General features: G+C 36.0%; 1 protein-coding gene and 1 long non-coding RNA gene across 11 annotated transcripts; one reads left to right on the top strand and one right to left on the bottom strand.

The window, feature by feature from the left end:
* Window positions 1-271968: 271968 nt before the first annotated feature.
* SLIT2 (slit guidance ligand 2) lies at window positions 271969-532809 on the top strand. 10 transcript variants are annotated; one of them, XM_077177667.1, is made up of 40 exons: window positions 271969-273600; window positions 275317-275388; window positions 276622-276693; window positions 293718-293789; window positions 423140-423211; window positions 431932-432003; window positions 435928-435999; window positions 438721-438884; window positions 441228-441366; window positions 458552-458623; window positions 459257-459328; window positions 459849-459920; window positions 461760-461903; window positions 462036-462199; window positions 462965-462988; window positions 465407-465424; window positions 466542-466692; window positions 472596-472670; window positions 477122-477265; window positions 478830-478973; window positions 480105-480271; window positions 481053-481185; window positions 485992-486060; window positions 488044-488115; window positions 488338-488409; window positions 490519-490590; window positions 493029-493192; window positions 498290-498414; window positions 498551-498648; window positions 500041-500180; window positions 504069-504095; window positions 511608-511701; window positions 513547-513684; window positions 513777-514017; window positions 514356-514486; window positions 519541-519695; window positions 525402-525690; window positions 529717-529867; window positions 530225-530313; window positions 530963-531211. In XM_077177667.1, the coding sequence occupies exons 1-40, from the start codon at window positions 273425-273427 to the stop codon at window positions 531060-531062; spliced, it is 4518 nt and encodes a 1505-aa protein (XP_077033782.1). In that variant the 5' UTR covers window positions 271969-273424; the 3' UTR covers window positions 531063-531211. The 10 variants fall into 10 exon arrangements, with proteins under 10 accessions (XP_077033782.1, XP_077033781.1, XP_077033775.1 ...); XM_077177666.1 differs by having other exon boundaries at window positions 529656-529867; window positions 530963-531196; XM_077177660.1 differs by lacking the exon at window positions 530225-530313 and having other exon boundaries at window positions 529656-529867; window positions 530963-532809.
* LOC129120548 (uncharacterized) lies at window positions 324746-330434 on the bottom strand. The gene is made up of 3 exons (XR_008534277.2): window positions 330322-330434; window positions 327727-327774; window positions 324746-327292 (listed from the first exon to the last, which is right to left on the bottom strand). It is a non-coding gene; the product is annotated as an uncharacterized LOC129120548 (long non-coding RNA).
* Window positions 532810-551758: the final 18949 nt, after the last annotated feature.

Below are 551758 nucleotides of genomic sequence, written 5' to 3'. Positions count from 1 at the left end.
TTCTTTGGTCTTTAAATACTAAATTAAAATAATAGAAAAATAAACACAGTTTTAAAATCCTATCCCTGCTATCCATGACCAACACAGCTTAAAAAAAATAAATTTGTTTAGTACCAATAGAGAATTTTATAGAATAAACTAAAAATTATTTTAAAAAATCTATTTCAGCACTTTAAAAATCCCTACTTAAATATTCCATTAAATTTTCTTGCATGCACCCTGTCCTCCCTTTTCCAGTAAGGTCATAGTATCAGTTTTAATTACCTTTCATAAGCATGTGAATACATTTTTAGCTGATGTCCTTTTAAATTCCATGCATATTTTCTATCATATATACAATTACAGAGGAAATATGATAAGTTCTATATTCCTACTTCTCTAAATTCAAAGGTCATATAGCTTTTATTGTTTGAAAAGTTTTTTCATTCTGAATTTCTGCAATGACATCCAAACCCCATTTCTATATTAGTGTGTGATAATCACCAGTCACAATAGTAATGAAAATACTAGCAAAACATATGGAATCTTCTCGTATTTATCTACTGTACGAAGTACTTTATTCTTGGAAAAGTGCTATGAAGATGAAAGGTTCACTCTGCATGAAAATTTACAGAATTTTCATGCAGGTATTGTGAGCACATGGATTTAACCATTTCCTTTCTCTTGCCAAAGTTACATGGTAAGAGGACTATTTTTTTCCCTCTACTTTAAGAGGTTGGTGTAACAAGATAATGGTAAAAAAGAGTGTCCAAGTACAAATCTCCTAACAGAAGATACTGAATGCTACATCAATCAGTAAGGGGGTTTAACTGTCAGAGAGGTCCCTCTGTGGACCTTTTGTTCTGCTTGGATTTTATTTCTGTCCGTATTCCTCTCATCTGCCACATTCCTACAGGCAATGACTCGCACCAATTTATCATCGAATAAAACAACTATGAAGCTATCTTCCAAGGGTATTAGTCAACTGAAATAAAAAATGAACTTCTGATCTGTTTAAGCCAAACCCTTCTTCTGGGGTTGTGAATATAAATTTTATGTACATACCACTGCTGCAATAAACTGTCAACTTTGACTCCAGTCACAAGTGCACTGATAGATCTAGACTTCCTTATAATGTGTTTTTCCTTTAAAAACTATTCACAGCCTGGGCTTGCTTTGATACTAATTAAAGATTACAAAAATGTGTTTGATATCTACTTCTGTTTGTCCAGATCATTAAAAATAGTAACAACAAAATAAAGACCAGAAAAATAACCTTGAAGTTCTTCATCAGTTGTGGCCTTCCATGAGAGTACTTACAGTTATCTATGCAGATTAGAAGGTAATAATCACTTATAGGGTTTTTTGCTTACTTATGTCTTAATTTTCTGATTGGGTGAAGCTGGGTATTTTTTCACAAGCAATACTTTTCTGGTTAAAAGGCTAAGCACAAAAGCATTAAATAATTTCAATACATCTGCTTTTAAATGAGGCTCTGTTTTTCTTTCTCTTTTTTAGTTTTTTTTCTCCCCTTAACTTTTCCATGAGAAACCAGGGTGGGGGGAAATAAAAGGAAAAAAAAAAAGAAAGGAAAATCAACCATATCATTAGAAAATCAAAGTCATTAAAGAGAAACAAGTTCTACTTTTCAGCAATGTTTTCCATTTCATAGAATATAGATAGATTGTGAATATGTCCTGTCTTTGAGGAAGAGTAAGAAGAAGGAACACCCCCCAAAACCTACCCCTAGCTGACACAAATCTGCCTTACCCTGTGCTCAGGTGACAGCCCCTGGAGGCACAGGCTCTTGTGCACTGAGCAGCGGGGTGGGCAGATGAGTGACACCCCTGTGAGAGGTGATGGAGATGTTCCCTGAGGAGCTGGTGCTCCCTTCTTGTGCATGTTCGTGCTGCCCAGGGCAGGAGGGTCCCCACTGCCTCCTCCACCATGCTCCAGAGCTCATCCAGAACCTGTGGCTGAGCTTGGGCTGGTACCCAGGTGTGTTTGATATAGGACAAGTCTGGACTCAAGTGTATGACTTTGGTTAAAATAAAATCTTTATATATATATATATATATATACACCTACATATACAATCCCACTTTCTAAGACACTTTTACCTCAATCATCATAAGGGTGTTTAAACATTAAAAACCCAAGCATCCAAAATGGTTTCACAATGGTTTGATCATTCCATAACAAAATACATTAGAAGTCATAATTATCTCCAAAACTACCAAAGAACTTGTCCAATATTTTTAGAGAAAAAAAAGTCTTTTGAAAAAGATGAATTTAAATTCTTCCAAGCCTGACAGCTACAACTTGCTCTGTAGTTATAATTTAGCAGACAAAAAGCCACAGAGTCATTTTTCCATGATGTTTCCCTGATAAAAACGAGCAGTGAAGTTAGAAAAAACACCAATATTCAGTTTATTAAAAAGCTGAAACACATAGTTTCAGCTATGAAACCTGCTAGGAATAATCTCCATGATGGAATTTCTGAATGTAAATAAAAGGCATACCTACAATCACTGCTGAAGAAACAAGAAAACTTAGTACCAACAAGAATTAATTTTTGATTCATTTTTTAAATCATTAGAATAGTTAAAAATAACTTTAAAAACCCCAACCCAAAACCTAACCTAATTCAAAAACAGAGACTACTTTTGGTAAAACTTTGCTCACTTGATAGGGAAATTGATAGGAAAAAAACCAGTGGGGGGGGGGGGGGAAGAGCAGTAAAAATGTGTTAATACAAATGAAAAGAAGAGAATGGAATGTATGATATACTGATTTATGGGTAATTAACTAAAGTAGTTTAAACACAATAAGAGCAAGACAAATTCTAAATTGATAGAACTATTTGTGGATGGAAAAGGGGACATTTTATCAGATACAGAGAGGCAGAAGAATGGAACCATTTTTTTTTTCTTACATACTTTAGAAATAGCAAGTTCAAATATGAATATCAAATGAATGGAGAATATATTTTCAGCCCACCAGTCATTAGGAAGAAACAAACCCTGTTAACACATGCAGGAAGGAAATAAGGATGGTAAATGCTTTACACTGGAATCTCACTGAAGAGGTAGCTGGGAATTTAGTTTCCTCCTCAAGGTGGTTCATAATTTAAAAAATAATATATGTGAGAAGCAAGCTGGTTAAACTGGCTTTTGTTACTGATTTCTTTCATAGTTTGAACAACATAACAAGTGTTTGAAATTGGTATTTTTGTTATCAGGATTTAGTACAAAAGATGTACAATACAGCCAATTTTTAACAAATCGAATTACCATATGAAATTAGTCGTGCTTCATGTCATCCAATCATGTAAGAGATGTGAAATGTAGGAATCCTTCTCACCTAAGTGTCCAGCTCTTTCACAGGTCATAAAAGAGAAAAGGTACCTAGAGAGAAGTAATTCATCATATCATCAAACAGGTGTCTATTACCCCATTGATAGCTATTTACAGTTTGACTATGTGTCTTTGAAAGTTAGAACATCCTGATTTATTTAGATTAAAATACCTACTTCAGTGTTTTTGAAAGTAAGTGATTTCATGAAAGGGGGTTGTTTATTACTAGAAATTCTACCATTAGTGGCTGTTATAATAAAAACAGAAAAACAAATACAGAATTATTCACAATGAGTTATTAATATTTTTCTTTTTAATAAAAATGTTTACGTATAGGCAACATTTAGTTACATATCCTAAGAGGGAAAAGTTTAAAAGCCATTCTAAATTTTCTTTCACTAGATAATATGAAAACAAATTGGAGTTATAAAGTGCAGAGCAATTGACCTTCTTAGATATTATATACATCACTTATAAAACTAATTGCATTTTAATTGGGTTTTAGTAAATGGACAGTTTTGCAATGAGATATTAGATTTTAAACACTTTTGGTTTTAATGAGTGTTAATTTTCCTGGTGATTTGCTTCAGCATAGAACTATCATGACTGAATTAATTCTGCCTGAAGCTATTCTACATTTAAGGTCATAAATGTTGGCAAGTAGTAAAGATGATAAGAAAAAAATGATTAAAAAAAACCACAGCTCAACCAAAACTAGGGAAGTTCAGCTCAAAAAAGAGAAAAAAACCTGAATAAAAATTCCCAAGATATAATGGTTCTGCAAATGTTAGGAAAAGCAAGATTTGACCTTTTTCTCTAATTATAGCCTCAACACAATACTGGATTAGACCTGAATGTTTGAGATAGAAACTTTCTATGATAGAAACATTCTAGAAGATATTTTTCTTTTTTTCCTCAGGTTCCCTTCCCAGTGTATGACAGTCTCTTAATCATATGTAGGACACAAAAATAGTTCTATTAAGATACCTTCAAAAATGATATATTTTTCTAGCCACATATAAATTTAACATCACTCTTTAGACACATTCTTAAATCTTCTATTCACTTTCTTGTGAGCTCTTCTTACCTGCAACGTGGTCTCTTCATCAGCTGTTAGCTGGACTCCATGCATGACCTTCACAAAATCTCCTGAGCCCTGACCCTTCCTTCCAGGGAGGGACACCTGTTGCTTGGCCTCTGATCACGACAGCTGGAGTCAGATAAAATGGATTATTGAGTACCCTGGAATACAACCCTGACAGGCTGGCTGGTGAGGGCTTCTCATCTTGGGGTGAGCATCATTGATATTCTTTCCCAAACATTTTCTGTCAAAATTGAGCTGCAGTATTTCTCAGGACAAAGCCCAGGTCCCTCCTTCATTCATAATTTTTGTTGTTTGCCTAACTATGTATGGTCTGGCTGCATGTGGCGGTCTGTTACACTACTAGCTGCTACTGAGTCATCTGGTTGAGGAAAATTCAGCTTTTTTAATATATTGACCTGTCTCATCTTCAGGTGTCACACTCAGGGGCTCTCAGCACCAATAAAGGTAACTAACAGTTACCATTCATCTTTATTGCAGCAATTTTACATGGTTTTCCAACAGGAGCAATGTTAACCTTACAGAATAGTGGTTCAAAAATGTCTTATCATAATAAAATAATAATTAAATAATAATATAATCAGATAAGTCATACTATTTATATATTTGCACATGTACATATACATATGTATTATTAGGCTTTTTTGGGCACAAGCAAGTAAAACAAAAAGAATTATAAAAATTATATATTACTGTGACAGTAATCTAAACCAATTTTCTCTCAAATTGGTATAATCTATGAATGCCATTAGCACATTTTGTATTCTCTCCTTATTAATGCAAAATAAATTAATAGACTAATAAAGTAATATCTGATAGGATTTTGCAAGTGAGAACAAATATATCAAAAACTGTGAGAGGCAAAATATGTATGTAATGTAAAATGGATTTGTGTCTTGTATCCTTGAGGTGTTAGACTTCTGTCCATAATATTTTGATATGATCAAAATACCTCCACCAAAAATGCTGCTGTACTCAACACTTCAAACATTTTCATTTTATATGTAACAGCAATTTTGAACTCCACTGCATTTTAGGGTATTGAAGGATGTTTTATAGAATAAAAAATCAACATGTAGAAATAGTTTATTCCTCATACATCTTGCCCTGAATAGTAACACTGAAGCTACTATCTAAAGAGGACAAAAGTACTTTTTAGGGGGTAGGGTATTTCTACAGCTATTTAAGTTTTTATATTTGTAGATTAACCCTTAATCTTTCATCTACACATATTTCTACTTAAGCACATTTGGATAATTAGTGATATTTGCACTGAAAAAATTTTTAAAATAAATGTATGCCAAGTAAAACACCTGGAAATTTGGAACAGCAATAATCATAGTTTGAATTACAAAGGGAAATTTTTAACTAAAATGTAAAAGGGTTCAATTATTGTGCAACTAAGGTGGTTAGCCTACATAATGACCCAAAAGACCACTGAAAAGTGCTTGCTCATTTAAGTAACTTGTTCAACTCATATAAAAATCAAATAATCAACAGCTCCAGATGTGCAGCTAATATACAGACATATTTGTATGAAAAACAAATGGGTCTACAATGGAGAATTACTTGTGTGTGCTTCTGGTAAGCAAATACTAAATAGCTGACATTCCAGCAATGGTAAAGCACCTTTTGACTTTCTGAAACTCAGCCCTAATATACTTACCTGTGTAAGGAAACACCAGACACTTCTAATAACACTTGGGCAGCTAACTGAGCAGGTAGTGTGCACTAAGTGCTTCCAAAATCAGAAGGCATAGTTCAGAGGATTTAATTTTTTTTTTTTCTGCAAGATCAGTGAACTAAGATGAGATGTTTTCCTATAGGAGGAGGAATTCTTTTCATTATTCCAGGTGGATAATTTGACTCATTTTTTTGTATTTAAAAAAAAAAAGAAATGGTCCCAAGCAGAGTACTGGCTTTCAGATAACTTCTGCTGGAACATCTGGACTATGGATCAGCATGAAGAACTACACGAAACATTAACACTACTGGATCACATGTTCCTTGAGGTATAGTTGGACCTGAACACAGGACTGTACTGAGAAGTCCCCAGCAGAACACCTTTAATCTAGAGGTTTTTATTAAAATATCTTTGGTTTACATACAAGGACTCCAACACAGACTAAGCCATTGCCTTCAGGGAAGCTGCCGATAAATACGAGTACATGTCTGGGAAAAGGAATCCACAGGAATTGAGACCTGAGCACTCAAAGGGCTGGAAGATCATACTTATGGAGAGCCTTCAGCTGAACAGAAGTGCACTGAAATTTCCTTAGGTTTTCTTTGTGGAGAATACTTTCACTCTACCCTAGCTGAAACCAGGACAACTGCCCAGATGTTATATGTTAGCAAACCTGGTTTTTCTAGTTATCACCTTGTATTTGTAACTCAAGGGCAATTATCTTTTGTTAATAGTAAAGCACTTTTAGAAAAAGAAATAACATTATTTTTATTCAGCTTAATTTTTTTCAGCTCAGATTTACATGCAGATACAGGTATATGATGGTCTGCAGCAAATTAAGAGCCAGTAACTTGGTTAAAAATATAACATGGTGGAAACATCCCAGTAACCACAAAAAGTCATGGAACTTTGACTGGAAAGATTAAGAAAAGTATTTTACTTTTAAACTTTCTGCAATACCTCAGTTGTGTAAATATTTAAATTTTAAACTTATTTTATTATGGGCAGATCCTCATCTGGTATAAATCAGTGTGGCTTCTTTGAATTTCAAAGAGCTATGCTGGTTTACTCCAAGTAACTAACTCCATGTCTGTCCCTTAACGTTTTTTTATATAATTCTTTCAGAGTTCCTTTCAACTTGTTATTTTCAGCTACAAGGGAAGCTGCATTTTGCCTGTTTTTAAGCTATTTTACCCATAGACAAATCTGTGCTGTCAAAACAGGCTTTTAGAAGTTGAACAAATTCCAAAAAATCCAAGCTATGTATAGTAAAATTTGGCACCAGTTTAATCTGTAAATTCTTAACCATAAGAACAGCAATAAAATCTTCTAGAGATCTGAGTTTTCAGTCTATCTTGTTTAGCTCAAGGGCAGGTGCTAATGTAGGTGATCTCACACCTCAGATGCTAAGGATATAAAGACATCACATTTATGCTTTATATTTATTTGTTATGACATTGCCCTGAAGAAAACTAACATTACTGTTAAAAGAGTAATACACATCATGCAGTGAATGATAGCCTGATCTGTCATGACAGAAGGTACAAAACTTGTGAAAAGTCTGTTATCTTCAAACTTGGCTCCTTGATCCTCTAGTAAAAAATGCGTTCCATTTGTAACAAGTGTAATTAAAACCATACTGATTAATTCAAGACATAACCAAACATCCCAAATCCTGTGAATAATTTACATAGCTTTCTGTAGTCTGCTGCTTTATTCATTCTGCTTACTACTTGGAAAATTCAGCCTCACCTTCAGATGCAAAATTTAGATGCACCATGAAAGATTTTGGTAAGTAAAAGCATTTTCAAAAGAGAGAGAGAGAGAAAATTAATGCAATTGCAACAATTCTTCATAGAGTAATCTCAAAAGAGGTTGAACTTCAGGGCAGGATCCATGAGAAAGCCCTTCAGTGACACCAAAATCCTGGTTCTAGAGAAAGATGGGCTAGATTGCAATCTTCAACATGTTTTACATGCAGAGGACTGATCAAGTCCAGATGAAAGTTAAGTACTTTGCAATAACTACTGCATGTAGCCTTCAGACCTTGATGTGCTTTGTGGAGTGCAAGATGCAGATTTTTTTCTCTAAATTCACTACTCCAAAACAAACAGCTGTGCTAAACAAACCCTCAGAATCACAGTGATTAAGGTTATGCCAACACCTCTCTGCAATTTTTCTAGGGACTACAGTTCAATTAGGAAAAATTTACCCCAGCCCGGCATCTAGTTCAAAGATAAATCAAAGTTACTTAATTTGGAAAAGAAAAACTGTCTGACAATTTATCATGCACAGGAATGAAGGGAAAACATAAAATTAATGATGTTTCAGGATCTATTTTGCATATACTGGATAACAAAGATATTTTTAGAAAAAATCCCATGCAACTTCAGTGCAAGATTTCCTCTAGCTATTTGAGGCAACTGTACTAACTGCCTTGTAGATGGACATTGCCTAAGAGATATCATTCCAAAAACTTAATAAAACCATTAATACACTCTGCTTTGACTGCAGAAGGAAAAATTATATCCCCTCCTGCAGTAATCCTTTTAATGCCTTTCATTCAGACAAACATCAAGAAGATATCTGTCAGTCCTTGGGCTAGAAGCTCTGCTTATATGATCGTTTTGAGTGGAAGATGCAGATAGGGATGAGTGAAGAGTAGAACTCTGTCCCTTGTGTTTTGGAATGTGATGAAGGACAGATGTCTTATACTTCAGAAGGGATAAAATCTCTGGTTCTGTGAAAAACAACAGAGGGTCAGAAAAAAATAAGGTGTTTAGATAAAAGAAAAGGGAATGAGAGGAAGTCAAGCTCAGCAATGTGTCTCTTTCTCCCCTGTTACCCCTGCAATGCACAGTATTTTCACTGTGCAGCCTTCTGTTTTTTGAAGAGTGGGTCTGACTCCCTCTGCATTCTTGTCATGCTGTAAGTGTAGGGGGCTAAGGGGTGGGGATATTTTTTTAAGTATGGAATTTGTGCAAGGCTGACAGCAAGATTAATAGAAGGGACCATAAGGATTCCTGCTGAGCACTCTATTAAGCCAATAAGCACTGAACTAAGAAAAATTTGCACAATGGACCATAATGGCTTCTGAACAGATGTTGTGGTCTACTGTGTCCAAACCCTATTTTTGAAATAATTTCTAAAGCTGACTCCTCCTTATAAGTAAGTTCTTCCAGTTTTCACAATATACCAAGTAAAAATAGTAAGTGAACAGCTGGGGTTTTATTTTCTTTGTTTATAAGCAGAAGTGATTTTTTCACCTTAATATCCTTGCCCACATTCGTATTAATTCTAGTTTTCATTTTTCTACTGTACCTCTTGTCTCTTCCCTTATGCATGCAGAGTTAGTCTTGCTTTCCTTCCTTGCCTATGCTTTACATCTTCTCCAGAATACTTGTTTTTCTTCAGTCTTGTTGTTCTTTCTTTTTCACTGTTCTTTCCTGATTTACAGCAGATCCTCTTACTCCCTCCCAACTTTGCCCTTACTCTGTTTCTGCCTTCAGCTTAACCTCCTGTTCATGAGTCCATAAGCTCTAATTTATCTTCCACTCCAGTGCTTGTTTAAGTAAAATTTAAGAATTTTTTTTTCCCCCCCCTTCAGTATTACAGAGCATGAGAGTTCTGGGGCCCTTAAAAACGCAGCTGGTCCCATTTTGTAAGGAAATCATGCACAGGTGCTGGGAATCATCGAGGGCTGATGGGTTTCCAGCCCCAAAAGTCATAGAAACTTATGTGTATGTTTGTGACTGGGGAGGGCTTTAAGTTTTTTTCCTTTCCTCTGGGAAGGAGAGGATTGAAGCAGCTTAGTAAAGATAAAGACAAGGACTGGGAATGGCAGGAGATGAGAGAGGCTCCCTTCCCATGACACAGTAGCACCATCTGAACTTTGGGAAGTAGTTATCAGTTGCCATGGATCTTTTATAGTTAGATTACTGCCATATCTGAAGTTTGGCATTCAAGATCTCCATTTTCTAGCTGTGTCAGTAAATCATGTCTGTGACTGCCCTTGTTAATAAATGGCAGAAAAAGAAACAAGATCAAAATTCTTTGTAAGAATCTAAGGAAGAGTATCAGACTAGAAGATTTACTTCTAAAAGGACATTTGAGGGTAATCTTGACAGGTGGTGGCTATGTGTACATCTACATATCTTGAAAATGGCTGTGGAAAGCTAACCTTCAGGCATGAAGTGACCACTGAAGCTGTAATCATTAAATTGATGATGTAGGTTCTAGATCTGATGTCAGAAGCTAAGTCTTTTGGTAAGAGAATTCCTGGTCAGGATGATGTAAGACTTTCAAGTATGACTCTTGGTTTCCTGTATGCATTAGGATTTGATTTTTTATCTCCTTTATGGCATGTGATATTTAATTATCTGTGGAAATGCAAATCTGAGGAGTGGATGCTGACCTGGCTTCTGACCTGAAATCTGTTTCCCAAAATGTCAGGCGATGAACTAAACCCACAGTTCTTTTCATTCTATTATATAACTAATTTGGAAGGTTCAGTGCAGTTTCTCGAAGCCACTATGAGTAGGCACTTTTGTCTGCATAGCATCGACTGCCTCATCTGATATCCTGAGGTTTTGATATAACAATGTGGTCACAGAGGAACTCTAAAGCTCATCAGTCCCACCTTGTCTAAAACAGAATCCCTGACCCCAGTAATATGATTGTCTGATATGATGAGAAGTGACTGATTCCTTTTCTTATAAAATGACCTATAAAACTCAGTGAATTTTCTTTTAAACTGATGAATTATCACTGTTGAGGTATCCAGCTGTGATACAAACCCTGCACTTTGAAAATATTTTGCATGCTTCCCCATTTTATATATGTATTTCTTTTTTTTAACAAAAGAAATATTCTTAATTGTGAATTTTTGCTTGCATTACATAACACAAATTCAGATGCAGGATAATAAGATCTGAGCTAAATAGGATTGCTAGTATGTTCATGAATTCTGCTGCATCCTAGAATTTTTATTATATTTCCTCCATAGAAGTTGTCCATGCTTTTCTATTTTCTACTGCTAAGTGGTCAGTTGAAATTTCAAAAATAAGTGGAAATCCTCATAAGAAGTGGATCTGCACCTACACATCAAAACCAGACAACAGACAATAGTGCTTATAAGTGTTTTTGATAGGACATACCAAAAATTAGCCCTTCAGTGTGAAGAGGCATTTCTCAGACTGTTCCTTAGATTTCTGCACTTGAGTACCAAAAAAGAAAGCAATATTTCAAGGCAGATTTCAAAGTATTTCCTTTTCACAGCCACACATATACACTTATCTTACACTTTAGTTATTTCTCAGTGTTAAATGTGATGAATTATTTCACATGAGAAAATTAAACAAAAAGCTGACAACAATGGCAATGCTCCCCTGTCTTTTTTGCCCCTGCAGAAACAGGAGGAACTAGGCAAAGAGCTGCAAATTTATAAGAGTTCATTTTGTTGACTGAATAGGTGCCCTTTAATCCCACCATGCTCCATATTTTCAATCAAAAAGCCAAGCATTTAACAAAGGCTTTTGCCCTGAATAGAGGTATCCTGGAAATTGCCTGTTTCCTGTGGCAGCGGTGAGATTCCCAGCCACTTGAATTGTATGAGTCAGAGCTCTCAAACAGGTCTGTGTGTGACTGCCAGTGGCAGTGTGGCAGTGTTTTTCTTAGCAGCTGGGGCAGTTTAGAAGTTATAATGGAAAGATTTTCAATGACTTCCCAATTATATCTGAATATGCTCGGAGTTCTGCTTTGATGTTGCCAACATCATATATGAAAGTGTCTGAGTTTTCCAGATGTTTCCTCAATAAAGTAAAGCATTTTAGCTCCCAGTGACCAAATCTTCCCTTATATATTTAAAGCTCCTTTCCAACCACAAAGAAAAATCCTAGATGAATTAAATCAATAAAATTACAGTTATACAATTCTGTTATCTGTGTCCAAGCTGGGCTGAAGTTCACAGCACTGAACAATCTATGTTTGTTAAGATCAAACCTTTTCCTGGATGGGATCTACATTGAAACCTATTCTCTTTGTACCTCTTGGAAATGCAGATATGTTCATCTCTTGGTGACTTCTAAAAGCAGTTTTCGGCTACGGGGAAGATCAAGTATTTTGCTTCAAGTACAATTTTAGGCTCCCAGGTATCACAGCATTCATATTTCCTATTAAATTATTTTTAAAGTTTAAAGCAATGAGTTTTAAATACAGTTTTAGAAATAATCAGGATGTTTATAAACAAAGTTCATGGATACTGGATTGGATGCTGGATGCTCCTCAGAGATAAGGACAGACATCTTTTGCAAAGAATATTTCAAAAAGCAATTGAGAGTAAAGAATTAATTTAGCTCTCTACTGCTTTTGTGTCTCAAGAATTCAGAATTTGAGAACTGATGTCATAAAATATCCGTTATTGAAAGGGCAGCAATTGTATTCACAATTGCTCTCAAAAAAGTTTCTAACATTCTCTTGAAAAAGCACCCTTTTAGTGACTGGTAAATTGAAATTCCATCAACAAGAGAATGACTTTAACACAATATTGAATTTAACTTGCATTACTACCAACCACAGATGGAACTTCATCTGTTGTAACAGCTACAATATTTAAGAAGACTCAGTCATTGCACTGAAAATATTTAAGCAGCCTTCCATACATTTTATGTATGTCTTATGGTAACCACCAACCATAACAAAGACTTAATGTCTGTATTTTCATCCTAATAGCAAAAGAAGATAGTCAGTTTTCAAACTACTTTGAAATGGATCATTTACAGGTTTATTCCTGTCACTGTTTTACAGAAAAATTTAAACATTTCTGCTGAGAAAATCTCAGTAAATTATTAGTATTAAAAAATAAATATTATTCTTTTACTGTTTAAATGAAATAATTTTCCAGCACATGTGGTATTATGCATTTATAAAATTTTAAAATATGAATAATTTTTTTAAGACTTAAGGATGAACTGTGGTGTTGCTGAGCCTGATTACAAAACACTCATTGATACCTCTGCTGGTCAGGATTTCACTTCAGTCTTCTGGGCTCTCATCCAACACATTTTGGCCTATGGTGCCCTTTGGGGATGCTCCTAAACTTCCTTCCAGCCACATTCAGCAGCAGTTACTGACAAAGCCACCTCCTTTGGAAATACAGCAGGGAATTTATATTTGTGTATGCAATTGCATCCATTCCATCTGCAAATACAGTTAACAAATCAGCACTCTTTTTAAGTTTTTTCTTGCAGATTTGCACTCTGAACTTGTGCAGAGTTAAAAGTGGCAAGCATGGAACCAGGTAATCTATTCTTGGGGTAACTTAGAATGTACCATAAGTACCTATAAATGATTGATATATCAAATTGACATATCACACTTCAGATTGATACAGCAGGCACATTTGGACTTTTCCTTTTTCTAATGAATAAAGTCCCAGTGTTAAGGAAGTTTTGGGTACTTCCCTTCAGAGGTAAGAAATTTCACTTAGGCTAAAGAACGAGGTTGAAAAATCAGTTGAGAGTGGTCGACAGTTTTGTCCTTGACCAGAAGAGGTCACCCTTGTGTGCGGCATAAAGTGAATGTGAACCCCTTTACCCCTGTCTCTAGTTCATCAGAAATTAGGGGCTCTGGGTTAAATGAAAGATATCGTACCAACTTTTCTTGAATTTGGGGAAGTTTTGGAACCCAGGTTGGACCCAGGTTCCAGACCTCAATCCTTGGTTTTCCGAGCAAGGTGGTTCTGCTGGTGGTTCAGGTAATTTCCACCTCTGCCATTGCCCGAAGGTCTTCGCTTGTTCCTTTCTGTGAGGAATTTCACATAATATCTCCAACTCATATGGGTTTCAATGAAGAAAAATGTTTAAGACATCAATTTTAATATGCTAATTGATGTTTGGTGAAAGGTGAAAAGTGATTCTAAAGATGTAGATTTCTTTCATTACTTTATATTCATTTTTTAACGGATTACTTTTAATCTTACAAAACATGTCTTTAAAATAAAAATCATTATAACATTTGTTTCCTCCCTTTCTCTTGAGAATTTGAAATTTAAGAGATGTATCCTAATGGGTACTGTACATTCCTCTACTCCCTAATTGGTTGCAGAGGTTTCTAATGCAAATTCAGTCCATCCTCCTTCTCTCTGGGCACAAAACTTTGACTTCTCATCTTAGATTTTTTTTTTTTTTACTTCTTTTCCTTCTTTAAAGGAAAAGCAGTGTCCTTTCACACATGTAACCAAGACCTGGAAGTCTGCCAGGATCTGTCTGACTCATCATTTTCAAAGGATGCTGTGAATGCTGGGAATCAAATTCTAGCTGTGAGACTGGAGGTAGACACTAGAGTGCCAAATTCCATTGCCACTTTACCATTTGAGCCCAAATAAGAAAGACAAGCAAAGAGCAAAGCAGCTCTTTCTGTTGTTATCCTGCTACCAGTCATCACAGAGCCAACATGGCTCTTTATACTAAGAATATGAATAATGTACAAAAGAATTTTAGCGAAATACCTTTAGGCTAGAAAACTGAGACTAATCATAATATTGTTTTTCATGAAAATAAGACTTGCTTTGAAGTATTTATGCTACTTCCTTACTATTCCCTTGGCTATATTTTGTTTTCATAATGTTTATTCAGTTAACTTAGATTTTTTTATACTTGTCTGGTCTTAATACCTTCTCTTTTCCCCCTTTCTTTTGATTCATGCTTTTTTCAGTTTTCTCAGGCTGATTTATCTCTGTCAAGTATTGCTTCATATTGCAAGGCATTGGACATAAATCCATTACTTATGGGATGTCTATTGCTGCAGAAAAATGTTCTTCACATGGAGCTCAATTTTTTTCCCCCAAATTTAAACATTATTATCCTTTTATGGGACATGAAGATCAATCATTAAACAGAATAAAATATAACCTAAGTGTTTAATTTTAAAACCTATACAACCCTAAATAAATATTTTCTTCCACAGAATTGAGGAGGCATTCCTACTGGGGATGTTCAGATATTCTAAGTTCAAGTAATAATCTTCAATCCCTATGTAAATTAAACCTGTGTCTTCATGGCTCTATCTTACTTACATGCACCCATGTTTCTTACAATGGCTGAGATGAGACCTTGGTTAACATTCCTGTAATATATTTTGAATGTTGCAAAGAAAATATTAGCATGGTATGGCAGACAATCAAAATCTACAGGAATCAGAGCTATAAGAGGCTAATAATCTCACTGGATATATTTGGAAACAAATTACTTCTATCTCTGCTACTTGAATATGAGGAAGGGATGGAAGATATCTAAGCAAAATTATTAGTGTTTAGATTTCTATGTCTTGTGGCTATATATCTTGTGGTAAATAACTTCTTACCTCTCTTTACTCAACTTGTTTCTTAGATTTGTGCTGTCAGAGATAGCTCCCAGGTGGGACTGAGATTTTATGCTCTTAGTCACTTCTGACACACTAACACATATAAGCTTAAATCCATGAAGTTAAGGACAAAATTCCTATTCATCTTGGTAGGTTCAAGATTTCACCCCAGGCGTCTTGGGAGACAGCACTTGCACTTCTTAACATCACAACATTTTTTGACAGTAAGTAAAACAAACACACTTTAAACCTTGCTGATTTTAAGCCACATTACTCATCACAAGTCTTTCTGTATAGATTGAAAATTTCTCCTCTGTTTTTTGAGTTTTTTTTTTTTTAAATAAAGGGAAATTGGAGGTATCTGAATGCTAAGTAAAAAGTGTAAATGATATACTATTAATCAAATTATTTCATCATCGTCTATTGAAATAATTGTTGGAGTATATTAGAAACTGATTGAAATGTCAGACTGAACCTGCAGTTAGCCAGAGTGAACTGTCTCAACATCTTCTTAAAATCACTGCATGTCCTTTCCTTCAAGTGTTGCAATTTGAAACTTGAATAATATTCATCCAAGGATTCATATTTCCTTCAATTAAATGTATTTAATAAGCAGCTAAGTATATATAACATAGCTTAGCTGTTGACTCAAAGCTGTGTATGTTAAGAACAATACTCATACATTTACACTTTTAGTTACTCAAATGAGGAACTAGAACTGCATCTTTGTTACATATTTCCTACAGAATTTCTCTAAATCTAGAAATTTGCATGCATTGCCAGGTTAGAAAGTCAGCAAATTACTAATTCACCTTCTTTTGCTTAGTGTATGCACACATCTTCTATCACAGAGAAAGCAATTCATTTATCAACCAAAAAAAGCCATTAACATGAAAGAAAGCATTCTGCTATGATCCATGGATCTGTGAATCCCATGCATCACCTTGGCCTGAGAAGGGAATTTCTGCTGAATGCTGGACAGTGTGAAAGAAACAAACAAATACCCTTTGCAATATTCATCATGTTCTTTACAGATTGAAAACTGAGCTCAGCTTCTACTGCATTTAAATACACCAAATATTATTTTGCTGACCAATAACATCAGGCGTTTTTGATTAATACTTGATCAAAATATTGATTTGGTATTGTCAGCACACATTCAAGAAGCTCAACATGACAATGTCATGTTTATGAGCTCATGCTCTCTCAAAAGAGCACTTCTCCCAGTGGCAAGATTCAGCCAAGCTCTGCTCCATCAGCAGCAGCAGCTCTCCAGCAGAGGCTGAGCTCCTGCAGGGGTCCTACAGCAGCCTGCAGACTCTTCTTGGGCACTCCAGAAGATGCTTCCCAGTATCAGATTTCCTTCTGCCTTCAGCAGTTAACAACAACTGTCTGACCCTTTCCCCCACAACAGAAGGCAGTGCACTAGAAAAATCCATTCTTCTTCTCTTTAAAAAAAAACCAAACCAAACCAAAACAAAACCAGCCAAACAAAAACCCCAAAACCAAAACCAACGAACAACAACAAAACTAACCCCCCCCCAAAAAAAAACAAAACAAACCACCAAAAAAAGCCAAAAAATCATCACAGAAAATAGACTTTTGCCATGAAAAACATCTCCACAATTGGATTTATTTCTGTATTTTGAGAAAAACATTGAAATTTCTTTCCATGTGATACATATGTTTTTTTAACTTTTGTAGCATCAATGCTCATCTGACTGAAGAGTTGATAGATATCTGTGTAACTACATCTGAGTAATTAAAAAAAACCCTCTTATTTTCAGTAGGGTCATGAATAGCTGTCTTGCTCCTACTTACTGTCCCTGCCTGTTCCAGGTGATGCTTCCTGGCATGGCCGTGCATACTTTGATGGGTGGAAATGGAAGACAGAGAAAGGTTGGGTGGATGTTAATTTTTTAAATATATTAATTTATGACTGTGACATTAGTCCTGTGTAAAATAGTTACCTTGTATTACAGCTGTATCTTTGCCTTCACTGCAGAGCTGGCCTTTGGTCCTGTTTCAGGTACTGCTTTAAAACCAGTACATACAGCACAAATATACTTAAAGACTCTGGGATAAAGTGGGTATACTGAGGGAATAAAATTTTAAATAAAATCAAAATGGCAATATTTGGCATATCAGAAATAGCGGGGAATATATTTTTTGAACAAATTCTATCCTCAATATTTTCACAAGATGGACTGCCTCTATTTTTTACTATGCCTATAAAAATATACAACTGTGGAAAAAAGAATACCTAATCTGGAGACATCATACCAAAGCACAGGCACTGAAAAGGTATGTTACTAATGTATCTAAGTATGCAAAAAGCTTAAAATAAAAATTATAAAATTAGTCTGAAAACAAGAAAAGGCAAAGAAAGGCAAGAAAAAGAAGACATCATGCCACTGAGGCAGAAGACTTTTTTTAGGAATGACTGAATCTTGGGTAACATGTTAGTTAGTAGGTAGATGAATATGTAAACACATTTAGGGATTCGGTTTTGCAACAACTTTTCTAAGTCTGCTACAATATATAACTTCTAATCAGGCTCTTATGACATTTTCCATTTAGTCTTCTCCTTGTTCCGTGAACAGTATTTGAGGAACTAGAGAATTCAAACACAAAATGTAAACATTAATTTACTGATCTTTGATGACAATTTGATTATTTCTTCTACCACCAGAGAAAGCATTTTGGATGTTGATGAGCAATTTGATGCCAAATTTAGTGTAGTCAAAATGACAAGAGACACATTAATGAATAAATCTGTAGTTACTCTAAAACTGCTGACCTAAGTAATATGTAAGTGAACAGGGAGAAGGTACAAGATGTTAAAGAGTGTTTTATTTTGAAATCAATCTTCTGTAGCTGAGATAACCTAAAATAATACTGGTATATGAAGCACTTGAAGTTGTATAGTGGTGTTTTTCAGAAGTATTGAGAAGAATTAGGCATTGAGATACCATTGAAATTAAATCATTGAATGGGGATTGGGAAGATAGGCAGCTGTGGATTAGTTGCCTTTCATGACTGCCACCAAAATAGATACACATAACAAAACCAGAACAGCCATTTGAATTGAACTCCAGATCTTCCTAACAGGAAGTGTGATTGCCTCACTATTTATTTATACAGGCAATCTCTTTGTTAAGAAAATGCATAAGAATGGAAATACATAGGAAAGTATGCATAGTATGTCAAAGAAGAAAATCTGTGCCAGTTCTTTACCAATTGTTTCTAGGGAGAGGCTTTTTGCCTTCCTCCTGAAAACAGGAGGCAGGGAGGGAAGTGGGTCAGGCTGGGAGCTGCAGAGGGGTACCAGCAGGCAGGGATGGAATAACTGCTTCTGCACCCTCTTCTGTGCCCTCCCCTTGCAACACTGTAAGTGTGGTCAAATATGGAAAAGCCAGAGGGAAAAGTGCTTGTCCATGCTAAAACTTGGCTGCAGTGCAGGAGTTCAGGAGTGAGTTCAGTTGGAAAATGTAGTGCAGCTTCTCTAAGCTGAAACAACCTTAGCTACAGAATTAGAGAACTGTTTTGATTATAGTCACCCACATACCTCTGTGATTTAGGTGAAGCAGAGAAGCTGGCACATCCCCTCAAGGATTTAGAAAATTAAACTGAAGGATCAAGGCAGCTCTAACATTCTAGCTGGTGAAGGTCTAAGCAGAAGGCTTTGTAACAGTCTGAAATGTCTTCAAGCATTGCAATGAAAAAAAGCAGGAAAGTTTGTCCCTCATTGCCTTTATTACCTAATGCTACCTCCATTTCACATTTCCACCACTGGGTTCTGTTGCCAGCACAAATTTCAATGAAGACAGGATGCCCAATATTTTCACAAATTTTCTGATATTCCTGTGAGATGCATCCCATTCCAGTGTCTGTTGAATATAACTGTCATAAAAGAAAAAGAGTTGGAAAAAAAAAAAAATAAAACCTGTTATTGTTTTAGAAGTCCCACAAACTATTATCCATAAAATCAAAGAAATTATTTTAGGCACCAGAAACTTCACCAAATTCTCTGACTAATCTTAGGTATATAGGTGGGGGTTGGGAGGCTTTAACATACACTCACAGCTCAATAATTGTTGAAACTCTTGCTCATTAAGAACAATAAAGATTTATGATGGCAGATTTTTTGATTATGACCACGACTGGGTTAAAGGGTTCTCCGTTGTAGATTTTGAAATTCAGTGTTGAGTTTTTTAGCCCTGTTCTCTGTAACAGCATTTTCCCCCACATGTAGATGGAGAAACATAACAGCTGATTTAACATATACCATGCTCTGAAGGATGCAGAGCTGTTTAAAAGGACAGTCCAAGATCAAAGTGCTGCTGTTTCAGCCATAGACTCCATTTTTATCTTCACTTTATTTCCTCTGTCAGCAGTAAAGACATCAAATGTATTTCCACCAGGAGATCCCTCCTACTCTTAGGTCACTCTTAGATACTGCTTCTCCCCCTGAATTATTTATCCTTTAAACTAGATAGGCACTGGTTCAGAGCTAAGGTATTGGAAAATTTGGTGTATTCTATTTATCACTTTTATCTGTCTCTGCAGAGCTTTTATTTCTATCCCAGTTTCTAAAGGGACATGTTAAAATACTCCAACTCTTCACATGTACTGGTCCATCTGCACAAAAAACAAAAGTGAATTTTGTATGACAAAAGATACTGCATTTTATATTATGATTGCCTCACTATAAGGTTTTTGTTCTGCTTGATTTTGTATGATGCATTGAAATGTGTATCATCACATACAATTAGCTGGTACTGAATCAAAAATAAATCCTTTGTCAGTGTGGCTGGTAGTTATGGTGACTTTTGTGGGAACAAAATTTTGATTCATTTCTTTGACCTAAAAGCTAAAGTTCATGGCCTTATGTAGACAAGATGATTACAGACTGATTTCTTCCAATATGTAGCTTTCTACATTAAGAAAAAAAATATTTGGAACAACCTTAAAGAGAATGAGATGTAATAAAATATCTGAAATAGCTTCTTTTTCAGCATTCTAAGACTGAGATTTGGATGGTTTCTTGCTATTTTTCTTAGCACTCTGAAAGATGTTTGCCAATGGATTTAATAGCAACATGATAAAACATGATATCCACTTTTTATCTGATTTATCAGAATTTACTGGCTTATAGCAGGAGGGGTAGAAGGAAGCATGCTTTGTTACCCGAGTCACTCAAGTTCACAGATCAACATATTAATTCAAGTAATCAAAGACAGCAGAATACTGACCACAAACAAACCTATGAAGGAATTTTGTTGAGGGGAATGCATCTGTTGTAGTATATTCAGCATGAGCAGAGAGGCAAGGCACACAGCCAAAGGTACTAATGTCATCAACCAGTGCAGAAAAATCTAGTGGAGCCTTTAGCTCCTCTGCAGTTTGTTCCTCAAAGAACACATAACCTTTTACAGTGGATAGAAAGGACAATATGCATTGAATTTTTTTCTTTTGGTTTGGTTTTTTGGTGGGTTTTTTTTGTTGTTTTGAATAGATACATTAAGTAGAGAATAATTTTTCTGGGTTACAGGAAACTTGTTTGGGCTAGAAGCTTCCAAACAGAAAGAAAAAAGGAGCTGGATAGCTCTTTGTTACCATGTCACCCCATCCTCATCTAGATCCAAGGGGGATGTTATCTACCCAAGAACAACCACTCTGATATTTTCCTCTCTCCACTTCTGCAGCACCATAATTTGCTTGTCTTCAACAGAGATACTCATGGTTTTACAAGCAAGAATGAGAGAAGAATTCAGTGAGGATTTGCCTGAATGCTGAACTAAAAATAGAATAAGCAGTAAAATAAAGTGTGTTGTTGGATTTTCACACCTATGTGGAGCATTCAGCTGTGAGTATTATAAGTTAGACACCATAAAAATCAATAAACAATGCAGAATTTACCGGGATTCCAACCCAATGGGAAAAATTTTATTTAACCCAGCAAGCTGTGGACCAGATGCTGAAGGTGAGTTTCATGCTTTCTGCTGTCAGAACAGATTTCTGTCCTCCTCTCTGCAACTCCTTCTCACCATACATGTCTGTTGGCTTTCTGTCATTGAGGACACTTCTTTTTCTCCACAGTGGACTAATAAAGATATCAGTAAAGAAACACCAATCCCTCCCTCCACCACTCAAGTGGATAATTTCTGATCACCAGCTCACCCACCGTGTATCAGATGAACAACATTGTGGAAGATGTGAGGACTCTGTGGCTGAGGATGGGAATCCAAGAAACTGTTGACTTTTTTTGGTAGGGAAAGGGGGGAAGCATTTTCAGACAATTGGGCTTTAAGTTTTTTTACAAACTGCAAAAGCTATTGATCATAAGAGCTCAACAGATGACCATTTTTAGAGAAAATATGAAACCTTGAAATAAAAATAAATCTTAATATACCCTAATTATGAATTTATTTTACAATCTTCAAAACAGTGCTAGCTTATTTGACTGTAAGATACTTCATGATGCTCAGTAGCCTGAATCATAATCACAAGAGAAAATAAGACACTAATACTGTTTCTCAGTGTTTTAATACTGATTATGAGAAGCTAAAGTAGCAACTTGTGTCTTGTTAGAGACCTAACAACGGAAAGTTTTTCTTTTTGTCTGTGAATCAAAACAATTAATATAGCACTGTAAGTGCAACATGATTAATCACAGTCAGCACTCTGCAGCTGCCACGCAGGGAAGCTGGCCAAGCAAGCCCACCAGCACTAGGCTGGTGACCTGACCTAGTGTGATGAATGAGGGGGCTCCAGTTGGTGAAAGACAGCAAACCTGGCCCTAAATGTATGGGAGTGCAATTCCAAGGTACACGTGTTTGACAGCCAAGGAGATTGCCTCACTGGATACCTGAGGAATTGCATAGGGGAAAGTGACATGTTAACTATTTGTGTTAAAGCATAATGACTGATTTATGCTTGTAAAGCAGATAAATAACAGATTGAAAGCAATGACTATTGTTTTTTTCTCATGCTGCCAGTGGTGTTTCTCTGACAGTCCTATATTTCTTCTGGGAAATTCAATTTTAATACTATGTCTCAGGTAGGGATTCCAGACATACCACACATATTAGCTGAAATTCCATTCCATTGCTCATCCTCCTCTGCTTGTCTGCAAAGCCTACGTGTTTCCAGTATTACTCATTTTTCTTGAGTTCAATTGTACTTTACAGATGCTGATCAGATCATGCTCTGTCAGTCCACAATAACATCAACAAACTGAGCTGCCCTTTTTTAGAGGGCATACAATGTTGATTTCACAGATGTGTATCATTAGGCAACTAGTCACACAAAAATGTGCACTTGAGGTCAAAGCCTACACAATCTTTATTTTCTTTCCTTCTCCCCCATATGTGATCATTTGTGCCTCAGGATGCTACAGCTCTTTTTTATCTCATCTGCTTCAAACACAAAGCAAGCGTGGTAGCTGCCAAAACCTGCATGTTCTGCAGCTTCACAGCTGCCATACATATGCTTGAGTGGCAATGACAAGAGAACATCATATTAAGTGAAGCTCAAAATGAGAAGCTCTAGGCCACCACCAACTAAGGGACTGCAAAAATGATGACATGATCAACTAATCTGATCTTAAAGAGTCTTTAGAGACAGAGGGAATCATTCCAAATAGTCTGCAATGCAATTAGAGAAGGAAAGGGAAAACAGAGGAAGTGCTACTGCAGTAAATACCACTCTAATAAAAGGAAGGCAGAAGAGCAAGAAGAATGGTTGTATTGGGAATAGAAAGGGAACATTTTCTGGTTTGATATGAACATTAAACAACTAAATAAGGATAAAAGGTAAGGACAAAAGTGCTATGGCTAGGAAATCACTGGAGTGAAAACGTTATGTATACAGCGACCTGTATTATGTTTGGAAAATGAACTACACAAACTGAACTTTTTAATTATACTTTTAGTTTTCTAAATATAAAAGAAACAAGGATTAGCTGTCAAAATTGTTGGAAATGTTTAGCAAAACCTCAGGCTCACATCTGAATGGTATTATGTCCTCATGAGCTCATGACTAACTTTAAAGCTAGCCAAAGCAAGCAGCACAAGTTTTATTTCTCTGTATATCTGAGATGTTATTTCCCACAGTGAAGAAATCTAATGTAGGAATAAAAGAGAAGTTTAAAAACCTATGATCTTATAATAATTGCTTTCACTGATTTTTTTTAACATGTCACTGTCTTCAGCTATAAAGGTCCAAATATAGAAATTTATATTAATGGTTAAATCCAACAATGTATAGTTTAAACCACCACAGCATTGTTATTTAACTCTGTAAATAAAATTTATAAAACAATGATGTAGCTTTGTGAATATTTCCTGCCAGGTCTAAGGGTTGTAATACTTACTCTTTATTTAATAGCAGCAATTCCTAAATTTATTTATTTTAACAAAGTTCTTAATCTTTTCTAATTCATAAAATTAATAATCATCTAATTCATAAAAATTAATAAGGGTCAAAAGGCATAAGCAATCTTTATATTTTCAAATTCCAAATGTCATATTATTATGTAAATTTTCATTGTGTTTAAATCTAGTAAACTTCCTAAGAGACTGATTAAAAAATGACAATATTTGGACAACTAAAGGTATGAAAAATCCCCTGCAGGAATCCAATGATATGTATAGTAAATGAGAGACTTCATCAGTTCACAGAAAATCCTAAAGCGGAAGCATCTTGCATTATGCCTCTAAGTATCCATTTTGCCTGCCTATTTTGCTGATCATCAATGATGGGCTCTATTTCTAAATCAAGTTTTGTGCTTTCCTTTCCAAATACCTAAAAGAATAGATATTCTTCTGCTGATGCAATGTCTCATTCTCTACTGTGAGGTATGGAATTAATTTGCATTCTTATTTGTGCTTTTAATTATTTTCTGAGTTGTATTAATACTAGCTCTCCTGAGTTAAATTGTTTTTTTCTGTCCACATTTTAAACCCCTGTTGGATGCCCTTTTATTATTTTGCAATCTTCCCTCGGGTACATAACTTCTCTCAATTTATTAGCATCTGCAAATTCTGTTAATGAGCTGTTTGCTTCCACCTCCAGATCACTAATGAAGATTAAATAAAGCTGGATTCTGCACTAACCCTTTGTGTTCTGATTCTTCAGGAAATCACACCATTGATTCAATTTAAGCATCACCAACATAAAAGTGGGGGAACTCTGTGGTTTGAATGTGACTACTTCAGTCATTTTTTGGCTTGGATGTCTGTAAATTTTTTAGAAATTTAATAATCCGTAGGCTAAAAAGAATCCTGGAATGAATGTTCTAAGCAATGCAACATGAGAATGTGGGATAGCTGTATAATGATAAATTATAATACACTGGCTATCAACTGAGACTATTTCAAATATAGATTTGATATCTGTGCTGACTCTTTGTTAATAACATTCTGTAACTTAAGGAGAAACAACAGAAATAATAAAAGTGGATGTTGAAAATTATTACCATATATAATGTTAAACATACCTTGAAAAAGTTTGGCTTAAGAATCCAAAGAATTGGAATCTGAAACATTGATAATCAATTAAATTACTGTGCTGAAGTGAGTTGCAGTAACGACAAAGAAGTAACACTTCAGAATAGAAGCCCTTGAAATACAGAAGAAAACAGACAGATACCATTATCTGACTCAGAGAAATGGGAACATGCATCCTTGACATCAAGGAACCTTAGAAATTAAAAATAAAAGGAAAGGAGTCTGCTATAAAATATATTGACCACAAAACATCAAGAAATGACTACATTTTCCTTAGATGTCCTCTATAAGATTGAGGTTATGTGCCACTTGACAAAATCATCTTTCACGTAAATGTTTGTTTTAATGGTTTTCTCTCCTCTGAAAAATACAGATTTTATACACTAAAGTATCTCTCAAAAAAAGAAGGTACTTTTTTACCTTGTGATTTGTATATCAGAATCCTCATATAATCAATAGTTCCCAAATTCATAACATATAGTTTGGGAATCTTTGGCTAGGGAACATTTATAGGTGATGGATAGAAAAGGCTTCCAGGGACTTCCACTGCTGCAGCCTTTAAAAGGTACATGTTGCATATTGGAGACCTGTCCTGGTTTACTGGGGTCACTTTCCCAGGGATTAGATACAAAAACAGAGACAGTTATTTTATCTTGTCCCTAGTTTTCATGTCAAAGTCCACTTGGGCTTCTTAGAAGCTTCTTCAGTCACTAAATGGCACAGCTCCTGTACTTTTCTAGACCTCATCACAGGGCTAGGTAGGGATAGCTCCAAACTAGCAGTGGAAATCTACCCCAATGTCTCAAAAACATATGATATTAAACTGTGTCTCAAGAGGCAGTAAAAAATCCAGCTATGAAATCTGGAATCTCACTTAAAACTTTCTAGCTAGGTAAAAACAGGTAAAATATTCTTAGTAAGGCATGTCCATGCCTGCACAGAGTATGGAGACCCTATAATGGGAGAAAACCAGCCCTGCTTATATCCTAGACTTCCTAGGAGATTCTGCAGTCATTCATTTCCCCTCTTCAGTTCTCATCTTGCTATACAATGCCAAAATAAAGAATGAAGAATTCCATTAAATGCTATTTCCTGTGCTATGTATGGCCACCACCTCCCTTAATAGCATTGTAGTCAGTACAGTTTTTTCAACAATAAATGGCATAGGAATATATATTTATTCATTTATTTATTTTCTTGCTGGTAGTCAGTTGTTTAGGATTTCTATTTCAATTATTTCTGTGCTGGAATGTATGACTGGAAAAAAGAGCGCCTAAGAATAAAAAATTGCAATTCATGCAAGTCAAATTAATATCTCAAACTTCTAGAAAGAAATAGTCAAGAGGCTGGCTGCTCTGTGCACTTCTGAGAGCCCCTGGAGGTTATGATGGACACCAGCTATGTTGTCATTTTGAATAAGAAACTGGATAAGCCCTCCCTGGTATAAATTACTGCCTCTGTGTTTGGGCCCCCTAGCTCAAGGAGGATGTGGAGGAACTCAAGAGCATCCAGCAGCAGCTGCTCAGGAGCCTGCAGCACAGGACCAATGAAGAGATCAGAGGAGGGCTGGGGCTGTTTAAGAGGAAGCTAAGGGCAGCCTAATAGCAGCCTACATCTCTTTGAAAGGCAATTAACAATATGACAGATTGTTCCTCATTATTATTACATTCCCTGAATATTTTCTCTGCAAAATCACATAAGAGTTATAAATCATAATATGATGGATAGGAAAATCTTCTAGACTTTTCAGATTACACATTTGTTTTCTGTTCCCTAACCTGGTAAATCATCCTCCAGAGAAACTGAAATTGAAATCATGGTAACCTCTGTAGAAATTTTTGATCTTTTACTTGTTTCCATGAGAAAGGTGAATTTACGGTGGCCTGATGCCTAGAGTGAAATTAGTATATTTAAAGGAAAATGTATTCTCTCCATTCTATTATAGAGAAAATACATTTATTCACAGTGAATAATTACGCCTCTATTTAATGAGGAGGCAAGAGGAAATTTAAAGGTATAGCCATGAACTTTGTATTACTGACACAATTTATGAAAAACTATTTTGAATTAATAGCAATTTTGAGCTCCATTTTAAAATCCTTAATATTACCCAATCTCCCATAGATACAATTTTAAAGCTTCCAAGGCAACTTGGAAACTTCATATGTCCCTGGAAAGACAGAGGGCTTAACATCACAGTGATTTAAATTATAGGGTGATTTTAAGAATTTAAAGGCTGATATATTAATCACATTGATATATCTACCTATATCTACATCTATATCAAAATCTGTATCTATATATCATTGTTACTTTTTGATCTATTAACTCAATGAATGCTCTGCAGACTAAAATATATCAGTACTTTGGTGACGTAATATTTTAAAGTAAGATTTCAGTAAATATATTATGAAATATTGAGAAGTAAGAAATTAAGCTTCCTCCTTTCTGTTCCTGAATGCCAGTAGGAGTTTACCATTACTTGGTACAGGAGATGGACATCACATCAAGGTGTGATACTTTAGAAGAATGTATCACACGTATTGGAATATAGTTTAGTCAAGGAAAGGAAATTATGAGAATAATTGGGAAAGACTGGACAGAAAAACAGTAAAAAGTGGATATTGGAACAAATTGTCTGAACGAGATCTCCAGCAGACTTTTTTTTCTATTAAACTCAAGACTAGCACTATCAGCAATCTGACAAATGACATTCAGTAGTGCAGCCAGGATGAGGAGCACTGTGCTGTCATCATGGGCATAATTTGTAGTGTAAGTACAAGAGTCACACAAGCTTGTTTTAGAGTAGATGCAATTTTCTAAAGTGAATTTAAGTACACCAAAGGATTATTAAAAGTGGAGCCAGGAGGATAATCAAGGTATCAGAAAGCATGGCTTATAGTCAAGGACTCAAAATCTATCACTTTAGAAAAGAAAAGCTTCTGGAGAGATCTGATCACATTAAATCTTAAGGGACAAAAAAATTTCTTAAGAAAGAGCTCTTCAATATTTCACACAAAAATGTAACAAAAGGCAAATGATAGGAGTTACAGCTAGAAAAAATTAAACCAGAAATATGGGAAGAATTTTAAGTAACAAAAGTTAGTAGCCATTGCAACAGACTACCAGGAGTATTGTGAGTTCTCCATCCTTTAAAATGTTTTACTTCTAGAAGTCATCCACTTGTTAAAACAGTAATTAATTAAGGAGAGACAGGAAGGAAGGTGGACTACATGCTCTGAGTGTTTTCTGGCTGAATAATTCGTCCCAGTGTATCATTTAAAAATCAGTCTGGTAAAAATCATTGGATATAACACAGATGCAAAGAAATTTCCCAATGGCATTTAAATTTGAATATGATAAAGAACCATTTCCTCAACAGCAGAAATGCAATGTCTTGGCTTCTCTCTCAAGCTTGGATAATATGTGAGGTATTGCTTGTTAACCTTAAGCAGCATTTTATCAAACTGTGTTTGATATGTTGACCTGTTGAATGTCTCCTCAAAATTCTCCTTTTCCATTAAACTGTACGTGCAGCTCAATTAAAACTGTGGGAACATGAAATATTTTTTAAAGTCCTATAAGCTTTGAAAGATTAGAGAGAGCTTGAGAAAAGTTGTTTGAGAAATCCTCCTCCAACAATGTATATGCACTAAATTAAATACGCTATTTTTATTCCAAATTCATGTAGCAAAAGTGCTCTTACAAGCTTTCCATCTAAATCAGCTGATTCAAATATATAAAGTTCAAAAGAATTTTTTCCTAAAGGAACTGTTTCTCTGCAGTTCAGATCTTTAAGAAAAGCTTAGTGCAGCTCTCAGTTCAAGATTACTTCTTATAAAAGTTCAAGAGAGCACAGAGTAGACTTAGCAATATATGTTTAGGTTACCAGGCATGTTACTTTTTGCTCTTTTTGTTTTCTCACATTGCTTTTTAAATGAAACTTATTACTGAATCTGGCAAGAATGCTGCATTTATCCTCTGAGAAAATGCTTGACTAGCTAAGTTTCACAAGGAAGGGAAACATCTTAGGAGGTTGTAAATTCTAATAAATTTCTAGATTAAAAAAAGTTAAAATTGAAAGAAAATTAATATGTTGAAAAATATGAAATACTTTCTATAATAGAGACAGTGCTTATATGCATCTTTTTTATGAGGAACAATGAAGGGAAAAATTCAATTTCTCAAAATTTTCCTGAAAGTTTTATTAACCTATGCTCTTAGCCTGCCAATATCCAAGTGTCAGACATTACATACAAGGGATCTTCAAAACAAGAGATGGTAATAATTCTCACACAGCAGGCTTTGGGGTATACACATTTTGAATAAGAACTTATTTTTTCTTTTGAGCTTCCTGTAATCTGATTCCCTGAGAAGGACATTTCTAAATATCACAGTAGTGGCTGTTAACAATAGATCTCCACCTGGACTAATGACTCAAGGTTAACACAGAATATATTTAGAAGGGGTGATGTTACCTGAAAGAACATGTCAAAGTTTCTTTCAGCTCTGATTCTGTGATACTGTGTAACTTCATCCACAGTGAACATGAGAATGATTCCTTTTTTTTCCCCTTTGCAGCTTCTCTGACAACATAAAGATTTAAACAACGCCATCACTGTGAACTTTGAATCCTTTCTTTGCTCTCCTTTAGATTTTCCCCTGCTAGTGAAAATCTTTTTCAAACCATTATGTCCAAGATAGGAAAAATACTGGCCAGCACTAATTTGAAAAGGCCACTTAATTTGCTCTGAAGTTATACCCACAGGTGTTATTTGCCTTAACAGTGGTGCATCCATGGTTCTCACTCACTTTTGATCTGCTAAAAATTAAATGTCAGACTCTGCATTTGTCCTTGTTGAACAGTATTCTGTCTTTTCAAGGGTTATTTCTGCAATTTTAGGGTCACTTTGAGTCCCAGCACTATAAAGTATGCCTGCAGTCACTCCCACTGTGAAAGCTGGGTCTGTGTTCCATGAAACTGCCAGTGGTAATGTTCTTGAATAGCTTCCATCCAGATCTTTGTGGAATCCTATTTAGACCATTCTTTCAAGTTGACAGTGAACTCCTTCTATCCATCTGTATGCTCATGTTGTGGCAGTTTCACCTATTCATGAAAGATGTTAGAAATTTTAGTGAAGTCAATATATATGACACTATACAGAAGGTCATTAAATATCTCAAAAGAAGAATAGATGACATTTAATTATAAAAATGCTTGATTGTCCTTATTTCCATGTTATCTTCCAGGTAGTCAAAGTAAGTTGTTTGACTAAATATTTGTTTCAGGAACTAAACTTAGGTTAATCAGTAAGTCATCTTTTTTGCCTTTAAAAGTTTCTGTCTCCACAAATACCTTCTTAAAGATAATTGTTAATGGACTCAAGACTGCCTGAGAGAATCCTCTTAGTTTTCTAGGGTGATTACATTTCTACCAGTCATGCTAAACTGCAGTCTGTTGTCCTTTATCTGTCTGTGAGAACAGTCAACATGGTAATATAGTTAGTGTGGGAATTGGGTATAGTCCAGCCAGAGAATGATAGAGCCTCACAAAACCCAATTTATTTTCTTCAAACAAAACTCTGTGCTGCTGTGGCTGTAGTACCCACGCAGTAGCAGTCTTGCACCTGGCTTATGGCTCTGGTATTCTTAGGCACTGCTGCAAAACAATCCTGACACAATAGAATATTCCCACAGCTGTCATGGGGACCTTTCATCCAACACTTGAAACCTACATTGTGAAAAGCAAAGGCTGATGGCTTTCATCTAATTGCCTTTACCTTCAAAGTTAACATCATGCCAGTAGGCCTTTCCTCTGTTGAACAGTCAGGATACAATCACCTAAGTCTCATCTTTAACTGAAAACCCAATTTATGTTGGATAATTCTTCCCATTGAAAATGGTTAAGAGTTTGTTAATGAAGTACCGTCCTTGCTGCTGCTCAGTGATGGTAATATTAGTTGATCCTCAATGTTATCTGAAGTGCTCGGAGACTGTGAATAGGGAAAAAAATGAACAAAAGCTAAGAAGAAAGCATTTTCTTAAATTTGACACTTCAATGAAAATTGTTTAAACTGAATCTTTCATAAAGATTACGTTTGTCAGATTTGTAACACTTCAAAGTCACATGCTGGCTTGAATGGCTGGTTCTGACCACACCCTTTCACTTCTCCCCAAGGACGTTTAAGTCACGTCACAATTATTTTTATTATGATAATTTTGCATACAAGCAATTGGGATTATCATTGTTAAGCTGTTGCATCACAGCTGTTTATATCCACAGTGGCCAAAATGCAAAGACTCACCTGCTCCTCTGCCATGTCTCTCAGAGCTCCTGGGAGCATGGGAAGCCTTGGGGACACAGTCAGTGTTTGCTCAATAAACAATCCTTGAAAGGGTTGGACACAATCATTGTCGGGTTCTATCAGCTCAACAGGCAGCTTTTTTTCATACCTGAATTTCTTACTCAAATTGCACTAGATAAAGATATTTCTAGAATAATTCTTATAAACTGGAAACCAACAAAAACAACAACAAAAATCCCCATCTAAACATCCCAGAAAACAAGCCCTCAGTTTTTAACAGTTAGTGCAGCACATAGTCTGCTCTATAAAGAATGACTCAGGTTAGAATCAAACTTTGTAATGTCATCTTCCACTTCTGTCTGTCACAATTTTCACTTCTCTGAATGAGTGTCCCTCTACCCTATTATTATTTGACAATATTTTAAAATCCAAAATCATTAACAGGAAAGAGGACTACTTGATGTAGGTTTTAATTCCTTTGTGGCACCATCTTGAAAGCTACAACATGAAAATAACTGAAGTGCCAGAGATTAATATTGTTGTCAATTTTACTTCAGATGAGGTAGTATAAAGAATAGAAACCCTTATAGAGATTACAGACAAAAAACAAGCAATAAGTAAACTCCAGAAGTGAAGTGGAAGGAAATTAAAACCTATTACTTACTTTACATCTTTTAGTTTATTTGCCAGTACATTTTCCAGTCTTTCTGGACAGCATACTCTATGTTATATTATAAATTTAGAGTTATTTTCACTAAGAATGGAAAGAGAAAGGTAAAAAAAACATGTATGGCTGCAAAACCATCATGCAACAGTGGAGCAATTAAATAAGAAGTGATATGTCAGAAATGACTACTCTTTGACTATTTTTCAGTGACTAAATTTTAAGCTGACATTTATTTTAAATCAAATCCCTTGCACTTTTATACTCCATACTAATTACCTATTATATTTTTAGTGAAATCTACAGAACTGATGCTCGTCCTATCAGAAAAAGCCTAAAAAGTATAAATATTTCTTATTTAAATACATCAAAAATTATGTTAATATGTGATCTAAAGTAACAGGAAATAAAAATTTTTCCGCTTAATAAGTACTTGCTATTTTTTAATACCAAAATGATATTCACTGTGGGTTTGCAGTACCATTTAGTAAGACTTCACTTATAAACTGAAGAAAATTTCATCTCATACTTTATAGAGTCACAGAATAGTTTGGTTTAGATGGGACCTTTAAATGTCATCCAGTTCAACCCTGCAGTGAGCAGGGACATCTTCAACCAGGTCAGGCTGCTCTGGTTGCTCAGAGGCTCATCCAACCTGCCCTTGAACATTTCCAGGCAGGTGCAGTAGCAAGGACAGGGGGACAGGATACCACACTAGCCCTGCCTGGATGAGGCAGGAAAGCAGGGGTAGCTAAACCCTGTTATCACTGTCCTGGGGATGCTTACAATATCCCACATTTATGTTCCACCCGAACTGAGTTTGTGGGGTATCACAGAGCTGTTCAGAAATACTGGTTTCTGCCATCTGCAGGCATTTGCAGGAACCTTTGAAGAGCTTGAATGAAGAGGAAAATCCCATTGTAGCTAGACAGAAAAACCTCTCCTAGTGTCAGAGTCAAATATTTCAGCTAACACTCTTCATCCTGGACTTTGCTGCTATTTTCAAGGCCATAATAAAGCACATGAAATAGGTTTCTCTCAACTCGTTAGCCCTTGTTATATTAAAGACTGACAGAAAGTAGTACTTCTGGTGTCCAACTCAAAAGCAGCATGATGTATTTTTAAATTAGAGAGCATAGTCACAAAATTAGAGAATTATAATAGTGCAGTATCTGCTTCAGCTGTATTTTATTACAGTGAAATTGTACATTTCATCAAATAACACAAGAATTGTATTATTTTCTTGAAATGACTTGTCTAATAACACCTGGTACTCTGACCGTGATGTGAATAGTTTCAACTATCACAGAAGGAATCCTTCTCTAATATAAATTGGTGGTTATGAATAAGAAGCAAATTTTAAAAATATTTCTTAATTCTTCCTTCAGAAGAATCCAAATCTTCACCTTATGAAAAGCAACATGAAGAATAGAAGGTAGAAAAATAAATATGTTTTATATAATTGGTGTGTTTGAACATCATTCCACATCACTGGGCTGATATTAAAAAAAATGCAGTTGTTTTCCTAACCAGGAGCATCTTTGAAGAACACAGGGTCTGCAAAACTCAGTGTTTGCAAGTCCATCTGACAAAACACACCAAGAGTTGCAGCTCCTGTCCCTGATTTAAATTGCCAAATACTTAATATTTCCCATTGTGGCGACCCTACCTATGAATAAGCAGATACAAAACATCTCAGTTCCTTTGTGTCTGTTGCTTTATGACTTAAGTCAGGCAAAATGTGCAAAAGAGAAGCGCGTAAAGGAAAATTTTACTATTTATATTCAGGCACCTAAAGATGTGAACTTCTCGGCATCATCCAGCATCTGCAGAAAACAAATCAGTTTGCTTTAATTTCCAGTTAATAAGTGACCAAGAAACAGAAAAATTTTGGTACAGAATGATCAGCAACTTTATGCACTCTACACACAATGTAGGCTTTCTTGCTGTCCTGCTGGTTTCATTTTAGTCCCATATCCGTTTTATGGATTTTCTGTTCCGAGTGAACAAGTTATTTCTTTAAAGTTAAAGCTGACATTTTTGGCTAACCTTTTCACATGGTTTCCCTTGCTCTTCTGCCAATGTTCCAAAGCTCAGCCACTAAAGACTTATCCCATAAAAGCTGTGATGACATATAAAAAAAAACCCTGAACGTCCTTATTTATTTTCCAGCACTATATTGATGCATAAACAATTGGATGATCTCCACAAATATATTTGCAATATTTTCATTTCCCACTGAAGTTTCTTGCCAAACATTATTGTGAGTGACTTGACTGTAAAAGTGACCCAAAAGTTTCTGCTTATTAGCTGTTGCAAGGCAACTTGTGATAGGCAAAAACCCTAGCTGTAAATGCTAAAAATAATTGTGTGTCTGAAATCTAGCACTCCCAAACTTCAGGTGTTCCATTCCTCATACATGCACTTACAGAAGTGCAAACACTTTATTATCTTTTATGAACCCAATACACACCATTACCCAAGAGGACTCAATTTTTGATCTGGAGTGAGATTTCAGGAATGTGATGCTATCCATCCACTCCTTTGTCATGCTCTGGAGATTCAGGCATGCTTATATCTCTGCTGTTGCTTGTTACATCATACATGAGCTGTGAGCAACTCAAGTAATGACTGTCATCTAGATTTCTCACATTAAAGGGAGTCCTTAGATTTCAAATCCATCAGCAAAGGGTATTTTTTTCTTTGTACAGGGATTGGGGATAAAAAAATCAGGGATACATCCATGATAGAGGTAAATGGTAATAACCTGGTTATTACCATTAAGTGGTCTTCCCCTTATTCCACAGAGGGAAACAGTGCATATATATCCATATATATATATCAGACATATAAACTCTGCTGTGTTTGGAATGCAAACACAAAAGAAACCTGTTGATCACTGTGTGATGAATGTGCAAAGCTCCAGCAGTTTCAGCTCCTGCACTACATTAGTTTGGCTCTTTATAAGCTCACTCTGGCTGTGAGTAGATCAGAGTCCTATTGCTTCAGGAGTGAGGCTGCACCTGACTGCAGAAGAAGCAGCAGATAAGAGAAGGTGTCCAAGAAAGGGATACTACATTTTCTTTCTTTTTTTCAGTCCAGATTTATATGCCAAAGGCATTGAAAATTTTTGAAAACACATATTCTCTTATGGTGATCTTTTATTTAAAATCAAGATAGTAGTTATTTGTAGAAGATGCAGAACTGAAGCATCTTCATGGGCATACTCTTTGGAAAAGAAAAGGAGGTCCTTTCAAGGCAGCTGGTGCTAATTTAAGAGTTTTTCTCATCTCATAAGGTAAATTATTTTTTCACCTGATTATCTTAATGACACTTTTCTGAATACACTCAGGTTTGAATTTATATTTTTTAAATAGCATTCACTGCCAGTGCCCACAGAATTCCAGCTGAGGAATCACTTCTATTGTATGGTATTTCAGAAGGCATCCTTGCAAAGATTAAGATAGCATTTTTTTCAGAAATATCCAATTACAACCACAAATGGTCTTACGATCAATTAATATTCCCAAATACTCCTCCCTGTTGTCATCTGATAAGATCTTTCACATTTTTGCATGTGTTTCCTATGTCTAGAACATGAAGAAATCAGCTTACACATTTCAGAGAGAATTTTTTTTTAGAATGGGAAGACAATAAGTAATTAGTATACATCATTTATGCAAAAGAGTATAATTTCTTTCTTTGTAAAGAAGCTAGATCAAGATCTAGTTCTGTGTATTTTATGGGCTTTCTATGACTTTATAGAAATGTTACTGAAGCTAATATTGAAATCAGAGTTTTATTCACATGAAACATATTCAGAGATTAAAAACATGCATTATACCAAATTTCTTATGAGAATTTGCTTCTTTATTTTTCTCTACAATTCAAATAATTTAGTGATTTACCTAGTATAATTAGTTCTTTACAAAAATCTGAGGGGTTTTTTCAACTGTTTACACAGTGACCCTATCCTGTCATTTTGTGATTAATTTATTCACTTACTCTTTGAAAAATTAGGATGTCTAATCAAAATGTTCTTTATCTGTTTCCTAATTTGTTAAAATTTCTCATCAATCTCCACAACTTGCAAGGCAAGAAATAGTGTCCATTATTAAAGCAAAACACAGAACATACTTTTGAAAGAAGAAATTAGTAAACTGACCTAGTGGAAAAAATAGTACAACTGAAAATTTAGAGATCAACAGACTGACATCTGGTTTTAATCTTTACACATCCATCACCTACATTTGCAAATCAATTAAGAACCTCACAAATAGCCACTCCATGAGGAAGAGCTTTTTAGTTTGATAATTCATATATCAATACTCTCTGAGTCCATCTTGTTTTAATTCTGTGGGTTATACATGTTCATAGACACCCAAATTCACACACATGTGCAAAAACATGTAAAAAATAAAAGCAATCTTTAATTGAGTAATAAGTAACAGAATTATTGACTAATTGGCTGTATTAGAGAAATGTGTTCACACTGCTGTACTGTACTTAAAGTCCTTGCCAGTGATTCCAGCAGAAGCCCACTAACTAAGAGCTTACTAATTTGTGATTGTAGAGCTGCAGAAAAGACAGTAGCTCTGATTTGAAAATTACCATTTCTTGTAATTAGACAATAATGCAGTCTAATTGCTTCAGATATTTTGTACATTTGGTTAAAAAAAAGAGAGAGATGATTATTACACTTGACTAAGCTTGAAAAAGAGGATATTACACAAAAAGAAAAGCATAGCTGGCAAATACTCAGAAAAGGTTTCCTTTACTGTTCCAGCAGATAATTGACTTGTGATGAGAGCTCTGCTGCTATTCCAATTACATTTCTCTGTTTGATTTTCCAGTAAAATGGAAAGTAACAGAACTGAGTATAATTTCACCAATATAGACATATATGGGTTTTGGACTTTATCGGTCATGTGTTTGGGCTTTTTTCTTGGACCACCAGTACCTTGTATGCACATTTTTGGGGTGTTATTGATATTAGATATTACCAAAGGGGGAAGGTTAGAAGAACCAGCTTGCTAGTGGTAACAGCCTGATTCTGGTTATAACTCAGCCTTCAATTTTCATCTTGTGCATTACACAATTTTTCCACCTACCTGTAATCTTCACAAAGGAACGGTGGCATCAAGGACACAGTATTTGAATTTTTCTGGTCTTCCATTTCCAGCAAGAGATGTAGATGCCTTTGAAGGTATAAACATTTCTTGGGCTTATACTGAAAAACTGGGAAAGAAAAATGTCACAAATACAAATATTTTCTAGACTAGAAAACATTTGATGCCTAATTTTTCTGTCTTTAGAGGTATGTTGAATTATACAAGCAAAGCTGTGAGGGAAAAGTAAATTATTATTCAGAAGAAAACATGCGAAAAAGTAGTTTCAGAGCATGACTAGGTTTTTGAGGACTGCTTAGTTTCCTGGGAAACCTGCATGGTAGGGTTAAGGAATTGAGGGCCATATACACTTGTATATCATTCTTCCAAACAGGTCAACAGACATCTTAAGAGCCAGTTCAGATAGTTCAGATACAACTAGTGAGGTAACTTGAGGAAAATATGTACATCACCTTTGTCATTTTCACTTAAGAATAAATAAAGGATTCTGGCCAGTGTACCTTCAGCAAATTATGTCCTACTGTCAGATTTCAAGCATCACTCTAATGTCCAAACAAAACTATTTGGGTCAACATGTTACCCCTTCCTGCAGTGGGTGAGTTCTGCCCTCAGTGCTGTTTTGTACACAAGGATGTCATAGCTGGGATGTTAGACCTTCACCTTGTCTCTGATGTAGAAATAAATACTCAAGTTCCATCAATTATTTAAATAGAAACTTATTATTGTCAGTTAGTGTCTGTGTCTCTTCCTGGAAATCTATATAATCAGCAATTCTTAAGACAAAATCCTCAGGTTTTAGTTACTTAAAAAAATTAAAAACCAATCCCATAACCCTTTGTTCATTTAATCTTTTTTTCTTTTAATAGTTTCTGTGGGTGTATAAGACTTGTAAATCAACATGCTGATGTAGCATGGTTCAGTGTTTTCCTGCCTTTTCTGAAATAACAGTGATATAATTTAAAGTGTCACCATTAATCCACATTAAGCTGCTCTGCACCCTTTCCATTCTTAACTACAGGAGAGCAGACCAAAAGTCCATCAGTCTGGCACCTTGCCACTCTGAGCAATGCCTAACAATGGCTTCAAAGGATGCTGTGAAATCCTCAGAGTGAACCTTGCTCCACAGACTGTTTCATGAAGGGGATGAGAAGACAGAAATTCTGTTTCAGTCCATGTGGCAACTGTTTTATCTCTGAAGCCTCCCAGTTAAAGCTGTTCTGACTTTAGAATTCTTCTGATTTTAATACGCTTATCTTAATCTATACCTGTAAAATAACCATCAAGATAGTATTTAAAAATCATCATAGGAGAACACCTTCACACTCTAGCAAATGCAGAGTGTGATTCTCACTCATTCAGAGAGAATTACTACTGGATCTTGTTTTACTTATTTCATAGAGGGTAATTCAAGGATTTCAGAGAGTTCCTGAAAACTACATTTCTGACTAACAGCATGCAATATTTCATTATAAAATACACTTACATCAACACAAACCCAGCAATGCCTTAAAGCCAGCATTATTTTTCACCTTTACATTTTGCAAAGGGACACCAGAGGGTTAAAAACAAAATTTTAAAAAAATTAAATTGCTTTTGAGCTAAGCACTTGTATGCCAAGTCTCAGCATGGAAGGAATTTTAGCTGCTGAGCAACCTCATACAATAGTGCTTTAGAATAGAAATGCCAAAGAACAGACCCTTAACTACAGTATTGTAGCTCTGGTATGGGTGCCACTGTGATGAAAGTACTCTGATATAAAAGTGTCTGCCATGAAAATAAAGACAGAGAGACGGCTTTGTAGGTGGAACTTGGGTTCTTTTATGTAAAGACTGACCCAGGCAGTCAGAAGGGGAGAGTAAGAGGGCAAGGACCCCATTATGTGGGCACGTAGCTGCCTGAGCAGAGAGTCAGGGAAAGTGTTGTGCAAAAAGGGAATTATTCTAGCATCATTTCCCACACCTGTGGTAACATTAATGATTTTTTTACAGTTTTTCTGTTTGTTTGTATCATTGTTTTGTTTTTTGGGGTTGGGTTGTTAGGGTTTTTTTCTGCCTAAGATCAGAATAAGGTTATCTGCATCGTTTTAAAACCTCTCAGGCTTCATGCAAAATCTTCAGTGTAGTAGTTTTAGAAGTAATATAGGTCTTAGCCTAGTAAAAGACGACTGAAAAGCATGATGTTTTAATAAAGACACGTCCTTTGTCCTTGAGCAGAGCAGATGATGTCACATCAGCCTCATGAATGTATGTAGAATTACGTACTTTACAACTTATGTGGAAATACTTGTGGCTCTCATGGAAAAGGGATGTTTTAAGAAGATTACAGACCTAATGAAGAGAAACTTCAGATGTTAGATAAAACAGTGACTTTAAAGAGAAAGATTTTAGGATTAGCTGAACCACTTACCATTTATTTTCAAATATTTTTTTAGATGAGATCTGTTCAATTAAAAAGCAGTTTTAAAGGGAAAGAAGCAGCAACCACTGAAGTTCTGCTCTGGTCTATTTAGCAGAATAAATGTAATGGCATTTGAATTATTAATGAATATTTCAAACTTAAGTATTCTGGCTTACATACAAAACTTTTTTTTTAATCTCAAATAAGAAAAGCTAACTATAAAGTTAGCTTTATAGTTATATATAGTATATATATAAAGTAGTGATAGTATTTCTTGCAAAACCTCTGCTGAGATACTGAAAAAAAAAAGAAATTGGGTAAGTCAAATCTTCTGTGTCTTTTTTTTAAGGGGAAAGAGAATGAAAATTCTTGCTTAGAGTTGAAGAACTTTTAAAACAGAAATTCATACCAACTGCTTAATATTTCCTTTTGTTGTTATTGCCAGGTTTGTCACTGAGCGCAAGCCAACTTCCTATGAATTCAGAAAATTATTTGTGTCAATGTGTGCTGTATTGCCAAAGAACAGCAAACCCATAAAACATCATCTGTGATTATTTATGAATACATGAATGTACTTGATTTTTATGCGGCTTGGTACAGTATGGCTTCGAAATAGAAGGCTAATGCCTGAATTAATGCAAATAAATGAGAATTCATGCAATTACACTGACTGTTGATAGTTCCTCTCTAGTAACACTAGGAATTATATGAAGATTTTGCTAGTCTTGTGTAAGAACTAGAAGCTAATATTGTAGGCAAGAAATTATTCAATCATGTAGACTAAAGGCTTCACAATATTTTATCTTTGACAACTTCTTTTCCCTCCCAGTTTTTATCTTGCAAAAATTACATGATCTCATTTTAATTCATTTCCTGATACTCTTTTAGGACCAAAAGATATTTAGGCTCATCCAGAGTGTCAGAATCTGAAGCACCAGTGGGTCTTCTAGCAGCAAATGTCTATATATTAACCACTTTAATTTTTACTGGGTGGAGTCTATATTTTGCCACTTGAGGGCATCCTGTCATAATGTTCCATTACTCATATCTAGACTCATATCTAAATTTTCATAAAAATAATGAATTTCTGCCAAAACAGTGATATTTTTCAAAAGTGCTGATCAAGCATTTGAAATGATAATTTGCCACACTAAGCCGCCATTTCTAAGACCATAGATCAAAGTGGACTGCATTTCAGGAAATGCTAAGTCAACAAAGAAGGATAAGTACCACAGATGGAAGTAGATAGAATTTGCTTGGCAAGCACCAATGTAGACTTCACAAATGTGTAGAAGCTTTGACAAAATTCAGTTACAAAAGCTAGACAATTGGACCCATGCTTGCATGCACAGACAACAAATGGATTTACTTCTCTTTTTTGGTAAATCATATATCATTTAGCTTTAGTGAGAATGATGGCAAGGGTTTCAAACTGGAAAAGACAGCAGGCTGAGATAATGCAATAAAAAAAACCAAACTTCATTACGAAAATTACCCTGTACTTTGGTAAGTGTAGATATATGACAATTACACATAAAATGCCAACGCTCCGATGCTTAAGATGTAACAATGTTTTGACAAAATTTTACAGTGGCTATCACATCCAGATCATATCATCAATTGTTCTATTAATCAATGATATTATAGTTGTATCATTGTGCAGATTTACACTAAAAGCATCACAGTAAATTTTTTGCAGTTTTCGTTCTTCAATTTTTGGTCATTTACCTCTGTAAAAGAATTCATTTTAACATACAAGGTTATGTACAAAACTTTCCATTCTTTATATCTTTGTTATATTTGATGTTGATGCTCTCATGCCACATTTACTTTGTGCTGGGCTAGAAATTTTGAAACTTAGGGTCATACAAGTTGCAGTCACCAGCAGTAACAGATCCAAGCCATGAATTTACTAACCTTGGTGGCAAAGCAATGGAACACGCCACATTTATTTTTCCTCTCTGCAACAGCTTCCTTCATACTGAATAGGTGCACTGATTATGAGCTGTGTCAGTGTAAGATTTCCTCTTTCCATACTTGGCTCTCAGTCAGCCTTTTTTCTCTTCCACCTTATAACTTTTCTCCACCTAGTTCAGAAACCACATGCTGTCCCTTTATTAACCTACCCAGGTTTAATCAGCCCTTCTCACTAAGCCCATAAACACAACCCTCACAATAAAACTTTATGTGCAAGAAATGTGCTTCTATTTAACAGCCAGTTTAACCTCTCCAGTCTTTCATTTTTCTTTTCCCGTTCAAACAATACTCACACGGGGAAAGAGACTCATTCACACTCTTTTCCACATGTTCCTTTCATTTCTAATCACAGTGTCAGCTGACTGAAGTCCTCCCAAGGAGGATCTCAGACTGCTGTTTTATTCTGAATCCATCAAACCACCCAACTTCTTCCCAGTCTCCCCATTAAAACCCTGACCCACAGCTGTAGATTGGCTGCTCTCTTTTGCTGTGGTCTGTTCCATATTTCTGAGATTCCCATAGCAAAAGGACTTGGGAGAGCTGCCACCTTCAGCCTTCCACATAAGTGAAGACACCACAGTATTGCCACTGCAGGTGTGAGGATAAGCCATTGTCAAGTTCCCATTTTCCACTGTGAAATGCCTCTGACCTCCACACTCTGCTGGGGTGTGGCAGTGGGCTTTCAGCTCCACCACCCTGCTGCATCATGTCATTGGCCAACTTCGTCTTGTTGTGCTCCTGTCCCTTGCCCTCACTGTGGAGGACAGGGTGCAAATGAAGTTAGGGAGTTTCAAGTTGACACCTATTATTTAGATTAGGCCTTGCAATCCATTTCTTTAGATCTTGTCCCATGAGGTCATCCACAAAGTCTAGTTCTTTCTTAAGAAAAACACAATGCCCAAAGAAGGCATTTTCTAGTGAATTTTTGCACTTTCAAGAATGGTATCCTTAAAATTTAATTCTAGCACTGCTTATATGAAAGCCAGATAACATTTTAATTCATCAGGGACAGCCTCTTGATGGTGCAGCAACTGTAGCATCACCCTCAGGGGAAAGAGGCTGTAGAATCACCTCAGCAAAATCTTGCAGGCTGCTCATCCTCTTTTCATTGCTCTTCCCCAGGCATCTCTCACTGCTTACCTTATTCTCACCTTATTATCTTTTTCTTGCATTTTATCATCATGCACACAGGCAGAGCTTTAATACTGATTTCTTCTTGTTTCACAGATGTCATCTGTAAATTACCAAACACTGGTGTTCTGTCTGATTCTTGTAGTGGTAGACTTATCTCACAGCAACCCTAAATCCATGCACAAAAATATGTATTTTATCTTGAGCATCCTGCTAATTCCACAAGGGAGAAAAACCCATACTATTCAATGATATTGTAATAACCTAGGTTAATTGTAGGCTTCCTGTTGCTTCCTTAGGTTCAGAAGTGTGTGATTGCACTGACTGTCAACCTTAAGTACATCTGAAAAGTACGAGATACTGAGAAGCTTTATTTATATAAATAAATAAATATATACATATATATATATATATATATAATGTGAAGCATTAAAAATTGAGATAAGATTTGCATAATCTACTGCCATGATAGGCTCACTCAGCTGAAGAAGAGCCACCAGCCTGGGATTCTGCTCTGCCAGTATCATGCTGGGTTACCTCAGGAAAATTTTTACCCAGGACGTGCCTCAGATTTTTTTTTGAGGGGTTAGAAATCCATTGGTACTGAATATTAGGTTCAAAATTAATATTATTTATATGCAAGGTCAAGATCAATCTTGGCTGGAACATGCATGTTTGTAAAAAAATAAATATCTTTTTTTCTTCACCTGTTAGCTCAAGCAAAGTCTGAAGATTTTAAGTGTCAACATCATGAAGCATTCCTAGTTAAATTATAGAAAAAGATGATTTTGTTTTGGTATATATTTTGCAGATATTTCCTGAAGAAAGACAGTTGACTACTTAAGAAACTGATGTTGCAACATTACTATAGAAGCATCACTATTTGTCATTCAACATTTTGTTTTTGGTTTTCTTGCATCCAGTTATGAGGAAGTCAAAGAACTCTTTAAAGTAGTGTCTTTGCTTCTAGCAATATATTAACTCCCTGTAATTATGACTAGTAACAAATAGCAGCTGACTTTATTTACTAAGGTAAATAAAGTACCTTTATTTACCTTAGTACATATAGTACCTTTATTTACCTTTGTAAATACACGTAAATTCAGTTATTTAGTAATTTAGTACTGTATTCAGCAATTTTCCAAACTACAAACTCTTCAACACTAGATTTATTTGATTGCTCAAAACAACTTTCGCTAAGTCTCTTGTTTTTTACTTTTTAGATTATTAGAAGTGGCAAGAATACTAGCAGAAGTGAATGTACTTTGTCAAGAAGTTTTTGTTTTGTTTTAGCTTCATCTCCCAGGTATCATGACTACTTTAACCTGCAACTTCTTTCCCAGACCTGTAAGCAGATCTAGGGTGTCTCAGACAAATCCATTCAGCTACATTATGTCTTGCCTAGATTTTGTATTTTGCAAGTGACAGGCTTAGAGAAAACTGTTAGATTTCTATTAAAAATCTGGAAAATTATGCAAATTATTGAAAGTTAAAAACAGGAAGATGTTCTGAAGGAACAAATATTTAACCCTCATTTGCTCACCGTTAGTCAGTGATTGAAGGATTTGCTGACAGTGATAAAGAGAGATCTAGACCCAGTTTTATATGCCCATCTAGAGCACTAGAGGCTGACCCATTCCAAGGTATGAATAAATACACCAAATACTTGCAAAAGATCAGAATCTCAGATGAGAACATCTTTCAAGAAAAAAAAAATTAAGCATGTTTTTTATAACAGCAAAAAAGAAATCTGGAAATAATGAGTTAATGATTAACAATTCTTTTTTTGCTTTAGAAAACCTTTAGACAAAGGTTTGTCCAGCCCATTTGAAACTCATCTAAGATTTTGCATAAGGAGACATTTTCTCAAGCATCTTAAAATATTTCAAAATTGACACTTGGGAATAGATTCTACTCCATCCAAGTAACAAGCTGCTCATTCTCCACAAAATGAAATGAATGCCATGGCCTTCTTAAGTGGCACAGGGGAGCAATTTATTATGAAAAGAGAACTAGAAATAATTCTGGAATCCAGATAACACCTTTGTCAATAAATACGTCACTGCACATAGCTCTCAGAATTCACTTCCACCTGAGAAATTGTACCTCTTATGTTTACATATACTCTATTTCTAAAAAAATGTTTCTTCTCTTTAAAAAGAATTTATGCTCTGCTGGGACACTGGCATTATGTGTCTCTTGGAATTTGGGGTCACATCTGTGAAATCAGTATAAGCCTATCATCAGGAACAAGTGCAGGGACACCTGCTTCCAGCCTTGTAATCCTAAAGTCTTTAAGAACTGAGCAAATAATGTCAAGTTATTTCACATATTGTGAAGAAAAAATCATGATCATACACATGTGCTTAATTTCAAATGCATAAGTAGTCCTACTATCTGTGGGATAAAATCCAGTGATGGAAGTAAATGTGACTGTATTTACAGATTTGGACTGCAAGTGATGAAAATTTGCTGAGAAGACAGTAAGATTAAACCTCACATTAATTATCAATTTTTACTGCCATGTGAGTCTTCAGACTTTTTGTTGAGTGAAAATGTTCTCCACCCTACCCCCATTGCCTGAAATTGGTACCCAGAAAGACTCTGTCCTGTCATGTACTGGCTCTTACCTTGGAAATGGGATTGAAGTGTGAAAAGGTTCATACATACTTGAGATCTCCTCCTGCAACAGTGTGGATTCACCAGTATTCACCAGGGCACTCCAGAGGGACCCTTAGAGTGGTATAAATTGGTTCAGGAACAAAAAGGGCAGCTGCCAAATATGATCTAGGAATGGTTGTTACATATATTTTCACTCTCTGCTGACATATGACCTCCTCTTATATTATTACAATGGCCCATAATTAAAGAAAAATAAAATTACTAATCAAAAGCAACATGTTTGGTTTGCACTGCTGGTCACAGCATGCAGCTCTATGGCTATGCTGTAGATCTCATTCAAAGATGGAAACATCACTGTAAGCCATGCTTGGATATGAATGTCTGCTGTCTCTACAGATTTTCTTACTTTTATACTTGGCTAAAACCATAAACAGACAGCTTTAGAAATGGAATTTTATTATTCCATGGCTATTTATTGATACTAGATACTAGAGTCTATCTGTGAAAAAGTAATTCTAACACATTTAATGGAAATATATATTTATAAATATTATCTCCTTGTTTTATTAACCATATAAAAAATGAAGAAGAGCTGCAAGACAATCTCTCTTTTTGTGTGTTGGTACCCAAGTCCACAAAGATACACATAATAAAGTATTAAGAGGGAGTGTTCTGTATGTTCAATTTTAAGCTCACCTTTGTGGAGTGGTTTTGTATGCTGACACACCCCGACTCTACTCATCATATTACTTGTTTTGATATTAAAATATATGATCTAAAGTATTTCTTCTTAAAGCAATGACTATAAAAAAAGGGCAAATTTACAGCCACTTTCTTAGCCTATATGAATATTATCTACTGCATTTTCTATTGCTCACCTTAATTATGAACTGGTTTTTTACACTATACAGCATGGAGTACAGTGTCATTTTGTTGACATCAGAAATTGATTAGGAATATTTCTAAACACACTTGTATCTTCTGGAAAAACACACAGCTTTGAAAAAAGTGAATGTCTGCCCTCTGTTGAAAATTTCTCCTGGGCAGGGCAACATGACATGTGAAAACTGTCATATCAAGAGACAAAACCATTTCTTTCTATCCAGGCATTATGGTCTCTGCAGATGTCATTAGAGAATGGCATTGAAATGATACATGGTTTTGAAAAGGTCACTTAACTGCAAGGCCATTGATCTGCTGGTCTTCTTTAACAAAATAATTTTACTGTTGATAAATCATATACAAATAAAATTTTTTATATTCCATACCAGAATTACAGAATGACAGAATATGCAGAGATGGAAGGGACCCAGAAGGATCATAGAACTCTGATCTTGGTCCTGCACAGTACAGCCCCAAGAGTGCCACCATGGGCTGGGGAGCATTTTCAATGTTTGAGCTCTTCCCTCTGGGTGAAGAACCTTTGTCTAATATCCAACATAAACCTCCCATGTCACAGCTTCAGACCATTCCCTCAGGTCCTTTCCCTGGTAGCCACAGAAAGGAGATCAGTGTTTGCCCTTCCTCTTCCCTTCACAAGGAAGTTACAGACTGTGATGAGGTGTCCCCTCAGTCTCTTCTTCTGGCTGAACTCTGGCCAAGCATCTATTCTCTATATTTGTACCTTTGTCACAGCTAAATCCCACCTTTTGATTTCCTAGATCTGTCACAAAGCTGCAAACATGAAGAGGACATGCTTCAGGAAGCCATAAAAAGAGCTGTGCTCTGGGATGCCCTTTCTCTAAGGACAAAACACCTCTTCCATGGCAGAGATAGAGCTCTGCTCTCTCACCGTGAGACCAGGAGCGACTGAGGGAATGCATCCCAGAGTTGTCCCAGATCCAATGGCTAAGCCTGGAGAAAAAAAGGCTTTGGATGAGCTAACTGTGGTCTTCCAATACCTGAAGGTTGCCTCCAAGAAACATAAACTTTTTTACAAGGGCATGTAGTGGTAAGACAAGGGGCAATGGCTTTAAGATGAAAGAGAGTAGGTTTAAATTAGATATTAAGAAGAAATTCTTTACTATGGAGGTGGTGAAGAACTGGGCATCCCCATCAGTGTTTAATGGCAGGTTAAAAGAGCTTGAGTGACTAGTCCAGTGGAAGGTGTCCCTGGCCATGGGAAAGGGGTTTGAACTAAATGATCTTTAAAGTCCCTTCCAAACCACAGCATTCTGTGATTCTATGATTTATGAATTCTATGACCCTGCTTTTGCCTTCACCCTGGTTTGACATAATCCTTTCTTTAAACTTCACCATTTGGCCATTCATTTCTGCTGTGGTAAAAGCACTGTAATCAGATTAGAATTGCAGAGAATCCTTCTGCAGGGTGCCACATGAACTGGAAAAATAAAAGAAATAAATAAGATGAATAATAAATTTCAAACTGTTGTGTATGTTAGCAAAAATTCTTTACTCCTTTTCCCTTTCCAGATTAAAAGAAAAATATATGCAGCACATTTATATGCTGTTATATTAAAAATAATTTGAGTCATACTTGCTCTTTTCTGAAGGAAAATATCTTTTAAATCGTATTCATTTACTTATTAAGATTGAGCAAAAAAATTTTCAACTGCATCCATATAGGAAAAAAATGAAGTTGCTACAAGGTCACACAGTATAGAAAATTAACACATTGTGGCCATGTGAAATAGAGCTATTTTCTGGATTTGGACACAGGCAGTCAACACTAGACCCTGCTTTAATTCCTAAGGTTTCTGCTTAGAGTGCTTTCTGTCTTGAAGAAAAATTAGAAATTAAACAGAGTGATAAACCACCTATGTTTTTAGTACTTTTAGAGTAAACATCTTATTTGCTATTAAGGAAGACTTATTTTATTCATTGTGTCTCAAAAGTGATAGATTAGTGAACAAAACCCCACACTCTGCTAACCATTGGTTCCATGCTATATTCTATTAGGAAATTCAATTAATTATGTATCTGTTAATATATATGTCAAAATGTTGAACCTGGTGCTGACAAAGAATCTTCCTAGTACCTATTTTGTTTCTAACATTTCCCTCATTTTGCCCTATGGAATTGAATAGAACTGAAAAACAATGAACACAAAACTAACTGCAAGAGAGCAAACATAAAACTGATTAAAGTGAATTTTATGTATAATTCACCTGTACCACAAGATGCATTGAGGATAGCAATGCAACGGATTATAGGAAATGAAAAGGTATGTGGACAGATAAAAAGAAAATTCTCAATTGTATCTTAAAGGACTAAAACATTTTACAAACACTTGCAGATGTTCTGTGAAACCACTTTGTGAAAAGATAGTTTCATTTTTCATATAAAGTCTGAAAGTCCTGGGTGATGGTTTGCTGTGCTAGCCTTTCACGCTGTCATGTGGCTCAGTATCCATATTATGCTAAATACTTGAAAGTGTTAAGTTTTTTCAGGAAAAACAATGCTTTACTGTCACAGTTTTGTAGTGATAACTGCCATTGATTTTGTGGGGAGAAAAAAAAGAAAACACCCCAAAATAATGTCTTCAGTAGTTATGAATCAGGAAATTGATAGAAATACATATGTGTCCTTGTGCTGTGCTCATAAAATGTAGTTATAGTGCAAACACCACTGAAAAACAACCATGCAAGTTAGTTTAATTTGCTAAATTATGCTTTCTGAGAAGACCTTAAGTTAGATTTGTGTTGAGAGGAGACTGCTCATTCACTTGGAATGAAAATTAATTTTGGAATGGAAAGTAAATCAGTTGTTTTCTATTTTTATGTCAATAAAGCAGGTCATGCTTCACACCAACTTTACTGTAAGACAGCTCTTTGCAGGCTAAAATAGAAATTACAGTGGAGATGGTTTTTTAGTTTGTGTCTTGGAGATTTCAGTACTATTCCTCTCTTTACACACTGTGCCCTTTGCTCTTTTAGGATTTCTGAGATGAGAAAGACCTTTGCAGAGATAGTGATTCACAGAACTTCAGATATACAGGAGTTTGATACATGATGCACCTCAGTCCTCCTCTGCTATTGAGCTCAATGAAATAGCTTTTACTATTCCCACACATTTGGGCTGCCGTGTTTCAAACTACTGTCTTCTGTCTCACATGTTTTATTCACAAATGTTTAAGCTCCTCACAGCAACTGCTACATCAATCTATTTTTGCAAGATACTCAGGAGCTCTTGCATCATTATAATGTGCATAAAAATTCAGAGGACTTACTTCCCCATATTTTCATTTCTCCTTGATACTTTGTCTCTTTCCACATTTACTCTCACTTCTGTTTTCATTCCAGAGTTTCTCCTCCTAAGCTGACCTGGTCACAGGAACTTCAGACCAGTTCTTCTGCCTGCTTAGCCCCACACTCAGCATCCTGTGATAGCTCCCACACTAGGGTGGATGAAGAAGCCTCTTCTCTGACCATACCCACAAAACATTTCTAGCTCCTTCCAACTCATTGCTTTTAGTAAAAACTGTGTGGTTTTGTTTTTTTTTTTCTCTCTGTTAACCACTGTTATGGAAATTATTATTGTAGTTTATTGCAATAAAAAAAAGTTCGGGACGAAGAATTTTAAAGAACCTGAAGTGAATTCTAGATCTGGATTCACAAATTCAGACTCACTTTGTGGCTCCTTTTTAACTCTGTTGACAAAGTTTGGCTATCAAAAATCATACTGATTTGCCAGTCAGGTATCTGCAGGGGTATCAAGTATTTTATGCTTCAGATTTTAAGGTATAATCTAAGGTAGAATACTATAATGTATAATCTGATTTTTAAAATAATATTTCTTGTTCATTAAAATGAACATATGAAGTGCATGCCAAGTGACTTGGATGTCATCTTTCCAGATATGGGTCTTTGATTTTAGCAGTTACAGAAAATAGAGAGTAATATCAGAAGTTAAATTTTATATTCATCTGTCACAGGTAATCTATGATATTTTTCTGAATCATATACCATGAAAAGTAATGAAGTGTAAAATTTGCTTGAGACAAATTTCACATCAAGTACATAAAATAAAAGCATCATGAAAGTGTGAGATTTATTTATTAGTTGAAAGGTAAGCATTTAAAATATATTTTTAATGTTTTTTTGCTGCAATCCAGCAATTTTTAAACATGTTTTCTCCAGAAATCCAGTAATCTCACATATCTAACACAGAAATTTCAAGCAAAAGTCTGGGTTTCTAATACAGTCATAGCAGCAAAAGCAAGAAGCAGATCTTGACAAAAAGCAAAGCTCTTACAGATACAACTAAGTCTACTATAGGATCTATCAAATCACAGAAAAATTTAACAAAAACTCTTTGTGAAGTCCATGTCACCTTGGAAAAGATTCCTGATTAATAATTTCTATCAATCAAATTTCAGATTGGTTTTTTGGAATTGCCTTCAAATTTCCCATCCAAAAAAATTATATAATTACCTAGTTTTATAACAGAAAGCAAACAGACTCAAAGCTTACCTGAAACAGCCAAACTCATCCCAAACAACTCATCCAAAACAATGTTCTTTGAATACAACCACTTGTAAAATATTATATATAAACATTTTATCCTTATTTTGGACACTTTTTCGTAAATCACTTTTTTTTTTAATGGGACCAAAAATTGGTTTCCTAAACCTCTCATTTCCTCTTCATCCCTTCAGCTTCAGTAAAGTGAAAAGCCTACAGGCAGATTTTTCATTGAACTGATTAGCACAAGATTTTCACCCAAGAGGCTGGTCGCTCTCCCATGCCACTAGGACAAGTATTTTGCTCTGTGCCCAAATCAGTGGCAAACCTGATGTTCAATGTAGCACTGGGCATTCTGGTTGTCATAGGAAATTTCTTTTTTCAAATTATGAAATTTGCATGCAGTCTAAATTTGAGGTAGCTCCTCAAATTTTGGATTCCTAGAATAATAAAATGGCTTGTGTTGGAGAAGACCTTAAATTTCACCTAGCTCCAGCTATGGACAAGGACACCATCCATTAGACCAGGTTGCTCATAGCACCATACAACCTGGCTTTGAATTCTTCCATGGATGGAACTCCCACAGCTTCTCTGGGCAACCTGTTCTGGTGTCTTACCACTCTCATAATGAATGATTTCTTCCTAATATGTGATCCAAACCTCTTGTCTTTCTGTTTAAAGCCATTGCCCCTTGTCCTGTCATTACATGCCCTTGGAAAAAGCTCCTCTCTGGGTCTCTTGCAGGGCACTTTCAGGAACTGGAAGGTACTGTAAGGTTTTCCTGGGGCCTTCGTTTCTCCAGCCTGAACAACCCCAACTTCTCAGCCTGTCTTCAGAGGTGCTCCAGCCTTTCTCTGATCATTTTTGTAGTGAGATTAGACCTGAATGATGTCTTACTATCCTGGTAGTGAAAAAATGTCAAAGGTTCTTCCAGGCTTTGCTGGGAAGGAGATCTTTGGCAGATGTCCAGCCTACCATTTGGCCTCTTGTCAGCTCCATGGTAGCAGCCTTCTGTGTGCAAGGGCTAGGGATAATGGTCTGTTTAGACAACATGCTGACTGTGGTACAGAACAGAAAGCTGTTAGCTACACAAGCTGATTTGGTAAAAACAATTCTCAAGAGCCAGAGTGGCTGAAAAATTACCAGGAATCAAATCTGGCTGCTGCCCAGAAAAAAAAAGTTTGTTGGATTTGCAGTCATGATGTCTCTGCTTCAGAGGCTTTTAGACCTTTCCAGGTTGTATCAGATAATGTATTTGGAAAGTGTCATGGCTACAGGGAGAGAGCCATCTACTCTTGGGGGACAGTTTATGTCAGTGTAATTGAATTTAGAAATGCAAAATGCATATTAGGTCATTCTATCCACCTTGTCACAGAGGAAAGGAAAGCACTATGATCTGAACATCATTTGTTTCCTTCCTCATCTTCTTGCAATATCTCAGAGAAATGTGTCCACTTCTTTGGAAGGCAATTCTATAGCCTTGTTAAAAGGTTTTTGCATATGAAAATTAGTTTTCAATCTCTTGTACTGCTGGTTATGTACAAACACAGGATATTCTGTGCCCTCACATTGGTTACTTCAAATTTAGGTCAGTGAAGAAAACCTCTCTACCTATATTTATATTTTCTCTTTTTGGCAACAAAAAAAAAGTTAATAATTCAGTGAAAAATTAAATTCTTACTTCAGAAAATATTTTCTACATCTTTCTAGCAAAAGGAGAAGTAAAACTCATAAAGAAAAACAAAAGTCTGTTGCCATTTTAATTTTTTTTTTGTGTTTTTAGAACAAAATGTATTTCTTCATGAAAATAGTTCTCTTTAAGGATTCCCCTTCTCAATAAAAACTTTTGTTTCGAAAATCAACAGATGACCTTAAGAATTGAAAGGTATTTAATTGCCATATAACTTTTATTAGAACTTGTCAGTATTCTGTATTTTCTCATTATCTCTCTTCATTGCAGTTTTGGTGCCTTCCATAACTAAAGAAATAGTGAAATTAAAAAAAAAAAAATCACTTTCCATGCAATAGCTGCCTTATGTCACATATTAAGAGAAAGGTTGTGAAGGAACAGTTCCTGCTAACACATTGCTCTCTGGATATATATTATTAGACCATCCAAGGTCTGTAATATTTTCTGTCCATAAAATTTACATTCCCACAAATATATCTGTAGTACCAGAGTAAAATGGTTTTTAAATGCAGTTTTCATAGTACTTAACGAGTGAGAGAGAAGAAAAATCCATGGCTTGTTTTGTCCATGAAAACATTACCTTGTTTTGTTCATTTTGATCCAGGGAGCATTTTTAATGTTCGATCTGGCTGCTTCCTTTAAATGGCATAGCTTCATTTAAAAACTTTGCCAAACTGGAATCAGAATAAGACATGTCTCTGGACTTAGGGTGTTGGCATCCACAGAGGACCTGAAAAGATGTAGGAAGATTTAGAGAGCTGAGGCAATGACACAATGGTCATCTTCTCACATGATAAAAATTTGACAAATAGATTCTTGAGAAAAATATTTAAAATTTAAAAAGTTGGGAAAGGTTAAAAAAGGGTGAAGCACATAGCAAAGTCCAGAAACATGAGCTGAAACTAATGTACACACATTCAAGCATTTTTCAGTCCTATTCAATCTAGTGTAAATAAACTAAAAGTAAGAGTATATGAATGTTCATGGAATGAAAATTAGGTATTAAAAATTGGACATCAATGGCATTGCATAAATCCTTTTACATCCATGTAAATTCTTAAAACATTCTATTAGAACAGCAGATATGCAGTGACTTTTTTAGATTAAATGCACTACAGATGTGGCTGCAGTAATTTCACAGTTTAAGCCTTGGGCATATGGAATTTAAAACAGAACTTCATCACTAAAACATTACACATTCAGTTCTTTCTTCACTGAAAAAGCCACGAAGTAGGTACATTAACTCCAAACAATCATTACTTTAGCACAGTACTTCTCAGTGCTAGCATTTCTATTTCCTTACTGAAGCATTATGGACTGATGTGGCCCCTATTATTATAGCTCTCTCAAGCATTTCCTATGTATTTAGCTGCCCAATTACCCTGTGAGACAGAATAAACCCATTTATTCCTATTTTATGAGATGAGAAAACAGGACTCAGAGGATTGGTGCCTTATCTAAGGTCACACAGCAGCAACTTCAATGGAGTCTTCTAAAGCAACAGGCTCAGTGTCTTTTTTTCTGAATGGACCTGATATGCTCCTTGTAATAGTCTGTTCATGGTCTCTCACTAAATACACTATGAAATCAAAAAGCTTACTGCAAAGACTAGAGCCTTTTCTCACAAAATGTTGATTTTAGAATCCCAAATCTTTCAGAAAATGAAAAAAAAAAATCTCAGTGGTCAACCAGGTAAACCAGGTATATCCAGTTTACTTTTCCTTGGAGAAGTACAGTTTTTATATAATTGCAAGTCTGTCATGACACCTAACACACTAATTAATATTTATAACATTATTTCATATTTTTTGATTTTAGTGCCATTCATATCAATACTAAAAATGGGTGCACCTATAACGCAGTTCAGCCCTGAATGGGCAGTACCTTGTGCCTGCACCGTAGCACACAAGGGATTTCCCTGGATGTCCCTAAACTGCACTGCTCTGTGGCACTACAAAAACAGTCCTCTATTATTAGCCAGTTTCTCCTCTTTTCCAGTGTACAACAAAATGCTTTATGTGGACAATTTTTTTAAATTACTTTTCTTGGTAATTAATCATTTACACTGTCCTTGATTTTTACAGTAGTGCCTTAAACGTCTGCTATGTTATAAACACTCACAAGCTGACACACAGACAAATACAAACACACAAACACACAGACACACACACACACACACACCCCTGTGCTCCAAAAATTTCCTCTTGAGCTCCACTGCAGCTAAAAAGCAGTAGAGGTACCATGTGTGTGGGAAAAACATGATGTCACAAAAATTAGTGAAGATGCACCTGCTTTATCTCTGAGAACAATTCAAGGCAGTCAGTGAGCAATGTCTACTCACACAGGTGCTCATACAACACACATACTCACTGGCATTTGGGAAAGCATCATAACAAATTTTTTTCATAGTCACAAAAAATAATTTGTGATCATTTTTGATACTTTAGGAAGCGGTCAGCATTTCATGCATTCTTAAGACTTCAGTTTCCACAAATCAATTATTTTCAGTTAAGTGATTTTTATCCTAGAACCCTTAATCTAACCAGACTAGACAGGCAACTACAAATGCCCTGTACACTGGGTACACGTCTGCAGTCCCAAATCTTGGCCATAAGGGGAGAAGTTGGAAACAAACATTTGTCAAAAATGCCCAGAAATTTTTCAGGGAGGCTGGAAAGTTCAGTCCAAGATTGTGGCTAAACTTCCAGTTTAGCTATCTCAAAAAGCATGAAAATGAGTTTCAGTGAGTAAACAGAATTGAAGTATAAATCTGCACATATAAAAAAAAAAAGGTCTCATTTTATGAAACTAATGCACATTATCCTTTTAGCAATCCAAGGACAGAACTAGATGCAGTTCTTCTAATAAACAAATGTACAAATTGACAAAACATATTACCAAAACTTTCTGGTTATATTACTACATTTTCCCCACTTAAGAGATTCAGGAAGTTCTCATCCTGGCAGAAGAGAGGTAATAGAATTAAACTGACTTAAAGTAGAACTTGGCTTCCCTGAGATGCAAAGAAAATGAGAGGTTTTCTATGTGAGTGTCTCCACTGTTCACAAAGAGGTGGTGTAAAACTCCCTGAACATAACAGGGCTCAGGAGGTGTGATTATGGATTAAATTCTCATTCTAGGTTACCCTGTATAATCAATTCTCTAAAGACAGCTGGTGCTCAAAGGCAGAAATTTTAGGTTTTCTGACTATCACACTGAAAACTAGCAGGAAATTAAGTCATTCAAATCTAACTTTAATTTTAGATTGCTGAAGTGAAATTCCAGAAAAAAGAGGGAAACTGTGAAACTGCCAGGCACTTCATTTTGTATTGGGTCCTCTTTTCACATCTACAATTGACCTACTATGCATTCTCAGTCCACATGCTTCACTTCATCTTGCTGTTTTGACACCACATCTCTCAGTGGTCTACTAGTGTTTGATCAGCTTCATAGCACAGTTTCGCAGATAAAAGTGGCTTTTTAACATTTTCCTTTGTTTTCTCCTGCCTTGAAAATACAATTTTTAGTAAAAGCAAGATACAGCATAGCATATCTGTTCTGCTGTTTCCTTTCCTAATGAGTATTTTCTGAATGTCCATCATGATATCATTCCACACCAGCAAGAGTTGTTTTCGATTTTGTATTGTTATGAACACAGTACCCTTAAAAGACATTGTGAATCAATACAAATTTGTTGAGAGATTGGTTAAATTTGGAAAGTGTTCAGAATTTTAACAATTTCCATAAAATAATAAGCACATAATATTTTCTGTACAGTGTCTTACACCTGACAAAACAAATGAGGAAAAAATAGTGAAAAGAAATCATCCCTTTAGATAAGCTCACCCAGCTCCCTGAGGACCTTCAGGGACTAGTAAAATTCATTAATAAGAGAATTATCATGAGAGCACATTCATCCCAAACAAAGACATTTAATTATACCCTGACGTTTCAAAATGTTTGCTTCAAGCAAATTCCAAATCCACTTGAGACTTGGGTATAAAGTTCATCCTGTAAAATAAAGTGATTGGCTAAAAGGTTTATTTTCCTGGGAAAGATGCTTTGCAGAGAGCCTTCCTCCAAAGCAAGATTCCTGCAGGGCCAGCCCTTTTCCCCAAGCCCAGGAAAACCACCAGTAGCAAAGTGACATCCAAGAGGCCACACATTGAGTTGGTGATGGAGCCAAGATTGCAAACATGGGATATCTTTGTGTGTTTGTTTTCATTCTCCCAGAATAAAACTTAAAAGAAAGCCTAAAAACTGAAAACTTTGCTTTGGAAGGGATGAGTAACCATGAGACAAAGCTTTCTCTTCCACAAAACACTGGAAGAAATTCAACAAATGTTTTAGCCTATGTCTGTTTTGAAGCAGAGGAGGATGTCAAGAATATACAGAAGCCTTTTTTCTAGCTGAATCTAAAATAGGAGAGTACAGGTAATGTGGGAAAGAATTTGACAAAGAATCTCAGATTTGAATTGTTTGAAACCTATCTGCATGCTCGAAGTGTTTGTGCTGGTATTTCACTTTTCAGTACTTTACAAAGCTATTGAGCTACCATCATTGTCATGCTAGGAGAGTGTTTACGAATCCATTGCAATGACATTATGTTATGAATACTTTTGTATCAGTTCCATTCTGGTCTCAAAATGTGCATTTAATTGGAAAGGTGCTGTCACTTGCAATACAATCCTTGTAGCAAATACACTTTTGTAAATGTCAAATGAAGATGTAAGGAGATGATGTGCCTACAAAATGAATAGAACATATTGAGTTACTGTGGCAGAGCCTTTCATTAATCACTACTGAGAGATAGTTAATTAATGTTTTAGTGCCAGTGCTGCATTCATAAGAAGATGCAGCATATGCAAGGCAATATCTCGAGACCCCACACCCAGAGTGTTCCAAGACAGACACGAGAAGAGCAGCTCTAGGCAGTCTGAAGGCAGAGGTTGCCCCTACCACATTCATTCGATCACCCAGTGGTTGCAGTCTGTTTGGTAGGGAAGGGCACCTTGTCAGTGGCATGTGTCCTGCAGGCAGTCCCCTGTCATGTTCATTACTGTTGACAGCACTAGCGCGTGCCCTTGTGCTAACGAGAGGGCAGGTAGTTGGCTCCCAGGCATCAGCACGCTGCGCTGCAGGAGGGATCCCTGCTGCCCAGTGCTGACAGCTTCTGTGCAGGGCATTTTGTCAATGTTACTGACATCTTGCCTTTTAGGAGTACATCTGGTGTTTGGGAGAATGCTGAAGAGTCGTCGTATTCTGGGAAGCTGCCTGATGGGTAATGAATAATCACAGTGAATAACCCAATGCTTCCCAGGCATTCTTTTAACATTCTTTTAACATCCATATACAATAAAGAAGTCATTAATATCCTATTAAAAAGTTCTCAGACAAATACAAGGATATGATAAGGTCACCTTTATAATTATCAATCACTACTGCTTTGCCCTTGGATGCCAGCCCAGCTCTAGCTGCCTTTTGCTTTCCTTGCTCTTCTCTCACAGCTTTGGCCAACTTCTATTCAGCCCTTGAATTTTAACTCCCGAGACCCCTCTATGTTTTCTAATGGAAATGCTATGACTTGGCAATACCCGGCTGTACATCTCCATGGTCCTTTCATAAGTTTGCAAATTCTCCAAGTCAGAAAACACAGTGAAGTTCTGTTTGTTACTCTCAGGTGACCTTTCAAATGGGCTTTCAGAGACAAATCTTTCACTCTAGCTTGTGTTTTTTCTTCGCTGAAGTCAGAGTCAGGGGCTGTGTAATGATGACATTAGCATATCCTGCAAGTGCTATCAACTAAGGCAGAAAGGCAGGGGAAAGGGAAAGAACAGCCCTACAGTCCTGAATGCATCTCTCACATGCTCCTGGATAGGTGGGTCTAAGTTAAACTGTTTTGCTTAGGTCAAACTAAATTGAAGGGATTTTTGTGTTTACTAAAATAATTTGAGCCTAATTAATGCCCTGTAGGTCAATTCATGTAAGTTTACTTTCCATACTCATATCAACCTGAGATGTGCTGCTTAAAAATGGACCATTTGGGAAAAAAAAAAACCCAAACATATAAATGAAGCTTTGAAACAGGTAGAAAATTAAATCCATGACTGTCCCTTTGTATTATTTGGAGAATTAAATAACTTTGAAAAGTGTAAACAGTCAAATCTATGTTGTCCTGAAGTTTGCAGGGACGAGAATTATTCATAGAAACTGTAAGCTCATGTATTATCAGAATGAATACCCCAGTTATTATTAACCCAACACAAAAATCCTTTAGTGAAATCTCCAAACATGGGAAGAGAAGAACAGTAACCTTAAATCTTTATGTAGACAATAAAGCAAGATTGTGATTTGGTTTATCAATCTCCTGCCTTCAGGTTTTTTTCCCCAGCCGAAACAGCTGGGAGTGGGGATCCTCTTCTGTACACAGTGTAGGACAAGAGTTAGTCATGTAAGAAATATTAGCTGATGGAAAGATGCAAGGTCACTGGCATGATGCTATTTGGGCTTTTTTAGCAGAGGAATTTAGGGTCTTGAAATATAGGCACCACTTTTAGAAGTGTTTTGAGGCTCTTGATGAGTCTGAACATGATACTGAAACTTCATTTCCTAATTCCAACGACTAAACAGCATGGCTCAGTTTGCTTATGGACCATAGGGGCTGGACACCTTCAACTCCATAAGACTTATTTCCTTCTCCAGAAAGTATCTATTTGGAGTTGAAATTCAATGAATTTTTTCAAAAAGCAAGAGTCTGGCTTGTCAGATATAGTATGACAGTTGGATTGAAATGAAGAATCTCCCCCACCACAGTAACCTATGTAAAGGGATATTTAATGTCTGCATTCCTACCCTCCTCTCTCCCACCAATACCTATTTCTTTACAAGTTCAGTAGACATTTCACTGTTACTTGGTCAAAAATTGCTTTCCCAAATTGTGTACTTGATCTTGTGTTATAATCTGCTGGCTTTTTATTTTGTTTTTTTTTTTTTTTCCTAATATTTTATAACCTTTTCTTCATATGTAGGGTAAGAATATCTCTAAATAGACAAATTTGGACATTACTAGCCTGAAACTTCCTGCAGATTAGTCATGAAGCTTCCTGGGCACATTGCTTTCTGTGCAAGTTTAAAAAAAAGAAAAGAAAAAATCAAAAGCATAAACATCTTTCAAAACAAAAAAGTTTGAAAATATCATAAAAGTGGTGTTATAAATAGGAAAAATTTCACATATATTTCACAGATATTTCCTATATTTGAGTATAGGAAATATCTGTGAAATACTTTCTTCAGTGTTCACTGACTTGTGTCAGCTTAGCAGAGTGTTGTCTTTTATCAAGCTGTACTGCACTAAGGTTGGTTACTGTAATCCCAAATAACATGTAAACATCAATTTTGTTGAGAAACACAATCGTCTTTTGTCTCATTTGTATTTTTGTTGCCCTGTCAGTAATTGTATAGGCACAATCAAGGAATTATGATGTACTGTGTTCAACTTCTGAGGCACAGCAAGGATGGCTGCTCTTAGCCATGCAGCTTTATTAGTCTTATGGAATATCTTGTCTTTTTGTGTATGTTGAAAAATTGTCAGAAAAAAAGGAATTGCATGTTGAAATCATTGTGAAGGTGTTCCACCAGATGAACTAGAACATAAACATGAGAGAAGTTTATTCAGCAGGACATAACAAGAGAATCTGGAAAGTATTGTGTACATATGGGGGAAAAATAAAATAGAAGACGTGTTGAAAAAACTTTCCTTGGGCAGGTGTAACTGGCTCCCACCAGGGTGTGATGAGCTTTTCAAGGAAGAGGAGGGGTGATCTGCAGCTGGAATCAAAAAGTAAACTACATAAAAGAGAGTCTGCTGATAGTTCCTGGGCTTGATTCTGAGAGGCTTAGGGATGCAGTAATTGAATCAGCATTGACTTTTTCTAGTATTATTTACTGTTCTGGATTTCACTCATTTTGTTTAGTGTGTGTTGAATTAATGAGATAGTGACATGTTGAGGGAGTACTCTTGTCATTGGATGCCTCACTCCTGATCCTCTTGGTCCCCTGTTTTATCCTGGTTCCTTCCTACCTAGCAATGCAGCAACCACAAATCAACCTGTCTTGTACCCAAATAGTCTTGATGATTGTGCTTGGAGACAGGTACTGTGGGATATTTAATCTAATCAGTTGGTAGGTATAAAATAGATGTAAATGTATTAGAAGAATTCCTCTGTGTCTGATGTCTTAGGTAGATAATGTTACTTAATCAGTCCATGGGCTAACTAATACTATCCAGTCTTATTTGTTTAATTCTCTACTTATAAATCAAACATAGAAAATTAACAAAACATGTTATGCAACACATATTCCATTTATGCTCATGATCTCTGTTATATTATTACCAACTTACTAGATTGAGATAATGAGAAAAGATTACTGTAAGGTCACTGGCAATTTGATTTCCCTTACTATAAACAATTCTTTTCCCAGTTTTCTTCACTTCATGCTTTTAACCACCTAGTTGAATTTTATGGCTTTGTTGTTTCTTTAGTAGTTGCATAACATGAACTGGCACATATATTTAGTGGATGTGTACATATACACCCACCAAATAATTTATTATAACAAATCTAGGCATTGGTTCAGCAAGTCCAGTAATGTTGGCAGTGTGAAAACTGGTCTTTCATTCTTGCACTGGACTGGAGAATCAAACTGATGTGTTTACATCAATGTGCAATCCCATGATTGTTCTTATTAGAGGAAGTACAAACCATTTTAAATAAACAATGTTTCTGGCAATTCTATATACTAGAATTACTTATATAAATACTTTTATATTGCATCTAAACCTACAGTGCCAGAATCCATTCATGTCTTTATGCTCCTTTCTGGAAAATATAATAAAAATTTATAATTAATATATTCATAATATATATGAAATTCTATATCTGATTGAGAATATAAATAATTTTTTAGTAGACTCTTGTGTATGATACCACATTTTATATGTTTATTAAGTTTTGGCATAATTCAGTCTTTTTGTCTGTTTAAATTCCAGCCAAAAATGATTGCAGTTTCACCTAGGTGAAGATAAATTCTGACCATGAGAGTTCCTTTCTTACTTGCCATAGGCAGTTTTCCTTCATCTTCATCACTCAAATGACTTATCTAAGCATATGAAACTATTCCAACACAGACCATACACAGATTCAGACTTTATAATACAGGAGTATCATGGGAAGGGAGCCTCTGATCCTAAAATGACAACTTTTAGATACATGTGGTTTTCACATTGATAGCAAAAAAATTATGGCTGAAATTCTGAAATGCTGGGAGCATTTTTCTCTTTCAGTGTTTAGAGACTCATAGGTGTTATTCCCTGTGTGTTCAGTTAGGGCACAGCCAGAGCAAATGATTCTGGCTGCAGCAGCTCTGGGTTAAACCAGAAGTAACCTCCCCCTCAGTGCTGCAGTATTGACTATTCAGCTACTCACTACGACCCACTCTCTGGCAAGTGGGTTGAAAACCTGCCTTTCATCATCAGTGTTCACAGATTTGTTGGTGCTGTGGTTCATGCTGTTCCCTCCTCTGGGCTGTCACCTCACCTGTCCATGCCAAAAGCAACACATTTGCCCTGCATTGCACCAATGCACGCTGTCATGAAGCTGCTGCAGCACTGATCAGCACCATGACACAGACAAGAACAAGAACACACCAGAGATGCTTGGGTCTGGCTATTCAGATCACTGCTGAATGTTACATGGCCTGCGTTTGAAGATTTTGAGGAAAAAAGGGGCTTTGTATTCCTTTTCTTCTCCTGGTATGTGAAGAATAGTTTAGACATTCTTCTAAAACAGCATTTTTGATAACAAATTTTATTAAACAGTCCTCTTACAGCTTGGTCTTGAAGGAAATGGTATCTTGTGAATAGCAAGCAACGCTTTGGGACAAAGTAGAGCTGTATTTAGACCTTAAAAAAACACTATCCAGAACACAGGAAAGGAATGGCAGGTGCTTTTAGTTATAGGAAAGGATTAAGCCAAGTGCACACTGAGGCAAGAAGAGTTCTGATTTCAGGGGCAGGGCAGATTGCCAGGTGGAGTGTGTAACTGAGATTAAGAAAGGAAAAATAAGGAATGAAAAATTTCAGTATTAATATTAAGGTTGGGATACAGAAAGCAAAGGAAGAATGCCAAAGCAGTGTAATGTTAAGGGCAGTCTTCAGTAATGCAGGAGAGCAGTTAGATGTCATTTCTCTCCTCTGTATCGAAGGGTCACTACCATGGCCTTAGATTAGTTCTTTTTTTTCTTTTTACTGAATTTCTTTGGATGAGAAAATCTCTTTTCAGGACTGCAAGGATAAATTAACTGAAGATTATGAGGAAGACAGATACTCGAATAGCAGGGCCAATATGAGTAACTTATACACACAGGAAAAAAAAAAGGATCCATCAACAGAACTTGAAGTGAAATCCAACCTGCAGATATCTAATTCCAAATTTAGCAGTGCAGCTGAGTCTAGATGGATAATATGGATCTGAAATATATAAGAGGGTAAATTTTTGGTCAAAAATCAGAGGAGATACAGCAGTGTGACACTGACTTAAAAATATACCTAGAACTATGTTTTCATTATTGAAGAGTCCTTATTTGAGAGAGGAGCTGAAGGAAAAATATTTAGAAGAAACATTGCAATGCAATTCAAAATAATAAGCAAATACATTGTGTAATTCATTAATATATAATCTGCCACTAAATCGTACACATAGGAAGTTGTATTTTTCTGTATAAAAAATATGCTCTTTCATGAAGATAAATATGTTGTGTAAAAAATGATCAGTAGATACAGACAATAAAGAGAGATTCTCCTCGCTTTCTTGTGAGAAGCCAGAGGGTCTTCATCTCATTGTTATGGAAGGTCCCATGAGATGCTTTTTGTGATCAGCATATTCACAGTCCCTTTGGGATAGCATTTATTATTAGAAAAAGTATTGCAGCATTTGAAATCAGAAATAAAAAATTTATAACAGGGTTTATGAGTAGAACATGAATCTCTAGTGAATACAAGTACACAGAGAAGTGAATTTATAATAAACTGTATAAAGAAGTTCTCTCTTGAATACTTAACACACTCTGCTAAGTTTTGTAAGTAAATCTTTTTGTATTAAATTCTAAAGTCAAGGGATCAAGCTGACCTCTAAGACCTAACCTTCCACTATATCTGTGAAATATCGATTATCCATCTGGGCCTTGACTCAGCAAAGTATTTCAGCATGAATTTAACTTTTTAAATTTTTCTCTGAGCTCCAGTAAGGATAGCATAATGCAGAATCCTGTTTATTGAACAAGGTGGTAAGTAATAATTTAATCTGTTTGCTTTTGACATTTTGAAGAAAGAAGTGCTGATAACCAGTTTTGATGCTAAGATTTTCTTTTCCAACTATTTGTAATAAGTCCTGTGGCCCTTCTTTCATAAATAGTTAGTCAAGCATACATCCTTAAATGAGTGCCTTCTGCAAATCAGTAAAACTGTGCATCTAAATAAGCATAAGAAATTACTTGTTAAAGCATACTTCAAGGATGAAGATGTAAATCCATATAAGGAGTTAAAATGTGTACAAAAAGAGACGGTTCTTCTCTTTACATATTACAACTAATTCTATAAAAAAATAGAATATATTCTGTATCTAAATGACCATAGATATAGAAACTGTATCTTCCTGGCAATATGCATTGGAAGAAAAGTGTTAATGGGAAAGGCAGAAAATAATCTGCAAAAAGATTATCCTGACAGTAACAGATGATGAAATTGTCAGAAGAGCTTGGATAAAAATTAATTACGAATAAATTATATAACTAATTATAATACATTAAATTCTATACAATTTTATATGGTATATTATATAATTATATTATTACAAGATTGATAAAAGATTATTAAGTTTCATATTTCTTCCCAGAAGTATTATGCTTACATTGGCCACCTGCTGAATTTTCTCAGTGTTCCTCAGCTCCCTTTACTGTACATCTAAGAAAAATTTCTGCCATTATGGAAATCAATACCAAAATGCTAATTGCTAGCAGTGGAGACAGGATTTTGCCCTGGATGAAAAACTGCATCTGAGGCAGACTTAAGTCCTGTCCCTGGGAAAAGAAAATAGGGAAACTATTTCTGGGGCTCACAGTAAGGCTAACACCTCATGAGCAGATGACCCCATGCTTAGTCTTTCATATACATCCAGCTACACTGTTAAAAGGAAAATTCAAGATATATGGAGCCAGATGTGCTGATGACACGAACTAGCAGCTGCTTTGGAGTCTGAACTGCCATACCAGATAAAATCTGTCCTGTGGAGGTTAGCACAACTGACCTCTGCATGTGTGTGGCTCAAAGTGGTGAAGCCATCAAAGAAAGCAGGCACAGCAGCAAGAATCAAACCCAAAAGAGAACATTGTGCATATTCTCAGCCTTCTCTCACTTTTCTGATTCCTTCCCTCTGAATGGCACAATAAAAAATATTTTAAAAAGCAGTATGGTTAGGAAATGCAGCAGAAAAGAGCAGCACAGTAAATTTTACATAATTTTAATATATTGAGTTTGAGTTACTTGTGGCTGAAACAAGAAAAATGCTAAAAATACAGGGCTAGGAAAAATAATTAGGAACTGTGCTTATGTTACTGAAGAAAATATTACCCCAGCCACTACATGCTCACCCACTGAAAGTAAAGGATATCTCACATCACGACATTACCATACAGCAGTAGGCATTTATTTTTGCACTGGTGTTTTTGGTTTTGAATTGAGGTAATTTCAGTTTTATTGAGGGTGAAACTTGAAAAGGTTGGCAAATGAGGTATTTTAGTGAAAGAACTCATAAGTTCTTTTGCTGTGCAGACCTCTTGATTGTAAACACCTCTGGGAGATTTCTGTAATTCTTTCTGGTCAGATGGTAAATACCATAAAATCAGCCTCTCACAGTGTTTTTCTGCCCTGACTTGCTTGTGGTCCCAAAGAAATCTCAAAAGAACAAAATGAATAAGCAAACAAACTAAAATTTTCAGACATCAATTACAATTTTCATGAGATTAATTTAGAAGACATATTTGGTGTGTGGAGGGTAAATTGCTGTTTTGGCTCTAATATTTACTGGTAATGGAAAGGAGAATTTATGGACTTTTGGAGTCTTAAGGCTGGTTCTGAAGGTTTTTGGATAGCTATTGAAGGATCTTGTACATTACTTGCATGAGTTTCTGATTTTTTTGAACAGACATCTTTACAACTAAAAATTCCTTTCTAGAAAAGAAAACCATCCCCCCCATGGCAGGAGTGTCAGAACTTGATGGTTTTTAAGGTCCCTTCCAACCCAAATGATCATATGATACTATAATAAGGAATTTTGGGACAGTCCCTCAGTTCAAGTGGATAGCTGCTTCTATCATTCCAGGCTCCTCTGAGCAGTGGCCAGAATCTATATTTTGATTCATTCCTCAATTGTTTCCTTTCTCTTCTGTAATCCACAGTTTAGCCTCTGCTGTGCTGGTTTATATTTATTCTGCAGAATGGCTAAACATTCTAATCCTAAAAGAAATCTCCCCATTCTCAACCAAACTGTGTGCCAGAGAGGTAAGTCATGAAATAATATACCTTTGCACAGAAGCCAAACATGTGGCAACCACCTGAGAAAGAAGGCTATGAAAGCAAAAGCATGTCCTGCTACTGTAACAAGAGCTTTAAAATATTACAGTTGCCTTCTTGCCTGTAAAAAATAATGCAGGTTTGAGCAATACCCTACAGTAAATTGTTGCTTATTTTCTCATGGAAGTTTTATAACTTTCCTTTGTTTACGACTTCAAAGACCCTATTTGCTTACTTACCCAGTGTTTTCATATCCTATAATTTGTAGAATAAAATGAGATTTTTGTGCTTAATGCAGTTAATAATGCCTTGCTAAAAAAAGATAATATCTATACTTTTAGTGCAATATTCATGTTTTTAAAGCAATATGGATGAATGTACACTTTCAGTTGATTTCAGTGTTATTAAGGATTACATATTACATTAACATGTCTCTATATAAGTATCCTGTAACTCAAATAAATTTCTGGTAGTGAGACTATAACCTGCTTTGAAAAGAGGGGTCATTCCCTAAATCTTATGATACCTCATGGGTAAATTTAATGAAGAACTTTCATAATTAGCATTATGTATGTGAAGCAAAGTATAACTACATTGCTGCATGTTAAACTGCTCTAGGCATATATGTTACGTTGCTATCTCTTTGTGTTGTGACAGAAGCAGAGGTGTACTAAGCTGACCAGGATGATTTTTGAGGATCACATGATCTAATTTGTATTCTGATTACAATTCTCTGTTGATTCATGAACTGATTGACCCTTAGGTTTTTTTCTACCTTTTGTTTTCCTGCTTGTATTTTGAATTAAAATTTTAAAATCAGCTAGACGAAAGAAAATATTTGTACTGCTCAGACAAAGCCTAAAAAATAGTAATATTGGTATCAGTTATAGCAGCAGTAGTGCAAGCAGTAATACTAATTCTATTAGTGTGGAAACCTGCTCTAGTACATGAACTATTTCTTTGCCTGCTGTCACCTAAAAATAATCTATGAACACCGATTGGTGCTGATCAGTGAGAAATCTGATACAGAAAGATTCTTGATGGCTCAAGAAGGAAGTTTGAATATTTCAAAAGAAAATATTTAATAAATAGTAGGCACTCTTTCTAATCTGGTCTTTCTCTGAGCTGAAAGACGCAGCAAAGCATTAGGTGATCAAATGGACAGAGCTGCCATTACAGTTAGGGCATTTCCTTCTACTCTTGGACAACATCCTTCTTTCAACAATTCAACTCAAAATTGCTTCCTGTCTTGTGTTAATGGACATGAACAACTAATTAGATATTAATGCAGATATTGGTAGAAGATGTTGTGAGGTCCTGCATAGATGATTTTATACCTACTTCTCTCTTCTTTGGAGTGATTATGTATCCATTCAAAGGCCTTTCCTGCATCAGGTTAGCATAACAATCCGCAGACTGTATGGAAGAATTTCTTTATGGTTATGAATTTCCTTCCCAGTATATCCAGGGCCTTTTGCCTCTTTAGGTCATTGCCATGAGCAAAGCAGAAAAATAAGGGGTTGATTTAAATGTTTATAACTTCACAATTATTTCTATAAATAGCTCACTTCAAATATGTTGAGCCATTCTACTCTTGTATAATGGAGCATTTTTTGTTAGTTTCTGTCTTTTGTTCTTTCATTGGAGACAGTGTTCTTACAGAGATAGTAAGTCACTAGGATTAAAAGGATGTGATATATGTTCATATACAATGAAGAATGGACAATTTGTGTCGAATCCATAAGGATTCATTTGATGTGTGAAGAGGATGGATAGGCCTGACTTTGAATGTATTTCTAACTGTGTATGTAAAGTGGTTTTTTTTTAATTTTTTTCTCTAGAGAAAAAAAAACTATACCACATAAAGTAATATGGAGAGGACATGACAAGTATGCAGAAAGAGCACATCATTAATTAAGTCTTCATGGAAGGTTAAGAATTTTTTTTAAATGCATGTTTTAAATATAATGGTTTTTGTCAAGGGCTGAAATGTAGGGAGAAGGATTGTACACACCACAATATTTAGTTGTAGTATACAATTTGTACTTTTCAAATTTTCGGATTTTCATCTTTCATCTCTTTGTCCTCCATCTCTTGCATCTTCAGTACAAAAATTTGTGCACATTCTGTTCCATCTTCACATTCAATTGATACTATGGAAGACATAAATTTACTTAAAAGACATGTAGCCAGCAACACAAGGCTGCTTTACTGAAGACCTGTGCCAAATCAATCAGCTATACAAAAATGTGTTATTAGGCAAAACACTGAAATCAAACCACTGTTAGTAGAAAGAATACATAAAATACCTCTTGGAAACAAGACAAACCCAACACCAGCTCCTGCCTCTTTCTTAGTCTAGATACTGTGCAGTGTTCTTTTAAGCAGACTGGGACAATATTATTTCAAACTGAAACTCAGTTCAGAAAGTGTATATGTATGGGAAGGCATGGGTTCTCATATTGTTCTACTTTGTTTATATTTTTTGGTTTTCTGCCTAATTGATAATATGAAATTTGAGATTTTTAATGTCCATAGGAATTTCTTATTACTAATGATAAGATAAACAGAAAATGTAATTTCTTTGAAAAGTTGGAGACTTTCATTGTACACAATAAAACATGCTGTCAGTACTTATCATCCTTAGCATCTGTTTAAATTATTACATGTCCTATGTAGACAGAAGAATTGTAGCTTTTTATTTTTAATGGAAAAATTGGAGGAAGATATCTCTTGTTCATTATCTCTTAATTAGCCCTGTAAAAGTGAGAAACTTCATGTATGGAAAACCATATTGGTTATGAACAAATTCCAAATCACAAGTTCCACTTAGGATAATAGCTTAAGAGTAAATCAAACACACGTGACATTAAACAAGTGTTCTTTATTACAAAGGCTTTGAAGTATAACTTGCATCATAAGCCAAATCTAACAAGATGCGCAATTTTGCAGGCTATGAAAGACAATATGCTCTTTATTCATTTTCTTCATTTTGAACAATGTCATTTTAAAAATTACATGAGAAAACACAACTATTACTTAATAAGTTTGTTTTGTCCCCTAGAATGTGGGTGCTGAATTGCTCTGAATTGTTTTGTCAGAATTCCAGATGTTTTATAAGATATCTGTATGCAGCTAGGCACTAACTTACATTTGTCCTGTTTTGACTATGTCTCCTGCATATTGTTAAGTGACACATCTCCTCTTAAGTGCAGAAAATCTTAGATCTTTATCTCTGCTCCTGGGAACTTGCTATAAATACGCTTGTGTTATGTTGTCTTGAAATTTTCTCATCTAGTCTGCAACCAAGATAATAGACAGTCAATATTCAGCATTTAAGCTGGGAAAAAAGTCAAAATTCCTTGGTTAAGCAGTCCATAAGGTTAAAAAACTCAGAGATTCAATGTTGAAATGTTTCCTTAAACTCTCTGGCTGTGGAAGGAGTATGACAGCAGATGTATGTTGTCTGCATGCCATTAATTTTATATTTCCTTGCTTTCAAACATTTGTTTACTTAAGTAGAAACTTCCTCTTGAATGGCCAGGCTTTCCAGACTTAAAATTTGTGAGGTCTGTGGGTTTGTGTTTTATCTGTGCTGCAATATCCTTTTAAGGCCTTTTCCAAAGAGGTTAGTTTCATGTCTGTTAATAATTTTTCTTTGCGTGACTGAAGCTAAGAATCACCATTCCAATGCAGTGTGAAAAATGTGGCTATGTTTATTATTAACAACACTATCTTATGAGATAATCTTGTTAATAATGCAAGTCACACCAGTGCACAAGATTTTCTTCTTGAAAAACTTTATTTCCTCTGATGCTTTTTTCATCTTATGGGACTACCTTGCAACTGTCACTTTATAAATTACTGTTAAATTATGCAGAGAAGCTTGTAGACAGGTTTACTGAAAAGTAAATTTTGCTTAATAATCAGTTCTGTAACAGCTTTTATGAAAAACTGGGAAAACATACTTTGTGCAAGTTAATGATGTCAAACAGAAAAACCCCCAAAGCTGTAGGTATAAAGGGGATCACATAGCCAAGGAGAATAAGGGGTCCTAATTCGTCCCTGGTGTAGGACCCTGCATTTGCTTTTGCTGAATTCGAATGGGTCCCTTTCTGCCCATCTCTCCAACATGCCTAGGTCCTTCTGATGGGCTGCACAGCACTCAGGGATGTTGTTCATTCCTCCCAGCTTTGTGTTGTCAGTGAACTTGCTGAGGAGGTATCTGGACCTTCATCCCAGACACTGATGTAGAAGTTAAACAATCGTGGGCCCAGTAGTGAACCTTGGGGGATCCCACTCATGACAGCCTCCAGGTCATTACCTGAGGCTCTGACACTCTGGGATCTGCTGCTCAGCCAGGTCACAATTCATCTCCCACCCCACTCATCCAACACACACTTCCTGAGTTTGCCTATGAGGATGCTGTGGAGACAGTGCTGAAGTTGAGGTAGACAATGTCCACAGTTCTTCACTCATCCATCCAGATGATTTTTTCATTCCAAAAGGCAGTCTGGTTGGCCAAGTATGATTTACCTTCAATGAATGCATGCTGACTACTCTTAATCACCTTCTTATAATCCCCCTGGCTAGAGATGGCCTCCAGAATGAGGCTACTGTCACCTCTGTCACATTTCCAGGTATTGAGGTGAGGCTGACTGGAAGGTCAGCCTGGGTTCTTCTTCTTGCCTTTTTAAAGACTGGGGGGACATCTGCTTTTTCTTCTTTTTCTTATCAGGGAGAAAAAGGAACTAAAATTACTACAAAAGGAAAATATAATCAAGGGTTTTTGAAAAACTGAGGTGAAAAATCCCTAATTTGAGGTATGTATAGTAGAGAAATAAGGAGGAATATCCTTTTTCCCTGGAATCTGTGCAGCATGCAAGTAAGAAATGCTAGGTTCTCCAGGCAATGAAGATTTAGGGCTGTGGATATTCTTTCATTAAGAGTGTGCCAGCATTATACAGAACAGTTCCAAATGAGATTGCCAAGGATAAAAGAGAATGATACCTTGCTGTGCACCATTCTAGTCTTTCTGAGAAGTTTGATATAACATGTGAATTTGTGCTTGCTTTGGCCAAGTGATTTGTTACCCACAGGAGAGAGAGCAAAGGCACCTTTTGCTACTGGAATTCTTCTACAACTTTTAATTTTTTTTCATATTCATTTTGTTTCAACAAATTGCTGTTTAATGATTCATTTATGGTAGTCACCTATCAGCAAAAACAATATTCTGGCAAGAGAAGCCTTGGATGGATCTTCCTAGCATGTCAGGTGTTTACAATACATGCATTGGTTTCATTGCAGCACTTGGCTTCCATCTGAACACAACAGGATGCAACCCTTCCAAATTTTCTTAAGCCAGTAATTCTTACTAATGACAGAACTTCCTAATAGTGTTTCTGTAAGTAGTCCAGCACCATTCAGCTTTGTTTCTTAGCAGTTACAGAAAACAATCATAGTTTATATAAAGATCAAGGTGAGTAATGGATATCGCCACCCCTGAACATGCTGCAATCAGTGTGAACACAACATAAAGATGATTTAACTGGGCTTATAGGTTTAAACATTACATGAAAGGGTGAAAGAGGGAGAAAAAAAAAGTGTTACATTAGAAAAACTTGCAAGCTATTTACAGATGTAATTAAAAAAAATTATAGTTAACCCACAATCTCTCATTTTGAAAATGTGGGAGAATAAACATGTGAATAACTGGTAGAGGAGTAATATAGAAATAATGGAAAAGAAAGAGTTCACTGATCTCTATAATGACACTTTTCTCTCACAAAAACAAAACCAAACCAAACCAAAATACAAACCAAAACAACCACCCCAAACAAAACCCCACAAACAAACAAACAAAACAAAACAAAACCTCAAACCCCAAACAAGTTTACTGAATGTGTATAAAACATATTTTCTTTTCAAAATATATTGTCAAAGAACAGGTTTTCATATATTTTGTCAATCTTTTATCCTCCCCAGATACTCTTCTCTCATGCTTAAATGTTTCCAGCATTACGAATCCCATTTCTTCCTCAATTCCTCATACAGCCACGAGTTTTAAAAGAATATTTTACAATTGGTTTTAAGAAACTGGTGTTCCTGTGTAATTTTGATTGTTTCATTAAGCTGTAGGAAATGCAAGTATTTTTCTTTTTTCTCCCTTACAGATTCTATTAATGTTTCCTTTTGAAAAATCACAAAAAACCTTCCTGTGTTTGGAAGCTTCATTCTACTCAATATTGTTTGGAGAGAACCAAATCTCCATTTAGTAATGGAGAGAATGTTAACTAATATATACACAAGGCATGCTTTGCCCTTAGGCAGAACATACCCTTCATTCAAAGAAGGAATAGTTGTGAGACATAGCAAGCACATTTTGAGAAGAAGCCTTTACAGTCCCCCATAAAAATCACTAGAACTGAAGTGTTCACAAAATGCTGTCTGTAAGCTGACAATGCCTCAGATAATTCTATCAATTTTTGCTTTTGTATCTCTTAGAAAAACTGATTTCTACCTGAAAATGGGCCACATAGATCATCTAAACCAAGAAAATGTGGAAAAACAAGGCAGTGCCACTATGACTACATTTTCCCATCTTCACCATTAATTTCATTTACCAGGTGAATATTTTAAGACTCTCAATTGTCTTTTATTACATGCTTATATTTAATCTCATATAGTGGGGAGTTGATATTGTTAGGGTTTTTAGGAATCAGCATTATTAATTAGGATTTATTGGCCTTTACAATTATATATTTACAAGTACTACTTCCAATTAAACACAGTTCTTATGGGGATTCTGCATCCCCATATATGAAAAGGCTTATCTAGACTCGTCTCTGAATAGATGTGGCCTGCTTAGGATGTATTGTGCCTTAAAGCACGTATCATGCTGCTGTCTCTGATGCTGTCAGTTACTGACACGTCATTAAAGCACTGCTGTCACTTCCCAAAAACCTGGTCTTTAGGGCCTGTCTGACTGTATGTGTGTGCAAGAACAGTGGCTAGCACGTTGTGGGTGTCACTGGAATACAAATGACTGTGATTCTATTGTATGTAGCACTTCTTTTGCTCAGTAACGCAAAATGTTGCATTTATCATTATGAGTAAGGCTACAGATGTTCTCCATAGTGAGCATTGCATAGTGGGGAGCCATGCTGAGGGAGTCTAGCAGCTACCTAACATCTTGTTTTCAGCTGATCATAAAGGACTTTCCAGGGTTATAAATACCACAGGACTCATTGTGCGAATGGGAAAATTGAGACAAAGAAAGAAGAAGTCAGTGTCAGATGAAGTCAAAAGAAAGTTTCCCTTGTTACTGTAGTGTTGGAAAGAGCAGGAGAAAAAAATGGAAACTCTTTCAGTAATAACTTGCTTTAATTTAGATATTTTAAAGGTTTATATATTTCAGCATCAACTGTTATTAGCTCATCCCTACTAGCAAGCTGCATTAAATTTGCTATTTTTTTGGTACAGATTATAGTGCATTATTTTCAACTGTATTGTAAGCATACTTTTTTATGCATCAGATACATAAGACTCAAACTGACCCTTCATTTTTCTTGTGCAAATCTTGTTAATTTTAGAAAATAAAATGGAGAACAGGTATCTCTTATTCCCAAAATAATTTTAATGTGAAGGATTTTCAGAATTTAGAAGTACTGAAAGATATGTGTTCTTTACTGGTTTTCCTCAATGTTGTAAATTTTCACTCTTTTTTTTATTATTTAGAAATTTTATATAAGCTCTACTATTTCTGTTGCTTTCTTCTGCTTGTGACATAAATTTTCTATCAATTTGGCTGCCTTCAGTTTAGTAAATGCAAACCTATGCCTCAGTTAGGAGAGGTGTTTTAAATACATGCTTAGCTTAAAGCATGTGTAGGTGGTTTATAGAATATAAAATAGTGTTGTAGATTTGGGGTTTATGTGTAGAGTTGCTTCCTGCCCTGGGAAAAAACCCTCATTGCTAGTTTCTTCTTTCAAATTCCTTCTTTAAATATATTCCCGCACTTCTCAAATTATTGAAATTATCAATTTAGTATATTCACAGATTAAAGTTGTGTCTGTTAGCACCTTTACAATTTATTTCTAAAGAATTACCATATCTATAGTCTTTTGCTCCAGACATGAGGAATTTATATTTTGCAGTATCATAAAGGCATGGCCATCTGATATAAATAAAACCAGAAATATTGTATTTCTACTTTTTTCAATTGTATACTACTTGAACATTTTCAATTCACCCTCTTTATGTATGTTATAACTTTATCTTTCCTTCCAAAATATTTTGTGCTCAAAATAATATTTTCTTACTAGCAATATTTTCATTAAGTATTCTTTTTAAGCCAAAGTAGTCTGCTGCTTTATGCCTTGGAATGAATTAATCTACCTGATATGAAATGTTATCTTATATACACCTGTTCATTTTTTGTATGGTGGCACTATTATGCAAATGATGTTGGGTGACAGGGTGTGGGATGGAGAAGGAAAATAAGTTGTAACTTATTTTGTCTATTGCTTTGAAAAAAAAGATAAGTCTGATTTTAATCATCATGTCTTAAAAATATATTACACTGACTGGGTTACCATTGATGTCCTATTCCAAAGCCTATTAGGATCCTGTAAGAACCTGTACAGTAACTTTAATATCTATTGATTACATCTTGAGTAGACAGTGTTTTACAGAACTATTTCTGTATGTTATTCTGAAAATATATTCCTTATTTTACTCCCCCCAAACTGTTTATTACCTTAGAAATAGCATGTGATTGGTACATTTAAGATTGCTATTTGAATTGCCCTTTTGTACAGTCATAGGCTACAGAGATATGTGTCTATTATTGACATTTATCTTGCTCTGTGGCTGCATAATTTGGATATTCTTACACAAATTCATGTAAGTCACCATGGTTCCTTTCATGTGCAATATTAAGCAAATGGAAAAAATAATCTTGAACTAAACAGTAACCTCCAGATTGCACATGAGAATAATCAAATGGTGTCTACATGAACATGTGCAGAAACAAACATACAAGTATATCTCACAGGTTGGAGCCCTTATTGGGGTTCAAGATTATATAGCTTGAGGTAGTTGCAAGCATAAAAATGGAACTCTGCCAATCATCTCTGTGATGAGCTGCTGGACAACTTGGTGATCTAGAAGCTCGTGATAACATTTGGTCATTTCATCACTTCTCTGTGAGCATTTATTTCTGAGACAAATTCTAATGTTTCAGATTTCTTACCATCACTGAACAAAATACTGTTTCTGATAATTAACACTACAAAATAACTTTTTCTTCCTTTATTCCAAATTCACATTGTTTTACCATAGTAGAACACTTGACTTGGCTGAATGATAGTGTGTTTTTCTGCATACATGAAATCCTTACTTTAGAGTCCAAGCCTGAAAGCATGATTATGTTAGCAGAAAACAGATGATAATATACCTATGTAAACCAGGACTGTATTTAACTTTTGCAAGGGTCCAAGACATTTGATATCTTAAACAATAACATTAATAAGGACAAGAAATCAAGTTTGGTATAATTTGGGAGGTCTTTATGTTGCGAAGCTTGTTTATTCCTTGTTTGTCTTACTCTTATTGAAAGGAAGTGGCTTTGCAAGCAGAAGGATGCATTAAACAATTCCCATAATTCTAAAGACTATCCCAAACAGTCCAAGACAGTTTTTCTGTAGAATATGTAGCAGATTCTATAGCCTTGCTGATGAGCTGTGAAATGAAAATTGTGACCTAAATGTGGTCTTTCTGAAATGTATTTTGAAAAAGAAATAACTGCATCATTGTGTTAGATATCCCGTGCACCAAAACTAATGTTGGCACTGGCATTATTTTGGCATCACAAGTGCCAAAGACTTTTGTTATCCAAGCTTGCCCTTGTCTATATATCCTACTCTGAAGGTTCATGCCTTGCCCTTTGCCTTGTGAAATGCAACTGCCAACAGTCCCTTGTTGAGGACCAAATCCACAGATGAGTTCAAACACCTTATTTAACATTTTTTGTGGTTTGGATTTTAAAGCATCATCTGTTTTCCCATTACTAAGAATAGCATTATTTTTGCCAGCAGCATAACCACAATGACTTTTACACTAATTCCTGTTTAAGCCTCGTTGCTGTTTAAGCACTTTGCTGATGCTATTTAGTAGTTACAGATCCCTGTTTTCTAAAATGTTCTAGGAGTACAATGGGTCATATCCAAACAAAATGCACAAAAAGGAATCTGCATGAGTTCTGTGTACTATATTGCTCAGTGTACCTCCCTAAGTGTTTTTATTTTATAAAATAATTATATATGGAACTGTACATCTAAATCTCAAGTATTATAGCTTAAATCAAAAGAAAACAATTTCTGAGAGGGCAAAACAGTCAGACAACCCATGTCCCAAAATAAATGACCCAGAAACAACTCCAAAACCACCAGTGCAGCAGCATCTGGAAACCTGTGAAGAGCCAGATGCTGCTGCAACAATATCTTCCATAGTTTGACATTTGGTGCTGTGACTGACATCCAAACTACTGTTGTAAATATAAGGGAACTTACCACCAGTCTACTGCTACTCCTCTTTTAGAATAGAAAAACACTATATCACATGATTTAAGACTTCCAAGTAGTTCATTAGTAGAGGAATGACAGGCAAAATGAACATCTCTAAACAAAAAATTCAATAATTAGAGCATCTTGCTGTGTACTTCAGCATTTTCAGTCATTTTAACATATATGAACTCCCACAGAAACCCCAGATCTGACCCTAAGACTTGGCATTAATTCTTAGGTTTTCTCTAAAGTGCTATAACAGCATTCAAACTACTCTTGTCAAATTTCAGAAACCTTGGAAAATGGACATTGTTTATTGTTATATGTTTACTACACCTGGAAATTTACTTACAGATAAAGTCACTGATTAAAAAAGACTTTTTTCTCAGCTGACAATATATGTATCACTGGTAATAATTTTTAAATGATCTATCTAATTTCACTTTATTCCCTTGGAAATACTTGCCTTCCCTTACCCAGAAGCAGATCTCTTACTGAGGCCTTCTGTCTGATCTACTTTAATTTTCCCATTCTCCTTTCTCCTTTTTTATGAGATTTTCTTCTATTATAGTCACCAATTCCACTCATCAAGAAGAGAAGAAAGAGACTGACCTTGTTCATACATTGCAAGCAGGGGTTTAGGTAGAAGAGGATTAGAGTAGGATGAGAAAAAGCAGGCTAAGATGAGTAGGATGAGATAAGCAAGTTAACAGCTGATGTTTTTCTATTAAAAAAAAGCAATGAGCATGTATACAGGAACATTGAGCCAATCTTTCCTGAACTAATTTGAACTGAGATTTAAAATTAATTTATAATTTTCTACTTGTTTACAAAATTGCTATGAGCTAAGTAGCCTTGGAAGTCCCTGTGTTTGCTCCATCACCCAACAACAACTATGAAATAACAAAAATTGTGTAGAAAAAAAATTACAAGAAGTCACATAGTCCTGCCTTTGCTCCTGGAAAAAAGGTTGCAAACACACAGTTCCTGTGGCTCAGCCAAATTGCTGTAACTGGTTAAGCTACCACAAATTCCACAAATGTGTGAGCACCTTGGCTAGCTGGTGTGTGCTGTACAGACACTCACAAGGAGAGGAAAGTCAGGCCAATCCTTACTGTAGGCATATCAGGAAATCACATTGGCAGATGCTTTACTTTCTGTTAATTCCCAGTTTCCTTAAACCATTTTAGCCTTGAGCACATGCTCAACATATTCTGAGTGGTACCCTGAATAGCTGGGGCCACTTGTTATTTTAGCAAGAGGAGGACTGGCAACTTACTGTATTTCTAGGTAGCAAGGGCTGTCCTGAGACTGAGGCTTACTTCATCAAGCTCAATTGTCTTGCTGTTACTTCGTATTTTCCCCATCTGTTAGTAGCCACCTGTTATATCTCATGCTGATTCCTGATTAGGGCTTCTTCGCACCACTGAAATAAAAAATAAATGGCAGTCAAAATAAGAGCAATTAATTTTTTTAGAATGCAATGAATAAGTGCATTATGCCTGCATTCATTTTCTGAGTCAAAAACTGAACAGAACCAAACCAAACCACAGATTTGAGAGACTTTTTGATTTTTTTCCCCCAGAACAAGAGGTGTTGACTACCTTTCATATTTATTCCTCAGAGCTGATTGTGCTTGGTAAAAATGATGCTAAGATCTTAAAAACTGGCTAATGATCTTTGGTTTCCCAGTTGAGATCTTTTAGAGAGACTTAAATGTGCTTTGGAAGAGAAGAAAAAAGACCCTATAAAAATCTGAAATCACTAACCTTTTTCTGGATAATCTTGGTCAAAGAAAACACCCAAAGTAGCAGAAGTCTTAATTAAATGGTTTGGTTTTTAAGCAAAACCCAAATGTTTTCACTGATGAAATGAAAAACAAAATGTTTTCAGACATTCCTGGGACACTAAGATATGAGGAAAAAAAATGGAACTGACCTCATAAACCCAGTTTATGTGGTTGCTTTAATCCAGGGATTGAAACCGAAAAAATGACCCGCCTCTGCACTTTCTACAATGTGCTGTGACTTAAATGCATAGTTGAGATATATGTTTCCCAACCAAATTCTCAGAAAAAATGCAACAGTGCCAAGAACAACTCCCCATCTCCTGTCTGAACCACAGAAACACATTAGAAGTTTTACTCAGCTTTATTGCTTACATTTTTGGCATTTTCCTTTTTTGTTGAAAATTAAATTTGTTTATTATTTGACTGTACACTCATTTTTGCTTTATTTTTTTCAATTTTCTTATGACTGAAGTAAACACACCGAAGTAGAACCACAATGAACATTTTTATAAGTACTGTAAATGCACCCTGTGATTCTTTCCTATCTGTAATTTGGAAAACTCCAAGTGGTAGTAAAGAAAGAGTGCCCAGGCTGAAAATATAGATATTTGAACTAATCCAGTAGAAATCGGATTAGTTCAAATTCATTAAGTACAATGCCGAGCATGGCTAACCTGGAGGTGAAAACTAACCTGGAGGTGAAAACAGTGGTAACTGAGGCTGCTATTATGGGAACATGCAGAGTGGTTCAAGGCCCAGGGAAAGGGGATATTTTGGCCAGTGTGGTGCTGTTTCAATTTCAGAATTTTGAAATTCCGTAATGATCACTTGAAGGGCATGAATCATCTGTCTGAACAGATGTTCAGCAGCCACCTACTAGGGAACAGGTCTCCTTCCCTGAGACTCAGCACTCCACATCTGCTCCAGTTGTTTGTCCCCACCTGGCAGCTTTCATAGCACTTTGGGTATTCCCATTACACAACTTCGTGCATAAACTTCCCTGCCACCAGCATCTGGAAAGTCCAAATGCACTGGCTCAGAGAGTGACTTGGAAAAGTGTTTGCTTTGTTGAATTGGAAGCTTTAACCATGGCAACTGACTGCAAGTATCAGGCCAGGTTTTTTCTCCCACTTGCACTGCAGTCTTTGCTCACATAGGCAGAATGCAAAGTGCATGCAAGGACCCACTGATTACTTCCTAGTCACTGCATCTAAAACCTGAAATCTGTTGTGGCAGCAAATCTATTGTACCTAGCAGTAAAAACCTTGCCATCCCAGGCACATTTCATCGAAGTAGTATGATTAAAGTCTTCATTCCACCTTAATGTGGAGGAAAAAGCATATAGCTTTTGTTGTTGAGCATGGAGTCATAATACTAATATGTAATGGAAAAGCCAAGACTTGTTTATCATCCTATTCCCACCTGCCTATATAAAGTGCACACAACATCATCATACTTATAATTTATGTATTCCCATTTGTCTGCAAGACATCTACAGCTTAGAAAAGTTATTGCTCTCCCTATATATTCCTGCTGGACTGTGTAATCCAAGGCATTTATCTCAATATCATTTTGCAAATTCAGGTTCAAACAGGTAAATAATACCCATCTCTCACATCTGCTCTACTTGTCTTATTATCTTTTCTAGTATCTTACTTTATCAAGAAACCCACTGCACATAGGATGGGTGAAACTGCTACATAGATAGATGAATAAAGAAATTTAATCAGTGCTCCTTCATTCATAATATTCATCTGCAAATTAGAGCAGTCAGACAAAAGTTGAACTTAGCCAAACCAATCTGGCTTGAAAACCAACCTGGCAATACTGTGGGAACCAATGTATTTTGCAGTACTTCTGACACAGTCCCTGCCAAAATCTTGTAGTTCATGAAAAATGGAAAAAAAAACCCCAAACCCATCTTGAATATAAGGAAATGTTCAAGTAATTTCTTATTATATCCAGATGGGATTGCTATTCCCTGGTCACCGTCAGTGAACAATAAAAACACAGGATAACTAGATGAATGTAAATGAAAATCCTTGTATTTGGAGAGCCAGATTTTCAGTTCCTCATAGAGAATCAGCCGAGTTTCATTGAATAAAAACCTGTAAAATCTGATCTTCCTTTAGGGTTCTGAGTACTAGAACTTGCATGTACTGAAAGTACATGCAAAAACTGGGCTGTGAGGTCCTGTTGGCCCATCCCCATGCAGTAAATATAGACCATGCAGCTGCCTTCTGGGAAGACATCCCAACTACCTGCCATTCATCCCTCTAGCAGGATCTTGTACTTAGCTATGACTAAATGTTTTCATTCTTCTTCTCCTTTTGTGTTTCTGAATTTGTTGGTTTATTTGTGCCCCAGGATGTTCACAGATTTTCCATTCTGTGAATGGGTGGCATGAAAAGACTCAACAAGACCAGTTATTTGACAATATCTTGTCACATAGATTCATGAACACCTTTCCCTATCTACCAGTTTTACTAATATACTTATTGAAAAATTCAGCATTCATTAAAACAGTAGAGAATATAATTTAACTATGCAGAAAAGAGAACAGTCTGAGATGCTCCAAAAACCTGAGGCTAATACATCAGAATGATTTTGCAATTGGTTGTAGTCTAGCTGGTATCTTTGGAGAAAAAAAAAAAAAAACCCTCAATGACAAACAGATCATGTTTCCTAAGAATGTTACCAATGATTAACACAGAATTCAAACCCCTCAATTGCACTTACACACTGAAAGTTAGTACAATACAGCAATCAATAAAATAATATTAAAGAAGAAATAAAAAAAAATCCAGAAGGTTGAGTGGTGAGGAACAGAATGAGAAAAAGGACAGGTACAAGTCAGCAGGAATCTAAGTTGCAGCAGGTAGAATACAAGACTTTGAAAAATGAATGAAAAAATCCAGAAAAGTACCAAGAGAGTTTAACAACATTTTAATATTCCACAGGAGGCCTCAGAGATAATGGGGTAATGTGCAGGATGGCATGCTTAAGGGATATGGGGACCTTCTTAAGCAACAAGGTTATTTTTTTATGTTAGCCTTCAGGAAAAGGTCATGAGCCATTATCAAATCCTTGAGCTATTTTTTTGCAAATATTTAGAGTGAAGGTTTGCCAGATATGAGAAGATGGTATGGGAACAGTACACTTACAACTGTTTTGTTAGATAGGCTGATGCTTCAGGGATGATGAGAAAAAGGACGACTGAATTCTTCCTCCCTTATTTTACATTGTGAATATCAGCAAGAGTCTGTGTATTCCAAGCTGTCATGCACATATTGTTATAGCTGCTCTGTGGTATGGATGTCCTCTGACTAAGAATGTTTCCAGATAACATTTTTCAGGTCACTTTTTTTATCTGATCATATAAATTCCTGAGGGTTTCTTTCTATTAAATATTCCTGATGTGTCACTTATCCTCTTGAACCTCTTGAAATAAAAATAGAAACAGGGAATGCCTGAATTCTGGTAAATTAATTGCCCATTACTGCCTTGTATTTTTCAAATATTTTCTGGGTTTGGGTTGGGTTTTGGTTTCCAGAATTTGCATTTGCATGAACATTGCAGTTTAGGTCCTAGAGTTCAGTGATTTAATAACTGAGCCCTCTATGAGCAGTTAAATTAACCTTAATCTTATCATGTGAAGACACCACCCTCAGCATCCTTGTTGTCATTTTTGGGGTATTTATATTTTTGTTGTTTTTGTTGTATTTACTTGTCATTTTTGGAGTATTTACATTTTTTTCCTTCTCGCACACTCTTTGCGTACTGTGCTAAGATGATTCTCAACAGTTCATACACACACTTCCTTTCCCAGTGTGAGTAATGTATTTTGGTGTTGGTTGTCATGCTGGATCAGTATTAGAAATAATTGTGTTAGCAAAGTCATTTGTACCAGAATTTAAACATACAAAGACAGGAATAAACAACATGTAAGTCAAAGATGCATGTAGGTACATTTGTCAAATATGTCTACATTGCACCATTCACTCAAGAGTCGTCTTAATTTAATTCTGCAAGCTGCTACTGGATGGAAAGCCTTGACCTCACACACCTCTTGGTACTCCTTCCCTATATTCTTGGATATTTTTATGCTGTGCACTCTCTTTAGAAGAGGCAATTTATAGTGAGTGACTTTGCTGTTACACCTTAACAGAAATGTAATACAAACAAATGATATTGCTAAAACAATGTGCAGTGAATTATTGCAATAAGTCACCATTCTTTAATATCCATCTGAAAGTCCTGAGCCTTGCTATGCTCTTGAAATACTCTGATCAAGTGATGTGTCAGAAGGTAAGAATCCCATTTCAATGCACAAACCTCTGAAAAATTGAAGAATAGAATAGAATAGAATAGAATAGAATAGAATAGAATTGAATTCACTGATTAGCTTCATTTATAGTGAAGTAATAATTGAGGAATTTTTTTTCTTCAACAGTACTCTTACAGAACAATGAGATGTATAAAACCTGCAAAAAAAATTTATTTCTTTCCAATGATCTCTTTTGAGGAAATAACAATTATGGTAGATATTTAGACCAAGTAGTTATAGCATGTTAAGATATTTTAAATTCTCTTTGTAAAAATCACTCAGAGATCTGTTTCTAGCTCATTTTCACAAAAAGGAGACATACACTGTAGCTGTGCATTAAAAGCATTGACGTATGTGAAGAATGTGGCATTATACTGCCAATTATCAATGTAAAAAGATATAAGGGAACCAATTGGGCAGCAATAAGGACACGATTGTATGTAATCAAGTATGCCTATGTAAGAATTTGAGATTATGAAGCAGCAAAAATCATAGCTGAATACCAATATTTAGCAGAAGAAGGACTGAAAATTTCAGAGTATTTTGATAAACTAATTGGAGTAATTACAGAGGATCAAATTAACATCATCACTGTTCATTAGAAGGAAACAATGAGCTGCACTGATGTGACGAAAGCCTAAATTAAGTTAAATTTCACTACATTTGAAATTAGCAAAGTAAAACTTTTATGGACAGTGAGGTGAGATATTGTATTAATAAACTGACTCAGAGAAAAAACGAATGAAGAAGGAAAAAGGGAAAAAAATCAAATTAATCGGAAATTTGAAAATAACAATCTTAAGTAATCCTGAAAAGATAACTTAGAAAGAACAATACATATATTAATTATAGATTAGATAATATATAATATAATATATATATTAGATTTGTTAAAAGAGTGCCATGTGAAGACACATTTATCAAGGATACTGAATGAATAAAGTGAAGTTGATAATCATAGAAGCATAGAATCCTATGGGTTTAAAAAAGAACCTTAAAAATCACCTTGTTCCAACTTTCCTACTATGGGAACACCTTTATTAGACTATGTTGCTCAAAGCCCCAGCCAAACTGGCCTTTAACACCTCCAGGGGTGGGGCATCCACAGCTTCTCTGGTGAACCAGGGCCTTACCACCCTGACAGTGAAGGATTTCTTCCTGGTGTCTGATATAAACCTACTCTCTGTCAGTTTACAGCCATTCTCCCTTGTGCTGGCACTACCTCCTGGTAAAAAGTCCCTCTCCCTCTTTCTTGTAGGTCTCTTTAGGTACTTAAAGTCAGCAAAAATGTCTTCCCAGAGCCTTCTCTGCTGCAGGCTGAACAATGGAAGATCTATTGTATGGCTAAGTTTTACTTTCTATCTTTCACTCCTTTAAAAGAAAATGTCTAATGGAATAAAAATTGTAGATATTTTGGTCTAAAAGATCAAATTAACTACATTTTTCTACTGCATTTTATATGTGAATGTGGATTTAACAGTGGTTTATTGAGACAAATTGTTTAGAGTTACAAATACCCCTTTTCTGAGGGTTATTGTATATATTTCTGTATATAGTGAAAATAAATACGTTAGGAATCAATTCTGCTGTTTATGTAAAAAACAGAGTGATAAATATCTTAGATTGGAAAAATTGTAATCAAATAAAATGCTGAATAAATCTATATTATGCTATATGAAATATGACTCTAGGAGGAGCGTAAGAGATCAGCATGATAATTTGACTAGGATAATATTTATATTTCCCTAATGACAAAGTGGAAGAATACAGTCAATTAAAGGTATGCCTTCAAGCAAGTGATTAGGCAGATTTTTGTATTTGCTGCATTTAAGGCAATTGAGGGAATAGCTCTTTCTGTGCCAAATCCTTTAAAACATGGATTAGTTTCAGAATTAATGGAATTAGTTCTTTTCAAAAGCATTCAGATACAATTTCTGTCCTTGATTTGGTGGGTTTACCAAATTCTGTAATACTCAGTAAGCTCCACTGAATTTTGAGTCAAAACAACACAAAATTAAATGACCATACAACTTTATTTTAAAATGATAAATACCTTCATGGCTTGCTTAGACCTTCACAAGTGTTTGTATTACCCTAGCCCGAACGTCAAGTTGATAAGAGACCTGGATTTATTGCAAATATTTCAGAAAATTTACACAATCAAAATTAAAAGCTTTTCAGATTTTCCAATCACAGAATTTATTTTCAACCAGTTGCTGTTTAGCTTTAACATTGCTTAAGAGTGTTTAATGTATGAGGAAACATCAGTAACAGAGCTGAGGGGGATCTGACTGTGCCTGCTCCTGATAAAACATGAAAAGGGAGCATCCCCTCTGCCCCAGGAGCACAGCACTGGCCAGTGACCAGGCAGCCCCAGTGGAGTGTGGTTACAGCTCCTGCCTGCCTGCCATCTCCTGTCACCCTTGTCCCTGGGAAACAGATATGATGGCTGGTTCTACCTGAGTAAACCGAGGAGGAAGTTTACTTAAGCTCTTCTTAAGTGGCTACGATAGGCCAAGATCCAGTGCTTGATTAACAAGTATGTATTTATCCAAGCATATGCTTTGCAATTAAATTAAATTAAAGCATTGGTTTTAAAAAACCAAACCAAAAAAATCCCAGATATTGGGCAAATAATTTTAAAATTAATTTTACATAGATCATTGCTTTGCAGTTAAAACTTCTTTTTTTTTCATTTTTTGTTTCCTTTTTTGTGCTTTTTCTCCTTGTTTTCCTTTCTTTTTTTTTCCTCTTTCAACTTTTCTTTAATTTTTTTTCCTTACTCTGTACCTTTAATCAGGAATTCATATGCTAGGATAATCCATCACAATTTTTCCATATTCTCTTTTAACTTTGCTATAAATACAAAATTCATTAATGTAACACTATGAATGAGTCCAAGTCCAGAAAGACTGGACTGAAAACTTCAGCAGTATTACACAAGATTATACATTTTCATTAAAGACAACAAGGGAAGGGTTATAACATAACTGTACTATATGCATTGCAGACAATCAAATAAGAATAGACATACGTTTGGTTCATGTTGTAAGTTAGGTAAATCATTTTGCTGACCTTCCTAAACAAAATCTCTTTTACTTTTTTGTCATCTTCTAATTTTTTTTTAAGAGAAATCTTTAGTTTTAAAAAAGCTTGTTTGGAAACAATAACTAATTATCTGTAAAAGAAATTGGTTCTGAATGAGCCCCAACAGATGTGGCTTGTTTTATCATATTCAGTTTCAATTGTCCCTACTGCAAGTCATAACAGAATGAAATACCAACAGATTGACTTTGCCAGGTGTAACTATGTAAACAAATGACATCACAAAATAGCACTCTGAACTAAAAAAAAAAAAAAAAAAAGAAACAGAAAGAAAAGGCAGCATAATCATCCTTAAAGTGGTTTGTGTGTTTCTTATACCAGGAGTTTCTGATTAAAATAATAACATGACTGCAACACTTATCACAGAACTAAGTTGAACAGAGTCTTAAAAGCTTCACAAGATAAATGCAGGGTTTGGTAACTACACTTTCTCCTTTACTGATCAAATCAGGTAAAGGTCTATAAAGAGATTGGTACCTGAGTAGACCGCAGATTTATCCCAAAAAAAAGAAAATCAAATATTAGTGCTGCCAGTGAGAACGAGTGTGTGTTGCAGTTTTTGTAACTGCAGTATCTCCAACAGCCACTGAGGATTTAATCCTTTTTATCAGTGTTCGCCAAATCCTCTGACTTTTGTTGCACATACAGGAAATTAAAAAGATAAAACTGAAACTAATAAGAGAGAAAAGTATGACCACCTTCTATGAGCAATATGCTCAGTCTTGTCATTCAACAGCCAACAACAGTGGGTAAGTATTTTTTCTTTTGAGATCTGGACTTCTGGGATTTAAGACACTCATTTCTAAATAAAGTAAATTATATGGGAAAATTCTTTAAGCGTCTTATTAGAGGATAAAAACTGTGAGAAATTCACTGAGCATAAAGAAAGCCATCTAAATAAGATTAAATCACACCTTAACACCATCTTTTGGGATTTTTTTTTAAATTTTTCCCACCAAGGGAATCTAGACATAGAAAGTCAGAATGACCCAACAGTTTGAGTAGCCCAAAACACTGTAGCTAAATGTTATTTGATTTTTATGTTTGAGTTACATTTAGCAAAGAAAATATTCAGCAGATTCACACAATTTGTGGCTAACATGGCAAATGAGAGGGAAATGTTGCTAAAATATTGCTAAAAATTCAAGCCCTCCACAAACAAGTTGTCATTCCTAAGATTAAATTATTCTTTTCTATTTCTAGCAGTTTTAGTGCCAAGAAATGGTACTGCATACAACTAGTGTCTATGAAAGTGCCTGCTAATATTTTCACAGAATTCATCAGAATAATCTAGATAAGAAAGAAGTGTCTTTATTGCTGTCACCTTTAGATTATATTCAGCCTTGACTCAATTTCTCAGCATTCGTTACACTTAGTTTACATTTAAACCCACAGGATTTAGGTGACAAATTTCCAAGAGCCCAGAAAAATATCTTCCAGTGAAGGCAGTCCATGCACTTCAATTCCTGCTGTCCCTGGTAGGTCTGAGCAAAGGCTGGTTTAGATGAACCAGAGAATATTCACTGCAAAAATAAGGAAACGTTACTGTTTGTCATTCCACCCTTGTTTTATTGTCTGAACATAACTAAATGTAGAAGCAAACACATGTTTTGCAAACAAGCTATTTTTGACAAGTAGTTTCTCCAAATTCAAAATTCAAGCCGCGGGTCAAGCCGGACACCAATGTATTGCTCCACAAGGTGCCTCATTTTCCTAGATGCACAGGAAAAAAGCTAAGGGTCAAAGCATGAGATTAGGACATTATTAATTTCACTACTATGCAAATAAGCAGCAATAGCCTGTACAGTATAGGTCATGAATTCTTCTGTAACTATTTCCACAACCTGCTGGACTCACATGGAACTCTGTCACCCTACAACTGAACCCCAGACCTGTTGCTTCCTTGTCCATTTCTTCCTCAGCATTCTGAGACGGGCAGAGGAGAGAGGAAAAAGGATTTTCTTGCCATTCTATGTATCAAGAGCCACAAGAGCATCCTCTCTTTCCTTTTGGGGCTATTTCCAGCTGAGCCTGTTCTAGCAATTTCACATTGTCATGTAAAAAGACATGGAACAAGTACAAATTGCACACCTTCTACTTGTAATGTGGCAACTTTTGAAGCTGCAACTCCTGTCTGGAACAATGGGTTCAGGCAGCTTAAAGAAGGCTGCCCATTGGTGTGTGAAATAAGGTCCTTCCTTCTGCCAGGGAGAAGCAATTAGTGAAGACCAGAAGAGATCCAAAGACCTTATGTTGTGGCAGAACAGAGAGTATAAACGTGCATGAAGCTGGGAGAAGGCAGCTTATGTACTCACTCTCTCTCTCATGCAGGAAATGAGACATCCCAGCACAAAAGCATCCATTTCAGTAGGAATTAAAATTGTAGATATCATAAAGAAAAGTGTTGCCATAATATCTCCCATAATAAGACATGAAACACTGTTGTAACATCATATGAAATTAAAATTATAATACAAGTAAATTTCAGACCATTCATAGCTGAAAAGCAATTAAAACTGAGTGACAGGCACATTGACAGTAAACGATACAGTTTGTGTTCATGATCCAGTGTAACTACCCAACCAAATTAAAATCTATTTTTTTATTTGACCTTCTCCTATTTATTTGTAAAAAAATAAATTAATATTTCTCACATTGGTAAGTTCTTTCTATTTTGTTCTTGTGCTGGGAAATATAATAATGAATAGACTACTTACCTTTTGGGCAGTGGTAATGAAAGGCTGACTTGTGCCCACCCATTTCTGTGACCCAGAACTGCAGAATGCTTGCTAATATGTTAGGTCTAATTTTTATCTCAATATTGTCAAATTAAAACTGGAGTAAGTATGTTTTTATAATTTAAGACTCGCTCCAAAGCATAATATAAGGGAAATGAGTATCTCAATTGATATCATTAGGCTTGCTCCAAAACATAATATAAGGGAAAAGAGGCTTTTAATTGATGTCATTCACCTTAGGATCAAATCCAATGAGCAAACTACAGTTTTCACCTCAAGCATATCATTATTCATATCTATAGCTTAGATAACATCAGAAAAATATTATGGTTGCAGTTTATTCAGCTTGAGCTATTATTGATTGCAGTAACTGGTGATTTACCAGAGCTGTCTAAGCTTTTCTTGACATAGTCCAGGAAATATACTAAAGTGGTCAGCTTGTGTTACTTCAAAAGAGTGCTAATTATTCCTCAATGTTAATATTGCAGAAAGTAGTAAAGAATGAAGTGAATACTTCAGATTTGAATTATAATGTGAATGATATTCCTAGATTATTCCTTATTGTCAGATTCAGAGGAAAGATGTTTACACAGAATTGAAACTATGGCATCAATTCATCATGGTCTAAAATGAAAATTGAATATGATCTGACATGGAATTGAAGAGGTAGGTTGGAATATTTGCTCCCCAGAAGACAAGAAATAGATTGAGAATAAAGGCATCCTTTCTCTCCAAGTGCAGAGTTGAACCATAAATCTGAGAAAGAATGTCATTATGTCTTATTAGTACTCCTTTGTTCTTAAAAATGAGATTTAGATGATGCATTGAAGTTAGCACAGGTTTCTATTGAGCTGTCCCATTATCTCATGAATATATCATTGCAGTATAGAGAGGAATATATCTAATTTGCCTGAGAAAGGAAAGGGCTGATCATTCCCAAGTGAGGACAAGAGAGAATGATGGAGCTGATAATAACCAACTAAGTATGTCCTAAGAAATGGCATACTCCTAATTTGAGAATACATTAATTTTGGATACTACCACTGTCTGGTATTTGCCCATTAATTTTAAGGCACTTGCCCAGCTCAAATAGAAGAATAAATTTGTGTTCTTTAAATATATTTTAGTTTTATAGCAATTAGATTACTACATCTAGCTGTCTATTTATTAGCTATAATGATAGAGTGTTGTGAATTAATAGCTATTTTTCTAAAGCTGTGTCTTGATTTCGACCAGGACAGAGTTAATTTTTGCAGAAATCAAGACGGGGGCATAGCTAGGACCTGGAGATTTTCTGTGCAACCTCACCTCCTTTCCAGGGGCAAGGCAAAAGGAGTCTCTTTTGGGAAGAAGGGGCTCCTTCCAGTGTGGGCTCCTTCCTCCTCCAAACGTGCCAGAGAGAGGAGCTGGGTAACCCCAGTTTGGAGCTGGAGAGAGCAGTTGGGGTAAAAGTGTCTGCAGCTGGATGGGGTCAGGTCAAGCTCCACAGTGAGCATTTTGCATGTCAATCACTCTGTCTTTTGTACACTCTTTAATGAATTTTGTTGCTCTTACTGTTCATTTTCTTATTTCTGTTTCCAGCAAATTCTTCTTATCTTAATCCACGACCTTCACTCTTTGTGCCCCAAATTCTCCTCCCCAGTAAGCCACAGGGGAGAGGGAGTGAGAAAGCAGCACACGGTTTGTAGAGTCTCAGTGGGAACACTGAACTGGGGAGTACCAGTCCTAGACCACCTCAAGCTGTGAGGTCATTGTCACATCTCAACACACAGTGACTTTGAAAGAGGGGAAAAGCCTCTTTTTTACCCCTCTACTATGACTCTGTTCAGAGAAATAAGTTCTCGTGCATTTTGATAGGTGGGACAGTGAAATTGTGGTTTTCATTTACACCTGATGGAAAGCCAGACTTGTACCAATAATATTAACTGTCTACAAGGAAACTGTTAGAGGGGATGCAAAGAGTTTAAGTACTATTAATGTGTTCATTCAATTTCTTTATCAGTTTCCCACACTTCTAAATGTCAAAGCCAACTATTTCATGTGCATTACACTAGTGGCAGAACCTTTGAAGAGTAGCTGACTGCATCTCAGTCCATCTAAGAGATTGATGAATTACAGCTAGAGACTAGAAACAGGGAAACCTGTAGAAACATTACCAAAACCAGTTCAAGTTGAGGGCATCTTCCACAGAGCAAACAGTTTACAGTCAGTCCTGTTGAAAGAGTTATCAGACCTCAACTAAATGAAATAATTAATCATCAATGTCTTCATTTATTGTCCGTTATCAAAACTTTAAAAAATATTGTTCTCCCTGAAGTCAGGTTTTTTTCCTAAGTCTACTTGCTAAAGAGAAATTTGACCCAGACTCTTCCAGAGGAAATTTCTGCTGAAAGCTCTTTCTGGCTTTTGTGCATTTCCTGAATGTAGAGCTGCTTGGAAAGACATGGAAAGGTGTTTTAGTACTATGTAGGGTATTGCAGACAAAGGGTCAGTTCTCACACAGTAAATATCACACATGCCAAATGTTAAATTTAACTGACACATAAAATAGTTCCAGCATATCGTGGTACTCTAGACATGTGAGTATCCCAGCCTTGTCTGCATTATGCATTCAGATGGATGGAGATTATAGACAAACAGATTTTCTAATGTAAGTCAAGACAAAATTTCTGGCTTGAAAGAAGATGCGTTCAGGGAAGCTCTGTAAATGTATATTTATGTAGCAGAGGAAACTGGAAAGCATAGCTCTTTGGGAAGATCCTCACCGTTCACTTCAGCTAGAAAGTTATTTAGAAACAGGGCACAGAAAGAGTTCAATACTTTGTAACAGAAATACTATAGAACTGATTGTGCAGCATGATCAAATGGATACTAAAAGCAGATGTATGTAGTATGAAATTACTGCAGAAATGAAAGCAGCAATAAAAAAATCGGTCAAATTCTAAGTCATTCATTAGATTTTTCAAGTTTTGAGGTAATTAGAGCTAAAGGTGAGGTTAGTCCAACAGGGAAATTATCCTGATACTTTAAAATCCTTGATTAGACTTTCAGTGAAGACAAAAAAGAACAGAAAAGACTGCAAAGACATTATCCTCCATCCTAGGCAACTAATCTTCACATCAATAAAACAAAACCTCAAATTAAGACGTTATTCTATTTCATAGGTGTAAGTGCACTGCTTGGGAAGATTATCTCAAATTGTTCCTAAATACTAATGTGAAAATGAAATTCAGTATTCAAGGAAAAACATACAGTGCAAAGGAGGAAAAATGATGAAAAAGCTATCTTTGCATGCCTTAGTTAAAGGAAATATCATTCACACTTCCATCCAACATGCTTTGAATCTGCCAGGCATTAACTTGTCACTGTAATTTTACCTCTGGCAAGTAGACCCAAAATTGCTTTAGTTACAATAACAAAACCATATGAAGATACAGGTTAAAAAATATTCAGTTTAAGTTATTTTAGGTATTTTGTGCATCGCTGAAGTATTAACTAGTATACAGAGAAATGTGTGTGGCTGTGATCTCTCTTTATATAGTTGGATATTTTAAAAAAATGACAGTTTCCAGATTTATTCTTTCTGTGTGTCTGTGTGCAGAATTTGAAAGAAACACTAGTACTGATGTATCTGAAAGAATTTTCTAGTTGGTGGTCATACATGTACCTACATTTTTTTGTTGTGGATGAGATGTGATGTCCAGCACCCTAATGACTCAGCTGTCTGTGTCCACAGTCTCTCCCACTTTCCATCCTGCCCTCATATTATCCTCTAGCTTCAGCCATGCTGGCTGTGCTCTTTGTTCTTACCTGAATATCCTACAATATTTATTGGAAAATATTGTCATTTAATTTTCACTCCCTTCAAGTCAACTATGAGCTAAACCAAATGAGGCTGCTCTGACCTAACACTAAATAAAATTAGAACTCCTGATAACATTCTTTCTCCTATGTACTCTTTTAGATTAATGCGCCATCTTACATCCCTTAAAAACAAAAATGCATTTTTGTCTCTATTCGAGGAGAGCCATTTGGAAAAAAAACAAAGTAGAAGGACAATTACCACAAGACCTTTTGGAGATCTGGTGGGAATAAGTAAAATAAATGTTTACTACTTTGTACCAGCAAAGGTAAAATTCTCTTAGAGCCTGTTTGTGTCAAGTTTAAAGAAAGTTTGCAAGCTTTAAACTGGTTTTTGCATATGTCACTCTAATACATACAATGTTGCATTAAAAAGCTGATCTTTACTTTGGCTTTTTCAGACCATCAGTCTTCATTGTTCTAGTTCTTAGTTTCCTTTTCCTTAATCTAAGACAGTTTGTTTGCATACATAATTATTGGTGGAATTAGATCTAATCCCAAGATTTTAAAAATCTATAAAATATATACCTACCATCCCACTGGAAAATAGTAAAAAATTCCCACAGCTTTCATTTATTCCACATGAATCCATCACTTCAGAACATCATGTATGTGACTTCCCATGCAATTATGTTTAGAAATTTTCCATTTATCTCATAGTTGTCATCAACAAGCTTTGGGTAGAGTAGATTACAGTGATTAAGTTAAAATTTATAACCATTAATACTTTAAAACTCAGGAAACAATATTTTTTAAATGAAGAAACATTTTGAAGAAATGGTCTAAGCCTACATCAAATTCTGTACTCCAAACTCTTTAGTAATATGTCACTATTATATGATCAGTTTTGTGAAAATCTGATAGTTTTAGAAGAAAAAAGCATCAGATTAAAACTATTCAACAAGATTTAAAAGCATTTTCCAAACAGATCTCTATATGAATGTTTCAAGTGAAAAAAAACCTCATGATAATAAATTAAACAGAAAAAAATTTGAAATTTTGGATACTTTTTAGAATAAAAATAACTATTCCAAAAGCAAAGTAAATAGCTTAGTCATCCTTTACATTTTCTCTGAAACACTGAAAATGATACAGTATACACAACATTTGTTTTTAAAACGTTTTCAGGCAGAGGTATTTTGACTATTTTGACAATTTGTTGCCTTTATTTTAGTAAAATCTAAATGAATCAGAATCAAACTGATCACTAAATCAAGAGAGGGACAGCTTCTGAACCAAATTGGGCAGGTATCTGTAAAGAGTTTTATTTAATTTCTATAGGGAAAAGAACCATTATTCATTAAGTAGGAACATCTCAGAATAAGATTATTCAATTGCCAGGGCTGATGGTAGCAACAGTCTCTATGCACACAACCAAAATTATTCTAGTGAAGATGTGAGTTTTCTTCTTTCTGCTGTTGTTAGGATCAATACATTGGTAGCTGAGTGAATGGTCTGTGATTTCGACAACATTCAGATTTTTTTGGTAACCCTCAGATCTTAAATATTATGAAACTATTAATCCAGCTGTTGTCTATACTTTTAGACAGAGATATATTTTGGTTTTCAAGGTTAGGAAATTTTTTTGAATGTGTAAAAAGTATGCGATTTCAAAATTATCTGTTTTCAGAGACATAAAACTTTCTTAGGCTATCTGCATTTACATTTTTGTTTAGCACCCAAGGCCGTATTTGTTATTTAATCTGCTAATGTCAGAAGGAAGTGCAGTTCCATAAAGCCATGTGGTGATGAATAACACCCTTAATGGAGTTATAAATTGAGACTAATTGGTTTACGTGATTGGTATTAAGTCCCATTTCAGCTAGTTAGTGGAATGTTGTTTGGCAAGGGAACAGAGCTAATGTTATCAGATAATTTTCTTTTGAAAATGGCTTAAATTTCAGTCTTCCAGATCCACAGGTTCTAAATAAGTCAGAGCCATTCCTGCAAAAAAAAAATCACTCTAATGTGCCAACACAAGTAAATTCCTTGTTATCAAAATAATGTGGCTTTAATATTTCAGGGCATTTTCACACCTTATCACCATATCTCACATTGCCTTCAAAAATGGCCAAAATATTCCAATCAGTGAAACATTTCAGCAGAGACTTTAATCTCATCTCACAATTGCTTGAATGGTTTCAAATGTCACATAATGAACAAATAAATTGACTTTCATGAAAACCAGATTTGGCAGGAATGCATGAGTGCCTAGTTAAATAAGCAGACTAGGACTCTAGGGGTACTTCTACCCAATTTGTTGTTTTTCAAGTGTAATAGTTACTAAATTAGTATCAAAACATGGACTAATTTGAAACTTAAAATCAATACCCACATGTGATTTGAAATTTGGAGGTTTGCCTGACCATATTAAGGTTCTGAGGCCTTTTTTTTTTTAATTATCAATAGAATCCATGGATGCAAAAATATATTGCCAAATCTAATACCTATAAAGCAATCTGTCTGCATCACTGACTGCTGCTTCCTTTCAGTCTTGTTGGTAAGTCTAAGAACACACTGTTTTAAACAGCATAGCAAAGCTCATGAAGATTAGCAGTACTAACATGGGTTTTCCTGTTTAAAAGCATTGACAAGCTTATACTTCATAACACTTCAGTACAAACACCACTAGGACACAGTTCAACAAACACAGGTTTCTTAAAAAAGCAAACCAAAACCCACGATGAGTTTAATTTATTCCTATGAGAACAAGCAATTATTAGAATTTACATGAATAAAAATTGGAATTAGCTTGTAGGGAGCATGTGTATAGTCATACCTGTGTAAAATGAAGGTGTTCAAGTTCTGTGTGGTTGCTTATAAAGGAGAGCTGCATGAAAGTATGTCCTGATGGGCAGCTGTCCTTGATTGTTGCACAGTGAGCAGGGAGAGTAGAGGTTCTCAGACAATGCATACTCAAACCTAGAAGCTATTTATAGACCACAGCAACATCCTGAAAGCAAATCTGGAAAGGAAGTTTCACATTCTCTCCCTAGCTATCATCACCAAGCAACCTGGCCTCTGCACAGCACAACAGCTGTGGCTTCTGAATGGCTTCAAGTGTAATCCCACATTAGTGAATTACAGAGACAAAATCTGGAGGCTACAATGGCAGGGGTAACTTTGGAATGGTGAGCACCACAGAGGTAGTTATAACTGGCACAACACGTGCAAATGCAGGGTGAGGACTTTGCCCATGCATGGCACTGGGGAACACCAGCACTAGGGAGGCATGAAAGGAATTACTAAAATGGTGACAGGTACTGGTAAAACATTGTAAAATGCTACTGACCTTAAAAGATGTTAAAATTTCTCCCACACGAATACATTATGAAAATTTCAACATCAGCTCCAAACAACTCGAGGTTTCAGTGTCAACCAGGGTATTACCAGGTCAACCCAACATTTGTTTTATTGTATCTCTACCTCTTCCATTTTGAACCCTGCTTGTCCTTCAGTGGGCCTTTACCCATGTCCCACTCCATGTGACTTGAAATACTCTTATCACTCCTGACATTTTTATATCATTACAAATGACAAAAATGTGAACTTAATATCTGAAACCACTTAATTGAGAGCAAGCATTAGTAAGTATCATTTGACTGCTTCATTGTCCTCTCACACTGTGCTTTTGTATCATGACTTTTCAGATAACAACATGAATTTATCCAAATACATTAGCAACAATTTATCCAACAGATTAGCAAGAAATGAGCATTAATCTCCTGAGCTATTTTATCCTAAAGAAAGGTATATTTTACAAAATTCTGATTCCAAACAAATTCAAAGGAAAACAGTGCCAAATCTTAACAAAACACTCTGTTCTCAAATCTTAATTTAACACTCTGTTCTGCTCTCTGATTGTCATCTCCACTTCTCCCAGCAGTCAACCAGCATGAAGACTGGCATAGATTCTAACAGAAGGAATTGAGGAAATTCTAACTAAAACTGGATTTTCTCTCTCTCTCTCTCTCTCTCTTATTGATTTTTACAACTATTTGCAAAGAGGAAGGAAGGAGAAGAGAGAGACTTTCACAGAGTTTCACCAATTAAACTTAACAGAAAGGTTACAGATTTTGGCAATAAATATTTCTTGAAGTTATTCAAGGCTTATGTTTAACCTGTTTCCCCCCCTCTTTTTCTGCTCAGATCTTCTGTTATTTTTAATAATTTCTGAATTTTGTTACCATGTCTGCTCTAGCTCAGATCATCAACATTCTTCTTAATTGCCTTGAAACTGAATGCAACTTCCCAGTCCTCAGGGTAGGATCAAAACTCATATTGTGAAAAACAGCAGAGGATATGGATGAGGAAGAGAGAAAAAGAGATGAGTCATAACAGAAGCATAGCTCACACAAGAGGGGAGATGATTCAAAAGGCTGGCAATTGTTTGGAGGAGGGAGGAGGAAATGGAAACAAGTAATTTATACCACCTTTTTAGAAGGTCCTTTCTGATTTTTTCCCTGGTGCCTCATTTTAAAAAAGACAAAAAAAAAACCACCACCACAGCAAAATCAACCTAATCAAAAATACAAACTCAAACCCTGAAGATGGGTTAGAACAATTCAACAGTTTTAATAGTATATTTTTACTTTCATAGATTTATTTTTGTGCTAACAATTGCCAGGTAGTTTACAGGTTTCTAAATTCCTAATTCTTTCTGAAAGCTATCGTAACTCTTTCATCACAAGTTCACTCATGTGTGTTGGGTGAGATGACTGCACCTCATTCTTTAAGATGCACAGTACCAATGAGTTGGTCACCCCATAACTAAATTGTTGTAGTGCACTTTACATGAAATTGCCTCCTGTCATTTGGAGACAGCAGGACATATATTTCCCATCACTTCCATTTAGCAAATTTATCTCCTCTGCAGTGAATGCCACTAATTTTTCTAGCTGCAGTTTAGAGTCTTGATATCAAATTTCACAGAAACAATGATTCTGATATTTGCTTATGTGGGTTACTGTGTTTCTTTTTTTGCACTTTGGTTAGAGGTGGTCAGAAGAGGAAATATTTTTGGTGTCCTCAACTCTGGATCTTCTTTTTGATCCAAACCTTTTGATTTGCTGAACCTGAGGAATGTGCTGCACAGTTCATCTTACCTTTTTTGTAGGAACTTGTGCAATGGATGAGTTTGTAAAAAGCAGGGATTTTAGCATCACAGTAATGTCTGTCCTGAGCACAATAAAACTGCTTGTTTAATGAGTCAACTGAAATTTAAATTTGCTTTTATTTTTAATATTTTGTACCTAATTTTTAAGCTTTCAAAGTAATTTAAGAAAAATATTTTTAAAAATGAAATTAACAGAATAATATATTTTCAAATATTAAGTTTGCCTCTTCCTCTCAGAGAAAACAAAAATTTCTTATTTAGTTTTTTCTCCTTCCTTCCTTGACTCCTGTCCTGTATGATATTTTGCCTCACCTCTGTGGATTTTTAGTTTCATTCTAGTAAGGATGTCATCGTCAAATGATTTTACATTTATTTACATTAAAACTATTATACTCAGATGTGAAACAGACATGTTGCATTACTCCATAAAAAAATATTTATCCCTTGATTTTTTTTCTGTTTATAAGTAGAAAGCAAGACAAAAGCAAAGCATGAATTGGCAAAATGGGAATGCAGAGCTCCTGGATTTTCTTTTCATTTCCGTCTGTGGTCTGTAATGTTTTGGAAGGACAATCACATATTTCTAGGAAATCAGGAATGATTGATCCATTGCTGCTTCCTCCTCCCTTGATCACCCCTCAGCCAGTTCCAATTGCCTCCTGATCTCCTCTCTGTGGCCCCCCCAGAGGTGGGTGCTCTCATTCCAGCTGTGATGCCAAGAGGTTGGCAATGGAAGAGTCAGGTGTCTCCAAGTGCCTGAGAAACTCCAACTCCCCCTGCCTCATTCTGTGCCTTGGGGCAATGCTTTAGGGGACATCAGATTTGTGTGTCCTACAAGGGGAAAGGTGAGGTTATTGGATTGTATCATACAACTCGTAAAGATTGGGTTCCAGAGAAGGGAAAACCTGGTTATCTTAAACTGACATAAACTCACCCTGAAGAACCATCAGCAAAAAACCAACTATGAGGGTGCACCCACAGTTTTCAGCTGTAGGGCAAAAACTCAAACAAATGCAAACATGGAGCTTTGAGGGGAACAAAAGTCAGTGCTACCTGGCAGTGAAAATGTGCTTTATTGAAGCTCTGCTATCTATGTGTTTTTTCCAGTAAGTGCACTGCCAGAGGACATAGGGCCCCTCTTAAACATTAGTTAAAGTCATAAATAAGTCATAAATCTTCCAGCATTGATTGGATCACCCTATTTCATTGGTTCTTATTATTGTTCCTTCAGAGAATTTTTATATTTAAATGAAAACAGGAACTCTGAATATTTTGCAATACTCATCTCCTTTTCCTCCACATTTTTCTGCCAAATTAGTGGGAGTGTCTGAGTTCTGGCTAGGAAGAACTAGTAAAAAATCTGGTAAGATTTCATACAGCTGGTAAGAAATCATACAAGTACAGAAGATATATGTAAATAGTTTGCATCTTTAGTCTGCCTTGTTTGGACAGTTTGCTGTTACCAACATTATTGTTTGCCATGCTTCCTGTAAAGTGGAACCAAGTAGGGATATGAAGTAGATTGATATTACTGTCACTTGCTAGCATGCCAGAATGACATTCAATGTAGCAGGGAGCCAGACAGATTAGAACTGCATATTCAGGAAAAACTGTGTCAGTCTGACTCAGTATTGTAAGTTGCAGGATCGGTTTGGGTATTTAAGAATGTGTGGGAAATAGGATGACATTTAGAACATGGCAGAAAACTTTGTGGGGTGACTGACTTGTCTGCAGCAACATTGCCAGTGATCCACACCCACTTCTCTTTTAAGGTATTTGAAGTACACTGAAACTCTTTCTTTAACCCTCAACAAGAATAACCACGTCAGAGTTTCCTGCAGTCTTCATAACCCCAGAGGGCAAGAATGTCCTCTAGTAAATTCACCATACTGCAACAATGCCAAGAGCCTCTAGAAAGTGAAAAGCTTGGGGGTAGTTAATGGATCAGACAGTCCATGATCCCAACTGACAAGTGCAACTTAAACTTTAAAATATGATGAACAAACAATCCCAGATTAAGCACAGTAGTGACTTGTCTGTTCCCATATTTCCCTGCTGTTGTGATTTTACATGTTACACCATGGCAGCCATGCAAATCGATTACAACTGGAAATGACAACTCTTCCAGTAATGCATATCACCATTGTTTAAAAGATGCAAAAAAGCATTCCACAAGTAATATAAAATCTCTTGCTTCATCTCTTTGGTCTCTACAAAGAAAGTAAAAAACTCCCCATGCATACAATTGAACCCATGAGAACCAAACATGAGTATAAGATACAGCATTTAAAAATGCTAACTGTACTGTGTGAGAATTATGGCCTCTTATATAGTACATAGAGAAATAACATTGAAGAATAAACCAGTGAGACACAAATGCTTGTGCTAACATGAGAAAGGAAAAACTAGTATTAGTGGAATAGAATGATTTTCAGGTAACTGGGCAGGGAATAATAGTGGTTGCAAATATAAATCTCATTCTGATCACAAGTATGCACACAATCCTCAGATGTAGAGCATTTTGAATGAGGGCCTTTATAAAGAATCAGTGGGTAACCACTGACCTTGTTGGATTTTTCAGTGTATAAAATGAACCACTAGGTATAGTTCAGTTCTTGTAGAGTGTACAAGACACGGTCTACTTCAGGCCTGTTTTTCAGATATTTTTTCTAATGTAATTAATAAAGTTGAACAGTATTTTCTTTATGAAGCTTGTCTTGCAAAGTGTACTATGTGATGTTCTATGATTTGCAAATTTTCCAAGTTTTATTGCAATTTTATTACTATAGAATTAGGCAAATTGAAAATTTTTCCTAATTTTGCCCTTCAAAAGTGATTTTTTTTTTCTCAAAATTAGATGGATTTTTATTCAAAAAAAATTTTGTATTCTCAGAAAAGTAGAGGTTTGTTTTTGCTTCACATTGTAAAAACACCTCTGGAAACCATCAACATAAAAAAGTACGTTTACTTCTAAATCACATAAAAGGACAAAAATTCCTCAGATTAAACAATTTTGTATTTTATTGCTATATTTTCTATATGCCCAGTAGTCAGAACTTATACAAGAGTGTCTGATAGGCAACCTTACTGTGACATTACATAACATGACACTCAGTTGTCTTCAAACAAGGCCTTGTCTGCATTATTCCCCTATTCTGAAGGCAGAGATCTAGTAGGGGGTTGCAGTTTTTCAGAGTGACAGGGTTAGAATACATAATGTACAATTTTTCTTTGCACTCCCACAGAAGAATCTCATGCCTGCAGTGAACCCCTGGCATATATAAATATTTAAAATAAATACACTCCTCTCCTTTTGGCATTTCTTCAAGCTGTGGTTTCCAGCCCTGATATCTAATACGAGCTACAACGATTAAATAAATACATTGTGTCTCACCAGAGGTTTTCACCATGTGCTCTCAGAGGCACCTTCTGCTTATGATGACTGTTTAACACACTCTTAAATTCAGGATCCAAAAGGTCAAGTAGCAAAAGGTATTCTCCTCTATCTCCACAATAAACAGAAGGATTTAATCTGCTGACACTTCAGGTGCCCCATAGCTCTATTTCTTTTTTACCTATCCCAAAATAACAACTTTTGCTTTTTCCTGTGTAAAGTATCTGTGCCTGAGAATAAACAAACAAAAAATTTGCTCTAACCCAACTTTTCCTGAAACACTGAGGAAAAAGTTGGAGGGCCAGAAAGATTACTTCTTATATTTCACAGAGTGTTACATTTTCCTTACTTACCTCTATTTAAAATCAGATTTTGGGTAGACAAAACCTATTTTCAGTCCTTTTAAAATTAGAGAACTGTATTTCTCAGGCAAAACCATGGTTGTCCAAGATGCCATTGATTGCCACGGCTGCTCTGGTGCTAGGGAATGGATTAGGTGAGATATGACTTCTAGGATCATCCCAGCAAGCTACTTTCAAGGCTGTAGAGGAAGATAAAAAATTACTTTGTGAAAGTCAGTTGCACAGAAACAATCTCATAATGGACAAAAATGGACAAAAGTGAAATGCTCACTGCTGAGACTGAGGAGAGACCTGCCTTGGGGCACTATTTCTCATACAGTGTCTTTGGTATGCTTCCAACTCTTCTTTTTTTGTGTTGTCCTACATGTTATTTTGTAATAACACATAATTAATGTTTTCTGTAATTGTTCTGTGATAAATAAAAACTAGATTTGAAAAGTAAATGCTCTAAAAAGTTTTCCCAGGCAAATATCTATAAAAGAGCTAATTAGAATAACAGTTCACTTTTTCTCCTAAACAGAGAGTTGAAATTCCCTGTTCCATTTCTAAATACATATGGAGAAACTGCAACCAGGGAGAAAGAAAAAAATAGGCTTCAGCACACAGGAGAGATTATATAATTGTAGAGGAAAGTTTAAATTACAAATTGTCTCAAGGACTGAAACAATGCCCATAATCCTCACCACATTTCATCTTCTATCCTACTAACATATTGGTTATGGCATCCTTTCCAAGCTGTACTGCAAAACAGACTGGGATTGTGCTTCATTTGGCAAAGAGTTGGGCAGATTAATTCATAGCCAATGAATTCTATTAGGTTTTATTAGATCATATAATTTTGATACTTAGAAAATCTTCAGATGCTTTTCTGTTGTAGGTTATAATCCATAGCTGGGAAAATATAATCTGTAGTGGGAAAATATGTGAAAATAATTTGCAAATCCTCCTTGTGCTACTTACTACTCGGCTACTCATTCAGCTATTTGTGGGAAATATGATTGCCCCACCACCTAAAAAGAAGCAGAGTAAATTGCCTTGAATATATGAATACATTGTGGTACATGTGATTTGAAAGGTATCTGCAGACACAGTCACAAACAAGAAATCAAAACTAGCATAACTAGGAAGCTCCCTGATATGAGGGGGAAAAGCTACAGAAAACATAAGAACTGTCAGATTAGGTCACATCAGAATTCCATATAGCCTTTTTCTTATAATGGTCAGGAATGAAAGAGTAGGGAAAGTTTATATGGAAAGGAAAATGAAAACATTCCCCATGACTGATGCTACTCCTTCAGGTAATCACTCATTAAAAATCTGGAGTTTTATCCAGACCATGGAATTTAAAATTTTACCACTGTTTCACTGTTTTATTTTTGAGTTAATGCATATTTTGCCCTTCATAGTATCTCATACCAATGGATTCCTCAATTTCATGACCATTCCTTCCCAGTTCCTCCTGTACTCTGTATCAGTTTTGCTCAGGTTGGATCCTGAAGAGTGTACTGAATAAGGCACCATGGTAGCTTTAAAAAGTATACCTTAGTTTCCAGAAGCAGCCTGTGCAAGCAAAAATCTATAAGCTACTTTCTCACTCTCTCTTTTCATTCTGTCTAAATTTTCCTTGGTATTTATTCTTTACTAAAATTATTGAAAAAACTCCTGATTTATTATTACATTATTATACTTTATTATTTTATTGTTATTACACACAATATGATTTCAAGTTGGAAATGTGTCCCATTCACCCTGATTTTACAGACAGAACAAAAAGCTCTTGCATTTCTATTCAAAGTCTGTTTCCTGGGTTTAATGATGGTTTAAAATCCCTTTATTCAACCAGTATTTTGCAAACCTAAATCTCAAGGCATGAAATTAGTGAATATTTCTCGTAAATCTGCTAATATCCAGACATCCCTTTTCTTTTCAAAATATTTCTGAGAACTGAGTAATTTCCACAGCAAATTATGCAAATGTGCTGTATAAGCTCTCCAGCACAGCCAGGCAGTGAAAATCCTGACCTTCCTATGCTCTGGCTGTTCTTGCTCTGGGCTTCTCTTCATTAGGCTGCCTGTCTATCCTACAAAACAAAGTTTTGCAGTGTTGTTAAGTGTCCACTAAAAGCCAAGAAAACATCAATGAGCTTCTTTTACACAAGAGGACCAAACCCAGAACCAAAGGCTCTTATCAAGAAGCTTCTGGACTGAATTTGTCTAAAAGTGGTAGCTAGGACAGATGTGAGGATAAATAAATAACTCTGCAGCTATGTTATGCAGATGTTCGACTGGATAGATTGTTGGGTCCGAGATCAACAAAATGATGAAATGTCCTAACTTCAGCTCCTTAACATCTTTGATTAAGAAAAATCCCCAAATTAATAAATCTTAATTTAATCTTTCCAATAAGACATGTCTGGAATCATTGTATCACACTCATTGGTCATGCTGTAGCACCTGAGATCAAGCTGGTCATCAGAAGCCTAATATGCATCTTCAGAGTTGTTGCATTTTGTAAAAAAACTATGTTATTTTTGCATGTACAAATGCATTTGTGCTCTCCTAGGAAGATAACCAGAGGTATTGTATCAGCACAGTAAAAACTGTGTAAAATAATAGCTGTCCCAAAAATAACTACTAAGCTGTGATAGTAGGTATTAAGGTCATTTTCCCTGGAATTCTTCATTAGATTTCCTATTCCAATTGGGGAAAAAAAATTCTCTGTTTGATTTAGATTGTTTTCTCAGGATTGTAGGGAAATTTGTTCTTTAACCTCCCCCATATCTTGGTTCTATCATTCCTTTGTAGTGGAACATTGTCTGCTCCTCTGCACATGTAGGATAGAACCACGCAAGGTGTCCCGCAAAAAGGGCCAAACATGACTACAAAGGAGCCATGTAGATAAGTAAGAGAGATTTACTGACCCCTAAATTGACCCTGATCTAGCTTTCTTATCTCTGCTTGTTCCTTCCAATTTCAAACAACTTTCATCCCACCACAGCTTAAAAGCTATGTGTAAATTAATTTGTTGTTCTGTTGCTGTTACAAACTTGATGCTGCAAAGCAACAAGACTGAAATATATTAAGTTACTGTCTTTGGGATGGCACAATCAATTTTTCTTACTTTTCAGAGCAGATTGCTCTGACTGACTCTATTTGCAATTTATTTCCCTTTCTTCTTGAAGGACAAGGACTAATTTCTACAACTAATCTCTTCTTGAACCTACTGCCTTACACATATCTATAGATAAATGTGAATGCAAAATACTTTCATGCTGGAGCTCTCACATTCTCATAAAACTTATGCAAATTCACTGCAACAGAAACAACACAAGAAGTAGCAGGACTTCTTAGAGGTAACCTATTAGGTGGAGACAGTTCCCAAAACTGAGGGAACTCCAAAATTAGTCCATCAGTAAAATTCCTTACTTCCATTCTAGTCACATGCTCTAAGGCAAAAGCTATGTAGAAGAGTGTTTTCATCATTTCCTCTCAGCTAAAAATCTTTGAATTCCTTTCTACACTGAACCTAAACTTTAAAGAAATCCACACAAGAGCTGCATGTTTAGAATAGATCATTTCATGATGAGTACTGTTTTCCTCAGGGAAGTGTTTAAAAGCTATTTAATCCTTTAAGATAACAAAAGGATACATGACCTGGAACTTCCACACCTGTATAGGCGCTGAATCTAACAGCATGTAAAAGCTGTTGGCTCAGACTAAAGCAGCAAAAAAGTAGTTTAAATACCTCACCTGTTGGTGAGGTATTTGAGAGGATCATTATCCTCTCAAAAGAAGCAGCTGGATGAGGGATCAGGATCAGAACCAGAGAAACTGGGGTATAAGATAAATATTGAACCTCTTGACTCTGAAAAACTGGACTTGGGAACTTCAAAACTGTGGAAAGAAAGGCATGTAAAGATAGAATTTTTAGACCATGGCTCTTGACTAAGATACTGAACTTCAGTGCATGTCCCAATTTAGCTACCTGCCTTCTTTTTAAATGTTTAAAGTGCTAGAGTTATCAGAAAATTTTTCTTGTGTAATGTGCTATGATGATCACATGCTCCTTAGAAGCAAAACATTCATGTTAAGAGTAAGAAAATTGTTCATTTCTTCACACCTCCTCTGCAACTTTCAGCTGACATGTTACAACAAGCCAAGGACACACTTCATTACTGAAAACCCCACAGATAATCATCTCCTTCTTCTCTCACCCATTTTTATGAATTCGCTATGGGAAACAGCAGTGTTCTGCATAGCAAAGCACAAAATTGGCAAAAGCTATTTTCAGCTTAGTCTGTACCTTTGGGTTTGACTTTGAATTATCCACCACTGTTGTGTTTGTTTGGGTTTGACTTCGAATTATCCACCAGGTGTTGTGTTTGTTTGCTTTGTGTCAAAGTGCTTCCAAATGTGGGGCAGGGTACCTTCACATCTCTGTTGTAACTCATCGTTTCATTTAAAGTGAATTAGTATTCTCTTTCAGTAGTTTCTGTTTTGACTATTGTATTAGCTTACAGAGGAGAAAACCAAAAAGTGCAAGAAGGATCCATTACTTCTATATAACATTTATGATTTTAATTGCAATATGGAAAAGATATTTTTTTTCTGTTTAAGTAAAGGAAAAATACAGATGGTGATTATGTCTAGTGAGTTCACTTTCAGATTGTGCTTCCAAAATATGGCACTTAGCAACTAACTGGAAGAATACTTTTTATTATATGTTTCAGCGAGACAGAAAAACATCTCCACAGTTCAAAACCATCAAGAATGTTAAAAATCAGCACACTTTGTGACAGATCAGTTGTTCTGTACTTTAATGGTGCTGAAATTTAAAAAGGCAATAGCTCTCCTTAAAAATGCCACGTAGTTTTCAAGAATGATAACTGTTCTGCTTGGGTTTTCTTTACTTATGCTTGACATTTTCAAACAGTTATAATTGACATTATAACTGACTACCTGTCAGAATCGAATTGCATTTGGCTGCTAAACAACATTATCCCTATTGATAGTATTGTTCATCACTGACTAACATTACCTTAAGTGTTTGCACTGCTTTACAAATTCATTTAATTAAAGATGGCCAAATGATCAGAGATCATTTGAGATTTGTTCAGATGTGGAAAAGGATGACAAACCTTATCACTTAAACTTTCCTAAGATGGTTACACCTTTTAGTCATTCAAGTGTCAGCTATTGTGGATAATACTATCTATTGTGCAATCCAAGATACAGGAACTGCTCTGTGGTTTTGCTTCTGATACAATTTCCAGCAGAGGAAGCTTCTTCAAATGTTCAGCTTAATTTTCAAATTTATTTAGCATGTATGCCCAGCAGTCTAGCAAACAGTTCTCAAGGAATATTGGATCTGGGCTTCTTTCCCCTTTCAATCTTTTCCAGTCTCATCCCATCCGGAGTCATCCCATCCTGAGTCCCATACCTGTTGACATTATTTCAGTGCATCCCTAGAAATTTTCTTTGTGATCATTGCTAAACATTTTAATGGACATTGCAGTGCCTCTGAGTGGACCTGTTCACAGTAGAGATCAAAGGTGTAACAACAGCATGAGGGAACCAAGGCATTCTTATAAGTAAGAAGATACGGGGGGTTTTCCCTGAGGTTGCTCATTAATGTCCTAAAATTATGCATGACTGGGACAACATAGGATGCACACTGACTTGTGTTTCTTCTGTGGAGGAGTAAAATATGACAATGGCTTATCCAGCTTGCAGGAATTATCTTGCTTCTCTCATAGCTTGCTGAACTGCAGCCAAGATCAGGAATGTATGCTCAGCGTTAGGGGAAGAGAACAATCTGAAGAATGATTTGCATTCAGCAGAAACAAAATGGGAATCTCAGGTAAGATTTACAGACTTTTCCTTCTGGATTGTGTTGGGTCTTGGGTTTTTTAGGGGAAGGTTCTTCTATCACAAGTAGCTCAGGAATCTCCTGCTCTCTGAAGCAGCCTGTTTTCACTGTGGCAAGAGAGGAAGGGCAGGAATTGGTTAGATGAGCAAGCACAGCCACACTGGATAGTTTTCCAAGTGGTCTGATGGTGACAGAAGCATTCATGTGTGCAGAGCAGCCAGCTGGAGCACTATGCCTGGCAAGGCAATTCTTCCTATGGCTTATAGATGGGAGATTTCTATCTGCTGGCACTTCTTGTCTTGAGGGCTTGCCAGGAGTGTCAGAGAGACTTCAAGGGAAAGAAGGAGCTGTGACTGAAAAGCCAAAGGGCCGGCACTATGTGAGAGCTGTAGCTGTTCTGTTCATCATGTGGGCAATTCTCAAGTTATCCTTGGGAAAATGAAGGAGACTCTCACTCTGGTTGTGGCTGAATATCTGAGTTTCATAGCAGTTTTGTGTAGGGTTCCTCTGTGGCAGATGGAAGAATGCCCTGATGCTGTGAGATAGTGTACTTAACCCTACAGATCCAAGTGCTCTCTGCCACTGCTGTTTCACAGGTGGCTTCACATAAGATTTTGGGACCCATGCATGGTATTCCATCTCATTGGGTAATAAAAGATATGAATTACAGTAGTGTGTGCATGAGAGCAAAGTAGAGTAAAATATAAGTCTTGCCACACTAAAATTTTTCCTATAAACTCTCTAGATTGCCATTTTTTCCCCTCTGGGACATAGAAATAACAGGTCAGGTCATTAAGTTCAACTTGACTGAAGATTACAAAATAATAGCAAGGGTAGATTAATTCCCTGAAGGTGCAACATTTAAGGATTGCTAGACCGTAGCAGAATTTATTCATTCATTCATTCAGAAAAAGTATTTGTTAACAGTCCCAGCATGCTTCCAGTGCTTTAGAAAACAAGTTGAAGGAAGCAAGAGCAAATCACAGAAATGTTCAGATTGCTATTTCTCTCATATTCTTACCAACCTCTGTCTACACATGGTACAAACCTTGCAAAAATCCCAAATTTAGCCCAGTTTTCAGAAAAAAATTTTCTTTCTGTATTTTCTTAATGGAGTAAAAGAATAGTAGTATATGGCATTGATTTGAGTAAGACTGTGGCTTAGAGCACAGAATTAACTCTTCAATTGATTTTGAAAAATGTGTTTGGAAATAAAGCATGAAAGTCTTGTAAAATTATCTTGTACTTGCAAATGTTTAGAACTACCTCCTGGTACTTTTAAATCACTTGGCTTCCTATAGGACTATCTGGTCAGAGGAATTTTGTATTTTCTTCTCCGGAAGTTCAGCAAGGGGTTAGGGCTTCTTTGAATTTCATGAATACTTGCAGGACAAAATAGAGAAATTGTTATATGTTTTAAAAAATAAATTCATGTAGGAATTTATTTATTCACACTTACAAATATAAACTCTTTGATACACCAGCCGTCAGAGCTATTTTCCTGAATATTCAAAATGAAAAGATTTGCCACGTGTATGGTGATATTTCCTGAAAAATTCTCTATTTTTTTCACTCTGCCCAGAATATGCACTGATTCAGGACACTGAATACTGATAATACTTATTAACAGCTCAGAAATTACTACGAACATGTTCCAGGATGCCTACATTATAAGGGCTCCAAAAAGTCCTGACTTCTCTGGTAATATGATTGAACTTCAGAGGAAGAGCACTTCAGAAATAATACACCCTCAGACTACAGAGTGTAAAAAAAAAATAATTTGAATTCATGAACTTGCCATGAGAAATATTTTGAACTGTAAAACAAACAGCAGCAAAAGTGTATGAAATGCCAAAAGGGCAGACTTCTGATAGAAAGTTTTGCTGGAGGGAGACAGATACAGACTGCACAGCAAGCTGTCACTACATTATCAGTGTCATCAAGTTACTGCTCTCTGGACCAGAGTGACCCCAACCATATCATAAACAAAGGGAAGAAGGAATAAAGACTATTGTAGTTGATGAAAAGATATTCCATTTTCTCCTTCCCACCCACAATTTATTTTTCATCTCACTTCCCCATAGCATCTGTTTTGCAAAGCATTTTTAGCGTTCTTCCTCTGTAAAGAGCCCAGAGGTTTTTTTTATGGTGCCAGGGCCCAGCTCTATTTGGCCCAAATTCTCCCCCATTCAGATTCTTCTTTTCCCAAGAGTTTTTTTCTCCTCAGTCATGGACTTGTAGCTATTAAGACTCTCCTCATAAGAGTATTTCTTCCTGATTTATTTACCACAGAAAAATACAGTTCAGATTATATTAAAAGCATGAATTAAATGCTACATTACTAGGCAGCTTGCATCCATGTAGATACTCACACATGCTGTTACTGTTCTCATTGCAGAACCTTTGTTATTTTCAGTATCTCTCCATCATGCTGCAGTCTGACAGTGCAGACATGCCCTGAGATTGATTAGAAACAGCTGCCTCCACACTTAATTCTCACAGATGTTCCATTCTTTAGCTGCCTCTTTGCCTCTGCTGCAACTGAGATATCTGGTCATGGCTTGGAGACAAACCTGAGTTACTTTTAAAAATGTTTGAGCATCAATAGCAGTGTGGACAGCAACATCAGCTGAATGTCTCAGCAAGTATAAGCACTCGATATGACTCATGAAATCAACAGCTCAGACATGACCTGCAAGGGCTACAAACCTGGCTTCGGTGATCGTCGAGGTAGATATGTTTTTGGGAGAGTGAAATTATTTTGGTTTGATTTGATTTTTAATCCAGGTGATAGTGAGCTTTCTCTCAGAATCCATCAGATTTTCATCGTGTTCCCATTCTCCAGGGCACTATCTGTGGGAAGGAATAGGCTACTGTCAGATCATTATCCTCATGTCTTCCTTTGATTATCATTTGCAATCTGGCTGAGTGACTGAGAGGTTTGCATTAGAATGGAAACGTGTTTTTTATTTCTTTATCTTAAGGTTCTATATTTGTTAGAATTAAAATCCAATTTATTTGAATTCTACAGTTTTGGGGTAAATCCATTACCCTAAAAATCAAGGCTTTTAGCTTTTCTAGCTGTCTTTACAAGGAAGATATTTATTTACGAAGGTATGCTTTGAGATAAAATTGTATCAGGCAGCAAAATAAAAACAGACAATGGATAAACTTGTTTCAAAATGTATTGGAAATTATTGATTTCTTTCAGGTACCAGAAAAACAAACATGAAAAAAAAAAAGATGGTAGTCGTATACAACATACAAACATGTACTTTCACTGATAGTTAATATTTTACTTTAATGTTTTATATTACAGCTGCACATTGTTGTGGTGCAGAGATTTATGTGTTTAATATGCTTTAATATGCTATTGGCTTTTTCCAACAAAGAAATGGATATTTGGAAAAAAATTACGTACTTTATTGATCAATGTTGATTTAAAACACTTTACTTTCTGAAAATATTCTTTTTACCTGCATACTGATTTTCATATATGTTAATTAAAACTTTTTAATAATTCAATCGTGTAAAAATATTGGAGATGTATTTTTGGGACCAGTTAGTTAAAGCACACAGATAATGAATTTAATTTATTTATTTTAATATTAGATGGCTGATGTACAAGCATTCTTTTTTTAATCGCTGTTTTTTAACAGAGAAAATATTGAAACACCTTTTCAAATATTTTTATGTAACTAGTCTTTCCATAATTCTTCGTTATAATGAACGAGAGATTTTCTGTCCATGCTAAGTATTAAAAATACTTTTAAAAAAACTTTTACAAAAAACTTCTGATTTTAGTTGAAAGCAACAAACATATTCTTTCTTTTTTAAAACTGGGAGCAAGAATTTGTTTTGCAGTTGTGTTTAAAATATTTCAAGAAGAAATAGGAAAAAAACCCCAAAACTCTGATTTGTGTAATGCCAGTTAAGGAAAAGTACAAAACCAAACCAAAACTTCATCCATCAAAATTTCAGCATTTGCACACTGTCTGTCCAAATCTTAAAAATTTTAAAAAACTACTAACATTATTTGTATATAGAGAAAAAAAACCTGATCAGTTTAGTTCAGATCTGAAACTGTGAATCTACTCTGTTAGCTCAATAGCAGGCCATGTTTCACAAAATGTTAGTCATGATTAGAAGTCACGGCCTTCACTGAATTCCATCCACTGAATTTTTTCCCCTTGGAAATTCTGCATCTGCTTTGTATAGGCAAAGGCAGCTGTATTCGGTGAAATATTGTAACAGATTTGCATAAGTGACCATCTGAAGGTCTGGGAACAGACTGTTCCATAGTATTTACTCTTCTGAAAGCACAGTTATGTGAATAGGAGGAATGTCTCCAGCCTGCATTTTTAGGTACTTCTATCCTAGAACAATATCATAATTGGACCACAATCATGCTTCAGGTACATGAGAGTGAGTGAAAAAGTGTTTGTAAGAAATAATCACATTGAAGTTTTGTTTCATACCTCTAATCATCCTTTTTCCTTATACTCATTTAATTGGTGCTAAATCAAATTTCTTTTCATATCTTCAAAATCACCTATATAGCTTCATAGCAGATTTTTACAGTTGACTGAAAAGCTACTAGTTATGATACACAGTAGAAACACACACAAATACAAAAGTGTTTTATTAACTAGATTGCTGCAGGTAGCAAAATGATCTTAATGTACTTTGTGTAATACTATGCTACAAATGCTGAGCCAGAAAACTGGGGCAGAGGGAGATCTAAAGAGCTGTAATTCATAGCTTCTTATCAGTGGACATACAATATGTACTACATAGTGATGTACCTGACTACTTGTATGAAATAACAAGCCTTGACTAAAATATAAAGTTCTTAGTGTTGTGAGAAAGCTGCAGCATTCAAAGGATCTCATGCAAGAAATGAATCTCTGGCAACAGAAAATTATAGCTACCTCAGATCTCATTTCACAGTAGAGAAATATGTGAAAATTTATGGCATTTTGCACTGAGATGCTCTGAAAAAAGCATTGAGGTGCTCTGTGAGCTCTAGAAATAATTTCACTGGAAAATGAGTATGCATAAAGTTCTCCAGCTTTTTTTTGTAAAATCTTTTAATATGGCATGATAATTCCAAATAAATTCCTTCCAAAAAAATAAATAAAAAATTAGCCCCTCAGGCTAACAATAAGTGAAACTTCATAGAAGCTTATCTGTATCTCCTGGAGAGTAAGAGGTATTTAAAGTTCTCTTTCCTACATGCACAGAACCTGGTCTCTGAGTTATCTGACTTCAATATTTATTTATTTTGCATACCGTCATAGCACTGAAATATGAGATGTATTCTGTTAAAACATTTATACTTGCAAATACACACACAGCACCTTTCCCTGTTAGAAAAACAAGAGTGTAACAGCATCACCAGATCAGCTACAGACCAAATTTGGCTATGCAAATATAGAGCCTTGTTTGATCTGCCCAAAGAACTCCATGGCAATGAGTGGGCAAGTGTCAGCAGCTCCAGTGGATGTTTCGAGGGACAGAGAGCATCCTCTGCTGCCCCTATGCAGCATGTCCAGAAATGTTCAGGGCAGAAGCTCCCAAGAGCTACTCCTGCCCATCTGTGACTCTCTCATGCAGAACTGTGAGAGCAAAAGTCATCTTTATTAGGCTTGGGTAGGACATTAAGTAACATGTGTTTGCCCTTGCTTCCCTTCACTGCAGACAAATGTACTAAAAGTACATTAAATAATAAAAACAAGTGACTGTAGATATTTTCAAGTCAAAGTCATGTCAATTCATAGGGCCAAACCAAGTATTTGTAGCAAAATATATTACACAAAATACTATCATGCCTTTCAGAATGTGTATGTATTACCAGATGGACTGAGCAGTACTTGAGACGATGAGACTTTTCCACTAAATCCCTATCTTAGTATGTAATCATGGGTCGTAAATTAAAGACATTATCCTTTGGAAGAAATATTATTCATGAGTCAATAGTGGACATTTCGTTTAATTTTAACCTTTTTTTTATGCTCTTTGTCTTTTTACTGTTTTCAGCAACGGTCTCCTTGGTAATGCCAGTGGTGCTGTTTGCACTGATGTCAGTGGAATTATGCTGCTGTAAATGGGACCAGGATTAGTTCTGTGACAGGCTAACTATGCTGCAGAACCCTCCAGATGAACAATTATATTGTTTGAACCACATATGCTTTTCCTATGATCATTTAAATTGGTAGACAGTTTCAAACTGTAGCTTTTGTTGATAATGTTATCAGGAGTTTTTCCTTCCCAGATAAGGGAATTTGGAAGATGAATTAATTTCTGTAAAATTTGTTGCTAGGAATTTTTGAGGAAGAGATTAGGTCAGTTATGTTTTTAAAGAGGAGACTTCAAAGAAATAAAAATCATCATCTGAATAAATAGTTAATCAATGTTAACAGAAAGAAAATTACTAGCAAGCTTTTGACTTTTGACAACATCTAACAAGCACAGAACAGAATGCTGCATAGCTAGAATTTTTGCAGTGAGACCTCTGAGGCACTTAGAATTAAGCAAGTGCTAAGAGCTTTACTGGACCATAGCCAAAATGTTCAGAAACCATGCAGTTTCTCTTAAGACTTGAATGCTTTAGAGATATGTTCTATTATATGTATATACTCTATTAGTCACTATCTTTCCCCAATGCTTGCTCAATGTAACAAATAAAACTATACTTAATACAGAAGCATGAGGTTTCCCACTGTTGACCATTTTCTATGCTGGAAATTAATAATGTGTTTTTAGCCTGTGAACTTGATTCTTTTCTTCATTTATATTTTTTATGTTATAGGAATTACACAGAAGAGTTTTTTATTCAAAAGGATTTTGCAAAATACATGTTGAAAATTGAAATAAATCATATTGACCTTAGCTTATAACCTCTGATAATGACTTTCAAATATGTTTTTTCCCCCTGTGCCAATACATTTGCAACCATTTGCATGGGTAAACAATTATTCTTGCAATCTCTGTAATGCTGACACGGTCTATGAGACATGAAAATTATCCAAATATGAGAAGTACAGCTAAAAAAAACCCACATCAAAACTCCAACTCCCACCTCCCTGCAAAATTTGTAGTCATAGTGGTAGCTGAGTAGGAACAGGTTGAGGCAAAATCAACATGTTTGTTCATTAAAACAATCTGAATAACTAGAAGTAACCATGGCATCAAATTGGTAATTTAATGCCAATTTCTCTTATCTTTAACAGAAAAACAAGACCAAAACCACCTTGCTAGTACTATAGCAATTATCCAGGCACTGTCAGGACTGAAAAAAATTACATTTTTCTTTCTTGGTAACCTTTAGCTTAGCACTTCAGAATAATATGCTCACTTAAGTGCAATTAGATGCAATAAATACATGAATTACTATTCTGGTACATTTTAGAAAATGAAAAAGGTATTTTTCAGAAGGAAAATACTATATTATATGGAATTATCTTTTCTAATTTGCATATGAAAAGAATTTCAAAACTTTTGATGTATAAACTATCATAGGCAAATCACTCAGAATACAGCCAGATTTAATGAATCTGCAATTTGAACAAGAAATCTCATGAGGAGGACTATCTTAGGTGATTCTCTGCCCTGTACTTGCTATGCATAATTTGAATTGCCCACAGTTACTACTCATTAAAAGGATACTTCATTTTGTTCTCATGTTTGGCAGCAGGAGGTTGTCACCAAAAAAAATTCCATGACCAGCACTTGAACCTATTCCAGATGCTGAGGAACAGCACCAACTCTCTGATGCCTTAGTTTCCTTAAGTCCATGGAAAGAGTGGTGAAAGCAGAGACAGTGCAAATGATCATAGAATCTTTAAGGGCAGAAAAGACCTTTAAGATCATCAAGTCCAACCATCAACCCAGCACCACCACCATGTTTGCCGTTACGTCCTCAAGCCCCATTATCAACACATTTTTTGAAAAATTCCAGGGCAGCCTGTCCCAATGCTTGGCAGAATTTTTCATGAAAAAAATCTAATCTGAACCTCCCCTGGAGCAGCTTGAGACATTTCCTCTCATCCTGTCACTTGCTACCTAGGAGAAGAATCCAAGCCACACCTTACTACAACCTCCTTTGTCTCAATTTTGGAGAGCAAACTACATGTTCCCTCAGCCTCCTTTTCTCCAGGCTGAACACCCCCAGCTCCCTCAGCCACGCCTCCTAAGTCTTGTGTTCCAGATACTTCACCAGCTTTGTTGCCCTATTACTGTCTTGAAGTGAGATGTGGGAATGTGAATGGAAAAACTGTAAGTCTTGGCAAAGAGTTTAATACTGTCCAAGCCTGGGCAACACAGTAGCTTCCTACAGTTTAGGAACAGTTGCTGACAACTTGCCTAGAGAAGTCAAGCTGATAAGGCCCCAACTGTATAGAAAATTAATTGATTTTAACATTTTAAATTAACATATAGATATAAAAAATTTGGATGTATATGAAGCCAAAGATTAAATCATAGAAAAGTGTATGGCTGGAGAGTATAAAGACAGTTCACTGGAGATGGTCCAGCACAAAAAAATAGCTGGGTAACTGTTTCAGTGCCTCATCTATAGCCCCCTGAAGTCAGTGGGAATGCTGTAAAGAGACTTAAGGTCTGAGAAAACAATAAAAAAAGCACAAACCTGTAAACCGACATACACTGTCAGTGTGATGGTCAAGGGGTGACACTGTGAAAGAGAATGGTCGACTTTCCAGTGGCCCCAAAAGGATGGGATGTAGAATATGCAGGTGGATTTTCCTCAAGCTATCCTGAGAAGATTTGTGCAGGGGGGACACAGGACCCCTCACAAACCAGTGTCTCTGGGCTTTCATTGGAAGTGAGGAGATCTGTAACTGTTGTACCATATACCAATGGTGACAGCTGCTAGCCCGGCTGTCATACAGGGCACTGGAAGGAGAGCTCCAGCACTCAGAGCAAAACCTGCTGAAGCCTGTAATCCAGCTTTCTGGTATGGATTAATACAATCATGTCCTGTGGAGAGTAGGCACAGATGGAGACCTGTAATACATGTTCACCAGTGAGTTGCACACACATGGACAGGATGCAGCTGACCTTACACTCTTGGATTTGTCAAGAACCACTGAAACTGTTATCAGTGAATTTCAGCATCTGACTTGTGCCCTATGAAAGAGGAAAACTTCTCTTCAATCCTACTTCACCATTATGAAGCATATTTTTTAATCTCACAAGGAATAATGGCCTTTGGGTTTAACTGTATGCCATACAAAGATGCTTGTGGGAATGGACTCCATATATTTGCCATCGGAGCAAAATGATATATTCTGGTGGAAAAAAAGAAAAGACACTCCATGCAAAAGAATGACCACAATTCAGTGCTGTTAGCATGGGGTCCTTTTTTTTTGTGATATAAATGTTAACAAGGCTTGCTGGCAACAAAATTTGATTTGCTGGGTAGTATGAGATACAAAGAAGATGGGTGGTACTCCCTCCTCAAAAGAAATCTTGTACAAATGAGTTTTGTCTGAGGGAAGCTCTGTCTTGCTTGCAAATTTGCAGGAGTATCATTTATTGTACTTCAGTCTCTTTTCCTTTTGCTTAGTCTTTAAGGGGAGGTGTGGGAGGGGGGGAGCAGTATAATGCAGCAGTCTTCTGTGCATGTTTGTGTATTTTTAATTGCAATATATTTTAATGAAATATATTTTAATTTATTAAAAAACAGAGAGGTAGCATTTATTTCATTGCAGGAATCAGGATGCACTAAATATTTAGTATTTATGTGTGTTAGTATGGATGAGAAGAAAACAAATATCTTGCTTTAAACTGGTGTGATATATATGTGAGAAAACTTGTTGAGCTGATTTATGCAGAAATGCATAAATACATATAAAACCACCAAACACTGACATGACTAGGCTTGTAATTTTCCTGAGCAGTTCTGATTAGTGGCATGGTTCAGTTTACTGTGACTTCATGTATGCTGATAAAACAAGTAGGAGATTCCCCATTTGGAGGAAAGAGATCACAATATATTTACACTTTAGCGAGGCAGAAGGGCAAGGAAGAATAGATTTTAAATGTTTTGGGTTTTTTTTCCTGTTTGTTGCATTTGAGGTACTCCAGCTTACCCTACAAGTGTGTGGCTGCTGGTGCAGAGCTCAGGCCTTGGACTAGTTCTGTTCTGTACCTGCCAGCTCAAGCAGCACTAGATGCCTGTTTCAGCTACTTCAATTCCTTCTTTTTATTTCAGTCATAGCTGGAAATCAATATATCTCCCACCTTGGAAATATCACAGCTGGGTGTTGGCTCGAGGCTTATCTTCCTTCAGAGGGTAGTGGAAAGCTTCATTCCTGGGCTGAGGGCAGGGTTTCAGTCCAATGGGAATAAGGTAACTTTTAGAAAGAACTTCAAGGAAAAAGAATTTCCAAGTTATATCCACTGAACACAAATATATATAGCTACTTAGTTCTCAATTTTTCTTTTGCAACTAAATCAAAACCTTTACATAGTTAAAAGGCAGTTGTAGATATTTTGGTTTTTTCGTTCTATCCTCTCCAAACTCCAGGAAAGTATCCTTGATAGGTAACAATGTCAGGACATTTTTCACTGAGATATTCAAAATATCTTAGTAAGATGTACTTTGAAAAGGAGGTACATTTCCTCTGCTATTGAGAGGAACTATGCCTGTTTGACCAGCTGGAGTCCTGCCTAGCTGGTCATAGGAAAGAGTTACATCATGTTATGTGTTATACACAGGAAAAATAGAAGAATTGCCACTTCCAAAAGCTCTGCTAGAAGCCATGAGGCATTTTAAACTTCTGATACAGACACATCTTACTTAAGGAATACATTTTTTAGTATGGGTTTATTAACAAAATGTGAATAGCTTAATCATGTTCAAAGTAAAAATGTTGCCTCTGGGAGTTAAATGCTTTCTGTTCTCAGCCAAATCTTACCTGTATACTGTGCCTGTGTGTTCCAGATACCAAAGAATCTCTGCTTTCTGGTGGGAATTCTTTGTAACATGCAGCTTTTATTAAGGTTAGGAGTTATTGAATCAAACACTGACGTAAATTCTCATCCTAAAAATGATTAGGAATGCCTATTTTTTTAAAAACCAACAACATTTATTTTACTGGAAACATTTGTTTCTCATTTTAAATGTTTTTGCTTTCACATTGTTCTGCCTTGTGAAGTTTATTTTCTTAGTGTTGATCATTTAATCTTCCATTTTAGGTTTTGTCTCTGAATATATTGAGAAAAACTTTTATGGTTTTTCTTTTAACCAAAACCACAGAATGTGATAGAGCTTGTTAAAATCCAGTTAACAGACATGCTAATCTCACCTTTTAATTAACTTATTCATCTGATAAATGTCAAAGAAGCCTGCTATTAAATTTTATATTGTGTATAATAATGGAGAAAATAATATTTTATACGAGGTTGATAACATCAACCATTTCAAAGTCTAAAGCTAACCAGATATAGAAGTGCATTTTAACAAGGTCCAGCATGTGAGGTTCCCATTCCAGCATCATGAGCAGAGTCAATTTTTCTAAAGCAGATTTATCTGTTTCTGATTGCTATACAAAATGGGCAAATTTTAGTGCATAATGCCACTGAGAAAAATGAAACTGAGATGCCATAGCACACTTATCTGAAAATTCAATTAATATTTTTTTTTAAAAAAGAATAAGGGAGTGTTTCCTTTCTCCATGCATTTCTGCATACATTTCTGGATGAGAACATGGTACTTATATTGAACTAATTTAATATAATTTACACTGAGGATCTTATCTTTTTATTTTGTCATGTAATCTATTTAGGAACTACTGAGGCAGTTCAAGACCAGCAGGGTTATACAGCACAAAACTAATGTGGGGAAAGATGGCATTTGAACAGCAATCAGGCTTAAATTGTGTTTGAATCTGTCAAGTGAAGATACAATTAGAGAAGAAAAAATTAATAGACTAATACTCAACTCTGATCTTCCTCATGCACAGTATCATGAATCAGTTGTATAGGTAAAATGAACCTAAAACATGTTCAAAACATTAAAATAGAATAGAACATTAAGATACAAGACAACATTAAGATACAATAGAATTGCAGATACATCATTAATTACAAGTATTTCATTGTTGTTCAGATTTTTTAATAATAATAAAGGTTCCTTTTTTTAAGGAATACATCATATTATATCATACATATAATAAATTATAATTACCCTTTTATTACATTAATTTGTCCACCCACCCTTGATATCTCTTTTCACATAAGAACTTCACTGCTCATGAAAGCATAATGAAGTACTGCAGACATCATCTGAAATGTATTAGCCTTAACTGGTGGGTGTTCCAACTAATAGGAAGAAATAGATATAAACACTTTGCCTGCTTTTGTCCCATTCCTCTGGAAGATAGGGACTGATAAGATCAGTAGCAAAACACTACAATATGTGAATCTGAACATAGGCTGCTTGTTTCTGATTAAAGCACACAATATAGGGAAGAGAGAAAATGTCACTCATCAGCAGTCTGTACATACTTGTATGTGCAAAAACCTATTCTTTATGGATGTACGTAAAATATGTGTGAATCCTGTGTGGTGATTAAAGAGAAATCCATGAAGTACCACATTCAAATATGAATCACAAAATCATTATGCAGAAATTACTCTAATGTATATGAGAAAAGATATTGAAGAAATAACATGCACCTTCAGCTATGGTCCTTGTGATGCTTTCTAGAAAACAACTCTGTTCAAATCTTCTTAAATTTAGGTCTCTGATGTTCAAGGTGAATGAGTATGAAGTATATTTTCATTTCTAGTGCTTTACAGAGCTGATTCCTCATTTGTTTTTCACTATGCAACAGCTTACACAGTGCAAGTTTTTGGGGGTCTTGATAAAACCACTATTATCCCTCAGGTATGAGCAATAAAATGGCAACACTCTGGGTTTGTGGCCAGTCCCTTGGCAAATAACTGGAATGTTTTCATCTCTATACAACTTTGAGGCATGATTTGCAGAAGAATAATAGTTTTTTCTGTTTGAGGACTTCAGGCCAGATCTAACATAGCAAAACCACAGTGCAACTCATGCTGAAGAAAAAAAACAAACAAGGAAAAGGATAGTTCCTACCCTATAGTAGGGTGGGATAATAATCTGAGCACTCCAATTTGAATCTGGGTGGTTACTCCTCTTACAGCAGAGATAAAAATCAGATCAAATTTCTTCAATGCAGTTGGATCTGGTAATTTGATTGAAAATCCTCTCTATCTAATGCTAAAATGCATTGCATTTTCTATGACCTTTTTTTCTTTCATGCCTGCCAAAGTCCACGGAATCTACATCAATATAAACAAATGAACTGAAACCAGAGACTATGAAAATTAGTTACTGTCCGGATTCCACACAAGATCTTTTCAAAAGGCTGGGTAGGTGAGGACTATTTCTCAAGAAGCAGAATATGGGAGTAGGTGAATTCCAGGAAAACCATTTATACCGAGATTATGAATCCTTCTTAAATAAACATAAATAGCACTAGAGTGACTGCTGAAAACAAATGACTGAAGGATAGTCTGCCTGAAGAAAAAGCTCGTACAGTTTATAGAAATCAAATGAAAACATTTCTTAATACATTCTATGTCCTCTGTCAAACTACATGATCCCTGTTCTTATCAGCATGGATCCTGTAGTGTATCATGGAAAGAGCAAGAAATTGAATGTGATTCTTATCTCTATTTGTGATAGAAAATCCAATAAATCTCAGAGAAAAGACTAAAAGTGAATTATGAGGGCCTTACTGTCCTATCTATACAGTACATTTTTCTTGTAAGAATGATGGTGTTGATTTAAAAGCCTGAAGAGAAAAAGAAATGGAAAATAGGAAAAGGAAAGTGTGGTGTTTTTATTTTCTACTACAAAAAATACTCTTACTTTTTTCTTTTCACCTTTCAGGGAAAATTACAAAATCACTGTTTTATCATTTGTGGAAATTATGACTGTGGTAGAGCAGGCAATTTTTATGGGTTTTTTGCAGCTTTTAGCTATATAATCATGAAGATATACAGTGCTATGTCTAAACTGAGAGCTTTCTGAGCTCCCTGTCCCTGCCACTGTCATAGACATGCTGTAGGTCGGGCATGAGAATCCCTAAACTCCAGTTGTCCACAAGGAACTTGATTATGAAACATTTTGATTCACAGATCTTCCAAGTCTAACCAGGCAGCCTCAGTGTCCTGCAATGAGATGCCTCTCCATTTGGGAAAAAAGAGACAGGCAGACCTTCCTAAAAAAGGAGAACTTTAAAGAGTAATATTCTTTTATAATCACCACATAAAAACGTACTTTCCTTTAAAAATACCAAAGTTTCTCATCATTTACTATCAGTTCAAATATGGAGAATAATCACAGCTGATATAATATGATATAACTGTTCCCTACTAAAGTTCTGATGAATGTAGCTACCCGTTGAATTCCAGAGCCCTCTATGTAATCTCTGGGTTACCTGCAGCCTTGCTGCAATAAACTTGGGTGTCTGCCCAATTATGTAAACCCCTTCTGCCAAATTTCTTCCTTAACAAGCTCTAGTATTGATTTCTGAATACAACAAGGTTAAAGAGCACAGATAGTGATTTCCTTGATCTTTCTGGTAACAAGGAACAATATTGATAGGAGTAGGCAGGTGGATTGATTCAATGCATGGCTCTGAGGATGGTGTAAGGGAGGCCCTGGAGACACTCAGACAAATCAGAGGGCTGAGCAATCACCAACCATACTCCTGGGATGGGCTAATCCTGAATGTATGGACAGACTGGAGAACGAGGTGCTGAAAAGCAGGGCTGCAGAAAGGGACCTGAGGGTCCTGGTTGATGGAAAGCTGAACATGAGCCAGCAGTGTCCTGGCAGCCAGGAGGGGCAGCCCTGTCCTGGGGGCATCAGGCACAGCATGGCCAGCTGGGCAAGGGAGGGGATTGTCCTGCTCTGCTCTGAGCTGGGGCAGCCTCACCTCCAGTGCTGGGGCAGTTTGGGGCACCACAAGAGACAATACATTACTAGAGAGCATCCAAAGGAGGGCAAGCAAGAGATATTGGGCATTGGAAACAGGCTCCTCAGGGCAGTGGTCACAGCACCAAGCCTGACAGAGCTCAAGGAGCATTTGGACAATGCTCTCCAGCACATGGTATGATCCTTGGTGTGGTCCTGCACAGGGCAATGAGTTGAACTCAGTGATCCCTTCCACTTCAGCATATTCTGTCATTCTGTGAACAACTCTACTTGGATGCCTAGGTGACATTCAAAAAAATTTACATTTCTGTTAAGTGTGAAACTGTGGCTTGTTTTAGTTTAGGAAAAAGCCAGACAAATATTTTTCTAAAGGATTCAACTTTCTTATCAACAGTAAAGTACTCTAGAGATGTCCCACAAAATCCTATTATGTTACTAAAATTGCACATTATAATATTGGGATTGGTTCACTTTAGCCTTTGGACTGCAGCTCCAGGATGAGTAAAAGGATTCTGAGATCTTATTTCCATTATTCTCTGTCCAAGCACTTAGGAAATATGCTTAATTTGCAACTTTCAACCAACCTTTCATAGATGCCAGGAACCACAGCAGGATGTTTTCAGGGGCATGTGAGGAAGGGCTGGTTGAATGTGAGGTCATGATATGAAATATGTAATCAGTCCCTTTCCAACTAGAACTTTATCCATTTAAAACATAAAACCTGTGGTTCTTACCATTGTTTTTTCTTTTTATTTTATTTTAAATGGATCTTCTGCTGCAAAGCCAAACAATCTCTCTCTTCTACTAAAACACTCCCCTAGAACAAATGAGCATTTTTGTTAATGCATGAGGATGGTGAAAGAATTATGATTCTGTTGGATAAAATCTCTTTGTTTAAAATAGTTGCCATTTTTCTAAAGAGAAATCAGACACCTTGTTGGTGTTTTCTTATAGTAAACATAAGGTCACTGAGAGGAAACAGGCTATATGGAAGATCATCATGGTATTAAATTACTTCCATCTGCAAACGCTGTAAATTATGTAGACATAAAAAGAGAAGTTATGATAAGAACTCTGAAGTGTTGTGTATCTGGACTTTAAAACGCTATTCCGCTAAGGACTTTATTCTACTGCCAAGATTAAGAAACATGAAGTAATGATTCAGGAGTTGGGCTTTGTCAAAGGAATTCTGCTCTAAAAATGTGCTCCTTCCTGTTGGAATTTTTCCATTCTCTATAGAAAAGATCATCTTGGATTATTGACTATTTATTATGATTTTGTATTTACTATTTTCTTAGTTCTTAGCTTGACACTAGTTCTAAGATCAAAGCTGAGTAAACTTTAGAAAAGTGCAAGCTTACTTGTTTTTTCTATTTGTTAATTGTCTCTAAATAGACATAACCTTTTTTTTAATATATCTGAGGCTATGAACCAAATAATCTGTTTTATATATACACATTTTTTCATGTACCAAGTACTCATATGTGCAGTTTTAGCATCTAATTACTTTATGAAATTTACTTCAAAAATTAAGTTTTCTAAATTTTCTCTCAGTTTCATCACAGCTGTTGTGGTCACTCATTTCACATGGCATTGTCTTGCTTCATGGCTATGTTTCTAAAACTACATATTCCAAAATTTTATGGAAGGACTTTTGTTACATTGTCCCATGGAAATAAATGTTAATTATGCCTCCTCCAAAAATTTAAAGACACAAAAACACAGGATGAAATGAATGTAGTTCAAAAATTTTGTAATTCCTGTAGTATTTATTGGAAAAATATATATAGAGATCAATAAATAAATTTCAGTTCTTTGAGCGTGATAAAAAATATTTTATCTCAACTGAATTTTTCTTTCTTCTTTGCTTCCTTTGAAGAAATTTACTTACAATTCTTCAAAGGTGTCTTTTTGTACAAAAGGATTCATGTGTTTTTTTGATTTTTATCAGTTTAAAACAGCATGTTCGTTGCAGTTCATTACATGCCCTGAGAAAAGTTGACATGTGAATTAAAGTTTTTTCTCAAGGAGGTCTTGCATACTTGCCTAACAAAATACATTACAAGTATAACAAAAACATATATGCACAGACCACAGATATAAACATTTTACAAGGGTAACTCCCATTCCCGTCTGTCTTTTCTTGTGTATCAAACAAATTACTGCAATGTAACAAAGGAAAGGCTGTTCTTAAAGCTGTTTTTCAATTGGAGCCTTGTCTTTATCTATGCACAGAGAGAACAAAAATGTTTATTTACACATGTGGTTCTTTATAGTTGTTACTCAAAAAGTGCTGCGTACAAACATCTAGGATTTCTCCAGCGAAAGTAACACAAATGCACACATTGAAGATAATGGCTATAGGTGAAAGTTCCATTTGGCACTTGTCCACACAGCCTGAAGATATTAACAAGGAGACTTTAGAGAGAGACGCCAGATTTCTCTTCATCACTACCCCAAAACATTGTTACAGAGATGTCTGGCTCCAGGTCCAAGAATTTCCAGCTAAAAAGAACTCCAGGAGTTTTCTTTGATTCTGCTTTGGAGGGGCCCCCAGTAGCCCTCCCAAGGAGATGATGATGAAAGACAGTGATGAAGAAGGTTAAAATTTTTTTCAGGAAGACCCTCTCCAAAACTTTCAGCCTTGAGGACTAAGCTAAGAAGAAAAAGGAAAATATGTAGATCCAGGGGGCCCTAAAATTGGTGGCTCTGCTGTGTTGGGAGACCAGCAGAACTACACATTAGGAACAGAACCATGCTTTTTAGTCAGAATCTTTCATTCAAATTTGGGCTTCTTCCTGAAGTATTTTAGCAATATAGAAGATTCAATCTGTCTTCTGATTGAATTATTTTATTCTGGCAAACTTTTCTCTACATTGTTATACTGAATAGTAGATCAGATAATAACACTTGAAAAATGTTTACAAGAGAGGATCACTGAATCTTAGAATTTCCATGTAATTTGAAATAATTGGAAACAAAGAGATTTTCCTTCATTCATTTACCTGAAAGGCCCATCTACCTTCTCATTCAATTCAAAAGTATTTTCCAGTCAGTTAAAACTGTACACTGAAAGTTAGTGTAAGTTATTTCATTTTGTTGCTTGCAGAAAAATAAGCTGGTTTTTTGTGCTGGCAGAAGACATAGTGGAATATTTCCATGGGAAAATAGCAGTTGAGATACCACCGTAAAATCCTGTAACTACAGTAAGTGGATCATGAAGGCAAAAAGCAAAGCATTTTAGAAGTTGCCAGGCAAAGATCTGTTCTTTTATTTATAATTTTTGAAATTTGTTTCAGGTATTGAACAGTTGAAATATTTATTTCAACTGTCACACCAACTCTTACAACAGCTCTGATTCCAACAGAGTCAGTTACCTACCAATAACAGGAGTTATAACAGTACAGAAATTATAGGGGAAAATACAGCTCCTGCTCCTGGATGAAATGCAGTTGGCATGCTCCAAACCTATTCCATGATGACTCCCCATACACAGGATCTGCAAGTGCAAGCACCAGCATTCCAAAGGGGATGGAATGGAGGTGAGTGCAGTGCAGACACCACAGCCAGGCTCTGTTGAAATCCCTGCAGGGAGAGGAGCTCAATGGCACTTTGCAGCTGATAAACCACACAGCACCTGTCAGCCTGGGGAGGCTGGGGAAGATGTCCTGCTCCTGAGCTGGCTGTGGCAAAATCACTCTCCTCAGACGAACTTGGTTCATTATATCCTAATTGTAATATTAACACACACCTCCATCCCAAAGTTATCTGTCTCCAAGTTATTATCACCTCATACCAGGCATGTGCTGTATAGTCTTTTTGGTTGTATCTTTAAAAGCAAAGTGACCCAATATTACAAGTGAGACAATCAGTACCAAAGATATGTATGCCTAGAGTCACTCAGGTTCCATCTAAACACAAAGAAATAGTATAAAACTTTAGAATGGGGGAAAAGTTAGGGAAGACTCCACTGTAACTGCTGGGACCAGTGGGGCTGAACCTGTCTTCTCCCCCACAGCCTTTTGGGAAAGAATCATCCTCTGTGCAGGCTGAATATCTCATTGTGGATTAGAGCTTGTCTGTACGCTGCTTTGAATACATTTTTGAATCAGAAACTGTCACCAACAACCCTTGAATTTTAACCTGCCACAATTTTATATTAAGAAGGAGTGTTATTCTATAAACTGTTAGTGTGAGTCCTTCTTGGGCACAGTTGCTGGCAGCAGATATCATACTCAAATAAAGAGGAAAACCTGCTGAGGGTTCTCCCTTTTACTCAGGGCAGGGTCCCCCCAACAGGATGCTGACACTTGTTGGCTGCAAGGGTCTCAGCTTATCTTGAGGCATTGACAGAAAAATTAACACTAAGGGTCAAGGAAACCTCCCCTTTTCATATGACAAAGTATGAAATGAAAACTTATACACTGAAATAAATTTACACACATAATTAACTACTTCTCAGAAGCAGTATAGATGATATCTGTAATTCTATTATCTTTCTTTCCAGTATTTAATTAATTAGTACAACTTTTAATATTACTGAGCTTTCATATATTCACCTTCAAATATTTCTTAAAGACATTTCCTCAAGGCTAACCTAATTATTGATTGGTACTCAGAAGCTGGCAAGCATCAACTATCCCTTTGCAGTGTTTGTCTCCCTTACTCTTCTCAGTCTTACAATTAAAAATGTTCTTGAATCTTCTTCAAAACAAAAAAATATATAAACAAGACCTAAAATATACAAAAAAACCACTAAATAGACACAGAATTTTTCCTGTTTATCCTCATACCTGCCTTCATATTTATACCCTCATCATCTAGAACTTATTTCATTTTTATCTTTTGAACCTATTGCTGCACAACAGAGGACAATTTATCATCCAGCTCTTGGAGTTACAAAGCTTTTGTTGCAGTCCTCACTCACTATCATGATATGAACATTTAATATTAACATTTCTTTAATGATTGAACAGCAATTTTAGTCTCCAATCAGATAGAGAACTTCGTTATCCAGAGTTCTCAATGCAGTATCCTAAGTAAAAAGTTAACAATCAGTATATTAATTAATCAATAACAAGTAATCAACACCTTAAATAAACAATTGAAGTAAATATTTTCTTTCTCCCTTAATATCTTAGGCACATGAATACCACAGACATGCAAAGGCAATAAAAGTTTATTATTAATATTCATGGTTGAAGGGGATTAGAAAGAAAACAAATGAAAGACATGAAGTGTTTTCATTGTTCCTGCTCCAAGTCAGTGCAGAATTTCACTTTCTCTCTTATTTATTAAGCAAAAGACAAATTACTCTGATGTTAAAGAAATATAACAGGGAGGAAAATTAAATATGGCCAGTGTACTAAAGTATTTAATGTTGTTTTCCTGTAGATACCATTTTCATTTAAGTTTTGCTATCACATTTCTTTGATAAAGAAATAAGAAATTAAGCAAGGCAGACTTTGTGGAATCACTTCGGCAATTAAAACTCCTCTTTTTACTGTCATCTTTAACAATAAAAGTTTACAGCAGCACAAATGCCAGTTCAGTGTTATCATGACTTTGGCAACCTGTGCTTCCTGGCTTCAGAGAAATGTAATAAAATGGATGGTTATTATATTTTCTTCTAGTAGATCTCTTAGTAGATCCTAGATATTAATATTAGTAGAAATCAAAAGGTCATCTTGTGTGACCTGCTTTATATCATAAACCATTACCTTTCATATAGGTAATGGTTTATGATATAACTGCTCCACTTCAGTTAAAGTGCATTTTCATAAAACATCTAATCTAGAAACACATCCCCTGCTTGATCTGAGGACAGTAAAGTCCTGTACAGAATCCACTGTTTCTCTTGACAATTTGCTTATATGGAACCCCAACTTTTAGAATGGAGAAATGGAAGGCCCAGAGCCAGTCAGACTCACCTTGGAGCCTGACAAATTCATGGAGCAAATAGATCCTACTGTAAATTGTGCTAAGGCACATGGGAAGTAGGGAGATGATTGGTGACAGCCAGCATGGCTTATCTAAGGGCAATTAATGCTTGACAGACTTTGTGGCCCTTCTTCAACATAGTTCCGGTGGTGTTTGGTAAGGGAAGAGCAACTGACACCATCTGCTTGGATTTGTGCTAAGCATTTGACATTGTTCTACATGACATCTTTGTCTTTAAACTGCAAATACAGAGATTTGATTTGATAGACCACTCAGTGGACACAGAATTTCCTGGATGTTCACACTCAAATCTCGAGGTCAACAGCTCCATATCCAAGTGGAGAACAGTGATGAGAGCTGTTCTTCAGGTGTTGGTATAGGGACTGAAACTGTTTGACATTTGTTGGTAAAACAGGATGACATTGAGTGCACCCTGAGGCAGTCTGCTGATGATACCAGACTGTGTGGTGTGGTGGAAACTCTGGAAAGAAGGAATGCCAGCTAATGGGACCTGGGCAGGCTTAAGAGATGAGTGTCTACAAGCCTCATGACATTCAACAAGGCCAAGTGCAAGGTTCTGAACCTGGGACAGGGCAACAAAAGGCATAAATACAGGCTGGGGTGAAGAATGGATTGAGAGCTGTCCTAAAGAGAAGGACCTGGGGCATTGGTTGACAACATGTTCAACATGTCCTGGCAATGTGCAGTCACAGTCCAGAAAGCCAACCATGACCTGGGCTGTCAGAAGCAAAGCAGACATCAGGTTGACAGAGGTATTCCTATCACTTTACTCTACTGTCATCAGAACCCCCCTGGAATACTGTATCCAGGTCTGGGGCACTCCATATAAGAACGTGGACCTGTTGGAACAAGTCCAGAGGAAGGCCACAAAGATGATCAGAGGACTGGAGCACCTCTCCCATGAAGACCATGTGAGAGTTGTATTGTTCAGCCTGGAGAAGAGAAGGCTCCAGGCAGATATTTTAATCTCCCAGTACCTAAAGGAGACTGACAAGAATGCTGGAGAGGGACTTTTTACAAAGACCTGAAGAGATAGGACAAGGACTAATGGCTTTAAACTGGCAGAGGATAGGTTTAGATTAGAATTTGTAAAGAAGTTCTTCACTGTGAGGCTGGTGAGGCACTGGAACAGGTTGCCCACAAAAGTTGTGGATGGCCCATTCCTGGAAGTGTTCAAGACCAAGTTGGAGAGGTTGTTGAGTAATCTGATCTGGCAGACGGTGTCCCTGCCCATGGTCAAGGGGTTGGAACTGGATGATATAAGGTCCCTTCCACCCCAAATCATTCTATGATTCTTCTCTTCCTCTTCTCTAATGGAGAGATCACATCACCCCTCAGCAGACCAGCTTTTTCAAAGCAAGTCCCATGGTCGAAGTAGCTGAAGTCCTTGTTGTGGCACCAGTCCTGTATCCATTGGTTGATTTGCTAGGTTTGGCCGCCTTTTTCAACCCTTATCTTTGGTTGGGAGGTTTGATGACAACACCTCCTACGTTCTAGAGTTCCTTCCTGCCCCACCCCAGACTCTAATCCTTCTTGCTACACCTCAAACTCCTCCTGGCTGTACCACTGGTGTCTATGTGAAGCAACAGCAGCAGATAATGACCAGCAAACTGTGTGACACTTCATAGCCTCCCAGCACCATCTCTGAAGCAAAGTCCTGGTGAACAGCACACCTCTCTAGACAGTGTGGCAACAAATGGGGACTTTCACATCTTTCAGGAAAGAGCTGTCTACAGCCATCACCCATCACCCTTTCTTAGTTGCACTACCTGCTATGTGGGAAGCAGATAGGGCTGGTCCAGCTTCTCTCCTGAAGTGAAAAGTCTTTCCTCTTCCTTCTGCAGACCAGTGAAGTGAGTTTGCAAGGGCAGACTCAGGCTTTGAGAGGAAGTCGTTCCCTCCTGAAGGTCTTTGCCATTGCAAGTTTCCATTCTACCAGTTATTGTCCTGTCTCTCTTCTGTGTGGTGGGAGAGTTTTTGGATGTTTGGTCATGGAACTGCAGGTTCCATCAGCTTGGAACCTGCTGTCTCAGTCATTCTCAGCCTCCCTGTTGCTACATTCTTCTCACTGCCTCCTGCAGCTCAGTCACCTGCTGGTCCTCCATGTGTCCCTGACCCAAGAGAAAGGTTTTGGCACAGGTCATCCTACCTGGCCATCTCAGCAGGATGGTGGGCACTCATCTGAGATCAAAGTCACTGTTCTATCGGGCAACTTTGCACCATCTATCCTGGCTGTGGCTGATGTCTCCACTCAGATAGACCCACTGAAAGAAGAACCTGATGGTCAGACCTCAGCCTGCAGAAGTGCCCTTGACCTGTGCAGATGGTCCCAAAATGGTGTCCAGTTACTGAGTTGTATGTACTTCAAGTCTCTCCTATTGCACTAAGACCATGGGATGTTCCTCCTTCAAAGAGGTTCCCTCTTACTCAAACTGTTGTGTGAACCTCCCTGGCAGATGTGCCACACCATTTTCCCACTCTGGTCATGGTGCTCCTGGTTGCTCATGCTCTCCAGGGCTGCCTCTGTAGGAGTGAGGGGCAGCCACCATCACTATTGGCCCCACAGCTTGACAGCTTCTCTTGTGCAAGCTGCCAAGTCCTGGCAGTTCTTGGCACTCCCCTAGAATTTCCCTGGCTCAGGAAGCCCACTCTGGATTCCCAGTTCTGCTGCAAAACATGCCTGCACTGAAGTTAAATGACTTGAAATTCATCTTGAAGTCATATTGAAAAATTCCTACTTCTTATTCACGCTTTTCCATTTAAGCGATCCTCTGCATCAATTATATTCCTAATTTTCATCAGATGTGAGAATCTGCCTTCTTTGAATCATGGCCTATTTCTGTTATTTCTGCTTATTTTCTTTTATTTGCTTACATTGAATAGAAGTTTTGACCACTATTCAACCATCAATTTCTATCTGAGTGATTATTAAATTGTCATTATCTCTTGTAATGAAATTCAATACTGTGTGATCCATGCAAATACATTACAATACCTTTTGTGTTAAAAAATTATCCTGTATAATACTTAAATACTTTAATGGTGTTTTATTACTGCCTGCCTGAAACCTTCAATATTTCCCTGAATGTGAGTCCTCCATTATATATTTTTTTTCTTTCTGCACAGCCTGGACAGACAATGAATAGATCATGGTTTCCATATGAGTGTATGGTCTGTCACAAACTCCTACAGATCTTCCTTTCCAGGCAATGTTCATGAGTATGCTTATTTGCAATTATTCTAGGATCCAACCACCCAAACTATTCATAGTTTTACAATAGAGAATGCCTGTTGTAAGTAATGCCATCTGTTATGCCCTCTGTATGTTCTATTTTTTTCTATAAAACTTACATGATTTTGGGATAACAACTGAATGAGCCCCCCCAACTGATTTCACTGGCTCCGTCACGTAACATTTTTCTTGCCAACAAGAATTCCAGTTTGTCTTGTTTGTTACCCATTTTCCAACCATCTGGAGGCTAAAATCTACCCTTTTCTTTGTGTTCATCATTGTTCATGATGATCCACATCTCATTTTGTATGTTGTCTGCCTTGCTCTTAATTTCATAGTATTTAGCTAGGTCTTTGTGGAGTTTACAGAATGATGCTGCTTGAATATCACCACAGCAAAGCTGCCAGATTAATAAGGATGTCCTGAACACATTCTTTCTCTGTTCTCTGGTAGCAATGCCCACCTTTTGGATATGACACCAGCAGCTGGCCCCTGCTGGACAGGAGAATGAGGCAGTTTACTTAAGCCAGAAATCTTGCAAAACATGTCAAACAAGTGAGAGCAGGGAGTTTGGACCAGATGACACATTGTATAGCCTTCGAACCTTACCAATTCTGTGTACCATGGCAGAACCTGGTCTGATGCAATTCGGCACTGATGTCCTACCTGTCCCAGTTTTGTTACTTCTCTGCCAATAGCTGCAGAAAAGTAACAAAACTGAGAACATAATTCCAGTGAGTGGGAGGTCAATACAACATCCGTCTTTCTTATCTTCTGCTCATTTGCGCATGACTGAACATTTTTTCTTTTGCATTGGTCAAACAGTCTCTCAAGCATTTCAGTAATGCTTGCTTCACTGCATGTTTTGTTGGGTTGTCAGATTTCTGTAACTCATTTAGAAATTGTTTTCTTTTAAATGAAGTGGATAAAGTGAATGCAGACTTTTCATCTCTCATAGTTAAAAGCATGTCTAAGACAACAATAACAACACTAAGAAAGAGATGAGTATGTACATGTTAAACTTCATTAATAATTGTCTGTTTTATCTTTTTCCCTAAAGCCTTATACTCTGCCATTGGTATGAACTAATAAAATAGCACTTGATAAATAGCACTTTATCAGAGGAATCTGGGTAATTTTGCTCACATCTCACCATTAAATATAAAGGGAAGCCTAAGTACCCCGTGTTAGAACACCAAACTGTTTCTGAAGATAATTTTTGAATTCTCTGTGTTCATTAAAATATGAATTGAAATTATTGAAGTTCAGGTATTAACAAGTTTAATTACCATTGTTGGTGCTTTAAGCTGTGAAAAAATCTACCATTCCCTGCCTCTATATTGCCCACACAAAGCACAGTTGCAAGGATGTGGCAAGTGCCAGAGGTATGTTTCTCTCTGTGAAGCATTCAATGTCACTGCTCCATAGCAGCCTCTCAGAGCAGGCTGACATGTGGGCACTTGGTACCATCACATTCACAAGAGACCTCACACGGCAGCAAAATGAGCAGAAGCAGGAGATGAGAACATGGCGAGGACTTGCTTCTTCCCAGGCAGACACATGTACTGCATTGCAAAAGTACATGCTGATAATGATCATTCAATGAATTAATGAGACCCCTTGATCTTAAACACATACACTTGTGGGTGACAGAGAGTTGTGAGATAAATTTGTAAAGAAAAGGTGGAATAATATATGATTATTTCATTTTTTTTTAACTGTCAATCTTGTATACATGATACTTTGCATTATGTCATCAAATCAGCATCAATTAAACTATAATTTTTTAAATAGTTATCAAAACAAACTTAATTTTATATAGCTAAAACATTTCACAGATTCCAAAATTTCTTTAGTATGCCTCAATTTACAGGCATTACATAATACTCCTGTAAAGGAGAGGAAATACTAAAGGTGAAACTGGAACTGGAATGGCAAAAGTTGGTAGAAAATAAAGACTACTTGAAAAAAAATAGGTCTGTGAAAAGAATGATGAAAGATTAAGGAATGAATAGATTTCCCAAAAACATAAGAGAGAATTTGAAATTATTTTGACTGAAAAGGAAAAATAAAGAGAGTTGTTCTATTGAGTTTGCTTAAAGAAACCAAAACAGCTTTCAATTAGAAGTCAGGGCAGATAGGAATTTCATTACTAAACATTATCCAGCTATTTCTGCAGCTGGATTTTCAAATCAGGTGAATATTGTCAGGCAAAGGAATCCACAAGTGGATCCACAATCCTACAAAACATGCTAAAAACATGGTTGTGAATGATGTGCAGAACTTACTTTTCCAATGAGAAGAAAAAAAAGACCAATGCAGAAAACAAAAATTTATTCTCTGTGCCTGGGAAATATGAAAGCATCATGTGTTTCTTTAGTTGCAGAAAACAGCCCACCTGAGAAAGGATTTCAAAATTCCATAAAAAATAAGAACAGAGATGTTCTGAGCAAGCATAGGTGAGTACAAATAAAGATCTACAAGAAAGAAAGAACAGAGAAAAATAATAAGAGATCTAGAGATTTGTGCAGAAAGTATAGGCCTGTGTACAGGAAGCTGTATGCTAAAAAAGTCAAGCAGAAAGCCAAAAGGCATAGCATGAAGTAGGATATGCATGTACTTAAAGATTTGTATTAATTTGTCTGTAATAGCACAGAATTAGTATATTGACATATAAAAATTTATAGCTTTGGTGAAATATTTGCTAAAATATGTGGTCTAGTAAGGCTGGCTGAAGGATGGGACAGCAGAAATATTTTGGAGAGAATGAAACTAAAACAGAGTGGTACTCAAGACGAGAATGAAGTTTGACTGGCTTGGACTAAAGAACTAACTTGAAAAACTAAGATTGATCTGGCTGAAATAATCAAGTGTTTTTTTTATTAATTCTAACTAGTTTTGGTTATGTTGTAAGCAGGATTATTTTTAATATGTTAATAAGCAGGGAAAAATTTGCATGACATAAAATCAGAAAATATATCCAATACAAAGGGAGAGAGACTAACTCTAAATTAGCTCAGGGTATAGGAACAGAAAATTATCTTGCCCAGCAGTTTGCATCAGAGGGGAAAAGAAGGAAGAAACAATTCTTTCAATGGTCACCTAAGATGTAGAGCAGAGACCAGGAACACTTTGATTGTTGCACTTTCTTTAGGGCTGCAGATTTCCAAGGTAGTGTATAAGACTGATAGAAGTGAATGATGTGAATTTCTCTGTAATTTGCTTCACAGAAACATCAATGTTAAACTTTGTTTAAACCACATCCAATAAAGACTTGAGGAAACTAATCGACTGTGAAGAGAAGGTTGTAAGATTTTACTGAGGTGCCAGGATACAACTTTGATTAATTGGATATTAAATGACACTCAGTAATTTGACTGGTCATGAATTAATGTCTTTTCTTCCTGTTGATAGGTCTCATACCTCACTTATCACTATGTCAGACGTTTGATATAAGGTATTAAATCATTTTGAACATTTTTTAGATTACTCAATTATAAGCCTTGTGACTGTTTAATCTCATATCATTTGTTTGATGACAGCCTGTTACATTAAAAAGTCTAGAGGAATCTAATGACTCAGTTATGAAAATTCTGCACTTAGCAGCAATTAGCAAGAATACCTGGTTGTAAGTAAAAGACAGAAAAGCAGTTTCTTAGAGATGCCCCTATTGCAGAATAGAGAAACATCAGGGTTTACAGTGGGTAAAAAAAAAAAGTGCAAATCTAGAGAGACCAATGAAAAAAGTGGAAAGACACATTGGAGGAGAAATCATATTTTATCCTGCAGTGCTTTATTGTGACAAACCATGAACAGAAATAAAAAAATGACAAATTTGTCCATGGAAATGTCCAGAATTGGCCAAAGTGGATACATTCCCATTCTAAAACAAGTTCAAAATAAAGGTTTTTAATGGAGGAGAAAAACTGGCAGTGAACATTCATATTGAACAGGTTATGTGAACACACTAATTTTTCAAGTAGGTAGAAAATTTTCAGCTGTATTAAGGTCCACAGAATTTTGCTTCAGTTTGGGAATATTTTTCTTAAGCAAAGATTAGAAATGCAGCCTCTAATCTTGCATTTTAATAGTCTTCAATTTACTAGCTGTGTGATTATAGATCTGATACCAGTTAGGCCTGCAAGTATTTATGTAGAAGGAATTGAAGTACCATGGCTTTTCTGCCACGGGATGAAAGGCAGGAGGGAAGAAAGAGAAGAGAAGTGTGATAAGTCCTCCTTATTTTTATTGCATTGCTTTGCTTCTGTAAGGGGATCCATAAGGGATCCACAAGCTGCTCCCAGAGAGAGAAATGAGACAAGGAGACCCACACTTGTCTGTTGTCCCTGTAGGCCCAGGATCAAGATGTCATGGTATTAATTGCCAGTAAAAAAAATGAAAGCATGTAAGAACATAATTAAATAGGAAAAGTAAAGTAAAATACCTTAAAAAACCATAATAATAATGACTAATGCAATTGACATCTGGCATCACTTTACATTTATATAGAGTGATTAAATTGACTAATTGAACTTCTGTTTCTTAATTTTTACGACAAGGTTTAATAAGTAAAATGCAAGCAAAAGAGGTTTGTTTTTTTTTTAATGTAAGTCTATTATTTCTATTATAATTTTCAGGAACTGCTGGAATGATTCAGGACCTTGTGAGCTTAGTTATCCCAAAATATGTAATTTGACTACAAGAACAGTAAAATTGCAGACCAAATTTGTCCTTGATTTTACCCCATTTCACTATGAAAACTCAGAAACTGTTTCCTTTCTTTTCTCCTTTTTTGCTGCTATGGGGATGATTATACTTTGTGCAAGTAAAGCCAAAGAGAGGATCTAGGTCTGAGAAAGTACTATGGTAGAGCATAGTGTCCAAATTTAATTTCCTTATATACTGTCAACACAGATCTATGTTGTACTATTTTAGAGGCAGGCTCTGATTTTGAGCTTTTGATTTCCAGCTGTTCTACACTTCCTTTAGAGAAAATGTGGTAATCCACCTTGGTGTACATAATTTTGAAACAGTTTGAGTCACAGACTGATTATGATAATCAAAATCTGGAATTCACTGTTTAATATGTTAGGCTAGCAAATGAGAATACAGTTTAATAGTGCATTACATCCATGATCTTCATCCAAGCTGAAGAGGAAATCTACTGTAAATACTACTTACAATTTCAACTAATCATGGCTGACCCTGTTCTGAGAAACCCATAATTACTACATCCACAGATAGCTTCCTGAAGTATCTTTCAGGTATGTAGTGATTTTTAGCATACAGTCAATGTAGCAAGTAGCACTTAAACTATGATTCAAAGAGATGCTTAATTCACCAAATACCTGCAAACAGAGTCCATTACTTCCCTCAGGCCTAATAGGAGACTTACTCTCATTCATTTCCAAACATCTAGACAACACACATCTTGCACTAGCTCAGAAAAGTCCTTTAGAACTATGTAGGAGCAAAAAGGGCCCAAATATGTTGATATACAAGGAGAACTGATAAAACTTTGTTGTTTGGGCTCTATACCACTTCACTAGTATCGAAACAGGAGAAAGTCAACTTCTTAGGCCATATACTTTATACATCATAACAAAATCAGTTGCTGATGGAAGGATACCCATTTTGGATTCCAAAACACTGTGTTACATGGTTACATAGGAATGCTTAGCTCAAGCTCAAGATGATGCATTGCAGAAGAGCATAAAGCTGGGAATGTTTTGAAAACTATATCTCCATGTTGATTTTTTATAGTCTGGAAACAAGGAAGTCCAAGATAATATGGCAAAGTTATGTGACAGATTGGAATTTCCAGTTAGAAGCTCCAAAATCTAAAAGGTATATTGCACTGTATCTTCATTGAAAGCAGCAAAGGCAGAGAGCTATCCTGAGTTTAAATTCTTTTTAAAGGTCAATGTGAACTCATATTTCTCCTGCTTCTTGAACCACTAATGAGAGACTATATTGATCTTTGTCCCAGCAAGCCCTGATATGAAGAGATGACAAGGTAAGCCAGTATAACTTCATGCATTGATAAGCAAAGGGATCCCAAGTTTATCATCTGGTGTGCACTTATGAGACATAATATTGCAAATAGAGCCAAATTTCTTATGCATGATAGACCATGGCAGCATTCAACAGATAGAATGTTGCTGGAAGTAACAGAATATAATGGACTGGCAGGCCATCTCCCAAACAATGCAAGATCTTAACCCTGTAACAAGGAAGAGTGTCTGACATGAGGTTGTGACATACATGTGGCTCTGTAGCAATACAATTCAGTAAGGAATACAAGTTCTCCCCTATAAGGCTTGTGACAAATTCTCAACTGAATTTTACATAATCTGTTTCAAATTAATTATTCTAGGTACTTATATGCAACTCCACATTTAAAAGATTATTGACATTATAGTATCATTACATTAGAAGAAAAACAAATAATTTAAAAATAATCATACAGAGCACATAATTGCCACTCCAGCTGAATCAACACCATCTTAGTATAGTCCTCAAATCCCTAGTGATGCTGGTGGAATGTTAATATTTGATTCTTGTCTTCTGCTTCTCCTGGACAGACCCTGAGCCTGGTTTCTCACCTTGCTGTTTCTAATGTGGGACCTCGTGCCTGAGACCCTTCTCTGCCCATCATGCTCAGATGCTTCTTGCAATGGGCACCAGTTTGGTGGATCACCCTTGCCTTCTGGCCCATCCTCCCTCACTGAGCAGCCTGGAACTCATTCTCCCTGGCACACTAGTCCAGGTCCTTTGAAGCTACCAGGAGCACAGATGTTTATCTACTTCAATTCAAGCTGCCTCTGTGTGAACTTAGAAAAATCTTTTGAGTTTAGGACTGGGTATGCAGCCATCAAACCTCACACTGCTTTTAGTCCTGCAGATTTTTTAATTTCATTTTGGTCTTCTGGGGTCATTTAACTACCAATTCTTTGACTAGAAACAGAAGTAGGAAAAGTTGGGGTTTTTAACACCTTTCTTATGTTTTATTAACAAATTTATGCTTTAGGAAATTATGTTATTTACATTGCATTTACTCTTCTATCCAAGATGCCTATTCTCTGCACAACAATTTACAATAAAAACATTATAAACTGAAAAAATGCATATCTGATGAGGTAGTTTATTGCCTTTGGTATGTGATTGCTGAAGTGAAGGAAATATTTGTCACAAGTGTTTCTGCTATAGTTGTGAAAAGCCTTATGGGATATTTTCTTAAATGAGGTTAAACTACAGCATGATTAAGATGAACTGTTACTTCATAAATATTCTTAGATGTAAAAAGTGTTGCTTGATAAAAAGGTCCAAATGTATGACAGAGAAATTATGAGAGAAAAAGGAATGTCCTTACTTCAAACAGCTTCCAGCAGCTGCTGAGCAATGAGCACCCTGAAGCCTTGTCCTTCAGCAGACCCTCAACTGCTTATCTTGTAGAGCTAGAAATAGGAAAGGCCCTGAAAAGAAGAGTGAATGAGACTTCCCTTCAGCCAAGAATAACACAGGCACTGTAGAGCAGCATCAGTGAGTTCTGGATAATTAAACACCAAGAGACTTCTTTCCACTGAGCTGAATGCATGGAAAAAGAGAAGAAACTTCTGCTCATCTTGCAGAGCAAGGATAAGAGCTCTTTAAAAAGCCAAACCATCTCCTCACCTGGCCTCTATACCATTACACTCACTGAGATGAAGAGGCCATTCCTATTTTGAGAAGGTAACATTTCTCCACTGCTGGGTCACCTTTGGGTCAGTGGTAGGGCAAGTGTTCAAGAACTGACAGTGAGGATTCTGTGTTTCAGGAGAGGTGAAACTTTCCATAAGTGCCATAGAGCTTCCTACCTTTTCTTCTCTTCTTAATGGTTAGAATATAGGACAAGCAGATAAAAGCACACTTTTTTTTTTTTTAATGTTACTTCAGCAATCCCATTTTTGTTTCATGTTTATCTAGCTGACTCCTTTTACTCCAAACTCTCTCCTTTAGTCCTTGAAAAACCAAATTAGCTGCAAATGTATCAACTCATGGTTAAAATAAAGAGCAACAGAATGATGAGTTTGGCAGGGTTATAATGGTGGAAGGGAGATCATCTAAATGTCCTGTATGTGCTTCCTTCCTTCTTGTAGTGCTAAGATTCAGAAACCACAACCTTGGCTTGATGATAAAGAAACAAGAACAAGAAAACAAGATAAAAGGGGGAAAGGAAAGAGGAGAACTATGAAAAGCTTGTTGGCTGTACAATGAATGGTATTACAGTTTTGTGACCCAGTCATGTTTGTTATTTATAAAGTATCATTTTAAAGTAGTGTTTTAGAAACAAACACAACTGTTGCATTAAAAACAGATAGCCTTTTTGACTTCTAGTTCACTCCACAAGATTCCGTAAACCAGAGAGAAAATACATTATGCCTACTTTTTAGTAGACAAAGGTGAAATTTAAAAAGAACAAATTAATGCCATCTGTTTACAGTGTATCACACTTTGTGTTTCTATCTGTTGGTTTATAGTCAAAACAGGATGTTAAATACTCATAGAATGGTGGACTTAACATCTCTGCCCATTAGCGGTTATACCAATATACTTGACTTTGCTGTAGATTTTCAGGAAATGTGGTTTTTTTTTTTCTGTAAGCCATGGAATATTAAATACTTACTGTTTGAATCGTTGTGAACTATTAATATAATGTAATATAAATATGGCTACCAGTGATTGCTGTAAAGGAACCAGGTTTGATATTCCTTTGTTCTTTTCCATTCCTGTGTTCCCTTTTGCTATTTTGGTAAACTAATATAGATAAGACAGGTTTACTGAAGTGTAAGAAAAAAAAACTAAAGTCATTCATTTGTTGATGCATATCAGAAGGTAGACATTACATTTCTTCTTCAAGAGATGGTAGATTAAAAATTAATTCCATTCATAAGGTAATTAAATAATTTTGGGGAATGGTTATCATATATTTGGTTGATATGAGCCTTTGTTTTCATAGTGGGAACAGACAGGGATATTTTGAAAGTTCCTCTAATGGAATCAGCTATAAATTTATTGTTAAGACCAAAATCAATTGCATACTTTACCAGAGCCAAAATATCCATACAGAGAAAATAAATCCTTCTTTCTTCATAACAGTTACAACAGCACCCCAAGGTCATTTCTACTAGAGAGTGCACAGACACATTGATAGTCATAATTCAGAGAGGGATTTTCATCATTAGAAAATGCCATAGCACAACTGGCTGCCTTGTCCTGCTCACACTGAACCCAATGGCTATAAGATTTGGGCTGGATTTATATTTTAAAATCATTCTACCAGTTATGGCTTTCACAGTAGTATCATTTGATCTTTTACCAGGTTGTGTTTGTTCATTTGTTTGTTCGGGGTTTTTTTCCGAACTGCTGGGTTTATTTAAAAGTAGTATTGTTAGTAATAATACTCTAGCTTTGTAAAGAGGCTTCTTTCAGATCTGTGCTGCTGAAGATGCCAACACTTAACAAATGTTTGCTTATTAGTTGTTCAATTTATGTAGGAACACAAGATTCTTTCTATACCCTGGGATTCAACTTTAAAGTTCTTGGTCCTCTTTATATCACAATCCCAGAACACTTCCCATGAAAACACTCTTTTGAGCCTGACAGCTTAAAAAAGAGACAAACTCTTTCTACAGAGGAAGGAAGCTATGTGTACTCAAAACAACAAAGAAGATTTTAAGGGTTGTTTTTTTTTACTAATAACCTTGCATATATTTGAAGGACTGCATGTTGAATAAATAGGAATAGACATCATTTTAGACCTCCCAAGAATATGTCCAGCCCTGGTAAAAAATACTAGGTTACTAGGTTAGGTTCTGTGACAAATATCTATTATTAAAATATTTATTATTTTATTAATGTTTTAAGCTACATGGATATAAAAATTTTAAATATGTATCTATTAATGTATCAGATTATTTTCAAAGTAACTTGAAATATATTTTTTAAATGCTATATCATTTTTTCTTCTTTGGTAACAATTTTGCATGTTTGTTTTGGAAGTTAATGGTGTAACATATGCTTCTGTCAGTGATATATCAACAAACTGTATTTATACTGAATTGTATGTTCTCCTGGCCCACCACAGCTGAGGTCTGATTGAGACTATAGCCTCAAGTGACTATAAACCAAACAATTATTTTTGAGACTAATGTGTATGCTTCCTAATGATTCACAACATTAAACTCTCACTTGGAAAGACAGCCAAAACTCCCTTTTTGTTGCTCAAGGCATAAAAATTCTGTGGAACATTTTTTAGCATGGTCGTGGGTGACCAAAATGCAATTTAAAACTTCAATGGTCTTTGCTCAGGGTTACTTGCTTACTTGTAATTGTTTCCAGAATGTTTGTTTGGAAATTTGTTAGATTACATATCACATGCAATAACTCTATACGCCAAATTCACTGCTGTAATGCTTGGCACAGCACCTGGTTATGCTTATTTCAACACCACCTAAAATAGTTCTTTATGTAAGCAAGAATAAAGGTGATTTCAGCCTATGGTTCTCTTTTCCACACGTAATAGCATTAAATGAGTTGTAGCAGGAGATATTTCTTACAATATATTTTCCAAAATACTGTGGTCATCTTTCCTCCTTGTTAACAAAAGTAGGCATCTTTGTTTTTGTCTCTCTTTCTTTTTTTTTAAGTAACTTTTTCATACCTGCAATTGACTTCGGATTATTTAAACAGAGAAATCACTTACAAATAGAATTTATGTGCAAGTTTTCTAAGACCTTAATCTAATAAGTTTGGACAATATTTTAAAGTTTTTGATTTTAGGGAACAATAACAGCAATATAAACATTAAATTAAAATATTAATTTATGAAATAAAATTGGCCAAAGTATTCCATGCCATATTCTGTCATACACAGCAATAAACAATGAGGAGGGTGGTTTTGAGGTAGGTAAAAATTGCTTGGAGGCTGTCTGGGTGTCAGTCAGTTTATGGAGGTGGCTACCTTTGCACAACATTGTTTTGCCTTCCTCTTTCCTTCATGTATTGAACTATATCTTGACTTACTCAGTTTTGCTCTTCCTGTCCCAGTGAGGCTGGGGGTGTGAGCAAATGGCTAGGTCATGCTTAGATTGCTAGTTTGAATTCTGAACACCCTGCAAATGTCCATACTGTAAGTTTGCATTTCCCATCCCTGCTACAGTTCTGATTTCCAGGTAACAGAAGGTTTAGATAGCCAGATTCAGTGGTTTTCTGATACACTGATAAAATACTGTTAAGAGCATGGGGTTTCCAATTGCATACATGTTTTATATGAAAATACCTTTCAATAAGGAAGATCTAGATCTTTTAATTGAAAATAATCATGAAGATTTCGTGTGAGCAACCTGCATATCAATTCTGTGCAGTATCAGCCAAGACAATTTACCTTCTTTGTCAAAACAACTAAAATTGTAGGCAATTTACTAATGTGATTTGCATAACTTTTCAGACTATGTAGAATAAGTTAACTATGTATTATTCATAATAATCTACTGCAGAAACATTATTGTCAAGTAGACACTCTGTTGATCTAGCACTGTCATGTTCACTTCCAATCTAATATTTCTAGCACAAACCTCAGAAATTCTTGGTTCAGAAAGTTATAAAAGAAGTCAAAATGGGGAGCTTGACTTTAGAAATCTGAAACTTCACTAATCTGGAGACCCAAATTTAGTTAAATAGTATTACTATTCCCAAAGCTGTGCAATAAAAGTTATGAAGAAAATAAACAAAATTTATATGTTTTAATGCAAGAGAAATCTGCAAAATTTTTATCACGTTATTGGTGAAGATTTTAGCTGACAGAAAGTAATTCAAAGGAGTTTTTAGCTGAAGGAAAGCAAAGCCTATTAAATCCAGAATTCTGTATGTATAGCCAGTTGGGTCAGGAAATTTTACAAACAAAGAAAGCCAAGTTTTAAATGGCTCTTCTTGAAAGTTGAACTCAGGGAAACTCAACTGAGAATGGCCCTTTTTGAACAACAGGTAAACAATATGTTCAAGGACTTTTTAAATTTTTTTGAATTATTTTAGAGCTTTCTACACCTTAAAATACGGGAATTTAATATAAAGATTAACACTTTTTACAAAAAACACAAATGAAACATGAAAGGAGTAGAAGCCAAACCAGAGTTAAATTTCAGTAGTGCAAAATCATTATTGTGAAATAACGTTTAACAGAAGTCAGTCGAGTGCAAAGTAAAAACAGTGGAATAAGAGCCTAACGTAGTACTTTTTCAAATTTCTAAAAAAATAAGAAATGTGAGCACAAGCAGTTGAAATAGTGGTTCTGTGAGATATTGCTTAGTTCAACTTTGGGGTTTTTTTAGGTTTTCCAGAATAGATGTCTCTTTGGAAAGCCTTACTCAGTTGTTACCCAAAGGACAAGTAGATTTTGGAGTTTAAGTATAACAGATGATTTTACTCATAGTCTAAACAATTCAAAAAATGCTGTAATCACTCAGAATGGTTACATATTTAAATGCATGAAAGGTAAATAATCTCTGAGAGATAGAAGCTATTAATTTCATTGAACACTTCTTGCCAACATTTACATGCAGATAAGGAAATATGTTTGTCTTACTTGAACTTAAAATTCCAGTCAGAATACCTGTGAAGAGAGAAGCCAAAAGGGAAAAAGTACATCCTTATGGCTAGAGAGGAATTCACAGAAGTAAATATCTCTCTGTAATGCTATGCAGAAATGGAAAAAAGCTTTACTTACGTTTTCTGAATTTTCTTTTTGTTCCTAAAATATTCCATTTTGTACTAGTACAAAGGATAAATAAAATGTATACATCTTCAAAAGTTACCAGTCATAAAAAAACCCACAAATACCCTTGGCAGCCCTCACAGTACTGTTCAAACCCAACACAATACCCCACAAAAACAAACCAACAAACCAAAGCAACCAAACAAACCAAACAAAAAAAAGCATAAAAATCTGTTATCAATTAAACTTTGTTAAAACTTTTCAATTTTTTTTTTGTTTATAAGCAGAGGTTTACAAAGGGAAATATTTGGTGTTCATAAAAAAGTCTGCATCAGATGTCAACTATTCAGCAGGAAGACTCAAACAGCTACACAGTAATTACTGAATTTGCGAGCACGCGCATCACTGGTCTCAGGCCTGCTCAAGCACAACACTTAAGCTTGTCAATAGTTTGAAATTCTCTGAGACCAGTGCTATAGATCCATCCTTTAGAGGACATTATCTGCCTTCTAATCTAGTTTTTGACATGAAATTACCTTTCTCTGCTCTGCTCAGGGAAGTAGTGGAGTTGGGAATGAAGGAGTGAAGTCCAGCCTAGAAAAAAAAGCAAAGGATGGGGGAAGGTGCTTTAAAGTTTTTCTTTTGTTTCTCATTATTTTTTCTTCTATTTTAAATGGCAAATAATTAAATTAATAGGGCAGTCTGTTTTGCCCATGGCAGTAACTGACAGATGATCTCCCTGTCATTATCCTGACACAGAAGGTTTTTCTTGCTATTTTCTCCCCCTGCCCTGTTGAGGAGGAGGGGTGAGAGAACAGCTAGGTGGGCATCTGGCAGCCAAGGCCAACCCCTTCAAACTTCATCCCAGATATGACTGATTTGTGAAACTCCCAAGTGCTGTGGGTTTGGGTTTTTTTCCTGAAGCTGGGCAAAGCAAAGGCCATGAAGCTATTAAACATTATATTCATAACAAACTTTGCACAGGATTCACATGCCAGTGTTCATCAAAGGTATTCAATAGACAGTTAATTGCACTGTGGAATAGTAAACATGCTGATACTGACTTTCCTAAATATGCTTTTCCTAAAATAAGAAATTCACACCCATGGCATAGTAAAAAGAACCTGAAAATGCATACTTGTATTTCATTTAACCCTTGGTTTTACCTAAAGACACATATTTTTTTGTTTAAATAGAGGTCAAAAAATTTAAGTGCTTTTGGAAGAAGAAATGGCAATCAAAGATAATTTTCCACAGCAGGAAGATCCTTCATTATGTGAAATAAATGAGAGAGCTGTTATCTATTTAGGTGAATGGCCACTTACCTCTAAATTTGCAACAGTATATGAGAGTAAATTCAATATGCTTTGTTTTGTACTTAGTAGAACCGAAAACTTGTGCTTTCCATAAGGCATAAAGATAAAATATATACATTTTTAATTAAAATCTAGACATCTTCACTAGGAAAAGTATTTTCATGGACCCAGAGGTTCCTATCTAAAAAGGATGATATCAATTCTCCCTAGCTAGAATTTCAGGATAGGTGTGGCAAGACACTAAGTGAGAATGATGGGATGAAGTAAAAAGCAAAAATGCTCACATAGCAAACTTTGTCACCTTAAGAAAAATCCAAGTGTTACTTTAATACTTTTATTTCTTCAGATAAATTGATTTTTCTTTTATGCAGCTATCAGTATGACAAAATAAACTTTTAAAAATATATATTTCTTATTTGTGCCATCATAGTAAGCCCAAAGGAAATAGCTATTAATTTTGGAAAAGCACCAGGGTTTACATTTTTACCTTATCACTTATAGAACAGGTTTGGTTTGAATATAATTTTTTTCTGAAATAACACCCTCAATGACTCACAAGTGGTAGTGAACCTGCTTTCATTTGAGCTTTTGTTTCTATGTCTTTTGTTCTTTACCAGCACAATATTAATAACTTGGAAGGGAGGCAAAAGTTATGCCCATGGTTTTAACAAAGTGAAGTAATTAAAGTATTAAAAGCAAGATCACCTGTGTTAATGTTTCTAGTTCAGTGAAAGCTTGGTAGCAAAACTAAGGTGTTGCAGCATACCATGCCAATCTTTCCCTGATCACAAGAAGTTTCTAAGCTTTCTATGTAATCATGTTTTCATGGCTTTTAATCTTTGAAGAATATGAAGAGGGATCCTGGGAACTCTCCATTATCCTGAGTTCAAGGAGATCTTCACTTCTGTTAATTTCTTTGCTGCCTTTCTCTTCTTAATTATTTTAGACACCAAAAAAATTTCCATATCCTGGGTTAAATTTAAAACTTCTGGTAAGAAAGTTTACAATTCACTATATTCAACTATATCTCATTGAAAGGTCTACTTGTGTAATGCTGCTCTGCACTGTAAAGCTACCCTGAAAGCCAGGTGAAGGAGTAGGCTAGAAAAGAAAACCATCAACACAAGAAAGGAAGACAGGAAGAAAATTAGAAAATAGTAATTTGAACAACATATAAAACATAGTTTTTCTTTTGGTTTTTATTCTATGTTCTAATCCACATGACAGTGATTGTCCTGAGCACTCAGCATGGGGGAACATTTAGATTCAAACTCGGCCTTGGAGTTTGACCCTAAGCCCATCTCTATTCCAAATGGAGACTTCAGTGACCCTTCTGTGCCATCCTGGATCCTCCCACTATTCTTACAGATGCACAGAGTACAAAAATAAATTTTAATTTTCAGTCCTCAAAAGCCTGCCAGAACTAATGCAACGAATTCTGGGCTAAACAGCTGTTGCACTCCTGAGCATGGCAGGCAGGAGTGACAGGGCTGCTGACTTCCCCAGGGCATGCTGCCATTCTCTGAATGATAACCAACAGCACTGGGGGCAGGAGGGTTGCCCAGCCTGTCAGCAGGCTTTGGCCACTCAGCCCAAACCCAACGCAATTACTTCACTGAAACATCACTGATCTTAGAAACACATCTGTTTCTTTAGTTACTAACTCAGAAAAAACAATAGAGACCATATTAGTATGCTGGCTGTGGAGACATAAATGCTCATTATAAAATGTTCAAATGTAATAGGAAAAAAGAAGAAATAGCTTGTGGTTAAAAGGCTTCCTCCAGGCTATTGAAATCAAAAAGTAATTATTTATCTTGGTAGAATTAATTACTCCCCTCCTTTTAACTGAAATGTTGCTTAATAATTTATTAATCATTAATTAATTCATTTTTGGGTAATAGATGTTTAATATCTTTCCAAAGAGTGCAATTAAACATAAACTAGAGGATTTCAGTTTGTGTTTGTGCATCTGTTTTTCTTTCCACCAAGATGTTGAAGTACACCTTTGTAATTTTGTTAGTATTATCATTGCACTTATTGCTTTTGTTTTTTATTGTCTAGAGATGCTCTTCTCTATGTTTGAGGCAATGAATGTCTATAGTAAAAAGATATGGACTTTGCCTTCACGAGAAAATTTAAATAAAGATGATGAACCCAAGTGGAAGCCTTTCCTCAGACACAACTTCTGTGAATTTCTGAGGTGTTAAAAATGAAACTTCTAGAATGAGACGTATCTGATCCTACAAATGCCGGAATTTCAAGGGGAAAATATAGGAGGACTGATATTGAGTCAATGCTATTTAATTTCATTTATAACTCTTGCACCCCTCATTGTCTTCCATGAGTCATGTAGCTCTACTGATTTCTTTAATGTCTTCATTTTCCCCTGCTACGCCCTCATCTGCTCATTTGAAACATCATCCTAAACTAGACTCATATGGAACCCAGACAGCATGTATGAAGCTTTAACTTCCACAAGTCCTCAACAGGGTTAGAATATTTCAAGTGCCACAGCTGTGCAACACCAGATATGGAATATTCAACTCTCTCCAACTTCAACATATATAGAGACTTACTTTGACAGTATCCATATTAATATATTTTAAATATTACCTATGTTACTTAGGAGGCCAACAGAATTAGGGTATTTATTAATAGATAGCTCCATCAGATATATTATTGGTCATAAAAATCCCATATGAATAATACCTTGATTTCTTGAAGGATAATATAGTTTACATTATCATGTCCTCATAATTGCTATGCTATATGGGGAGCAAGACAATTTATATGTATATATATGTGTGCACATAAGAATGTATGTAGATAGATAAACAAACCTAGAAGCTTTTTCCAGTTCCCCAGAAAATACCTGATCATCATCTCTAGCCTCTAGACACCAATTTTGGATCCTTCTTCCCTGTCAAGTCTGAACAATGTCTGTCTAAAATCATTATCAAAAAACAGTATGGCACAAATCTCCTCTCAAACTATTTCATTATACTACATAATTAGACAGTATTATCTGAATCCTGTCATATTTATTATGAATAATATTAGATATCCAAAAAAAGCAAGGTAACATTCTTATGACACTTAGCACCTTTCCTTTCAATGACTGTGCAAATATAACATTTTTTTCATAAGCACAGTGCACTCAGAGAGTATCCAAGAAATGCTTGTCTAATTTTAACCTGTAAAAGGAAGAGATCAGTTGAGGGAAATGCTGAATTCATACCAATATTACCTGAAAGTTTCATTCAAGGAAAAGATTTAAAAGGAAATAAAAATTGCTTAATTTTTTTTAATTACGAAGATCTGGATAATGAATTCAATTCTGGCTTTATCTTGCTCTGTAAATAAATAAGGAAAGAGTCTAGTTCATTAGGCAATCCAAGAAAGTCATATTGTTTTGTCTTTCAGCTATACAATTCACTACTTCACCAAAAATCTGTGCTTCATTAAGATTAAGTTGTAGAGCATGTGATTTTTTCCCAGTAATGGTGTTTCATTTGCCAGCTCACACTGGAGATGTTCTGCACAAAGCAGAAGTAAGAGACCAAATCTAAATCCTTGAGGTATGTTTTCTGTTCTTCACTAAACTAGAAGTAACCCAGTGTAACAAACCAATCTGCTTCCTCTTCATGGATACTTTAGCAATGAATGATTGGCGTCATTTTCCTCAATATTTTGGGAATTTCAGGCAACTGAAGGGTATGTTCTATCTTTTCATATGTCACAGCCAGGTAAAATAGGATTGTTGTATTACCTCCCATTGGGCTGCTAGGGAGAAGTGAGAAATGAACATGTGGCTGTAATATATGCCAATGTAGCATTTGCAGCCGTTAATAGACAGAAGATTAAAGTATAGAGAGCTGGAAAGATACCAGCTTTCACAGGTCTTGTTAAAAATTCTTGCTTCCTGTCACAGCATTACCACTCTGCAAGAATTCCAGGATATGACTGTGCTAAAACCTTGTCCTATCCCTTTAGATACAGATTACAAAAAAACACTCTTTCCAGCTCAGCTTGATGGACAAATTTCCACTCAATCTTTTTTTCTTTAGCTTGCCCTAACTTGTACCAGCCTTATAAATATGGAAAAGATTGGCAAGCCTAAAATTAAATCTACCAACTTCATCTGGTTTGCAAGCAAAAGAGAGTGCCCCTCTGCTCTCTCTGTCTGCTTTTGTTGCTGTGAACAAAAACAAAAAGCAATGTGAATTGCAAGCATCCCTCTCTTGAAACTTGGTGGTGTCAGAGTGGTGCCAATGCAATCTGCATATCTGAGGAACTTCAAAGAATTAAAAAGTGAGTAGAGTGTCTTTTAGTCTTAAATCTGTCACGTTATCATCAGTCTGCTTTAGGTTCCCATCTTTGCCTGCTTTTTCATTGAATTCCAGGTAGGACGCATCCTATTCTTTCCCCTTTTCCCTAAAAGCAGCTGCATGAACATTGAAACATGCAAGGAAAACATCCCCTTTATTGTATCAGAACAAAAGCAACCTCTAGAAAGCACAAAAAATCACTACAATGATAGTCTTAACTAAAGCCTACACGTCTGGTACAGAGGACATTAAATTTTCCAGAATGAAAAAAGCATTTATAATCTTATTTCCATATAGAAAAGCACACAATAGAGAACCCAGGTATAAATACTCCATTGAAGAAAATTTAGTCATCAGATTTGAAGAAAAATCTATTTGCTAAGAAAATAGAGATTCCTCTAATAGAAATTCCCCCGAGATTCCTCAGGGTCTGGCATTTCAGGAAAATTTTGTTGCATTTTCTTGAAGGTGGTAGCAACACCAAAGGTGTTCTCTGGCATCAGAGGAGAACCAGTATCAAACCCCTGTTCTGTGGCACAAATTGGTACAGGAGTGTCTCCATAGAACTGTTGCAGTAACAGCCACATAATCTAATAAACATTTAATAAATATTTTATAAATAATACTAACTTAGAAACTCATCGCCCCCCCCAAATCTTCTCATTTGAACTTTTCTCTAGAGTATTTATTTTTCTGCTTTATTAAAAATCACCACATCTTACAGAATGCTGCAAAAATTGGAAAAGTTCCATAACATTTATTAAAATGTCCTGTATTGGACAGCTTTATGCAAGCTGGTTTTAATTCAACTTAGAATAGAGGGACTTGTCTATAAAAAATCTTCATGATGGATACTATGGAAAAACCTGACCTGCCTCTCAAATGAATCCATGCTGCAAGTCTTCCCAGCAAACTTCACTACTCGTATGTGTGGTGGTATATGTTTAGAACAATTTACAAAAGGTGGTCCTTAAACAAGGCAATATCTACTCAGAATAAAAATATAAATATAGCAAGCTGCCTGTAAATAACAAGGAAACAAAAAAAACCTGAACAAACAGCAAATCCAAAAAGAGGTTGCATTGAAGAAATTCAGCTAGTTAAAAGCAAAAAGTAGCTTAATGAAGAGTTGTGTGCAATAAATTGAAAGTAAAGAAATGTCAACTTTTTTTTTTTTGGGGAAGTCCCAAGATATATTTGTGAATTTGGAGTTTTTGTGATATTTGATGATCCTGTTTTTTAAACCAGAGAATATTTTTAAATTTATTCATCTCCTTATTAAAATTCTACATAAAGCTGGAAGCAGGATTTCCTTTACATGTTAAAACTAGGCAGCTGCAAATTCTTATCCAAAATCTTCTGGCTAGTTGCAGCACTTCAGTTGCAGCAGTCTGTTCTGTGTAGATTCTCTAGTTTTTAATAATATTTGAGTTATAATACTGGTTTTGCATCAGTTTAGAAAGTAGTGTTGGAGATTTACAGAGTATGCCTAAACACAGGCATCTAATGCTCTCTGGGATATCCTTATACCTGATATAGTCAGAGAGGGCCCTTCTGTTATAGCTCTAGGATACCACAAATATTAGTACAGTCCATGCTCAGGCAAGTAAATCATGCCCTAAAGTCTCCCTCCTCCATCTAATCAAGTTTTTATGAAACTTGCAGAAACCTAATACATCTGACACTTTTGTCTGTCAAATTTTGTTTAAATCTGCCAACAGTTTCAAACACACAGGGCATGATGGTGTCCCAAGACTCATTTACTTATCAAATCATGTTCAAATGCCATACTGAAATAAAGTGTAAACACTCCAACCCACAAATGTTAGGTTAGGAGCAAGCATGAGGAAATAAGTTCCATTGAACTTCTAGGAGTTCATCTGCAGATGCCCCTCTAACATCTCATTAGTCTTAGCCAGCTGCAGATGCTCATGCAGAGCTACAATAACAGCCCAAGAGCCAGCAGGAGTCCCATGGGCCTTTGCTTGGGTTTCTTTTTCATTCTCTTTACACAGCAGTGAATAGCTCACATTCAGTGTGTATCCTCACACCTCTTGTGACTCAGACAAGACTGCCTGAACTATTAGTGTAAAAAAAATATGATTACTCTTTAAGGTGCTTGCTCCTGAAAAGCTTATGCCACATATCTTTTAATATGTTGCTTATGTATGGATAATAGACCTTCACTTTTGTTAGGTTCCCAGGTCAACAGTACCTCCTACAAAAGGTGAGGGTTATATCATCATCCATGATTTTGTTTTCACAAGGCATCCATGCCTTCTGTTCACTAACACCTGGTAACATAAATAACAACTGAAATAAGTTGCTCACTCTCCATAATCCCCAGTAAAACTCTGTAGATTTGCTATCTGAGCTATGTTATTTGCTATTTTATTTGAAGAATTATTTTTAAAAGAGATATTTTTAACCTACCTTGATATGTGACTCACTAGCCACTCTGACCTAGTCAGCATGACTGGTGTTTGTGCATGCTGGCTTTATCAGAGCATTGACACAGAAAGAAGTAATTATGTCTGTACATTGCCAATTAATTGATTAGCAAGATCTATTGCAATAAAAAAAAAAAAGGCACAAAACTCAAACCAGAAAAAAACCAAACTAAACCAACCAACAACATCAAAAAATCCAAACAAAGCACACACACACACACACACACTGAAAAAAACAAACAAAAAAAAAGCCCAACAACCAAAACAGTAATTTTGCCATAGTTCCATTTCTTTTCCCATGATTTGGAAGGTGAAATTAAATAACACACTAAAAACCTGACTGCTTCTGAAGCTAGAAGCTGCAGGCTGTTTTATGGGAATCTTTAACCATAAACCACATACTGAGCCCTGTAATTTACTTACACTGCTTACTGGGAAGATGTGTCCCAGGGATTTTAACCTGACATTCAAAGAGTTCCAAGGACTCTTAATTATTTCCAGAATATTGACAAAAATATATATGAAAGCAAATTGAACAAGAAAAATAGAATGCCCAAACACACTATTTGCTTTACCAGAAGGAGAAAGTTGAACTTTTTTTTGTTTATCACTGGTTTGAAAGATGTGAATGCAACTCATTTTCACCAGACTTTCTGGAGTTTAGATTGGGCTGACAAAGTTGAAAAGAAAAATCTGTAAATCTTATTGCTATATATGAGAGACTTAAAATTTTAGTCTTAGATTTTTCCTCATTATAACAATAAAGAAAACAAAAGGCCACAGATTTCTTCACTTGTTTGTGCCAGTGAGATCAACTTCTGTTTTCTACACAAATGATTTTCCATTTCTTCCATTTTTCTTTTTTTGCTGTTAACAAATCCTCTTTATTCTTCTCCCAGACATAAAGATCTTATATTTTATTTTAGAACTTTCAGTCTTACTAATATTTGTTTAAAAAAAATTCATATCTCATTTCCTTTTAAAATTCTGAAAAGTCATCAACACTCACTCTGTTTTTCCCAGGCTGTGGCTTCAGACCAGTTCACAGTAATGAGGGCTTGATACCCAACTCTATAGAGAACAATTTGGATAATTTATGTAAACAGACATAAATATCATGCAACATTTAAAAACATTATAATAACAGTGGAGCTAGAGAGAGAGAGATCCGAAGTCAACTGACTTGCTCTCTGGAGATGCCTGTCTCTTTCACAGAACCTTGGATAACTGGAAGCAACTCCAGCTGCCTCAGCTGAGTGCTTAAGAGTTAACTGGGATGAATCCTGTCCCTGTCCTAAGTTTCCTACTGGAACACAAATGTTTTTCAAATAGTCTTTAAAAGAAGATATATACAATCAAATCTTTCTTACTCGCTCATTTCAGGGAAAATAAACCAAAACATTACCAGGCCAGATAAACAGGTTAGAGCAGGTGATTAATGGGGCACAAGGAGGTCCCAAGTCTTCAGTGCCCAATTTACACAGCCAAAGACTGGGTCTTCTGTCATTAGATCCTTCCTGGATTGATATTTCTCAAGAATCAATTATATTAGCAACTTTTTTCCTATTATTTGTCATATAAGAGTTTCGTCTTTTTTTTGGATGCATGAAAGAAAAAACAGTTTTAAAACAATAAGGTAATAATTTCTGAAATTCTCTGCAAATTAAAGCCATATTGTGCTATGTCTCAGTTGATGCTCAGAAGAACATAGGGCAGTAATTTAAAATATTCTGTCTCTACCAATCCAGTTTGTTTTTTTTGCATCTGATTGACTGTGGCACTTTGGTCAGTAGTATGTAAGAAAATGTTTTCTGGACAGACTTCTTATGCACAGATTTTAAACTTCTTCTGCAGTCCAGACAAGACTGCATGAATCACATTTTCTTCCTACTTTTCTTTCTCTCTGGCTCTTCAAAAAGATTTGTTTCTCTCACAGACCCAGAGCTTGGGGATTCACATGCTTTATACTAGTTCTATTTTCTTATGTATTGACTTTCTTTACTTCTATTGTCTTCTTCACATGAAACTCTGGTGATACACAATTATTTTTAAGAATATACTGGATGACCAGACATCAGTACTAATCCTACATTCAGAGATTTTGTACCATTTTCACAAGGATTATAGGAACCCAGGAACAGGCTAATCTAAATACACATATTCTGATAAATTTTTCATGAGTTTCAAAGATAACAGACATGTCTCAGTTGCCCTACTGGTAATAGTAGAGTTAAATTTCAGACAGAGATGACAAGATCATACAAGACAAATTTAGTTCCCCAAAGGTGTGACATGGTGAAAGATAATTCACTCAACCCAAGTAGCCGCATTCCAGATCAGTGATTATTGCTTGCCTTTTTTTTTGGGGGGGGGTGGGGGAGGAGATTTTTCAATTATTACCAGTATTTTGAACTGTCGGCAAACTGAAAACTCAGAATCAAATTTCAAGGGAGATATACATTTCCTCATCAGTATTCCCACTCAAATATAGCTGCATCATTTAAATTGTCAATGTACCTAAATGCTACCTGAAAACCCATTCAAGACATAGGTTTTTTTCAAGGTATAATTAATTTCCATGCCTGTGTTTGACAAATTAATTCCTATGCCTGTGTTTGACACTGTGGTTGAATTCAAATTAAATCTGAACAAAGCAAGCAAACAAACCATAAAAAGAAAAAAAGGGAAAGGTTTTGATTGAAACAGTTCAGTGAAAAGTTAATGTCATCCTCTAGAACATTGTTTACACCAACAAGAGTTTGCAAGGTGCCCATCAGCAGAGGGGCCTTCAGCAACAGCATCTTCCCGGCCCCTCAGCACCCTGTGCTGGACAGGCCTTTATTCTGCACTGGGGGATCTTCTGTGCAGCCTGCCCACCCCAGCAAGGATCTGCTTGGCACTGAGGTCTGCCTGGAAAGAAGCACTAGGTAGAATGACTCTAAGAAAAGGATCTTATTAGAACCTTCAGTATTAGAATGCTTATTAAAATGCACCCTAATGTCAGGGGATATGATATGATGATATGATGTGATGATATGATAAGGCTGCATCATTATTCTAATTTCAAAATAAAAAGTTACTCTGCGGTCATCCTTCTTGGGCTTTGTATACTCTGTCTATGCATAAGATCTGAAATCACTCCTTTGGTATTGTTGGTATTTACTGGGTAAATACTTTTAAAAAGCTACTGGAGGCACAACAACTATAAACATCCTATCAGGTAAGGAAAGAGTTAAATACTGTGTCAGGCTCAAAGTATAAATGGTTGTATCAGCTGAAGTCTGTGTCAAATATGATGTGATTTGCAGAGCTGCACGTGAGAATGTCAACCTTCTTTGTTCCCCTTTGTAGTCTAGTGACAGTGACTTTATACAGTCTAGCAGCAGTGTCATGAATATTCTCAGGAGTAGGTGGATGGCATATTCATTGAGAGCTGTACAGTGGATTGCATACAAAACCAACAATATTTTTGAATAATGTTAGTACAACTGTGATATGTCTGCCACCACTTTTCATATTTTAAACTCATTTGTCTCCATTTGAATCTTAGCTATGTTTATCAGAAGCTCTTGTTTCAGCCATGATGACATTATTTTCCTGGTAAGAATCTCTGAATTTGTTGAAAGAAATACATTTTAACCTGAAATAACCCCCTTGCTATATAAACAAGTGAAATAGCCACAGAAGAGCTTAATTGATCTTACATATATTTTTGTTCAAAATAAGTGTCCTATGGGTCAATTAGCAGCCTTAAATGTAGCATCCACAGGAACTCTGCAAAAAGCAGGTTCCATCTAAATAAGACATGAATTGTTTGTCCAATCTGACAATCTATATAAAAACCATTTAGCAAAACCAAAATTATCTAGTTCTGCTTTACTCTGTAATTTAAGACATTATAACGAGAAATCACTACAGTAGTGGTTTGGCAGATAAATACAAGGAAGGGACTTGTGGTTTTAACATAAACCTGCAACACAGGAAAAGCGTTTTCTATTTTTGGTCTACTGACTTCTTCAGTACCCATGGGTGATTTGCAGTTCCTGAAAGGTGAGTGTCCAGGGATCCCAATGACTTCATCTAGGATGTGGTCACTCACCATTTCTGACAAAAATGCCTTGCTTTTTCTATAGTTTAGTTTTTCTGTCAATGAAATGATGCTTTGAGATGGTCAGTTTGGTGTTGAGCACCCAACTGAACTTTTAACTTTGCCTCGGGCACAGGACTAGAATAAAATGGGAAAAATAGTGAACGAAATATTCACACAAATTTTTGCCATCTATTAATGCCTCTACAAATCTGAGATGTGCCATTGAATTCCCCCTAAAATCTTTGGTGTTATTTTCAATTGTTTTTCACAGCAGTGGGTAGTGGGCTGTCCTTTCAGCAACCTTGTACTTCAGGAATGAGGCTCTTCTCCCAACTCCTCAGAACAGCAATTGAGAAATGATGCATTAGGATTATAATCATTCATAGTGATTAGGTGAAATGATGCATTGGGGTTAAAATCACCCTCTTGTGAACATCTTTCATCTTGAGAATCTTGGGATAATACTTCTATAAAAAATTTTTAATACAATTTTGTTTCCAGTGTTCAGTTCCTATATATGTCTTACATATGGTATTCCACACTCATAAACTTATACAATCACACACAGAATGTAGGTTCATTTTTAGTTGTACACACATATAAAAAGGTTTAAATTTGGCCTTTAGCCTAAATTTAGCCTAAATTAGAAATGAAAAATGGGACATCTCTGGGGTATTTATTCTACCTTTCTTATCAATTTTAATATAGGTACAGGACTATTTAATTTGTTAGAAATTAATTTACATTGCACTAGCAACATAACTCCAACACAGCAATCTATGACAAAAGATGTCATAGATTGTCATAGAAAAGTACCTTGTCAGTACTTAGAAATCTTCCTGTTTGATGTTCCTTTCTCAAGATTCTCATCTGGTTTTTGAGGTACCTGTGGTAAAATTACGAATAAAGAACATTTTACCAGTTTTGAGATTTTAAAACTTTTTTATCACCCTCCCAAAAGACTGTCACCTGTAATTACCCTTGTGAGCAAACTTAAAATATGGAATAATATTTTTAAATTTGTGAAACGCTCATTGCCAAAACACAGTCTAAATCACTTCAGTGGTTGATATAAGTCTCCCCAGAGAAAAACATTATTAATAAGTGTAATTAATTTGTTGAGGCAATATATACAAAGATATGCAACAGTGAACTCATTAATTTCTGTTGAAATAATTATTTATAAATATTCATCTCTGTTCTGGAGACATATTAATGAATTGGAAAAATGTTTACATTGTATGATTGGCTGAAAAATAGCTATGGGCTTTTGCCTTCAAAAATAGTACTCTTTTTCATGCTTTGAAACAGAAATGCTAACTTGATTGCACCTGAGTTAATGCAAGAGCTGCAGCTTTCACTCAGCCCAAATTACTAATAGATTTACATAAAAATTATTAAATAATTTAGGCTAAAAGAAGAATATCTGTCAAAAAAAATGTCATTTTGTCATTTCATTTTCATGTAATATCTTCACCGGTAAGGTTGCCTATGGCTAATTTTTGAAAGGGTTGAAAGCTGAATTAGGTTTCAATTTGTTATGCCTGAGATATGTTTGTATTTGTTTCACCAAGACAATTTCTGTTGACTCTATATAACGTAAACTTTTTTTTTCTGTAAATCTCGTATTGTTTTCATGGTTTTGCAGCTTAGGGTATTTTCTGAGAATCTTTTATCCCTTTTTTCTAGACTTTTCTTAGAGTAAACTACACCATCAATAACATGCAATAGATGAGAAAGCGTTCCTTTGACTAATGCTTTCTTTCAGAAGGTATCAATTTACTAACTCCGTAGAGAATTTCTGCATAGATTGAAAATCTCAACACTCTCAAATGTTGAGTCCAACATTTGAAAAGCATATTTTAATTGTACCCTTTCACCACCATTCTCCAAAAGATTCCTTACACATTATTCTGTCTTTCCATACAATGACTACTGTGAGTTGACAGTATGAGCATTTCTTTCTTTCTTCTTTTTTTTCTTTTTTTTTTTTTTTTTTTTTTACCATTTTTGGCTTCCTGCTACATGTTGCCAATTTTCTGGCATTTGCTCAGATAATTTTATATGGGGAATGTTGACCCAAGATCAAATCATGTTAATGGACTTCATCAAGGGTGGGATTCAGTTGCCTAAATACAGGCACCTCATGCCATTTTTACCCTCTAGGGTATCCATAATATCTGCAAAGAACTGGCAGATAGGCCATGGGCCCCTCAGGATACCCAGCTTTTCTGGAGAGCCTGGTGGAGGTCTGACATATATCCTTAGAGGAAAACCTTAAACTAAGGAAGAAAGAACATCCCCAATTGTTTTCTCACAACATATATTTTTGAATCGCTTCCTGAAAATGCACAATGCCATAATTTTGTCTGTTATGCAATGTGTAATTATATTTTAAGGTTGTTTGCTGATTCTTCAGATTTTAGTCTTATTTAAGGAAATTGAATCCCTATGGAAGCACCCAGATCACATTTAATGCTGATGTCAGTGATGACATAAATACTAGAGCAAGCAATAAAATAGAGAATCTCACTAATATGGATTTCACTATGTTTATAAAATAAAACAGAACCTTCGCAGTCAATTTACAGTCAAACTTACCCCCTAAAATTTTTCAGCATTATGAGGTCATATAATGAGACAGCGCTGTAGGGTTGTGTTTACTAAAACAGAAAGCCACAGTTACAGAAAGGTTTATGTTAGTAAAAATAAAACAAGACACAAGAGAACTGTTTGCAGATAAAGTATCATTAAGTCACTTACCCATAAAGGCAGTAAGTGACAGCAATAGAAGGTAGAAAACAAGAGATCAGGGTGTAATAAAAGTAAGCCACACTATTTTTGTAGAGTTTCAACATATGTACTGTATTTTTTATGAATTTTAAGCATGAATGGAATTCTGTGCTTGCCTAATTGGGGCTTCAGATTGGCTATAGGCCAGTCAGCACTATAGGGACTCAAAGGCTAATAACACTACAAACAAGTCTATGTTCTGCACTGCTTACTATCCATTTTAGAAAATGAACAGAAAATTTGGGACAGCTATGGTGTGTTGAAGTTTTCTCTTGACATTTGAAGCTAGATGCTATATATGTCTTGGTTTTGTGTCAATTAGTTACTTCAATTTCAAATATTCCTCTGAAAAAGTAATGGATTTTAAATTTTAGGCTGACAAAAGCAGACCTGTATTAAAGATGTCAATAACTCTGAAAGTGGGTATAGACTTTGCCAGAAAATTTAGGATTGGGACTTTAATGAAAATTATGTAGAAATAAAAAGAAAGTAGGTACTTGAAGATGCATTCTTTTTACCCAGAGGAATGAGGCTTGAAGTGGTACTAGAGGTACTAAATAGTAAAACTGCTGTAGTTGTAAACTTTTTTAATGCAGCTATTTCTTAAACTCCATTTCAGAGCATTGCTTTTGTCTTAAATCTGTCTTTCATTGGAATCAAGGAAACACAGTTTTCAGAAAACTGAAAATTCATACAGCTAGAAACAGCTAGATTATGAACTTTAACAGTTTGTGAAAATTTCAAACAGTTTGTAAAAATTTCAAGTATTTTCATGAGTAACAAAGCTAACAAAGTTCCCTGTAGGTTTATATCCTATATATGTCTTATCCATTGTCTCACAAGGTTTGCTGTTCACAGCAGTTTATCCCCTCACAGAATCTTTCTGTCTGATAAAATATTTGAGTTCATGGAACACAAGATACTTTCATGAATTTAATCCTACACACAACACATACATAAACAGCACAAATCTCATAACTGTCAAATCCTTAGGAACTTAGTTTTATACATCTGATAATAAACATTTGTTCTTCAATGTCTGACCCTAATTTTAATTCATTGTGTTGTATTGTTACTATACCCAAGTCACTTTTGGGTTTTCCTAATCAGTCTCTTGAATAGCATTCTTAAAGAGCTGAAATAACTTTTTTTTTTGCTATTTGCATTACTTTTTTATAGTAAAGATCATAGTAAAGAGCATGAAGGAAAAGAGGTACACTTTCTTATTTTTTTTTTTCACCAAGGTGTATTCAAATAAAAAATAAAATCTGAAAAAGTTAAAATGCAGGAAAGGGAAAATACTGAAGGTGCAGCCAAAGCAGTCTCCTGTGGCTCTCAGATATACAGCTCTTGTCCTAAGGCTGGAGGACTTAATCCCAAAGATTAAAAAATATTTCTTCCTTTTTCGTGTTGTAGCATATTGTCAAAAATGCTAATTAAGCTGTATTTTCCCAGTGACTTTGGCTGTTTAGAACAATAAAGCAAAGGCTATGCACTGTACATTTCAATGAAGTTCCAACATAAAAGCTAGGAGCAAAGAACTATCTTGGAAGGTAGAACAGGCATGGAAAAGTCAATTTTAATTTAGACATTAATAAAATTATGCTGTGGATATCATCTGTAAACACACATCCAGGATATGGCTATGCACCAGGAGGAGCAATGGCAATGAGTAAATCAGTATCAGCAGACTCACTCCTGAGCCATCTCTTTGGTATTCAGATACAGCAGGGGCAGGCCAAAGTATCATTTGGGAAATGATACCTCAGCCAGCATACAATGACATTTTCAATATTCTTCCTGCTCCCTCCTGCCTTGAACTTTTCATTACAACTCCCATTTAGCTCATTCAGATTGTATTACTGGTAATGCTAATATTTCCATATTTCCTCCAAAGTACATTTTAAAGCAATTATTAGAAACTAGCTTCCTATTTCACTTCTTATATCAAAGTACAAAGTCCATCATTTTAATATAATTAAAAAATCCATTGGCAGTCAAGGCGTGCCACAGATGGAACACTAATCAGTTCATATTTTCCTGATGAGAGCTATGTTTCTGCTCAATTTTGACCTGAAGAAAGTAAGAAAATGGATAAAATAATTAACCCTCCCTCCCCTGTTTTCTATGAGACTGGAAAGAAATGCTATGCCACAGTATAAGCAGACACTATGACCTGAGAGATGCAGAAGCAGCACAGTGACTACTCTGTACATGGCAGTGAAACAGAAGACGATGACAGGATTAATTACATCCTCTCCACATGAACTCACAAATCTTGTCTTCTGGAAGCCTCAAGAATTGTTAATTTCAAATCTAAAAATTTGGTGAATTTGCTGGTATTTCTCATTTAGCTTAGAAAGAAAGATAAATCACAAATTCTTTAACAATCACTGACAGGTAGCACACAATGTTGTGTGGGTTTGTTTTTTTTTTAAGTTTCACTATATTTGCCTTTCAAAATCCCTGTTGTTTTCATGTGTGGGAAAATATGCAATCAGGTTAAACACTGAGTAAACTGATACCAGTAATAAATCTTGTGTCTACAGAATGAATCTTAAGCCTAGGGTAAAATAGTAATACATTACCTGATCAGTTACAGAAACACTGAAGTAGGACGAAACAGAATAAAACAAATACTGGAAATACTAGATGAAAAAGGTTATAAAATGAGCTGTTTTCTTTAGTGTCTTGGAAGTCAGAATATCAGTGTTAGAAGTTGAAATTAATCAGGCTAAAACATTTACCAGAACTGAGATTCCTGGAGTCTCTCTGGGCGGATCAGAACACTTGAAAGGAGTGAGCCAAGCATCAAGAAAGGAACTATATAGTCAACATCATTAACAACCATGATTTTACCACTGGTTTCCCACTATTAATTATAAAGAGATAAGAAAATAGTCAAACTTAAGAGAAAAAATAATCTTTTGTTCCACTATTACACAGCTGTAAACCTTCCAATTCATACTCTTAGAGCAAGTTCCAAATGAAATACAACTCATTATATGCTTCCCAATTCACAAGTAGAGCTTCCAGGAGAGGGCTCCAAAGCAACACTAGTACTCAAGGGAAACTGCCCAAACCTCACTGTCCCACTTTGAGAAACAGTTAATTAATTTTAGATTAATTATAGGTTTCATGCCCTTCTGCCTGCAAATTTGAGTGTGGCTTACACTCAGACGGAAAAATGAAAGTTATGAGCTAACATGGGCCGTTAATGTTTTACCTTAGAATAATACAGCGAAAACGGAAATATAAAAAAGAGATAAAAATCATAATAAACCCTCATTACTACTTTAAGTAGTATAAAATGTATATATAAACAACATAAATATATATATCCATAACATAAAGAATAGTTAATATAGAATAAGAAAACAATTACTGTCCATACATTTCCCTAAGACATACATTTCTGTGTAAACAAAAGCTGTCTAGTTCTTCTAGGGGAACAACACTGACTAGACTGTAGTCAACACTTCAGCAACTGGAAAGAGGAAGACCAAGGGATCCAGATAAACATATGAGATATTTGAAAAGTTTTAACTAATGATCAAACCAAAATAATAGTTAAACCTTCAAATGCTTCAATGCTTTAAACATTAAAATGAGACATTGCTTTAACTGAGATGAAATAGTATAAAGCATGCTGGTTTTACTCACTAATTCTTTTACTATTGAGTTTAAGATTTGTTTCAAGCATAGGTATTGAATGGCCAAAATTTGCACTTAGGATATTCAATCTTAGCCAAGCAAATAACATTTAAATTCAAATTTTGTTAGATGTTCAGTGTTTTGATTCTGTGTTTAATTTAGCCCCGGCATAGCATCAGATTCAAGCGGAACAAGGATTTAGGTTTGAAATCAGGATCTAGGGTTTGGCTCTGTCTCCAATTAATTGCGTAAAGCTGGCTCAGGGATTTTTAAAAGTCTCTGCTGAACATTGTGAAAGATGGATGAGGTGAAATTCCCAGGCACAAAAAAGAGAGAAGTGTAATATGTTACTGTATAATGTACTAAACTCAAAGACACAGCTTATTCCACTCAGACGCAGCCAAAAGAGCCACTGATGCCAAAAATCCCAAGGAAATAAAAGGTTAGTTTTGAATTTTTTGGTTTACTTCCAAATATTTTCCATCTTCAGGCACACAACTAGCCAGAGCATATAAAAAGTGCAGAAACCTAAACACAGCCTGCCATGCTGACCTCCCATTTGTAACACCCTTCATGTGATGGGAAAGGTTTCTCCATGCAGTCCCTCCAGCCTCTGGAGCTGCAGGGGGTGACTGGCTGCTGGACCTCACAGTGAATTTGTCACAAGAATGTACATAGCAGCTTGTAGAAGCAGGCCACGGGGCTTCTTGTGAAAGCAAAATGGGACACAAAATGTGCATGCCTGTCATGCACTCATCTGTGAGCAACTGCTCAGAGGTGCAAATTTATGTCAGCTGATGCCTGAAGCAAGAGAAAAGCAGAGTCCCTGACCTGGACTCGTGTCCTTCAGGAATAGTATGTCTCTGCCTCTCTAAGGAGTGTTCTTATCCATACACTTCTCTAGTCTTGTGGAAAGTGCTATTTGTGTATTCTGGGGTCTTCATGACAGACTCACCTAGTTTTCAGGTGGTACATTTCAAGTGAGTTAATGTACTTCTGTGTTTTGGAAACTCCTTGTAGCAACAAGTATAACAGCTGTCCTCCAAGACCTATTTGTGAAGCATGTGCATTTTATTAAAGCTTATCTCATAATTTACAATGCCATAAACAATGTTGTGTTACTGAATGGCTGATCAACTATTGGAAAGGCTGAATTTTGAAAGAAAGATACAGATGTTAACATTACAAAAAAAAAAAAGAAAAGGCAAAAACAAAAGTAACCAAACAAAAAAAAAAAAAAGAAAAAAAAACCAGAACAAATTACCTTCTCCCAAAAAAAATGCACAACTATGTCTTTTGAAACATATTTCCTGATTCCTATGAATCCCAAGGTTCACTAGTAGAGGCTAAGAAACGTAAAACATGTTTCTGGGAAAACAGCTATTTCTCTTCAGATGCTTCCAGACTTAAAACCTCACTCATTTAAAATGGTTTTGGATTATTTCAGTTCCTCTGGTCAACCATCTATAAGGGCTGAGTTAATCCATCTGAACCCTTCTGCTCTGTCCAAATGCTATTTAACTTTTTGATCTGACAGTTTAATGCTGTTCCATCACAAAATATATGTTCCCACTGAAAACAAACATTTTTCATATTAGCAATAGAGACAACTTCAAGGGATGAGGTTATCATGAGGCAATTACACCCCAGAGGGATTACAGGCACTTATATCATGATAACCTTATCTTTAGTGTGCCTTATTAAATAATTACAAGACTGCCACAGCCAAATATAAATACCCACAAGCTTCCCAGCCATGGGCTTATCACTAAATAAAGGTAAATGTTTATGTGAGCCTGGCAACCTCTACCACTCATGCTAAAGCATCTAAACAAATCAGCTTTCCATTTAAATGACCACAGACACTTAATGATGAGCTGGTCTTGCTCTAATGGGATGCTTGCCATTGGAGTGTGACTTGCATAGAACACTGACCTCTTTCTCCAAATTTGCAGAATTTTTTAGATTGGAAGAAATCTTTACAGGTTCACTCCCTACATTATGAACCCCTGCCCAAGTCCTCTGATGTGTATAAGCCTATGCTGATAGAGTTTAAATAAAGAATGTCTCTGACTCGGGAAATTATTCTTCTTAATTTTGTTTCCAGTGCTGTTGTCAATATCTGTGCTGTCAGCGGCCCTATAAAAAGCCAAGCCTCCTCATTCCACCCTGAGCTGTGGCAGAACTGTGGCAGAGCTGTGGCAGAACTGTGCAAATGGTACTCCTGAAAAGTAGAAATGAACATTGCCTATGCATACATATTCAAATTTCAAAACCATTGAATTTGTTCATGTTCACAGACTTTTCTTCTCCACTTGCAATTAAAATGTTAGTGACTGAGTTTACTGGCAAAGCTAAATTTTAAGCTTCAGCAATCTAATACTCACCAAAGATAAATTGACAATGATACGTGATAAATTCACCCTGTACTAGTTGATTTTATGACTGCAATTCAACAAGAAAATAAATTTCTAAATCATTCCCAACACTGATTTTTAATGTGTCCAACCATGTAGTCATATTTCTTTTGAAAAAAATACTTCTTACATTATGCTAACAATGGCAATAAAAGGTGATAATAATAAACCACAGTATGAACAATGTCTCTAGGCTACTCCAGTTCAGTAGTGAAATTCAGACCCAACATATTTCCAAACTGCTTACAGAAAGAGATAAATGTCATAAGCAAGTCACAAGAACTGGGAATAGTAAATCAATCTGAGAATGGCTGGCACTGAGAACAGACTAAGTAAAAGCTGTTTGCAGCAAAAGTTTCCCATGTTTCATGGTGTACATAAACCAGTAGATTTTACAGACTGTACAATGAGAAGCAGATTAGGAGCAGAATTCCTTTAGCTATCCCACAGGCAGGAGTGGGGAGAAGAGAAAACTATTCTCATAAATGAGGAACATGGGAAGGGAAAAATAGTTCATGTTCTCTTACAGAGTATAAGAAGCACAAAAGTGCCAGGAAGTAAGTGTTTTGTTAAATGGAGATGGGCCCCTAAACTGTGTTTTTTATGTCTTCAGTGGTATATATGAGTAGATGCTAACACAATTAACCATGTAACCCTAGGAAAAAAAAATGTAAATGGTGGGAATTTGCCCCAATAAGCTGTGAAAATTTAATCTGGTTGAAATTTAAATCAAGATAAAATTATTTGACCCCTTTTGGTTTCCTGTCAACAGATCACTGCCTTCTGGGCATGTGACATACACGAACTTTTCAAGTAATTCAACATGTTGATACATTTCCCCCATCCAGTAATGATTTGAGATAAAATGTAACCATTTTATCACCTTCAAGCATGGATCCTACTTGTTAAAATCTACACAGATTTGCACTTAAAATCTGTTCTTTACCTAAATGTCCATTTCTTTAACTACACATGCTTATTCAATTCTAAAACAGATCTGGTTAGAAGAGGGACACTTGCATCTGTATTTTTCTTTTTTTCATAAATCCACTGTGCCTAGAACTGATCAACATGTCCTTTAATTGCTTACAGACTGACAACTACTGGTGTATTAATCATTCAGCCTGCTCAGTACAACAATGCAATTTACACGTCTGTGATCCCTTGTGTCCACTTGTTTTCCTTACCAAAAATAACTCAGAGTGTAACAGCAATAATTCTGCCCAGGTTGGGGTTTTTTCAGTTTCTTGGCTAGATTCTACTGCAAGGAAATCTCAGAAATAATTGACTGCTTTGCTTATGTGTTCAACATCACATAAGGAGTGTAATAAAGCTTTTCTTCTCTGGAAAACAAAATATTTTCATGTTATTTCTTTTAAGGGGCAATTCTGCTTGGTTTAAACTAAGATTTCTAAACCTAAGTCATAACCCAATGGTCTTCAGGTCCTTTCCATGCATACAGTAACAATATTTCCCTATTTGTGCCATTCTGGAAAGCTAACTTTGCCTAATTTCCTTCAGAGAGTGGGCAGTAATTTTGCACACCAATAGCAGTCAAATTTCAATTGAAATTCAGCAGGAGAATTTCCAGGTGACACTGATATGAGGAAAGTACTGAGGAATAAGGTGCAATTTTTTAGGCTGTGACTTTCCATGGCAATTAAAGGACATGTTGATCAGTTCTAGGCACAGTAGATTTATGAAAAAAGTAAAATACAAACGTAATTGTCCCTCTTCTAACCAGATCTGTTTTAGAGTTGAATAACCCTTCTGTGTCTGCAGTATACCTGTAGCAAGGAATAATAGCTGCAAATCTATATGTCTTAAATAAAACTTGCAGAATTTTTTGTTATGGATTTGACATTCTTGCAAGTCTAATTTGACTAGTTTGTAGTCTGAAGAAGAAGCACCTACATAGGTGTGGAAAAGGAAACAGTAATTTTCTAAAGGCTTTTATCAGTAATACATGACCACTACTTCTCTTGTCTCAGTTAACTATGGCTAGTAAAGAATTATAGGACAGGTTTTTGACTGGTATCTGTAATCTCTTCAGGCTGATGTTTCAACTCAGACTGTATCTGCCCTATATATTTAACAATTTTCCTCAGTGCAGCATGCAGTAGGTTTAGAAGGGCAATTAACTTAGTAGGCAATTAACTCATGTAGTAACTGTAGTGAAAAAACCTCTCCAATAAATAAAATAATTCACCAATTAAAAATCAAATAATAATAAAATAATATTCTCCAATAAAAAACCTCTCCAAAATAACACTTGAATCTAAAAAAAAATGAAAGAAACAAATGAGAAAAATACTGGATGGCTACCTATCTGACAATGTCCATTTAATCCCTAAAACTCCTAATGCATATTTTAAGAAACTAGCGTTAAAGTAGGACAATTTATTTTGGATGATGCATGATAAACACATTAAACTTTCAGCACAGTGCCTTTCACAATTCAGTCAAATATGGATTTTTTTCTGTGTTAGCTGCATATTTAGTTTTTTAAAGAACATCCACTTTCAATGTGTTTCCATTTTTACACTCACTAGAGACCTGTGTGAGGAACTGGAGTACATACATGAAACATTCAGGACCAAATGGACCAGAAAGATTACAATACTAAGGAGGACACCTAAATTAAACATTTACTCAGCAATGATGTAATCTTGTCAAACAAACACACAAAAAGGGATGACTTAAAAAGGGAAACTATGACATCCAATCTCAGTTTTTTGAAATTGAGGGTTGTGAAAAAATTTCAGAATATTTATCAGCTAATAAGGTATGCAGGCATCACAAGATTCTTTATGCATTTAGACATCTATTTTGATTTCTAATGCAGTTGTTTATGTAAGTAACTATTCATCAGTGTGAATAAAATGTTTTCACCTGTCTCTTCAATTTTTGGTCATTACAGTATAACAGCTAACACATTCACTCAAAGGGAGCACTTTGTATAAAATTTATAACAAATTAGTGGTTTTGAAAATATTACCAGATGCTTGCCTCCCGAGCATATGTGTGCTGGTTACCTACAAGATAAACAATCCTTCTCAATTTCATCAGTGTGGAGTTTCAAGACAGTTTATTGTTTGGTATCACTGAAGGACAGACTTAAACATGTTCAATACACATCCTTAAGGCCAGATTTCAGGAAAACTAATACTTTAAATAATTGTTCTTTTTTGGCAGCAAAACTCCTTCATTTGAGCTTGAAATGGGTACTGGGTAATCTGAAGTTTGAGCTTTGAAGGGTGTTGCTAAGAAGTTTTGAAAAGCTGGAGATGAGGTTAAATATATACTTTTACACTAGGGTATGTGGAATGATGATTGCTGCAGGACCTGTGCCTGAGTTTAATCTAACTTTAATTTTTAATACATTATGGATGTGGCTTTTAACATGTGTATTTAAATTCTTAGGCTTGTTTAACTTAAGACAGTAAAAGTTAGCTAAACTTGCAATCTCCTTTGCCTGGAATCCATCCTTATGGACCTGGTTTTGTGGCACACCTTGCTTAAAGACATCATTCACTGGGACAGAAAACTCCACTTAGCCCAGAACAACAGCTTTTAGTGTCCAGTACTACAGGTCCAGATGATTTTAAATCCCTTCACAGAACCAGTGATGTGTTTTGTCATCTGACAGATGAATCACAAATTAAGTGGAAGATGTAAACCTAACTACCTATTGGTATCAAGTGTAGTGGTCTGGAGGTAACACTACAGTGTGAGAAGAGACTCAGTTCTATTATTTACAGGAGACTGACAGAGCCACTATTGGATTGAAAGAGCCTTAGTCATGGTTTTTTTTCTTTGAGTTTGCCAGAAATTTGGCCTCTCTTCCATGTGTTTGAGAAATATATTTGTATTTATTAGATTCAAAACTTATCTCAGATTAAACCACAGAGCAGGATGAGAACTTGCATGCATCTCCTGCAGTGGAAACAACCTATCTCCCCAAAGCCAAAAGAGCCAGAACTTACTTCTGCCCACTCTGGGAAGCATTAGTGTTTGTTGTCAATTCTTCTGGTTTTTATTTGCTATTGAGCCTGAATTCTTCAACATATTTTATCCCCTGTGGCCAAAACCTGTTTAATGTTTTAGCATATCAACATAGAGTGTATAGGGAAAGTGATTTGATTACTATGTGATGACTCTCATTGCAGCAGCCATTCTTTATCAACCATGTCTCTTCAGAAAAAGAAGAGGAACATTTCAAATCTCCATAGTTGATCAGATTAAAAAGGCATGGAAGGGCACTATTTACATGCATTCCTCAAAAAAAAAAAAAAAAAAGAAAAAAAATTCTACTATATATAGTCCATGGAAGTCAGGTTAAAGCACACATTTGTCTTGAGTACTGAATCTGCTAGCACAAGCATCAGATCTGGTATTACAAACACTAAAACAAAGGATGCCTATATTATTTTTCTGTGTAAGATAAACCAGTGCTGTATTTGTACTCTAAAAGAGGAAACAGTTGATTAAAACCAGCCTTCATAATTTTCATAAGCTTTTGGATTTTTTAAATACACATATGAGAACAATACTTCATAAAATTTGCTATAATTTAATGACAATTAAATCCATTTTCTCTTATTAAAAAAGACCCCTTGAATCAATTCTTTCATGTTCTACTATTGGGTTTGCAACTTCACACTCATGCAATGCTGTTCAAGCCTTTTCATGCCTCACCTAGCAGTAGTAATTCAATTCAATGACTCTGTTGTACTCCACATTGCAGAATGTCAGAATTTGTTTCATGCAATGTCAGTCATGTGCTAATTTGACAAATTATTTCAGATTCAAATAGTGAGAATTCCTTTGAGGATATTTAAGCCCAAAGCCTAAAATACACATTTGCTTCCCAAAACTCATATTTTTAAACCCCAGAACTAGAATGAGCAATGCCAATTTCACTACAGATGTCAATCAAGTTATGTGGGGATTTTTGACCTCCCTTCCAGGAGGAAAATATACCCACAGCATAGAGACTGTATTCTAAAACATCAGAGGACATTACTAGTTTTAGGATACTGAAAACTCCAAGCTTTGAAGAAATATTCTCCCTTCATATTAAAACCCATGACATCTGAAAACACAATCCCTACCTCCCTTTAAAAGTTATGTGAACTACATATTTTTAGAGGTTTTTTTAATATGGTCCAAAACTTACTAAAGTCAAATATAACATTTCTAATTCTGAAAGACAAATTCATAATTTTGTAAGAGGAAAGCAGCTTTTTTCCTGTTACTAAATGCTAAATCACAATGCTTGTTTAAGAAGGAGGCAACAAAAACCAGCACACTGCATTGACCCTTAACTTAGCTTTCATCAGTTATTGTTAGCAAAGACCAACATAAATGTTTAAGTCACAAAAAAGACTCAGACTTACAAAATATGCTAAATATCTTAAGCCATAGACTTTTTTTCCAAGGCAATTAAATCTTCTTTCAATAATTTCATTTTCTGAAGTGTATCTGATATAGAGACAAACTAGATAGGAAGTGGAACCTACTTGACAACAGAAAAAGCAAATTATTAAATCAATGGATTTGTATTATATGGAAGTCAAACAATGCCTTGAGGAGGCAAGAGCAGAAGGGTGAACTACATAAAGGCAATTTTATAATAATAAATACATTTTAACTCACTCATAGCAACATGAATCACCTCTCAGTCTTTGGCACTATGAGCAACTGCACAGCCACAAGCATTTCTTCTCTCAGAGCCATTGATTCCATACACAGCACTTATATCATCCAGCAGCATGACCCTGAAACACGTGTCATGGGATTTATATCAGATGTTAACATGCAGGAAGTTTCACTGCATAATCAAAAATTGAGACCTGTAAAACTAACCTTAAACAGCATTGACAGATCTGTTGTCCATTCAGTTCACTCTCACCTCATGAAGCTAAGCACAATCACATACATTTAAAAGATCTTTTAAACATGATAAACACCACATAAGTGTTAAAAAGCCCACTAGGGAGCCATCAATTTGAAGAAGGGAATTTAAGAGAAAGCATACATGTATATGGATAAAACAATCTCAGCTAGAGGGAGCATATGATATATATCTAGCATAATCTCTCCAGATTTGTAAAAAACCTCACACGTCAGACTGAAGGGAAGTTGGTTTCCTCTAGCAGACAGTGCAGCTGGACATGTATAGCCATAGAAGTTCTACCTTTTGTGGATGGAATATATTACATGATGGGAAATATTTGCTCCTTACTAATGACTTGTATCTGATTACACTGTGGGCAAATCCCGGCCCCCTAATGAAATCTTATTTTTTAAATAAGGCTCTTTTCAAGGCCAGCTTTAAAAATAATAATAAAAAAAAGTTTACTTTGACAGAAGTTTTTGAAACGTCCTTTTCTGCTCATCACTATCCATCATATTTTTTTAGGGTCATGTTTTGTCATATATGACATAACTCAATGTGACATTATAGTTCATAAGTTAATATACTCCACTGAGTGATATTGTCCAATGAGTTTGAGCTAGACCTGTAGAGAGCAGTGTACCAAATAAGCAAACTGGGTAATGAACAAAACCTTCAGAAGTCCTCAGATGGTTGCTGCAAGGTTCCCTGTGAGGACTTGATCTTCATTTTTTGCCTGAAGGAAAGCAAAAATTCAATATATTTCGAATTACAAGAGGCCAGATCTCCAACATTTATTCAGTCAGCAGTAGGGATAAAACTTTTATAGGGGAATCCACAAATTTTACTATTTTTTAAAATTATTGTTGTTAGTTGAAAACATCAAAGTGGTTTGTTCTTGAATTAAAAAAGCTTGTTACTTGAAAAGTATGAATCATTCAAGGCCTACCCCATGACTCTGCTGTCATGGAACCACATCTTCTATGTGGCTGATTACCTGTGAAAATTTTATAAGACCTTGCCCAAAGCTTTTTACCTCCAGGTCCTTCTGCAAAAGAGACACAGATTTCTACATGCCTTTAGCTTGGACTATGGCTTGTAGTTTATAAGTAAGCAAAATGTCACAGAATCTATCCCACAACAGATGTGGGAACAGTGGCATCAGTTGCCTCACATGTTCCCAGTCTCTTAACTGGGATTCCAGATTTATTCAGATTGCAGACAGACAGCAGTGGGATGCTTGCCATTCGTTCTATAATGCATCAGCCTAGACACTCATCCTTGAAATAAAAGTTTACATTTGGAATATCTCCAAAAGGAGCAAGGAACAACAAGATGATGGATCATTCCAGACAAACCTCACAGAACAAGGAAAGTTTAAGTAAACATTTCAATAACCAGGACTTCTAGGTTGCTCACCTTTATTCTTGAGAGCAATACTTGAGTTGCCAGAGTGATTCTGGCAGGACCACAGTTACAAACATGCAATGTTCACAGCTAGGTTATACAGCTGCAGCATCCAACAATTCCTACTGCATCACCTGAAGCTAAATTTCCCAAAGGTTATTTCTGCTGAGATAGACATTTCTGATCAGGTAATCTAGCACTAATCTTGTTGTCTAATAAATAACAAAGTATTTCTTAACTTGTTGTAAGTCATGCTAAACCTGACCCATTATAGAAGTTTCAGTCATGCATCATCTCCTCCATCCAAAACACAACAGAAAGCGTAGACTTGATTTGTGACCTCCATGTTTCCATTCCTCCTCTATAGGAGTTGTTTAAAAAAAAAAAAAAGCCATCCCCCAAATAATGAAACCATGACCATCAAAACATTGTTTTCACCACCTGGATATTTCTTTGATTTTACATTCTTCATTTTCCTGAGGTGTGTACAATTCTAAGGGATTGATAAGGGAGGCAAAGGGAAATTTAAGGGTTGAATCTGGAGACATTGATCTAATCCAGTCTCTGACAGAATTCTATGTTGTTTTTGCAGATTCACAGGAATCAACAGATCCTAGTAAGAAAAGCTAGCTTGCTGAGCTTCAGTTGGTTTCTCCAGCTAAGACCGCTATAATTAAAGCAATGTTTCTAGATGTAGATAATGTGAACCAAAATGCATTTCATCAACTCATGGTGAAAAAGTGATTTTTAGGTATGTGCTGCAGTGCAAATTAAAATTCAGTTCTAATAAATATACTAAGAAAGAACATGAATATATATATATCATTTGATTTGAAAAAGAAAATAAGTATTCACATGGTGTCTTCAAGCACTGAAAGTTATCTGTAAGAAACTTGTCAGAATAATAGTACAAGGAGTTCCTGATTTTTTAATGCCATTGTACAGCATGGCTAGTGAATTATGTAGTGAATCAAACTGCCCATGGATAATTCAAAACTATCATCTGGATACCAAATCCCTCATCCTAAACCTTCTACCTGTTTTCACAGGATATTTTCTGAAGTATTTAAAAAAAAAATTTACCAACAGTTATTTTCTTACTAGAAAATATCTAAAGTGGGTTTAAAGAAGAATGTTACAGCACAGATCTTACAGATTTTGAAAGCAGCCCAGAACTGCAATAACTAGGAAAAGTGTGAGACAGTAAAGAAACTAAGAAAGAAGCAGTTCTATTGTGAGTAAAAAAGCATAGACAGAAAAAGTAAATGTTTGCATTGGATCATACATCAAGGCTGTGTCTTAGTCCTAGTCACAGCATTTATGCTTGTTTCTGAGCCTGATTTTTTTCAGTTTAAGAAAGGGAAATTCCCTTCAAATGACTAGAGTAAGAATAGTAGCTTTTCATTCACACTGAAGGTAACTGTGCACTGTCCACAAATAACTCTGAAATCTCATGTTACTTGTGGAGAAATAGGAAGCAATTCCCCCGTTTTTTCATTGCCTCCTATGGACCCTATTTGGTATAACTCCTTATTATAAGCAAAAATTCACATGAGCAAAGTATAATGAGGATTCTTACTCTTCCTATTAGGAAGCAAGTTTTTAAAGTAGAAGGTGACATATCAGATACTTCAAAGAACTATAGAATCAGTGATGTATTCTAACAGGGGGAAAACAAGCATACAAAGCTCTGCAAGCAATAGGGCCATGAAGAAAGAGCATTCCAAGCAGAGTGAAACCATTAGAGTAAATACCACCAGCTAAATAGCAGTGCTTTGGCAACCTAAATCCTGTGGGAATTCTTGGCTTTAAATCCATTATTTTAAATGTAGGAAAAAACATCTATTAAAAATTACAAGTCTGTATTATTTTCCTCCTGGATGGCTGCAGTTATATATCAATTCTGACATTGGCCTCATTTATAAAGCACTTGCAGTTCCTATTAGCTTTTGTCAAAATTGTCATTACTCAAGTTGGTGTTTGTTGATGATGTCCAAACAGATCTTATGCCAATGAAGATTAAACCAAGGAGGGTTTTGAATAAAGGAACAGATATATACTGTATACATGAGGAAAGACAAGGGGGAGGTTCTGCACACTGACATGCCTGTCTAACACTGCAACACCATCTCTTCAAAATGTAAATGTTTAATAGCTCTTTCAAGGAGAGTAAAAACACCTTTGAAAATCCACTCCATGGGACAGCTGTGAATGTCCACCCTGTGAGAACCTCTGGGAGGCATGAGGGCAGTGCTGGCCTCATGCCTTAGCTAATGGACATAACCTAGCAATGAGATTTTCTACACTGTAATCATCCACTGCAGAAGGACAATTGTGATAACCTTCATGACAACTTTTTTTTTCCCCATTGATACTGGAGGCAGCAAGAGATTTTTTCTAGTCTGACACAAGTAAGCTCTTCTCCAGATAAGTCTTAACGTTGTCTTTCATCTCTGCCTTGACAAATTTAAGAGCTCCTTTCTCTCCAAGGCCAGTAACCACTCTCTGATATGTTGCCTAACTTTCACCAAAGTAGGGAAACCACCCTGCAAGTCTCCTAGGTTCTCAGTAGTTCTGGTTCCCTCAAATTATTCTATTGAATAGATAGTATTCAATAGAAAGCATTACTGCTCCAGAAAATATTCATCTGCTGAAAGGAAATTTCCAAAATTCATCTACTGATGTCTTGCTTCCTTCATATTTAAGAAACATCCTGAAGTCAAAAGATGTGAACAAAAATAAAGTCAAAATATATATATGGATATAACCTTGGATTTATGTTCCAGCCTCTGTTAAGGCAGTTTCTTACAGATTTAGGTTTTATAAATAAAGAACATTAATGTATTTCAGGATTTGTATAAAGAACAAAATAACAGGCTGCAGCACTCACTTCCAAAAGGCTGTGACTTACCCCATAACATGGCAGTGGAACTATAATGGACACTACACCTTCCTTTTATGGACCATCTGCATTGCAGACTGGCTCTGGACACCTACACAAGAAGTTTGCTGTAGTGTGATCCTTTTCCATCCCAAGGAAGGCAGAGATTGAAATATTTCTAACCTTAGAAAGATGTCTGCTTTCTTGAATCCCACAATTATGGTGAAAATTTCATTTTAACAGACACATCATCAGTTCCATCCTTCCAATAAAAATGTGCGAAAAAAAATTTTTTATATATGTATTTCATTCTTCAGCCCTTATCGGGGTGCCTTGGTTTACTTTCTTTAGTTTTTTGGGGTGGTTTTTTTTGTTTGTTTGTTTGGATTTTTTTTAAGGATATGAATTTTTTTTTTTTTATAATTTAGGACAAAAAATAGTAGAAATTATAATTAGATAAGAATTTTGTAATTACTATTTGACTAAAACATTTGACATTACTTCTGATCTGTAGTGGTTTTGATCAGATCACAATTTTTCAGAATTCTGTAGAAAAATTAGGCTGATTTCTTTAAGAGTGATCCTTTGTACCCTGGCATGTTCCCTTGTGCATTGCCACTGAGTGGGTATTTATGGTGCCATTTGACAGTGCACTTGATCAAACTCTCACCACGCCTCTGCTATTATCAAGGAATAATAAAATTTAAACACAATCTTTTTATCTGCAGATGAAACAATTATTGAAAATTTGTTTTAAAATATAAATGAAAAGGAGAAAAAATGTATCTTTTTGCTAAAGACCACAGTTATGAGAGGTTAAATATTGCTCACAGCTCAGAAATTCAGATATCAGCAAATAGAAACATAATCATGCTTTATATACATTTCAGCTCTGTCTTGGAAAAATAATAATATAGTTTTTCTAAATGAACATTTAAAAAATTAAATCCTTTTTTTTGTTAAAGTCTTTTTTTTTTTAAATTTTGATGCACAGCAGAATATCATTTGACAATGTCTTTTTCTTGAAGTTATTGGAAGCCAGGAAACTGGTATGAAGGAGCTACAGAGCTCAAAATTATAACACAGTAGAGCATTAGCATAGAATACATTTCCAGAACTCTTCCCATTTCATATAAAACACTGACATCTATTTCCTCCTATTATTCAACTAGAATGATTTAAGAATGAGGAAAAAAAAATGCTTCAAATGGACTAAATTTTCCTGCATGGCATCTGCAGAAATGAAAATTTAGATATATTTCAACTGCACCCTCAGTATAATCTTCAAGCATTTATTAAGTGTTTTGTGAATATGAAGCTGAAATAGTGGTCTGAAAAATTGTGGTTTTTCTGAGTCTACTAGAACTCAATGATGATCAGTGATGGCAATGTCATTCCCTGCCATTCCTGTCTCTAGAATGTCATTTACTGCTCCCATGCAGTTCTTTTGCTACTGAAAAGCAAACACTGAAATGCCATGTACGTTGTATATTGAAAAAATCACTAAAGATGCACATTGAAGTTGAGAGTTACTCTTCTGAGCTGTGTATGAGCAGCAGCCTTTTACAGCCATTCATCATGCCCCCTTCACTGCAGACCTATTGATCAGGCAGATGCAGAAGAGAATAAACAGAAGTGTAAGCTGTTTCCAGATACAGGTAAATTGATTCTTTAAATCTGTCAAAGAACAAAACATTCAAAGGCATGACAAGATTTGCAGTCACCATCCAGCCCAAACAAGAATGTTATTTATATTGTATATTGTGGCAATCCAATTTGTTAAACTGGTTATTTGACATTAAAATATAGCACAAGAAAGATTTAAAAGGCCACATTCTGGCATCTTCACTCAAAATGAATAAGGATTTTTCTAGAGGCAGTGAGGAATCTACAGCACAGAACTAATAGTTTGAATAGCCTGAAGCCAAGGAATATGTTAATGAAGAGTATGATAACACACTGCAAATATTTTACATTTGTAATCACTGTAGAGTGAAAGAAATTATTAACTTTGATTAAATGTGTATTTTATAACTGAAGAGTGTATAGCTAGAAATAATGACAATAAATTAGAATATATCACAAAGAAACTGCTGACAATTATAGTAATTACGTTATAGGAAATTCTTCAAACTGTTTTCTTGTTACATAGTAATTACAATCTAGATTGGATAACAAAAATAACAGCAGTAAACCTACAAACATGGTACTGGCAGTGAATTGGAGCCAATAATTTATTATAGCAGATATTTTCTATCACCATTTCATTAAAGGATATTTGAGGGAGGAATGAAGTATCAAGAGAGTGATTGAAATATTGAAATATCAATACCATATTGAAAATTTTTTCATTGTGTCACTCACTGAATATTTTATCATTTAAATGTATTTACAAAAAAAACCCAACAACTAAACGCCAACTTGGAAACTTTCTTTGCTGATAAACCAGGCTGAATTCTTTATCTATGTCTTTTATGTATTTTTTTCAATAAAACTAAGTCACAATTAAGTGTGACAAGAACTTGCAAATCAGGCTGGATTGGAGAATAAATCATGAGAAGAGAAGAATTAGTTTTTGTTATTTTTGCTCATCCTTATAGTGGCAAACAGTGAAAAAAACAATCTGAGTTATGAATATGGATCATATTTAACTTCTCAGGAGGTACAGGATGCACTGCAGTAGAAACCCTTACCCAGCCACAGAACCAGAGTTACATGTTGTGATATCAGACAACCCATACAGGAACTAACTACGTTAAAGATGATAAAGGGACAGCATGATATTCTGGTTTTTCATACCTAATCTGAAAATTCAGTGTAGTTGAACTCTAAAGCAACAAAACAAAAAGTTTTTGTTCAAAAAACTTATTCTCTTAATATGGCCAACAGAGGTGGACAATCAAGTGGATGCAGGGAAATTTGTAGTCAAAATAGTCACTGGATCTTTTGCCCTCAAGCTCCCTCCTGCTGCTAGCGGGGTCATTTCACTTCCCCACAGTGGAGTTACCTCTTTCAAGTACTTCATAAAATGAAGAAAAACTGCAGGTGGTCATTTTCTTCTCTCTTCTAATACTTTTCTTGCTTTCACAGGAAAATTTGAGAGATATTACAAAAAAGATGAAAAGCTTTGAATTCAAATTAATCTAACTTCATCAGCTCTGAGTGATTTCTGAAAACACAGGCTAGAGTTCCATTGGTTTGACTCCAAACCACAGGTTTATGGCTCCCTAGGTCCAAACAGCGGGTGTAGCCATGACTGCAGCTCGAAACTAGAGTCCCAGAGAAACAGCCAATTTCCTTCTCAGAGTGTGTAGATGTTCAAGACAAGCAAACCAGTGAAGTTAAAACTGGTTCTTTTTGGGGTTGGGATAGAAGGTTTAAAGAAAAGTAGACACAAACATTACATCTGTGCTGCTGACAGTGATGCAGGGGTACTGCTAAGCCACCTTCAAATTAGCTAGATTCTAGCTGACACACCAGAGGCAGGAGTGCTGAGGCAACACAGACTTCCAATCACAGGTCCAGTCCAGCCCATGTGAAAAGCAGAACAAAACAGCCAATAATGAGTTCTTTGCTGCCTTAGCTAAACCATTCCTTATTATGTGTAAAATATTCTACATTTTGCAGAGCCAACATGCCCACAGGAAAAACATGAATAACTTTAATATTAAACTTTGAAGGTAAGAGGAAGAAGTATGTCTGAGGCCATATGAAGGGTGACATACTGATAATGTGCAACAAAACATGTGCAGGTGGACATCAGGTGATTCTTTTTTCCAGATCTTCGCTGGGAGACCTTGGCCAAAGGTCTTTCTTTCTGCACTTTATTTTAAACTGGGATGAAAGCTTAACTATATCCCATAAATGTTTGAGAAAATTATTGGAACATTTTGATATTACACCAAACCCAAAGCACATAGTACAGATGACTGGTGAGGATGCATATGGAAGATCAAAAGAACTGGACAAGTTCCCAGAGCTTTTTCCCAGTGAATTAGAGACCCAAGGTAGATGCCAAAGAATAGTTCTTCCATAAAATATTAGGTCACTTTTTCAACCCATACTAACTTATTAATATATGTCATGCCCTTTAGTTAATGTGAAAAGGTACCTCATTCTTAATTTTGATTTGCTTTAAATTGTGCTTTACTGAATTGACTTGATGCCTCCTTAACTCTAGTAGCTTAGGGCACAAGGAGCAGTCATTCCCTTGGCCTTTTCTCCATGTTACTTTGTTTTTGATAAATATGTTAAGTTCTTCACTGATTATTTCTTTTTCAGTTTAAAATAGGAGATTCAGGAAATCTAAATAGAACCCATATCCAGTCATCTGTTCTTTGCTGTTTTTCTTATTTTCCTTTTCCAAACTTTTTCAATTCTCACACGTACATTTTTGAGATGCAAGATGAAAACTGTACATAGTATGCAAGATGTGCATGTAATGATGCATGTACCCTGTGAAATTACAATGTTTACTATTCTGGGGTTTTTTGCTGTTTTTGTAATTCTTACTGATTTTTCATTATGATCTGTAGCTTTTATTTTGCTAATTTTTCATGGAACCATTATAAATCCAGTATTTAATTCTTGAATTATAGACCAGATCTGAGCCCATTGGGTACATAATTTTGAGGGTTTTGTCCATTTTTTTACATATAAACTTATTCAAATGTTTTATTCCAAATTTTGAGTCATTGAAATTTGTATATATCTTCTGCAAATTTTGACACCACCTCAACTCATTACCTCGATAACTTGATATTTCTAGCAAAAATATTTAATTAATTTTTCCTTCCTTTTTCCACATTTAGAAGGGCACATACACAGAACAGATCCCTGAGGAACTTCATTCTTTCTTCAATGAAAACTACCACTTTATTTCTACTCTTCCTTTCCTACATCTTAAACTGAGCATATTTGGAACTATTTTTACTTGTCACTATATTCTTTCTCATCCCATGACTTCTTTAAGAGCAAAATCTCTTAAATATCCCCACATAATGAAACAGATATGACTAAAGAGGAGGGTTTTTTGTTTTATAATTAAAGTATACTTTTAACCAAAGGTATGTCTAAAAGATGTTATTATATTAGAATGATAAAGACAGAAGCAATAATATGAAAAGAACATTAATAAGGTAGTCAGTTGTCCCATTGTAGTAATGAGGACTGAAAGAAATCATCAATAGTGATGAGGATGGTACAACACACAAATGCCTTTAGCAATCTTAACCACTGATAGGAATGTTAGGATATTTAGCTAAAGTGGCTTCTTCCAGGCAATAAAACAGTCATGAATGGCTTTTGACTATGATAATGAATGAAAGGTGTTTAGAATAAATAAATTAGTTTAAAGTTTAGAACAACACTAAGATGCATGTGAGCACAGTCACATTTCCTTTTGTGAGCTCCACAGAACACAGCCATAATAAACTCCTGGGGACCATGTGCAGACATCCCAAACCCAGAGACAGTGTTGGGTTGTCAGATTAGAGCAGAACCCGGTAAAGAGTCAGAATACAATTTTAAAAGTTTATTTGATATTCATGTTCACAAAACCTATGCAGATTGAATTACATGTTGATACAGTTGCTCTAGTAATAAATTGTTACATGGTTATACATAAATGACACAGGCTAATCAAGTGCAGCTAGCAAATAAATTAATACACAGGCATTGTATGGCACAATATTTCTATTAGAATAATTTTTCAACTCCTCAAGCTTTTATTATTCTCATGTAAAAGTTCAAAAGAGACATAAAAGAGACATCATTCAGCTCTGGTTCCAGATCATTCTCATCACAGTGTGCTCTTGAGATGTAAGGACTGAATTCAAATATCGTTGAGTAACCAGACAAAACATGCAAATCTTCTATTTCATTCTCTGTGACTTAGAAGATATGGATTCCTGCTATATGTTACACATTTATATAAATAAATCTGACACAGATTTCTTGTGTCCACTTTACCGAAATTCCTGCAGGATGATTATCACCCTACAAACTTCAATTAAGGTTCTGTAAAACTGAATTTGTGTATACATATACGTTTAGTGCTTATTCAGCAGGCAGATATTCTACTCCTAAACTGAGAAACTTGATTTTCCCTTTGTAAACTCTGTATTACATTTGTCTGCATTATTACATGTAGCTGAATTCACTTCATGATGAGCAAATTTCAGTCCACCAAAAGTGAGAGCAAAAAGTTTATATTCTTGCCTTGCTTTGCCTATCTTACATTTTTGAAAAGCTCTGTTTCATTATGAAAATTTGGACATAAATGGATCCTTTGAAAAGAATGTTAAGAATAAATCTTACGTTATCAAGGGCAGCTGTCTCTTGTTTGTCTGTGAAAGTAATCTTCCTTCATATCCTGATATCTCAGACATAAGGAAATGATTCACCTTTGACACAAGAGAAAAATGTGTTTAAGTTCTAAGGCTGCATTTTTTGTAACACTGGGATACATGATTGAATTATATGCACTGGTATCCACATAGCCATATGGGTCAAATAATAAAAGTAATTTTGTAGATTAACATAACAAATATTTATATATATCATTGCTTTTGAAAGTGTGAGTTTCACAAGAACATATTCTGTTTTACTTCAAATTCATGAAGTCCTCTTCCCTGCTCTCCCAGGAGCTAAAATAAAACAACAACCAAATATTCTAATAATAAAATTTGTCAGAGAAGTAGACTGATAGGTCTTTTCTGGAAAATAATACTGTTTAAAGATTAAATCAAAGCAAAGTTTTCTGTCATTTCAAAGACAGTGTGCTGTCTTTGATACTATCCACTCCCATAATCACACTTCTCAGAGAATGAACTGAATTTGATCTCTAGCAAGTCACTAAGCTTCTATGTTTGATATCAGAAAACTAAAAATTCAGTAAAACATGTTACTGAATTAGTCTTTTCTGCAGTTCAGTGCTCCAAATTCTTGCTATGAATTCATTTAGAGAGAGAAATTTAGATGTGAATTTAATGCCACTTCAGGGAACATCCCAGGTAATTGTGAAAAAAATCCAATAAACAATGAATTTAAGGAACATATGAAAATCACATTTATGGAATGACTTGCAGTAAAGACAAAGTAAAACATCCTAAGCACTTGGAGTAAAAATGGCTGTAAACTGATTATGCATTCCAACCCCAGAATGCTTGATAACTTAAAAAGAGCAACAAATCTCTGGTTGATTCAATGAACCTTTATTCTTTCTCCCTTCCATGTGAAAAATGTCTCAGGACTACAGTGTCCACTTTAGCAAAACAGTCTGCCATGAGCTTACATGAAATTCATTTAAGTAAATGTTAATGATATTTTACTGACATTTGATAAGCATTAGCCATGAGTCACCAACTGGTGTAGAGAAAACTGCAAATAAAAATATGGTCAGAAAAGTTTTAACCTCAGGGACACTTTCATGAAGGGTGTGTACTCACAGTGTTGTATAGCCAGTCACAGTAAGGCCAGGAGCTCCTGGCAGCAGAGGATTTGTAGCCTCATTCTGGTTAGCATCAAGATGGTAAACAGGACGAAGAAAGCAAACATTTATCTGGCTTCTAAATATATGGTGATTGTGTATTTTCCCAGACAATGTTCCTGAGCCATTCCACTACCCACTACCCCTTTTTTCATCACCATTTCCATTCCAGCTCAGAACTTCTATATTCTAAGTACAATCTGGCTTGTATTGCTTAGTATATCTAGATCTACAATTGGGAAACGGTAATGTTGCCTTTTCTAAAATATTTACTATTTGGGAAATGGTATTCTTTCCCCTCTCTTCAGCTCTGTTAACAGTAGATTTGCATGAACATAAACTCAGTACCTGTGGACTCTACTGTTATGACCCCAACTCACCAGACTCCATCAGTTGTTGCACTGTTAGCAGTTGTATTCATGTCAGCAGCTGTAGTCAGGAAGATACAATTCAGCATTTCACTGCTGATGATAATCCTAAAGGCAGGTGAAGCCATGTGAAGAAAGGATAAAGGAGGAGAGTGAAGGAACCTCATTACAGGGTTCTTAAAATAAAAAATATTAGATCCAAAAGCAATGTGAAAAGTGCTCCTTTCTTAATCTCTGTTTTTTAATTGAGCTGATGATTTCCTCACTAATCATGAAGTATTTTTCTAGAATGTGTTGTTTTAAAAGCTTCATATAGGCATGTCACCATTCCCAATGGTCCTATCATATATCTAAATAGATGAAAAACATTGCCCCTACTCAGAATACTTCCAAGCTCTGTATTTATATTCAATAAATAGTTTTGGAACACCATATTCAGCAGAGCAACAGGGCAGGAGTTGCTTCAAAAGGAGAGACATGCTTAACTTCAACTGTTCACACTAACTTATTCCAGAATCAAGGCAATCTATTTCAAAATATCAACTTTCCAAATAACAGCACAGATTTCTTTGTTAGTGAAGAGCTTCCAACTAAGAGCACAAACTGCTTTATTATTCTTTTTGCTTCCACTTCATGACCTTCACGACCTTCGGGTGCACACAGATCCTACAGCTCCTTGTCTCCCAGCAATTAAACTCTTTCTCCAAGTATCCCCCATCAAACATTATCAGACACCATATATCCCCTAGACAGAAATGATAGATTTTTTTCTGTGGTTCCTGAGGCCTCAAGTCATAGTTTGAAACCATATTTTGCTAGCTATTTCTTACAGGACTACTGGGTGGGACATAATCTATTGCTTATCTTCACAAGAGCAATGCAATGTATAAAAGGTTCCTTAGGATGCCTAGTAAAGGAGAATATGCTGTAGCTGTATCATCAATTGGTCTGAAGACAGAAGAAAACAGTTTTCTTCTCCTTGCTTCAAATGCCAAATATTTGGAGAATTATATCGCATTTTGTCATGCTTATAGGGAAATGTAGAATGGTTCTTTACTTTACAGAGGAAAGGATCCTAAAATATTTTCCAGCTATTAGAACTGCTTTTTTAGGATTTCTCATCTGCAGCTTTGGATTCCTTATGCATGACAAAATTGGAGACACTAGAGAAACATTTTCAGGGATTAGTATTTCATTAAGCAGCCTGTTTGTTATAAATTAAAAAAAAATGCAAACCATAAAATATTGAATGCATTGAAATGTATATTGCTATTTTTTCAGAAAAGGGAAACACTAAAAATACTATTGATAAGTGCAACAACTAAATTAAGGATACGCAATGTCACAGGAGAAAGATGTAAGGAATTTACAGTCAATATTACATATTATCATCCAAATAGCTGACTTCATGTCTTGATTGCAGAAAAAAAATATTCATTTGATTCAGTCACTTTCTCACAAAAAAAAGTGTCTTTTCAAGAAATCATAAATGTTACAGAAGGGTTTAATCTTGTCGAAAAGTTAAATATAGAATGCTTGAGGAATACTGTGTCACAAAAGATTTAAGGATGTATGTGTGTATTCTTCAGAAGCTTAATGATAGAAATATTCTCTCAATACCTTAAAACTTGTGATATTTATTATATTCACTGCTGTCACAAACTAAGCAGTGGAATATATATAATAACTGCACATGCATACATATGTTCCTTTTATAAATAGACTTGCTGAGATTGCAGAGACATGCTAAATATCATGCTAAGGCTAAACTTCTAATTAAAGTTATTTTCCTTCTATCTGAAAATATGTTAATATATATTTCTACTACATATTTATGTTTATAAAAAAAAGTATTGCATTTTTAAAATTACAATAGTATTGTTTTAAATTCTGAATTGACTTCACACTGAGTTGGGAAACTGAGGTCAAAAGATGGTTATCCTAAAGCAATGAATTCTATGTAGTTAATAGACCACATTTTGGAGCTTTTATCAGATTTCTTCTTCCACAGGCATTAACTTGCAGGTTGCACAGGACTCAAGTATTCAATGGCTCTGCTGATAGCCTGGCTATGGGAGCAAAAGCAAGTAAGTGAGAAGGATGTGTGTATTCTTATGCATTAAATTGATAAGGTCCAGGCTCAGTGGCCTGAGCACACAGACAGACATGCCTTGCTGAATTGTGGAGGTGATAAGAGTGGAGCAGAGACAGCCATACACACTGTCTCTTCAGAGTCATGCTGCAGACAGCCATGATTGCTCAATACCTCTAAGCCCCCCACTTTGGAATTAACAAATGCTAGAATCAAAACAAGACCTGGCTTACTACCTCATGACCCACATTTTATCACTGACCCATGCTGTAAACAAATGCTTCTACCCCCTCAAGTCAAACCCCAGAGCATCTGAGTGGGAGAGAATACATAAAGATGACATGGATATTAACCCAGACTAAAAGCCTGCTTAGTGATTTTGCTCTCTGAATGCTTTGTTGCCATCCTTATTCAGAAAGAGACAACTAACTGAATGACTGGAGACTGCCTAGTCCAGCCAAGGTGTACTTCTCAGGAGACCTCTGAGGAGCCCACTTCACACAAACTCTGTTCTGCAGTGGTGGCCACAGCCCAAGTGTCGGGCAGGCATGGTAACAGTTGAATACAGGGCTTCCCATCTGCTCAGAGAATGCCTCTCCCAGATAATTTGGAATAGCTCTCTGGATATGGGTTTCAATGGAAGGAGGATCATCAAATAGAACCAAGATTTGTGGGAACAGCTCCTCTGTATTTTAGGAGCAGTAAGGATTCACAGGAAGGTAGCAAAGACTAGATCAGATATAAATACAACTTTTTATTTCTCTGTCTACAAGATGTACAACTCTTGTGCCTGGAGTCAAGTAGTTCTCTATTTTTTCATGCTACAGCTACAAACCAGGATGAGAATAACCAAAACTGAGTGGCCATTCTGGACAATAAAATTATTTTTATAGTACACAGTTTGGTATATATCAGTAGCTTTTTATATTTTGTAAAAGGAGGATGTGTTGAGCAGCAATAAGAAAAACTGACTGACTATGGGACCTGGGCTGCTGCACTTCAGATCAGGTGAACCATTCTGGGAGGAAGGAAGATTGCTTCCACCTGAGAACCTGAGACATGCTGAATTTGGGGATTGGCCAGAAAGTTTGATAAGCAGGGTGAGTGAAAAGACATTTCTTTTAGAAAAGTTTAGAGTTTTGAGTTCATTGGTAGTAGACTTGCTTGCAATAAAGCCATAGTTAAATCTCACGGCAATAAAAAAAAAAGAACAATTTTTTAGACACCCTGAGAAGATTATTTAAGCTTTATATCATCAGAAAATCTCACGTATCTCCTGGAAAGCCAAACTAGAAGAAAAAATATTTTCTTGCAAAGGTATATGGACAAAATTCATTAAAAAGGAAAAATTTGCCGAGCATCTTTTTGATGAGTGGTTTTCTCAACTCTAAAGGTTTTGTCAAATTTATTTAATCTTAACCATTTGCTTTCAAAAATAATGATTAAAACAAACACGTCTACTTCAAAGTTTCAACATTTGAAGTCATGTGATGTCATAAAATTCACAGACCCAATTCAAAAAAAACAAACAACTTTAAATGATAACTTTAAGTATGATTCAGTTGCAAGCAGCTAGTTAGAACTAAACCAATCCAAACTAAACAGAAAAGTAAAAGTAACCTTTGAGGTATAGATATATATAAACACAATTTCATGGCTCTGTATACCTCATTTGACCATTGAACGTTTTGCTTTAGAACTGTGAGACGGTTTAATGACCGTTCTCACAGAGATAAGAAGAGAATATTTTAACCTCAATTTTATTAAAATTAAAACTTTTGCAAAATAATAAGTAAATTAGTTACTAACATTAATTTCTAAATTACATTTTAAGTTTATAAATAACATATCTTAAACACTTGTCACCTTGTTTCAAGAATATATATATATATATCTATATATATATATATATGTAAATAAATTAGTGGAGGTTAAACACTTATAGATCTGGGTTTTTAAACAGCTGACACAATTACAAGGAAAGGGCAATAGAATATTTAGTATGGGCCTATATTAGTATGAAGTAAGCAATTTTGGATGCAGCATTACCACAGATAGAAATGCTTTCATCTTCATAAATGGTATGATATTGTTTCATACCAACAATATCTGAATCCAGTCCCTAAGATTGGCTAGATAGGTAGATAGATGTAGAGATAGATTGACAGTTTGTAACAGAAGAGAAACTAGCAAGTGAAGCAATTGTTTTAGCATGTAAGTAGGTTTTAGTAACACAGATGGTGCTTTTTTGTTGTTGAAAGCGTGTTAACTAAACTATTTCCATATGTTGATTTACGTAGTTTTACTGCTGCAGATTGTAACACAGCCCTTGACAAGAGACAGAGCAGATCTCAAAACTCAGGGGGAAGACGGAAAATCACAGCTACTGGTACAAACAGAAAAATGGAGACACTTCTTGCATGTCCAGTGAAGATTGTGTAGGTAGAGCCATAATTTTGTGCTTAAAAGCATTACAATATAAAGTTTTCTTCTTGGTATCAACATATCTTCTAACAGTCCCTGCTGCTGATCTTACATATTCCCATAAAGACTCCTGAATGACAGTTCTTTCATGCTGCTCTGCAGAGCAGGCTTCTGCATCATTACAAGCTTAGGAATCTCCATCTAGAGGATGTTTCTAATTAATGTTGTCTTGAGGCTTTTTAAATAGAGGGATAATGGACACATTCACAAGGATCCCAGACACTTTCTCCTGTTCCCTGCCTTCATTCTGGAGGAAAACACCCTCTTAGAACTGCAAATGGCTTTGAGCTGGCAAAGCAGTTTTATGAAATAGACAAGTTCATATACATTCAGAGAAACGAGTTTATGGTATTTAGCATGGAATGTTCAGTAAAGCTATCAAGTGAACATGGAGGAGAAAAAATGTGGAACCTCTGCTGAGTTCTGTGAGATTTCCTATACTATGCTTGCAAAAAAAAAAAAATCTGAAATCAAGGGGATTTTTCTTTTTTAAATTCTTGCTTGCAAAATCATGTTTGAGAAACAGGAACTTAATATCACTGCTTTCCACTTTCTACATTCTATAATGAAATAGTTTATTCTGTTCTGAAAGGGCTAGTGTTGGTTAACCAGTATTCAAGTGCTCTAACATCTACATGTAATCATCTTCCATCACTTATGAAACAGTATTTTAGAATATAGAACAGATACATTTCTTTCTGGGTATCTCTTAAGTTTCAGGTGGCAGTAGATGTTACTGGATCTCGTTAGGAAGTGAGAAACCAAATACAGCCTCAATTATTTTTTATTCATTTAAACTGTAGGAGGAATGATTTCATATAAATGATTAGGATTTGTCATTTGCATATGATGTCAATGTAAATTAGCAGTAAATATTCCATGAGTTAAAGCAGCAGACATATGTCTAAATTTTGAGCCAGAAATAAAGGCTTGAGTAAAGGTTGAGCAGAGGTTTTTGTCCTAATAGAGAAAATGAATAAAAAGCAATGCAGTCTCATCTATATATTTATATAGTCTCTTTTATACACAATTTGTTCTCAGAAGACTTAAAAATTTATTTCAAAATTGTTCAATTGCAATTTCAAAAGACATTTAGATATTATGGCAGAAGTTCAAACTTAGAGACAGAAGGAAGGGGACAAAATATAATGATAGTTTCACCTGTCCCATTACACATATCCTTATACTACATTACTAATTAAGGATATTATTGATGTCTGGGGGAGTTTAAAATAGAACCTTTTAACATATACATCGGAGTGGAAGATGTGCCTGAAAGCATTCAAAATTTTGATTATAAAAACATGCTCAGACCATCTGATGTGCAATACCAGTAGGTCTCCCATTGTTCTCTTAGTATATAAAAAGCCTATGACAATTTGTTCTCATGAGTAAATGGAATAGTAACAGTTCTCCTTAGAGTTAAGCAGAATCTTTTTGATTAAATGTATTTGTCATAAAGAGATCAATCAACTAAAAAAATAAAAAAGCAGAACTGTGTTCATAAAATCTTTAATCACAAAAGGTTTGTGGGATCCACGATGGAGTCTTTCTTTAAAGCCAAGTACAAGCAAGCTAGTGGTCACTCCCATTTTTTGTGTGAAATATGGGTATCCCCTACACCATCATCTCCATCTTTAACCACACATTAGCCTTACATTCATGGAATATCAAATAGATGCAAAAGGAGACACTGAAAGAAAAATGCAGAGGCTAAAAATTGAGTAGTTAGAACACATTGTTCCTTTTGTCCCCTACTTTACATTCTCTATGCCCTCCAGTAAGAGCCCTATTGTAGATTTTGTGAAGATAAGAAGAGAGGCTGGCACAACTCCAATAAACAAATCACTCAAAACTCTCCTTCACCCACACACACACTAATGATAAAACATTTAACATGCTCAAAGTTATTCCTAGGATAAACCTTCCCTTGTGTCTTCCCTCTTTTCTTCACTCCCTAGCCACACCTACACTCCTACAATATAAAACTTCAGCTGGCAAACTCAGATTTGCATGCACTCAGGCCATCCTCAAAACTTCTCAGGCTGTGAGGTCACACTTCTCTACAAGTACACTATCTGTGTGTATATGAAATATCTCAAGTTTCAGTACAGCCTACCAATGGATAATTTGAGCAAAAAAAGAAAGGCATAAGACTTTTTAGCTTTCTTACTTTCATTTTTCCCAGAGGGGAAGTAGCAAAGGTCTTTTCTGCCCAGGCTAAATCCTTTAATAAATCAGTTTCTGGTACAGAGTGGAGTTCTGCATCACTCATGCTGAAGTGTCTGTGTGAGCTGAGGAAAGTGTGTCCATTCTAAATCACTGGAAAAACTGAAGAGGATAGTACCAAGCAGCATGTGCTCAGAAAATCTATACTGCATGGCGGAAAAAAACCCCATAGGGGTTGGAACATTTTATGGCTTCACTACTAAAAACCATGCACTTGCAATGCAGCCTAATGTATTTCAATTCCTTAGTTTGGCTTTAAATTAGGATATAAAGGTGTATTAATGTTGTAAAATTTATTGTTGACAGGACTTCCTGATGGAAGTGGAAACTGGTGAGATCACATCAAATGAAGATGATATCACTCATACATAGATTCCCTTTTACAAATTTGCCAAGGGGAGAACTTTCTTTGATTTTCTTATATACTTGTTTTACTTAATAAACAACTTCTATATCATGGTGGCCAAGACAGTCAGTGAAGTGAATTGTTCTGACCAGGAATGCCATAAAACCTGTTGAGTCCACCAAACCTTAGACTCGTTTCATGTTTTTTGTTGGGTTTGGTTGGAGTTTTGGAGTTTTTTAGACTGGTTGTTCTAGAGGGTTTGCAAAGATGTGGGGGGTGTATATGTGTAATTTCCTGCAGCTGGGGATCACAGGAAAACAACTGACTGGAAGAATACAACACCATCAACACCAGAGAGGATAAGATCTGACTAAAGGAGAGAAAAAGACATTTACAAGAAAAATATGTTCTACTAGGCAAGTATAAGCAAGGGAGTCATGTCACAAGGTGCAAAGCCTGGAGCCATTGACACAGACATATATGATATAAGGACCAAAATCTAAGATATAGGGCTATTTTGCATATGACCCTTTGTTTAAGGTTGTGATCAATACTCTTCTCCACAGAGACCACAACATTGACAATAATTAAAGTACATGTTGAACCATGCAAGGTCAGTGGTAAAGTCAGCAGCCTAAGTCATGTCAATGAATCATGTGAGTGCAAGACTAGGCAATGTAAGGATTGCTGAGGAGCAGATTAACTCACTGTGAGCAGGTGAAGGCTTGGAAATGTGCAGCAGACAGCTTCTAAAAGAGACAACTCATATAAAGTATGAGACTTCTGTTAAAAGAGAAATGATATTACGGCAGCTAGGTTTTATGCCTAGTGCCTAAGCCAGTTATTAGCAGGGAGGAAGAAATTAAATATGAGGTACTCATAGTAAGCAGGAATCTTTTTTTTTTTTTTTTGTGCTGCTTCTTCTGCCCCTTAAACTGGCCACTGAATCTGATTGTTCAAATCTGCCATGAGCAGGTAAAGCAGAACAAAATGGAGCCTGAGGATTTAGGCTGAGAGAGCTGAGAGCTGATATAACAAGACAACTGAAATAGGGAGGAACTTGTCCTGCAAAGACTAAGAGGAAAAAAGGAAGGGGTAGGGATGGCAATATATGCTATATCTTAAGAACATTTTGTCTCTTAAGTGCAAAAAAATCATGGGCAATGGCAGAGGCGAAAGTATGGTGTTGCCATAATGGAATCATCCACTATATACCACCAGAGCCAGAAGAAGGGAATGATGGATTTTGTGAGCAAAATGAGAAACCATTCAAACAACCAGGTTTAGAAGTAGATGTGAATTTGTAGAGCCCATTGTAGTGTGTTGACCCTGTCTGGATGCCAAGCACCCACCAAAGCTGCTCTATCACTCCCCTCCACAAGTGGACAGAAGAAAGAAAATAATAATGAAAACTCATTACTTGAGACAAAGAGCAGAAGAGATCACTCGACAAATATCAAGAGCAGAACAGACTCAACTTGGGAATATTAATTGACTATATTACTAATAAAATCAGAGCAGGTAATGTGAAGTAAAATAAATGTTACAAACACCTTCCTCCTACCTCTCCCTTCTTCCTGAGCTCTTCCTCCTCCCTCAGTGGTACAGGGAGTCAAGAAATGGCAGTCATGGTGAGTTCACCACACATTGTTTCTCTCACTGCTCAGGGAGAAGAGTCCTTCTCCTGCTCCAGCTGGAGATCCCTCCCACAGGAGGGATCCATCTCATGAGCAAGAGAGCAAGAGATCTCTGCAAGCTTCTGCAGCATGGGTCACTCTTCCATTGGGTAGAGAACCTCAGGTGCAGCTTACTCCAATGTGGGTCCCCCAACAGGGTCACAAGTCCTACGAGGAAATCTCCAGGGGAGGCTGCTCCTTTCATGGACCCAAATTCTGCTTTCAGGCATCCATCTGCTCCAGTGCAGGTGTCCTCCATGGGCTACAAGTGGATTCTGCATCCTTATGGATCTCCATGAGCTACAGACGCACAGCTGCTTCTCCATGGTCTTCACCATGGATTGCAGGAGAATTTCAGCTCTGGTGCCTGGAGTACCTCCTCTCCCTCCTTCTCCACTTACCCTGATGTCTGTAGAGTTGTTCCTTTCATGTATTCTCTCTCTGCTTTTCTCTGTCTGCAATTAAATCTTCACAATAACTTTTTTTCTTCTTAAATATGCCTCCACAGAGTCATTACTATCATTCCTGATGGGCCAGCAGCCAGTCTGTCCTGGAACCAGGTGGCATTGTCTCTGCAGACATGGGGGAAGCTTCTGACCGCCTCCCACAGAAGCCACCCCTGCAACTCCCCTCTTACCAAAATCCAGCCTCCCAAACCCAATACCACTGCAAAGCACAGCACTGTGAGGGCTGCTATGGGAAAATTAACTCAGTCAGACTCAATATAAACATTCACTCTGTGAAAAGGAAGATAGTGAAGGGGCCAACTCAGTTGGTTAACTCGTATGCATTTTAACAACTTCTAAATATAAGAGCATCAATGAGACATCAATGGATAGAAGGTGTAGAAAATGGTTAATAACACCTAAATAGAAAATATCTAGAGAGAGAGTGAAATTATGGAGTTCATGATCCTTAGGAAAAGAGGGACTATAATAAAACAAAAATGAGGCATTTCTAGAAAGTAGGCTTCTCTAAATTCATAGAACTGGTAAACAGGCAGTCCTAGGAGAGTAAAAATAAATTAAAGTGAACTGTCAATTCTACAAAGAAATAATATTAGGGTCATATGTGCAAAATATACTATAACAGAAAAAAGATTTAAGGTGCAGTAAGAGATGGGCTTGATGAAATCATGGCCTTTTGTGAATTTCAAACATAAAAAGAAAGTGGAAACTGGGTTTGGTTACTAAGGTCAAATACAAAAAGCAGAATAAGTGCATAGGGAGAGAGCAAGAAGAAGATACAACAAAAAACTGAAAACCTTTAATTAGGAAGCTAAATTATATCAATAAATCCTTCCAGAAGAGGAAAGACTGGTTGACTACTTGTTGACTAATTGTTGTAGTATGGCATTATTTCAGGCTGATTCAGGAAAAGTGAGGAGTTATTAATTTTGTTGTGAGTTATTCCTGAAAATGTCATAGGGCAGTCATAATTAATGCAATTATCAGAGGGTAAGACCTCTTTCTCTAATAAGGAAGGAACAGGTCAGACAATATCTAAATATTCTCAAAACAGTTGAAGCAGCTGGCCTTCACCGTAGTGCAATTAAAAAGCTGGCTGATGAAATCGTGGTATCACTAGTTGTTATCTCTGAGAAATTAGAATGGAGACACAGACAAACATAGTTCAAAGAAATGGAAATGTGAAAAGAAGAAGGCAAAAAAGAATAACCACCTTAACATCAGCCTCTGGAAAAGTACTGGAAGAGCTATTTAATTTTTTTTTTTAAACCCAGAGAGGAACACAAAAATGAATAACAGCTGATATATTATCAACCAGAAATAACACCAAATCAACTTAATGTCTCTCTCCCACAGGCTACCAAACTGTATGGTTAGAAGAAAACCAACTGACACATAGCTTGACTTCAGCAAATTCTCAGCACTAGTAAAATCTTAAGGAGAAAAGAATGGCCTCAATGAAAATATAAGAAGAAAGATACAAAGCTAGTTGTATCAAATTCTGGAAGCAGTTATGATGAGCCCTGTGTCAAAACAAAGCGATTGTGAAAAATTGTGAAAAATTGTGAAATTCTGCTGGGGTTTGTCCCAAGTTAGGGTTCTCCTTAGTTATGAGATTTAGATTTATTGAATATGTAGATCATACATGGCTTGGAAGCTATACTGCCAGTATAGCTGAGAATATAACTGGAACTCACAACAATCAAGACTAAGTGCAAGGAGTCATTTGAAAGACAAGCCCTAGGTATTAATGCAAGAGGAAAACACCAGATAGGCAGTAGCAGTAAATAACTGTTTGCAACCATTTTCAGGTTTGCTGTAGGGAGCAGCAGATTTGACAGGATTCAGCCTTCATTATTAATAGAAAAGGACATTATGTAAAAGAGATTTAGACAGTTATGAATAGTAAAAGCATTTAAATTAAATTTGTCTGGGAAGTTTGTATCTTTCCAATTTCATCTAACAGTGCCTTCAGTCTGAACAAGTTTGTCTTCACTGACCTACATAATTCTGCCTCGGACACATCAATGGGCTGAAAGATGTTCTGTGGTTTCATGCCTCCAATCTTACGATTTTATGTCTACCCAGAAACTACTGCAGCCACCTTCAGCAGCTAAGAGGCAAATGCATATTGCTCTCCTACGTGAGAATCCAGCTGAGATGCAGGAATGCATGACAGGATCACCATATGCTCCACTCTCTCACAGCTCCTTCCTGCCAGCTCTAAAGTATGCTTCATCCCTTCTGCAGAGGGAGAGTGCTGATAAGGAGACACCCTGCAGCCGGCGCTGGTAGGTTTCAGCAGACGACGCCCTCAGGAATTGCTCAAAATTTGGATTTACATTTAGGATTCTGCAATGCACCTGCAAGCACAACACCCTTGCTGGGTAATTTCAGGCAGGTACAAGGGTCCATACAAAATTTGAAGACAAGACAATGTAGAGATGAAAGAGTGGGAAAAACCTGCAGCAATGCGGGATTTCCCAGTCAATCCAGGTATAGACAGGATGTTCCCATAGGCACAGCATGCATTTTCTTTGGCATCTGGATAATCTTCTCAAAGCACCTTTTAAAGGCACTAGAAGACCAGAAAATTTTAACGCTGCAGAAATATGAGAAGACAAAAAATTACAGGAATATATTTGCCTTTATTTTAAAAACAGATTTGCATGCCAAATCTAATAAAAAAGACCCACTCATCTATCACAATTAGGAGAGATATATTCCTCAAGTATTCAAATAATGGAAAATGTATTTTAAATGATTTTTGATAAATCTGTAACAGGCTCCCATTCAGGGTGGGTACACTGCTAAGATCTAATAATTAACAAGTTCCTGTCTGTTTCTTCTTACATCCCTCTGATACCTGAAAATTAATAACAGCCAGTCTTAATTTCCTGTATGAAGAAAATAAACCTCTCTTTCCAATGGTATTCTGATTTTGAGCTTTAATCTACTGTAGAATATCTGAACTCTTTAAAATGAAGAAAGCTGAACAGCATTCAGCCTAGATAGAATCTCTACACGCACATATTATGATAATGGTAACATAAGCAGAGGGAATATAAATTCACTGCCTGGGACTTTGTCACAGATATAAAGATCTTCTGGAGAAGGTATGTACATCAAGCCCAAGAATATATGACATTTCTCCACCTCTGCAGGAATCAGTTCATCAGATAATCTTTTTAAGGCAATTCCAGCACTGTAATTTGCCTTTTTGCTTTCAAACAACAATGCAATAATGCAGAAGCTCCGTTCAGTGATTCAGAATGATTTAGTTTTCAGGAAGCCCATTAATTTAACCATATTTTCCCATACTTTTCGTCACCATCTCTTGTCATCTGGAAATAATAGAAACCTTAGCAGTAAATTCCAAAAGCTTAAAAAACCATGCAAGTACAGTTCACGTGGTATTTACTGGCATACTAATGTTAGCCCAGGCTAACCAAAATTAGAGTTTCCTGGTTAACCTGGATTAGCTTTCTAGTGAAAAGGATACTAAAGTGACAATCAAAATCAAATGTGTTGTAGCTCTGTATGAAAGGCAGATATATGGAACCTGAAAGAAAAATATATGGAAAGCAAGAATTTTCTTGTTGCTGAAAAAATGTATAATCATAATAATAATTAAAAATACTCTGTGAATGTAAAACAAGACTAAGAAAGAGAAAGGGGTTCATCATAATTCAAGAGTGATTAAGTTTTCAGTACTGCTCACTCTTAAAAATGTAGGCCAGACAATTTTTTTTAAATATATGTGATTACTGCACTTGTAAATTTATCAGTCCCACATTCTGAAAGGAAAAAAATCCTATTAAGTTTTTGAATCTTTCAATTGTGTCAATAAATTTAGTTTCCCCACAACATTTTTCAGTCAGAATGTCAGCCTAAAATCAAGCAAGACTTTCTAGTCTAGACTCATAACAAAGCTCACATGTTGGTTTCTGTAGCTTAGTTATAAGCAGTAAATATTTTTAGGCTTTGACCATGGGAATGTGTTTCAGATGGATTTAATATTCTCTAAAGGCAATTATCTAAAAAAATCCTATTCATTTTTTCATTAAAGTGAAAAGAAATCTCTTCACACAATAGGTGGAAAAGAAGATGAAAAGAGTGCTTCCACTGTGCCAATTACTGCTCATGTCTTCTAGGAAATGGCATGAATTAGAATGTCTCTGTACACTGGGCCAGTTTTGATGTCCTTTATTTAATTGAAAGGTAAGTAGCTCCTAGTATTCCCCAGTAAATATCTCCATGTAAATATATATGTATACATCCACACAAATATATGTAGATTTTTGTCTATTTATTTGAGGAAGACAGACAGATATACCCACACAGATGATGTGTGGGACAGGGTCAGACCTGGTGATACCTCTGTTTGGGACAGAATATGAAACAAAGCAGAGGATAGGACATCTCAGAGGCTGCAGTGCCTTCCCTACTTACATGAAACAATGGCCAAATGGCTCACAGATGTGAATTATTAATATGCACTAGATATTGATCATATTAGATCAGTCACAAAGTAGTTGCATCACAAAGTATTTTACTTTGAAGAAAAATAACTTTGAATTCCTTTTCAAATTTCCTTCCAGATCCCTGCAGAGTCTGTAGTAAACAATGATAAAGAAAATGCATAACATAAATGCCCAGGATTACTTGGTTTTCTAAGGTGCACTCAGTTCTTTCACACCTTCCTTTACGGTTCTCCTAGTTGTTACAGATGCCTGTGAAGGTGATGTTGGTAGCAGAGTGGTCAGTGAATCTGACCTTAGTGTCACTGCCTTCATTAAGGAGTGTGCAGCTACTCTGATCAAAATCCAATTCCTGTAACAGAGAATTTGCAGTTAAATTATCTCTGCAGTTCCGTGCCTGCTATACTTCAACTGTTACAACTGAAACCTGAAGCCCCTTATTATACTGCTGAATTTTAGGCAGATGAATAATCTACTTGAGAAGAGACTACTCTAAATTTAAAGTGATTTCCTAGATTTAGGTCCTACCCAAAACAATATGGAAAAATTGATAAAGCCGTGCAGATGAAAAGAGGGATTTTCCCTCAGGTCTGTAAGTTCAGCACCTTAATCAATAAGCCTTCAAATGCTGAAGAGTGAATAAAGATGAGGAATAAAATATTTTATTTTCTTCTCTATTACTGCTTGAATAACACTCTCTGCTAAAGAAGTTTATGGCCCATCAATACATTTATGCTGATCAGAACACCTAGCATGAAGGACAAGTTGATATATATTTTATATAACTCAAGAAACTGAAAAGAACAGACTAAAGTGTTTTCACAGATATTATATATATTATATATATATATATATATATATATATAATGGAAGTGGAAGGCAGTATCAAATAAAAAACACACAGAGACCTTTTTTAGTTTTATTTGTTTTATTTGCATAATCAATGAAAAAAAGACATATGAAAACACTATGCAAATGTCTGCTATAAAATAGCCTGTGCTTTATAAAATAATTTTCTCAAATATTACAGCATATATTTTTCTAGAAGGAAAAAATAATTTATCATAACTATTAGTGAACACTGTAGTAATTTATATTTCACTCTTGCTCTCCTGATGAACAGTGGAAATGGAATTAAAATGCACAAAATATTTGAAACCCAATCCAAAGATTTAGAATTGCAATGCTCAGATGCAGAATTGTGAACTACTCTTTGATTCCTTTGACACTGTATTTAGGGACATGCTTTCATTTTTAAAAGGTAGTCCAATAAGAATTCTAGAGAATAAAGTTGCCTGTAATTAGAGATATCCAATAAAATCTAATTAAAATGTATTTGTTTATCATCCATTATTTTTAAGAAGTTTAATACAGAATGAGAATTTGATCACACATATTTCTCTAAAAACAAAAGGAGCAAAAATATTTTCTAAAAAGATAGCAACTTATGCCATGTGAAAAATGTTGTTTACATTAATCTGAAAAATCTGTTTTGAAAGGGAAAGAAAATACTAAATTCTTAGTCCACATATTGTGGAGGTCCAATGGGCTGGCCTGGCCAGCAAACCAGCCATAGCTGAGATCAACCTGAAGCCATGGAAAGCAACACCCTAAGTTTGGGGACACTGTTTCAAATTAGGGAGAGTTAAAGTTTGTTCCAATGGGATCATGTGAGTTACCATGCTAATATGGGTTAGTTGCCCATTATGGTTGGTTGGAATGTTGCTAGAATGTTCCATGTTAGTGTAAATAAGTTGGGATCACCCCTTATTGGAGGTCTTGATGTTTGGCTGCATTCAGGAGCACTCCTGTTACTGCAGCAGAAGAGTAAAGGACCCTTGGATTCTCCACCTAAGACCCATCTCCCGCATTTCTCCCGCGCCAGCCCCTCACAATCGCTGCTGGTCCCTGCCGGTGTGGGTGGAGCGATGGAACGTGACAAATGTTTATATTACATACGAATCTTTGTGTCCTGTTCAGCAACAGGAACTTAGTCAAAGAATTCCTTTTAATCCTGACAGTCCGAGAGTGTCAACAGAAAGAACCAGTCTCTGAGATACTGGGATCATAGGATCATTGGATTATGTTCAGCTTCAGAACTAATTATCAGGACTTTGAGCCGGAGGGATAGAAGCAGGCACTATGTTATGCTGGTTGCTCCATGTGCTCCTAAGATCAGCAGTTGTATTCCTGGGCAGTTCTCAGCAGCCACAATTCCCTTTTATTTTTATGAGGGACATCTCTAGTGACTCTAAATAGCCAAAAATAATCTGAAAAAAACATCCTATATGTAAAATGCAAAAACCTAGACAAGTTCAGCAACTTATAGTAAATATAGAAAATACATATTCCCAAGAGATGCTGAAGTGAGAATGCCGCATGCAAGACCATCACCATATACAAAATTTCCCTATAAGAATTTTGTAATAAATTCTTATAAATTCTCTTACAAGAATTTTCTCTTACATGTGCATTAATATGCCTGGAATATATCTCAGTCCGGATGCATAAAAATTTAGCGTGAGACAAACTTCTGATCAACTTCTCATCAAATCTTAGCAAAGATTCTGGCAAGGAGTAAGTACAAAATTGTTGAACAAAAAAATGATGAATTAATTTAATCCATTCTAAACAATCTTCATCTGGTAGCACATGTGATAGTTTTATTGAAGACAATAGATAAAACAATGACAGCCTAGCATGCATGATTTGTATTTACACCACTGAAGAAATCCTCTTTTAGAACAGTGAGTGTCCTACAGTAAGCACTGTCATCAAAACCAATAGTTTAGATGTCTGAGGATATGCAGATTGCAGGAACCAGATGTTCCTGGATTTTACTCATCCTATGTTCTCAGAAAGTGAAGACATAAGCATATGATTATCTACATTCCAGATAAAATAACAATTCCATGCTTTATACATAGTTTTATCTTAAAATCCTATTCCAATATTGGTTCAGAATACTTGTCTGAGTATGCATTCTCACACTGACCTTCTTCTGTGAGCCTTTATTATGGATTGTTCATGATCCCAAATAACAAGTAGCAGGACAAGAGGAAATGGCCTCAAGTTGGTGCAGCAGAAGTGTAGATGGAATATAAGTAAAACTTTCTTTCCTGAAAGTGTTTATCAAAGACATAAACTGGCTGCCTAGGGAAGTGGTGAAATCACCGTCTCTGGAGCTATTTAAAAGACAGGTAATGGTGGCACTTAGGAACACGGTTTAGTGGTGGACTTGGCAGAACTGGGCTAATGGTTGAACTCAATGATATTAAAGATCTTCTCCAACCTCCATGATTCCATGATTCTGTGAGATCAAGTGCACAAGCTGCTTTCCTCCAGAACTGTTATATATATTCTTCCATAAGCAGGAAAGCAAAATAAGTTGTTCTCACTGGGACTTTTGTATTTAAGAGATTTTCTAAATGGCAAGGTGGAGCTAAAGCTTACAGCCAGATGTAAAAAAATACTGACTGCTCTAAGTGATAGAATAAAATCTCTGTACATTAATCTTGTGTTTGTACCAGCATGTTGGGACTCAAAATGTCCATAGCTGTTCAAGCTGCTTACTGACCTGCTCAAACTCACTCTATAGAATGAATTCAATCATCTGTTTCTCAAGGCCAATAAAAATCCAACACACTTGAGTGGGCCTTAAGTACAGCCACCCAGAACCAACAGAGACAGCCAAAATATTCCTTCCAATCAATTAATAAATAATTGCTTGGAAATTATCTTTTTTCATTTGCAAAATGATGACTCTACAGATCTCCAGTATTGTTCTCAAGAGACAATTAGTTACAATGTAAGAACTAGTTATATTTTGCAGACAGTTGCATAATTTATTTCCCCTTATTTTTCATTATTTTGGTCTTGATCTATATATATTATTAAACCACACCTGACATTCAACTATATCGTTTCTGCTGAAAGTATATTCCTTCTGCAGAGACTCTGTGATGCTGTTGCAGCTCTCTGATACCCTTAGTCAAAAATAATTATCTCATGTTTGTTTTAGTGTCCTTTCAGTCTCAATCACCAGCACACTTTTTTTAAGCTATTTAAACAAAATTTTTCCATTTTTGCCTGCACAATGCTTTAAAGTGTCACAATTTGACTTTGTTACTTTCTGAAGTTGAATTCTACAAAGTAATAGCTCAATTTTTCTCTGTACAGTCTGTAAAAATTCTATAGTTCTGCAGACATTAGTAGCTTGGGACAGTTTGTGCTGCAGGATTCCTACAATACCTGCTTTCTTCCTTAACCAAGTCATTAAGATGTGTAGCTGATTATAGGTTTTAACCCCTAGAAGAATCTGCCTACTCTTCATGACACCATTCCATTATTCCTATTATTGTTCAAACTTCATATTATAAATGGACAAATCTTTCACTCAGCTGTCATTAATCCAGTGCTCCCCCAGAAATGATATTTAAATCTTTTCACCAGCACTCAAGTGTTACTGCTATAGTTTTGTAAATGCTATCCTTCACTTCTGTGTTTGTTTCTTTCCTTGCTGTTCTATTTTATTCCTGAATCTATTCCTAGAATAGATTCTCACCTTCACTGTCTGGGATGTGTATAACAATTATAATGTAAGAAAACCGCATGATCATATTTGAATTTCAAATTACCATGATTATTAATCATAAACACAGATATAGTTATTTATGAAATAATAGCTGGTTTGCATGATTAAAAATTACAAATATAGTAATTTGGAGTAGAAAATTTTAAGGGACCAAAGACAGATGGGATGGGAATTCAGCAAAAATATTTTCCACAATATATATGGAGAATCGTTTTTGGACAAAAAATGTTCATTTTCTATTCCTGCAATTGCACAGCTAATGCCACCTTCATAGCTGGATAAGAATCTTTACAGTCTGTATCATTTATTTAGTTATTTTTCCTCCAAACAGCAAAAAGGTTGATTTGGGGTTTCTCCTACTTTCATCCAGACCAAAGTTCATTTTTTGCAGTAGCCATGAGGGGGCAGAGGCTGGGGCCGTGCCTGTGGCCAGTAGGTTATTCCATACCCCCTCACCTCATTGCTGGGCACTGGGAAAGGGAGGCTCATACCTTGGAGAAGAAGAGCCCCCAATTCTGATGGGAGAAACATGGCTGGGAAGAAAGAAGAAACCATGTGGTATTTTGTCATGGGCTTTCCTTGTAAATTGTTTCTTTATCTTGTGCCTTTTGTTATTAATGTTGCTGCTGTTACAGTTCCTTTTCTTATCTCATCACCCTTTTCAGTAAATTGTTCTTATCTCAACCTGTGATTTCCACCTTTTGTGGCTCCAGTTCTCAACTCCATCCTGCTGGATGGAGAGGGAAGCTGGGAAGGGGAGAGCGAGCAAGCAGTGACTGCTTTGGGAGGATCTCAGCGGGGACAATTAATTATGTGTACTGCCAGAGTGAAAAATAACAAAATCAGCTATAGGCCTTCTAATTAGCAAAGATTTTTTACATTGCCTATTAGGAAAAGAAAACTTTCTGAAGTTATTGATTCCCCTCGACTTTCATTGAATATGGCTCATATTCAGGGACTGATCAAATTCCTTTTTAAGCACTCAATAGAATTTTGTTTTCAGCTAGTGGTAGAAATGGTTTCATTTCTGATGTAGACATATTTGTAGATTTTGTTCTTACCTTCTGTAAATAAAGGTTTAACCAGGTCATTTGTTTATGGTTGTAGGAAACCATGATGACCATGATTTTTCATTAATGTTTTTTATATAAAAGTTTTCACAGATAAATAGACTCTTGATTAGTCTGCTTTGCTACAATAAACACAAATATGCTATATCTCAAATTTCTCAAGATTTAGTTAAATAAAATAATATTACATGCTTTTAAACTATGTTTTAAACTGTGGTCCTATTTTGACAATGAAAAAAATGTGGGTTCTTTACCTTGTTTTCCTACCCAGGGAACATAACTTCTTGCCTCCTACTGTTCTGGACAATTGTCTCTTATTATTCTGTGAAGCACTTACAAAAGAACTTGTGAAAACTGCTAATGCATCACAATGTAGGAGTTTATAACTTTTTTTAATAATGACTTTGTGATCTGTTGAGTTACTTTTGTGTTCTCCTACCTGTAAACATTTTTCAGAAAGTTAATTTTGAAAATATTTCCGCATTTTTAAAGGTACTAGATGTATGTAGAATTGTCACAGTACCAGCAGCACTCCTTCATTTTATTTTTGATAGTACTGTGGTTTTTTACATGCTTCAGTCGTCTTTCAGACTGAATTTTATTTAAGAGGTAGTTTTCATTGGTTTCATTGGCTTTTTTTTAATCTCATACTAGTTTAAATATCACATAGAAACCATGTAAATTAACATGGAAAAAATATTTTCTTTCCTCACTTTACCTTTCCCTAAAATTTTCTTGAATGAAATAAAGTGCCATTTCTCCTCCCTACCTTCAAATGCAATTTTCCATAGTAAGGTGGAGTGTTCTGTTGAAGAAGAGCTCTGTAAATGTAGAGTAGTAAAAGAACTGGTACCCTACATAACCAGTCTTTTATTCCACCCACAGGCTCACAGTACAAAATAGAACAGATTTTAGAGTTTTTTGGCAAAGGAATTTGTTAAAGCATTTGTTAGTATTTACCAAACCAACAGGGCTTTTCCATCACATAAGACAACCTCTGCATAGGCACATGTATATCAAATGTTGATTTAAAATTAATAGACATGTTTTCTTGACACACAGGCACCAACTCCTTAGTGTTCAGGACACTAAAAAATCTTTGTAAGGGAAAGGGATTTTGTATTTAGATCAGTGTCCAATCCAGTGAGAAATTCTGTTTGCAAAGACCTCTGCCTAACATGCATGAAATCAATTCTAACCTATACTTATCACTGCTGTAATTTGTCATTAGTACAGATTATAATTGAAATAATGTAAATTCACTTTATACTCGGTTTAACTCTTTGAAAAAGAGATAAACATACATGTATGTATTTACAAAGAAGAATAGTTTTTTTTTTATTCTTTTTTTGATCACAATGAGGAAAATGGCTCTTAAAAGGGGATAACAATCAGCAAATATATGACACTGCATATAATGTTATAAATTATTCAGCTTGGCTAATATGATAATGTCTTAAGTCAATGTGTCACATTGTTGAGGGCACAATTGCTTTCTGCTTACAATCAATCTAGTTTTCCCAGAGTCAAATCTGATGACAATTCAAGTGCAGGCAACTCAGCCCATCACTCTTTCACCCATTTTTTCTGAACTGGGATCAAGCTTTTATCTGGCAGCCACAAAGAGGAAACATTACAGAGATAATCACAAGAAAAAATGTGCAATCAGTCTAGCAGGAATACTGGTAAGTACACATGAATCTGAATCACACATAATACTTTCCTGCCATACTTTTAGTCAGATGTACAGAAATCTGAAATGTAAGGGAGGACTGAAGATCTAACATGGTTAGATTTAATAGCAGTGGCAGAAAGTGAGGTAAGAACTGACAATAAAATGAATATTTGATGCAGAAAAATTATTGAAGAGACTGCAAAGGCTTCATAAGTGCCATGGTCTTGCAAATATAACTCCATCATTTTTTATGTGTAGCAATAAAGATTTTGACAGCTAGACAGAGTCATTGCAAAATATACTTTCAGCCCTGAGGTAAATTATATCATTAAAGCATTGCCTCTGATAGACATTTAAAGGTACAATAGTAGTCACACTTCGTATGGTAATAGATTGCATCATTGCTAGGATGTAATTGTAAAAAGCAACTTGAAGATAAAGAACTTCAAACAAGGGAAGCTTTAAAGTGATTACATGTATGAATTATTAGCATGTTCAAAAAAATGTTATAATTGCTCTTCACAATTGCCATATGTCCCATTTCCCTATCTGTATACCAAAGACTGTTGATGTGTCTACTAAAACACTTACAAACCTATTATTACTGACAGCTGTTCATCTGTTTTCTGCCTTCAATTTAATTTAACTTCAGATTTAGGGGGAAAATTGCACAGATTGTAGGCTTCCCAGGAAAAGATGTGTTACCATTTTAATTAAGAGACATAGCTAAAATACATAGAATAGAATATTTAATTTACCAATAGTATCAGTGTAGTCTTCAAGACAGCATGGTTCTATTTTGCTTTCTTTTTACTTATCCTGAGACTTATCAGAAAGTGGTCATGTAATGGGAATCATTTGGCAGAAGGAATATCAAAGGGTCATTGAAGTTCAATGAAATGAGAAAACTCAGGATTCAGGGAAAAAGAGGAGAGGCACATTCAGGGGAAAAGTGGAGTAGGGCCTCAGGGGAGTAGAGCAGAAGCCTGAGGTCCCAGTGAATGGCTGCTCTTCTGTGTTCAGCCTGGAACAGGGAACAGCCTGGTTTTCCTGGGGTTTCACCTGCAGCAGGCAAATCTGGCAGAAAGGTCCTAACACTGTGACCAGGGGATAAAGACAAGCCCCAGACAAAGGACATTTGTATTTATTTAAAGTGGCTTGCTGTTGTTGTTGTTGTTGATGATGATTTTGGAAGAAAAAAGTTTATTTTGGCTAGCAAATTAAAATAATCTCATTACCCCAATAAGACTGTGGACCATAAAAGTAACCCAGACCCCGTCTTTTTTTTCAGGTTTTTCTCTGTGTTCAACAATAACAGGTTCTTTAATATGTAACAAAAAATAACTTGTCTTCAGTGTTCTCCCAGCCAGAGAAGCAAATCCTTCACAAAGCCTTTGTTTGCACAGCTATGCCTGGAGATAAGCAGAGTATCACGGTGCAGCATATGACCTCACCAGAGACCTATAGGGGTATCAACTTCTTTAACAAATTCAGCTGCTGGGAGTTATGGGAATTTAATGTTGGCTGGCAGACTATAACTTTAATATCCTTTTATAACAAGGAGATGTCTTGCTACTGCAACAAGCTGCATATATAAAAAATACAGTCATTATCACATGAAGCTATTCCACTCACACCCACCCACAAATAGCATCATAAACAGTAAAAATAGTAAATACAGCATAATTACCATGTTTCTGCAGAAAACCTACTCACAAACGTCCTATGGGAAGAGTCTGGCATGCATCTTAGAATAATTTTGTTCTATTTCATAAACAAGTCTTAAAATGAAAGATTATCATATTCAAATTCAAAGAGATCAGAATACACAAACCATCAAAGACTGCTCTATCACTAATATTTCATAAATATATTGAATTATTTCTTAGATTTTTACCAGGGGATCATTCAAATTTATGAGCCCAGATTTTCATGTAACAGTGCCTGGATTAATTTAATATTTGAGCTTACATGCCAAAGTGTCCAGATTTGAAATGTATTTTGTTATTATGCAATGACATAGCCTTTCTAAAATGCACCCCTTTAAACCCTGCATACATATTTGGAACTAAAATTTCACATATCAGTATTTGATCTTGAATGGAGAAAAACCCTGGGGTTTGCCCCTTAATTGGCTACATTTAGAAGAATCATCAATTGCTATACAAATAGAGGTTTTTTTCTGTTGGGAACAATTATTGTTTACTTGTATAGACGTCATTCACTATTTCAAGATTAGTGCCTTAGTGAGCCTTAAAAACTTGAACCTTGTAAGTAAATTGACATCTAAAGTGTCTATCCAGATTTCCTTCCAAAAATAAAACACTTCATGAAGAAAATCAGGAATCTGTTAGGTTAACAGTAAAATCAGGCACAATACCAGACTGGACAGTACTATTTTGAGTGCCAGCTTTTGGGCGTTAAATACATATGTGGTTTTTATTTTTGGATTTTGGTGCTGATTCTGAGTGTGCTGATAGAACTGCCTGTATTTACAGTAGTTAGGAGTTAGGTGCTGGCCTCTCAGAGAAGTTTCTTCACTCATTCTTACCATCATATACCTGGTGTTATAAAAGTGTCTTGTTTCGTGGAGGATTAACTCTCTGTGTAGCACCAAATGAAGCACCAGGACTGTGCTGGTACAGTGGGGACTATAAACAAGTTCCTATAATCCTTTTCTGTGTTCTTTCCAAACAAAGAGTGTTCCTGTCAACTACCAGACTGCTGAGAAATTGACCAAAAATATCCTAGAAATACAGATTCCATCTGCCTTTAACGTTGAAGGAGTAACATTGTGCTAAGAAGCTCATGGTAGGTAGCTGGAAATGCTCTTACTTGTTTGGAAGGCAAGAGGATGCATGTGAAGTTGGAAAAAAAAAATTATATAGCATCACCTCTTCCTGAGCCTCTTCAGAAAAAGGAGTGCAGTTCTGGTTTGGTTCATTTCCCACTTAATCTTATCTACCTGCTGAGATTGTTTCTGAGTTAAAATTACTTATAAAAGGATGCAAGAGACCAATGTAATGGCCTGCCCTTGAAAATTTAGTCTGGAAGTGTTTTTATGACATTTGGTGCTTGAAATATCTTATTAATTCTCTTTGCATTTAGTTACTGGTGGACACTTACTTTTTTAAACATGGACAATAAAACGTTGCGAGAATTATTGCATGACTTAATTTAAAATTTTCTCATCAAATAAGAGCTTCCATACAGGTAACAAGATTAATCTGTCACAGGCTTACAAATCTGTTTGTGACACAGACAATACAAAAGCTTTTGATAATCAAAAGGAGAAAACTTGTATGATTTTTACACAAAATATGGGACCAAATTGTAACATAAATAAGAAAAAGCTTACTTCTAGTTGCTTGGCCTGTAGCAGACTAATGCTTTCACCTTGGTCAAAATCCAGTGTTCAGACTTCTTTGCAATTCGCTTCTTCTTCTTTCAAAAATACGTGTTCTATTTTCACAAATATATGCTCCTTCTCCACTCAACAGTAGATATTCCTTTCCAGACTATAACAGGTGTGGTATTGTCCCTGACCCTTGGGGGTTCCAGCTGGATGCACCTGACAAGCTCTAGGAGAAGAATCTATTTGCATGACCTTAGAACTTGATATGTCCAATGTCTTAACTTCCCCATGATGCAGACAATCATGTTTTGATGGATAGGACTGATGAAACATAATTCTGTAGTTATGAAGCCCCCTTGTGCTAATAGATGGGCTAAATCTCTTTGAAGATGGTAGGCATAATAGCAGCTTCTTAGAATAAATGCAGAGATATTGAACTCTTAAATAGAAACAAATAGCTGAAACAATATGAGCCATGACCCAAATATGGCTACAAGGGAAAACTGCCATGGAAGTGAAGCAATCTGTCAAATAGACAAGGTATAGGAGAGTTATGGTTTGGTAGAAAAAAATGTAAATTTACCCAAGGACACTATGACAGAAGCATGCTTGAAGTGATTGTAATTCTCAGAAAAAAAGTTATTTTATAAGTTGAGCCCTAATTTTAAAGAAATAAAATGCTAGGAAAAAGAGCACGGAATGGTGACCACATAAAAGCGTCCTGCCTTTTTTATTCCTGAAAGAAAAATATATATAAACATGTCAAGAAAATCAGTTTAATACTAACTGAGAATTTAGCTCAATTAGAAGTTACCAAACACAGATATTTGAAAAAGAAAAAAAATAATCTAAGCTGAATATAAATTACATGATAGAATTTTATATTTTTACCTAGAAAATTTTTCTACTGACAGGTAAAAATAACCCCCAAAATAATTTTTGAAATACTGTCAGAATGAAATGAAAAGTAACATTACAGATTTTCAGATATAAATAACAGCAAATTAACTGATCAACTATAATGCCAGCAAAGCTTAAAAGCTTGCTTCTAGAAAAAGAAAGAGATCTGAACAGCTACTAATGATAGGTATTTTACTTTAAATTCTCACCTTAGTTATTTTTCAGTAACTTTACAGAATTTCTCCCTTTAAACAAGCACTAAATATAAAAAGATTTCCTTTAGTACAGGGCTACTTCACTAACAATTTGCTAAGGCTTTTTTGTTGTAATTTTTCTACAGTGTTAACCTTTAAGTTGTTATTCTGAATATAAATTATAAATGTTCTTTACTCTGCATTTGTTTTCAGAATTCTTAAAAGAAGAACTACTAAGGACAATATTCATCCCTTTGTCACACAAAAATATCTTGTCCAGGATAAGATACCACCTACCTCAAGGTCAAATTATGGTTTTGGAATATTTCTGCAAAGATGTGAAGGCAGATGTTTACCATTAATAAATGAATAAAACCAAATATTTCTTAATATTTCTTAGTATTTTAGAAAGGAGCAGTGCCTGGCTATGCTTCTGCACTTAAAGTTTCCTCTCATTCTGCTAGTAGAGTATTCACCCTTTAATATTGCTGCTTTAACCTTTACACATCTGATTTATATGCAAAAATGCAGGAACTGTTTTTATTTAATTTTTATCACCATTCCAAGTGCTTAATGAAATGGAAGATTGAGCTGAGGACTAGGCAATCAGCTCTTCTCAGGAAACTTGGACATACTTGTTTCATTAAAAGCAGAGACTTGAATATGTCCATAGCTTTCCCTGCAGTGATAAAACAAAAATGCCACAATTCATTTACTTCAGTTTTGCACTGAATTTACACACAATACTTATTGTTTTGTGTCTTTTCTTTGAGAGGCTTGATTGAGAGGTGGAAGCTCTGCTTCACAATGAATCATAATAATTCTTTCAGTCTTGATTTTGGAAATGGAGTGAACATGTCCAAACACAGAAATGGAGTTAATACTCTGACTTAACATCAATTCAAATACATGCACAGATTCACTAGACTTTGAAGTGACCCTATGAAGAATAATAAATAATAAATAGACCCTGTGAGTGATAGACTCACTGATTTAAAAAAAAGTTTAGAATCTAAATTACAAACTGTACACTACTAAAACCTGATCTAGCCTGGGCAGAATAGCCAGGAGGAGGTGGTTTCATGTCACCCTCCTGGCTGATGGAAAGCTCAGATGTATCTAGTCATCACAGCCTGAGAAGGGCTTATACATCCTGCACTTTAGGTGCAAACTTGGAGTACTGACAGACTGGTATAAAATGGAAGCTAAAAAATACAATTGAGAAAGTATTTCACTCTATAATAATATGAAAAATCTTTAGTCATTTACTGTAATCATGCAATAGTTGAACAGTTTGGATCAGATAGTGTATCAAATAAGCAAATAGCATTTTTTTGTTCTGCAAGAGAAGCTGAGCCACTGTGTTGAAATGGAACAAAGGGAACACATTTAAACTATCCAATTGCACAATACTTCTGTGCTGCAGTTTGTGAAGCCTACAGTAATTTAACACATGTCATGAAGCACTTAGAAATGTAATAAAAATCCTGTTTATTACCAGCGCAGCTCGGGGCCAAAGCATTCATGTGAGACTCATCTGATCCTTATAGTTGATGACCTTAGAATCTATCTCCATCAGGAAGAACAAGAAGATTTATTGTTCTAGGGATTTCTATACTTTGCAATATTTTCACAGCCAGATTCTATATAAATATGATTGTTTACTAAAGCTTAGATTCCTCTGTGTATCTCAAATTGCCCTCTGCAGATCTAATATTCTTTTAGGAAAATAAGATTGCACTGCCAGCACAACTTTCCCCCTTCCCTTTGTCTAGATGATTACTATGCTCCTGAGGAACCCAAATAATGGGTAAGGTTGAGTGCCTCCACTCATAGAATTCAGCACAGAAAATTCATCTGTCAGATAGCACAGCTCTCCTGCTTTCTTCTGAATTGCCTCTTAATTTGCCTTCACAAGGGAAAGATATCTAGCCAGTATATGTGCCAGGGGATGACTGAAGGTAAGTGAAAAATCAGATTAATAGAATAGCTGGGACCTTAGCATCAAAGTTGTAGGTAAACCCACACTGCAGAATTTGCCATCTCTCCAAATTTGTTCCATTCCAGGAGTTCCTCCTACACACTGTAGAGGAATTTAATTACCTGAAGCTTCTTTTCAGTATTCCAGCTTCCCTTAACCTTTCCTATACAGTATACCATAACAAATACTCCAGCAATGCAAAAGCTGTTGCAAGAGGAACCTGGAGACATTTTCTCACAAGTTCTTTTACATTTTTTCTGAAGTGCTCGCTCAGCAAATTTTTAGTTGTTACAGCTCTCCCTTTAGGAAGGGATGGAAAACCCTGATGGACTCAGGGTAATAACAGCTGATCCTTCTGATGCTCCTTAGAACAGCTTTTCAGTCTGGATCAGACCACTTTGCTGATTAATAATGCAGCTTAAGGCTGAAACTAAGGGGATGTGATATCCATGTTCTCTGGCCTCCAACATCTGACTCTATATGGATATAAATATCTATGAAAAACAAGTTATTGATGCAGAAGGCAAAAATATAACTGAAAGACATCTTTGAGCTTCCCATCTAGTGCAGCACTACAACCAGGGTAGCTGTCCCTCCGCCTAATTCAGTGTCAAGATTCTGTCACTCGAGCTCTAGTTCCTCACGCTTGTCTCCCATGCTGCCTGTGTTTCTGTACAGACACCTGCAGGATTTCAGACAACTACAACTTTGTGTTCAGTTTAACCCTGCTGTAACATTAAAGGCTGTATCTCAACATATCTAGGATAGTATCTTTCCTTAAAAATGCTGTTTTATTTCTCCTTTGGTATATTTTTTTTCCTTGTCATACCAGTTGTGATTGGGGTGGTGTGCAAGAAACTCTACTACTCTTTTGAGTAGTTGCTTTTTTTTTACTATAGATGTACCCAAAGTGACAAAGCCTATTGAATTCAATTGGTGCTATATCTATTCAGGGATAAAAAAAAAGACCCAGACAAAAAAAAAATATATAACTAAATGATGAACTTGCCTTGAAATCCTCCCTAGTAGTGGATTGATAATTTTTAAAATCTAAGCCAGTTTTCTGGCAGCGGTGTAAAACAATCTCAAATGAGAAAAGCTGATTTAAACTCAAAAACATAAATAGAAGATTTTCACCTTGAAATGTTATTAGAATGGGCTACATTCTCTAATTGGGTCTACTACATTCCTGCATTAAACATTGACAAAAATGAGCTGAGGCTGGTATTCCACAAAGGTCCAGTTAATACAATACAGAAAGTTTCATTGTTCTAATAAAAATTAACAACCACAAATAATGAAAGTTTAGAAAAACAATTGCTAAGATATTTAACAGTCTTACACTACTTTTAATAATTCATGTTTCATTCTGCATTCACTCAATCTTAGGTTTGTAAACATGTAAACATATAAATAAAAGGTCACAAAAACAGCTAGAGGACAAACCTCTTGAATAGAAACAAGAAATGCAGTCACTTGTATACTGATGAATGTATCATTCGTAGTGATAAGGAGATAAAAAATGTAAATTACTAGAAAAAAAATTATCAACTCGGGCACTGAATTTGAGATGGTTTTGCATGTAAACTTTGGCACTTACCTTTCAGCCTCTCCTTTTACTTGCCAGCTGCAGTCTTTTTTTAAGTATCCCTCACTGGCAGACAGAAAAAAAAACCTGTTAAGTCTGAGTGAGGCAGAGAGGCTCTTTATTTTGTGGGTTCTTCACACACATGTATTTCTACACTGGTGCTGTAGAGTTAGAAAAAAATGTTTTTGAAGCACTCAAAAAGCTACATACTTCCTTAAAACGAACTATTTTAGAAAAAGAACAACTTTCTTAAGATCTACCTGCACACCTCTCTAACTTATATAGAAGGTCTGTTAACCTACATCTTTAATTTCTTTTTCCCAAGAAATATCAAGATTTGTCTCTCAATACTCTAGTTACATTCTATATCTAGGAAAAAAAAAAAAAAAAAAGTAGCCCAACACCACACCATTCAGCTGCTGAGGTGTTTTTTTACAAACTCTGTGTTTAACTTTTCTATATTGGGTCACTCCTCTTCCTAAACCTGTATTTTTCAAATCTTAAGTATAGCACTTCTCAAAATGTCTATTTAACCCCTCAAGTTAATTGGTTTCTGTTGGACTTTGTCTATTGTTTTCAAGGAAGCAGCTTAGTTTGGAATTTTGGAGTGTTTTTCTAAAGCTAACATTGAGTTCCTAATCTCTCTTGATTGTTAAATATTAATTTATTGACAGACCACAGTCAGTGTGTCATAATAATCTGATATTTCCTGTGCCCAGAAGACCAACAAAAACTGAGTTCTAGGAACAAATGCATGCTGAGCCCTGCAGCAATTCTCTTTTTTTTCCATATGTGTTTATATAACTGTTGTGCTTAGCCAGGTCAGGACCCAATTACATTAAGTGCTGTATAAATATTAGCATCCACTTCATCCTTCACAAGGTTCTTGACCACAATGAAAGGTGTGAAAGATCATAAAAAGGGGTAGATTAATTGAGGACCTTGGAGTGATGTCATCATGGTGGTATGCGTAATTTACTGAGTAAAGACAGCACAGTATACACTCAGACTTGTTCTAGGGGTTAGTCCAATCCCTTTTTGCTTCCCTTTTTTTTATGACCCCCCTCTCTCATATTAAGACTTACATTCACATCAAGTAATGTAGCATCTTACCAGATCATTTATTTCTTCTTTATGCTGTAAATATTTCAGTAGCTTCCTACATGAATTTGATTCAATTCATTGCAATAAACTATTTATTCCACCATCCAATTAAAAACAGCTTCAGTCTGAAAATAACAGTATTCATGCCAGGAAAGCATATCTGAGTCTTTGCTAAGTCTTCCAGCAATAAGGAATTCATAAAGCTTAATTAAACTCAGGACACAAACATCAGTGGAATACAAAGTCTTGAAAAAAAACTGAAGAGTAACAGCCACTTTTTAGTCTGAAAATTAAGGTAAATGGAAGAAAAGTTTCATATATGAATAAAATACTTCAGTGGACTGTTTATTCTTATTATCTCACATTCCAGCTATCCTCTTATGTATTAATTGAAAGGTCCTGAAGTTTCCCTTCAGCTTTGAAAGTCTGTCTGGACTCTGTTGAAACTTCCTATAACAATACTCCTCAGTGAATGGCAGTATCTTTGCCAGCTGCAGTAACCCAGGGAAACTGCTTTCTTGTGTTTCTTCAAATAACATTTCCACAAACAGCTGACTGAGGAGCAAAGCCACACCTCACTGGCAACTGGTGTAATTAATTATTCCTTGCACTGCGCTGTGGAAACCTCAGACTGTGCAAAGTTATTACAGCTAGGTTTGGGGTTTTTTTTGAGATTTAGCCACAGAAGAGGGATTTTTAGGAAAGTAAGCTTTATCTTTATTAGCATCGTACTGGTCTCATAGCCTTCTTTTCCTTTGTTTTGGTTTTTTGTTTTTCAATATTAGAATGAAATAAGATTCTCATACTAGGTTCATTAGTGTCTTGCATTGAAAATGGCAGAATACAGCAGTGCATCTAAAATGTAGGTTTGAAGACAGTAAAATATATTTTATTCAGTATTCAAAAGCTTTCAACCTGAGAAAATAAAGGTTGGAAACTATAATTGTACAAAATTCAAATATCTCGTGAAATGTTCTAACCTTTCATCTTGATGAACTATTAATGTTCCCTCAATGAAACATTGCCAAAAATTCCACATATAAACCCATCATTTTATTGCCCAGAGGGAATTCAAAGATTTTTTTTTCTTTTGCTAATTTGATACATTCACTTGGTGTTCATTGGCTGTAATAACAGGCTTTCAGGTGAGGAGGATTTTTTTGGATGCTTTAAAAATTAGTCACTTCTTACCTCAAATCAGATGTTATTTGAATTTTCAATGATGGAAATTCTTCAAAACTTTTAAAACAGGCATTTTTGTTATACTTCCATCTGAAAATGCAAGTTAGATAACAAGACAGACAAGCCTTGCCCCAGAGTAAATGAGTAACATTCATTTACATTCAGTCAACAGTATACATGGACTAAATAATTATTCTTATAAATTTTGAATCATATTTTGCATAAAAATACAAAACACAATAATACTTCTTCTGTTGAGTTAGTTACTTGATTTTATTCCAAAACCTGTAAATGTCTATCTTCTTCACTGTCATTATTCTTTGCAGGAATTACAGAAAGAAGTTATGGTATCTAATAAAAAAAAAATCAGAATTATATTTTAACCAATATGTAAGTTTATGTAATTAATTATTCTTGCTTTACTTGACTTTTAATCTTGTACTTTTTAAATATTTGTGCTCTAAAAAAAGTTGCTCATAGAAGAGATATAACAAAGTAGTAGATTTATATTTACTTCCTTTCCTTCCAAAAAATTTCTTAAGAATTTTCTGTTACTTTGACACATCAACATTGCCTTACGAGGCAGGAAAATCTGAAACTCAGCAGTGCTTCTTACTCTGCCTCCAATGGAGAGTGTGAAATTAAAGCAATGTTCTCTCCAGGTGGGACAGGTAAGCTTTAACAGACTGTGGAAACCGTAAGGAAATGTCTGCTGGTGCCAGTTCCAGTGAGGTAACTGTTGATAATCCCTGCCTTGGGCTCCCATTTCTGCCAGGCTGCTGCAGCTGGAGGACACCAAAGCAGAGGGGCCCAGCTAGGCTACCCTCTTCCAGCTGTACAGCCTTTTCCAAAACTCTCTGCTACTACAAGCTGGCCTCTTCCTAGCACAAAAATAATTACTCTTATGGCTGTTGGCATCCAAAATACATAGAAGACCACTGACAGAATTTTTCAACTCTGTCTGTAGACCGCAGAAAAGTGCTGGTACAGTTACTGATACCACTTCCCTTCCTGATAATACTCCTCATTGATGAGAAATCCTATTTATAATCCTAGTAATGGAGGACAGGAGTGGTTGCTATGAAGCTGTCTTCACTAGATCACCTATGGAGCAGAGTTGGTGTTGTTTTCTCAGGGAGCTACTTATTCTGCTTGCTTGACCGGTTGCTATGGTTCAGAGAAAACAGCAGCTGCTTGAGGAAAAGGAGGGGGAACCTCTAACAAAAGGACATGAAAACCATTAGTCTGAAAAAATTGATTAACTGTTAGGTAGTGATATCCTGGGTGTATTCCTTTGGCAAAGTTGAGAGAGCAAACAAAAAAGATAGGAAAAATGGACCACTATTTAATTCTGTTCAGATATGAAAACTTACATTATTTGTATTATATCTCTTTGAAGTTAAAATGAACAATCAAAATGTGACAGTGGAGCAGTTTATCTTTCTATGCCCTTGGCGTTGATAATAAATAAACAAAGGCATTCGATACAAAATTGCTATTTCCTATTGGTAGCACTGAGAAAGAAATGTGGTATTTTAGTTGCAGCTGTATGGTCACTGTAGGGAAATGCCATTTCTTTCAGAGGAAAAGAATATCTCTTGTAAAGAGATTAATGCATTTAATATATTTTTTTTACTTAAAATAGTATTCTTCCAAAATAAAAATAAATTAAATAAAAAAATTCTTGAAAAATGTTGTGAAAAATCTCAGCACAACAAAATTTTAGTTTGCACTTTCTTCCATCAGCAAGTTGAAATAAAAATCCACAGTATATAATTACAAAAATGTTTAATTAGTCAATTCTACTCAAAAACAAACAAGTTTGAATTTTAAAAAGTGGAAAACATTTAGCAAAACACTTTCTCATGCAGGAAAAGAGGATTGTATTGAGAAACTCATCAAAAATGAGGTACAAAAAAGAAAAGCTTCTGAGAAGAATAGTTCATGATCTGACTCGGAATTTTAGAAATACTTAATATGTTGCATTGCTATTTTCACATTAAAATTTCAAAGGAGGCTTTCTAATAGTGTCTGAGGAATTTTAAAAACTGGTTTTCAAAGAAAGGCAATGTGGTACAAAATCTCTTGTAATTTTTCCCCTATAAAAATTAGTTAATTATTTGGCCAATAAAGGGCCAGTTAGACAGCATTTTGGTCTTGTAGTTTTGGGTGATATTACTGATGAAATTTCCACCACTTTTCTTGGGAAGATATTCTAAATAAGCAAACAAATATTTGAGAGCTATTTGGAGATCTGTACTTGAAGTACAGAAGTGCTGAAAGTAACTAAAATGTAGGTAGATGCCATAACTACCTTTGGAATAAACACACAGCATTTCTTCTATACTGCAATAAGCATTAAAGACTTCAGGTACTTCCTACAGTTCTATTCACAGAAATGAAATAACAAATATTTTAAGAGCTGTTTATGCAATAAGGGAACAAAAGTTCAACTGAGTCACAAATATCAAGAAATATCAATGGTGTACTAGTAAAAGGTTGTTTTTTTTTTAAATTTCTTGTCTTGAATTTCTTTAATATTGGTCAGGTAATTTAAAATTATTTTGTTGTTGTTCTCAGAGGAAGTTTTCTTCCACTTGTGATTGACAATAAAAATGTCATTAATTTTAATGGTGATAAAATTAATTCTTTAACATTTTTATATCCTGGAAATGTCAACCAAGATTTTGAGAAGTCTGACCACACAGTGATTAAATCCTAATTTTTGTTGCTTATTCTCAGTTATACCTTTAAATTCTTATGATGATAGTTATCTAAAATGTCAGGTGAATTGTGCAAAGATTTTGGGAAAGGAAAATCAGCATGCAGAAGGTGACATAGCTGAATGGGAAAGATGCAGAATAGAAGCATTTGTTTTACCTTCTAAATGAAATAATTTTTCCAGAAATACTTTCCTGACCCATGTCATGCTTCAAATGGTTTTGAAATTAACACAATACAACTACCTTGTAGGAGAAAACAGTATTAAAATAGTTAGAGATACCTGAAGCATTGTATTAAGATAAATATCTGGAATGTTCTTCTATCACTCTAACAGTGCACAATGCACTCCTACTGCCACAAGCAAGCTACTGTGGCTACCAGGAAAAAATGAAAAAGGGTTTTGAAGAAACAGATCCTGGGAGGAAAACAGCCCAAAGGATAAGGCTAAAAATTGGGTTATTTAGCAAATGTTGGTAATTCGTGTAAATGTTAATTCAGGTTGGTAATTCATGTAATTCAGTAAATGTTGGTTTGGAACTGCTGAAGTTACTCTTCAGCTCCAACACAATGAAAACTCTGCAAGTTTGAGCAGTGTGGTCAGTAATATTGTATATAACAGAAGAGCAAGGATGAATCTCAGAGACATAGTCAAATGATTCCCAAAAACCAGAACTATAATTCTAACTTTGAAGAGTGCCTTATTTTTACTAGAAACCAAGTTACTGAATACTCCTATTTTCCTACTATTTCTTTTTAGCAGATGCTATGAAAAACTGTGATTGTGATATGACCGCTCACAATTAACCTCTGGTTAAGAGATGTGAATCTTTTTAATACCACTGAAAACTGCCAAAATGACTTCGGAAATATAAAAACAATCAAAGACTTCTAAAGTCAAGTGGATTCTCTGAGTTCAGTGCTCTTGTAACTAGGCCCTGGTTTTGAAGTCTGCAAAAGTCTGTGTATATAGAATTTAAGTGTTACAGAATGCTTGTGTTTGTTTTATGATTCCACATCCTTACACTGTGAAAGCAGTTGCTGGGAGTTATATGGAAAAAAAGGAACAATCTAAAAGTTTCTGTAACTAAGCAATGTTCTCAATATTAACAGGTAACAAGAAAAAATTCTGGCTGGTTTTTTTTTATTCTTCAAAATACAGTTGATTTAGATAATCACTATTGTTAGAATAGAGAAAGTAGTGGAATGAGAGCTCATACTTGATGAAAAAAGAAACAAAACAAATCCTGAAATATAATTTAATAGTTAAGGAAGATCATCCCTATATTCTCTCATGCATGAGCATTAGGAATTTGTGACTGTCAAAGGAAACTTTGAGAAGCAACAAAGCTGGTTATTAAGTGCTCCTATATGGAACCCTCCTGTGGCCACAGAGGTTCCATACTCTCTCTATAGTTTCACCTGTACTTTTTTCCACTCTTCAGCAAAAAGTATTCCATCAAAGAAAAGATCATTGTCATAGATAGTGATTTATTTTCACACTTCATTCAAATTGAAACTGCTATATCACATACAGTGGAAGTGGAGATTTTGAACCACTATTAAATAAATACACATTTAAAAATATTTTGTACAAATGCCAAACCAGTCCTTAATCATCTTTGTATCTGCTTACCATATTTAATACTCAAGCTGCCAGAAGATGTGCCAAAAGGCATATAAAGCCTTAGAGAGATTGGCACACTTGAGAGTCACATAAATTTAAATAATCTCCTTATATCCCAAAAATAAAATGAAAGTGTTATTCAGAGCAATAAAGTGCAACTTCACAGTCCAAAGAAATTGGCATTAACTCTGAAGGAGCACCAGGGAGAAAGGGGTTATTTTTATTCATATGACCTTAGAAAATTTTGAAATTCCACTTAGAAAATGCATTAGATTACAAAAAATCTGGGAGAGGAAGAGGAAGGAGTTTTTCTTGCCAGTCCTGATTTAGGACATTTTTCAATCTTCTAACAAATTAAAATCGGCAAGTTTAAAAATTTTGGTCTGAATCTAATCTGCATTTAATTAAAGCACAACAAATATTTTTAAAGCATGAGAAAGCCTAAAAGAACTTTGGTTTTAATTTTTCCTACTGTCAGAGGAAACCAGGCAGACTTTCTTACTAAATAAACTGTCACTGGCTAAGGTGTTTAAGAATGCAAAACAAAATTAACAATTACAAAAATAACAATGACTCTTGCTAAATTAACACCAAACATCTGTAATCTGATTTGTATTTCAACTCTTCAGCAAACTTTGACAAGAAAAAGTACCCAAAGAACTGACCCTTTGAGGGATGCATTTTTTGCTGAAATTTGCATCTCTGAAACAGTCAAAACAATTTCAAATATGATTTTCACATTTCTAGCAAAGCAAAACATGGAGAAAAGTTGAAGAAGTGTCAAGCCAGTTCTTTTCAGGATGTTGAATAAGAGTTCCTAAAGAGACAAAGGCATGGGGGAATTTTGTATTTTGTAAATACAAAATGAAGTAAAACCAACACAATGGGCTATAGAGGGAACACAGTGAATCAGGCTGGAATCCAGCTGTCATTGCATCCAATTGAGTACTCTAATGATTGCACTATTCAGTCATTCATATTCTCTTCCTGAATTAATATTGGTTACAAGAAGTAGAACCTTTCAAAAGGAGATTGATATTGATATACTCATTCCAGAGTACCCTACCAGCCAGAAGTCATCATACTCTCTTGAGACATAGAAGAGCCAAATTCAAGTCTTCTCTAAATCAAATGAAAAGGGAGTTTTGGTCCCAGCACTTCAGCAGAGCAGATAAGTGCTCCAGGAACCTTACAGGCTGTGGGTGGAAGTAGCCACTGCCTCCTCCAAATATTTCCCAAATGATGTTGAAACCTGAGGGTAAATCCTACTGTCTCTTTCCCTATTTCTCAATAGGACATCACATCTGATGAGCTGTACTTCATTCTGAATCAGAGACCCACAGAATCATGGAATTAACTAAGTTAGAAAAAGCCTTTGAGATCATTGAGTCCAATCTATGACCTAACACCACCTTGACAACTAGACCATGGCACTAATTACCACATCCAGGCTTTTTTTAAACACCTCCAGGGTCAATGACTCTACCACCTCCCTGGGCTAACATCTTTAGTCACTGGGAAAAAATTAGAGATCATGATAAGAAAAAAAAAAACATATTGATTTTGCTTATTGTAGGAAAAAAATACTTACACAGAACCATTAATAAGTACCAGCACTTTTAAGTGTTGAAAGTGACAGGCATAAAGGAATGTTGTTTTTTATTAATCAAGTCCTTTCTCTGCATCTTCTTTATGGGTGCTGTTTTATAGGTGCAGAACCATCCATGCCAGACACCTCTCTAGCTTGGCGTAGAAACACAGTAAACCCTTTACAAATTAGTTTGTCCTATAATTCTCTGCTTATTAACAAACCACCCTATCAAAGAAACATGATTTTTTTTCTCATTTGACTGCTGTTCAGAATTGTTTGAGAGCATGAGAACTATTGAGTCCTTCACTTAGCAAAATTGGGTTCATTTTTAAACTGCTAAGAGATCATAAATAACTACATGGGAAAAAATGCCAAACCTGACTCTGAAGAAGGAAGGTTAGATGAGTCTTTAAAATAAAATAAAATAAAGCATTTAACAATGCTAACATGGATTATATAGTTTGAGATGTTGACTTTCTTGGTAACCGTTGCTATGTTAGGTAATCTGATTTGATGCCATCAACTATAATGAGGAAACATTTCAGGATTATTGCACTTCATTAACAAAGGAATAATGCAGAGATGCTAAACAAGTAAGTACAATGAATTTCAGCAGTCAGATGAGAAGAAATACAATGGTGACTTTAAAATTGAAAAAGGATTAAAAAAAAGCAAGATGGGTGATAATGCAAAGATATTAGGAACAGATTGCATTTTGGAATCTATTTCACTAAATTTGACATTGAAACCATTATAAAATGATAGACATGAAACATAAGAAACAAATAATCATTCTGTCCTCAAGCATTATTCCATTAACAAGAAAAAATTTATTTGGTGGAAATTCACTTATCCTTTATTCACAGATTTCTTAAACATTTCATTGTTCATTAGCCTGTGGGCATCAGACATTCTCTGTATGAAAGTCCATTAAGAGTCTTCAGTTCTCCAGCAGCTCTTTATGAATGTTCAGCAGATACTGCCTTGAATTTTAGAGCATATATCCACCCACACTTACTGGTCCATTCTTTGTATGCACAAAACTGATATTTAGCTGTATTTCATAAGCAGGCCATCATTCAGCTGTGATTTTTGTAAACATCTTTTATTGCAGTAAATTTTTAAAAACCTGTATACATAGCTGGGACATGACCTTGAAGATTCTCAGAATTTGTTTTTATCTTTGTTCAAACCCAGTATTACAAAATGAAAAATCTCTCAGCAGTAAGCTTTCTTACAAGATGTGTGTGTTCTTACTTTGGCTGTAATATAAAGAAGATGCTCCTTCAAACTCTAATTTGATTCTACAGCTGATGATCTGGTATTCAGGTCATGTGAAGACGTGAAACTAATATATTGGTTAAGAGCAAAAACAAAATAAGCAATAGCTTACAATTTTTTTAACTTGCTTTAGAGTGTTGTTGATACATCTTTGGTTTTTAGCTTCTGTACATTTTCAAATTAAAATATTTAAAGAATTTTAAAATCCTTACTACTTCAAATATTTAATTTTCTGTGGTAACCTTTTAGGGTATATTTACTTTTTGTTACCATTGGCAATTCACATGCCAATAGTTTGTCTATATGACTCCTTTCTTTGAAGTAAACAAATAAAGCTGCTGGTCTTTCTGGCTGTTCAGGCAGTACATATTCAGGCAGTACAAATTAGCTCCTTCCATGAACCCCTTCATGGTTTTCATATTTTTGAAATGTCAGAGTAATGGAGATCTTTTATTATGGGCATTCTAGTGCTTTAACTTCCTAGTTTAGACTGTCATTCAGTCCTACAAAATCTTCAAAGTTTCCTCCAATTATTTTCTTGGCATTTCTATCTTTCACTGCAGTGCAAATGGTTTGTGCTGGCAGGAAATTTGCAAGTGTCATTTCTTTCTTCTATTATTCTCCTCTTATACATATAATACCTCATGCACCATTCCTCCTGAAGTTATAATAGGTTTTATATCTTTATATTAGGTCTCTTTTCATAAGATGCCAGAAGTAATTTCTATATAATTCATTTTGTTTTACTTAAAAAAATTAAAGATTGTTAGCTTATAGGTACAGTTAAGCTTCTGTGTTCTCATTATCCCTTCTTGTATCTGAAAGGAATTTATACAATTGTTTTTTCCCTAAAGAAAGATTAAAAAAATCTTTCTTTATGAAAACACCATGGGTTTTTTTTTTCCTACTTGTTACTTTTTCCCCTCACTGCGATGTTCTGCTTTAACAACACTTACCTGCTATCAATTTGCTGCTGTCTCTTACTGTCTCATTCAGATGCAGTTCCTGTTCAATAATCCTCAGCTTCTACCTATGACTGGCAGGAAAGCTGAAAGTACAGCTCTGCAGCTTCTTCCCCACCATCTCGAGATGTCTGAACCACGTTTTCAAAAGCTCGAATCTCCACTCTTTGTCATTTATACCCACATATATGTTAGCTGCTTTCCCTTGCCATCTAAATTATCTTATCACTGAGCTGTCTAGGACTCTCTTTAGTGTAACAATTTCATTTCACAGCAAGTACTGCACTTTCCCTGTCAGCCCTTTAATTACAACGTCAGGAAAATTGGTGGAGATTGAGGAGGAAACGACTATTCCTCTCCTGCTTCGGGTGTGGAACTTGTGTGTCTTGTGAGGGGGGAGAGGTAGATGAAGGCTGGTGGGGGTGAGGAGCAAAGAATCTGCCTAAAAAATGAAGAGAAATCATATTTTTTTCTTAACAGGACAGTTTCCATATAAATTTGTAGGCTCTTTCCTGGACTTTGAGACTCATACCCAGTAATGTCCCTACATGTCTCTAAAACCATCTATAGTATCACTGATTATGCAGGTTCTGCCTATAATTTTGTTGTCAAATTTAAACTTCTTGGAAACAAGCTGTACAAACTTTTCCCTGAATATATTTACCAAATAAAAATATCTCATTATTCTTCTAAGTAAACACTTTACAGATTCCATATTTCCCCTTATGTGAAGGGCTTTATTATTCTGTTTCCAACTCTAAAGCCTCGGCTTATTGAAGTGATTCTAAAATTGGTTAGCTGCATGAGCAGGTACTGCTATTGTCCAGATTCATGATGAGTTTTCAGTATTGTAGCTTCCCTCTTCAGTGTAAGTAATGGAGGGAAAATACTTTGCATTGTTGAGGATTCAAGCAGCAAAGCTACAAACCAGAAAGATCTGACGGTTTTTCATTTTCTGTGTCACTAAGCACAGAAGAAGATAATTTGAAAGGCAGATCTTTTGACCTTCCCTGGTACTTTTCTGATAATTATTCATAGAACATGATGCTGTGCAAGATCCTAATTGCAGGTAAGAGATCTTGTCTCTTTCATTTGAAAGGGGGATTTGCAAGTATCAGACCCACAGAAGTTACTGGAAAAGTGATGATGGAAGGATAAATCTATAATTACAAAGTTCAGGAATAAAGGCTCAAGAGCTTTTTGCTATTGTTTCTTTCATAGAAAATCATAGAAACAAACCAGCAAAGGCATGCTATATAAAACATTGTTTACCATTTTTCCCCATGAACATCATAAATTCTCTTTATTTTCTGTTTGTTGATGGTGTTCATCTCTCTTCTCATTTTGGTGATGATACAGTGAATTTTAGATATTTTGAAGTAAAACAGTGTTCTACCAATATATTTATCAAGAATTAGAAGTTTATGTGTGTGCTGTATATATAAGGATACAGATTTGAAATATTATTGTTTTCTTACCTTCAGAATAACAACAGTCCCATGCATACTGCAGTGGGTTGACCTTGGCTGGATGCCAGGTGCCATCAAACCCCTTTATCACTCTCTTCCCCAACTGACAGAGGGAAAAAAATATGAAAAAAACTCATAGATTGAGATAAGGACAGGGACATCACTGAGCAATTACCCTTTCAGGCAAAACAAACTCAATTTTGAGAAATTGCTTTCTTAATAATCAAATCAGCAAAGGATAATGAGAAATAAACCCAAACCTTAAAACACCCTCCTCTCACTCTCCCTTCTTCCCAGGCTCAGTTTCACCCATGAGTTTGCAGCTTTCTCCCCCAAACAGCACAGAAAGTCAACCTCCTTAGACTGTATAGGCCTGATTACTCCATATATAAGTCAAATTACACTATTGACAAAAATATTTATTTCTAAGCCAGCTTTTGCTGCATTGTGGCCAATATTTTCAGCAGAATTAAAATGAGACAAAAAAATTCTTCACATTTTGTTTAATATTAAATAATCTGATGGATCTGGGGGAAACTAAATCCAAAATCAAAACCAAACACAAACCAAACCAAAACAAAGCAAAAAAAACCAAAATAACCAACCAAAGAAGCACGAAAAAACCCACAGCACCCCCCAAGAAAAAATGCAACAAGAAAAAATGCAACAACGAAAACAAAGCAAACAAAAAAAACCCAAACTTATGACTAATATTAATAGCTTTTGAAGAACATTAGACATGATTTTCTTTCTATCATACCTTTTGTGACATATTTCTAAAGATCAGTGTGCCATTAATACTTATGCCTAGAATCTTTATTCTGTTTTACTTTCTTTTGGCTATAGAAGAGACGTAATACAGACCATTTTCAAAGCCTAAGGCAAGTAGCAAAGCAATCTGCAACTCCTTTGTTTTCTTGAGAGAATGAACCATACATGTTTTTCATCCAAGTTTCTTCCAAAGTTTTGCATAAACAAAGAACAACAGTTTGATTTAGTAACAGCCTAATATCAGATTGTGCCTGGAGATCTGTGTAAATGCCTATTAAATTTACAGATCTTGATCCCAGTCCAATGGAAAGACTCCTGAAGACCTGCAAGCAATTAAGACTGGCTCTGTTTTCCTTAAAATTAGGGAGCAGCAAATTTTTTCTTCGGGTGTCCTTAAACCCATATCCTACTTAAAGGCACAGAGTAGGGGAAAAGCACAAGCCCAAAATGCAGCTTTGTGCACCAAGAGCAGGGGATGGGCCATAAACTGGGCCACTCAGATACTGTGCAGTTTTACGGAGCAAAAGCATTATGCTACACCACCCAGTTATTGACAAACTGTTTTTTCTTCACCTAATTAAATATCAAAATATAAGGAATATAGAACATATGGTTTATGCATATTTTATGGAGAATATTCTGTATTCTATGTTGGCCCAGTATCCTGAAGTTAAAGCAGTTGAAAGTCAGCAATTTGCCTTTGCAATGAAGATGGCCAGCAGCACATGGGCTGTAGTGGTAGGAGTGCAGCCAACATACAGGGAGGAATAGTCCCTGCCCTCCTTCTGAAGGATGACCTGCTGTCCTGTGATCAATTCTGGGCTCCCCAAAACTGCATGGACCATGTCCTGCTGCAGTCAGTGCAGTCAAGGGCTCCCAAGAGGGTGAAGGCACTGGCACAAGATGTACAAGGAGATGTTGGAGAACTCCAAACTCCCAGCTGGAGCGAAGGGCAGGCAGAGCCAGCTCTCCTCAGAGAGGCACAGTGAGGGGCATGAAGCAGCAGTCACAAGGTGCAAGATTGGAATTCTGCTTGAATGTAAGGAGATTTTTTCACACTGAGGGTAATCAAGTTTTGGGAAAGGTTGTGGAAATTCTGAAGATGTTCAAAGATTGATTGGACTTGGCTTCTTCCAGGCCTCAATTGAACTCACCCTGTAGAGGAAGCTTTCCTTTCAGGATAGTGTGACTATGATGACATCAGTAGAGTAAGGGCTGAGAGGATGAAGAGGATTTCCTGATCCTACTGAGCCCTTTGCTTCAGAAAGGGGAAAATGAAATATTTATCCTGTTCAAATATTCATCCATTTCTCAAGAGCGTGCCAGGAAGTGAGTCTATCAGCTGTGTCTCTCTGTCCATAAAAGATCTAGTAATTCCTTATTTTAAAGGCAAGTGTCCCACTCTGCTGGGGATAGGTATATCTCTAGATATACCAGCCACATAATAATTCTAGTAAGTACATAGCATAAGAAAAATATATTATTGGCAATATGATAAAAAAATTTTGAGTACTACACCAATTAGGTAAATTTGTTTGAGCATTATCTTAAGTATTCATTGGCTCTCATAAATATACCTCAGAGTTCAGGGTTAGAATGTGTAAAATTCTGAAGTCTACAGCAAACAGTAATAAACTGAACTCTTCCAACAGGAAAATTTAACAGCATGTTCCTTGGGACTTGCTGAAATACTGTATCTAAACTCCAATAGTGACAGCTGCATGGTGCTTAGCTGCCAGCTGGAGCTAAACCATGTTGCACTGGACAGTATTTGAGTTCTCTTCCTCCCCTGCAGTCTTTTATCACTTTTCTAGAAAATAAAATATTGTGACATTTCTGGTCTAATGCCTCAAAGAGTCGTTATATTTCTAGTTGTATGAAGTTCCTGCTTTTATCTATGTGTGATTTCAAATACCATACAGAGCTGTGCCCTTCATACTTCTTTCTCTGGATGTAGCATAGGTGGGGGAACATTGGCACTGAGTTTGATTTTATAAAGCAATCCTGTGAAATAAGCATGCTATTTAAAATCCTGAAAACTATCCTGCTGGTGACAGCCTGAGATCAAATTACATAGAAAAAGATTTCTCTGGTCAACCTCAGTGCAATGATTGGGGTAGAAGGAGAGAAATATTAGTAGGCCAGTGACCATTTTCATTACAATTCCTTTTTATTTACTCCAGTAACTTGTTTTAGAATAATGACAAGCAATACAATCTAAATGAAAGCAAGCTTTCAAAACAAAAGGAATAGCTAATGCATGTGTAAGTAAATATCGATGACAAGATTTTTTTCTTACTATCCAAGCTCATTACATTCATAACACATCTAATTGATTTATGATTTGATTCTAATGGACTTTACAGGTATTTTTCTCACCTTACTCAGTTTTAGGAATCTCAACTTGGAGTATGACTGTGACTGACAGGAGCAGGAAAACTGGATGCACTGACGTACTGAATACTAAATTTTACATATAATGGAATGTATGTTGTGCAAGTGTGTGTGGATATATTATCAAAAGCTTTAAAATAAAAAATCACTATACACATGAATGCCTGATGGGTGGTAGTTTTTGGTAAAAAAAAGCTATTTAAGAACCAAAAGTTAGTTAAACAAGAATGCCAAAATAATTTCAGAAAATATATTATGTAAGATATACAAAGTCCATTTTTTATTTCATAGATACTATGTACTTTCTAAAAATATGAATTCTGGAATATTTTATAAGATTTTAAAAATGCTAATAGAAAAAAAAAGAATAACAGTACTGTAGCTATAGCCTGTAAATCCCAATATTAATTTTTTTTAAATGAATCCAAATTGTAAAGACTACAAAGGACTCATAAAACTTCTTTAAATTACCTAAACTAGCTATTTTCTTCCACACCTTAAATTATAAATTTAAAAACCTGTTCAGACTTGAAGGTAGTTTCTGAAATCTTCTCTGTCTCACTGAATTAAATTTCATTTTCAAACCCAGCATGGGCAAATGGTATATGACTTTTAAATGAGGCTGCCATTATGTCCAAAAAAACTCCAACTGACCCAGATCTGTACCTAATGGGATACCAAGGAGATGTGAGGCTCTGTGGTAGACTGATAAATGTTTAGAAGAGAATTTATTGGAACTGTTGGAAATTAAGACAGTTAGAAAATGTTCAGGTAAGGAAATTGATATTCACAGAGCAGATGATGCAGACCATATATAAGTGAATAGTACAGTACCGTGCTAATTTGAGCTGTGTAGATACTCTTTCCACCTCTGAATTGTAAGACACTGATTAGTTTAGTAGATATGCACAATATAATGCTCCATCTTTGATTAAAGAGGGAGTATGGTTTCATTTGGGTCCTTTTTCAGTGAAATCAGCCACTGTGTCCATTCATGGGACAAGTAAGGAAACTTCAGAAATTATATGATCACCTTGGAATCTGCCTTCCAGTGCTACATTGTCACTGTCAGATTTGCATGTCTTGAGTTTTCCTTGGCCTTTTCTTGACTTATTTTTCTGTGCTGCTCAAATTATTACACTTATGAACATGGCATAAAAAGGTTTTCAGCAGCACAAATGAAAAAATTGTCAAACACAATTCTTTCATTTTCTTCTATCTCTACGGAGAAGAAATCAGAAGTGAAAATATATTTTTCCAAGATATGGGGGGTGGGGGAGATGGAAGATCAAAGCAGAGCTCTCATTAGAGTTGCAATTAATGAAACATATGGTGGGTTGAGATGTTGAAGAATTTATTTCCATAATCCCTTGTGGGGTCTCAGAAAATTCCTTTGGGTATGTGACAGACAATCTCATTGTGACAAGGGATTTGAAGAATGGTATCTACCATTATTCTACCACTTCACTTGGGCTTCTCCTGTGTCATTTTAGATGGTCTTGCAATTTCTGGAACCAGGCCATAAAGGTAGTTTCAAGTTTATGAACATAATACTGGAACAGCCAGTACTATGAGCAGAAAATATAATTGTTTTCATGCAATCAATATTAATGAGGATCATAACATTCTAACATGGCTTTAATTTGCTATCAGGTGAATGGCAATGATGTAGAATGGACAAATACTTCTCATCAGATTACATGGACAAGCTGTGAAGTTCAGCTACATTTTTTAAAATTGAAATACATGGCATACTGGCCTTAAGTTTTTGTAAAACCAGCATATTCCATGCAATTGTTTTTTGTGAGATTTTTTGGGTGTTTTTTTTGGTAAATAAGAGGTCTCAAAGGCTTGGCAAAATAAATTCACAGTGTTTTTTCTCTCTGTTAGACCCAGAAGAAACAATTTTGATAGTAGTCCAAATTTTTGTTTGATATTCTTACTCAGAAATATCTTAAAGGCCTTATCTTCTGTTTTGATATAAAACAAGTTTTCAAAATGAGTTGTTCTGGAAAGAAGACTTGGGATGATGGAGATCCTGATTCCTATTGTTTAAACTTGGAAGGAAGGAAGGAAGGAAGGAAGGAAGGAAGGAAGGAAGGAAGGAAGGAAGGAAGGAAGGAAGGAAGGAAGGAAGGAAGGAAGGAAGGAAGGAAGGAAAAGAAAGAAAGAGAGAAAGAAAGAGAGAAAGAAAGAGAAAAAGAAAGAAAGAAAGAAAGAAAGAAAGAAAGAAAGAAAGAAAGAAAGAAAGAAAGAAAGAAAGAAAGAAAGAAAGAAAGAAAAAGAAAGAAAGAAAGAAAGAAAGAAAGAAAGAAAGAAAGAAAGAAAGAAAGAAAGAAAGAAAGAAAGAAAGAAAGAGAACAGTTTCAATGAACTAGTCACAGTTTTCTTTAATTTCTGTTGCATGCTAGCTGGAAATTTTCCAGTGCATTACTTTTTTTTTTTTTTTAATTGGAAATGGCAGTTTGTCAAACTCAGAACATTTATTAGAGGCCTACTGCTCTTCTAAGGAAGGATTTTCAAATGCAGGATGGTGAGATCCTATTAAAATCAAAACCCTGATGATTCAGAAATTTGCACTGAGTAACATGGACACCAGTTTAAGCTCTTTGTGAATTGCAATAGGGATATTAAAAATATGCCACGTGGGACACAGATGTACTAGACATACTGACATATATTCATACCTTTTTTTCTGAATTACATGGGAACCTTTTTTAATCCAAATACAACTTAAAAGAAAATATAAAAAAAATTAAGTTTATTAAAATTTTTCTTGCGCTACTTCTGACGATTGTTTTTGTACACCTTTGTACCTGAGAAAGTACCTTTTTCATACCTTCTCACCAAAGTTTTGTACCTTCTCACCAAAGTTTTCAAATCTTTACTCCATAAAGGGTCTGTAAAAGACTAAATCTTTAACTGAACAGGGAGATGATGAAATGAGTGTCAAGAAACTCCTGGTTTGTTTTGGAGACATTCAGTTCCAGTTGACAGAGGATGAGGTAAACTCTAGTTTACAGTCAACTTTCTTTCCACCATTATTCAATCTTTCCCAAGCACAGACATTTATGCAACAGGAGAATTCATACCATACAGGGGAAGGCTGTGACAGAGGCAGAAAACAGAAACTGCAGTTGCCTTAAGGCTCTGCTTCTTTCATCCCACAAAGTGAGTGACTGAGGTTTAGACAGTTGTGCTAACAAATAGCCAACATCCAGTTGCAGTTGTTATTCCATACCACCGTGGAATGCACAACATTCCTCAGAGTGGAACCTGTAAGTTTGCTGTGAGAACTACTACTGCCTGTGAGATAACTGAGCTGTGAGCTGCAAAGAGATCCACTGTACTCTGTGGTGCCATCTAAATAAAAAATCCACTCTATACAAATACGTCATTTTCTTTACTTAGCGCTGACTTAGTTTTGTCTCTTGTGGACTGAAATGAGAAGATGGCACGACATGCTTCTCTGACATATGCATGCATCACTAACTTCCTGAAATAACAAGTGCACTGCACGGCTGCATGGGGCAATGGATGGTTCTTAAAATGTACATACATATTTTATAGCCTCATTATAGCAGACTGGCTTTATATTTCTTTTTCAAAGTATTGTATTTTTAGTAAGGTATTTTCCCATTGTGACAGTCCATCTAAAAAAATTATGATAATTGGATTTATCAACATATCATTTGTTGCCCTCTGGGTGAAATTCACATGTTCTCTAATGAACTGATGAGATTTGAATGAATCACATATTTCTTAAGTGTGAGAGAATCAGATCTTTTCCAGCAGCGTTATGTATATACACTCATAATTATTGTACTTGATTTTATCTGAACTGTGGGATGAGCTTAGGTAGAGAAAGAAAATAACTTCATGTATCATTTAATTTAAAAACATAACTGCAGGTATAAGAAAATCAGACTTACTCTAAGTTCTAGCAACATGAAGAGTGGGGTTTATGCATCCAAAAATGTTGTCTTGGAAAATTTATATCTAAAAATGTTGTCACAAGGTTGGCAGCGACTTGTGTTCCTAAAATCATGGTAGAGCTCAGAAGAATTAGCTTGCTGTTGGGAAATTTACCTTCTAAATCACATTTTCCCATATGCAACATAGCAGCAATTCTTCTCCTTGAAAGAGGACCCAATTAATCAGCCTCAGAGAGTCACATTAACTGCCTGGCCACTCTGAAGAACTAACTATTTGGGCATGTTTCTTTTACCCAGCTGAGGATAAATATCCCATAGAGTGGTTGAGTAACCATATGATCTGATATGCTTCCTAACATCTTGCAGGGGGCAAAGTGACTGAAGTATTGTTCTGCTATATGAGTGGAATGATTTGTCTGTTTTAGCTCAGCCAGCTTGATCTAAGCCGTGTGTGTCAGAACTGATGAACGATGATGAGAGAGGAGGGATAAAAACTCTGTCTAGGCTGGTGATGTACAGCACCTTTTCTAATTCATAAGGTGGTGAAATTGATGCAGACCTCTAATAGGGTTTCTAAGTATAGATTTTCCAAGTATAACTTCAGGCTTTTATCACAAGGCAAGACAGAAGAAGATATCAGGGAAACAGAAGAAAGAGGAGTGATAAATCCTTTGACCATTGTGAGATCTTTTTTTAATCACAAAGAACTAACTGAGAATGGCTCCAGTCTGTTTTAACCATGAAGAAATGAAACTGGTAAAACCACCCAATATATTTGTGTATTAATAAAAAAATTCAAACCAATGTTTTCTATCATGAAACTGTTTCTCTGGCATTGATAGCCTTTGCTTGCAGATGTCCCATCTGCAGGTATAAGAAAAAGTTTCATTTGTTAGGGCTGTGAATCTTGCCTTTTCTTACAAGCTGAATTTTATGAGACTTTAGGACTTAGGTTTTTTTCTTTAGGCAGCTTGTTTAAACTTCCTTTGTCAACACCAGGATTATCAGAATTGGATTTTTTTTCCTCGTCATTCTCCAAAACTCTGTTAGGGGTTCATTTCTGTACTTAGGCACCTAATCCTAATGATCAAAAATGGTACTCAAGAAAAAGTTGATATCAGGGCTGATTACTAGAGGCAAGACAGTTGTGTCAATGAAGGAGGTTACAGAGGGACTTAGAACATCTAAGTATCTAGATATATCTAATAACAGATTAATTTCAGCTATTCCCCCACAGCTGCCATTTCCACTGCATTTGAGAGGAGCAGACAAGCACCTACTGCCTGCTAAAGCTGGGCTGACATAAGGCAGGGCATAAAACACACCCCTTGTAAATGAGTACAGTACCTGAAATTCCCTCCACTTTCAAAAGGACACAGAGCCCTTCTTGCAAAGCTACTTCCCACTGCTGTTGTAACATTCTAAAGCTGAAGAGGCCTCCAATATAGCTGTCTGGGATGAATTCTGCTCCTAGATGCGTGTATCTGATTCTTATAGAGGTCATCATTTTTTGAGTCTTAAAAGTAGATAGTGAAGGAATGTCTTATGTACTCTGAATTGAATCATCTCATAAAAAATAAATGGACAAAATCATCATTCAGGAACACTTTAATCTGTTATTGAGGAGTACTGGGACAAACAGGAGTCCAGATTGCTGGCAAGTAATTTAGCAGGAAAGCTTTATTGTAAATTTCTTTTTCATTTGGTATCAGCATATCAAACGATCAAATGAACATTTTCTAAATGTCAGTGTCAGTTCATGATACTAAAAAAATATTGCATAAAATGCATTATTTTGTATTTTCATAAATAGGTGGGACACAAAATGAAGTGTTGCTCAGTCTTGAGTACTCCAACTACTTAAAATTACTCTAAAATCTGAAATTCTTATTAATGTCCAAGAAAAAAAAAAAACCCAAAACTCCTGTTTCTGTAAAAAACTTCATAAGCAGAATAATAAGTTGAATTTTTTCTAGTGAATTTGTACAGAGCAGAGAGAGCTTTGCCTTTAAAATGATACTTATGGTAATAAAAAAACACTTTTCTTAAAAGCAAATAGGTAACAGAACTCATTACGGCTACATCTTATGAATAAGTCCTACACATAGATAAAGCTGCATGTGCATGGGTTAATAAATTCTACCTTTTGAACTTTTTAACTTAGTTCCCTGTATAAGAAAAAGGATGTACATAGGAAGGAGGTATTATTTCTCTGCTTCTTCACATATTGCAGGGTGTTTCTCATATATCCAAATGAAAGTCTTTTATTAAATGTTTGCCTTTTATATATGTATGAATATGGCAACTGTTTTCATATCTAGGTAAGTTTATTTGTTTAAATAGCTCCCATATACAGATGAATGACTTGAAAGGAAATAGGAATGCTTGCATGATGGGATATGGCTGCTGAGTGATGTCTGCAGGGACTGCTTAGTGTTGATAAATAACTACGGAATTTGTCTATCAACATTTTGCATAAATGTCAGTCACAGAACTTGTGGTTGGGTTGAGGCAGCCCTGAATGACAATGTATTTCTCATTTATGTACAAGCTTTAAAGAGGAAGAATAGGGAAGCAGAGAACTTATCTCAGAGCAGCATACGTTTTTTAAATGTAGGTGTCCTCCAGCAGTTTTCTGCAGTTGCTTCCTGTGAGATTTTGCAGAATCCAAACAAAACCCAGATGAAATCATGCCTTTGGCAGGTTAGAAAAGTAATATGAATGTGTTCCATGCCCAAAATATTACATTTCAAAGACTCCTTTAAGCCAAGTCCAATATCAGATTTGTCAAATCTATAGGCTCTTAAAAATTCTTAAAAGACTAATTTCAGACGTGAGAGAAAGCTAAACAGAAAATGCACTAAGAGCCTTAAGTTTTACTCTTATACAGACAATAAATAAAATTATATTTAAGAATCTGAAATTCTCAGATACCTTCATAGAGCTGGAACAGTTACAAGAAAAATACTATAGGGATGGAACAGATATTTTGAGAGCCTCTATTTATCCTTGTATTTATATAAAACCAGATCTTTTCATGTTAGAGGAGTTTGAGTCAGCTCACCCAAAAAGCACATTGAGTAGTACTGTTTTTCTACCAGTGCACAGGGCTCACTCTGGTTTAGCTCTGCCTCCAAAGCAGATAGAAGCATGCATATAATCTTCACAAACAGACCCCAGTGAGTTGATAAAGCACAGCCTGATATTATTTCAGATTAGGAGGCCCTAGAGCATTTCTTTTATATTCAACTTTTCCTTAATTAGTCAACTTAAAATAGACTGAGATTGCATAACAGCTATGACAACATCTTCATAGTGCCAAACAATCTCTTTGCTTTCAAGATCCCTGGTAAGTGATATGTGCAGCCTTATCTCTCCTCTCTTTGAAAATGCTGTAAAGCAGGGATAATTTTGGGTCGCTCTTGGTTTACACAAATAACAATGAGGACAGAACCAGGACCAAAGGTCTTACAAGTCTACCAGTCTGCAAAGCTACAAAATTCTACATCACAGACACTGGCCACTGCTGGGCCTGAGAAGTTACAGGAGGTTAGAATTCCTCCTTTCATATTTCCTCATCATGAGAAGCTTTTTAAGCTCTAAATGACCCAAGGTTCATCTTTTCTAGGTGAGCCTCAGCATTTCCACGGAAAAGAAGCTGTGAGACTTTGAATCTAATACTCTTGCTACTATATACAACTGCACAAACTGCAAAAGGAGTATGATCACTTCTGTTAACTTAGGTGTTACTTTAGTTACATTTGTATATCCTAAAATCCCAATAGGAATAGACCAAGCTAAAACTATCCTGTGTGTTAAACAGGGAAGAGGGTTAATAGCAGAGAAAGTGACTGTAATAAAACTATTGGTAGTGATCTTCTATAGCAAGGCATTTTTCCAGTTGAGACAACCACTGCTTGGTGCTCTGCTAGATGTGGAGTAGCATGATCTTCCCTTTACAGAGTTCAGAAGAGCTTCAGAGAACCTGGACAATGAAGAAATTGGATATCTGTGGGGAAGGATTTTTTTTTTAAATTGTAATTTGAGTATAATACATTAATTTATTGTGTGCATCTTAATAAATACTCTTTTTATTGAAAAATTTCAAACTGGAATGAAACCATCAGAACCATATATTTAATTAAAATAAAATATACTCTCAATATAAAGAACAAAGTGATTCTTGGTTGCTTTTTCCTTGACATCTGGACGTGTTTTATTTTTTTTATTCCAGCTTTCATAATTCTCAGACTTTCTAAACAACTATTTTTTCATTGATTGAGGTGGAAGTATTAAATTGAATAGAATGATGATATCTACTGAAAGCTTTTACTTTTATATGCATTAACTGAAGAAAGACCTTGGATAAGATAAACAACTTTCAATAATGTCTTTATGTTCTGTCATCAATTCTTACCCCAAAGTCAAACACCAAAAAAAGGTCAAAATGTGCACAAACATGTACACTTCAGTTTGGTGTGCAGTTTTTTATCTGGGGAAATAATTTTGAGAGTAATCCAAAGTTTTAAGAAACAACTGAAAACCACAGAATTATTCAATTAAAATGACAAGGAGAATTGTTGCTTAGGCTCAGATGGATTCAGGAAAACAGCTTCATCTGGTTTCAATATCATGGAAAATGAGACAATAGCTTTTGGAAGAGTGCATGGGACCAAGCATTTACTGAGACTGAGTAGTTTACTGATGTAATAACTTATAAGTGCCAATGCTGTTCTTACTGTATATTTGTATATCACTAGTAATTTTACTTATTTCAGATAAGCCCTGAGCCTGGAAATACTGAAAACACTTCACTTACTCTGTTCTCTGCTTAACACTGTTAACATACTCAGTACTTTTCTATATTCCAGTCTCTCCTGAAACTCAAACAAATATCAAAGATGAAACAGGAAACCTGTAGAAGAGACTGACAGCTCTTGCTAATGAAGTTTATTTTCAGGTTTGTTACTTTTTAAAATCCCAGGTTCTACAGTTGCAGACAAAAAAAATCCTGAGGAAGTAACAAACCACATACCTATGGAATATAATTTCAGATATTAGAATAGCTCAGCCTAAAAGAAACTCCTTGATATATGTTACAGACTAATTATACATATATATATGTATATATAAAATTATTAGTTCATGTCATATCACTTTCCTATTTTCTATATCATTATAAGATTGGTTCTAGATGCATCCTCTGCTCTTCTCTGATTAAGAATTCACATCATCTCTGTGTATTATTTGGGAGTGAAAGAATTATAATTTTCTTTAAACATTCCACCAGTGATTAAACATTTCAACTAAGATAATTTAATCAAAAGTTGAGTACTATTTCAATTTTATTTGCTTGTCTTTAAAAAACAAGAGTTGTGTTTTCTTTTTTTTTTTAATATTCCCCTGTAGATATTGTGCAGGGTACAAAATTGTGTTACCCCTAGTTTGTATCTATTTTAATTTTTTGGAGAAAAGCCATTCTAGACCAAGGGAAAAAATTATGTTCTTGTCTGAAGCTACACAATGTTGCTATACTAATTTCCATATTCAGTATCAAGAATCAAAAAGGCAATGGGATGTAACAGGCAACAGCTCGTTAACCTATAACTCTGCTGAATCATTATGTTTAAAGACATCTTAGATTATTACTTAATGTTGCAGTGAAGTAGAAAATTAATGTGGTTGTTCTAACCTGGTTAAACTGGAAAATATGTCTTACACAGATGTATCTAATGTTGTTTTCTAACAAAGGAATTTGGTTAAAATCTTAAGAATTATACAAACACCACTCTAGACCAAGAAAAAAATTATGTTCTTATGTTACTTTAAAAAGTTGATTCTTTCTGCCTTTTGTTTTCCATTTCTAGGTTATAGTTATCCTTTATTCCTTTATAATTTTAAAAACTTTTATTTAACTGTTTCCTTTTTTCTCTCCAAAGTCTTGTTGTATTGTAGTAGTAAAAAAAAGCTTTTATTCAGAATTGGAGGAATTTGTTTTCATTTTCTCTCTACTGATTCCTTCCAAACACTTTTTTTCCCATCAAATCTGGAGAATTAACTAAGGATTTTCTCATTTTTATTTGAAATCAGCCAAGAAATTCTTTTGATTTCCAGATTACAATACCCAACACTTGAGATGTGCCTAGATGCTTGCTCAGAAATCATCCCTGTGAAGTGTTCCGGGCTGAACTACTTTAGCTGCGTCACCACTTCAAAACATTGGAGGACCACTGGAGACTTTTGCATTTGTTCTTCAGCAGGAATTTGGTTTCTTTGTGAAGACAGCCAGCCCATAAATTTCACATACATTTCCAAGTGATATGGCCTTTAACACCAGCACCATATGGGGCTTGTCCTCACCCTACTACTTGTGCACAAGGACCAGGGAGGAGAGCACATTCCATGAGGGGCAGCTGCTTTCCCTGCAGGCCCACGCAGCATCGCTACCCCAGCAGTAGCTATTAATATTGCTACACAGAGGGGAGACACATGGACACTCATTTAAATAACCATTATTTTAAAATCTGAATTAGGGTGGAATATCATCCTCTAACATTCCTTTATGTGATCCTTTGCCCCTGTCAATCCAGACGCACACTGTGCCCTGCATGGCAAGCACAACGGGCATCTGTGGAGAGGCGCTGGCAGGTAGTGGTCTGCAGGGGTAGCCTTTGTGAGGGGACACCAGGGGCTGCCCCAGACTGCACACTCAGGCCTGCAATGGACCCACTAGAAGCAAAATACTGAAGAAAGGACAAAAACTTTGAGGGAGAGAGAAGGAGGATATACAGAGGGAGAAATAAAAACGTGGACCCCAGGACAAGAGGAAGGAAGGAGGCACTTCAGGCTTGCGAGCAGATATTTCCCTGCAGCTCATGGAGAGGACCACTCTCATAGGGTGGAACAGATATCCACACTACGGTCCATGAAGGATCCCCCACTGGAGTAGGGGAATGTTTTCTGAAGGAACCGCTGCTACTGGAGAGCTCACACTAGAGCAAGTTAAAAGCGTGAGGATGAAGTAGCTGCAGAGGAGAACTGACAAATGGTGCCCAGAGACCCCCATTCTCCCTGCACCACTCAAGGCTGGGCAGAGGAACCCCAAGCGAAGCTGAGTCTGGAAGAAAGATGAGAAAAGTTCCTATTTTAATGCTTGTCTTTACTTCTCACAATCCATCTCTATTTGAAGTGGCAATAAATTGAATTCGTTTTCCTGAAGCCATGCATCTTTCACCTACAGTAGTAGCTAGTAATCAATCTCCCCGTTTTTATCTCAACCAATGATCTTTCTTACCCTGTTTTCTGTCCCTCCCCACTCCAGGGGATGAGTGGCTGGTTGAGTGAGTGAGCAAAGCAGCTGACTGAATGGCTGGGTGGGAATCTGGCTCTTTGGCAAGGCTAACCCACAATCCCCCATTTAAATTAGCTATCCAGACCTCTTTGGGAACCTGGAATCGAGGCAATCCACAGTTGTGGGTTGTTGGGTTCTGGGGCTTCTGTTTGATTGAATTGTTAGTTTGTGTCTGTCTCAGTTTTGATTACTTCATATGGCTTTCTGAGAAGGATCCTAAAAATTCTGGAAGGTGAAGCTGATTGACAACCTTCAGTCAAGCCAGACCCATGATGTCTGAGAGGACAATGCTAGTGATTGCAGGTGAGTGTAGGAGTTTGCCCAAGACTCACAATGTCCTTAGGCATGCTCACTTACTTTTGGCAAGCACTGATTTTTAAATATTATGACTTTTTTTAACTTAATTACACTGATGGATGAGAGTGTCCTATGATCAATACAGGAAGGCTTTGATCCATTTTTCGTAAATATATAGATTTTTCACCTGTCTCATAGCAATGATAATGGGAAAGTGCCATGTTTGTATGGATTTTTTTTCCTTTGGCAAAAAACGAATGAAGTAACTTCACATGCTTTAAAAGCATGATAAAACTGGCAGGCAGGTTATAGTTACATCACAAAAATATATTAAGGCATTCCTGAAAAAATACAAAAGTATTTAGTTAGAGATACTATTGGCTATGAAGATGTCTTATCTTAAAATCCCTAATTTAGTTAGGATTCATTTGTTTCTGTAACTAAGAAACCACATTGAAGTGACACTGTAAAAGAAATTAACTCCATTACAGGTAATACAGTTACTGTGAAATATTTAGGCCTAGCTGACTGTTTTAGATTGATGGAATCTGCCTACAGGTACAAAAAAGAAACTGACACCAGGTAGAAGTCAAATTTGTATGAGGCCTAATCTTGGATATGGAGGAGACTGAAGGAGATGTTTACAGCAGATGCATTTATTTGCACGGAATCACCTGCAGTTAGGGGATGAGAGGAGAGTCCTGGTGATAAAAGGTCAGACAAAATAAGGAGGAATGGTCCTTGGGTTCTGGAGACACACATGTTCTGCCAGGGTAAGAAGTTAACAGAAAGGCTTACTCCAATGCTGATTAATGCCTGAACTCAAATAGTCTCACAAGGCTTTAAAAGAGGATGTATAACAGACAACAAGGTGGAATAAATTTTGAAAGAAACCTGAGGCAGTGTTAAATTCTGAAATGGACCAGTTTGAAACTGCAAAAGTGTTATTGTGAAACTTTCAGACATGGAAGCTACTAGCCCTTGCTTAATAACTGTGGCCATTGGCTTCATGACCTGCCTCCATACAGAGATGAGCAGGAGCCAGGAAGCAACTGTGATCTCTTAATCTCATCAGTAAAATCCAGATCTTGGATTTTTTCCCAAACACTGACATGTTTTCCCAATTTCTTTTTCCACTGGGGAATTGCCCTTCGTTATCATCAGAGACCTTCTTCTCACCCTTCTGTTGCCTTTCCCAATCTGTTCCTCACTCTTTGAATCCTTCTCCCTCTCAATTAAATTCTGATCACTTCATTAGCATTCATCTATCTTCTTTTCCTTCCTTGAAAAACTATAACCAAATCATCCAATTTATAGACAGACCTTCAGACTGTCGGTGACATTGGCCTGCCATAATCCCCACCATTTTGTTGGGTTTATCCATTTGTTTTGTTATTTTTATCCCTTGTTCTGGTCTCTTTCTTTGCCCATACTTTCTTTTTATACAATATAAAACTTTTTGGTTGGTGGGCTTCTTTTGGTTGGGTTTTTTTTTTAGGTATTTGCATAATATTACACCTGAAAATAAAACTTGAACAACAGTGAATATGATGTGAAAAGATGTAATTTGGAAGGACGGGAGTAGAGAAGAGTTTGTAGAAAGGAAAATTAGGGTTCAAATGTATCACAGATTCCAAGGCTTGAAAAAAATCTGTGTTATAATCCAGTCTGAAATAATCTCTGATTGCTTGGCAAGAGCTGGAAGACGTTTTAACTCTGTTTTTTAGAAAGAAAAGCTTCAATCTGTTTTTTTAAAATGTGTGGCAGAGATGTACATACATAAACTGTTCCAATTCTTAATTAATCTCAGTGCTATAATAAAACACAGTTTTATCCTAGTCTAAAATTGCCTGTTTTAAACTGTAAATCATAAAAATATTTTATGCATTTATCCGATAAAGAATATTCAAATCAATTTCTCTCCCCCATTAAATATTTTTACATTACTGTCAGTCCATCTTATAAACATTTATTTTTTATATTCTTTTGTAAAGAAAATAATATCCAGTCTCCTTTCCTCCTCTTTTTCCTTGCACCATCCTCAATTTTCCCTTAGCATTTTATTTACCCATATTAATATTTCAACTCTTGAAAAAGTTACTTAGTTTTTCAATACCTTTCTGAGGTCAATAGAAGGTGTGGAGACTTTCAGGTGTGTCTTTCTCAGGCCTGCCACTGTCATTAAATCTGGGATTATGAATATACCCTGAGTCACATATTTTGAAGAGAGACATTTTAGCTATGTATCACACATACAGAAAGCTGTGTTCTACTGTAATTTCACCTGATTTGTATGGGAGTAATTAAGATTAATTTTTTTTAAAAAAAAGCAAACTTGCAAACTCTTGCCATTGATCTAATCTCATTTTAATGATAACATTTAATTCATAAAGACTCTTATCTCCTTTGTTTCAGTGGTGTTGCTGTATTATTGTCAGTATTGTTCATGAGGAAATAGCCAATTCTGTCGATGCTTCTACAAAGTAGAAGGGAAATGGATATTTAGTATTTTTTTCCACAAGGTTGCTATTTCTCATCTAACTTTCACAAATACAACATTCCTGTTCTAACCCTAGTGGTGCCCTCTGGATCTGTTTTGTTAATTCTGTTGCTCTACTGACCAAAGAGAAATACTTAAGTCTAAAGAATTAAATGCTTAGGATTAGGTCAAGAGTATTTTCTTTTGGTGTCATTTTGTATTTAGAAACCAATTCTTGCATTATCAGGTTAATCTTAAAAAAACCCCAAACAAACCAAACAAACAAACTAAAAATCCAGACAAACAGAAATTTCACAGCTCTTCCAAGTTATTCTGGACAGCACCTAAGCTTTCTGTTGAGTATGATAAATTTTCATTCTTCCTATTCAGATATGTAATAGTAGATATTATATAAACTAACTTTTATTTATGTAGTTTTTAAAATATATACTAAATCATAGCAAAATTGTTGGGCGTAAATAGAGCTACGGAAAGAGAAAAATGAGATACATGTACAGCTATAAATCAAGAACTAATTAGAGCATGATTGGAACAGCTCACTAACAGATTATGGAGGAATGAATACTAATGATATCTTGTACAAAATTGGAGTTGTTTTTATGGAGTACTTCTCATTGAGCAGGTTATTAATGTAAATGACCCAAATATAATTTCTCTGTATATATACACATCCAAAGCAAGAACAGATATAAGACACTGTGGTTGGATCGCTTTGTTGCACTGACTCAAGACAATAAAATGTGCCTCAGAGATCATTAAAGTTGACATACAGTGGTTTCTAGGCTGCTCTGGTTTATACTGGGAATATGAAATGGTTCCAGGGCTCTGGAATCAGGATGGCAAAACTTAGAACCATTTCTACCTGTGGAGAGACTGGTCTGTCTCAGAAATGGTAATGCTGTCCAAGTTTATGGGATAGCTATTCATATTTGCATACAGCTGGAAACCCCAGACACTGAATGTTGTGTAGGAGAACCATCACTTCAGAAATATTTTTGTATTTTTTCTTCTTTATGTGACCTCTGCTCTCACACTGGTATTCATAGATTTATTCCTTTCTTTCTATGATCGAAGTTATAAAATCCTTTTAAAAATTCCCTTCAACATAGAAGCAGAAATAAAAACATTCTGGAATGCTAGTAATTTTCACTTATTTGTTCATATGTCAGGCAGATTTGCTGTTTGCTTTCAAGGCCACTGGCTCAGTTCTCCTGCTAATGGTTTTTTATCAACAATTTAGAAGAATGATATATAGATAGATTTTTTTTATTGCTCTCCTAAAATTTCTTTTTCTTTGTATTCAAGCACAGTTGAATCAGTTGGTATCGATGTTTATAAAACATAACTTTCTTTGTGGGTTTTCTTTAAATATTCATCCAGTATCTTTTTGGTGAACTCAACATGAACTTTTTCTTTGCATGTAAGTAAATTACTGAGAGAAAGGAGGTAGGGTAAAGAAAATTACATCTCTGGTAGTACACAAATGTACTATACCAGAATAATCACCGATGCATTATTCTTTCCTAAGCTATATTTTCCAAAATAATAATGCATTTAAGTAGTGAAGCAGAGATTAAATTCCACTTTTATTCTCTCTCCTTTTTACTTTCTTTTGCTTTAAGAATAAAATTTCAAAATTCTTCTTTGAACAGATCAGAATCTCATTACAAGACATTTCTGAGATAATGGCACCTGTCAAGTTCGTATTTTGGAAGCACAAAGGTCATTAGTCTTACAATACCAGAGAAATACATTGTTACATCATGCTACACCATCCACCAAAGACTTTGAGAAAGTAAATCTATAATTCAGGATAATGAAGGAATTACTGCTAGAAGCCATCATGGTAACTGCATTGACAATCTGACTAGCAATGACCACATCCAATGCATGTTCTGCAGCCTTGGCCCTCTGCCAGAGTTCCCAACTCCTCTTTCAATAACGCTCCATCTCTTTCGCCTACTCTTGCTAGGAGCTTGTTTGCCTCTCCCAGTTTCCACCTGTCACCTTCTCTATCACATACCTATTCCATCAAAGCATCATAAAAATGTCTATGTCATTGTGCCTTACTTACTCTCAAATATCTTATACATACCTGCTCCTCAGAGTTACCCTCATCTGTATTCCCCACCCTCCTTCCTTCTTACCTGTATCTCCATTCCTTGCTTTCTTTCCTTTGACATCTTCCTTTCACTGTTTTCTCATGGAAATAAATAATTCAGGGTCTGAAGATCTCTGAAATGTTTAGGATAATGAATTGTAATTGCAGGTACAATGCTGTTAAGCAACTGGACACTTGCATTTAGCAATTGATTAGCTGACAATTATGCAGGAAGGTGAAACAGATGGCTATGTTAATCATATGCAAGAGCTGAATACATTCCTTTCTTACATTTCTGTGTACACCAAAATTGAATAAATTTTTTCCCCACCATACAGAAAATCCTCTGCAGCTTTAAAATTGATTAGATAGTTACGATATGCACAACACTTCAAGTGAAAAAAGATAAATTATACCAAGCCTTAGCTCACCTGACTTTGCTATGTCAGATTGTATAGGTAATAAAACTGAGGGTGAAAAGCCATATGTAAATGTTTTGATAACATTCTTCCCTACAACTTGAGAAGGGTTAGGCAGCTGCCTCATCTCAAATCAGTGAGTATTGGATGTGTCCTTATGAAAAATTAAATTAATGTATGTGGTTACCCAAGCCGTCCCTGCTTACACTGAAGTCCATAAGGAAGCTTCTGCCAAGATCTGTGGAAACAGGGTCAAGCCCTTAATATTATCCCTTATAGTAATTGTTATTCACAGTTTTCTGTCATGATTAAACTGTCTCTAAAAAAGAAGGAGAGAACAAAACATGGAAATAATTGTTTTAAAAGGAAAAATGCTGATCCAATATTCTGAACTGTACATACACTGCTGATGACATTTTGCAACTAGCTTATGCTAAGTAGTTGGATGAAATAAAAATTATTGCCTGAATATATTTTAAGAGCACACAGTTATTTTAATTACATCTAAGCTATATAAGCAAAACAACTTAAGAAAATCTATATAAGCATTATTCAAACAGTTACTCTCCATTCCTGGCTTACAAAACTAAGGTTTGGACTTCAGAACTTTAAAACCATCCATTTTGAATGGAAATTATGACAACAATTTTATTGTTCTGGTGTATATAATACAGACATCTTTCTGGAATGAAGAAAACAACAGCACAGAAACTACTTCAATAATGCCCTAACATTTAAATGTTACAATTTATAAGAATCATTCCATTCAGGTATTAGCCAGAAATTCAGAACTTTTTTGTTTTTCTGATAAACATTCGTTTTTATGAGCTTCTCAAAATTATTCTGTAATGTGTATTCTGTGATTTCTGTGCTTTAGAAGGGAAAATTTTGGATCAAATAATAGGTGCCTTATCTAGAAAGCCTGTAATCTACTATTTTCTTGTTCAGAGTACATCCTAAGGTAATTGACCTGCACCTATATACATACTGTCTTCAAAGAAATACAAACTTTCTTCTTGAATTTCATTTGCTGATAGATCAGATATTTGGAAGCCAGTTGAGATTCATGGATCTATGCAAATTTATGCCAGCTGAGTAACAGACCATAATCCACCATCGCCTCTGTTTATCTGAAAGTAAAATACTTCTTTTCACACACCAGTTAAGTCTGCTAAGTGACAACAGTGTATTTATCCAGCACGTCATTTACAAAACCCAAATGCTTAAAATTGAGGAAATGAAATGTTAAGGATGCCATAAATCTTAGTGCTCAGAAGGAGTCTAAACCAACTCTTACTTAAATCCACATGAGTCTTTCCACTTATTTCAGTCAGAGCTGGACTTACTCCATAATAAACAAGTATTTTGTCAAATGTATGGCCAGATATGCCACTAAGGGATGCTGATCTGTGCATATGAATGGCCTAATATGACAGGGGCAGTAGCAAGCGGATGTTGTGTTCTGGACATTTGGTGTAAATAAAAACTCTATGGAGAGCCCATGAAAAATTGCTGTAGTCAAAAAGCACCATTTCCCAACTGTGGGTATCAGCTATCTTTTTCTTCTCTGATTTATAGTATTGCACCATTTATTCAGATCAAAGAATCTGAAACACAAAGAATCTGAAACAAGTGCCAGACTTTTACAAGGGTAAAAGTCTGGCACTTGTTTCTTCTCACTCACCTAGAATCCTTATTATGAAAGGTATGAATGGTCTACCACTTTTCACTATGTGCAATCTATGTACTTCATAACCCTCCAATGAAATAGAACTTTTTTTCCAAGCATTTGAATAAATTCACAGCTATGTAGTAAAAAAATTGTAGCACAAATTTGTAGTACAAAAATTTTATGTACAAAGGCAGTTCATCCTTCTCATATATTGAGGATTCAGTTTATTTTAAACCCTTAGAGCCATAGTGTGTCTTAATAGCTTTGTGTTAAGTGTTATTCAAAATTTGCAACAATGAAGCTTCTATTCTCTCTACAAAGTTTGGTAGCACACAGTAACTTGGAGCACCTTACAGTAACTAACCGTAACATAATAACCTTAATATTTTAAATGTAGGCAAAAGCCTTTAAGACTTATTCATTCTATTGCCTAGCAAACTCTTTTTAATATGATCAAGAAAAAAGAACTTGAAGGACTCTTACCTCTTCTGAGGGAGAGTAATTACTTTGCATTTTTTTTTCCTTAAGGATGGTTTTTGAAGATTTCATTAACCTCTCTAAATTCAAATAATAAACATATTACTAAAATAGAGTAGAAATATTCAAGCAGGACTTGATTTACTAGTTAAAAGATTGCTCTGTACACATGGACTGGATATCTAGTGGCAGAAGCTCTTAATGGAGAAGAAGTAGTGGGACAAGCCCCCATAGAAAGATCATTAAAATGTTGCTGGTCCAAACCTCTGGACTTCACAAAAAGTATATCAAAGAAACTTTTATCAGGCAGTGACAAAATTAGACTACCCTAACTCAAATTATGACGCAGATCTAAAGGCCCCATGCTTTCAGTATCAAACTCACATTGCTAAAATGATTTTTTTTCTAGGTAAACTGCAAGGTGTTTCAGCAGATTCAATTTTCATGACTTTTCTTGAAATAAAAGCTAGTAATCAGGAAAGAAAATTATAGAATAAGATATTCTCCAGAAACATTTGCATAATAGTATAAATATGTAATAGACGTGATCTTTTACAGGAGTATTCTAGCTGGTTTTATTTATCCAGACAACAGAGGTGGTTTAAGGCTATGATCTTCAACACTAAAACCGATATATCCAGGAGAATAACAGATACTATCACAATATGCTGAAGAATTCTTGTTTTTCTTATGCAAACGATAAAGATGTTAGATACAGCTTATATCACAGGAAATCCAGTAAATTCCTTAAGAAATAAAATAAATTCAGTCCCTGAACTTCTTATATTCTTAATATAGCTTTGATACAACTAGCAGGACAAAAAGAGAAGGTGGTTCATTCTATTTCCAATCTGCCTACCTCCCACTCGGTGGTTTCTTATATTCAACATATTAGCTCTGGCTCAGCACTAAAGGCTGCAGTTGGCTCCTTTAATCCACACACAACATATACTGAATTGTATGTTAAGATCCAGAGCATGATAAGTTTATACATATTTGAACCCAAACTATAATCTTGAAGGGCTCATTGGACATGGGGCCAGACTTTTGGCACATTGGGTTAGCTTACTTTTATCATGAATTTTAATGGTGAAAAAATTGCATCAGTTCCTAACTGCCTTTCACCTGTTAGTGACTGCTGCATGGCTGATACCAGAAACAGATAGCGAAGAGGAGAGATACACTGTTTGTCATCTGTTTGTGAACTCAGCTGGGACAGCACTTTGTGGAATAAATGGCAATGCTTCTCTATGCTTGACCCCAATCCCAGTCTCAACATCCAGTGAAGACTGTCTGAGATGGCTCTGGTTGGTTGCACAGTGCTGCACTTGAGCTGATGAGCCTCAGTGGAGATGGCACAGTTTTGCATGAAGTTAGTCTTTTTGTAGCAATTTCTGTATAAATGGAGCAATTTGCTTTCCAGATAAACCATCCACACTGACTTGTGCATGTCCATACCTCAGAGGGTCTAGATATGCACATTCACATGTACAGTAGGCAAGACACTTAGAATTATTTATTTTTAGGTTTTTCTGAATTTTTATCAGATCTGATTTTGTTTTTCAGATACTGTCGTGGATTATGCTTATTCCACTTATAAAGTCTGTTATGCTTGAAGACAGCACCTAGGAAGTGGAGAAGAAAGTTGTCTGTTGAATTTTTCAGATACTGTACTCTATAATGCTCTTTCTGCATGGAAGAGAGGGATTAGCCCTGTGCTGAGAGCAAATGAGCATAGAAAATTGCTTTGGGTAAAGAAATTTCTAAAGCTTGGCGTCATACAAGATGGTAAAACAAAAGATTAATGATTATATATTCACAACTTTAATACAAAAACTTTTTCTGTAAGCCTTAAGAAAACTTTGGAATTTTTTTGACTTAAAACATAGCCCAGTGTGTGATTAGCATCATGTGCAATGAGTGTGTCCTTGCTTTATGGTACTCAACCTGGAGGTCACCTTATCCTTCAGGCCCTTTTCAGCAACCTCCCTTTTAGCCAATCACTTCTCAAACATGTAGAGATGCATGGGATTTGCTGTGCTAAATGCAGCATCTTAAAATCTTCAAGGGCTTTCTATAGGTGTAGACCATAGATTTCTCAGGGTAGTTTTAGACTGAGGCTCTCATAATGTTCAGGTAAAATGTTGCCTTAAATTAAAATAATTCATAAGATGCATTTGATTTGACCATCCAGGTAGCTTATGAAAATGTTTGATAAAAATGGGGCGTGGTATCAATACTAATGTACTCTGCTGATAGTCCATCTGATATTATTTTACCTGGTGTATGTATTACATTTGATAATATTATTTTTTGTTTGTGTAGGGGGATAGAATATAAGAAAATAAAGATAGTATAGAAAGTAATCTTACCCCCTTAAGAGTTGCAGCTGGATTAATTATTAAAGATTAGGGGGCAGACCTGACTTTAACAGGCCACAGCTGTAGCCAATGAGAAGAGTGCTATAAAAGAGTGGATGGGTTGGTTGAGGGGGAGCTGGAGTCACTTGGCTGCTGTGAGAAGAAGGAAGAGTCAGTGCTTAGAGGAGCTGCCTCTGAGAAACATCAAGGAGGTATGAAGCTCTTTTAATAAGGAAACAACAATATGGAACCTCTGCAGTATAGTGACAACAGGTTTGCCTTTGAGAATTTAAAATAATTTTTTGCAGGCATCTTATTGTATAGGGACTTTATTGCTGATTTGTGTTTTGTTATTTGTTTTAATTAACTTATTTTTATCTAGCCAAAGATTTATTGTTGCCAAAGATATTTTATTATGTTCTCTTTCAGCTGGAAAGTAATGTCTTCTGCAATCATAAGCTCTTCCTTTGCTCCTTGACTTAACTAATCTCTTTAAAGGACCATGTGGTCTTTAGGATTCAGGCTCCCTTGGAAAGAACATTTCAGCTTCTGTGTTACTCTGTCTATACTTGAATTATCTCTTTGAGAGGAGTTGTTGGCCATCTGGTCTGAGGTACTTTTTCACCAGAGGACTTACATGTATGTCATGAGCTTAAAAATGGTATTATGTGGTTTAGTACTTATTTGGGCTTCCTTGTAAAATAACTTAAATTTTCATGAAGACCATGAAATTCCCTTAACTGGTACCTCAGACGAATCAAGCCACTCTGGAAAAGTCAGACTGGATTCTTTGTTTATCTTCCATTATATTACCTGTAATGTAAATGTTTGAAACTTAGAGAAGACCTTCTTGATGGCTGATGCTAACTTGTAACTTGGTGCATTTCTCAATTACACTGTTAAGCTATTTATCCATTTCCTGGAGTAGTATTGTCTCTGCTGCCCTGGGAAGTACTTAAATTAAGGTTTGAACAATGTATGCATATATAGGGAATTATTTATTTCTTAAAAATCTCTTTTTGATGTACAACATTCCAATGTATGGCTTTATTTGTCCTGTGACCTAGTCCTAAAAATAAGATTTTGGATTAATGTTTTGCTCAAAGGGTTTGTATTTGAGTTGCATGTTATGTGAATGATTATTAAGTACTTGAGGATTTTTAGATGGGAATTGCTGTTTGCTAGATTTACTTTTAGATAATTGGTCATATTGCCTTTGCTGTAAGTTCCCAATATCATATGCTCTGCTGCAGTTGTCTGATTGTTCTATGCAATTTTCTTAAGATTTGGCTTAGACTAACAGTTTGCCTAAACACTGAATAGATTTTGTAGCTTCTACTGTATCACAGTTATGTATACATTATTCATATATATAATATGAAAGCAGTGCGGTTTCCTCTGACTGATAACTTTTATGCTGTGCTTTTCCATGCAGCAAGATTCACATTTAGTTTAGGGAAACTACTGTTCCCTAGACCATAAGTAATTTTCCCCAATTTGTTCAGTGATTATCCATAAATTTTGTACAAGATGAGGAAGGGAGTACTTTATCCACAGTGTGATTCTTAGATATAGTGAAATATAAAGTATTTTTCTGTGTGATTACTGAGTTAGCCCCATGGTTTCAGAAAAACTTTTTTTTTTAGTGTTTTTTATTTGATTTCCTACTCCTTTATGTTTTCAATTTTGAGCTAATTACTTATTTCAAGTCTTCAGGGGTTTAGAGAAGCAAACATTCTTTTACTATTTTACTTGGGAAATTTTCCTCTTGTGACAGCTTTATTATGTTCTTTGGATGGTAGAGCATTTACTTGCTTAATGCAAATTCCCTTTCTTTTACTTGTTTACTGTGTAGCTAACAATTTCTTTGATAATAAATTCAAATTTGCAATTAAGATCTCTGGAGACAAAACTGCATAAAAGCACATGAGAAAGAATACCATCCAAACTATACTATTTTTAAGACTGTCGTGCATGTGCAGAGTTACTGAACAAACACAGTTAAATATTCTACTTTTGTTTCTGTCTAGTGATCACAAGAAGAAACTCTGTTTCACAAAGATCTTCTTTTGCTTATTGTCATGAATAATATTCTTCACCAAATAAAAATTTTAGCCATAAGAAATTACAAAGGAGTAATACTGATTCTTGCTCTATATTTTCCCTTAGCAGGAACCTTTGTTTTGATATAGAGTGTGGAGTGGGACTAGTAGATAGAAAGAGACTTGAGGTGCCTCTACTGGAGTTAATCTTTGCAAAGATAATTCCTGAAAAATTAATATGGCTGCCTTCTATTTGCACTACAGGGAAACCCAATATAATTTCAATAAATCTTGTAGAATATGGATGGCTGTGACTTTTATAGAATATTTGCATCTGAAGGACATGACTTCTTTATTACGAGTACAGCAGGATTGCTTCATTAAAATCCAGGTATATATTTTATGTTTAATTGAAAAGTAATTCTTGTGAAGATACTTCTAAAAATTTTAGATCTATTGACTCGTATGCCTGTGAGAACTTAAGAAAAAGCAAAACAAAAATCCCTATATGTTGTACCTGGATGAGATTACATGCTTTAGACTCTTACAATACGGAAGGAAATAGGACTGTGGATCAAACAATAGCTCACTAACAATTCATTGCTGTGCATTGTGATTTCAGGGTCCTTCAAGAAGGGGTAGTCCACCTTAAGGAGTATATGAGAAGAGAATGACAACTAGTGTCAAAATAAAACTCTATTCAATAAAATTTTTATGGACTGTGCTTGCTTGGATACGCATGCTTTCTGATTACACATTTTAAAAAAGAGATGTTAAATGTTATGGGTCTTATCTAGGCTTTTTCTTCCTATTCACATTTTTATGGATTGGGAGGGGCAACATAATATGCATTAGTGATAAAATTGCAGAGCTGTTTAAAATTATAATGTACTTTGGGAAGAGGAGCTACTTTTAACTAAGAACCTGATTTACATTTTTGGTTCCATATATGCAATCTTCCACTCATTTGCTTCAGTTTACAAATCATTAAAGGAATATGGTCTTACAGCACTGGTGTTAGAGCTAAGAACCAATTGCACAGTTAACAGAAATTGTGACTATTTCTTCCAGTGTGAGTCCTAGTCCGTAAGTTTATGTGGGAGATGTTGGTGGCTGGTTATTGTTAATTAGCCAACCTGTTTAATTGATTGGCCCTTTTGTGAGACTCCTGCCTCACCTATAGGTCTATAACTATAGAAAAGTGCAACTCATGTTGACATCAGGGACTTAATTTTCACACTTTGAGGACCAAAGACTGCTTTAAAGAGAAGGGATCTCTTTAGAAGTGAGGTGAAAGTGTCTTTGCCAATAGGCTGGCCTACCTGGTGAAGAGTTTTAAATTGGGAATGAAACAGAGATGATGAACAGTTCAGTAAGAAAGTGGTGAATCGAGTTGGCTATTAAAGGGTGCAAGGGTGGACAAGAGAAACCTCTTAATCCAAAAAAAACCACTCTGAAAAGTGGGCTGTCCCAAGTGTTACACTCAAAGGAAATATTTCTGTATTTTTCTCAGGGAATTGGAAGGAATGGAGGCCATCTGATGTGCCTGTGCATGAATACACACCCTTCACATGAGCAAGCAACTGAGATGCATCAGGTCCTGCCTGTGGAAGTGTGGCCAGGATTAGCCAGCAGAACAGAGTCAGTGAAAGCTGTCTGCCACCAGCTGCCTGATCAGGAAGGAGTAGATGAGGCCTTCTTCAGACAGCTGGAAGAGGGCTCACATTCACAAGTCCAGGTCCTCATGGGGACCTTTAACTACCCTGAGAACTCTGCAGCAGTCCCAGAGCACAAGCAATTCAGGTCTTCATCACTAAATGCTGGGGGGCAACTGGCCAAAAGCAGCTTTGCAGAAAAGGATCTGGGGGTTCTGGAGAGCAAGAGGTTGATCATCAGCCAGCAATGGCAGTGTGCCTTTTTTCAAGAGGGGTCTATAAGCATCCTGGAGTACACAAGAAAGAGAGTTGCCAGCTGGGTAAGGTAGATCCTTCCACTTTAACCACATCTGGAGAGCCATGCCCCTTGTCACAGGAGAGATGTGGACATAGTGGACCAAGTCCAGAGAAGACCCATGGTAATCATTAAGGGCTTGGACCATCTGTTCTATAAGGAGAGGATGAGAGGGCTAAAACTGCACAGTGAGGAGGAGAATAAGCTCAGGGAGCCTTATCAGTGTGTACAAATACATCGCAGGATGAAAATAGAGTATGGGCTCAAATACTCAGTGAATGGACAGGAGGCAATGGGCACAAAGTAAAGAGCAAAAAAATTGTTTAAATGGAGGTAAATGCCTCCATTTCACTGCTTTCACTGTAACAGTGGTCAAACACTGGAGCAAACTGCCCAGAAAGGTTGTGGAGACATTGAAAACCTGACTGAGCATGTTCCCAGGCGAACTGCTCTAGATGACTATTCTTGAGCAGAGGGACTAGATAATTTCCAGAGGTATCATCCATCATCCACTGTTTGGTGACTTTATGAGGCTAATTCTTTGCAGAAAATGGAACAATATGTCTTGGCATTGTTTATTTTGCAAACTCATAATCTGAAATAAAGTTGCTAAAAATTATGCTTAATTTCCCAGAAAAAAACCAAAACAAAAAACAACAAACTTACTCAGAATGAAAAGATTAAATGAATATAAAATCTTTATTGAAAAGTTGTGAAACCATAAACTGAAATATGTAAATACATAAATAAAAATATAGTTACAGTTATAGAGTAAATAGTAGCAGGCTTTAGCATATTTTCACCAAAGCATCATGTGGGTTACCATGAATTAATTAAGGCCATGTCTCAAGATATAAATAAGGCAGGATCTAACTTTGTTTCACAACTAAAACATTTCCCATTCCTAGGAGACTGTGTGCAGAGATTAAGCACCTGCATAATTTAAAGGAGGAGAGGTAGTTCCAGTGGTTTATATAGGTTACTTAATTAAAGTCACATCTAGGCATGTTTATAAACTAAAACTTGTTCAAAATCACAAATACATCATCTTCAACTTTATGCTTTGCTCTATAAAATTACTATTTTTTCCTCCCATCAAAAAATTTCTTGCTAATTCTTTAAAAATTCAATTCTATACTTTTTAATAAATCATTCCAAATATCTTTTCTTAAAATATACCAATATTAAATACAATAAATCTGATTTCAAGAAGGTAAGCTCTTATAAAAATCTAGTTGATTATTGCAGTTGATTATTTCCCTTGTCTCCTTTAGCTCTCTACTGTGTGGAGATTACAGCTTTGTAGAGCTCAATATTACATTAAAGAGTGTCATTCCTTATGTCTAAAAGCAAATCACAGATGAGTGGTGCAAACTTCCACTTTTAATATGCTTCATTGACAACAATGTCTTTTTCCCTATAAGGTAATTTAAATTTCCATGAGGATCATGTATAGGTTTGCATCCTTTTTCATTCAAACCTAGCATTTAATTAAGCCTAGTAGTGAATTTTAACTTAAGTAGCAGATTGTAATCTATTGATAACACCCCAAAGAAAATAACTTAAACAGATAAATTTTAGAAAAATAAGAATAATGTACAGATAGTCCAAGATATATTTGGTTTGATAAATAAAAATTAAACAAGAAAACAAACTATGATAAACATTGTGGGTGATATTTAGGTCCTTTTTGCGTTAAGCCAGTTGACTGTAAAAGTATATATATATAATATTTATAAATGGAAATGTTTATATGTGTGTGTATTTGCTTTAAATCAGTCAAGACAATTTTGTCTGAAAAAAAAAAAGAATGGGAAAGAATGTCCCCTTTTATGTTTCTCTTGCACTGCAGTAATAGTTATGCAGTATTTTGCTCCTGAAAACTACCCATGACCAGTTTTGAAATTAAATCACTGGCCTGTATTAAATAGTATTTTTTTCTCAAGCAAGCCATGTTCTATTCGTGTCCTTCAATGTAAAATTTGCCATTCTGAATGCATATACATAGCTAATTAGTCACTGCCATGTGTGAAACTTTGTCATAACTGTATTTCACTGTTCTTTGGTTCAAATCTTTAAAAATGTATATTAATTAGTAAAGTATGTTTTGTTTACTGCTGGCTTTCCTTGGAGTCAGCAGTTGTGAAACCCTGCTTTGCTCTTTACAGTGAACCTTGCCAAGAATGTAAGTCTGCAATAGTGCCAGGGCTTTCACAGCTGATGGACTGAAAATATGTTTTCCTACTAAAACAGAAATAATCACAAATGCTGAATCCTGAGGCTTTAAAACTGATATTACAACTTCATTGCAAGGATCAAAGCAGCCTTGCTTTGTAGATTTGATTAAGTTGCATTTGACAGGAAATGATTGTAAATAAAATATGTTTTGAAAAAGAACATATGGGTGGAAAACTTACTTTAAGTCACCTATCTCTTTTCTTCAAATCCTTTGTGCAGGTGGCCATTGGGATGGAAGGAAGGAGTTGGGTTTCCCAAGGATTTAAGCCCAATGCCCAGCAGAGGTTCTTTGGGAACAACAGCTTGCCCAACAGCAATGCTAAGAGGATGGTTTGCTTTGCACCAGCTAAGTGTTGAACCAACAAACACTGAACCCCATGTGCTTCTAGCATCCTAACTGAGATAGATGAGATTCCTAGAAACCTTATGTCTAACAGTAGGTATTACCATATGGCTCAGAGTGAAGTGCAAGAATTCAGTAATGCAGTGATGGAATAATCTGCTCATACGAGAAGCTTTCTCTGAGCATTTTCAAGAGAATGTTCTTGGTATGAGTTCTGCTAAATAATTTATTTTAGTGGCATCATCTTGGAAAGGCTTCACAAATTACATGAAGTGAAAAATATCCTTAACAGAAAGATATTACATCTGTAAATGATTGCACCTAGAAAAAAAAAAAAAAAGGGGCATCCTGAAGGGAAAATACTGCTTTTATATGTACCAGAGGAAATGAAGAGAGGTGCTCTGTAAAAGCAATAAACAAGTATTCTTTTCTCTGTTGTAAGTGGGAAAAATTCAAAGACAAGAATATCATAGTGACCATGTCATAATTCTGTGTGTAGCTATTAAAACATTTATATAACCTAAGATTAGTTATGAGCATATTTTTAAAGAAGGAAATGCATTTTGATGTGGAGCCTCTGAATAAAGTTGAAGACTTTGCTTATGCTAATAAGTATTTATATAGAAAGACTGCAAAAGACCGTAAGAAGACAAACAGTTGATGATTTAACTCATTGCTCTCTCAAGTGACTCTTATTTCACTTGTTTCTTCTGATATAGTTCTCTGAATTTTATGAGACTTGTTATCATAAAAATTCTGGAAAGTGTAGATAAAAATGTTTTTGAGTAATTAAATTTTATACATAGAATTTTAAAATAACCTCTTACAAGGATCCTTTTTTATTCAAATGTGTTCCAGCTCTTCAATTAGTAAATTAGTACAACCAAAAGTACAATAGAAAAAAAAAAAGGTATTTTTTTGGATCAACTGGAGAATTTGGAAATGCTTTCTTAACTATTGCACCCTTAGCTATTGTTGCATTATTTATGATTTTTAGCTATCTAGCCCCAGTTCATATTAATAGGAGAGTAATAGGATTAATTTGTTACAGTTATAAGCTACCTCAGAAAATTTACAACAATGGAGAAAATTAGGCAGGAGAAATTAATTCTGTCACTGTTATTCTCTTCATGAACAAAAGCCCAGAAAGGATCACAATGTAAAACTGTACCCTTCAGGAGAAAGAGGTACTCCAGCAAATTACTCAGGTTGCTGTCAATAAACTTTAATTAGTCTGACATAATCTAACCATTTAAATTAGACACCTGAGGTAGGAGATTATTTGAGTGTAGGAGTACTCCTACGCTTCCCCTGTAGTCAATGAAGAAAGAAAGGCATCACTGAAACATGACTCAGGTTTCAGATAAGATGACTCACTGTGAAGTCATGTATTTCACTTTTTGTTAACTATTTAAGAAGCACCAGTGTTGTAAATTTGCTGTCTGAAAGCAGATGAGAGAAATCCCTTACTTAAGTCAGCCAGTGAAAAGATCTGAGCCTTTCCATGGGATGACTCCTTCTGCTCTGGGACAGATTTCCAAGACACACTCTAGAAATGCTCAGCTCTCTGCAGTTGTGCAATGGAGGCTGAGATGATTAGTTCAGTAACAGTAATGGATAATTAGCTCAGTAATAAATGATTAGTTCATGCTCTAGTAATACTATATGCTTACATATATGTTTAACAGCTAAAGTTAGGTGAGACTAATCTTTTCCTTAGACTAGTTTCTTTTTTTAGGTGAGAAAGCTGAATCTGAGGGGAATGAACCTCACATACAGTGCAAGTGTGCAATTGCTTTGTTGGAAGAGGTTTGCCTTGGTTTAAGAGAGCCATCCACAGTGACTGTTGATTTTCTGAGGGTCAGGCATATTCTTGCATTTCTTCAAATATTTGAGTATGTCCATAATACTAGAAAAGTGAAAGCCTAAAATCCAGGCTATTTAAAGTGTTCAGGCCTCTATAAATGTAGCTACTTGTAAGAGACATCCTTAATCACCTCTCTGCTGCTTTTAAGTTTTAATGACCTTTCAAAATGTGCTTACATGTGGCCAATTAATGCCCTTATATTTTTATCTCTAATAATTTCTTTAACTTTATAGCTTCTGAATCAAAATTGAGCTGTAGCTGAGTTATACTGACAGAAATAAATAAGACAGTTGAGAAACAAAATCTTTCCTTTATGAAATTCTGAAATTTCTTTTAATTGTTTCCTCAGTGAAGGAAATCTTCTCTCCCCTTCTCAGGCAAACAACATAGATATCCTCCTAACACAGCACTGTGACAGGTGTAGGGCTTCAATGTTGTCAGTTATAATCCTTTATGTGTCACACCTTCAATCACGCAATGGGCCATGCATTTTAAACAGAAGTCTGTTTTCTAGTCTGTGGCAACAGAGTGCCAGGACATACACTGTACAACCATATGGGTGTCTCTTTGCAGGACATATGTTGTACATCCTTAGGCACTAAAGCAATTAACAAGCAACTGTAAAGTAAATGTGATCTCCTCTGAAAAGCTCCAGAGCAGCTTTCAGTTTTTACAATTATGTTGCTAATTTATGCCATGAAGAGATCCAGAATGTCACAGGCAAGTAAAGAGATCATAAATGAAAGCAACACTAAGAGGTAAATACAGGTTTCTTTTCAGCAACAATTTTATTATTTTTCATGTTAGTAAAGTATTATGAAACTGAAAATGTTCAAAAAAGTAGTAACATTCAAAGGACAACTCAACATAAGTATATAAAGGCATAGTCAATGAAAAAGACCGTTTCATATTTTTATGACAAAGCAGAATCCAATCATTATGATCAACAGCATATTTTTCTTGTTGGCCAGTGTTTATACAGAACATCATGGGAGAAAACTATTTTTATTTGGCATTTTCTACTGCTGTGGTGAAACCTGCTGCTGAACCTGCTGTTGGTCGCAGCTCAGCAGAGGCATGGCTGCCACTGCTCTGTGTGCCCAGCTCTGGTCAGTTGTGGGTTGTTTGCAGTTGACTTGCAGGCTCACAGATGCAAAGGGATCTTTGTGGCAAAGGGATCTTCCTGGACCAGTCCCTCCAGGAGTCTTGGATATCCTGATATCTCCAGCAGCCAGCTCTCAAACTCTCTTGTCTCTCCAGTGTCCAGCTCTTGGAACTTCCTGTGACTAATAGTACTGCTGAATAATTATGCACTATAAAAATTAGCTCCTTTATTGATTTCCAATCTGACAACTTTAGTTGAATCAGCTATTTTCCTTTGCTAGAAAAGAAGCTCACAGTATGCCTATTTTTCCTCACTATTCATTATTTTTCTTCTATTTTATTACAAAATTTTTATGCATTATTTTGTACGTAGGCAATCTTTTCACCATACTTCATATACATTTTTTTATACTCTCTTTCATACTGTTAGCTTTCTCTTCATGTTCTCTAGCATGTAGTTGGGAAGCTTGTGATCAAATATTCTTATCATATAAGCCAACATAGCATCTCACATGCAACTGAACAGAAAAGAACATTAAAAATTAGAAATGTATCATTTCACCTCTAGGAAAAGCATGGTATAGATATCAGATCACTTGAAAGATGAAAAGTAAGATTCAGTGACTGATATTGCTGCTCGTTGAAAAGGTAGATGTTATTCACTGATTTGTTGTGCCCATTGCAGGGACAGAAAATGCCAATATTTGGGCTGTCAGAAGCCTTTCATACCCAAGAGATGCAGAGTACAAAAGGTTAATGACAGGAAAGGTGAGTGAAATAGGTGCTTATCTTTAATGTGTTTGAAGCTAAAAAACCAAAGAACAAACTTGCTAGACTCACTAGCTTTGCTTGTTCCGATGCTGGATTTTATTTCTGGAAAAAACTTTTGACTTTAGGACTTCTAATTTGTCCTCTTCAACCACAGTATACAGACAAAGTGTTGAAAGTCACTCCTAATGTCAGCTACATTGGCAGACGAACAACACAGATTAGGAACAGTTTATAACTTTCAATTAAAATGACCGTCCTTCCACAGATCCTTTTGTACTTTGAGAAAAAACCTCCTTTGTTGTGTTCTGTGGCTTTGCTCCCTGTGACATCCCTGGTAACACAGAACACTGACAAGTTTCCACATTTTATTGTCTGTGAGTGGGTAATCATGGCATCTGAAGGTCCCTGTCAGCAAGTTCCCACCTCTGGGTGCCCAAACACAATGACCAGAAGAATGGAACTTGGAAAACTAATCTATTAATGACTGCATTAAGAGAAATCTCAGTTTATAAGCTTTGCTTTCTGAAATATTTATTTTTCTAGATTTTTCAGATGTAGCTTAGAAATAACTTTGGTTTTAACTACGTATATTTAATGTCTAACTGCACAACAAAAATGCTTAGCTTCCTCACTATTTTGAGGCATCTTATGCTATTTAAAGAAAATACTTCTGTGTATGAGGAAAAACTATTTACTCCAAAATTAAAAACATGTTTCCACATGGGTGTTCCAGAGTTCTTCTGGACTGCCAGTTTTAGAAATATTTTGGCAGAAAATAATGCTGTAGCCTCTGTGAGGTTTTTAAATTATTAAAATACTTTAGCATTTTTCCATGTTTTAGTATTTCTTTTTACAAGTAATTTTTAATTTAATTTTATTTTACTTTATAGCTTTAATGGAGCTTCTTACAAAGTTTCCATTTAAAGTAAAGATTTGGAGTGTGAAAAACTTACTACTACAAAACTGCTTTATAGATTTCTCTGCTAGTCTGAAATGTCTGAAATGCACGTGAATTTCAACAGCTAGAAATTAGGCTAAGTACTTGGAAGAAATCCTCTTTTTAACACTGGCCTCAATAAGGCCAAGAATTGACTATCTGCATCCTTCTATGTTACAGCCCTAAAATACTCCTGTTAAACCAAGAAGATAAGAACTACACTGAAGTATGGGAAATAGAACTATGTTGCATAATATTTATTCAAGCTTGTGTAATCTTTATTAAATGAGGAATAAAAATCAACCTAAGCACTTGCTTAGATGTCCTGCTGACTTCAGTTGGTTTGAAATGGGCAGTATGATGCATAACTGGAACAGGCAAAAGAGAACGAATGGACAAGAGCAGTCTTTTCTGTGTATTTCCTAAAGCCTTGTAACATTTGGCTCAGCTTTTTCTTCTTTATTGGTAGTCAGTTCTTGAGCTGAGCAAGGAGTTCCTATGATTTTTCTTCTGGAAAGTCTATTAAAGAAATATTTTTCCATCTTGTCTTCCAGCTACATCTTTGGTCTCTTTTCCTTGTATTCTTCCAGTATTTAGTTCTTATTTTTGTTTTTCCGTCCCTCTAATATCACTTCTTACTTATCAGTCCTGACAACTAAGGATTTATTGTCATTGTTTTTGAAGCTAGAGGGAAAATGCATAATTTATATTTATAAGCAAACAATGATCTGTTTTACACCATATCCTTTTTCACCTGAAGTCTAATTTCTTATTTCTGTTCAGCAATTTCATGCCCCTTTTCCTCCTTAGCAGTATAAACACAGTTCTGCCAGGACAGCTTGTAAAAGCAAAACTTGCATGGATGAGAAGAGAATGAGGTATGTTGATTTTCCATAGGAATGAGATTTAGATGGATTCCGTGATTAGCAGATGAAGAGCACGTTGGTTGTTTGTTTGGTTTGGGTTTTTCTTTGTTTTGTTTTGTTGATTTTTTTACTTTGTTTTTTTTTTGGGTTTTTTTACTTTGTTTTGTTTTGGTTTGTTTTTTGGAAGGATGAGGGGCAGTACGATTGGATCTGTTTTGAAAAACTTTGTTATCCATGATTTGAAGAGTCCTCTTGAATTTCAGTCTTGGAGTTGTCCTTATCAGAGCCAGGCCAAGAATATAGATCCTCTGTCTGAATCTGGATGGGAATCAGACATGATAAATATTTTTAAAAATGTGGGGGGTTTATCCCTCAGACAGCACTGAATTGCTGCATATCTTGTCTGCTGTGATTCTGAATCTCTAAAGGGAAAGAGAGGCTGATGAGTTGTGTGGGACTGTAACGAAGTACAGACACTGTGGAGCACAACTTGTATAATAATGACCAAAGCCTCAGGTCATAGGCACCTCAGGCTGGGCACCTGAGTGAAATGTAGTGAAACTTTCAGACCCTAATTTCTTAGTGCATAAAGAATGGTGATTAAATAATAGCTTCTCATACAGTTGGAAATATTGGAGAACTGCATTAGATCTTAGGGTGACAAACAGCATACAAAAACTCAGGAAAAAATTCACCATTTTGTTTTCAGTGTGTACACACAAAACCAACACAGAGCCTGAGAAAAAACACTGACCACACAACAAACAACATGGGAAAAGAAAAATACTGTTATCGGCTTTATACCACTGATCTTGAGTACTGAAATAAGTGGAGTTCTGAAGAGAATCTCTTTTCTTTTGTTATCACAATGCATATACTTCAAAGACTGAAGAAACACAGGCACTGGAGTTCTTGCCTATGCTTGAAACAAACAAACAAAACTGTGATAATTCAGAATTTACTGATTGCAAGGATGTTTGTTTTCCAGCTGTTAACCTCTGTGCTGGTGATCTATAATTCATAGGTTCCACTTAGGATTTCTGGGCTAGATAGAATATCAAAGTATTGCATTCAATTTACTACAAAGTGTTGAATATTTTGTTCCACCTTCTGCTGGCTACTGACAGTGATTTTTTCTGTTCAGAAAAGCTTCTCTTTAAATCAACACTCCTGTACAATAATATTGTCCCAGAGAGAATTTAATAATACAAGAAGCCAGCATGTTTAAATACATAAACCCCAGAGCAGGATAGAGAAACCACAACAACCCAGCAAGCCCCTGCAAGAGCAGCAGTTACTGCACTGAGAGAAGGATCAAGGTGAAGACTGACATATAAACTCACCATTTATTAGCTTAAGGAAATTATTTAGTGCAGCTCAAGCTGCAAAATAAAAATGAGTGATAAAATGGTGTTTCCAGGATAAAATAACCCAGGACTCTTAGCAGTTTGAAAATAGTTTCTCAAGTCTGTCTTATTCTTGTTCTAATAAGCTACTTCCTGATCAAAAGCATTATTTGTTCTGTAGATACTAAATGATTAGTTCTGGCAAAGTCAGCATTCACAGAAATAGTTTAAAATGGAGCAAATATTGTACAGTGTTTAATTTGCTGTATATACACAGTAAAAATGTCTTGTATTTCATACAACTTTCTTCCTGCTTGAAATGTAGATGTTAAGTTCTTTTCATTCCTCAACTTGGTGTTGAATAGAGAGCTAAGAATTTCTCTCATGTGGCAAGAAGTGTTCTGCACTGACAACAGGAATTTCTTTGCAAACAAACTGTGTGGTTAAGCTGCACTTGGTTTCGATTGTTAAGTTTTATACACTTACCAAGAAAAAATGGAAGTATTTCTTTCCAGGTTGTTGAACTCCTCTTTTGTACTTTACATGAAGTTATGTATTTTTATGATTCTCAGGATGCAAGCAGGAGAGCCAAAAGAGGAGCCTCTTACTCAGAATTGAATTAGTATTCAGCCTTAGAACCAGGCCCACTGGGCTGGTGGAAGTGATATATTTCAGATGAGACACATTGTTTTGCATAACTAAATTCTGATGAGAAGTGCCCATGTTATCAGAACACTGGAGTATTTCAAATGATGAGTGAAATTATACCATGATCACATTATCAGAACACTGGAGTATTTCAAATGATGAGTGAAAATTAATCCATGATTTCTAATCCGACATGAGAGGAACCAGATTTGTCTATATTTTCAGGAAAAAAAAGTAGAATATCTGTAGATTTCCACAAAATTATTCCTATGTTTAGAGCTATACAATTATCTTAGCCTTTGAAACATGAAGGAAGTGTGTTTGAACCCTCCATTCTCACCTAAAAAAATCCCCAAACCCAACAAACAAACAAACAAAACACTCAAACCTAAATAAAAAGTTGCCACCTCAAGTGGATGAAATAATAGTCATTATTTTATCCTATATTGCCAAAACTACTTGTAATCCTTTTTGGCAAAACTCATATGCTTTAGGTATGCCTGCAAGTTACTCTTAGAAGTTAACATACAGAAATAAGCAGGCAATATTGTTCAGTCAAGGAGTTCAAGAGTTTAAAAAGTTCTCACCAATAACATAGTAAAAGTTCACTTCTTTTTATATTTCTCCCAGGTATCCAAAGGTTCTGCTTATAGATGCCTCAGGAATCTGGAGACTGGATTTACATAACTAATTAATCTTGAATTCATTGATTATACCAAAACTGGAGCAGATATTTCACGTGAAAATCTGGGTCAGTGTGAGCTCTTTGCTTTCTGATTTTTCTGATTCCCTGTTACTTGTATGTTGTGCTTTCAGAGAACAGAGCAAAGTACACAAGAACAATAGGAGGAGAGGCAAAAATACTTTGGTACTGAACACTGTCACCAACACGAACAGGAATATATTTCACATTCCTCTTAGATAATTGTTCTTCAAAGGTTACAAAATCACAGATTCCCAGAATATTCTGAATTGAAAGGCACCCACACGGATCACTGAAGATCAACTTCTGCACAGGACACCCCAAGAATCACACCATGAGAGAGTTGTCCAAATACTTCTTTGACAGGCTTAGAGTTGTGATCACTACCCTGGAGAGCCTGTTCCAGTGCTCAACCACCCTCTGGGTGAAGAACCTTCTCCTGATATGTAACCTAAACCTCCTCTGCCACAGCTTCAGGCCATTCCCTTGGGTCCTGTCACTGTCACCACAGAGCAGAGATCAGTGCCTGTCCCTCCTTTTCCCTCATGAGGAAGCTGTAACTGCACTGAGGTCTCCCCTCAGTCTCCTCTTGCCCAGGCCAAGCAAGCCAAGTGACAGCTGCTCCTCACGTGGCTTCCCCTCCAGAGCCTTCATCATCCTCATTGCTGCCCTTTGGATGCTCTCTAATAGTTTAATATCTTTTATTGCAGTGCCCAGAACTGCTCCCAGCACTGGAGGTGAGGCTGCCCCAGCTCAGAGCAGAGCAGGACAATCCCCTCCCTTGCCCAGCTGGCCATGCTGTGCCTGATGCCCCCCAGGACAGGGTTGGCCCTCCTGGCTGCCAGGGCACTGCTGGCTCATGCTCAGCTTTCCATCAACCAGGACCCATTCTGCAGCACTGCTTTCCAGCATCTCATTCCCCAGTCTGAACCTACATCCAGGACTGCCTCATCCCAGGTGCAGAATGCAGCACCTGCCCTTTTTAAACCTCATTCAGGTTGTGACTGAGGAGTTAAATATTCTGAATAGAATACCCCCAGCTGAAAATACCTACCAGCTTTTATAGCTAAATATTATTTCTCTAGAAAATTTCTTTTTAGTTATCTGTGGAAAGAAACTTTTTTTTTCCATGAAAAGTATGTCCTCACGATATCAATTTCAAGCAATAAAAGGAAAACAAAATTCAGCAATGTTCCCTCTAGAATTGACACAATTTCAAACCTAACCAGATATAATTTAAGTACATTATGCCATCCTTTGTGGTGATAAAGAAACAAAATAAAGAATGCATACATAATGAAAATATCATGCTTTAGTAAGTTTTTGTATGGTTAGACAAAATCAGGTTATAACAACTTCTTAAAGGACAATTGCCAGAAAAGCTTGAGAGAACTCAGTACTCTACTGAGACATTTTACAAACCTCCATTTCTCCAAAATGAACCCACCCCTGAAACCCAACCATTGCCTCTGAAATGTCCAGTGGACTTTGGGTCATGGTGAGAGTTTTGGTTTTCTTTTTTGTTTGGTTGAGGTCTTTTTGTTTGAGGTTTTTTTTTTTTTTTTTGGTTGAGTCTTCAAAGAGGCCAGAAAGAAGAGCAGCTCTGCTTTCCTTGGTAGGGCAACAGAAGGGTTATCAGTGAACAGACCAATTTTCCCTTACAGAGAGGCAAAAAGGAATGACACAAAGTCTGTCCATGCTGGTTAACAATATTTTCCACTTTTTTTAAAAAATATTTTTAACAACTTTTTTAACAATATTTTCCACAACTTTTTTAACAATATTTTCCACTTTTTTTCATCTTATCCTAAACTTGCAGAAAAATATCCTTTGTACTATTAACATATCCATCCATTTCATTGTTACACATCCTGAAAGGAAAGAAAAAACCCTTTAGATAACCATGTGGTGAAGAACCTGGAGAAACCCTTTTCAATTACTTTGGGGCAGATATGTTTCTACAAAACTCTGAGGAGAAGCTGAGAAAGACTTGGAAAGGCCATTATGAAAAGATTAAAAAAAAAACCCCAAACCAAAACAGACTTCAACATACCTAAACAAACAGTTACAGCTTATTCCCTTGTGCCAGGAATAAGTATCCTATCTCTGCTGCTGGATGACAGTGAAAACAAGTGTGGAGTTGCATTGTTGGAATAGGCAAAAGTTAATCTCAACAGGAAAAGCCATTTTATCCTCAGATTCAGTTACAACAGAGGAAGCCTGACAAAACGAATGCTGTGAGAAAGGATGTGTTGTCTGTTTATAACTATATCAGGGTGGCAATCCCTAGGGAAGGAAAATAGCAATTTAATTTAAAGTCTAGACATTAACACTGAAACAAATGAGGATAAAGTAGCATGACTGTGCTTGCTCTGAAAATTAGGTTTCTGTTTGCAAAAAGAGAAATGAAGCCAAACCCAACTCATTTAAAGACTGAGTTTTACTGGTTACTTTCCATAGTAAGAGACTAGATCCTTCACCCTGCAAGGATGTTATTTGCTTAGCACAAATTACCAGTCTTCATGCAGAAATATCAGCTGCACTGGTCTGTCTCATGCAAAATGTCAGGCTCAATAATTTGAATAATCCCTTTTACACTAAAGAATAATGAAGTCTAAGAATTCTCACACACTAAACTGGCATTTGGATTCTCAGATACAAATTCCTCTTAAACTATTACAGGTAATTTTTTAGTTGAAATAATAGTTCTTAACTAAAGTTTTTAAACTGCACGTGGTGGATGAGGTCCCCCGTGTCATCACATGCAAGGTAAGTAATATATTGTGTTCATTAATCTATGTCATAGGAGTATTGAACACACAACAGCTATCACATTTTCTACATTTGATGGCACCTGGGAGGTCACTGCTAAGGGTTACAGACTTTACTAGCACAAATTATGAGACTTACTGCTAGGTGAAGATGCAGCATAATAAATAAGCACTTAAATCCAGGTTTCAGATAAATAGTGGAATAAATTTATTCATTTTTGCATAAGAACTTGAGGAAAAGATTGGCCAAGTTTTCTGTTGGTTTTCTCTGGAAGCATTTCTTCCATTCTCCCTTTAAGTTTCAGTATTGCATTTTTTAAAATTTCCAAATATTATTTGGAAATTTATCTTAATAGAGGTAGATTTATCCATTTATGTAGTAGTCATCAGATGGTGGTTGGGCAGCCTTTCATATAACTCCTTCATTTTCTAAACAAATTTAGCCTAGCTATTTTGAAATAATGATGTTGACATGAGAAATCTAAGCACAAATGAAGCAAACAGAACCTGAAAGAAGACGTGTGCATAGTCCAAATATTGTGATATAACTGTCCTCATCTGGCCCTGACACTTCCATTTCTTCCCTTCCCAGATTTTTCTAGACCAAGCCATGAGGTATTGTAAATGTTTCCTCTGAAGGGGTAAATTCTAAAGACAGTCTTGCTATATAATAGACCTGCATAAAGTACTTGAAATTCTACTTCTTTGAGAAATTAATAAATTCACCGTATTCCATTAGAATGATAGTGGAGGGATTCAAGGTTTACATTTTCAGCTCCTAAAACCCAGGAAACTTTTCAAATAAATTTCCAATCATACTTTATGGTAAAGCATTGTGAGACTCTAGATAGCTTCACAGGAGCCTAAAGGTTTTACATGTGTGAAATCCATGATCTTAAAAATTTGATAGTGTCCCTTTGATATTGGATAAACCTTAGGTCTCTCAGCTTTAGATTAAGGATACATTTCTGAAATATTTACTACCAGTTGTAATGTTTATTATGGGTGTTGTTTCAGAGAAGTCATGAAGTTTGATCCTTAGCTGCCTTGGAGAAGTTGTACAAACACAGACGTGGTCCTGTACCCCCTCCCTGCAGTTTGAGTTTTCTTTAATCCTGTATTTAATTTGGAGACACTGTGGTTCTAAACTTGGCTAGATAACAACTGGAGAAGATTGCTAGCAACTAAATAAAATCTCATGAGCTACAATATTGTGTAGATACACTTATAATGCTCAAGTTGCTCTTTAGTCTGTAGTCCACTGTGAAATACCAACACATTTAAAGCTTGGAAAATACAAGCTGAAATTCATCCAAGAAGTGTGTAAAAAAACCCAACCAACCAACCAAACAAAAAAAAAATAAATGCTTGGAAGCAATAAAAGCAAAACATTATTTAAATAATATTTAAACAGTGCTTCCAGTGGATTACACCTATCCCTCTGTGTCTGTTTCAATAGATTCTTACAGGAAAGTATGGGGGGTTTCTTCATGTTTATTAAGCAAAACAATACATAGTTACTCCTTTCTTTTCCTGCAGGTTCAAGCTTTTGTTCTCACTGCATATGTTTACTTTTCTCCAGCATCCTTTGGTATCCTACATTATTTTTGTGTTCTACTCATGACTTTTTTTGCACCTATCATAGCACAATCTTCCTCTTCTGTTCTTATTTGAGTGCTAGCATCACCTCTGCATTCCTTGTTCCTGAAGATCTCCACTTGCTTACAGGTAAATAATGAATGAACTTCACATTAGCTTGATGGACAAAATTATCTATTTGCCAGTTTTTAAAAATTTTATGTTTTTCCTTCTGCCTTTCATACATCATATCTAGACAAAAATGAGCATATCTTTTTTGTACCACTTCACTTCCAAGCACAGTTCTGACTGAAAGCATTAGATGGTCCTGGATTATAAATATGTGATAATAAATAATAAACAACTAATACACGGAGCCACATGTACATTTCAACAATTATTAATACTGCTACTTCTTTTATGCTCATGAAAAATCACAGCTAAAAAGAATGTGAAAAGACAATTATCTAATGTCCTCACTCAGACACTAAATACAGCACATCTGGATAATTCCTATTTAGTATGTGCTTAATTTGTTTTAAAATTTTCAGTAAAAATTTGGCTTAGGCAGAATGAAAAAAAAATAACATTATCATACTTTGGTTTACAGATCATTATTTACTACCAGCTTTCCTGGTCCATAAATCTTCCTTCCTGAAAATTAAACATTTACTGGTTGTGAATATTAACTGAACATTGTTCTGCTTACAGAAACCTTTTAACTTGGGAAAGTACCATGACTTTCCTTTGCCTCTGTTGTTTATTTGGGGTGAAGTGTTTTGCTTCTTTGTTTGTTTGTTTGTTTGTTTGTTTTAAAACCAGGAAACTTCACTTTTTTCAAAATTCTTTTCATAGTTCATGTTTGCTTAAATTTATATTCTTTGTTTTTTTCCTTGAAGTGTCTCTGGTTTATTTACAGTATATTTTAGGAATGATGTCCAAAAACTGAACACTTTATCCTACTCATAAAAGCTGACAAAAGTTTACATTAAATTTTAGTAATCAGTAGGAAATTAAGAATGCTTACCTTTCTTATGCAATATATGGTATATATCTCCATATATATATATATATATATATATATATATATATATATATATGCAATATATACCTCATCAGAATGGTATCTGCCTTTCTGTAATGAAATCTCCTTTATCATAAGTTTAAGATGACACGTTTTCATCTCCATATCCTTCTCAGGAGTACTGCTACCCAGCTGGTCATTTTGCATTTATACATTTGAAATTCTTTTCTGAATGTAATGTTCATGTCTTCCTTAAGATTTACTAATTACACATTTCCTCCAGTTTCATCAAAATAATTTTGAATTCTCATTCTGCTTTACAAGATCCTTGCATCCTTTTCCATTCTGGTGTCATCTGTTAATAGTTATACTTAATTTTCAATCACTAATGGAATCATTCAGTGACATAACAGTCTTAACAGCTTTTTAAAAGAGTGTACTTTCTTTGGACTCTCAGATTGACCATCAGCCATACCCTGGATATAAGCTTTGGAATTTTTTACCCAATTAAGTATCCACGTTCCAGCAATTAGATTTTCGCTATATTTAAGTAGATTGCTTAGGAGAATGTGCATGGTGGCAAATGGCCTGCTAATATCACCATCTATCATACTTTCCCCTTCCCCAGAAGCTAGTTACATTGTCAAAGAAGGAAAACAGATTAGTTTATAATGTTTTTTCTTGATAAACCTCTGTTGGCCATTTTTCTCTCATCTTATTGACCTCCTATTTACAAATTGATGAGTCATTTGGTTCAGTATCTTTCAGGCATGCTGGCCTTGTGAAGCTGCAGTGATGTTCACAGAGCTGATTATGTTCATGGAGCTCAGTCAGATGTATCCGCGGAGCACAGAGCTTTGTGCGCAGCCACAGTCACTGTTACCAGCCTCAGCTGGGAGTAGCAGCTTTTTCTTTTTTGATGTTCTGGATCCTGTTCTGAAGATGTTACCTATTATTATTGACTTTGATCTCCTTATGCTAATAGTTCTGATCTTCTTTGCTTTTTGAGTATCCCCTTAGATTACCCTTCAAAGAGTGGAATGTTGTACAAAGAAATCTGGAGAAGAGAAAACTGTCAGTATTTTCTGAAATGGCTGCAGCAATACTTTTGCTCTTCCACTGACGAATCTTTCTAACTGTTTTTCTTTTAATATATCATATCGTAGTTAAAATTTTTGCCCAGCTTCTTACTCTACGGGAATATTTTCCCTCGAAACTTTGGAAGTGGTTGACAGTTAATTCTGCAGCCACAGGGCACTCTGCAGGTTCCTATTCCAGCAATGACACCAGAGTGTGTCTGACAGGCCTCGTCTTCGGACAAATCCAGACACTGGGAGCTCTCCCATGGAAGTGTTTAGATCACAAAGAGAGTTTCAATATGCTGGCAGGCAAGACACTCAGGAAAATCAATCTGAATGACTGAAAGGTATGTTTCAAAGGTGGACATGTTGAAAATCAATGAACCCCCCTCAAAATGAATAAAAAAAATTATCTTGCTTGTACTTAGAATGCTTCTCTTTGAAAACAAAGTATATTAAATTAAGACCAATTTCGATTTTGAATCAGGTCTGCCTAAAGTAGTTCAGCAACATTTAATGCTCTAAGAATTGATTTAGATTTTCTGAGAATTACTATATTAAAAAGATTCACTGTTTCCTCTCTTTCTGTCTTCTGCAGCACTAAGCACATTGCTGGTACTTGAAATAAATAATGAAAAGTATGGAACAGTTAACATTTATCTTTTTTGTCTGCCTTGAGTTATATTTTTAAAGGATTGTAGTAGATGTATAAAAGCAATATGTTAGAATAAGGAGTTTTTTTCTTTTCTGTTGCTTAATAAAAACTTGCAAATTCCTTTTGAAATCTTTTGTAAAGACTTAAAACAACCAAAAGGGAGAAAAGAGTGTAAAGCATTTATATACAGAAGCTGATGTACTCCCCTGACACTCACTGAATTCTCCTTTCTGCATCAATGTAAAAACTGGAGTATCTGCATCTCTGTATAATGGAAAAGATGCCATTATCAGCATTTGAAAACAGTGCAACAATCATATTTACCGAGCCTTGTCTCAACAAATGGATTAAAAACTATAAAGTTTTTGTAGGCATGTGCATCTTTAGCAATTTTACTTTGGGCTCACATTCTACACTAAGAGAAGTCAGGAGTAACTTTGTTGGCTTCCACTTCAGCAGATTAACTCAGCTCTAGAATAGCATTTCTGAGAACAGAATTTGTCCTCTTGGTAACGGGCAAAATGACACAGTAAGCCTCTTGCAGGGATTGTGCAGCAGAGACCCCAGGGATGAAGAGACTCAGCTGGACCCAGCCATATGGAAGAAACGATAGACTCCCTTGAGCATTTCCAAACTACACCTTGCTGAAGGCTTAGTCATCCCTGCTGGGGTTTGCCGTCTAATGAAAGACAAATCACTTTCACCTATTACTGGAGTCTCAAGAGCTGTTATAAATCGCATGGAACTGAATTCACAAGCAAGGAAGAACAAAATGAGTTAAAATGTTAAGATGCATGTAGTATTTTCCTAGGATTGCGGGAGATGCGCTGACAATAAACAATACATTGGGAACATTTATTAGGAACGTTGTGTTTATTAAGGATACAATTTTTTTGAAATGGAAGATGTTTTCTAAAGGAGCAGTATTAACGTTGCTATTCGACATATTTTAATGTATGGAATAACATTAAATAACATATTTTATTTTCGAAAGTAGCCTATGAGAGATCCTGGCGTGTTTCACACTAAATTTACAAGCAAAGAACATGCCACTACAATCCTTGTCCCCTTTCCCAAACAAGAAGACCCTCGGTGAGACTCCCAAGGCATTTCCAAGTGCAGCCAGCGGCGTTTCCGCCCCCTCCCTCTCCAGCTAAAACCCACACGAGCATCGCGAAGGACCCTGGTCCGGCTCCCTGCTCTCCCTTCTCCCTGGTGGAGCGCCTGACACGCGCAGGCCAGGGCTGCGTGGCAAACTCCGCGCGGCGGGGAGCGGAGAGGCGCTCCCGGCCGGGCTGGGGGAACCTGCCTCCCGCGCCGCCGCCGCCACGCTCCCCCAACTTTCATTCATCGCCGGCGCCGCCGCGCACCCCCCGCCCCGCGGCGGCCGTGCCGGGGCCGTGCCGGGCGGGCCGGGGCGGGCGGCGGCGCAGCCAGTGAGCGGGCTCGGGGCGCCGCGGGCGGGGCCGGGGGGGCGCGGCCAGGCCGGCCCTATATAGGGCGGCGCGGGGGGCGCACCCGGCTCCGTGGGAGCGGGCGAGGGGCGCCGCGCCGGGGAGGGAGGGGGGCGCCGGGCGGCCGCGTGGGGAGCTCTCGGCGAGGTGCCGGCGGCTCGTTCGGCTGGTGGCCGCGCTCGGGGAGCACTTTCGGCGGTCGGCGGCAGGCACCTTGCGGCGGGGAGGAGAGCCGGCCGGCCTGCGAGCGGCGGTGCTAGCCCATTGTTCAAGCGGAAAGACTCGGGGTGCGAGGGAAGGAGCCCGGCGTGTCGTGTCCGTTCTCCCGCTCCCCACCGCTCCCCTCCGCCGTTTCCCTCCGCGCCGGAGGAGCGCCGCCGCCAGGGAGCCGAGGGCCGGGCTGTTCGGCACCAGCACCGACAGCTCAGGTGCACCGGCGGGATCGGGGAAAGAGGCGCCAACCCTTCCCGAGGTGCTGCGCCTCGGGGGGGCTCCGGGAGAGGAGGAAAGTTGCTCCCTTTCCTGCAGCAAGCCCAGGAGCTGCTGAACTGGCCTCACCTGGAAGGACTGAGCAGTTCCCACCTCTTCCATCAGGTGCCTTTGCCGCAGCAAAGCCACGGTATCCGGGAGACCACGGGGAGCAGAATAACACCCCTCCCCGCCCCTCCCGCTCTCGCCGCACTTCGCTTGTTATCTGCACTGTCTCGCCGTGCTCCCGGGATCACAGGAGGATCTATAACTGTGATCTGTCACCGAGGAGAAGGTCGTGGATGAACTCCCTTCCAGCAGGGCAACGAATCACTTCTCGACTGATTATTATTACCGTGGTCAAGGACCAGCCCTTTCCTGCTAAACTTGGCTTGGGAGCGTACAGCAGGAGGGGGCGCGGGGGGTGGAGAGCCAAGCCCAACAGCATCTTGTGTGTTTGACTTTTTTTTTTTCCCCTCCCTCCTCCTTCCGTGAGACAGTTTGATGAATGCCTGCGAGAGGGGTATGATTTGCTGAGGCGCCTCTGGCAGGGCGGTGTGTGCGCGGTGTGTGTCAGCCCCGCCGCCGCCCCCCGTGGGGCTGTGAGCGGCCCGCGGCGGGGGACGCGCGTGGGAGCGGCTGCAGCGCTGCGCGGGCCGCCGCGCAGGAAGCGCCGCCGGGCGGACGGGGCTCCGCGGCCTCTCGCCGGGGGCTCAGCGGGGAGTCACGGCTTTGAAAGGGGCGAAGAGGAACATAAGTAGCTCGCCCAACTCCACCGCAGCCTGAGACCCTGGGTTTGCTTCGCCATCGCAGGGAGCGTGTGAAGACCCAAGTGTGTGAGACCCAAGTGCCGCCTCTCCCAGCCACCGACGGGCCAGCGAGGGACGGCCCGGGCGCGGCCCCGCGCCTAGCGAAGTTGCCTTCAGCCGCCGACCGGTGCCACCCGCCTCACTTTGCCGGGGTTGTTTTCTTGACTTGGCTTTGGATAGAAAAGACTTCGCTGTCTCCGCACCGTGAAAGTTGCCCGAGCGCTCCCCGCGGCGAGGAGGAGGGCGGCGCGCCCCGCGCCTCCCCGGGGCCGAGGCCGGTGGGCCCGGCTGGGCTGCAGCGGGCGGTGATGATGTGCGGCTGGGGGAAGCTCACCCTGTCCCTGGGGCTGCTGCTGGCGATGGCGGGCGCGGTGGCGCCGCAGCCGTGCCCGGCGCAGTGCTCCTGCTCGGGGAGCACCGTGGACTGTCACGGGCTGGCGCTGCGCGGCGTCCCGAGGAACATCCCCCGCAACACCGAGAGGCTGTAAGTAACCCGGCCGGGGCGGCGGCGAGCGCCCCTCGGCTCCCTGCTCCCTTCAGGGCTCCGGCCGGCGCCGGCTGTCGGGCTGAGGTGGCCCCCGGCCCCGGCCTGGTTTAGGGTCCCGACGCCCTTTGGGTGGGGGTTTTCTGTTCCCTTCTCCTGCTGCTGGCCGTGCCCGATTCACAGCGATGCGCGGAGACACGGAAGAGGTGGGCGCTGTTCCCAGCCGCTGCCTTTCATCCCGGGAAGCCGCGGTGAGCAGCGCGGTTCCCGCCTCCGCGGGGAGCGGGGGCGGGCACCACCGCGGCCGGGGGGCGCCCCGGGGCGGCGGCGGAGCGGCCTCTCCCCCCGCAGGCGCCCATTTCCCGTCAAACTTGGCTATTACGGCTCGCCTTCCCCGGGGCAGAGCCGGGCCGCGCTCCGCGGGCGTGGGCAGGGAGGCCCCGGGGCGCGCAGCGCTCCCTCCCGCCGCGGAGCCGCGAGGGGCGGGCGGGGGCGCGCATCTGCCGGCGGGCGAGGGCGCGCCGGGGTGCGATAGCCGCGCTCGCAGGGCACTCAGCGGTGCCGTAGCGGTGATCCCTCCCTCCACCCGCGGCTGGGCTGTCTTCTGTATGTGGCCGGTTATTTATTGTATCAGGCTGCTTTCAGACGGGTCCTGAGAGTGGAAGTGGTGTGCGCGTTATTTCTTACTCTCTGATAAGTCATTTAAATGTTGGCATGTGAACGCGCGTCTCGAGTGGTGAATTTCACTCAGGAAGAGTATCAGGGACACGTTCCTCCTGGGACTCGTGTGGTTTCTTTACAGTGGTGTTTTGGCCATATGTGGTATAAAGCGCTTAAAAACATACTACTTTCCCCCCCCAGCTACGTTGGGAATGAACTATAATTGTTAGAATAGCTCCCATGTAATACCACTTCCTAAAGATTTATCTCATGAATTGCCAAGTCTGGTTTTATTTGCAGTGATTGAAATAGAAAGATGTTTATTTCTTAAACCCAAAAAGTTATTAAAAAGAGGCATATACTCCAGAAGAAAAAGTAGTATAGAAGTATGATGAGAAATGCTAGGGCCTAAATACAGGTTTCTGTTGCTTCTGAACTTGCTTTGCATTCTGCAGTCCGTATAGCTTCCTGTGCAGCAAGTGGAGAGCTTAGTTTTGGTAAAACCTTATTTTCCATCACTTACTCCAGCAGTTTGAAACCTTAATGCTTGTTTGAAACCTCATATTTGTTATAGGTATTTAAGCCCTATGCCATACTGGGAAATCTGAAAATTGCTTGAAATGGTGAAAATTTAGTTGTTTTTTTTTTCAGTCAGTTAGTTTTTGTAACAGTCAAAGTTTGTAACATAGATAGATAGATAGATGTACCTCTATGTACTGAGTCTTGTGGTTCTTCTAAAAGCAGTTATAACCCCAAACATAGAGTCTTGAACTCTTCTATTGGTAAAGATTGTAGTTAAACGTGAGCTTTGTAATGGCAAGCAGAAGTGACTTTCCAAGACTCTCCTGCTACAAAGTTTCAAACTACTGTTTTGAAGGTAAATCGTATTTCAGCTGCTTGGAAATTAGGAACTTGCATGGTGTTAATTGTAAGAATGGCTTGTTGCATTTGTTTATGTCTCCTAACTTCTAAAAATGCTGTGCTCCTGAAAACAAAACAATTTAAAAATAGCTTTTTAATGTTTTAATTTTGCTGCTTACAAATTATTCTTCTTAGGGATCTTAATGGAAATAACATCACAAGAATCACGAAGACTGACTTTGCTGGTCTGAGGCACCTTCGAGTTCTGTAAGTTTTCTCTTTCTCTCATTGATAACTCTTAGGACTGATGCTACAGGTTGTAGTTACATTTCAGTTCATTTTCTGGATGGGTTATCACTTTTTAGCTACTGTATTACCATATCTGAACCTAAAACTGCTCTGCCATGTGTTATGCACTGTTATGCGCGAGTGAGCAATTCCTTTGAACGAGATTTCTTTAAATGTTTTTAATCTCTCCTTAAGATGATGAGAACTTGAGGACTTAATTTAGCACATAGCTTACAAGTTAGAGTTGCTAAAATTGGTTGAATAACCATTGGAGTTACTTCAGTTTAAGGCTGTGAAATTTATAGTTCACACTGAAAATGGGTACTCTCAACCAGAACTATAAGGGAGATAATTAAGAAAAAAGTTATTCCTTTAGTGAATGTAAAAGCAAGTCCCAGGTGATTATTATTGCTCTTTTGTAGTTTCTCGACAAAACAGAAACTTTACCACTGAAGTTGAGGAAGGAATTATTTGGTTGGTTTGTTTGGGTGGCTTTTTGGGTTCTTGTTTCTTTGTTTTAAAAAATTTTTTTCAAGCATTATCAAGGTTTTAAAATTTCGTGGTAGTTTGTGGGGGCTTTTTGTTTATTTTTTGGTTGGGTTTTTTGTTGCTTTCTGAAGGAAATATCTAACTACTTAGCTTATTTGTTAAGGCTGGTTTAATTTGAGCGAGTGGTCCTGTAAAATCCTTTTCCTTTTCTCTCTGATGTAAATATAACATTGTAGTAATTTTTGACTTTGTTACAAAACAGAGATACTCTTATGTTTACAATCTCTGTCAAGTCTTTTGCTGATGTTTCTCCCAACACCACAATTCAGAGTTTTGGGTTTGTAATTCTCGTGTGAGACTGGTATCACCTTCATGCTGTTCGACTGGAGTCTCACAGCCTGCCGAAGGGCACTGATGTGTGTGCATGTGAGCATGCAGCCTCTAGGCATCTGTGTAGCTTTATAACTTTTGACTCCTTAAGTAAATGAGCAAATCTAATATTGATTCCCGTTTCTTTTACCAAGGCTTATTTTCCTACTTTTGGTTATATGAGCCCATGTAAATTGTTGGTGACAGGGATACAAAAGTTTAAAGTGGATGTCACTCTACTATAGCTATTGGATTTTTTTAAAGAACATGTGGCTGCCTTTAAATGACAGTTGTTAATGTGACAAATTATCTCAGAAATATTAAAACTTACATCTAAAAATTTCTGTATTTCAGTCAGCTCATGGAGAACAAGATTAGTACTATTGAGAGAGGAGCATTCCAGGACTTAAAAGAACTGGAGAGGCTGTAAGTATGTTTAATTCTAAAAGTTTCAACTTTTGGGGTGTCAGATTAATTGTGTGTCAAGGCACTCAGGCTTCAGATTTTTTAAATACTTTTTTCTTTTTTTTTGGAATGGTTTCTAGCCTTATTGAGATGCAAGAGAAATAAATTCTCAAGCAGCATTTAGGGGACTCGGCTGGGGGGGAACATTCAAGAGCAGTCTGGATTCAAAGTGCAAACTGCAATTGTCCCGTAGGAAATAGTTTCAATGCTATCTAATATTTTTCACTTTAATCTTGAATACACAAGGACTTTTGAGAACTCAAATGCACCAAAAGAAGGCTCTCTGACCTGTAGTGTTGGATATTTTATACAATGCCTTATTGGAAGTAACTTCTGGCTATAAAATATTTTCTTTTCACATAGCAGTGATTCAATTCTACTCCAGTTTTTTATGAGGGAAGCTTTTACAAAAGCTAAGAAGAAATATGAACTGTTAGTTTTCAAAAATAATTTTAATTTGGATTAAAAAAAAAAAATTGAGTACTGTGGGGAGAGAAGATGGAACAGAGATTAGACAACCTTATCTGGTGAAGTTGAAGTACAAACACCTGCTTGGTTGCATTGAGACCTAGAAAATGAGTCATTCCCAAGCTAGTTTTCAGTGTGTGCCTTCTGATTTTGTTACACTTCAAATGAAAATATTTTTAAGTGTATTGTGAAACTTGGGACAGCTGACTTGTTAAAGGCAGGATGCTGATTGTTGGACATAGTGTGGAGCCTGGAAAATATTAATATATATGTTCCTGTAGAACTTGACTCATGTCTTCATTATTAGGCATTGTAGTTGGTGCATTTTCATTATATCACCTTTTCTTTAAGCGTGCCTCTGAGGTCTTGCTCAGTGTTTCATTTGCTGCTGCTTTAACTTTATAGAAGTATTTCTACTGTACTCAATTGAAAAGCAGCACTGGCCTGAGTGTAGTTTGTCTTATTATAGTTGCTTTGTACCCACAGCTGCTGTGGGTTTAAAACAAAAACCTCCGCAAACCATTATGGTTTGGTTGGTCATTTAGACAAAGCTGTTCAAGAGAATTAGTACCCACCAGTGTAATTATGATATTTCTATAATAGTTGAAATATTATGTACTTGAGATAATTACCTTGTTTTTTCAAATAAGCCAAAGTAACTTTTTGACCTAAAAAGTTGATGTTATTACGTAGTGCAACTTTTTTTTTAAGTAAATTTTAATGAGATTGATTACTCTTTGGAAAAAAACTGGCTGTGCATTTCTAAGTAGTATTAAAATACTTAATTCAATGCTTTTTTACAATGTGTTTTCAACTTTGTACAAAGTATAGGAATTTAAAACAGCTTTTCCTGCTGAGGGATAGACTGGAATAATATATGCATATTCCTTAATTTGGTTTACGGTGTCTAGATAAAAATTAAACAGCAGTGTAGTTCATATTGCAAAGTAAATACTCATATGTGAAACATGAAAAAACATTAAGAGATCCGCACTGTGTATATGGTTTGACACTGAGATACCAAATGCTTACAAAGTTTTAAAACAGTTTATCAGCAGCCTTATTTCTTAACTATTTCAGAGTAAGGTCCTGCTATGTGATTCATTAACAAATTTCAAAAAACTTCAAGGCTTTTACTGGTTTTATTCTTGAAGTATAGAACTGTTTTACCAGAGAAAAATGAACTTCAGTAGTTGAAACTTACTTGTCTGATGTGTTTGTATTTTGCCCATTACATTGTTTCATTTTTTCTTTGGTTTTCCCTTGATAATTGGAAAACAATAGCTATTTTCCATTTACATAAGATACTAGTTCTGAAGAGAAATTTTGATACTTTTGGATACTTTGTGGGTTATATTTGTTCACTCTTCAGCAGGCAGACTATGCTATCTGAAGACTTAGTTATTTAGACCTATGAAGTTAGATTATGTTTTGTCTTCAGAGTTATATTACATCTGCTCCAACACTTGTCAGTTTCTTTAATTTGCTGGAATTCAGTCCGTGTTAGGTGTGTGGGTGACTTGTAATTTGAATATATATGCAGGATGTCTGTAAACTGCCCCAGCTGTTGGCTAAGAGCAAATATTTCATATTTGTGGGGAAAAGCTGAGAAAATTCTTCTTGTTTACAACTGCCAAGTCCATCTGAGGAAGGCACATTGTTATCTGACAGCCAATTCATCTCCTTGGGATTTTGAAATCCAAAATGATTTCTCAGGAAACCTGTGGGTACTTCATTCAAGTATTTTCTTTTATACATTAAATAACAAGCACTTTAAAGCTTTTTAGTTTTTTTTCAATGTGTGAGTGTAGGGTGTCACATTCTCACTCTAAGTGTAATGTGCCAAGCTGCTGTCAGAGTACCTGATACAGACCTTTTAGCATGGAAGCAGAGGGTGTAAGAGAACTTCAGGGCAGCTTAAATGAAGTCCATTTAATTTATAAGATTGTTTACATGTAATACTGCTTATGTTGAAATATCTTGTGCTAGTGTATACAGGCTTAATTTTAAAAGATATTTCCTGTTCTTCAATACTCTTCAATGTGAACAACAGTAGTTTCTTTTTGGGAAAAAAGAAATGCCCATCTCTCTAAGTGAAGTGCTGGGGTTTGTTTGTTAGGGTGGTGGCTTTTTGTTTGTTTCTTGGGTTTTTTTGGTTGTTTTTAACTGCAGTCTCAGTTAAATTTTTTTTGGACCAGTAACTCTGATTTCAATGGAACTGTTTGGTTCGTTAATGAGTTACTTGTGAATGCTCACTTATAGGTCTGATAATTCAAAATGCTGGATATCCTCAGCTCCTTTTAATGGAAGGGCGGACCTGAAATGGTTTGCAAAATTAATCTCAGAAAGGAGAAACTTTTGACCTCTTCAGAAGATATCTGCTTAAGATTGAATTTTATTAAATCCATAAAAATATGCCAGGTGGTTTCTCCTGTAAATTAATAAAATATCTTTAGTACACTATGTACGTTAGTATGTACATGGAGCTATTTGTGACCTATAGCCCTAATATGCTCCACAATGGGAATTTGTGTCACACCAGTGTAATTGTACAAGTGCAATGGAACCCAAGGCTGCAGTAAATACTGCTGTAAAAAGTGATTATTATTACAGCAGCCTGAATGAAAGTAAAAATTTTCATTTGCAATAAACTATTGTGTGCCTATGCCTGCTACTTAAGAAATAGGAGGGGAAAAGCAAGGTGGAAATTTGCAACTTAGTAAGTTTTAGGTTTGTGGAAACTGTAGTAGCTAGAGAAACACTGGTGAAGTTGATATTGCTGTAAGCCTTTTAGATGGATACTTCTGGGAGAAGTCTTCAAGTCAAATAAATTGCTATACATTGCAGTGTTCACTTTGCAGTGTTCACTTAGTTCCAATCTCTGACAACTTTGAAGGTTCTTAAGGACTGAGCTCTTAAGGCTCCAGTCCAAGCCAGTTTTGTACAACACTGCCTGAACTGGCTTGTCTGCCACAAATATGATTTTTTTCACAGACTGGATACCGAACAGAAGAATTGCATGGTCTGTTTTGTTGTGTAGATGTTTTGTCTGCTGAAACAACCCATTTTGATTGAGAAATGGGCTGTATGCACTGAAGTTCAGTTGGGAAAACTTGTACCTTTGAGTACATCCTGAAGCAATGCTAAAAGCTCTTGGACTAATTACAGTCTTGACATCTGCAATAATTACAGTACTTAATATCTGCAGGACTTTCTTTATTATCTATAACTTATTTGAGCCCATGTACTTGAGCAGAGCCTCTAAAGAGGATGTGGCTCTTCAGCAAATGGCAAGTGCCCTAGAGTGAGGGTTGGATGTGGCCTCTTAGGGGTTTGAACCTCTCTTACAGAGACCACAGTCATGTGTCAGCATGGTTTTCAATCTGCTTCATGGCAGGAAGACAGAAAGGGTCAAGACGTGGAGGATTTTCACAACACTTAGAGATTTCCAGAGACCACTGCTTATTATGGGGGACAAAACTTTTTGAAACAATTCCTTATGAGAATGTGAAATCAAAAACTTGTTTCTTCTTTCTTCATAAAGCTGTCATCTTGGGTGTGATCTTTATATTAGTTGAAATAGTATATTAAGACAGCAAGATGAAGATGAACTGAAAGTTTCCACTTTGTGAAAACTGACACTGTTAGACACAGCTTTAGAAATAATTTTTAGTACGTGTAGGCCATTGTTATTCCCAAATTCACCTCATTCTCTAGTGTTGCAAATAGTTCTTAAAATATGCCAGTGTTTTTACAAGTTATTGTCATTTAGAGGGAAGTATAAAATTTTGTTGAAGACAGCTGCCATAGACTGCTGAACCAGTTCTGTAAGAAGCTACTTAAATCTAAAATGTCTTTACAGTTCCATGTAGCCTAGAAATAGAGGGTTGTCAGGTTTTTGAGGGCTAAATATACTCTTCACATGTTTACAGAGAAGAGCAGTTACCTTTTCATTTATAAAAAAATAAAAATTGGCTGATAGGAAAACTTTTCAATCATAATTTTTCCTAATATATTTTTTAAGTCTAGTAGTTGGGATTCCAGCTCTTATTATGCTAGGGCTATGACAAGGAAAAAATGTCAGAATAGGAGGGGTTTACAGCAATAGTTTCAAAACTACTCACTTTCTTCCTGTATTTATGAATAATCCATTGAGGCAGCAGTATGTCCCTAAAATGCTAATTTAGAGTCTGATTCTGCAGACATTTACCATGTGAATAACTTGGTTTGCATGAGTAGTCTCACTGATTACTCCTGTGAGAAAGGTTACTTGTGTGGCCTAAGAAGTTTCCAGGCCAAGCCTCCCTATTTTTGATACTTGAATTAGCAAATTTCATTTTTAAAGTGTCCATTTAAACTGTTACCTGTGTAGACTTAAAATGCAAACTATGGGGAAAAAAAACCAACCCAACCCAAAACCCCATAAACAAAGGAAATAAGCCACCAGTCCCCCCACCAAACCCATTTCTGCTGAAACTGGTGTGTAGGTGAAATGTTACTCTCAAAGGAATAACTTCAGCTTCTGAGTTGGTGTCTGAGCTAAACACCCCCACCATACCTCCCCAAAAACAGCCCCTCTGAGCTACATGATGTGAGTGAGCTGCAGTCATGAGTTCAAGGAAAGAATGCTGAACATCGAGCTGGTACATGAAGGAGCTTTTAAACTGTAATCTACCCATTGTATTTTCATGTTTCTTACAATGCATGCTGATGCAATATTTCAATTTTCATAAAATATTTCAAGAATTAAATGTTTTGTTAGAGTTTGTTGATTTTTCTAAATTTTTGCAACACAGTTCTAAAATGACAAACTGAGGAATTGTCCCTACTTGCCATTTATTTGGGCTCTATCTCCATGAATACATTAAAACAAGTTATTCAAAGTTAACATGAAGAGAGCACTTACTTAGGTGTGTACTTATGAGTGTTTGAGTAGTACTGAAAGTCAGTATTGTTTTGTACATGCTGTGGATGAACAATTTGAAACTTACAGATGTGCCATAGCATAGAAGGAAAAGTATATTTCAACTACATAGCTTCAAGAAAAAGTTCTTTCTACTTAGTAAACAAACTGTAGTACTAGGTGGATTTCTTTACAGGATACAGATTAGTATGTGAAATTACTGTGTGCAGCTTCAGCTGCAGCATGGATTTAATTATGATTAATACAAAGAAAATCATCTTGTCAAAAATATTAAATGGGCTTCAGTAAAATAAAGTGGGGTTTAGTTGTATTCATGTATTGCAGGGTTAGAGTTATCCAGTTGAGCTCTAACTTTGTCAGATAAATGTGGTAAACTATTACCCTGCATTAGTAGGTTTTGAAATTACAAAATAAAAACTGACTTGGGAGTTACTGTGATGTCTGAATGTATGGGGTGTTACAGAGCATCTCATCTGACAAAGTCATGCATTGCAGGGTAGACTAAGAAGGGAAATGTTCCATCTAGGGTAAAGACAAATGCAGTTTGTCTTGGACATAACAGCCCAGCAGGCCTGGGCGTTTATCAAGGGCTTTAACAGCTGCTTCAAAATAGACTAGATGAACAAATACTGTCCTTTCTGTCTAGTCTAGAAAAGGGCTATATTATATGTATGCTCTTTCTTAGAGTGCAGACTTGGTGAATCACTGATGGGGGGGAAAAAAAAAACGTGTTGTCCAGAGATTAAAGTAAACCTATGTGCTAATATTCTGTTCTGCATGAGATTGCAGTTTTATTCCAAATTGACTAACTCTATCAATGAAATGTAAATTCCAAGTAGGAAAATAGTTTTAAGAGAGGAATGGCAATATTTTCTGTGATTATTTAAATGTGAACTGCATCAATAAATTAATCCTAGAATAAGCAGGCTTGGGCTGAACTTTTTTCTTTCTGAGTTTTGAATCTGATAGTATATAGTCTTTTCAGTTACAGAAGAGAAGGGTTAGAAACCATAGATTTCACTTCTATGAAGCTATATGATCATAATCTAGCAGCAGGTACTTCTGGAAAAAATGTTGAATGTCACCTATTTTTATAATGAGGTTTTGGGTTTTTAGCTGAAGCAAAATATGACTTTTTTCCCCCCCTCAATTTACAGACACTTAGGTGTCAAGGCTAATGTGGAATTTAGGATCCCTGGCAAAAATTCTGTGTTAGCAGTAGAACCACTATTCGAGGAATCATTTCTATCACTATCATTCCTAAAAGCACAGCTGATAAATGAGCAATATTTCATCTTATAAAGTGTGTCAATGAAATCAATTTTTTAGGGATAAGACCTTGTGTTATATAGTCTAGAAGTTGTACCGAGGTTTTAGATTGAGTTCTTAGCTCTTTAGCTGAAAGTTAGTCTCGAGTTTCTTTTCTCACTGAATCCTGGTCTTCATTGTGGCAGGCAAGTTCCTTACTGGAGTCTGAGAATTAATTTTTTTCATTTGGGGCACATTCTGGGCAGTTCTGACTACAGCTGCTGGGGAAGTCTGGGTTTGACTGACTAAAACCCGTGGGGATATTCATGTGCTTGCTTTTTAAGGCTGCTTGATGTTACACTTGTCTCCTCTCTGTAGCATTGGTACTTAATCACCTGTGTGGCTTCAGTCTGAGTATATGAGCATATGAAGAGTTAATTCCTTCACACAGGTGTGTCATAGTTAAGGGAAGAATAATGAGCACAGGTAGAGAGGCCTGGCTTTTAACAGCCCTGAAGGGAGTGAACAGTTATTCCTTGTTAATCATGGATGTGAGAAATCCTTGTTTTAGCTAGTCTTACATACTTTAAGGGCAATGCACCGCACATTCTTCCTCTTAGAACAGGGAGGAGACCACGAAGCCTCCGGTGTTAATCACTTACCAATGGAATGTGGGACTATAGTACGTGAATTATACAGGCCACTTGTATTAATAGTGTCTTAAGAAAAATAATTTAAAACTACTACTGTAGTTGTTCTGTATTAACAGACTTTTGTCAAAGCAACATCGCATATCTGCTTTAAAAATGTCTGTTGAATCAGAGATAGAAAAAGGCTGGTTTTGAAGACAGTATATAAAAAGATGCAGTGTTCCAATAGATTTTTAAAAAAAATATAGCTACATTTTGATTACAGAATGCTACAGAATATTTGATAAAACTAATTCCAAGAGCAATGTTCTTCTAAAAGACTTGTCAATGCCCACTATTTATTTTTATTATATTTTATTCATCTGAGTGTCTTTTCTCATGGGATTCCTTTTATAGGTCTAGAAGTCAAATTGCAGTGAGAAGTCCTGTTTGCTCTTTGCAGACCTTTTTACAAATTCCAGGGCGGGAAGGCTGTTTATTTTTCCCACATCTGTTTTGTGCTCACCCTTTGTGGCATTGTTTGCTGGATGCTCTTCTTTCTTGCTTCCACTGAAATGGGTAATTTGCACTGTTGCAAAATGGTGAAGCTAGATCTGATTCTGCAGAGCTGTTGTGCCAATGTTTTTGTTTCAAATGGTGGTTTTTCTTCAGAAGTTATTTTAAATGGATTCTATAGAGCACTGATATTAAACTTAAAGCTACACATTTTAGCTTTTAAAAATCATATTTATTTCTTGCAAAATGAGTTCAATATTTTTTTTAATGCTGATTTAATATTAGGTGGCCACAGGTAAAAATTGACTTGTCATTACGTTTTAATATAGCATATTTGAAAGATTATCTAAGATGCTCCTTATTTTGATTGTAGAAACCACACTTCTATCTGGAGTCTTACAGATAAACTCCAGAATGTATTAGGTTTCTGGCTGCAACTTCAGTGACTCATACTGTTATATTACCTCATTTACTATGAAGAGCCTGGTTGAAACTTCATCAGAAGAAACATTTTATTTTCCTATTTTCTTTCGTAGTATGTGTTCATTGTGCTGGCTTGTCTTTAATAATAGTCTAGACTGTTAGTCAAATACAACATGGCAAAGTCTCCTTTTATTTTTTTAAGGCACACCAGCCATTCTGATTTAGTTTGGCAGGATGTCTGTACAGGTGCTCTAGAAAAATTCTTGAGTGAAATTTGCTGTAGTAACTTCATGCCAGAAAGACATTTACAAGCCTGTCAGGACTATCTGCAGGCCTTTCTTGTCTTTCTAAACAATCTGTTCAAACCTCAGCTAAATTTCACCTACTAGATCAGCTTCAGCTCCCCTTTCTCTTTGCCTTGTTTTTGCTTTCTTGGAAGTAATCCCAGTTATTGTCAAATCATTCTTGTTTTGTCTGATACTTGAACCTCTGTTACTCTATGAAGTAACATGTTCTAGACATGTAGTATAACTTCTGTTTCCTTCTTTATGGTGTACTTTACAGAGTAGAATCCCATGAGTGAGCTTCACAAGATTGTGGAGGCTTGGAGAAGTCCCTGGAGATTGTCTAATCCCATGCTACTGATTAACTCAAGGTCCATCCCAGCAGGTGTCTGAAGGCTGTTTCCTTGAACAGTTGGATTTTGAATCTCTCCAGCAATGGAGAGTCTGCAGCCTCTCTGTGTGACCACCCTCACAGTCACTGTTCTTAAGTTGAAATACAGTTTTCCTGTTCTTTGATTTGTACCCATTGCCTCTTGTCCTTTCACTGTGCACCGCTGAGAAGAGTCTGGCTCAGTTTTCCTTACTTGGGATGGAATCACATCACTTATTTGTGCACATGAAGTATTGATACACATTGAGATATCTCTGAGACTTTTCCTCCTCAGGCTAAACAGTCCCTGCCCTCTCAACTTCTTCCAATGTGACAGGTGCTTCAATCTGCCTCCTTTGTCATTTTAGCAGTTCTTCCCTGGACTTGGTCCAGTCTCTTGTGGTGGGAGTCCAGCACTGGGCACAGCTCTCCAGATGTCTCACCAGTGCTGATTTTAGGGGAAGGACCACATGCCTTGCCCTGCTGGTAACAATCCTATGATTACAGCCTGGGATGCTGTTGGCCTTCTGTGCAAGGGCACATTGCTGGCTTCATTTGACTTTCTTATTCACCTGCACCCTAGACTGTGCTCTGTGGTGGTTCTTCCAACTGGTGGTTCTCCAGTGTGTGCTGGTGTATGGAGTTAGTCTTCTCCAGGTTCAGGTCTTTCCATTTCCCTTTTGTTGCCCTTCCCAAGGTTCTTTTTCAAGCAATACTCCAGCCTGTTTGTGTTACTTTCAGGCAGTGCACAGACTTAGTGCATCAGTCATTCTTTCCAGTTTTGTAGCATCTGCAAATATGCTGAGGGTGCAGTGTGTCCCATCTTCCAGGTCGTGAATGAAGTTTTGAACAGTGCTGGTTCCATTGCTGACTCCTGGAGCATGTAACTTGTGACTGTTCTCCAAATGGACTTTGTGCCCCTGACCACAGCTCTTTGAACTTGGCACTTTTGGTAGTTTTCAGTCCACCTCACCATCTGCTTTTGTAGTCTGTACTCTATCAGTTTGTCTGTGAGGACAACCATTATGAATGGCAGTGTCAGAACCCTTACTGAAGTCAAGATAAACATCTACTGCCTTCCCCTCATCTGCCAAGTTCCTTATTCATTGCAGGAGGCTGCCAGGCTGGTCAGGAATCATTTTCTCAATGTCAAATCTGTGCTGACCACTCTCAGTCATCATTGTGTCCTTACTGTGTCTAAAATAGAAATATTTTGCCCAGTTGCCTTTTCAGGCATTGAGATGAGGCTTCCTAGCCTGCAGTTTCCTGGCTTTTACTGTGTTCTTCATGCTTTTTAGTGCTGTAGGCAGAATTAATAAGAATAATGACTAAATATTTATAGAAATATCTTTTCTATTGAAACAGTAAGGAATACAGAAAACAGCAGCCTTAGTTTGTCTTTTCTTTATAGTGAAAAAAATGCTTTAAAAAGGCAAAGTGAGTATAGATGCTTGACAGCACAAAATACTGTTCTGCATAATGTAGGGAGAATTGATTGGGGTAGGAGAGGAGTGTGGTAATTTTGGATTTGACATCAAATTCACAGGAGAAGAAGATGAAGGACAGAAAATACCTTAGGTTTCAAGTAGCATGCACTAGCTCAATGTAGTACTATAGCTGAGAAGTACTTTTTACTGCTTCCTACACAAATAAGACACTGAATTCGCAGTAGTGTCCTGCTACTGTTCAGAATTTTTTTTTTCTTACTAAAACAAATATCTAATTTATATTTGAAATTAAATGGGGAATGTCTTTTTTAGCCAGTCACTATTTAGACTGGAAAGTGGAGTCCTGCTTAAGTGTTTCTTGACCTGGGGAAAACCTTGGACATCCAATGCTCTAAGAACAGCCTTGAACTTCTCAGATTCCAGTTTTTACTCATGTGGTTGGTGAACTTGATATTGTTAGGCTTAATGAGATTATGAGTAGTTTGACTAGAGAAATTGTCTTTGCAGAGAATTCTTAATGGAAAAACTGGCACAATCTTTTGCTTAGCTCTTAGTTCTTGGGCTTTCCTCTCACTTGATGACATGCAAGTCACATTCAGAGAGAGCAGTTGCCAGATGTGTTGAAGTTCAGCAGATTGTGGCTTTGGACATGGATGCACAAATATTTTCTGCCTCTGGCAGATATAGCACAATGTTTTTGTAGGAAAGTAGTGATTTGCCTTCCTTTCAGATGGAAGTCTAAGTCTATAATTTCTCTGTTGAGGCAGTAGGAATCACTTATTCTGATGTCTGTTATTCTAACTCTTGTGTATTTGAGTAAAATTTTTGGACATCATACTTAAACTAGCCCGTGGCAATGATTTGGGTGCTGTGTACTAGCTTTCTCTTTTGAAGTACTTGGATAATTTTGTAGGTGGCTTCTCTATTTCCTGAGCTCATAAAGCCTGAACTGATGTTAGACCTTCCCAGAGGATGCATATCCCTGTAACATCTTGGAACTACTTAAGGAGCCTTGTGGGCTCAGTTGTGGGTAGAAAGTGCTCCTGTGTGAACATGCAGAGGTTTGATTACTGACATGTTCTTCCATTTTAAATTGTAATGTAATGTAAACAGGCTTTTATTCTTTCAAAGTTTATGTATATTTTGCAAATGAGCTTCACTGAGCTGTTAAATGGGTGTAATAGTTATTTCCTCTGCTGACAAACAGAAGGTGTGAATATGCTCCTTTGAAGAATGCAATTTCTAAGCTGTATGGTGCTGTGTGCTACTATGTACAGATAGTGTATTTACTTCTCTAGGCTAACTTTGAAGGAGGAATGTAAAATAATGAATTCTACTGTCAATAATCCTTGTAAGTTGGAAGCATTTAATCATTTTCCTGAAGCAGTGGCGGTGGGATAAAATGCATCTGTCCTGTATTTAGGGTTTTGGAAGACTCATTCTCTATGCACCCAATGGGATAGGCTGTTTCTAATTAAAGAGCACAGCTGATTTATAACTGACTTTAAACAGCTTTTAACTTCGATCAGCTCTCAAGTTATCTTTGAGGGCTTCTTTTGTCCTACAGGGTCTATGGGTAGAATTGCATCTACCTGAACTAAAATCCATTTGAAACTTAGGTGGGACAAAAGAGCAGCCTTCCAGTACTTGTGAGGTTGTTATGAAAAACCTCAAGCCAGGCTCATTGCTGTGGTGAGCCAACAAGCATAAATCAAAGTGGGGAGTGTAACTGCAGGTAAGGGCGAAATGTCTTCCCTGTGAGAGGACAGTCAAGCACTGGAACAGCTCATTTTCCCAGAGAGGCTCCACAATCTCCTACACCTTCTCTGGCTGGATGTAGTTGATACAGTGGGATCAGAAACAAGTTACAGTGAAGGCTGTAACAAGTCTGAAACAAATGGGTGTGAATTAAAGCAATTGCATTGTACCCAGTGCAATAAAGATTTTTTTTTCCTCCCTTCCTCCTCCATGCATGATTGCTACTGGATCATAGTTATTGTGGCATGAAAACTTGAGAGACACATCAGGATGGATTTGTGGCATGGCCAGACTTGAGTGGGTTAGGATATGTTGTTACTGGGAGCATAATGTGCTCTCCCTCCAGCCTCTGTCTGTTGTCATCTTCATGTACTTTGGCTGCATGCAGAAGACAAGTAAAACTCAGATATGTACCAATTTACTAAAATAACCTGTTGTTCAGAACCACCAGCTCAAATTAAGCCACTTTTTTTTTTGCGTACCTTAATGTTGTCTGCTTCAAAAAGTTACTTATTCTTTGTCAGGTCTTACTTTTTATCTGCCTGTTGGTATTGAGCTTAATTTAATGAGTGTTTTCACCTGCTCATTTGTCAAAGGTATTTTTTCTTTGTCCTTAAATCCTTTTATATACTTATACCATATTTTTACTTTGGAGATGCTTTTCTAGTCTTTACTATGTCTAGAAGACTGACCTCTGGGAGTTTTAAACTAAAGTATTTGTATACTTTAGGTAGTATGTGGACATTGCTTGAATTTATTGTGAAGAGCTCAAAAATTTATCTGTGTAAGTTTGCCCAATCTCTTCTAAAAGATCCATTCAGCAGCAGAAGGAAAAAAAAGATAGATTTGAATTGCAACTTGAAAGAATTATATTGTAATGGTCCCTCATCTGTTTATTTCTGCACACTACCAAAGGACTTTACAAGTTGTTACAATGTTAGAGGTTCTTCAGTACATTTTCTGTTGCTCACACCACTAATGCTTCATCTCCTCTAAGCTCTCTGCTTGAGAAACACAAATATTTGCAGCTCAGTTGGAAAACTGAATAGTCACGGTATGGAATATCTCATCACTGTTTCTTCAGTGCTTCACTTTGAGCTCCATGTCAGTTTTGGGAGAGCAGTTCATTTGGTGAAACTGAAATTTCTCTTCTTGCATTGTCCCAGGGGAAACATAGCCTGCTAGGTACCTGTGCTAAGTGTCTGCTACCATGAAAACATGGATAGAAGATGTGGTGGAATGTTTATGGTTGTTTTTACTCAAAGTAGCTGTAGTTCTTTAAAACCTACAGTCTTGGATTCCATGATCCACTCTGCTTGCCCTGGGTTTCAGCTCGAGAGAAAGGAGATCTTTTTCACTCACTCTTGTTTCAGTATGTTTGTGTGTTCTGGATAGGTATTATTTCAGACAAAATGAAGCATCAGGTCACCTGAAAAAGTGGAACTGTGGGAGAACCATGTAAAACAGTGAACCATTTTAAAATAGTAATATATTTTCTCGACTCCTTGTGTGACTCTTTCCAAAGATTAGAAACTCTTCATGGTGACTGTTGAATGGGAGACTGTTGTGTACTGTGATACAAGGCTGTTGTTTCAGACTTGCTCTGCATACTTTTTTCCCATTCACTTACATTTTCATGTCCTTTTTATAGACAGAACTACCTACTGTAGTCTTGAAAAATGTATTTCAATGAAGTCTAGTTCATAAAATCTCCATATAGAAAACTCAGCAAATTGACACTCTTAAAAGCATCTGCTATAACTTGTTAGGTGTAAAGAGTAGCTTAAGTCTCTTTTTGAAGTATTTGATGAATTTTCCATTATTGCCTTTATGAAAATTAGTTATGTTTTATCTTCTTGGTCACAGACAATAAGGAATAGTCAACTTTTTGGTAGAGAAAGCTTAGTTCTAAAAGAATATTCAGTGAGTGGGATAAAGCTATTCAAAGTAGAAGATACAAAATGCAAGATTCATAAGGGATCAGTAATTTGTGTATTCCCTCAATCTGTGTAGTGCTCAAAGAACAAATATTTTAGTCTTCTGAATGTCAAAGTAGAATCGTGTGTTGAAACACTAATTTGAAGTTCCAATCTCACAGGGTAGAAACTGGTGAGACATGAGGGTAGTGCTGTTTATTGCTAGTTTGATTAATACAACTTGATTTATTGTCCATAACACTAGATTTGAAAGTCTGTAGAGTGGCAGATGCATCAGTATGTTAAAGGTACACTGTATATATCTGTATAACATATCTGTATGTTAAAGGTATGTGAAGTACAGGTAATAACAGAAACTCCTGATGGAAGGTGTTAACTGTTTGTGTAAGACAATAAATAGCAGAGCAAGTATTTTGCCTGTGAAGTATCCTTCTGTGTGATCCTGTGTGTCCTTATGAGACTGTTCTTGCATTTAGTGAAAGGTAGCCTGCCTGATGAACTTGATCATCAATATTGTCATTGTACTAGAGAGGCTTTTGTGTAATGAAACTTCTATAAAAATACAGATACTGAGTAATTTCATTGCCCTTTCAGTAACAGTTCATCATTATTGTCTAGTGTCCAAACTTAATAGATTTATTACCAAGTATCAACAGAGATTTTTGTCCTGAAAAACTGATTAGAAACTCACTTTTTAGTTTTTACCCTACGTGCTTTTCCATGTAATTTTGGATCTGTAAAAATGGACTTCGAGGTTTAAGTCTCTATTTAACTAACAGAAGCAGTGAATGAACTTTTTCTTTTTTTACTTACTCTTTTGTTCGTTTGTTTAATTTTCAAAATCTTGTTGGAGTGCAAATGTAGCTTAAGTAGAAGACCATTGTTTTAAACTAAGTTTTGTGGTCTTGGCATATACTTTTATACATAAATAGACATTTTCTGACCTTTAGTAAATTTATAAATAATTTAATTTTGAAAATGCGGTAGATGCAGAAGCAGTAGAATGTATCACTTTCTTGTATTTATGTTGGGATAGGTTTCTTTTTAAGTGGTGTTCAAATCAGAAGTCTTCCAGTAGTCATTAAATTATAGCTCTTTCTTTTATATGGAAATTTTTTATTCTACTAATTTGGACATATGACTTGCAAGATCACAATCTAGATTTTTTTGTTGTTGTTGTTGCTGGATTAAGATTTTTTTCCCTAGTTACTAAAATGCATTGTCTCTCACCTCTCTTAATCCAGTAGTGTAGTTAGTTTTACATTTTTTTGGTTATTACACTTTTAGTTTGTTTTTTTTTTTTAATCACTAAATGTGTGATTTAGGTTTCTTCTGCTTACAGAAATCAGGATTTCTGATGCTTGACTAACAGAAGAGAACCTGAAATTAACACTGGAGAATTATGGATATCTAGAACTCAAGTAGCTGTCTGCTTGCTTATGATTTGAAGTGTGGCAGCAACCCTCTGTGTGCATAAAAATATTTCTCAGATTATTTCACTCTCATCAGTAGTCACATTGAGCTTTAAGGGAGGAAAAACTAACTGAACTAAACCATGGAGTTATGTAAAATTTGATTTTGAATGTCTCTATGTATCTACATGGGAATTTCTGGAAAAAATCTTTAAACTGGAAAGACCATTATATGGAACAATGTTTATGAGAAATTAGCCCAGAGAGGCTAAACAATCTTAATTATTTAGCTAAACAGGAAAATCTGAGCCTTTATGAAATTCTGAAACTTAATTTTTCAAGACTGATGCCCAGTATATTTTTTAACCTTGTGGGATGTGTTGATAGCAGTTTATTGATGTAGTGTAACCACAGTTAGAATTTTTATATATATACACATGTATGTATATATCAGATTGTCCCATGCAGTCTGGTTTCTGTGAGGGCCCTGAATTATTGAGGGATTGTGCATTACAAAGTATGACCTATGATAAATTTTATGGGGCACAACAGTTTTTTCTAGTTGGTTGCTTTGCTTGAATGGCAGGTGCCACATGTGGTGGATGCATTTGTTAAAAACAACCAAAAGCCTGTTTTGAGCTTGATTTCTTGACTGGGATGACTGTATGCTCCAGGGCTGTCAGACACAGTAGAAAGAATAATCTGCATCATATGTTTAGAAAAAACCATGAGGCTAGAATATATTTGCCTTGGCTAGTGGTGGTTCTGTTGTCTATGGGTATAATACAGAGGGCTTTGATCTTGTCACCTCAGTTTGAGCAGCTGTGACCCTGGTCGGCATGCTCAGTGAGAATCTTCACAGACAAGTGGGCACCTTCCAGATTTCAGTTGCAGTTTTTTCTGTTGTACACTGTCTTATGTACAACTGATCAAGTTCTATTTTTAAAAAAAAATAGCTTCCTCAAAGTTCCTATTTTTACAGTTAAAGTGGAAAAGTGCATCAAAAAACCTCCTTGTAATGCCAGATATAAGCTGTGACTCCTTGGGGTTTTTTGACTTCTATTTGATCAGGGTTTCTGTAACAGCTTCCTTTGCTTTTTAAAATTCATATAAATAGGTTATATGGATCGTTAGACATAATATTATCTTGTTTACTGAAAGTGTATACATTTGATACATGCTCCCTGGAACCTTTTCATGGTCACAAAATGTCTATCTGCTCCATTATACTGAGAGGAACATAGAGTTGGTAGGGAATTGAATTTGCACTGCTGATTTTGTATTTTTAGCTTTCATGTTGTTTATGCAGGATGGAGTCCCGACTTAGTGATTGGCTCACACTGCTGAGATTCAAAATCTTTCATAAAATAGGTAATATGGTCTGTTGGGGGAAACCAGAAAATGTAATTAGTCCATGGTAAATTTACTACTGGACCATGTCTCCGCTAATGGACCTTTCTGGTCTTTAAAATCAGCTTGTTACAGCCCTGGGATTCCAACTCAAAGTGGTAACATTGCATTGCTGTAGCATTTGTAATTTAACACAACTTTTTCTTTTCTTTTCAAAGGCGCCTAAACAGAAATAACCTCCAGTTGCTTTCTGAGCTGCTCTTTCTGGGGACTCCGAAGTTATACAGGCTGTAAGTAGACATGGTCCAATAACTATATTTGGGAAATCTTGGATTTGGTCTGTTATTGTGTCTTGCATTAGAATTTTTATCTTTTGCCTCACATCGGGCTAAAATGCATCTTGGAACATTGGTGTTTTGTTTAAACTGAGTACTTTCTTTCACTGCTTCGCAAGTTTTTTTTTTTTTAGTTGTGTTTTACATCTAGGTCATATACTGATACTTGTATGAGAATATTGTCATTTATTCCCACTTCTGTAAGGAAGTTTTTCAGAAAGAATACTTTTGATTTTACTTTTCTCTTGTTTGGGTTTTTTAAATTTTTTCTGTGTTAAAAGAGCTAAAAAGTGCCTGTGGAGATTCTGACCCAAAGATGCTGCACTGTATAAGCACTTTGGTTTTGTGATGTTCTGCTTTTTTGGTTATACACACTTGGCCAGAAAAATGATGGCATTGGCAAATGCTAGGTCTGCAGAGAAGTCTCTCCTGTGTCCCTCAGAGGGAAACAAAGCTAGTAACTCAAGCTCTGGGAAGAAAAAATGATTAAATGCTTTACCGTAAATAAAAATGACAATGAATTGAGAAACGACTTCTTTGTTTTGATTGTATTACTTGGTTTGATAATGTTTTACTCCAGGCAATATTTTAAAATACATGGTTTGACCCACTGTCATTTCTAAAAATCTGCTTAATTCTGGTGCAATTGAAATGTAGAATAAAGTTCAGAATATGTTTTATTTGAACAAATTAAATTGTAAGGTACCTTTAAGTTACAGTATGTGTTATGGAAGGGATAACACATGACATGCTTAAGTAGGCTTTTATAAGGTTGTACCAGTTCAGTCTGTTTTAATTTGGATATGTTTGATACATTTCTTCAGGCTCCAGGTGAGCTTTCTGCTGTTGAAATTGCTGGTTTATACTGGGTTTCATCACCTGTGTGCTTGGAAAAAGAACGGTCAAGTTGGAGTAAAGTGGGATTCCTCTTGTTTCCATTTTAGTATATGGAATTATGTTTGAGAACAAATGTGATGCTTTTATTTTTCTTGATTTTTATTTTACTTTTGTGAAATGATAGTTATTTTCTTCCTCCTTATAGCAATATACAATAGCAAACTGAAAATTACTCCTATTATTGTAAACATTTATTTTTGTGTATTTTGTTTTATTCCACTGCCTAAGATGTCTACTTTGTTTCCAGAAATTCCCCGTAGATCTAATGAGTTCTTAAATGACTAGGCCAGCAAGCTGCTTAAGGCTTTTTTCCTGACAAATAAAAATATTTTCAGTACTATAATATTATAATATATTCAAATACTGAGTTGTATATTAACAGTTGAGTCTCATAATTTCCATCAGCTGGGATAAAGACATTACCTCTATCAGGAATGAGATTAAAGGGATTTATGGTCAGTTTATTATTCCACCTACAGTGTAATGGTTGATACCTAGATACATATATAATAGAAATGAGCCATATTTTGCAGGCAAAAAATGGATACACACCTCAGTCAAAATCATATTTGAATATATTTATTTCAGAATTGTGTATTTGATATATGCTAGTCTTAAATCTCTAATGTCCTTTGACATAAAGCACACAAGTGCTCATAGTGGATATGGAGGAAAGTAAGAGATCACTGGCTTCACAGTATTAAATTTCCTCTGCCTAAGGGTTATTGTTGATCAGACCATGAAAGTGAATGTCTGGTTATAATGTATTCATGTTTAAAAGAAAATATGAATGGTAGTAGAAAATTACAGCTGCTTAGCACTATATTTGTAATTAAAAGATGCCAGGCCAACAAAGGCACTGATGTTAGTTAAATGTTTGTGGTTAGTTTCCAGATAATATGTAGCTTGTTCCCTTTGAAGAGTATAAAGTGATTTGGTTTTTTATATGTATCATTGGATAGGCTTAGATGTATTTACATCCAAATAAATAGTTTTGTAAGGAGAATTAAAGTTCTCAAAACATGATCAATTATATATATATTTTTTGTTTTGAGTTCAGTATTTATTTTTGGCATTTAACAGCTAATCAAACAATGTGTGTACTGCGAGGTTTCAACATACTATTGAGCTTCTGTGAATAATAATTACCATTTGACCCTTGGCTGTAAATGAGATGCCAGGTGAAGAAGCACATATGCTTGTTGTGTAGGCTAAATGCAATATAAAAGAAAGAGGTTACACTGTATATGAATTATGATTGGACACAGTTGGTTGCCGCCAGCGGCCGGCTATGCTTTCCCTTTGCTGTCTGCTCCAATTTCTCTTTGGACGGGTTGAGAGAGCACTGCGTGTTCAGGTCAAGATGTTTGCCTAGAAATAGTAGTACAGTTGCAGCTGTGTTTGCTGGAGCAGGAGACTAGTTTAAATAGCATTACCATTTATCCAGTCCATTAACAGAACTCTGTAAAATAATACCAACTCTGCATAAACTACAGGACAGTGTAATAAAATTACAAGCACTTGTTGACAGATGGGAAGTGTAAGTAAAGGAAAGCAATAGGTTGAGAATTTAAAAGAGACAGTGCATTATTTTCTGTGTCTAAAGGCACTTAATTTCAAAGGTAGTTAAATTATTTTTCAGGCTACTTTCTTTCCAGTTTAGCAGCCTTCCAAGAAATCTCCTGGAACTAGTTAAAATGGATAATTTTAGTCAAAACAGAAGCTGATTTTCCCATTAAAAGCTATCTATAAAGGTGTTTTAACATAAATATTTCACTAGGAAGTAGTTAATGCCAAAAATAGTATAAAGAGTGCTGTAGGGTATATTAGTTTTACCTTGCAAGAAATCTCTCAAAGCACAATGTACATGAGCCTCTGTTTTGATGCAGTGCCATTAAAATAAAGGTGCTGTTTGAAATCCCCTGGGATGAAAATTTAAGTTCTTGCTCAACAAGTAGTATTGCTGCAGGAAGGGGCATTCTTTGGTGACCTGTATGCCCAGTCATGCTACGTTGTGTCATGTCAGGGATGGTACCTTAGCACAGACAATGACCACAGCCTAGCGAGTGCTTATCTGAGGCAAATAGATTTTGACTGCTTACTTTGGCTGGTTAGATCACAGTTCATTGATTGCTGTTTGCTGCAGGATACTGAGCTGCAGCTTGGACCCAAGCTGTTTGAAAAATCAGTTGTAAAAAATACCTTTATTAATCAGTGGCATGTAAAGGTTATTGAGTTACATGCACAAAGCTTGTCCCTTCTGATTTACACTTTGTGTGCTTGGAATGTGGTTAGGTTTCTTTACTGACTAATATCTGTATAAGTTAGGCAATGTTGGCCTTGAAAAAAAAAAATCAACCTTTGTAGTGACTGTTGTCTTATATGCTTTTCTTTTAATATATGAACTTGAAGGTACACACTGCAAATGTTTCCCCTCTAAAGGGAAAAACTTCCAAAACTTAATGTAGTCTGATTCATAAACATCAATTTTGAGATGTCTGTTAGTCACTAAAAAATTTCCTAAGAGCAAATAATTACAGAGAAAAAGTACTAAACATCAAAAAAAACTTTTAAAAATTATCTTAGGCCAGAACAGCAGCGGCGGCAGCAACAACAAAACGTGCCGTACAGGGGGCCCTTGCAAAAATTCCTCCTGAATTAATTTCTGCCAGCTATGATTAAAGTGTGTGGTACTAGATGTGTCAGACACCATAGTTCTCTGCTTCATTTTACTCTTGGCCTCTTTGGCCCTTGCCACAATAAATCCCACAATGGCTGGGCAGGAATTGCAGGTTGCAGTTGCCAGGGTTACCGTTGTCCGGCCGCACCGACATCATTACTCATCCCGGCCCGGGCAGCTCCTCCCGCCGGCTCCGCCGCTGCTGCCGGAGGTGCCGCTCGCATCACTCGCTGAGCCTTGGGCTGCTTTCACCTCTGCCGAGAGAGAAAAAAATGAAAAAAACAGCAAAAATACCGCAAAACAAACCACATCAGATAGGAAGGGGAAAAGGTTGTAAGATGGTGCATGTAAGGCACTAGAACAAGGACTTTTAAATATTTTTAAGTTCTGGACTCCCTATTGTTAAGGTGTAATTTATGATTTTGTCATATTTCTTTTAACAGTAATCATAAGTGAGACTATAGTCATAATTTTGTAGAAAAGGCACTTCAGTCTGAAACCATTTTAACAACTCTATAAAGGAATCACTCATTAGAAAAATGCTCATTATCTCAAAGCCTCTGAAATACTCCAACTGCAAACAGCTGCCCTGGGTGTTAAGTGCAATGAGGAGCAAAAATGAGTTTTCCCTTTTCAAAAGACAATATTGAAGAATTTTTCTCCTTTGCAGAATAGATTGCTAATGGAGCTGCTGTCAGGTAAGTGCAGTGGGTTGGTTTCCACTGTGCTGCAATAATGTTACAGTGTGCTCCACTTTATTGCAGAGGTGGGCGGGATGGACAAAAAATTTAAGAAACACTAATTCAAACATGAATTATGAAGCCACCTTGTTGCTATATCCTCCCCAGGATAGTGTGTGTTTTACTCACTTGTTTGAGTTTTTATGATTTATTTTGTTGTGTTTTAGCAGCCTGCACACAAGGCAACTCTCTTTTTTTTTTTTTTTTCATGCAATAGAATTAAGTCTTATTTTAGGGCTAAGTGGAACCAAGTAAGTCTTCCCTACATTGTATTGGTCTGGTTTGTGTTTTGACTTGTATTTTTTTTTTTACCACAGTTGCTTAGTTCAAGTAAAAGAATGTTTGAATTGTTTTATCTAGCCAATTAAGTTCAGTTGGCAAGAATATAGCTATTCTACTGCTAGTTAGTTTTTAAATACTAGCATTATTTTGTTAGCACCACTCTTGAACTGTGACTATAGTTCTCAGAATGTAACTATCTTTCAAAATTATCCTTTAGTGAAGGCATACAGCATATTACGGTAGGTATAAATGAGTATACAGTTCTGGCTTTGTGGTATTGTAAGCCGCTAATTAAAAAGGAATTTTTAATATATGAGTAATTATTAATCTTTTTTTGCAGTGTGCAAGCACGCTTGCTGGTTTGCTACATCACTGCATTTTTGCTAACAGGAGGTCTTACTGCCCCAGTATGGAATGTTTTCAGGGTGAATGTGGTCCCTTATGCTGCGTGGCCACTGCCATTTACATTTCTGGGAGTTTATTTTTGTATAATCCCAGTCAGTAGGCAGACAGGCCTATCTAAAAAGTAAAAGAATTACTGTGTATTAAACATATGCTTTTTAAGGTTCACTGCCTGTGAGAATAAACCAAAGTTACAGAACATGTTACCTCTGTGCTAGATTTGTAATACCTAATTTCTGGCATTTATTTTTGGCATGGAAGAACTAGGAGATAAAGTTTTGTGAGACATTATAAACACTGTTACTTCTGTTACCTGCTCATTTTTAATGTAAAGGCAAAAGAGAATTGGGAGCTCAAATGCTTTATGCAGTTTGACTTGCGTGTTCACCTTTTTTCTGGTTCTACGACCACTTGCTTCTACTTTAAGCTTTCATTCTCTGCTATAATGTTTCAGAATTGAAAATTCTGTTGTCTCAAGGTACTGAATAAAAGAAAAATACAACACTGTAGCTTTGCTTCAGACATAAGCATTATTGATATGGCAAGATGGCATTTTAGAGATTTTTGGAAGTGTTGCAAAAATTCATCAGGTTGATTGATTTTTTAGCAAAGAAACAAGTATTGCTTATATGCATTTGGTGTGCAACTTGCAGTAGCTATATCCTAGCAACAGCAAGCATTCAGCCTTAGATTCAGCTGAGTGGAAATGTTGATAGAACCAGAATGAACTTTTGAAATGTAGTTAGAAAAATAAAAGTAAAATTAATTATCACTCTGTGCATTTATTGGACTTCAAACTTCACTATGTTTCTCTTCCTGCCCTTTGTTATAGAATCTCTTAATTTGTTGGTCTTTCCTGAACTATGCCTTCTTTTGGATTTGAAAGTCACCTGCTATGCTGCTGTGTAGGAAAAAAACTGGTGTACCAAATATACAGAAATTAAGTGAATTGTTGTTACTGGAAGTAATAGTATGAGATTTTTGAAATTGCAAACAAACTATTTTATTGTGAAATGATGCTCTCTATATGGTTGTTTTTATTTTTTACTTTTGAGATAATTGGAAGTCATTTTTGTGGTTAAATTTTTCTTTATTTCTTTAATCATAAAAGCATAATTTTGTTGGGTTTTTACAAGCAATATTTCTTTTGCTATGGGATAAAATGTAAAATTGGATGTACTGTTGGGGCTGTAAACTAATTCTGATCTGGGCAGATCACTAACTCTTTATGTAAGCTGCAATAATAAGTGATTGGAATATCCATGAGTTGGACTTTGATCCTCGTAGGTCCCTCCCATCATAGAATCACGGAACACTCTGTGATTGTGTGATGCTTATATTTTTGGGGGTTTTTTATTAGAAAAAACACTCCAAAACTGGTCAGTCACTTTTACCCTTAATCAGAAGTTTATGTTAAACACCAAGCAAACAAAAATATGACTTACAGCAATTCTTTTCAACCAACATAAATATGTGTTATTTAAATTTTTTATGCTATTAGCTGCTGGCATTTAAATATGTCTTATGTGAAAACATGAATCATATTAATTACTCAAGCCATAGCTCTATTTCAATAGTGTGGTGGTATTCAGAGTAATTGAGAGGTCTACTTTAGCTGTTGTGGTTTTGGTACTTTGACAACAAGCATAAATAATTATCTTCTGTGTTTTTGTTGGACTCATAGCAGTTAAAGCTGAGAATTGTCTTTGAATGCAAAAATGAAACTGGCTGGTTTTGGATCACCTGTAACCATATTCATGTCCAGTCTGAATCAGTCCCTGGGTTGTTCCTGGAGGGTTGACCTTGAAAGCTTTGGTAAATTATGATACAGGAAACCATTTAGTCAGGAGTTAAGTAGAAACCTGAAACTCAGTGAAAGAAGTCATGAAAAGTAAAAAAGCATGTCAGAGGAATTGCCATTATTATGTGGTGCAGAAACATGGTGTGAAATGTTATAAAGAGGACTGTAAGTCTGTAAGTCTTGGCTTGCACAGAGTGGACATTTAAGTGCAGCCATGTCATCTTGATTAAAAAAAAAAGAACAGAAAAGAGGAATAAATCAAGCCAAGGGAAAATCTGAAAGTATAGAGGCTTGTCCCTGTGATGGTAGGTTTCTTCTACAAGTGGAAGATTAAAGCCTAAAGTAACTGAATAGCTGAGAAAAGTCCAAAGAAAAGTTGATTGCTTCCCCTCCAAGAGTTCCAATTGATTGAAAAAAGCCTAATTTAAAGTTCTGTTTGTTCTGTGTCTTAAACCATCAGAATTTTCTTTTAAAACTGGGGGAATGCTCTGGAAGAGAAAGAATCCAAGGATAAAAAGTCATTGCAGGCCAACAATTGTTCCTAATCCTCACAAAATGCTGGAGAAATTAAATTTATTCTTTATTGCTCAAAGTGTTACCTAGGTCACTGGGCGATGGGAAAATTGAACTGGAAGTCGAGTAGGCACAATCTTTGTTTTGTGTCTAGATGCTTAACCTTAGACACGACAAGGCATCTTAGTGTGTTGTGGGAACCTGCTTCAGAGTATTAACACCAGGACGTTTATTACCCTGGATTTATAATGGGCTATGCTGTCAGCAGATGAAAATGTTGTGTTTACATTTCAGTGTTAAATGATCATTTAATTAACACCTAAGAGAAAAAAAAAAAAACCAACCCTTGTGAAATTCTTAGCAGCTTTTATTGTTGGTTTCCGTGGAGGTTTTAATATCCAAGTTATGCTGTGGTTGCTTCTATAATACAGCTAGAAAAGACATTTATGAAGGCAATCAAGAAGGACAGACAGTTTAACCCCTGTTGACCCTTCGTCCTGAATGTTGATTTATATAGCATTTTAAATGCATTGAATTTGTTTTAAAGCTTCTTTAAAGTTACTCGCACAGCATTCAAACAACACAATATTTTTCCATGTAAAAATATTTCCCAAAGTGTACATTCTTACACAGAGCATAGTTTTTCTTGGAAAATAACTAATGTATATAGAATTTATCAACAAAAATTCTACTGTAGTTAAAAAAAATAAAGTTGTTGGTTTGGCAGATTTGTCTCTATGTTTTTGATAAGGATATACAAGCTTCTACAAGAAAAAAAACAAAAAGGAAGTTTGAAATAGACGTCATATCATGTTCTGGTTGTAGTAGCTACCGTCTGAATTCTTCAAAAAGAATAGGAAATTGGCAAGGGAAGGAACATTACTACAAAGTTGTGTATCCACTTTACCCAGTATAATCTACTTCCATAAATTCCATTGTATCAAAGTCAAGGCTATCTAAAAGATTTAATTTGCTCTGGGTCCTTCATAATGCTTTTTGTTGTAATGTTGATCTACAAATACTTTCTGCAATAATGTCACCCTTGAAAGCACATTTGAATAGGGTTTTTTGCATCCTAGATCTGAAGCTAGATGAAATGCTCTTTGATAAAGAGCAGATGCTTTTCACCTGATGTGCTTTTACAAGCACACAGTAGTAAAAATTGAAATGATGTATAGATTTAGAGGTTGTTTTGGGGGTTGTTTATCATTTTGTCTTTGCTCAAGGAATAAACCCCACAATTTTAAAGCATGTTAAGAGAATAATAATAAAAAGCTCAGCACGGTTTAAGTCAATTATTGATGATCCACAAATTTTATTGTGTTTTTTTTTGTTTTTTCTGATGATCATATCCTTCTCACATGTCAATAACTGAGTTAGAAAATGCAGATGGAATCTGTTGATACAGTAAATGTTCCTTTCTTTCCATGCAACTGACATGAACCATCTAACACTTGATGAAATATTACAGCTGCAGTGAGACTTTTATCTGCCAGTGGGATCTTAATGTTTTTCAAACTTCTCTAAATATATTTATTAAGTTGAAATTTAATATTCAGATAGAGACTTGCATTATCTTTTGTCTCTAATATTTGAGCATTTAGAGTTCAAACAGTGTGTTGCAATTTCAGTCCTTTCTTCAGTGTTTTTAATTGAAAAATAATTTTGCGATATCCATTTCTTAATTGACACGTTGGATGAAGGAGCCTTAGGATATGCTTAGGATAGATAAGAAAGGCTTACCCTGTACTGTGCAGAGCTTGCTCTCCTCTCAGTGCTGGCAGAGCTTGTAGGTTTGCTGTGCTGGTGAGTGATTGAGATGAGCAGGGCATGCAGGAAGACTGAGGCTGCACTTTCTACATGCAGAGCAGTAAAATTCAGCTGAAACTCCGCTGAACTGTTTGGGACTCAGAGGCCTGGTGGGAAGGTCACATACATTATCTAAGTACCAATTAAAGGGACTCTCATTGTGGCAGAGAAAGTGCCAATGTACAAAGTGAATACTTGGTCTTGGTGAAGAGCTGAAGGCAGAGCTGCAGTGATGAACAACCCAGGCTGTTGTCCTGATCCTTGTAGCTGTTGTAAGGGTACTTGGAGTCAGGGCTGGTGGTTTTACTTGGGAAAAGCCTGCTTATGAATGCTGAGCGGGGTTTATTCTCTCCCCCAGACACTTGAGAGGCCTGCTCTGCTAATGGCTGTTCAGACCCACCTCATGGAGAATAAAGCTGGGACTTGCAGAGCTCTTTTCATCTTTACAGCCAAGCCCAGGTGCAGGCCCTCCCTGGCTCAAGGGTGTTTGAAGGACCACACTCTGAAGGCTTCTTTCCAGGGCCCTCAGTCTTTAGGGGGAAGAAATAAGGGGCTGAACTGGGGGGGTAATCCTTTCAGCTAAGCACTCCTTGAGGTTTTTCAGGGTAACATGTACAAGAGAGAAAATCTTTGCCTCTTTTCATTTCTCCTTCTGCCCAGACAGTTCATTGGTATTTTTATTTTTGCTATGAATGTGTAATCCATACAGTTGTGAGGAAGGGCTGCTCGTACTTTTGAGGTAGTGTGTACAAGAAGAGGTTTGGTGGCAGTTTTCAGTGCTTTTGGTATTTTAACATGGGGAAGGTAGAAGAAACACAAGCTCTTATTTTTTCCACTTTTATGGCTTTTTGTAGGAGTGGTGGATAGCTGGCAGGGATTTAGATGGTTGACACTGAAGCTGCAAAGGTTGCACATGGAGTTTGATAAGACCCACAGGGAAGAGTTGCACTGAAGATAGGATAACAGCTAATATAAAAAAGGTGGATTTATAATAGCTGCTTCTCTAAATGCAAAGTATGGCAGGCTTATTAGAGGGAAAAGAATGTAAATATGCATCTAAACAAAGGGGAAAAGAATTTGACAAGTTTTGCAGAACTAAATAAAGGTATTTAGTTTAGTTAGTTAAACTAAAAAAATGACTCTGACACATATGTATGCTGCATGAAAGCAGTGATCATTCCTGAGACTGGGGAAAATTCCTATCTGGTCCTTACTACTTCTGCATAAATGTTAAATCTAGTCAATGATTAATTGATTCTGACATATTCTGTGTTCTTTATGAATTGTGCATTCTTTGCAAAAGGCAAGAGGCTTAATTCCCTTCTAGATTTTAGTAATGTCTATAAATTCAAGAGAGCAAATACTTCTGTGTAACTCTCCTATGCCATAACTTGTTATAGCAGTAGTACTGTCCTCATCATTTATATGCCTACAAAACAATAAAAATACCACTCAAAAAGCATTATTTTTTATGTCAGAGTAATTTTTAAAAATGACAAAACAGAACTTTTGTGGACAGCCTGCCAAATCTGTAGAGGAATGCTTTGCCTCTTGATCTCTCTAGTACAGTGTTCATGTCAGAGGTGCAGAAACCAAAACCACTCATTTGGCACAGGGTATGGAGATATCTCATGGCAAACTTTTAGTTTTGTATGTAAGTTTAGCAGATGCCAAATTTAAATTTGAACTACAAAAAAAAAAAAGTCATAACCACAGTGTTACTTTTCCTTGGTTTGTCAGTGAGAGTAGCCACCCACATTCAGATTTGAGCATTGGTCTAAATGCCAATCAGGCCATCTTCACTGTTCTGGCTGATAACAGTGGCTCTGTCTGTGTAAAATAAGAGAATCTTTCACCATGTTGTAAGTCTTGGACTAGGAAATAACCAGAAAATTGTTCAACTGTTTTTCAGATCTATAATAAAGATTACTGTTAGTAAAGTTTGTTCAACTAGCAAGCCATATTAAGATGAAACAGTTTTGCAACATGCAGTGCATGATCACCTTTGAAGTCTTGCATGTAAAACTACATGCTCTGTTCAAAGCTGCTGAGACATGGCCAGTTGTGCCACACACTCCTGAAGTTTCAGATACTGGGGTGAAGTATTTATTTGAGTCATTGTTTTGTACTTTATTGATTGCTGATCTAAACTGTTTAGATAGCATACCAGTAAATTCTGGTAAAGGAAATAATAGTAAGGTATTTAAATTTAAAACAAAAAAGCATACTGGAATTATTTCTTCTGTGGATATGTAGGAAATTACATATTAATTATAAAATTATTTCTTCTGGAGAATGTAGGAAATACAAAATATGGCAAACTAAAGATTGTAATCACTGGGGAAAAAGCTATTGTGAGAGAATAATAGCTGTAAATGTGCAGCATGGAACAACAACATCATTCCATTTCATGTGTGTGTATCAAAGGCACTGCAGGAAATAGAAAAGAAAATATTTCTAACTTTGTTATGGAGTTTTGCATAACCAATGGTAATGTGGTTTGCTTTGCTAGTTAATCTCATGGGAAGTTCACTTCAAATGGCTATTTTTTCCATTTTGTTGCAACATTAAAAATATTTCACTAATATTTTGGCTAAACTGAAGTTTTTTTCTGTTCTTGTGAATCAGGTTGCAAAACCTATTTTACCTTTTTCCTCAGTCAAATGAAAGAAAATGGAAATGCATTTGAGTTGTAGGGAAGGCTTTAAAATTAGTATGTGCTGTTTGCATACTTATATGAGTGGAATAGCAAAATAATATCAGTATCATGTGTGCATGTATATTGGGAAGAATAAACAGCAAAACTGAGAGAAATGTAGTTGAATTAGGAAATTGATTGGTCAAGAAAAGATTTCTGCAGGGAGTTGCAAGTTTTTTGAGATGGGTGACCTAAGAATGATTGTTTGGTGTATAGTCAGCATTGAAGTAAAAATAATAATACTGCCAGATACACAAATTCTTAGTAAAGAAATGTAACTGTACAGTCTGCTATAATAGTAAATCCCAAGATTTAACATTTAGGAGTAATAGGGGTGTTGGATTTTCTCAGTAATAGTTGAAAATCAAAGCTTTTTCTATGATTGTTTTATTCATTGCTAGTCTCCAAACCATTCTGTTACAAGCTCTCTTCATCGTGATTTTGTCCACAAAGGTGCCAGGTGGGGAGAGGAATCTGATTCTTCCTTGCAGTATGAATGAGAGCTTGCAATGCTGTGTTCCATGTGATGTATTTGATTGGGGTGAAAAGGAGAAAAGGAGTCAGATGGAGCCACACTGCTGGCCAGCAGTGCTTCTCATACCTAGATAGGCTCTAGACAGTGAGTTGGGAGAAGGGAGTAAATTCTGAAACATGAAAAAGCTACCATTTAACTGAAAGTCACAAATACTTGGCAATTTGATTGCTGATTTGTCTTTTTGTCCAGGGAAGAATTTGTCTTACAAGAGCTGCAGATTACCATAATTGTAATGTAGGATTGAGGCCTAGAGAGCCTTTCAGGGCTGGCAGAAAAGTGTATTATTTCACATGTTTATTCTAGAGAAATTCAGATTAAGGTGCATAAGAATTGTTGCATGTTGAATAAACAAAAGTAGAAAGCATTTTGTGTTAAAAAACCATAGTTTGGTTCCTGTTGCTGTAAAAGACTTCAAAGTCTGTTTCCTGAAGTAAAGCACTATTAGCATAACTAACACTCAGTTTTGTGTGTTCCATGGAACAGGAATTTGAGTGTTCACAACTCTGCCTTTCATGCATACAGCAAGGCATCAGTGTGTGATGTGTGGGCCTGAAAATGCATTAGCACTGGTAGTTCTTTGGGCCTTCACTGTTACTGTTTAAAATACTAACATTTTAAGACAAAAGCAACAACCCCCAAAGAATTGAAACAAATCCCAGAAATCCCAGTGGTTGAGAAGCAGTGAAAGAGAAAATGCCAATGAAGGTGGAGATGTCTGTCTTGAAAAGATTTCTCTGTTTCTCCAAAAGAAAATAATTAGGAAAAATATCTGTATCCATTAAATGTTGTATTATTATTTGATGAATTAGAGACATGAATTTGGAACTTAGCTTAATATCTTCATATAGTGAATAAGAATGTGATGCTGTAGTTTCAGTTTATAGTTCCTTAGAAATGTAGAGCTTTGTAACTGTGTACTTTGTTGAAAATGGAACTTAAACTAGATTCTTGTAATGGGGTTCAGAGCCTCCTTTTTGCATGGTTAGCTCTGTGTGGAGATTTTTTGTAAGAAAGTGTGCTGCTATTAATGTATTTTGTTCACTTTACTTGCATTTTTAAATTACAGCTGTATGACTGTATTTGTTAATTGTGTTTTATTTTGGCTTCTGAACTTGAGATGATGTCTTAAATAGTTTGCTAAATGTGAATGTTGCTGAAAAGTGTTTAATGGTGTAATCTCATTCTGCACAATAATAGTGCAGGTCCCCTCTAAATTAGGTAAGTATTTAAAAAAGGGTGAGTAGTTTTGATATGCCTAAGGAAAGATACCAACAGAAGATAATCACTGTATCTGTACAGCCCAAGTGTAAGGTCATCATCATTTTGGCATGTCCTGGTTAATGAATTTCCCTGGATATGCTAGGAATGTCTTTCTAAATGAAGATACGGAGAACCCATATCTTTCTCTTTATATAGAAAGGAGAATAAACAATATATAGAAAGCTATAACTAGTAATTAAAAAAAACCCAAACAACTTGAATTATGCTCAGTGTTTCAGTTGGGTGGTCCAGAAGAAGGTTGAAAAGATGTTCTGAATTTGGTTTCTGTTCCTTACTGGAGGAAAATATTGTATAATCAGAAATCATATTTTAATTGGTGCTTTGTTTTCCTTTATTTGCTTAATAACAGTATCCTGCTGTGTGTAATTTTTATCAACATTGCTTTTGGGGTAGTGTAATGTTTAGAGAGGATTGCACTATGTAAAACTTTACAAATATGAGACTTTTTTAAAAAAGAAAATGTGATGTAAATTAACTAGTTTCAAAAGGAAACTTAGTAACTTTTGGGGGGGCGGGAGAGAAGCAGGGGGTGTGGTTAAAATATTTATGATAAATATTATTTTCTGTTTGTTTTCTACTTTTTGTTTTGTTTTTGAATGTTTTGTTGAAGATATGAATCTGTAGGAACTGCTCCAGAAGGTATGAACTATAAAGGAAAAGTAAAGCAACAGTTGTTTGTGCTGAACTTTTGTATAGAATTTTTACCCTGAAATAAGCCTAGGTAGTGTTTGAACACAGGGGAATTTCTTAAAATAAACACAGTCACGAAGGGAAAATGTGATAATGACTTGATGATGATGAGTGTCTGCTGTTATGGGTCCAGTGAGATGCAAGTGCCAACACCACAGCCTCTACACCATGATCCAAATTGTAATGAAGGAATTTGGCAGCTCTGATGCCTTTATGTGAATGTATTACTATGACTATGAAGATAATTAGTTACAAAATGGAAATACTAACAAATATCTAGTCATTTCCAAGCAGATTAGAAGCGGAAATAGACATACTATAAGGAACCAAGATAAATAAGAAATATATCTTTTGTGTGCATATGTTCCATTCCTGTTTCCCTGGGCTGGTTCTTCCTTTTAAAAATCAGTGTATTTAGACAGGTTATATATATTCTCTTTGTAATGGTCACATCCCCATTTCTTGATTTGTTTCAGCTTCCTTCCTGCTTTCCCTCTCTGTGACTCTCCTCTTATGCAAACATCAGCTCTGATTAAAGTCTAAAACTTGCGGAAAATGTTCTGTCCCAGATTGTGGGCTGGTGAGCTGTCCGACAGCCGTGAGCTGTCTAATGGAGAGCAAGAGTTCACATTTGTTCCCTGGGGCAGGCTCCCCCTTGTGGATGCTGAGCCAGCTACTGCCAGATTTCATGAGCTTCCTAGCCTTGTACTAATTTAACCTGGAATTCCACATGTGTGGGTTTTTTTTTTTTTTTTTTTTTTTTTTTTTTTTTTTTTTTAAGTTAGTATCTGTATATAATTCAGATGTCGGTTGGTTTTTTCCTTTTTGGTGGTTTTTTTTTTTTTTTTGTATCCTCAAGTAATTTTCAAGTCTGGCTGACCTGAAAAGTCCTAACTCAGAAAGAAGGTTTGAGAGTAGGAAAATTATTGTTAGGACAGAAAGGTTTTAACTTTTTTGTGAATCCTGTTTTTGATGCAACCTCTGCTGCTGTTTTTTGATGAACGCAATTTCCATATAAACATGTTCTGTTAGCTTTTTCTAAATGTTCTGCTTACCTTCTCTGCTAAATGAAGTTATGTCCAAAAGTGGATGTCTAATGTAGGATACTGATACCACTGTGAGCATCAGCACTGGCAACTGGGAGATTATTTCCATCAAGTTCTCCAGGTAACTCTACCAAAGATCAGGGACAACTGTATTGCTGGTTGGAATGATGTGCCTTTTGTCTTCCATGATGATGCAGGACTTTGCAATGGAATGTGGGCTATGGCACAGTTTAGAATTTTGGAATTTAAAAATCAAAATTTCAAGTTTAGAGTTTCAAACTGTGGTAAAGGCAATTTTTTTTACCCTCTTCACTTGACTGCCTGTTTCTTGCAAGGTGTTTAATGCAGCTCATTGAGTAGATTTATTTACACAGGCTTAAGAGGCTTTTCTGCTTGCTCACTAGCCCAGGCTGAATGACTCATCTGAGATCAAACTATTGACAGAGGAGGTGCTTCTGGAGCTGCAGATGGCACTGCCAGCATCTTAATGAAATCTGGTGCCAAGGGAAGCATATGAAAAATGTAGGAAACAATATTGAAAATTGCATGTGAATCTTGAAAAATAGTGATGTGTCTGTAGATGGAAGATGTGTGTTTTTCATCATGAAGAACTCAATCTTCCTCACTCTTCCACTTCCATTAGTGCCAGCTCTAGCCCTGAAGATTTCTTAATGGCCTACAATTAATTGATTTGATGACTTTATCAATGTCTTAGTAGTTGACATTATCTCTAAAGTGAGTGACAGTCTTGTTGGAATATGCTTTTCTGAAATTCAGAAACCTTCTGGTCCTTCCAGATTCCATTTTTCCTATCACAGTACTAGCTAGTACTGTTATAAGGTACATATGGTTTCCTGGCTGACAGAGCTAATTGTTTGTTCTCAGATTATTCTCAATCCCTGAGTTGTTGTTTGCTAATTTCAATCATTTTCTCAGTGTGAAATGGGTAAGATGACTCTAAGAAGGAAATTGCAGACTGTTCATGGTGCAGCTTCACCAAACAGTGAAATTACATCATGAATCAGGACCAAGAAATTTGGCAAATTATATAACTACTTTTTTGTATATAGTCACTTGAAACATGCAGATTAGAATTCCTGGATAAGTGCTTTATGTATAAAATGAAGAAATCACCGTGCGTGTCTGAATTAAGATGGCTATTACTCACAAAACCATCATTAGATTTATATTGGGAAAAAGATGCTACTGTTTCTCCTGCTTTTGTGGACCAATATTTTGTTTGGCCAGCTGCAGGAGGTTTTGTTTCTTTGGGAAATGTAAACTTGCAAAACCTGAACCTGGAGTCACAGGATGGGGTAATTCAGTACAGAAATTTTTATTTCCTCACCAATACAGACACTGACTGCATATTGCAATCAAACCTGTAATTTGACAGAGTGCCAGATTAACTTTCCTGGGCAGTCAGGAGGAGCTTTATGCTGGTCAAATCCCCTTTTTACACATCATGGATCAATGAAAGAAAAAATTGTGTGCAAAGAAATAGAGGATCATTTAACAGATAAGATATCAGCAATAATTTCTGATGACACTTGTTCTTCTTGTATAACTTGTCAGATCCCAGGGGATATCATGTTTAGTCGTGCTTCTTCTGTACTTCTACTATCAAATTCATCCAATTCTTGGGTGCAGTGAAAGCTTTTTGTCTTCTCAGTATCTTCAGTATGTTATTTCTCATCACTGTCCTGAACCTCAACACGATGTTACTTGTTGGTGACTTTCACTGTGAGCTCAGTTGATGGACATTGGGATGTCTAGATTTCTGTCTTTTCTGGAGAATATGACATTTTCTCCTGAAAATTCACTTCTACATTCTTAATGAAAAATCTAGTTAGTCTAGCTTTCTTCATTATAAATGATTCTAAGATGCTTTGTGTTCAAGATGGTGTTTTCTTATTTCTCCTATGGGATGCATGCAGTGCAGGAGAAAAACAAATTACTTGCTCGTTTTGAAATCACACACACGCACATGTTCTTATCAATAAAATATTTAAAAAATCCCCCAAGAAAAATGAAAATAGTACCTGAAAAATAAACATGTATTTTAAATAGCTGTGTGGGATTTTTATATCTAACTAATTGCCCAAAGGTAACCATGACATTACATTTTGTTCCCTGAGCATGCTAGTTGCTTTAGTTTGGTAGGTTTGCTATATGTGTCTATTATTGTGTTAAAAATTTTAATTACTGAGGTTTGTGAAACTGCTTCCAAATACAAGGGGTATTTGTAGAAAGCTGGATAGATTGACAAATGATTGACAGGGTAAACAGTCTCACTGTGTTCTGATATGCTATGCTGTGGTGCAGTGCTAGAGACACCTCATAAGCCTCAGGAAGTAGCTGCAATCCAATTTTTATTAAACTTCTACTGCTAATGTATCTTGACATTATTGTTAATTGGGAAACTAAATGTGCCACTCTTATATTTTTCTCTGTTTCTTTAGAAAGCTTCACTGTTACCTTGCATTCCTATAAAACTTTAGTGTGACATAACTCAAGAGTGATGTATTTGCTTGTATTAGTAAAATACAGTGTTGGCAAGAGGAAGTTAACACATTGCTTTCTCCCGTGTTTTCCATAACTTTTTATTATTTTTGTAATGTGAGAAATCTTTAAATGACAAAAGCTTTGTTTGGTGTTATAGTGTAGAATAACACCTATGCCTTCCAAACCAAGATCCACCTAGAAAATGAACATTAATTCTATGTAGCTCTTAATATTCACCAACAGAAACACAGTTTTACCTTCTCTCACCCTCTTGTTTTCCCTGCCACCTGCTCTCTGCAATGCACCAAAGAAAGAAAAAAATAAACTGAAAAAACCTCTGGAAAGACAGATAACTACATTGGTTTGCCCTTGAAGATCTTTTTTTTTTGTAGCATCAAGACAATATTGGTAGATATGAAGATACAGGGACTATAATGACAAATACTTAATTTTTCAGCTGAAGACCATTATTGATATTTGAGTAAAGAAAGATAATTCACATCTTTTGAAAGCTGTGCAGCTTTAACATAATGCCTGTATTTCTTAGTGGGAGATCAAAGAGAACTAGTGTAAATTTTGGCACAATGCTGCAGCTTAGTCTTGAGGTGTCTCACGTGGGTCACATCTATAGCATCCTTCACATCTCTGGTTAGGGTGGCTCATGCTGTTACCTTGCTGACTGGATCTTTTGCTGAGAAACAGGCTCCTTACCTGTTCTTAGACTAGGCTCTCCCTTTCAAACAAGTGGCCCTCTTTTTCCATGCTGCCTGCAGGTTTCACCCAGTTGTCAACTTACTTTTCTTCTCCAGTTGAATGTGAACCAAATGCACTATGGCCAACTGTGTTAACCTATGGTAAGTCTGTGATAAGAGACCCTGTAGCCTGGATGAAAACTTCTTTCATCTTTTTTTAGTGCAGTAAAGTCAAGTGACTAAGTGACTAGAACCTTCTTACAATGCTACTGTTTTTTTTAAAAAAAAAGTATATTTTTTACCTCTATATTAAATATAGTGATTTCACCTTACTTCTTCCTAAAATGTCAGTGTGCTTCTGTAACCATGCCATATAATTTAAGACATTTCCACCTCCATAGTGGACTTTGCCCTAAAAATTATAGCTTTTGTGATTGTGACAAATGATTTATCATAGACTGGAGAGCTCTGAGTATAGTGCAGAATAAATAGCAGCAAAATGCGTTGTGAGAATGGAAAAATATATTTTGAGAGTGAAATAAAAATTTTTCTTAACACAGTGTGTTCTACTCTCTGCAGCTGGACCTGTTACCTTGCCCAAGTGTTTTGTTCAGCATTGGCCACACCTATAGAATTGGGTCAGGCTTGTTCTGCTCATTCTCAGGGAACTGCTGAGCAGAACAAAGTGTCTGGAGCTCTCTGGAGGGTGGGGGTTTCAAGTAGAAAGCAAAGAAATGCACTTGCATTCAGGCCCTTTCCACTCCCAAGGAAGCAAGGCTGCTTCCAGAAACTGGAAGAGAAAGGTTGAGGACACCAAGAATAGAGTGGCTGAAATAAATGAGCTCATCATAGGATGAGGGTTTTTTCATAAGAGATAGGGAAATAAAGCGGAAATTACTGAACTGAGAATACATATGGCAGTTAAGTTCTAGGTATATTTTTTATGGTTTAGGAAGAGCCTCAGCATCTTGAATACTTTTTACTTTGGCAGTAGATATTAGGAGAAATTTTATCCGAGCATTGTTAAATCTTTCATAAAAGATTCCAAGTATTTAAATGACAAAATTATTATGCTTCCTCTAATAACCTGGACCTCCAGAAGGGTTTTGTATGTTTTTTTCTGCATTATGTGCTTTAATGCCTCTATTATCCAAATACATAATTTAATATGAAAAGATTTCAAAAGATTTTAAGCCATGTACTCAAAATTATACATAATGTGCAATAAGGAAACAGGAACTAGCAAAATTTTAAAAAATATATGTGAATGTAGGAGATGGAATTAGTATGGGTAATTTCCTGCATTTGAAAACTATGCTGGAAATACTAGTAATTCTTGACATGATTTGATTCTGATTGCATTGGTTAAATTGGACATTAAATTGGTAAATGAATCTAAAATTCACAAACGGGATGAAATTGAAAAAATACTCTCAGAAGCTATTTTATCTGAGTTAGTAGAGTCAGATAAACTATCTCAACAGAAGCTGTTTCCTGAGTGAATTAATTTTTTATTTCTTTTAGAATAAAAAATAATTTAGTTGTAGAATTTGTAAGCCAAAAAGTATTCCTCAGAACTGTGTTCCTATTTTTAGTCTGTATTTTTGCCTGTGGAAAAGGTCTAATTGGTAGCAACTGGTGTTGTGTTCTGAAAAACAAAAAATGCTCTCTGTATCACCAGTTGTGTCAATTAGATACATCAATGTAAAACTGTGTTGTCTTTTTTTGTTCATGTGAATATCTGTCTGATTTCAAATAAAAGTTTATTGTTGTGTAGTTTGAAGTGTTTAGTGAGAAGGTAGCTCTTATTACAGTAGTATTTAATTGTCTGATGAATTATGTTAATCTTTTGTTAGTTTATTCTTTGTGCTGTAAAATTACCTTTAATAAACCATGCCTTCAAAGCTGCCTTTTTTTTTTAAGTGGAGCATTCTAAAATTTGTTTTTTGGAGAAAAATGTCCTGAATTCTATAGAGAGGGGAGAATAAAGCAGATTGTTACAGTTACCACTGTTGAACAGCATAGTTAGAAGGGGGTGGGGCAGAGGGTAAAAAGCAAAAAGGTAGTTTTTTTTATCTTTTCTTCTGCCTTCATGGCCTCTCATTTCATTTTGCCTACTCTAGGGGTTAATATACCTGCCACCTTTCTGGAAGTCTAGGGGTATATGACAGCCTACTGACAGCCAAAAATTCATTGTACCCCTCTCTAAATTTAGCTTTTAGCTCCTGTCTCCTGAGCCACCACTTCTGCCAGCCTGTGCTTTGAATTAGGTAACTGACTGAAACTATTTTCTGTGTGTATTTGAGAAATCTGTTCTCAGAGATCCAGATGAAAAGGGCAAGGCTGGAAGGATCATGTGATAAAAGCTTCCTTCTGACTCTTAAATGCATTTAAGGAGATGGAAGCCAAGACAAATGAGCTATCCCCTACAGTATATTACTTTGGTCGAGGTGACTTTTGCCACCATCTGTCTAAATGGTGGTGACATATTTTTGAAATAAATCATAGAACTCAAATAATTCAAGTGAGTTTGGTAGCTTGAGTCTGCTGATGTGTGTATGTATGTGTGTGTTTCTGCTGGAAGCTCAGTAGGGCGGTCAGGATGAGAGCCTGTGCTGCTGCTAAGTTTTTCTCCCCAGGGTGATGCAGCTTAATGTTTTTCACATATTTTTCTTAACAATGCAAGGCCATGTTGCACTCTAGGAAATCAGTGCACAGTCCTTGGTTCATGCCCTACTTTTAAATGTGTATTGTGTAGTAATGGGTCAAGGAGTCTAGCCTTCAGGATAAATGTTGAACAATGAGTATGACCTGTGTATCTTTTGCTATTATTCTGTTTTCCGCTGTGTTCTCATAAAGGACATAAGGAAATAGGATTAGATAATTCTTTACCTATCTTCCTAGCTGAGACTGGTTTCTTGGGAATGCTTAACAGCCAATTCATTGTTAGGCTGAGAAGGTGTCACAAGTGCTGTCATACATCTCCAGGTATTGGAGTTAGCCTACCTTTGTAATATACAGGTTTGGGGTACATGGTCAGGGAGTGGATGCTGCAGACACCTTGGCTGACACTGGGGTTCATTGTGTCTGTGTTAGATGGGTGATCTGAAATCCACTCATAAAATACAGTGAGGATCAGTGTTAAAAAGGAGAAATTAATGCTGGAAGCATACACAAGATAGAATGGCAAAATACAACTTGTGTGGGGTTTTGGAGGTCACAGTGAAGTCATAGTTCTGTTGCAGAAAAGGCATTTAGTCTCTCTGACTACTAAAGCTCCTGCTGTAGTAAGGCTGGATCATCTTCTGTTTGGTGCTTATCTGTGTCTATTTTGGGAAACTTTTTTATTGATAGTTATAGAATTATGGGAGCTTTATAGAAGAGCAAGGTTTAAAAAAGAACTATAAATAAGGTCTACAGAGTTTAGGAAATGTAGCCCCTCAAAACCTTGAGGGGCTTGAGATAGTTTGGTTTGTTTATATTAGAGGGGAGAGGACTGGACAGTAAGAGAAGAATGTTACAGAGTAATTAACAACTAATCGGCATTTTTCACTTCTCTCCAGCAGCTTCATTTGGAGTGATGAGTTTAATTTGAAAACTAGGAAACATTTTTCTGTTGTCTGAATCAGTGAAAGACTACCAAGGCTTTTGGAAAATGTACTTCAATGGATACTTTAAAGACTGAGTTGATAACATCTGGTAGGGGATTATTTAGCTGTGTAAACTGATTCTGACTCAGTGATGCTTTCACAATCTAAGCATTTAGAAAGGTCTTGTCAACATATTTTTTTTGTAATTATAAGAAGAGTTTGGTAATTTTAATAATTATGTTGCCATATTTAGTATGAAATTCTATTTCATCATAATTAATGTGAAATGTTTTCTATAAGAAATTCAGTTAATTCACACTGAAATATTTTGGATTATAAACCATTTTTTCTTCTTTTTTAGTTTCATCCTGCTAAGCCACAAACTAGGTTACAGAAAAAACTAAATTATTTATATTATTGTGACTTCATTCTTATTGCTCTTGTTAATAATGTAACAGAAGAACGCAAGTGTATTTCTTGAGCTTTTTAAAAGTCTTCAACAGCATTTCTTCCTTTAATGGCTATTCATTTTTGATCTGGATGTAAGTTAGAGCATCATTGTCTTAATGTTCTGGTTTGTCATATTTTAATTATGTTGTTGAATAAATGAACTTCTACCTTCACAAAGTAATAATCAGTTTAGTAGGTGGAACATTTCTTTCATTGAGAATTACTGTGAAATGCTATAGAATGGCTTTTGACAAGGCTAAAGTTAATGTTCCAGCAGCAACAGTGAAATTAGGTGGCTTTTCAACCCGTTCATCAAGCTCCTGCTTTTGACAGAGGAAACATCATTAACAAAGAAGAATGCATTTTACTCTGAGTGGAACAGAAATTAAAACCTTCTGCATTACTACAACAGTGAAAAAGGGGGTAACAGTCAAAAGAAAGGCTTTACTAATATTAAAAAAGGCTTAGTATTTAGTAGAATTATTCTGCTAAAGTAGAATACTATATACTTTTATATTTTTCTGCTCTGCCTTATATATTTGGAGAAAAAAAATATTCAGTGGTTTTCATATTTATTGGCCTCCTACTTTTAAAATCTCACTTGTTAGTAATGCAGCATCTGCCACTGAAGATTTTGATAGTTTCTAGGCTGTTCTAAGTAAGCTCTAGATCTGGCAATTTCTGTAATGAGGGAAAAGAAATCCCTAAAATATAAAACAACACGACTTCCCCTATTAATTTGTATCTATTCTGTTTTCATCCTTCAGGATATTTCACTCAGAGACATGCAAATGTATTATATTCTTCCCCAAGTGCTTTAGAACTGTGATATGTTTTGTATCATTGGTTATCTGTTTCAGATTTTTTATGCTCTAACATGTAGGACTGTTTTCAGAAAAGCAGAGAACTCAGTGTTTTTGGATTAATTTATTTTGCTTGCTTACAAATTAATTCTTTTCCTTTTCTCTCTGTAGCATGTCCTTTTCTTCTTTCCTTATTAGTTTCCTTGTCTGAGCCTGAGATTTTAAGCTTCTTAGGATGCTGAAAGAGAGGTGCATGGTACCTATCTTGTGGGCTTTAAGTAACATTTTTTTACAGCAAACGTGGTGTAACTTAGAGCTTTACTTGTGATGTTGTAATTGCATATATCTTTTGTACCAGAAATCAATTCTTCTGTTTTAACTTCTTAATAATTATTTTGGGTTATGATCTCAGCTTTACATTTAGTCTCCAGAATACATGGAAAGATAAAATAATTTCTCTGCCACATTGATTTAGCAATAATTGTCTTTTTTATTTTTTTGTTGTGTTGTGTGGTTTTTTTTGTGTGTTTTTTTTTTTGTGTGTGTGTGTGAGAGAGTTATGGTGGAAGATATTGTGGTTAGTTAAGTTGCTGGCTATTGCTAAAACATATTTACAGTATACTTCTGTGATGTCACTTCTTTCCTGAAATGTGAAGGTGAGGGAGAATTTGTGATCATGGATTGATATGGAGTAAATAAACCAAAAATTACGTAGCAGAAATGAAACAGATCTGGGATTCATATTATTCATATTTTAGTCTGCAGTGTACAAGACTGGGTCCATGCTCCTCAGTACTTTTTCAAAGCTGGGATGACTCTGACATGAATAAAGGCAGGAGTATCATTGCATGATATATTACAGGGAATGTGGTGCCTATGAAGTTGAAGTGCCAGCTGAGAGTGATTAAGGTTTGCAGTTTGCACCTATATGACTTTTCTGGAAATCCTGTTATTTTATGGATTTAACTTCTCACAAGTCTTGAGTTGGTGCCCAGGTCCCCATGTCTCCTAGGAACTTGCAATCTGTCAGGGATGGAATTAAGAAAGACAGTAGGAAATGCTGAGGCCAGCAGCCCAGCTTGTTTTCTCTCCCTGCAGATAATTGAGTGACTCTCTCTCCTTTGCTTTCTTACTGGTATACTTTCTTTTGATATTTGGATAGCCAGGCTTCTGTTAAGAGAAACAAGAGAAAGCGAAACAAAAGTTTTCTTAACAGGAGAGAGAGCTTAGATTTACTCACAAGACAAATAGGACATGGCCATTGGAGATTTCTTTATAGATACTCCTTTATCTTGGCAGAGACACACTGTGTGTGCCTGGACAAGGTTCTACTCACATACTCAATGGTTTGGACTCTAAGCTGTGGTCATGTTCAGTTTTGCAAAAGTTCTGCTTCTCAGGAAAAACGTACCTGGGGCTGCAGAGTGGTTTTAATCCTGCTTTCTGACATTGCAATACCATTGGTGACTCCTTTCTCCTTTTCCCCATTCCTTTTACACTGAGTATTTGATTGGTCCTAGAGAGTAGTTTGTAGAAAAGGAGAAATATAGCTCAGAAGCAGCCTGGTGGTTAGGGCAACCTCCTGGGGTGAAGAGCATCTAAATTTAAATAACTTTTTGGAAACAGCAATGTGAAAATGACTGCATCCTTGAAATAGTGATCTTCTGCCTACCTATATTGTGCCCCAAACTGGCACTCTGGGAGGAAGTTGCTTCATTTTATAAGGCATTAGTGTGGGTGCAAGCGTCTGAATGTTGGAACTTAGGTGGTCCTGTACATAAACACCATTGTTGTGGAGGTTTTAGTTGTGTAAAGGATTAGGTTGCAGTTGAGTGGGAAATTTGAGGATATCAGTGACATCTGATGTTGGTACCTGGAACTAATTTGTGGATTTAGCACCTGGTGTTTCTTACTAATTGACTTTATTTTTTAAAGCCCAGTAGTTGGAGTCTTTTATACCTAGGAGTCTTCATTATTTCTTTATTAACATTAAAAGAGCTTTTGCTGTTTGTCATGTTAAAAGATTTAAATAGCTTACCTGAATGATGATGCCATCTTAATATATGATAGCTTTAAGATACCAGATTTCTGTCTTACTCATGCTTCATTTATTGAATAGAATGGTACTGGTGTCTGTGGAATTCATGACTTACCAAAATGTTATCATACATACATAATTTTTTGGAGGACTATATTTTAAAAGAACAATCTCATGATCTAATAATTTAGATCCAGGTTGGTTTTGTTTCTTTTTTTTTTTTTTAACAGGCATTTTTTTCCCCATATTTAATAAGAATATTTCTCAAAGAAAACATATAGAACTTACTTATAATAACAGTTCACTCTGTGTTTTTAATACTACTAATAAAATACTGGAATTTGACAGAGAGCTTTCAGGTGCTATATTTATTAAGAGATTGCTGCCTTTTTTTGCCCTTTTTTTTAACTAGTTTTGGAAGAAGGCCGTCTTGAATTTTATGAGGAGAAATTTGTTATAGTCAAGCCAAAATGTAATATCTGTGATGCAGTGTTAGAAATAGAACTACTAGGTAGAGTGTCTTACAGTATTTTTTTAGGAATTGAAAGGGTTTTTTTAATATGTATAAGAAATAGCTAAATATCTGGGATTTTGTATGAAATTAGGTGTCTGAAGTTTTTTATAATGCCTAAGGATTTACAGAAAAGGTGCAGTGTTTCCCTTCTTCTCCCCTCAAAACCTTTTAATGCTCTTTAAATAGCATCACTGAAAAAAGGACATCAGAAATCAGAGACACAGAGATCAAGTCTGACACTTGATTTGTGCTAACTTCAAAAGTAGGCAGCGGCTCCCATTGTCACTCAGCACCAGCTAAGTTGTATATTTAAATTGCAGTTCATTCTGCTCACATGAATGAGTTAGACCATTGTGTGTACCTTCATATGTAATCACTCTCTTAATATGAGCAGTCATATTAATGTTATATCAAAGTAATTTTTCCTCCCAAAATTGGAAATACCATTTTTTTGACAAAGGGTAGCGTTTCTAAATATAAGAACTGTATCACATCTGGAATTTTTATGGTGGTGTGGGATAACTGTGCAGAGCCAGTTAATACAGCAGTGAGTTGATATTCACACGTTTCAAAGCAAAAGATAGTTTTTCAAAGACCAGGATAGCTTTTACATTGAACACTTAATTATGCTACTTCTACTTTGCACTTATGCTGTGCCTTTCATCCTTGGATTTTCAAGGCTAGAAGCAACATTAGCTTTACAGCATCCAACTTATTGATGTAGGTAACAGTAATAAATCACTTTGAGGCCTGGTTTGCTTACTTTTGTGAAGTAGGTAAATGGACTTGACCAAAGTATAAAGACTTAAGCATTTGATCAAGAACTGCACCCAGATCTGGTCGTCAGCTTCAATCTGTATAATACATATAGTATATAATTATAATATATCATTGTAATATATTTATATATTATAATATACATTGTATAATATATAATGTAATATATAATAAAACAGTACATATCAATTCATACGTGACATATAATATCTATATAAAATAATAACTTCATAATATATATACTCAAAGAAAGATTTCGGCCCTTTGAAAGGCTGTCTGACTTTATCTCTTTTGTGTTACCAAGCTAACTTCAGTGTATCTTTGCCTCTCAAGTATTGAACTTCTGCCCTTAGGGAAATGTTTTTAACTACAAACAAATGCATTGAATTTATCTATTTTTTTTTTTGTTAGTAGAAACATTTGTAAAAAACAGAAACTAATTTAACTAGTAGGCAAGTTGGCATGTTATCTGCTTACACCACCAGAGTTGCCATGGTTAACAAGCAGTCCCAGTAGATTCATGCCTGGAAAAAGGATACATCTCCTAGCAGGACTTGACAAATGGTAACTTGTCATAATATTGATTCTCCCCTACTAAAAAAGAGGTTTTGTGTGAATAGATGGTGCTTAGGACCACACTTGAAAAATTCAGAATTTAGTCCAGTGATTTATCCAGCTTTCTAGATTAGATGATAGTGTTTTGCAGTAGGTATTTCTGGATAAATTACATTGACTTGAACTGAACATATTTTGGTATCTTAATACAAAATTTTTAGGTGTAATCCAAATTATGTGGGTGTACATTCTGGTACTATTTGGATATCTTGATGCCAGTGGAGTTGTGTAGTAAATGTCACTTTTAGTGATATCCCCCACTCAGTGCCAGGAGAATATAGATTAATATCTAATATCTAAGAGATTTGAGTGGACAGAAAGGCTGAGAACAGTGCCTTTTCAGCATGGTGTCACTCCATTAGGCATCTTCAGGTATTATATGGTGATATTTTCTTGTGAAGTTGTGGCTTAAATAAAGTGTTTATCCTAGTTGGAATTGCATTGTAAACTGACCCTTTGCACCCTTTTCAGTAGGAGCCAATTGAAATGATATGCTGATAGGATGTGCTTATTTGGGCTCATTCTGTTTCCTTCTCTGGGGCATAAGATCAAAAAAAGCAAGTTACTCTCTGCAAGACTCCCTCTCAAAACAAAACCTCAAAAAACCCCAAAACAAGTGAAAACCCCAAACTTCACAATACCCAGAGCATTTTAGTGTAAAATGTGTTCAAGTATAGAAGTACAACAGGTGGAAAAGATGTGATTCAAATCCACTAACATGTACAGAGACCACCATATGAGAAAACATGTCTGGTTGTAGTCAAAGATGAGTGGGTTTGGTCTGAGAGCTCATCTTTCTTTCTCTTCCTAAATTAACTCAGAAATTTTGATACTATTTACTTTATTCAAAAATGCCATCAAAATTATTTTCAGGTAATTGTAACTCTTCAGAATGACATGATGGAGCCTGGTCTCATGGAAGTATTACAAGACATACATGTATTTTTCAGAGATCACTTTTACTTATATTTCCCAGTGAAAAAGTGTATGTACTTGAGGCTTTGCTATAAAGTTTTGGTGTAGTTAAAGAAATCATTTGTGGAAGTCTGAGAAATTATAGAAACACTAACTTGTAATATTACTATTTTCTCTCAACTAAATGTGTGTCTCCCATAAAATTATTTCAGATTGTTGAAATTGCACAAGTAGATTAATATTAATACTTGCCATTTCTCTGCCAGGTGAATCTTTGATTTGCATCTGTTTTTTTTTTGGATGAGCAAGATGAGTAATACCAAAGTCTTTAAGCCTTCTTAGAGCAGGTTATATGTCTGCTTTGGTCTCAAGGCTTCTCTGCCACATGCTAGAGATTCTATATCCCTGTCTGAAGAAATTTACATGCTTGTTTTTCATTTTAAATGCAGTTTACTTTAAAAAGTGCTGCCTTCAAATTATGTTGATTGAAACCCCTCACTTTTGTCGTGCTGTAGAGATAACAATTCAAATAAGGACATACATGAGTAATCTGAATGTTTAGAAAGTTTTAAGGGAGTGAAAAAAGGAACTGTCATTCTTATTCTAAAATTTTACTTTTTTCCTGGTTTACATGAGAATGCATTGTTTCTGTTGGCATGTGCACAGATGTGGATGGTTTATTTTTTATTGCTGAAACCTGTAAATGGATATGTATCTTTGGGCCATGTAGTGTTGTGTGTAAACTTGATAAGACAGTTTAAGTTCTTTAAATAAAAAAGAAAAAAGGAAAAATATGTAAATACTGTCTAGATAAACATAGTGATTCATTTTGTTGTTTATTCCAGTCTTTTTCTTCAACAGATTGTTCTTGTGATTGCAGTTACTTAGAGTGGTTTTGATTGTGCAGTCATAGGTAGTGTGGATCTGTTTGGGCAGTGGGAGCCCCAGAAGAGAAGGATGGATTTTTCTGTGTGCTTAGTGGCTGGAGATGGCACTTTGTGCCATGGTCTAGTTGACTGTGTGGTGATCGGTGAAATGTTTGACTCAATCATCTTAGAGGTTTTTTCTGACCTAAGTGACTCTGTGATTCTGTGTTCTCAACTGACAAATTCAGTTTTATCAGATGGAATTCTTGTGGAGCTGTAACACAGAAATTTACTTTTGACCTGCAGTAATTTGCATGCCTGTAACATGAATGCTATTTGTTATTGGTTTATAGAGGGCCAGGCTCTTGCTGGGTTTATGTACCTTGAATCCTTTTGGCTCTGTCCATTGTAGAATACCAGAATGGTTTGGGTTGAAAGGGACCTTTAAAGGTCATCTAGTCCAACACCTCTGCAATTATCAGGACATCTTCAACTAGATCAGATTTCTCAGAGCCTCGTCCAGCCTGATCTGAAACATATCCAGAATCTACCAGCAATCTACCATTTCTCTGGGCATCCCATTCCAGTGTTTTGCCACCATCACTGGAAAAATTTCTTCCTTCAGACTACTCTGAATTTATAGTCTTTCAGTTTAAAACCATTACCCTTGTCCTGAAGGCACTACTAAAAAGTCCATCTTTCATACAAGCTCTCTTGAAGAACTGAAAAGAAGCAATTATGCCTGCCTGCAGCCTTCTCTTCTCCAGGCTGAACAACCCCAACTCCCTCAGCCTGGCATCATAGGAGAGGTGTTCATCCCTTTGGTGGATTTTGTTACCCTCCTATCTGGACCTGCTCGAACAGGTCTGTTTTTCCTGTAGTGGGGACTCCAGATGTAGTACTGGATGTAGTATTCCACGTGGGGTCTCACCAGAATGGAGCAGAGGGGCAGAATTGCCTCCTCAAACTCAGTCCTGCTACTTTTGCTGTGGCTTTTCTGGATTGCAGTGCACATCGCTGGGTCATGTCCAGCTTTTTATCCAACAGTACTCCACGTCCTTCTCTGCAGGACTGCTCTCAATCCCTTCATCCCTCAGCCTGTATTGATACTGAGGGTTGCCTCCAAGTGCAGGAATTTGCACAGTCTGCAGATCTGTACACTCTGAATATGCAGATGCACTGAAATATGGAGAGATGTGTAGTAATTACTGTAACTTTGGAATAGGAGTCTTTCTCTTGTCGTGTGTGGCCAGCAGCCAGGTAATGCATTGACTCTGTTGGAGTGTATAATTACTTGTAAGAATCAGATAGTTGTTCTTATAAGGCTAAGAACTTAAAAGATAGTTGTAATGTTTGTTGTATGACTAAAATCACTATTGCAATCAAAATATTGCCTTCACAAATGTGTGTATAAATGTGTCTGCATCCAAACACAGTGTTCATTGTATTTCAGGAAACACAACATCTCTGAACACTTAAGTGTGGTCTTATGTTCCTTTTTCACATTAGAGTCAATTAACATGTGACTGAAATTTTCAGGAGTACTAGTTACTGTCACAAGTCAATTTGTATTCAGTTATTATAGCATAAAATTGAAGAGAACACACAAATGGAAGCAGGGAGTTTTTGACAACACGCTTCATTTGCAAAGGCTAAGCAGCTCAAAAACAATTAGAGGAAAAATATAAAGGTTGAAAAGAGAAGAAAATAAAAAATGGTTATCTCTACTATATACATATGAAAAAAAACCTCACATATTCAGTCTAGAGCAAGAATTTTGATTAAAACCATCTAAGGACTGCCGTAGAAACACTAATACTTGAAGGCGGTTTGGTTTTTTAAACACTATCCAATTTTTTTGGCAGATGCCTCTGTTTGAAGTTCAGAGATTCTTTTATGTTAAACAGTAGGTGCCTAATTAGAATAGTTTTGAATTGGAGGAGTTTCAGTGTGAGCAAGAGGAAGCTTAAAAATGTTAAGCTATTCATTTTACTTTGTGTAGTGTCTTAAAGCAGTGAAATTTGAAAATGGAATTTTTTTTAATTGAGTCAGTCCTCGTGGTGAACAATCCTAGCATGAATATTAAAAGGGAAGCACTGGGAACAGCATGTGTTAACACGTGTTATGTACATTTATTTATAGTCTAATGACTTACTTTATCTTTTTACATTACATGATAAGTAATCTTGTTTTGTGATTAACTCATCTATTTTAATTAAATGTTTACATTTTTTTCAAGTTGAATCACATTTTATTTGTTGCTTATACAATGCCATTATAAAGTAAGTTTGTAATAAAGACTTGTTTTATGAAGGCAAAATAACAAGCAAAGTAACTATTTCTTCACCATCTCTTTGGAGTGTCTGAGTACCATTGTTGTTCAGACTAGAACCATATTTCAGGAGTAATACTTTGTGTTACTTTAGTGAAAATTGTTTTCTATAAGTATTTTATAATTTAAGACTGATTGCAGAATATAAAATCAGTCCAAGAAAGTTTAGATTTATTAAATTGTGTCGAATCCTGCCCATGAATGTAAAGCAATCAGAATTTGCTGGATAAATCAGAGGGGCCTTTTGCTTATAGCAGAGCAACACTGAACTTGAAGCAGTTTCCTCAGAGCTGCGCCCAGGCAGGTGCTGAGGACCTTCATGGCCAACCAGTGCTTCACCAGCCTCATTCCATGTCCATTCAGACTTTAAAGAGACTACTTATTCCCTGAAAGTTCAAGTGCATAAATTACATACCCTCTTCAGTATTTGTCCTAATTTCTTCTGCCGAGCTATTAATGTCTGTTTTCTTACCCTTTGTAATAATTCAGTAAAATTAAGTACTGTGGCATGATCAGGGCATGTCTTTCCTCCCCTTTAGTAGTAATATGTCTCTATCATGAATTCTGTATTTCTTGATCAAAATATTATTCTTAGTTTGAAATACTATAGAATTTAATCAGCTTGAATTGAAGAGGTTGAAAACCATTCCAATTTTTTACTCCTGCTGTTTTTCTATTCTTTGGTTTGGAACAGCATGACTTGAGTTTTCGCTTAACACTTTGGACTCCTACTTGAGTTCTTGTGAAGTTCAAAGTTATTATGAACAGAGAAGATTTTTACCTTTACCATCAGATTTTTATTTCTGTAAACTGTATATTGAAATAAAATAATTGAAATTTGCTGCAGGTGATTAAGTCACTTATCAGTGGTTAAATGTGCTAGCTAATGGTTAAATGTGTTTCTATTTTCTTCAGTGTTTATTTACCAATTGTATTTATTGTATCACTTCAGTGCATAATTATTTTGATACATGTGTGTACTATGAACCAAAGTCCTAAACTCATACATCTCTAGGCAGAACTTGAGATGAGGCAGTATGGAAGACCTCTATTTTATGAATGCTTCTTTAGATTTTTGGCCAGGACACACCAACCAGGATGGGGCTGTAGTCTTCTTTTCAGCAGATTCTGAACTTAAGAGTAGGAAGATGTTGTTAGCTGATGGGATACCCTTTGCTTCTCTGACTTCCCTTCATCCCACAGAACAATGCATGTTCCAGCTTGTATTCATGGTCAGGTGCTAATTGGAATCAACAAGTGAAACTCCTTAGGCTTAGGGATACTGTGGTTATTTCCATCTTATTCTTTTTGCCACCAACTTGCCAGTTTGGTCTGTAGGTACCAGAAGGAGTCATGCTGGAGTTGTTTCTGTTAATTACCTTTATTGAGTTAGTTCAGAGCCTTGTGCCAAGGGATCTATCAGCAATACAAGGGGTTTTTGTTCTGCCTTGCAATGTGTCTTGATTGATTTTGTCTGTATTATTTCCAATCTCCACAATTCATTTTTTCATTTCAAAGACAGTTTTGTCACGCAGGACTTGTATTTCTCTATGCTGAGGCCTGTGGAGGAGCTTGTTGCTCTTTTTCCAGCTATCAGAAATCAGTTGGTGTGCTGAGCATTAACAAAGCCCAGTGGGTTCCTTTTCACACTATTGCCAGTTCAGCAGATGGAACATTCTCTAGTTCAAAGAAATAATAGGAGATATTTGATAGGTATCTGAAAAATAGACAGCATATGCATTTTCCCACAGAAGTGTGCTCCATCTATCTCTTTCTGGTATGCAAGATGTATGCTCACCCACACTTCCTTCAGAGATCAGCATATTAAGTTCAGTCACAGTTCCCTAACACAAATTGAAAGTTTAATTTTGCTTCTTGCTGTTGTTGAAAACAGTTTGGGCCTTTCTTCTTGCTCTTGTAAGCAATTAATTATTTCATTGAGGTGCAAAACAGGAATCCATATTACTCCTACATGCCAGTTCTACTTCTGCTTGAAAGAAATAAGGAAAGAGATATGTCTGTTCATACAAGTATTGTAGAAAATAATTTTAAAGAATGGTAAAAACACTTGGAAGAAAAAAGCATCCTAATACAATGGTGTTTTAGTGTCAGATGAATGGAAATTGCTCTAGTAGAAAATTACATTTTAATGATATTTTTAATTTTAATAAAATTGATTTTTTTCATGGTAAATAACTAAAAGATTAGTGAATGCAATAGAATTAAGGCAAGTAGGGAAAAGAGTTAATGAATCTTAAAATAATTACAGGAATGTTTTAGGGTTTTATCAGTACATGTATTTTGGCCTTTTCTGTGTTACTTGGAGAAAATTAATATGCAGCTTAGAGACAAAAGAACAGGACTCCTCAGGTGTATTGAAGAGGAACAGCATAAAGGGAGTATCAAAGAGGCAGGCAGTACCTTCCTCCAGAGCCTCTTGCTGTCTCTTGCTATTGGTCCAGGTGCATCCTGTTCAGAGAGACACTCAGAATGTGGTGAGTGAAGATCCCTGGGTGTAAGCTTTTAAGCCTCCTAAGCTACATATGAAAAATTGTTGTGGAGGGAATTATGTTAATAACACATTAGTGCCAAAAAATGCTAGGTAACTGTACTATCCCTTTGCTGTTATGCATGATTGTGTCCAAAACGTGCCCTTAAAAAACCAAGCTTAGATATTATTCTTTTGAAACAATATTGTGTTTCTGCTTCTCAGCTCCTACTTATTGGAATATAGACACTATATGCTTTCTGTTTCCTTGTTACTTTTTTGAGTATTTTGCTCGAAACATTTCTGAGTAGTTTTACAGCATAGAGTATATCTATAGTCAGAGAAATGAGGATATCAGGTCAGTGTCAATGACACATCTTGGTCTATTTATACGTGTACTACATATGGGATGTCACAGTGGTTCATAGCACAAAAAATTGATTCTATGTCAGAAAATATGCTCTTGGCTACTGCAACCAGTTTCCTCTTTTCTGTTCAGCTTTTTAGAAAATGTAGCAAGAACAAAGGAAAATTGATAGAGTGTAGACAAATTTTCTCCTATCACTTGCCAAAAACTTACTGGCTTTTAAGAAATCACATTTTTTTTTCTCTTTTTCTTTTATTTTCTTTATTTATAAATTTGTCTTCTGTGTATCTCAAGTGTGAGACTGTTCTGAGCCATGAAATCTAAGCCTATGGGTTGAAACCAAATCAAAGATGTTATATTCTGCCTTTCCCATTTTCTTAAGTACTTTATTCTCACAGTTAATATTTATCTGATCAGTAGATGAAAAGGCAGCTAGGTGCACAATGTATTTTAAAGAAATTTATTTGCATATAATCTTCCTGCATAACAGGTTTTTTCTTCTTTTTATTGCTAGTATTTTTGCTGTTCTGATAAATATGTTTTTTAAATTCAGGAAGAGCTAACATATTTTAAGAAAAAATTGCAGCATCCTGAATGAGAGAAAGGTAGACTTATAAATGCAACAGTATCCATTCCCCTCCCTTAAAGAAGAAAAAAAGCCATCAGGCAGAAAAAGGACAAACCTGGTTATATATGTTAAAAATACAAGATGAAGATCAGCTTTTAAACTGGGGGAAGGGGAAAATGTGGCCAAGACACCTTATCATGGGTGGGAGGAGGAAAAATGTTGAGAAACTTGTCCCTGTTCCAACTTGCTAGAACATAAAACTCTGGTGTCAACGTGGAAGGAATTCAGTTCTGTTGTCTTCTATCCATCCTTGAGAGGATCCAAAGCCAGAGGTGCAAAATGTTACAGGAGATACCCAAGATCATCCTAGTTTTAAGAGCTTTGGAACTGAAGTTGGTACAAAGATCATCTACCTTTGTTTAAATTAATTGCCAAATTTAAAAAACAGTTGGCAGTGCTCAGTCTGAATCTTGCAAATAAACCTCTAAGAACTAATAAAATTGACTGAATTCATTTTTCCTGTGCTAGGAAAATTATTGTTCCATGTGTGAACTTTATTATACTTATATGTGAAATTCTGTAGTCATAAAAAGGATAATTTAAATAATGATGCTCTTTTTAAAGTAAACATAGAAGACAAATATCATAAATCCTGTTCCTGCTAACAGTTTAATAACACTTCAGAAAACAGAACCTGTCTGCAGTAGTCTGCTTCAAGTATGATTAATGTTAAGTATTAGATTTGCACAGCTTTTCAGTAGCTGATCCAATTTCAGTTCATCATGACAGAATTGAAACAAAAGCAAGCTATATTTAGAAACCTAAATTGTGTAAATGTTGAATAATGCTTTCCTGTTTAGTTGGGTTCTGAAGAAGCTTAGCATTGGGGTTTAAAATAAGCTGTTTCTGGCTATTAATATAAAATAATCTTCTCTGCTAAAGAATAGGGTTTCTGAAAAAAGGGTGTTTTCTGTAATATAGATAGCATATGCAGTGATTTACTGCTAAATATATCCTATTAATTTACTTTCATAACATTGGAGTGTTTTACTCTGCTTAGTACTGTGTCAGAAAACTTGAACTCTTATATTTACAACGGGAAACAGCAATAAGCATCTTGATCCATAGGGGAGTGTTTGAAAAGAGGTACTTAAAACCAGCTGGGGTAGCATTCCAGATAACAAAGCATACTCAACCAGGGATTTGTTAATTTTTATTTTTTTAAAACTTTGTTCATTTTTAATTTTGTATAAGATAAATTTTAGTGATGGATTCAGAGAGCATGAGAGGAAGCGTGGAAAAAAGACTGAAGGATTCTGTTAGTATTTTCAAACTTAAATGAACGAGGTTTGAATTATAACTGACCAGATAAATAAATGTGTTCAAAAACCTCAGATTCCACTGACCTTAACAGAAATTTGCAGCTCTTAGTGCCTTTGAACATCAAGCATTGAACTAAGGATCTAAACCCTCAGTCTTTAACAAGCATACTTGATTCTTCTAGTAGTCATTCCTAAATTCAACATAATTAATTTTGTTGTGTCTAGAATAAAAGAGAAGACAAGACTTCCTTTATGCCATTTGATCACTTACAGTTATCCATTTTGTCCTTTTCTTCAAGTTTGCTGATCTTGTCAGGAGTTCATGATGAGCTTTTAGGGGAGACTATTTGACCATTTTCATGTATTCTGTATGGCTCTGAAAATGTGATTCTGTATGAAAAGCATGTAGTGTTTGCCTTGTTCTTACATCAGAAGAATTTTTTCTTTTGTCCATTTTATGCTTGTTTCCAAAGGCTTAAAATGCAAGCTTTGTTTCTGCAATAATGGCTTAGTGTAGGCTTACATTGTTGATCCCCTCAGTAGATGCAATGTAATCCACTTTGGTAATGTGAATTTTTAAACAATCATCAGCCTCTGCTATTAACCCTTCTATACTAATGGTAATACCCCAGAAGAACTACAAAGGCATTTGGTACTCAAGCTTAACATAAGACTTGAAGGACACTTAATGGCATTTACATTCCTTAGTCTAGTCACAGTGAATTGCTGAGCTGATGTTGAACTTGATTGGTACTGTATTCAATATAAAATAGTTGATTGTGAAGTTGATGCTGAAATACGACTTTGCAAAGGATTTCTTTGGGAAAATATAAAAAATCCTTGAAATGTCCTTTGCAATTAAATGCTACTTGAGGATTCTTCTGTCCCTTGCTTTTGTTTGCTATTTAAATTATTTTTATTTGTCAGTAGTAGACTTTTCTCAAACTGCTTGGGTTTTTCTCTTTAAACTAGGTAATATTACCTGCTGAAGAACCTGCTATTGTTAGAACTATTCAGCCATGTTTTGATTCATTAAGCTGGTTGAGATAATTTTTTTCTCTAAAATAGGACAACTATTTATGGCATTCCTTTTCCTTAAATTAGTTCTGTTATGTCTTAGTAGCAGTTAAAAAAATTTTCTTTTCTCCTAATGCGATTTTTTAAAATTGTCATTTTGCTCTATTTTTTTATTCTTACCTACTGACTGTTCTCTTTGTCTACCTCTGTTCTTTTTTGAGAAAACTGATAAGCCAAGTAAAAATTTATGTGATTACAGTGTGTGTGACCTTTAATATAAAAAAGAACATGGATGATTGAATTTTGTGTCTTAGCAATCAGAATTACTGCACTGTGTATCAATAGTCCCATTGCAAAGATCTATCAAAGTTAATCTGTGTTTACTGTCTCCCCTTGGAGTATTTTGGATATCTCTTGTGTGTCAGTAAGATGAAGAGCTCTCTTCTGTTTCACTGCACTGTGTGAAAACTACTTCATGTTTAATGAAACCAAGGTTTTACGAGGAATTGCTGAAGGATTATTAACAATGTCAGTAACTTAGCTAACATCCTCTCTGCAAAATTAGTAACTCCGTTTTTTGAGTTGATACCACAGTGAAATAAAACCCAAACCCCCTGGCTTTGTTGAACATCACAATTTCAAAAATTTTTTTGTGTTTGGGAAGGTAAAGACAAGAGATAAGGAATAGTGCAAGAAGGGGACTAATTCATCAAGAAACATAAAGTTACATAGTGCAGACTTTTACTGTCATCTTACAGCTTAAAGAACAACTCAAGACAGCACACACCTTCAAAAAATGTAAGAAAAAGCATTATTGTAATGTTTTTAGAAATGAGTATAAAATCTTCCAAGGACAATGCCAGCCTGAGCAGCTCTGGTGTTACAGCACCTGAAACCAGCTGGACAATTGAGAAGACAAGTAAGACGTGCTAGGAATGAGGCTTTTTCCCCAAACAGACTACTCCAAAAAGGACAGTCATCATGAAATAATCAAACAATGGAGGAGTCTGCAATAGAGTTAACAAATTGGTTTTATTTTATAGTGGATGGGAATGGAACAGCTGAGGCCAGAAAAAGGTAATTCTGTCAAACTTTTTTCCATAATACAGGAGTATTCACCAGTTGAAGATTACTGCCTGGGTGAGCAATAATTTTCTGTCCTTCCATAACTAGGTCTACATGAAGTGACTTGTCTGTTTGCTACTTGCAGTTATAGAAAACTCAAGTTCCATTACAGAGCTGGGTAGAATTAGTTTAGAAGTTCTGGTGTTGTTATTTGCTCTAAAGACATGTTTAAGGACCAGTGTAAAATGTTACTTTTAAAAGGAAATATTTTCTACTTAAGCATATTGAATGTTTTTGGGCAAGGTTTATGAGCCTTGCTTGAATGTTTTGAAATTTTTGTTTCATGGTGATAAATTGAACATTACAAGTGCATTTTGCTCACCAAGTCCAATGGATTGTTTAGGTTTTAGATCCTGTGTAAATGTTTGTGTAATGTTTAATAATATTCTGTCACTCAGTTTAAGGAAATAATAAAATGTGGAACTGAGAAATTGTCAAAACAAAAAACCAAAATGAGGTGTGGGTGCCAAAGCATAGGTACTTAGGAAAGGTTTGCCTTACTTTTCCATTATTACATAATGAGTAATACAATCTTGTCTAAACTTTAAAAAAATTTCTTCCTTAAAAGGCATGAATCAGAATAAAGAAAGTCCATTTAGAGAATATAAAGTTCTTTACAATAGGGTTAGTGGGATAAGCACTGGAACAGGTCAGCTGGGGAGGCACTGGGTTCTCCATCCTCAGGGAATTCAATACCTGACTGGCCCCAGTGCTAGGCCATGTGCTCTGGTTAACTCTGTTTTCAGGTGGGCTGACCAGATGACCTCCAGAGGTCCCTTCTAACTTCAGCTTCAATGCTGTGATCATAAACACAAGTGCTTAACTATGCAATTAACCAAAGCAAGGAGAGTTTATTTCACCTCTAAGTAAAGTGATTTCATGTGCTGATTGCAGTCTCTTGTGTGTGGATTGGTTTGAAGGAATCATTGGACTGTGGAATAAACAGTATTACAGTAACTGTCTTTTTCTGAAATGTGTTCATTTTGTCTGTTATCGTAGCAACCACTTAGTTTTTCATTAATATAGTCAAAATAAAAATAACATTTACAAAAAACAGTAAACATTTTAGATTAAGGTAATAAAAGATCTGGATTTACTAAGATGGACTGCAAAAGATAAATGGAGCAGAGGGGTCTTAGAGGAAATGTACAATAATCAGCCAAGAACACAATTAGCAATAATTGTATGGTAACACATACAATTTTTGGCTTCTGACTACGGTGAGTGGGTATTCAAAGAAGAGAGAATTATTTTTCAAAAAGAAGCAACAGTGGCCCATCACTTTGAAGCAGCATTTTCAGAGTCCAAGTTGGAAAGCAAAAACTGTCTGATGGATACGTGCATTACATTTAAACAGCTTTTAAACATAGTTCCACAACATACTAAAAAAATGTCAAGATAGAATTCATTTTTCAGATACCTGGGCAGAATAATTTTACAGCTACTTCTACACTGTAGAATATATAAAAAGCTGAAAATATATAAAAACCCGAAAACTTCTGTGTGTGTTTAATGAAAATGCTGTGGCGTTAGATGGTTGTCAGGTGGGTATGCCCATGGCAAGTGAATTTTCAAAAATTAAATATAATGGAAACCAATTAGGATTTAATGAAAGATTCCACACACACACTCCCCCCCAAGTCAGTTCTGTTTAGGATGGTGTATACTTTCACACTTGAGTGAAACTTAAGCTTTCTGATGATCATGGGAAAGAAACATCCTTACAGTGTAAATATCAGTAAGTAATCTTTTCTTTAAATTTTAGTCCCAAGAAAACGAATGAAACCATCCAAATAAGCATCTGTTCATGAATTGTAGAAATTTTATTCTATTAGCCAAGAAGGATTATTAATGTCAGGCAATTCTGAGTTGTTTGAATCTCATGATTTTACTTCAGAAGACAAGAGAATAGTTAAGAATTTTGCTACTGTTAATACTTTATGATTTTATTTTTGAAATCAGGTGCAATTTGAATGCCAGTTAAGATTAAGATGCTGTACCTGTTTTGCAATGCAACCTGAAAAGACATAGGTTATGGAAACATTGACAGTAGTTGAAAATGCTAAAGAACTCAGATTGGATGACACTGGTCCAAAGCAACTTAAATATTAGAAAGACTGAATTGGAATTTTTGGGTCTGTGTGAATATGTATGATAGGATTTCTGAATTTACTGTTCTTGTAAACATGGATACTCTACATTTTTTGTCCCTTGATGCTTCATCCAGTGTCTGAAGTCCATATATTCTGTGTAAAGATTTATGACAAAATGGAGTTCAGTTCCCTAAAGTCTTCTAAGTTGCTACAGCCTTTGGTGAAGGATGCAGAAGATAGGGATGTTTCTGGAAATTATAGCCAAGGGTGATGAGTCGTGAATTGTTTCTGATTTTCATGTATATTCATTAGAAACTCTGTGTGTAAGGAAGAATTCAAATAAATACATTACTTTTCTGCTTTTTTTTTTTTTTTGAATGTCCACTCTTTATTGTGTTCCTAAGGGCAGTTATCCAAAGCTAATAATAGAAATTGTAAAGTGTGATGTGTTTAATTATGTGGGTTCAGCCTTGTATGGTTTGCTAGTTACTGCCTAGACAGATAACTCTGCTTAGTTGTTATCCCACATAAACAAAGAATTACTCATGAGGGAAATCTGATTACCTGAAAGTGATGATCTAGGGTTGCATAAGGTCAAAAATTACTGGAGACTTTAGAAATGGCTGGTCACTGGCTGGTCTGTAGAATGGGTGAGATATGCTGGGATGCTCTTTAGTTGCTTCCAGACCCTTTATTTGCAAATTGTATGCATTGCATTATAACTTAGGAGTCATACAGTAGGATGTTGTTGCAGTAAGGATTTCAAATTACGATTTTTAATTATACAGCTATTTATTATGTGCAATAAAGAATGAATTTTAAAGATATTACACAGGAAGAATATGAAAGGTTTTAAAGAAAATTGGAAAGAGGCCTTCTTAGCTACCACTGAAGAAGAATTATGGTATTAGAAACATTTGCAAAGCTTTCTGTTACAGAACATATGGATTCAACATCCCTGATGTTTTTCCAGCTGGGAGCTTGGCATACTTATTGTGAACTGTTCCTAGCTGCATGATCTAGAGGTCCATAGACTGGTTGAAAGTGACTGCTGATCTACAGTGACCTTCCTTTTTTTCCAAATGAAGCACTAGGAAAAAAAAGCAGCAGAGGAACAGAATCAAAGAATCATTTAGGTTGGAAAAGGCCTTCGAGATCACTGAGTCTGTTAACCTAGTAGAGAGGTGAAGAAGGCATTAAATACCTCTGCCTTTTCCTCATCCTTTGTCAGTGTTTCCCTCCACTTAGCCTCCTTTTGTTGCTGATGTATTAACAGAAGCATTTTTTATTGCCTTTTGCAGCAGTAGCCAGATTGTTTGGGTTAGGCTTTGCCCCTTGTAATTTTCTCCCTGCACAGGCTCACAACATCCTTGTGGCCTGCCCCTTCTTCTAAAGGTGACAAACTCTCCTTTTTTCTTTAAGTTTCTGCCAGACCATACTTTCCCACTAGTTTGTCTTTCAAAACATGAGTATGGCCTGCTCCTGTGCCTTTAAGATTTCCTTCTTGAAGAATAAGAATTTGTCATCTCAAAGAATAGATGTAGTTTCAAAGATTATGTGTGTACCCATGCAATGATGTTGAACCTTTTTGAAGGAATAAGAATCATCAGGACAAATAATCGGCTGGATGTTTCATCCTTAGACTTTATAACTTTTTCTTTCTTTTTCCTCTTAAACTACAATTTTTAAATGTTTCTTTTCTTCCTATTGTTGCTTTAGTCTGGCTACCATGAGATGCTATCTGCTATCACACTCGTTTTTATCAAGCTTTCTTTGACCTACAGATGCTGGTAAATTTATATAAATCCTGTGTATTCTGTGGCACTACTCTGTTCATTAACTGCATATAGATTTTTTCTTCACATACTGTAAAGATCAATATTTCAGTAGAAAGGATGGAGGATTGTAGCAGTTCAAAATAGGTGCCCATCCTAATATGCCATTGATAGAAGTTTAGCTTGGTTGGAAGTATTGATGTGCCATTTGTATAGCATAGTATATCCACCATCTTCATACAAAGTTAAATTACAAATGGACCAGATAAAATTGTGTTAGTTAAACATAGATGTATAAATATATATTATATACACACACACACACACATGTTGTTTTTATATATATATATATATATATATCAACAACATGCATAGCTTATTCAGTACTACTCTGACACAGTTCTGTGTTAGAAGCTGGCAAGTTTCTGGTTGGTTTCACTTGCCATTGTTTATCTTGGGATGGCCATGAATGGCATGGAATGGACATGTTGGGGGTTCTTGATTTTGGTAAAGCATTTGTAGTGAGAACTCTTGTTTATGGGTGTCCTTAGCTCAGATTAGAGAAAGTGTTAATGCCTGGAAAATCTTGTCTCTTTTTTTGCACTCATTTTTATTATACATCATACAGATTGTCAGAGCTTAAAAAACCCTGACACCTTTTTCTGTATATTCTTGTGCTGAATATTGTGTGTTAGGAATGTTAATAAATTGAAACATAGTAAGTGTAATTAAATGTATAAAATAGGCTTTCCCTACCTGTCAACCAGAAGCCCAATAGGAAGCTTGATCATCATTTCAATTAATAGTATCTGAGTGAAAAGTAGTTCAGGAAACTTCTACTAAAGTTGGAAAGCCTATTTAACACTTCTTGTTTATTAGAAATTGAACAATTTTGGGCAAGTCCCAAATCATTCCATCTTCATTCTTCATCCATCAGGAACTCTTCTTGATCACATCTCTAATCTCTGTCCAAACCAAACCAGCTAATTTTAGACAAAGCATCAGTGCAGCTGATGAAGCAGTGACCTAATACAGTAGAATGTTATGAAGGACCATATGAACACATAGAAGAGAGTTAAGTCTTCACTAAGAAATACAGACTAAGATAAATTCAAAGTCAGGTGATGTATGCTATGATTTTTCTTAAAGAAGAAGTAAAAACTAGTAAACTAGAGGATAGCAATATTGATACAGTTTCTCCCAGCATTCCCTATAAATTAATCATTTTCATGTCAGAAGTGTCAAGCAGATTTTCTGGGCACACAAATAGTGAAAAGTCTCATCAGATGGATGGCATATAATGGTACCTGACATTTCAGAATAATTAGAAGAGAGAATTAATATCTTCAATGTGTATTAGTTCTTGCATCTGCCAGGAAGAAGAGTTCATTTGTGGGGCTAATTGTATATCAGGGCTTGAAAAAGAACAATTACTTATTTAGGGCATTTTGCTGATTTATAAATATTAAAAACCACTTGAGACTCACTACATTGTGACTGTTTATTAGGAAGTATAGACCTGTAAGACAGTAACCTATTTAGTGTTCCTTATTCCTCTGATCCCCTTGTCTGGTCTACATTTATCAGTAAGCATCAGTCTGAGGTGAAAAAATTACTGAATGCAAAATTTTTACCATGCATTTTCAAAACAGTGTTGTGATGTTCTTTTGATAATATAAATTGTCTAGGAGGTAATTACATGTTACATGTAATTACATGAGGTGCAGAAGAGTTTCAGCAATGAATTGCTAGACAGTGTGTATAATCTTCATCTTTACTGTCTCAAAAAGTAGAAGTGAAACTGTAGAGCTGGTGCCTTCTCACCCTAGCCAGTAGACTTTCCAAAGAAAGTCCTTGACCCCCACAACTTTAATAGCTGGATGATTTGGACATGAGCCAAATTTTTCTGTCTTAGTGGCATACCAGAAGAGACTATGTGTTGGTGACTTGTATTTCCATAAGTACTGCTTTGTCAGATGCAATTTATCTGGAGATACTGGGAATAAATCTCCTCTTGCATTGCAAGAATGTAACCCAGTTTTTTCCCCTCTTTTAAGCACAAATCATTACTATATTATTTGTATTATGCTTTAGACGCCAGTGGGTTTTTAGAGAAATCCACTTTTCTAAGCACTTGGCAGGCATACAGTGCCTGCATAGATAATATGGGAAGTAGAGCACAGGGAAACATGTTGATCTTCTCAGTGTCTTGCTGCTCATTCATGCTGGTCAGAAGCACTCATGTTCTTCACAGTTTACTACTGTGGAGTCAGATTTTCAGGCTGAAAATAGTGTAGTTCTGCTGACAAGATGAAATTTCAGTGTCTGAAAAAGAAAAAAAAGTAAAATTGCATACACAAATTGTGCACATTTTAAAAAGTTGAGGAACTATAATTCACTTCAAGGAGAAGATGATTTGGGGGTGAGAATTCATTGGTTTTCAAGACACCTGGATGGTAGTGGTCTACTAGTCAAAAAGTTACTTCTCAGTTTGTGTTTCTTGCTTTCCACAGAAACTGAGATACTTTGGTTTTGTCATAGTAATAATTTTAATCTTTCTTTTGAAATGCAGCTTGGGATATGGCTGTGTTTTGAGATTTCAATCTCTTTTTGAATGCTTTTTGTTTTGACATGTTTTGTAAACCAGTAGTAGCAGTAACATCAGTTGGAAGTGGTCTTTATTGCATCTTGAAGAAAAGTCATTAACTTGAAACAGATTGGTTAAGTTGGCTTGATATTTTTCAAAAATATATTTAGGCCCTTGTTTTGAGTTAAAGTGATAAAAATCTGGGTGTAGCAAGTATGTAGGTTAAGTAAAAACAAATAAATAAACCCAACCAACCAAAACTACCCAACTCAGAGGGATTCTCTAGGTGTTTGGCATGTTTGAAATACTGTGTTCTTATCACATAGTGTTACAGGGGCCTGATTTTAGTCTCCCACAGATGATAAAATCTCAATGACTGGGTTTGTGGAATGCAGATATTGTAAACAGTAAGTGCCTCTAATGCATTTATTTTTCTTCCCTTTTCTTTATGCTCACAGATTCTGGTTTGGTTTTGTTCTTTGGTACCAATGCTACAGGTTAGGGACATGGTCTGAATCCTCAACTCCATTATTTTTTCTTTTAGGGTACATGTTGGTCATCTTCTTTTCTTCTCTGTCTATTACTGTGTCTTTTTGTGTACGGAGGAAGGAAGCTCTGGTTTTTTGTCTTCTTCCTGATTATCTTCTTGGATCTAGCTTTTAACAAATTATTCAGGAAATAATTTAAAATAATCTCGCATTCTCCTTACATTCCAAGCAAAAAAAAAAAATTTAAAAAAAACCGGGATTCTAGTGCTCTCATCAATACAAGATGGGAAAAAGCTAATATCAAACATTACTGATTATTAGAATTAATGTACTTTATTGTGTCATTGTAATAGTCATATTTTCTTGTCTGTCACTTAATCATTTCAGCTTTTAATAACCAATTTAGGCTGATGTTCACATTGGCTATCACAGGAATCTGAGGAACTTTGGGTTTGCTTAGGTGAAATGTGCTTTCAGTGCTACAGGTGGACTTTATTATTGCCTTAGATTTGTTTTTATAGGTATTGGTTGTAACAGGTATTGCAAAATTCCCTCAATTTAAGACCAGTGAAGCAACCAGGGCAAGAAAAAAACCTGCCCTCTGTAAAATGATATATTGGTTCTTAGAGCAGGAAGTTTTTCAAATGATACAAACAAGAATAGTTTTGTATAATATTCAGTAATCTATTAATTCTGAAAGTGAAGACATTTCTTGAGTATCTTTCTTTCTGTTTTGAAAGACAATTCATGAAATGTTCACTTTAGTAAACAACCAAATCCTGACAGTTATAGCTGAAGTATGCTATCTACTACTGAAATTTTGACTAAAACATTTGTGGTTTTTATAGCATATCCTTCTTGACAAATTATGCTTGATCAGTGTACCTCTTCAATAAGGGTTTTATATTTGATTTGTTTGCTGTAAAATTTCCTGAAAAATGTTGATAGTCAGTCTTTATTACAAGGAAAAAAAGAAATACTGGAATTTATTTAATTTTTTTTTCTTCAGTAAGGGAGTCCTGAAGAGCCAGGTCTGATAGAAAGGCGCTATGTGGCATAATTTACTCTCCTAAATGATCAGATTAATGAAAAATTGTAATTGCCTTTTGAGTTTATATTAATCTCTGCAATGAGCAATGCTGTGCCTAATAGGTAAGTTTGCCATGGATCTAAACGCTGGCATTTTTTGAAGGATGAGCAATGGTTAGGTGGTGGAAGTAATGGTCTGTCTCAGAATCTGGGTTATATTTTTAAAGTAGCCTTTTGAAGTTTATGTCTGGAGACAGACAAACAGCACTGCTGTTTAAATCAAGTAAGTGCTAGTAGAGCCATTACTGCTTCTTGCTTGCTTTTATTTGGAGGTTGCTTGTAGCAGTTACTAAATTCATAATTTTCCCTATGGTCTTCTTAGTCTTAAACTAACTGTGTCAATTTTGTACCCAGCTGTTTTTACTTGTTTTTTTTTAGCAGCTTTCATTTGCACTCTTACTTTATAAAATCACCTAACTTGAAAGGAGGGTAAGCTTCTCCCAGTGAGTTTAATATTTCCCTTGATTCAGTTGGAACTACATTAGTTTCTTCCTCTTTGATCAAGTGTTCCTTATTGATTCATAGGATAGATCATCTTATGACAACAAAACATTCAAGCCTAGTTTTTTCAATAAATTAATGGTTTTGCTTTTTTTTTAAGCAAAATAAATATTTCTGGAAATTGGCTTACAGCATTTATATGACAAATCACAGAGGTGGTGCAAAAGTGTCCATGTATGGATAAAAAGTATGGGGCAAATAATTAAATTGGGCTTTTGTTCCATGAATGCTGGTGGCTATTCTCATGTTCCCCATCATCACAGCCTTCCATTGCTTGGAAAAAATGGTATGGAAAATGGGCAGAATTCTTAGCTGAGCCAACAGTCTCTTTTTATCTATTGATAACACACTTATGCTTTCTAACATTCATCAGCTTGCAGCATGGCTGCCTAGTAACACAATTTAGAGCAGAGCAGAGCTATTCCTACAAGATGAGCTTTTTGGAATTACATGGGGGAGTTCAACATGTAAAGCAGATCTGTGCCTTCAAAATGCAATTAAATCTATAATAAATAAAAAGGATAAATAAATCTTAAGCAATTGCATGCAGTGATTCAACAGAGTACCTGGGATGAAAATAGCTCATTTTAGCATCTACTTCTATCCCACTAATTCTGAAAGTTTTTTGGTTGATTGCTTTCAAAAGTTTGTTTCCCAAAAGCTGTTTTAAACAACTTATGGACACATTCTGAAATGGTACCATTCAACTTACTCTCTGTACTTCACATGGAAGCTATTGACTTTCATAACTTAATACTGCTCTGTTTTGATTTTTTTCATGTAGATGAAGTTCAATGCTCTATCTCACAGAATATTTAAAAGACTGCTTTCAGTGAAGGTGTTCACTGTCAGCCATTTGTACTTACATAGCAGGTCCTAGCATTACTGGTCTCAGAACTGTTTTACTTTCATAATAATTACTACAATCAATCTACTACTGTCAATCTAGAGTGCCAGGTACTTTAATATTTTAATATTATAAAGATATAAATAATAATATATAAATATAATAAAAGATAAAATATAACTAATATATAATATAAAATTAGAAAATGTATAAATATTATAAAATATAAATAATAATATATAAATATTTGTGTATATATAGATATATACAAAGAGTAAAGACATATCCATCTGCCTTCAAATAACATTTTATTGAAATTAATTTTAATATTGTATTTATGGCTTATACTCCTAAAGCAACATATTCAAAATCTGACTAGTAAATCATAGAGTGATTTTCTATGGAAGTGAATGATGATCTAGGTTTATCCCTCCTGCCACAGGAAGGGATGTCTTTCACTAGATCATGTTGTTCAAAGCCCTGTCCAGCCAGGCCTCGAGCACTTCCAGGGATAGGGTATCCACAACTCCTTTGGGCACCCTGTTCCAGTACCTCACCACTCTTACAGGAAAGTATTTCTTCCTGTTAGCTAATCTCAATTTCTCCTCTTCCCAATTCTATGGTCCTGTGTAAAATGTCAGTCTCTCTCCTTTTTTTAAGCGCTCTTCAACCACTGAAAAGGCTGCAATGAGGTCTTTATTCTCTCCTCCAGCCTGAAAAGCCCCCACTCTGTCAGCCCATCTTCATAGGAGGGATGCACCATCCATCTGATTATCTTCATGCCCTCCTCTGGACTTGTTCCAATAAATCCATGTCCTTTCTGTGCTGAGGACCCCAGGACTGGATGCAGTGCTCCAGGTGGGGTCTCACCAGGGTGGAGAATCCCCTCTCTTGACCTGCTGACCATGCTGGTTTTGATGCAGCCCAGGATGCGTTTGGCCTTCTGGGCTGGAAGCACACACACAAGCTGGTCCATGTCCAGTTTTTCATCTGCCAGACCCCCATGGCCTTCTCCACAGGGCTCTGCCAATGACTTTTTCTCTCAGTCTATACCCCTGTCTGGGAGTGCCATGACCCGAATGCAGCACTTAGCTCTTGGACTAGCTGAACTTCATGAGGCTCTAATAGATCCACTTTTCAAATTTTCCTCTGGGTGGAAAACCTCTCTGGCATCCTGTCCTTCGTTGTATTAACTGCACTGCTAAACTTCAGGTCATCTGCAGACTTTCTGAAGATGCTGCTTCCAAGACAGAACCTTGAGGGACGCCACTTATAACTGGTCTTTTTATCTATCTTGCTTATTTTTTCCTACTTTCAAATCTTTAACTTACCCCCAACACTATATCACAAATTATAATTTATTATTTGCCTTCAGATTTATCACTATGAACTTTTCTCCAATTGTTTATTACCTCCTTTGTTAGAATTTATTTGTAATTTAATATAATTCTTTGCACGAGTTTGGAAAATAAGAAGTGGTCTCAGTATTTGTCATTCTTTATTTAGACAGGAATTAACTTCAGTAGAAGAGCAAGTGGATAGAATGAGCTGTTTTCATCCAGCTGAAAGTTTAATCTAGCGGAACACTACTGATTGTATTAACTTGACAGGGTTAGTAATTATATTTAGAGAAGGCATATTGTTTCTTTCTGCCATGCTGCATAAAATAAAGGTTTGCTGATTGTTGTTGTAAAAATTGGGCCCTCTTTGTATTGTAATAGTCTAAAAATAAAATTGAAGTTCCTAGTGGAATCTGATACTCTCTGGGCAACCATTATGGTTTGCAGAAACTGATGTCACATAGATTTCTGAAATTATGCATATGTGTTGAACACCCAGAGTTTTCAGGCTTTTTTCTATTTTAATCAAAACCAACTGTGTCATTATTCTGTTCCTTCTCCCTTTTCCAACCAATATTTGGTTTCTGTTGCATGATTTATGAGTACCTGTTGTAGTCTTTTGTGTTGATAGTGTTTACCCATCTGGGCTGTCTTAATTTTAGTCCAGCATAATGTGTCTTTTGGCTGGTGTGCTCTTTGCTGTCGGTCTCTCTTTCCTGAAATCAAAATGTGCAAGGAATTTAACACCTGTGAAGTGATTCCAGAAGGAGGTAACATTAGTGAATACATTACTGCTGTTGTTGTTGCAATAAAGTAATGGTTAAGATCAAGAAAAAGCCCAAGCACAATGATTTAACAGTCAGTAGAAGTAATTTAAAGGAACCAGAATTCACTTCTTGTGTAACATAACAAAAAAAAAAAAAAAAAAACCAAAAAAAAAAAGAAAAAAAAAAAGGTCCTTTCTTTGCATGAAGCTAAATCCATTTTCTCTGTACATTTTTGTATTTTATTTTTGAAGGGTGTTTTTCTGTTCTGTGAAAGTTCTATTTTACTAGAAAATAGATCAAATTTTATAAAAAGTGGTACACTACATTAAAAAAGAAGCTTTTCACAGACACACGAATTCAGTAAGCCAAGTTGCATTTTGAAGCAAAGACATTTAAACATATATGTACTTATATATTCCTTAATTCACAGACTTATCACAGGCTCAAAAATGATAAAATAAATCACCCCTTCTTCTGTTTGGTTCCCATTGCACCTCAGAAGTAATTCCTGATGATTTGGTGATGGATAGATATAATTTGGAATTGTTGGATGGCAGTTTTGTCTGTATGGGTTTTGTGTGGCCAGGTTTTGGTAGTGAGGGGATAGAGAGGCTGCAGGGGTGGCTTCTGCTGGAAGCTGCCAGAAGCTTCTGCTGTGTCTGGTTGAGCCAGACTGCCCAAGCTGGACCTGCTGCTGGCCAGGGCCAAGCCCATCAGTGTCCTGTGAGAAACCTGTGCTGGAGCAGGCTGCTGGCAGGACCTGTGACCCTGTGCAGAGAGAAATCTACTCTGGAGCAGCTTTGGTGGCAGAACTTGAGCCCCCCATGGGGGACCCAAACTGTTCTGAAGGACTGCCCGCAGTGGAAGGGACCCCCAGTGGAACAGCTCATGGAGAACTGCACCCAGTGCAAAGGGCTCAGGTTGGAGAAGTTAATGAAGGAGTGTTTCCATGAGAGGGACCCTGTGCTGCAGCAGGGAAGGAATCCTCTGAATGAGTAGAAAAAGCAGGAGCAGAGACAACATATGATGAACTGACCCCAGCCCCCATGCCCTGTTCCCCTCCTGTGTCATTGAGGGAGAGGAGGAACTAGAATTTCAGAGTGAAATTCAGCCTGTGGAGGAATGGGAAGAAAGTGTTTTAAGATTTGATTTGATTTGTCATTATCTTCCTCTGATTCGATTGGTAATAAATTAAACTAATTTCCCCAAGTCAAGTCTGTTTTGCCCATGACAGTAATTGATGATTGATCTCCCCTACCCTTCCAGGAGCCTGTTGTATTTTCTCTCCCCTGTGCAATTAAGGAGAGGAGTGATAGAGTGGCTCTGGTGAGTGCCTGGTTTCCAGCTGGGGTCAAACCACCCTGCTGTCTTACCTAGACCATAAGGTTTTTCTTCCCCACCTTTGAAATCTTTGATAAATGAAAATGTACATATAAGTAATATGATTTAGCTTACATTAAAAAGCTGAAATAAAGAAAACTTATATAAGCTCTTCCTTTATTTTTCATCTGTCTTTCAATTTAAATGGGTAGAGATGACTGACAGTGCATGCTAACACCTAATGAAGAGCAGACAACTCTTTCTGGGAGAAACTTAGCATGGAATTTTTTTTTTCTCCAAAGTATTCACAGCTGACATCCCTTGAGTGGTGGAGCAAGTAGTCTTGAATCTCTTTGCTTGGTGTTCTTGGACTATTTTTTTTTAGATAACCAACCTCCTTTTGTAAGCATTTTGATCTTTCTTTTTTAAAAGAAATCTTCTAAAAGAAGCTTTACACATTCCACACATTTATTTTACATATAAATGGGATGGAAATAGGAAATGTCTATAGAACCTATTTTAAGAGGACTCTCAGTATGTTTTCATTTTGCCAGAGAAACAGTAAGTCTGTGCTAGTGACTTCCTTTTTCTTATTGTAGTGTGGAAAAGATACAAGAATTTTCAAATCCTAAATTGCATTCTGTGAGCAGTTGATTATAATACATACTCCTTGGTATGTTAGAATATTTGCTCACTATATAAAAGGTTAGACACCTGTGGGGGGAGCACTGCATATTTTTTGGGCTAACGTGATTAAAGGATTTGTTGTACACTTGAAGAAGCAAATAGGCTGTGAATCTGGTGACTAAACAGATTTAAAAATATTCATGCTGTAGTTATCTGAATCTGATTGATGATGTGATCATGACTGTTGATCTGTTTCTTTTCAAGAGGTTTATACAAATTTCTAATTATGCCATTCATATGGAAATATTACATTTAAGATGACTTAATTTATGTCAGCGTGGATTACCGAAAAATAAACATCTGGGATTATTTCTTCTTCAAAGTTAAGAAGATGCATAAGCAAAATGTTTGAACGTTTCTTACATGAAGTATTTTATAAAAACATAGTTCAGTATTGTGCACTAATTATCTTTAAGATGCACGAACACTCCTCAGTGCTTTTATCAAGTGCTTTGAGTGTATGGAGAAATAAAGGCCTAATCATATAATATTTATAATTTATTCTCAAGAAATAAGCAAATAAGTAGTCCAAAAAACAACTGGTGCAGTTAAGAAATGCTGGAAATTTGCAGTAGAAACATGTTGGTAAATGCAATGACTGGAACAGATTTTGGAAGTTGAATTATATTAGCATGAAGTATGGTAGGAACAGTGCATGCCTGCCAGTCAACTGTTCCAGGAAATATTATAAGTCATAAATTGTATCAAGAAATTAAATTGAGTCCCCTCTTCTGCACCCAGCAGTGTTTCTTGAGGATTTAGAACATGTCTTTAAATTTCTTGATTGCTTTGTCTTTTTCTCTTCAGTCCATGAAGCTTTTGACCAGTAATCCTCCCTCCTGTGGTTGGTACATTTGTAGAGCGCACACTCTTTATCAGTGTAGCATATGGAACAAACCTCGATAACTGGAGGCCCTAAACATTATTTGTGCTTTAAAGCATCTTATAATTTCATTTATTTTGACTGGTTATCTCCAAATGGAGACTGGTTGAAAAGCATACTCTTTAATCTCATTAAATAGTATTAATAGGTCCTTGTCAGTTTTCCTTTCTGACTTTAACAGACAAAGTCAGTCTGTGTTTCATCTGTCCCATCTCTCTGTTCTGGAATTTTAAATTTGCTTTAAGGCAGAACACAATGTCATTTATCCTGTGAAAAATAACTGCAATATTTGTTGCTTGTAGTTTTCTTTTTAGTAAGTGCATACACAACCTTATCTTTCAAGTACCTAAGTTGGTACTGAAGCATCACAATTTGGACATGATGTAGGATGGGGTTTTTGTTTTCTAACTGCCTGTTTGTGGGCTCAGTGCATGAATGAATGACCAGAAGTCTGTGAGATGAGGCTTTGCTGTCACCTGAACCCTGTCACACACAGGTAGCCCAAAGCCTTGCCTTGTTCTGGTAAAGCATCAGTGAGGCCAGATACTGACTTTGCACTAACTGAGATCTCTGTAATCAATGTTTGTGTTATATATGCAAAGTGCTTTACTAAAAAAATCGCTTTTGATTTAATTTCTGTCTATACTGTTTGGATTATAGCACATCTTAATAGTGACATTACTCTCAATAGGTTTTGGAGAAAAGATGATTAATTTTCTATGTTGATATAGCCAGTCAAGAAGTTTCTGAATCTTATTCATTACAGAGAGCATGTTACTTTGAAAACATCACAGTAATGTCTATCATTATGTTGTGCTATCACCTTTGTATTGCTCATATCTTTAATTTTTGTACAAAATCTAAAGGATATAACATCTGCCCATTTTTTCTGACTAGTCTCTCCATTGCTGCTGGCACAACATAGGCATCTATGAATGATAACTGTGTGAGATTTTTTTTTGCTTGTTCTCTATCAATTTCCTTCCAGCTTTTGGAGCTTGATTGAATTAGTGTGCCATAGTGATTGGTACTTATTGTGAGTTCACAAATCTGAAAAATATATTAATGTAGATTGTTTTGTTCTTTCTCTGCTGCATCTGTCTGGTTCCTGCTCAGAATGTAGGAGAAAGATTGGGTTTTTTTTCTCCACATTGCATTTACATGCTCAGTTGATTAAGGGTTATTTCATGCATATTTCTTCTCTGATGGCATTTTTTACCATTCATAGAGATAGTAACAACTCTACTACGTAAAACTTTAAAAGGAGCATGTGATTTTGTTAGTATGTAAAATGAGTTGTAGCTATTGTGCCTAAAGATTTTATGCTGCTTAAATACAACAGATTAGAAAAAAAAATTTTGCTCATCTTTAAAAAAATGGTTCCCACAAGTTATAAGCCTAAACCATTTCTGTATTTTAATGTTATTTAGAAGCTTGCTGATGACATCTAATATCTTTATTGAATTCTGAGAGCTGTGTTATCTTCTCAAAATACTTACTCAATATTAAAAAGTAACTTTGAGAGGAAGTCTCAATTAGTTCTCATCACTTGACTCTGTGTTTTGACTGGCCTTGAGTACCTTCTGTAAACCAATGACACAGTGTGTCAGGTACAAGAAGCACAGTAGCAGGAAAGAAGTTTTTCACAAGAAAAGCTTTTCTCTTTTATAAACAGTTCAGAGAAAATATTTTTTTATGCATTTGTAGAGCTTTAGATTTCTGAACTATTTTGATGACCTAGCATGTCTTACTCCTTAGGTTGAGTTGGCTGCCCTGATGTTTGGTGGGAGAATATAAGGCAAGGGAGTGAAGACTGCAATTCTCTTCTGGGCAAAGAATAAGGAATATAAATAAAACTCATATTTACAAGATAGGATTTAAAACTCAAAGTAAACCTCTGCTCTATTTATTTTGAAGGATCTAAGGATGGAATTGTCATCTTGCCATATTCAGTTCAAAGCAAAGCACTGAAGACATTAGATTTGTTTTTCTTGTGTTTTGAATTCAGCTGACATTTTTATGTTTCTTGCAACTAAACATTTTTTGGATTTAATCATTAATTCAAATTTGGTGCTGAAGGTCGTACTTATTTAGGAGTAAATAAAGTAATCGACTCTGGACAAAAATTAAAATGTCATGTTTTCTTTTATAATGAGAACTGAATATGTCATGTATCTGCAAGAAAAGGAATAGAGCTTTCTGCCCTACACAGCACATAAGGATTGTTCATCACGAGGTATCAGAAATTAATTTCAATTAATTTCAGAAATTAATTTCAGCTTGCAAAGCAAAAACAAACTTAAAAGTGATAAGACTTTGTGGGCAGTATTTGTGAAATAAGAGTGATTTTTCCTCCAGCTTTTACTGAGGTATTTATAAGCTTATGAATGGAAATACTGGACATCAAGGGTTCACCGAAGAGAGTAAAACACCGAAGTAGATTAATGTATTGGAAGTAGATATAAAATTTGGCTGAAATTTTGCCAATTAGATATATTGATAGGGAACAAAGGCACTTCATTGCAGTTACGAGTCATCCAGTGACACTTTGAGTAATCAACTCTAATATTTAGCTAGTCAGTTTTGAATATAAGAGAATACTCTGGCATCTAAATGAGCAAACATGAAAGTGTGCAAACATGAAGGTGAGCTTACAGAAAATCAATGGTCAAAGATGCTGTTAATATACCCTATCCAAGCAATAAAGGTTTTACTTATGATTTTTTTTAAGTAACTAATTAATTTGATCAGGCTAAATCTGGACGGTGCCTTGTTTACTGCAAAAAGCTCTTTCTGTTTAGATGGTAGCTATGGGAAGTGCCACACTTCAGTGTTTTCACACCCCCTTAACTTTTTAGCTGGAATACTATGCAGAGAAGAATAAGAAAGGACAGGAATGCTATTTTGACAAGTGTAGAAGATGTGGAGCTAAAGTACCTTCAATACCTATTTCTTTCCTGATTTTCTTAATTTTGAAATGGATGATTAACAGTAATCACAGGTAAACTCCTCTAGGTGGTGAATAGGAAGTAAATACAGTGGCAAATGCAGTTATTTAAAGATGGGCATGCAGCTGCTTACCTAGTCTTGTCCATGCTCTTAGGAAGTGGCTTTCCTTGGAGGAGAGGATTAAGAATATATCTTCTCAAAATTAAAACTAGACACAGACTTCTTTCTTACAAGAAGCAAAATCTTGCATTGGGTGCACAACCTCCTCCTCATTGCTCTGAAGTAAAAGCTTTGAGCAAAGATACAATGCCATATATTTTTATTCTATGCCAGATTTCTAGTAAAAACTGTGGCAAAACTGCTATTATATTACTGTAATTTGATTAAGGCAATATGATTTTCTCACTACTTAACATATATTAATTTTAATTTGTCACAGGGATTTTATGAGCATCTCTGAGTTACAAAGGAATAAAAAATATGGAGTAAAGAATCTATAAATTTTTCCAAATATGGAATGTAACTAGTGTGTTTGACAAAAAATGTAATATACTGGAATTCTAGTCCAAACAAGATGTCATTTATTGTAAAATTGATTACAAACTCATGGGATATTTTCTCATTGGCATATTTTCATTATATTGTATTATTTGCTCTTCTGGACCTGTGATAACAAAATTGCCTTAGGCATCTAATAAGTTTTAGAGAAGTCAAAGTGAAGTTGTGAAGTTATTCCTGATTTTGCTCATGATATCAAAAGTACTTCTGTAGATGTGTTTGACAGGAAGGTGAGAAAATACTTAGCATTTTGCTTTCTATTGTCTTTTTTTTTTCTCTCCTCACAAATAATTTGTGGTCAGCAGGACCCAGCAAGAAGTCGCCTTTTCCTCCAGATGGTTGTGACATTTGAGTAAACCTTGGAGGATTAAAGGCAGTCTAGTGAGCACTCACTATAAACTCCTGATGCAACATGACAGTCCTAATCTGGGTCCTGGGCTGATTAGATGGTAAGAGCACAAAGCAGGGGAAAAACCCAAGTGCAAAATAACCATTTACACTGATGAAAGACACTGAGAAAAGCCCTGGAACCTAAGTTTAGACCGAAGATTCTGTACATGTAAAAACTTAGGCAAGTTACGTTTTCAAGTATAATTTACTAGCTGTCTATACAATAACTTCAGTTGGTGTAAAGCTTTTCTGTGTGTCACTGAATGAGCACAGCTTGATGCAAAAGTTTTTTTCTGTATATTGAAGAGAGTTTGCGAACAGTCCAAGCGGTTAAACAATGGTAGAAAATACAGAAATTGATCTGAATGAGACTCTGAAATCTGATTATGCATCATCACCATCTGCTGTAGCAGGATAATAGAAAGGTAGACAAAAATCTATTCTACCTTTATTTGGAAAAATGGAAAAACTTCACTATATTACAATTTTAATGTATATGCATATAAGAAGAACTTGTTTGCATAATGGGAAGCTTAATCAGAAATTATGCTCTTTATTATTATAATTCTAAATATCTAAGATATAGTTAATTTATTATTATTATTTTGTTTTTATTAAATTAAGGAAACAGTTGCAAAAATGATTTGATATTTTTCCTGTTCTGAATTTTTAAAAGCAGAATATTGAACTTTCAAAGAATGGTATGGCAACAGGTGTAAGTATTCAGCATTGTACATCTTAATTTATTTATTTTGGCTGAATGAATGTTAAATTGCACTGCTCAACCCCTCCTGGTACAAGAACAATGCTTCGAGCCTGGCTTGTATATTTGCCTACTTATCTACAGATTATTTTTACTGCACAGCAGTTGAGTAATTTGTTCCTTTTCCAAGTCTATCAGTCCAGTATTTTATTTTCAAAGGCGAATCTGTTATATCTTTAGTTTTATGATCTCCACCCTCAAAATGTTTGTTTTTTTTTTTTTTTCCCCAAGGTATTTTACTGCTGTAGTTAGAGCTATCACAAAAATATCTGCTGAAAATAAGACATGTACTTGATGATTTATTCTTGGAAATGTAATTCTATTGATATTCTAGAAAATAAACTAGGGTGTTTAGTGCTAAATATGTAACTCCTGGCAGTACCAAACATACTGTGAATTTTCAGTTATTTGTTTGGTATTACAAGGTTGTGTGTTTCTGCAAAGCTCAAAAAACCCTTAATTACGGTTGCTTATTTGCTGAAAAGAAAATCAGTCGCACAGAAGGTGTGAGAGTTCAAAGGAAGTCCAGTCAGATTAATTTATTTAATGAAATCTATTCAATTATTTCTGTACATACTGAATTTCCTTTACAAACACTTTAATTAAAACAGCTTCTTTTTAAAAAGAAAGAGACACGCTTTAAGGCATATGCAAATGGATCATAAATGCTAATGGCAGAAAATTGTACAATTTCAATTCTAGTCGCCCTACATAACATGAATCATTTGGATGCAGTGTTCAAAAGAAAATGCTTTTTTTAGCAGTTTCATTAAAAACATGGCTGTAAGAAGTAACAAAAAATATATCACCATATTCTTATTTTTTCTACCTATCTTGCAATTTGAAGTCTAAAACCACTGAGTAGCTGTCTGGCATTCAAGTTGTGTCTCTTCAGAACCACCACCAAGTCACTCAGATGTGTGGGCTGGAATTCTTAGATTTTGAGAAAATCCTCTGTAAGCATGAGATAAGAATGTGAAAAAGACCAAGCTTGACCTACCTTAAACTATCCCAGCAAGGATCTAAATTATAGCTTCAAGGGGGTTGAACTGGTTACGAGTTGGGAGTGACTAGCAATTCCCCAGCACCTTGTTATCTTTGCTCTATGTCAGGACTGTGCCCAGACCAAAACGACAAATGTATTAGAAATATCACTGCATAAAGTTTAGTGCTTTAAGCAAAGGTTCTTAATCCTTTTCCTGTATTCTGCAAAAATTGTAGTTAAAGCGATGCAAAAATTAGTCAGTCTGCCCAGCCCTCTGCTCACCCCATTTCCAGGTTTGTTTTTATTTTATTTCTTATCCTGTTTAATGTAGCCTGTATTTGTAGCTGCTAGTGGTGTGAATACAATGGTGTTGCTGCAGGCTTCCCTTTAATGGATCCTTGCCAAAGATAGCCATTGTTCCCATTGCTTGAGGTTGCTCAACTGTGCAAGGTTGCTTGGAAACCCTCTACTGAATTAGACCTTCCAATCATTTTCCTTTACCTCCCAAGTCATACCAGTTGAGTGCTTAGAGATTCAGAGGAGGATCACAGTCAATTTGGTTGCTTTTTGTGACCTTTTTGATGCTAAACCAATGACCTCTTAAATGCAGCATTGTAGCATGCATGACTACCTGGCTAAAAAACAAACACCACACTAACCAAGAGGTAATGTCATCCACAAAAGCAGTTACCTGGTGATTCAAAAAACCCTGGGCTAAGGAAAAGGCCTAACTAGTTGTTAGGTTCTGCTTTAGGTTAAACCATTGAGAAACACATTACCTTTAAATTATACTGTGCTGGTTCATCTCACATGCCATGTGATCAGTTCTAAACAAACCTGATGCTCAATATGCCCAGGTTTTCCCTAGCACACACTTCCTTTTATCATGCTGTTTCCTTTGCTCACATTGCAGGAATCAATTGTATTTGATAAGCGTTTCAGAGTGAATCAGTCATTATTAGCTTGAGCAAGCTGGTGAACAGGATAAATCAAATCCCATGCTTATTTATATAATTTAGTTTGGTCCACAAATAAGTTAACTAAACAATCTTGCTTCTTTGTCTTTTATGTTAAACCAATTACTCTTTTGAGCAGCTACTATGCTAAATCTTTTCAGCTGGTTTATAAACCATGTTATTAATGTATATGAGAAGTGCTGAGATTGATGCCTTCTTGGTTGTTGATATTTCCTTAATACAAAGAATACAAACAGTCTGCTGTAATATTAGGTGAAACATTAGCTGGTATTGTATCTTCTTGCTGGGGAATTGAATATTGCTATCACTGTTCTCCAAGTAGCATGAGCTAAAGATCTGTGGGGAAAAAAAAAAAAAGTTGTTACATGATAATTTAATCTGCTTTCTATTCTGATAGTTTTCAATTCTCTCTCTGCCCCTAGTTTGAGATAATATTTTAAGTATTACATTGTACATTGTCCTGTGTATTGGGATGTCTCTGCTGACTTGGCTCCATGAGATGTTATGAGTAACGTTATGTTGGCACACACCCCAGGATATTTGGGTTTCCTTGGAATATATTTGCCCTGTGCCTTTCTCTTTTTCCTGACACCCAGCCTTCTCCATTCCTCTTAGTGCTAAAATTTTACTCATATAACTGACAAATATTTATTTTTTATGCATCCCTTATACTTTTATGAACACTGCATGATGCTGTTCATTGAGTTCTGAAGTTATAAAAAACTGAATGACTAATACTTGAAGGATTGGCACAAAAGGATAAATTACATGTACTGCCTCTTTTCATCTGCACCCAAATTTTTTAATTAGTTCACAGAACCAAAACAATTGTGTCTTTTCCCAAAAGGCTTTAGGCCACATGTAAACTCAAGATAGCAAGTTGGACTGAAATAATAAGAGTTCTCTAGGATATGAAGGAGAGCAGAGGGGCTCTGAGACGTAGTCTAGTTATAAGCACTGTGTAAAATGAAAGAGATAACTAGATTTAAGGTGTGCTTGTTTCTTTCCATCTTACTTGATAGAATAAAGGTTGTGTGTTTGGGTTGTTAACCCCCAAGTTTACATAGCCACATGGAAAGTCAAAGCATATTTAAGCCAATAAGTGTACAATAGAAACAAAAGCATTTAAAAATGTTAGACTCATTTAAAAAAAAGATACAAGACAGCTAACTGTGCCTCTGTCAGTGTGCTGGAAACTGTCTGGCAATTCCTCCTTGGTACAATTCAATAATACGTGTGGGGGTCCCTAAGCAGAGCAGATTCTGTCTTTCTACAGAATGAGGTTCATGGCTGCTGTACCAAATACTGCTAAGTTCTCAAATCAAAAGCCTGTCTTTTGAGAACATCTTTTGTGTCAGTAGGAATCCCAAAGTGATTTTGTTGTCTAGTGCCTGCAATATTGCCCAGAGCATAGCTCCAGGTTACTGGAATAACCAGCAATTTCTGTAAATGTGTATGGATAAAATGCCATTCTCTGGCTTTTTGGGGTCTTAGTTTTTTGTTGGTTTTTTTTTTTTTTTTTCCTACTTTAATTCTGCTAACTTTGAATGTAGATTTTTGTGTTTTCAGTCGATAACTGTAGTAGCAGCATAGTACTTTGTTTTGCTATAGATAGAACCACACTTACTTACAAAATCTTTACTCAAGTCTTTTAACTGGTCTTTCAGGCACTGTGAAACTGATAGCTTAATAAGTATAGTATAGCAGGCTGGCAATGTAGCAGATTATGCTCAACTGGAAAGAGTAACATTATAAAATTTGGAACCTCTTTGCTCCTCAGTGGTGCCTGTTAGATTCTTAAAGTATTACAATTTTCTCTCTGCTTGTTCTGTATATTTATGAGATGCAGACATATTTACTTCTGTATCAAAATTAACTTAATATTTTTTTACTGCTTCAGTTGGACAAGAGTTTCAGTGTTGGATGACACAGTTTCAGTTTTAGCAGCCTTGGAAGGATTTTATTACTACTGCTGCAAGAACCCACAGGTGCTAAATGCAGTCTAATACAGAAAATATTCAACAGTAGTTCTAGCCCATGAACCATGATGGAGCAGCTGAGCTAAATGGGCAGAAATCCACTCCATACTGGGAATTAGGGACTTACTCTTGAGGGGAAAGAAGAAATCTATGCATGAAATGCAGACCTGGCAGGACTTACTGGGAATGGGAAGCAGAGCTACAGGCACCACGTGGAAGCTCCATTTACTGCTTCTGTGGCTGCTTTGGAGGCTGTGCAGGGAAGAACTGCAGTGACTGTAGCATAGTACAAAGACTGTAATATAATCCTATCAGTCTAACAGGATTACTTGCTAAACAGAGCTACAGAGGCTGGACCTTGGAAATAGAAAATTTAGTGGACAATGGTCAAGAAAAAGATGGTCAAGGAGCAGTGTACTGTTCACACTAGTCAAGGGAGATAATGCTGTAATGTAAAACTACACAAAAGAGATGAAACTAAGAAAGGAAAAATAATTTATGATTATGGATAATTGATGATTATGGATAACTGATAAATGATAATTATGATTATTAAGGATTATGTGATTGAACAAGGAAACTGTTGAATAATTCTTGATCTCAAAGCATAGCTAAATATGCCTTTAGATTTGAGGGAGTTTAGAGATATTTCTGGAAAATCAGAAATAGCAAACATCTCCAGCATTAAATAATAAAGGAGATAGAGATTATTGTTTTGAAAAACAGTTTAGCATTAGTTTTTCGGTGGGTTTTTTTTAAGAGTATTCAGTAGATTTATATTGTATTAAAGCTACTTCTGTTAAAATGAATTTTTTTACAAACATTTGTTGTCTTAATAGCATTTTGTGTAAGAGTCTTTGGGAAGCTCAGTGTAAGAATACAGTTTAAATTTTTCTTCCAGTAACTTTTTCTATTTTAATATGTGTTTTGCTTTTTACCTTTTCATAGACTTTGATGAGGGCTTTTTTTCCCAAAAAGTAGTTTGTGAGAAGAGTTGAGCTATAAGCCTGATTCTTCACAAAACCACCTTACTTTCAGAGTAAATACACTACAGGAAACTATTGGAAACTATTTGTACTTGGATTTCTGTATATACCCAGCTAAAGTGATATTCCATATCCAAATGGCATAGCTCTGCACCAGAGTCACTGAAAGTATTATGGACTATATACATACATTAGGTATTTTTGCTTAAAAAATTTCTCTCTTGAGTGAGCAATAACTCAAGGAGGGGGATAAGATCCCAAAATCTTTAATCAGTCTGACATGTTATTTTTTTGCCATTCTTGAACTAATTGTCAAGGACCATCTTTATTCTTTTTAATTACTAAAAGAATATCTGTGAGAACTTGATAGTGTAAGTAGCTCAGACTAGGAGATTCTGTGTTGAGGATTTCAGCTCAGAGTCTGGTGATGCCCCAGGTGAGAAGAGGAGGACATTCCTTGTGCACCTGCAAGAGGGGTGTGATGGTGCACTGAGAATAAGGTACACCTGATAGGAATGGTACAAGAGGAGAGATGATGAGGGCATTTATATATTAGAGTGCAGGAGAACACAATGGAAGAGTATGGAGAGTATGAGAATGACAGGATGGAAAAGAGAAAGGATATTAATGAACTAAGGATTAGAAAAAGGAGGTAATATAGCAAAAACCTCATGACTGCTGGGGGAAGTACCATTTTGTATTGGGAGTTGAGTCACTTACTGTGATTTCTCAAAAGGAAACTAGTTTCAAGTGCCCAGACTCACACTTTGAACACTGAGTATTATTTCTCATCATTACTTTGTATGCATACATGTAAACATATGAGAATAAAAGCAGTACACTCTAAAAATGCAGAAAAATCTCTCTTTTTGCCCTGATTTGTGGCAAATCAGGTGTATTTATGGCAATCACATCCTGTTTGCAGGATAAAACAGTATTTTAAGGTGCTTTTTTTTCAGTCACAACTTAGTCATTAACCTAAAAATATCTTGGCATTTGGTGATTGTTTTAAGCTATGATCTCATACACCTCTTCTATTTGAAAAACTTCTAGAATTCTCATGGTAATGTGCAGTATATTACATGATTATAGATATGTGTGTTCCTGAGTTTCCTTAAGAATTTCCTGTCATAAATGTTCCTTAGCTCTCTGGCATTAGGTCTTAAATGATACATAGTCCCTAGATGAATTTACTTTTATTGTCAAGTACAACCTCTGAGTAGTACTGTATATATTTATACAAGTCAGCTTTGTTTCCTATCATCTATCAAGGAAAGTCTTAACAACCTGCATGGAGGCTTCAATGGCACTTTATTAACACTTGGGGAATTCTCATGTGGTGTGAGCTTCACAGCATCCACAGACAAAGCTGAGAGTCCAGGAGGAGCCTGTATGTAATGCTCTTCGTTTGCAGAAGTACAAGTAGATACAAGAAGGTTGAAGTCCTGAACTTCAGCAAGGATTGGAACAAGTATCAGGATCAGTAGCAGTCTAACATTTTAGTAAATGTCCTTTTGCACTGACTTCTCACAAGGTCTTATTCCATTTATTCCAACAGGATTACCTAAGCATGACAAAGTATCCTATAGAGTAACAACAAAGTAAAATTGGTCAAGAATAAATACAGCAATACTGTGAATAAAAAAGATAGTAATTTTCTTATGCAGCAAATAAAATCTGCTCAAAACAAATTCAAGATACGTTTGATTAAATGTAAATGATTAATTTATTATTAAGTGATTTCACTTCCATTTTACTAAAAGACCCCAAGTTAATTTCTTTGCCCATTGGAAAGGAAAACCTGCAATATTTTATTCACTGAAAATAGGGGATTGCAGTTCATTTTTTTCCTTCTCATGCATACAAATCCTTGAAAATACTTGATGTTGTCAAGGGAAAGAGAATTTACCTTTTCTATTCCTTGCTATTGAATTTATTCGTGGACTTGACCTACACTACTGGTTTGAATTCTAAATAGATTCATCTCACATCTTTGCAGGATAGAATGAGATTAATAGGGACACTATGGGGGAAAAATGACATATGAAAGTATCAAACTATCACAAAAAAAAAAAGAAAAAGTATGGATTTCATTGCAGAAATAATATCTTGTAAATCATAGACTACTCATTATAAATTTGAAAGAAAAATGAGTCACTCTGCACCCAAAAGCATATAGATTCTGAATTGTTGTAAGAGAAGAGGAGTTTTAAGGAAGGCAGTAATAACTGCATAGTTAGGAATGAAGTTCCATTAATGCTCTGTTTTTAAAATACAACTGCAGTTAAAGATTCATTGTGTGCCAAATTAAAAGGTTCATTTTTAACTGGAGTAGTAGATGTTGAAGGCCAGATCAAAGAATTGTCATTAAGTATAACTGTATTCAGAGACTAGAATTTTATGAAGTGATTCCTGCGTTAAACTGTATTTTGTACTTAAATGAGATAAAGCAGTAGAAACAGCCAAGATAAGAGTTTTCAATTAGCCTCCTTGTCTTTTTGTCCAAACGAAGAGAAAAGCGAGTGTGTGCTTTTAGGGCTGAAAAGTGGTAGTTAAATGGGCACCACCCCTTTAAACTGTTTCTGCTCTCTAAGCCTCCATTGTCTGAAACAGTGGGAAGCAAAATTCTCAGTAATCAAAAGATGTAAGGGGGAAAAAATCTGCATTAATATAGATTCCAAATAGCAGTGAATAAAAACCAAGCCACAGATTTTGCTCTTGGACTTGGCCTCATTAGCTGGAGCCTGTTTGAATTTTTTAATGTCATACTTCTGTTTTTATTGTAAAATTTGGTACAGTGAGGAAGCTTTCTGATGGAGAGTATTGCAAGTATAGCACATTTGTTGGGAAAAATGTGTTTAAATGCATATGAATATAAAACAACTAGAAATATGGTTATTATGAACAGGAAAATGAAGTGAAATTTTGTGGATAGCTGTTGCTCAGGTGTCATATACAATTTTGAAATGTCCTGCTTAAAAATAAAAGGAAATCTTTGGGATTAAGTTTTTTTATTAAGTGAGAGAGAAATATTAGAGAACTATTAGCTGAACAGACTAAACAACGACAAGGCTATAAAACAGAATCCAATATGTGTGGTAATTTTTTTATAATGTAAAACACTTGCATAGTGTATAGCATACTCTGTAGGTTTGAAAAATGGAAGGAATATTTATTCTACCAGTTTGTACAGAAAAAATGAGAAAAGAATTTGGGTTATATATTTATCATCATTACTTTAGATTTCACACTAGCAAAGAAAGTAAATTTGGAAGAATTTGTATCTGCTTTTCTTAATTTTGTTCTGTTTTTCTCTCGAGTTTTAGTTGTGTCCCAAAGTGATGAATAAAATTGGGGCCACCTGTTTTCCATTGGGCCTTTTTTAGTTTCTATAACATTGTTATACAACATGAAAGTATTCTTATCAGAGTTATTTGGAAAGCTGTTGTGAGTTAATAAATATTAAATAAATGAAATTAAAAATAAAAATCATGTTTGTTTCTAGGTGGCAAAGAAAGCCCTACAAAAATGTCTGTTTTATGATGGAAAACAGTGATGTTTTTTGAGGGAAAACATCAGTGTCACATGAAAGATGAAGGGTGCTTTAAAAATTAAGTTAAACTATGTTGTTTTACTGACCTGATTATTTTGCTTTTATATTGCCAAGGCTATAATGTAAAGCTTCTCAGCCTCCATAGCTTACCAAAGGCATATTTCATATAATGTCATGGCCAGAATAAAAACTGGGGGAGTTACCAGGAAGGGAGCCAATCACTGCTCAGGGTCACGCTGGGCGTCAGCCCGTGGGTGGTGAGCAGTTGTAGCGTGCAGCAGCTATTTTGCTTCAATTTTATTCCTCCTTCTGTCCACTTTCCATTAGGTTTACTAATATTGCTGTTATTATTGGTAGTATAATTGACTTTGTTTCGATTATTGAGCTGTTCTTGCCTCGGCCTCTGCGTTTTCCTTTCCAGTTCTCCCCATGATGGAGGCTGAGGGGAGTGAAGGAGCAGCTCTGTGGTACTCACTTGCCAGCTGGGGTTAAACCTCAGCACTCGTGGTTTTGGGTGATGTTGGGTAAAAAAAGCTGGCTGTTTGTGAATGCTGTTGCAATGCACAGTTAACACTCAAAGGATTCCTGGAATGTCATGGGGCAGTTTGTGTTTCCTGGCTATGTGAGCTTCAAGTCAGGGCAGGAAAAGGCTTTGCTTGGCACTCTGCAGGATGGGCTGTAGGCTTCACTTGCCCAACACAGTGAGGAAATAGCTTTCTCATCTCCCAAAGTGTCCATGGAAAAGGCAGTCTACTACGAAATCACACAAGAAAAGGAAGACCTTGGTCTGCTTCCAGTTAATGACCTATGAAGAATTCATATTGGATCACATCTTTATTGAAAAGTTAGGGATATCTAAATAAAAATTGTTGAAAAGATATTTTGGTAGTCTGAAACACAAACCTTTCTCTTGAGGAAAAAGAAAGGAGGAAGAGTTATCTGCATGTAATGTTTATGTGAGGAATATTAAGTCAACTGCATGAATGTCATTTGCTGCACTTTTTTTTGCAGGGTAGTGCTATACCCTCGACATAATTTTGGAATTAAAGAAAGAAGCTTGAGGAGTTAGCTAGTGTTACTCTCTCACAAACATGGAGGGAGGGAGGTGAGGAAGAATCAAAGGTAGAAAAAAAGATAAATCTTTTTTATCTTTTTTGATAGATAAAGAGATTTGAGAATATTTTTGAGAGAGAATATTTTTATATTTTTTCCTAAATTTAGGAGTAGCATTGCTTCCAAAATGTTATTACTTTGGTCATAAAGAAAGGATTGATCATCTTATCAAGAACTTTGAAGTGCATCAGTGGCAGGCTATGAAAATTTAGAGAGATTTCACTGAAAATCTAATTTAGCCATCAAGAACACTCCAATCTTATTTTAAAATGAAGCTAGGTTTAGTTTAGGATAATGCTTTTTAAAATCAAACTTTACCTTATGGGTGTTTTGGCAGTTTTGGCTCCCATCAGTTATTGTTTCTTGAAGGATCATGTACTCTGTAGTGCTGTAGAATCATAGAACTTGGTTTGGGCTCAAAGGGACCTCTTAAGATCATCTGGTTCCAACGCCCCTGCCATGGGCAAGGACACTTTCCATTAGATCAAGTTGCTCAAAGCCCCATCCACCCTGGCCTTGAACACCTGTAGGATGGAGTATGCATAACTTCTCTAGCCAGCTTGTTGCACTGTCTCACAACCCTCATTAAAAACAAATTTCTTCCTTATATCAGTCTAAATCTACCCTTTTTCCATTTGAAGCCATTACCTCTTGTCCTGTCACTACAGGCCTTGGTGAAAAGTTTCATTCCACCTTTCTTACAAGCTCCCTTTTGATTAATGTTTGCATCAGATAAGATATGGGATGTTGTGGCAGTTTCAGATCAGCTAAAAGGAAGTGCTGAGTGCAGCAGCTTCATCCAGTTTTGTATTTCACAAATCTCAGTTCATGGTTCCCTTTTCAGTCCATGAGTAATGGCAAGTGGATTGTTGCAGGGAAGGGTTTGGCCTCAGCACAGCATGTTGCAATAGGTCATTTTATTCTCTTTTGTCCATCATTATTCAGTTTGGTCTTCTTTCACATATATTTTTGCATTTTCAGATCATAATGAAAAAATTCCCAAAATCCAGTGATAATCTTTGGACTCCATACTAATTCTATTTGGATGGTAAATTACCTTTTTAAAATAGCATCTTTAGCTGATGTTAAAACTGAAAGATTAGTTTTCATTGATATTTATGATCACACCCTATTTTGCTGAAAATTTTGATGAAGGGTGGTGGTTTTTTTTTTGTTTCATTAAAGCATAGAGATGTACATCTATGTATATCCAGTGATGAGAAATTTACTGTCACCACAGTTTTTTCCCATCTATTTTACAAAGGGGTTTTTACAGAAATAGCTGGGGTAAGAGTTAAAGGGTGAGATGCAGGTGCCTGTGTCATACTGTATTTAGACAATAACACATATTTATCTTTTTTTTTGGCAATATCTATTTATTTGTACAGAAAGTTTTGCATTACAGGGGATGTTCACTTCCTGTGAAGTTAATGAGAGAAGTATCACTGATACTTATATGAGCTGGAGATGAATTTAAGCAAAAAAATATGTAGGAACTGCCTCCCTCTACTCTTGAAATCTTTCAAGGTTTTGTATTTTTATATTTAAGTAATTGTAGGTTTTTTTCTTTTCATATAGGATAAAATAGCAACCACCTCTTCAGAGATTTCTGGGGCATTTTTAAAATTTTCTGTCTCCTAAGATTTGACTGCTGCTGAAACAGCTGTGAAAACTGTTTGCATTAAGACATAAATTTACTTACTAGTTGTGAATTATATCAGTAAATATCTATGAGCCTAAATGTTTTTAATATATTAGAATTCAGTACGATTAGTGCAATGAGAATTTGAATATATAAGGAATTTCTCTATCTGCAGGTTATAAACAAGAACCTCTGGTCATTATGCCCTCTATATTTATATCCTTTCATTTACCCTTAAAAGTATATACAAAACTTCCCTTTAGCCCATATAAGTGATAGGTAACACCTGATAAAAAGGTTGTGCTTCAGTGTTTTTGTTTTTACGTTTCTGCTGTATTTGAATATTTTTCTCTTGGTTTCTGTTTGTGTATGGCCCTGAACAGATCTGGGGGCTGATAAAGTTAGTGGTCCTGAAGTGTGATTGCACTAAGACCCATTGATGTCAAAGTTCTATTGAAATTGAATAAAAATTTCCTTAACTAAGTGTTGTTGTACATTGCAACTGAGTTTAATTGCTGGACTGGAAAGACAAGCTCCTGTGAAGCCTAAGGAGCAGAGCTGTTCCCTGCAACAAAGACATCTGAATCAGAGCTATTCATCTAAGCTCCCTTTTAATCAATTGATAGAAAAAGGAGTCAAAGGTATACATGAATAATGGGTATAATTTCTCTGATGCTGATAAAATCTGAAATTGCTTTGATCATTTGCATCCCATAAATTGTTGTTGCTCTCTGACTATAAAAGATGCATAGATTAGTCCTCTGTAGAAGTGCACATATCAATGGAAACTCAGCAAGCTACCTTTGTTGCTCCCTTGTTTTTGTAACTAAATATTATCTTGAACTCAGCTGTCCTATTTCACTCTATAAATATTTTTTGTTAGTTTTGGTGGGATTTTTTTTGAGGTGTTTGTGTTTTGTTTTATTTGGGGGGTGGGGTGTTTGGTTTTTCTGGTTTTTTTTTTTTGGCTGGTTGTTGCCTTTTTTTCAGTTGGTTGGTTTATTCGTTTAAGTTTTTTTTTTCTGATCTGAAGTGCAAGTCTTCAGTTTTTCTTAGTTTTAGTATAAACTAGATTTTTAAAAAACTTTTGCTTCCTGAAGAGAATGAAAGCGGTTTTAGAAAAAGAAGGCTTACAGATTAATCTGTATTGATTGCAGAAAATTGATTGCAGAGTCCACCTAAGACGAGTAAAAAAGGGATGATATATAGTTGTTGATGTCATGGTTAAAATACCATCTAGTATAGCAAACACAAAGAGTTCACTGGAGCATTCAGGTATAAAGAGCCAGTCTGAATGGCTGCTGGAGGACTGAGTACTGCTGCCTCTGGGATATTTAATACATGCCTTGCATTTTCTCATTTCAGCAGTTCATATGAGCTATATCTAACCCTCAGGGTTTAAAGAGGGGAGGTTCATTCTAACTATCAAGTTTGAAGATTAACAGTCTTTTGAATTAGTGGACATCCTGAATGCCTTTGCCCTTTATATGAGGTGTTTTTATTGCTCCATAGTTAAAAGTTCCACTTGGTTGCATAAGTGATTAATTTACTTAATCAGCTCATAGTTCTCTGCTCTGTACATTGTGCCAACAAAATCCAGTTTTCTCTAACCCTTTTCTCTAACCCTTGTGTTCCATTTCATGGCCATTGTATCTTGATTTTTCTTACTGACATTTTCAAAACTTTTATTTTTTTCTGTTTTGTTTTTTGTTTTGTTTTGTTTTTTTTTCTTTTATATTTTCATTAAGGAGTTCATACCTGTTAACTAACAAACCCCTTTACCAGCAATTCAGGATCATGGAAAGAATATGGAAGGCTTGGGGCTTTTTAATAAAAGCTTTTTAAGCTACTTATTAACTTCTTTCATTCTGATGAAGAGTGAACAGGAGAAATAGCAAGAGCCTGATACCTGAAACTTTTCTGCTATTAATTTGTGGTTCTTTGTCCTATATTTATCTCAAAGTCAATTAAGTTAATTTATTTAATGATATTTCAAGGAATGCTTAATTGTCTGAGGGTTGTCTGATCTTCATTTTGGTGTGGATTTGGCAGTCTTACAAAACATTATAACAATGTGATGAAATGTTTGGCAGAAGAGATAAGGTCTACCCCAAAAATATAATTCAAGGCTAAAAGCAATTTTTTTTAATCTGGAAACTCTTTCAACATAGGGGAAAAAACCCAGATCATTAGATTGCATGAATTGACATAGCTCCTGCTAAATCTATGAGGTGAAGGTAAGTCTTCCTATAGGACTTGAGTTTGTTGCCTGACCTGAGGGAAAAAATCCCAACACATTTTCTCCAGTGAAAATTCAATATTTGCAATGTTCATAGAGCAATATTAGTTAAATTTTTTGAAACACAGTCCTTCCACCAAGCCTTTATGTTACCTGCAAACACTATTGACAAAACATCCTCAAATTTAATAATGTGCAAAATGCCTGAGATCACCAAGAGGCCTCTTCAGCGTCACAGTAACATGAGATGCAATTTTTTTCCTGCTTTATGCTTTATTTTAGCTCTTGTCAGATCATCTACTCAGATCTTCAATACATTGTTTATGTATTCGTAAATGCTGTGGAGCATTGGGAGACACCCGTAAATTCCTTTATGGGTGTGCAAGGGAGATCTGACAAAGAAATGAAATAAAGAAGTATAGCCATTTTGTCTAAAATATTTCTCCATTACATAGGTCACTCTGACTTCTTTCAAAATCCATGCTGTTGTTATTGCAGGAGAGAGGACAGAAGGGAAATAGAAATGCTTAACCAAATGACCTTGCAGGTGTATAATTTTAGATGGATTTTTTATCTTTTCTCCTGAAGGCATTCACATGTGCTGTCTAAACAGATATATCTCTCACTGATGAAGGTTCTTAAAACTTGTAGTAACTTCTCTTCTCTATAAAAATGATACTTCTTTTTGTTCAAGAAAGCAATCTCCTTTTGGTCTCTAAAAAGAGTTCCTTTATATCCACTCATTCGTGTGTAAACCAGTAGCATTTTACTCATGGTCTATCTATAGCATTTCAGTTAGCAAATTGGAAACTTGATTCAAGTGCATGCTTCTAAATAGAATAATGGAATATTTCAATATGACTGTTATTTCCAACTCTAAATTCAGATATCTTATAGTTAAATTTTTTAGGCACTGAATACTTGCTGCTGAAAGAAGAATTTGATGGCACTATGAAAAAAAAGCCATTGAGTTGCTTATATTTAGGCACCTATAAATATGCTGATGGACATGCATTAAAAAAATCTTTCACTGCTGTAAGCTAAACTTCCATATTAATAAAGATAAAAGGTTGAGACTTGTGTGTACCTTTTAAATTTTAAATCAGAAATAGTCAATATAATCATAGTTAAGACAAGATGAAGCATTTCTAATGTATAGTAATACATATTAACAAAAAACCAAATTGTAATTCTTAGATGTTTTTGCATATTTACAGGAAGTGATTTTTTTTCTGTCATTTTATGGCATATTTCTGCCATTTTTCTGGCATTTTACCACTTTCATCTTATTTCTCATGTCGCATCTTGTATGGTTTTATTCATTGCATGCACATGCTCAACACCACTCAGAATCAAGTAGTATGGATGCAAGAATTTATGTTTACCAATATCCTCATTCTGGCCAGCTGTGAATGTACTACAAACATATTTATATGATTGCTTATATGATTGACCACTCCTGGTCAGTCCATATGAAAATGACTCAGATTGCCAAATGTATGTTTTTTTCTGTGGATGTTCCATTTTTCAGGGTATCAGCTTGTAGGGAGAACAATTACTCATGGAAAATAAAAAAAACCAATTCTTTTTCTATTACACTTTTTGCTTTAAAACACAGGTAGGCAGAGCTTCTACACACGCTGTCATGTCATCCTGTATCTGAAAGTGCATAGAAGGCAGAATCCCATGCTTCTGCTGCCTGTTTTTGGTCTCCTGCATGATAATGTTTCAGTAAAAATTGCATCTAAGTTGGCAATGATGAAGCCTTTTGTACGTTAGTACAACAATGATCTCCTAATTTGAATGGAGATCTCGGAAGTATCTTTTAATTTACATTTCAAAAAAATTTTTAAAAATGCTATGTCTAGTGAAGTCATTTGCCATATTTGTCTTTGTTTTTGCCTTCAGCTTTCAAGTGGAGATTTGAAAAAACCATTTCCACTTGGATTAAATAAATAAAGAAACAGAAAAAAAAATTGTAGAGTATGCTCTATTCCTTTTCTCTGTAGACTGAGCATTTGAACTCAGCTACCATTGTTATGATAGCTGTGTCCCTCATCTGATTTCTAAAGGTCAGTCTGTGTTATCTTTATCTCTGTAGAGATTTCCTAGGAAGGATCACGACATGGTTCAATGATCACAGTGGGGTTTTTCCTTCTACAATTTGTAATATTAAAAAATACCAGAAGATTACTGTATAGACTTTATCTATGTCCCTTAGTATGTACAAAGAATAGCACAATTGTAGTTGTGCATTGATGTGCAGTGATATGAAACATGAGCAGGATTTGAAAAGGTAGCACTGCCACAAGGAATCTATAAAAAAAACTATGCATATGCATCAGATATAGTATTCTGGTAATGTCCTGTGGCACTAGTTTTCGTCTCTGAATACAATGGTTAATTAACAAATAACTGTGAAAAACTCCGTTAATAATTTCATTTTGTTTGTTCATTGTACTGGGACCTCAAATCATTAAAATACAGTTTGTTAAATCCGTACTTGAGTGCTGATTACATTTAAGTACTGGATATTTCCATTGTACCTCCTCAGGAGTTTAGATCTTTAAATGACAAAAACTGGTAATGATTGTTTAGACATATGGCCAAAACCAGAGAAGTAAGTGCTGTGGTTTTTTCTAACTCACCCATCTTGTGTAGGTGTTGCATGTATTGAAAGCTTAACTCTGGAGAAATTACATTGAAGTATACATAGACTGCAATGTCTTGATTTTATGTTTATTTTAAAAATTGGATTCTCCTTTAATAATTTCTGATAGATGTTTAAATCCTGCAAAATATTTTTAATATGTAAGACTTAAAATTTTTTAAAAGTTCACAATGAGATTATTATTATTATATGCTACAGAAAATTTATTGATCTTTTAAAGACTGCTGAAAAAGAGTACAGGTTGAACAAAATATATATTTACACAGAAAATGTTCCTGAAAAATGCATTATGGTGAAGAGAAGGGCTTCAGGGACTAGTGGACACCAGCTTTTTTTGCTTCAAGCAAAGCAGCTGAGTTCTGATTTGGGTCAATGGTGACAGAAACTCCAACAGAGATCCCACCCTGAGCCTATTAAAATCGATATTGCTGTGTCACAATTTAATTGGAGTAAGGATGAGGCCTCTGATGCAGCACTCCCGTGCCTGTGTGCTGTTAGGTTCTGACAGCTCATCATGACCTTTTTTCAACTCTGCAAGTATAAAACAAGCTAAGGTCACTACATGTGATAGCAAATCTATGTGTTAGTATGTGTTAGCAAATTAACATTTTTGAAGTCCATTATTTTACTTCAGTGTGGTCCTCCTCCCTATATTTAGATGTTTTTGATGATTGTAACCACCCTTCTTTATTTCTGCAATCTGAGTAGCTTTATGAGCTTCTGTGTCATTTCACAGATCTGTTTTGTGTGGATGTTCCAGGGGTTATTTTCTGACCTTTCCATTTTTGAGAGGAGGACAGTAGCAGCACTGTGCTTTGTGTGCACTTTGTTAGTGCCTAGGTAGTGGGCAGAGGTTGGAGCTGGAAACAACTCTGATCAGAATAATGGGATGTGCAAGAGAGAAAGTTAAAGAGTTGCTGTGCACTTTGTTAAGAGGGGAATAAGTCTGCTCTTAGAGGATAACCTGCCTAGATTGGGAGTAAGACTTGTTGGTTATTCCTGCAGCAGAATAGACCAGATTATAATGTAGAACATTATTCACATGGTGGATTATTTTGAACAGCTGTGTTTGTTTGGTACCTGTCTGATGCAGAGCACTGAGTGCTTAGAGAGAGCTTGCTACTGCATCTCAGCTGGATACCAAAAATTATATTTTATGGATTTGTGTTCTACTCTGCTGAGAACTCTGTTAAGAGGGTGTGTTTTGGATTTCCTTTTCCACTTTATTTTTTCCTTTCTTGTTATTGGCATGGTTTTTAAATTGCTGTGTGACCTCTGTTCTCTCCTTTAGAGAAGATGCTGTGCTGTCTTTTTTACTTATTTATTGATTATTCCATAAAGCCTCTCCCATGAGTATACTGACTTAAATCCAGACAGTCAGGGGCTGACAATAATGTGGTATTTTTTTCTAGCTTATTGATATTAACAGCTCAAAACATACATTTTAGGTACTCATGCTAAAAAAACCAAAATCTTTTACAAGTTCTGGCAGTAAGGCATAAGCAGGGTAAGAGCTGGATCAAGTTAGGTACTCATGGGAGAATTAGGTCCAGCTAGTATTACCTGAATAATGTGGTTTACACTTGATTTCAGAAAGGAAAGGCTGTAAGTCTGTGTGGTCCTGAAGCACAGGGATGATGTTGTTCTAATGCATGGTTTTGTGAACTGCATTTCAGTGGATAATGCTGTGAGCACAGGGTGCATTTAGCACATCATTGCTGTTGATCCCATGTTCATTTGATTTACTGCCATGTACTTCTGTGGCCACATTTGGTCTAGTTCATTCTTGCTAGGGATATAATTTCCCATGGTGGTAGATTCCAAAATAAAGGCATTTTTCTTCTAAATGGTGCAGTTCTGCTTGCATATTGAGTCTGTGGTTGAGTTCCTGATACAGAGAAAGTGGCACACACTGAGCTGGACCCACAGACAATCCAAAAGGAAACATGATTAGTTTTTCTATAGATCATCAGTCTGATGGGACCACCTATTTGTTACACCTGATGCACATTTGAGGTACATTTGTGGATGGACACTGTAGGGAATAGTCCACCATGAGATGGATTAAGCATGGCATGAAAATTTGCTGACTGTAATTAAATAAAAGCTGCCAACAGTTAAACCCCAGTGTAACACTGTCTATCTTTATTAGTAGTCTGTAGACATGCAGACATATTTGTGCATCCTCATGTCTGTTTCTTCTGTTTTGTGTTACTGATGTAAAACCCGAACTGATGTTGACTGTGCATAGCTGTATATATAGATCACGTATCTTACATTTCAAATCACCTAGGTAAAAATAAAGCTTCAACACTGATAGTTGAAAAAATTGCATAGCTGTGAAATCCATCTAGTGAAGGGAGACCACATAAGCATGACTTTTATTTTTATTATTTTTTTAATATTCTGCTATATAAATAAGATTGAAATATATCTTAGGACCTTTTGTGCTCTCTGGAAAGAGGTTAATATAATTGAGAATTATTTTGCATACTCCTATTTTTACCATTGATTTATGTGCATTTTTACAGTCTTTTGTGGCTTAATAGTGAAACATAAATATTGAAAGATTTGTTTTCAACAGCTTGTTTTTTATACTGAGATTTCTTAATGTATGCATGGTTCATTCTTTAGAATATCTAAAAAGGAAAGTAAAGAATAATAAGGAGATGATCCTGAACCACTTCTAAATGGCTGTGAATTGTACGTTGATTCATGTTGCATATTAATAGGTACTTGGAAAAGCAGTATAATTTTCACCTCACACACCTCATACAATGTCTTTCATGTATGTACATATGTGCTGCCTTTTTTGATATTTATTTAAAATTTTTGGGTTGGTTTCAGAGCACATGTTACACAGTATGCTATAATATTTGAACTGAATCATTCCTAGAATCATAGAATATCCTGAGTTTGAAGGGACCCAAAGGGATCACAGAATCATAGAATGGCCTGGGTTGGAAAAGACCTTAAAGATCATCTAGATCCAACCACCCTGCTGTGGACAGGGAGACCTTTCCCTAAACCTGGCTGCTGAGAGCTCTATTCAGCCCAGCATTGAACAGCTCCAGGGATGGGTCATCCACAAGTTCCCTGGCAAACAGTTTCAGTGCCTCACCACCCTCACACTGAAGACTTTCTTTCATCAGAGTCCAACTCCTGGCCCTACATGGGACACTCCAAGAATTGCACGATGTGCCTGAGAGTGTTGTCCAAACACTTGTTGAGCTCTGTCAGGTTGTGACCACGTCCCTGGGGAGCCCATTCCACCCAGCCCAACCACCCTCTGGGGGAAGAACCATTTCCCAATATTCAACCTGAACCTCCCCTGGCACAGCTTCAGGCCATTCCCTCGGGTCCTGTCACTGGCCACCACAGAGATCAGCACCTGCCCCTCCTCTTCCCCTCACAAGGAGTTTTGGCTGCAGTGAGGTCTCTCTTCAATCTCCCTTTCTCCAGGCTGAACAGAGTAAGTGACCTCAGCAGCTCCTTGCACAGCTTCCCCTTCAGAGCCTTCACTGTCCTCATGGCCTCCTTTGGATGCTCTCTAATAGCTTTATGTCCCTCTTTTACTGTGGCAGCCACCTGCATGCAGCACTGGGGATGAGCAGAGTGCGCAGCAGGACAATCACCTCCTTCAAGTGGCTGGTGATTCTTTGTGTAAGCACTCAGCAGGATTGGTGCTAAGCTAGGGGAAACTGTAAGGTGGACTGGCAAGGGACTGCTTCTGTCCCACTCTAAATAGAATTTAACCACTGAAATTTCTAACTAAATCCTACTTAAATTTTTTTTTTTTTTTTTTTTTTTTTTTTTTTTTTTTTTTTTTCTAGGCTAATATGCTTTTATACTTTAGGACAGTTGTCCAGACAGTCTTGCACACAATTTTCAATTTTTTATTTCTGCCTACACTTCCTTATAAGCTTGTCTAGTACCTTCTGCTATCCATATTTAGATTTTTCTTTCTTAAGAATTGCATCAGTCATGGCTTGTATCAGATTTTCCCATATCCATTCCATGCTGCATTGTAAGCAGCAGTGGTGGCACACAGATAAGAGCACTGGTAGGAGGCTGAACGTTGGTTGTTTTTTGGTTCTAATTACTCATCCTGGTTCTGGAGCACACCCTCATAGACCTGAAATTATTATCTATTGAGAAATCATTACTTTTACACTCAATAGAGGCATGTAAACAACCTTTTGTAGCTCTTAAGAGCTGACTTCAGGCAGAAAGACATGTTGATAGTGGAGAGTGGATTTCTCTGTGTTAAAAGTTATTTCCCTAAGTCAGCCACATATGCCTGCACTAACTTTCAGCCAGATGCATGCAGATTTTGTCACTAATGTGAAAGGACAATGTATCTTATAGTGGTGGAAAAAATTTACTTGGAGAAAAATAGTGAACTTTGGCAAGAGGTGGAGCTCATAAAGACGATTGCCTCAAAAAGCCCACATGGCTGGCAGGTGAATGGGATCAAGCAGTGTTATTTGCAGTTATAGGTGAAAGGCTTTATTCTCTAGTGTGTGGTTTTTGTCTTTCTCACCTGAGAATACTTAATGGTAATAGTTCAAACCAGTTATGAAATGAAGTATAGAATTTAATATTTACAAGTTTTCATATTGCCAAAAATGATGCATTGACTCTGCCCACTTTACCACATATACCTGTATGTAATACACTTGATAAAATTTTACATGTATTAAAATGCAGAGGACTAGTTATTAAAAAAATATGTTTATTAGTAGAAACTTTATACTATTCTTTATACAAAAGAATATAAGCATGAAAGGGGAGAGGTGGGAAGGTGTCTTATTCATAGAGGTTTGGATACTGAGTACTCTTCTGTCAGCTTTTAGAGCAATAGAGCTCTATCTTCTAGCACCTCAAATATCTGTAGCTTTGGAAGTGAAGCAGCACTTTTTAATTGTCCTACTTCAGATGAGCTGATCATTAGAAAATATTACTTGAATAAAGTCAAATGTAGGATTTTTGTATTAACTGATGAAAGTGCAAAGACAGAGTTGGTGCAGAGCAATACATGGGTGTAGCAGTAAATTTTGATCCCAGATTCTTAGCCTTAGCTGTCAGCAGTCAAAATTTCAAGAGCTAACACAGGTATTGTAGTGTAGCTTCATGACAGCCGTTTTCGAGGCAATACAAGGAGCTGAATTTACCTTTTCTGGAAAAAGACTTTCCAGGAATCTGCCTGGTCTAGTTGATGCAATTTGTAGAGGTGATGTATTCAATCCCACAGGTAGCAGAATTACAGAATTTATCCAATATCTGCAGAGAGTGAGCAGCAAGATGCTTTTCACAACATGCACTCCCCTTGATGTGGCCTCATGGAGCTCTCCTCCATCTCCATTCCTGTTCAGACTGAAGTCAAGGAGTTAGATATTTGTTGTTTGAGAGTTGATTGTTGGCTGTGACTAGATTCTAGAACCAATTAAAAGTATATTGTAATAATTACTTTCTGTAACATGATCAGTATCCAGTGATAAATCAGAAAGACCAAGGTTTCCTTTAATATTTCACAGCTCTCATTTTTAAAAACTGTATATACATTTATGGGAAGCTCAGGTAACTACAAGAGCTCAAGAAGAGAATACTAGATTAGTTGATATTTTCCTTTTAATAATTTAAATAAAGATACATTTTATATATACATATATATACATATATACATATATATATACATATATATATACACACACATATATATATATATACACATATACATATATATATATATATATGACATCTGATGGGAGTTACCTGGAAGAGGTGCTGATCTGGGTTTGGGAAAGGGGGGTCTGGCATTGGTCAGTGGGTGGTGAGCAATTCCATTGTGCATCAATTATTTTTTTCCCTTTCAACAATCATTAATATTATATATTATCATTTACCATTATGATTGTATCAGATTTTACTTTAAATTATTAAACTGTTCTTATCTCAACATTCAAGTTTTACTTTTATTCTCCTCCCCATTTATCTGGGCCAGGAAGAGAGGGAGGGTTGAGTGAGCAGCTGCATGGTGCTTAACTTCCAGCTGGGCTTAAACCATGGCAATATTTAACCTAGTCACATCTCCCATGGCGTGGAAGTAGAAACCTGAGAGAATTAATCTGTTTTAGCACTAAACCAAACTTTACATCTCTTTTGGAAAAAAAAACCCCATTATCATTAAATCATTAGAAATGAAAAGACTGCTTTTCAAACCATTCTAGTGAAGCCAGTTAATGGTTGCTTGGAAAGCCTCTGTTGGTGAGACTTTGCAATGTACATAGCTGTAGGAAAACACTACACCATTTTCAGTGTCACAAGATTTGGACTGCAACTATGGAAATACACATACATATGCACACAAATATAGAAACAGACTGATCACACAGCAAGAATATTAGGATGCATGCCACACATTCTTTGATAACTGCTGGCACAGGGCTTCAGCACAAGAATTTGAGTTTCTAAAACCACCTGGTTGGTTGAGTTGAAAACCTTTTGAAAAATACATCAAAAAGTTCCTATGGCACTGCAGGGGATACTTATGCACAGAATAAAAGAACTGGTGTAGTGTTCTGTTCAGAAATTCTTAACCCACAAACATTTCTGATTTCTAAAAGTATTTTGACAATTCTTTCTTAAAATACTAATTAGCATTTTGCTCTAACTCTTTTAAAGTAAAATCAAAGTCAAAAACTTAGTACTAGATTTCTTTCCTTTTACTTCTGCATCCTTAAAAATAGCTTGTAAAAAGTTTTGGATAAATGCACTGGTTCCTTTCCTGAAAAGAGTGTGGGTGCCTCTGAAATGTAGTAATCTTCTGCATTCTTTTAATAGAATTCTGATTATATTCTGAGGTAAATGAAAATGCAAGTGTGTATATGAAATACATATGAAAAGGGAGGTTTTACCAGTTCCATGTGAATAAGATATGGTATATTCTATAAAGCTATCTGAATATTGCATGGCACCAAATTAGTGGGTTCTATCATTGACTGCAGTAGACTGAATAAATCCATTTGGAGGTGGGTGTGAGGAAGACCTATGAATTTTTCCTGTGGCATATACAGTGGCTCACATTATTCACATTGAAATTATAGAAGTTATTACTCTGCTTCATTGGTAGTTGCAGAAAATGTAACGATATTGGGGGTTTACTGTGGGTTTTGCTTCTTTTCACTTCTACTATGGCACACCTAATTTTGTGGAGGTACTTCAGGCTCAAAATTAAAAATCTCAATATAAATTTAAAACATATTTTTAATTCTGGCTCCTTTGCTAAAGTTTATTTTTCAAATATAAGTATCATATTAATAATATAACAAAGGGAGATATTTTCTATATTATGTTGTGAAATCACCTCTATATTCCAAGCTGTCATTTATATCAGTGTTTCAGTCTTCTCTTAAAGTAAATCAGTATAATTTATTGACTCATCCAAGAACCATCACAGTATTCTTGACACTTGAAATGACTTGTGTGAACAATAAGAGCACTGTGTGATGTGGACATGTAGGCAGACAGGAAAACAGAGAAGAGCTGAGAGCACCAAGTGAAATCCCACTTGTTTCATTGCTCCAAAATTTATAAACATGAGAAATAATAGATTTTGGCATAATTCAATTTTATGGGATGTTTTAGGAAAGGAGCATAAAGTTTCAGAATTGGATACTATGTTGTTCTCAAGTACCTAAGTGGTTCTCAGCTTGCTTTCAAAAGGGATATTAAAAAGAAAATTTTATTTAAGAAGTTTTTTTTTTCAAGTAAAGACATCATGAAAAGCTGCTTTTTCCCAGTAGGTTTTCCTCTTTTTTAAAATTGTTTACTGTTAAAAAATGTACCTTGCTTCCTGTAGGTTATCTATCTCCATATTCTAAGTATAGGATCTTCTTTTAAATTTTTTGCAGTGTCAGTGCTCAATTAACCTTCAGAATGTCTGCTGAGTATGCAACAAGAGCATCTGAAGTCCTGTCATTAAAGAGCCTGTTTTCTCCTTTCATTTAGTTTTCTTCTTTCCACTTTTCCAACACAGTATTTAAAAATACTGGAACTAGAAATAATGTATTTTCAAAGGAGCTTCTTTTATGCTCCAGGTCAAAGTAATTTTACTGCATTACAGAGGTTACAGAAGTCACTTCTATTAATGATGTTGCCTTTGTCAGCTGATCTGATGAGTCCATCAGACATCATGTTTTAACAAGAACTTTATTCCCTGAGAAGTCATTGATGAGATCATTCTTCATGTTTGTGTTCTTTTAATAGAATTTCTATGTCTGCTAGACTGAATTTAAAGTCCATAATCAGGTGAAATTGTAGTCATTACTAAGAGAATCTAGGACCTAGAGCATTTTCTAATTGAGTACCCAACATCTTACGATTACCTCGTTATTTAGAGCAAGTTTCCACTTGCATGGTTTAGCTGTCATTTAAAATGATGCCAAATGCAATTGAATGGTGGCCTGACATTTATGAGAGATGTTTTCAAACAGTTGTTTGAGTGGTTCTCAGATGAAGCTTTGGATTGCAGAATCTATTGTAGATAGAAATAAAGCAATCATCTGAAGTCTGGTGAGCTAATAATTGTTAATAGGCACACAAATGTGAAGACCATAGGGCATTAAGTAGTGCTCCTGGTAGCTGTCACATAGAAGTATCAGTTGAAAAGGTCATTTGAACCTTCTTACAGTGAAGACAGCAGCCTATTTATAGTTTCTGGAATCTCTCCTTCTCTTCCTTGTAAGAAAACTCAAGAGAATTGGTAGAGAACCTGTGATCTGGTGTAGTGATATTTTTTTCACTTGAAGAGAAGATCTGGTTCTGTCAGGATGAATATAATTGATCTAAGGCTCCTACTCCACTTTCCATCCTTTCTGCTGTGGTCTATGACAATGAATTAGGTATCAATATTTATAAAGCCATCATCTGATATAAACTAATGGTATAACATGCTAGTAGCAAGATTTTTCACACAAGTTTCTGGGACATTATTTCTGCTTCTTTGCTGGCATCTGGAAGACTTTATGGTTGCAATTATGATGCTTTTATTGCATTTACATAGTTTCTATTGAATCACATGAGGCACTCCATGCCTGTATTCTCAGTCCCACCTGACACAGACTCTTAGAGCTGACTGTTGAGCTTGGTGCCTAGAAATATGCAAGAAGTTGTGACACCCTATAAGTTTAGGAGCTAAACTTGTAGCCTAGCTAAAGTTTACTTTACACATAGCATCTTGTGTGCACTATCACACCAGTCTTCCTGCCAGAAAATTTTAAAAGAGATTGAAGTCAGCATCTCTTTAATACCTCTTGGAAAGGTAAGAGTTGTTCAAAACTGGAGTCTTAACAGAGATCAAGTTTTCATAGAACATGAGCAGTAGCAATTGCTCCTGTAACCTTACTATATTTTCTAGTTTCAGTGCTGTGGCAGAACAGCTGGATAATTGATTTGAGCTAGTGATAGTCTGTATTTGCATCAAAATGTGGATTTCCAGGGTAAAATGAGACCATCATGTTCAAAGGTGCTTCTTTGATATGTTCTGTACTATGATCTTACTGGCAACAGCATTGCCATTGATACTCTAAGTCTAGGACTGACTTTATGATGGATTGTCAACGGTGAATTTCTTTCAGCCACCACTTATATTCACTGTAGAAACACTCAAATTATTTCAAGATGCTGAAAGTAAAAACAGTTCTTTTAAACTATAAAAAGCTAATTAGTAAAATAAATAAAGCTAATTAAGTAAAATAAATTTTACAACATCTACAGGACTTGCAAACAATGGAAGTGTTATTTCTAGAAAGACAGTATAAAGAATCTTGACCTAAATGTATCAGTGTGTGATTTTAAATTCAAGTAAAATTAACCAATTCTTAAAAAAAAAATTAAAGGATAAGTTTTCTATGGATATATATTGTAGCTTTAATTTTTTTTCTAGAGAAATGAGAATGCATTCTCTCATAAATAGACTGTATTATTGTTCTGTCCTATTTCAACCCACATGGCCAGAGAGAAAGAGAGTGCATGATCAGAGTTTCATAAAAAGGTAAAGCTTAAATTTTTTCCACACTCTTCTCTTTTTAATGCTATTCAGGATTGAATCCATTAGGAGCCAAACAAAGCACATCTGTGTTGTTGTCCCTACTGACTGTCAGCATAGAGTACATTCAAATACTGCAGCCAGAAGGTGTTTTACAAAAACAGCTTTCAAGATGTGCTCTTGAAATGCATTTGTCTACTCATTATGCAATGCTATTTTTTGTCAGTGGGGAGTTCTGTAAATAAAGCATCAAGGTCTAATATTACAGTAGCTGATAGCAATAAAGTAAACTAGAAGCAAATTACCCACTTTTCTTTACACAGATTTGTTTACAACTGTGACTAGTAAAGGGAAAAAAAGGTATTTTTCTTATTTTATTTTTTTAAAAACTTGGACTATCTAGAGTGGCTTTGCATCAGAAAATGCAATAATTATTTATAAACATAACAGGAGTGATGATAATTTGTAGATTCAGCTGCCTCATGTTTGACCTATTCAAGACAACTATATTGCAGCAATATATGCAGACACAAGGAGGACAGCTGTCTGGAATTTATAGTCCTTTCTGTTCCCAAACTGAGAACTGTTAATCCCAGAGTCCTGCTGCAAGATTGGTAAAAATGAGTTCTGTAATTCAGATCCTATAAGTTAGAGCAACAAAATGGGTGCTTGGATATTTTGGGGACATTCACAGGTCTATAGGTGAAAGTTGGGAGTTTAAACAGTCTGATAGACCATCTTTCTTTTGAAGTGTATTCTTTTGGCATCAGAAACAGTGCTTGCAATTTATAAAATTACCATTGAAGTATCAAGTTCATATTCAAAATATAAAGGGTAAAAAGGGTAAAAACTTGGCACAGGTTGATATATTTGCTTGAAGTGGGGCTTTAAAAATATTTAAATTCTGTTAGTTGCATTAGAATGTTATTGGATGGTATAGTAAGAAGAATGTCCTATTAATTATTTTTGCCAGATTTGTAAAATACTATGCAATAAGAATAGAGCATGAAATAATGCTGAATTTCCAGAATATCAAAACACTTTAAAAGAAAAAAAAGCAGGTGCAGCACTGAACTTTAACTTTTCAGAGAAAGGTTTGCTTAAAGGTACTTACCTTTTCAATAACTAATTTGAGAAGGAAACATTTTGTTGAGATGAACTTCTTTTCTTCAGGAGTGTTCATTAGAGATCTTGCAAAGGTGAGCTGCGTCTGTTGCATTCAAAAGAATGAATCTGGCAGGACAGGCATATCCCCCTGCCTATTGAGTACTGCTGCCCTGGTTTTATACTCAATATATGTGCTTTTGCCAAGCCTAACAATAATATCTACTGGATACTGCCTTACATCTGGGCCTTGAACTTCACTTTTTCAAACCTTTGTTGGTGGGACACTGGTTTCTGGATTGGCACTGTTAGCCTGATGAACTAATTGACCTAGCAGGACTCCCCGTGGAATTGCAGCTTCTGCTTAGATCATCAGGAGCACAATTTGTTGTTTCATTTCCTCTTCGAGTCCCATCAGGGAAATTGAATTGTGAAAAGACTACCTACTGGGAGCATTCAGCCCTCATGACTCAGTAAGTAACTTTATTTTTTTGGTACTGTCTTAATTAACAACAAAAAAGAGACTTTGTTGGGAGGGAGTCTGCTGTGATTTTGATCCAGCTGACTGAGCCCCGTGGCAGGAGCGCTCCCTCCACTCAGCCCCTGGGGCCGGGGGCCCTGCGCAGGTGCGGAGTGAGCACAAAGCTCCAGCCGGCTCGGAGAGCGGCTCTGGGTGACCAGCAAGGGCCACCAGCCCATCACCAGGCTGCAGGTATTAAATGCTTGGCAAAAACATTGCAGGGGAAGAGATCGAGACTTAATTAGTGACAATAATTAATGCTGTTTGTTCGGAGGAGTCTGTACTTAGCTGTGAAAAGGTGCAAACCTTACGAGTTTTCTGAACTCTGCCACTTCTGAACTCTGCCGCAGTGTAATGATATTATTAATATTGATATTGTTATTAAGGCTGCCTCTTTTGTCTTAACAGGACACACAGATTTATACAGCTCTTGTTTTTTCTGTCCCTGAACTATATTCCATCAAAATATGCTGAAATTAAGCATTTAAATTTTTATCCTTGCAGTATTGAACTTTTCACCAATCATTTTGAGTTCACTGTTGTGTACAGGTATAAAAGAATGATTTTGTTGACTCAAAGGAAAAACTCCTGGGATTCTTTTAAAGGAAACAATTGAATAAATTCTTCCTTTTTAAAGTTTAGTGCTGACAAGTCTTTTCAGAATAACAAGTTGCAAAGCAAAAAGCATAAGAAATAATACTGCAGAAAGCTGTCTTAGTGCGGAGGCAGTTTTTTAAGCATAAACATTCTCTGTTTTCAGATATGAAATTTAACATTCTGAAGTAATAATAACAAATTTCAAATAGCAATAGCTGTAGGTTTATTCCAGGAAGCTAAAGGCAAGAAAAGGTGTCATTAGACTAAAGGCCATATCAATGATTTAAAAATCTGTATTCCTAGTAAAAAGAAATTCACAGGGAGGAATCAAATTTTGTTTTACACAAGTTCATATTTCTAAGCTTATGGAAGGAAAGGTTTCCTTTTAAGCAAAGGAAAAGTATGATTTTCTGCAATTTTGATTTCTGTCGTGATTTTTAGAGGTTATGGGATGGAGACTGGTTCATTCCCTGCAGCTCAATGAGGATATGTTTTGCCATCATGAAAAAGGGCAGATTCATCATTTAAAGTTAGTGGTAAATGCCTTAATTTTGTTTGCTCTGGTACCTGAGTTTGGTCCTTGGTAATGTGATGTTGAAGTCAAAAGTGAAGTAGTGCTTTCATTTTACTCAGAAGACGTACAAAACAGAAAATGGCTCTAGTTTCCCCTTTATTTTCCTGTTTATGCTGGTTTTGGTTGTTTTGGTTTTTTTGGTTTTTTTTTAACAATCTTTCCTCTAATTTCTGAGTGTTAGAGGTGGCCATGCACAGAAAATGCTAAAAGGCATCCAGAGAGCCCTTAACTTACGTGTCCATCACTGTAAGGTGATATGCACAGTGCCAACTGCTGTGCTGGGGGAAGGAGTAGGACAGTGAGGGACAAGAAATAGGGAAGAGCAGTGGTATTGGTCGGGGAGAACAAAAGGGAAGGAAGGGGCAGGATGGTCAGCAAGGCCAGTCTCATCTCTGTCTCTGAAAGGATTGTGTTTTTTGATGTTCTTGAAGAAGACAGAATACACCTTTCCTCAAAGGCAAAGAATCAAGATACAGCTTGGCTTCTGGAACACTGCATTATTTTGCCATGCTTATTGGCCATAGCCTAAAAGAAAATATGCTTATTTAGATGTTATAACTTAAGGAGAACAATTTTCAGAAATTTGTAGATAGCCATTCTATGGATTTTTTGTTCATTCTCTTCCTCTTGGATTCCTGGATTTCATCCATAAAATATTCAGATACTTCAAAGGAGCAGTATATCTTAAAAATTTCTTGGGTTGAAAAGGGTGGAAAACTGCATGTAGAGCAGAAGACAAGATTAGAATTTAGTGATGGCTGTAGTCAATGGTGTTTGGTTTCTTTTTTTCCCCCCCCTTTATTATTTCAAAGACGTGTCTGCTGTTGAGTTTCAAAAGGCTCCCCAACAATCTGGTGGGCAGCTTTCTGTTAGTGTTAACACCAATTGCTCTGTATTTGAACCTTTTAGTTAAACAGATTTTCGTTCCAATTTGTGGTATTTACAATGATCCATGAATGCAACACACAGGGAAACCCTCTTTTCAAAGGAGGCTAACACTTGAAGAACCTAATTGTTGGCCATGATCAAAAAGTTTTTCCTATGAGTTACATACAGTATATGGGGACCACTAATCATGTTTTTTGCTTACAAAACTGTTCCTATAATTTTCTTTCTACTTGAATGGAAATTATATAAAATATGACAATTCTTTGGCTTCCACGTGAGGAATCGGTGCTGCAGAAGTTACATATATAGAAGAATTATATTCTATTTGTGTAGAATAATGATATCCTAGGATATTCTAGAATAATGATATATTCATATCTTACAGAAACCAGTGGATCTCTTGTATGAGAAAATTCACTTCAAAATTCTAAATATTAGTGGAGGTTTTGGCTCTTATAAACTGGTACCTTGTTCCCATCCCCTTCAAATGCAGCTTCAAGGCTAAGCAAGTCTATTGTTCAACAAAATCACTGAACGTCTTTTAAGATTTTAATTTTAGGAAAGTTGAGTAAAAACATCCAGAAACTCATTAAACAAATAAGACATAGTCTGAGAATGCATTTGTATCAGAGAATCCTTTTTTCATTTGGGGGAGGTTGGTAGTCTAGGGTTTTTGTGGAGAGGGGGAATGTATGTGTGTGTGTGTGTGTCCGTTTACAGATATATCAAAATATATATAAAATATACCTTTATAGACACACCATTTTTAACATATGGAACAAGAATTTTTGCCTATATTAGGTTATTTATCAGTTTCATTTAAAAGATTGTTATTTCTAAGGGTTTTGTGGATAAATTAAACAAATTATTCCACTTTTTAGGCAAATAGATTAGCAATCCAAAATACTCCTTTGGGATCTGCAGATCCTGAGACTCAGTCTGTGGGTGAAGTGTGGCACATTTGAATGAGGAGTGATGTGTTTGAAACATGTTTAATTATCCTTGCTGCTGGATACTCAGGGGCATGACTGGTCTTGGTGAAAGTTAGGGAAGACATTGTGTTCCTTAGCATTACATTGTCTGTGTTTCTGTCCCAAGGAGTTTTTTGTATTCCTGATACATCTAGCTCCAAATGCTGGAAAATCCTGAGTGAGACAGAAACTGGCTAGCAGTAGCACACTCTTTCTGATCGAAGTTTTGAACATTGACTTCTGCAGTTCCCTGATGGAGCCACAGAGACCTCTTCCTCTTTGATAATTTTTATGCTGCATTCAGCATGGTTGAATTATAGAGCTGCAAAGTAAACATGTAATAAACTACAAGAAACCTCTGTACATGAGATGAAATTTCCCAAACTGTCTCTTTTTGCTACTTGGAAGAAATCTGCATGAAATTGTCTTTTAATTTATGCTAGTAATTTTCAGGCACCAGGATAAGAGGTCCTTTAAAATTGCAAAGGAAAACTAAAGGCAAATACTTGCTATTGTATAAGAACAGACATTAATGTAAATAATGCTGTTAAGCAATCTAGTATGTTTGTGCACACATAAATTTTTGTTGCCAAAGTATTTAATGTTCAATTTTAATTTTTTTCTTCTCTTAAATCAGATACTTTTATCAAAGCAGGTAGGTTGCCAAATAGTTTTTTATCTTATAACAGAAATAATAATATAAAATATGAAGCAATTAAGTTTGAAGCACTTCATAATGAGGTGAAAATCTATATTCAAAAGGTGCTGTGAAATGAATTAATTGTTGATGTTTATGGGATACTTACAGGGCCTTCTGTGATAGGTATTTGTTCCTATAAGGTCAATGTAATTTATGGTAAAACTATTTTTTTATTTCAGGTATATAGTTTGGGTTTGTTTTTTTTTTTCCTGTGTTGTAAAGGACTGGTATGCTGTTGGTTTGATAAAGGGAAGTCAAAGAGAGGAGGATCTTGTATGATGTGTATAAATACATACTAAAATTGCAACTTCTTTTTTGTAAGGCATTTATAATTCTTAATTAATTTTTAATTTGTAAGGCATTTTACATTCCTCACCAACTCATCAGTAAAACAGGATTACATCTCTGCTAAAATAAAGGTATGAAGTATTATTTTTAAAAATTACAGTTGCCTGAGTGTTAGTGTGTCTGAGAGGACTTTTTAAATGTTACATAGCCATTTGTACAATGCTTCATTGAACCCTCCCTCCTGCCTTACTGGCCCATGTAAGTTAACAACATTATGAGTAGGTTATATGTAATAAAAAAACCTTATTGTTAAGTTACAATGCTCTTGAGATTTGTGATGAACAATCTTTTGAGACTGTTCAAAACAACTCTACCACAAGCATATTGTCTCCATTTAGATGCAATCTTTCTGTAGTGTGAGAATTTTGTTTCCCTTGGGGCACTGTCATTGGCTCTGCTTGAAAGACTTGACCAGAAGAAGCCTCACATCAGACTGGGCAATATTCATAATCTATGTTATGTGTAGGGACTTCTTGCCCAATGTAAGTGTTCAGTCAGACCTCATATATCAAGCCCCAAAGATGTGTTATTTTTTTGCATTAGCACCTATCTGCTTAAGGTGCTAAGGTGCTTAAGCAGATAACGTTTAGGGTTTAGGCATTTTGAGTATTTTTAAACAATTATAAAGAAAGTATCTAAGTGAAAAGGTGATGAGGCATTAATTTCTTAGTGTACTTATTCTTGAATATTTTTTTCTTTATATTAAAGTTGTTTATTGATTTTTAGCAGGGTTGAAGAAGAATAGGTTCAGAAGTGGAGGAGAGTGATGTGAAGGCAAAAGGAGCTTAAACCAGTGTTTTGCTAAGTTAGCAGCAGTTTTTGGTTTAAATGGCATTGTTGTAAGTACAAATAGATTTTACTTCTTTACGTCACTAAGAGTTTGCAGTGTGTAAGGGATAGAGCTTAAGAGGAAAATATTCCTAAATTAATGCAAAATAACATGGCCAAGCACAACTGCTCAAATGTTTTTTCAATACTTTTAAATTGTAGGAAAGAAATTTGTGATGCAGTGTTTGTGTTCTTCTTTTTCTGAGACTTTGTTGTGACTTTCTTGCATGTTTTGACTTGAACTGAACACATTTCTTTGCTGTCTCTTTCTTCAGCGTCTCTTTAACAACTCCTGTTTTCCTTCTGTTCAGTCTCACAACTATTCAGTGCTGGGAAGATCCGTGTTGGTTGTCTGGAGGAATATATTGCATATCACGTGTCATATCCCCTGTAGCAAGATGAAGTTCCTACAGATATTTAAATTGTTCATACAGAAATAGGTAGTACTCCCAGATTTTTTTATCTTGTACTTCCTTTAGCTTTGGTAGGTGGTTCAGTACTTACACAACACTGCTATCGCTGTTTCATCGATTAACTGATGGTTCAAGCTGATTGGGTAAATACCTCAGATAAGCATTTTAGCAAGATTTAAACTCCAAATTACTTTTTCATACAACATTAAGTATCAGTTACTATGTGAAATAATTCTGTGTTGGAGGTTAATTTTTTTTAAGAATGTGTTTGAGGGAAATATTCCGAGCATAGTGCATTGAAATATATTTAATTTTAGATATACTAAACCATGCTACAGCTTTCTATGCTAATAGAATTTTGTTCACTCCTTTGCCTTGATTTGCATTTTTTTAGTTGTTGATAAAGCTCTTTTTGCTGCCTAATTTTTGTTATACCTGTATTAAACTGTATCTAGACTTTGAACCAGCACTGGAGAGTTATCCAGGCACAGCTTGGACAATGAGAACTGCATTTTGATCTTTTCCATTTCACCCTGATGAGGAGGTCATCCTGGGTTTGAAAGGAAAATTTGGTACCTGGACCTTCAGGGAAGAAGCATGCATGTCAGATGAGGGGCAAAACAGTAACAGCAATAAAAGTAGGGTTGAATTCCTGACCATCTTTGAGACTTCTGGAATGAATAACTTAAATTTGCTTTGCTTCCTCTTCACTTTTTTTACTTTTGTCTACCTGAGTTCCTTTCTTGCTGTGCCTTGTGAAGTGCTGCTGGGCAATTCTGCCTCCCTTTCAGTTTTGGTCTCCAGATACTATTGGGTTCACTTGAAAAAAAACTCCTAACATTAATTATAAGTAGGAATATTGATCTAAGCAGAAGTAAACTAAGTTATTTAAAATACATATATACCTGCATTAGGAATGAAGACCACCCAGTGCAGCAATTTTCAAATGCCAGTGTTTGTTACTGGATTTATTCAACTAAAGGGGGACAAGCTTTGAGGGAAGGCAGATGATCAGCAGAGTATTGATTTGGCCTAAAATGTGTTACTGTAAAGCTGTAATGAAGTAGCTAAATGAGTATTTTTATCCATCTACCAACTTAAGTTACAGCAAACGGCTGTAAACCTTTAACTCATATTTGTACTAATCCAATTCCAGGTGCACACTGCATATTTTTGTAGTAATAAATATTAAGTAGTATATATTTTAAAGAGCAGTGTGTGTCTTAGCATTCTTGGTAGGAAAAAGGAACTCATAAATTTTAGTCCTGGCACTGACGTTGATTCACGGCATTGCTATGGGCAAGTCACTTAACTTCTGTCTGTGTTTCTTTAGCCATAAAATAGAAATAACAGTGCTTATTTTCTTGCCTCCCACAGGAGTTGAAAGAAATTTTAACATTTGTGTAACTCTTTAGAGAATGTTAATTTAATGTCCATTTAAGCTTTTGGCCGTATCCAAGAAAAATATATCCAATGTTATTTTTAGGGAAATTATTTACAACACTTTTACAACTCAATTCTGTTTGATATTTTTTCCAAGTAATAATCTTTTCATTATTATAAAAATATAGTGCTTCCTTGTAAATAGGAAAGCTAATTAACTTGAGGAAAAAATGGGCCTATTTCAATTAGGAAAAAAAATTAGAATATCAATTTTTTTACTATTCCTTATTTGTAGGCATGTACTTCTGTAGATGACAGTACTGTGAAATCAGAAGGGTATGACCATACAGATCATTGTGTATACAAGAAAGTGGAATACTACCAATGCATTTGAGAAATTTCAGTTGTTCAGCTGTAAATGGATGAAAATAACATTCTTCTTATTCATGCTGATTTTCAAAGGATTGCCTACTGCTTACATCTTTCCTGAAACATACGTAAATAGTGAAGATTAATTTAGCCTGCAGCTGGATATGGAAACAGGTTCAGGAAGAAGATTATAGGAAGTTCATGTGGATTTTGGCACATGTGTGTAGAATGGCAGTTTAAGGTCCACATACATATGTAGAGGGTAAAGAAAGGGATCAGATGGTTGCATTAGTAGAGAAGAATTTGCCCTCAAAATGCTATTGGCTCAAGAATGAGAGCTGCAGATGCTTGAGGGGGCATGAAAGAGCAAGGAAAGCTGCATCTTGAGTGGAAAATCCACCAGATACACCAAATGAGATTACCACAAATGTTGGCCCAAGAAGAGCCCACCTGTGTCAAAATTAATAGCTTTATAATTCAAATGATACATGCATACATACAAGTGCAAAAAGTTCCATAGTGTTATCCACTGACAGGTTGATTTAAGCATAAATAAACTTGGTGAGATGATCCACAGCAATTAAAAGTTAGATTTTAGTTCTCCATGCTACTAAAACTTGAGAATGTGAGAATGGAAAAACGTGGATCCAGTAGCTGAAACCTGGCATTCCACAGAATTGGCTAGAAGAATACTAACATCATAACCTTATTAAATTTCAGGAAATAAAATTTTTGCAAGCCTTGAATTAGACACTGAACAGCAGTCACTGAAAGAGTGAAAATCACCTTTGTAAAAGAAATACATGCATTTTAAGATTTATTAAGCTGAGTGTGTCAGGAAATACAATTCAAAGTACTAATTTCATTGTGGGGATAAAAAAAGGAGGAAGAGATAGTCACCATGGCTTGATGAAAAGAGCTTGGTTGACTGGAAAGGCAAGCTACTCCTTAAATTAGTTTTTAAAAGAAAATGAGGGGTGAGAGGAAAGGAAGAGTAATATGTACTTATTGGTTTTTTTTAAGATCAGTTTTCAAAAACAGATGGATTAGAATATTTGAATGAGGTTTCCAAAGAGATGTTTCAAATTTTCTTTCTCATCATTTCCTGTAATATAGGGTTGTTAAATCATGTCCTGTTACACCAGCAGAAATCTAGTAAAAAAGTATTGGTGAAGCCAGTTTATTTCTGTGACAGAAAGTAAAAACAGCATCAGAGTGAGAATGTAAGAGAGTGGATTTTTTTTCTGTTGCTGTTTAAAAAAAAATTATTTGAGGAATTTTGTAGAAAAACTTGCATTAATAAATACTAATGAGTGTGGTGTTCTTGCAAGGTTATGTGTAGGAGCCTAAAATTAGCTGCTGTGATTAATCCAGTATAGGTGCTGTGAATCAGAGGATGAAATCTTGGTTCTATTGAATTCAGTAATGGAAGTCCTGTTGAGTGCATACATTTAAATGCTTACAGGATTAGGACAATCAAAAAATATTTTGAAAATTTGAACATCTATCTGTAAGGTATCATTTGATGACACATTTGCAGAATGTCAAAATTAGCATTAATTTGAATGTTTTAATGTACCAAGGTCTGCATCATCTGCTGTAGGTTAAATTCATCATTGAACAACAATTTTCTGTAGCTCTGAGAATTGCACATTGAAATCACTGCAAACAGGAAACATTTTAAATCACTGTCAGTCACCACTGAAAGTAGAAGGAGCAAAATGCTTTTGATTTATCCTTGTCTGGAGGAACTGAAGTGAGAAACTGTAACGACCTTGAAAGTTGAATCTTGGTAAAGTTCCAGGTGCATGGGAGGAATGCATCATTTGGGGTAAAAGACATCTTAAAATCGGCAAAATTTGCCAATTCTTGCTGAAAGTTCTTGGTGTAAACTCATATAATGTTGGCAAAGGTCATTCTTCTTTTGGGTCAGCCCTAAAGAAGAGCAGGAATGAAGTGAAGGGTCTTGTAAGTGTTGCATGTTCACTTTTTTCTGTCTAATTTCATGACTATAGGTAGTTCTAAGAAATTACTTCTATTTAAATTGACCCATGATGGGAGAAAATAGTTAAAAAACAAATCCCAAAATGTTCAAATAATGAGGCTTGAGCATTACTTTGTTCTTCTTTTAATGAGATGATAGTAATTTGTAATTGGTAATAAGTAATTTGTAATTTAAGAATTTTAATTATTTTCTGTTAATATGTAAGCTGACTTCCAAGGAAAAGACCACTCAAATGTGTTGCTTTCATTATTTGCTTTAAAGTTAATTCATCACAGTCGTGAAACTGGGTATAGAAAAAAAAAAGCACAAAATATTGTCAATATTGTAAGATCAAAAGAAAAATGAAAGTCTATCTAACAAGAATTTTTGTTACTCTCATGAAAAGATGGGAAACAATTGCTCATAGATCTGTGATGGAATTTGGTTGTTCACGGTAACAGAACCACATACAAAAGATCCATGCAGCACATAATTTAAACTTAATTTTATGGATGCAGGAAACTGTGCTTTGAAGTGATCTCCACAGAGATTCTGTTTGGCTTTCATAATATCCTATAGTCATCTTGATGTCTTCCTTATCTAGTGCCTTAAAGATGTCTAATTGGGATTTATTAAAATTCCACTGGCATATTGCCATCCGTAGCATTGTTTGGAATTGTATTTTTTATGACCAGTCATAATATTTCATTCAAAACTCTAACCAATATTTTCATTTTCTTTATATGAATTTTGAATCTTTGAAATATTTAACTATGAAAATACAATCTGAAGAGGATGCAGATGTAAAACAATTTTCTATTATATTAATGCTGTCTTCCTTTTAGAGCATGATTTAAAGCTTTATTTCAGGCAGCAGGCAGCACTCCTTTCAAATGTGTATACTCAAGTAACTCGGTAACTGTGATCAGGTTTGGGGTTCTGTTTAGGAAAAGATCTTCCCACAGCAGAGGCAGGGGCACACGAGGCAGGGGGATCTGGTGGGGGCACACCCCATTGCTGTGCTCAGCATCATGATTGGGGCATGCAGAGAAGACAAATCCCTTCTCCTCTCAGAGCTGCACAGCAGTGGAACGAGAGGCAATAAGGAAGATGAATATATATAATTCTGATTACGTAATAGAGGGCAAAAATTTACCACAAAGGATGGGTAAATATGGGATTCTTTCCTTGGAGATGTTCCAAGACCTAACTGGATGTGGTCCTGAACCATCTGATCCCTGGTTTGAGCAGAGAGTTGGAGTAGAGACCTTTGAATGTCCCTTCATGACCAAATAATTCTATTTCTATAAGCTGAAATAATGGAAAACAGCTCTAGAGAATGTGTTAAGTCACCTAACTAATTTCACTGTCAGGTGAGGGCTTCTCTTTGCTGAAACTAATTTAAAATAACAAATTCCAGGGTGAAATATATTGATATTATGTCAAAACTATATTCTGTGTATGTCTCACAAGACATTTAGGTCATTAGTGTTTCCAAAACTCCTCTCTTTCTGTATATGATTTCTAGAAACCAATGTGGTCACATTTTTGCTTGTGCTATTCCTTCTAAAATGGATATTTTTCAGTATCTTCACAATGTACAGATTCTGAATTTGTTATGGCTTTGGTTGGTAATTCTTCTTCAGGATAAAACTGACAAGCTATACAATGAAGAAATCATTATCTTTGTACTGCTTGCCCATTCTCCCCCACACTTAAGTATCTCATGTGTGTACATTAAACAGCATTCTAAAGATTGCAGATGCAGTCATAGTATTTTCTGCAGAGAAACAAATTCTGGTTTCTAATTAGACTCATTGAGAAGAGGATTCTTTAACTCTTCTTCCACATAGATTTTGCAAGCAGATTTTTGCCATTCCTAGCATACTCAATTTGTGGGCAGTTGCAGAGGCCTTACTAAACACCCTCCTTGCAACTGTGTTTGTAGGTAAGCTGTTTTATGGATTGCATCCATTATTATGTAACATGTGGAGTCAATACTAAGTTTGAAGACAATTGTAACAAATGGATTCATGTCTGAAGACTGACATAGCAAGGACTGTAGAATATTCATTTGAGTAAAACAATTTTTTAAGTATAGTCCTGTCTGGATAGATCTGAAATTTATTTAGAATAAGAATTGTAAATTTACAAGTGCATTTTCGTGAGGTTTTGGAGCAAGATATCTTTGAGCTATTGTAAATGTATGCATTTGCTATGACATGCTGAACACAAACGTACAGATGCTTCTGCATTTATTGCAAAAAATTCTGCATGACTACTTGATGTAGATGCTTACAATTCTAATTCTGTGGTCAACAAGTGCAGCACTTCAGCCTTTATTCTTTCTCATTTACTTAGAAAGCAAATATCCTGTCACGTGAGAAAACATACCATAATTATTCACAGATTCACAGTCTGTGAACTGTTTGTGGTATGGGCTATTGGGTATCGTATAATTGTATCAAACTTCAAAACTATTTTACAGTGCAGAATCATGATTCTTAAATATTGAGATCCTATGTTGTTTTGTTTTGGGGTTTTGACAAGTCACTTCCTTGTCTTGTGATACCAATTATTCATTTTATGACAATATAAGTGTTGCCTCCTGTGATTTTACAACAATGCTGTTCCCTACAGTAAATCACAAAAATTACATAATCGGTGCCTCAGCAAGGAAGGACCTTTGGAATCTCATTGAATCATGACAGTTAGAGAAGTGCAATGCCTCAATTTGTGTCTTAGAAACTGATGGATCCTGTAGAAACAGGAATTTAATCTGGTTTAAAAATCAGATACCAAGTCAAATTATGTACCACTGGAATTGGTACAGGTCAGCTATGAAATGATTTCTAGACTAGGAAATGAGAAAGAAATTCTGAAACCCAAAGTTCAGGTCTCTTTCATTCAATGGAGTAATTGATACAGAAGCACAAAGGAATACACAGCCTGGGCATTTTTACCTAGTCTTGAATAAAATGGATATGATATTCCTTACTTCCAGTAAATATTCATGTGCCTATTAAAAATCTAAATGACCTGATGAGCACTACTCCAGTTAATTCACATATGTGTGTAAGCAATATAAGTTTCTGAGCCAGAGAAATAGCTCAGCTGTAGCTTGCAGGGACTGGCAATAAAGTGAATACTTGGCGTGAGAGTCTTTCCTGCTCTTTGAAGGCACAGCAGTACTCCGTGCAATCCTCTCAGATTCTCAGCCTTCTAGTTTTTGGCATCTGGATTCAGGTGATGAACACTCTGACTCTGGACATGAAGGATGAAGGCTTGTGTTACAAAGCCTGATCAGAGCTGCTGCTCGACCAAAGCTTTCCAAGTGCTGCTGGTAATCATTTATGTACAGTTTCCAAGAGGAACACTGAGAGCCAGATGTAAGATAACCTCCTGGAGACTGACATTTGAGGGGGAAGATAAGAGAGCTGTTTATCTTTTTTTTGGCATATACATCGGTAGTGATAAAGATGGGAACATATTGTACAAAACAACTTCAAATACAAAGTGAAATAAAATAATGTGTGACTTTTTTCCCCCCCAGATAATTGAAGACCTGAGGTCTTTACAGCTGTTTGGAAATCTGTTTCTAGTAGTAATTCATGAAATGCTTCTCTAAGGGTTTCTACTGAGGTGGGAATTCTATCTTAACCTATAGAAAAAACTATAAATAGCATCCTTACAGTAAAATTTTATTTATTTAAATCTCAAAGCATGTAAATCACTGAAGGGAGAGACAGCTCTTTTCTGAGTTCACCAACGTGTGCATCATATATCAAATTTTCTTTGAATGCTATCAATCAAAATTTTCTTCAGTCTAAGAGGAGCACGAATCCTCTCTCAGTTGGTGTTTTAACTTCTGATGTTCAGGTTGTTTTAAAAAATACTATATTTTGTTTATCAAATCCAACTTTTCCAGTGTCTTTTACTTACATAGATATCCTATGAGGAATAATGTAAATTTTAAATATACTAGGGACTTAGAGAAAGTCTTATTTATATACTGCGAAAGTCATGCCTTTAATATTTAAAATCTTTTTCTAGTCTCTATAAACCTCAGTTAAATAGACCATATATAATCAAACCATTTATATAATTCAAAGGCATGGGTTTTTTCTGTCAAAAAGTGTGTGTTTTATTATCCTCTTAAGATCCCCTTTGTTAATCAGCCATTTGGGTCAAGTTAAGTGGCTTTCACACATAAGTGATCTTTGCAAGCAGGGTAGAAGAGAACTTGCCAGTGTTGTAATAGCTTTAATTATAGATACCACTAACCTGTGCCTTTACAATCACATTATGTGTTGTCTTTTTTCTCTTCCCTAGTCCTTTTTGTTTTAAATTCAGATGTAAATTCTCTCTAATAGTGGACTTTTTCTTTCCTGGTAGATTTGTGCAGTGTGTAACACAGTAGAAACAGCTCTGATCTAGAGTAATGAAGTAGATAGAAATAGGAATATGGTATGGTTTTATAATTGTTGGACATAGAAATAATTCCTGTGTGTCTCCACACTGCACAGTTTCAGTGTTCTAGGGTGACTTCTTAATTATTGTGAATTTCCTAATGATGGTTTCTCCATGGTACTGATAGGCACTGTCCAAACAGGTACAATGTAGTATTGTGTGCCCAGAGAGCTCACACAAGAGGAATAAAACCAACAGGAAAATGCTTCCAACTTGGTTGAGCTTCTGTGAGGATAAAGTCATTAATGTTTTAAACACATTTGAGGATTATCAGATAAGGGACATGATGTAAGTGTGAAGTAATAACATATGTATGTGTATTCAAAATGTAAAATACATTAGCACAGTTCTGTTTCCATTAACTATCTTATGTGTGTTAAGTATTTTCCATGGGGAAATTAATACTCATTTCTATTCTGCACTGGCATGAAATTTTCAAATTTTATTTAAGGTAGGATCTGATGACTATTCTCCTTCTGAATTAAAATTTTGAGTTTTAAATAGTTAAACAAATCCATGTGGAATATTATTTTTGGAGAACTGAAAGGATAGTTAATAACAGCCAGGAAAAGATGTTAAAAATCTCACAGTTATTTTTAGGGACAGCTCTTTGTAATAGGAAAAATTAGACTAAAAGATGTTGTGTAATTTAGTATGGAAATACATGGTTTGACTCAGTAGGAATTTGTCAGAGTTTCTTGCTACCTCCTTTCATTCCCCCTTTGATATATGAGGAGGCATTCCACCAGCTTGGAGAGCCAGCTACACTGAGTGATTTCCATGGACAGTTTAACAAGGGGACGACACATGTGCTTCTCCCAAGTTTTCCTTCCTCCTCATTCATCCTTGGAAAAAGGAGAAGGGAAATCTCAATGGCGCAGTGAAACCTGAAGTTGTGGCTTGTTTTAGGGAACAATGTCAATTTTACAATACTTTCTCCAATTTATTAGATCTTCAGCCTTTTGAAGTGAGTACTGAGGGCTTGTAAGCATCTCCAAAGAGCTGTTCCCTCTGAAGGCCTGGTATCCATGCTCTGTCATTTTCCACCTCTTGTCTGGGAAGTTCCTTGGGAGCTTAGAAACCACAACCCTACTCAAAGCCTCCTTTTTGTGTGTTTTGTGGTCCACAGCAGCCTCTCAGCAGCTGTTTCAATAAATGTCTATGCCTATCTCCCTTGGACAAATTTGTTTAGGAATTTGTTTCCCATGCTTTCCCTTTAGATTCCTCCAAACAAATACAGAATTTATTTTCAGTCAAGCACTTCCAGGAGATGTAATCTAGGCTTCAAGAAGAAAATAGTGAAATATGGTATACTTGCCTCTTCCTAGTAACCTTGGGGCTCCTGGAGAAAATGTCAATGGAGGCCTAATGCTCTGCTGAAATTGTGTTTTGATGAATGACTTTGATTACATCCTCAAAAAAATATTGGAGTTGGATTGTTCCTCAAAGTTTTATTGTGAGAGTGGCAGTCATCTGCTGTCTTAATGCTCTGAATAACTCCTAAATTTTGCTAATAATATATCAGCATCTAATAGGAGCTCTGGTTTGGATAGGTCTCTTTTTTGGTTGATGCAAATAATATGAGTAAGGTCCCTCCTGATTGCACATGTAAGCATTTACCTATGGTTGTGTGTTGATACATAATCATATTTTTTTCAGGTTTTTTTCCTCAGGTTCTTCCTGAGAAGGTGAGCTGGTCAATATTTATCTAATCTCTTTGCCATTTTGGGGAGCCAAATTGAAGCACACCTTGATTTCAGTTCAGCACTAAGAGCTTGTATGATTCTGATTTACTCAATGCTTTCAAGAGTTGTATGCTGGTTGTGGGTAAGATGTTTTCCATTCAAGATAATTTCCCAGGCAGAAGAGATTTTAACCATTAGAAGTAGTAGACTCAAAGGCTGTAGGACAGATCTGCTTCCAAATTTTGCAGTGTAGATGCAGGCTTTCATTAACAATACATGCCAAAAAGGTGCTTCCCTTCTGTCTTCTGCTTTTCCTTCCAAGGTTTTGATTCAGCCCTTTCTATAGCCTGTGAGGGCAGGGGTTCTCTCCTATTTAAGACTTCACACAGATTACTAAAACACTAAAAACTTCTGAAAATAGTTTTTCATTGTGGGTGCTGCATTATCTTAATTGTCAGTGCTACCAGTGGTGGACTATCTGGTATTGATTTGAAATACATATTTTTAGTTTCTGTTTCTGAGCCAGTTTTTATGAAACCTCAAGAAACAGTTCAGTCAATATTAAGCAAATCTATATGCTGGCATAAGATATGATTCTATTTTAACTAAATAAGGATCTTATATAAGTAATTAGGCTAATTGTCAATGGCTTTATATGCAGTAGAGCTTTTGGTTGGTTTTGGTAGGTTTTTTTAAGTTATTGTTCAGTAAAATGGTGGTGATTTCTAGAAATCAAGAGCAAAATTCCTGATGGAAAATTCTGTTGTGACTCATATTCTCACCATCTTACACCTCTCAGTGTCATAAATTAATTATTAATTAAATTTCTGAATGTGAAAATTCCTTTTTCAGACACAGTTTCATGTTATTCCTTCTTCTTCACTCTGAAGTATAACTTAAAAACTTCTGTTTCTTGGTATTAGTATTCTTTAAAATAGATTGCAATTTTAGAGTGAATTTCAGTATTTCCTAAACTTTTGAAGTAGAGAAGCCTATTGTAATCATCTAGAATATATTTCCTTGGATTTTTTTAATAATGTGTCATCTCCTATAAAATAAGTTCAAATAAGAATAAAGCTGAGAGACCAGTAGCTGAAACATTCTATAGTTTTCTAGATTGCAAATGTTTGAAGAGTTTGATATTACTGTTTAGAAGCTACTTTTATTTAATATTTCAAAAACTTTTCCTCTTTACATATGTGCATATGATGTCTTTGGAATCAATATCATACCTCAAAGCTAGCTTAATTTTAAGGGTTTTTTTCCTTAATTTGTCTCAGTTCAAACTTATTTAACTCTATTTACTTAATTAAAATGTGTTTAATTTATTACAAATTGAATCCTTTAGGCCAGTGCTTGCTAGGCTGGCTGCTGCTGCTTGACACTGGACTAAATTTGAAGTTTAAAATGTTTTAGCAGGAATACACTAGGGTTGAATTATGTGGGAGACAGGGCTGTAACTGAGCAGACAGAAAGGTGAGAACTTGTGCTGATTGCAGTTTGTCTCTAGGTCCCTGCATGGGAAAAGGTTATAATTAAGTTAATCTGAAGACATGTGACTCTCTGTTCTCTTTGTTGGAGAGATGCTGGACACAGAAATAAAAATTATTGATTTTCAGCCTTTCATATAGCTTTCCAGTTGTTCAAGTTGTGTATTTTTCTAAAGATTTCAAAAATAAAAATGATAAATAGATTTGTTTCATTCTGTTGTAGACAGGAACAGGAAAGCCTGATAAGCATCTTGTGATTCAGTAATTCAGTATATCAAATCTGCCACAGGCAAAAATTGATGTGAAGTGATCGGAAATTCCCCTTGGTGTAGTTTCCTATTTCTTTTGCTGTTTTTGTAAAACTTGCACATGCCCTCCTGGCATATATGACATGTCTTTGCTCTCACTTCAAAACTCGTCATTGCTTTGCTTTTCACATACTGGACAGATGACCTATCAGAATCCAGAAGAAATTGCTTTTAGTGTTTTGCTGTTGGTATCCCATCAAAGCTTCTGGCTGTCAAAGAAATATGTTAGAAGGATAAATCCAGAATTTGGAGTTTGGTTACTGTTATTTGTGTGGTTTTTTTCATTTGTATTTCTCTGATAACTTCAGAAAGATGGCTTCTTTAAAAATTCTGTTGTTTTTCTTTAGAAATAACTCTGTGAGCATACATGTCAAAATTAGACTTGCTTTCTTATGAAGCAGAATACCCTTGACTGTTGTTGTAGTTGCTAACATGACTCTGCTTGGTGTTTTCTTCTTCTTTCTCTCTTATAAATAGTCAGTGTACTTCAGGATGGAGCTATGAAAGCAAGTTGCAATGAACAAAATGTTTGCACTCTATTGCCAATCTGATGGGCAGAGTTCAATTTAAACCATCATGTGGCTTCTGATGTTGCATGTGAAATGTGAGGGCAATTAGTTTTACATTGTGCAGATACAAGGGATAATTATGCTTTGCAGTACTGCTGAAATCTCTAAAGAGCTCTCATACCAGGATCCTGAAAAGTTGATTGCTAACATGTAGTAAGGAACAAAAGAATTTATACATAAGAAAACAATAATTGAAAAAAAAACCCTCATAAATTTTCTTAATGATATTTACTCATCACCTCTCTGTGAAATAACTTCCTATTGCTTGTTGGAACAGGTAATTGGGCTGCATTTACTCCAAAAAGTGCTTGGCTACCCATAAAGTATATTTGCACGATTGTTATAATATCTGTAGCATGAAACATAATACTTGTGCAAGTAACCATGAAGACGTGATTGTTGAATAGCAGATTTTCAATCTTTGCTTAGTCAGTTGTGGGACACTGTACAGTGCTATTGACATCCAGATAAATAGTCTAAGCCTGCCTGGTGTTTAGCTGCATGAGATGGAATTAGCATCCCCTGGGAATGGAGGTGCCTGCTGTAATAGTTGCTGTGATTTAAATCTAAACCCAGGAAGCAACACAGAGGAATAATCCATGAAAGAATGCCTGTTCTTTAAAGAACTGAGCTTTCTCATTCAAGAATTTCTCATATTGGCAAATTCGTACTGATGCTAAATCATGCATGAATTAAAATATTTTTCAGTTGTGCATTAGAAATGGTACTAGTACTGCAAAATCTGAATGAAAATGTGTAAGTTCACACAAGTTGCCCTATGTTGACAATCTTATTGACCTGAGAATATTTTGTTCAATATCTTTTTTAAACGTGCACATCAGGACTGATACTTTGCAGGAGCTGGTTAATTGGTAACCAGATTATGATAGCTAGTAGATATAGCTAAAGCAACTTCATAAAAAATAACTTGCTTCTGGAAAGAATACCATATATTAAGGTAATGGGATGGGTTCCCTAAATTAATTAAACTTGCAATAACCAAACTTCAACTTCTTCTGGCTTTCACTGATAAAACAGCTGCATCTAAGCCATGGTGTCTTTATTAAATTCAGGCAAATCAAATGTCCCTCCTAAATCACAAATTTCTCATATATTTAGCTCTGTTACTGTTAAAATATCCATTTTATAATAATATATAGTAATATATAGGAAATATGCCGTGTTGCACATGGTAATAAAAAGGTCTGTTCTGTAAACAAGTCAATGATTTGCTTATTACATCTTGAATTTGATGTTTACTGTAATTATCAGATTCATAGCTTCATGCCTGCAAGTAGGTTGATACCTAGCATACTTTATCACCAAAACATCCATTAGAGAGTTAAATCCTTTTTAGTTAAAATAAAAAATATTATTAGACTAGTCAAGATGTTTTGCTCTTCTGTGACACTCTCACTCTTATTAACAGTAGCAAAATTAATGAAGAGTTGTGACCTATTTTTATCAAGCTTAATTAAAATACCTAAATTACTTATACTGAATAAATTGTAAGGAACTTACTGCAAATGCTGACAACCTTTTAGAGTAAAATAATTGTGTCACTCAATAGTCTCACATAGAATAGCATACAAAAGCAGTAGTCTAGAAAGGAATTTTAATTTTCTTTTTATGATTTTATTTTCTTTTTCTTTGGTTAAAGGCTCCCCATTCCAAAAGCAGTAAATTTTTAATACTAATGATGTGTTTAAGAAATGTAAAAGGAGATGGCTTATGCCCTGTACTACTGGCTAAGTCCTTTGAGTATATGAGGAGGAATGCCACTCAGAATATCCATCCTATTTTTACTGCCTTCATCAGTATGGAAGAGTAGATATATTTTAATTTGTTGCTTTACCTGGCTGATACTGCTGTTGGAGAATTACATGAGATTTATTGGAAGATTTGAAAAGTATCTGTTTTTTTCTTTCAGTCACCTATACATGTTGATGCATTTTCAAAAATGTATCTTTTTCTGTTTTGATCATGTGGGTTTAGTTTTTGAATGATCAGATGGTGCATAGAGGCCAAATAGGGGAGAAGTGTTTTAGAAATAGAGTATTGTTCAGTAAATGGACTTGTGCACTAGTGGATCTTCCTGCATTTCATATTCTGAAATATTTTAATTTTTTTTTCACAAGGACAAAACATAAGCTAGGGGGTTTTTAACGCTTCTGAAGGTCCACCCTAAACATTTTTCCAAACTGAAAAAATGAAACTTATGTGTTTGACTTTTTTTGGTGGGAAAGTGGAGGCTCCCATGGCTGCCCTGCTGCACTGGGCTGGGGAAGCTGGCAGCAGGGAAAGCTTCAGGGAGCATCCCCAGCACTTCCCTGGGGAAGTCAGGCTCCTGGCTGTGTGCCAGGGAATGTGGGCAGAGATGGAGCACTTCCATGAGCCTCCTATGTGATGTCTTTGTGCTGTTAGTGGAGAATGGGGATCCCTCCCTTAGGGGGGCCTGTGTGGTAAAGCTGTGTAATCCTGGAAGTCATGGTCTAAGAATTTGTCCAAAAGCCAAATTAGAAAAAGCTTCACAATTAAACAAGCACGAAATCAACTTTGTGCATGCACTCCACCCCTCCCAGTCCCATCTTAATATTTTAGTGCAATTTCATTAGAAGCCAGTGTGTCCATAAGTTGAAAAATGCTGCAATATAAGTAATATATAACAGCTTTTCTTTATTAAGAAGTTCTTTTGGTCAGCTTTTGGTGAAAGTTTATGTGAATATTCAATAGCATTGTGTTTTCTAAGTCTTAGCAATTTCTCATCCCGTTTTTATATGGGTAAAATTTAACTAAGGCTTTTGAGCTTGAAGTGATAAGCAGATTTCCATGTTTAAGTGCTAACTGTTGATCCAGCTAATAATTTAAATGAAAAAACTGACTCTTTTTGTGGCTGAAGAGCAGGTCTGAGTGGTAAATAGTATCAAAAGTCTCCAGGATGCCATTCCAGTCACCTCTTGGGAAACAGACAGCTTGCATTGCTTGTAATTAGCATAAAAATATATAGAGCTTGTTGATGTTTCAAAGTTAATTAAATCTCTTAGCGAAAGAGACTGAGATTTTGGGGTGGTTGACTCTATCTTTGAGCAGTTGTAAGTTTTCTAATACAGGCTGTCTGTCATATTCAGAGCAGGCTGTGGAGCTCAGGAGATGCCCACCGATGCTCTACTAGATGCTCTAGTTTGGCTAGAGAATAGAGTTCCGGCTTGTTCCCATACTCAGAAAAGTCCTGGATAAACCAGCGTTGTTAAAGAATGCCATATCCTCACGTACAAATACCTGGGGAGCCACCCTGGGGTTTGGGAGACATCAGTTCGGTACCCAGCTTGTCGGGTCCGGCTGTCTGTCTCTGCCCCGACACGGGTAGGGTGGTTCTTGGGTGGCACGCGTTTCAAAGGACGAGTCTGGACTCTTCAGCTTTTCCATCTTCAGATTGTTTATTGTTTCTTATCTACAAAATTTTCTGTCTGCCCAACAGAGGTCTGACCTGCAAGGCAGCCAAGGGCACTCTTGACCACCCACGGGGCGGTCATGTCTTTTTATACTAAAATCTACGTACATGATATTTACCTTTATTTTCCAATACTTTTCACCCATGTTAGCAAGTGCACCTTCACCATAAACCAATCCCCAAGTGCCAACATCACCACAGGAGATGGAAGACAAGAAGAAGAAAGAAGAAGGACAAGACACGCCCTGATCCCTCCATCTTGTCTCCATAACCCCCCTGTACCAAAAACCTTAAAGTTTATATTTCACCCTCTAAATGTGTCCCTTTTACACCCTTCACTCTAAAGTGATTCTCATGTCCTCAAACTGCTGTCACTTCTGTGGATGGATCAAAATCAAGCCACCAAGCACTCTTGGCAACATTCCAGGATTTCCGAGACCCCCAAGGGTTCTCCTGGCATCTCTGGACATCGGGAGCGATGTGCTGAGTTCCCACACCAGCTGACATGGACTGCTCTCTGACCTGACTAGGCAGCGTGCCAGGTCGGTCTGTGGGGATTTCCAGCTTGCCTTCCCTAAAACTGAGGTGCTAAGTCCCAGCTGCCTTTCAAAACTTCTTGTATTGTCAAATGTGGAGACAGAGATAAAGACACTCTTCTTCTAAAGGTGTCTTCACCTTCTGTAGACAATTATTACTAGATTATCTGGTTTTTTATCTGGCTGAAAATGGCTGAGATGACTCCCACTACTATTTCCTTGGTACTGATCCCTTCCCCCCATCTTAAAATGAAATTATTATAATGTATTTCTGCAGTCTGCTGGATGAATGTTTATTTTACTATCAAAGTGTTAAATATGTATAGTATTTAGGCAACATGATAATGAAATTCTGTAAATACTCATGATAGACAGAAAATATTTTTTTAGTGACTCTATTTCTTCTAGATCTACAGTTTCCTGCCCATTTAGGTAGATATAATTCTTGGTAGTTTTAGTATTATTCCCAGGGAGTATTTTGTTATCTGACTAAAAATCATATCTGGCACATGGAATATTCCTGAATTTTGGGAAGAGTGGCCTGGATTTAAATATATGAAGTTAAAGCTTATTATGGTAGAAGATAAAGTAAGTCTCCTTGGCTTTTCATGTCATCTCCTAGAGCAGTAGTTTGGATTTGTGAACATACTTCTGACTGATTGTTGATTACTGCTTGGGGTATTTGGCTACACTGTGAATGGCAGAACTGTCTTGTATATAAGGCAATTGATTACATGCTAATATTTTGTTTTCGTCTAGCAACTTGATGAGGCAATTTAACCTTCTGATAAATTAAAATTAAAAAATAAAATTCTATTGATACTGCATGGGGATCCTCCAATAATTAAAGAAATCTGTACAGTACCTCTAGAAGCTGAAATCCTCAAACCCAGATGTGATGTACGCTGAAGTGAGGCTTACTACCCTCTTCACTACACTGTTAAGGTGTTTTTAGAAAATGAAATGGGAATCTATGGAACAGAGATGGAAGAGTTTTGGCAATTAACAGTTTTGGCATGTTTATTCCAGCAAGGTTAAAAATAGTGAATATCCATTCCAGTCTATGCGTGGTACCAGCACTGGTACCTTTCTTCCTTCAGTGAGTAAGAAAAATTCTCTGCTCTCATCATGGCCCTGTTCTTGTCCAGGCAGTTTAATAATTTTCAGTTAACCAGTGGGACTGTCTGGAAAAAGGAACAAGGAGTTGAGCATGCAGCTCCTCCTTCAGATCTGAACTGGATCACAGAAATGAAAGCTAATCTAAGGTATGCACATATGAGGCTAAAGTAAAGGTGTAATAAACAGTGCTAGCTTTAGCTTTCATTGAGGAGAGAATGCTTTTCTGTGCAGAAGAAATTTACTCATGACACAGATTTTTGTTGTTATTTAATGCTGGTTTTAAGTGTGTGGTAGCTTTTAATTTGTGTCTAGTAATAAAGCCTGTCGAGATCTTTTTACCTATAACCAGTTGTTCCTTTCATTGAAATCAGCTCTTGCCTTTCGGAACACTGTGGTAACCTTTTAAAAATGACATATATATTTCATAACTGTAAGGCAGCAGAAGATAGAAGTGTTGGCTTATGTGTAAATTTATTTGTATTTTTAAAGTACTGAAAAGGGGTTTGTTTTGTTGGGTTTTTTTTCTTTTGAGTCTTTACATTGTAGGTTAAAAAAGCTGAAAGCATATGGTAGCAATTTTTTAACCTCTCTACATGAGGTGCTTGTCAACGGAGGTCCATACGTCCAAAGCTAGTTAATAACAGCTGCAGGCCAAAGTTCTTTTAAGAGCTATTGCCGTGTTCCAAGATTCTCAAAGACTTTGAACAAGTGAAGTTGGCCACAAGGGAAAGCAGCAGGTCTGCATTCTGCTTGTTAAGTGAACCCTGTTTGAACGGAAAAAAATGTGGCAGAAAGTCAGAATTTTCATGCTATAAAACTTGACCATAAAATATCAGATAGGATTGGCTAGTAGGCTGCTGTAGTTTAGCCTAAACGAATCATTTGCTTCAATCTAAAACTTTATTTTGCTGATTGCTTCAATGAAAATCTTAAGGGTTTTTTGATGAAAATTTGGAAGACTAATTATGCTTTTTTTTTTCAAACTCAGAAAATCCCAAAATATAGGAATACAGTTACATTTGCATTTACATTTTGTATATAAAACCATAATGTAGAAAGGAAGAATGTATGTGAAGAAGGAAAAATTGCAGTTCTCTTGACCTTGTGGTGATTTCTCAGTTTTATATTTCTGTCCATTTTTGCCATGTCCTTTTCCAATCAGTAGTGAATCATAACTAAGTGAACTCCCTCTAGACAGCTTTTAGACAGTTTGGAAGTTTCTTGGCAGTTTGGAAGAAGTCCAGCCTTAAAATCTGAAATCGCTTTCTCAAAAGATATGGTCTGTATATTTTGCCTATTGATTGAAAATCTTCATAGTATATTAAAGCCTTTATGAAAAAAAGCTCTTTAGAAGCATTTAGAGGGAACAAGGCTGTCTGGCTGGTTATCTGCCAGTAATAAAGTACCAATAAACAATACTCATCATTGTTGTTCAAGTTGAATATAAGGCAGGATGCTTGACAGGAAATATGTTTTGTGCTCTACACCGGAATGGGGCTGGTTCAAAAGCTGAGCTTTGCAATGAATTTGTAGGACACTGAGTGCCCCTAGGTGGTCACAGCTAAAAGTACAGCAGGAAAAGCCTCCCCTGTGCACCTGGCTCCTGCTGAGGGGCAGCTCACCTCTGCTGGGCACTGGGCACACATCCCGCCCATGGCGGCGCATTTTTGGGAGGTGTTACAGTTAAAGAAGCACTTTTTTTTCCTTTTGCTCATTCTCTGCTTTACAGGAGAATGTTTGTGTGGTATTAATTTTAATCAGGCAATTGCTGACATACTGAAGTGGCAGTCTATCATTACTCCCACTTATGGCTCCAATTTAGCCCTTGTCATTGCAGTTGTCAGTATCAATTGGGGATTAGAGTGGGTTATGACATGCAGAGTGGATGGTCAGTAGATCAGTACCACTTTTCATTCCTTTTTAGAACAATCTTTTTATTATCAAGCAATGATGCAATTTTGATACCGCTTTTCAGATTTTTTATATACATAAAATGTTTTGGAGATAAATTGCATCTGGAATTGTTTTTGGGTTCTTTGCATCCCATTTCACTACAGGACTTGAAATATGTGAGTAATTAAATGACACAGAAATGCTACTACTTCTGAAATAAACATTTCTAAAGTTATACAGTCAGTTGTTTTGAAAACGCCTATTTATATAGCAGTCATCCCTAAATAAGATGTGCACTGTGAGATGTACAAAAAATGTGTCACTGATTTGTCATTGTGAGGAAAGCAAGCATTAATAATGGAATTGTAGACCAAAATCCAAATAGCAAAAATTTAAAACCAAATGATGGAATGCTATGTATTAATACAATTTATTAGAGTTTTCACCAGATAAATGGTGTCTCAAATCTCCAAGTATGGTATGTGAGAAAAGAAACTCTTATTTTTGTACTTTTTTATTTCATCCTAAGTGTTAAGTTTTCACTGACATAGGCATTCCTGCAGGGAAGGAGGGTCAAAAAATAAAGGTAAATCTCTTACTCACAGAATTCTGTTGGATTTGCTTCTATGGTAACCAGTTAGCCAGAGCTTATTACTCATGTAAAACAGGAACTGTTTGCATTTTTAAAACCTTCATTTGCAAAACAGCATGTCTAAATGATAAAGTTAAATTTCTTTCCCAAGACCACAAGTCTTCTTTGTAGGTGGAAACAACTAAATGCACAGTTTAAAAAGCAAGGGAAAAAGCACTCCTAGGCAGCAGCATCCATCCACGCTAAAAGCAAATATTTGTTTTTGGAGCAGAGAATGGCTGTCCCCGGAGCAGCCAGCTTAGCAAAAGCAGGAATGGAAGGGCAGAGCTCATCTTTTATGGAAGTCAGATAAATTTCATGCTCTTTAACATCAACTGTGACTGCAGGCTTTTCACTGAAGTCTGGCTCCTTCCCCAGTGTGAACAAAATAGGAAAATGATTAAAGTTCACTCAGTACTGGACGGCAGGAGGCAACTGCTCCGGTATCTTCAGCTGAGGGAGAGGGCGAGAGGGCTCTTTAATAAGACTTGTGAGGCTTTTTTGAAGAAAAGAAGTAGGACTCAGAGGGCCTAGAGATGCCTACACTAACATTCATTCATTTCCGGTGCTTCATATGGCTTCTTTGACACATTGTAATATTGTCATCCCCTTCATTAAAATGTTCATTATGAAAGGGGAAAGAGAGAAAATGTAACTGTTAACTGGAGTCAAGGGTCAGCCAGTTCAGCTGCGAGCAAAAGACTCAGAGCAGCCTTGGATAATAGCAGCACTTCTGGTGCAGACATGAAAGACTGACAGAAAATGAAAATATGGACCTTACAAATTGTCCTGTCTTGTGATGGACGGGAGTCTTGAGCGTCCTGACAAGTCTTCAAAAGCTGAAGTGGCTAGCAGATCTTCCCAGATCCTGCCTTTTGGCTTTTTCCCTCTGCCTCTGTCTCTTTTTCTGTTTCTCCCTGTTTTAAGTTGTGCAATCAGTATTCACACATTCTTATAACTAATAGGATTAGAGGCGTTGCAAAGGGATTTAAACAGGATAATTAGTTTACTGCTTAGCCCACAATATAACAGGCAAAACCCCTCTGAGAAAGGCGGACAAAATGGGTCAGAAAATGTGTGGGAAATGAGGTAAGGCCTCTCAAACAGAGCTTCAGTCAGCTACACCATTATGAAAGGATCCTGGAGCATTCATTCACTGCTGCAGAACGTTGACTTTTTTGGCTTGGCCACCAGAGGTGTCAAGAAAAGAGACCGAGCTGAGCAGTGGGAAACGTTGCTGGATACGAAGGAGCTGGTTTCAAGTGCTTAAGTGCAATTTAAGTTTCTTTGCCACCATGCCACATAGAGCAACTCTAGAAAAGCGAGGCAGCCTCTAGCAGTTTACAAAGCTGAGGCTGTAAAAGCAAAGCCTCTTGTAAACCTTGGGGTGGATAGCATCTCAGAAACAGGCAACTGAAATATTGAATCAAAAAACTCAATGTTTGAACATCTATCTAGGAATTATCTAAAGCATAAATTTTCAAGCGGTGCATTTAAGTGTTCCATTTAAATACATTTTTTCTCGTTTAAGATGTGGCAGACAGAAAAAGCCCCCACATCCAGCCCCCCACTGCCCCCACCCGGTGATACTAGAATGGTGCATGAATTGCTAAGTGATGATATTTGGTTTCCAAAGGAGTAGCAGGAAATGCCTCAAAGTTCCTGCCTTTTTTTTTTCCCTGTGAAACTTGTATGAACCACCAGCGTGATCAAAGCTGCCAGAAGTTGTTAGAAGACATGTCGACTTGGGACTGCCTGTGTATGATAACTTAGAGGTCCCTCCTCTCCAGTGGAAGAAACAGCAGGAGCTTCTCTAATGAACTGTCCAGCAGCTCTATCTTGCAGTGTATATACAACCAGAGGTGAGAAGAGGTTAATCCATAGGGGAACTAGTTAGAAAAGCAAAGGAAAAAATACCAGGGAGCTGTATGACCAAAATTCAACTTGAAGATGGTTGCTGACACATTTGGTTTCTTTTAATGAAACTCCGCTTTTAATCTGCTGCTTTTTGTGTCAGCTTGTAAGTTTTAACACACTTCAGCTGTGGTGCAGGAGTATGCATGGCATATGCAATACAGAACAATACAGAATGTCATGTTGCTTGTAGCAAATTGACCTCCTATTCATTTTAAATACCTATATCTTATTTCTAATGGAGATTAAATTCCTAATCTTGAGATTAGTCTCAGTTGTATTTCAGCATGGGGATTTATTACTATAATCTTTATCTGTTCATAAATGTAAGGAAGACAAAGACATTCACTATTAGACATGTACCTACCTGGCAGTAATATGAAATCCTTATACTGTAATCCTGGCTGTTATGATTTTCATTGATAAGCACATTTACACAGAGGTTTATTCTGATTTTATTAAAAAAAAAACAAGTCAGTTTCTCTTTGTTGTTCAAATGCTTTTTCTATGCTTCTTTGTTCACAACTGCAAGCTAACATGTCATCTCTGCCTCAACTGGGGATCTCTATTTTGTGTTGCTTTCTATTCTATGTATGGAAAAGGAAATCATGCATATTAAAAATATTGTGGAAAACAGGCACTGTGAGATGTTTTCTGGTTCTTCAGGACAGGCATTGTACCATACATATATTTGTTTTCATAGATGGAAGGTAATTTCCCACTGGAAGTGATATAGCCCTAATTAAAAAAGTAGAATCAAAACAAGAAAACTCAACAAGCAGAAAGTGGTAGAGGTATACAGAAGTTTATATAAGACTCTTCTTCTTGATCTGTGCAAAGATGTGTGTTAATCAGTATTATAAATAGAAAGTAAGTTTAATGAAATTTCAGATAGATTAAAGGAAAGGAAAAAAAAATGCAGGAGAATAAAACACATATCTTAAAGTTCATCAGAACATTTATTTTTAAGCTTAGATGTAACACCTGAATAAAATCAATATCACCAACACACAGATTTCATTTTGTATGTTTTGAATGCTGGCTTTGTATCTGGTAAATCCTATTCCTTAAGGTACCAGTATTTTAAATTCTATTTACAATAGGGTTATCTAATACCTTCTTTCAAGTCATTATTTCTATATGATCTTTTATGTTGGTTTAAACTGTTCAATTAATACAGCTTGTCAAAGTTCTGGACATATTTTCCATTCATATATTTATGTAAAACATACCAGTGAGGAAACTTTGGCTTATTTTCATTATTTATAGATATGGATGGGAAGATGGTTAACAGAGGGCAAAAGAGATATGGAAGAGAAACTGAAAAAAAATACTGCAGATCCAGGGCTTAATTAGATATTCTGTGTCTCTACTGAATGCTGAATTTGATCTTTTCTTTTTCACAGATTGCAGACCTTTCATTCTCACCCACAGTCTAGTTAAAATTGATACGAAGGGAAAATATTTAAATATTTCCGTGTTTGGAGCCAATGTTTGTAGACATATCCTCATGACACCTTGGCTCCTTTGATGGTTTTAGTGTATTTTTAGTTTACATATGTGAAGCACTCAGTAGCACTGCAGTTCAGCTCTCAGACTTACTCAGTTGCAAGTCAGGGATGAATCCTTATCTGTGTTTACTTTTCCAGTAATATATATACTCTTCCAGTGTATATGTTAACTGCTTTTGATTCCTCCTCAGAATGCTGTTCTTGATAGCACAGTTCCTGTGTTATTCTACAGGGATGCAGACCTGACACAGAATTTGGAAGTATAGTACTATGTTGAGTGGTCAGTCTTCCTGCAATACTGACCTTCCACCTCAAAGCTTTCATCTACCTGGCCACTGGAAGAGATTTTTATCTCTGAAGAAAATCCCTTGAACACATAAGGAGTGCCAGGGAGAAGCATCTGAGACTTTGCAGTTTCCAAATTATTTTTTTACAATAGTAACTGAGAACTTGGCAAGATTCACCTCCATTCCTCAAAGAAAACCCAAAAACCAGCACCTAACCCCTGAGTTTTGTTAAATATAAAAGATAATTATATTAAAGACTTGTGCATGGTCCAGTTGTCTGAAATACTAGTTTTGGTGTCGCAATAGTTCATTATGGGGCATGATGAAAATTTATAGATGGATTACAGAAAACAATTTCCTTATTTTTCTTTTTCTGTTTCCTCACCTCAGGAGAATTTTGTCTTTTTTCACTTATGCTTAAATTAGGGAAGTCCATAATTTAAATGTGTTCATTTAAACTGGTTTTCTGTAAGTAGTTTGTGATTCAAAGATACATTTCATCACATCCTTAACACTTAACTTGTGAGTAGTTGCAATGAATTTAGTGGGATTTAAGCACATACATTAAATTGCACATGCTTCAGTGCTCTCCTGAATTGGCATGAGATTATTTGTATGTTTTTGGTTAATAAGAGTTATGTTTAACTGAGTTACTGTAATTTTCCATCCTGTGTCTTTGAAGGTGCTGTGCCATGGTCTATACAATTCATATTGTCACAGGTTATCTTACAATGTTTAACAGCTTTACATTTAGCTGATAATTAGGATCTTTATTACTTTGGAGAGAAATGCTTTTGTTTATTTTTGGAATTAGTGGGGATGAGAAGCATTCCCTAAATAAACTTAATTCCTAACCTATGAAAATTAGGGTTGGTTGTCGATTTTAAAAAAAGAACCAACCAACCAAACAAAAAAAAAGCCCAACAAAAGACCAGCAAGTAAAACAAATGAAAAAAACCCAAACAACCAAAAAACCCACAGCCAAAAAAAATACCCAAACGAAAACAAACAAAAAACCCCAAAAACCTGGGAATAATCATTTGAGAATTTGGAGATTTTTGCGTTTTGGGCTTAAACACTCCCTATTTTGTGAGCGAGGAATGAGAGGTAGAGGATTGGCTCAGGTGTGTCTGAAGGGCAGAGGGAAGATGTGCAATAAGTGGTTTTGCTCCCACTGTTGGAACACATGTTCATTGAAAATAATTTCACTTTTAAGAAGCACAGCAAAACCTGACCTCAAACTTTTCTGCCACTTTCCAGGACACTTTGAAGAAAAAATTTCTTCAAAGGAGTAAATACTGCTAACCATCTCTCTCCTAAATCACCTTAAACCCATGGAATAGATAATTCAAAAAAGTTTTGACTGGCCTGAATTCTGAATTTACTAGCAACATGGTTTTAAATTAGGGAAATCAAGTTGTGTGTTTCTTGTGCAGTGGTTAGGAATTGAAGCAGGAAATCATGCTGACAAATGAAGTGAATGGAAATAGGAGACAGAGTTACTTTGTGATTTAATTCATTGTCCTAAATATGTTAAATGTATAACTCTATAGAAATTTTAGCTCTTTACTGCCATAAAGCTGTGATTTAAGTGATATATCTTCAATAATTCCACAGTATTTTGATTCAAAAAAGTTGCGTAGATTGGAAGGAGCTTAAAAAATGCATTTTAGTAGGTTTTTTGACAGATGTGATTTAAAAGCTTAGAGAAAGCAATGCACCTGTCACTTTTAATTGCAGAAAGCTTTCCATCTATTAACTTTATTTTGCCAGAGCCTTCTAATGAAAAAGTTCCAGTATCTAATTTAATTTCATTTTCATTGGGTTTGCCAGAAGAGCAATTAATTTTTAGAACTTCCAACTATGAAGTTGTGCTTCAGAAAGCAGTCTCCCTATTTTACATACCATTAAGTTGCATCATGTGCCTGTCATACCTTAGGAACATCTTGATATCTTTGAAGAAATATGGCAGTGAAATGTAGACATATTGTCTGTAGCACTAGGTAGGGTTTACAAATACAAATGTTTGTATGATTAGGTTATTCCTATCCATCATTAGATTCCATCTCTCTTGAGCTATAAGTACATCTGTGCCTGGCAGGCTTATGTTATCACTGATGCATATGGGGACCATGTGTCAGTCTTCCAACAAAGATATATAGCCTTGTGTAGGAGCAGGATTGGATATGCTTGTGTTTCAGCCTCTAAATCAATTCCTGGGACCTTTGCTACAGATGTTTGAAGCTGCAGGTCTGTAGAAAGAGTATACTGTAATTTGAACTGAAACAGAAGAATAAGCATGAGAAGGAATTAGCCATGTGGCAACAGATAGCAAGTGCAGTGGAGCCAATAAAGAAGGAAATTCTCACACCTTCTCAGCTATCTTTGTAAATATTGTTTGAATTCAATCACCTCAGAGTTGGTTCCATTCTAAGAGGAGATCTGTTCATACTCAATGGTGTGAGTTAAAGATGCTCCTGCTGTTGTAAGATGCATGTCCTAGGATTTCTGAGCTGGTGGAAGTCTTGCTGAATTCCCTAGAAGTATGAATGCATTCACACTGAATGCTTTAGCAAAAAGCCTGGTTGTATAGTGCTGAGATCTTGATTTGTTTAGTGGCTATTATTGATACAGGCACTATGCCATGTGTTCTTGTATTTAGCCTTATTTCTTAAATCCCTTTTTAACTTCTATGCTTCAAACAAAATGCAGTCAATCTAAGTATTTAAACATTTTATAGTATGTTTCTGAATTAGTCCTTAAGCAATAGGGAAGTTTATGCATTGTTTGCTGGTTTGTGTTTTGGGGTTTTTTAAAGTAAATTTAGTAGTTTCTTTTCCCATTACCATAACTGTTCTCAGTGTGTATGTGGTCACCTGGACCTCTCTTTTCTGCAATTACCCATTGGCTCACTGCAGGAGTGTGTAGAATCTTGTGAATGGAGACATCAGTGTCACCCTTGCTCATCCTGAGACTGCTGTGCTCTCATTGGTTTGCAATTGCCCAGCTCTCATCCATCCCATCCAGCTGCCTTGTGTGCCCTCATATAGCAAAACACAGCACCCATCCTCCTGGATGAAAAACCCTCAAACAACAACAAAAAACCACCACATCCCCCATGCAATCCCTCTTTACCCTAATTATTGGGGCTTCTCAGTGGAGTTTTCAGGACAGTTATTTGGGACAAAGCTCCATCAGCTACTTAGGAGAGTATGGGTATTGGTTGAAGGGAAAGAATTTAGCAATTTGGAAAAAAAAGGCTTGAAAACATACAGATGGATAAAAAGCATCTGAAAAGAGGGATGATGGGTTTTTAAAGTGCAATTAAGAGCAGCTACTTTTTGATGCTGTCAGTGGAAAAGTGCAGTCCTGGAACAGAAAGTCAACTTTGTAGACTTCAAGCTTAAAAAAATGTCTGAATGGAAATTATTTCTGGTGCAAGCAGCTGAATCTTTTTGAAAGTTTGAGGAGGAAAAGGGAATAAATGTGGCAGAAGTAGCAATAAAATTTAAGCTTTTCTATAAAAAATACTAAATTCCATTTTGCATAAATTATTTTTTCCCAGAACATTTTAATGTAATTTACATACTGGTATTATGGCAACAGCATACAGACAGGGCTATTAAGAAGAAATGGGATTTTTCACATTCTTGAAATGTAGAATGGAGCACTCTGATTCAGTTTCTTAGCCATGGTTGTTCATTTTAAGATTAAGAAATTAGTTGTGATTAATTCATTCTGGAATGGTGTAATTTCTTTTTATTGCTTACATACATTTTTACCATTTTTATGAGGTTTTTTAAATTCTAAATAGCCTCTGAATCCAGCTAGCATGCACTTTTCTTGTTATACAGACCAGTTGTACTGCCTCTGCTGCATTCTCAGCTCCTTTTAATAGAGGAAAATACCTCTTAAAATTCTGATTCTTTGTATGGCACTGAAAGGCAAAAAGTTGTAGTCACTGAAATTTGGGGGAAGAGGCTGGAGCAGTCACAGAAAGAGAAGGCAGGCTCAAGAAAAAAGAAAAACCTGGAGCCCTTGAACAGAAGAAACTTGAGGCTTGACACTTCTGGGATGTGCAGCTAGAGTATTAAAATAATTTAATCCTGGTCAATGGGAAGTTTTACTTCCAGATTTCCTGAATGTATGTATCAGTAATTGCCCTGAAGTTTCTCGACAATTTATTTTTTCTCCTAAGAGCTTTAATTGACTTGTATTAACCAGCACATATGCAGCACACAAGAAATAGAATAAACAAAGAAATCCAGTCATTCCATTACTCAAATAATTGAACTTGTTATGCTGTTTTATAATTCATTTTCAGTGAAGAGGAGGATAACACGAACATCCGTTCCTTGTCCTTTCATTTATAGTTTTCTCATAGAAAAGCTTAAAGTCCTAGTTCTTTGGTCCAGAAGCCCAGTGGTGCTAGTCACTATACTTTGTTACACAGAATAAGAAAAATACCAACAAACCAGCACCCAGTAAAACAAAAAAGTTTCTGTGAAAGATATTACAGTCTAAGAAATGTCACGTGGGTATAAGCAGATGGATGAAGACCAGAAAAACAGTCATATAAAATTGGTCATCTTGGTAAGTAGCAATGATTGCAATTTAGCTGTTGTCAGGTTTTTTTAATCATCTGTGGTAATCCTTTTAATAATTTGCTTTGGTTTCTTCCACTGCTTTAGCATAGTTCTTGGCACTGACAGGCAACAGCCTTAAAGCTCGAAGTATCAGTGCTTAATTTATATTATGCACCTACACATATCATATAAAGCTAAGACTGTACAATAAATCTGTCTTATCAAGCAATCAGCCCATCTCGAGAGACAATCCCCAAATTGCATCATTCAACTCAAATGCAGGAAGAGTGAGCACAGTGCTATTCAACATTAATGGTCCACAAGATCTTTTCTAGTTTACTCTCCAAATTTTCCCCTGTCCCTTGACAAATTTTTCAAGGTTAGTTTTACTGCTTGCAAACACTTGAACTACTCAGGTTATTATCAGAGTAAAAGTTTGGAGCTATACTGCATAAAAAATGTCTGTGTCCAGGGATGTAATTATTACTTGTCTGTATTGGAATTGCAGCTCTGCATAATGGGATTGGATCAGGAGTCTGCTCTGCTCTGTTTTGAAGAAACAGGAATTGCCACAGCTTTCTGAGTGATATTTCAGAAGAGAATATACAGGGTTGTAGGCTGTGTAGTGATACTAGACGATGTACCAGACAACCTTTCAATCAGTTCCTGAAAGTGCTTGCAGTTTCAATTCCAAAGCAGGTGAAACAATATTAAATATTCAAGACATGTTGACAGCTGCAAACTTGTTCTAAAAAAGAAGTTTTGTTACAGGGAAAAGTAGTGATAGATTTTTTTAGATACTGTTGAAGAGGTCTTTTGGAAAATTAAATATGCCATCTCATCTATTCTTAATGTGAGCAGATCCCCAGCTAAGCCAAATGGATGTTTCAGCCATGCATATGCTGAGTGTCTAATGTACCAGAAGAAGTGAAAGTTACCCAGCAGAATCTTGTTTTATTCTTTTAAAGCTCTTAACATTTTCAAGTCTGTCAAGTGTAATAGTTGATTAAAGATTAATCACCAAATCACCTATCAGAGACTAGTAAAATGAAAATAGCAGAATCTTTACCCTTTGCCTACATAGAAACACGCTTTTGTGGCCTTGTATGAAAAAATGACACATAAGATTTGTTATTTTTTACTTTTCCTTCAATTCCAACCTGGTTAAAGGAAAAAGAGAGGAAAATCTGTGAATGAAACCCACATTTAACCTAAACGTCCCCTGGCACAGTTTGAGACCATTTCCTCTTGTCCTGTCACTTGTTCTGCAGGAGAAGAGACTGATCTCCACCTGTCCATAGTCTCCTTTGAGACAGTCATAGACAGCAATAAGGTTTTTCCTGAGCCTCTTTTTCACTCGACTAAACACCCTCAGCTCCCTCAGCTGCTTCTCAGCAGGGTTGTGCCCCAGACCCTTCAGCACCTCCCACTGCCCTTTGGACACTCTCCAGCCCCTCAATGTCTTTTTTGTGGTGCAGAACCCAGAACACAGCAGGACACAGCACCTGAGGTACAGCCTCAGCACGTGGATATGCATCCACATGGGTAAAAGGAATTTTCCACTCTGCAAACTCCAAGTAGGGCTGTAGGTCAGCAATACCCTCACACAGCACAGCTGTAGGGAACCACAGTGCTAGTAGGGGTGCATGATAAGTCAGTAAAATGTCACTCGGTGCCTTCCTGCAGCTTGGCCAATTTGAGACTGTATGGAGGATAAAGATTTGTCAGCTTTTTTCTTTGGGAGGTGAGGGCTTCTTAAGAGCTTCAAGGTTTTTTTTTATGAAAAGGATTATGCTGAAGCCAAATTTGAAGTAGTATTGCAATCCTCTCTGAAACTGTGGGTGGTCCTTTCCTCTTTAGGAGCTACAACATGTAATTTCTTTCCTGTTTTGTTTTGGGGTTTTTGTAGTCTAAACAAAAGAGAATTATGTATTAATTTAGTGGAACAGACTATTAAAGAATGCTTTCCTTTTCAAAAATAATGTCTAAGGCTCCAATAAAATACATGTGTGGTCCTAATACTCCTATTTTATTGCACAATTAGCATTTTCCCTGCTAGGCCACTCTAGAAAAATAAAGAATAAATGGCGAATCTCCTTAAGCAATCATTTTCAGTAGTATCAGAACATACAAATTGATTTAAGTACACTTTTGGACACATCGTAGAGTGGAATTGATTTTGCAGCCCGTGGGTTAACTTTTCTGCCAAGACAGACATTGGAGGTTTTGGCTTAGTCCAAACCCAAAATGTATTCCTATTAAAAAGTAACTGGTCTAGTACTTGTACTCTGTGCTATTTAGATTTAGAAATCATTGATTGCTAATACTAAAAATTATAAATACGTAGTGTATTATATTGCATGGATATAAAGAGTCAGGCTGTTTCTCAAACAAAAGAAAGGAGATTAGCACTAAGTATCAGAATTTAAATTGTGGATGACTGAAACTAAACGTTAAGGTTGAGGGTACTGATAAACTCTGGAGATTGCCAGGCTACCAGTCCTACTATTGTGTAGTGCATTACTTTTTCTCTTTTGCTCTATGAGTTCTGTAATACATGAATGATCTCTCTTCTTTAATAAATAAATAGATAAAGTGGATTAAAAGATGTAATGCTGAAATAATACAGATAATAGTATGCCAAAAGCTATAATAAGAAGCACATTTTGATTCCTTAACAGATTTATAAATGGATGACATTTAAAAAACCTCAAGCATTAAGAATGAAAGAAGCATGAATGATATAATCAAAAGTGCTATCATTAAAAAATGAGACATGAAAGTGGGCAGGGAAATTCAGTCTGAATATTCTTAGGGGGAAAAAAAAAGCATTCCTTACCATGGGAATTGCTGTGATTCTAATCATTCAGTCCGTGTTGCAGTGATGATTGCCCTGTGTTGTGAAATGTGAAATACTCACTTGGGCAATGTAGCACACCAGGCCCAGGGAGTGATCCTGCTTTAGCCTGAGAATAGGTTATGTGCCCACTGTGTGCAGCATCTGAACCTCTAGGGAGTCAACAGAGCAAATGGAAATTAGTGATGCAGAGAGAACCTGAAATTCTGTCCTCTAAATCCTTCTCATCAGTTTTGTGCTCCTCAGCATGGTACTGATCCATGCTACTGCTGATACATACTGCCTTGGTTTCCCTATCTGTAAAAGGAGGTTAATAGTAGCTTTCTCATACATGAAATTTTAATCCTCCTATGGGAAGCAGCAGCAATAATGATTTACAGAACTAATGTTTGAAATTATAATTTATAGGTTTTATCTTCATGAGGGGATATACATGTGCCGTAGAGACCTATTAGCTACTGCTGGTATTACTGGACACCTTTTGTGTCTTCAATATGAAGAGAAATAGCTGTAATGATTGTTTTACTTAAGAATAGAGGAATAAAACCATTGAAATTAATAGGAAGCTAACTAGTTTATTTCACAGTCAAAGAATAATGGTACAACAGTTTTTGATTGTTTGATTTTGTTTCTTTGTTTGTTTTGCTTTCTCAGAACAAGAGTTTAGACTGAATTTTTAATTATATATCTTTAAACATTTTCTTGTTGCATCATAATTGATCTGTAGATCTGCCAGAAAGCTATGCCTACTAAAAGGACATGACAAGCCATTTGAGTATAAGATTATCTTCATGAATAAGTGATGCCATACAGTAACTTGTTATACAGTAACTGTATAAAGTTAAAGCCAAGCATATGTCAGTATTCTAACAATTAACTGGCTAAGCCTCACTTGACTGATGGGAAAGGTACTTAGTTGTCTGCATATATTAATGTATTTGCTGAACATGGGATAAAAAAAAATGTTCTGTTATAATTAATCATTTGTGTTTGTTTAGTAAGCTCGTGTTACACTATGATATATTGCTGCCATGATGGAATTCCTGATAGGCTTCAGTAGCTCCAGTTCACCTGAGCTACTGATTTAAAGGAGCTGTCTCTTCAGGATGCTCCCCCTGCATTAACACCACAACGTTCAATGGCATCTGTATTCTTGATGACTTTGTGCTTTGCTTTGATTTTTTGATTACATAGTTTCGAAAATAATTTTCACACTTACATGCTTTATCCTAATACAATAAAACTTGTGGTTGTCAAAGCATGCCTCTGTAGCATTCAGAAAAGGTCTTAGATTAAATTCCTAGGCATGCTTGAACTTTGCAGTTTGGTTGTATAGCGATAAATGAAGTTTCATGAGCAGGAAAAAACCCATCTGGTCAGAACTTTTCCATGTTAACACAAGACACCTAATACAAAGTAGAAAAATGTATTTATTCAAATTTTGAAAGTAGAAAACTGTCATTTTACAAATGAAATCCAAGTCAGAGATCGACTGAAACATAAAAAATCTACTTTGGCATTTCATTCTCTCCTCTTTGCATTGGAAAGTCCATGGCTATGGCAGCTTTGCAAACAGAGGCAGCTGCCAGTGTTCATGATAATGTGAAATAACCTTTTGCCATACTTCTCTGGAAACATTTCACTTTAAACACTTGAAACTGGGGGCTGTGGCTCCCTTGTCTTATGCTGTCATGTTGCAGCATGTTCACACCTTCCATATCTCAGATTTTACTATGGGTGTTTTCAGTGCCTCCCAGTGAGACAGAGCTCTTTGTTTTCCCTAAGATCAAAGCCAGGGGAGTAAATAATAACTCTTGGTTCTTGCTCTGGAATAGCTTTGAGGTTTTAGATGATCTGCCTCATTAATGTGATTGTGACCTGAGAAGTGTCTCAGACCATGCAAGACCTCACAGATATCTTCATGAAATCCAGAATCCAGCGAGTGGCCTATGCCAGAGCATGTTTCACAGGCTCTTTCTGCAAGGAGCTTCCTAGTGAATAGGTAGGGCATGTCTTCTCCTTGCCACCTGTATTTGTTAAGGTGTACTCAAATACAGGAATATTGTAGGAATACTGAACAGTACTGAAGAAAAAGCCAATCATAATTAAAACATCTGAAATGGACAGGACCAATTAAGATTCATAAATTAATTGTTTGGTTAGTTTTACTATTTTAGGGTAAATGTCTAATTGATACTCAATGTATCAATGTATACTAATGTTCCTAAAAAGAAGTTGTTACTTGTTCCATCAAAATAATCTGATTGACCTAGGTGATAATTGTAGGTCCCTTTCAACTGAACTATCCTATTCAAAAATATGTTGTTTTTTTCACCATCTTTTTATTCCAAGTGAAATCCCCTGTCCAAATTCATATATTTGATTTTCAGTCCAGTAATTTAAATAATTCTCATTCTTTTTATTTCTTTGAATGCCCAGTAGTCTCATTATCTATGAGATTTTGCCACCTTATAGAGGCATGGAGGATTTAATGCAAAATATAGTTACCTAATGTTAGAAGTGTTGTTTTCCAGTAAGAGAGAAGTACTCAGCAAGGCTTACTTCATTCATGTCACTAATACATAAATAACTATCAGGATACCAGTCATGAGATAGCCACTTTCTGAGATGTTTTTATAAACTGGCATAAATAAACTGGTAAGCATTCAGTACTTAGTTGGGCTGAGTATTTCTGCCTTTTCCTTTAAAAATCAGGACACATTAGTCATTCCCAGTACTCAGTACTTTGCAAAGTACAGAATGGCAGTATAGATTTATGATATCTGTGGTCAGACACAGAGGGAGGTTAAACCATTGAGGAAAATAAAATTACAAGTAATTAAATTTACAAGCAGGTTTGCCATCTTCAAAAGATTTAGTGTTGCAGAACGAACAATGATTTAGCCACACAACAAAACTGTGATACAGCCTTAACAGTTTATGATATAGATATTTTATGTGATGTTTCAATTTATATAATTAAAAATTGAGCCCTCCTTTTTAAGGGTATATAGGATTTTAAGGCTATATAGGATATTCAGCTGAGAGCCATACATGGTGAGTAATAAAATAACTGCAATGCAGTACTGTTTGCATTTTTTAAGAGCTGAACCATTCCATCAGGATCATTAATTTCAGGTTATCTCAGGGCTTTATCTTCAGATAAGAAAGCAATACTGTATATAAGTCTTCAAGTTTTTTTTTTCTGAGAACAGGTTAGTGTCTTCTATTGGCATGAATTTCAAGTGTTCACAGGACTATAAGCTGTGAGGTTTTTTCCCTGATACTCCTCTATCTACTAACCAGTAAATATGATAAATAGAACTGTACCATTTCCATCCTGTTCTTAAGAAGGATTCAGTAGTATCAAGGTTTTTGGCAAGGTCTTCTTGCTATTTCCACAAGCTAAATACATTATCATTACCAGTGTATTCTTGGAGAACAAAAGTCTGCATACACAAAATGAAGCTGTTGGGGGAGGAAGGGTGGGGCAGAGGTGTTTGGGCTTTTTTTAATGGTATTGTTTTTGTTATTGATTTTTTTTCTTAGATCATCGGTTGTGAAATGCAGAAATCTACATTCTTTTAGACATAATTTCAAATTAGACAAGTTAAGTTGCTTTGTCAGAATATCCAAATTAAATCTTTAATCTTTGGAAATCGGTTTAAAAGCTGGGGCATATGTGCTTATCAGAATCCATTGAATGTAAATTGCCTTTATCCAGTTTGTTTAAAAATGAATTATATTTTACATAAGCATGGTAATTGCAGAACTTACTTCATCACAAATCTTAGAGAATCTATAGTTGTTCTGGTTTTATTGATGAGTTTGAATACTTGGATAGAATATGTTAATTATAAAAAGTATTTATTTAGATGCAGCATATTTAGTCTTTGATTTAGAAACACACACCTGACCTTCAAAGAGAGAAAAAATAGTATGCAAGTTTTTCAAAACAGTGCTGCAGTTGGGCAAAAATTCAGAAATCTTTGTTCATTCTTCTCTGTGTATCTTCACCTAAAGTGGGATTCAGCTTTGTTTGCTTTATGGATTTGGTTTTCTGTTTTTGCATTTGGGAGAATGGGGCTGCAGCCAGAATATTACAACTCAGAAGAATGCTCAACATATTTACATCTTAAACTTATCTGAAACAATCCACTGTATACTCAGGCTGGTTTGTGCATCTAGAGCAGCAGCAATGCTCATTTGTTCCTCCTCTGAAAAGTCTCTGTCAGCTGCTGCCACTCTAACTCACCCAGGAGGCTTTTGGGGCCAATCTGCTATTTAACCCCTGTACTACCTTTTAACTTGAGGAAACAAATCTGAGAGTTGTCCTTGAGAACATCTCCCATTCAGAGAGACTGAAGTTACTCCTGACCCTGAGCACAGGTTTGGGGATCTGGAGCAAGAGGGAGCAGTGGAGGACAAGGAACAAAGGTGCTCTGCCCACCACTGAATGACATAAATGAAGGCCACAAAGTTGCACTAAGGAATTTTCTTGAAGGTCAATGTCTAAGGTACTCCCGTTCAGACTTAGTAATTTGGTGTATATCTCTCTAGGAATTATACAATAGAGTCAAGAACAATTTAGTTAAAAGAGGCCTCTATAACAGCAAGAATCTGCATAAAGATGAATTTGTCAAAATATCTCACTAGATCATTGCTCTCTATTAAAGAAAGAAATTCTCACATAGCCTTGGCTTTTTCACTCTAGCTGTATTTTTTATTAAAATCTACTGTTCCAAAGGTATTCTGGATTTTAATGTAAGGTCTTGGGCTGTAATATTAATGGAGAATAATTTGTTCCAGTGAAAATATCTTAGTCAGATTGACACTTTGAAATGTGAATCAGGTTCATGCTTTTAAAAAAAATAAAACAGATCTCTTCTTATAAAAGTAGTAAGTTTTTTTGTATATTGGCTTAAATATTCTTAGATATTCTTAGATATTCTTTCATTTTAGGGGGATTGATTGCCATCATAGAGCCTCTATTCAAAGACTGCCTGTTTTTGAAATGGAAGATGATGTCTGCATAGTTATAAGTGCAGCAATACAATGACCATCAGGCTGAAAAGGAGTTTTGCACCTTTCTTCACTACAGAATATAAGTTGCAAAGTCAAATCAATGTAATGTAATGGCATGCAAAATTGGCTGGTTTTATCTACAAAATAGATTTTTGCCCCATTTCCTATGAAAGTCACAATGCACCTTGTGCTGCTTGTGGCCTTCATTTTTGAGCAGTCTAAGAATTACGGTGGAATGAGTTCAAAGATCAATAAAAAAGACCACATGCAGCTTCTGAGTTGTGAAATGTAGGTGTAATTTATGCAAGAAGAAAAAGTTGAATATTTGTTTAAGCCCTTCAAGGTTTTTATGAGGAAGTTTTTTACACTGAGTAGATAAGAACTTGAAGCAATCAATAAATAATTACTAAAATTTTTCCTGCTATAAGGAAAATACTATTCTTTATGAGAAGTAGAATTTAGCAGTGTGGAAATGAACTTACACTTTTGTTACAGAAACAGTTCCAAGTTTCCCAAACCAGCTGATGCATTGCAAAAAAATTACTTTTGGAAAACAACATTTGCCAATCTTACCTAGCTCTCCACATTTTAATGTATGCTTTAAACAATGCCTTGTTCAGCAAGGCTGGGAACCTTTTCAGTCAAGTAGTTTACATTTGAAATTAGCTAAAATTACCAGGGAACACTATACTTTAGTCTGCTTGAGCTTGTGCTACAGGGAAATGGTGTTGACTCTGCCGACCCAGCAGTAAATCTAGCCTGCAATTAGTTTGTCTCGTGTCTTTTGCATTTGCATACACACAGACATACCTGTGCACAATGCCTCTGTGTATTGGCTATTGAGGGACCTGGCACAGTGACTGTCACTTGTAAGTCCTTGTGTTTGTGCCAAAATTTCCCACGGAAACAAAGATTTTGAGCATTGATATTTTCTGTGGGATTTTTAAAAATAATTTACATTTGGCCTCAATATTACTCATCTTTCACTTTTTCAATTATATAAAATGGTGAGTGATGATACTCTATCAAATGCCATGAAAAGCTTAATGCACCATTGCCCATTATCTCCTGTAGTAAATATTTACGGGTACAGCAGTGGCTCACGTAGATATATACATATATCTGTGTTATAAACTAATCACTCATCATGATACAAATCACTACTGCTGGCTTAGCCACTTCACACACAATTTTTATACAGGTAAAATGTATTAGTCAATTAGACAGAAATGTAAATATAGATATTTGCGTTTTATGCTTATAAGAGAATTTTTTTCCAAGGAAGTAGGCTGTTAAATCATGTTACCGTAACAAATGCTGAAGGCTGCTTTTTCATTCATTGCCACTGAATTTATTGTCAGAGCAGTACAGTCATATCCCATTTCAAGATTACTTAGGTGGCTTGAAAATTAAATCACAGCTCACAAATTCTCTTTTTTCACACACGATTAATAATACTAAAATTGGCTCTAGTTTTAAGTATACTTTGCAAGATATTGCAGTGCAATTAGGTGCATGAACTATGAAAGATTTAGTAAATAGAAAGTGATTTTCCATAAATTAACAATGAATTGGATAATACAAAATTGCTGCAATGTATGTGGAATCATATTCAAAATAATTACATTGATATAAATTTTGTTAAAGTTGGGGAAAACGGGGTTTTATAAAGTCCTCAAATTGTGTTTTGCAAGTTCATAAATCTGAAAGGGATCTTCAGGAGTGATTGCTCAGAACTGGAAATATGAGCTCATGCTAGATTACATTTTAGAGAAAGAATATATCAAAAGCATGACTTCTTATGTCTAATGATTCTTGCTTCTTCACTTAATCTGAGCTATATCTCTTAATTCTGTTTTGCAATGTTTCTCTAAAAATTCTTTCTGAAAAACATCCTCTAAAGATGTCTCCAAATCTCAAGGTAGAGAAACTTTACTTCTGCTAGGATCTGGGTTGCATTTGGTGTGCTTTTGGAGTAAAGATCCTGGGTTGATTTTAGCAAAATGAAATCTAGTTAACTATAAGAGAACTGCTGTGCAAATGGACTTAAAATCCCTGTGTAGAGACAAAAATGTGTCTGTATTTCAGAAAAAATAAAGGGCTGTTTATTCATACTGATAGCAAAAAACCACTACTGAACAATAATTTTATAAGCATTTTAATAATATTTTTCTTTTGTAAAAGATAATAATTTGAGATGACATGATACAGTTGATCGTACAGGGATTTTGGGAAGGAATATTAGATGTCTGCTGCAGAATGTATTTTAATTCCTTCTTTTAAAATAGATGATGCTTGACACTGAAACAAAAGTCAGAAACATATTGATCTCAGATACTACACAGCTTCATTGTTGCTTCTCAGTAGCTCACTGTTCTATTTGCTGAATTTCAGTCTTCCTTACATAAAGCTGAATATACTATCAAACATGGATTTGGAATGGTTGAAAAGTGAAAACACTTCCACTGGTTTTTTTAATTTTTTTTTTGGCATATATGTTGTTATTTTCTAAAGGAACTGCCTAGTGTGACAGAGATAAACAATTTTGACTCTTATTGCTACTTCTTTTCTTCAGTTACAAATCAATTAATGTAATAAAATAAGCTTCATTGGAAATATTGACTGAACCATAATAGCTGAATTTTTTTTTGTTATACATGAAACTAAATATATATAGCACTTTTACATTTATATTTTTTTTCTTAGTGATCTTAGTGAAAATCAGATTCAAGCAATACCAAGGAAGGCATTCCGAGGAGTGGTAGACATAAAAAATCTGTAAGTATTTTCTTCCTTCCATATATTCTGATGATAATGCTTTGTAGATACAATGCTCTTTTTTTTTTTTTTTAATCAGATATCTTTTTTCTAAGAACTGTTATAGCTGCTTAAGGAATATCTGCATAACACTGATATCATTTGTTTGTGCAAAATACTTTAATGGATCTTAAACATCCTCAAATTGCCTTATGGAAATGTAAAAAATTGAAATAAGTTGAAGACAATATGTCATTATAACTATTAGTCTATAAAACTGAGTTAAATATTTGAATGTCAGGCAATTTGAAATATTTTATGGTTTCATGTGGAAAAATCATTTTGCCTTGGTTTTAAAAGTTTGTCTTTTGTTTGCTTGCATAAAGAAAGACAAGTCATGCTATTATCTAGTTTTGCTAGCATATGTTTTTATACTTGTGTGACTATTTTACTTGCTCAGTTTTCTTCTGTTGTCTTTTCTGAAAGAAAGATACTTTCCTGGAGATAGTGACTTTGAAGTTCATGGACAGGTTTTGAATTCTTATGGTTTCTAAATGTGGAAATATGTGAGTTTCAAGACAAAGCAAAGCAGTAACTTTTTTACTTTCTGTTCAGAGTAGTAAGGCAGTTTAGTGGGTTGGAGAAACCAAACAACCTGAAGACTGTGATGAACTTCTGTAGTAGGAAACAATAGGTTATGCACTCAAAAGCTTCAACCCCTGCTGTAAGCCAGGGACTCATCACTTACAAACAGCCAGCAAAGACAGAGGACATACAATAATAGGTTTCAGAAAGACTATGGAGCTTCCAGAGTGATGCAGCTGTGAAAAAATATGATTGCTATATAATGTGGCATCAATAAATATAGGGAAATATTAGGTTATAGGAGGCTTTCATGTTATTCCTGCTGAAAAAAATTTATTAATTGAAGTTGCCATTGCTAAAATAGAAAGACAAACATTGCTTTGAAAACAGGAGTGCTCTATGATTGATGTATCCTCAGTAGCAGAGGATGGGCTAGGAAGCCCTTCACTTTTCTGTCTGCCTGTGATGGAATCCATTCTGCTGCCTGCAGCACTGCACACAAATTGGTGAGGAAAATGTCTTTTTGAAGATTTAGCAGAATGCCCAAGAATGTGGCCTACTACAGTTCTTCCCTGAAATGAAATTCTATCATACCTCAGTGGAAAAAATCATTACGTTCAACTCTATTGTGTTCAAAAACATGCAAATGCTTGTGATCCTCCGGGTAGCTTTGTTACTCTATTTAATTGACAGTTTATGAGTTTTTATTCAGAACTAGTCCCACCGCTGTGCATGGTCAAAAAGAGATCTGGCTACAAGAAGCCTGCATTTTTCTGCAAATCAGGCTGTTGTGCTTTTCCAGAATCTTTGGTGAGGAGAGACAAACCCCAGCCTTCCATTTAGCCTTGGTCTTTACTTAGAGAAGAAAGGTATAGCAAGAATTTTACAAGTTGTATTTCATTGTTTAAGAAAATTAGGGCGACAACTGATAAGTGACAGGTATAGAAGGCATCACTGTTCAAACAGGAATTCATCTGTCAGGAGGTTGTAGCCAGGTGTGTGTCAGTCTCTTTCCCAAGTAAGAAGAAATGCCCTAGAGTAGCACCAGTGGAAGTTTAGATTGGATATGAGGAATAAGTCTCCACCAATAATTATTTTATGCTTTGAAATAGGTGGCTGAGGGAAGAGATTGAGTCATCATAAACTGGAGGTATTCAAAAACATGTAGATGTGGCACTAAGAGGCAGGATTGAGCAATGGACTTGGCAGTGTCAGGTTTACAGTTGAACTCCATGATCTTAGAGGTCTTTTCCAACCTAAATGATTCTATGAGTCTATGAAGGTGATTAACCTAAGGTCCGGGAACCAAATACTTGTATATCCTTAATAAGAATTGTCCTAAGTAGAATTCCATATTTGTTCTAGTTTTGGACGTTTCTTCTAGAAATAACCTAGTAGCTTAGCATAATGTTAAAGATGTATCTCTTCCAAACTCATCTACGAGATAGGTAAAGGTGCAAAGAGAAAAGAAACCTCTATTAGAGCATATTTATATATATATATATATATATACGAAAACGTGTAACAACAGTAATTACATCAGTTTCAATTTAAATTACTGAACCTTTTCTTTAAACATGGAATGATTGACAACCATCCAGAACAGTAGCTCTATTAAGTTATTTTAGTAGTGGTTAACCGATTTCACAGAATTTGACCTGATAAAATATTTTATGTTCCTGAATGGAGACTCACCATTCTCTCATTTTCACCAAATACCTTCCTTCTGAATCTGGAATTGGAATATTTTGGAAAAATTATGGTAAAAATAGTATTTTGGAAAACTTATTGAAAATCTTATTGTATACTTCTTAGTCTTTGCAGAGCAAAAGGAATGAGATGTTAGCTCAGATAACCTGAAGGAAGCTGCTTCCTGTAAGTTTGATAATACCACTATAACCTCCTGCAACATGTTAGCTCTAGAGTCCTCTTGATGTTTCTCAGAAGAAGCTGTCTAGTTTCCATAAAATGCATCCATGGTGCTTTCTTTCTGGACATCTTAATGCTCATCTTAATGTAGATTCTGTAGAAGATAAAAAGCAAAATGGGCACGACATTATGAGAATTGACAACGTGGGCAACCTGCCACACCCTTGTAGCAAAAAGAGTAACAAACTCTGAGAAACATTCAGGCTTCAGAAATGTAATTTACATCTAATTACCCAGTTTCCAATTTGTTATGCCTTTCGTCTTAGAAGTGAGAAGAGTTTGGCTCTGTCTGTACTCTCACGTGAGGCAACTGTAGGCAGCAATAAGATCCCCCCTTTCCCCTCTCTCTAACAGCCAAACAAATGCATTTCTTGCAGACCATCCCCAAATGTTATCTGCTTCAACCCAATTCTTGTGGCCCTGTTTGACTCCATCTTCTGCTGGAGAGGCCAACACTAGGTGCCATCTCACAAACTCAGAAGTCATCTCAAAAATGCCAGTGTCCCTGGCTTCACTCTCACCAATGCAGCCCAGTTGTTTGTAAAGTATTAAGTTATTCAGTAAAAGTGACAAAAATTGGGGGAAGCTTGTGTTGTAGTAGCTCCAGACTAGAAATCCAGTATCCATTATTTTGGCAGTTCAAATGTAGAAAAACATAATATCTACAGTGTGTCAAAGTCTCAATTTTTCTATTCAAGGAAGTATTCTTGAATGACTTAAAGAGTAATACACTCCATACACTATAGCTATTGATCTGAGACTTGAGAGCAATTAGGGTGAAATTCTGAAAATACAATTCCTAAAGTTACCCCTAACTTGCAAATTTTTCAGGGAGAAGAGTATTCACCAAGATATTAGATCCTTCAGAGAAGACAGTGGCATCTACTTTTTACAAAATAAACAGAAATTATCATATAAATGGGAAACTAAACACAGATTTTTTAATAGACGTGTTAATGAATGTTTCATAACCCTCACTGGTGATATAGTACTCAAACTGGATGAGAAAGATTCTTTAAATTTTCTCAACCTCAGGAATTTTGTTTGTATTTAAGATGGTAAGAAAATGCTTTAGGTGCCCAGATTGCAAGCTTAAATGGGGTTGTTTTTGAAGCTGGTTGAATTAGGAAGAAAAATAACTGAGTTACTAACATATTTAAGGCACCACTGAAAGAACAATATTGCTATGCTCTCCTTTTGAGTAGATTTTTGCCTTATGACTTTTCCATTTCAAGTGTGTAAAATTTTATAAGATTCCAATTTTCTCTTTCTCTGTATAATCGATGCCTGGCAGAGGATGGAAAGGAATACACCAATATCATGGTGGAATTGTGATGCTAAATATGTGCAATCTAAAATGTTACCAAAAATAGTAGGGCACATTATCATCATATCTCATACAAGGACCTTGTGCCCTGTTTTTCTTGTCATGCTCTTGGCCTTCATTTCTCTTTTTTGTGTTCATTTGCGTCCATTTCTTTCCAGCAAATGGAGGAGACTGTAGCTGTCATGGCAGGGATAAAGGCTGCAGAGCAATGTTAAACACATTAAATTGCCTGGGAAAGTGAAGAATTAGTGAAGAGGGAGGCAGTTACCAGCATCCAATCTAAGTCCTTCTCATTTTACTAAGCTTTGTCCAAAAATTTGATTGATATTACTTGTTGTTGCCCTTATGCCTCTTTTATGCTGATTGTGAAACATTTAAAGCTGCCACTAGAGACATAAATGAATTTTGTATTAATTATTTTTGGGAATGATTGGACTTTTTTAAATTCCAATTATTAGTAGTTGAAAAAGAGATTCCTGCTGATGTTCTCATTACTTATTTCTTCTCAGATCACTCATAATATTCTACTGCAACTGGAAGTATAGTTGTCTATTCATCTGTACAAGTGCTGTTCTAAATACATTGCTTGTCTAAGATATGCTTAAATAATCTAGAATTCAATATTTCTCATGCTTGCTCTTGCAGGAAATCTCAATTGGACTGCTATTCTATTCAGCCACCTGCATTTCAAGTTTACATAAAGAAGGATTTTCACAGGGTGTAGTGAACTATATTCTGTGTATGCTTAAGATTTTTATTACGATAAAAAATAGCTCTGAAGCCATGAAGGAAAGAATAGATATACTTTTCTAGTGCCTCCTAAACCTCTTGTTGCCAAGCAGGTTGGTGACCCTGTGGCCTTTGGGGAAAAAAAAAACCAACTTGTTCTTACTGATAGTTAAAATAAATAGCATTTCAATACTATTTTTAAAGTTTTGTTTTCTTTTAAAAAGTTATTTCTTATTAATCTGATAATATCTTTGAATCATATAACATATAGATTTTTAATTTTGTATTCATGCTCCTTTTGATGACATTTTTGTTTAATTTTTACTTTTTTTTGGTATCATTTTCCTCCCGTAAGATAATTCTGAGATTAACCAAGTAGAGTGCTAGACAATTTTCAGAGGACTGAGCAACTGAACTATAAATCTTTTTGTTTCTAAAACTTCTAGTTTGTTCAGCAAGTATGCATTACTTGGATGTAAATATTGACAGTCATGGGAAACAAGCAGTTCTTCGAAGTTTGATAAAAAATAAATAAATTCTGGCATGATTTTTTTTACATAATTTTTAACTAATTCCTCTGAAATTATTGATTTGTCATGACATTGAGATTGAGAAATAAGAAATAGGAATCATAACTCAGTTCTGTTGAAAAAAGTAGCTCTTGCAAAGGACCACAAAATGTCTTCAAACTGTGAAGAGCAGGAGAGTAAAGCAGACGATAGTTTGAAATTTTCCTACTTTCAACTTTCTAGGAATGAGTAAAGGATGTTTTCTCTGTCAAGAGTCAGATGACAGATTTTTCCTGTATGAGGGTAGTAGTTTTTAAATGTATGCAGCATCTTCTGTTAGTCATTAAATGTTCTTCTTGTGGGATAACGAGGTTTATTTTAAGATATTTATTTTTCATTATCTGGTAGACAACATATGCCAGAAGGGAAGAAAATATAAGTTAGCAACATGTTTCTACAGCATAAGAGCAATAAATATAAAACATCATACAGTAAACATATTATTAGTTGAATGCTTATTATTCTTACTCGTTCTTATTGCTAAACTCACATAAACATTGGCATTTTAAGCAGCTGTAGATTAATTCAGTTAGATTATTTCGTATAGAAAATATCCAGATAATGCTGCAGACACAGGTGTAAAATCCAGTTAATTCTCTGTGATGGTGGAAGTATTTTGAATGTGCTAACTGTAGTTTAGTATTTTATGAGCTTCACAGGAATGGCACTGCTGAATCTTTGTGAATGTTGGAGGCAGAAAGGAACAGCAGCGTTACAAACGCATGGAGAGATCCCACGTAGAAAAGACCCAAAATGGAGGTGGAGCAGGCAGACAGACGATAAACTGGGGAGAGGGAAGGATGAGAATGGGCCAGAGTTGCTGGTCCATCTCTGTTCAGCTTTGGTCCTCAGAGTGTTCTAATAATTTGAGAAGAAGAACAACAGCTCTTGGGGGAAAAAAGAGCCTTCTAAGATGGAATTAGGGTTATTGGTATACTCAATAGCTTAATGGTGAGAAAGGTTTCATTATGGTACTGGAGATTTTTATGTGTGGTTTTGAGTGTCATACTAAAAATAAACAAAAGAACGTAACTTAAAATTAGATAAAAATATAATTTTTAATTTCTATGTCTATTTAAGACATAGCTTAATACATACTTGCTATTGAGAACCAGTTTTATCAAAACACACAATCACATTGCTTCAGTATATCTGTTAGAAGGACATCATAAGTTAATGTTACACTGGTTATGAAATATTGTCTAACTTTCTATTTGGGTCATATATGTAGTGTGGGTATCCTTACCCTTAACCTTTACTTTTACCATAAATTGCTATTAAAGCCAGTCACACAGTCTTCAAAGTCATGTCCCTTTCATAGCTTAAAAAATAAATACATATATATATATATCACACCAATTGTTCTTCATGGTGTGTGTCTAATCATTTTTATATCGTAGTTGTAACTGATGGAAAATAATCTAAAGCATAAAGACGGTAGCATCTTTCAAAGACAGTAATTTTTAAAACTAGGGAATATTTTTCCACTACCATCTGCAAACTTCCCTGCCTCATACTGAAACCAATTCATTAGCTCAGTGCAAGCAGAGTAACCTTTCTGGTAAGAAGATTTAAATGGAAACAACTCACCCTTCACTAAGGTAGTGATCATGGTGACTCATTAAAGGAAGTCCAAAAGTTTTCGGGATCACCACAACTGCTGCCAGTCTGGTGGAAGAAATCTGCCTTTCAGCTTGTGTAGGACAAGATTTGCTCAAGTGCTTTCTCGGCTTTAAAAGATTTTCCTTTGTGTATAATGGGGATGATTTAGAAGAAGCTGTGTCAGCACTGATTTATACATTGACAGCTAAGGATAATAAGATATGGGCAAACATACAGCTCACCCTTTTACAGATTAACCTGCAGACTGCATTAGGCAAATTTGATGGCATTAAAAGATTTTTCCAATTTGTCTGGAAACAATTTCTCTTTTGTATTGTGTCAAGGGTAACATTTCATGCCATTGGAGTAATTTAAATAGCTTTGATAAATTGTTTGAGAGGTTATACTGTGTATATATTTTACCATTTTAAAATAAAAAGGCTATTAGCTTAATTGTTAAATGAAATTCATTACTAAAAATTGAAGAAGCCTTAGAAAGTAGACCTAAGTATTCCAACACTGCAGCACTGGTGTTGTAACATTGCACCAAAATGATTAAAGATCATATTCAGCAACTGATAGTTTGCATTTAGCTTTCAATACACAGAAACGCTGTTACAATTATGACAATTGGCATTTTCAGAAACACAGACACTGTTACAATTATGACAATATTTTATTCCCTTGTAGTAGTAATTCAGATGAAACTAGAATAACTTTATAGAAGTTGGTACATTACATTCAGCAGTGCTTCTGATGTTTTATTAATAAAGTAAAATGTTGTCATAGATTCAGAAAAATCACAGAAAATGCTGTAGTAGAAGTGTCATTAGCCCTGCTAGCTAATATATAATTGAAGATAGAAGGGCAGAGTTCATTTGTATTTTGTTCATTTTCTTAGTATTGTTCACACACATTTACTCATATATATTATTTGACACTGACAAGCTACCAGCTTGGAGAAGTTTTTAAAGTGAGGTTTTTTATCATCTTGCTTTGCAAGTCATGCCCTGAAATGCATAAGACACTTCAGTATTTATAGGAAAAGTTTTTATGAGTAGAGAAAGTGTGATTTTATGTCTGCATGGTTGTTAATTTAAGCAGACATTTTTAATTGGGCTATATGTGCTGTATCAATGTTTTGAATTGAAAAGGTAATAATCATCTTCAGAGAAACGAATCTAAATTTTTCATAACTTCATACTTAAGGATTAATAATGTATGGGATGGATTGCTGAGTTTTATGTCTAGGATTCGAGTGCTCCATTACAACATGCTATCTGCATATAATTGCAGACAGCACAAAGTCTGTAGAAAACCAGATACTGAAGGTTACAGCAGAAACACTACTTTCATTTGAAGCAGAACTAAAGGAGATAAGTAAACAGGTCTGTAAATGCCTCGGACACTGTTATTTCCACATGTAGACATATTCCAGGAGGTAATTACTGTAAATCCCCCGCAAACCCGGGGGTAACACCTCCCACCTGCTCCAGGCATGCACACACATGCAGGGAGACCCCTAAAACTGGTGTGTGTCCCTGGTCCCTGCTGCGGCGGGTGGAATTAACATGCAGCTGGGCTGCTCTGATAAATGGATTCTGTTAGGTCACCGAGGGGATGCGTGTGACATTAAGTGATTTACCGTCCTTTACCTTAATGAAATTGTTTCAGCGAGATGACGCTGAGAGCTTTTAATGGATAGCTTTTCTTGATGTAATGAAATTGCATTCCTTTGGCATTTAATATAAGGTGCAGTTATTATTTACTGGAGCTTTCCCAGTGCTGCTGTTCTGCGCAGCCAGTTGAGAACAAAAAGGGATTTCAGTGGCAGAGTGCAGGCCAGCGCCGTGCGTGCGGCAGCCCGAGCGGTGGCAGCGATGGCCAGAGCCTTTCCGCTCACGTGGCCGGCCTCTGCCACCCCTTCGGGAGGCTTCCCTTTCACCTCGCCTTGCCAGCATGCCTCTCCCTTACAAATGCCTTCCTAATCTGTTTAACAGGCAACTGGATTACAACCAGATCAGCTGCATTGAAGATGGGGCGTTCAGGGCTCTGCGTGACCTGGAAGTGCTGTAAGTATTCCTTGTATCTCTTACTCGTAGTGAGAGCTCAGTATCTGGGGAGTGCTAATGTAGCAGCTTATCTGCAAGCTGCAGCCTGGTGTCAGGATGCTCTAGTGAAAAGATGTCTTAAAAGAATCCACTGTGATGTGCTATAAAATGGTAAGAAGATATGGAGAGGCATGGATACTCTTTTACTCTCCAAGACAGCCATTAAACATAATAATAATAAAAAAGCCATTGACAGAAACTGTAAGAAAAGAATATATTTCATTTTAAAAAGGGGAAGGGCAGCAGTATTAATGAACCCAATTAATTTTGTACATTATCCATTACTGTTGATGTACTGAACATTTCAGAATTGTGTTTGTTGTATACTCATCATCAATTTGATCTTTTGATCACTGAGGCTCAGTGTAAGGAACAATATGCTATATCTCTTTGACAATCTGGAATTTTTCAAAGAGGCACTTTATAGCAAATATTACTGCTATATGTTAAGATGTTTAGCATGTCCATGTCAATAGCTTTTTTTTAAAACATTTTAAGTTTTATGTGTGTAAATACATTTGTATGTCAAAGAAAAGATCTTTTTTTGTGTCACAGAAGATTATTTTTGTAACACTTCTTTGCATACTTTTTTTTTCACTTTCTTCAAGTAGCTATCAGTGAGGTTAAAGGTAACAAAATTATCATCTGAGAATAGTTACTGTAATGAGCAAAGTGCCTTAGTTCTCAAAGAATCTGAGGCACAGGACACATTCCTGAAATATTTGCTCTGTCAGTCAAAGTGACACATTTTATTTGGATTTTCTTCATTAAGAAAAAGGAAAGAATTTGTGTATCACTGAGTTACTTCATGTTAATTTGAATCATACGTGCTAAATCACAACTTGAGGATGGTGAGGAAATGGGTTTTGTTGTGTTTGGGTAATTTGGGGGTTTTTTTAAATATTCTGAAGAACAGAAGCTTCTCTGGCAATAGTGTCTGCATGTCTAAGAAACCAAAGAGTATGTGAGGAGCTGGTGGTAAAAGTTTTTTATTATTAAACAGTAGTTGGTTTTACTTATGGGTGAATGAAACTGGCAGCCAAATTTGATTTTTTTTTTTTTTTTTGCAGTCATAGAATAACAAGCCCATTGTTAACTCTGGTATAAAGCCATGTAAAATATAGTGTAGGTTCAATACTACATCTAATTGTTAAGTTGGTGAATTGTTGTCTGTCAGTAAATGTGATGTTCTTGGATATTTTTATGTTTGTAACTCTTATATGTGACAGAATATTTTTTCCAATGATGCTCAATCTGCTTGCTATGGTTTGGTATCATTTTTTTGTTTTTTTTTTTTTCTTAATATGAGCCTTTCTTTACAAGTGCAAGGGTTAAATGTTTATTAAAAAATAAATAAATACAGTGTTTTGTGCATTTTTTAATGCTTGCAATTTTAGTGTTCTTGAAAGGTCATTCTTGCAGTTGAGGTCAGGGGTGCAATTTTTACACTGATTTCAGTGAGTAGAAAAAGAGGAAAGAAACTTCTAAAATAACAGTCTGCTGAAAACTAGGTAGTTGCAATTTTTGTGAATGAACATACATTATCTATTAGCATTGTTCAAATACACGACTGTTTGCTGTCTTGAATTATGTTATGTGCTAAAAATTTTGTAAAGATTTATGGCATTTTAAGAAATTGAGATAGATATTTCAAACACTACTGAAGGTTTTGTATCTAATTAAGGTTCCTTTACATATGGCTTAAAGAATGAAAACTGTGTAGATCAGACCATACTGTATATTCACTGAGTAGCAAATAAGACTATTCATACTGTTTTCATTTGGAGTCAGTTGCTCTAACTGAGCAGAGAAAGTGGATATTACTTCAAACTTCAAGTTTGAGGTAAAGCTTTGAAATAGATTGCAATCCTGTTCAGTAGCAGTTTGAAATGATTACCAAAGTAGCAAATCTTATAATTTGGTTAAATAATTGTATAATTTTAGAGGCTGTTAGTGTTAAAGATACAAAATAGCCTGAATATTCCTCTCCATTAATTTCTGTGTTAGTTTTCCTTTGTCTTTGGTTTTTTTTTTTTTTTTTTTAAGGGTAATCTGCTATATTTGGGAAAAAGACTATGGGGAAAATATAACACTGACATGTTAAAAAAAATGGAAAGTGTCTACAAAATGGAAACAAGTCAGTCATCACAGTCTTTGCTATAGGATATAACATTTAAGTAAAAGTATTGAGCCAACTTTTTAAAATTACATTTCTATTATGAAATTAAGCATTTTTATCATTACAGAGGAATAGCTGTAACAATAATTTAATTCCATATGTATCCCTTACATCTATTCCTATATTTAGTTTTCTTTACTCTGAAAAAATTAATAGCTTATATATATACAAAGTAGCAAGGCAAACATCAAACAGCCAGAATTGGAAATTAAAACATTTGTAGATTTGCCTTCTCTTAACAGCTATGGAAATACTGGCTGATTTCCCTTCATTGAAAATATATTATTTTTAAATCTTGTAAGAAGTTATGCAGGAAGTACTGTGGGAGCCATCATTTACCATGTGGACATTGTAAAAAAAACTCTGCCACAATTTACTGACATTTATCCATTAAGACACCTTTTATGGATGTACCCAGTACATTGGCCATTTTTATTTTTGTTATTGGGGCACAATTTTGTTTTGAAAAGGGGCATAATTCCTCTTTGGAAGGAAGAGGAATTTACTTGTTTGGGTTTTTTTTTGGTTTTTTTTTTTTTCTATTATTCTTCTTTCTGCTTATGTATGCCTAGAGAACACACAGGGGAGATCCCTTATGCACAGCAAAAGAAAGATTTAGTACATGGAATGAGTAAGAACACAAAGGTAAAATGCTGCACATTGCACCAGTAATTAATTGCTTGGTTAATGTGGAGATAAATAGCCTGATCCTGGTCAGGGTACTGTGATTTTACCTTGCTGTGTTTCAAGATCAGACTGTACAAATAATTTGTTCAAAATAGGAGCAAGTTACAGTTTTTGGTTAAAAAAAAAAGGAAAAACGAAAATACTTTTTCATAAGGGAGAAAAGCTTTTTTTCAGTGAGAGTTATTATTTATTACTGCTCTAATTACATAGAACTCATTATCCATTCTGCTTACATGAGTAATCTCTAAGTCAAATCTGTAAATTCTATTGCTTGCTTCCTTTTTTTGGAGTAAAGCTTGTTTGCATTCTATTTGCAGCCTAAAGACAATATTTAACTGCAAGTTAATTCATAAAGTTTCTGAATCTTTACAAACTACGTGTAATGAGTATAACAAACTCTGTAGCCAAGAATTGGCTTAGATTTGTTCCTGGTTCCTATCTCAATTTCCCAACACTTTGTCTAAAATATAAATTGCTAGTTTGCTTAAGTGTTACATTTCCTGACACCTATCATATTGGAATCTCCCCTATTGTTCATGCAGCTCTGGATCATCTATAGTAACTCATTCCCTATAAAAGCCAAGCACAGCCCAGAGTTAATATTTTCTAAAATTCTTGGGAAAAAACCATTCAGCTCTTGTATCATCCATCAAAAAACAGACTCTCAGAAGCTGGAAAGAGAAATCAGTATCCTAGAACCAAGACATTTTCTCCAAGGACTCTCTTTTTTCCCTCACAATGTCTAGTTTGGCTTGAATGCCATAGATATTGTCAATATTGGTGGAAGTTCCTTTTGAGTGAATTCTAGGCTACTGTGACCTCTTACTTAGGATTGATAATGGTAAAACCATGGTATTTTGTTGAGAATTCAACAGGGAGGAAAAATATAACTAAAAGCAGGGAGTTTTTTCCTGATACACATTCCTAAAAACAGTACACCATGACTTTCATTAGCTGTGCCTTTTTTTAAATATGACAAAACTCTTAAGATGTTAATATGCTTCTTCTTGGCTTTGCAGCACTCTCAACAATAACAACATCACTCGACTATCCGTGGCAAGTTTCAACCATATGCCCAAACTCAGAACATTGTGAGTAGTCCCACTGAAACTGGCTGCCATTTTTATCATTTTTATTTTTAGTCCTATTAAGTTTTGTCAGAGATCTATCAATACACATTGAGGCAAAGCAAGCATAAGCTCAAATAAAAAATATTGATGTCTCATGAGATTGTCGAGTGTAAATTCTGTGTGTGTGTCTGAAGAAGCTCATTCTGAAAGGTAAACCTAACAAGTGACCCCAAAGCTGCATCTGGGGCTCAGAAGATAAAGAAGTTGTATCCTTTTAAATCAGCTTTTTTAGGATATGAAATGAATAAGTATTTAAATCAGTTTCATGGCCTCTTCCCAAATGGGATTTCCATGGTGCTGTATTCAGTGACAGAAATGCTTCACCTTCACACCAAAAAAAGACGAGGGCGGGGGGAATTCTTCTTACATGTTACAGCTATATAAAGAAGTAAATTGATGTTTTTTGAAAGTCAAAGATTTGTTTTACTATGAGCTTTTGAATGGGTCACATTTCATTTTGGAGCATTGGAGATTCTTTGATTGACTGTCAGATGTGATAAATGGGAAATCTTTATGCTTTTATTACTGTACTGCTAGCAGACCTAATTAAACTAAACTGGCTTGCCAACATTCTTTGTAACATAAAATTATAGCATCATCCGGTAGTGCTATTATAATTAAAGTTGTGTCAGCATTTACAATAAGGTCCCCATTTTTAGAGGTTATGACTTTGTCAGAGGAGTACTTCAGGCTTCTAAAACAAAGCACAGTGCAAAGATTGTCTGTGTATGCAAGTCATATGGGCTAGAATTATGTTTTGGTATTTTTATACTGACTACAAATAAATCTAGATTGTGTTGACTGGCAAAACCAGGTTTGGTCCAGAGACTCACTTTTAAACAGATTTTCCAGTGAAGTGGGAATTAAGAATGAATGGGATGTTTGTATCAGAACTCAAGAGTAGCTGTTACTGTTAAAGAATTACTTTTACAAAAAACCTGTCTAGTTTCTTTTACCCATGTTGAGTTGCACAACTGTTCTGAAATCAGTAGGGCTATTCACCCAGGTTAACATGTGGCTTGTAACTGAAGAACTTCACACAGGTGGGTAGTTCTGTTGATTTCACCACAGAATTGCAACTATTCTTGCTTGGACAAATAGAACAGTACTTAAATAGTGCTGACCATGGGCTTTTGGCCTATTATCAAACTCTACCTCAGGTAGAGTTTGATAATAGAATTTCATTCTGTTCTTTTAGGCCTGAGTCTTGAAAATGTGCAATTTGTACTTTTTTTGAACTTTCAAACATGGTTTCTGTTTTGAACCATAAAATAGAATTAATCAAATTAGTGATATTTACATTTTCTTTGGTTAGGATATTTCATTTTCTGAAAATATATTTTAGAAAAAAAATAAAATAGACACACAGAATCCTGGATTATAGCTGTGACATCCCATTTGCAGTCAGAATATGCTTGTATAATTATACTGATTTCAGTGGCATTACTTCTGATTTAGTATGGTCTTCATGCCTACAGCTGGGCACAGATTGTGGTGAATGAGTATACTGTATTGTGAGCTGTATTTGCAAAGCACCCACCCAAGAATTAGTACAGGAAAATATATTGCCTTTAAATTCTAGTCATTTATGGGGTGAAAAGGTGTTGGTTAATATTTTAGTTTATGTTGCTTACACATTTCATGTTGTTTTGCAGATTTATTTTCTAATGGATTAGTTAGACTCTTTGTCTGCATTCTGAATTTCCTGCACTTCCTTTCCAGTTATTTAGTTAGGATTGAGCACCTCAGCTAAAAAGGACCAAAATGGCATGTCCCTGTTATGGATGATTCCGAGATTTGATTTATAGCTGTGGACATCCTTTGTGATAGTTTAAGAAAATGTAAGAGCCAGAGAAGAGTAATTTACCTAATTTAGTGAATACATTTGTCTGATATTTTATCAATGGCAAAGTGCTTTTTGCCACTTGGCAAGGAGCCATGGTCTTGTGTCAGACCACACCAACAAAGAGACAACTTTCTTAATTCCATCACTTGCTTCCATTTGGTCTTTTAATTAATTTCAGGGATTGCTTAAAGTGTAGATCCCTAGCAGCCAAAAGCAGCTAATCCCATTTTCTGCTATTAAACAACTAGAGAGGAAATCAGAAAAGAGATGTGAAAGAAGGTGCTTTATATTGAGTTATTACTCTATCTTGTTCAGCAGAAAATGAGTATGACCTCCTAAAGGGATCTTTCAGGCTGTTTCTATAGAGACTAATAATGGCCAGACTTACAGATACATCTAATTGGAAACAAAATCTTTTATTAACCCTTTTTTTCTGACATTATAGTATTACCACTCTAGGGCAATGTTCTTGAGATATTTTTGTCTTACTCACTATTTATGGAGATCTGGACTAAAAAGTCCTATGTCACCTTTCAATCTTTTGTATATTTACTTCTTTCTTTTAGACAAGGAAGAGGGAACTACAGAAAAGTTAAATTATTAGGAAGCCTTCTTTTTTCTCCCAGTTAATTAGACCGCAAATTAAAAATAATTTTGCTGCTTGTATAGTTTTATTTATTAACTTGTAACTCCCAGACTTTCAATGAAAGATGCAAAAAGTTAATGAATAAAAATGAATAAATGGCCACAGTAGCTTGCTGAAGGGAGGGCGATCTGGTGGCTTTCCTGTTTGTTCTTCCTAACGGGAGGGTGTTGCCGTGTCTGGTTCCGTGCAGCCGCCTCCACTCCAACAACCTGTACTGCGACTGCCACCTGGCCTGGCTGTCGGACTGGCTGCGGCAGCGGCCGCGCGTGGGGCTCTACACGCAGTGCATGGGCCCATCCCACCTCCGCGGGCACAACGTGGCCGAGGTCCAGAAGCGCGAGTTTGTCTGCAGCGGTAAGAGAAACGGGCCGGCCTGGCCGCTCCTGCCTTCAGCCACACCTGCTGACTGACACCCCAGGGCTGCATGCTGGCTTCTGCCTAATCCCAGCCTCAATGCTTATTAAGAAAAGTCTAATTGTTTTTGTTGGTGCTTGTGGGCATGCTCGTGTCCTTGCGAATTTTGTGTAAATATTGCATTCGCATAGATTTTATGGCCTTCTAAAAGTATAATTGTGGGGGAGAGATACCGGAAATTAAATAAAGGGTGTGCTGATTGAGAACATAAACCTGTTAGTAGTAAGGATTTTTTTAAAAACCCTACAAGTATATACTTGTTGTTATTTTCAGACTTTTAAATATTACTCTGTATCCCCAAGTAACTTTTGGAATGTTATTGTTGTGCTTTAATGCATAAGGTTATTTTTATATGAAATAATGAAATGACTAACAGTTCATTACTAATCACATTTTCTCTATTCAATTTTTTTTCCTTTGTTTGTATCTTCTAGATGAGGAAGAAGGCAAGTTTATCTTTCTTATTTAAATATTTTTACACTCAGATTGAAAATTTTCTGTAAATTTTGTCTACTGTTTCAAGTTTTGCCAAGAACATTAAAAACCAGCCGCAATATTGCTGCCTTTTCAGTGGTTCAGCATGGTTTCTCCTACTGGTTGATTTTCTGCAAACCCCCAGAAGTCTATTGCCAAATATGCCAAAATTTTCACAGATCTATGTTTCTAAAAGAGTTTTATGGAGGGCACAATGTTCTGTCCTTATTAAATAGCCTCTGACATCGAAGTGTAAGGCACTGCCATCTTCGCACGGCAAATGCTAACAGTATTCTTGTCACTAATTCTGCCTTTATGTGCATTTAAAAAGGTTTCTAACAAGATAATTTCATATATCTTACATGTAAATGTTATGGCTGCAGAGCCTGGATGTCAAGAACAGTTTTATAACTTGATCATTATAGTGCTGATTATTAGCAAGGAGAATAACCATGTTTTCTCTCTGAATCACTGTATTTTTTTCAGTAAAGGTAGGTTAAACATTTCTTTCCTGGTAGTATAAAAAGAATAGTGTGTGTTATTAGATTTGATTATTGTTTGTACTTTTGTAATGCAAACATAAATCTGAAGTCAAATTATTATATTGTAAAATTCTGTCCCAGAGAAGCATAGAATGCTTGGCTTGGAAGAGCCCTTAAAGATCATCTTCCAATTCCCCTGCCATGGTTAGGGACACCTTCCACCAGACTAGACTGCTCAAAGACCTATCCAACCTGGCCTCAATTTTCAGCAATTTAGGACTTGGACACTTGTTATATGAAGTTTTAAGTGGGAACAGCACTGGCTGCGACTTACATTATCAGTGTACCCTTCTTATATTAATATATGACACTAAATATTGTGAGATAGATCTTAAGTTAAATTGTGGTTTCATAGTCAAAAAGTTGTTTTGTTTTTTTTTCCTTGAGAATATTAAAACAGTCTCTAGCATTTTATAAATTAATGGAGAAAAAAAGAAAAGGGTGTAATGCCTTTCTCATCCCTTTATGTCTTTCTGTATCATTATGAAACAACTGTTCTGTATTATTTAATTGATAGAGGAATGAGTGCATTAATGTATTATAAAATGTGCAGTCTATCTATTTGCAGGGAAATATAATAAGGTTTTTAATTTCTAAAGCATACCTAAATATGAAATGACTGAGTTTAAATGCAATTAAAACTTTTTACTTTAACATACAACACTAAGAAATCAGTATACTAGCCACCTGAGTTAGTAAGACTGGCAGATTGTGGGAGGAAGTCTGCTGAGCTAAAACAGAGTAAGAGATATGAAGTCAAAAATTTTATGTATTTTTGTGTGAGTGAATGCAAATGTCATTAAATGAGTGAAAACTTCAAAATTGTCTATAAGCAATACATAACTGAAGGACCATATTCAAATAAATATTTGCAGAACAGAACAAAACTGGCAGGTCACTTTCAGTGCTCATAGCAAAGTTTGTGCATTTCTCTTGACATGCATTTTTTTAATACTATACAACATGCTGAAAACTAAATAAATCAGTAATTAGTTTTCAATAGCATACAACAAATATATCTGAAAAATGGATTACAGTCTTCTTAAACAAGATGATTTTGAATGGCTGTTACTAAAAAAGTTGAAAAATTATGTAGTGCTGTCACAATAGTTGAGCATTTGTCTTTCACCTCTCTGGGTTTTATCAACATGTTAGTATTAAATGTGTGTTCAAATAAATGCAGTTTGAAAGTACTGGTAGGCTACAATGTTTATTTTAGAAATTCTGCCTTAAATTTTTCAAGTGTAAAATGTGCTTTCGTTTACAGGTCACCAGTCCTTTATGGCTCCATCCTGCAGTGTCTTGCACTGCCCTACTGCATGCACCTGTAGCAACAACATCGTGGACTGTCGTGGGAAAGGCCTCACTGAGATCCCAACAAACCTTCCAGAAACCATCACTGAAATGTGTGTAATCTGACTTCTTTTCTATTAACTTACAGAAAACATGGTTTTCCTATGTGAATAACATGTTTTTGTTATTTGTATATATTAATGCATTATATATGGTAGGAATTTTGATATATACCTTCAGCCTCAGATATAAAAATGAATATGCAGTTGTATGAAAGCATTTAAGACCTTTATGCTTATCTTGTGAGATATTTTTGTATGTCCTACTCATATTTCATGAGTAAACTGCATTCTCAATTGGTTTAAAAAGAGTGTGGGAATCCTTGCTCGTCTACAGGTGAATGGCTTTTCACTGCAGACTCTAAAGCATGTTGCCTTCAGGGTTGCTTTCTGTGCTGGTTTTGGCTGAGATATAATCAGTTTTATTCATAGTAGCTGGTACAAGGCCATGTTTAGCATTTGAAAATAGTGTTGATAAAACAGATCCTTTCAGTACTGCTGAGCAGTGCTTACACAGAACCAAGGCGTTTTCTGCTCCTCACCCAACTCCACCAGAGGAGGCTGGAAAGCATGATGAGCTGGGAGGGGACCCAGCTGACCCCAGCTGAGCCAGGGGATATTCTATACCATGTGGCATCGTGCTCAGCATATAAGCTGGGGGAAGAACAAGAATGGTGAGAGGTTCAGAGTGATGGTGTTTGTCTTCCCAAGTCACTGTTACATGAGACAGAGCCCTGCTGTCCTGGAGATGGCTGAACACCTCTCTGCCCTTGGGAAGTCACAAATGAATTCTGTGCTTTGCTTTGCTTTTTTCACACGCAGCTTTTGCTTTACCTGTTAAACTGTCTTTGTCTTAGTCCATGAGTTTTTGCAGTTTTAACCTTCTGACTCTCTCCCCCATCCTGTGTGGCAGGGGTGAGTGGGCAGCTTTGTGAGGCTTAGTTGCCAGCTGGAGTTAAACTGTGCCACTCACCTTCAGTCACTTTATTCATCACACTTCCTACTAGAGAGGAGTATCTTTGCATGAAAGATCAGCAATCTACACCACCAATAATAAGTGTTCTGCTTAAAGCAGTATCCTCAGAAAGTAATCTGGGAAGGCAGGAATAAAATGTAGTCATTGTGTTAATACCTCATACCTTTGTAAGGAAAAGCATGAACACTGGTAGTGTCCCATGACATGTCATGTACAAAAAGTACTGCCATGTCCAGAGCAGAGTCATAGCAAAGGTGCTGAGGGACCCTCAGTCTCCAAAAGCAACGTGGCTGAGAGGTTGTGGGGGCACAGCAGGTAAGTTACTGCTGCACTGTCATCTGTGCAGGTGAGCTGCAAAAGTTAAAAGTGAGCTTGGTGATGAGATGGGCAGGGGCACAGCAACATGAACACCTTTTCTGGGATCAGCAGGGCAGTGTTTTGGAAGGGAAGCTGGGAGTTCCCTTCAGGGAAATAGTGGGAAAGTAGCTGTGATGACAACCTGGTAAGTGAGGTCTGACTAGAAGTAAATGAGTTGGAGAAAATATTCAGAATAAAAAGCTTTTGAGTATTTTGATAATACAAGATGATCTTAAATGTTTAAAACTAGGGCTCCACAATGAAATCTTAATTGGCTTGTTGATACCTCACCTGCGGTTTTGAACATTAGAGGGTTGGAACTACTTTGGTTTCTTCTTAGGATGTGAATAATAGCCACATCTGTCAGTTCATTATTACTGTTGTTAATACTGACCTGGCTGACCCTACATGATCCAATACAGTCATTCAGCTGTATAATACAAACACTTCTACCTTTCACCACTCTCAGAAAAACCCCTCTGCTTGCAAATAGAGTTACTCTTTCATAAATTCCATTCACAGTGGCCAGGAAGACTACACAGAACTAGTTTTTTGTGTTTTGTTTTGTTTTTGGTTTTTTTTTTTTAAATTTAATGAGCTGTATACAACGTTTTTACTTGCATAAGTGCATCTATGTGCATAGAGGAAAAATATTGCAAGAAAGAAGTAGTGAGTATGTGTCAAATATTCCTCACTATGTTTCTGGTGCTAACCACTGGATTACAGACACTGAAGACTGACTTTTTTCCTCTATACTTTTCCTAGATATGTAAGAAATGCTCTTGAGTTTTAAGCATGGAGTGCTATGTTCTTCAGCATTTTATTGTCTTGGATAGTAAAAGTAACCACATAACACCTTCAGTATTAGGGAAAGCATTAATAGATTGCAAAATGGTGCCCAATGTTTCCTGCTAGGCTAGACATCATTTGGTTTCCAGAGTGAGGTTTTTTCTCATTCTGAGATCCATAACCCATTAAAATATAGAGATCTCTGTGTGTGCTCAATTACAAATGTAGAGTGTACCTAGTTCATACTGATACAGTGCAAACTGTCTGTTACCTGTCTGTATTGTATCTAGTTCATAGCCTCTGGCTAAATAAAATGCAGATCACAATATTTTGCTCAGGAGGTGTAAATAGACATTGAACATTAGAAAATCAAATTTCAGTAATCATTTTGTATTAAAGAGATGCACACCAGTGAATGCTGGTGTGGTGACAGAACTGAACTTCGGTGATAGATTTTGAGTAACTCAGAATACAAGGATACAATAGGATACAAGGTATAGTTTGAAGCATTGGTAGGCTGACCTTATGATAGAGAGAGTAACAATTTCCTGTTCAGTGGAAGGTAAGGAGAGAAATGGAAGGAAGGAGGGAAGGAAATGCTCTGAAATTGAGGGATAAACTGAGTGGAAGAATTAGAGTAAAGGATCGTGTATTTGCTGAGAATCACGGGATTATTTCTGCTTCCTGTCAGTATGTTGAAGAGGAGTTAAAATTTTGACAAATACTTTTTGCTGGTTATATGGAGAAAGCTTTATGCTATACTTATTGCTTTAGTGGGAAGAAAACAATTAGTGATCGTTGTCTTATGATTCTCATGGATGGGAGGTGTATTTAGCTTCATAGCATAAAAAAGAAAGAGAGAGAGAAAATAAGTGGTTTTTGGAGTGAAAAAGGTTTTACCAATAAAGAGGTGAGGGAATTCTGAGACTGCATCAAACCAGCATTCCACACTGGCCAATGGCCCACATCAGTTGTCCCTAAAAAATATTTTAGGAAACTGAAATGTAAATCTTCAAAAATAAAATACCAGTAGCACAAATATTTTGTTTGCTCCCAATATGTAATGGGGTTGCTCTGAAACTTGAAAATTTGCAAAACTTCCAGGGAAAAAAGGGGTTTTCTTTTAAGTATCCAATCTGCTTTAAATCCTACTATGTTTACATCTTCATATTAAGAGAATAAATTTGTTGGAGGGAATTGTGCTCAAACTCTTCCAGTTTAAAATACAGTTTTTTAAAGTTTCATAATGTTTCTTTGTCTTTGTAGAGGGAAGGAAAATGCAGTCACATACATAATTTGTCCTGTCACCTTCTGTTTTGCATGCCATCTTCATTTGTCTCTTATCTGAACTTAAGTTCCAACTCCTTTCAATCTTTTTGAATGCCAAAACCTTCCATGTCTTAATCTACTCTTATTTCTCTGAATTACTTGTTTTGTAACTTGTTTTTTATCTTCAATGACCAGAATTGAATACAGTATTCCAAATGACAGTGAATCATCTGGTTTTTATTAACAGAATTTTAGTTTTCTTTCATTTGCCTTTTGCAACCTAATAATCGCTTGCATTATTTGATTGTCTGTACATGTTGAACCATGTTTTAACTTGAACTAGCCCTGCAGAGTCCTAGGCCTTTTTTTTTAACCTGTTATGATTTTGTCAGGAGCAAGAAGTTGGTACATATAATCCTATTATCACATCCACAGACATTTCTAACATTGAATCAGGTTGTATGTCACGTTTTCATTTTAAAGCTGCTCTATGAAAGACTTCAGTCCTTTCAGCTTTAAACTAAATTTAACTTGCAGGAAGATTGTAACATTCCAGTATTGTTATCATACAATAAGTGTTTTAAAGCTTCATTTTTTAAAGAAGTCCTCTGCAACTGAGGCTTATAGCAACCCCTTGAGATAAGATTGAAAAGAATGATTGTATCCCACAAAATAATCTGGTTTTTTACTCATTTCCTAGGCGATGATGTTGTCAGTATGCCAAGATGGTAGCTGACAGTAAACACTTGAAGAGATGAGCCTGAGCTGTCCCAGCAGCCTCCTGAGGAATCCTGGGGGCTGCTGAGCAGAGGCAGAGGGTGCAGTGAGCTCTGTGCTCCCCATTCCTCCCAGTTCCCACACACATGGCTTCACTGCCTCAGTCACTGCTTTGAGCACACGCTTTGGCAGGAGCTCCCCAGCTCTCAGTGAGAGAAATGTGCTGGCTCCCTGTTGTTTTCTGAAGGATGTACAGGCTTTAACAGCCAAATTATTATTTATTCTCTCATCTTGATAATGCTACCAGATTCCTGTGCAAACTGCAAGAAAATTAGCTTTATGCTTCTAATTTGCCTGCACCAAACATTGTCCAATCTTTTCAGTACTTTTCCTTTTTTGCCAATCTTTTTCTGCATTTTCATCTGAACATTTCCTGCTTTATTGATAGAGACATTGGAAAGATCCACAATACTTTCAAATTCCCTTACTCTGACTATGTTTCTCTGATCTCTGTCCCCTATTCATGAGCTGTCATATTGTGCTTCAGCCAGCTTCACGGTACACAAACACCTCTGGTGCTTACATCTTTCCATCCTTTTGTCTTTCCTTTACTGTATCTCATATAAATAATGTTTTCCTGTGAAGCTGACATTAAACTTTATTGTCAACCCTCCCTTAGAAAGGTGTTTAAAATCTGACAACTTATTTTTGTGAGATTTTGTTTTTCCGCCCATTTTTGCCTCTTACTTATTTGTTCTTATATGGAGAGCAGATTATTTTTAATAAGAATATAACCCATATTTACTTTCAAAAGATCTATAATTCCTATTTTTTTCTTGAGGTTCTTCTGAAGTTTGTCTTCAATACAAGCTCATGGTTTTATGACATTTTGCCAAGTTCTCTGTCCATTTCTGCTGTTCTTTCTCTCTGAAACTTTGTCTTCAATCAATACCCCAGTACCCTATGAAACACTGATTTCTTAGCTTTGTTTGAAAAAAATGTCTGATCTGTTTCTGTGCAATAATACTTTGAATTCATTACATTGTCTGTTTGGAGCAATGTTGTATAAAACCAAGCAGTACTAATAATGTTGTTATTCTCTACCCTTTTGATAAATATAATTAAGTTGCAGGTTTTAAGTGTATATTCCCTGTTGACCATTGTATACTTTTTTTCTTTTTTTTTCCCCCTAGGGGTTTAATAAATTAACTTGTATCTAAATAGTATGTTAAAAAAGAACCCTTTAAATGGAATATTGAATTCCTTAAGTATTATAAATCAGCAGTTTCTATTGAGTAAAATTTTGCATGTTGAAGCTCTGAGTTAGCTCTCTATGGAAAAGTACAAGAAAAGGCTTTCTGTTTAGTCTAATACTGATGTGCCTTACATTGCCTTGATAGCTCTGCTGTCTTGGAAAGCTGTTTTAGGATGTTGGGAGCTGTCTTCTCAGGCTGATGGCTACTGCCTCTGCAGCAGAGCTGGCAAGGAGAGCCTGTGCTTGCACTGCACTGGAGCCTCTCTGTCTCTGAGTTTGGTGTGATAGCCTAAACCTAAACTGAGAAGAATCTTCAGCACTGGAAGCCAAAGTGGTTGAGGAACGAGCAGGCGTTCTGTGACGGTGGGAGCAGGAGGAGGCAGAGCCAGTTGCCAAAATGCTGTTTCATTCCAGTGTAGTTGGATTTGCTGGTGACTGTCAGGGTGTTGCTGAGCGGATTGTGTCATACTGTCTGTCTGGCATCTCGGTTGGTGCAGAAGTCAGCTGGCTGGAAGCAGCAGTTCCCGCTGCACGGAGGCAGTCGGCAGGCAGTGCATTGTCTGCCAAGTGCCTCTTGGGAAGATGCCTTCAGAAACAGGACTGCTTATCTCCCAGTAGCTGCCAGTGGAAATGGAAGGAGAATAAAACCTGGGGTGTCCTCTATTTTTCCCCTCTGTTTGATAAAGCTTGGAGCAAAATTAAGTATTCAGCATCTCAGTAAATGTAATTCTTAATCTGTATTGACTTCCTACAATTGTATCTATACCAGTTACACCATTTCTCCAAAGTTAATCCCTGCTTTATTATCTAAATAAACTCACACACAGCCAAATAAGAATACCTAAATTTTTCTTTTCAGAATTTATCCAATCAATGTGATCATATTTGAGAAAGAAATAGTTCATATTCCATGTGTATTTAAAAAAAAATTGATTGAGCACCAAAACTCCTCCAGTTTTAGAGCACCTATTAATTTCTATGTATTCTACAGAAAGCACAAAAATTAAAAGGGTGCCTAGATATACCTTTGCCTCTGGTTCAAATGAATAGATTTCATACCATGAGTAACCTGCAGGAGACATTTTGTGAACTTAAAGAAATTTCCCATAGACCTGTTATTTTAATGTCTGTAATGTGACATTGTGAGGCAAAATACAGTGCCCGTAAATGATACGAATACTCTTCCAACCTTTGTTATTCAGTATGTCTTACTTCAGCCTTTTTTTCATCAACTTAAGCAAAGCATGATACACTATTCATTAATTAATCTCAAACATCACAATTTGAGTTGATTTCGATTTTTTGTTAGAACCTCTCTTTCCAGAAATTTTTAGGAAATGCCCTTTCATTGGCATGTTCAATCTAAACTTAACCAACTTAAGTGGCCTCACACACCTAGTACTTTCCTCCTTTTGTCATGCAGTTCATGTACTAAAGGCATTAAATGTCACTAGGGTTCAAAACTATTACTTTAATTGGTGGTAGAAATTATAGCCTTTCTGATGGCAATAGCATTTATCAGCCTCTATACTAGCTTTCCTTCCACATTTTAGTTTTTCATCACTGTTAATCTCTTTTGGCTTGGTTTAATTTCAGAAGGATTCACCTTCTGAAAATTCTTTGAGAATGATCAGCAGAAATAATTCTGGTTCCCCTTGAATAGAGACTTTTTTTGCCATGTGTTCAGACTGTGAGAAACCCTACAAAATAGCAACCCAGCAGCAATTCCATTAATTGTACTGGTACTCTATCCCAGAGTGCTGTGACTGGCTCTTATTTCAAAAGAGGCCAAAAAGCCTTTCATGAGCTAGACCTACCTTCATGAAAATGCTGCTCTTACATTCTTCTGACTTTCTTTTCTCTTCCATTGCTTGAACCTGTCAAAAAGTGGTTCTAAAACTTCTTTCCTTACTGTAATATTATGGGTTAGTGGAAATAAATAGAACTGCAATAAGTGTTACTAAGGGATGGCAGAGAGGAATGCAGGGGAAGGAGTATCTGTACTGATGACCACAAATTTGTACAAATGATGACTATTTAAGAAAAAAAGAGCACAGAATTAAATTGATTGTTCCTTCACTTTTTTATATTAAAAAAATCATTAGTCAAAGGAAGAGCTTAATTAAATTCTTTTTCTTTTTCAGAAGGATAGCAGTCACTACCATGGTGTTCTGTGGAGGAGGGAGGTTTGTTGGAGGGAGGCACTGTTAAATAAGGAGCAGTTTTATAGATAATTCTAGTTTTTGTAACAGGCAAAAAAGACCCTAAACCACATAATATGTGAAATGAAAAAAAAACAAAAACAAACATATAGAAGTCAGGGATTTTAAGAGTTCACCTTCACAATCCAATGTACTGAAAGGCCCCTGACTTTCTATTACTATGGCCTTCAGGATAAAGGTTTTGTTTCATGTGAATGGAGCTTTATAATGCTTGGATACCAAAACTAGAAAAAGTAGAAACCAAAAGTACAGTTGTTTCATGACAACTTTATTTACATTTTCCACAAGTTTCCTAATTTTTTCCCTCAGTCTTGTCTTATCTTATGAACCTGATTTCTGGCTAATTTTCTTCATGTTTTCATCTTCTTCATGTTTTCATCTTCTCATCTCATTCTTTCTTATATACTTTCTTATATACTTTGTTTTCATAAGTGTTGGTTAATGAATGTGTGTTATTCCAAGCACTCAACTACATCTTTGTGAGCTGTGTTTGAAATTAAGCAGGATTAAAAGCTCCTGAGATTGCTTCTCACAGTAACACTCAGACTATATTAAAGGAGAAGGGAGAAAAAAGGAAGTGAAAGGAGAGAAAGAAGAAAAAGAAGAGGAAAAGAGGGGAAAGGAAATGAAATCTGGCAGAACTGATTTTGACAGATGGACTTAACCAAGACAAAGTGATCTGATCACACTGCAGACACTGGGGAAGTGCTTTGCATACATGAGGAGTTTTATTTGAGTACTGGGACTTCTGTGTCTGTATCCTTCCCAGAGATGCTTGGCATGTGTGCAGTTTCACCATTTCTGTTGTCTTTTAATATTAATCCTTAGGTAAAAGTCCAAGGTACAGCCTTAAATTAGTAGCAATTGAATAGAGAGACTCTTATATCAAGATGCAAAGATGTAAGGATGACCCTTTACAGAGAAAAGTCACCTGGAATGGTTTAGGTACATTTGTTGAAGACATTTTAAAGAAACTCATAGCAGGAAAGCTCTGAAATGTCAGTGATAAGGCAGCTTTCTCTTTTTTTAACAGCTCAAAGCATGATTTGTCTGTCTGTGCAGCAGGACAGAAATGAGAGCAAACCCTGCATCTTTGCAGCTTGAAAAGAAAGGAGGGATGCTGAGTAGAGGATTCAATAAGTTACAAGGCATTAAATTGATTATTGGTTTTCCAAGTTAGATTTGTGTTTTTAAATCAAAACGTTCATCTCCTTAGGACTTGGGATGTCAGTTCATACATGTGATTTACCTCTTAAACAGTTAAGCCATCAGCCAGAATCTTGCACATATGAAAGCAGTGCTGTTCTCCAGAATCTTGCACATCCAGCAAGGAAAGGTTTTTCCAAGTTGTTTGTATATATACATATGTTAATATAGTCACTGGTCTTTACAATATATTGCTTTTTAGTAGTTTGCAAAAGTTCTCTATAACTGTGTCTTCTGTTTTTGAGAAAATACATATTAACCTTCTGATGATAATTATTCTTATGGCTCTTCTTTCAACTTTTCTGTTCTATTGAGATCTTTTCTTAATTGCTCTCATAACAAATACTGACAACTGTGCCACACTCCAAAGATATTCTTTATCTTAGATTTTTTTTCACACATGGCTCTTCACCTGCATGTGTCAAGTGAAAAGATGATGTCTACTTATGGATGAAAAGTTAAAGTAATTGCTATAGCATTCATTTGCTTATGAATAGTGGTAAATACTTTGGTCAGTAGGAAGCCAGAAAACTGTCAGGTTTTGAATTTTCAGAAAGTGCTGGATTAAAATAAAGTGTGTTGAAAAACACATAAGTAACTAAATGCCCCTTAATAAATTCATGTGGTCTGGCTAATACTTTCTCAGCTCTTATTCTAACACTCCAAACTTTTGAGCAACTCTATATAATTGTCCTGATATGAAAATTAACTTTTCTTACATATGTTTCTCTTTAACTGTACTTCATGTGTCCTTTTCCTCAAACCTTGTCTTCTTCCCTAGCCAAAGGTTTCTAAGACCAGTGTTTTCAAGATCTGTCCTGGCTAATGCATTGGACCAGATAATCAGATTTACACCAGTGGACTATGGAGGCATAGTGAATTTTCATTGAAATCTAGAGCTTTATCCTTCTGTTTTGACTAAAATTTAATGCATTTTTAGGTTTAAAAGCCTATATCAAATAATAATAGTACATAATCTTCAGATGCAATATTATTAGTTAAAATGTATTGCTTACGTGCTTATTCATGAGAATTCCTAAGAGGAGGCTTTACATATGGAGGAGGACCAAAAATGTTCCTAATGAAATGGAAATATCTGCTGCAAAATAGGTGACATGAAAATAAAATTTTAGTATCAATATGCACTGTGACTGCGTTTAAAAAAGTCCCTTACCCTGTTTAGTTGGCTAAATATTGCAAATAAGGCCATAAACATTGAAAATCTTTGCATGAAAATAAACATAATACTGTATTATAATTTTACTAGAAAAGTTTTATGATTTGCCACTCGCTGATCTCTGTCTAGGCTCTTGATCTGTGTGTCAATTGGTACAGTTCTCTTGCTGTGCTTTTCTGTCATCTTGGGAGGGTCATTATGTCTTAGTTAAAGCAGTGTTTATGCCCAATGCTGTAGTAAACAACTGGTTTGTGTGCTTAATCAAAAATTTAGAAATTTTCTAAAATTTAAACATCTTTTATAAGATGTATGCATATAAACACAGAATAATTACATGTAAATAATGAAAAATGCATTATCCATAATGCAGTATATTGAATAAATGTAAAACAAATTAAAATGTGCTAAAGAAATCTGTTGAGGTATTAATTTCTTCACCTTAATATATTTACCAATGCAGATTTCACTAAATTACCTGTAACTTATCTTTGGTATTCTACCTTATTATTTCTTGGGCAAAACCTAAACCATATTTCATTTTACTGCTTCAAAAATAGATGATTTTGCTACTTGATAGCTAATCCTGTCTGCTTAACACACACAAAAGAAATGATTTGTCATGCTCTTACTCAAATATCTTCCTAATCTGAAAATTACTGTAAATCATGTGGCTTTATTCTTTTCAGAAAACAAAAAAACCCATCTTTTTCATTTGAGTTGTCAGATGTTTTTGTATGTATAACATCTAACCTGTTCCTTATTAGCCTGTGTTCTGTGCTGCCATTGTTCACGTCTTTGGCTTTCTTCATACCCTTGTGTCCTATCCTGAAAACTAATTAAATTCAGACAACAGGATCATTTCAGGAGTCAAGAGAACATAGAGACACAGAACAAAGCAACCAGACAGAAGTGTATGAAAGCAGTGCTGTTCTCTAGAACCTAGCAGTAGGTGCTGGCCAGGCTGAGCACCATTCCACCTCTCGGCGTTTTGTGCAATTTTTTCGTGGGTGTTAAGTAGAAGAGGCACCTTGACAGACCTCTCTGATGCTGCCAAGGGAAAGAAATAACTCAAGCATGGAATAAATTAATATTTTATACAGCATGAAGGGAAGCTGGAGAAGGCCCACGTCACTTTTCCAGAGAAACCCCTGTAGATCTCTGACAGCTGTGCCACACTCCAAAGGTGTTGTTAACCTTAGGTTTTATTTTCACATATGGCTCTTCATTTCTGATTACTTTTCCTCAGCAATTATGTGAGTGAAGTAATTTGAAAAGAAACTATGGATACTGACTTTGCAGTATTTTGTGTTTTGTCATCATTCAAATGTTTCTTTACCAGTTACATCTTTAAATACATAGTTAGTAAGCAACCACATAATCTCAGTTAAAACCCTTTCTAAGTTTTGTGGAAGATTTGTAGTGTAAGACCATGTATCATTTAGCAGGTAGTGAGGACTCCTGTCACCCTGTTGGTCTCACACAATGGGAGATTTTCAAGGTACTGTTTCTGCTCTTTTAGAACAGGTAGACAGGTCCCTGCTTGTGATGAGCCAAGAGTGTAGCAGGATTGTATCTATTTCTTTTGTGAATTTAAAACACTTATCTCAACAGCTTGACTAGGTTTGGTAGTATAAGAACTCTCATCAAAAATGGGCTAATTAGAGAGACTAACTTGGCTCTGGGTGACCCAGGCTAATTGCACTGGAGCCACACTGACAGAAGCCAAAGTACTAAGCAAATAATTATTTAACAAGTGGAGTATTTTGCTCCAACCTGAACCTGTAGCAGTGGAGGAATGTCAAGCCCATCATCATTAGTGACACTCTAGAGTTCAGAGCATGAGATGGCCCCTTCTGGAATGAAGTGCAGGTTTGAGACTTCCTTTTGGGAAAATGAGATGAATTGTTTAATAGCTTTAGAATTGCAGTTCTTGTTACTTTCTTGATGCAATGCAGACTAAGGAGTCATCTGTCATTTACAATCCCCTGAGGAAATATTTGATAGAACAATTAGACTGGATGTTAACAGTTTGGCAAGCTTTAGGGCAACATTGACAGTGATTCTTTATATACAAATATTTAGGAAACTGTCAAACAGATTTATTAATACACAGAGCCTGAAAGTAAGAAAAAGAAGTAATGTAGTGATTCAAAATACATCTTTTGTTTTCTTAGATGTGGATGATATCACAGATTTCAACAGAATTCTTCTGCTGCTAAGGCTAGAAGTGACATTTAGTGGATTTAAGCACTCTAGAGGTGCAGTTGTGGAGAGACAAAAAAGGTACTTTGTTTAATAGCCTCAAGGATTCCTCTAGCAAGGGAAATCATTACTGTTTCCTTATTTTAAAAACAAACAAAGAAAACCCAAAATCTGGCAGATGTTTTATGTGATGAGAGATGTGTTGGCTGTGTATTGCTGTTCTTCAGATTCAGGAGCTGTACTCAATCCCATCACTGAAATCTATTTTTTGGTTTTTTGACAGCTGTTTTTGCCATTTACTTTAAAAGCAGATGGGGAAATGCAAAGAAGAGCTGTCAATTTTATTACCATGTATAATCAGCATCTGTGCAATACATCAGACTCATTTCACAGCTTACACTTTCTCTCTGTAGTAAAATTCTTTTGGGATTTCTTGACAACTTTCTTGAAAGACTTCTTGTAAATTAGGAGATATTGGAATTAAAAGTATAGATTAATTAACTGCTAAAGCCACTATTCTGTCATCCAAATTTACTGAATCAAGATGTTATGTTCTGATTGTTTAATTACAAAATATATGTCTAATTTGCTCCTCCATATTCAAATTCACGTTTTCTTAAGCAAGATTTTTTTTTTTAGTTTAGTATTATGCAATGTTTTTTATACATCTCTGATCCCTTTACATGCATTTAGGTGCAGCACATCTCTGTGTATACTTTTTTACCATTCTCTACTAAGAGGGCTTAGTATCTTATACCCCATCTGGATGATTTAAATGAAAAATGATTCTGTAGAGAACACCCTGTTCTCCATTCTCAGTCTGCCCTCTTTCCTGGAGGAGCAGTCTTTCACAGAAATGGCTTTTTATAGTGGGGAAAGAGGCTAGTTTAGAAGTGTCAGTATAAATAAGCATGTTGTCTGTCTCTGGAAGTGCGGAAGCAGTAATCAGTAATGGTGTGCTGCAGGCTCATAGCACAGAACAGCATCCTCCTGGAAAGTGTCAAGTGATTTACATGTCACAGGGCTCTCTGGGGACCGTGTGGGAAGAATCTGTCTACTGGCTGGGGACCTACTTTGATTTGATTTGATTAGGTTGGAAGTCACAACTGCAGAAGCACCTTTGTTTCCCAGAATAGTAAGTGGTTGTACATTACAGTGTCTGCAGTGATAAGCAGAGGGGAAAGATTTCCAAAGAGAAATGTTCACAGTACATTTCCTAGATAGGAGTGTTTAGGGAATAGTCTTCAAAAAAGGTTTCAACTAGTTTGGCAGCATTAAAAGACAGTAAAACACTTATGTATCGATGCAGGACTTCTTTGAAGTGAAACACTAAAAGGAGATGGAGACTTCATATTAAAAGCATTAATTAGCATTTGTGTGATGGTGGGCAGAGTACTTCTTTTTACATGGGGCAATGCAAGCTTTGATGAAGAGTGTACTTAACCATCTTTCTCCATTATCTTAGCTTATTAAATATGCTACTAAAATTGACTGTGCCTTTTGAAAAAAAAACCACCAAGGCACTGTTTATGATACATAGATGTTCATTCATAAGAAAAAAATGACTTCTGGAATGACTTTGAAAGGAGTTGTTGTGAACAAAATTTAATACAAATTTCATGGAAAAATACTGACTCAAGTTTTTTTTAGTTCTTTGGTGATATAATAATTCTTCTGGCCAAGTCATTTGCAAGCACTTAATGGCTGACTTTTTCAGTAATCTATAACTACAACCCATCCTATTCCAGAATTAAAAATATTTAATTTAATATAGGGCATTAATATAAAGAAGTTTTTAATTACTGTGGGTTTTATCAGTAGAATGCAAATTTCCTTTAGATATTAGTCTATCTGTACTTTATGACTTGGGAATATATCTAATTAGATTTTCTCTGGAATAGTGGATACAAATTTACACTCTGTGAAATTCAGCTGATTCTATGAAGATAAAGCAGAAAATTAGAAGATAACAAAGCTTGAAAATGTGGATTTGATTTACTTTCTTTACAGACAAAGTGGGGTATAAAAGATTTTTCTTCTTTATTTATATAATCTTTTTCTTCTTGTCTTATGTTAATCTCATTTTCTAAAATGTGATGTGTTTCAGTGTCTACATTTCAGCTTAAGTTAAGAAAATACATACTCAGATGATCCTACTAAAACAAATCTTTTATCCAGAAGAGCTTGTAAATATATCCCAGCACTGCATATTCTGTCTGCTACAATGTAAATGCCACACTAAAAGGAAATGTTAGGTAAAGTTGATATAAAGTTCATTTTCATATCCACCAGTGAATTGGTGCTAGAACTGCTGGGAAGTTAGCTCTCAGAAATATGCTGTAGCAAGACTTCTTCAGTTTTTGGCCATGTTATTTGTAGCCAAATTGGACAGCAGTAAATGAAATCTGCTATTTCACCTTCTCATGAAAAATTACCTACATGGATCCTGTAAAGTACTTCAGTTTATAGAATTAATGTGTATTTTAAAGTAAGAGAATAAACTGGAAAATACGTTGTGTCCTAATTTATTTAATGCTCGACCTCAAGCTACATGCCTTCTCCTACCTAGTTAAGATCATTATATGTTTAAAGATATGTGAGTGTGGACTGGAGCCCCTCCAGCACTAGGTTATGAATCTCTCCATTTTAGACTAATAAACTGCTTTTATAAATGAGGCTTGTGATAGCCTCATGTGGGAGCATTGCTACTGCAATATCTCTTTCCCATATACCCATTTTTCCCTCCCTGGCAATCCAAGACCTCCTCTGCATTATGGCCTAATCCTTCCCTGTCCTTTTCACCACCCTTCTCCTTTCCAGTTCTCTGCATGTGCCTTATCTGTTTCCCTGTACAAGGTATGTCTTTGGCTGTTTTCAGAACTCCACATCTGATCAGTGTCAGGTGAGGCTGTCCCTGGTGGTTAGGCAGGTGGTTCCTGCCAAACAGAATGTGTAACAAGAGTGGATGGATGGCAACCATGCTCTCCATGGCTGGGGTAATTTGGTTACTCAACTCCTTCCAGTTACTAAAATGAGGAAGTTTTGTTATCTGGAGGGTTTACCTCTCCCTGATTTAGCACCTGAGTGAAAAAACTACCTTAGCTGATAACCACGCCTAATCTTTATTTTCGGTGAAAACTAAACTAAAATTTAAATGTAAGGACAGAAAATACTTGGGTATGGCCTAACTTGGTGTTGGCCTTAACTTCAGCAAGTTTTTGCTTATTCAGGTGTTTGCCTTCTGCATCTAGCCAGGTGTATAGGAGAGAAGTGACCTTGTTCCTTTGTATCCTGGTCAGCACTCCCAGGCTGATGCAAAATTGTTTCATGGGTCCAAAAGGCTCAGTCAAGGCAAAGAGTATGAATGAGCATCGTGTTCATGGAAAAAGTTTTCCATCTTGTGCCATGGGATTCCCTTCAGTGCTTAAATACCCCTGAAGTCTACAGCAAGGTGACAACATTTTCCTAAAAAGGACCAAAACAGTTGTGATGAAGTGAGATTTTCTTCATCTAGAAGATTTTCATGGAGCTTTTGGGTTTTTTCCTTGAGTTCATCATAAGCCATTCAACAACATATTCTGTTAATTTAAAGCATTATCAGAATAAAGAGATTTTAAGTATTAAATATATAAATATCTCTATCTGAAAGAGACTTCATGAAGGCAGGAAAAAAAAGCTTCAGTTCAACTATATCATGATCTCTTGAGAAACTTTACAAAAAGAAACAATTTCTGTTAGAATGTTTTCTTGGAAAAGCTTACTTAAAATATATGAGTTTTTTATTTACACTGCACACACACAGAGACTCATATGTCTCAATCGGAGCAAAAGTGAAACAGAAGACAAGTAGCAGGACAAGAGTAAAAGGAAAAAAAAAATAGGCCAGTATTTCTGCCTCTAGATTTAAAAAGGCCCTTTAATCTTAAATTCTAAGGCAAAGTCCTTTTAAGTTAGAATACTGCAGTAAACTTAAATGATTTTTGAGTAATTTTCTTAAGAAGATTTTGGCATTGTCTTTATGTGCATAAATCACAGAGTTGATACCTGTGCATGAAAGAGGGCAATAGCTTATTAGGTAAGCATGCTATGTAGTATGAATAATCATGGCTTTTCCTGTAGTACTTTTTGGTATAATAGTTTCTTATGTCCACATGGCAGAAATTTGCTCTACCATAACCATGATATGCTGGGGTGTGTGAGGAAGCAGCTTCTGGTTTAAGTGTCCTCATCACTGACTCTGTTTTGACTTGTTGGCACTTGGGCCACAGGTCTATATCTGCATTGGTTTCCCATATGCAAACATCTACAAGTTCAAAAACTTCTTGGAAAATTGTTTCCATCAGTAAAGTCACACTTTACAGCATGGGAATTTTCAATTACGGTCACTATACATACAAAACAAACATGGTCAGTAACATTAGCTACAAGCTGAAATTAAAATACTTGTTTAAAGAAGTTAGAAGTGTGGCTGGGCAAATCTAGTATTGTATGTTAAAGAAAATATTTTGTGTACAGTATCTAAAGAAATTGTGTGTATCTTTAAAAATATGGCAATTGCCTTATTGCAGGTAGCAACATATATTATTTGGTCTGTAGGAACATTCCTCTCCCCATTCCCATGGTTTACATATTTCAATTATTTCATAGAAATCTTTAAGCATTTCTGAATAAAAATTACTATGCAAATTGCTATATGTGAATAGCACATTGGGATTAAATTAAGACTAATTCAAGATTGAAATTTTTGATGAGAATTCTGACTTAAATTTTAAAAAAATCTTATATGTTTTGAAAGTAAGTTTTCTTTTAAATATGAAATCAGAATTTGATTTTAATTTACAATATTACTCTCTACAGGTTTAAAGGTTTGGCTGGTTGTTTGGTGGGGTGGTTTTCTGGTTTTTTTTCTTTTGGTTTGAGTTTTATTTGGTAATGGAAGAAGTAAAAATTATACTGAGAAAGAAGAAGTTGTCTTCTTTGTTGAAGTCTATCCTTTCTAATTTCTTATGTCTTTAGATTCTTCTTTAGCTTGGGGGTTGTATAGTTATGTTGTTGCTCTTATTTTGCAGACGGTTAGAACAAAATTCAATCAAGGTCATACCTCCTGGAGCTTTCTCCCCCTATAAAAAGCTCCGAAGAATGTACGTACCGAATAACTTACATTTATTTACATATGTATGTGTGTGTGTGTGTGTGTGTGTGTGTATATATCCAGATAAAAAAAACAAATCAAGAGGGTACAGGGGAACTGCAGTTAATGTGTGAGCTCTTAAGAAAGTTTGACTGCTAGAAGGCAAACTGATATGGCAGCCTAATGATTGAGACCATATATCATCTTTGTCGTATTAATAATATCTGGGTTTTTAGCAAATATTGAAATAGTTTAATGTGCGTTTGCATAGAAGCACTATGTTACTGTAGTGAAAATTCTAGTAAAAAAAAAAAGAATGAGGATAACTTCAGATTATTTTTGAGGCTTTATAGCTCTGGGGTTATAGCAAGCAGAGAATTCTTTAAAAATGTACTTAAGCAATCAGGAAAAGTAAACATTTTCTCCTTTTATTCCAAGAGTTTTGAACTATATTTAACTATGCATTTAGTTTCAGTGTACTGGCAATTGCAGTGGTTTTATATTAAAATTCTTTGGCAGTGTCTCATGTAAATATTTCCAATTTCTCTCTCCCATCCATGCTTAATTCTGATTACATATTATCTTAAAGTTCATTATTTTGAAAATAGCTTGAATTAATTGAATCAAATGTTATTTGTTTCAGTGACCTGAGCAATAACCAGATCTCTGAAGCAGCTCCAGATGCTTTCCAGGGCTTACGTTCACTCAATTCACTGTAGGTATCTGTTTGACCTGTAAACAGAAACAAATTTTTCATATTCTTACAGCGAAATTATTCTGGCTTTTTGGCTCAGTGCAAAATGTTGCTATAAATTCAATCCATTCTGAAAGTTGTAATAATAATTTTAGAATGATAGTGGTAATTGAATATTCTTTTACAGTTGGACACTAATAGTGTGTGTGGTTTTTTATAAATATGTTCATGGCAAAGAGTTAACACAACCAATCATGTATTTTATTCCCCAGTTAGTTGTTCTTGCAAACAGCAAATCCATTTAGCAGGGTCCCTTGGTAAGCCTGTGGTAATCAGTGAGGTGCTGATTCTGCAGAGATCTTTGGGTTAGACATTGTTTGGGAAAGTGTGATCCTGATGCCTCACAGGACCACAAGGATATTGCAAGTATCAAGTGGTTGTTATTCAATTCTTTTCAGGAAAATGGGAATTTTGCTATGTTTGAAGTCAAATTCCCTGCCTTTCATAATGGTAGGTCTGTATGCTTTATTTCCTGGTACAGAGTCCTGTATGGCAATAAAATCACAGAACTTCCAAAGGGCCTATTTGAAGGACTCTTTTCCCTGCAACTGCTGTGAGTATTTTTTTCTTATTTATTCTATTTTAGGATCATTCAAAAGGGTAAACATGATGAGAGAGTTATGCTAGAAGAAGAACTGGCAGGAAATCCCATACGTAAGATCAAAGTACAGTAAAATCAAATTATGCTAAAACCAAAAGAGTCAGGACTCTTGTAGGCCAGCTTGCCACTCATCCAGAAATGTGATCATATCAGTTAATGTTTCAGCCTGAAATGATTAAAATGAAGTTATTCTCCCATGTGGAGTTTCTAAGGATAAAACTCATAAAGATATGATACTGTAAATGACAAATAGAATGTATATAATTGTGTGGGAACCATGGAAGTAATATTTGTGTGTTTTATAAAGAGAAAATATATAGTGGAAATGCTATGCAATTGCATTTCTAGTTGTACCCATGAAAGAACAATATTGCACCACAGTTTCATTGATGACTTCTAATGTTTACTGACACTCTCTGCAATTCTTTGAATCTGTGAACTTGAGCTGCTACGTCGTTTCACACTTTGGAAATTTCCACATGTAACCTTTTAAACAGTTGCTGTTTAGATTTTATACTGGAATAAAGAATGTCATGATGGTAATTTTATCAAAGATTGTCAATATTTAACAGAAGAGGCTGTGCAAGTAGGTGTACCGTGTAAAAGAAATGTGTTAAATAGACCATAAAACAACAGTGGTGGTTTTGAAAGAACTTGCCCCAGAATAACTGACTTGCTGAATTAGAGCCTTCTTAAAGCCTTCACACATGTTTAGAATTACCTAATGTCCAGACTTCACCATGAAGTGGTTGGCAAAATGTCAACTAATTGAAGATGGCAAAACAGCAATATATATACAAAGAAAATGCAACTTCTAGCACCACCTAGAGGTTTGCATTTTGATTGACTTTAGTCAGAAAAATAGTATAGTAGTTGGCAGGTATGCTTTCCTGTTTTCCTTTAAAGATGCTTTAGCTACAAAATATATTTCAGATTTGGTAAAAAAAATTAAGGTAAAAGACCTTTCCTAACTCTCAAGTCTGCATTAAAAAAAGACCCTATGTTAATGTGCATTGTATAGATAGTACATTTAGGTCTAAGTAAATTTCTACTTGTGTGGCAAAACTTTTTATCAGAGCATTAGGTTTCAAGTCCACCATTTAATTTCATTTCTGGCTCAAAATGGAAAGAAGTAAAAAGTATTTGGTTATAAAAATGCTTTTAATGGAATGGCTTTTTTTTTCTCTTCAAAAGGACTTGGTTTAGATTGGCTTGTTTGTTTTAACACTAAAAGTCTGGGAGGTACAGGGAAGAAAAGGCTCCCTTTGAAGATGCAGAGGAGAAAGGATCCAAGACAGATTTGGATATATTCCATGCCACCAGTTTTTAGTACAACTCTGTTAATGTGGCAGCATGCTGATTAGTAACATATAATTAAAAGTGCCACTGCACATCTCTTCCAGCTAATGAACACAGTGTTCACTTCCTTTTTGTTTGTTTATTTATTTGGCAAAGAAACTAGTTTTCCTTGAATATACTTGATTTTTTAGGCTTGTTTCTTTGCACAGTACACAAATACCACACAGACATTCTACCAGCACATACAAGAAATGTGAATTTAGCTAAATAAATGCAAGCATTTAAACTCCAAGGTTCAAATATGCAGGAATATGTATAACCTAAATAAGATACTTCAATTCACTGAAATTCCTTATGTCATTGTCAATTATAATTTGTTACAACATCTCTTGTTCTGGTTGCAAAGATGCACAAAGAATTGTCTATGAAAAATGCTGAAGCCACGACACAGAACGATTTCTTTCAATTTTATAATTATCTTCCATTAAACAGATTATTGAATGCCAACAAGATCAATTGTCTGCGAGTTGATGCCTTTCAAGATCTGCACAACTTGAATCTTCTTTCTCTGTACGACAACAAGCTTCAGACCATTGCAAAAGGCACCTTCTCACCCCTACGTGCCATTCAGACCTTGTACGTATGGACTTGTTTATGGTTTTCTCAAGTATGACTTCATATTCTACAGTGCAGTAAAAGCACTGGGTACTGCTGAGACCAAAGGGAAATAATGTGTGATATTATTGGTTTTTTTCCTCCCAATGAAAGGCATTTGGCTCAGAACCCGTTTATCTGTGACTGCCATCTGAAGTGGCTGGCGGATTACCTGCACACAAACCCCATTGAGACCAGCGGTGCCCGGTGCACCAGCCCCCGCCGGCTGGCAAACAAAAGGATTGGCCAGATCAAAAGCAAGAAATTCCGCTGCTCAGGTAATTTTCTTCGTTCGGCTGCTATTTTTCCTTTATTGGCAAAAAGAAAAATAGTGGTTTTAGAAGTTCTAATGAAAGCAGCTGTCTCCCTACAGAATTATTAAACATCACAGAATTATTTTTTTTTAGTTGGTTGACTGAATAGAGGGAAATCTGGGAAGTCATAGACTGTGGGATCACGGAACGTTACTGTAGTTAACATATTTGGCACTATTTCTGAGTAACATTAAATCTAACAACATAAATGTAATATATAAAACTTCAGAATTAAATGCTAAAGTTATTCACTACAAGTATCACCGCCATAAATCATTTTTTTAAATTTCCACAGGGCTCTGGAATATGTGAAAGATCTAAAAATTTCTAAGCTAAATATGGAAACATAACATATTCCTTTTATACAGGGAGCTTACTTCATACTGAAATTTACTGTTTTCTTTTTCTAATCTTATTCCATTTCCTACTTACATTTCTTTAAATCCTAACTTTTGTCATATGGTATCCAGCTGTTCCAGGTGCATTTCACATTCTACAGTTTATTCAGTCTCAAGTGCAAATACCAGATGAAAACTGTTTTTTAATCCATGTTCCGGATACATTTATGACTATTCACACTTCGTTGTTTATCAGCTCTCATTGTGAATACACATTTTTTTCACTTAATTATCTGTAGTTAACTGCAGTCCATACTTAATCTAATAAAACTCATTCTTTGCTTGCTGACATTCAGGTGCATCTTCTATTTTTTTTTTTCTCTTTATTTAGCTAAAGAACAGTATTTCATTCCAGGTAGGTTTGGCTCTGCAGTAAGATTGACTAACTGCAGATATTCTCTCCCTTTCACCCCAAAAGCAAAGTTTGTCATAGCTTTTAGGAAACTGATGCATGTGTATTAACATTAGTCATTACCTATAGCTATACATAGTTTTCCTTTGTAGACTAATAGTAATTCTGTTTTCTGAATATTAGAGCTTAGCATGCAGCTCCGTTTACCTTTTTCTGTCTCACAGATTTGCACACAACCTACCAAAATTATACCTATATTTATATTATTTAGAAGGTTGCACCTGCTAGTTCATATTTTAACTGACACTTTTACTTACCTTGTACCTTGCCTTTCTGCTGCTACTGTTTTTAAAATGTAGCTTCTGAGCTGCTTTTAAACACAGGAATCCATGCTGCCATCAAAGAGCTAGCACAACTCTAAAGACTAAACATTCTACAAATGAACGTTTTCTTGCCTTGCTTTCCTGCTCTACGCTGGCTGCATCTGCTGCTTGCTCACCCTCTTTTGTTTAGGAAATCACAGTGGAATGCTTGGAAAAGAAAGCTGATATTCTTAATTAGAGGCATTCTGTGGTCACATGTATACAGTGAATCAGAAATGCTTTCCATTAAAGAAAATATGACTTTCAAGTTGGAGTGAAATAGTAATTTACACACAGCTTTAAGCTACAATAAGTCTATGATATTTTTACAAAAGATTTACCAATGTTGGACCTAGCTCTTTGAAATATGGATCTTTCTTTCTTTTACATTGCTTGCCAGTGTGTGCACTGTTTTCTTAATAGAAAAAAAAATATTCACTCACATTATATTCATAACAGATTATAAATAACAAAATAAACAAGGGAATAATGCATCTATTGATGAGTTACAGTATGTGTTTTGCAATCGGGATTTTCTGCCATGGTTTAATATCTAGAAAAATATCTACAGTAATTGATTAGGACACCAGTGCACTCCTTCTTTCAAGTACTACAGGTATATCATCATTCTGCAGTCATCTTAGTTGTTTTCTCTTCAGCTGGTATGTTTAGCTCTCCTCCAAATGCTGTGTGATGTAACACTTAAATTTGCAGCAGTCATGTGAAATAATTCAGGCCCTTATACTAATACATTGTTTTGAATATGAAGTAAAGAAAATATGAAATACAAAATAAGGCCACAATTTGTCAGCACTAGCATCCACAAAAATGTGTTAAAGCAGCATAAAACAGGGGAATTCAATTTCACAAACCTGTAGTACCATTCCATTCCTTAGTGTGTAGTACAGCTGTATTCCTGCCACAGACTGACTTCTACTCAACCTTGCCGGCACAACTTTCACTTGTGAGTTAGAAGTGTTTTCCTGCCAGCAAATGTCCTCACAGCCTGGTTATTACATGGCCACTCATGCAGTTTAGGCTTATTTACATACCCTTTTAAAAATGGTATTCCAGGGGGAGGGTGGGGCGGGAGGAAAGAAGAAAAATAATTAAATTGTGAAGAATGGGCTATATACATGCTTCTCTGTTGCTTTCTCTTTCTATCAGGTTATCAGGGAGATGCTACCTAAAAGTATTTTAGTTGTGGAAGGCATTGTCTCTGAATATTTAATTGTTTAAACTGCTAACAGTGATGTACTCTGGATTCAGGAGGAAAAAAACAAAACTTATTTTTTGACTTGTTTATTGGGTATTTAAAAGTGCTAAAAACCACTTCTTTATACTGAAGTGGATACTATAAAATAATCTTAGCATTTCTTTAAACACCTAAATATTTTTAGTATTTGTTTTAAATATGTCATCTGGAGATGTTGCTCCGCAGACACTATGAAGTCCTAGTAAAATTTCATTATGGTAATTTGGAAGACTAAAGGTTTGCAAGTATTAAATCATTTATTTGAAAAAAATATCATTTATCTGCTACCTCATAGAAGTACCCTGTAGTGGTTTCATCATATGGATTACTAAAACATTTACAAGTGGTAGATAACATAGTATCTGATGACTGTTGGGTTTTTTCCCCCTCCACTGAGCAGTTTGTTTCTCCTATATTTGTTTGATTTATTAAGGATTTAAGTGGCATAGCATGTATATTTGGCTTGGTGATCCTTGTGGGTCTTTTCCAACTCAGAATATTCTGTAACTCCTATATATGTTTAGGGAGCAGCTTTTAAAGGACATATTCAAAATAGTGAAGAATAATTCATGGGAGGCATGATCATCATCCTAGATGAAATCTGTAATAAACCCCAATCTTATCTTCATTTTTAAATGCTACTCAAAATGAATTATTCTTTCTTTCTGCTGAGGACAATGGCCCTAGCACCATCTTCTAATCAAATGAAAGTTAAGTAGAGAACATGAAAGCTTAGTTCATGTTTTTGTCTTAATTGGCATTACTCTGTCTTTCTTTCCTTCTTGGCTATCTTTACTTTTTCAGGAGTTCACCATTTTGGCTGTAAGTAAAGTTCAGTGTCTGAACTAAATCACAGTGTACCTCCCAGCCCTGATGCACCTTCTGCTAGTCTCAGTCTTTTCACCTTTGTCCAAGAAGAACCCACAGGTCCTTTTGGCTTCTCTTTGTTTTCTTTGTCACCCACCCTCAGTTCCTTACCAGATGTTTTTTCCTGATATGTTTAGGATGTTTCTTTGACTGACTCTGGGAAATGGTGGAGGAAACTTTCAATGTGGTTCTTTTTTTCCCTTTTTTTTTTTCTTTTTGTATAGATATTGTATTTTTATTCAATCTGTGACAGTGATACTGTTACTGTGGCACTGGACATTCAGTAATAAGAATGCCATGTCATGTAAGCAAGTATTAAACTTCAAATGCTTCTGTAATTTATACCTATTCCCTCCTCTTTTCCCTTGCTCTTATCCTTGGCCTAATGGATGCAGTTTTGATAATGTAGCGAGATTTTCTGTTGTGCTTGATCTAACCATGTGGTTGTGAGGTATGAGTAAAACATGGTTCTGTCAAGCACCATGGAACGTCACGCAGCTTTCTACAGCATGGCAAGCTGCTGAGGCTTAAGTCAGGATCACACATTTTTTAAATTAAAGCTGAAAACAGGGCTTTCAACTTATTTGTTGAGATGATGTGGAGTATCGGGACTATAAAAACAAAAAAATCACAGAGGTTAATGAAGTCCAGTCAACAATACAAATTTGTAACCAGAGAAAGAGAAAAGGTGGCATTCAGGATCTATTTATTCTTGATACAGAGAAAGAAAACAAATTCTAAAACAAACAGAGGCATTTGTTTGATTAGCTATAAACAAGGCTAGATTGGCTGACAACATAATCAGCAGAAAGTACAGCTGTGAAAAGCTCAAGTTAATGTTATCCTGCTATGTGAAGTTGGTCTCAGTTTCTTTTTCCAGCATATCTTAAGTCCCTATATTTAACCCTCTCTTGAAGCCCTTGTGTCTGTTCAGTATCACGAAGTTTATCATGCATTTCCCAAGTTGCCCACCCGTTATCTGCATTGCAGACGTCTTTTCAACCCTCTCACAAGAAGAAAATCTTATACGTTATTGACTTAGTTTCTGTGTTTTGACTTTAATCTTCTACAGGCACTGAAGATTACAGATCCAAATTAAGTGGAGACTGCTTTGCAGATTTGGCTTGCCCTGAGAAATGTCGCTGTGAAGGAACCACAGTGGACTGCTCCAATCAGAAACTCAACAAAATTCCTGATCACATTCCCCAGTACACAGCAGAGTTGTAAGTTGAACCCATAATAAAAGATTGTTTACTTATGGAGAAAAACTAAAATTTTTAAATATGAAACCACAGCTTTACTTTTTTTGGACAGCAAAAATTGAAAGTAACTAAGTAACGCTTCCATGATGCACTTCAAAGGCTTAAATATTCATAAAAATTATTCATGCATTATTTCAATACCATGTGGCCCTAAAAATCTATGATAAAGAAATAAAACAACTATTCTATGTTTCTAGTTCTTCAGGACCTGAGGAATCCACTTTGATTTTTTGAAAGGTAGTGGGGTTTATTTTAATTTTAACTTTTAACTGCAGGAGAAAGTAGGGCATCCAGTAACCAGAGAGGTCTGTCTTAAAAAGTGCTACCTAGATGTTTAAAATGACAGAGATGATTCTTTTTATGCAAAGTACACATTATGTTTGTTGGGCAGGAGACCAGAGGAAGATAAAGCAGACAAACAGATCAGAGGTAAGATGAGATAATAGTATAATGAATAGAGGTGGGGAGAGAAGGACTCAGAGATTATTACTTGCTTGACAAGTGCCATATGGGAATTATTTTTAAGCATTACAACTGAAGTAATCTTCAAGGAGGGAGTGAAAGATAAAATTAAGACAGCTTTACAAGATTTCTCCATGTGCAAAGAACAGTATAAAAGGGAATGCAGAGATGGTTGAAGGATTGGCAGAAAGGTAGATGAAAGTGACTGTCATTGCAGAGCAAAGGTGGAAGGAAATAGCTGTTTTCCTAGGAGATTCAGTTTAAAGAACAAGGCAAAATGTTGAGGGACAAAAAAAGGGGCTTTGATTTGACATAGTAAAGCAGTGTAGAGATGTGGAGACAAGATTATTGTGATCAAGTTGTCACCTGCAGGGGTGAGATGAGCACCAGGATGGCACACTTCTTAAAAGAGCAGTCCACAGCCTTCATCAAAGAAACACTATGGCAATCAGATATGAAATAGTGAGACTATTGTTGAGTTTTTGAACATCTGGACAGGAAAAGAGATTTAAAACTGAAATATTTTTGAAACACAAATGGAGACTTTTTTTCTGTCTCTAATCTGGGAGAAGGAGTTGAACTTAGTATTATTATTTTCTGTGCTGGTTTTGGCTGGGGTAGAGTTAATTCCCTTACAGTATGGGCTTATGATTTGGAATTGTGCTGAACAGAGGGTTGATAATATGGAGATGTTTTGGTTCTTGGTGGGCAGGATTTACACAGAGCCAAGGCCTTTTCTGCGTTTTGTACTGCTGTGCTGGCAAGGAATTTGGGGGTACGTGGGAGGCTGGGAGGAGACACAGCCAGGACAGGTGACCCAACCTGACCCAAGGGATATTCCAGACCATGTGACATTGTGCTCAGTGTATAAAGGGGAGGAAGAAAGAGGAAGAGTGGGGCATTTGGAATGATAGTCTTTGTCTTTTCAAGACAATTGAAGGAGCCTTGCTCTCCTGGGGATGGCTGAACACCTGCCTGCCCGTGGAGAGCAGTGAATTAATTTCTTGTTTTTCTTTACTCGGCTTTTGATTTCCCTATTAAACTGTCTTTATCTCTACCCATGAGTTTTCCAGCTTTTACCCTTCTGGTTCTCTCCCTGATCCGTATGCTGGAGGAGAGAACAAAGTATCTGTGTTGAACATGGTGTCTTGCTGGGTTTAAACCACAACATGTTCCTATTACAAATCTGAAAATTACAATTCGAGAAAAAAAAAAAATTGATACAGTCTTGTGTGAAGGGAGATAGAATTCAGTGGAGAAATACATTTTATGTTATCCAATATGTTGAGATACAATTGTTTAATTTAAGAATAAAAGCTGATGGAATAAGTAACAGGTTAAAGTGTGGGAAGAAATCAAGTAGTGGTTGTGTAAATGAAGTTACTGAACCAAGAAAAGAGGAATGGAGTTGTTGACATTATTAAGCATGCATTACTTTGATATTTAGGAGGAATCATGTTTAATTGTCTCTTCTCTGAAGAAATTATAATTTTAATTTAGCATTTTAATTGTTTTTTTAGATTAATTTATTTGCATGTGGAAGATATACTGTCAGGTGTTTTCTTTCTATAATTATGGTTCCTACATGTTAAATTCAGAAGGAATAATGAAATAATCAAGCCTCATCTACTCTATATCCTAAACACTCAAATTTCAGTTGACAAATTTTTTTTTTATTAAATATGAAGTTACAGCACTTCTTTCAGAAAATATCCAGTCTTATTTGAAAGTGTTAGTGGATTAAAAAATCCACCATTCCCCTGAGACTGTTACAGAATTTGTTTTCTTTCACTTCTTTTAATTTTTTTTTTAATGGGAACTTTTAGTTTTAGATGTACTCTACTTCTCTTCAGTTTCCATTACTGCTTCCTTTATATTTTTTAGCATTAAAGAGCCCTTCTCTTTCCAGCAGTCTATCCAAGTTAGATGGTGCTTAACTGTAACAAAGTCATTATTCAGCCTTCTACTTGATAGGCTGTGCAGATTGTTCTTCAAGTCATTTGATGTAATAAAAATTTCAAGTCTTGCAAATATTCCAGAGAGGATAGAGAAATTGTGTCTTCATTTTTTTTTACTTCTGCTAAAAATCCATTTGCTCTAGCCAAATACATTAGTTTGGTTTTTGCCTCACTGATACAAAAGTTATAGCTCTTCCTCTTGTTTCCTCCTGTCCTGGTCTTTGATGCACTTTGTTGTTCATCCTGAGACTTCCTAGTCTAGCTCTAGGACCATTCTTTGATTTCCAGTTTGCATATTTACTGGCATGTATGAGAATAGCAGCTAGTTAGCCTTCTTTTTTTCTTTTCTTTTTTTTTTTTTGTCCACAAAATGTGATATAGAAACAGTAGTTAGAGACAAATTACATTGATGCTTCTGTAGGTGGTGAGGAGACCTAGACTAATTTCTGCAGGGTGATGCTTGGAGTTGAATCTCAGCTTGGAAATGAAGATCAAAAGGAAAAAAGTCCAAAGGAGGGCAACAAAGTCCAAAGGAGGGCAACTCACAGGATATGCTGAGTTGGAGGAGACCCACAAAGATCACTGGGTCCAGTTCCTGGCCCCAGTGATCTTTGTGGGTCTCCTCCAACTCAGCATATCCTGTGAGTCTCTTAAAAAAGTGTCTATTGTGTAAATTGTAACAGCAATAATACCACAGTGAAAAAACCCTGTTTCCTCCAAAAAGCCTTTTTAAAAAAAAAAATTTAGAAAATATGAATATTGCTCAAGACAGATACTTAATTGTAAAAGTTAAAAAAATTATAACTAAACCAATTAACTGCTGTTCTCACTTCCCATTTTGTCCCTTGCTCACTGTCTTCCAGAGAAACATTGAATGATCTGTCTAATCTGACAGTAAAGTATTTGATGTAAAGTACAAGTCTGTAATTGCACCCCAAAAATAAAATATTTTTCAGGTAGATTTCTAAAATGTAGGAAAACGCAGGAAGCATTTCAGAAATCACTCAAAATGAAGTCCCCAGGAGAAATGCTAAATAAAAAATAATTTCAGTCTTATATGCTCAATTTTTATAATGATTTTACAATAGATGATCACCTAACAAGGTAGTTTTAGGAAGCATGACTATCACTGCAGTATATAGGCTTCAAGGAAGGTTCAAATATTATTCAAAAACATGCAATATCTTAGCCATTGTGTTACTAAAACAGCCAAAAGAATCAAATAATCCAGACAAACAGAATATGTAGACATTAAGATCAAATGTTTCTGTTTATTTTTGATTTTGAGAATGGTATTTCAGTACTTTATTTCAACAAACCAGGTAAAAGTAATTTTAAGATCATTTTCTTGATCTAGTGATGGGTAATAACTACAGTTGCTGTCTTTACCAGTGAAGAGCACTGGGCTCAAAAATAATATTAAGATACAGAATGGAGATCCCATCACATCTGTAAACTTTCCAGTTATCTGTAATAAATTTGATCCCATTGTATATGGACTAATTTAAATAAAATAAATACAATTTAAATAAAATAAAATTAATATTCTACATATGACATTAGATAGAACTATTTAGTACTGGAAGTACAAGACTGAGGCATAAACAGCAAATAGGTCAAGAAAAAAGAATGTGGTTATCACACACCATAAAGATGAAGGAGTGCTATTGGGCACTAATGCAAATTTCATTTCAGGATATATGTATAGGAATGTAGAATGTAAATTATAGGAAATAATTATTGTACTGTGCATAGCAATAATAGTAAAGGATCAGCTGCAATACTGTGCTCAAGACTTCATTTTTCAAGATGGATATAATTGCTTGGAATAAAATTCAAGGAGAACAAGAATCATAGAAAAGAATACTGGAAGGGTTGAAGGCATTTGTGTGAAAGAAACTTGAGGGAGAGACAAAGTAAATTACTTCTAACAGGTAAAAGATTGTTGCAAAGGATAAATTATCAAATTATTTGCATTTTTCAGTGGGGTTAGAAATGTTTGCAGTAGAGTAAGTAAGTATTATTAAAATCAGTTAATGTTTTCATTATCAAGTCATTCGAGATGGTATAACACTTGAAAAGTATTTGAAGATGTCAGCATTTATAGAATGGTCAGTGGTTCTTTTGTTGATAGATAGGGTAAAGAAAAGTCTGTTTAGAGTCAAGAAATAACTTTATTAATTTAGAATATGCAAAAGTATTTTATATGGTCCCCCTAAAAATCATATTAAGTCTGATTTTTAGAGGTGATAGCATCTTCAGAAATTCATGTTCCTTATAGTTTAGTGTGACCTACAAATGTTTTGTGTATATCCAAAAAACTTCTGTCTTCTTTCAGTTTGGTTCCATGTTGAAACTGTTGTACAACCATACCTTCAGATTTACAACCTTCATTTCCCTTCTGGCTATCAATGAGAATGAACAGAAGGGAAGGATGAACGAACAGCTTTCTTTAATTTTCTAGTTTGTTTTTTTTTTTAAACTTGTCTTGCAATAAGGCAATTCTGAAAAGCATTCTGGGTTTACAATTGTGCTGAATTTCATTTCACAGTGATCTTGTCAGTCCTATCTTCTCCTTCCTATTTAAGATTTCTAAAGAAATGCTGGACAGACTCCCTTCCTTAATAATATGGCTCTATTAGAGCATATAAAGGATCTAAGACTCATAATTTCCGTTTTCATTTCAAGAGAGGAAATAGGGAGTACTAGGTCAATGCAGGTATTGTTTGAAATGTAGATGGTCCCCTAACATAGCTGCTGTTAAAGGTATACTGTACTGTAAGCCTTGCAGGAAAGAGAAATGCCCAGCTATTTGAATATTTGTGTTTGTCACTCATTGCATACCTTCTTACAGGGTATTTAATGCTGCCTTAAACAATGTATGTGTGCCAGCTGTAGTGGTATGAAGATAAATCATGGAGAGGGAAGTGTTTTTAAATTCATGGGAAGACCTGTGCGGTGGGTTTCATTCCCTACTCAAAAGGAGAGTAATTCTTTCATTCTTGTAAATAGTGTTCTGTGAGTACCTCCAGATGTCTGGCAGACTCCACCTGATATCCTTTTAAGAACTGAAGACTAATCTTCAGTGGTTTATATGTCTTTCTAAAGACTTTTATTTATAAGTTGCCATGGAATCCTCCCTTAGTTACATTCTTGTTTGAAAATTAAAAACACATCTTATATTCCTTTTCAGCTTTAGCTGTGCAAAGTTCTGTGATCAGGTTTTGAAAATGTCTTATGTATGCCTAAGTTTAACTAATGAGAATGTTCATTCCCAGGAATTATCAAAATTAGAGCTGTCATTATATAAGGAATTGTTCTGCAGATACCAGTTAAATATCAGATGTTCAGGGAAGCCAGACTGAAAAGTTCATATAATGTGGAACATTCTGTATCAATCCCTGTATAATTTTTTTTCTGAAATTGCTGTATAATTTTTTTTAGGCGACTAAATAACAATGAATTTTCAGTCCTGGAAGCTACTGGAATCTTTAAGAAGCTTCCTCAGCTGCGAAAAATGTAAGTGCAAATTCAATGACCTTGTCTATTCAGATAGTGTATTAGCTCCTTGCTGTGACTCTCCACCTTTCTTAGTTCTAATCTACAAAAGATTCAGTTTATTCCAATCAAAAATCAAGAATGGGTTTAAATTAATCCCTGAGGTAGGTCAGAGTTGGCAGCTCTCCTGTCTGGGGCTTGGCACTGCCAGCAGCCACTTCCCATGGTGTATAGCTCCAGCACCTTCACAGCAGCATCCAGCCAGCTGGTCTCTTATGCAGCCACAGCAGGGAGCTCACAGTATAAGCTGCTTAGAAGAGATTCCAGTAATCTTTTGTAACTTCCTGTATTATTCTCTAACCAGACAATTTTGCCTCTTTCAGCACATTAAGGGCATGCCATTGATTCTGTGCTTCATTAAACGGTCATTAGGTGAGGGGAATATCAAAATTTAAATGACTGAGAAAAAGTGGTTTGATAGGTCATCCATGTAAGTCCAGGTTAACAGTTAATGTTCTAACAGTAGTTTATAATCTTACCAATTGCAAGTGTTGCTAAAAATAAGACTATGAGAAGCTTTTCTTTAGCTTATGTAAAAGACACGTTTGAAGGTAGATAATTTAGTTAGACTTTGTGAATCTGTGCTCAATCATTTCAGGTTTTAAACCAAACATAAATAGTAGTGAAGAGAAGAATGCAAGTAAAAACAAATTAGTAGTCACCTTGAGACTACCATTTGTAACAGAGCAGTATTAGTGATCAAAATCTTAAGGGAGCAATAGTATTGCTTCAACTATTGTTACCCTTAACCAGATCTGTGATGGTGTGGTCACAATTAGTTAAATATTGATTACTGATTTTTTTTGATTAAAATATTTTTAAAGCCCCAACAATATAAAATGAACTTGCCTTTGACCTCTCTACTTGAGTACACCTTACCACTTTGAACTGGGCTGCAACACTTAGAAAAAAATATAGCAATGTCTGGCACAACAGTTTTCTGGTGCTATGCAGTAGATACCCCGTTTTCTTCAATCTTCAAGAATCAGAATCTCAGATTAGCACTTTTTACAGCTGCAGTGTACTTTGGAAATATGAAGTATCAATATGAAGCATCAGTGGACAAAGGAAGGGCTGTAGATGTCATTTATCAAGACTTCTCTAAAGCTTTTGACATGGGCCCCTGCAGCATCCTTCTCTCTAAACTGGGGAGAGATGGGTTTGATGGGTGGACTTAGATGGATAAGAAATTGTTTGGACAGCAGCATCCAGAGGGTAATGGTCAGTGGCTCAGAGTCCCAAAGACATCAATGACAAATGGTGTCCCTTAAGGACCTGTATTTATAGTGAAAGTTGTCCCTGCCTACAGCAGAGGAATTGGAACTAGATAATATTCAAGGTCTTTTGCAACCCAAGACATTCTATGATTGCAGGATTCTAGGAAATAAACGGCTTGATGTGTCATACATGCACATGCATACACACACATTTATACATATATCAGATCTTCATATTTAACAATATTTCTTTTAAATTGAGGATGTGTTCAAGACAAAAGGGAAAAAAAAAAAGCATGAATATTAATCAGTCTTAATGTAGCTGTCTGTTGGAACTCCCAAAGGCTTTAAAATCTGTTTAATTAAATAGGGAAAAAAATGAAAAAAAATATTAATGAAGAGTTAACTATTTTAATAATACTGCTCCATAACTTCCTAATACAGTTGTCAATTGTTACAACATTCTTCCATTGAGAGAATAATAGAGTGACTGCTTAAGCATCACTGGAAGAAAGTGAAGTACTGATGTTGCAGAGACAGCAATATGAGTGAATTCTGTATTTCTGTGAAGCTCATATTTCTTATGGAGGTTTAAAATAGGTGCAAAGATCTTTCTGCACAGATGACATTAAAAAATTGAGGCCTGACTGTTTCATTGATTTGATGCTTCATCAGTAATAAAGCATGTGTATGCACTGCAACATTGATTAGCTATGCAACATTAATCTTTAAAATATCTATGTGAAGTGGATGAAGTAGTATCCATGTTACAGCAAGAACAAAAAGGTTTTAGGAAACTGAGGGCTTGACATTGACAAGCCATCTGAGATTAAAAATAATGAATTTCTTGCTTCCAGTCTTCCACAGCACCTTGCAGACTGAACAGCTCCACTGTGAAACTAAATGAAAGCCTTAACTGTGGATGTTGTCTACTTAGACTTTAGTTAAGCCTTTGACACCATTTCCCACAGCATTCTCCTGGATAAACTGGCTGTTCATGGCTTGGACAGACATAAACTTCACTGGGTAAAAGAATGGCTGGATGGCTGGGCCCAGAGGGTAGTGAATGAAGTTAAATCCAGTTGGCAGACAGTCACAAATGGTGCTCCCTAGGGCTCCGTATCAGTCGTGTTTAATGCGTGTGTTGATAATCTGGATGAGAGGATTAAATTCACTCTCCACAAGTTTGCAAATGACACCATGTTGGATGGGAGTGTTGATCTGCTGGAGGGTAGGTAGGTTCTGCAGAGGGATCTGGACTGGCTGGATAGATGGGCCAAGGCCAACAGTATGAGATTCAGCAAGTCCGAGTGCCAGGTCCTACACTGACATTACATCCCCAGGCAGTGCTCAGACTTGGGGAAGAATGGCTGGAAAGCTGCCCAGCAGAAAAGAATCTGGGGATGCCAGTCAACAGCCAGGTGAACATGAACCAGCATGTGCCCAGGTGGCCAAGAAGACAAATGGTACCTGGCCTGTATCAGCAATAGTGTGGCCAGCAGGACCAGGGCAGTGATTGTCCCTCAGTGCTCGTCATTGGTGAGGGCACATCTTGAGTAGTTTGTTCAGTTTTGGATTCCTCTTTACCAGACACTGAGGTGCTGGGAAGAGTCCAGAGAAGGGTAACCTAGCTGCTGGAGGGTATGGAGCCCAAGTGTGATGAGGAGCAGCTAAGGAAACAGGTTGTTTAGCCTGGAGAAATGGAAGTTCGGTGAGGACCTTCTCGCTCTTTACATGTATCTGAAAGGAGGTTGTAGTGAGGTGGGGGTTGTCCTTTTTGCCCAGGGGACAAGTGACAAGATGAGAGGAAATGATATCAAATCACAGGAGAGGAGGTTTAGTTTGGTTTCTCCATGGTTGTCAAGCAGTGGAACAGGTCACCCAGGGAAGTGGTGGTGTTGCCATCCCTGGAGAAATTTAAAAGATTTGTGGATACATTTTTGTAATGGACTTTGCAGTACTGGATTAGATGCTTGGACTTGATGATATTAAAGGTCCTATCCCACCTAACTGATGAGATGATTGTGTACTTCATCACAGGCAAGGTGTAGGTTACATTTCAGCTAGTCTAGAGAGAGTAGTCAGCACTGAAGATTAAGCCACAACTTCCTGGGTTTTTTTCCTAACAAATATTATCTTTCTTGTTTTGAATGAATTAAACACCGTTCTAGAAATTGCATCAAATAATGTTTGATTTTCTTCCCGACACCATTAATTCCATCAAATAGTCTTCAGCTTTACTTCCACACACTTTGTCTCAGGGAGGTTTTAAGATATTTTTAATATTCAGTAGTGTATTATAACACTGTTTAATGTGTAGCTATGTACTTCTGTAATATGTGTAAATAATTACATGAAACAAACAAAACAAAAGGGCACTATTATGAAAAATATTTAAGAAAATATGTGCTGTTGCATATGTTTGCTTTTGTGTATATATAGTACAGATACTACACATTTGGGATTTAATTTCCATATTTCAACTAAAATTGTAAACACTAAGTATTTTGGCAATATTTTAGGTAATTTTCCCGACATTTTGATCCACTTTGCAGGCAAATTGCAGATACATGCAATTATCTTGCTTATAAGCCCTCATCTCTAACTAATGTCATAAATTATTAACATTTCATGTACTGTTTATATTCACACATTTCCTTTACATATGTTGCTGTTTATACTGCTTTCTTATATTTTTCTATCAAGATATAATAAATCAGAGGTTAGCTGTACTGTACTCATACAGTATAATTTTGTTATTAATTCATCTAAAAATGCTACAAAGGCTGGAGACCTGAAAAAATATAGTTACTGATAAGATTCAAAATTAGGAAAATATGTTCTTATGTGGCAGCAGCATAGTTTGGGTAATTGCCACTATTTAAAAACCATCTTCCAAAGATTACTTTAAAAATCTTTGCTTCCTTAATCAATGCCCTTAGAAGGGCATTGATTATTTTTTTACTGGTTTGAAGTTGAATGATGTATTTATATTTTGTTCTTTTACACAACAACTTGGCTACTGCATCAAGATTACATTTGATGATTTCGGAGATCTTTTCCAAGCTTAGTGGAAAACTAAGATTCTAAGTCTTTCTTGGAATTAATTCAGACTGGAGCATTTAACAGTTAATTTAGGACACTTATAAAAGAAAATCCCCTCAGTTCTTGTCTGTTTGTGTTAATGTGTAATAGAAACCTGAGCAATAACAAGATTACAGATATAGAAGAAGGAGCATTTGATGGAGCCTCTGGTGTGAATGAACTATTGCTCACAAGCAATCGCTTGGAAAGTGTTCAGCACAAAATGTTCAAAGGACTAGAAAGTCTCAAAACACTGTAAGTATATTTATTTGTGTGATTTTATTCTCCTTTTCTCACAGGTATTTTTGAGAATAATATTGTATCTGTCCTAAAAAAATTATTTTGGAGAATTAGTTATGGATAATTCAAGCATATTTTGGTTTTTATTTCTATTTTACTAGAAGCTATACATTATACTAATTTATTAGTTATTAATTATGGGTATACTGGTTCCTCTAAAGCAATGAAATAGTTGAGAATGGGTAAACATCCAACTTCAGAAATGGAAATGGAAATAATCATCAAAGTAACAGAATTTTGCATGGGAATTACACATTTTACGTAATGGAGTCTGATTCATTCAATTCAACCATTACTGGGAATTTTGCTGGAGGAAGAAATTGTTCTGGTGTGTATTGAAATGTGGGAAATGATTCTCTCCTAAGTAATCTTTTTGTCATTTCAACAGTGAAGGCAAGATTAAAAGCACTATAGCTTGAACTTATTTCATTCTTTCCATGAAGCAGTTTAGTTCTTTCCACTCAAAAAATATGTTTATACAATCTACAGCATCTTGGCCTTCTTCAGAGAGCCTGCCCTTCTGATCTGCAGACCAGAGCCAAGATTGAATAGTCTTTGGGGTTTCAGCTGTCCATAGACATTAGGTATTTTAAATAAATCACGTCTACAATTTCTAACCTTGCAGTTAAAGCTGCTAAATTGTTTAAAGCAGCTAGTCCTATACAAGAGCAAGGGGGGAAATTGCCATCTTTTGGTGGATAGAGAGGAGAACAACAGAGTTCAAAGTTCTTAAGTTTTAGAGAAATTTGAGGGATTTTAGAATAGCTTAGGATTTTGAAATGTGTACTGTCTTAGAGTCATAATGAGGAGGAATGCTGATTTCACTTGAATGAAATGCTTTTGAATGCAGTAGAAGTGGTTTCTAGAATCTGTCCTAAGAAAAATGAAGTCAAAGGGACCTCAAGAGGAGGTAAGCTGGTACAAGCCTCTACTCTATATAAATAACAGTTCTGGAGTCACCGTCCTTCGAAGTATGAAGAGAGGGCTGCAGTGTTTTTTTTGATTTGGGGAATTTCAATCATTTTCATTTCTTGTCAATTAAAAATTCATAGTTACTGCTGCTGGTATTGAAAGGAAAAGAAAAAAAACCTGAACACTTAGGGGAAACTGGAGCAGATTACCCAAAGAGGTTGTGGGGTCTCATCTGGAGGTACTCAGAAGCCATCTGGATGCAATCCTGAGTAACTCTCTAGGGAAAAGCTCTAGGGAACCCTTCTTGAGCAGGGTTGCACCAGATGATCTCCAGTGGTCCTTTCCAACCTTACCCATTCTGTGATTCTGTGAAACACCCCTTGCCTCTATGAAAGCTACCCACCCACCTTTTTCTTCCAGCCTGCTCCACACACACTGCACTCAGTCTCTTCAGTGAGGTGACAGGAGCACAGGGGTCACTGCACTGGGGTCCCTTCGCTGGCAGCAGCCCCTTTGTGGTCACACCTCTCGGCCCTCACTCCAGCAGCCACTTCAGCCCTGGTCCCTGCCCAGGCTAAGCTCAAAAATGCTGATCCTTCTTTCTCAGGATGCTGAGGAGCAACAGGGTGAGCTGTGTGGGAAATGACAGCTTCACAGGGCTGAGCTCTGTGCGCCTGCTCTCTCTGTATGACAACCAGATCACCACCGTGGCGCCCGGCTCCTTCGACACGCTGCATTCGCTCTCCACGCTGTGAGTCATGCTCGTCTTTTACCATAACCACATTTGCATCTCTGACCTTTGGGGGGCATTTCCCTCATTACTTTGATGAGTGATTTCACAGCACTTAGTAAAGTTCAGGGATAAAAGCATTTCATAGAGGCAGTTTTGAGAAATTCTGTTTTCTGCACCATCTTGGGCACATGAAGAGTATGTTTTCATGGTGCTCTTTGATAAAGCGTTAGGCTGTTTCCAGAAGTGTCTAAGAATGCAGAAAAAACATCCTGTTCACACCCCTCATGAAAGCCCACTTATCTAAACCAGGGTAGAAGTCCACATTTTGCGTAGGCAGCACACAGCTGGTTAGATATTGTCTGTCCTTCTGCCCTGTGACACCCAGTTACTAGCTTCAATTTCCTTGGCCTGCTGAAAATCTTAATTCATATGTGTTTTATAAGGAAGCTTCAGTCTCATTTTCTATAAAAAGAAGCATCCTTTTTTTAATTTAAATGTGATGTGATTTAAGGGAATTTAAAAGAGTAAGCAAAGTGCCACTCAGTTTCATGAAGAAATGCTGGTTGTAGGTAGCATCATTCAGGAAAATACTTAATCCCCCTTTTACAAGGAAAGTGACACTTTGCCCCCAGTTGCTAATTTTGCATATTAAGGGTGACATGTTTATAAATAATGGAGTTGTCAATATGTTTGTGCTGAAATAAGGAGATGCCAAAAGTACTGTGGCTTTTAGAAGTAAATTCATTTTTGTAACTGGCATGTAATCAGCTTAGCTGTCACTTCAGAACGGAAATTTATTCTCTGGAGCAAATAAAAGATGGAAATCTTGAGATGATAAATGAATGGAATGCCTGTTGTCAGGTTAAAGCTAATAATGTAAAGTAATCAGCCTCCATCTCTATATGGAATTATTGCATTATTGGTACAGGGTGGCTTGACATGAAGTCAGGTCTTGGACAGTTTTAAATTATTTCTAAACAAGTTGTATCAAGATTTACCACACAGAGCCTAAATTACACCTTTCACCTATGGTTTGCACACATTATTGTTTGAAAACAGTGTTTAAAGTAAATTTTTTTGAAAATAGAAGTATAATCCTTGGGATGAAAGGATGGTGTCATCTGAGATAAACTTTCCTGTGGTTCTCAGAAACCTCTTGGCCAATCCCTTCAACTGCAACTGCCACCTGGCATGGCTTGGAGACTGGCTAAGGAAGAAACGCATTGTGACAGGGAACCCTCGCTGCCAGAAACCCTACTTCCTCAAGGAGATTCCCATCCAGGATGTGGCAATTCAGGATTTTACATGTGATGATGGTAAGGAAATTAATTTTTGAACCTTTTATAATTTCAGCTTTCCTATAGATAGCTGCGTGAATCCCACAGATCCCAAAGTACTGCACTTTAAAGCCCTTCCTGCTCAGTTTCTATGTCAGTTTAAAAATTTTCCATTTGATTTTGGATGATCAGCAAGCATGGGCTGTTGTATATATACCCTCAAAAGTTTTCCTTGCCTATCTTCAGTACTGTAATTAACAATTTAGAAATAGTATAAAATAAAATTGATCAAATGTTGTTGTACAGATGAGAATATTTTCAAACACCAAGGCTTGAATCAAGCACACTTTCAGGTTACTTGATCAAATAACATGACATGTTATAGCTTGTGGCTTCATTAACTCTTAATTAAAAGAGATGCTGCTATCTTGCATCTCTCACACATACTTCCATTTACTGCATTACTGGTTTGTCAATTTTCAAGGCTGTATATTTTTTTTGAAAGACTTGTTTTAATACTTTTCTAAGTTTATTGACTTTAATTTTAGGATTTAGTCTTTAATGATTTTTTTTCATATAATAGCATTCTTACCTAGTAAAACAGCATTGTGCTAAGTAAAGCATCACCTGAAATGTAAATTCTTGGAATGATGTTTTACATAGATTATTACATTTTTCTTCCTTACCTTGAGATATTGTAATGCTGTTTGACTTGAAGAAAATTCAGGTTGACTTGAAGAAAATTCAGGTGGGCTATTGCTGCTAATACTGAGGATACATTTATTAGCAATCTTAGCATCTGTTTGTTTTTATTAACCAGGAAATGATGACAATAGCTGTTCGCCCCTGGCCCGCTGCCCTGCAGAATGTACTTGTCTGGACACAGTAGTTCGCTGCAGCAACAAAGGTCTGAAAGCTTTGCCTAAAGGCATCCCAAAAGATGTGACTGAACTGTAAGTGGCATGCTTTTTTTCACTTTTATGAAAATTATTGTCAGATTTTTATTGTCAGTGTCAAGAATGAGGGGAAAAGAAAATGAAGAGTTGAATTTAGTAGATGAGTTGAAATTTGTTAATCCACTGCTTTATAAAGACTTTCACATTATCTTGAGAAACTGGAGTCAAGTTTGAATTAGCAATGCTTTGTAAGTCCCAAACCACTCTTAAGAACTATCTTTAGTTAAAGCTTTAAAAATATATGTGGATAAAATTGTAATCACTCTCAGATTTTATATCCCCAGCACTGAACCATTGTATAATTGTGTGGATATCATGTTACAATGGGTTAAATTAAGGGCAACAGTGAATCTGATTAATCTCTGGTCATTGTTTAGAAAGGAATGAAGTTCAATTACATGAAAAAGGAAAAACAATAACATGAATGTGTTCTCATAATGAACGTGTTTTTTATACCTCTTATTCAATACTTTTTACCTCTAAATTAAGCACCTTAATCCTCTAAATCAGTGGCCTTCATCTGTGTCAAGGAGTTAAATACACCTAGACAATGGCTTTATGGTACTAATGGGGTGAAGTAGGAAAGCTGCTCTCCTGGATCTGTTGCATATCTAATAAGAGAGTCTTGTGAGTAAAGTGGCTTCTGGTGTCTGTCTTGGCCACAGTGGTCATAAAGCAGTCGAGTTTAAAATCTCTGTCAACAGGAGGAAAAGTGCCAGCAAAACTTCAACTCTGAATATGAGAGGAGACTTCAGGCTGCTCAGGGAGCTAGTAAGGTGTCCATGGAAGGTACTGAGGTGCATCAGTGCTGGTCAGTTTTTGAGCACCACCTGTTAAGAGCTAAAGAGCAAGCAATTAGAAAATGTCAGAAGCCAAGCAGGTGAGGGAAAAGGCCAGCTCAGCCAAGCAGGGATGTTCTGGAGCTAAGGGAAAAATAAGAAGTGTACATCCAATGGGTGACATGGGGGGAATATAGAGGTGCTGCTTATTGCTGTAGGAAGAGAATTGGCCCAGTTAGAGCTGAAGCTGGCCAGTACTGCTGGGGACAATAGAAAGAGCTTTTTAAAATATCTTAATAGCAAAAGGCAGCCCAAAAATAACACTGGTCCATTTTTCCGTGAATATGGTCACCTCACAAGCAGGGACATAGACAAAGCAGAGATATTTACTGCTTTCTTCACTTAGGTCTTCAACACCAGTGATCAGCCCTGAGGGTCCCAATGCCCTGAGCTGAAGTACCATGACTGTGAGAATGATTAACACCCAACCAACCCCAAACTTGCACAGGACTTGCTGCTTCTTCTGGCTTTCTCTAAGTCTGTGGGGCCTGATGAAATTAATCCAAAAATACTCAAAAATATGGCTGATGCCATTACAAGGCCTCTCTAAATGATTTCTATCTGTTCTTGGTAATTTAGAGAAGTCCCAGTCAACTGGAAGCTGGCAAAAAGTCCCAGTTTTTGAGAAGGGCAAGAGGGTTGACTCTGGTAACTATAAACCAGTCACTTTCACATCAGTGTGAAGTAAAATTATGCCAAAAAAAGGTTCTTCTTCAGAGGGTGGTCAGGCACTGGAGCAGGCTCTCCAGAGCAGTGGTCACAGCACCAAGCCTACCAGAGTCCAACAAGTGTTTGGACAATGCTTTCAGGCACATGGTGTTATTCTAGGGGCTGTCCTGAGCAGAGCCAGGAGCTGGACTCCATCCTGAGGTGTATTAGGGAAAAATGTAACCAGCAAAGGTCAAAGGAAGTGATTCTCCTTCACTGTTCAACCCTTGTGAGGCCAGTTCCGGAGTATTGTGTTCAGTTCTGTTCTCCACAGTTCAAGAAAGACAAGGAGTTACTGGAGAGGGTCCAATGGAGGCAAAAGAGGTGATGAAGGTCTGAGAATCTCTCCTCAGGCAAGGAGGGACTGTGAGAGCTGGGCCTGGGTAGTCTGGAGAACACTGAGAGGGGATCCCATCAATAGATACAAATATCTCAAAGGCTGGTGCCAACAGGATGGTGCCCAGCAACAGGACAAGGACTAATGGCCATAAAATAAGGCACAAGAAGCTGCACCTCAACATGAGGAAGAGCTTCTTTACATTTAGGGTGTGACAGCACTGGAAAAGGGTGCCCAGGGAGGTTGTGGAGTCTTATCTGCAGACATTCAGAATCCACCAGGATGTGTTCCTGTGTGACCTGCTCTAGGTAACCCTGCCTTGTCAGGGGGTTTGGACTGGATTATCTCCAAAGGTCCCATGCAATGATTCTGTGATCCTTCCAGCTGAGGATATTCTATGACGCAGAGATTATGATAGTTTCGTGATATTGCAAAAATACTGGTTTCAATAGAATGTCTTCTTTTTCACATCGGCAGTTTTATAAAATCTGGGCTATTTTATCAACCTATTGAAACATTTTTTCTATGAGAAAAATTGTTAAGATTGCATTTTATGAAAGATACTATTTGAATATGCAGGTGGACAATAACAGACAGAAAAAAAGAGCTTGCTACCTTAGGTATTGTTTGAAGTTATTACCTGAATAAACTGCTCATAACACCATACAGATAAACTTAATGCATTATGAAAGGGAAAATATGAACCTTAAAATTTAGATATTAGTTTGTTTTGATTCTTGATCAAATAGGTCACAATATTGAAAGAAATCCAAATTATTTGCAGGAAAAAAGATGTTGGTTTTTGTTACATATGGCAGGTATTTAATAATGTTTCATAATGGCTGGTTAATGTAGTGCTTTTCCAGAAAACATCATAAATATGTTTCATAAGTAACTGAAAAATTCTACTGTTTTACGGTTTGGTATTATATAGAATATTCTGAGATGCCCACTATTAGTCTGGTGCTTAGTAGCATCTAGAAGTCTTTAGCCATCGATAAATTGAAATTATTAAGATCTCAAATTAGCACACAGGTATAGGTATATAAACCTGCAACTTCATTATGTTTTGTTTGGTGGTTTATTTTATTTTTCCTCAAAGAGAGGATGACTTTCTTGAATACAGTTTGGTATAAATGCAGTTTGGCAATATAAGGTCATCAATGCAATGTAAAGCAAAGCAGCTAAAGAGAGATGCTTATGGAATTGCAAGTGGACCCCTGTGACTGAAAATTCATTTGTTTCCACTTTTGTATGCTTTAGTGTCTAAGCATGCAATTCAGCATATTTTTCAAAAGAATAATGGAGGTGGTTCCTGTTAACAGTTGCACACTGATTGATTCTTCTTGCTCATTAGCATGCATTTCTCTTCTAAGATGTACTCTTCATGTGTTTTATAAAATATCTTAATAGTTGCTTCTTTTGAACAAGAAGGAATTTTTATCAGGCAAGTGGATACTTGTAGTACTTCAGTTCTAATGAAGCTTAGTAATATAACCTAATGTATCTGTTGATAAAAGAATGTCCTCAGAATACTTACTTCATCAAAAATTTTAAAAGTTGGGATTTTAATAATTAATTGCATAAGCCCATGCTCTATTCACCATCATTACCATAGTATAAGGTTTTTTGAGACACATTTTGGATTTGGCAAGCAGCCCTAGAAAGTCATAGTCCAAAGGAAAAAAATGAAGAAAGAAAGACAGCCTTTTGATTAGATGAAGATATTTTTTTGTGACATTGAACTGTGTTTCAGCTCATCCATTTAGTCAAGACTGAAGTTTCCAAAGATGCTGCAGCATACGTAAAAATATTAAGCTCAAAATAAAACTAAAACTGTCTCTATCAAAGACTGCTCTTAGCTCAGACATGTTGCAAGTATTTGGATGGCAAAAATATCTTCTTTGTATAGGGATAATGAGGGTGTAGTTTCCACTTGGGTTCCAGGAAACATAAGTAATACCACTATCAGCAAAGTCATTTTCCCCAGCTGAGAAACCTTTAATCTTCTTGCCACTATCTGCTTCACTTCAAACCATCAGGTAAATTCAGCAGTTCCTATAATCTCTGAACTACTTGCCCTGGTTACATGAAGAACCCCTGTACTTGTACTTTGTTATGTCTGGCTGCACACTGGAAGCTTTTTAGGCAAGGCTTGTTACCTTCCTCTGCCTGTACTGCCGGTGCCGCTGCAGTTTGAGAGCTCTGAACCCATTAACTCTAAGGATGAGAAGGTCTCTTATTGAGAGTTATGAGCGTGGAAGAAGAGTGAGCAGTATAATACAGGAGCTGTGAACCTACTGAGAGGGGGAAAAAAATCTGACTTTTGTAGTGAAGGGTAATTGATTGCTGTCTTCAGTCACTAACATACTTCACAGGAGTAGGACTGTAGCATGGTGTACTGATGTATCATGAAATTTACAGGGATAAATTAAGAAAGGTGACCTGAACCATAGGCATGACAAATGACTTTGCTGTTAGAGATAAAACTAGACCTTGCTGTTTGCAGTGTAAAGGACTACCTGTACAATGCTCTAGTCTGTTTCTTCTTATGATATCTAAAAATCCACACTTAATGTGATTTGCAGAAGTTAGATTTACCTTTTCTCTGTAGGTGTGTGGGAAATGGAGATGATAAAGACCTCATTTTGCAGTCATTTTGAAATAATAGAAAATATAATGCAAGAGATATTTTTATTGTGTTACTTCATGCAGTTACTTCATAGCATTTGGATCTTAGGCTACAAATCCTCAGTTGTGTCTCTAAAAACCAAAATTTGTAAGCAAGTTTTCTTATAAAATGGAAGAGTATGCATTCATTTGATATTAACTTTACGGTTGGATTCTGAGATTAGTGGATGAAGATGCTCCTATTTTAATGAAATACATAATGCTCTTTGTTTTGTTTTTCTGATTTAGTTATTTGGATGGAAATCAGTTTACCCTAGTTCCAAAAGAGCTTTCCAACTACAAGCATTTGACACTCATGTAAGTAGTTTAAAGCAGTGTTCTCTACTGGAAGTAAAAGCAAAACAAAATTTATTATAGTTACTTATACTTTTTTAGTATTTATTATACTTTATTATACTTACTCAATTATACCTGAATTTATTTCTAAGAAAAAGCCTGTAAAATGTATCGTATCTTTCAGAAAATACCCAAACATTTTTTGTAAGTGAGGATATTTTATTCTACTTATCACATGGTACATATAATATACTCAGTCACCTTTTATGAGCATCGATATTTTATTCCAGTGATTACATCACAAAATAGCAAAGCAAAAATTATAGTTGAGCTCAAAAGAGACATAGAATCTTTTAAATTCATGGTAATTGTTTCTCCCACAGTATATGGTTTTCATGACCCAAGGGGAGAGCTTGTCTAAAATGCCTTGCTGGCAACTCAATTGCTGACTCACTATGTGATTTTAGGCAAAACTCTAGTTGCTCTAAAATTTATTACCTCCACCTCATGGATGATTTGAATATGATTTCTGTACCTTTTAAGTGTACAGCAAGGAAAAACAGGAAGACTATATATGCAAATGCCTGTAATTCCAGCTGTAATTCCATGGTCTTTGTTAGGAGTATAAAAATTTATACCATCTGAGGCTGAAATGTGTTACAACCTGAAAGCAGTTTGTGGTTTCATTATAATCAGAATGAAAAGTGAGGGGAGAAACCAAATCCCTTAAATTTCATTTTTCACTGGGTTTAGAACAATTCAAAAACAAGAACTTGATTTCCTTTATTTACCTCATGTTAGACAAAAGAAGTCACAGTCACATATTTTTTAAAACCCATACTTTTTGTATTTTTCAAATAATATCATGAAAAAAAACCCTTGCAGTCTATCCTATGTAGAACTTGTAGGAAATCTTCGTGAATAGTTTAGGGAAGTTATGAATTCATGAATGGTGAATAGAATGCAAATGAGTATTAACAGTCTCCATTTATGAGACCTGCAGGGCACATTTTTTTAAAGTCTTCTGTACATTTACTCATACTGCTGTTATGTAGTTGAAAATGTTCCTCAGCTGTGTTTGGAAAAAGAAACCACTGTACATAATCCTGTGGTCAAAAAATAGAATTACATACAACTCTCCTGAGTTCCAGATTAACAAAGAAAGTTGTTTATTTTTATCTTTTTCCTTCTCTTTTGAATGCATTTGTCTGTTATAGTTGCCTAATATGCTTATTATGAGTCAGTCATCTTAATGCTTTCATGAAAATTTCAAGTGGGGAAATATGTATATTGCATACGTATTCAACAGTGCTCTTAAGTTAATATATCAAGGTTCCCTCTAAAAAAAAGGGTAGTATTTCACCACAAAATACATGAAACAATACTGAAATAGTCAACATAAAAAGAGAAGTAAAGCACAATATGAGAATAAAGAACAGACAGTATTCACATTTAATCAGCATCTTTGAAGCTACCAGCATACCACTACAGCTTCCATCATAATTGTGTTTAAGATTTTATTCATTAGAATTTTGAACAAAGAAATTAAGGCTTTTGCTGTAAATCTAAGTTCTTTATGATAATAGCTCTGGGCTTTGATGTCTTCATCATGTAAATGTTAAGTAGAGTATTAAATGATATTTACTTAGGTATCATGAGGGACATGACTAGAATGACTTCCACTTTAAAACGTTACTTTCATTTTTGTGCTTGAGTTGATGAAGTATTGCATTATTAACTTGGTAGCATGATGAGCATTGCTATTGTATTAGAATGCATTGCACTGCTTTTTCATCTGTGTTGAAATGGAAAAGCTTTTTATTCATCAAGCTAAACGCTTGCTGGGCTTGTATATGGCATGTGAAAATAAAAACAGGTGCTGCTTTGAATAGTTATATCAATGATAATACTACTTCTACTAATGACAATGTGTCTGTTTAACTTACAGTGTTTTGGGACTGGGGCAGTCATTTTAAGGTCTGAATTTCTGAATTTATTTTTTAGAGATTTAAGTAACAACAGAATCAGCACTCTTTCTAATCAGAGCTTCAGCAACATGACTCAGCTGCTCACCTTGTAAGTTTAAACATGTAACAGTGACTCTTTGGAAGCATTACAGTGGGGTTTGTGTCTTGGAAAGAAAGGGTGTTTAGGTGACATTAAAACTTGCTTGGTTTGGAGGCTGTAAAATAACTTGTTTCCTAACTAGCTATGTGTGCAAAAGCTGCTTTTGGTCATGCTCTGCATAGTTTACTGAATAACTGATTCACTTGCTGACAGCATTTTGTATATTTTCAGAATTCTCAGTTACAACCGCCTAAGATGTATTCCTGCACGGACTTTTGATGGGTTGAAATCACTCAGGTTGTTGTAAGTATTTTTTTTAATCATTGCTATTTTCCACAATTTTAATTTGTGTACAGAAGAGAACAGAACCATAAGAAGTTAGCAGATTATAAAATCTATCAAATATTTCAGAAGTGATAATTATGTAGCCTTAAAAATCTAAGACATGCAGTTTTTACTTTTCTCATTTTTAATGGTAGCTGTATTTCTTTTCTTGTGTTATGTTCTTCCTTGTTAGAAGCACTAAAGTCTAGCAAAAATGCCATATGCATAAATTCCTTCAGTATATATCAGGGGGGTTTGCAGTTGAATTTTGAATATTTTTATTGCAACAGTAAATTTCTTTGTCTTGTTTTATTTAATGTAGGAGTATTTCCAAAGCCATAATGTCATTATTAAGTATTTAAAATCAATTTTAAATTGATTTTTTGGTTGCAAGAAGATTTTCCATTTTACCACTAGGAAAAACATAGTTGACAGGGCACCAAATGGACACAGGAAAATAAAGAACAGTCTCATTTACAGTTTTAATTTGTCATTAAGAAGAAAGCCTGCAAAAATTCCTTTTCAAAAGTCCACAGCAGAACATGTAATTTTTGCCTCCATGTAGGTCATTTATAACCATTTAAATACTTGCTTGGATTAAATACCTAAAGCATGGCATTATCCAACTGTGTTTTCATAACTTCAGTTATTCAATAACAATATGGATCATTTCAAGAACTGTAATTCTGTATGTGTTAGATATTCATGTAAATGAATTAATTTATAGAAAAGGAGAGATACTTTTCACAGACCGAACCACAGAATGAGCTGACTTGGGAGTGACCCACAAGGATCATTGGTCCAACTCCTGGCCCTGCACAGCATCATCCCCAAGAGTCACACCATGTGCCTGAGAGCATTGCCCAAATGCTTCTTGAGCTCCATCAGACTTGGTGCTGTGACCCCTGGGGAGCCTGTTCCAGTGCCCAACCACCTTCTGGTGGTTGAGTGAAGAATCTTTTCCTAGTAACCAATCTAAACCTCCCCTAACACAGCTTCATTCCCTCGGGTGCTGTCGCTGGTCACCAGACAGAAGAGATCAGTGCTTGCCCCTTCTTTTTCCCTCAAGAAGAATTTACAGACGGCAACGAGGTCTCCCCTCAATCTCCTCCAGGCTGAACAGACCAAGTGACCTCAGTCCCTGTTCATACAGCTTCCTCTGAAGGCCCTTCACAGCACCATTAGTTTTCTTTGGACAACCTGTATTAGCTTCTTATCTTTCTTATCTTATCTTTCTTCTGCTGTGGCACCCAAAATTGCAATATTCAAGGTGAGGCTGCCCCAGCTCAGAGCAGAGCAGGACAATCCCTCCCTTGCCCAGCTGGCCATGCTGTGCCTGATGCCCCCCAGGACAGGGCTGCCCCTCCTGGCTGCCAGGGCACTGCTGGCTCATGTTCAACTTCCCTCTGACCAGGATGCCCAGATGCCTTTCCTGGCACTGCTTTCCAGCATCTCATTCCTCAGTTTGAACCTACATCCAGGATTGCCCCATGCCAGGTGCAGAATCCAGCAACTGCCCTTGATAAACTTCATGTGGTTGGTGAAACCAGCAGGTTTTCTACAAAAGAAATCCCAGTAGTGATGCTTAATGAGGTCTTTAATTTTGTACCTCTATATCAAATTTGGACAAAAATGTTAATACTTTTATTAACAGTCAATGTCTGTATGTTCTATGAATCCATGAAAGATTAAAAAGATCATATGAACATAATTAATGGAAATTTCAGGGAGATGCTGAAAAATCCAAAACTCTTTTGCTATCTGCTATCTCTAAATCAAATTGTTACTTTGCATAACTGTGCCTACTTTTATCAACTTTTATTTTTAAATTTTAAAATAATTACAGTATTTCTATTTCTTATGAAAACCCAGGATGAAAAAAATCAAATGACAAGTAGGCTGCCAGTTAGAGTTTACCAAAAAAAAAAAAAACATGAACATGAACAGTTGGAAACACTGAGGAACTGGAAGAAAAAAATAAAAAAATATGTGAAAAGATGAAAACTGTTGAAAGAAGATGAAATATTTGCCAAGTTAACCTGATGGTTTTTTATGCATTGATATTATTGTGTTTCTTCTCTCTTTAAGGTCTTTACATGGCAATGATATTTCTGTTGTTCCTGAAGGAGCCTTTAATGATCTTTCAGCATTATCACACCTGTGAGTATTTAGCTTGTATACTGTATTTTTGGTTTTTTTTGTTATGCTTAGCCAATTTCATAGAGCCAAACAAAGATATAATGCAAAGTTCTCTGGAAGAAGCTCGTGCTTGTGTAGAGGATGGCCACTGGCCAGAGAGCAGCTCAGCAGAGAAACCCTGGGCTTGCTGCTTGGGCTGCAAGTTGAACTTGTCTGCCCCGTGTCCTTATGGCAATGAAGGCTAAAGACACTCTGGGCTGAATTTGAAAGTGAGCAGCCAGGGGATTGAGAATACTGCTCACTCCTTTCTGCTTGGCCCTCCAAGAGCCACATCTGGACCATATGTCCAGTTTCTCCAGTGCAAAGCAGATCTTTATCAGCTACAGCAAATCCAGCAGAGGGGCAAGCAGGGTTGGGAGGTGGCCTGGTTGTGTGAGCTGTAAGGAGAAGCTACAGGAACTGTGCTTCTCCAGCCTGAAGAAGGGGAAGCCAAGGAAAGACCTAAAACTCTTCAAGCCTCTAAGGATTACAGCAATGATGGAGACTCAGAGGTGAAGAGTAGAGCATCAAAACCTGCACCAGTTGAACATAATGAAAAATTCTTCACTGTGAGGATGATTCAGCCAGGTTGCCCAAAGAAGCAGGAGAATCTCCATCCCTGGAGATTTTCAGAGCTCAGATGGAAACAGCCCTGAGCAACCCTGACTACCAAGGTAGCCCTGCTTTGTGCAGGAGGTGAGAAATGGACGAAAATTATTCTATGATTCGCTGTCAGCATCTTGTTGACACTAAACACATCACATCTGATTTCAGAACATAATTTGAGACAATAGTTTTCCAGTTTTTAATTTTCATTGGGAACCTAAATCAGAACAAGCTACCTTCTGCAAGCCTCGTGGTGTTTTTGGATAATTAGGACTTTGAGGAGTATGTTAACTAGTGCCTTTAGATATCTGGGGGCTTAACTTTCTGAACAGCAGCAGTTGTGAAAAACTTAATTATCTGTTTCTCATTCAGTATTGTCCATTTACATTTAGCTCTCAGAAATTTCATTCTGATTAAGCTTTCAGTCATTGATAATACATTCAAATGCTACTATTAAACCAATTTATCTGCATGAAATATCAGTAAAAATTGGATAGATTTGATTGTTGCTGTTGCTGAAAACAACTGTTTTCTTAATGGATACCAGTTATCCTTTTTAATGTTTTGATTTTAGCAGAACAATTGTGTTAGTTCAGGTTGACATCCCCTTTTGCAAATACAGAATGGACAAATTCTAGGTATTTCTGCTTGCGTGGGAAGTTCCCGTGTTACTAAATCTCCTTTTTTAATTGCTCTGACTTAAGCCTGACTGAAAAATATGCATATTTTCTTGAGTACAGCTTGAATGTATTAAAAAGTTAAAATGAGAGGGCTTTCTGCTCAGTGGGGCAGAAAAGAGTGTTTCAGCTCTGGTGGTTCCTACTGCCTTTGCTTGCCAAAGACTTTCTTGTATCTCTGGAAGACCCACTGATTCAAAGCTGTGGAAAGTATTGAAACATCTGGAGAAGAGGAAGTTCTAATACAGCCATCTGATAGTGTTTGCACATGTTGAGATTATCTGTTAAAAGACCATGATTACTGTATTTCTTGAAAGGAACATGAGTACATCTTTACAGAATAGCACAAGGCTTCAATCCTCCAAATTAACTACACAATGTCTCATTGTTTTCAGAGTTTTAAGAGATTTCCAGTTTATAGCAGAGAAAATAAACACTTAAAAATCTGTTACAGAAATTAATTCTGAAGATCTCTAGCTAATTTTTTTTTAATTAAAAAAATCACAAGGATCCTTATTTAAAGAAATGGATTTACTTTCATAATGAAGCAATTCTTATGTAACTACCACAAAGCTAGGATAATGTGGTTTTATTTACTTATGCAGCAGAAAACTCTTACAGAATTCTGCACATAGTTGGGAGTTCAGTGAGACAGCTCCAAAGAGGAAATAATTAAATCCAATTTGGAAGCTTAGAAACAGATGGTTTGTACCAGTCTGAGAGCCATAAACTGAAAAGGAGAAATATCACGGCAGAATTCTGTGGAATTTTCTTGACTGCTTCAAGAGAAATACTTTATTCTTGTTATCTTGGTAAATTGCCCAGGATCAGTTTCACTCTGCTGTTGCAGCTGATCTTCACCGTTACAAACCAACAGTGAAACAGATCTAGTTGGTATTAGCTCACCAAAGTTCACACATAATTCTGTTAAGTGTATCTACATTTCTGGGCTATGTTTCTACTAAAACTATCACTTCTTGATCTAGAACCCAAATCCAAACAGTAGTGCTGTAACAGGTATTTTTGTTGTGGGAGAGCAGGTTTGTGTTCTGAATGGTTTTTGCCATTTTCTGGCTTCTTTTTTAAAAAGCAGCCATTTAAAACTTGATTCCCTCTTTACTTGTCTTTTTTCCATAGGGCTATTGGTGCAAATCCTCTTTATTGTGATTGTAATATGCAGTGGCTGTCTGACTGGGTAAAATCAGAATACAAAGAACCTGGTATTGCACGTTGCGCTGGTCCTGGAGAAATGGCAGATAAACTTCTTCTCACAACTCCTTCTAAGAAATTTACTTGCCAAGGTACTGTTGTTGTTTTTTTTTTTCTCTTCAAAGTGTCAATTTTTAATTTTTACAAATAGTTGAGCTGTAAATTATGAGTCTTTTGTACTCAAAATACATTTATTACAGCATCTTAACTCAGCCTTTTCACTTATACTTAAGGATATAGCCATTGGTTCCATTTAGGAAATGTATTTATTTTAAACATTTTAATTCCTATCTCTTTTAAAATAGAGAAAAAAGTCTTTGGACTTGCAGTACAGTATTCCTCAAGATGTACGTAGTACATCAAATACAGGATGTACACAGGTACTTTGTACTGCCTCTGTTATGAATAGAGTCTAAACATCTACACTTTCCTCAGCATTTTTCCTGTAAGTTGTTCACCATAAAAACTGTAAATACATCAGCAATCTTTGCAGTCTGCTATTAAATGTATAATATATCTCTGATATTTCAGAAGAAAGCACAAACCAAGCCAGACCAAAACCAAACGAAGATATAAAGGTAGAAAAAGGAATGTGATAACCACTCTAGAGGTCTTGATCTGAAATGTTTTAAACAGGCAGTGTCTCAGGGCATTTAACTCCATGTTGGTACCAGTGTTGCTGGCATTTACATGGCAACTTATATTATTGTCTGTTAATTCCTGGGTTCATTTTCTGAATTGTGCTATTACTTTTTAGAAAAGTACCATTTTCTTACATCAAGTAAGGACTTGGTTTGTCTACTGTTAAATCTTTCTCTATTCCACTGATTTATCCCCTCTTAAATATTCTGAAAACAGAGAAAGCTTCTACTGTCACTTCATTTTTTGTAGTCCTGATTTAAAAACATTGAAAATTAAAATTAAATCCAATTAAAAAAAAAACCCTGTTCTAATATTTGTAAGCCATTACTAAGCTCATGGTGATTTCTGAGGCATCAGATGAATATGATCTTTAGTCTTTTAGAAGTTACTTATTCTCAGTGTCTAGGTAATCTTGAAGCTGTTTTGACTTATTCATCATTTAATGTATCTTCAAAGGTGAACTTTATCCCTTTGTCATTTTGTTCTTAAAAAAGCAAAGCAGTGGGACTTTGTCAGAATTTGTCTTATCCAAAGTTGTTCTTTACTTCATATTTAATCTATTTAGTCTTTTCTCTTTAGACTTCCTGTCAAAAAACCTTTTTTTTTTAAATACCACTGGAAGCCATCTTGTTACTTGTGATGCCAGTGAATTTTTTTTACCTCCTAATCCCTCTTGAAGCAGTACATCTCTGAGGTCATGGATGGTTCATTGCATATGACACTCATCTGTTGCAAAATCTCTTAGCCTCATTTTGGATAGGACATTTGCTGGCCCATCTGATCATTCTTTACCAGTGTCCACTGAACCATATTGCAGATATGCTTTTATTGCACACTGGCATAGGGACAAGTGCAGGAATATTTGCATGGATATTTGCATGGATATGAGGAACCTGTTTAATTGTTTTCTAGCTTTGTCAGTTTTACAAACTGTATCACATCAGTCTACAATCATTGTTATATTTCTGTCAGATAATCCAGAAATTATATCTTATTCCCTCTTACCCATCCAGAAAGATCCTTTATATGATTGTGCAGGGTAAGAGCTGTGTATTTGTTTCACTTCCAAGAGTGGAGATCTGGTGTTATGGATACCTTTGAAAGAAAGTAATTTTCCTGCCACTGTCCTATGAAGATGCTCATAATTACAGATTGCAAATCAGCAGCTTTTCAATGACATGATGGCCCTATAAGGCATTTTGAGTCTGTTGCTTAAAGATAAGTAATTTTGTCTTTTGTTTAAAAGTGAACTGCTGAATAATAGAAATTAGGAAGATGTTGTGTTCCTATTAGAACCAAAATTTTTGCCTATGAAGAAAAGGGCTGTTTTCAGAATATCTGTTGATGGTCTGCTGCTGTATATGTATTTACAGGAAAAGAGTAATGTGTAATTCCCTCTTACCACTATCTGTGGATTCAATTGATAATGAATTAGGTGCTTGAATTTTACCTACATAGTGAATAGTTCCCAGTGAAAATAGCATTTCATATTGAAGTCTCATCTGAGTCATAAAGCTCAGAAAAATCACTTTACCTTACTCTAATTTTGTGAATTCTTTTACTGCAGGAATCATCCATTAATATTTTCTCCTTCCAGTTATTTTCCTACATTTGTGGGTGGGTTTTTTCTTTCCTTTTTTTAATGTGGCCTCTAACAGCTTCTCAATATTTTACCTCCTTATCATCCTTGCCCTGCTTCTAGAGATTCCAGGGCCTTGTGGTTTTCTGATACCAGGTAAGGTTATAAGTAGATCTGGAATGGGTGATCTGCTTAAGAACCTTCTGACCTTCCTTTTGTGTACCTCAAGCAGACTTGTTCCTAAGACACGCATGCCTACTGTTTGTTTCCCCTGTGATGAATTTACAGATGATTTTTCATGATACATCATTTAGTATATTGTGTGAGCAGGTTTTTTATTTCAAAAGTCTGGGTTTAAAATCTGAGTTATCTAACTGAAATTATTACTTCCATTGCATTGTACTAAAATTGGTGATTTCATTAGCAGTGTAAATACTGCTTTAGAGGCCCTATGCAAGAGAGGAGTCAAAAAATGTGAGAGCTCAAAGCTTTTCTTGCAACAAGTTTCTTTAGAAGCTGGTTTGAGAGGGTTTGTGTCATGGTTTTTCTTAAAACAGCTACGTGTATATATCTATGTCAATAAAATACTGTTAGTTTTTCTTGGTTTACAAAAGAATTTTTTTTCTCAGGGCTTACTCAAGAACATAGATGTCTACAATTTGAAAAATTAAACTAGCCAAAAGGTTATGAACCAAATTCTTTTTCACATACAAGTCTTTTAAGAGATGCAAGCAGGAAGAATAAAGGGAAAGTATAGTGAAAATGAAAATAGGTTCCAAAATACCTTTTTTTTTTTTATTTTTATTTTTAGGCTGAAGAATGATAAATCATTTATATTACTTTATATTGCTTTATATTGCATACTACATATACATTCATTTGAAATAAATAAAGTACAAAATCTGATAATGTTGCTTACTCTCTTTTTGAGACTTAGGTTCTCATTTTCTGTCTCTGTTTTAAGAAGTGAAATTTAGAGTGCTAATCCATTTGGGAACAAAAGCTTAGTTATTGAATGTTTTTTAATTTGTGCCAATTAATTAGCATTTTATTGTATGAAAAGTTGAAAAGAGGATATAATATTCAGAATAAATAGAAGGAAGGATTGACTCCCAAGGTACAGCACAGTATTACAAATTTTTGTGCCTCTTTCACTTAATTTTTTTAACAGAACCTCTTAATATAGTCAATAATCAGCAATAGTCCAGAGTACAGTCAGGACTTTCTAGATGTTGATTCTATGATTTTTTTTTCAACTTTTCTACCTCTTCTGTGCACTGATCTAACAGATACTTTGGCCAGGTATAGATTTCTCTTTCAAAATAATGTAATGAAGAGAAAAAAACCAATGGTCTTTATAGATTATGGTTTTGGCAGTAAGCACCTCATCACATATTACTGTGTTCTGCTTGCAAGCTGTGACACAGAAGGATACCAGCAACTGCAGATTGAAAAAAAAAATTAAAAGGTCACCCACTCTTTATCTAACACTCCCTGCTGGATCCTTACAATCATATGGCTTCCTTCCAGGCCAGCTCCTTTACAATTAATGTGAGGTTAATTTGCGAAGAAAATTAAGAAAGTTAAGCAATCTAAGTTTAAAAATAGAATAAATCCCTCTATCTAAGAAAAGCCCTTTTAGCTTTGAAAACTCTGCAGTTTGGCTCATTTTATGTAAAACCTGTTACAGAGCAATCATGCATTTGCCCTAGTAGGCCCCAGGAGTTTGGGATTTTTTTCCCATTTAGAAGAAATCACTGTTTGTTCCTTCAAATGTGCAGTTCATCTGTGGATAACTGGAGCTTTTTTTAGTAGGAGAAATCTGAATCAAACTGAAGGCAGTATTGTCATCAGGCCATAGAGCTGGGGATAGAGAATGTATCTTCATTCTCTTAATTGGCATTTGACAAAGTCACCCATTTTCTCTTACAGTAATCAAACTTCACAAAAATTATGAAAATTAGTCATTATTCATACACAGGTGTTTTCTAACTTCTAACAAGTAAGCAGTGATTTCTTCAGTTGTTTGACATTAAAAAAAAAAAAAAACAGAAAAAACAAACAAAAAAAAACCACCCTGAAAAAGATGGTTCCTGACTTGAAAATTCACCATGAAATGGTTATGAAACCAGGAAACTACAGAGAAAGAAAACCTACAAAGTATCTGTATAACAGAGATAAGATTTGTGTAAATCAAAGCTCAAGTCTGGGTTCTGAAACTTAGGGTTTTGTCGATTTCTGTTTCTGATTTCTTTCATTATAATCATTAACAGAAGAAGCTAGACTGCAAGCATGGATTGCACTCTTCACTTGCACATAGGTTTGAGGCACAGTCTACATGGTTTGTGTGCTCAACTAACACAGTAATGCACAGAACTGTGGCTGACCCATAAGGAAGAAAGACACAGTATAGAGCTATTTATGGTGAGACAATGCAATTTACATTACAGTTTGCAAATGTTCAAGGAATTTACAGTAATTTTACCTTTTCATTTTGCCATCTATGTGATCCTGCAGATAGAAAATATGTTAAAGCAGAAATGCATTTAAAGAAATGTTCTCAGTAACACCATCATGAGACAGATTGAAAATTGTGATAGCCCACTTTCTCACTGGCAATTCCTGCTCCATAACAAAACAAAAGTTGAAATTGTGTTCTTCATTTTTTTAATACAAAGGAAACGTAATTATCATGCATCAGAACAGCTTTCAGAGGATAGGAATATGGGAATCACTTTGGTGTCAGCTACTTAACAAAAACTAAGAAGTGGTACTTTAACCAAAAATCCAATCCTATATTTACCTGGTTGCATCAGAAGAATGAAGGATAGTTCAGCATTTCATTAATATAGAAACACCATAAAGTCTAAAATAAAAATTTTAAAATTTAAAGCAACGTCTAAGGTAGATCCTGTCCAATGTAAATTAATAGTTACTTGTTTCTGACTATCCAATTTATATTTTTAAGGGCCTGTGGATGTTAATATTCTTGCAAAGTGTAATCCCTGTTTATCAAATCCATGTAAAAATGATGGAACCTGCAATAATGATCCCGTTGACTTCTACAGATGTACATGCCCATATGGTTTCAAGGTAGGTACTGCATGAAGAGGAAAAAAACTCACTGAAATGTAAGCTCATCCTTAAAAACCTTTAAGTATTCCCTTTGTCTCCCTTCCACTGGTGTGTGTATTTTCTTCTTACATTATAATTGTTGTTCTCTGTGTAGGGTCAAGACTGTGATATTCCCATTCATGCTTGCATTAGTAACCCGTGCCAACATGGTGGAACTTGTCATTTGAAAGAAGGAGAAAAGGATGGTTTCTGGTAGGTTTTTTAATTTTAATAGCAGGATGGAAAACTACTGAGATTTTTATGGTAAACTAATGGTGTTAATCTTTAGGTATGCTGGTAAGAGCAACACAAAGGCAGATTTTAGCACTTTGGGTGTTTTCAGAACATGTTGCCATCCTTGGAAAGCTTCTAGAGCTTTGAATCTGTTAAAAACAGTAACAAATGACTGTGATTTGTTGAGGCATATCAGGTCAAGACATCATAGTATTGACTCCATTATGTTAATTAATAGCTAGCTAGATCCCTGCTGAAAAAATCTCATAATTCATCTGTTGTTGTGTGTATTACTTCAACAGACAGCATGTAAATGATAAAATGCAAATCCCAGTGAAACAGAAAATTAATGATTCATTTGAAACTCACTATGCCAGCAGATAAACATGCTGTGAGCATTTTTAATCTTGAGTTATTTAATCATACAGTACAATTACTCCAGATGTACTTCATGAATTATGAAATACAGTTCTTTAGCATTCTTACGTGAGATTATTAGTCATTTAATAATCTACACCTCAAGCTTGTTAGAAATGACACTTCCAAAAGATACAATTCATTATCCTGCAATTCGTTATGACATTATTCTTACTTTTAATCCAAATTCTGCCCAAGGATTAAATGGTTTTCTATTAAAAATTAAGTGTATACATCTTAATACTATGCCTAAAGAATTTAAATTGACATAGTCACGCCTCAGAATTTGATCTTTTTCATTTATTTTTTTGAACACTACATATTTTGAAAATCAAAGCAATCTCAAAGTGAAAGCTTCAGAAATTATAGGTAGTGCAAATTACATGAAAATGTATGTGTAGTCATGTTTGAATGACTTTTACATTACCTATCTATTTTGATTTATTTGTTTTGCAGAAACATGATTAAAAGCAAAAAAATAAATTACTGCTTTGTAGAATTTATGCAGGCTTTGGCTTTTTATATGAATGCATGTACATTAAAAAGAGTTTTATATTGGTGCATTTAACTGAATGATTGTGGAAAACGACTATTACATACTAATCGCTGATTCCACAATATTTTCCATGTATTTACCCTTAAAAAACCAAAAGGATTACTTTCCATAAGAAATCTAATCTTACAATGTAAATGAAGAATGCTTTTCAAAAGGAATGATTTAATTTAGCAGGATCCTTAAATTAAAGACTAAGATATGGCTTTAGAAGCATTTTTCTGTCATTTAAAATAAAAAAACTACTTTGTAATTGTTTGATAAAAGGGCTTTTACATTATATCAACCATGTTCTGTTGTGGAATATTATAATTCTAATGTAATTCTATTAATTACAGAACTCCTTGTCTGGACTCCTCACCTAAAATGTCCATGTGGTTATTTGGTTTTCTGTTTTACAGGTGTACTTGTGCAGACGGATTTGAAGGTGAAAACTGTGAAGTAAATGTTGATGACTGTGAAGACAATGACTGTGAAAACAATTCTACTTGTGTGGATGGAATTAATAACTATACTTGCCTTTGTCCACCTGAATATACAGGTAGGAGTATAAGAGAAAGCATGGGTAATTCAAGAATTCCTAGCAGAAGAGTAATATTTTCCACTTTGCAGGTAGCTGCTCTACAACTGACTTAACACCAGGTGTCCCTCCATATTTTTCTCCTGTATGGTTTGTAGTCTAAATTAGATTTAATGTCCACTCATTAATTCCTTTTTTAGTTTTGAAATTGTAGCATTTTTATATTTAAAAGGTCATTCAAATTGTGCCCCTCCTTACTGTTTGCCTAGACACCCCAGTGGAGGACCTCTGTAGCTGTAGAAATCTGAAAAATATTCTGCTTTTCTCCTTAATCCTCATTTTACTACAAAGAATTTGTCTGTGCCATTGTGGAACTGTGTTTGGCACCCCTGGATGCTGTTCTGTACTCCACCAGAAATATTAATACCGAGTGTGATGCTTCCTGCACAAAATAAAAAGACAAGTGTCTATTGTTTCTGTCAGTTGGCAGGCAAACCAAAGCACTTCTTTTCTTTGTGACAGAGGATCTCTTGCTTGCTCTCATGGTCTCTGTGGAAATGGAGGATAGTTGGAACAGCAGCATGGAGGGAGTAGGATCTATTGTTTGCATTGATAATTTTTATAGGACTTCTAATTAGACCAACCTATTTTCTATTAGATAGTTGACCATTAGAAGAACATAGAGTTTAAATTCAATATGATTTGAAATGCATAAAAAAGAAACGTAACATCCACCATAGTTTGGGGATTAATTCTTCTCTGTCATCCAATATTTTTACTTTAATCGATCAAAGTTGAGCTCTGGGAAGCTGTAAGGAGAGGTAAATGCAATAATTAATTTCATTTATTGAAAAGCCAGCTAACTCCTTTCTCATCCAAAATGTTTCCATCACTAGTTCTACAGACAGCTGGATTGCTTCCCTGTTTTCAGGTATTCAAATTTAAAGTCAGTATTTAAATATTGGGAAATTTAAAGTCAGTATTTAAATATTGGGAATGCATAATGAGGGAAGATGGTAAAACACAAGTATAAGAAATACAACTTCATACTCTAATAGAGGTATTCATCCAGTACTTATTCAGGGTGAATTTTTGGTAGAAATTCCCCTATGCAGGATAAGCTACAATATCTAAACCAACACAAAAGCCAAAAATCTATTTAACAATACGTGGATGATCCATATGTGGAAGGACAGACATAATCTTGTAAGAGAAAATACTGTTTTGCCAAGTACCAATACCTAAATACCTAAGTGCAATTGACAGTTCAAGCCTTGGAAAGGAGCAGGTAACAGCCTCAGTAAGTAGGAACAGCAGTTCTGCTATAGTTAATATTTCAGGTATAGGTGAGTCCAGTTCAGCTCCCCTGGGATCAGTTGCTGTCTCCTTTAAGAATGGGGTCAGGTATTCTCCTGTGTAGGCTGGAAGAGGGCAGAGCAAAGTCACATCAATCCAGTGTTGCTCTTCAGTGGCTTCATGCTGAGAGGTTTCATATCCCTATCACATAGGAGATAGTTCACTTGCAAGTGCATTCTTCCTCTGCAGCTTTGCAGGTGTTTTTACCTGTGTTGCTCATTTCTACATTTTCAGCCTTACTTTGGGTGCCTTTAATTGTTAGAGTCTGGTAGTTGGATCCACAGGATGCCATGGGAAGGACTGCTTTTATTAACTATCCATGAAGTGGATACAAAGGATTGTCTATATGTCCTAGGCTAAAACTTTGATTAAGTGTTCCTGTTGCATTTTTGGAGTATTGTAAGTGAAATGTAAATTTTTAATTTACAGTTGAAATAAAAATTGATGCATTTCTCTATATACCTCTATGGATAGAGAAAAAAGGAGAGAATAAACATTGATAAATTTTTACATGTTTGTATTGCAGTTGTACTTCTTTAATCATAATACAAGACAATGCATTTTTAAAATTTGTTTCATATCTGTGCATAATTTTACTATAATCATAAAATGAGGTTTATAGATACAATGCCTGCTCATAATATCTACTGAAGTCAGTAAGACACGAGAGTAGGTGAGAGCCTTCTCACCAGCTCTGAAAGAAATCAAAAAAATCTATTTCTAATCAGCAAGTTTAAGCCTCCAGTTAAAAAATGTTGAGAATTTACAATAGCTCATCAGACTTTTTTCACACATTTTTAAAAAAATATGCTTTTCTTTTAAATGCATCACCAGAGCCTCAACTCTTTTTGTATTAATTGCAGCAAAAATTAAGGTTTTCCATTACACAGAGGAAAGTACAGAATTCTACAATATACTGTCTATCATACAAAGCATCTAAGTACAGGACATAATGCGTGAGATCTTAAGTGATTTTTGAAATTAGTTATAAGTGAAAATGTGAAACATTGAGCTAGCCAAGGGGTCACATCTGTCATCCATGGTCTTACATAATAACCTTCAGTATTAAGAATTAGACTGAAAGCAGTCTGGGCACATAAGGATCTCAAAAGGGTAATGTTCTTAGTATAAAGTAAGAGGCTTTATACTAGAGAAAAATAAAAGTTCTACAACTGTGCAGTTGCCTCAAGTGTGTATGAGGTATCAAATAATTTGTAGAACTTTTATTTTTCTCAGGCCTTTAACCTGAGGTGAAGGATAAATAACAGAATCCCAGTAAAGTATGTATACAGTGATTTTCATGGGGAACTTAGTAAACATTGTTGGATTGTGATATTTGTTCTAGCAGATTAAAATCATATATGCATATTTCTAGTGTTTGCTTTTTATGAAAGGATTTTTCACTAAATGAATTCATGTATTAGCTGGTCAAAAGTAGCTTAACAATCAGGAAAACAGGCTATATATTCATATTCAGTATATATAAAGATTTTTTAATTCAGAGGTATTGATCTCTAGTTCAGAAAGTCCCTGAGCCTCTAAGTGGCACATACTAGGAAAATATTACTGTAGGCTTGTCCTGTCCTCTTTTAATTAGGTTGACAATGCCCTCAATTGTCCTTGTTCAACATGTCACAGCATACATGTACTCAACCTGGAATTGCACCAGCCCAGAATATTTTCCTTGGTGAATGATTACCTGCAAATATGCTTTACATTTCAGCAGCACAGTATAAGGAAGAAAGCAGCTGAATGTGCTGGTATGAAATGTAAATCGTTCTTCTATAAAGCCTTATTTTTATGTGGAGGGTTTGTTAGAATCCAAAATGGACTGTAAAGAATGTTGCAGTGTAAAACCTAACAGCCTCTTTTTAACTTTTCTAACAATCCCTTGAAAATCGACACTTCTCAACTATAATGTGTTGAGAAAAACACAAGCAATTAGAAAGCTTATTTTGTTGTTGCATAAGAATCAGGAATCTGTTTTGCTCTGCCTCAGTTAAGTTTTACAGCAACCACCACAGCTACAGGTGGAAAGACAAAGAATGGTATTTGCACTATAATATGAGCTTTCTTAAGATCACAGACTGTAACTGTGACACAACAGTAAGCAAATGGAATCAACAGATATTCAGAGTTTCTGATGAAACCTGGAGAAATAAAACATTTAAAATACTTCAGTATGTCCTGCACTCTTTAATCTTGCTATTCTCTTAACATTACCATCTCCTTTATTTTAACCCCAGTCTAGTAGACTTCAGGTCATTTTATGTACATTCTATAGATTACAGATAATCATTTCTCTTGCTCATTGTTGTCAGTCATTAGATCACAGAACTAACTGATCCAGAAGTAAAACTTCTCTTACACCACTGGTGGCATGTACTTCTTACCTTTCTGTTTGTTTTGTTCTGCTGGAGGTGAGACTTTGAAGCTTGCTTTGTTTGCTATATCAACCTCTCTGCTGCTATAGTTGTGCATTAGCTTGATGTGCTATGCTGTTGTATTACAATGTAAAAAGTCTCTTGTCTCTTCTGTCTTTGTCACTGCAAGCTGCTAATCTGAATGAAGTGGAAAAAGGTCAGTTGTCTTTTAAACCTATTTTCACTTACCTTGGTTTCTCACTTTCCTTTTCTTAAAGGTGCATGGATTTCAGTTATTAGAAATTACTAAATTGTATATAGATATAACTTAGAAAGCTCACTGCAAATCCTGAAATTAGGCACTTGGCTGTTGCTGTGCATACATGGCAAAAGAATGTTGTCAAAGATGCAGATCACTGTGCAGGGGTACTTTAATACTGCATTCAATGTCTTTTTTCAGATGTATTAAAAACTTGTACAGACATTGATATAGGACTGAAAAAAACCTTACATTATTGTGTTCTGAAATCCTTATTCTCACCTTAAAGCCATCCTTTGGCTCCATGCTAATGTATTCTCTGTCTTACAGCACTGTTCTGCTTTAATATTTTCAATAGATTGTGTTACTAGAAAATATGCTGGAGTATCAAATGGCAATCATCTTGCTCCTCATTTCTGTGGCTTCTTTTTTGCTGTAAATATCTAAAGAAATTGAAATGACCATATTAATCTGGGGCTATGGTAGAAGAAAGGTAATATAGAAGAGATTTATGATACTAACTTTGGGTGTTTGATTTTTAATTTTATTTAAGTTTCTGCTTAGCACCTATCACACATTAACAGAGATAAACCATCTTCTCTGCAATCTCATCATATATATAACCTGAGATCTACCATAAAAAATGGCAGCATATTTATAAAGTTGCATATTTAGTTTTAAAAGCAAATGAATAATATTGTGGTATGCTTGCCATTAATTTGATAAATATCTTTTCAGTTCCTGAAGCAATATAATATTTTATATATCGTAATAAAAATATGTTCATTATCCATGAAATTACATGTTGAGCAAGACTGCAGTTATATAATCTATGTTGCCTAATAACATCTATGTTGATTAATTTGATTAATTTAGATATCTGATTCATAATTCCTGTAACTTAAACTCATAGTGTAAATTTTCTCTGTAACTGAGGCAGAGTATGAGACATTTTCAGAAAATTATTCCAGCAACAGGTTTTCCATGCTTAAACTGTCTTCCATTTAGACATGTTCCTGTATTTGCATTTTATTACTCATCTGGACAGCAAAAGTAGCCTGCTGTTTTTCTTGTTTATTATCAAGTGTGAACTGTAACATATTAAAATTACTGATTATAAGAAGAACAAACTCCTCACAAACAAATGATCAAACATCCAGGGGATGTGAACGTAGTTTGGCTCCAAGACTAAGCAGATGTGTATGTGATACATGTTTATATTATCGTGCCAGCTGAACATGGAAGCTATTGATAGTCTACAGGGTGCCTGGACGGATCAATCAGTTTTATCATGCAAGACATCTTTTGAGTTGTGACAGTATTAGGGGGAAAAAGGGGATCATTTCAAGTAATTATCTCAGTTTATGCAAGCCTTAGACACAACCTTCTTGCCACTGCAACAAAGGAGTTGCATTAGTACTTTGAATTTACTTGGTAATCAGATAAGTACCTTCCTGAAATTTAAGCATGCAAGTAATCAAATGCAAATCATGTAATATCAAACTTGATAAAAATTTCAATAATTCCATCAAATTAAATCATAATTCTCACCCTTGTAAGAACTGCATGTGTTACAGATTCTTAGAATAAAGAGATGCATTTGTTATTCTTGCTTTTTATCACTCATAAAATTTTCTATTTCATCTAGCTTAATAAACTTTAAATTACCATTCTATATTAAAAGCTCAAGTATTGAAATAATTTTACTGCATTTGCATAAAGGGGAAATTTACATGATATTTGTGGCAAGCTGAGCTACCTGCTTCTGGTTTAATCACTGCCTTGACTCATTCTAGTCTGTGATCCACCCTTCTGTTTACATTAATTGTCTTAAATCTTACCTGCCTAAAAGTTACTGGTTTTTTGCTGTTAACAATGAACATAAAACAAATGAAAATGTTTAACTAATGAGATCCACAAGCATGGGAGACAGCTAAAAATACTTATGCAATGCTGAAAGATGGGAACAGTCCAGCAATTTAACTCTAAAATTAAATTCAAAAAAATGTTCAGATTTATGGTTATAAACTGTATTCTACTGTCACTGAGAACTTTTGTTAATTCTAAGAAATTTTGTCCCTCATATAGTCAATATTTTTATTTGTATTTTCTGAATAATGAGATTAAGATCTGAAATAATTCATGTTGTATCCTGCACATCAAGCTGAAGACAATAAAAATGCAGCAGTTTTCTATATATAGTTTCTCAAATGGCACAGTCATTTTCCAACCCCTGCTGCACTCCATTGGCTTTTTGAGCCAGAGTATTAAACAGAGACCTCCAGTCACAGAGTCAGACAGGGATACCTAATTGATAAAACATAAACACTGCAGATGTTGGCTCACAGTATAGCTTAACTGAGCTCAGAAGATGAAATGGTTATATTAGCACACACTTCAAATCCTTTTGTTCTATTCTGTGGTGGGTATTGAGTATTTTGACTTTGGAAGAGGGAATAACCTAAGAAAAACCTGGGTTTTGATAATGAAAAATGACTACTGTCACTTTTGGATTCTCTGTCTAGTTTTTTTGGGGAGGGGAGTTTTGGTTGTTTTTTGTGGTTTTTTTTAATATCAAACTCAGCTTTGCTAATAACGGTTATTTTAAACTTGTTTCTTTATAAACTTGCCTGTAATTAGCAATGTGCTATTACATTAAGAAGCCCATGTCCATTTTTGTTAGAGCTGTCCTCTTCATTCAGAAATGTAGTGGCTGACATTCCTTTATCTTAAATTTATTGACCAATTATTCAAAATAACAAAGATGGAAATCCTTTTTCACTTCATTGCCTTGTTACACATTATTTGTTCTAGTACATATCTATAAAATGGAAAGTCCAGAGTTAAGGGTCTAGTCAGCCTTGAGAAAAGAAGACTTGGGGAGACTTTATCACCCTGTTCCAGTACTTAAAAGGGTGGCTGGAAGGAAAATGGAGACTCCCTTTTTTACAAGGAATCACATGGAAAAGAGGAGGAGTAAGGGTACAAGGTACTCCTGGGGATATACCAGTTAGAATTAAAAAAGAGGGAAATTTTTACAGTCAGGACATGGTGCCATTGGAATAATCTTTCCAGGATAGTGGTGGATTTCCCAACAGACCCTTTTGGGATTCAGCTAGAAAGGGTGCTGGAACATTTTGTCTCTCCTGCTTTTTCCAGGAGATGATCCTTGAGGGATAAACCTGGTATTCCATGATGAAGTTTTTAGTGACTTATAATCTTATCAAGTCATAAAAAGTGAATTAACACACAGAGGAAACACAAACTGGCCTGTGAATCTAGTAAACATCCAGCTTTGGTTACCTATATAAAGTATCATCAGTATATATCAGTATTTCTTAGTGTTGTCTGACTGTTTGAGTCTACATCGTACTCTATGCAAAATCTCAGTAAATATTTGTCTTGAGCTTGGAGGGTCATGTTCATTCATAATTCCACTGGTTTCAGTGCTACTCTATACCAGAATTCAGACTTCCTTAGATTAATTAAGCCAGATGTCTTGTGAAAAGGGTTATTGCTGGTTCTAATTAAACTTTGGAAGCTTTTCACAGGTTTTTTGACACTTTATCCACTACTTACTTTTAAACAAACCCGTCTGTTCCTTATTCTCCTACATACAGAAATGTTCCCATCTTTTAAAAATATAATTACTTAGCCAAGCTCTTACAGAAGCCTCAGTTACAGTATTATTAGATGAATAAAAGAATGTCCTCACAGATTGATGTCAATTCCTTGAATTGAGACTTTTTTTCCTCAACCTTTTCTGATTATTTTGAAGTATGGTTTTTAAACCTTGTATTATGTTTCTCAAATCAGGAAACTCCATAAGATTTCCTTCCAGTAAAGCCAAGGAACCTAACTTGGTAAAACTGTGGTTTTTGTCCAATGAATGTTTCACTTTAATCACTATCTTTTCATTTCAACAAAATTAACTACTTCTCATTTAAATTCTACTAAAACTACTACTTGTCTCATTTAAATTCTGAATAAAACAATGGTTGTTCAGTATGCTGAAGGAGGGGTTTCTTTACCATGAAACTATATTCTTCAGTGATTCATATTCTGTATCCCATAATTTACTTACCTTTTTATTAATTTTTTCATAAACAGTTTTATTTTGGCCATGAGAATTCTCCATTCAGAAAAAGATCTATTAGCATTTATTAATATTAGCAGTTATTAACTATTAGCTGTAGAAGACCTTGCATTTAGGTTATCTTGCCTTGTTATTCTGGTATTTAAATCTTCATTCAGAAATTGACTATCTGATGTACATATTTGATTCCATCTTGATATTTTCTTTACTGATCCTGTGTACAAGTCTGCCATTAATGCTAATTTTTTTTTTAATACCTAAAGGTTGTACTGTAAGTAAAGCTGACTTTTATGGTCATAGTATTTTTTTACATGAGTCTTCTGCTACATGGCCACCATCCTGTTTCCTATTTGCTACTGACTGTTTAACTAAAACTTCGAGGATATGATTCACTGTGCATACAGTTTGCAAATGCAATGGAAAAGTTTCCTTGCTTTTCTGCTGTCCCAGCACAAAAAGTTCTGCTTCTATGTGCTTTTCTACAGAGTACTCAGATCAAACTCTGACCATAGTCTCAAAAATGCCTGGTGATGTTTGATGATGTTTGCAAACCATTTGGCTGCAGTATGGCTGGTAGTGTAACAGTGATTTTATAATTTGAAGTGGACATTTTTCAAAAAGGTAAACCTGTTTAAAACTTAAATGCCCAATCATTATGTAGGATCCACAGCCAAGAGTAGGAAATAAAAAGATTCCAAGTGTCCCTGAGCACTCCTCATGAGGTGATTCTGCTGTCAGTATCGTTCTGAAGATATAAGGGCCAGTAACCTATGAATACTAAAATGCAGTGTATTCCAAGAAATCCTGTATTTTATTTTAATCTCGTATTTTACCTGGGGGAGGATTTACAAAAATGTACAGGCTTAGACACTATTGAGTAAAACTATTTGCCACTCAAGTTATTTCAGAAATCTGTGCCAATGATAATCCAAGACAGATCAATGTCCTGTAGCAAAATCAGTTCAATAAATTCGACAGGAATGGTAAGAATGCTTGTTCCTATTATGCCACTCCTAAATTGCATTTTCTAGGTAGTTTGGTCTTCTTTTACATTCATTGCTGTGAATGTATAAGAGACAGCAAGCTCCAGCCCTGCTTGGGAGATAGGCTCAATGTGTCACTTGCAGAAGCTCTCTGATATGATGTCAGATTTAATAATCTTGGGAATATTTAGAGGTGCTTTTATACAAGTTAGTACTGTGCAACCACATTTTTATTACTTGTAGTTGGGGTGTCATGTATTTTTCAGTTCTGCATGTAATTTAATATAAAATATATGCCATAATAAGATATTTTTATTGGTGTGTATCTAAACTATGGGAATGTGAACAAACTAGGGTAAAACAACAGTAATTTTTGCTTATTCTACTCCCATGATCCTTAAAATCTGAACTCACTGTTCCCATACTTACATCTCACTCTTAAACAGTGCTGCTCTTTGAACAGAATTCAGCTATTACAAGTTCTGCAAGTTGACTAAATGCTATGTGAAGAACAGCATTGAAGACCTATATATATATGAGTTTGTTTGAACAAAACCCTTTGAAAAGAGAAAGGGATCTGGGTTTTGTTTAATATATCGTGGGATGCAAACAATCCCTGGTATTTCAGGATTCTTTGTGCACTGATCTAGTCATAACAATTGCACATTTCCAGACTAATAATTCTATTGAGACCTTGAAGAGGCTTTGAGGGTAGAATTATAACCCTTTGTATTTGTCATCTTCAGTGTTCTGCATTTGATCTCCATTCAATTTCCTACATATATTGACTAAGTGATGTTGTTACTGACAGTTTTCCTGAGGCTATTAAGTGACCTGTTCATAAGGGCTATTTTCTTATGTTATCTTAAACCTTTCCAAACCTTTGGTTTGTAGAGAAAACACATTACTTGCAAATTGAGAATGTCGTATTTATTTCTTCATTTATTTATTTACTCATTTATCTTTTTTTTTCAATCTTTGTGTAGAACCAGCCTCGATCTTTTGAATGGTGCAAAATACTTGTCTACTTGTTTTTTGGCTTGTCCTCTCTCATTTTTGAAGATGTAGAGATCCCATGTCTTATTGCACTTAGTATATGTTTTCCAGTTGTGTTCTCAACTGGCATAACTGTCTTTGCTTCTGCTTCAGTTTTGCTTTTTTCTCCATCCTTACTTTAATATAGATTGTTCCTCAGCTCTTTTTTGGTTTATTTGTCCACTGCACTGCAAGCCACTGACATGCTCAGCTCAGTAAAACTGAGGGATACCAAATATCACCTCTTTGAAGGCAAGTGCAGCTTGAGCAGTGAAAGTGTCTGATCATTCCCTCATTTCTTCTGCTCTTCTGTTTGTCATTGTCACTGTAATGTGCAGTTCTACTTCTCTTTGCTTGCCAGATCATGTTTTGTTACTGGAAGGGAATAAAGGACAGGGACAATCCTACTGCTTCCATAGTTTCAGAGTCTCATGGACCTGTCAGTCCCTGAATTCAGCAGGCACAGGGTTTATACCTGTATATTACACATATATTCTTCATATGGATGCTGGAATAAGTATACCTACCTTAAAAACCAATGATTACAAGTTTAGCAAGTGCACGATCCATTGTATCATCTGATAAGTAAGTCAGGGAACAAGATACTGTTGATCTGTTTACAAACCTGTGTTTCCTTTCCATAAACTTGCAAATAAAACATTTTTTAATAATATTAAAATACTTTTTTGGATTATAAGCCCATTTTGGAAACTAGAGCCACTGCCTCTATCAACAGGGAAGGATAGACGTTTTACATAGATTTTTTTTCTTTTCTTTTCACAGAACAGATTATAGATAATTATGGTACATTAACAAATGCAAAAAATGGAGAGTCATATTTAAGGAAAAGTAGAAAACAAGTTTTCATTTTTGGATAATTGGAATTGTGTTGACATGCAGTGATATTAACAGGTTTTTTTCAGGTAATAGACTACTTATAGTGATAGTGCAAATCTGGATATAACTGTGTGTGATGTGCTCAGAAATAAGTAAAGGAAAGCATATTGATGGCTTTTTTATTCTAGTGACTTCAATCACTAGTGTTGCTACATAGCAGAGCTAAATAAATATTGTAAAAGAAAAAGAATTACAAAATTACCATATATATCCATCTATAGACGATTGAACTTGATACTGTTTATAAATGAGTTACCAGGTATATTATTATTTATTTCTGTTATTTCTGTATAACCATTTATTTATGTATTAATATTTATCATAAAGGTATTTATTGCTATGTAAAGAAATATGCATATTTTAGTGTTAGCAAAGGAATTGCTTTTAAAACTCTCTTCATTGCTGTTGTCAGGTCACTGTGATATTTTCACTGAATTGACAACATACATTGTATTTCAGGTGAACTCTGTGAGGAGAAATTAGATTTCTGTGCCCAAAACCTGAATCCTTGCCAGCATGATTCAAAGTGTATCTTGACACCCAAAGGATACAAGTGAGTCTGCAATGTTATTAGGGACTGGATCAAAGTTTGTATTTTTCCATCCTGCTTAGCTTCCTTTCCTTCTGTTTAAGTGGAAGTCAATTCTATTCTCAAAGTACTAATTTTGATTATTATTAAACCTTATGGCAGAATAGGCCATTATTTTCATGTAAAGCTGCATTATTATCTTAAGTATGTTTTACTGAATTTCACTGATCTTTAAAAGGTCTAATTCCAACTAGATTTTAAATAGAAACACAGGCAGCCTTTATAATGGTCTATACAAAACCCTTATAAGAGTTTGAGCAGTAGGAAAATAATTGCATTTTATTGAAGTGGAATAATTATATTGCTTTTAGAGAAGTAATTGTGAAAGAGATTATTAGGAAGGCACACTGAAAGGTATAAAGTAAAGAAGTCCCTCCCCAGGAAAGCTAATCTTTAATTACACCATATCCTTATTGTGATTAATTAGTATGTACAAATTAAAGTTGTTTTAATAGGCTTTAGGTTAATAAATACAGGAAACCTGCAGATTTAAATTGTTCTCACAAGTGCCTGTTTTATGCACAGCATGCTTTTGTGCTAAAATCAGATTGTCATTCCCACTACTTATGAAATGACATTTTATTTAAAATATGGCATAAAAATATTAAATATTCAGTTGAATGTGAAATTAATTTGATAGTTTCAAACTGGAAAATAGAAAGATTGTTTGGTTTCTGTTGTAGTGCATTATGTTTGTTTTTTCCTGTCACTTCAATAAACCTAGTTTACCTCCAGTTCATTAATCTTTCCTGTTACTTTTAAATCAGAAAATAGCACATGCAGTGTACTTCAAGAAGTATCTCAGTCAGACATTTGATAGGTTGCTCTATATTCTTTTTCCCTTGTCTTTTTCCTATCTGTTGTTGAAAAAAAATGAAACATATTTGATTGAAGTGCTAAATTTAAATTTACATGGCTATTTAAAATCACTCTTGCCAGCTTAGCGAAAATTCTAGATAGTAAAAGAAATGGCACTGAGGAGGGAATTACAAGATCTAATGAAATCAATAAATAACATCTTAATTTAAAAGCATATCATATGGATGCATGGATTTATAATATTTTCCATTAATTTTTGACAGAGTTCTGAGCATTCTCTCAGTCCTATATATGAGAATTCCCTGAAGGAATGCCACCAGCATTAGCAATGAGAATTTCACATGGAAAACCCCCCAAACAAACCAACAAACAAAAATCATTACATACTCTCTTGAGGATGGTCTGTTTCTAGACCAGTGGGGCTTCAGGGAGGACAGATGATGGGTTTTGAGACTTCTGTTAGTTCAACAACCATGGAGCTGTTTTTAGTAAATCAGACTGGTGGAACCTTAGGAGCAAAAGAATTATGCATAGCCTTTAAACTGCATAAATGGACCATTGGTCCATTCATAGCTGTTCAGTTGACAAATCTAATAACCATCAGTACTAGCTTCAGATTATTTGTCTTGGTTTCAAGCATATTGATTATGTTTAGAGTTTGCAGCCATGAATAACATCCTGTAACATTCTGTGGTGCTCATAAATTCTAAAAACTGCCTAAATTATTCATGAGGGCTCTCTAGATTTGCACACAATTCTTCAATATAATGGCAGGTGTGTAAACATTTTAACTAGCAAACCTGTATTCATTACATATGTAGATTCCCCATCTAATAGTATGATGAAGCTATAAAGTCTTTGCACACAAAGTATTAGTAATGCCTTTTTTCCCTTGATTTTTAAACAATACAGTAGTTCCTTAACTTTGTTATAATCACAGCAGGTCATTAAAAGGCACTGTGCTATCCAGTTTGCTTTGCTGTTTTACAGATGTGATTGCACACCTGGATATGTAGGTGAGCATTGTGACATTGACTTTGACGACTGCCAGGACAACAAATGCAAAAACGGAGCGCAGTGCACGGACGCAGTTAATGGATACACCTGCATTTGCCCAGAAGGGTACAGGTGAGAAAGATCTGAAGGCAGTACAAACACGGATGTCTTCTGTCACAGTTGTTTTTTCTTGGAAATACTGATTGTTTTCTGTTTTCATTTAGTGGCTTGTTTTGTGAGTTTTCACCGCCAATGGTTCTACCTCGCACCAGCCCCTGTGATAATTATGAATGTCAAAATGGGGCCCAGTGTATCATAAAAGAAAGTGAACCCATCTGTCAGTGTTTATCAGGATACCAGGGTGAGAAATGTGAAAAGCTGATTAGTATAAACTTCGTCAACAAAGAATCCTATCTGCAAATCCCTTCAGCTAAGATACGCCCCCAAACCAATATCACTCTACAGGTAAGTTTGCTTGTGTTGTGGATTCTCTTTTCTGGAAAAGAAAGTAAATGACTTTCCATGATGTGGAAAATGACCCAAAGTTGTCATTGGCTCACTTAAAGAGCTTTTCACAGTTTGAGCTAAAAATCTAGAAGAGTTAATGCAATAACTCTATATTCACATTGAGTTAGATGGGCTTATTGATAGGATGAGAGAGAGTTTTTTCAGGTTGTCCTTCAAAAAAGAATTTTATAATGTAGTAACAGATTATGGCAGTAAATTCAGAGATTCACTTAATACCTCATTTTGAATAAATACCTAATTTTTGTGGTTTCTAAATATTTCTATCTTTTAACTAGATTGCCACAGATGAAGACAGTGGGATCCTGCTGTACAAAGGCGATAAAGATCATATAGCAGTGGAACTGTACCGGGGTAGAGTGAGGGTCAGCTATGACACAGGATCATATCCAGCCTCTGCTATTTACAGGTGAACCTGGATGAAACACATTTGTAACTGAAACAAAACCTACATTCATTACTTATATCAAAGTCACATTTTTTAATACATGGTTAAAAGAAATATATGCAAATTAATGTGTTGTCAGACACTTCAAACTTCTTGCCAAAAGATGTGATTTGGTTGGCAAGTAACTCTAATGCAGATATGTCAGGCAAATAATATATTATTTGATGCATTTAAACAGAATAAGAGTTAGCTTTCAGCAGAATATTTGTACATTTGTAAAGCTTATATGTAGCAGTGGAGTTTTTTCTTAGTTGTAACTGCCAAATAATTTCCTAGTGTGCTGAGTAAAATGAAAAACTACACTGTATAAGCAGAAATTAAATAGAAGCTTTTCTTCTCTTCTCTTCTCTGTTAGGCAGTCATATAATGTGGGATTTTTCCCTGGCAACTGAAGAGAAAGCTAAAAACTTGATTTCTGAAAAAAGGCACTACCTTTGAAAAGAAATGGCTTTTGCTTCCAAAGTCATTAAGAGAAAGAATCTACAGCTGCTTCTGTAGCATAATTTTTGAGGTGTTTTTTTTAATCATATTTCTCTGGCTATCTGAAAAATTACCTCCCGATTTTTTTGGGAGATATTGTATAACTTCACAGGAATTAGCAACAGTCATTGTAAGAGTGAGCAGAAAGACAAGAGGCATCAGTTCCTGGTCTTGACTGCCCTCTTGGCGCTAAAATTACTTTCTTGATTTTTCTTCAGTTTTTCTTGAATGTTCTTTTCACTCTATTTACACCTTTTATTGTAAAATTATATATAGGTGTATTTGCTTCTATAGTTTGTAACAGTGACACTGTTCTGCATTCTATTAGGGACATTTCAGTGAAAACAAATGATTTTTATAAATTATTATACTCCTATTAAAATAATATTTTTATTTTCTATCTGGGTTAGGGCTACACAAGAAATTTAGATTCTTTTTTCTCAGGAGTTTAATCATTTTTGTTGATTTTTATTCAATAGGTACATCTGTCTGAGAATAAGATGCAATAGGAATAAGGGTCATATGTAGTTCCAAGTTATTTTGGCTCCCATTTCTATAATCTATTAAGAATACTTCTTCTCTTTCAAAACATATATGTCCTTCCCATAAATTTATGCTTTCTCTGGCATTATTGAAACATAGCAAATGTTGGTAATTCACACTTGTCCATTATAGTTATCTATAAAGATTAATCTAGAAAGATTGAAAAACAGTACTCACACAGAAAAAAAAAACCAAACATAAACATGGAAGGAGTTAATAACAAAGTGAACAATTAACAAAGAGCCCCAATTAGGTTACTGTTACAAAATAACAAGAAGCATCTCCCTTACATAGTTGATTGTCTCTTTTGAATTATGTGACAAATGAAGAATGGAAGTGTAGTGAAGAGAGGGACAGGAAATGTAGTTACATGTTACAGAGTGACACAGTTGTTTAGTGAAGCAGATACACACTTTTAGTTACTATTTTTAGTTTCTGTTATTAAGCTACATTTTATTTCTGATAAGCATAATGGTGAGTTTCTGAGATATTTGAAAGCTATCATGTGATAGTCCAACTGTAGTGAAGTCTGTTGTTGAGGCAAGGCTGAGGGCATACCTTATCTCTTTCTACAGCTGTCTGAAAGATTGCAGCCAGGTGAGGATCAGAGTCCTCTCACAAATAACAAGCAATAGGACAAGAGGAAAAGGCCTTAAGTTGCACCAGGAAAGGCTTAGATTGGATATTAGGAAGAATTTCATCACGTAAATGGTTGTCAAGCATTGGAACAGGCTGCCCAGGGAAGTGGTGTAGTCACCATTCATGGAGGTATTCAACAGAAGTGTAGATCAGGCACTTAGGGACATTGTTTGGTGGTGGACTTGGCAGTGCTGTTTAGTTGCTGGACTTGATGATCTTAGGGGTCTTTTCCAACCAAAATTTGTCTGTGATTTCATCATTCTATTTTGGAAGTCATAAATACATTTCTGCATTGATTTATAGGTATATATGTGCATCTAGAGATAGCTCTCCAAACTGTGTACTGTTTAATGTCTATTTCAGGTTCTAGAAAAGAGTGTATTGTAGCACAGAACCTTTTACACAGTTCACTCAAATCCCTTCATTATTTCCAGTTATTACTGTTTTACCTCCCAGAATCTTTGTGATATCTCCTGCCCTTTTTAAGGTCTTTACCTTCTTTTTATCCATTCATTGCATGTTGTCTTTCTGTACTTTTGTTACCTATTAAAAGCTGTCTCCTGGAATGTTTCCAGTCCTTCCTTCTAGTCCCTCCCTTCTGCTTCCCTCCTGTCCTCCCAGTTCATGGGAACTGACTGCAGGAAGAGCCTGCATCCCAAAAGCAGTCATCAGTCAATCTGAGAAATGGGATGATGGCACTGCCAAGACCAATAAATAATATTCATTCATTGGAGATGGTTATTTGGAAAAATTTGATCCACTTGTGTTTTATTCTGTCTGGGCATCCATTTTTAAATGTTAACTGTTTTTTACATAAAAAAAAAATCTTTCATTCTGTAAACTAGTTTTCATCATATATTTATTGGAAATGTGGGACTATTTATTCCCAGATCATTATTCTTCCACAGAGTACCAGAAGCCTTAAGTCAGTTCTTCTTACAGCTTTTCATTACAATCTATGCATTCAGCTCTCATAACTCCAATGGGAAATGGGCTAGAAGTAATGTAAGTGCATTGGCAGGAAATATTGCAAATATGCCTTGAGTTTATTTCCTCTTCAATTTAAACCATCCTTACCTAGGAGAGCTTCTCTTTCTGCAGTAAATTTTTACCAGTGAAACAGGTTAAACCAGAGGCTTTTAATAATCACTCTTATCAGAGACACATTCCCTTCACACACTATGGTTTGTATATCCCTGGAACTACCCCTTGCTCTAAAAATGCATTTTTTGTGTTGCTCTTATTCTTATAAATGCTATTGAGTGAAAGGTTTAGAAGTTGTAAAATAAGTTTCCTTGAAACAAGAACATTGCATCAAGAAATATTACATGCTTCCTGAAATCAAGTTATATGCACTTTGATTTTTTAGCACACATTTTTGGTTGGATTCATTGAAATGTGTTAAGTAACTTAATCACAGCATCTTTTATATTGCTTGATCAGATCAAACAAATCTCTTGATACCTTGAATAAGTCTCTCGCTTTAGGAATGATAAACCCTGACTGTTTCTTTTCCCCCCATGGAAACTGGCAGTCCCCCTCCTGACAGCTCCCATAAAGTGTTTATTGTGCCAGTGTCTGCCCTGTCATGTGTTTGCACTCTCAAATAGAGCTGGGTTTGTGTAAAGCATGCATGCTACCATGCAGATCTTTGATCCATAGTAAGCAAAGGCTGTTCACAGAGCTGGTAATAAATGGCTAAGAAGCTATTTAATGTGTCACAGCTGTGAATGACCAAGTGTGCTGCTGATCTGTTCCAGGACAAAAGCACTTAGCTTAATTAAAACATCACTAAGGATGTTCTAAGGTAATTTGCTTGATTTTTGCCTTGAGATTTAGGAACTTAATCCCTTTCAGCTATCCTGCTTTCTCAATGAGAAGAGCTAATTGACTGTGTGACTGTCCATTTCAGGCTATCATACAATTGGTTCATTTAAATAACTTTTTTCAAAGGATTAAGCTCACTTACTTGATGGTGCCCTGAAACAAATAAAGGCTTTCATGGGAATGCTTTTAAAGTTTGGTCTCTGGACTACAGCTCACACCTTGCATGCATATATTCAGCTCTATTTCTGCAATGGAAAATGGACTACAAGTTGTGCAAGTACAATGATATATTCAGTCCCAGAACTGAGTAATGATATTCTTCCTTCTCTGATGTATTTAAGCAGTGTTCAAGTGCAGAGTAGTTCCTGCACTTAAGCACTTGCTCCATAGATATTGAGGCTGATAAGCACCAGCAGCTATTTTTTGTGTCCAGCAGCATGAGTAAGCTCTTCCTTAGGCAGGGTAAGCACCATGCTTGAAGTAAGCATTTCCACCTTGAGAACCTTCAGGCATTCTCCTACTAGTGAGTTCATATCTTGTTAGTAAGCAGATAATATGTAGATGAGAGAAAAAAAATACAACATTCATATTCACTGTACTAGCCAGAAGCTGAACACACTTAAGTAACCATGTCCAATAAAGATAACAAATAACTTTATTGCAAGTGTCAGTGGAGCTGTCTGGACCAATGATATGATTTTGTTGGGCAGGACTAAAGTTAGATGCAGTTCCATATTCCATGAAATAGATTTATTTATCACTGGAGTTGACTCAGGCCTTCATATTTGCAAGATAAGTAAACCCAATACTCTGCAAAATGTAGGATACACAGAGACTTGCATGCAAATATGGTCTTGAAGTAATATTAGAATCACATAATGGTTTAAGTTGGAAGGGACCTTAAGCAACCACCTAGTTCCATCTTCTTTGTTATGGGCAGGGACAGCTTCCACTAGATTAAGTTGTACAATGCCCCATCCAACCTGATCCCTAAGCATTTCCACTAACAGGTCCACAAATTCTCTGGAAACTTGTCCCAGTATTTCATATTAACCCACCCTCATATTAAAGAACTTTTTTTTAATGTCACTTCTTTTACTTAATAGATTCTATCTGATCTATATCTACCCTCTCTCAGTTTAACAGTTGGGCTATGTCCTGTTACTGCAGGCTCTGGTAGAAAGTCTCTCTCCATATTTCTTACAAGCCCCCTTTCAATGTTCAAAAGCTGCTATAAGGTCTTCCCAGAGTGTTCTCTTCTCCAGGCTGAACAACTCCAGCTCCCAAAGCCTGTCTTCATAGAAAAGGGATTTCAGCCCTGTCATCATTAGTCCAGAAGAAGGGATGTATTGTATTGTATTGGCTTTTAAGCATATGTGCATGTCTTTGCTTAAAATGGAATTTTCAGCGGAGTGCACTCCTACAGAAGTTCTGTTCTGAAACTTTATTGACTCTTAAAGGGGGAAAAGGTAAAAAGCTGTTCTAACCTGACCATCAACTGTTTATTATTAATGTTTATTTTGCAGTGTGGAAACTATTAATGATGGAAATTTCCACATTGTGGAGCTGCTAGCTATGGATCAGATTCTATCTTTATCTATTGATGGAGGAAGCCCTAAGATAATTACCAACTTGTCCAAGCAATCCACTCTGAACTTTGATTCTCCACTGTATGTAGGAGGTAAGAGGATTTTATTGCTTCTTACTAGAGGTATTACAGATAATTTACTGTGGTAACATGTTTTAAGGAACACATTCTTGTGTTTCTTAAAGAGATTCATTCATTGACATAACTCCTTAAGATGAAACTTTGGCAGTTAATGTCAATAGCTTCAATTTTAAGAAATAATATGTCCTCAAACTACACTGGTGGCTTTTCTATAATTATTATTTTTTATAACTGTAAAATTTTGTAAATTTCTGCTGTTATTTAGCCTTTTATTATACTGAAGAAGTGTGCTCAACTTTGTTTAGCTGCATGAAGATTTAGTAATGCCTATTCAGAAAGTGTAGAATGGTAGCATTCTGTTTTGCTCATTTTACATTCCTGTTTCCCCGTACTGATATCTGCAGGAAATGATAGCAGTGTGTAAAGCCATGAAGTATAATTTATGCCTGGAGATCTTACTGATTAGGGCTGATTAGAGTTAGGACACTAGGAAAGAATGTGCCCAGAGAGTTGCTTCGCTGTATGTGTCAGGCTTAGGTTTTGTTTGTTTTGAGAAAAAAAAATATTGTTTGCTTAATTGTTTGTTTAACTTGAGCAGCTAAATGATTTGAAAAATTTTGATCATTTGATGCCAGTTACTCTGTAGACCTGTGAGTTCAAACACATTGTTTTAACTAGCAGTTTCTGCTGGATTTCTTTGGACCTGTGCAATCTAGGTAAAAGTCAGAAAATTCAGCCAACACTTAGTACCTTCTTACTTGGTAGCAAGTCAAAGTTCTTAAAAGTTCAGAGATTTGGCATGGTTTTTAAATACTTTTTAAAAGCTACAGATTTTCATGGTCTACTTAGTTCAAGCTTATACTCTTACAACAGGCATGTAAGGAATTTCCTTCTGATCTGTTCTTTCTGTTAAAAAAAATGTACTTTCTTTTTCATTTTGCCTATTTCTTTTATATTTGAGAATAACTTTTTAGACTTAAGCATCTTGCCTCCTTGCAAAAAGCTGTGCCAACAGAGATACATTTGTTTGAGGTACTGATGCCTTCAAACATGGATTGCTCTCCGAAAATGCACATTGCATTTTTTCCTGTGTATCATTTCTGTTTACACAGTGTCCTGTGCCACATTTGGAAGAGGGGGTCCTAGACTCTGATAGGACACTGTGTGCTTGCTTACTTGTGTTATCAACATTGGTTTGTTTAATGACTGCTGAGGCCAATTGTATTACTTGAAAGCTGAGCTTAGTGCAGAGCAATAATCCTCCTGTCTGTTATAAGCACCTTTTGATGAAATGAGGCCAGACTGACAACTGTAAACATTTATTCTGGGCACATTGTTACCACTGCAATGCTGATTTGTGACATATGGTTCTCTTCCTTGCTTCTTCACCCTGCAGATCTGTGCCTCCATTAAGAGAATCATAATAATCTGCATTGTCATCTTCAAGTATTGGAAGAATAACTTTTTGGAAATAATCTTTTCTCTTAGTGGTTTGATACCTAAGAGCAGCAGTCTTCTGCATTCTAGTGCATGTTCCTTAGGGAGGTTCTGTGTTTATTCTAATGTAATTTTTCACATTCAGGCTCCAAACAGACAATTATTCTGCTTTCATAGAAAATGTTGATCCAAAAAATAATAAAAACCAATCATAGAAGCACATTGTAACAAAATAAAGGGAAAAAATCCAGTACGTTGACATTCAGATCTTAATCTTTCCTCTTCTTTATCAAATTTATCTGTTTATGATTTTTTAAAATTCTCAAGACAGGTAATTTTCACTCTTTTAACTTTATATCACCCATCTTTTTGAGATTCAGTAATTTTTTTCTTATCCAACTATATCTAGATTTTTTTTAGGGAATTTGATTACACATTTTCATCAGTTAAGAACTTAAATTCTCACTAGGTTTTTATGCAGTATTTTTATCTTTGCCAAAGTCTTAGTTTGACACCTAAATCATCATGTAGCTTACACTTACTCTTACCACTTTCCTGCTAAAATGGCATTTCTGATAAGCATCACCTCAGTTGGCAGGCTGAAATTCAGACTTAACAGCAAGCCCTTGTACAGTATATGCTCTCATTCTCTCTCATTCCCTCTCTCTCTGCCTTCCTCCCTTTTTTTTTAATGTTACTCTTGGGTCACAATATGTAGCTTGGTTTAAAAGGGGTAATTTAACTTTTTTTTTTTTTTTTTTACAAAAACTGAACTAATTGATTTATACCTTTTGGGGGTTTTTTTGCCTCTTCTGAGTGTATGGAGTGTGTGGTCAGAATACACGTGCTTGTTATTTTTCAGTCTTTCTGTAACAAATTTCAGTAAATCATATTGAAAGTGCATGGCTTTTGTACGAATTCTTAAGGGACAATCTGTTTCTTCTCAAAAATTCTTCAAAGGAGTCACAGACATCACTGATACTTCACATTCTTCTCTCGGAAATTAGAGCATATTTTACTAGTTGAGAGTGGCACCTTCTTTCATGGATGTCCCTATTTCTGAGACAGGTAGAGTATCAGCTGCTTCTCATTTGTGCCTGCTCTGTTCTGGCAGCTTCTAGAATTAGATACTCGTTTCGACAGTTTTACTGTGTGACTGTTATTTCAGAGAGATTCCTACCATTTGCCTCCTTGAACAGTCATTTACCTGTAGTCAGGTTCAGCATCCAAAAGCTTAAAAGGAGGTGGGAACAACTCTCTTACCTTGCCAAAAATAGATCTGAAATATTTTTCTGTATTGTTTCTATGTCAGTTCTTTCCTAACTGGTAAAGAATCTTTATATAAAAATTATCTAAGAAATATTTCTAAAGAATATAAGCAGGTTTTACACACACTTTGGCCTTCTGACATTTGGTATCTTGCTAGAAGAAGCAAAAGTGTATAGGCTGAAAGCTTGTGCATATGTTTTTATTGTGTTTCCAAATGTCTCCCTTATTAGAGAAAATAGACAAAAACCTTCTGAATCATGTGTGATATACCACCTATTGCCTGGTATCAAACATATGTGCTTATATGGTTCCCAGAAATCACATCTAAGTTGCCTGACACTTTTAAGTATAACATCTAGTTTAGCATTGCATTGGTGTGCTTAGTTTTGTACACCTTTTATTTTTATAAAAAGTAACTTCAGTGCATCTATTCTGCTGAGATACTTCAAGCATTTTCTATTAACATTAGCTGAGTGTGGCTTTCAAGGTAGACAACAGGGTGAAAGGGTCTTGATGACTCTGCCCTGTCCCTGGCTTGAGAATATGGCAAGTAGATGTGAGGAGATGTAAACTCATGATTGTTTGCAGTCTGAGTCCTTTAATATAATAGTTCAAAGCCTATTTTACAGTTTGACCCTGCCTGGGTGCCAGGTGCCCACCAAAGCCACTCTATCACCCTTCTCACCTGGACAGGGGAGAGAAAATGCAATGAAAGCTCATGAGTTGAGATGCAGATGGGGAGAGAACCCTCACCAATTACTGATGTGGCAAAACAGACTCAACTTGAAGAAATTAATTTAATGTATTACCAAACCAAATCACAGTAGGATAAGGAGAAGTAAAACATTTCTTAAAGACACCTTCCCCCCACCCTTCCTTCTCAGGCTTAATTTCTTTTCCCCCAGTTCTCTATCTCCTTCCTACAAGCAGGGCAGGCACATGAGGCATATGGGTTATGGTTCATCACGTTGTTTCTGCCATTGCTTCCTCCTCAGAGAAAGGAGTCCTTCCCCTCTTCCAGCTGGGGTCCCTCACAGGGGAGATGGTTCTCCACAAACTGCTCCTGCATGGATCCCTTTTTTCCCATGGGATGCAGTTCTTCAGGAACAGGCTGCTCCAGCATGGGTCCCCATGGGTCCCCAGGGTCACAAGTCAAAGAAAACGTGCTTCAGTGGGGGCTCCTCTCTCCACAGGTCCTGCCAGGAGCCTGCTCCAGCACAGGCTTCCCATGGGGTCACAGATTTCTCTTACGCATCCGCCTGCTCCAGCATGGTCTCCTCCATGGAGCAGGTGGATCTCTGCTCCCCTGTGAACGTCCATGGGCTGCAGGGCATAGCTACCTCACCATGGGCTGCACCAAGGGCTGCATGGAGCACCTCCTCCTCCTCCTGCTACACCGACCTCGGTGTCTGCAGAGCTGCTCCTCAAATATTCTCACTGCTCTCTGGTCACATCTGCACAATTACTCTTTTGTGTTTTTTTCCTTTATAGATATGTTATCACACAGCTGATTGGCTTGGCCTAGGCATACTTGAGAGGTCCATCCTGGACACAGCTGGCATTGGCTCTCTTGGACACGGTGGACACTTTTGGCAGCTTCTTGGAGAAGCCTGGCCACACAAACCCTATACATTTACTTAACTGATAAGATGAAAGAAGATTAGGCGCTTCAGCAGTATGGATACAATATTGTTCATTTCTATAATCACTGAAGCCTAGCACAAATGAAATTAAAATAACCTCTAAAGTAAAGGCACGTCTACTTCATTAGGTTACTGCATGAACTCTCTTGAACTGTTCATAGTAATATAGAAAGTTATTAAAAGTATCAGTTTACATGGTTAAGGAGCAACTATGCAGAACTATGCAGAACATTTCTGCTTTCTTGTCATTATTCAAGTACCAGAATGAAAACTGTTGATTTTGTCTAGGAATAAACCTATGCAGCTAATAAGAATATTTTTTTTCAGGTAAACAGATCCTTTTTATGCTCGGTGTACTTTGATTTCCTTTATTTGTGAATCTCAGGACTCATTTGGGCATTTGTGTATTCATTATTAGAAAGCACTCTCTTAAGAACTATCTGCTATAGGCTAATATGTTGGCAATAAGTTAAAAGAAAACAAAAAGCAGGGGGTAGGAGTAGAAGAACTTCATGTTTACAAGAGAACACTTGATAGTAATGTTCCTTCTGAATTATTCTTGAATTATTCTGAATTATTCTTGAATTATTATAACAGAATAAGTGCATCACATCTACTGCTCTAATTACACCTGTTACAACTATAGACTGTTACAGAGGAATTACTCTGAAAATGGTCAACATGAGGGACGTTCGCATTATCTAAAAGTGTATACACATAGTAGTTGGATGTTGAATTATTTTTATTATTGATTGTTTTATATCTTAATGGCAAACTATGAATGGCTTTTAGTTTTATTTTATTAGTCTGTCTTTAATACATGCTAAACAAAAGTATTTTTGGTTTTGGAACCTCAACCTGTTAAACTATCCTTTCCAAGAAATTTTCCATAGCAAAAGCTCACATTTGAAATGTGTATGCTAGCTCCATTTTGATGAACTGGTCCTACTAAATTCTTCTGGATTTGAGTATCTTAGCTCACAAAAAAATGACATATCAGCTGCTAAATTTCAACAACCTTTGTTTTTCTGGGATTCAGAAACTGTGTGCTATCATGGATTTAAATGCACTAGGGAAAAACTGGGCAAAGCTGACCTTTTCACAGCTCTGAGCTTCCTTGCTGGTGAAATCTTATATTCATCTCTTAAGCATGACTTAGAGATTTACAGGTTTTGAGCTGGTTTACATGCATGCTTGACAACGAGGACAATTTCCAAAAACTAGATTATTGTTCGTGGTTCTAGTTTGAATAGCTACAAATAATTAATTTAGTAGAAGCATTCCTTTAAAAGTGTTTTAAAAATGGAGAAAATGGTATAGAAAATTGTGAGATTATTACACTGGTTATTTGCTATTATTAATTTCCTAGGCATGCCTGTGAAAAACAACATAGCAGCTCTGCGCCAGTCGCCAGGGCAGAACGGCACCAGCTTCCATGGCTGCATCCGGAATCTGTATATCAACAGTGAACTCCAAGACTTCAGAAATGTGCCCTTGCAAGTGGGAATTCTGCCAGGTTGTGAGCCTTGCCATAAGAAAGTTTGTGTGCATGGCACATGCCATGCTACCAGCCAGTCAGGCTTCTCCTGTGAGTGTGAAGGCGGATGGACCGGACCGCTCTGTGATCAACAAACCAACGACCCTTGTCTCGGAAATAAGTATGTCCTAACTCAAGAAAAAACAGTAGTAAAATGTGCACATATGTCTCCTGTTATGTGTATTTTTTTTCCATAAAAGTTCACACTTGCAAGAAGCAACATAACCTGGGCATGTAAAAGTGAAAACAGCATCTAGGTTTTAGCATATGTTCTTTCCATAAACCTAATGAGGGAAAGTCCCCAGTTCAGGGGAGCAGTTTCACACATCTCGCTGAAGTTTTGCCTAAAGCCTGGGAGGTGCTCTTGCATACTTCTGTATGGGCTTCTTTTGTAATGAGATGCACTGATGGAACTGTGGGTATGACCCTTGGCACAAAAATAATTTTGAAGTAGTTGCAAATGAAAAAAAAAAAACCTATTTTCTTATTTTCAGTTGTAAAGAATAAGGTAATTAAATCATTAATATTATTAATAATAATTAAAAATAATATTCTCTACTGTGTTTTTGAAAACTGATACAATGGACATACCTAATATTTTATATTTTCAGAGTACCCCAGGTTTTAGGAGGAAAATAGATTTCAATCTTTGTGGTGAACTTTGGTTTAAGTCTGAGTGTGGTAATTCTATTTACTGATTTGAGCAGAAAATTTTAGTTTAGATATTTATGCATGTCTGTAGAAAGATTCTTATATATAAATGTGTGGACATAGAAAAAGACGTGTATAATTATGTATATGATAGTATTGATATCTATGCATATTCACCTTTCAAATTTACTGTAGAGACAGATTCTATTTGGGTTCATGGACTCCCAGCACAAGAAGATCAGAAATTTCAGAAGTTCAAAGCTATTTTGTATTTATTCATCTTGGGCAGCAAGATGCCATTCTATTTGTCCTTACCACTGTCCTTATTACAGCTTGGCAACATCTTTTTTTTTCTTTTCTTTTTTTTTTTTTTTCTGTTCAAGCAAGCCTGCTTGGATCTTTTGGCTATTGCTTTTTCAGTGCAGCATTTGCCTATGTAATTTTTGACTTTTAAGGACCAGTGGCCTAAGTTTTCTAAGAGATTCTAATAAGATGATTTTCAACTCCTATATAAAATGATGTTTAAATCATCTTTTCACATAGTGTGTGGAGAGTCTGACCCTTTAAAGTTTTGTACAGCAGTTAGCATGCTTTGCAACACGGTTTTATTTATATTGGTTATAGACTCTTTCAGTACCTTTAAAGTTTTGAACTCTTCCCAAAGCTAGAGCAGTCAGGTTATGAAGGATATCATTATATAATTTAATTTTTTATTGGTCAATTTTTTAGGCTGTCCTCTTTCACAGTAACTTTAAACAACTTTTATAACAACAGGTTATAAAATGCAAATGTGACTTTATATTTCAATACTTCAGGATTAAAAAATGCAATCAAACTGTACCCACAAGTTCTACTATCAGAAATGCCAGAGAATTTCTTTAAACTGTCTTTGAAGTACTAGATTCTTCATTGTTTCTTATAATTGTGCACATTATCACCCAAACTAGAGTGCTTTTTTGCAGCAAATTATGAAGTTATCAGTATCAGATATAGGGAGTACCAAAGACAGAAGTAAATGAGCACAGTGTTAATATTTTGTTTGCTCTTCAAAGTATTGCATTTGTTTCAGCTGTATACAGTGCTGTGAGCTTTTAAGAAAGAAAGCCAAACCAATTTTTTATTTTTTTTTTTTTGGAGTGGAGGAGAACTTTGTTGTTCTTTACTTCCAGGGGATTTTCATTCTGTATTTCTTGATTCATCTCTAAATTGTCCATTGAATAGATGCATTTTATCCATCTAATACAGTTTGACATTCTGCTTTATCTGAGTAACAGAATTGTCACTGTGATCTCTGTTTCAAAAAGTAGATGATCTTTTAGAGATCTTTGCACATCATGAAAAGGCTTAAGACACATTTACCTACATCTAGGTGTTTGAATTCAAAATATAGTGACCAAAGTTTGTTCTCTAGTCAGTAATGGAATAAGCACATTTCAAATGAGTAAATAAGAACTAAGGTCGTCTAATCATCCTCTAGATAAGCTCATTTCTCCCCATGACTGACGGTGTCTGGAGCTTATGGCAATTATACATCCAACTTGAGTGCCTGACACAGGTACCTAAAATTAGATGAGATGAAACGGTGCCCAAAAGTTTGCACTTAGCTCGATGTTCCTTTCAGTACAGTCAGAAAATGAAATTTAGAGCTTCAAAGAGCAGGTGGAAACAAAAGTGTGAGAGTTGGCATTAGCTAAAATTTAATCATCTTCTAAGTCAAAGCAAAACTTTACCAAAGATCTTGACACAGATTGCTTTGATATCTAAAGCCTGTATAGAGCATGGCAGGATGTCAGTGCCACCTGAGTAGCTGTAGATCAGATGTCCTAAAAGTGGATTTTTATATATGGTGAAAAGATCAAATGCTGAACATAATGAAAAATAAACAAAGGCTATCTGCCCCGTGATACTGTCTAAGCCTTCCATTTTGAATTGCTAAATGACAGTTTTGAAATATCAGACTTCAACCACAGGAACAATTTTCAATTTTTGTGGAGAATGTGGTTGCTTCAAAACACTGACTAATAGAGAAGTAGGAGGTGCTTAACCTATTAGTTTTATATTTGCAGGTTTTAGTCCTAGACTGGTTATGTTATCTTAAAATTTCAAAACGTTCCTCTTAATAGAATTCCTCTTTTAAGAGAACATGCAATTTTAGATTAATTTTTGCTATCTTCAAATTGAAACAAATTGTTTTATTTTAGATCAAATGGGATTTTTTTTAATCTCATTTTTTTCACTTATTTAGGTAGCTGTCATAATATACTAAGGAGGTTGTAAGTTCAAGAGTTGTACACTATAGAGAGGAAAAACATTAGAGGGCAGAAACATCAGCAAGGGTGACTTGTATGTCAGGATTGCATTCCTCCCTACAGAGGAATTTTCTCTGTGATCTCCCTAAGAAATAGTAATTAGATAGAAAATTTTTCTATGGAAACAACAGCTAAAGAGAATAACCTTATTTTTGGAAGGAAGTTATTGTTCCTGTGCTGCCAAATGAGGAAAGGGAAGTCATTTTATTCCAAGTCATTGGTGATGGTTTCAGAAGATGAAATCCCCTGATGTTCAGCTTACAGCTAGGAACAGGTAATTAAGCATCCTCCTTTTGGGAAGCACCACCTCCCTCTCCAAGAGAAGTAAGACCAGCTGTGTGCTCCCATACTACTGTACATCAAAACCTAGCAGATGCAGATTAACTCACAATCTTTTTTATATTAACAACAAGATTTGAGCCTGCCCCAAATGTTTATTGAAGCTCAGCTGGGAAATTAGCTGCTTTAATCACCTTGGGTGAGACTTGACAATGCACAGCCTCACCTAGTGTGAGGTTTGGTATGAATTCTGGGGCAGTGCTGTTGCCTTGCAGTGAAGCACAGAACTGCCTCATGTATTACAAGCCCTGCTACTTGCAGTTGGCAATACAGACTAATGTATTTGAAGGGAAAGCACATGTGCAACTTGAAACTGCCATTGCTTGAGTCAGAATAGCTTCTCTTAGGAAGTAGCTGACCTGTCTATGTGCTGGGAGCCCCATATTTCGTGAGTGACAATATGGAGTTTCTTTTAAATGATACATGAACCAGGATTTCAGGTGAGTATCTTTTTTCTTTGGCTTGATTTCACTGTGTTCTTCTCAAAAGCATGCTGAAAATGTAGGTGGACAGGAAATGTTGTTTTTAATATTTGTGGCCTGTAAAATTTTTCCATAACACATCTACAGTGGCTATTTTCTGGTGAGAGGGAGTTCTATACTGCAGCTTCTTTTGTGTAAACCTGCATACCAAGTTAAACCACTTCACTGCATCTCACTGAAAAAGTCCATTAGAAACAAAAGCAATTTCTTCTGAGTACAGTCCAAAGTATTTGTAGTTAATGTTGCTTAGCCTGAACTTTGATGAATAATTTATTTTTATTCTCTTGGGCTTGTTTCCCCTGTAGATGTGTGCATGGTACCTGCTTGCCGATCAATGCATTTTCATACAGTTGTAAATGCCTGCAGGGACATGGGGGAGTCCTCTGTGATGAAGAGGAAATGCTGCTTAACCCCTGCCAATCCATCAGGTGTAAACATGGCAAATGTAGGCTTTCAGGACTTGGGAAACCATATTGCGAATGCGGCAGCGGATACACGGGGGACAGTTGTGATAAAGGTAAAAAAAATTCATTCATGTTGTTGTGGTCTTAGAAAATGGGCTTTTTTAGTAAAACATGAACAGCCAAGCACATGAACAGCCAAAAACATGACCAATTTTTTTTTCCACAACACACACATTTGTTGCTTTTTTTTCTACCATAAGACTTTATCTTGATGAGAGAAAAACCAAGCCTTTTCCATGAATTTGTTTGCATTTTGAGGATTTTTTCATCAAACGTTTTGCTGTGAAAACATTTCTTTTTTTTTTTTTTTGCCTTTATTCAGAAACACATTTTTACTATATTTAACTACTACCTTTTACCTGCTGTATCTTTCTGTATTTATTGTTTCTCTACCTTCTGCAACTGAGAAGCCAAATCCAATGATTCTGCTCCTAGTTTTATCACAAACTCTACTTTTGACCTCTCAGCTTCAACTGATTTATCACAGCGAATTATGCAGGTGAGATGGATGAAAACAGGATGACTTTTCCCCCTACCTTTTTCTTTCTCCTTTGTCTATCAAAGCTCTCCCTCTCCCTTACCCTTTTCCCTTACCGCAGATGGCATTTATTTTGTATTGTACATAGATGTGAATAGAAGAATATGGTTGTAGAACTTTTAACAGATGTCTCATTTTTAGCTGCCTTTATACCTCAGTAATTTATGAAGTTAGCGGAATGTAACTTATATTAAATAAGAGTTTGAATAATATTAAACTCCAGGTCTAATAAATTAAATTGCATGCTCTCTGAAACATTTCCCTATGGTAAACAGAACCAGCTGCAAGCAGTGTAGCAACAGAAGATGTGTATTTTTATAAAAGAGGAAAAGATTTAAGCTTCCAATTTTCTTGTCATTGTAATAGCTTCGTATTTATGGTTTACACATACATAATATAAGCTTTACCGAAAATAGGAGGTATAGGGAATGAAACCCAGCATTAATCACATTACATTTGGAAGAACCACTAGTTTCCAATACACAGTCTCGGCCGAACTTTAAAATACCAATCCCAACTGCAGATAGTAACACAGCATCTTCCTGCATTATGCATTCTTTGACCCACGCCTCAAAACCGTATCTCTTATTTTAAACGTTGTTTCCTACAGAAATCTCTTGTCGAGGGGAACGAGTCCGAGATTACTACCAAAAGCAGCAAGGGTATGCTGCGTGCCAGACGACCAAGAAGGTTTCGAGACTAGAATGTAAAGGCGGGTGCTCGGCCGGGCAGTGCTGCGGGCCGCTGCGCAGCAAGAGGCGGAAATACTCCTTCGAGTGCACCGACGGCTCGTCCTTCGTGGACGAGGTCGAAAAAGTAGTGAAGTGTGGCTGTACAAATTGTCCCTCCTAAGTGTCCCTGTCACACTTGTCTTTTGAAAATGTTGTATACTTATTGACCGTGTCGGACTAATTAATGCTTCATAGTGGAAATATTTGAAATATATTGTAAAATACAGAACAGACTTATTTTTATTATGAGAATAAAGACTTTTTCTTCATTGAAAAAAAGATTCAAGTGCTTGAACTGAGACTTCTCATACCCAAGAGGAGCTTTGAAGAAAAAAAAAAGACCTGGTAACATTGCAGCAGAAATGGGAAACTTTAACTGCTTTTAACATGGATTCTTCTTTATAACATGCTGAAGATACACTGACACTATACACATGTGACTTTCAACTTAACAACTCAGAGATGAAATACTGACCAGAACTCGAGGCTTGTTTTTTCACTTTCATATCAGTCTATTTTATTGTCTTGACAGACCATACCAATCACTTACCTATGGATGAGGAAGCTTTATGAGCAAAAAGAATCAGATTATACAGAAATAACAATTGTTTGAAACACATTTTGTCTTTTGGAATTATTAAGCATCTTGAGAAGATGGGGTCTCATTTAATGAATGGGAAATAGGAGATACAAGAATATACTATAATCCTGAAATCTCCTGATGATGTGTACTTTTATGTCAGCATGTTAGCAAAAGAAGCATAAAAAAGTGTTTATCTTCCCTTTTACAGTATTAATTTTTTGTAATATAAATGTTCCGGGGATGATAAAATAGATTATTGATGGATAAATTAGTAATAATATGGATTTCTGTTTCTATGAGTTCTAAACAACTCTATACAGTATTGGGTTTCATTGAGAAATATTTATTGTATCAAAGTACATTGTACTTAACCCTTTTAGGCCATCCCTTTTACTGTTTTTCAATGCTTTAATATATATTAATTTATATTTGTCCCAGTATTTTTGTAATTTTTTTTAAAGGACTTAAAAATCAGGATTTTTTTGCAATAGAACTAACGTAGCATGTCGTCTTGGGGTAAATGTTTTCAGTCTGTTTTTTCCTTTCCATTCCCTTTTCCTTTTCCTTAGAATCTGACCACTTGGTGTCACTGAATAGAAAGTGGTGACAATTTGTGGTTCCACATATAGCAGATATTCAGGACACCTTCCAAGAACCTGTAATATATTACAGAAAATGTCTTTACACTAGATGGCAATTGTAGAGAAGTTAATTTTCCCTATATACAGTACTTACAGAAAATAAGATGGCGTGTAGAAAATTCCATTAGAAGATAGATCTTTATAAATTAATATTCCTATGGAGCTCTTTACCTTTTTTATAAAAAAGAAGAAAAGGCTGTGCTATCAAAAACTGTGATTTTCCCAAATAATAAAACTACTCTACTGCCCCTAATGTTCCCCATGTTAACATGTTGCTGCTAAATTATAATGTAGAACTGGTAATCAATAGTGGGTTGTGTTCTCCTTTCAGTAAAACCCAGGGTACCCTGTAAAAATGCAGATGTTTTTTCAATTTTATTTTATTATTTTTTTTACAAAAAAGTTAGATGTACATGTGTAATGCAGTGTGCTTTGTCATATTTGGACTGATATCAGTAATGCTACTGATGTTTGTAAATTAAACAGATATTTACTTCATTAACAGCTTTTATTTGTATTCTTCTGAGAAGTTTAAATTGTCTAGCAGCCTTTAATTAAACATCTGTTTCAAAGAATATTTGGTAAAAAAACGGAATAAAACCCAACCCTAAATCGAGTGTATTCCTTGCTGAAAATCTGAAGAAGGAATTGACTTGGGATAATTACACCTAGAGGCAGTGACATCTGAAAATGTCTGTGCATTATGAACTCAGGTGAACTTATACCAAAACTAAGAAAACTACTTATAACTACAGTACACTGCAGGAAAAGACAATTTGAGTCTATCCTAATACTTAAGTGGTTATAAAAATGGCAATTTGACAGTTGTTCTAGCAATATGATTCTTTAGAGGGATTCAGTTTCACTAATCTTTGACTAAGTATTTTAAATTTAAGCAATTGGATGGGATGATACTTAACCAGGTTTTTTTTTCTCTAATATCTTTTTTACAAATAATTCTGTGTTTATTTTACTTAGTCTACTTTAGAATTTGTCTAAATATTCAGTGAAATAGCCTTTGGTGTGAGGGCTTCTTTGCATTTTCTGTGACTGCTAAAAAATCTGCTGTAAATAGGGGTAGTTTTGAGGAGAAAGAAGATGTTTTTGCCTAGCACTCCTAAAACAGTATTCTTGGGTGTGGCAAGATCTCTTGGAGCTCAATGTCCCCGTATCTGGAACTGGATTGCTTTCTGTCCTCGTATTGACAGAGAAAGATGAACTTTGCAATGGTATTCAAGCAATACTGGCAGCTACTGGTGATCTTGTCATCAAGAGAGGGACCCTCTGTGGTCTCCAAGCAGAACCAGAAAATATAGAATAGAATAGAATAGAATAGAATAGAATAGAATAGAATAGAATAGAATAGAATAGAATAGAATAGAATAGAATGAAGGAAAAGAAAGAGAGAAAGAGAGAGAGGGAAGAAAAAGAAAGAAAGAAAGAAAGAAAGAAAGAAAGAAAGAAAGAAAGAAAGAAAGAAAGAAAGAAAGAAAGAAAGAAAGAAAGAAAGAAAGAAAGAAAGAAAGAAAGAAAGAAAGAAAGAAAGAAAGAAAGAAAGAAAGAAAGAAAGAAAGAAAGAAAGAAAGAAAGAAAGAAAGAAAGAAAGAAAGAAAGAAAGAAAGAAAGAAAGAAAGAGAAAGAAGAAATACCCCCAATACCCCAAAACCAAACCCAGCTTTGTCACCTGCCCCTCTGAAGAAAAACAAGGCACCCACATCAAGTGGAGATTCAGCTTTCCTGACCCCCTTTCTCAGCACCTCATGCATCCTGAAGCATCACAAAATGCCACCATGCATGACAAGAGGTAACTCCCTCAATGGGATGGGTCACCCTAACACCTTTCTAATACCTAAATCAAGTATCTTGTAATACTGCTATTATAGGCTGCCTTGTCCTGTGTTCCTCAAAAGGGAAATGGGGATCTGAAGGAACTGTCACTTTAGGTATCACTGCCACAGAGGAGAATTTAGTTCACTGCAGAACACTCCAGACACAGGTGTTCATTCAAAAACATAAGTCATGCAGCTTTTAACACACAGCTTAGGGATTAGGTTTTTCTTCTTGTGTCTGCTACCTCCTCTGGGAATCACTCTCACAGTCTGCTTTTAATGTGTTGAATAAAATCCATAAAATGCACTGGATCTGAAGGATATGACTCAGTATCGTGGCCAGGTTCTCACTTCAGTTTAGCACAGCATACAATTAGAATTCTTCTTTCATTAGAAACTAAGAAAAATAAAACGAAGATTCCATCATTTTCTGCCAGTGTTCTTAAAAGCTGTAAAAAAGAGAAAACACAAGAATACTGCTTAATTTGTACTGCACAGCTCTTACTGTCATCTAACAGATGACAAAATTGTGAAAGAGCATGAAAAAAGACCATTCTTGAATAAAGCTAACTAAAGACATTGCTCTTTTGTTAACACTGAAAGTCAATTCAGAACAGCAGCTATCACACATGGAACCAGATTCTGCAGTCTGTGTTAACTTTTCTGGGACAAATGGATATTTGAGGGATAAAAACTGTTCTAAGCAAGCCAGTGGTAGGCTATGAACAAGCTTTGAGTTCATTTTATAAGACCTATTGTAGTAAAAGTTTTGTCTTCAGGATACTTTTTATTGCCATAGGGGGACACCAAGAGCCTTAGTATTACAAGAATTATTGTAATATGATGTGTAATATGTGTAGGTGCCACAATATGACACTCATGATGTTATGAAGGCTTTTGCTTTGAAAGAGGATGCAGAGGTTTTGGAATGACAAAAAGTCTGGAAGACCTAATCATCCATAGAGTACTTGCAGGGATGGGAGCAAGGCACAAAAGTGGATTGTCACCATGTTAATTTTGATGAGAGGATGACTCAGATGTGGTGACTAAGGTGATGACTAAGAGATGAAAGAGAGAGTGGTATGTTACGAAAAGGAGCTCCCTGTTAAGAAGAAAATGCACAGAAGATTTGGAAAACTGTCAAGTCTTGGGGGCTGTTTGTACTGAAGCCCTATTTTGAGAGCTTTATCTGTTACCGCTTGAAACTTACATGTTTTTTAAAAAAACCCTTTACAGTTCTGACAAACACACACTTGATATTTCCATCTTGAGTTTACCCTATTATTTGATCAAAAGTGTTTCTTTCCAAAGCAATTAAAAATCCCATCTTTTGGTTCCTTTCTTCTCCTTTGGAAGTGAGTGTTATTCCTGCAGTAGCTCATTAGGCATGCAAGTGTCTGTGCTTCAGCTATCCCACCTTACAGTGAAGAGCCTGGCACATAATTTCAGTTCCCATGAAGTGCAGTTCACCAGCTGAGCCATTCAGGATTCTTGGTTTTTAGAAGTATCTATAGACAGAGCTGGTACTTCCAATCTATTTAAGATTCCTGGAGTAGAAATCAGAAAATCATTGGTAGTTGTGACTATGTAGGGGCTGTCAGGAGGACAGTAAAACTGAAGTGTTTGCCTGCATGCCTGGAGAGCCTGCTCTTTCACTGTGTTCCCAGTGTATTGTGTTCCTGGGAGAGTGGGAAGTCATGCTCATCCTTTCTAAAATATTTTAGAATAGAGGGATTTAGTGTCCTTCTGTAAATAAATTGTCTAGGCTGGAAATCATAGGCCTGTTTGGCCCTCAGCCAGGTTAAACTCTCTATGTATACCTTAACATCAACCATCATCTTGGACACCAACAGATCCTGATGTTAAAAAAAGTGAATAAATCTTGCTCTCAGTTTAATAAAACACAGATGGGAAAAGCAAACTAAACAGAGAGTTAACAGCTCCATTCACTAGTCTCCTGGGCTCCATGTGATTAAATCAGAGTTGGAGGGTTTGTTCCTGCTGCTGCTGTTCTGGCCAGTGTCCGTAGGGGTGATGGCCAGCAAAGAAGAAGTATTCTGTCAGAGCTGGATGTCATTTGTCAGGCTGAGAAAGAGCAGTCATCTCACTGAACAGCAAGACTTCTGGCTATCCACAGTCCCAGCAAATACACTTCAGCTCTACAGCATGACACCCGTGCTGCAGGAAGTTTGCTCAGCCATGGGAACAGGCTTTAAAACTGCCTCCCAGATCCACAACATTATTTCAGAATGCTGATCTGAGTAGTTTTTTCTGGTCTTTACAATTCCATCTTTTTATTTCATTCCAGGTTAGAGGGAAACTCCTCTAGTAACACATCGAGCCTCAGTACTCTCAATCACTGCCCTATGCTACATATAGGAAATTGAGACTTGGGTTTTTTTGTTCCTGTTTTAGATATGCAGTAACATTTGTAGAGGGATCAGAAGACCTGCCTTAAAGAAGAAGGTTATACATACAGATAATGAGATAAAACATTCTAATAGCCTTTATAATTCAGAAAATGTTAAACTAGCTCCTCTGAAACAGTCTGACAGCCATAAAGTGATATAAACTTACTTATTTTGTAGATTTTTTAGACTTACACCACAGGATGGTTATCTGGTTTTGACTGCTACTACTTATACTTTTTTTAAAATTCCTTTTAGGATACTTTCCATATCACAAGAGACAAGTAAAGATAGGATTAATGTGCCTGGGTTTCTTATTCTGACATTAAAGTTCCTTAAAATTATCCAGTAGCCTTTCTTCAGGACATTTTTCTTATTTCTCATCGTTTTTAACATTCTAGGCTTCAATCTGTTGTTTCTATGAAACTTTGTCGACTTTGTTTAATTTCCAGAACAGATTTAATGCTTCCAGAGAGAGGAAAAGGATACCGTCTTTTTCCTGCAGCTGTGCCTAAAATCTCTCACAGAACATCTTTAGAAGTATGTTTTCTTTCAAAGTCCTCTGAGACTAGGTTAACTTGAGCTGGTTTTACTGCAAATTTGGTCGGGTTTTTTTTCTTTTGCCTCTGATTAGCTGTATTTATTTAATCACATTTGTGTGTTTCTGCTATGGTAACAGCAATAAGAGGAGAACCTTCTGACCTGTGCTTTAGAAGTTGCTTGCTGTTTGGAAATAGCCAGTTTAAAGAGTCTGAGATTTGCCTGTTCTCTCTTCTCTTTCCTTTCCTTTTGTTGTTGTTGTTGTTGTTGTTGTTGTTGTTGTTGTTGTTGGTTTGGTTTGGGTTTTGTTTTGTTTTGTTTTTCACTGCATCTCCTCCCCTAATTGTTCACCCATTTTTGTGTAGTTTTATGTTTATTTTGTAGAGGAATGGTAAGAACATGAGACATTGTCAACAGTAAATAAAACTGACCACAGAAGACACATAGATCTACACAGAATATCACAAGTAAGATCATGTGGCACAGCACATACTCCTCTGCAGAAAAAGATTAATTATTGCTCTAAATTAAAAAAAAAAAAAAAGCAAACAAAAAACCTTAATGAGAAACTTTGAAAAGCAGCTTAAATGTGAGAAGCAAAAGGTTTAAGTCCCAAGTGATCAAAACAGTGCTCATCATTCATTATCACAAACCACAGACCAGCCGCTGGCATTCACGCTTTCTCTCCTGCTCCAGGCACTCCAGACTCTGCTTGCTTCTCTTCTGCCACCCACCTGACTCCAGCCCTGACTGTGCCTGCCATTCCCACAGCCTTCCCAGCAGACACATCTTCCTTCCCATTTGCAGAAAGTCACAGCAATCACCTTCCTGCATGTGCCTTCCCTAAGATAATTTGAGGTGTCTAATCAGGGTAAAACACCATGCTGGTGACGGAAAGAACGCTCTCTAACTAATTACCATTTGGGTATTTAAAAATCAAGTATTATTTATTAAATCAAGTATTCTTTATTATTTATTAAAAATCAAGTATTATTTATTTAAAAGTATTATTTATTAAAAATCAAGTCTTATTTATTATGGCAAAGTGCTAGTACCAATCAGTGGGAACTGTGGCTGTCAAAACAGTTAAGTAATAGAACTCCCAATCTGTGCATGCTATGGAGAGTGATGCCTCTCAGGTTTCATTCCAAAAAGCAACTGTAACCAGCTTAATTGAAAGGAACTCAGTGAAACTAGAACTCACTGAAAATCTGCTCAGCAATCACATGCAAATACTACAAACAGAAAATATGCCCCAGTTTGCCCGGTTTGTTTGGGTTTTTTACTAAGAGAACAAAGAATAAGCATTCAAATAGGTAAGGCATGCATGCCTGGGAAATAATGCTAACAAGGAATATTATCAAACTTTAGGCAGTGAATTCACAAGGGAATTTGCTGCTATTTTTTGTGGGTAAGAAATACAAACATGTATTTTCAAACTTCTGTAGAAAGGACACTTAAAGTCCAGAAAATAGTGACCAGCTACACAAGTCATCCTATTTCATGTGGACACGAAAGAACTGTTTGGAAATGAGTTCTTTTAGCAGAAGTGATCACAGTTCAATTAACAGGCTTGCGAAATTCAGGAAAACAACCATATTAGATGAGACAGAAGAAAATATTAAAGATTTAAGACATCTAGGGCCAGATTCACTGTTTATTCAAGCTGCTTCATGCTGTTTCAGGGAAGCAAAGCAGCTGTAAACTCAACTTAGCTGGCCACTATGACTACTATCAGGTAAAAGAAGTTTTCAGTGCACCAAACCTGGGCAGGGAACTGTGATCTGTTCTGCAGCCTATGGGCTAAAGGAGCAATCACTTTGTTACTTTAGGAAAGCATTTGTGCCCCTCTTGCTCATCTCTGCCCTGCTGCCCCATTGAACTGATGCTGAGAATCTGTGGGAAAGGAGTTTGCTCTACAGTGCTGCGCTCCAAGCTCCAGGGGAACAAAGAGAATTGGCAATTCCTCTTCAGCAACAGCACACAAAAATGAAAGACAGGAGGTCTGTAAACAAAAAATAAAATTAAGTGAATACTATTGTAGTAAAACTGCTTCTAGTGGAGTCATTTCTTGAAGTAATTTTTTTAGTACTCTCTCTTAAAGACTCACTTAATTGTGGCTCCATAAGAAAGCATTATGGAAAACAGATTCTTCTTGTAAAATCTTTAGTGTGTGTGTATATATATATACATGGATATATAAGGGTAGAAAGTGCATACTTTTTTTTTGTTTGTTTTTCAGGATAGGAACTCATTCAGGCTTTTTGGTTCCCCTGAGCAGCAGGTATGATTAAGAATTCAAGGTAGCTGGCAGCAAGGAGGTTTGACCTAATCTATCTTGACTTTGCACTCTATGCATTTAAATGCAGCACGTCTGCATGGAATACACTGTAGTTCACTGGGGTACAGTATATCTAATTTAGTCACATGCATGCACTGAAATGGCTCTGTGCATATGGAGATCACTTCTTTTTTTTTTTTTTTTCCAGGTTTTAGCCAAATTAGAGGATCAAAGCCATGTAAAACCTTTTGTAATGAAACTTGAAGCCACATGTAATGAAACCAGATAGTTTTTCCTTTCTGATGTAAAGTCCTTCCTGTTTTCAGACATTATTATAAACCTACGTCTTGGTCCAGTCTGTAACTTGGTCCAGCTTGGATTAGCTTTGCAAACAGTTTGATGAATCTGGGATGATTTATAGCTGGAGGTAGAAACAAAACAAACAAAGAACCTAAAGTTTGGCCTGCTTTACTCTCAAAATTAAGTGTAACTGCCTACTGACTCCTTTTTGGATTTTTGTGTCTGTTCAAATCCCAGAAGGAAAGCACCCCACTGTATCCTGGATCCACAAGAAAAAGATACTGCAGTGGTAAATGTAAAAGTAAGCTTCACAAATATCCTTCCCTTTTCTGGTAAATTTCCATTTAGACTTAAATGAGGGATTTATACAGCATGAGATTGAGGAAAATATTTCCTCCTTAGTACCAAGAGCTGAATGCGCTCATCTTTGTTCAGAAGACAAGAAGTATATCTATCAAAGAGCACTTTATCCATGCTATCCACAAACTTGTTCATTCACTTTTAATTCCGCTTAAAAGGAAGAAGACAAATATCAGCAGGGATCTGTTTAGCTAAAGGAAGTGTGACATTCAGAAAAACCAATAGGGATTTGCAAAGAGAGCGTGGCTAAAACTAAGCAGTGAAAAGAATGTGAGTTACAGAAGCTCTAAGAGTTCTCATTTCCTACCTGCTTCTAAGTCTAATGAGTCTAAATTCAAGATATTTGAATTTAGTCTTCAGGGAATAAGGTGATATTTGTGAAGAATATCCTACACCTTTATTTCATAACATGGATTCTTTCAAAAATGCTTCTTCACTGGGCCATATTTTTGTTCAGAAATCATGCTGGCTTCTGGTATTTCTACCTGTTACCACTGCACCTGCACCAGGTGACACTCTTATCTGGGCCAGGCCATCTTTGCTTTCAGCATCAGCAGGCAGAAGGGAAACAAACCAGTCCCACAAGAAACAGCTGTGCAAAGTATGCCTTAAGCAAAATCTGAATGAGCAGATGCTTTGCTCCTCTGGACCAGTGTGGGTAACACTCTGTCTCACTTAGGGGAGAAGCTCAAATGAGGAGCTGATTGAAGTTGTTTGTGCATTCCAGTATTTGGCCAGAAGGAATGGAATATTTATCTTGATACACCTTCATTCCCATATAACTAGAAAATGAAAGTATAAACAGTCACAAATCTTTAAAAACATAATACTGAAGGTATCTCTAATTCTTGATAAAAAAATCATTTTATGAATACAAATAAGATCACAAAAGTGTGGCCCTACACAAATCTAAACCCACAATTCTTTCTGTTATCAAAATTTTACTTGTGAGCTAAGAGGATTTCAATCTGTATCATATTACAATGCAGTCAACATTTAAAATATCTTTTTTATTTAAAGGTATCCTAAGGAAGAGATCAGTGCTTATGTTACAACAGATCATGTTTCCTATTATTATCAATAGTGATCAATTTCAAAGGACAGATGGACAGTTGAGGCTCAGTAACATTGCCATGAAATCTATCCACACCTTGTGTAAGGTCAGTCATGCACAAACCCATTTAACCAATCTTTAAAATACACATGAATCCTTTAATTCATTCTAGATCAAAATGCTGGTTTTCATCCACTTGAGGCATGAAAATGTATATAATGGATTCAGAAAAATTCCACATAATTATCCTGGTTGGATGTGAAATTTCCTTCAATCTTTGATCTATAATGTAGTAATGTGTCAGCTCGACCAGAGTAGTTTTATGTGCAGGAAATAAGACAAGCTGAGTAGCTTCATGGTTAATTGATTAAAAGGTTCTAAAGAAGGTGCAAGATCAAAGAGCAACTTAATGGTTTTATGTTACTCTAGAGAACTGTTGGTCCACTTGTCTGACAAGACTGACCTTGGGCAATGAAGTAACAGGCAATTAAAAAAAAAATTGCAAAACTAAAACACAGATCATATTTATCTAGTTCAACATCCTTATTTCTGTTAGCAAGGATTAGGGGGCACACCCCAGTGCTCTTAAGACAGCTTTATTTTGTTAGCCTTTTCTGCTATGTGGTCTAAATATTGAGTATACAGCAACAACAACAACAACAACAACAAAATGACACAAAATAAAACAAACCAAAAATGAGAAAAAGAGAAAAAACCCTCAGAAAGTCAGAACCATGGAATGCCATGCCATTGATTAAAAATCTATGAAGATAAACAAATATCAAACTATAGGTGAATGAAAATTCCATAAAGAATCCTTGGTCTGTGGAATCACTGAGCTTCCTCAGTGTCATCACTAGCACTGGTGACACCTCATAGCTTTCAAGATTGGCTCATCTTGAGAAGTACATTAGGGAATAGGAGCTGCTCTGAAGTATATAATTGCTTAAAATAAAGGAGATTTAAAAAGAAATAAATAATGCATTGACTCTTACAGAAGAATTTAAGAGGGCCATTCTCTAAATGATGCTTTAAACCACTATACTTTCTGGTTAGGCTGTCATCACTGGGCCATTCAGAACTCTCATGAGCACAGTTTGGTTTATGTCTCCTGAATACAAGCATTATAATTACATTGAAGTAAAAGAGAAATACTGAGAATATCAGGGAAATAATGGCAAGAACTGCACATAATAAAATTTCCACGAGCACCATAACCAGAATCCAAATTTTTCTGAGTTCTGATAAAGTGTGGTATTTTCTAGCCATAACCAGATAATATTTTGCTTTAATCGAACAATTAGGACAATCAGTTAAGACACCAACACTAATAAGACAGGAGTAAGGCTCAATCTGGGATTCTATTCTATTTCAATCTGCAGTGCTTGGCCTTCTGGAAAACAGTAGTGCTTGCAAGACAGATGCAGCCTCCCCTTCATGCACAGATGGCTTCATAAGTCAAACGCACAGTTACACAAAAAAAAAAATCACATTTTTCTCTTCTTCTGTATTAATCTTGCTCTCCCCAAAACCAAGATACTCTTACATGTTTTCCCATGCATTTTTTAATGTTTCTATGGATAATCTTGTCCCTCCCCAGCAAATTTTCATCTCATTAAACGGCGAAGCAAGGCCTGGTCCTCAGGCAGCAATACCACTGTTTCCTTCTCTGCAAAAGAAAAAGAGAACTCATTCTCCAGGCATTTATCTTTCCTTCAGTATCATCAGGAGACCTTGGCCATGTGGCTAGAGGTATCACAGGATGCCCACCACTAGGAGCAAAATTATGAAGGCATCATTGAATCTGAAAACAACTTCCCTGAAGGAAAACTATTCTTTTAAGAGATACCTAGGAAAGTACTTGGATAACCTGAACTATTGGAAAGAGAGAGAGTCACAGGAAATGTCACAAGACACAGCGTCTTAGGGAGACTCTTCTCATCTGTAGATTATAAATTAATTAACTCATCTGGCCAATGTGTTAATGACACCATTCTGTGCTCTACCATTAATGTCTTCTATTTACAGGACATGACTTTCAGGTCAAGGATGTAGAAGTTCCCTGTTGTTCTATTTACTTAAAACAAACAAACAAACCCCTCCTACTGCTCCTGCTGGCCTGCTTCACTTCACAAAGAAGAATATCCCACTTGAGCTGACCAGTTGACAGCTCTGCTAAGTGCCTGATAAGCTGCCACTCCTGGGTCACCACTGAGTGGGAACTTCGGAGCCGTGTAATGGGATTAGCTTTCCCACACCATTCCCAGAGAGCCCATTGTTGAAAGAGGAATAGTTTTATTGGTGGCATCAAGTCAAACACAAACCCTTGGCAAGTCAAAATAAGAAAAAAAAAAACCCAAACAAATGGGGTTTTGGCAGAATCTGGGATTTGCCCTATTTGAAATTTCTTTTTAAGCTGATGAAGAAGTTGACTGATCTGGAATGGGCCACTACATTTACAATAGAGCTAAAGAGTAACACATTAAAGACTCTTCTTTTGTTTTGATAAATGATCTTTCATTATCTCAAAGGGCTTTCTTTCTCAAAGATCCTAAATAAAAAAATCCCAACCCAGAAATACATCCTTGAGATGAGAGGGAAAAATACTAACTGCTAAACTTCCTGTGTAGGAGTCTTGAATTAGTCATTTTGTAGCTTTGCGAGTACAAAATGCAGGGGATTTTTGTGATTTAAGGACATAATAATTTTCAATGCGCAAATTCCCTTTATTGGAGTATAAATGGTGCCTTGAGGGCACATAACAGCATTGAATTGGGCCTGGCAGAATCAGTTTTATTGTATTCTACTGTGCAGAAACAATTCTTTCAGAAAAATTGTTACATGGCATTTTTCAGCCTGTTCAAGTTCAGTCTTGTTATTGTAAATTACTTTATATTTGAGAGGTATATCCAAACATCTGTACTTAATACTGTCTTGAACCTTTTCTTTTATAATCTAAAACTCCTCTTTTTGTTTTGGTCTAGCCACTTTTGTGGCTCATATATCCAGCATAAGCACTTTTCACAACTGTTGCCTAAATCCCAATTTCGTTTTCCAAATGATTAACAATACTCCAAAGAGACTTATGGGAAATGGTAGTTCCTAATTTGTTTATATAAGTCTTCTGTGGACCTTGTGTGTTTCCAGTGTCTTGTTACCAACAGATTGTAACTGAAGATTTGATTGTCACCTCTGCTTTTTGGGGGCTTCTATTTTTCACAGTGAAGCTGTTGCCACATTTATAGTTCAAATGCCTGTACATGTGCTTTTGGACCTTACACCTCTTCAGCATGGTGAACCTCTCGCGGTTGTGTTAGTGATTATGGTATCTTCACATGTTTTGTTTATGCACCAACCAAGCACCTGGGGAAATAGGGCATCATGTGGAATCTTAAAACTTCACAAACTGAGAGGCTGGGTGAACATTGCTGGAGCAGAGATATCACTGCAGGGATTAGCAAAAAGGTTATGCTGTGAAGACATACCACTCAGCTGGAATTAATTTGGGAAAGCCTCATATAGTGTGATTTAAAGTCTGAAATATCTCAGGATCTTGCAAAAATAAGAATTTTCTCTTATTAAAATAACCATTGAACTTTCAGATTGCAGAGGATTTCTTGTACCTACAACCCACACACCAGGAACTGAAGAAATGCAGTGCTGAGCTGCAGTTAATAAGCGCAGTCAGACCTTGATGAGAGCTAATGAACTCCTACAGCTTCTTGCTGACTGTGTGGCACCATGCAGCTTTCTTGCCATCCTTTTTTTAATCATTTCAGGTCCAGGGGTGCAGTGTTGGGTAGTTGCTGGCATGAGTCCACAGGCCTTATTAACACCAGAGCTCCTGCTCAGGGCAGTGCAGGCACACAGTGCCTCTGGACCCATGTTGGCTCTAGAAGCACCATGACATTTGAAGCTGCTCTATACCCAATTTCACAGGCTCCCAAGCACAGCTGATGCCCAAAACCCATCTCCCAGGGTTTGCTCTACTAAATGGTCAGGAAGCAGCTGTAAGACTGAAAAGGTCATAATTGCCTCAGTGTTAACATTACCAAAAGACTTTGCCCACTATGACAAACTATATAAAGAAGCAGCTGCTCATCTGTGACAACCAACACGCACTCCATTCTGAATATGTCTCAGTGAATTCCTGGATTTTTGGGCATTAAGTTGAGCTACCTGACTGGAACTTGGGATGAGATAAAGGTGGTACTACTAACTCAAATTAGGAAGAGGTAAACAAGCTGGGGGAGCACTGATAATGAGCATAAAGAATCCACAAAGAAAGCCAACTCAGCAACTGTGCTGTAGTCAGCTCTGATTGAGTCCAGCAGGGAGAGGACACAGCCCACTGACTCAAGAGGAAGACTGAGCATGGGACTAATTAGCATTGGAAACAAGGAATCATTTAACCAATAGAATAAGAGAACTGTGTACCCAATGAGAATTAATTCCTTTGTTTGCTAAAATTTATAAGTGGGGAGAAGTTTAGAGTGACCTCATCCCTACCACTAAGAACAGAAGACCAATAAGACGCTGTCTGGATCCATGGGTAGGAATATCTTTCTACTTAATCCCCCCGCTTTTTTCTATTTCCTTCTATCTCTCTCCACCTCATATTTACTTAACTAAAATCCATACCATTAACTTCAGCCTATGTTGTAGTTTGCACCTTAATTTGGGTAGAGGCATCTCTCTAATAATCATAAAAATCAGATCTTGACAGGAGTACTCCAGAAAATTGTATTTGTACCTGTAAAACTGAAGGAAACAGTAATATACACAGATTTTAAAAAGCACACACATCAAAACCAGAATATGTCGATATGTTTGGGTCTAACTGTCAGATTCAGATAAAGAGATTTTTCTTAGCAATAAAATATCTGGTGCTTGCTTGTCAAAACAGTGGACTAATCTTTTTTCATTTTCCTTGTGACAAGGTCCAGTGTCTGAGAGTACTAAGAAATGAAATATTACTGGCTGACATGTTGTTGTAAGTAAAAGACCAGTAAAACAACAAAAACTAAAGAGTAGCTTTAAATGGTCATTGCCTCTTCAACTTAAGAACAATCTATTAAATAAATTCCTAACTACTACTATCACTATCTAAAGCCAAAACATTAAAACAATTGAGTACAAAAATCACACTTTAGTGAAGAAGGTTGGTATAAATTATTATTATTTGTGTCAAAGAAGTGAAGTTCTGAATAGCCTCTCATGCAGCACTTATTGCCCCCATGGATAATTAGTATTCAGCAAAAACCACAGGGCATTAAAATATTTATTCAAACTAGAATGTATCTAACCAGAATAAACAAAACAAACCAACCAACCAAAAAAACTCCAGTTGGTGACCTAATCTTCTCCCACAACTTTTCTCCACTACTTGGGGAATGCACACAATATTTCTCCTTTTGGGACTGTGCAATGACACCAGTGTATTTACCACTATTTGTCCCTCATTGATTGCTTTGCTTTCCAAAATTATACCAACACTGTTTTCTCAAGTCATCTTTAGAACAGTGTACTAGATTTCAAGATTGAATTCCACACCAGAAGTGCTCATGGGATCCTTTTGGGATTCATGGTATATATGCTAAATAAAGATGCACAGAAAGGAATAATATTGCAGGACTGAGTCTGCATTGCTCTCAAGAATATGTTATACCAATATATTCAGTGGGGCACTGCACTTCCTAGATTGGGCTGGTAATGGACATGGTGACATTTCAGTTCTGTGGATGGAAATCTACACAACCAGTGGCTGATGGGAGCATTCAAGAGTCAGCCTAGAGCAGGAAACAGACTGAAATGGCCTGAAAATAGACTATAGTCCTGCAACTTGCACCTATTTTCAGAGTAGGAAAAGAAGTAAATAAATAAAGGAAATAGTAATGAAGGAGGATGACAGGAGTGGGGTCCTCCCACAGTGGGGTCTTCCATGTGGAATAAAATTTCCATGTATAGTGTGAACCAGCTGACAGTCATAAAGCAGACTCTAGCCCACTGCAGCTCGAAGTGCTTTGCATTACAGTTTAGAAAAATTTAACACAATTTAAACTAACTGTAGTTTTACAGAATGTCTAGAAAAGTTAAAACCTAAATAAGTTTGGGGCTTCAGGAACAAAGAGATGGTATTCAGATTCTGAGAAGTGACTTGTATTTTTCATTATCCGGTCAAAATAAGCTAAAATATGTGGGATGACATAAACTTGTCCTGCTCATGATGCAACCTTGAAAAATCCTGAGCAGAAGAACTGTTTGACAAGAAAAAATTAGCTCATAGCAAATACTCAACCATCATTAAAAAGGTGAGAGTGAGCTGCAAGACTCCTTGTCAGGCTACTGTGAATACTAGTAGTCTCCTGAGGTTCAGCAGGAGAACTCCCCATGACAGAAATCCATTGAAAACTTCTGAATATGCTGCAGTCATCCCTGGCTCAGGATGTTACTGAATGGCAAAAGGCTGAAAGCTGGGAGAATACTCATGAGAAGTGTTATGTACAGTTGCCTCATTTTGTGTAGTCTTCCCTGAACACCCTCTTCAGCTCTCTCAGACTGAACACTCAATGAACAGACAATATGATGCATTAATCTTTGATTTCCCCAGTGTTCAATTTAACGAAAGTCAGAATGTGCAATGGTTTTGAAATTATTTTGTGAGATGGCAAGTTCACAGTATTTAAATACACAGTTCTTTTGTGAACAGAATTAACTTTCAGACCTGAAGCTGATAGGAAATGTTGTACTGGCCACTTGTCCATGCCTTGTCTCATGGCAAATAACTGACCTGGCAGGCTCTTGGGAAGGTCCCTCTTTTGCCTCCCATTGTCTGGAACTGTTAGTGTTTATCCTACAGAACTACAAGTTTCCAGGTTCTTCCATTCTTAGCCTTTCTGACCGCACCACTACTCTTTTCCACCTACTCTTGAGATTAATTTCATGCCCACAAGGGCATCAGCTTGAGATTCTCCAGTCAACCCACACAGGGGGCACTTCCTATGCTGGCATCCAGCAACAGCAGGGCAGCCTGCAGCTGAACAGTGCAGTGAGGTACTCATTCCCCACACTTTCCCTTCCCATCCTTTCCTTTCTCTTCCTCAAAAATAAACATGCTCATATTCTACTGTTTCAAATACAGACTGCAGAGGTGTACTAAGTTGAGCAGAAGCTTCTCTCCCTTTCCCCTTATCCCCCTTTTCCTCTAGTTAATGATGTATTTTCTCTAGACTCTAGTTTCTCTTACCCATCCTCTTCTCGTATCAAAATGTAGAACTATGGAAAACCAAAATGATGTCTGAATTACAAGAACTGCAATCCATCAATAGAGGAAGTCTAAAAGACATGAGTTTGAAAACATTGCTGTGCTCTGCCTGCATGTCACCTCCAATAACCTCATTTTTAATTCTCCCTCCAACCTTCTACATTCACTGCATTCTTTCTCACTGGAACTCCAGTGCACTGTCCCCACTGTCCCCTCTCCTCCCCTACCTCCCAACTCTTTTTTTTTTTTTTTTTTCCTTTTACAAAGATGTTTCAATTCATCCTCCTCCAAAATCCAGTGGCATATCAAGAGACAGCAGGGCAGCCTTCCTCCCCCACTTGCTACTCCTGTGTGGGCAGGGATAGAGGGGATGTTACTGAACCACTTTCTGAAAGGAGAAACTATGAAAACTGTTCACCACTACCTTCAATTCTATCCTTACTATTTAGTCATGACTTGCCACAACTCACCACCATCTCTACAGCCAGTACTTCTAGGCTGTTACTGACTTGAATTGAGTCTTATGAACCTTAAGCCTGTCTTTCAAAACTTCTCTACATCTTAAGCAAAAATTTTTTCCTACCATGCCTGGACTTGTTATCTCAAGTGCCAGCTGTGCTTGCTGTGTGGGAGACACAAAATGCTTTTGTGGTGCAGTGCTCCCAAGCTGTGTGTGCCTCGGAGCCTGATGCTCTCTGCAGCTCTCTGCTATGTCTGATCCAGCAAAGGGAACCTCATGGACTCTGGCAAAAGCTGAAAGGTCTGTAAATATTGTGAAAGACCAGGTTGCAGCTAGCCACAGTTTCTGCAGAGATGCATTTGGTGAGCCAGCACAGTTAGACCCCTTCCCCAGTATGTTATCTGCAGAGCAAGTAGTGCCAGGTACATAAGTTTATTCCTGCTCTTGGGAAGAAAAAACAGACAAACAAACAAACAAAAAAAAAAAAAAGGAAGAAAGAAAGAAAATAGAAAATAGAAGACAAGGGTAGAAATACTCTTGTGATGCCTTGTAAATTTGCTGAAGACTTTTTTGTATTAATTATTATTTGCATTATTCTGTCAAGGGCTATAAATTCCAGTAAACTTGCTAAACTTGCTCAAAGTTGATATTTTATATACTGCTACCGATCTGTGCCCTAGAGTGGGATAAAACTGGTAAAAAATTCCTATCAAAGAACACATTTTCTCTGACAAGTGAACTATAAAATACATTTTCATTAAACAAACTCCTCTATTTTGCCATCTTTGATATTTGAAGTAAAGGAAAACTGCGATTTTTCCCTTGTTTGTTCCTTTGAATGGAGGCTGCAGAATGCAGAGCAGCAGCTATCTGGGAGGAAGCACAGAACTGGGAAGGAAAGAGAGGGAATCATTGCCACCGAGTGGGAAAACACAAAACTGCAGCGTGTGCCTCAAGTAGTTTGGGGTTTTTTTCTCTATTCAACTCTGATGAGAAAAATATGTCAATCAGCCCTCACAGCAGCACCCTGAAAATTAGGTGCAAGTTTTCAACTTTGCTTAATTATTTCCCTCAGCAGAATTTAAAGTATATTTACCCTGGCTTCGAAATTTAATTGGGAGTGTTTTTTTTCAAATAATGATAGAAAAGTCATCTAGTGACTACCGTTACAGCTCATTCATGTCTGTCTTGCATTTAAATAATATTATTCAATGAGAAAGTTTTCTATTTTTCTTAAAATCAAATTCCAAGTTCACAAAAATCAGCAGGAAGAGAATAATGGCATTCTCTGCAGAGCAAAGAGAAAGGTTACACTACAAATCTTTTTTATTTATTTGCATGGGGGGCATGTATCATATTAGATAAAAGTACCTGCAATATAAAATAGTGGTGAACATTTCTCAATGTTCCCAAAGTTGTGATAGTCATCTTTTAATACCCAGTTCATTTTTTAAAAGTAGATTCTGATTTATAATGAGAACCTGTTTTTTCTAGTTCTGTCACTTTTTCTGTGATGTTGGGTACTACTTCATCTTCAGGATTACTATACTCACATTCCTTCATTCTGTTTCTACTTAAAAATACTTGCACTGTTTAGTGAAGAAAATAGTTAATAAAAATTCGTACTCTAGGAAAATTTAGACTATGCCCTAAAGCAATTGAGAATAATACTTGGATATATCACAATGTGTTTGTAAGGTTTGAGAGGCAGCAGAGCCTGGGTTCAAGTCTGTACAAATCAGGCAAAAGAAGACTTCCAAAACCCAGTGAGCCTTCTAGCACTGCTTTCAGAACCTTTTGTTAGCTTTGAAAACTTGGATAATTGTAAAATTCAGAGAAGAATTCACAAATATATATCCAACTCCCCCTCTTCCTTCCCCAGTTGTTTGTCAACTACTTTTCTCTGAAACTGCAGCTTTTTTCTAAATATTTTTCATGATTTAGTGGTGGTCACCACCAGGTCATCTTTGGTACTTTTTTTGAGTCTTCTTCTTAGCTGTTTAACTATTGAAATGCTAAATGATTAAGACTCCTGAGAAAAATTAGGAATAAAGATTCCAGTGAACAGCAGGGAGGCAGGAAATCAAGTATCATAAAACTCTAATTTAGAGACTCAAAAAATGGAGGTTCCTAATTCTTTATTTTTTGACTATACTTGTGGGAATGGATCTCTCCTGTAAAAAAGCAAATTACTTTTACAGAAGTAGCTGTGATTTTGCCAGCATCTGGTTGATTTAATGGAATAAATTGTCCTTCCTGAGCAATTGGCATCAGCAGAACTGGCATCACCATTATTGATGGAGATATGAAAAGTTAGAAGAATCGGGAAAAACCTAAATTCTGACATGTCTCATTTTAATGCTAATTTCATTTTTTAAGGTATTACAGTTCACTGAAGGATGGGTATAAGTGGTCTACTTTGGTTCCTGGTAGTACTAGGAGGAGACAGGAACGTTGGTTCTGTGTGGCCATGGGTAAAAGATGAATACAGGTATAGCTGAGTCATTGCAGAGCAGCTTTAAACACTTCAATATGTAAAGAAAAGTGGAGCAATGATGAGTCAGCATCTTTGTATCTATATGGACATAAATTTCTTTGACTCACTCAATGTTCATGGAAAAACCTGATAATTTCAGATCAGCAGGATATCCTTGAGGGTAATCAAAAACCTGGGGTGGAATTTAATTGCAGTTGTCCATGCAACTACTTGATTGTGCTCAGCCTTGCACCCTCATTCACAAATCCTGCCCAAAGCAGCATGTCTGCACCCTGACAGTACCCTGTACTCTGTGATACCCACCAGGAATCTCATTAGGTTTGGAAATTTGGGGGTCATACCTGTATGAATTTTTGTTACTCTGAAACATCAAAACCTGATCTGTGGGTCAGTCTGTTTCTTGGAACCTTGTCTCTGAGTTTTATGTAGGACTTTGATCTGCTAATCCAACATCCTTA

Source organism: Agelaius phoeniceus, chromosome 4, assembly GCF_051311805.1.
Source record: "Agelaius phoeniceus isolate bAgePho1 chromosome 4, bAgePho1.hap1, whole genome shotgun sequence".
In the NCBI taxonomy this organism is placed as follows: domain Eukaryota; kingdom Metazoa; phylum Chordata; class Aves; order Passeriformes; family Icteridae; genus Agelaius; species Agelaius phoeniceus.
The sequence above is the reverse complement of the archived record's forward strand: the minus strand, read 5'-3'. Positions and strand labels throughout refer to the sequence as shown.

What these genes read in the sequence shown, in the direction of transcription:
- SLIT2 (XM_077177660.1), top strand. Translation starts at nt 273,425, where the DNA reads ATGATGTGCGGCTGGGGGAAGCTCACCCTGTCCCTGGGGCTGCTGCTG. An exon ending in ACTCCGAAGTTATACAGGCT is followed by an intron (nt 293,790 to 423,139) that starts GTAAGTAGACAT and finishes TTTTTTTCTTAG; the next exon opens with TGATCTTAGTGAAAATCAGA. An exon ending in TTGACACCCAAAGGATACAA is followed by an intron (nt 511,702 to 513,546) that starts GTGAGTCTGCAA and finishes GCTGTTTTACAG; the next exon opens with ATGTGATTGCACACCTGGAT.